This window comes from Canis lupus, chromosome X, assembly GCF_003254725.2.
Source record: "Canis lupus dingo isolate Sandy chromosome X, ASM325472v2, whole genome shotgun sequence".
Taxonomy (NCBI): Eukaryota; Metazoa; Chordata; class Mammalia; order Carnivora; family Canidae; genus Canis; species Canis lupus.
Genome location: NC_064281.1, coordinates 9,777,795 through 10,354,510, shown reverse-complemented (window position 1 = coordinate 10,354,510; position 576,716 = coordinate 9,777,795). Strand labels below are relative to the sequence as shown.

At 46.8% G+C, this 576,716-nt stretch overlaps 8 protein-coding genes, 1 long non-coding RNA gene, 1 other non-coding gene and 1 pseudogene across 40 annotated transcripts; 5 read left to right on the top strand and 6 right to left on the bottom strand.

The window, feature by feature from the left end:
- Positions 1-15,416: 15,416 nt before the first annotated feature.
- On the top strand, positions 15,417-175,469 carry GPM6B (glycoprotein M6B). Of its 7 annotated transcripts, XR_003131901.3 has the most exons (9): positions 129,624-129,823; positions 137,992-138,111; positions 158,734-158,920; positions 160,378-160,534; positions 167,228-167,399; positions 169,242-169,315; positions 170,227-170,292; positions 171,776-172,097; positions 173,331-173,470. XR_003131901.3 is itself a non-coding variant. In XM_025436836.3 (8 exons), exons 1-8 carry the CDS (start codon positions 129,763-129,765, stop codon positions 171,854-171,856), a joined length of 918 nt encoding a protein of 305 aa, XP_025292621.1. In that variant the 5' UTR covers positions 129,624-129,762; the 3' UTR covers positions 171,857-175,469. The 7 variants fall into 7 exon arrangements, 6 of the variants coding, with proteins under 6 accessions (XP_025292645.1, XP_035567218.1, XP_048963335.1 ...); XM_025436836.3 differs by having other exon boundaries at positions 171,776-175,469; XM_025436825.3 differs by lacking the exon at positions 171,776-172,097 and having other exon boundaries at positions 129,625-129,823; positions 173,331-175,469.
- LOC112653064 (uncharacterized) lies at positions 130,968-149,230 on the bottom strand. Its single transcript, XR_003131906.3, has 4 exons — positions 148,559-149,230; positions 135,074-135,247; positions 134,638-134,946; positions 130,968-131,520 (listed from the first exon to the last, which is right to left on the bottom strand). It is a non-coding gene; the product is annotated as an uncharacterized LOC112653064 (long non-coding RNA).
- Positions 175,470-195,898: 20,429 nt separating the features above from the next.
- OFD1 (OFD1 centriole and centriolar satellite protein) lies at positions 195,899-249,790 on the bottom strand. Of its 6 annotated transcripts, XM_049107869.1 has the most exons (24): positions 249,398-249,416; positions 249,056-249,154; positions 248,129-248,280; positions 244,307-244,507; positions 241,241-241,309; positions 241,126-241,153; positions 224,488-224,595; positions 222,391-222,527; positions 221,905-222,078; positions 219,723-219,829; positions 217,792-217,911; positions 215,671-215,744; positions 214,480-214,571; positions 213,244-213,433; positions 211,974-212,104; positions 211,317-211,428; positions 209,252-209,857; positions 208,633-208,756; positions 205,048-205,148; positions 203,730-203,834; positions 200,626-200,783; positions 197,567-197,719; positions 196,333-196,400; positions 195,899-196,049 (listed from the first exon to the last, which is right to left on the bottom strand). In XM_049107869.1, the coding sequence occupies exons 4-24, from the start codon at positions 244,472-244,474 to the stop codon at positions 196,007-196,009; spliced, it is 2,868 nt and encodes a 955-aa protein (XP_048963826.1). In that variant the 5' UTR covers positions 244,475-244,507; positions 248,129-248,280; positions 249,056-249,154; positions 249,398-249,416; the 3' UTR covers positions 195,899-196,006. The 6 variants fall into 6 exon arrangements, with proteins under 6 accessions (XP_048963826.1, XP_025292565.1, XP_025292572.1 ...); XM_025436780.3 differs by lacking the exon at positions 248,129-248,280 and having other exon boundaries at positions 249,398-249,693; XM_025436787.3 differs by lacking the exons at positions 248,129-248,280; positions 249,398-249,416 and adding an exon at positions 249,520-249,661.
- LOC112653039 (RNA transcription, translation and transport factor protein-like) lies at positions 231,191-232,079 on the bottom strand (annotated as a pseudogene).
- Positions 249,791-249,802: 12 nt separating the features above from the next.
- Positions 249,803-261,990, top strand: TRAPPC2 (trafficking protein particle complex subunit 2). Its single transcript, XM_049107875.1, has 5 exons — positions 249,803-249,935; positions 255,757-255,868; positions 259,063-259,211; positions 259,643-259,724; positions 260,897-261,990. The coding sequence occupies exons 1-5, from the start codon at positions 249,814-249,816 to the stop codon at positions 260,993-260,995; spliced, it is 564 nt and encodes a 187-aa protein (XP_048963832.1). The 5' UTR covers positions 249,803-249,813; the 3' UTR covers positions 260,996-261,990.
- A 3,559-nt stretch (positions 261,991-265,549) lies between these two features.
- Positions 265,550-317,849, bottom strand: RAB9A (RAB9A, member RAS oncogene family). Of its 6 annotated transcripts, none has more exons than XM_035711321.2 (5): positions 287,688-287,865; positions 287,296-287,482; positions 271,348-271,456; positions 270,411-270,441; positions 265,550-266,654 (listed from the first exon to the last, which is right to left on the bottom strand). In XM_035711321.2, exon 5 carries the CDS (start codon positions 266,621-266,623, stop codon positions 266,018-266,020), a length of 606 nt encoding a protein of 201 aa, XP_035567214.1. In that variant the 5' UTR covers positions 266,624-266,654; positions 270,411-270,441; positions 271,348-271,456; positions 287,296-287,482; positions 287,688-287,865; the 3' UTR covers positions 265,550-266,017. The 6 variants fall into 6 exon arrangements, with proteins under 6 accessions (XP_035567214.1, XP_025292545.1, XP_048963830.1 ...); XM_025436760.3 differs by lacking the exon at positions 287,296-287,482 and adding an exon at positions 283,971-284,062; XM_049107873.1 differs by lacking the exons at positions 287,296-287,482; positions 287,688-287,865 and adding exons at positions 283,971-284,062; positions 285,076-285,093.
- TCEANC (transcription elongation factor A N-terminal and central domain containing) lies at positions 311,089-317,853 on the bottom strand. Of its 3 annotated transcripts, none has more exons than XM_049107872.1 (3): positions 317,722-317,853; positions 314,589-314,841; positions 311,089-312,172 (listed from the first exon to the last, which is right to left on the bottom strand). In XM_049107872.1, the coding sequence occupies exon 3, from the start codon at positions 312,162-312,164 to the stop codon at positions 311,118-311,120; it is 1,047 nt and encodes a 348-aa protein (XP_048963829.1). In that variant the 5' UTR covers positions 312,165-312,172; positions 314,589-314,841; positions 317,722-317,853; the 3' UTR covers positions 311,089-311,117. The 3 variants fall into 3 exon arrangements, with proteins under 3 accessions (XP_048963829.1, XP_025292500.1, XP_025292519.1); XM_025436715.2 differs by having other exon boundaries at positions 314,589-314,644; positions 317,722-317,849; XM_025436734.2 differs by lacking the exon at positions 314,589-314,841 and having other exon boundaries at positions 317,722-317,849.
- Positions 317,854-318,761: 908 nt separating this feature from the next.
- Positions 318,762-320,483, top strand: LOC125754666 (translation initiation factor IF-2-like). Its single transcript, XM_049107590.1, has 2 exons — positions 318,762-318,768; positions 319,903-320,483. The coding sequence occupies exons 1-2, from the start codon at positions 318,762-318,764 to the stop codon at positions 320,481-320,483; spliced, it is 588 nt and encodes a 195-aa protein (XP_048963547.1).
- Positions 320,484-327,403: 6,920 nt separating this feature from the next.
- EGFL6 (EGF like domain multiple 6) lies at positions 327,404-569,945 on the bottom strand. 13 transcript variants are annotated; one of them, XM_035711858.2, is made up of 25 exons: positions 569,528-569,945; positions 565,747-565,900; positions 541,061-541,160; positions 477,445-477,570; positions 475,262-475,397; positions 470,238-470,306; positions 454,913-455,168; positions 413,141-413,285; positions 410,885-410,971; positions 396,637-396,795; positions 395,159-395,249; positions 394,900-394,985; positions 393,822-394,027; positions 392,374-392,755; positions 369,084-369,196; positions 364,021-364,113; positions 359,472-359,591; positions 356,683-356,802; positions 354,258-354,392; positions 352,217-352,339; positions 343,227-343,553; positions 341,694-341,774; positions 339,607-339,708; positions 336,676-336,941; positions 327,404-328,657 (listed from the first exon to the last, which is right to left on the bottom strand). In XM_035711858.2, the coding sequence occupies exons 14-25, from the start codon at positions 392,631-392,633 to the stop codon at positions 328,547-328,549; spliced, it is 1,851 nt and encodes a 616-aa protein (XP_035567751.1). In that variant the 5' UTR covers positions 392,634-392,755; positions 393,822-394,027; positions 394,900-394,985; positions 395,159-395,249; positions 396,637-396,795; positions 410,885-410,971; positions 413,141-413,285; positions 454,913-455,168; positions 470,238-470,306; positions 475,262-475,397; positions 477,445-477,570; positions 541,061-541,160; positions 565,747-565,900; positions 569,528-569,945; the 3' UTR covers positions 327,404-328,546. The 13 variants fall into 13 exon arrangements, with proteins under 13 accessions (XP_035567751.1, XP_048963392.1, XP_035567760.1 ...); XM_049107435.1 differs by having other exon boundaries at positions 393,909-394,027; XM_035711867.2 differs by having other exon boundaries at positions 477,449-477,570.
- On the top strand, positions 387,563-387,976 carry LOC112652980 (non-histone chromosomal protein HMG-17-like). Its single transcript, XM_035711871.2, has one exon. It carries the CDS (start codon positions 387,620-387,622, stop codon positions 387,890-387,892), a length of 273 nt encoding a protein of 90 aa, XP_035567764.1. The 5' UTR covers positions 387,563-387,619; the 3' UTR covers positions 387,893-387,976.
- On the top strand, positions 469,751-469,823 carry TRNAR-CCU (transfer RNA arginine (anticodon CCU)). Its single transcript has one exon. It is a non-coding gene; the product is annotated as a tRNA-Arg (tRNA).
- Positions 569,946-576,716: the final 6,771 nt, after the last annotated feature.

The following is a 576,716-nucleotide window of genomic DNA, read 5'->3' as shown; positions in this document are numbered from 1 at the left end:
TTTAGGATAGAATGATTTTTTTTTTAATTTTTAGGATAGAATGATTTAAAACATCGTAATCATCCTAAGAATTAAGATGGTGCTTTTTCGGGCCGCCTGGGTGGCTCAACAGTTGAGCGTCTGCCTTCAGCTCAGGGCGTGATCCTGGGATCGAGTCCCGCATCGGGATCCCTGCTCTCCCTCTGCCTGTGTCTCTGCCTCTCTCTCTGTGTCTCTCATGAGTAAATAAATAAAATCTTAAAAAAAAAAAAAAGATGGTGATTTTTCCTTATAGAAATGGATTAAGACCATGAAGCGCTGCTTGTATTTGCCTGTTGTCTGGAACAGTAGTTCTTGTTAAAAATGTGAGTTCTGAGTCAGCAGATCTGGGGATGATCTAACCACCTTTTCTGCTCACCGGGGTGTCCTGCGAAATCAAGACAATCTCTGTGAAGTGCTTGGAACACCCAAGCCCTCATTCCAAGGGGCTCTTGGGGATTCTTCTCAGTTTCCTTTGGAACTGCGTACGTGAACAGGGTGGGCACAGTCAAGACCCTGGAGAGACACTGGTCCGTTGCTTTTGGGTAACACAGTTATGTATTGACGAGGACCTTTTTGGACACTGCCTGTGGAAGGCTGGAGAATGTGCCCCCTCCAGACACGTCCCTGTCCTATCCCAGGGACCATGTGAATGGTGCGTTATAAATGGCAAAAAGGACTCTGCAGATGTGATTGGGTCAAGGAGCTTGAGACGGGGCCTTATCCTGAGTTATCCTGGTGGGCTCAGTGTCCTCCCAGGGGCCCTTCTAAGACGGAAGCCGGAGAGTCAGAGTCAAGAAGGAGATACAATCTCAGAGGCGGACACTCGCTTCGACGAAGGAGGAACGAGCCCCAAGCCAAGAAATACACAAGCAGCCACGAAAAGTTGAGACGGGCCGAGAAAGGGGTCCCCTCCCCGAGCCTCTCGAAGGAACACGGCCCTGCCGACCCCTTGACTTGATCCCAGGGAAGCCGACTTCAGACTTCCGGACTCCAGAACCGTAGGAGGACCCATCTGTGTTGTCTGAGGCCACTGACCTTGTGGTAATTTGTCACAGCAGCCAGAAGGAACCGACACACCGCTTTAGCCCAGTCCACCCTGAGCGGATCAGAACCATCCCGAGCCTGGGGAGGGGGGGGGGGCGCTCCAGAGGGCTGCTTCTGGAAATCGGAGGTCGGACGAGGCTGGGTATTTGCATTTCTAGCAAGCTCTCAAGTGAGGCCGATCCTGCGGGCACAGGCCCACGCTCTGAGTAGCAGCGGCCCAAAAACCTCGTTGCGACCCATGATCCCTGATAGGTAACTTCTGACTCAAGAGGTCAAGAGCCTGTCGTTTCACAAACGTCCCCGGCTGACTGTACCAGGTGGCCTCCAGTGACACTCAGAGACACCGGACAACCCGAGGGACTCGCAGAGCTGGACCTCCCCGCCCGGCAGGCCAGCAGCAGAGCCTCTGAGGCCCTCTCCCACCAGGTACTCGGCGGCTCCCTTAACCCCAGTGGCCGGGAAATAGGTGGCCGGGCCCCCGGGCCTTTGCCCAGCTGGCCGCGCAGAGGAGACGTCCACGGATAGAGGGGACCGCTGCTCCCAGGGACCGACAGACGCGCGACATCGCTCGGCCTCAGCCAGCAGAAAGGCTGGGCGGCGTCTACCCAGGGCAGGGCACCTGCCCGGCCCTGGGCCTGGAGAGAGCATGGGCAGCAGGCCCCAGCTGTCTGGGCAGCCCGTGGGCTTGGAAGAGCACGTCGGAGGGGACAGTGGCCCGTGATGCGTGTCGCCAGCCTGGGGCTGGTGGGGATCGGAGGGGGAAATGGAACCTCCCCCCCAAAAAAATAACGAGGAGGCAGAGGAATAAGACAAAGGAAATCAGGAAAAGGCAGATTGAGAGCAGTCAGTGATGGTGAGTGAGATGTGGGCGCAGCAGGGGAGAGACCAGCTCTGACGGGGTGCCAAGGATGGGCGGGCGGGGGTGGGAGACCGGGTCTGTGCCCCCAGTGGCTTCTGTCGCAGCTGCCGCCCCATGCGGGGAGGGCTTGGAAGTCCCCCCGCAGCTGGAGGATGTTTCTGGGCCGAACACAAACTACAAGGAATCTATACACAACGCCTTCTGGAGCTGCCACGCATGAGGAGCGGAGATGGGGTGCAGGCCAGCCCCCCCCCCGTCCTCCCGGGCCGCTCTGCCTGCAGGCCGCCCGCGTTCCTGTTCTTCGAGCTCCTTCAGAAAGCGAGGCCTTGCGCCGCCGCCGTGCCCTGTAAGTGCAGTAGCTCCCTGACTCTTCAGAACAACTCTTTATTTATTTTATTTTTTTTTAAGATTTTATTTATTTATTCATGATAGACATAGAGAGAGAGGCAGGCTCCATGCAGGGAGCCTGACGTGGGACTGGATCTCGGGTCTCCAGGATCACACCCTGGGCCAAAGGCAGGTGCCAAACCGCTGAGCCACCCAGGGATCCCACCAGAACAACTCTTTTAAGGGAGGCATGCTTCTGGGGCACCCGGCTGGCCTGGTCGGTAGAGTGAGCCACTCCTGGTCTCGGGGTCTGAATTCAAGCCCCACGTTGGGTGTGGAGTCTACTTAAGAAAAAAAAAAAAAAAATATATATATATATATATATAAGATAGGCATGATTCCTCTCCTGTTCTGCAGGAGAGGAAGGCTGCTCAACCAGGTTCAGGTCCCCGAGCTTCTATGAAGCCAGGGCAGGATTCAAACCCAGGGCAGGATTCAAACCCAGTGCAGGACTTGAACCCAGTCCACCTGACTTCAAAGCCCATTCTTAGCCCAATCACCGGGTCACGCGTCTCAGCTGCGTGTATGTTACGGATGGAGGGGGGCAAAGGCCACCCGCCGGCACCCATCCCCACATGCCCTTCTTCCTAGGATGCGACAGTTCTCCAAGGAGGGAGCCAGGCTCAGGCGGGGCCGTGGGGGTGTCGAGGCACAGTGCAGGAGGCCCCGGGAAGAGGTAGGGGCACATCTGCAGAGGACCTGGCCCTGAAGACAGACCCAAGATGCCCAGTCATGCCCCGGGCCTGCGAAGAAACCCCCGCACACAGCTGCTGCGAAGGGGCCTCTCTTCCACAGAGAAAAGGAGCCTGGCTCCTCATGAGGGCCAATCTGCTCCCGACGCCCACACAAAACTCCTTAGGAAAGTGGAACCCAAACCCAGAGAGGATTAACCGTACCTCCACAGCGGCCCGCCTACATGGTTTTTTCCTGGCCCTTCGTTCGCTGTGCTACAAAGACATACACGCTCAAAGGTCAATTGGCAAATCAGCTTCCTAAATGGCATTTTGCTTGATTAAGCTTAAATCACAAAACCACTGTTTTCAAATGCCTGCGTGGCAGGGAAACAGGGAACTGTGAAGGGTAATGGGCATGCTATTCAGTGGTGAAAAATAATGCTGTGCTTTATAATTGCTTCAGAATCAGTCATTCGACAGTACAAAGAAAAAAATTAACTGAGATAAAATTCCCTTTGGGGGACATAATTATGACTATTCTAAAGCAATCATTATTCATTTTACATATTGGGAAATTGCCCCCCAAATATGACCTGTTTAGAGATAGAAAGCGACTTCAATGTAATTCTCTTAAAGGATTTTGATTCTTTATCTCAAATTCAATTGCATTTTAAGAAATCAAAAGAAAAGTGTCTTTTTTTTTTTAGAATTAGAATTATGGCTTTTGATTGCCTAGTGAAAAAAAGGACATTATGTAGGTGGGCTGATTTGCCAATATTTTATCCTTGGGTGTGCTGTGCTTTTATTTGTGACCCACAAGGTACAAAGGATATTTTTAAATTCATGACCAGACAAAAGAAGGACAAAGACTGGATAGAAGTGAAGTGTGGGGCAGATGGGATGACAGAGAGGCAGGACTCTCCCCTTCCTACTTTGCTTCTGCTTTTAACAAGGAGCAAAAATGGAAAAGAATAAAAGGTAAAGCAGATAACCATTATGAAAGGGGCACTGAGGGTAAATTGAATGTGGGGAAGAGAAAAAGACTGAGTAGTTATTATTTAAATCCTCTTACCAACCCTGCAAGGAACCTATTGTCTGCAGTTTGCAGAGTGGAAAACTGAGGCTCAGCTAGTAAGGGGCTCCAGCTGAGGTTTGATCCCGGGTGAATCTGCTCTTTATATTCATTCATTCCTTCCTTCATTCGTTCCTTCATTCAAGAAACATCAGTGAGGGACTGAGGACACCACAGGAGCACAGGGAGACGAATCCCGCTGGTCCTTCGTGTGTCTCCAGCTCAGCTGGGAATGAACACCTCCTGCTCCTCCTTTAACTAGACTCCAGCTAGGGCTTCGCAGGTATGATCACAGACCCTTCGTCTCCTGTCAACGTACACCAGGAAACTGGACTGCTGCAGGAGTCTCCATCTTAAATAAAGGGAATGAGCCAGAAAGAGACATCGATTTGACAGCTCATGGCAATAACAACAAAAATAGTAAGCCTGGAGGCAGGGCTTTACACTGGGCCACAGGTTTTCAAATACTCTCAGGAGCCTCCTCAAAACCTCACCAGGTAGTGGGGGCAGCAGTTTTCCCATCTGCCTCTCAAGCACAGAGAAACAGGTTCAAAGGACTAGGGTCTCTTGCCCCAAAGGACACAGCAGGTGGCCTAGTCACAGCAGCACACTTCTAACCGGATGCCCATCTCGGCAGGGGGACAGGAAATGACAAGGAGTCCTAATGGCGCCAGTCAACAAGCTCTAGTTCTAATCTTCCAGGATTCTCACACCCACGGCTGGCACCACACCACTCCTAGCGGCTTGGTGATCTCTTCTGCTAAATTTTGATAATGCTACCCCTCCCTGCCTCCCTCTATGTCAGGAATCCACTGGGAAAAATATCCAGTGATGTGTAGCACGCATCTACAGACGTATGGTGAAGTGCCAGTGAGGATCGCTGAGCCATTTTAAAAGAAAGAGATGATCATAGGGAACAGCATTTGTGAAGGTACAGCAGTCCACACACACACACACACACACGCGCGCGCACACACACACACTGCTCCAACTTCTTTGCTTTCCTGGATAAAGTTTCTAGATGGGAAAACAGGGAGGTGCTTAATATCCTCTCTGGACTTCTGCAAGAGTTGAAGCAGAGGTGGGCAGCCCCGGTGGCTCAGCGGTTTGGCTCCGCCTTCAGCCCAGGGTGTGATCCTGGAGACCCGGGATCGAGTCCCATGTCCAGCTCCCTGCATGGAGCCTGCTTCTCCCTCTGCCGATGTCTCTGCCTCTCTCTCTCTGTGCCTCTCACAAATAAATAAATAAATAAATAGGTAGATAGATAGATAAATAAATAAATATTTTTAAAAAAGAGTTGAAGCAGAGGGATAGCCATTCACAGGAGAAGAGGGAAGGAGGGTCCTGAAACCCTATCACATGGCCTCGTTAGAGCAGCAGAAACTGGGGCACTGCAATTGCTCCTTGACCTTGGTTTCAATCTGGTACAAGAACTGTTTCGTCCTCCATGAGGCAATTTCTGGGCATTGAGATATGCAGGGGTTGCATAATTGTTACATCTGTTCCCCTTTCTGAGCCTTAAATGGACCTTGCTCGTGGTGCATTTTGGAAATCACCCTGTTAACAGGTGCCTGCCCCAGCTGAACAGCTGAATCCACCTGGAGCTCTTGTGTGCTAAACAGACCATGGCCTTTTTTTTCCACAAAACAAGTTGTTATTCCCTTGTGGACAACATACGGAGGTGTGTGCCGGGTGTCAACACAATCAAGGATTACCTAGCTGGCTGCAAACAATCATGCTCAGAGAATGCTGACCAATAAGTCGAGGTCAACCAGAAGGAAGAAAGATTGTCAGAATCAGTATTTTTATCCACAACGTGGATGAAAATTCCGAAGGCGCGTTCACCCAAAGTAGGAGGCGTAGCTAGTATTTTAGGTAGAAGAATCAAAACCCAGAAAGATACTTATAAGCTGTCATGATACTTTTTATACAAAACAAGAATTTTAAAGGGTCTTAGGTTCAAAATGATGTAAGTTCAAATGGAGATATTCATTTATTTAACAAAAACACGAGCATCTGATATATTCGCTGCATGGAGGTTAGGGCAATGGAGATAAATAAGGTCTTGCCCACCTGGAACCTCCAGGCTAGGGGCAAAACTGACCATGGGAAATAAATATTTTCATGACAAGATCATTGTAAGTAGTGGGCAAGAAGGCTGAGAAGTTGCGCCCAGTGAAGTAAGAGGAAAACCAGAAGTGTGTGGCTTCATAGAAGCTGGAGTAAGAACATGTTTCTAGAACATGTTTCTTCCACTGCCAGAGTCCCATCTTGCCACGTGGCGATCATTTGTGTCCTTGATAAGAGCAGTTTGGGCAGAATGATGGGGATAGAGGCTTATTGGAGAAGGCTTCAGAGAGTGAGAGGTAAGGAAGCGTGCAGGCCAGTATCATGCCCTTCCGAGCAGTTTTGCTAAGAAGAGGAGCGAGAAGATAAGGCAGTAACTCGAACATGTATGTGAACCAGTGGGAAAGATCTGGTTGAAAGGGGACTAGTGATGAAGCAGGAGAGACAAGATTATTATCGTAGGAACGGAGTCCTGGCAAGGGGGAAATGGGACATGAACTTAGAAACTTTATGTTCAGCATACATCCAGACTTTAGTTAGGCACAAGTTCAAAATCTCACAAGGTTCCCCAAAAAGTTTTTCACTCCTTAATCAGCAGATCTTAATTTATTCCCACTATAGTTGTGGCTCAACTGAGGAGAAAAACAGACATCATGTATTTGCGTAATCCGAAGGAAAATTACAACTGTGGCAGGTCTTACGAAGGGGAGGTGATTGGTGCCATGAGACTGTCAATTGGGGCATTCGACTTAGGGGGGAGGCCAGAGAGGGCTTCCCTGGGGAAATGACGCTCGGGTTTGGGGGCCAAATGATGTATGGGCTCTCGCCAGACAAAGAGGCAACAGGAAGGGCGTGTGCAAAGGCCCTGCACTGAGAGGGACGGCCCGTGATGGCAGCAAGGCAGAAGCATGGAGAATGGGGGCAGGCAGGGAGGTTAGGGAGGGCCCAGGCAGGGCCTCGGACACCATGTCAAGGAGGTCTTAAAAATAGATTACTGGGGCACCTGGGGTGCTCGGTTGGTTGAATGTTCGAATCCTGATCTCAGCTCAGATCTTAATCTCAGGGTCTTGGGTTTGAGCTCCCCACGGGGAACCTGCTTCTCCCTCTGCCTGTGTCTCTGCCTCTTTCTGTGTCGCTCGTGATTAAATAAATAAAATCCTAAAAAAAAAAAAAAAGAAGAAAGAAAGTTAAACAGAATTGCCACACGACCCGGCAATTCCACTAGCTATATATGCCCAAGAGAATTCAAAGGACGAGAACAGATATTTTTCCACCAGTGTTCATAGAAGTATAATTCACAGTAGTCAAAAGGTGGAAACGACTCAGATGTCCCATGGGTACGTGGATAAGCAAATCGAAGTCTATCCACACCGTGGAATATTATTCAGCTGTAGAAAAAGGAACAAAGTACGGGTACGCACTACGACACGATGCTCGGCAAAAGAGGCCAAGACACAAAGGTCACCTATTGTATGACTCCATTTATAACGAAACGTCCAGAAGAGGCAAATCCATAGAGACAGGAAGTAGCTTAGCGGTTGCCTGGGGCTGGGAGAGGAGGAGGGGGGCAGGGGGAGCCGCTCCCGGCTCCTTAATGGGATAGTTTTCCTTTGGGCTGGTGACAGTGTTTTGGAACTAAACGGTGTTGATGTTTGCACCACACTGTGAATGTACTAAATGTCACTGCATTCCACAGTTTAAAACCGGTGATTTTATGTTGTATGTATTTTACCTCAATAAAAAACAAAAAGAATACTTATTACTTCGCGTGTTTCCAGCTCAAGGGAAGAAAGAGTTCCAACCTAACCAGCTGGAGATTTACATCTTAATCAGAGCCCCTCTACTTGAAGAAGAACTTTGCAAAATGAGAGGATGTCAGCCACCAGGAGCAACCAGGAGGCTGAGAGAATTTGAAAACTCTCTTAATGAAGAACAGTCGAAGGAGCTTGACCTAGCTTGGAATCAAAGGAGCCTCCCTCAGGGATAGGCAGTGGAGGCTGGGAGGCCCACAGGAGTCTGGGATCGAAAAGGTTTCAACAATCCCATGTGTTGAGAAATGACAGTAGTGAGCTTCCTGTCCTGAAAGATACTCAAATATACCGGAATGGCTGACAGCCACAGACAGGACACAGGGGATTCCCGAATGTGGACGATGTTACACGGAGTTGCAACGTCCGCCTTAACTCACAGATTCTGCGAAACATTTTCAAGTATCACTTGGGAGGGGAGATAGGAAAATTCTAGCCCAAAGTAAAGGAACACTATTTTTTTCTTTTTCTTTTTACATTTTTTTTTTAATTGGAGTTCAATTTGCCAACATATAGCATAACACCCAGTGCTCATCCCATCAAGTGCCCCCCTCAGTGCCCATGGAACACTACAATTTTAAAGATTTTATTTATTTCTTTCAGAGAGAGAGAGAGAGCGAGAGCACAAGCAGGGGGTAGAAGGAGAAGCAGACCCCCCCACCAAGCAGGGAGGACCCTGGGATCACGCCCTGGGCCAAAGGCCGGCGCTCAACCCACTGAGCCACCCAGGCATCCCCAACACTATTTTTCCTAAGCGGCTACCAAATTCGCCATCACCAGGCAAGTGGGAAGTGTGGGGAGAGGAAGAGAAATTATTGTCAGCAAATGAAAATAAGGGCTAATTAAATCATTTTGAGCTCTGCACATAATTCCATTTTAAATTTCATCTGCGGGGGCGCCCAGATGGCTCAGTCGGTTAAGCACCAGCCTTCGGCTCAGGCCGTGATCCCGGGATCCTGGGATCGAGCCCTGAGTCCGGGCTCCCTGCTTCTGAGTCTGCTTCTGCTTCTACCCCCTGCTCATGCTCTCACACGCGCATGCTCTCTCTCTGAAATAAATAAATAAATTCTTTAAAAATAAATAAATAAATTTCATCTGCAACACCAAGGACGGACTGTCAGATAAGCTACATTCTTTGGTATTCTAGTGAGTTCCTGAAGCCCTGCTGCACACTCTGATTCTATTCTATCTCGCCACAGTCCAAAAGCAGAGTGTCCCAGGAAAGACCCAAGCATTAGACGTGGACCTACCCCAGACTTAGGGGTTGAAATGCTGAGTACAAACCAAAGGGAAATCGCTTGCTGACTGCTCTGCTGTGCCAAAAGACCGCAAGAAATGAGCTGTGTTTTCAAGGCAGGTTGGGCTTTCGGCCAGCTTTCAAATCCCGGGCCCCCTGGGAAGCTGCCGCCTTCTCTCTTACCTGCCACTGGAGCTCGGGTACACACTCAGGGCAGGATGTGGCCATTCCTCCTTTTCAGAGCCGCAGCTGAACTGGAGACTGACTCTGGAGGAGGCCCCAGCACTGGCACGGGGGTTTGCACCTGTTCCTAGTGCCCAGACCAGCAATCTTAGGATCCGGAAACACTGTCTATGGCTGGTACCCTGGTGGAGTGGCCAGAGCTTGGATCTGGATAGCGCCAGGCCTCAAAGCTAAATCTGGATTTGCCATGTGCTCAGGGTGCAACCGGGGTCACATGATGTCATATCTCCAGACCCGGTTTCCTACAACAAGGATATGAGGTGGGGACTATGATTATCCCCATTTTATGGATGGGATATGTCTGGAAATAAGGTCTCAGGAGCCCGGAAGGCATAGAGCTAACCACCGGATGGGCACGGGTGCTTTATTTAAATACACATAGCTGTCACAGCACCTACCCGTGAAAACAATTATGTTTTTTAAAGATTTTATTTATTTATCCATGAGAGACACACAGAGAGAGGCAGAGACACAGGCAGAGGGAGAAGCAGGCTCCCTGTGGGGAGCCCAATGTGGGACTCAATCCCAGGACCTCAGGATCACAGCCTGGGCAGAAGGCAGGCACTCAACCGCTGAGCCACCCAGGTGCCCGGAAAACAATTAAATAGGATAGTAGGGCTTGATGAAAAAGCCTCCCAGCCCTCCTCTTCCAACTGGTGGTCTCACTTCCAGAGTCAATCTCCTCTAACTGCTTCTCTGGCAGCACTTCCACAATCCAGACTCCTGGAGGTGAGGCATTCTGGAAACTGGCATGGGCGGTTTGGGTTTTCACTGGGAAGGGGAGGGGGCACCATTGGCATTGACCGGGCCCAGGATGGGGTGACAGGCCCCCCTGCAGGGCACAGGAGAGTCTTGCACAATGAAGACATGTCCCCATTTCTTGACCAGTTTTTTAGTGTCTTCTGGACATTAATGGAGATGAAAAATCTCCTTCTAGTGACTGGTACCTAAAAAAAATAAGTCCATCTTACATAGAAACACAGGATATTTTGGGGTGGTTTTAAGCAGTATTTTTTTTTTTTTTTAAGGAATGCAATTACTATATACATTGAGGAAAGATCGTACGTTGTTTTGCTTGGAACTTTACCACGTTGTTCACCGTTTTGGAACACCACGACACTGATGGCAAGGCCACTCTGGGTCTTCAGCTGCCCAATACAACACATCTCAATCGGTTGGGATCTTAGCAGTTACAGTGAGCTGTTCTGTTTTTTTATGATAGGCACACAGTGAGAGAGAGAGGCAGAGACACAGGCAGAGGGAGAAGCAGGCTCCCTGCACCGGGAGCCCGACATGGGACTCGATCCCGGGTCCCCAGGATCGCACCCTGGGCCAAAGGCAGGCGCCAAACCGCTGCGCCACCCAGGGATCCCCACAGTGAGCTGTTCTTTAATTTGAATTTCATTTATGGAGAGCCAAAGGGGCATCATAAATGTTTGTTTATAAATGACGTTGGATCTGATAGGGTCGTAACAGTGGCTCTAATCTTGGTAATATGCTTAATTTTCTCTTCACTAACTTTAGATAATGTCTACTGGCTCCTTGACATGAAGGATGAGGATTTATGTCCCTTACATCATCCCTCTTCTCAAAGCTTTATTCCTCTTCCCATCAAACTTGGGCAGTATCTTCTGACCCCAGCCAGAGCAGCTGGGGGCATTAGTGGTGTTGCCTTTTCATTCATACGCTTTCATGTTCCACTTTGTGAGGGCTGTGCCTTTGTTGGTGTGTTCAAACATGTCAAGGTCTGCTAACATTTTCATTTAGTCCTGCAAACAGAGCTCAGTGTTTTGTTTTGTCCATTAGGTGACTTCGACTGCAAAGTTGAAGACCAATTCACGTACTTCCCACTGGTTTGAGAAAGCAGCCATCTCACTGAGGGAACAGGAGGAGAAGGCTTTACAGTATAAAAATTGTGCCTGATGTGCCAGGAAAGTAACTCCAGCAAGGGAGAAGCAGAGAGATTTTAAGAATCAAACATCAAGCCAAGATTCTGTCCAAAAGGAGATGTTTGCCACAGACACAAGACTCATGAGTAATTATGAAACAGAAAGGAGTGTGGAGCACAAGTGACTAAACACCCCCCAAAAAAGATCAGAGCAGACAAATTGTGTCTGTACGTTTTATAATGAATTTGTACTCCTCGATGAGGCATTTGAGGGTAAGATCGCAAATTGTATAAAATCAATTGGAATATGATTTCATTTATAGTTTAAATAATTAGGAGACCATCTCCACTGTTGAGTAAGGTACAACTATATATTTCTTCCTGATTATAAAAGTAATTCTTGGGGCACCTGGGTGTACTCAGTGGTTGAGCATCTGCCTTTGGCTCAGGTCATGATCCCAGGGTCCCGGGATCGAGTTCCGCATCAGGCTCAATGCAGGGAGCTTGCTTCTCCCTCTGCCTGTGTCTCTGCCTCTCTCTCTCAGTGTCTTATGAATAAATAAATAAATAAATAAATAAATAAATAAAATCTTAAAAAAAGTCATTTTTGCTCATTGTCGAAGTTTGGGAAAACACAAAAGGGTATAAAAATAAAACTAAAAATTCCACTGATCCCAGAGATAAACCCTGTTAATATTTTGATATATGTTAATATATTGATATATTAATAAGGGTCAGACCTCCACTGTAACAAATAAGCCCCCAAATACCTAATGGCTCAAATATAACAGCAGTTTATTTCTGGTGCATGTGAGGGCCCCAGTCAGCTCCAGGCTGTCAGTGTGGCAGGGGGAGTGAGTCTCTGCTGTGCAAAACCATTCAGTTACCCAGGCTGGCTGAGGCACCCTGCTGTCAACATCAGATTCCAGCTGAGAGAAGGGGAAAGCAAGTAGAAGCATCCAAGTTGGAGGATTTATGGGTAAGGCCTAGGAGTGGTGGACATTACTCCTGACCTCATTGCCTAGAACTCAATCACTTAGCCCCACCTAACTGCTGAGTAGCCTGGGAAATGTAGTCCAGCTGTGTGGGTCAATAGTTGATGTATTTGGTAATAGTGTCTAATAGCGCATTTTCTTTTATATTTTATTTTTAAAAAGATTTATTTATTTATTTTTGAGAGAGAGAGAAAGAGAGAGAGACAGACAGAAGAGGCAGAAGGAGAGACTCTTCAAACAGACTCCCCACTGAGCTTGGAGCAGAAAGCAGGGCTGAGCCCCACAGACCAATCCACACGCTTATGACCTGAGCCGAAACCAAGAGTCGGTCACTCAGCCACCCAGGCGCCCCATCTGAGAGTGCATTTTGTCTCAGTCCTTTAAAATACATATATGTACAGATGGACACGACTAGGATTATATCGTACATTTAGGTTTGTATTCTGAAAACCCAAAATGTCCGAGGATTTTCCCACGTAATTCTTCGCAAACAAGACTGGCTGCATGATATATGATCATGTAGATCAGGGTTTCTCTCAACCTCCTTACTATTGACATTTGGGGCTGGGTGGTTGGTTGGTATGGGGGAGGTTGTCTTGTGCATTGCAGGACGTTCAGCAGCATCCCTGACAGCCACCAACCAGAAAGCAGAAACCAGTAGCACCCCCTCTCCAGATGTGACAAGTAAAACTGTCTCCAGGAATTGTCAAAAGTCTCCTGAGGGGTAAAATCATCTTCGGCTGAGAGCCATCAAACTAGATCAACAATTATTTATGTAACTACTCCCCTTTTATTGAATAGGTGTTGCTTCCTTTCTTGGTTTATGTTTGCTCTCCCATCTTGCTCTGAGATAAACATCTTTTTACACTAATTTAGACTAAAACTGTCATTATTTACTTAGGAGACAGTCCCAGAAGTGGGATTATTAGGTCAGAGGCTATGAATATTTTTAAGTCTCTTGATAGATACTGCCAAGTAGCTTTCCAGAAAGGCTCTACCAATTTACTCGCCCACCTGCAAAGTAGTCTTGCTCTTGACATTTTCTTTAAAGATCTTATTTTTAAGTAATCTCTGCACTCAACAGGGGGCTTGAATTTACAACTCCCGAGATTAAGAGTTGCATGCTCTACCCACTGAGCCAGCCAGGCACCCCAAATCTTGCTTTATTTATTGAAAGATTTTAGTTACTTCATATGAGAAAATTGGTTTATTATTTTAAAATAGCATTTCTTCGAGTAATAGTCAAATACACTTATTAGCCATCTTCTGTACCCTGTCTGTAGTAGCCTTGCTAATTTCCCAACTGCTGGGGTTTTTTTCTTCTTAAGGGTGTTAGGGACAATCACTTGTTGAAATAAGTCCATGACATTTCCAAAGTGAGTAAAAAATTCTATTAAAACGTGGCTTTCCTTTGACACTGTGTACACAATTGCTATAACTTGGTTTTTTATCACAGCATCCCATTGTGGCTCGCTCTAATATTTGGACAGCTGTTATTTCTTTTCTTTGGCTAAAAAAAAAAAAAAAAAGAAAAAGAAAAATCCAAGACTTCTAGGGAATGGCAGAAAGTGGACCAGAGGGTTTACTTTCATCTCAGGGCACAAAACCTTAGAATTTTGGGGCCTGGAGAGGCAGATTAAGGTCATAGCTTGCCAAAATGATTTCAGAATGTCATGCCCGAGTCTCATTCTGTCGTTTCCATGTCTCCTAGGAGTCTCCCAAGATGCAGGCACCAACGACACCCAAGGATCTTCTCTCCACCAGGAATGAATTCCTCTCTGCCCTCCCCTACTACTTCCACCTCTGTCTCTGGCCTTTCCAGGCCATCTTGGTTCTTGTCCTCCGCGGCTGGATGCCTGCACCTGCGCAATGACTTTCCTGTAACGAGGATGAGAAGTTAAACCTATGAGCCCCCTGTTTTAGTGCATAAGGATTGGTGAGGACTAACTATTCCCCCTGGGATTGTGGAAATGAGCCAGTGATCTCCTCGGCACAAATCTGTCCTTTTATGCAAAATATTATTAGGTTTTCTAGAGCTCTGCCTCGATAAAAACCTTCCCTAATCCAGTACATTTCAATAGATGAAATGTCTGCTACTGCCAGCCTTTTCTCAATGCGAAAGTTTCTCTCTTTGGGGTTGACCATCCCGTCCGTGTCCTATGGACAGTTATAGTTTAAGTGATTCCACGTATTATCAAAACAACGAATCACAACATAAGCGATGGCAGAGGGGGGAGTGTCAGGCTCAGAAATCTCAGAAATGTCTCAGAAAGTATCTGCCCTAGAAAGATGGCTAAGGGGTGTGTGTGTGTGTGTGTGTCTCAGGGCTTTCCTAGTACCTTTGGAGGCAGGAGAATGATTCTCTAAGGAAGACAGAAGGAATTGCGGCCAGGCCGCTGTTAAGCCTTTAGCTCACTTACAGGCTCACGTGCAAGGCCTGAGCCTGGGAGAAGCGGTGACTGGGGCGAGTCTGCAAAGTCTCCCAGAGCCTGGCCGTTGGGGGGGCGGGAGACTTCTGGGGATCAGATGGCCGATCGCGAGCACCCCAGACTGGAGAGAGCGGTGGGGGCCCCTTCTACATCATCGTCACCCACACGTTAACTCAAGTCGGGGGCGGCGTCCTGGGTGCACATCGGAATCAGCTGGGGAGCTTTTGCGGGCGTGGACGCCTCGGGCCCTGGCGCAACCAGGTTTTCGAAGCTCCCCAGCTGGTTCTAATGTGCAACCAGGGTTGAGCCCCACCGGATTCGGGGGTCACCCCCACCCGGTTCATATGTGAACAAAGGGATCCAGGGCTGTGGATGGGGGCAAAGCCGCTCATCGCCGGCTGTCCCGGGTTCCGTGTCCCGGGCCTCAGTTTCTTCATCCGCACAATGGGTGACGACTAGGACCGCAAAGCCCCCTCCGGCCGCTTAACAGCTCGTTTCTGGAACGCGGATCGGCGCCCCCCAGGCCCCCTCTGTCTCCCACCCCCCACCCCCGGCTGCTCGGGCTCCCGCGCCCCTCGGGGCCCGCTGGGGTGGAGGGGGGTCCCGGCGGAAGGCGCCAGCGGCCCCTGCCGCCCCCGCACGCCCGCTGCCGGGTTCGGGCCCTGGCTGCGGGCGCACAAAGCCCCCGGCGCTGACGTCAGGGCCCCTCTCGGCGGCCGGCCCCCAGTGCAGGCGGAGCCGCGCCGCGCTCCCACCCCGGCCCCGGAGCCCGGAGCCAGCCGCCAGCCGCCAGCCGCCGGCCCAGCAGCGCAGCAGCCGGCCCGGAGCCCGGCCCGCGCACGTGCCCGCCGGCCCCGCAAACTTGTGCCACCGGCCCTGCCCGTCCCTGGGGAGCCCGAGCGCCCGTCTCCAGCCATGGGTAAGCCCGCGCGCCGGCCCCGCCCCGCTCAGGTGGGGCTCCTGGGCCACCCCGGCGGCCGGGGCGCGGCGCAGGTGTCCCGGACGCCCAGGTGCGCGGCCCTGCGCGGCGGTGGGGGCGCCTCCGCCCGGGGCGTGCGGCTCGCGGCAGGGCGGCCGCCGGTCTCCCCGGAGGGGCTGCGGAGAGCGCGGACGGGGCGTCCCGGGCGGCGGGCGCCGGCTCGCTTGGAAGGGTTGGCCGAGGGGAGCCCCTGGCTCGTTTGCCGGGACGCTGTCCCCGTCGCCCGGGCTCTCGGCTCCCGGGCCCGTCCTGTCCCGCCCTGCCGTCGTCCTCCTCTTGCCCTGAAGCCCAAGCCTGGGGTCCGCCGAGAGCTCGTCTGGGAATCGTGACCCTCGGGACCGGGGAGGGGGGAGGGGAGGAGGGACAGGATGGGACGGAGGGTCAGTCCCTCTTCATTGTCCCCTGTTCCCACCATCAAAATGCGGACCCGGGCGCAGGTGGGGGACGGTGTGCCGAGTGGACCCGAGTGCGGGCGGGGGCGGGGGCGGGGGGTCGACTAGTATCGGTGGAAGCCCAGTTCTGGACACCGGAGATCTCCAACCTGGCCCGGGGCGCACGCTGGGCGGCCGTAGGTTTCTTCCCGTCACCTCCTAACACCCCGAAATGCTGCCGTCAGCAACATGTCGTTAAGTGGGGACTCCATCGGGAGGGGAGCTCGGGACCTGCAAAGGTCGGAGAGCTGTGTTGGGGAAGGGGTTTCTCTCCCTGCTCCGTCGTCCTTCTCTAGTGGCAGCCAGACTGCAGCCGCAAGCGCCACAAAAGCCACAGACCGAAGAGCCCCGCCGAAGCATTCGGAATGAGGACCGCCGCGGGTTTAACCCTTGCGGGTTAATGGTCAGGGCTTGGGGATCCCTGCCCGTCCCCCATCCCCATCCGTGGCCTCTTCCCCGTCTGCATCCCTCTGCTACTGAGTGTGCGTGTGCGTGTGCGAGTGAGGGGGCGTAATTTTGTGCCGACTGTAATCTTGGTGAGGGACGGCAGGGAGAGCTGACTTTGAATTTAAAGGGAAGAGCAAAGAATTGTAGAAGGTAAATCTTCTTAAATTCACTCGGTGATCATCATATGAACGGAAACAAGGCCCTTAAATCCAGCAAGAACATTTCTTACCGAAAACCTAGGGGAGAGCTGGGATAAAATCTAGAAAGGGCGGAATGGCGTGACCCGTGACTCTGGTTCCTACTTCTCTTAGTGCCCCCACCTGAGTAGCCACATCACTCAATGCTCCCTTTTACTTATTAAGATTGTGTTTTTAAGTAATCTCTGTACTCAAGGTGGGGCTCGAACTCACAGTCCTGATATCAAGAATCCCCTGCTCCACCAACTGAGCCAGCCAGGCACCCCATACTGCTCTGCCCCCACCCCCCCCCCGCCTTTTATAATGCTCCCTTTTGTTTATTTATTTATTTTTTTAATGCTCCCTTTTAAATGAGGTTCATACACAAGAATCCGTTGGCTGCCGCTCAGCCTGGAACTATTTTGGCAATGTTGGGCGCAAAGATGTTGAAGTTACAGAGAAGTGCGGTATTGATGAAAGCATTACCTGATTTTCCTGAAATAAAGTTATTTCTGGTTTATTAACACTAGGTGTTAGCATCTGTACCGTTAGACCTCGAGGGGCCAATTCCCCCACCCCCGGGGCACCTTTTTGAGGATGGCTTTCACAGGTCCCGGGCTGCACCGGGGCCAGGCTTTAGTGTTTCAATAGGTGTGGAGGTTAGACACGGTTCTCATGAAGCCAGTGCCCAAACCAGAGGCCTGTTCTCAAGGAAGTACTTTGTGTCTCGACAATTGTTGGGTCTACACTTCAATTGCCAATTTATGTTAATTTGTGCATACCTCACTGGTTCTGGCAGTATCCTTGGTTTTAGTTTTTAGTTTTTACATACGACAACAAAAAAAAGTGCCCTTCATGCCAAAAGGAAACATACTGATTTCCTTTGGTGGAATCTTAGTAAATACGCCACAAGGCCATGAACTGGCCTTATTTTTCCAGATGTGTTTAATTACCCAACATACCCTTATGAATGTTTTAATTGAAATGATTTAATGCTGGGAAAATTCTCACCATTGGTGCGCTGAGTTGAGACTGTGGTTCTTACGCAAGTCACTTCCTTAACCTGGTATTAGTTCACTTACTGGTAAAAGGGGGTGAGGTTCCTGGAAATAAAAGCCCCCTTTGGACTCCAGTTTTAAGGCCTTCCATATCTTTCAGTTGAAAGGTAAAATACTGAGCAGTAGTGGTGCGTGCAGTTTTATCTTTCAGCGTGCCTTAAAACATGTTCTTGTTGAAGGAGTTGTGGTTTTCAGATGGCTTTGCTGAGATATAATTTACATTCCGCACAGTTTGCACATTTGAGTGTACAAAGCCCGTGATTTTTGGTGTGTTCAGAGTTGTGCCACCACCACCACCACCGCTAACAGTGTCCTGACCCTAAAAAGAAATCCTGTGCCCATTGGATGTCCCTCCCCATCGCACCCCCCTCTCCCCTGGCAACCACTAATCTACTTTCTGTATCTAGGGATTTGCCCATTCTGGACAGTTCCTGCAAATGCGGTGAGCCAATTGATGTTTGAAGTGCGTTTGACTATTCAGTAACTTTGGTTGTTTTGCACAATGGGAAGATGTTGATGTTTTGTTTGTATGCAGTACACCACCTAAGGGAGTGTGTTGAAACTAATTATTTCACTGGCTGAAGAGTTCCACATTGGGCTGTTGTGCGCGTGCACACCCACCCACACCCACCCACACACATTCCCAGCTTTTCTCAGGTTTTATATGTTGGGAATTCATGTTGCCTAACAATTTTTTAAAAAGTAATCTCTGTGTGCAACGGGGCTCAGACTCAGGACCCTGAGATCCAGAGTTCCATGCTCTAGGGGCTGTGCCAGCCAGGCACCCCCAGAATTATTATTCTGTTCCCTCACTCACAGGCCTGAAGACCTTAGCAACTGTGGAATCAATGTAATAACCTCTGATGGAGGCATTTGTGGAATATCCACCCTGCTTGAATGCGGATCATGTATCCAGAGAGAAATGCTTATTTTGTTTCATTTGTTGCCTATAATTTTAAATGAAAATTCCGTGTGAAATGATCGGAGACAGCAAAATAATTATTTTCAACCACTTTGTAGTAAGGAAGTTTTTTATGAGGATTATGAATTTAAACAGTCGTTGCACAAAATAGCATTACAAAAAACCTGGTTCAGAGCAGTTTAACTGGAATGTGCATACAAACCCTCTTTGATTTTGTCTAAAAAAAAAGGGGGGGGGGCAGTTTTTAATTCCATGGGCCTGGATGGGACCTGCGTTTCTGCATGTCTGGCAAGCTCCCGGGTGTGGGAGCTGGTGCTGCGGGTCCCCGGGTGAGGAAATTGAGGAAGAGCAGGGCAAGCCAGAGGCCATGTGTCTGCCCCAGAAACTCCACTAACTTGCTCTGTGATCTTAGGTAAATCATTTTGTCTTCTTGATCTCTATTTACTACAGAGTCAAAGGAGCTGATGAAGTTATTTCTTTGGGGGCTTACAGGTCTAAAGGGGTGTAATTTCAAAAAAAGAAAGGAGAAGGTAATGTTATGCTGAAAAAAATATAAGAAAACAGCTCCCTGATTGTTTCAACACTATTTGTTTCCATGAAGCCAGCATCACAGGAGTCATTTGTAGTAGGGCTGAATGCTGGCATCTTGGCATGTCCGCCAACAGGAATATTGGCCTTTCTCCAGGGAGCCTGGTGGAGGAAGCTGTGGTGCTTCCAGCTCTGGCTTTCCCCTCTTCTCCTCAGAGCCGGCGGCTCCAGGGAACCTTTCCTCACCCGGCACAGAGGGCCCAGATCACCTTCGGAGGCAAGACTCAGAAGGAAGCACCCTGAGGAACCATACAGGCATACATTCCCGTTTGGTTCTGGAAGTTCGCTCAGGAATTCAGACGCAATTGCAGACTAAGGAATGGTCTCCTGAGGAATAGCTGGGCAGGAAGTATTTCCAGAATGTGCCAGCCTCCCTCCCTGTGAGCGTCAAGATCTTACATTGAGCCCACCCTCAGGTCTTGGAGAGAGTTCCCTTTTAAGTCTCTGGATGTGCACTGAAATTTCAAATGACCCTCCTAGTCCAATAGCACAGGGTTATGTTTGTGACAGACAGGAAATAATTAGTGTATTTTTTGCTCCAGCAAAAGCATTGCCCAAACCACTTGACCCCTGCAAGGGTTTCCTAGAGATGATCCTGAGCCCCTGAGCCCTGGCACAAGCAGTTAGATGGTTGATTGCGAATGCCAAAGTGGTAAATCATCAGACGTGCCACATAGGTGTCTTAAAACATTCTATTTAACTTTAGACATTAATTTGCCAATATTTCTTTGTAGAGTCCAGGCCTTTGCTTTCATTGTGAGCCGTGGTTGGGATTCCTTGACGTCTCGCTTGCCCATCGATCACAGCCCAGGTTCATTGGCTTCTGATTTCCAGTTTCAGATTCTTCTAAAGTAGACTGAGAGCTTAAGGGCATCGAGAACCAGTCTGTGTGCAGAATGCTCTTATGTCCTCTACCCCGCACCCCTTAAGCCTTTACAATTGTCCTGTCCCTAGTTTTAGGCAACTATTTTTCCAAGTGACTCATTTTTAAGACTTGCCAAGGCCATGAGCTTGGGTTCCAAAGAAATAAAAGCTCTTTCTTTTGCACACGTTTTATTAGTCTGTGTGGTATGGAATTACATTTCATAATTATAGTAAGAAATACATAAATAGGTTTGGGAGCAAACACAACCGACTCTTAGGTACACGGTTCAGCTGGCGGCAGAAGGAGTCTATAGATGTCCTGCAGAATTGCCTCGAAGCCGAGTTCTGTGGACAGTGGTCAATACGGTTTACAAAAGGAGTAACTGGGCGGGTCCATGGGGTCAAGGCTAAGAGGACAGTTGCTACTGTATTTTCAAGCCAGTGTCATCCGTGTAATAACTTGAACGTTTTTCTGGTTACTGTTAGTTGACTGGTAAGTGTTTTTAATATGCCTTCTTTTCTGTTCAAATTCCTCAAGAGCAAAGATCATTTTATCCATGATTATATCCCAGTGTTCATTCAGATGATAGGCATATCGTCGGTGCTCCACAAATATCTGTTGAAAGGATGAGGGTTTTCTTGTATAAAATGTACTTTATTAAGGTCTATCCACATCATGAATGTATATAGGTCACAAAGTATGTACAATTATATGCATGTGTTGCAGAACTGAATAAACCACACCAAGTTAAACAGGGCAAATGACATTAATTATTGTTCTTTAATAATACCAACACTCCCAGCCCAGATTTTCACGGAATAACCGAATTCAGAGCTTGAAGATGCTGCAGAAGTAATTTGATTGCCCTAGGCAGACCGACACAAAGCCAATTTAAAGAGCAGTTTGAATGTTGTGTCATTACCTCCTTTGCCTTTAGCTTTTTCCTTTGGATGTCTTAAAATATTTTCCTGTCCTTGGTGAAAAGTGCTTCCCTCGTGGCAGATTTTTGAAGATCGGGGCAGCAGGGAGAGAAGCACTGTTGCGGCCGGATGCATCAGCGCCCCAGGACTAGAAGGTCACGCCGTCGAGTGTTTCCATTGCTTCCCGCAGTTGGCTGGACCGGGCGCCCACTGCCACTGGGCCACCAGCACTGGCCGAGCCCCGGGCGGGCAGGGGGACACACGGCCAGGCAGCCACCGACCGCGGGCTTTGGAGGCTGGTCAGGCAAGCCCGGGCCGGGCAGAGTCTAGACACAAAAAAATCAGCAAAACTGCCTTCTGTCCCGGGCACCTGGCCAGTCGGTAGAGCGTGTGGCCCTCGATCCCGGGGTTGTGAGTTCTAGTCCTACCCCACCTTAGGTGCAGAGATGACTTGGAAACACTAAAAAATGGGGCAGCCTGGGTGGCTCAGCGGTTTGGTGCCGCCTTCGGCCCAGGGCAGGATCCTGGAGACCCGGGATCGAGTCCCACATTGGGCTCCCTGCATGGAGCCTGCTTCTCTCTCTCTCTCTCTCTCTCATGAATAAATAAATTAAAAAAAAAAATAAACCCCCAAACTGAATTCCGTCCTCAAATCAGCACAGCCCTCTGGGAGAGACAGATGAACAATCATAATAGAAGTAAGTACAGCTCCTGTAGAGTAATTTCCTCTGTCCAAGGAAAATGAGGTTGGGGGGGTGTTGGGTGTTGGTATTTCAGAGTGGGGTTCCCTTGATTGGGGACTTGAAGGATGAGCAGGAAGAAGGGGCTGGTGTACAGATGTGCCCCTGGGTACAGGTGTGGGAGTGGGAGGAGGCGGGGCCAAGGAGGTGGGCGTGGCCTGAGCGTGGGTCGGGGAGGCCCACAGGAGGCCCAGGGCCCAGGTAAGAGCCAGGAAGAACTTCATGTCACCCTCTCGGTTGGAGAGGATTACCAGGGGGGTTTCAAGCAGGGAAGTGACAGTTGGAAGTGACAATCAGAGGAGATGAAAAAAAACATTGAGCGAGAGAATCATTAGTGTCTAATTGTAAAATCCCAAAAGGAAGTCTACCAGGAGTTCTGAGAAGGGTGAGATCCTGTAGCTTATGGGAAGCTTCTGGTGGAGAGTTGGATTTGAGGTGTTTTTGAGAAGAGTGGAAAGGCTTAGGGTTCCGTGGAAGAGAGGTAGGAGTGAGCATAGTTACTGGTGGAATCCAGAAGAAACCGGCTTGGCCTGGGCAGAGAGTGGGGGTGGGGAACAGTAGGATTTTAATGTCTAGAAGTAAAAACCGCTTACTTGGTTAGAAAACAAAATCTGCCAAAGGAAAAAGCACTTAAAGCTGATCTTTTAAATTTTTATTCTTAATGGCTCTGTGTAACCCTGTGTGTTTGAGCTCGGTCTGACAAGACGGAAAGGATGTGGAGTTAGAGTTACTGTTTGGCATTCGGTTGCCTGTTTGTTTTCTGTAAGACTGTTACATTCTACTTTCTTGATTTTTTTTTTTTTAACACTAACACAGCAAGAGGGAGCACAAGCAGGGGTAGCGAGAGGGAGAGGGAGAGGGAGAAGCAGAACCCCTGCTCAGCAGGGAGCTGGCCGTGGGGCTCAATCCCAAGACTCTGGGATCAGGACCTGAGCTGAAAGGCAGACACTTAACCGACTGAGCCACCCAGGTGCCCCTCTACTGTCTTCTTTGAACAGCTGGAGACAGATACTGAAATAAAAGAAGTCTCCTTTCCTTCCCTTTCTTTTTTTCTTTTATTAGAGATTTCATTTTTTTATTTTTTAGATTTTATTCATTTATTCATGAGAGACAGAGTCAGAGACACAGGCAGAGGGAGAAGCGGGCTCCATGTGGAGCCCGATGTGGGACTCGATCCTGGGTCTTCAGGATCACACCCTGGGCCGAAGGCAGGAGCCAAACCACGGAGCCACTGGGGCTGCCCATTATTAGAGATTTTAAAGTGATCTCTATAACCAACGTGGGGCCTGGAACTCACAACTCTGACGTCAAGCGTCCTATGCTCTACCAACTGAGCCAGCGAGGCACCCCTCCTTCCCTCTCAGGTGTACTCTTCGAGCGAGTTTTCTCAGCCTCAGCCCTGTTGACATTTGGGGGCTGGATCATTCCTTGTCGTGAAGGGCTGTTCGGTGCATCATAGGATATTTAGGAGCATCCCTGGTGTCCCCCCGCGACGTGCTAGTAACGCTCTCCTTGTGACAACCAGAAATGTCTCCAGATGTGGCCAAATAACCATCAGTGAGGGGCAGAACCACCCATGTTGAGAACCCCTGCTCGAGAATACGAGGGATCGAAACCTCTTGTGCTTCACAGTATTCTGAAATCTCAGTAGGGCGTCATTGAGGACTTAGCTCACAGTACCTTTGCTGAACAGGAAGATCTCTGGTTGAAAGGATGCTTGATCTTTCTAGCTGAAGGAAGGTTTTGTCTTGGTTTTTGTTTTTGTTTTTAGCCTTTTTTCCATATCATCAGAGACTCTGGAGATAAAATGGGGACCCTTGCAGACCGCCTGGTTCACTCTTTCCTGGGAGTAAAATGGTAACTAAACCATCTCATAAATGAGACCAAACGCCCCTGAGAATAGAGAGTGCCCGGTTCCTTGGTAATTTGCTCCACTGTTCAGCGCACTGTAGCTCTGAAAGGCCTGAAATCTATAGGAAATTGGTCTTGCTTATTAAAATCGCTTTCATCATCTTTTGAGCTCTTCATTAAGTAGAGAGACATCAAGGATCCAGTCCCATTTTTTTAATATCCTTAATTACCCTGATGGCCTTTCCATATTTAGAATTCATCTCCTTAGCTATAATCAAATCTACCCAGATTAAGCCTTGAAGGCAACCTTCCTGCACGTTCTGTCCTGTGCCGTCCTGTCCTTAGGGTCTGTAGCCATGACTTTCATGACCTTTTTCCGTGTGTCTGAGACATGCAGGTATTGGTTGCACAGGGAGGGACCCATTTGCCCTTGTGGCCCACGCAGCTCCTTCCCCACAGCCGCAGATTGCCCTGCACCCCCCTCCCTCCGTGTCCCCCCTGCTCCCCAACCCCGCCGGAGACCCTCACTTGGTCTGTTCGGAGAGGTTTGTTGATTGATTGATTGATCGATTGATTGATTGTTCAGAGAGCTTTGAGCACACTCGGAAACTAGTTCCAGGGTAAAAAGCGCAAGAACGTCGGAAGGGACGGTTAGAAGGGGCGGTTAGAAGGGGCCTAGGAAACTGGCTGTTCTGGATGTGCATCGGGTGCCTCTGTTAGGTTTAGGAACGTGAGGTTTCACAACCCCCTGAAAAGAATGTTCAACCGGGGGGCTCTGTAACGGCAGCTTGGATTCAGGCATCTGCTCTTCACACAAGGAGCAAAGGATGGAGAGATGTAATTAGCCAAGACATTCAAACCCTTAAGAGAACTTTATTTGATGCAGCACTTTATTTTATATTTTCCTTTTAGTTTTCTCATGTGGCATATTCTGACAGTTTCCATGGTAAACGAAACAGAATTCAGAACGTTAAGGAGATGGATTTCCATTTCATGAATTATTACCGTTTTTGCAAAGCCAGTGTCCTGGATTACCAAAAACCGGTTTGAGCTCTGTTATATAATGGTATCGTCACGAATACTTTTAGATGTTTTGTAAGAGGCACGGGTATCATAAAAATCGTTTAAGAATTTGCTATTGAGGGATCCCTGGGTGGTGCAGTGGTTTGGCGCCTGCCTTTGGCCCAGGGCGCGATCCTGGAGACCCGGGATTGAATCCCACATCGGGCTCCCGATGCATGGAGCCTGCTTCTCCCTCTGCCTGTGTCTCTGCCTCTCTCTCTCTCTCTCTGACTATCATGAATAAATAAAAATTAAAAAAAAATTTGCTATTGAAGTATAACAAGTGCACAAAAAGCAAGCAAACCGCAAGCATACAGCTTGGTAAATTTTAACCAACCTAACCGGCATGTAGATGAAGCAGCGGAACATAACCAGCGCTGCAGAAACCACCCCCCCACCCCACAAGCTCCCTTTGAGGCACCCCGACCAAGGGTAATCACTCCTAATTTCTGCCAACATAGTTTTGCCTGTTTTTCCACTTTATATAAATGGAACCATACAGGATAAACCCTTAGGTCTGGCAGCTTTTGATCACCATTAATAACATGATTTTAAAACTCGAGGATGTTTTCTGTCTGAGAAATAGGCCTCCGTCTAAATCACTAGGGGTAAAAGCACTTATTAAATGCCTTTGTATGTAGAGGTGTGCTAGGGAGTCCATAAACCGCTGGTTCCTCCCCTCTGTTTTATTTATTTTTATTTTTTTAAGTTTTATTTATTTATTCATGAAACACACAGAGAAAGAGAGAGAGAGAGAGAGGCAGAGACACAGGCAGAGGGAGAAGCAGGCCCCATGCAGGGAGCCTGATGCGGGACTCGATCCCGGGACCCCAGGATCACGCCCTGAGCCGAAGGCAGATGCTCAATCAGTGAGCCACCCAGGCGTCCCCTCCCCTCCATTTTAAGTGGAAAACATTGACACAGCAGGTGTGAGAAGGCCTTTGAAAATAATTGATGAGCCAGGAGACAAGTACATGAAAAACATGCATATGGCTGAAGAGATTACAGGGATAAGGTAGCCCCATTATCTCCCTGGGAAATGGAAAGTGCACGATGGCAGGGTTGTAAATAAGGGGTGGTTGTAGATGTTGCATATTTATTCAGGGTCCGATCAATGTAACTATTTTATGGCCTCGAGCTATAAGGATCTAACAGTTGTTGAGACCCCCCTCCCAATTCGTTTCCTGAAGAAGATGGAGTTTTAAGAATTGTCTAAATTAGGGACGCCTGGATGGCGGAGTCGGTTGGGCATCTGACTTGGTTTCGGCTCAAGTCACGGTCTCGGGATCGGGGGATCGAGCCCCGTATCAGGCTCTGTGTTCAGTACGGATTCTGCTTGAGGTTCTCCCTCTCCCTCTGCCCCTCCTGCTCATGCTCTCACCCTTGCTCCCTCTAAAATAAGTAAATCTTAAAAAAAAAAAAAGAAAAGAAAAGAAAAGAAAATAATTGTCCAAATTAACAGTAGCTAGTGAACGGTTGGCTGTTCCCAGCACAATGCAAGGCTGGTTGGCAAAGGGTTGGAAGCCGGAGATGATTTCTGGTTTTCATCCCGAAAAGTTTTAGAAGCAGATACAAAAGTGTTTTTGCTAAATGAGCTTCTTGTGCTGTTTGGACGTAGGTAATAATCTGCCTTCATTCCTTCATTGAGGAGCTTTGTCCTCCTTGTGACTGAAGTAATGATGTCGTCAGCAGAACGAATGCTTTGTCGTCACATGGAGCTGGCTATAAATCAAAGTGTCAGTGCTGCTTCCTGAGTAGTGGCATCGCTTTACGCTGCCACCAGCAGGGCACGGACATGCGTTTCTCTGTATCTTCACCAGCGTTTGCAGTTGTCAGCCGTGTTTAATTTCTCAAAAATCTGAGAGCTACGACGTGGTGTTTCATTGTTTTTTTTTTTTTTTTTTTTTTTTTTTTTTTTTATTGGAATTCCCTAAACAGGTTGAAACTTTTCGGTAGGTTATTGGCCATTTGGGTTTTCTCTTTCCATTCATATCCTTGGCTTTTTTTTGGTTGTTGTTGTTTTTTTAAAAATTTTAAGTGACTACTTAAAATGTGGGGCTTGAACTCATGACCCCGAGATCAAGAGTCGCAGGCTCTACTAACCCAACCAGCCAGGCGCCCCGTATCCTTGTTTTTTTCTTACTGGTGTATAATGATTCTTTATACATTCTGGAGACCAATCCTTGGTTAAATGCGTCCTCAATGTCCTCTTCCTCTCTGGTTAATCTTTTAGCTTTGTGGAATGTATCTTTTGTTGTACTGAATTTTTTTTTATTATAATAAACCCTAATGAATCTTTCCCTTTATTCTTTTATGATTTGTGCTCTTTATTTTTGCCTTGTTTTAAAATTGCTCCTATCTCCAAGGTCATGAAGATGTTCTTCTATTCTTCTATATTTTCTTGTAAAGTTTTTTTTAAGTATTTAAAAAAATACTTAAATACTTTTCATTTCTCAGTCTTTATTCTATTGGGATTTTAGTTTTTTGGTATAAGTATGAGATAAAAATCAATGTTTATATTCTCTATGCAGAAGCTACCATGTACTTAATGGCTCATCCTTTCCTCACTGATTTTTATATAATACCTTCTCTCATGTTTTAAATTTCCCTACTGTAAGTGTGTGTACATCTCTGGACTCTGTCCTGTTTCTTGGCCCTGTTTTGCCGTCTGTGTGCGAAGAGTACACCATCCTGTTTGTTGTAGGTGTATAATAAGCCTGAGTATCTCCTAGGAGAATTATTCTCCTCTTGCTCTTCTTTAAAAGTGCCCGAGATAGTCTTAGTTTTTTGTTTTTCCTTTTTGGTGTACTTTTGGAATAAGCTTTTCATGTTCCACAAACATCCCCGGTAGGATTTTGAGTGGGATTACAGTGAATTTATAGCATAATTTTCATGATAGTGTATTTACCATGTTGAACCTTCCACTTGTATACATAATACAGCTCTTCATACAATTAGATCTTTTATATTCCCCAGTACTGTTTTCACACACCTTTATTTTTTGTTATTTTTCACTTTTTAAAAGATTTTATTTATTTATTCATGAGAGACACACAGAGAAAGGCAGAGGGAGAAGCAGGCTCCCTGCGGGGAGCCCGATGCTGTACTTGATCCCAGGGCCCCAGGATCATGACCTGAACCGAAGGCAGATGCTCAACCACTGAGCCACCCAGGCATCCCTTCGCACACCTTTAAAAAAAATCTATTAAAGGTGTCTCCTAGTTTTTGTGGGCCCCCCCCCCACCCAGGGAAACAGTAAATCAATTGGTGTCAAATCTAGTTGCATGGGATGTAATGGTTTCCTTCCATAGACCTGTGGATTCTGAAGGTATAACGTAATGGATGCATTTGTTCAGATTATAGAATCTGTAGGGGGAGGCGGATTCTCAGCCATCACTCACCTGCCAGGTCGTAAGATCCAAAGTGAAGTGGGGTATTTCTACATGAACTGACCCTCGCCATGCTGTAATAAGATCAGATAATAAAACCTTCGATATGTTAGGATGTGGATTTCTTCTAAAAGAAAAATATGACCCAGTTGGCTCCATTACAAAGACCAAGTTTATATCCAGGATACAAACTCTTTAGTTGAAAGAGAAGGAAGAAAGGCCAATTTTCCACTCATCGGTGAGGGCGATGCAGCTAAGGTAACCCTGGAGTGGTTTAAGCATCACTCTTGTGTTGGAGTGTTACTTCCACATTTGGTGGTGTTACTTGAGAAAAGGAACTTTTTCATGGTCGACTCAAGCTTACCTAGTTCTCCTAAGTAGTTTAATGGAAAACTTTTCCTGGAATATTTTTGCACCCTGTGAAGAGGAGGCCAGCACTGGGTTGGAGAGCGAGCTTGATTTATTCCAGAAAGTGGTTTATTCAGCCGTCAAATGAGATTATGTGTGCGGCTGTTACCCATCACTTCACAGAAATATTCCTCTACGAGGCCTCAAACTTTTGTTTATTTATTTGGAGGCAACAGCGATCACAAACTTGAAATCCCCTAGGACATATTTGGAAATGCGATTTTTAATAGAGGGTTGTTACTCCCTTACTGCTGCTAATGGCCAGAACAAAACTGGACTGTCGGACGGTTTCTACATACTGCCTGCCCTCCCTGGGCACCATCCCCCACCAACCAACCAACACACACGCGCACACACCTCCATACATTTACTTTTATTCTTTAAAGTTTTTACTTATTAATTTTCAAGTAATCTCTACACCGAATATGGGGCTTGAACTCATGACCCCCAGATCAAGAGTGGCATGCTCTACCAACTGAGCTGGCCAGGCGCCACCTTGGGTAGGGGAGCCTACTTAGAAAAAACAAACAAAACACCAGCTCCATACATTGAGATTTGAGTGAAAAGGTCTGCTCAGGAGAATCCGTTCTTTTTTTTTTTAATTTTTTTTTTTAATTTTTTTATTTTAGGAGAATCCATTCTTAAAATTCTCCTCTTTTTGGCACGCATGCTTGTCTTGGTCCCTCCATGTAGAAACTCTAGAATCTAAAATTGAAATCTAAATTCGATGTGAAATTAATTTTTTGTCATCTCATGTTTGCATTTAAGGGATTTGAACGAAAATGGTGGTCTTTCTAGTCTGTGAGCGAATTGCGATTTCCTCAGCCTAGCAAGACAAGTTGAGATGGCACTAAAAGGAGAACTAAAACCTCTGATCAAAGTAACCATGACATGGAGTGGGTCTGTTGAAACCACTGCTTGGCTGGAGGCTTGAAGACCTCTGACTAGCCGCCTGGGCAGGCTCTTTCCTCGGGGCTCGGAGGTCACGTTTGGCAAGTCAGAGCCTCACTCGTTTAGGGACTGGTGAGCTGTGGAGGCCTCAGATTCTTTAGGAAGCAACAGGTTATTTTGTGATCCAAGAGTCTGTCAGTCCGAGGGTTACGCTCTAGGGTCCATTTTACCCCTCAGGGGACAGTTGGCAATGTCTGCAGACCTTTTTTGGTGACTACACCGGGGGTGTGGAGGTCCTCCTGGCGTCTGGTGGGTGGAGGCCAGAGATGCTGCTAAGCATTCTGCAGTGCCAGGACCTGCCCCTCCCCAAAGGGTCACCTGGACCCCATTGTGAAGAGTGCCAAGGTGGGGGGACACAGACTTCGCCTGAACTTTGGAAGTCATGAAAGACCATCTTTGCAGACCTTTAAGACCTAATAGGCTGTGGGAAGGTTTGGGTTTGGGGCTGACAATAGAGCAAGGGACAGTAGATAGCAAATAAAGGGACTCAGGTGTAGGAGTTGCCAGGTTCAGGAGGAGCCTTTCTGAAGGGGAACCTTGAGGACAGGCCTCTCTGATGGGACAAACCTGGTCCTGACCCGAACCCAGGTTAACTCAGCTGATGTCCGATGAATTCATACGATAATCAAGACTCACTTCATGATGAGAATAGTGAGATGCGATCACATGTATGATGTGAAATGGATCACAAGTGATTAGATTGGGAAAATTCTTTTTGCCCAAGAGGTTTTATGATTTTGTTAGACCAGCCTCCTCTCTAGCAAACTCTCTGATACTCATGTAACAAAGAAGAGCATAGAACACTGAAGTGAACCAATTATTTTTTCATTCACCATTTCATTTCAAGCAATAAGTTTAACCTTTTAATTTGGTTCTGAGAGCTGCTAATGAAGAGTACAGTGGTTGACTTAGTATCTTATTTCCCTGACTTCCCCAATCTTTGGTCAAGGTCTTGGGTTGAGACACATGAGATAGGCAATATTTGACCATTCTGCATCCAGTCTGGCATATTCATATGGTTCAGTCTCATGCAGCCTGGCTGTCCAACAAGCTAGAAGGAAGGTAAAGGCCTGAATGTTCCCTCCCCAGAGCCACCCACTTCCTGGACTGCTGTGAGACCAAAGAAGTCCCCGTTCATTTCTTTCTTTTTTTTTTTCCCTGAAACTTTGCAGATGGTGGCTATGGCCTCCTTCTGATTTGTCTCCCAAGGGCTCTGGCTTTTTCATGATCCCATGGTCCTGGGATTGAGCCCCGGGTTGGGCTCCCTGCTCAGCAGGGAGTCTGCTTCTCTTTCTCTCTCTCTCTCTCTCCCTCACTCTGCCTCTTCCTATTATTCGTTCTCTGTCTCTCAAATAAATAAAATCTTAAAAAAAAAAAAAAGTTCGGGCAGCCCCCGTGGCTCAGTGGTTTAGTGCCACCTTTAGCTCAGGGCATGATCCTGGGGACCCCAGGATCGAGTCCCATGTTGGGCTCCCTGCATGGAGCCTGCTTCTCCCTCTGCCTGTGTCTCTGCCTCTCTCTCTCTCTCTCTCTCTCTGCATGTGTCTCTTATGAATAAATAAAATCTATAAAAAATATTAAAAAAAAAGAGTTCATCCTCTTGACAAGTAATCAGAACACTGTTTATTATAGTATTTATATTTGGAAGCAGGTGTTTATTCCTAGCAGTATTATCTTTTTTTTTTTTTAAGATTTTATTTATTTATTCATGATGGAGAGAGAGAAAAGCAGAGACACAGGCAGGGGAAGAAGCAGGCTCCATGCAGGGAGCTTGACGTGGGACTCGATCCCGGGACTCCAGGATCACGCCCTGGGCTGAAGGCGGCGCTAAACCGCTGAGCCACTGGGCTGCCCTTATCTCTTTTTTTTTTAATTGAAGTTTGATTCGCCAGCATAGAGTATAACACCCAGTGCCCAGCAGGATTATCAAACAGAACTCCTAGAGGCCTATACTGAGGGCCCAGAAGCCCGTCCCGCCGCCCCACCTGCAGCCCCCTGGCCTGCTCCCTCCGGCCGCCGTCCCCCGCAGCCCTGTACCCCTGTCTGAAATGTCTGCGATCCATCAAAGGTTTGGCCTCTTGACCCTCCTGCGAAACCAGAGCGTCTGGGTGGCCTCTCCGAGTAGGTAAGTGGAGGGAGAGGAGAAGTTCCAGCAGGAAGGACTGGGGGAGAGAACTCTTGTCCCACTGCAGATCGTGTTCCCCGGGATGTGGCGGGTGACTGTGCCTCCTTCCCCTCCCCGAGGAGGTGTCCCCCGAGTGCCGCAAGGAGGCCTGAGGTCTCGTCCGGTGTCAGGGCTGCAGCGCCGCCTGGGCAGAAAGAGCCGCGGGTGGGTGCCCGCAGGTGGGTGCCCGCAGGTGGGTGCCCGCGGGTGGGTGCGCAGGCCCGCTGGCTCAACCTCACCGGAGGCGCTGTCTGAGCCCTAGCCTGGCTTACCCGCCTGCTTCTGAGTTCTCATCGCGCACACTCACCGGCCAAGTGCGGTTGTGAGAACAAGAGCCACGGTGGCGAGTGACAGTGACATGCCCCCCGGCCCGGCCAAGGAGTCTGCAGGATGCTGCCCCGCCCCCCCACCTGTGAGCACTGAAATCACAGTAGCCGTTGAAAGCAGAGCAACAGAAACGTGTTCAAGAGGGCATTTTCTTCTATTTTTTAAAAAATTTTATTTATTGGGGATCCCTGGGTGGCCCAGTGGTTTAGCGCCTGCCTTTGGCCCGGGGCCTGATCCTGGAGACCTGGGGTCGAGTCCCACGTCGGGCTCCCCGCGTGGAGCCTGCTTCTCCCTCTGCCTGTGTCTCTGCCTCTCTCTCTCTCTATCATAAACAAATAAATAAATAAAATAAATCTTTTAAAAACATTTATTTATTCATGAGCGACACAGAGAGAGAGAGAGGGGCAGAGACACCGGCCCGGGGAGAAGCAGGCTTCACGCGGGGAGCCCGACGCAGGACTCCATCCTGAGACCCCGGGATCACACCCTGAGCCAAAGGCAGGTGCTCAACCACTGAGCCCCGCCAGGCGGTCCAGGGGCACTTTCTGAACGTAGCAAATTATCATTCATCATTGAATGCAATTAAGAAAGTCGAGATGGTTGGTAATGCAACGGATCGGAACCACGAGTTAGGTCACAGGATCAACCGCAGGCGGTGCCAGTAACTATCATGACCTAATGCAGCGGCAGCATGGGTGCTTCATCCCTTGGAAGCCTGGTGACCCCTTCACGCGAACCCCGGACATTAAGATGTTGCTCAAATACCTTACGTAGTTGAGGGTTTTTTTGTTTTTTGTTTTTGTTTTTGTTTTTTTTTCCTCCCCCCTCTGTTTTTGTTTTTTTAAAGATTTTATTTATTCATGAGAGACACAGCGAGAAAGAGAGAGAGGCAGAGACACAGGCAGGGGGAGAAGCAGGCTCCGTGCAGGGAGCCCGACGTGGGACTCGATCCCGGGACTCCAGGATCGCACCCTGGGCTGAAGGCAGCGCTAAACCGCTGCGCCACCCGGGCTGCCCTGTAGTTGAGTTTTAAAGATTTTATTTATTTGAGAGAGAGAGAGAGAGCATGAGCTTGGGGCAGAGGGAGAAGCAGACTCCTCTCTGAGCAGGGAGCCCCATGTGGGGGGCTCGATCCCCGAACCCCAGGATCAGGACCTGAGCCGAAGGCGGATGCTTCACCGGCCGAGCCACCCAGGCGCCCCCGTAGTTGAGCCTTAAATGGAAAGCCTTAATTATTTCTGTGATTGTATTACCTATGAATACTCCACTTTAGGGTGCAGGAGATAAGGTGTATGTTATTGTTGCCATGGTAACTGCACTTAAAATGGCAGGCCGCTGCTTACTTGATTGAAAAATTGCTTTATTGCCATAAAAATCCCTCCATGTCATTTTCTCAGGTCCAGTAAGTCACTCCTCATGTAACATCACATAGTATTTTTGAGAAATACCAGAGGTTGTTACTATGAAGCACTGAAGTTCTTTTAAAGTCTATCATTGAAAAAAAATGGGAGTATTTCCACATTGCTTGTTTGTGTCCTTGCCATGTTTAACTGAGTGAAACAACCTGAACGGATTGTTTCTAGATCCTTGAGGGACCCAGGGATACACTGTAGTTGAGCTCAGGACGGGGTAGCTTCAGTGCACAGCTCCTGAGGCGGAGGCGCCCACTTTCCCTGGAGCCTCCCCAACACCTGCTTCCATCCGGACGCAGTGTCCTGCGGGTCCCCTTAGAGCCCGTCTGCCACCTAATTGACATTTTTTGGAGCTGGAACCTCCTTAAAGCACGCACATACCTGCCCACACCCACAAGTTAATAAACGAATACGAACTCAAGGGGCGCCCTACTAGGCCTTGGTTTCCGTGCAAGGGCCTGGGGTGGGTGCCCGGTGCCCGAGGGCCTCGGCTCCTCCTGTGTGGACTGGGCTTTGGAGCATCTGTTGGCCACTCCGTCTTTTTATACTTAGACTGTTTTTGCAAATGACTGAGGCTTCCAGAACATTTCAGATTCTGCCTAAGTGGAGAGTCACAATTTATGTAGACATATTCGTGCACAGATTGCATTCCCTATCCACCCTGGGGATATAACCATGTCCCTTTTTGGAGACAGAGGCAGTGACCATGCGGTCCCTCTCTTTTATACCCACCCATTCCAGAAACTTGGGGTGTCCTGTGAGCTGCTCTTTTTTTTTTTTTTCCATTTCTGCCTCTCTGGAAATCTTTCATTAGCAGAGTGTTTGTATTTTTATGTGAGCATCTTTTTTTGGTGGCTCAAATAAGCTCCCTTGGTCAGTGAGAAGATAAAATTACAATTGGGAGCCGCAGGAGGCAGGTCTAGAGACTGCTGCCTTAGGTGCCCTTCCGGCTCTGTCCCCACGTGTCACATCGCCCCCCCTTGGGGTTGGGCCAGAGCAGCTGAAAATCCTGCTGGGCCTTTCAGAGCCCCTTAGGGGATGTTTAGGCGGCAGATGCACTTAATCGTTAGGTTCATTACAAATGCAAGAGAATAAGCTTTGACAAGGTTTTGAACTTGGGACAGAGGCACTTTATTTTTATGAATCAACTTGGTTTTCATGGAAATCCGAATATATGTGTGTATCAATGACAAAGAAATAGAGACCCCCCCAACACAATCCCCCCCCAGCACAATACATATACACATACCCATTTTATATAAAATGGATATGTTTTACATAACACGTGTGTGTAGACAGACATGCGTGCATATCCACATCACGTGTATAAGCTACATATCTGTTGTATACATACGTGGTATATACACATGTGTGCACACTTATATGATACATATACACACTTTGGGGGGAGGAACGATTTTCTACCCTTCGAGGCTCTTCAGGCTGCTTTAAGAATTAAGTTGACATGAAGCCAGTGAACAGGAGAAAAATCAAACCAAAGTTTAATATCATGTGTATTTTCCTTTTTTTTTTAATTTATTTATTTATGAGAGAGAGAGACACACACACACACACACACACACACACACACACAGAGAGAGAGAGAGAGAGAGGCGGAGACACAGGCAGAGGGAGAAGCAGGCTCCATGCAGGGAGCCTGAGGTGGGATTCGATCCCAGATCTCCAGGATCAGGCCCTGGGCCAAAGGCAGGCACTAAACCGCTGAGCCACCCGGGCTGCCCTCATGTGTATTTTCCGTATACAGGAGACCCAGGAACACTGAGCAACTCCCCCAAATGGCTGAGGCCACCACCTTAAATAAGCATCTTCAGCCAAAGATGAGAGATTGGGCAGCCCGGGGGCTCAGCGGTTTAGCGCCTGCCTTGGGCCCAAGCCAGGGCCTGATCCTGGAGACCCGGGATCGAGTCCCACGTCGGGCTCCCTGTGTGGAGCCTGCTTCTCCCTCTGCCTGTGTCTCTGCCTCTCTCTCTCTGTGTCTCTCATGAATAAATAAATACAAAAAATCTTAAAAAAAAAAAAAAAAAGAAAAAACAAAACAAAAGAGGAGAGATGTCGCAGGTGGGGGACCCGTTCTGGGAGGTCACCAGGCAAAGCACAGTAAACAAGGGTAGTGTTGTTATGCAGATTGATAAGAGTTTCTAGAGATTCAGTCATCCCCCCTTCTCCCCAGTGCCCCCTTACAGATGGAGATTTCCCTAACACATGTAAATATCCCTTACAAAAGGGTAAATTCTTGCTTTTCAGAGCTTCTCCTGTGTTTACAGTTTCTTAAAAAAAAAAAAAAAAAAAAAAAAAAGGCAGCCTAAAATAATGTGTCAAAGAAGCCTATCTGGGATTGGCACAATTTGCTTCCCTACAACATACGCACGTATAAAAGCTTCACTGCGCCCTTGCTGTGCGTAGGCTTTATTCTCAGTGCGTCACCTGTGTCACCCAGTGGAATCGCCACCATTTCACAGATACCACCACTGAGGTCACCGAGCCAGGAGGTGGCTATGCCCCTGTTTGGACCTGAGCACTCTGGCTTCCCCTCCGTCTTCCTCACCTCTTCTTGATGCAGGTGGTGCAGTCAATATCCGCTAATGGTAAGGTTGGTTTTGTCTGTTGGGTGTTGGTGCTTATAACCCCAAGGGACCTTCAGCTGGGTTGGGGGTGGACATGGAGAGTGCCCTTTCTCTGATTCATTTTCTTCTGCCGGTGCAGGAAGGGGGACAGGGAAACCTGTTGTTCATTTGTCCTAATGATCTCAATGGCGACACGCTTTTGATGATGGGTTAGGTTTTTAAAAGTGGTCACAGGGGCGCCTGGGTGGCCCAGTGGTTGAGAGTCTGTCTCCAGCTCAAGGCCTGGGATGGAGTCCCACATTGGGCTCCCCACAGGGAGCCTGCTTCTCCCTCTGCCTGTGTCTCTGCCTCTCTCTCTCTCTGTGACTATCATGAATAAATAAATAAAAACTTAAACATTTAAAAAAAGTGGTCACAGTCAACTGGGCCATTTCCAGTGAGAAAGATGAGTGACCCAACTGGAAGACTGCCATTTTGGAGACCCCATGAAAATAAGGTAAATCGCTTATCCTCTCTGAAGATACTTTGGAAGCACCATTGGATGCCACGTGACTTGGAAGAGCAGTTCTTTGTATACTTCTGTAATTATTTTTTTTTTGATAGAGCAAAACATAATTTTGTTACTTCGTTATACTAATTAGCTGGGATATAGATTTATCTACTATAATGGAACACCCCCCCCCAAATACGAATGATAATGTGTGGGTACTAGAAGTTTTCAACCTTCTGATGTAAAAATCCCAGCTGGTATGGTGGATCTCCTCCAAAAAGGGTTCAGAGGTGTAGGCTCTGTTCTATCATATTTAAGACTTGGCTTCCTTTTCGTGGTCCAAGATGGTCACTGCAGCTCCGGCCATCACCTTTGCGTTCCTGCTAAGAGGACGAGGAATAGGTTGGGCAGGCTTTCTAACGCCATTCTGTGGAAGTTGCATGTGTCACTTCCTTTCATATCCGCATGGCCAGAACTTAGTCATACGTCCACACCTAACTGCAAGTGATGCTGGGAAGCCAGCTAAAAATACTCTTACTGTAGAAGAGGGCAATAGATAGTGGGGAAAACAGGCAGTAGTGTCTGCCATACTTATATATTAAAAGAAGTAAAATTGGTGAAAATGTATAATATAAACTTTCAGAGTTTTAAAAATCTCAAAGGTTGTCATAATTCAATTTTCCTTTCAGAATAGTGACACACTTGGCCATCCAGGCTTCATATTCCTATTATAAATATTTTTAAAAATCCGTGTAGCTGAAGTTAGAACTATTACTACATCCACGATGGAGAAAAGGAGGAGCTTTTGGAGCGGTTGATAGGGTTAACACATTTTTGAATAGAAATGCTCTTGTTTTGTGAAATGTTCCAAAGTTAAGACTGTAAACAAGATAGAACAAGAAGATACTGCAATGTTTGTTAACATTGGAACACTATGTTAGAGGGTTGGCTCACCCCCTACTTTTGGTTCGCATTTTGGCCGGTGTAAATTGAGGAAGCACACATTTTATGAACATAAAATTATGCCATTTTGAAGTTGCCTCCAACATCGCGACGACCCTACCTCAGGGTCCGGTGTGGTGGTCTGGAGAGAACAGAAGGACTGGCCTCTCCTGGGAATACTTAGCGTCCCCCTAATGTTACAAGCATACAGCTTTCAGTGCTTCAACTTTGGATTATAAGTATTTAATACTTCTATCTAAATAAAAGTAAGCTAGATCCTCTGTTTTCCTCTCACTAATGTCAAAGATGGATCCAGTTGGGATCATGTTGCTGATCCCGTATGGGGTTTTGTTTGGGCCAAGATGTAGAAACAAAATGAATGGATGAGAAAGTGGGAAGTTTTCATCGTCCTCTTACAGTGACCATCTGGGGAGCCACTTTTAAATAATCCAAGCAGGACCAAGCATTGGAAGTCATGGCTCTGTGACGGTCTTAAAGTGCTCCCTCCTTCCACTGGTGACAGCCGAATTCTTTCTTTGTGTCTTCAGTCTCTTTTGCCTTCACGTTACTGGCTTCCCCATGTAGGTGATTTTTTTTTTTTTTTAAAGATTTTTATTTGTTGGGATCCCTGGCTGGCGCAGCGGTTTGGCGCCTGCCTTTGGCCCAGGGCGCGATCCTGGCGACTCGGGATCGAGTCCCACGTCGAGCTCCCTGCATGGAGCCTGCTTCTCCCTCTGCCTGTGTCGCTGCCTCTCTCTCTCTCTCTCTCTGTGACTCTCATGAATAAATAAATAAAATCTTAAAAAAAAAGATTTTTATTTGTTTATTCATGAGAGACAGAGAGAGAGAGAGAGGGGTAGAGACAGAGGCAGAGGGAGAAGCAGGCTCCATGTGGGGAGCCCGACGTGGGACTCGATCCCAGGTCCCCAGTATCACACCTTGGGCCAAAGGCAGACCCCAAACCGCTGAGCCACCCAGGTAGATGATCCTTCTAATTAAATGTTTTTTTCGAATATAAAAGAATACTGACCTCCTTCCAGTTGTGTCTGTCAAAAGGATTGCTTCAAAGGCATCTCTTCTGCTGCTTAATTGTATAAACTTTTTTTTTTTTTAAGACTTTTTTATTTATTCATGAGAGACAGAGGCAGAGACCCAGCCAGAGGGAGAAGCAGGCTCCCCTCCGGGAACCCGATGTTGGGACTCAATCCCAGGACCCCGGGGTCACGCCCTGGGCTGAAGGCAGATGCTCCACCACTGAGCCACCCAGGTGCCCTGTATAAACTTCTTATAAACATGCATCCTAAAGAGCACAAGTAATGGGAGGGGGTCAGGTGATGGGGGGGGGGGGGGTTGCTGCAGCCTGTTTCCACAGCTCGATTTTAGATGCTAATAAAGCATTCTGTGTACACACTGTTTTCCACGGCTACAGGGTGACAGGGTGACAGCGGTGAAGTCTCTGGTTGGTTCAGCATTGCTTTGCTCCCTGAGCCATAGAGAAACTGCAGGATTGTCTTTCAAGGAGAGCAGTGCATCGCAGCATTCGAGTGTATAAGTAGGAGGCCAACATTTCGGATTTTATTCTTAGACTTCATATGGATGAGGCCTAGGGCTCTTTGGTAAGGTTGTTGGTCTCCGCCTTGGCCTCGGCCTTCAGAGGCTGGGAAGGAAAATGAGGGCGGACAAGGAAGTCAGAGAGCCTCGGGGCAGGCTCCTGGTGGGCAAGTGTCCCAGTGGTTTCCCCCCCCCCCCCAATCAGGACACCCTTCCCAGCTCTTGGGAGCCAGCTGCGTCCTCAGCGAGCGGGGAAACAGGCAATGGCCTTTCCTCGGCAAATATTGCCCTTGACTTGACTCCATTTCGTGAGTCACCCGTTCCAGTCTCCAGCCGAGCCTGCCGTGCTGATTTTGCCGGGCAAAGACCCTGGGAGATCACGGAACTCCCGCTTGTGCAAACCCCAAGCCCCTCGCTGGCCTTTTATTTCAATAGGGCTGGAGCCGGGCTGCTGAGCTGTTAAATGAGCCCGGAGGCTGAGCCTGGAAACGCATTTGGTTTGCAAAATAATTGCAAGAGGCGAAAATGAGGGAGAAAATGAGGGACCTTCGTGGCCGTGGCCAGGCCGCAGTGCTTCCAATAGGATGGTCGCTAGCTATTTCCATTTGAATTCATTTAAATGCAATTAAATTCAGTTCTTTAGACACATTGGCCGCATTTAAAATGCTCAACAGTGACACGTGGCGAGGGGCTACCCCTCCTGGACGACAGCAATCTAGCGGTCACGTCCTTGCAGAAAGTTCTCTTGGCCAGTGCGGGCCTGCACGTAGGCCCCTGAGAAAGCCTGGTCCGGGTCGGCAAGGAGGCGGCTTGGGGCCGAAGCCAGCAGAGGATTCTGCTCTGAATCGAGCCTTAAAAGCGGTGCGGTGTTGGCTTCAGCGGACGTGCGGACGCCACAAGCACTCCTTCTGTGTGTTTGCGGGCGTCACGAGGCCCCCACGACCATCTGATGTCACAGCGCCGTTTTGCGGTGTAGAGCGGGGACTCGGGGCCCAGCCTGCCGGAGTTAGATTCCAGTTACCTAGCGGAGCGCCGCTCTGGGCCTGCACGGTCCACTCTGAAACACAGGGACAATGAAGTTTCTGTGAGATCGAGTGGTCAGTGGTTGTATTTGTATAAAGAGCACAGAGCAATACTTGGCTCACAGAAAATTCTCAGCTATTATTCTCATCATCATCCCCAATAACCTAAGCAGTCGATTAACACATATTTTGTATAGGTATTATATACTTCTTGAAGTATGCTAGAGAAGAGGACATGTTACTGAGAAAAATCATAAGGAAAAGACTACATTTCTAGCACTGTATTTAAAAAAAAAATCCCCGTATGAGTGCACCCCTGCAGTTCAGACTCCTGTTGTTCAAGGATCAACTGTGTTATTATTTCATATACAGAGAGTCTAAGGTGCCATCACGTGTTTTTTTGTTACAAATGATGTTTTCAGCTTGCTGGCGTGTTCTTTGTTCTTGTTTTTGTTTTTAACCTCTTTGCAACGTGTTGCTCTACCTGAATATAAATAGGCCACATTGTCCCTTCTTAATGCCGGTGTCGTCCTGCATTAATGAAGCCCGTTTGGAGAATACTTAGAACCGGCATTCTCAAGGTTCGTTCATTGATCTTTTAGCTGTATCATTGGTTCTTCTGAAAAGAAATTAAGGAGCTCGATGTCAATGCGGAGAAATTCTGGGAGCAGCTTCCCTCTCAGTGATATTTATGTTCTTATCTCTCCAGTTCCTTAGCTCGTGAAGTAAATCTCAAGGGCCAGTGTTCGGCTCCGAGAGGGTCTGTTGTACCCGCAGGTGGCTAGCATCTGTTGTCACTGGGCAGTTTGATGGAGGGAGGAGGGTCATGTCAAGATCCAGAACTCAGAGTCCACACTGTCTGGCCAGCGTTGAATCCCTGGTCTCCTTGTGGATAAAGAGAAGCAAATGCTTGCTCTGCGGTTCTCAAACCCAGCTGCGTGCCGGAACCACCAAGGGAGCTTGAAAAATGCGGGTGCCTACATCCTACATCCTGCATCCCCAGAGACTCTGCTGTAATGGACTTTTAAGCTCCATCGGTGATTCTAAAGTGCAGCCAAGGGTTGAGAACCACCAGGCCAGCCTCTACCTGGTGAGATGCAGTGGACGCTTTTCGAAGCGTGGCCCAAATGTTGCTGGTTAATGAACCACTCCGGCCTGGATGCAGGTAGCTGCTGGATTTTCACAGGGTCCCATCTAGTTCCTCATTTTTTTTAAAGATTCTATTTATTTATTCATGAGAGACACACAGAGAGGCAGAAACACAGGGAGAGGGAGAAGCAGGCTCCCCGCAGGGAGCCCAATGGGGGATTCCGGGATCACGACCTGAGCCCAAGGCAGATGCTCAACCGCTGAGCCACCCAGGCGTCCCTAGTGACTCATTTTTATCAGTGATACAGGTCAGATTCCCAGACGTCAGGGATAGGCTGGAAGGAGAGGGTCAATGTTAGGTGACAGGTGCCAAAGACATTACTGACCAGTTAGAGGGAAGGATGGGTGAATCGAAGGGGATGTCAAAGAGGAAGGAATTTGAAACCCTATAGTTGCTGTAGATCAAGCCAAGTGAACGTGTGTAGGACGCAGGAGGCTTGGACTAACAGCCGGGGATGGGGTTCGGTTGGCTGACAGCTACAGCGTTTAGAAGTACACACTTAGGAATCGGTCCTGTGTTTGAATCCTGCTCCACTGTTTCCTCCTGGGTGATCTGGAACATGTCCTATAGCCCCACTGGGCGGGCCTCAGTCTTCACCATGTTGAAGGACAAATCAAAGGCACCTACTTCGCTCGTCACTGTGAGAATGAAGTGTCATATGATGTATGCGGACTGTGAGCGCAGCGCCTGGCCCATAGTAAGTGCTCAGTAAATACACGATTAGCACCAGAATGACCTTCCCTGTCATCCGTGTGATGAGTCTGTCCAGAGAGCCAGCGGTGTCGGCCCCTGCAGGGACATAGGTATCTGGGCGTGGGGCTTGTTAGTAATTGTGACCAATATACCGTCCTAATAGAAGACATACTAGGGGAACCAAAAAAAAAAAAAACTAGGGGAACCTGGGGTGGGTATATGGGAGCTCTTTGTACTGTCTTCACGCTCACTCTCTATCTAAAACTGTTCTAAAATAAAAAGTTTGTTTAAGAAAGGTATTGCCAATGTGGTACTTGTTAAACGGGAAGGCGATTTATTTATTTTTCAACACCCGTTTGTGTGCCAACTCTGCTCTCAGTAAATGGGAAGTTTATCCCTTTCATAAAGAACCAGGATGTTTTTGTTTTAAATATTTCTGGAGCAGAGATTTCTGAGATCTATTTTCCATATGCATGGGGAGCCACATTTGGCCCGTTTAAGATTTTTGTTTATTTTGAAATAGTTTTAGAGAAACGGTGTAAAAATAGTACAGAGTTCCCGTACACCAGTCAGCAAGCTTCCCCCGGCACGAATCGTCCAGGTCGCCCGAGTGCGATGGTCCCAGAAAGTCCAGGTGGGCACCCTCCTTACCCGCAACCAAACCCCGGCGCCCTCTTTCTGTTGCGGATCCAGTTGGGGAGCCCACGTGGCAGTTTGTTAGGACATCTCCTTAGTGTCCTCCGATTTGTGATGGCTTTTCAGCTTCCCTGGACTCTTGGGCAGCGGACCAGTCACACGCCTTGTAGCGTGTCCCTCAATTCCGGCTCGTCTGATGCTTTCCCGTGATCAGCTCGAGGTCGTGCACTGGGGGGAAAATAGCACAGGGTGCGACATGTGGTCGCCCTTTGCTGTGTGTTCAGGTCGAGGGCGTGTGCCATCAGCGTGTTGCTGCTGATAATGCCTCTCCTTGGCTTGGTGAGGGGGGCATCTGGGGATTCCGATCTTTTTTTTTTTTTTTTAAGTGATTTTATTTATTTATTCATGAGAGACAGAGAGAAAGAGAGGCAGAGACACAGGCAGAGGGAGAAGCCGGCCCCATGCAGGGAGCCTGACGTGGGACTCGATCCTGGGTCTCCAGGATCATGCCCTGGGCTGAAGGCGGTGCTAAACCACTAAGCCACCGGGGTTGCCCCCATCATTTTTTTTTTTTTAAGATTTATTTATTTATTTATTCGTGAGAGAGAGAGAGAGAGAGAGAGAGGCAGAGACACAGGAGGAGGGAGAAGCAGGCTCCATGCCGGGACCCTGACGTGGGACTCGATCCCGGGACTCCAGGATTGTGCCTTGGGCCAAAGGCAGGCGCTAAACCGCTGAGCCACCCAGGGATCCCCCCCTCCCCCCATCGGTTTTTATAAGCATCTTTGATCACGGGCACCGCTCCCGGGCCGTGCTACAACGTGGGGACGAGGCCGCAGGAATTAGGCCCCGAGCATTAAAGTGGTTTCAAATAGCTGTGCTTTCTGTGTGTAATTTTCGTAATTTTCTCCCTTTAATCTCATTTGTACTCTCAGTGATGCCTTCTCACCATTTTCTATCTGTTGATAAAGCAGATAATCAAGCCGGCAAAATTGTACGTAAAGTAAAAATGAATAAGGGCCTATAAATCAAGACTTGAGAGGGTCCCTGGAAAATGAAGTACCCGAGCTCAGGGGTATTCAATGAAGCTGGTCCTCCCCCGCCACCCCAGCTGACTTGAAGAAGGAAGTGCAGTGGTTCAGAGTCCATCTGAAAGTCAGGCAAATGTGGATTTGAATCCTGGTATCGCCCCTCACTAACAAACTGTATTCGGCTTCTCTAGGCCACAGTCCCCCCCCACCCAGAAAACCTCCCCTGGCCTGTTGTGAAGAACCAGATAAGAGGTAAGGCATGTGCCAGGCACCGTGTCTGGACCCGGGAGAGGCCCTTATAAAACTCAGCGGCCGCTTGGACCTCATCAGGGCTCTTGGGACCCCTCAGGGGTTGACGGAGCACGGAAAGGTAAACAGTTAGCTTGTGTCCTAATTAACCTGCAAGTGGGTTGTGGAACCAAGAGGAGACAAGGAAGCAAAGTCAGCAGACTCTTCAGTACATTTATTCTCACCCATCGAAGCGCAGTTACATCATTTTCAAGTTAGTGGCCTTACTTTTATGACCGTTGTTCCAGCATCTTCCTGGGGATGACGGTGAAACACAGAAGGGTATCTCTTCCAGAACTACCACATAACTTACTAGTGAAACAGTGACATACTGGGCTTAGCTTTATTAAAGTTGTTCTGTGGCCTCAAGAGATGTGGCGAGGAACGTGATCATAGGAAAGAGTTGATGAACTTGGGTGGTGATTTTCTATCCCAACAGCTGTTCTGTTCTTGGAAGTACTAGATATTTCTAATGGATTTGATCCTAAGACGTGAACGACATTAGGTTGGACATTTCTTCAGAGAAAAAAACAAAAACAAAAACATAAAAATGCTAGATTTGCCCTCTTTCTGGGAAGGTGGGGTCCGGCTAGGTGTGGTTTGGAAAAGATAAGAATTCTGTGATGGCCTGCTACAGCCAGTTGAGTTTAAAATCTCCCGCGATCGTAAAGTGTTATTTCATACGAAAACCTTTTATAGTTTAGCTCTATGAAAAATGGTTCATTTTTAATAGGAATCAAATCTTCAAGACATGGTGGCAAACAGAATCAAACTGAGCTCTTGCCCCGCTCCCCCCCGCCCCGGCAGTAGGGACATGGTGTCCTAGAAACAGCCAGACCTATACTAGGTTCCATTTTAGGCCTGAGCCTCCAAAATGGGTCTTTAGAATTAAATTTGGCTATTAGCCCAGATTTACTCAAATTTTTAACAAGCGCTGCTTTGTATTTCAGCATCACCCCCCCACACCAGTCCCCAACTTTGTAACAAGTTAGGGGAGGGGAAGTGGGAGGAGGCCCTCAAACAAAAAACAAAAGCAGCTGCTGGAGAGAAAAACCCAGTGAAAGGGGATGAAGAAAAATGGTTCTGCTGCAGCAGCTGCACGAATGATCAAAAGAGGAAGCCCTCGCTTTGCATTTGATCGCTCTATAAAGTTTTTTTTTTTTTTTTTGAAGGCTATAGATGGCCTTTATTTGGGGAGAAATAAAATGAAGAACGTGTGCGAAGCTGGTGGACGCACGCGTCCGCGAACCCGAGCGGGGGCCCCGGGGACTCCGGAGTCAGCCCGGCCCTTGCGTCCCTTCAGAATTTCCACCTGTCGCACGGTCGTCTGTGTCAAGATGAGTTCCGAGGTCTGCTTTGTGCCAGCTTGTGCTGTCCCCTTGTCTCACGACGGAGCACAGAGCCGGCTCAGGCCACACCTTCTGACATCCAAGACTTAGGACAGGTTGCGAAGTTTCACGTAACGAGTCCACACGGTACAGAGCTGGGCAAGCTGGGCAGGCTGGGCAGGCGGGCGGGGGCCTTGAGCTGCTCCCCGGGACACTCTTGTTTTTAATGATTTTATTTATTTATTCATGAGCGACACAGAGAGAGACACAGAGGCAGAGGGAGAAGCAGACACCCTACGGGGGGCCCGATGCGTGACTCGATCCCAGGACCCTGCGATCACGCCCTGAGCCGCAGGCAGATGCTCAACTACTGAGCCACCCAGGTGCCCTCCTGGGACACTCTTGTGACTGCAAGTTGCATATATGGCTGGTCCGAAAAACCAGAATTACCTGGGGCCACAAGGAAGAGGCAGAGTCTAGCTGGCGGAGACCGCTCTTTCCTGGAGGTGCTCCATCCCGGGTGCTTGGGTACTTGTGCATTGTACGAGGGAGCCCCGCCTGAAAGGTCATCTTATCACAGTATTTAGGGAGTATTTCATGGCAGCCGTGGAGTCCAAACAGCTCCAAAGAACCAACACAAATTCTTAATAGAGCCACGTTTGAGGACAGGGTGATGTGGTTTTCTAAAGGCCAGAGCGCCTCCTTGCAGTAAAACACATTTTGATTTTTCTGGAAGGTAGAAGCAGGCCCGGGCTGCAGGAAGCCTGTTCTGGCCTCACTCTGTCTCAGACCCAGAGATAAGCTTCTTGTGCAGAGAGACCCGGAGACCTTGAGGATGGGTGAGGCATAGTCAAGCCTTAAAGATCTGCTTAGAATCTTCTGTCCCCTCTGCCAACTCCAGAGTGTCTGGCCTGAACTGCGGCCTGGCCCCAGACATACATACATACATACATACATACATTCATTCATTCATTCATTCATTTATTTATTTATTTTTATTTATTTTTTTATGATAGTTACACAGACTGTGAGAGAGAGAGAGAGAGGCAGAGACACAGGCAGAGGGAGAAGCAGGCTCCATGCACTGGGAGCCCGACGTGGGATTCGATCCCGGGTCTCAAGGATTGCGCCCTGGGCCAAAGGCAGGCGCTAAACCGCTGCGCCACCCAGGGATCCCTATTTTTTAGTTTTTTAAGATTTTATTTGAGACACACACACAGACACAGAGAGAGAGAGAGAGAGGCAGAGACACAGGCAGAGGGAGAAGCAGGCTCCATGCAGGGAGCCTGACATGGGTCTCGATCCTGGGTCTCCAGGATCAGGCCCTGGGCTGAAGGTGGCCCTAAACCGCGGAGCCACCCGGGCTGCCCACCCCCCCCCTCACCCTCACCCCCCCCCCCCCCCCCCCCCCCCCCCCGCTCCAGACATTTAGAGAATTCCCAGCTCACGGAGTCTGTGTACCACAGGGATCGGCAAACTGTTTCTGGAAAGAACCAGATAGTCTGTCACAGCTCCTGAGCTATGCTGTCAAAGCGCGAAAACAGCACGATTTGGAAATGAATGGGTGTGACCCGGTGCCAATAAGACTTTATTTACAAGAACAGGCAGCGGGCCGGATTTGGCCTCCGGTGGAGCTTGCTGAGCCCTGGTCTAAAGCAAGGGCTTCTAAAGGGCTCCACCCCCCTCCAGGGGTGCTCTGGGGACAGGACTCAGAAGGAATTGGAATAGGGGGAAAATACACTTGTGTTTTCACTAACCTGCAATGAAAACTTAGCATCTGTTTTCTTATGGATGTGGGCAAGAAATCACGGGGACTTCAGCAGTTCCTGCGACTTTGTCAGCAACAGAGAGCACAGATCTATTCGTATTTCATTATAGTTGCGGCAGAGATCTCAGAATACTGTTCCAGTCATCACTACTTTGAAACTGTATATTATGCCCTCGGCAGCGTTAATAAAGGACATATGTATTATACAGGTCTATACGGTTACCTGTTATGTGGTTACATATATTTCAGATTTTTAAAAAAGATTTTCCTTATTTATTCATGAGAGACAGAGAGAGGCAGAGACACAGGCAGAGGGAGAAGCAGGCTCCCTGCGGGGGGCCCGATGCGGGACTCGGTCCCAGGACCCCGGGATCACGCCCTGGGCCAAAGGCAGACGCTCAACCGCTGAGCCACCCAGGCGCCCTAAAGTTTTCAATTTTGAAAGATGTACTTCAGTTTAATGCACTTTCTTCCAAATCCTCTGTTTTCTTTCATGCAGTAAGCACATTATTCTGAGAAGGGTGTCCAGAGGGTGGAGGCGATGGCCAAGGGGGCAGAGGCTCCATCCGGGTGCCGCGTCTCCGAGGACCCACTTGTGACGTGATCCCGCCCCTCTGCTCCCAGCCACTGGGGGGCGCTCGTCTCCTGCTCGGCCTCAGCCCTGGCCCGCCCAGCCTCAGGCCCAGACACTCACATGTGGCTCCACCTTGTGATCGGGTTGTATCCCTCGGTCTCTGTTTCCGGCCTGGGCCTAGTGACCGTCCCTTTGTCCCCTCGGAGACCCAGTGGGTCTGTGACGGCTTTGGGGAGGGAGCCGCTTCTCCCAGCCCTTGGGCGGCCTGCACAGGTACGGCGGGTCGGTGATGGTGACCTTGCTCCTCGCTGCCAGCTTCGCCCTGCCCTGGCAACGTGTCACCGCGCACGAGCCCGGGGGCACATGCCCACCTTTCTAGTCCGCTAACTGCCCGCTCTGGGCAAATGCCCGTATTTATTCTGTCTGCGCTTCAGTTTCCGTAGCGGGCATTGCACTTAGTGACGCCGGGACAAGCGCCTGGCGCGGGCCTGGAGCCCGGCAGGTGTTCAGTACCTGGCAGGTGCCGCGCGCCCCGGCTGGCCGGAAGCTGCCGACTTGGACTTCGCCCACCGCCCCCCGAACCGCGGAGATGCCCGGGAACCCCAGGTGGAAGACCAAGGCACCAGGCGTCTGGGCCGCCGAGTCGAGGGGCTTTCACCCTGCAGAGGCCCGTGGGCAGCGACGGGCGCGAAGGGGACCCCTTGGACGGAGTGGCCAGGACAGAGGCGGGACAGCAAGGCCGTCCCATTCGGGGATCCCTTCACGAGGTCCCCGTCGGTGAGCTTTGGCCCTGACGCCCACCACGGGTCGTCTGCGGTCATTTCTGGGAACAGCTGTCCGGCCCCAGGGAGCCCTGGGGTGCTTCTAGGATCACCTGGTAGAGTCACACTGTGGGGCGACCCTGTAGTCCCAACTGGGTGCCCTCACTTGAGGCTCCTTCCATCTCCATGGAGCCTGATCCTTCGTAGTTTTTCTGCGTGCCTGGGTCGTGTGAGCCTCCTGGGGTCCACCGTGTGGCGCCGCCGCCCACTGGCTGGAGGGGAAGGGGGGACCCCACGGCCTTTGACCTTTGGGATTGTCGAGGCTGTCTGGACCAAGAGACCGGCTTCTCTGGGATTGGCTTGGCGCTTGGGTGTGAGTGCGGGTCGCGAGCCCTGACGAGGGCCGGAGGCGCGTCTGGTGGCCGACCTGATGTCCTGTCAGCTTCGGGGCAGCTCTTGCGGGTGGGAGCCTGGGGGCCGAGCGGGAGGGGTGGGGGACGAAGGGGGGCAGGCCTCGGTGGTAGCCCCGCGACTTCTCCTGAGCACTCCCGGCCCTGGGCCAGCTGCTCCCCTCTGCGTGCGGGAGTGACCTCGCCCCAAGGGGGCCGCCCCGGCCTTTCTGTCACCCGGGGGGGGAGGCCTTCTGTCTCCAGCTACAGTGGCAGAAACGGTCAAGGGAGATAATGAACCAAATGCCCAAATCATTTAAATCCACATTTACGGACTCGCCTGTAATGCTCAGTTGAGGAGAAACATTTATTTTTCAGGCCTGGAGGATTTCCTGCTCGCTTTTTGAAGGTACTTAATGTCAATTATGACATGGGATCCTATTTGTGTTCTACTAGGAAGCTCCTGCTGCCGGGGTGGTGGACCGAGCCCACCAGGGAAAACACCCCCTTGGGTTCCTGTCACACAGTCAGCTAATTTTCTGCCGCCACTAATAGCCTAGTGATCGTAGACGAACTCTGAACTCAGGCCAACAGATGATGAGTCTTGATAAAACAAGTGTATACCTCGTCGCCTTTTGCTTCTATGTGACACTTAGCAATTCTTTTTCGAAAATAAAACTTAAAGGGCGTCTGGGTGGCACAGCTGGTCGGGCGTCTGCCTTCGGCTCACATCATGATCCCGGGGTCCTGAGATCGAGTCCCGGGTCAGGGTCCCTGCTCAGCGAAGAGTCGGCTTTTCCCTCTGCCCCTCACTCTGATTCTGCTCGCTTGCTCTCTCTTTCTCTCTCTCAAATAAATAAATAAAATCCTTTTAAAAAAAAAAACACCCTTAAAATCAGAGGTCATTTAATGAGTTTCCAATGGGAAATAAAATCAGTAGGCAGGCTTCGGCCTTCAAAGCGTCTCTTTCGTAGTTGGGAAAGCTTTCTAGGGTGTGGGTCGCAGTAATGGGTTGAATGGAGGGAAGTGGTAAGGAGAATTCGCTGAGTTCACAGCCGAGTTCTTGTGGTCTGTGTCCATCTTCAGGTACAAGTGCGTGTTCTCTGCTCCAGAAGCAGATTTGAATGTGGAGTCCCCAAAACACGCAAGCCAAATTCTTTTGGAGTTTGCAGTGCTGACCCTGTGTGTCTGGCTGGACTTTGGGAACAAGAGGTCCTTATTCCTGGCAGGGTTAGGGAAGAACGAAACCATGTCAGATGCTCCGAAACTCCCTCAAACACCATAAAGGCCGTGACAGGAGGAATGGATTGAGCAAGAGAGTTTTTATAGTCTCAGGAGATTGCATCTTCTTTTTAGACCAGGAAGTGGGACCTTCTGCACTAACCCAAGAAGCCAGGGAGACGCAACCTAGTAGTCCTTTTTTTTTAAAAAAAAAAAAAAAAAAAAAAGGTTTTTATCTATTTATTTGGGAGACTGAGTGAGTGAGAGAGAGAGAGCACGAGCAGAGGGAGAGGGAGAAACAGGACCCCCCCACCCCCACCCACTGGCTGAGCAGGGAGCCTGATGCGAGGGCTCGATCCCAGGACCCTGGGACCATGACCTGAGCCGAAGGCAGACGCTTAATGGACTGAGTCACCCAGGTGCCCCAGAAGCTAGTAAAATCTTGAGGGAGGAAATGAAATTTTCTTTGGATCAGTAGAAGCTGCTGCTTTGCACCACGTCTTACTGTGTCTATAAACTACCTTAGTGTTTGGAGTGTTTATTTTCTGTTTCCCCAATATTTTGCTTAAAGATTTTATTTCATTATTTATTTGAGAGGGAAGAGAGCAGGGGGAGGGGCGGAGGGAGAGGGACAAGCCAACTCCCTGCTGAGCACAGAGGCCCCTGGGGGGCTCGATCCCACGACCCTGAGATCAGAACCCCAGCCAAAACCAAGGGTCAGATGCTTAACCCACTGAGCCACCCTCTGCGTTTTCATAGCTGTCTCAATGACCATTTATTTTATGCCAAGTCAGTAGAATAAAGGATGTTTTCGACATCGTGTTCCTTAGCTCTTGGAAGGGTAAGGATTATGCTTCCTTCGTGGTTGTGTGTGGGTCTGTAACCAGATTCAGATTTACATTCCACTGATAGTTTTCAAACACTGGCCTAGGTAATTTCAAGATCTGTTATCCCCTCTGCTCCTCAGAGCAGCCTTAGCTTAGGGGTAGGATGATGGGGCCCAGGGAGATGAAGGGGTGTGTCACAAGTCACCGAAGGGTTTGCATACAGACTCCTCTCTGTGAATCTAGAACCCTCTCCATGGCTGCCTCCCTCGTTCGGCACATTGTGTTACTTTTGTGAGTTCTCGAACCCTGGAATCTCTGGAATGATGCGAAACGCTATTACTTGGAAGCATTGTCAGAAAGTGGGCTGGACATGTCTGGAGGCTTCACACTGGTTGATGGATCTGACTTAAAATATCTTTCAGAAGAAAACTCCCTTAGTTTCATACAACATCCAGGATTGAGAAGTTAAACAGTCTCAAATACAGTCCGTTCTGCTGTCTCTTGTTTGAAGCTACAAATGTGTTCCAATGAGATTGATCTATTAGGGGGACAATAATAATCGCCTTAAGAGGTGAAGTAAAATACTTGTATTTCTTTCTTTTTTTTCTTTTTTTAGTAGAGGCTGGGAAGGGGGAGAGGTGGGGGGGGGGCAAGAGAGAGAATCCCAAGCAGGCTCCATGTGGAGCCCGATGTGGGGCTCGATCTCATGACTCCGAGATCATGACCTGAGCCAAAATCAGGAGACTCAGGGCTCAACTGACTGAGCCCACCAGGCGCCTCATGCTTATAGTTGTAGCTCTTAATCCTTCAATGTGTGTCCCATGATGCTACCATTTTTATTAGGTTTCTATCTTTTTTTTAATGTGTCATTGATGACATTTCTGAGTATTGCATCGCGAACCCCATTTCCCCCCATGAGCCCTGTGTTTTTTATTGTGTTTTTGCAAAAAGCGATGATTTGTTTGGACTGCCTCTGTGGCAGTGGAGCACAAGGGACTGTGCAAACCTTCTGTACTTAACCTTCCATGGGACTTCGCCCTATCAAATCAGTTATTTTGGAGCTGAAAATACTTTATAAAATTATTTACTCAAGTTCTATTTTGATTTGGAATCCGGATAAGAAGGGATAAATTTATTTGCCAAAGCCCCCCAAATTAATGACATTAAAAAAAATCTTACAACCGGAGAGGGCCTGGGAATCTGCATATCCAACAAGCTCCCAGATGCTGCTGGTCCTGGGCCCACACTTGGAGCAGTAATAGCCTAAGAGAACACAAAGGTGGTTATAAAGGGTCTTTAGACTATTCCCAGAATTCCAGAAAGTCTAAATCGGTGGTTCTCAATTGGGGGTGATTGGTTCCGCAGGGGCCACGTGGGATTGTCCCATTAGGGTTGGCACTTGCATGTACTGGGTAGAGCCCAGGGATGCTGCTACACATCTTACGATGCACGGGATGGCCCCCAACCCCAGAGAATTTTCTGGCCTTTAAATAGGATACCCTTGCCTAAGGAAACGACACACTCTGCTCCAGGAAGGCAGCACAGGCTCCTACGAATGGCCCCTCTCCTTGACAAGAGTGATATTAACGTGGCATGGCAACACCAAATAGTTTGTGGTGGTCGAGCACTGCCGTTGGCATTAATAGATACCTCTAATCACTTTAACACGGGGCAGGAAATTAAGGGTGATCTAAAGAAATGCAGTTAAGTAGATTAAAGGAAAACACTTGGAATCTTGCGGTCTACAGGGAGATCTCCATGTTCGTGTGGCAGGAGACCCCGCTGGTGGAAGGGTGCGATGGCCTGCATCTGGTGGAGTGTGAATGTGGTGGGCTGCTGGCTCGGCGGTGCACGCTTGGCCGCCCCTGTTTATTGGAGAGTTACATGAGTGAGCCCATCTGGACGTTTCTGGGACAGACTTGGGACATTCCTTTGGATTCTTGACTATGACTTGCAGCTGGGTAGGAAAGTGGTGCAGTGTTATCCACAGATTGAAGACTCTTTAACAATAGAAATAATTCACTGTGGAAGATTTTCCCCACGAGAGGGTAACACACACTGATTGATGCAGGGGTCTAGGTATGCTTATTAACAAACTAGCCTTGTTTCATGGGATGTATATGTGGCAGCATCTGGATTTTTATATATTTTTTAAAGATTTATTCATTTATTTGAGACAGCACATGAGCAGGAGAGGGAGAGAATCTCAAGCAGACTCCATGCTGAGCGCGGAGCCCAACGCAGGGCTCGATATCACAACACTGAGATCACGACCTGAGCTGAAACCAAGAGTCTGACACTCAACCCACTGAGCCACCCAGGCACCCCTGGATTTTTAAATGTAGTAATATAATCAGTTTGTCTTTCAATCATTTTAAACAACAAGAGCAAGAGATAAAGGTAGCTCATGTGAGAATGGGTTATTTCGAAGTTCTTCTCTGTCAAGTGTAATTTTCCATTTGGGCTAAAAGAATTTTAATATTATGCAATTTGCTCCTGTGAGGGATTTGTAAGTTTACTCTAACATAGAGTCTTTTTTGGAAGAGGACTTGATAGTTAGCTCATGTGAACTGAATAACACCCGTCCACTTCTAGAAGGGAGAAAAGGTTTGTTGGGTCTTTTAAGGTGATTTTAAAACTTGGTGACCCAGAAGAAGAGAAGCATCTGAAACATACAGTTCTCACAAATTCCAAGGTGGCTGGAATTTTGTAGACCGAGCTCAGCTGTTGGGGAAGAATTGTTGAGCCTGCATGTTGTATGTACTTAAGACCAGGATATCCAGACTTTTTCCTACAAGTAAAAACATGTCTGCTGAACAGTTGACTTCATCATCTGGAATAAATGTTCCTTAGTTTTTGTTCCCACTCGTAGAATCAAATTAATCAGCCAAACCATCACAATTTCTCTTGTTTAATTTTTAAAATCTGAGACTACCCTACTCTCTGCCTGTCTCTATGTAATTCCTCTGTTAGAGTGAACGGGATGAAATTGCCAACATGTGACCACTTTTTTCGCGTCCGGAATCGGCAATCGTGTATGGTTCAGTCTAATATTTAGTAATGTACTTTAAGTCTTGTGTTAAAAATAGCTTATAGGGCACCTGGATGGCTCAGTTGGTTAAGCTGCTGCCTTCAGCTCAGGTCATGATCCCAGAGTCCTGGGATGGAGCCCCACATCGGGCTCCCTGCTTGGTGGGGAGTCTGCTTCTCCCTCCCCCTCTCCCTCTCCCTCCTCCTGCTGCCCCCCCATGTGTCCTCTCTCCTTCACTCTCTATCAAATAAATAAAGAAAATCTTTAAAAAACATGGCTTATAGAAGCACAAGGAGTAAGTAACATGTAGGTATAATGTGTGTTTTTCTGAATAGCTGGCTCTGCCTGTTGTGTTTTTCATCTCTATATGGGGTATGGTTTCACACCAGTAACACCTTTCAGTTAGGGGTGGCACTTGAAACTTCACAATGCGTGAGTCACAGTACTTCCTTCTGTTATTTTCCAGGCATACAGAGAGGTCTCATTTCTCTTAACTTTTAAAATGATGAACTACTTATCTTCTAGCTATATATATATATACACTTTTAAATTCTTGTTCATAAGCACTATATTTAAGATTAAAAAAATAACCCTAATTGTATCTCACCATTTCTGTTCCATCAACTGGACACTAATATCTTAAGATATTGACAGCTATTCCCGGAGGAAAAATGGGGATTTTGAGGTCACAGAACTTTCTGGAACACTGAGATTTAAAAAAAAAAAAATAGTTGCTTCGCTGCTAATCTTCTAAAGTCCGTTACTAATTTCCATGGTAGAGATATAAATTGTGTCATGTTTCAAAGATACTTAACTGTGGAATACATATTAACATCTCTCGGAATTTGCAGTCCTCCTTATACAGCCTGGAAAATCCTGCTCCATGCTAGTCACTTTCCAGAAAGGTTTGTTACTAATTGGCTACGATTTTGTCCCCCCAGATGATATGTTTTTTTTCCCCCAGCTTTTGCTCTGTTCCAAAATACACATGGGCTTGACCTAAGAATTTTGCTAAAGGAATATTATTCCCCTCCAGGGAAATGAAAGCAGCATGTTTCAGCACAAGTTTAGACATCTTAAAACAACTAAAAGTGGAAAAAAAAAAAAGGACCAGATTATTATGATGTTGTGCAGAAATTAGATTTGCAGGTTTAACAGTGGCCATTTTCAATGCCCGACTGTAGGCCGGGTCATAGCAGGGAGAGGGTAAGGAGCTTATTGGGCCCTCTGGGCTGTTGTGATTATGTGGGTATATTTAGAAGCTGTAAAGAAAGCAGAGAACATCAGCCAAGATGCCCCAGTGGACACTCTCAAATTAAGATCTCCCTTTACGAGAAAAATCCCCAAAAGAAAATATTTGCGTGGCAAGTTACGACGAGCTCTTTTCTCACCAAAATGTTGTAACATTTCAGGGAAAGCATGACTGCAACTCGCTTGCTGTTGTCCTATATGTCCCTGAGGGTTGAGAGGTTGTCCCAGAGGATGGGGTCAGGGGGAGCATACGGGGAGGCCTGCTTTGGCTCTCTGCTTATACAAACCTCCACGCTTTAGCCACTTTATACATTATTTCCTTCAAATAGGTTAAAAGCCTCAGATTTGTTTTGTTGCAGATGCAAACTATAAAATATAAGGTGGTTCCAGAGCAAATCACCTTCCAGAAAAGAACCCAACCCTGTATTCCTCACCAGCTGTTTGATCTGCTGTTTACTCCCATGAGGTTTTACGGATTTTTGTTCGATGTCAATAATCGGTGGCAAATGGGTATGAAGCTGTGATTTAGTTTAAGGTAAAAACTTACAGTAAGATACCTCTATGATCCAGCTATTTCAGACGAGTGTGCTAAACTAGGAATATTAATTTCTAACCGTAGGACAAATGAGATAGACACTTGAGGTCCATGGATGAAAGGAGCTGCCTTCTACAAATTCACGTAGATCAAGTTTGGGGAGGCAGTTGTGTGATAAACTTTTACCATCTAGCTTCCGATTAGCGAGATTTCACAGTATTTTGTCCAAATTTACCGTAGTAGCATAGCACAGTCCACCCCCCCTTTGGTGCCAGAGTAGGGGTTTGCTTTGGAGAGGAAGGTGGCTGTGAGGCACACTCGTTTAATCTGTGGGTTTGCTTAAAGGCTTAGTGGGCAGAGATGTTTTTTGGGTCACCTGGGGGCGGGGGGGAATCAGAGTGGCCAGGCACTGCTGTCTCCACTACGTGCTGTGGCAAAACGGTGTCCCCTGAGATGTCCTGGAGCGAGAACCCCTCCCCAAGTGACAGTGAGTTTCCGTCTTGGAACCAGCTTTATTTCTCCCTGGGGAGGATCCAGGCCCCACGCCAGCAAGTTCTCCTGACGAGGTCCCTGAGCCCTACAGGGTTGCAGCCTGTCACTTGAGATCTGCAGGCGTGTTTAGGGCCCCAGGGAGAGGAGGAGAGAGACCTCGGGCGGGGGCAGATGCTCCTCTTGTGCAGCCTCCTGATGACAGAGGCATATGTGCACCGTGCTCCGTCACCCTCAGCAAGTGCAATACACCGGCTCTGTGCAGAGTGGCCCTGCGTGGAGCTCGTGGGGGAAAGTAACTACACCAGCCAGTAGGGGACCCCTGGGGTACGAGCCTTTGCTTGCAGAGTGTTCAAAACCCTTGGCTCTCCAGGGACCAGTAACCAAAGCGCACGGCCCAGAGTGATCCCGGGTTCCCTCCTCTCTGCCTGCCTCTTTTTGGCCATCAGGTCGAGTGTGACCATTGCTTTTGCATTAGGATCGGCCCTCAGATACAGAGTGGGGCTCAGAAAAGAAGGGAAATTTAGGCTGGTACGTTTCAGAATTCATCATCAACTCCGTTATGCGTCGGTCAGAGAGAAGGTGGAAGCCAGCATTCGACAGAAGGGATGTGGTGTTGCTGTCGATTCAGTAAGTGTGGCCTGCATGGGGTCCCACTCTAGCTGGGAACTCAGTTTAAGCTAGGAGGGAAATGTGGTTGAGAAACCCAGATAATGCTAAGCCTTTCACATGGAGTTCTCAGATACAAGATCCTGAGGATCCTTGAGACCATGTGTTAGAAATGCGACACTTAGAGTGAAAAATCTTTAACTCGGGAGAAGTTAGGAGAAACACAGGCTGCCCACTCAGGTATGGCGTTTGGGGGGCACATCTGGTTATAAAATGGCCATCTGGATCAGCAGTTGGCAAACTATGGCCCACGGACCAAATCTGGCCTGCCACCTGGTCTCGACCGGCTTACAGGTTGAGGGTGGTTTTTATATTTTTAAGTGGTTGAGAGAAAAAAAAAAAGAAGAATATTTCAGTCTGTGCAAACTATACGAAATTCACGTCTCAGTAAATAAAACCTCACTGTGACACGGCCAGGCCCATTCATTTTCCTGTGGTCTGTGGCCGTTTTTGTGCTGTGGTTGTTGCGACAGACCGCCTGTGGCCTGCAAAGCCTGAACTATTTACCGTCTGGCTCTTCACCAGAGGAGTTCACTGACCCCTGATTTCAATGATCCAGATTATGCTTATGTGAAGTTTTGTTCGATAACCTTCCAAATGAAATCATAGGAGTTACAGTTGCTCCGGAGGGTGGCTGAGAATAAGTCTACTAAAATACCTGCTCAGGATGGAAGACTAAACAGGTTTCCTGTTTTGTTTTTTGTTTTTAATTTTTTTTATGTTTCCTGTTTGTAGAAGATGATTCGTGGAACTTTCTTCTCCGTAATTAGGAAAAGTTGTTAGTGCATTCCTTTGAGCTTGTAAGGTTTTTTTTTTTTTTTTTTAAGATTTTATTTATTTATTCATGAGAGATACACAGAGAGAGAGAGGCAGAGACACAGGCAGAGGGAGAGCAGGCTCCACGCAGGGAGCCCGACATGGGACTCGATCCTGGGTCTCCAGGATCACACCCTGGGCTGAAGGCGGCGCTAAACCCCTGAGCCACCCGGGCTGCCCTGAGCTCATAAGTTGTATCCTTCAACCTGTCCTTGGCTTTCCGCTTTCGTGGTAGGACCAGACTTTGGAGTGATGAGTGTCGAGAGGGTGACCATCCTGCCCTCTGGTTGCTAATGAGTTACCACACTGCACAGCAAAGTGCCGTAAGGGAAACAGAATTGGAATTCCACACCAGAACATTCTGTAAAGGAAAGGAAACTCCTTTTTTTTTTTTTTTTTTAACTTAAATGCATTTAAACTTAAAACTAGATTTTCATGACACAAATCAGAGAACAGGTTCGTATTTTCTCTTTCTCTTTCACTGCCTCAAATTATCTTTACCCAGGGGGACACACTTGAGTAGAATGTGGGAGAATTGAGCCCTGGTCACCAAAGTGGGATGCACACGGTGGTTCATTGGGCACCAGAAGAAAATACTGAAACCTCTGTATTTATTTAAAAAATAAGCTTTACGGGCAGCCCGGGTGGCTCAGCGGTTTAACGCTGCCTTCAGTCCAGGGCGTGATCCTGGAGACCCAGGATCGAGTCCCGCGTCGGGCTCCCTGCATGGAGCCTGCTTCTCCCTCCGCCTGTGTCTCTGCCTCTTTCTCTGTCTGTGTCTCTCGTGAATAAATAAATAAAATCTTTAATAAAAAAAAGATACATACTTCTAGTACTTTATATAATATGTACCTCACTTTCCAGGTTTGGGGAATATATGAGCTTTTATTTCCAAGTAATAGAGGCATGTAAATAAGAAAATAAAATTGGGGGTGGCTCAGTCAGTAGAGCATATGACTCTTGACCTTGGGACCATGGGTTTGGGGCATAGAGATTACCTTAAAAATTTAAAAAATTGAGACTATTGGAAAAAAGGGTGAAAACATATACTTTTGGACCCTTGTGCACTGCATATAAGACCATTTATTTAGGACAGAAGCCTCAGGAGAGAGGCCCCAAGTTCTTTGTGGAACCAACTGGTACCCCATGGAACTTGCTGGAGTACTCAAAGGGAGGGAAGGAGGGAGGAGGGGGACAGGACAGGTTACCATAGGGGACTTTAAGAAAACTGAATGGATCAAAGCTCCTCTTCACTTGACCCGGGAAAGTAAAGGGTACCGGAGGGTATATAAATGTTGCCTTCGTGTTTTCCCGAGGACGTCCCTCATCACAGGTGGGCGTCACAGGTATCTATTGAGCCCGTCATCTCCCCAGAAATTGCACAGTGTCTGTCGCTGTCCAGCAACCCGGGGTTCCCACGAGGAAGCTGAACTCAGGATAGGCCAAGTAGCATGGCCAGGCTTTGACTCAGGCGTGTGTGAGTGTGTAAGCGAAGAAGGAAAGGTTTGCTGTTTGGGGGGAGCTTTACAGAGGAGGCACGGAAACGAAGATTCGTCCTGTGTTCACCAGGTCAGTATTAATAAAGCCCCCAGCTTTTGCATGGAGTGCACTGAGCATGGGCCGACTTCTTGAGATGCCATTTGGGGGGCAGTTGGGGTCGGCCGCTGCTACCCCCCCCCCCCCACAGACCCGGGTGGTGCGGGTTGTCTCATCACCGTCTAGTTGAGTGCTTGCCAGAGCTTATTTCTGGAGGATTCCCATGGCTTGTCAAAGCAGTTGACAACTCCTGGCTGAAGAGTCGAAGGCAGTAGCACGAGTATGCGCAGGTCGACAAGTAAGATTCCGTTTATTTGATTTTTACATTTTTTTAAAATTAAAATTCAAGGGCAGCCCGGGTGGCTCAGCGGTTTAGCGCCACCTTCAGCCCAGGGCGTGATCCTGGAGACCCGGGATCGAGTACCACGTCGGGCTCCCTGCATGGAGCCTGCTTCTCCCTCTGCCCGTGTCTCTGCCTCTCCCTCTGTGTCTCTCTCTCTCTCCTCTCTGTGTATTCTCATGAATAAATAAAATCTTTCTTAAAAAATTAATTAAAATTCAGCTTGCCAACCTATAGTATAACGCCCAGTGCTCCTGCCATCAAGTGCCCTCCTCGGTGCCCAGCCCCCAGGGACCCCGTTGCCCCCACCCACCTCCCCGGCCGGGAGATTCCTGAAGGTTCCTGAAGTGCCATCCGCATGTCAGGTTGAGCGCCCCCTCGACGGTCTGCCGCCGCTTGGAACCCTTGCTCTAGTGTCGCCTGCCCAGGGCCTCCGCTGGACAGGAGGCTCAAATGTCCCGTTCGGAACAGATGGTTTCTGGGGGACACGACTTGCGGCGGGGCCTAGAGCACACGGCCCAGCCACGAGTGCCCAGGGCGCGGTAGGCATAATTTTCTGCCCGTGGACGTGCACAAGGCTGCATTGTGGAAACAGGCCGCTCGGATTGTTCATTGTTCTGCGGCTCCCACTTTGGCAGCCAGAGGCGAATTCATTGTGTGGTGATGGGGGGGTGGAGGGGGGTGCTTCTCTTCTGGGGCGGCCACGGGGCCAGCAACGCGCTCCCCGCAGCCCCGGGCGCTCGCCCCTCGCTCCTCTGGCCTCGGGGCGAACCCCAGGAGATGGCCAGGTGGACAAGCGCCCCCCACCCCCCGCCCCAGAGACGAACACCCCTATCTTCTCACGTCTGGGCTGGTCAGTCGGCCAGCAGAGACTTCTGCAGCGCCCACGGGGCGCATAGCAGTGCGTCCGACCCCCCCCTTTTGGGGGGCCCCGCGAGCTCCAGCGTCCGCAAGGGACAAACATGCCCCGTTTCTCCCTCGGGGCTTCCACCCCCCAACAAAGTACAGCCTCTTGGGCTTCCAGGAGGGGACTTGGGGAGCAGCGGTTCCAAAATGACCGTTTGCAAGGGTTTTCGGATGATTAGTTTTTTTTTTTTTTTAATGTATTTGAATTGCTTTGTGCAGCTGGAAAAAAGATTAGCCTCACAAGCGGAGGTACTATTTTTTTTTTTTTTAATGCATTCCAGAGCGGCCTTTCTTAGACTTTCACGTGCCTACGAATCACCTGGGGATCTAGTTAAACTGCAGATTCCGCTTCTGTAGGTCTGCAGTGGGGCCCCAGGGGATCTTCCCGGTGCTTCTGTGCCGTGGCCCCGCCCGGTGGGAGCAGGAAGTGCTGGGTCTGTGGTCCTGATCACCTGGGGACCTTCTTTTTTTTTTTTTTTTAAGATTTTATTTATTTATTCATGAGAGACACAGAGAGAGGCAGAGACACAGGCAGAGGGAGAAGCAGGCTCCATGCAGGGAGCCCGACGTGGGATTCGATCCCGGGTCTCCAGGATCACGCCCTGGGCTGAAGGCGGCGCTAAACTACTGCGCCACCGGGGCTGCCCCTGGGGACCTTTGGAAACTGATGCTCAAGCACCCCGCTGGAGGGTCCCATTCCACTGGTCTGGGGTTTGGCCTGGGCACGGAGATTTTTTTTTTAAATCCCCCTTCCCCGCCAGGTGGTTTTAATACGCACCATGGTGGAGCCATCAGAGCTTTGCACATGTTAGAAGTGAATGTGTCCTTTGCGGGGGGGGGGGCGCGGAATTTGGCTCCCTTTTGGGGTCCTGAGTCAGACTGAGCCATGTTCTTCAGCCCTGGAATTGAAGACAGCGTCCTTCTAACCCGCCGGCTCTCGACCCTGGGGTGGTGGTGCCCATCAGGAGACTTGGGGTGGTGTCTGGAGACACGTTTGCTAGTCACAACTGGAGAGGGGTGCTCCTGGCACCCAGGGCTGCGGCTGCATGGGCTGTGATGCCCGGGCCAGGCCTCGCTGCAGCGCAGATCCAGTAGCCTGGTCCAACTCCCCTGACTCCTGCCCTCACGGACTGGGGGCCTGAACACTCTCTCTTCAGGGACTACTGAGCGGGATGAAGGGACAGCACGTAGCTAACGTCTGGCTCTTTCACAGTGTTGTGCTCCTGGGGCGCGTCAAGTCGGCTTGCCTCCTGTAGCATCAGGCTATGGAAGTACAAATTCCCGACGACTGCTGTTTCATGGGGATGCAGTTTCTGCTTCTGGAGATGGAAAAGTTCTGGAAATGGATGGTGGTGACGGTTGTATGGCATTGTGGTTGTATTTAATACCACTGAATCAAAAAGTTGGTGTCACGCACAATTTACTACAATAAAAACAAAATCTGGGATTCTGTGATTCCTGGCTGGACAATAAACCGTACGTTTGCCCAGTCCTACCTTGAAACCGCCTCCCTGCCCCCCAGTGTTTCTTCCTAGCACCCGTGTTTTCTTCCTAGCACCTGTCTGTGGCTCAAAATCCTGTGCGATCTGGTGATGCCATTCCCCCCACTAAGCCGTCAGCTTTATGTGGGTAAAGGAACCAACCTGTTTTGTGTTGCCCACGGTACCCCAATGTCCAGCACAGCTTGGATTTAGTAGGCATTCCACAAATAGGCGTTGGCTGGCTGGATCTGCCCCCAGCATCCATGTTCACCTCCCTGATAGGGAGTTGGTTGTTAACCACACACGCAGATTTAGTGTGTTCTGTCTTCTACCGGAGGAGTTGGGGCTAGGCACTGGTTTTCCGATGTTACTCTGGGAATTGGCTTAAATCAGAATCACCCAGGGTAGGTGAACTATTAATGCCTGGGCCACACCCCACGGATTCGGGCTCCGTCGCTCTGTGGTGGGGTTGGGCATCGGTATTTAAAGCTCTCTAGGGGGATCCCTGGGTGGCTCAGTGGTTTAGCGCCTGCCTTTGGCCCAGGGCGTGATCCTGGAGTCCCGGGATCGAGTCCCACGTCGGGCTCCCTGCATGGAGCCTGCTTCTCTCTCTGCCTATGTCTCTGTGTCTCTCTCTCTGTGTCTCTCATGAATAAATAAATGAAATATTCTTTAAAAAAATAAATAAAGCTCTCTAGGTGACCCCGCGGTGCCACCAAGGCTGGGAACCACCATCCGGGTCCTCGCTTCTCAAGATGTCCTGAGACTAGCAGCATCACCAAAACTTGGGATTTTGTTGGAAAGCCACCGTCTTAGGCCCGTGGGATCAGAACCTTCCTTTTAACAAAGCCCTCAGGTAATGTGTTTGCATATCCATGTCTGAGAGGTCTGTAAGTTCCTTTCTGGTTCCCATTCTAGTTGGCCTGGAGCGCTGGCGACCGCAGTGAAGGAAAAGTGTTGTATACATATCTGGAGGCCGGAGGGCGGTCTGCCATGCAAAAATATTTTACAGAGAAAGAGGTATTGTTACCATCAGAATCAGTGTTGATTCTGTTTTAGATAATTGGCTTGGGAGACAGAAGGCAGAAACACTCTTTTTTTCCTCCTTCTTTCTATTCTTGGTTTCTTAAAACCATCACCCAGCAAAATGGGGGGGGGGGATAGGGGGGAGTTGTAGGAACCAAATGGATGGAATGAAATAATCTTGCCCTGTGCAGAAGAAAAATAGAAGGCAGAAAGTTACATCTTTCTCTTGCAGAGAAAAGAATGTGTTTCCTGTTTGCCCTCGCTGAGAGCCGGAGCATAATGCTTCAGTGTGTGCAGGGCCCGGAACAAAGAGTATAGACGTGGCTGACAGGGCAGGGTTTGAACTGCCAAATATTGGCTCGGTTAGAAGCCATGTGACAGTCGCAGCTCCTGATTGCATTTCCCCGGGTGAGAAAGAAATGTGTGTTGCTCTATATCCTTGGCTGCTTCACGTGAAAGACAGTTGAAGGTAATTAATTTTACCTTCCAGAGGTGTGTTGGGAGCATTGGAGGGTCCCTCATGATTGAAAAGTTTTTTTTTTGTTTTGTTTTGTTTTTTTCCAGTACCGGGCTTATAAACAAATGGTTTTCCTGCAAGAAAGAGGACTTTACAGGAATCCATGGCTGCATGGAGAAATGTTCCAAAGTTGTGCCATTTTTTTTTTCCGTTCGTGTTTATCGGGTTCCATGTGTCCTGTGAGATGCCACTGGAATCACAGAAAAATGGACCCTGAGTGCTGAACGGGGCCCTAGGGATTAGATATTGTTCAGATCACTGGTTCTCAGTCTGTTTTTCTGTAGTCACCCTACCCATAGGCTAGAAAATTCTGCAGCTAGGAGCATTGGCTCCATAATGCACGTGTTTCAAGGGCACAGGGGTGGTCACATTGAAACCCAAAAACATCCTTACTTGTGATACGCCCCGTATTCCACGGGTTCTCAAACTTTGCTGTCCAATGGAATCTGGCTGAGGAGCTTGACAAGCTTCTGCTGGCCGGCTTCCGCCCCCCAGCCCTCCAGGGGTTAGGACTTAATTGTTCTGGGTTGCAGCCTGGCTGGGGACTGTGGACACCCCCCACCCCCAGCCCCCGCCAGGTGGTTCTCAAGCACAGCCAAGAGGCTGAGGGGTCATGGTGACAGCAGGTGTGATGGGAACTGACCGGTACACGCGCTGGACTTCTGTGCGGAGAGAGGCGCTGTCCTCTTGCTCGCCTTGTTTCTGGTATAGTCGAGGCAGCCTGAGGAGGTTCGAGCCTCCCTGTATCTTCCCCCAAGGCGGCTCCAGAGCCCTCCCGAACCAGGAAGCCCAAGGTAATTAACTGAATTAACTCTTTGCACTTTGCTCATCATCATTTGAGCTCGACTCACCTGTTAGTTACCAGCAGCGGAAACCCACCGCTTGGTCAGTGGAGCCAGTAGGCCCGAACCACACCGCAGGCACCCTAGTTGGAAGTTGAAGGGCGCTATCAGAGGGGCCCCTGCAGCTTCGTGCCCCGCTTGGTGAGCCGCCCATTGACAATAAGGGCTTCTATGTTTCGCTACCATTATCTTAGAGCAGCGACTTAAGGTGGAGAGGAATGGGACTCCAAAGAAGTCATTCTCTTTAGTTCAATGTGAGTAAGTCCTATTGGAGAGCTGAGGAAGTGACGATGTCAGCAGAAGAAGGAGTGCTTAGGGTTTGATGGCCTCCCTACAACGGAGGCCCAGAGGGGAAAGGTCTTGAAATTTGACTACAGAGGACTGGCTCATAGGGGCTCTATCCCTTCCAGGCCCTATAATGTCAACAGTGCTGGGAACTTATAAATATTGTGGATGTATAGAAGCATTTTTCACATGCTCAAGTAAAGCAGCTATATCCTGATACATACAGTACTATAAACACTGGGATGCAGGAGTGTGGTATTTATGGGGAATGGTCTAAGATTTCATCAGCGAAAAATGTGGTCGCCTACAAAGAGATCAGTACCTAAAGTCGTTGGGTTAAATTAATCATTGATTAAATATGAAAATTCAGGATGAGAGTTTGCTTTCTGATTCATTAGCTTAAAATTTGAATAAATTTGCATCAATGCATATGTAGCATACTAATTCGGTAAAAATCTTTGCCTCCCTTAATGGGAAAAACAATAAGCATTTTATGCTTGGGAATTGTACAATAAGGAGAAGGGGGTAGATGGCAAGGTCAGCATTGCATTTCTGTTGCTCATTTAACCAGTTACAAGTATGTCACAGAAGTGTACGGTGTCAGTTTTTGTGCTTTTCCGATGTTCTTTTTCTGTGTGTTTTAGCTTTAAAAAAAAAAATAATAAAGACATGCCCGTTTTTTGCTAGGGCCCATTATGATAACAGTTGAAAGCAATGGGGGTGAAAAGTGAAAACTTCTCGAAATGCAGCCGGGGGATACTGTACAGCTTGTGCGCCCGCTTTCCTTCGCTGCCCATTCACTGCCGGCCACCATCGGCCACCATCGGGCCGCGCTTCGCTCGCTGTCACCCTCCATCCCGTCTGCGGCAGGGACACAAGGCGGAGGTCGTGCTGGCAGGCGGTCTGTTTTCACACGCCCAGGGTGATGCGCACCTTTGTGTCCTTAGACGGGGCCAGTGCCCCGCTCCATTCGTGCCACCTGCCTCCTGGCCCCCGAGGTTTTGCAGAGGAGGGGGCCGGAGGAGCCGAGGGCAGAGGGGGAGCAGGGCCGCTTCCGAGGTCCCTGCCTTCTCCTTGGCACCTCAACCTCCAGCAGACACGTTGGGGGGCTGCCGCCGTTCCCCCCGGGGGGGCTCCCTGGAGGGCCAAGAAAGGCAGGCATTGGGCTGCGCTTCTGGACATCGGTTTGAACGGCAGGAGCCCACTTTCAGGTGGGAAGCAAGATGCTGAATGGAGGAGTATCTAGTCGCTCGTATTAGCTAATACGCTTGGGGCGAAATAATAAAATAATAAAAAATAAATAAATAAAAAATAAATAAAAAAATAAAAAATAATAAAAAAAAAATAATAAAAACAAAAGTCACAGAAACTTTTGTTTTTTATCTAGTGTCTGTATGCTTTCCAATAACGCACTTCTCCGCGAGTAAGTATAGCTTTACGTACGCACGGTTCATGTAGCCTTTGGTAGAAAGATGGTACAGGATGGTTAAAAAACCCAGATGCCCTCTCCAGGGAACGCAGAGTGGGCCACCAGACTCCTGCAGTCACAAGTTACTTGATTTCTCCTTAAGGAAAGTTGTAAGCTCGCCGGGTTCTAAGCACCTCTGTGCCTTTTAGGAGGGTGACAAGGCCCCATCAGGTGGCCTGGGGCGACATCTGCAAACGATAGGTAGATGCTCTGCAGAGGTTAGTTTCCCGTCCCTTCCTCTGGGTCTCCGGCTCCCCCCTGAATCTCAGGGTGGGCCAGATGCTCTGTGGGGTCGCGTCCTCTGGGCCCATCCACGACATGGATCCTCTCAGTATTTGGAATACTTTTGCAGGCTGGAGATTGTATATTTCCTTCTGTCTTTTATTTATGTCTTTGTCTCTTTGGTCTGGAGTCCTTGGTCAGGAACTCGGGCTCAATTATCCTAATGTCTGTGGGAAAGCTCAGCCCACTTAATGACATGCTGCATTATTGTGTAGCTCTCGAGGGGAAAAAATGTGGCAAGAAAATGTAGGTTGCTTGTTATTGCTTCTTACACCAGGGTCCCAGCATCTCTTAATACGAGTAAATAAAGATGAGGCAGGGCCTGCAGAATCTGTCGATTAGGGAGTTTGCGTTATCGGTTGATAGGTCCATAAAACATTTTTTCTTTGCTTCAGAACAATGTGGAATTGCTTTATGGCCACTAAGTACACTACTCTTGAAATGGATAGTGGAGAACATTAGTCAGCCTTGTGCATTTGGCTAAGTTGAAGGAGGCCTGATGGATTTATCTGACATTCAGACTCTAGACGAATCAGATACTTGTTTCTAGATTACAAAACCTGATTAAGAGGGGTGCCTGGCTGGCTCAGTCAGCAGAGCTGGTGACTCGTCATCTCAGGGTTGTGAGTTCAAGCCCCACACTGGTGTGGAGCCTCCCTAAAATAACAAAACTAAGAAAATATGCATTACCAACATGGAAGACTATTTCAGATATTTTATCCAATATGAACTATTCTAGAATACTCTGGATCCACGTGGTCCACTAGAAATCTGATGTGAGCCACATGTGTAATTTTTAAAAGGCTATTAAACATTATTTAAGAGATTAAAAAGCAGGTAAAATTAATGATGTAACTTAGTGAACTCAACATATCCAAAATGATATTTCAACATGTAACCTAAAAACTGAGACGTTTCACACTATTTTTCATATGAGATCTTTTTTTTTTTTTAAGATTTATTTTTAGAGCATGAGCAAGCGAGTACATGGGTACAAGCAGGGGAGGGGCAGAGGGGGAGGAAGAGAATCTCGAGGAGACTCCCCACTGAGCGCAGAGCCCAACGACGACGACGTGGGGGGGCTCCATCTCACAACCCATTAGATCATGACTTGAGCTGAAACTGAGTCGGGTGCTTAACTGAGCCACCCAGACGCCCCCATGTGAGATTTTCTTGAAGTGCAGTGTGAATTTTACCCTTAAAATAAACCTCTCAGTGGGCAGAGCCCCCAGTCAAGTGCTCAATGGTGATATGGGGCCAGTGGCTGCCATACTGGACAACAAAGCTCTAGATCTTCATTCTTTTAAACCCAGATAGTGAGGGATCAATCAAGACTCTTGCCCCGGTTTAGAAAGAGGACTTGAAAAAAAATAAATAAAAAAAAGAAAGAGGACTTGAACATTGAGCAAAAGAGCTCTTGGAGAAGAAACGTGCTAGAAACCTCAAATAGTTGGTATTAGGAACGAAACTACTTTGCATATAAAATCTTTGTTTTCATCCAGGGACCACAATGGGAAACTACTGTCTAAAATGTTTGTGTGTGAACTGGAAGGGCATCCTCTTTAGTGTACACTTGTGAAAAACCAGATCCCCATGACACTGGGGGGCAGATGTTACTGTACTCTAGTGGTTAAGTGCATGATTTCTGTAACGATGTGCATGAGTTCAAATCCTGGCTCGACTACTAGCTAGCCTTGTGGTCTTGGGCAAAGTACTCTTCATGCCTAAGTTTCTTCACCCACAGGCTTGGGCTAGGAATAGTAACTGTATCCTAGGCTTAAGAACATTAAATGAGCTAATAGACACAAAGGACTCAGATTAGCACTGAGGGACTAGATGACAGCATTAGCTCTTAAATGATCATTTGCATCGAAAATGTGGTTGGAAAAAAAAATGTGGTCGGTTGCCCTCTGTCTCTTTTTTTTTTTTTTTTTTTTAGAAAGATCCATTTATTTTAGAGAAAGAAAGTACAAATGGGAGGGGCAGAGGGAGAATCTCAAGCAAAATCTATACTCAGCAAGCGTGGCTCAATCCCACGACACTGACATCATGACCTGAGCCAAAACCAAGAGTCGGGCGCCCACCTGACTGTGCCACCCAGGTCCCCCTGTCTCACTTCTGACTGGCTTATTTACTGAGTGCTTTCTACATTCCAGTTGGTGTTTTGGTTGCTGGGGCCAGAGTGGAGAATGAGGCAAACAAGATTTCTGCTCTCACGTCTTAAATTTTAGTGAAGGGCAATGGGCAGTAAGCAAGCAAGTGGGTAGATGAGCAAAATCGTTTCAGAATGAGCAGGTGCTTTGGTGTCTCTAGAACAGGTTAGCATGGCTGTGAGGAGCTGCGGTGCGGGTTAGATAAACGATCAAGGCAAACTTTGAAGTGGAGGTGACAGGTGATGTTGGAGTTAAGACCTGCATGAATAGAAGCCAGCTGGTGTGATCAGGGCCGGAGCCTCTGGACCAGGGAATGGCAGGTTGCAAAGGCCCTGGGTAGAAACTGATGTATTTAGAGAAGAGAAAGCTGACTCATGTTTTTTGGGTTTAGACCGAGTGTAGGTTGGAGATGAAGTCAAGTAGCAGGTGGGGGCTGGATCTCAAAGACCTCACCGGGTTTGGTAGAGAGTTTGGAATCTTGTTCTAAGAGTGGCAAAAAAGGGCAGCCCGGGTAGCTCAGTGGTTTAGCGCCGCCTTCAACTCAGGGCGTGATCCTGGAGACCCAGGATCAAGTCCCACATCAGGCTCCCTGCGTGGAGCCTGCTTCTCCCTCTGCCTGTGTCTCTGCCTCTCTCTCTGTGTCTCTTTCTCTCTGTCTCTCATGAATAAATAAATAAAATTTAAAAAAAAATAAGAGCGCCAAAAAAAAGGTGTGGGGCAGGTAAGTGGCGGGATCTGGCTTGCCTTTGAAAATGGTGCTCTGGCTTCCTTATATTCTATGGGAGTGAGCGGGGGGGGGGGGGGGGGCACGAGTGTCGGCGTTGCACAAAAACGAGAGGTGGGGCATGACTCCCCATTCCCTGCAACCCCCTCACCTGCCTGCCCTGGGTTCCACAAGCCATCATCTTCTGCTTGTACAGGTGTGTAGTGAGGCCTCTACCCTCATGTGATCTGCTACTTCTTTTTTTTTTTTTTTTTTTGATCTGCTACTTCAGATGATGACATAACCATGTATGTGCTTGCACGTTTCTGGGACAGTCGGTGGGTGTGTAAGCAAAGGGTCTTTTGTGTTCTTTGCAAAGCAAGGGAAAAGAAAGCCCCCCTCCCAGAAGCCCCAAAAGTGTCCATAACAATTCAGAGGGCTGGGCTCCGTTCTTCGGAAAGGAGAAGCTGGCTCCAACACCCATGCCTGCCCGTCCCCGTGAGATTGATTTTCAGGTGAGGATGAGAGATTCGCCCGGGTGGTTCTCAAAAAGTGAGAAGTAGCACCAGCACCCCGTGGGAACTTGCTAGAAATGCAAATTCTCGGGCCCCCTCTCAGCAGCCCTACTGAATCAGACTCTGGAGGTGGGCTCAGCGCCCCTCTCGCAGGCCCTCCAGGTGATGCGCCGCAGAGCTGGGGGGATCCGTCGGTTTGTGCCGATACAGATGCTTGCTCGGAGTAAAAAGTGCTAAGTGGCCGAGGAGCAGAGCCAGCAGAGCCGCGTCCCTTTCACTGTAACCCAGTAAAGTCCGTGTGGAGCATTTGGGTGGCTTGTGGAATTAAGCCTTTGACTCCGGCTCTTTGTGATTGAGGCTAGTCGGGTTTTATTTCGGTTTTTCCTATCAGATGCTACTGCACGGTGTAATATTTACATGGTTCCTGGGCCGCTTGCTTATCAGAATTGTCAGAGCTGTAGAACTGAACGAATCATGTCCTTCCTGAGTGGAATTTTACAGTCTAAATTGGAAGAAGTCTCTGGCTGTCCCGATAAAAAGTTCTTCCTGAGAACAACCGGCCACTTTGTCTTTGAATTTAGAAACCATTATTTTCCGTTGCCCATGGCTCACGGTCTGCACGGAGGTTTTTTTTTTTTAAACTTTTATTTTTATTTTGTTTTATTTTATTTTTTTAATTTTTATTTATTTATGATAGTCACACACACAGAGAGAGAGAGAGAGAGAGAGAGAGAGGCAGAGACACAGGCAGAGGGAGAAGCAGGCTCTATGCAGGGAGCCCGACGTGGGATTCGATCCCGGGTCTCCAGGATCACGCCCTGGGCCAAAGGCAGGCGCCAAACCACTGCGCCACCCAGGGATCCCTGCACGGAGTTTTTAAGCCCTGGGTGGTTCATGCCACCGGCCAACCTGTTTGTGGGTCTTTTCCTTGGTTATAAATGTTCTGCTGGTCTTAGGCCTTTCGGATGGCTATTACAAAACACCACAGACTGGGTGGCTCCTAGAGAACAGAAATGCATTTCCTACAGTTCTGGAGGCCGGGAGGGCCCAGATCGGGGTACCAGCAGATTCTGTGTCTAGGGAGAGGCCTCTCCCTGGTACGTGGTACATAACCAGCACCTGCCGGCCCTGTCCTCACACGGTGGAGGGGGCCAGGGAGCTCTCTGGAACCTTTTATAAGGGCACTAATTGCACTCATGAGCATCCACCCTCATGACCTAAGTGCCCCCCGAAGGTCCCACCTCCAAATTTAACCTAACACATCACATTGGGGCTTGGGATTTCAGCCTCTAAAATTTAGGAGGACACAAACATTCAGATCAGAGCACCGCTTTAGGAAAGCAGACTTTTTTTTTTTTTTCTTTTAAGCTTAAGGTATGTTCTAAAAAGTACCAGTAGAGGAGAGTGGCAGATAAACATTCCAAATAATACTGTAAAAGCCAAGGATGCTCTCTTTTCACTCAATGAGTTCCCTGTGGCTGCTGTAACAAGTTACCGCAGTGGCTTAAAGCACAAATTTTTTTTTTTTAAAGATTTATTTTTATTTATTTATGATAGAGAGAGAGAGAGAGAGAGGCAGAGACACAGGCAGGGGGAGAAGCAGGCTCCATACCGGGAGCCCGACGCGGGACTGGATCCCAGGACTCCAGGATCACGCCCTGGGCCAAAGGCAGGCGTGAAACCACTGAGCCACCCAGGGATCCTCTTATTTATTTATTTTTTTCCCCAGGGATCCTCTTAAAGCACAAATTTGTTAGCTTAGGTTCTGGGGGTCAGAGTCTGGCCGGGGTCTCCCGGGGCTAGAAGCAAGGTGTTAGCAAGGCCATGGCCCTTTCTACAGGCTCTAGAGAAGAAACCCTTTCCTTGCTTTTCCGGCTTCTAGAAGCCACCCCCATTCCTTGGCTTGTGGCCATCTGCCTGCGGTTGCAGAGCCGGCAGGGGCGGGTCCAGTTTTTCTCACGTGCCATCCCTGACTCTTCTGTCTTCCTCTTTCACACTTAAGGACCTCGTGACTGCAGTGGGCCCACCAGGATGATCCAGGCTGACCTCCCTGTGTTAAGGTCAGCTGGTGAGCCACCTCAATTCCATCTGCAACCCTAACCGCCCCCCCCATTGCTGTATAATTGAAAGTATTTACAGGTTTCAGGGATTAGGATGGGGACATCTTTGGAGGGGGTGGGGACCGTGGTTCCACAAGGCAGCAGGCCCCTGACCTTCCTACCAGCCTGTTTAATGGGGGAGTAAGTGGTCCTGAAGGCGCTCTTTGAGGATGAAATGAGACGAGTGTGAAAATTGCTGGCACAGGGGGCCGTTCTTTAGTAATGCTGGTGGCCTTTGTGAGGGTCTGAAATTTGCCAACATTTTTGTGTTCCCAAATCTCTACATTGGTTCCTTCTCATTCCTCCCCTCCTCTGCTGTGTTCCTTGGCACCCCCACTGGTGGGTGGTCCCCGACCCCAGGTGGATAGGGGGTCGAGGATAGCAGAGCATTGGCACGTGCTGGGGGAGGGAAGCACCCTTCCTGCCCAAGATCGGCTGTTCCTATTTTTCCCTCTAAACCCTAAATCGGAAAAAAAAAAAAAAAAAATCCACAAAAGTTTGGGTGCTTCGTTTTTTGTTGTTGTTTTAAATCACCTTTATTAAGTTATAATTTTTTATTTTTCTCTGCCTTCTAGATTTGCCTCTGTCTCCTCTCCAGGCCCTTGTGAAATCCTGGTTCAAGCAAATCAAAGGTCACTGATATTTTGGGGGCATAATTAGTAAAATTGGAATACAGATGGGCATTGGATGATATTAAGTTGTTAACTCCTGTAGGGGTGATGATAATAGTATCGCGGTTACATAGGAAAACGTGCCTTGTGTTTTTTATTTTTATTTTTTAAAGATTTTATTTATTTATTCATGAGAGACACAGAGAGAGAGAGGCAGAGACACAGGCAGAGGGAGAAGCAGGCTCCATGCAGGGAGCCCGACGTGGGACTCGATCCCAGGTCTCCAGGATCACACCCTGGGCTGCAGGCGGCGCCAAACCGCTGCGCCACCAGGGCTGCCTGTGTTTTCTTTTTCTTTGGTTAAATACCCAGTAGTGGAATTTCTGGATCCTTTGGTAATTCTATTTTTAAATTTTTTAAGAGGAGGGGAGGGGCAGAGGGAGAGGGAGAGAGAGAGAATCTTAGGTAGGCTCCACACCCAGCATAGAGCCCCATGCACAGAGCCCCATGTGGGGCTTGATCTCAGAACCCTGAGATCATGACTTGACTCAAAGTCAAGAGTTGGATGCTTAACCGACTAGGTCACCCAAGTGCCCCTGCATTTTTAACTTTTCGAGGAACCTCCATACTGTGTTCCACGGTGGCAGCACCAGTTCACATTCCCAACAGTGCATGAGTGTTCTTTTTTTTCCCCACATCCTCATCAACTCTTGTTTCTTTTGTTGTTGATTATAGCCATTGACAGGTGTTGAGGTGATACCTCATTGTGGTTTTGACTTCCATCTCTCCGGTGGTGAGTGATGTGGAACATCGTTTTATGTGTTGAGATTTGTTTTTTTTTTTTTTTTTTTTTTTTTACTATTGCTGGAGAAAGAACCCTAACACTTTGTTGGGTGCCCTAAGGAAACCCCTCTACCTCAGTGTCTCTGTCAAGTTGACACATTCCCAGTGCTCTTTGGTGGGCCATAATTTTTACATTTTAGAGACTGTTGAGACCACGTTGTTTTGTCCCATATCCCAATCCCCTCCTCAACTTCTAAAGGACCCATCTCCATTCTAGATGGAGAGCACTTCTTACTTGGAAGGAAGGCGATATGTAATCATCTGTAGCTCTAGCCGGTGTGCATTTGCCAGTTGGTCTTCAGCGGTGTGGGTGCAGCAAGGAGCTGCTTTGTAGGAGGGTTTGGTCACGGAAGTGTCCTCTGCTGCCCCATGACCCAGGCCTCGCACAGACACTGAAACACAGCTGGAAGTTATGTCACCCAGAAAATAGTCTTGCCTGTGTGCTCCTATGAACCCTAGGCTCGCCATCCCCCCCAGCTTGGGAGTTGAGATGGTGCTCCCAAATTACCCCAGTGGCTTGTCTATTATTCCTGGGACTAGACAGTGGGGTGACACAGCATCATGGTATGTGCATGATGTCATCTCAGACGTTGTCAGACAACGGGCCCACTCAAGTTGTGCATATGGCACTCTATAATGGAGGCTGGGTCCCATTGGGAAACAGCTGTTCTCTTGTCCACTGTCCCCAGTGATTATAGGTAGATGTGCTGTGCCTGAGCTTGCACAGTCCCGCAGAAGGTTTCTTATGCCCTCAGTCAGCAGCAGGCCATCCTCACTACAGTAGATTATTCCAGACCACCTTTGACCATGGGGCTGGGTCTGTCCCACCATCTGCCCTGCACCCTGGCATTTTCCTGATATTCCTCATCAACAGCTTAACGTTCCATGTGAGGGGGATCCCTGGGTGCTCAGCGATTTGGCGCCGGCCTTTGGCCCAGAGCATGATCCTGGAGTCCCGGGATCGAGTCCCACATCGGGCTCCCTGCATGGGGCCTGCTTCTCCCTCTGCCTGTGTCTCTCTCTCTCTCTCTCTCTCTCTCTCTCTCTCTCCCCGTCTCTCATGAATAATTAAGTAAAATCTTAAGGTCACATGGAACTTTTTTTTTTATCTACTCAGAAAGAGCCTCTGCTGTGCCACTCCTGGGCGACCAGTGTACGCTGGGAACACAAGACCAGGGGGCCTTCGGCAGAGAACATTTGCATGTAGAAATTTTTAACAAGCAAGACTTAAAATTTTGAAGGCAAAGATGTAGTAGATGCCTTACATATTCACCCGGGTGTCTCCCTTGATGAATTACCAATCAACAATTTATCAGTGACCTTCTGAAGACGTGGTAATACTCGAAGGAGTGATCCAAAAGTAGCATAGGACCCAATCTGTAGTCAGAGGCTGCGTAGGCCGTGAGGACGGCCATCATTTGTTGTGCATAGCTCTTCCCTTGATTTTTTATTAAAAAAGATTGCCTTAGGTGCTATATCAAGTTAATCTCATCTCTGTGACAAATGAATTGCCGTTAGTTCCTTTCTTTCCACATAACCCATCACTCTGTCTCACATGCTGGGCCTTTTGTTCTTGTAGAATTTTTCCTTGCCTTTGTCCCCTTCATTTAGTTTATTTTAGAGTAAGATATGTATAAAGTTTACCAACTAACCATTTTAAAAGTGTGCAATTCGGTGGCATCTATTATATCCATGATGATCTTGTACAAACCTCACCACTCTTGAGTTCTAGAATATTTTGATCACCCCAAAACGAAACCCCATAACCATTCGCCATCTTCCCCTCCCCGCAGCCGCCACTAATCTGATTTGTCTCTATAAATTTGCTTATTATGGAAGTTTTATATAAATGGAACCATGTAACATGTATAGCCTTTTGTGTCTGGCTCTTTTCACTTAGCATCCCGTTCTCAGTGTTCGCCCTCATCGTAGCAGGGTGTCAGTACCTCATCCCTTCCTATGGCTCAGTGCCATTCCACCAAAAGACTAGGCCATATTCTGTTTATCCACACATTGGTGATGGGTGAACCGGATACCCTTGTGGACGGTGTGCACGTCATGAACATGTGTGTCTGAGTTTGTGTTTATACACCTGTTTCAGATTCTTCTGGGTATATGGCTGGGAGTGAAATTCCTGGGTCTCATGGCAATTCGATGTCTAACTTACCGAGGAACCACCCACAGTGGTTCTTCTGCTCGTGCCATCCTCCTCTACCACGTTATGTCCATTCTATTTCAAACCCGTGTTAGGACTCGCCTCTATGGTGATGCCTTTCCTGATCGCTCCCCGTGGCTTCCCATGACTCATGCATCCTTGACCATCCTATGAATGCCTCTGGTTCGGCTCTGCCTAGAGGAACTTCACTTTTGCCCTTTCCCATCTTCATTTGCATCTGCCCCGTTCTTCCCGGGTTTGAGGATGTTTTTTCCCTCTACCTGCACCCAGCTGCAGCCTCTCTGGGATGGAGATGGATGTGCGGTCTTTGTGCTCAAAGGTACTGGGTACTATTCTTGCCTTTCTATTGTTGGGCTATTCTCGTAACAGTTGGAGGTTGCAAAAATAGATTTTGATTCCGTTGCTCACGAAACTCAGGTTTTCATGGAAATTTAGGCATCATAGATGGCTTCTACCATTTTTGAAATGCTAAAATGTCAGAGTTATAAAAAGTAGGCCAAAGAGGGAGAGGGAGTTTGAAGGGAGGGATTGTTATGCATAGAGAGCAGAAATAAAAATTTGCAGAATAACGGTAATCGCATCGTTCTTGACTTTGGTCTCCTTGAATCTTCATGACCATCCTGTGAGGTGGATTCTCTTGCTCCCGCTTACCAACAAGGCAACCGAGGCACAGGGAGATTGAGCACCTGGCTCAAGGCCACATAGCTCTCACATGGCAAGGTCAAAACTGACTTCACAGCCTGTGCTTTTGACGCCTTTTCTGTTCAACCACTCGTGGTTCATGAAGAGGGTATGCCCCGGGTGGCGGGTGCATCCATTTCCCAGGGCTGCCGTAACAAGGTACCTCCAACACGGTGGTTTAGACAGTGGAAATTATTCTCCCACTCTTCCAGGGGCCAGAAGTCCAAAACCAGGTACTGGCAGGGTTGGCTCCTTCTGGAGGCGCTGAGGGAGAATCCTTTCCATGCCCTTTCCCTGGTCTCATCTTGTCTGCAGCTCTTGGCATTTCTTGGCCCGTAGAAGTGTTTTGGCCCCAATTTCTGCCTCTGCCTTCGCATTTCCCCTGTGTCTCTGCTCTATGCCTAAATCACCGTTTTCTTGCAAAGGCCTCAGTCGTGGGGTTAGGGTCCCCCCTAACCAAGTATGACCTCATCTTGACTGAGTTTCATCTGCAAAGACCCTCTTTACAAAGAAGGCCCCATTCATAGGTGCTGGAGGTTAGGACCTGCACGTACATTTTTGTTGGGGCACAATTCGGCCTACAACAGTCTGTAAGTGCCCCAGCATCGCAGGCATCAGTGATGAGCTCCCCGGTTCTTGTACCCCCCCCCCCCCCCCCCCCGGCACCTTGTGGAGTCTGTTGAGTATATTCATTGCCTAATGCATATTTGTTGAATCTCATTAATTACGGAGGAATTCGCCTTTGATTGTATTAATTTTCCCCCCACATCTTTTTGTTCATTTTTCTCCATAAGCCTCAGAAAAGTGTAGGCTTTTCTTTATGAAATTGTTCCGATTTATTCATAGATAAGAGCTTCAATCTTCACTTGCATGTGTTTACAAACTGTTGAAACAAAGCCTTTGACTGCCTCATAATGTCTTCCTTAATCCCATTCTTTTTGGATAAAAATAGTATTAATATATCCATTGTAAATCGCTGGCAGCTCGATTTGAAATGTGTCTCTTTGCACAATATGTACTATTAAGTATTCTCCTGTGTTGTTGCTCAGGGTAAGAAAAGATGACACAGTGTTTTTTTTGTCGTTTAAAGAAGCCCAGTTTTTTTTTTTTAAATGCTCTATTTAATTTTTAAAAGACAAAGTACAGCTTAATGAAATGGGAACTTGCCATCCCAATGATGGAAAATGTGGAGGACAGGATACTTGAGATACATTTTAAGAGGAAATGCATATTTAAATATAAATGCTTGTTTTAAAATCATCCATTAGGCAAAAATGGAGACACTTGAATGGTCTAGATCCCTTGAGCACATTTTCATGGCCCTTACATGAGTGAGGCAGCTGGACTGCGTTATAATCCTAAACGGTCTCATCGGAGGGCTGACTGCGCATCAGACTTCGTTCTAATTGCTTAATGTCGATTCACCCATTTAATCTCAAGGCCACCCTATGAAGCACACAGTCCTCCCTCTTTTTGAGATGAAATTCACATAACCTAAAATCAACCATTTTAAATCGAGCGACTCTGTGACATTTAGTACATTCACAGTGAGTGCTTTACGACTCAACGTTTTCATCACCCCAGAAGGAAGCCTTGTCATCTGTCTCTGTCTCCGTCTCTTTCTTGTTTTAAAACGTAGGCTCCACGCCCAGTGTGGCGCCCAACCCAGGGCGCCGTCTCACGACCCTGAGATCAGGACCTGAGCTCAGATCAAGAGTCGGACGGGTAACCGACTGAGCCACCCAGGCGCCCCTATAATCTCTTTAAGAATCTGGAAACCGATCCGGAGTCGGTAAGCCCCTTTCCTAAGGTTGCCCAGCTGCCAGGTGACAGAGCCCGTGTTTGAACCCGAGCACTGGGACATCGGAAGAGCCACTGTGAGTCTGAGCCCCCTGTGGCCCCAGGCAGTGGGGTGGGGTGGAGGGGGCAATGCCTCCACCCCTGTACCTCGACAGTCTTCACCTGGAAAGCCAGCCGGTGAGCTACCCCTGGTCGCCGAGGCCTGGGGGCTCCTCAAAGCCCGCCCCCCACAGTGGCTCTCTGCAATCAGGCCAGACCCCTGCTTCCTCTGTCACCCACCCCCGGCTCCTCCACGCACGCTGCGCACCAGCCGAGGTTCCCCTCCGTTGCATACTCCTCCGCCGCGTTTCTCTGTGGCCGCACCCGGGCCCTCCTCTCAGAAGCTTCCAGCTCCCTCACCTGCTCGGGTGAAGCCGCAGAGCAGGCCGTGTGTCCGCGCTCCGCCTGGGCGGCTCCTGGCCTTGCCCTGTTCCTCCTCCAAGGGCACGTTCGGTCCTCGCCCCCGTCACCGCTCTCCTGGCCTCCCCGTCGTAGCCGCTTCCCGCCCCTTGCCCTGGTCTCCGAGCGTTGGTGATCGTTGGTGTCCGGCCTCTGCGGGCCCCGGGCCGGGCCTGGCCTTCGCCCCACCGTCTCCCGTCTGTGTGCGGGGCCGACGCTCCTAGCCCAGCTCTGTGCCACCGCCTGCCCGGGTGACCAGAGGCCCGGGCCGCCTGCAGAGCCCCCGACACCTGCCGTCCCGGGGTCCCGTCCAGTGCTGCAACCCCCCCGCCCCCCAAAGCTTCTGAAATTCAGCAGATGGAAATCAGATTCCTGACTCTCTTGCCTAAAGGTGGCGCCCCCTTGGCTTTCTCCGCCTTGATTGATCGCAAGGAAACCAGTTTTCCGGGGAGGAGGGCGGATCGCCACACCTGGAGTAACAGCTGGACCCAGGGGCCTCCACCGCTGATCCTGACACTCCTCCTCCCTTGGCCGTCAGGGGCCACTGCTCATTTAATACCAGCCCGGTGCTAACAGAACTTCTGCCGCGACGGAAACGTGCAGTGTCTGTGTTGCCCAACATGATAACCGCTACCCCCACGTGAGGCTCACGAGCACTTGTGACGGGGCTCTTGCAGCTGAGATACTGACTTTTACGTTTAATTGAATGGTAATTTTTTTTAAGATTTATTCATTTATGGGACATCTGGGTGGCTCAGCAGTTGAGTGTCTGCCTTCGGCCCAGGGTGTGACTCTGGGGTCCCGGGATCGAGTCGCGCATCGGGCTCCCTGCATGGGGCCTGCTTCTCCCTCGGCCTGTGTCTCTGTGTCTCTTATGAATAAATAAATAAAATCTTGATTTTATTTATGCATGAGAGACACACAGAGAGAGGCAGACACAGGCCGAAGCTCCTCAGGTGATTTCTAACTTAACACGAGCCCAGACAGAGCTGCTCAAACTAGACCTTGCCATGGGTTTCGGGTTGACGACACGGAATGAGCCGGTGAGCACGGGTTGGGGGGCCGCTGGGGTTTCTGCGTGACGCCTACCATCTTCAGCCTGATGTCCCTGGTGGGGGGACCCCACTGCCTCTGCCCCCCAAATCTCCTGACGCTGCCAGAGGGTGGGACAGCTCTAACTTCTTTAAACAGCTCTCTCAAAGCTGCCAAGCCGACTTGGCCTCGCAGTTGTAAAGGACTTCCCTTTTTGTCAGGACTGTTCTAGGCAGTGTGGCTTTTCTGACAAAATGCACGCAAACCCTGTGACTTACTCATTTCTTTGCACACATAGATTCATTGTACAGTTTTATTTTATTTTTTTTAAGATTTTATTTATTTATTCATGAGAGATACACACAGAGAGGCAGAGAAGCAGGCCCCACGCAGGAAGCCTGATGCGGGACTCAATCCCTGGACTCCAGGATCACACCCTGAGCTGAAGGCAGGTGCTCAACTGCTGAGCCAGTCAGGCATCCTTCATTGCACAGTTTTAAAGACATAAGTATGGAAACCAGGGCTATTTAAGAGTTGAATACCTCCGGAGACCAGGTCCAGGGCATCAGACCCGCCCCCTGTAGCAGTGTTGGGGCTCTGCTGCTCATCCAGCCCCGAGTCCATACCTCACTACAAAGGTTATCACTTGGGACTTGCCTCCGTGCCTTCTAGACTGAGCGCTCCTCTGGAGTAGAGCCACTGGCCTCTCTCTCTGCCTCTCCATCCAGGCCACTGTCAGAATCTCCTGGGAAGCCTCCCTCAGGCCTCCTGGTTCAGAGTCCCGAGAGGCTGAGCCAGGAATATGTGTGTTTAAAAGGCTTCACAGACCACCTCGACTTGTAGACAGGCATGGGCATCATTGCCCTACAGCCTGACCTTCTCTCTGGCACGTGGCCAACAGTGAATACATATTTTTTAGTGGATGGAAATAACTTTTAGATTTTAAATCTTGGCCAAGGGATTAGGGTAACATCTCAACACCATTCCACACACACACACACCCATACCCATATGATGCATTGCACCAGACATGGCATCACTTCTCTACTTTCCTTCCCAGTAATGCACAACCTGAAGCAAATCCAGAGGAATCCTCAGACAAGCTCACACCGAGGGACATTTCATGAAATACATGAACGGTGCTCTTCAAAAGATGAGACGTCATGAAAACCAAAGACTGAGCAGCTGTCATAGATGGAAGGAAGCTAAGGAGATGTGGCCACTGAATGCAGTGCGAGGTCTTGGATTGGATCCAGGAATAGAAAGCGAGCATTAGTGGGGAAAAACGAGCCAAATGCAAAGAAGGTCTGCACTTTATTTAATAACATTGTATTGAGATTAATTTTGTAGCTTAGATCAATGTTCTGTAGTCAATGTTCTGTAGGTACCTAAGATAGCAACATGAGAAGCTGCGGAAAGGATACATGGAAACTCTAATATTTTTGTGACACTGCTGGTAGCTTGAAGTTCTCTCAACCTCTCTCTCCCCAAGGAATGGTTAAAAAGAAAAAAGGGGTGGGAAATAATTGAAATGTCACTGAACAGGGGGACCTGGAAGGAGATGAAAGAGGCTCAAGAAGAAACCATTGGTTCAACAGAGAAACTATTTCAGACAACCTGATAACAATGGATGGCCACACATTTTCATCACAAAACCCTCATGATTTTTAAAAATCTCTAATGTTTGTTAACAAGCTTGATTGATCTATAATTCACATACCATACCATTCACTCATTTTAAGTGTACAACTCCCTGTTTCAAAATATTTGCAGGGTTTTGCAGCCCCTCACCATAATCTAATTTTAGAACACTTCTGTCTCCCTAGAAAAAACCACCTATACCCATATCCATCCCTTGACATTTCCCCCAACTCCCTCCCCCGACTGTAAGCAACTGCTCATCTACATCTTGTCTCTCTGGGGTCCGTCTCTAAGTGTCCCATGCGGTGCTATTTACTCATGTACATAGTCAGCCACTTTGGAACATCTTTAGAATTGAGGCAAGGAATGACCCCAGGGTCCCAGAGAGGGACAACAAATGTGGGTTATGTGATGTCCAAATCAATACTCCCCACTTCAGGGAGCTGCCCAGTGAATTACTTTATTGAATAAGTGTGAGAAAGGAAAGATGTTAGTTGTCCAAGAATGCCATTGCCAAACTTTGTGGAAATAGAATCTGTTCTGTGGAAACAGCATACATTTTATTCTGTGCCACAGAATTTCCCCTCATTTGACCCAAGGGGTAAAGGAAAACTCTTATGCAACCATCTCATTTCAAAAGTTATTCTTTCTTATGTAGGCTGGTTAATAACCGACAGTAGACAATTTTATCTAAGAAAAGATGACTAAGATCCTGTATTCCATTTTTAGTGAGAGCTGATTTACATATCTAATTCATGTTCTATTAGCAAAAGTTAAGGGAAATAAGGAAATGTGAGAAAAATCCAATGCTAGTTTTAGGTCTGAATTGAAAATCCTGTAGTTAACACTCAGTTGTGAAGATTTCCTTCAAAACTCAGAAACCAAGTAAACAATCAGCTTTTGCTGAGATGTTGACCTTTTTTGAAGCCTAGTAGTTGTCCGCTAATGATCTGTAAAAGTTTTTAATGCAAAGCATTTTTTCCATCATTTAGATAACTTTTTTTCCAGGAATATCTTTAGAGACAACGTGTGCATGTGCACGCACACATTCTATTTATTTTTTTAAAAAAGATTTTACTTGATTTTTTTATTATTATTTTAAAAAGATTTTATTTATTCATGAGAGACACAGAGAGAGAGGCAGAGACATAGGCAGAGGGAGCAGCAGGCTCCCTGCAGGGAGCCCGACGTGGGACTCAATCCCAGGACCCCGGGATCACACCCTGAGCCGAAGGCAGACGCTCAACCACTGAAGCCACCCAGGCGTCCCTAAGAGATTTTATTTTTAAGTACTCTCTATACCCAACATGGGGCTCAAACTCCCAACCCCGAGTTCGAGTCACATGTTCTTCTGGCTGAGCCAGCTAGGTGCCCCCACACACTCTATTTTAAGGTCTATGAAGAGCATTTCACTTTCTGGAAGATCCTTTGCCCAACTTGAGTCTTTCTCAGTATTCGGATGTCCTACAGATGTGAAATGGAGACACCCCACTGAATCTAAGAGTACCTGGCTGTGTGAGGTAGCTGTGTGCCTAATTTCTAATCTTGCCACAGCCCTTCTGCCGAGTAACTGGGCTCCTTCTAGTTACGCTAGGCGTGTGGCATCCAGAACTGAACACCGAACAAAAGCTATCTTGGCTACATTTTTTTGTTTATTCAGCATAAAACTTGAATTGACCTTTCTGGATGAACACATTTTTGGGCTCGAGTTGGTGTTTATGTCAACCGGGCCCTTCAGACTTCCTCTGTGTGTTGCTGATGAGCCTGTCCTGCTACCGCCTTCTGCACCCCCCTGGAAATCCTGCATTTGGTCTCTAACAGCCAAATTAGGATGTGACCTTTGTTCCCGTGATGTTTAACCTCTCCAGATAGATTTTCCTCATTTTATCAAGCTCCTTGTGGCATCTGATGATTGTGTCCTCAAGGGGGTTGGCCTTACCTCCTAGTTATCATGTCACCTGCAGACGTAAAGCGTCTGTACGTTTGTGTGAGCCACTGACCAGCATGCGTCAGTAGGGAAAGGGCCGGCCCCAGACCACTGTGGTCCCTGGAGACTGCCTGGCAGCCTCAGACTTGATCACCACTGCTGGCACAGCCTGGACATCTGTTGGGAATCGACATCACTAAAGATCGGCTCTTTCATATTCTCTCGTAAACGAAGGCAATTGGAAAACCCTTTATAGGCGCTGTGCCATATCCAGATAGTTTGTGTGTGGAAAAATGCCCTCAACCTTACAATTGAATTCCCTTCTCTGGGGAGAGAAAAAAAGCAAGAGAGGCGAATCTTCTTATATCTTATAATCACTGCATCCTCTCCTAAGTGTGCACAAGATATTCCTTAATAATCTATTACAGACTCTTGACTAGGATGTATATCAAGCTCAGTGCTTCATCCTTTTTGAGGCATAGATCTTCTTTTTCACATTTGAAAATTGCAAATTCATTCCCCCCAGGTCCTTTGGTATTACAGGGGAGCATTTAACTCTTTTCGCTTCTGATTCTGCAAGTACCTGGAGTGTCATCTGTCTTGACTCTGATGTGCAAGTCCCTTTAGAATATCTTCTAATCGATTTGAGGCCTTAGTGCTCTATTCCAAGGGTTTTTTTTCCCTTGCTTCTTTCTTGGCCGAAGGTCTTTGTTCTTGTCTAAGAGTCAGAAGCAAAATGAAGTCGAAGAGATAATCGGGTTTCCTTTTACCTGTTGCAATTAAAACATTACCCCAGAAATTTAGCTTGTGACCTCTTGCCAATTTTTTTTTAAGGTTTCACCTGTTTATTTGATAAAGAGAGACAGAGATAGTGACTGAGAGGCTGAGCAGGGAGGAGAGGGAGAAGTAGACTCCCTGCTGAGTGGGGAGCCCGATGTGGGACTTGATCCCAGGACCCCAGGATCCCGACCTAAGCCATAGGTAGACACCCAACCGACTGAGCCACCCAGGCATCCCTCTTGTCTGTTTTTGATCGTGATGTCCTGAACTGCTGTAGAGGTCGCAAAGTGCTCACACGTACATGGGATCTTTACAACCACCCTGTAAGCCGGTGACTTTACTACCTGATTTTAGAAATGAGGAAACAGAATTGGACTTAGGGTAAGTGACGTGTAGGGGTGAGTTATTTTTTCCCCCAAGTCTTCATGACCCCAGTCCATAGCAGAGCTGGGTACCCCCTGGCTTTCTTACCACATAGCCTTTGCTGCACTCAGCACACATGCTGCCGTGCTCTGGAAGCTCATCGTTTCTGCCTTTATCCTTTGAAATTCTTCTTTGTCCTTGAGCACCTATCCTTCCCTGCCTTCCACATACGCTGCCTGAGAAGGGCACTTCCCATCAACCATTCCATCTTTCCTCTGCTTCACCACTCCTGGGGCTCATGGATGAGTATATTGCCAGAGGGTCCCTTCTGAGATTATCCCAGGCCTCTAAAGCTGTCTTCTCTTAAAAATTCTGGCCGTGGGGGGCACCTGGGGGGCTCAGTCGGTTAAGCAGCCACCTCTTGATTTCGGCTCAGGTCATGATCTCAAGGTCTTGGGATCGAGCCCTGCTTCGGGCTCCCTGCTCAGTGGGGAGTCTGCTTCACCTTCTACCCCTCTGCCCCTGCTCTCTCACATGCTCTGTCTCTCTCCTCTCTCTCAAATAAGTAAATCTTTAAAAAATAAATAAATAAAAACCCTGACCCTGGCTTCAAGATTGCCATTTCTGGAAGCTCTGGAAGGCCCCAAAGCCAGAAGCCCTCCCTGCCCTGTCCGTGCGCCGGTGGCGGAAGGCCCAGCCACTGCCTCCCGGGGCTCCCTTCACTTCCCCACCTTCATCCCCAAGGGTCAGCGTTTGGTCCAGGAGAGCGGCCCCCGTGGCTGCTTTCTATGGGAGGAAACTGGCTGCAGGGCCAGGCCAGGAGATGCAGAATTGACCACCTATTCTCTTTTGCTGAATTAAGGTGCTCCACAGATTTGCTTCGGGATTTCTTTATGTGACCGTGTGTGTCCTCGGAGAGCTGGGTGGAAGGGTAGGGGCCAGCATCGATTTCTTTTAGATTGGTCTGGTCTGGCTGATTTCCAGCGTCCCTTTGTATTACAAGGTGGACAAGCAGGCAACAGATGACCTTTTTAGTATAACTTTGTTGATACAGCGTATGGCGACCTTTTCTCTTGCCTTCGCTGACCTCTCGCTGCTTCCCAGAAGCAAATGGGCCACATCCTGCTGTCATTTGTTGTCCGTTCTGGGTCGAATAAAGCGAGATCCCATCAAGAATTGCTTTATGAAAAATAGCAGTTTGGTTACCACGTGCCATACAAATATGAGCATTTCTTCCTGGTGCCTTTCACGACTTCACCACAAACTGAAGCAAAGGGACGAGGATGGAACCAAAGGGAAATTCTTTCTCTGTTGTTTTGCCAAAGACTACATCTCTTTCCTTTCAAACCGCCACAGATCCTGGAGTTTTGAAACTGGCTGGAATGATCACAAGGCCACTCTTTCTCTCGAAAGAAATTGAGTGAATTTCCCATTAGGAGATGATGGTTAAAATAACCCATCGGTGCTGGGACCAAATGGAACTAGAAAAGTGTTCAAAAGCTGCATTCATTCGGGAGAGAGAACAACCTTTCTCATAATGAGCCCTGGGAAGTGGCCAGCCTGGAAAGAGGTCACACAATTGACAGTTTGGCGGCTGAATAACTACTACTAGCTTATTTTTGCTTGTGGTGTTTTAGCTTTTGTGGTTTTCTCTGAGGCTGAGTCCCTGGTGTCTTCAAACAAAGTTTCCACTGAGTCAGTCTTCTTTTAAACCACTCTGCATCGTGGAATTGTAATCCACCATTTCCGTAGGGAACGGTCTCTATGGCGTAAGTGAACAAAACGGGGTTCAGTAAATTTTTTTTATCTCCGATGGATGTAGCACGTGGATAAGGGTGTTTGCTCCTATCTAGAGGTGAGATGTCTCGAGACTGTGCAGAGTTCTAGCTTTCGCTGTCATTTTTCAGATTGCCCGTGGAGGACAGTTTAGTTGAAATTATTTATATAATATGTAAAAATGTGCAAAATCTCTTATCTGAGCAGAACTGAGGAGGATACTGTTCCTGAAGATTCTTCTTGCTGCCTATCCAAGATGCAAAACGTTGGTGGGTGGGGTGGGGTGGGGGTGCAGTGGCACTTTAAGGCTATATGGCTTTCTATGGTTATACCATTTTTTGAACTCCATTTCCACAAATGAAGTCAGAAGTGAAAGAGCTCTTTGGGGGAGAATATGAACAATACTTTTCTCATGGGTATTTTCCAAAAGCTCTAAAATGTGCTTTTATTTATTACTGTTGCTTAACATCCTCTATATTGTACCTACCTGCCATGTTACACAGTTAACTCACAAACTCAGGCATGTGACCTTAGCAGTACAGCGAGAAGGGCCAGGGGTCCCCCCCCAACCCCTGTCTCTGCCCTCTTTCCACCTGGATCTTGATGACTCTGCCCCCCTGGAAGGAAAGGCCACAGCTGAAGGTGAACAAGTGTTTCTTGCTGGTTTTGAGCTTTCAAGGACCAAGATCCACTTGATAGACTCTGTGTTTTTACCTTGGTACCATTTTGGCCTTATCTCCTGACTTGAGAACTTAATCCATGACTCTGCCACTCTACCTGTCAACACACACACACACACACACACACACACACCCATCCCATCCCATCCCATCCCATCCCATCCCATCCCTTTACCCTAAAACCTAACCCACTGAGCCGTACGAAGAACGGATGAAGAACCAACCAGACTATTGGTTCTCACCATTTTGGGGTCACAGACCACTTGAAGAATGTGTTGGAAACTTCTATAATCCCTCCTCTGAAAAGTGTCAATATAAATGTGTGTGGATGTTGCCCAGAGTTCTGTCGGGATATCTAGGTTCCATGAAGCTCCTGCTGAGGGACTTAGTTTTTACTATATGTTCTTTATTTCCATTTTGAGTTTTGTTTCCATCTACATATATTATTACTTTTGTTAATTGAATCTGCCTAGGTTACTTTTTCAATTAACAAATTAATTAGAAGACCAAGAGCCTAAAATAGATTTTTTTCTTATTTGATTAAGTACAATATCGAGTGCTGGGAGTCCATTTGAAAGCAGAGGGTTCATTATTAACCTTTGCAATACCAAAATCTGTCCTTGGAGTTGCCAAAAAAGCCAGTGGTGAGAGCCAAAATAGTAGTAGAGGAACATGATCAACAGTTGAATTCTTATCTGAATTATTTTTAATGAAGAATATGAAAGAAATCCCTTATTTAAAGGCTGTTAGAAGTATGTTCAGGGTTTTTGACTGTGTTAATGGTCTCATTCACGTGGGAAAAAATCTTAACAGTTGCCAGAATGTCTACTTGATAGCATCAAGAGGGTAACAGTAGATAATTACCATGTCAGGAGCAAAGCTACTCTGACACCTCTCTACAGGGTTTTCACCAGAGCTTATCTTCTTCGACTATCTTTTTTTTATGTAAAAAGCATCTTCTGGAATTGTAGTGAGGGCTTCTCCTTGGTCAGGCTCCACATGGGAGCCATCTTTTATACTAAATCTCTCATGACACCAGAGTGCCGCAACATTTCCTGTATGTTTTAAATGGCAGTCATATTTTACTCTTTGCAACGAGGTTTATGTGACATTTTGGTGCACTATTCTTAAAGTCCTTCAAACGGAAATAGCTAAGAGGGGGGAAAGCTGCTGATGGAGAAACAGCCTAATGAGGATTCTCTTGCCTTCTAAAATTCCTTCCTGCATGAAAGCCACGTGGGCAACTAATAGGGTTTTTCTTGCAGCACTATGAAGTATTTGTCTTAGCACTGAGTGATGTTCCAGTTGTTGCAATGATGCGATATCAGTTGCCAAGGCGATGAGACACGGATTTCTTTTTCAATCTGACATTGGAATAGAGGCTGGGCAAGAAAAGCGAAGTGAGCCAATGAGCCAGGAAGAGGGACGAAGGCAACCGACAGGCCTACTTGGTGAAGCTACTGAAGAAGTAGCTGTATGGCCTTTCTTTCAAATGGGATGAAATATTCTGTGGGTGGTAGGAAAGAACAGAGTTCCTAGAGCTCACCTGTATGGAACCTCTTGTTCCAAGCACGTCATACGTATTAACTAATCTCTATGACAACCACATGGGACAACAGGGTTCCAACCGGACTCCTCCACTTCCTAGCTGTGTAAACATGTACAACTTTACTTTTTTTTTTTTTAAGATGAACTAAAAGTACCCATCCCTGGGGGCTGATGTTAACATTATAGATTATAGGTATAATACATTTATAACTGTGCCTGCTACATAAAGAACTTGATATTTTTAAAAATTAGCAATAAAAATAAAATCTGTTTACACAAAGACTTACAAGCAAATGTTCATAGCAGCATTATTCCCAGTGAGCTCCCAACATTGGGAAACAACTCCAATGGCTTTCAACTGGTGAATGGATTAAAAAAAAACTGGTCTCTCCATACTGTGGAATGCTGCTCAGCAGTGGAAAGGAAGACCTAGGGTTACACATGACAACATGGGAGAATGGGAAACATTACACTAAGTGAAAAAAGGTAAATGCGAATATGCCGTATGATTTCGTTTATATGATAGTCTGGAAGAGTCAAACCATAGCAGTAAAAAATAGATAAGTGGTTGCCGTGGTCCGATCAGGGGACCAGTGGCAGAAAGTTACTAAGACACTTTGCCAAGTAGGGGTCTGTTCTGGGTCTTGGTGGTGGTGGTTACACAGCTGCATATAATTGCTCAATTTCCTCAAATTGTACACTTAAAAATGGGTGAAGTTTAGGGCACGTGGATGGCTCAGTAGGTTAAGTGTCTGCCTTCGGCTCAGGTCATGACCTTGGAGTCCCGGGATTGAGCCCCACTTTGGGTTCCCTGCTTAGCAGGGAGTCAGCTTCTCCCTCTCCCTCTGCCCTTGCCCTGCTTGCACTCGCTCACTCTCAAATAAATAAATAAAATCTTAAAAATAAAAAAAGAATGGCTGTGATGGGAGCCTTTACAATAAATGCTGGAGGTCTGGGTCCGCCCACCCCACGGAGAGTCAGCTCTTCCACTGATAGTAACCGATAATGGGTATGAGCTTGGAGCTTGACAGAGGGGAGCAAACAGAATCATCTAGCTGAGCCTGGGGAGGTGTCAGAAGAGCCGAAAGAAAAAGCCCCATTATGGGTGGCCAAGAGGCACAGATATTTAGTGCTAAAAGAGAAGTAGGATCGCTTTGGGTGGTTTTCCACGAGAACTGGAGCAGTAGCGTGCTTTCCCACAAGTGTGGGTGGGGTTAGCATGTCTTGTGCAAAATGAGGTGTCTTCAGACCTTCAGTAAATGGGGCTCCGGCTTGCCTGTGGGACTTGAGATCACTGCAGCACCTGAATTATCAGCACACACGGTGCCGAGCTGGGCCCCTCTCCTCTGTGCTTGCCAGGGCTCTGGGAAGGCAGCCACAGTGGTGGTGTGAATGGGACCGGGAACCAGCCCCCGTCACTGTAGTGCTCATACCGCGTGTTTGCAGTGCCAGCCTTGTTTACTTGTCTCCTTAATAGTGTGAACTCCAGAAGAGCCAGGAATTTTGTATCCTCGTGTATCCTAGCACCTGCTACTATGCTCATGGAAATAAGGAGCGAGCATAGTCAATTCCAAGTTTTTGATAACATGCGGTTATCCAAAGATCAATGAGCTGCTGTTCAACAAAACCAACCCAGGCTGCCTTAAACGTTAAAAAGCAGGGGCATTGGATTGTGTGACGCATGGGCTCACATCCTTGTTTCTGCTGTGAGGGGGGCACTAGGTCCACCAGCACCCCAGTTTCTTTGTGTGATATGGCGATTAAAGCAATTCATGGTCAAGATTTCTTCCAAGATGCTGTGATTCTAAGAAGGGAGGAAAGCTCTGACTCCCTGGACTTCAAACCACAGGTCCCTTCTTGCTGCATGTTACCGTGCAAAGTGATATGCTCTACAGGAACTTTCTACATTTTTGTTTGGATTTCTTTGTATCTGGTTCTTTGGCCTACGTAAGTGATGAGTGATGCTGGCTAATCATTAATGCCTCATCGTATCCTATTTCTGGTCCTCCTCATCTGTAGCATGCTGCATAATGCTGTCCCGTCCCCTCTCCCCTCCCCAGCCCCCCAGTGTCCAGGCCATCATCCCTGGAACCTGGGAATGTGTTACCTTACATGGCAAAAGAGACTTTGCAGACCGAATTAAGGATCTCGAGAAGGGGAGCTTCTCCAGGTGAACCCAGTGTAATCCCAGTGGTCCTGGTCCTGGTCCTGGTCCCAGCGTAATCCCAGTAAGAGGAGGCAACAGAGTCCAAAGGAGGTGCAAGGATGGAAGCCAAGAGGGGCGAGACAGAGATTTGAAGCTGTTATGTGCCCGGCCCCGGAGGTGGAGGAAGGGGCCACAAGCCAAAGAATACAGGTGGCCACTAGAAGCCGGGAAAGGCCAGGGAGTTGTCTCCTAGAGCCTCCGGAAGGAAGCTGCCCTTCCGACACACCTAGACTTTAGCCCATAAAAATGATTCCAGATTTTGGGGCCTCCAGAACCATCAGAGAGGCAACCTGTAAGGTTTTAAACCATGATGACGTCTGTGCTCAGTTGTGACAGCAGCGCCTGAGCCCATCTCCTCTCAGGGCTCACTTTGAACCCCACGGCCTGTGCTTTCCCAGCCGCTGTGTACGTAGGCCCGCCTGGCCATCTTGCGCCACCGCCTCTGCTCAGCGACTCTGGGGCCGGACATGAGCCCTCGCAGGTGCCCGCGAGCCAGGTGACCCCCGGGACTGCTGCTCGCAGCCCCCACCTTGAGTAGGAAGCTCCGGAGGCGGCCTGCATTGCCTCGACTTCCCTCTCCTCAACTGTCTTTGGGTCAGCTTTGCAAAAATACTCCATCCTGTCGGGGCTTCTTCTTTTCTAGAGGCAGGCAGAGAGCCAGAGAATGTTCTGGGGTGAGCCGCAAAGACTTGGAGCAGAGCCAACACGGGAGGAACAAAAGACCTACAATTATTCAACCTGCGGAAGAGGAGGCCGGGGGCTGATTTAACCCTGACACAGAAGGAACCGGAGAGTTGATTAGTGGGAAACGCCGGTTAACTGCTGCCCGTCTCGACCGAGCCAACCCGAGGATAAAATAGCAGAGGGCACTCGGGTTTGGGGAGGAGGGCCTGGCAGGGAGGGCCTGGCAGGGAGGGCCGTGTGCCCTTGGGCAGCAGCAGCACAGGGGCCGGGACGTCCAGGCCCGCCTGGTCCTCCTGGCCTGGGCGAGGCCCTGAGCAAGTGGCAGGGCCTGGAGCAGAACTCGTGGCTTGGAGCGCCTGGGCGGCTCAGCGGGTGATCGTGGGGTCCCGGGATCGAGTCCCATATCGGCCCCCCGCGGGAAGCCTGCTTCTGTCTCTGCCTGTGTCTCTGCCTGTGTCTCTGGATCTCATGAATAAAAAAACAAAAAAAACCCTCGTGGCTTGCCCAGCCTCCCTGCGCTCCCTCGCTGGGGGGTGTGCTGTGGGATTACAGCTGGGGCGGGGGGGGGGGGGGGTGCTTTTCCCTTCCAAGTGATAGAAAACCCAGGCAGCCCCCCGGAGCCTTCTGGGGTGACGGAAGTAGCCTGTGTCTTGCTCTTTTGGGGTTGTCTCCCCGGCCGTGTGCCCAGGTGGGGACAGTTCCTCCACCCGGAGACTTAGGGTCTGTGTACTCCACCGTATGTCTGTGACTCGTCCATCAAAACCACTTCTGCTCACGTTTTGAACAGGAACATGCAGACTCTTCCTAATAGCCCCAAACTGGCACCAACCCAAGTTTGCTTCAACGGGAGCCTGAATAAAGAAACTTGGGGTGAATTCGTACGGTGGATTTCTGTGCGGGGCAAGAGTAAATAAGCCACAGTAACTCACGCAGCAGCGTACACGGGTCTCACAAGCAAGTTGGTGAGCAAAAGAGAACATTCTGTGTGATCTGTTAATATTAAAAGTCAAAGCTGGGGGCGCCTGGGGGGCCCAACTGGTTGGGCGTCTGCCTTTGGGTCAGGTCATGATCACGGGATCCTGGGATTGGGCCTGGCCGTGGCTCCCCCTGCTTGTATTCTCTCTTGTTCTCTCCCTGTCAAATAAATCAATAAAATCCTTAAAAAAAAAAAAAAAGTGAATAAAAGTCAAAACTGAATAAGCATATCAGTAGTGGTAAAAGCCACAGTAGTGGCTAGCTTTGAGGGCGGGAAGGTGCACAAGGGGAAGGGGTCGTGGGTACTGTATTTTTTAAAATCTAGGATGTGGTTACACGGGGGTATCCATTTTGTGAAAATGAAGTGAGATGTGCACTTGTTTGCACACTTATGTACATTTCGGTTAAAAATTAACTTGACAACGAGACCCTCTCACAAGCCTTCCTCCTATTAAGCTCTGAAGAATTCAGTGTTTCAGTTTATTGTAAAGGCACACAGGCAGATTGCAGGAGAAAATGTATACTTTCACAGAAACCTTAGAAAATGCATGCTACAGAGAGATGTCCCCTGTTCAGGAATTTGGATATTTTTGTTTATTAAGGCTTTTAAAAATTTACTGAAATAATCTCTACGCCCAACACAGGGACTCGAACTCATGACCCCGAGATCAAGAGTCACGCACTCCCCCGACTGAGCCAGCCGGGTGCCCTGGGATGTGGATGTTTAGATCTCCGCCGTAACCCAAGAGACGTGTTCGGCAGTGGGCTTTCTCCCTGAGCTCGGGCAGCCGTTCTTGCAGGGGAGTCTACGAAGCCAGCACCGGCCCTCAGTTCCTTGTTGGCTCTTTGAAGTTCTAGAAATGAAAGAATGGGGTCATTTTTTCAAAGCAGCAACTTGAAATAACTAGTAATTTTGTTGGGAAGGAACTTTGTCATGCCAGGCACATTTCCCGGCCGCAGCACCTGGTTCAAGTGGTGCGAGGAGGTTCAAGGCAAGCTGCCGACCAGTCAGGACTCCTCCCTCTGAGCCAGAGTTGGTCCAAAGCCACGTCCACTTCCTGCCACTGGCTGTGTAGTTTCAAGCCAGCTGGTTAGCTTACCTGAGATCATTCCGTCCTGTGTGATCGTGCGGACAGGAGTTGACTGTCCCCCAAGCAGGGCCTGGGGCCACCCTCCCTAAGGAGGCCTGCTTGCGAGTGTGGCCCTTGGCCGGCGTCGGAGAGCTCGGCTGGTTAGCCAGGTCCCCACACGGATGCGACACTTCCCCTTGCCCATAAGGCTGCTTCTAGGGGCCTCGACTGTCCAAACAGTATGGTTTATGTTGAACACCTGCTTTCCTTCCTGGGGTCTGGAATTTGGATCTGGTTAGGCAGAGGGTGCCTACGTGACCAGTCAGAGTCTCTTTGATGGCCTCCCTGGGCAGAAGGCTCTCGTACGTGTTGTGTTTCTGTTGCCGAGAGCACCATGTGCTCGGAGTGACCCTTCTGGGGAGGGCGAGAGCACAGGGAAGCTGCACGTGGACTTCTGCAGACTCCACGTGTGTCTCTCCCTTATGATCTGTCTGTGTTGCTGTAATAAATCGGAGCCATGAGTGCAGCTGTATGTGGAGTCCCAGCGGCCCTTCTAGCATATCTCTGAAAGTAGATGTGGTCTTGGGGACACAGATGCATGAGTGAACATTCAAAGTAGGGTTTTTTTCCTGCTTTTTTCCAACAAAAATAAGGTTAGAAGATACTCTCGTGTGCTGCTGGGAGGAAGGCGGACATGAACAACCCTTGCTGTGGACATGGCAGTCTCCGGAGAACAGAAAGCAGTGTCTGCCCGTGGGGCCAGCTCAGTCACCACGGGTACCATCAGAGGGTACATTCACACTAGGAATTTCTGTGCAGCTGGGAAAAAAGGAAAGGCTGAGGAAGTTGTACATTGCTTTATAGAAAGATTTCTTTCTTGTGTCTATTAAATTAAAAAGGTGCTGGATGGTAAATGCGGTATGCTTTTTTTTTTTTTTTTTTTGCATAGGAAAAGTGGGAAGGGTACTTATGCTTAATTAAAAATGGTGACCTTTTGGGGGGCGAGCCAGACAGAGTAGAAGCCAGAGAAGTAGGAATTTTCAAAGTATAGGTCCTTATATTGTTTTGATTTTCTAATCATATCCTTGTATTACCTATTAAATGTTTTAAAAGTAATTAAAAGTGAGAAGGGCTTGAGAAGAGGCAATGTCAAAGTCATGCTATTATAAGTGAAAATAAGAAATTTTATTTGTATTTTTTTTTTAGAAGGGGTGAGGCACAGGAGCAGAGGGAGAGGGAGAGAGAATCTTAGGCAGACTCCATGCCCAGCACAGAGCCCGATGTAGGGCTCGATCTCACAACCCTAAGATCATGACCTGAGCCTCCCAGGTGCCCTGAAAAAATTTATAATCTTTGAGCTTACTTTTCTGTTTCTTTACAAAAACAAGTGGCTAGCTCCTAGGCCATAGTTTTTGTGGCCTAGGAGCTAGCTACTTGTTTTTGTAAATAAAAGCATTTTGGCACATGGCCACGCCCGTTCTCATCCATGTTGTCTGTGGCTGCTCTTGTGCTACAACAGTAGAGCTGTGTAGGTGGAACAGAGACCATATGGCTGCAAAGCCTAGAATATTTACTCTCTGGCCCTCTACAAAACAAGTTGTGACGACCCTGTACCCATAACATTGTTTAGTTCATGACTTACCTCATAATATACTTGATAAAAAGCAAATAAGGAAATACCATATTTATATGAAACACATGAGATGACCAGATAAAAAATCTGATCACTACTCTGGATTCACATCAGATTCGTTTTCCATAGTATAGCTCACTTCTGAGCAGGGATTGGCATTCTGGCCCTTCTCTTGGCAAATGGTTTTGTTTTGTTTTGTTTTAGCGTATGTTTTTGTGAAAGTTCCTTTCCCTAGCCTAAGTAACCTATCTGTAGCAGATGCTGGCCCCTCCCCTCACCACTTCAGTGAGCTCTGCTCTAAGTTCCAGGTGCCAGCACCCGGGTTTCTTTGCCTGAGGGTTTTGGCCGCCAGATTCTGCCTTGTTCATGAGTTGGCAGGTCACAAGTGTCAAGAGAATCAAGGCCCTCCAGGAGCAGCCCCCAACCAGTGATTGGTGGGAGTTGGTGTGTAAATACCCCAGCTCTCCTGCCCCGTATAACTCGGAAGCACATCTTTTCTACTGTCTCAGAGTTCTGTAGTGGGACTAAGACCCAGTCACCCATAGTGATAACTTGCTTGTTAACTTCTCTTTATTGCTTACCTTCTCTTCCCTTCTCTCCTCGCACTTCCTCTGCCCACACTTCCTGGGATCAACTCCCAAATGAATGACTTGCAGCCAAGCTGTGTTTCAGGCTCAGTTCCTGGAGGAGTTCAAACTAAGACAGGTTTCCTATGAACCATCATTCTGTCATCTTTAGGGCCACACATGAAATATTTAGAGTACTCCTTTCTGTATTTTATTAATGAATACAGTACACAGAGGAATTTTCCATATACTTGGACATCTTTCCAAAAAACTAGATATTCTCTCTCTCTTTTTTTTTTTTTTTAGATATTCTCTTTATAGAGCAAAATACATAGGCTCTATAAAGAGAATTCTCTTATTCTCATTGAACATATCATAGGTTGGGGTCGTGATGGTTTCCATCTCTTGGTGGATGTTGTTGCCCTAAAGACATCAGGATGCATTTTTCTTTGATTTGGTTGTTCATTTGTAGGAGGTAAGGCCAATGGCGATCATTTCAAAGAGGCCGTTTTTGGTAAATTTGGAACAAATCTCCGTGGAATTTGGTATGTGCTGTGTTGGGTATGTGATTGGTTAGGGAGGAAGGCGGAGAGGAGTTCTTCTCTACAAAGATGCATCGGTCCGTTGGTGACACCTGCCAAGAGAAATTTGAAGAAGCAAAGTAACAACCAATCTCTTTGCCAAAAATATGTATCCCTCTAAGACAAAGAAGAGTCTACCTCCCTGGCGATGGTACCCTGACTAGATGTTGTCCACGAAGTTTCATGTCATCAGAAACTGTGGAAACTGTATTTCCCCAGGGGAACTGAAGTCTGGGATGGGATAATTTTCCCTCCATGTCAATTGCATGTCTGAGAAGACTCTATTCATCCTTCTAGAACAAAAGGCATTATTCTTTGAGACATCTGGTGATTAGCAAAAATGTGGTGTAGAGCCAGAGAAGCAAGGCATGTCTTTTAATAATGGTAATTTTTTATAGGACTAATAATGATGGTAGCTACTGTTCATCAAGGACATGCTGTGTCGCAGGCAGCACATGGGGTGCTCTGCGCGTGCTAGCTCTGTTGACCCTCCCATCGACCTTACGACCTTATGCTCTTATCATCCTCGATTTACAGGTGAAGAAATTGAGGCTGGGGGGGTTTCAGTTACTGCCCAAGGTCATGCAGCCATAAGTGGCAGAGCAGAAATTAGAACTCAGCTCGGACTCAAAATCTCTGCTCTGCTCCATATACTTTAGTGACTTGGGACAGAAATTAGTTACCAGGTGGAACTCTCCTCCAATAAACCTTTCCATTTTGTCCCAGAAGTATGACATGGTTTCCATTCATTCATAAAATGGATCGCTGCTGATGTTTTAAAGAATAATTGCAATAAAAACAGTAATACTTTTGGGGGGCATATATTATCTTATTTTTAAAAAAAGATTTTATTGATTTATTCATGAGAGACCCAGAGAGAGGCAGAGACACAGGCAGAGGGGGAGAACCAGGCTCCTTGCGGGGAGCCCGATGCGGGACTCGATCCCAGGACCCCGGGATCATGACCTGAGCCAAAGGCAGACGCGCAACCACTGAGCCAGCCAGGTGCTCTATCTTATTTTTTTCAGACACCAGTCTAAACACGCACGGTCCCAGAACACTCCAGTAAGAAGCCACAGAGACTGGTCTTCAGCCATCAGAGCCAGCGATGCCTCGCCTCCCTACGGTCTCGCTGACCTCAAACCGCATCCACAGCTCGGGAGCCCCCAGACCTTGCGGCAGAGCTTCCTTCGCCCTGAGCTGTCCGAAGCTTGAACCCTCTTGACTATTTTTTTCACGCTCTGAGTAGCTGTAGGGATCGCGGCGAGAATCCGAGGAGCCAGCTCAGCCGGGGCAGAGTGCCAAAATCTGGCCAGTCCAGGAGGCCTCGAGCCCGTCCCATCCACGGTCACCAGTGCCGGGGCCTTCCCCGGACAGCCTGGGCCATGCTTCTAGAAAGGAGGGTCCGTCGCCCAGGTGGCCCCTGAATGTCACCCGTGCGATTTGTCACCCCCGCAGGAAAAGCAGTAATACTTTTTTATGCATTGCGTGCCGAAGGCTGCACATAATTTCACTGAGGTCTCCTGTGGACTTTGTGAAAGATGTTTCTAGTGTTCTCATTTGTCTCAGGGAAGCTGGCTGTTCTAGAGCTTAAGCGTATTAATCATCCACGCTCACATGAGTGGTTCAACCATGGTCCAGACTCTCCTCCCCTGGACCCTCTTCTCTCTCCTGCTCTCCATGGGCTGAAGGCTTGAATTAGTAAATGGACAGCCTCTCAGGAAGACAAACATGTCCTTCGGAGTCTCCCTGTCCTAGAATGTTCCCTTGGGCTGCCTGGGTGGCTCAGCAGTTGAGCACCTGCCTTCGGCTCAGGCCATGATCCCAGGGTCCTGGGATCGAGTCCCGCATCGGGCCCCACAGGGAGCCTGCTTCTCCCTCTGTATCTCTCATGAATAAATAAAATCTTAAAAAAAAAAAATTAGAAAAAAAATTTTTCCCTCAAAGTACCTGTATTGCGAACGTTGCTTTTGGCCAACTCCCTGATTCTGTTTTCTTTTCCCTTCTTGCTCCCAATTATGGTGGTTATTCTCTGACAAATTGATTTTTACTCTGTTATTGTGTTGACAACTTCGGCAAACTCCTGTGAAGGTAATTGCTAGTTTTATTGTCTTCACATTACGATGACTGTTAATATAATCCAGAATAATCAATGATACTCCGCCTGGGGCTGATTATGTTCCATTGTTTCACCATTCGTGTGTTGGTGAGTGTTTCTGGTGCACCCACGGATGCATCCGGCCTCCAGGCAAAGACAGTGCGCACGAAACATCGACCCACGTTGGAAGGCAGCGTGTGGTTATGGCCAAATGGATGGGACTGGGTGTTGGCCGTGAGGGTTCACGCCAAGCTCAAGTGGGTAAGGAAAGACATCGTGGAAATCCCGATGGTTCTTCTCAGCTTCTCTTGAGTGAGTCCTCCTTTCTCGAACTTCCTTCCTCCCCCACCCAGGCCTGCATCATCTCTGGCCCAAATTATCGTACCTGCGTCCTGATGATTTCTCGGACATCCTTTTTTCTTTCTTTCTTTTTTTTTTAAACAACTGTACTGGGGTATAACCTACGTACCAGAATGTTCACCAGTTTTAAAGTCAACAGAATGACTTGAAGTAACTGTGCCAAGTTGTACAGCCACTGCCACCACGATGCCATCTTAGAGCATCGCCCTCACGCAGTAGGATGCCTTGCGATTATTTACAACTGGCCCCCGTGTTACCATCCCCAGTCCCAGGTGCCCTGGGGCACCACGGATCCACTTTCTCTCCACTGTTTGCCTTTTCTGAACATTTTATATAAATGGACTTCCATGGATTCTTTTATGTCTGGCTGTTCTCACCGAACATAACGTTTTAGAAGTTCATGCGTGTTGCAGCACGTGTCAGCACTTTGCTCTTACTGCCAGGTAGTAGTCCACTGTGTAGACGGACCACGTTTTGTTGTTCCATGTACCAGTTGACGGACACTTGGGTTGTTTGTATTTTTTTGGCTATTATGATTAATGCTGCTCTGAACTTTCACCTGTAAGTTTTTGTGTGGACGTGTGTCTTCATTTCCTTTGGGTATATACCTCGGAGTGGAGTTCCCCGTGGTAACTCCGTTTAGCTCTTTGAGATGCTTCCATATGGTTTCCCAAAGTGGCTGCCCTGTGTTACGTTCTTGCCAGCAGGGAGTGGCTGAGGGGTCTAGTTTCTCCATATCCTCACCAGCACTTGTTACTATCATTTTGATTATGGCCTATTCTAGTTTGTGTGAAGTAGTATCTCACCCTCACATTTAGTTTTGCCAGGCGAGGGACATTTGTGATGTGGGGCAGTTGCCAGTGTAAACAAGAAAGTGTTTGAGACTCTTAATTTTTTGGTAGCTCCTCTCATATCTCTTTGTAATGGCCATTGAAAATGCATCTAGTTACTGGCTTAGACTATAGAAAGAAAATGGAGGTATTTATTCTGTACTTTTTATGTCTGGAGACAAAAATTAAAGAAATAAGAGAATTTTTAAAAATCAATTAATATTTAAATCACAATATTCATAAAGTTACTTGGACAAGAAGCCTGCTACTAAGCAAGTGTTAAAGCAGTAATTTGGAGGGCCTTTTGGGCTTGATTATAAAGTCCAAAATTGGAATTACTCATTTGACGTGATCTATAGGAGCCATTTTCTAGTGCGTCAGCATTAATCCACTTAGAGCTGAGTGACTAATGGATTAGCAAGCTGTTCCATTTTCTATAAAGAAATGGATATCGTGAGGGCCAGAGTGGCAAAAAGGCCGAATAGAATAATAATTCATGTATCCAAACTACCCAGAAATCTACATGGGATTAATGTTGCATTAGAGTTTAGATGGGATGTCTATGCATTGCATTTAGAATCATCTGAAATCCATAAAGAGCAGGAATTCTTATGTGCTTAAAGTAGACTCTGAGAGAGAAACCTATTGGTTAAGTGTTAAATTTTGGTCTTCAATTACTTAATCATATTAAAAACTGTTTGGACTTTTGCAAAAATTGCCTTATTGCTCTCTCCACTGATTTTTCTGCCAAATTTTTCTGCTCAACATGTAGAACTTTGGCAGCAACTCGTGTGTAATGATGTTTGCAGACACACAAGATGATATTTTTGCTTATCTTAAATAGTTTCATCGGGTCTCATCTTTATGTTATTACTGATTTGGGATTTTTAGGACCTCGTTCATATATATTTAACAGATCAAAACGTGACAGGTGCTGGGGGATAGATCTCCATACAAATAGACATGTTGGCAGACCAAGCCATTTGCTTGTCTTGTCCACTAGTAGTTGTCTTGTTGGTATACTTCAGAAAAGGCGCTCACCCTTACTGTTCATGCATCTGATGAGACCAGAAAGTGAGCAGTGGTGTGTGTGTTGGCGGCCCACTGCAGTACTGATGTTTGCCGTAGAAGTATGAGTCAGTTCTTGGAATGATGATTAGTCAAAGAAGAAAAAAAGTGAGTGTACCAAAAAAAAAAAAAAAAGTGTTGGGGAGACAGAAGTCCGTATTTGCTCCAGTTGATCAGAGTAAGTTTCTTTACACTTCACTGTATGGAACAAGAAAACAGAAATAATGAGCCTACAGTGAGTGCAAGGCGGCCTTTTTGTAAGTAGTGGGCGTTGAAAGAGTCTTTTTTTGGTTCAAGGAGGACCTGGGAACATGGATAATAGTGCCCAGGAACACAGAGCGGAACTAGACAAACAAGTCTAGAAATTCCGGGGGGTGATTGGGAGCTGCCATAGATAGATGTGTGGAAATTCAGAATTCCCCAGGGGAAAATGCCAGTATGGAAAAGGAAGAGCACTCGGGTGGAAAAACCAGAGCTTTAGATGTCGCAGGGAGGCAGCCAAGTGGCAGAGGAAGGGAGAGACTGACCATGAGAAAGGGAGAAGAGAATGGAGGGTGGAGAGCAGGGCTTTTGGCATTCTTTCCTGTGGAATAGGACTCCCCACTCAAACAAAGAACCCACCAGTTTGGACACAGTGCCCTTCGTGGCTTGGGGAGCATGCTCAGAAGGATGCAGCTTCCTGCCCGGAGAGCGGGGAGTTTCCAGAGAAGAGGCACCACGAGGGTCCTGGATTTGGAGGTTGCACTGAGTTGTGTGTGGCCGTGTGCCCCTTGCAGAGCCTGGCGCTGACAATGTAACACCTGCCTTCCAAAGTTGCTGGGCTGTCCTTGTGGACAGCTAAAGCCTTCCCTCAGGGAATTCCTGGGTGGCTCAGCGGTTTAGTGCCTGCCTTCGGCCCAAGGTGTGATCCTGGAGACCCGGGATCAAGTCCCACATCAGGCTCCCTCCATGGAGCCTGCTTCTTCCTCTGCCTGTGTCTCTGCCTCTCTCTCTCTTTCTCTCTGTGTCTCTCATGAATAAAAAAATAAAATCTTTAAAAAAAAATAAGCCTTCCCTCAAAGTGGTAGAAATGCTGAAGATTTAAACAAGACCCTAAAAACTGAGTTATAAATATACAACTAGCGGTAAGCTGAAAGCTAAAGAAGCTGTAGTTGAACAGAAACACAGAAATAGATATCAGAGGACAGAGCATCGTCGCTCTTAACTTACTCCCACCTGGAAGAACCCAATCTGTCTTCTATGGAATAAGAAACCTTCTGCTTTGGGAGTTAGTTGCTGGGATAGGTTGACTAGAAGGCCATTTCGTACAAATGAACACAAATTCTGTGAGATGGAAAACAGCGTTCCATCCTAAATAAATACTCCGCTTGGAAGCCTTTCAGGTGCTTACACTTCTGCTGTAGAAAAGAAGAACATTCTGGCAAATGTTAGAAGATCCCCCAAGTAAGTGAGGCAAGATCACTCCCAGCTTTCTTGGTCTAACTCCCGTTAAAGTAAAATGAGTTGTGTCTTTGGGTTTCTTACTGTTGGTCCGAGTGTAGTCAGGGGTAAAGACCAGCTCGAGAGCTGCGACACTAGGAAATGTGTGGGTAGGTTTGGAGGGGGAAGCACCTGTAGCCGCAGACACTGGAAAACGCTGTGGACCACACCATGGAATATTTTGTCCTGCTTCAGTTCCTTTTAGAGCCCAACACTGACCATAGAATGACATTTTCCAGTTCCTTGGGCCCTGAGTCTTTCTGTCCGAGGCTTGGCAAGAATCTTATTGTATCCAGCTGAAATAATAATTTTGATGTTATTTGTTCAAATAACTCTGAATATACTAAGATGGTGGAATTGTTTAAATTAGGGATGCTTGACTTTCATAGGATACGTACTTGATTAAAACACCTTTTAATAGTCAGAAGATGGAGGCACCAAGTTTCTGCCATCTAATGAGCAGTCAGATGTGAAATTAGGTTTTTCCAGTCACTTCTTTTTTTTTTTAAGATTTTCTTTATTCACTCATGAGAGTGAGTGAGACAGACACAGGCAGAGGGAGAAGCAGGCTCCATGCAGAGAGCCTGACGTGGGACTCGATCCCAGGACCCCGGGATCAGGCTCTGAGCCGAAGGCGGACGTCCAACCACTGAGCCACCCAGGTGGCCCAAAACTAAAAAGGTTTGTACTGTAAAGGACACCATCAAGAAAGTGAAAAAATACACAGAAGACTGGAAAAAAAAATTGAAAATCATATATCTAAGAGACTTCTATCCAGAATACATAATATATATATATATTTAACTCAATAATAAAAAGACAGCCCCAAAAGTAAAATAGACAAAGGATTTAATAGTCATTTCTTTTTAAAAGATATGCAAATAGCACATGAAAAGATGACCAACATTGTTGGTCTTTGGGGAAATGCAAATAAAAGCCACAATGAGATTACTACTTCACAGGCACTAGGATGGCTAGAATCAGAAAGACAATAGCAAGTATTGGTCAGTATATGGAAAACGTGAAACCCTCCCACACTGCAGGTGGAAATTTTAAATTGTGCCTCTGCTTTCGGAAATAGTCGGGCAGTTCCTCAGATGGTAAAATATAGTTACCACGTGATCCAGCCATTCCGCTCTTGTGTATAGACCCAAGAGAAATGAAAACTTAAGTCCACGGGAAAATTTGTACATGAATGTTCATAGCAACATTATTCATGGTAGCCAAAAAATAGGAACAACCCAAATGCCCACGAGCTGAAGAATGGATAAACAAAATGTGGTATATTGTCCCATGGGATATTATTTATCAATTAAAAAAAGGAAATTTGGAAAAAATAAAGGAAATTCGGATACTTACTACAACGTGGCTGACCCCTGCAAACATTGTGCTAAGGGGGGAAAAAAACACTTACAAAGGACCACATATCCCAAGCCCGGAACAGGCAGGTTTATAGAGAAAGTAGATTAGTGATTGCTCAGGACCTGCGTTGGGGGTGGGGGAGGGTAGAGAGGAATAGGGATTGACTGCTAATAGGATCAGGGTTTCTTTTAGGGGCAACCAAAATGTTCACAATTAGATTATGGTGATGGTTGCAGTCATAGATGCTGAACAAGTGGAGAGTAACAAAAAAGCCTAAAAACTATTGAATTGTACACTTTGAATGGCTGAATTATATGGTGTGTCAATAATCTCTCAAAGCTTTTTAAAAATGGTTTTTGGCCTAATCATACATCATAACCAGTGAGTGAAATATGCTGAGTAAATGTTAATACATTATTTTACGTTCTGCCCATTGACTCATATTTTAATTAGGGAAATATGCATTTCTAATTACTGCCATTGTGTGCCTAAGGCTGATGTGTTTGGATAGATCTTTTTGACCATGGAAATAGTCGTTCTTTAATCAGGTCAATAAAATAATTACTGCTGGCAGATGGATGTACCTCCTGTTCCACATTGAGGTCATCCGGGGCCCCTGGGCTTCACAAACTGTAGGTGGAAAATTAAAACCACTTAGTGTTTCTACACATTGAGCCCTACCGGCGTAATATATTCAATATGTAAGTTTGCATTCTATAATGTGCTTTGCCAAATGTTCCCTCCCTGGTGATGAAGTGCTGTTTACTTACCAGTTTCTTAAAAGAGACGGTACTGTGCGGTCCATTTTCATGTTTTTAAGATGGAAAAATTATACTTCCTTTTTTAGAAGCCACAGGAAAGAAGCATTACGAATATTCTAGTAAGTATTATTTGAAAAATCAATGAGTTCTCATTGTACATGACCACATTTTTCTAAACCTAAGCTAGGTGTTTGGGTATGGCACCAGAGAAGTACCGCGTACGGTCCCTGTCCCATCAGAGGTCGGCATCTTTTTGGAATATAAGACCACTTTGGGGGAAAAACTAGAACATCATGATGTGGTAAATTGGCAGGGTACAGAGCTAAGATGGGGTGAGAATCGAATCATTGGGAGGGTTTCCCACAAGCTGGAGCCCTTGAGTTATGCCATGAAAGTGAATAGAATTAGGACAAGTGAAAGGAGAGAGGGAAGAGCAAGAAGAAAACTGGTCCAAGAAGGAGAGGCAAGAGGCTCCACGTGGGTAACGGAGAGGAGCCCCGTAGGTGAGCATGGACGACTTGGCTTGGAGGTAGGTGGTCCACGTGGGTCTGTAAGAGCCAACTTGATCTAGGAGGCAGAGGTTCCATTGTAGATTGTGCGAACACTTCCATGAGAGTGTTAAGGTTGGACAGATGAGCTTTGGTTTGGGATTTGAGACATGGGAGATTGCAAGGATTAGTTAACCAGCTACACGGCCCTTGCCACCATCCAAGCCTGAGGCCAGGAGAGGTTGGCTAGATAAAGGGCAAGGATGGATGGAACTACTGAAACACACACACACCCCAGTAACTAATCCAATGTGCAGAAGTCGTGGCCAACTATTACATATTTTAGAGAATGTGTATGGTATAGAGAGAGATTTTGTAGAATTTGAATGACCGTTCCCAACAACACGTTGACGCGGGGGTTTATTATGTCCCTTGTACAGATGTGGACATGGATGGCCAGAGAAGGTAGAAGTCAAATGACTTCCTGAAGGGACTTAGCCGGGAAGTGGAGGAGCTAGAATTCTGAATGCCTAAGCAGTCTAAGTTGTTCAGACGATGGTGAAGCTTTTGACAGCAAGGGAGAGCTTTGGGAAGGATGAGGGAGGCATCAGGTGGGGGTGGAGGAGATGAATTCAACTTAGCACATTCTGAGTTTAGAAGGATGCAAAATGTTTAACAGTAAGTACGTGTATATATGAATATGATTATGTGCGCATGTGTGCATGCATGTGCGTGAATGTACATCTGTGCACATGTTTATATGTATATACACATGCACTCATCCATGTGTGCATGTCTGAGGGGTTTGTGCCTGCATGTACATGTATGCATGTTCAAATGTGTGTATGTAGGTATTACGAGACACACTCTGACACGCATGTACACCCAGGCTTATATACATCCACATACTTAAATAGTTTACATCCTTCAAGATTCAGAGTATTCTTTTTTAAGATTTTATTTCTTTATTCATGAGAGACCCAGAGAGGCAGAGACACAGAGGGAGAAGGGGGACTCGATCCCGGGACCCCGGGGTCACGGCCTGAGCCAGGTGCTCGACTGCTCAGCCACCCCGGCATCTATGCAAAATTCAAAGTATTCTAAGCTGCATCCGTTTTGCTCGTCCCCATCAAAACGTCCTTCCTCCTCCCCATCATGTACGTACGTATGTGCTCACGAGTGAATGTGTGTTGACACGTACACGCGTGTGCGTTGTCAGCGAGCCCTGGAGCTTCCAGGAGGAATCGGGGCCTGTGCTGTCGTCCCAAGGGGGCCTGCGGGGCCACCGCTGCGCCTCTCCCACTGTCCCAGGGTTGCTTCTGATGTGGGCAAGGGTCCGAGGCAGCGTTCGAGGGTGACCAGGAGCCTGCCCAACGTCTGCGTGCCCGTCCGTGTTTTTGCTCTGAAGTCCTTGGACACCTGTGCGTCAGGTGCTGCATGAGGACACAGGTGACACTAGGAAGTCCAGGGGCCTCGGGCAGCCGGGCAGGTCACGCCTCCACCCCAAGCAGAAGGATGGTGAGCCAGAAGGCACGCCAGGCCACGGGGCGGGGTGGGCACACCCGCGTGTTTGTCCTGGGGGGGGGTCTCCCTGCCGTGCAGCCTCCAGAGGGAGGCATTCCACGTACATTCCTGGGTCAGGTGAGGCAGGTGGCGTTAAAAACTTTTAAACCAATTACTACACACCTCCCTAAGCTATCACTTTGATCATGTTTACCTTGGCAATTTTTCGGCTGGTAGATTATTTTTTTAGAGTTTTATTATTTATTATTTTTTTAAAGACCCGATTTATTTATTGGAGAGACAGAGCGTGAGCAAGGGGAAGGATCGGAGGGAGAGGGAGAAGCACAGTCCCCACTGAGCAGAGAACCCGATTCGGGGCTCGATCCCCAGACCCTGAGATCATGACCTGAGCCAAAGGCGGACCTTTAGCCAACTGAGCCACCCAGGCCCCCCATGGTTTGTAGATCTTGCTTCCAGTGTTGTATGTTAAACACCTGTCACCAAGCCCAGGATCGCGCAGATTTCCCCCTGTATTTTCCTCGGAGAGTTTTATAGGTTAACATTGTGGTCTTCGATCCATTTTGAGATAATTTTTATGTGAGGCATATGTGCCTAACTTCATATTTTGCATATGGACGTCCAAATGTTCCTGCACCATTTGCTGAAAAGAATATTCTTTGCCTATACAATTACCTTCTTCAAAAGTGAGTTTATTTGTGTGGGTCTATTTCTGGGCTCTGTGTTCTGTTCCACTGATCTATGTGTCTGTCCTTTTGTCAAAACCACGCTGCCTTGATTGATGTAGCTTTATAGTAGGCCTTGAAATTGGGTAATGTGAATCCTCTGACTTTGTTCTTTTTCAGAATGATTTTGGCTGTTATAGTTTTTTTTTTTTTTTTTTTCTTTCCAGAAGAACCTGAGAATTAGCTTGTTGACAGCTCCAAAAAGACTTGTCAGGATTTTGACTTGAGTGCATTGGATCCATAGATCTGACCAGAGAGAATCAAGCTATTGTTTTGAACATCACTTTTTGTTGGTTTTCCTTTTAAAAACTAATGTGTTTTTCCTTTTTTTCCCCCCAGCTTTTATTGTAATTCCAGTCAACATACAGTGTTTCCATTAGTTTCGGGTGTACAGTCTAGTGATTCATGAACATCAGTTTTTAGATTGGGCTCAAATCTTTTGAAGAGCTGGGTTTAGGGGGAGGCCCACACTCACAGGTGATGTGGACCAGCGAGACAGCAGTAAATAGAGAAAGGGTGTGTGTGTGTGTGTGTGTGTGTGTGTGTGCGCACCCCCGTGTGCGCGCGTGTGTGCACGTGTGTGCACGCACTGTAGAGAGGGAGATGGAGGTGGGAGCCTGGGAGCCAGGGGTTTGAGGTGCATTGGAGAACAAGGAGAGGCTGAGCCAGGATCAGCGACTGGAGACTGGACCACACACACAGGTGCACTTTGGGTCCCTGGGCCCCATGTGGGGACGGGCCCGGGGGAGGGGACAGTGTCAGGCATCTATTAAAGGCAGGAGGCTATGCCAGCCCTGCGGGGGCACGGTTGGGAGGCAGAGCAGATGGCCCCAGCATCGTTTTCAGCCGCCTCCTTCTCCCTTCCAGAAGGGAGAAGGCAGGAGCGCATGGGCCGCCTTCCAGAGCCAAGCTTAGCCTGAGCCGGCGCCTGGCTCCATCTTGGCCTTCGGGAAGGTTCGAACTGGGCCAGCCTCCAGGCCCGGGGCCGTCAAGATCAGCCTGAGCCCTACCGAAGGCATCGCCTTAATGATCTCTGATGGTCTGGAGTTCTTGTTAGGGGGGCAGAGCCCTTTCAAAGAACTCCTTCCCAGCTGGACAGATCTTCATTTCTCCCCCTGGGGTTGCGATTCCATCTTTGGGGGACTTTATATCTGGTGGCGTGAAACACAGATCGCTTCTCTGGCTGGCCTCGTAGAGGTTTACTGGATTGATACGGTGGTTTTTGTGACCTTTCAGATGCTCCTGTCTGCTCTGGCAGCCCGAGCCCGTTACAAGTTTCGGGCCCAGGGTGACCCAAAGTCTTCAGCAAACAGGGAGCACAGCCCAGAGTCGGGTCTCAGGGTAATCGGGGCGTCCCTCTTGCCTCGCAGCCACCCCCCCCCCACTTTATTACGAAGATCAAAAACCTATAGACCAACCGGGCAAGGGCATCCCCTCTGAGCCCCCCGCCCCCCCCCCCCCGTAAGTGTTGCAATAACTGCATTTCTTCACTTTGTCCATCTCTCCAGGGGGAAGGGAGATGCCATGCTCCGTGGAGGGATTGGAGGAAGGGTTGAGGGTTCAGAGTGAATTTTTTAAATCCCAGTTTAATTGCAATTGAACGACGCCAGGGAGGACGCTGATTACCTAGGGGCCCGATCCACACTGTCTACGAAGTTTTGAGGCCACTGGAGGGGCCTGTTTGAAGAAGATTGAAAAAACTCGCTTTGAGGGAGGCCAATCATTACGTTCAGACACTGTTGCTAAGAGCGGCCGGGCTCGATCCCCCCTCCCCGCTCGCCCCGGGTCTTAAAAAACTGGAGCTTAAAAGCCTCCATTGTGTGGACGGGAGAAATATGCTAATTTGAGGCCCGCTTCCCCTCCCGAGCCCGCCCGGGGCCTGTCATCGCTGCAATATGAATGATGATCAGGGGAGGCTCCGCGCTCCGTATTGTGCGGGGACAAAGGGGCTGAGCCGGGCGGCAGCTCCGCTCACCCGTGACGCCCCCGGGGCCGGGGCCGCGGGCCGCCCGGGGCTCAGCCGGTTCTCAGGGGCTTGCTCGGCCCGCGGCCCGGCCCGCCTCTCCCGGCCCCTTGCTGGAAGGCTGGGTGCCCCACGCTGGGCGGCGGGGTGGGCACCCGAGGCCTTGCACCTCCCGCACCAGGCAGAGCCAAGAGAAAAAAGAAAAACAGTTGGCGATGGCAAAAACTCGATGAAGCCCAGGCCGCGAGCGGAGGGGCCTGTGGATCCTCGGGCTGGAGACCGTGGGGCTCGCTGTTCGTGTGTTAAACTTGGATTTTTCTGTGGCAGATTGAGCCAGGATTTCGGTACAATGAGATGACAGTACTGGATGTGGAATCCCCCGTTCAGCAATCGGAAAAATATGTTTTCCTTCCTGCTCTGACTGGCTGGTTTTTATGCAGAGAAGTGCATTGATTTAATTCCTGTGGGCACGTTTTAGCTCAGTTAGTTCTTTAAATGTGCGAATTTTATAACTGAAGAATAATGCTCGCATTGCCAAATAGCCATTAAGACCAACAAAAGTGCTTCCAAATTGAAATTTCACATGACTCATTGGAGGCAATTTGTGTATTTGTCATGTATACTTGTAGTGTAGTCTATATAGTGCCCGAAAGTGAATTTTACACCACCGTTTGAAGCTAGAAAATGAATGTTAATTGAATTCTAGGTCTGTGTTGAGTGCTTAGTAGCTGCTGCAGGGGGTGTGCTTTCAGTGCGAACCCTAACTATACAATGTCTTTATTGCGGTGGTCTCTAATGTGCTTTTTTAACAACAAAAAAACAGAAAACAAAAAAACTTAACCATTGCATCTTTGTTTCTCATGATCATAAATTGTGAAAAGCTGCTAAATCTTTACACTGTAAAAAGGAGAGGTTATTTATACCCCTGGAACTTCATTGGATAGAAACTAGGGTGAGAGCTCATTCGTTCCTCTACAAAGAAGTAGCTCACGTACTGGACTCACGCAGGTTTTAAATGACAGACTTTGTGGATTTGTTTCTTCTTTAAGTTGAGATCTGGGCTGTGTTCATTGGTATGGTAGGCACGGTTTGGCATTAAACTCACAGCCGCTCAGCAGCTACCAATAATCTGTTTTTCTGATTAAAATCAGCAGGTCAAGGAAGTCATAGTGAAGAAGCAGATCCGCCACCTAATTTTAGTGACTTAAAGTGCCAACTGGTAATGATGGCAAGTCCAAGACTTGTCTCATTCAAACTCCAATCACAGCCAATGTTTGAACACGTGTTTTGTTCATTTGTTTGACCTCGACAGGTGGCATAAGATCAGCATTCAAGAGCCATCTTATTCTGAGTAGCATCTTGCCTGTGTGTGAGTTAATGCAGAATCTTGCTGCATTTTTTTTTTTAAAGATCTTGTTTATTTTAGAGAGGGAGGAGAGGGGCAGCGAGAGTCTTAAGCAGACTCTGTGCTGAGTGCAGAGCCCAACGTGGGGGTCTCTCTCACAACCCTGAGATCACAGCCTGAGCAGAAACCAAGAGTCGGATGCTCAACGGAATGAGCCCCCACCCCAGGCACCCATTGTTGAGGTTTTTTTGTTTGTTTGTTTTTACATCTAGCAGTGATTGTCCACTTATGCATTTCACTATTAAAATGTAAAAGTTGGGACGCCTGGGTGGCTCCACTGTTGAGCGTCTGCCTTCGGCTCAGGGTGTGATCCCGGGGTCCCTGGATCGAGTCCCTCATTGGGCTCCTTGCAGGGAGCCTGCTTCTCCCTCTGCCTGTGTCTCTGCCTCTCTCTGTGTGTCTCTCATGAATAAGTAAATAAAATCTTTAAAAAAAAATGTGAAAGTTGAGGGGCGCCTGGGTGGCTCAGTCGGTTAAGCATCTGACTCTCAGTTTTGACTCAGGTCATTATCCAATGGGTTGTGAGATCGAGCTCCACGTTAGGCTCTGCACTCCCCAAAGGCATCTGCTTGGGATTCTTTCTTTCTTACTCTCTCCCCCGCTCTGCTCCAACCCCCACTCATGATTTCTCTCTCTCTTTTTTCTAAGGTAAATAAATCTTTTTAAAAAATGTATAAGTTGAATGAAAGTGGGAGTTAAGTAAACCCCTGCAAGCCGGACTCCTTGCCCCTGTTTTGAAACTCAGTGATGCGCAAAACCCTCATAGAGTTCTTAATGGCTCAGGCAGCCGCTGATAATGATGGCAACTTGGAAAAAAGGCTTGTATAATGATGGCTTTGAGAAGGGCACGTGTAAATGACCAGCTTTTATCTACACTAACGTATAGTTAACACTCGGTGTAGAAGCCAGGCTCTGTTCTCCGCACTTGGCTGCATCCTCATTTAATCTTTTTGATCATTTTCAAGTGTGTGGGCTCAATATGACCAGGCCCTGCAGGTGAGGATCTGGGACCTAATTAGAGATACTGAGGCGCTTGCTCCCCAGGTGGAGTGGGGGGGAAATAGTGACCTCTCAGTTTTTACAGTGGGGTCTGGGACTCGTGAAGACTGTATGAAATTCCTAAAAGCATCATTGGGTGAGAACTGCTGCCCCGTATCCCTCAGGTACCCCTCCAGGTAGTCTTGCCTCCAGGAGGCTTCCTTGACACTTGCACCCCCCAGCTTTTACCTGCCTTCTCCGGTGAGTGGGGTGAGTGGAGCTTCGCTCCATCCCTGCCCCATGCCCACTGTCCCCCCTACCCCCCCCCAATACCTGCCATCCTCCCGTGGTGGATGGTGTGTGTCCTGGGGAGGCTGAGAACCAGGTCCCTCTTGTTGACTCATCAGTGACCCCCATAGCAGTTGCCCCAGGCCGGATGCTGGGCCTGTGCCAGGCAACGAATTGGACACGGAGCCTGTGCTGGGGACCGTCCAGTGTGCTGGCAGCCGCCCTGATGAGGCCTGCCCCTCGGTGGCTCGGTCGGTATTTGCTGATCCTAAGTGGTTGTGTCCCTCTGCGCCCAAGATCCCCTCCGCTGCCCAAATGGGAAACCACCTCCACTCTCCTTTTAGCTTCCCGGAGCCTGGCACCATCCCTGGCATGTGGCTGGAGCCTGATAAATGTGTGTCAGGTTCGACCAATGAGTTAGGAAGCGTTAAAAGGTTTAGAACCGGTTTTCGGTGCTGCTGGCACTAAATTACAAGTATTTAAGACGAAAGAATTGGCTTTCGTCACCTTCTGTGCACCTCCAGCTGTAAGCCTTAGTACAACTGTAATTGAGAAATAATGAGGTATCTGGATTTTTTGTGAGTGGGAAAGACAAGGGCAAAAGAGAAGGAAATGCAAATGTTCTGGCTGAAAAGTTCAGAAGTTAAAATTTTAGGCAGAGGTTTCAGACTGCGAGCCGTTAGGGCAGCCGAAGTGAGATGGAGCAAAAGCAAGTAGACGTTTTTTGTTCGTGATAATTGTTTACACCGTGGAAGAATTTCTGTCTTTGCCCCGCTGAATGTATTAAAAACAAGTATGGGGTTGACAGGTTTGAAATTTAGATCTCACTTCCTTTTGAAAATTACCAAAAGAGATTAGCGGTCATTAGTGAAAAATAAATAATTTTTAAAAAAGGAGTAAGTAAACCAGGTAATTAACATATTGACTGATCAACTATTGGGTGTGAATATGACAAATGACCTGTCACTTTGACCCATGAGACTGTTCTCTGAGCAGCAGGAAAGGTCATACAGCAAATCCCTCGAATAGGAGTTTTGACATTTTAAACAAGCTAATTATCAGGGTGGCCAATTCGAAATAAAAATGTTTGTGGGGCACCCGGGTGGCTCCGTCGGGCGAGACTCTTGATTTAGGGTCAGGTTGTGATCTCATGGGTGGTGGGATAGAATCCTGTGTGGGCTCCATGCTCAGCAGGGAGTCTGCTAGAGATTCTCTGCCTCTGCACCACCTCCTCCACGAATGCATGCGCTCTCTTTCTCAAATAAATAAATCTTAAAAAAAATGCTTAGATTTTCTAAATACATGTGAGTTTCACAGTGCTGTGTTCAATTTATCCTCTCTCTGCCAACCCTCAGAAACAGGCACTTAAAAAAGAAGAAAGCTACAAACTCATATTTAATTTGGGGATTTGAAGAATTGGCCTAAATCAAGAATTTGCTTATTTTTCTCTCTTACTGCAAACATTAGGGAGCATTTCTTCTTTGATGATATAACAACAGCAGCAGCAGCAGCAGCTTGAATTCTTTTAATGCTTTATCATTTTAAGTGCTTGGAGGCATTTCATGTTCCCCCAAAGCAACCATTCTCAGCTGTGGAACGTATCACACTCGTGCTATACAATTGTTGGTGAGAAGTTCCAGTTTGTTGCTAATAATAAAGCATGGAAGTGTGTGTGGATTTCCTTTTTCTTTCTTTCTTTCTTTTCGTTTTTTTTTTTTTTTTTTTTTTTTTTTGATAAGTGTATGCTTCGACTCTTAAACACTGCTGTCACTTCCTTGCACTTTGGTCTACTTTCCTGAGTGGGCAAGAATGAGTGAGACCTCAGCTTGGGAGCTGGGAATTTCCCATAATCCTAGGCTCTCCCCCGAGAGCGGGTGGAGCAGGTGACCATTATCCATCCATTATCCTGTGGCCGGGGCTGGTTGACAAGCTCCATCCTGGAGCTTTATTGCCTTCGTGAAAAACGAATTTTCACCCCCACTCTTGTCTTGCCTATTAATCATAACCGCTACTTTTTATTGAGTGTTCCCAGCTCTTGTGCAAAGCCCATGGCATACATTAGCTCACTTAATCCAATGGCATGGTTTATCAGTGGCTTTTCATTAAAAAGATAAATTGATGTTAACAAGCATTGATTTCCAAAGATTTATGTTGTCTTTACTGTTACACTGTCTTGGCCCAATACGATTTTGCTTTTAAAAGGTATTTTGTGAAATACATGCATGTGTTTCTGCAAAGATGTAATGTGTATTTTAGGAAGAATTATCTCTGTCGAGTGCGTGCATTGCGGATTTGGCATTTGAGCTTTATCCTAACAGAATATTTACTTTGATAACTGTGCATCAGGCAAAAACAAGAGCATGTTTGGCTGAGAGTCAAGAAACCTGAATGTTTAGTCCTGTCTTTCCCAATTACAGACTAGAAAAGGAGAGGAGAGCTAGACGGTTTTAAAATTTTCCTCCTGCTTTAGAATTCATTGTGTGCGTGACATTTATTTTAAGCTGGACCAGAAAATCAGGGAAGAACCGAACAAAACTCTTCTCGTTGTGGCTTCTGTGAAGAAATTCTAGATTGACTCCAGTAACTTCATCTTAAATGCCTAGGTGGTAAAATGAAGGTAAATGGCTTGCACTCTCAGGGCCGTAGGTGACATTGCCACCTCCACGGCACACAGGGTTAAAGCCCAGCGGCATCGTACTTGGTACCCTCTTCTCTGAATTGACACCCATCATTTAGCGGCCACTTTGAAATCACAGTAGCCTATTCTGATTCCACTTGAGTATATGATTAAGTGACCTCAAATTGTTTGTTGATTGACAACATAGAATGAACACGGTTGTTTTTTAAGATTTATTTGAGACAGAGAGTGCATGTGTGTGCGCACAAGTGAGAGGCGCAGAGGAGAGGGGGTGAGAATCTCAAGCAGACTCCGTGCTCAGCGTGGAGCCTGATGCAGGGCTCCATCTCATGACCCTGCCATCATGACCTGGGCTGAAAGCAAGAGTCAGTTGCTTAACCGACTGTGCCACCCAGGCAACCCTAGAACGAACATGTTTTAAAGTATACTGGTGTGTCACCAACATTAACACCTGTCTGACCCCCGTAAACAGGGGAAGGGTTTTGTCCAATGGCTTGTGAGGTCAGTGTGGAAGATGGCATTCACCTGAGCTGGTAATCTTTTTTTTTTTTTTTTAAAGATTTTTATTTATTTATTCCTGAGAGACACAGAGAGAGAGAGAGAGAGAGGCAGACCCAGGCGGAGGGAGAAGCAGGCCCCACACAGGGAGCCTAATGCGGGACCCGATCCCAGGACCCCAGGATCACGCCCTGGGCCAAAGGCAGGCACCAAACCGCTGAGCCACCCAGGGATCCCCCCTGATAATCTTATCTTTAAAAGAAAAATATATTTGTTATAGCGAGACGTCATGCCACTGATGTAGAAAGGACCATTGTAGAATTTAGGAGGAACCATGACTACCTGACCTGGGTACAGTCCCCCGTAACGTGAGTGGGCACTTGGCTGCTGTGCACTTGGCTGTGGCACCTGCAGTGTTTGGAAGCGCTGGGTGTCCGCTCCCAAGTCAGCAAACATAAGGGGCTCTGGGAAACCAGGAGGTGACTCCAGCTAGTGCTTTGGCAACGACAGAGATTCTGGATGGCTAAACAAACAGTGTTGGAGATGCAAGAGAAGAGTTTGGATAAAACTGATTCAGAAGGTGGCCATGGGGGGGGGATCACTTTTTTCTAATGTACTGTTTTTGAAATATGTTCAGTTCACAGATTAAATATTTAACTAGAAAAAAGAAAGCAGGTTATTTTGGTGTTACTTGTTCCTCAAGAACCAATGCTGGTTTCTGGAGATCCGTTTCCTGTTCAGAGTGTTCTTAAATCACCTGTTGAAAATCTCTTCTAGTTTTTTCAGCGGAGAGCGAGGGTTCTGTTCTGTCTTAGAAACTTAGGGCACCGTCGGAGTCCGTCCTCAGCATCTGTCTGGCTTCAAAGCGATGACCTATAGCAGCTGTGCAGCCAGGCCCCAGAGTTCTTTCGGGGCTCTGTCGTACACTCTTGGGACCTAGAGTCACAATTTTCCGTTTTTGGCAAAATCGTGAACTTGCACATGTAGCCACGCTGCGTGCAACCCGAGTCCGAGCTACGGCCGTGGAGACCCAGCAGTTGATGGGCCTCGTGTCCCGTGTCCATTCCCTGAGGTCGGGACCTATATGGACATCGGTCCTCAGATGCCCTTTCCTTAGAGATCCTGCGAGTCTGTTTGTTCCCCAGGAAGAAGACGTAGTGTGCGATTTAATGATGTAAAATAGTATATTAGATTTCTAGGAGATTGCTCAGATTTACTCTCCATTGGTGGCCTTCCTACACCCTAGGATATCTTACGTCTGACCTTGCAGGGGTGGTTATTTCAAGTCGTCTCGGTGTTTTCCAACTTGGAGAACCCACTGTTTTAGTGGGGTGCAGGACCTACGTGAGTTCCTCCTGCTTCGAATTTCCATCCCAGAAAATAAACAGAAGGGGCAATTTAATGAAATACTGCATTTGAAAAAAAAAAATGTGACCGTATTTAAAAGTATGTGGCTGGGAGGTCTTTTTTATTTTTTCGCTTCTTAATCGGGTATGTGGGGGGGTCTTTTTTAGTGTGGACTCTCATCAGCAGCAGACAAAATGAAATTGCTCACATTTTTGTGCAATTCGTATTTTATACTAATTCCGGACCACCCAGTGGCTGACCCAGGGAGACACTGGTTTTCTGTAGCCTTCCATCTGAGGGCTTTTGAATTACATGTCCACAGGTCCTGGGTGTTTCCCTGAACTAGCAAGAGCAGGCATTCTAATACCAGAAAGTAGATTTCAAATACTCCGTCAAGCTACGTATTGGCAAATCTCAAGTAGGCCGTCAAGCTGTACGTTGGATAATCGTACTCTTCTGTAAACGAGCGGTTTTCAGACTTTGGTGTGTTGATCGGAATTTGGGGTGTGACTGCTTGTCTGGGTTGTGCATCATCCATCTGAGTAGGTAGTTTGGGGAGGTCACATCTAGAGTAGACGAGGGGAAGATGACGCCACGTGCTTAACCCAGAACACCTCAATCCCCCCAGCAGTTCAAGGGCTGACAAATACCATAGTCTTCCTAGCCGAGCCTACTGGTAGCCTATTTTTTAAGTGTTAAAAGGTACATAATTAGTTGTGGTTATACAAAAAAATATAATCTCTGATCTATGAAAAGATCTTAACCAATTTTAGGCTAATACAGTCTACTGGATTTGTGTTTGGGGGGAAAAAACCCAAAACATTGTAATATCAAGTTCAGTTGCTTTTTTTTTTTTTTTTAAGATTTTATTTATTTATTCATGAGAGACAGAGAGAGAGAGACAGAGGTGGAGGGAGAAGCAGGCTCCATGCAGGGAGCCCGATGCGGGACTCGATCCTGGGACCCCAGGATCATGCCCTGGGCTGAAGGCGCTAAACTGCTGAGCCACCAGGGCTGCCCTCAAGTTCAGTTTCTGTATTAGTCTACTGCATAGTACCAAGTTTTATCCATTTTCTTTTATATATATATATAAAGACTTTATTATTTATTTGAGAGAGCACAAGCAGGAGGAGGGACAGAGGCAGAGGGAGAAGCAGACTCCCCACTGAGCAGGAAGCCCGATGCTGGGCTCCATCCCAGGACCCCAGGATCATGACCTGAGCCAAAGGCAGGCACTTAACCGACTGAGCCACCCAGGTGCCCCTATCCATTTTATTTCTAGAATATATTTTTAAGTGAGTGATCACTTAATTTGGTGATCACTTAACTGGTTGCCACTTTCTTTGTGGTCTTAGCATATGAAGAAAATAAGTATAATGTGGCCACTCTGAGAGGTTAGAGGGCACGGGTCAGTGACATCAAGGCGGAGAACAGCTTGGTTGGGCCACATACTTCCAAAGAACCAATTGTTAGCACCTCACTCCAAAGAATGCCGGGAGCCCAGTGGAATCAATCCATCGCAGGGTGTTCAGACGTCCGTTCGAGCGGGCGAAAGATGGTTTGCCCTGCACAGTTAAATGACTTAGGTGGACAGGAACAGTGATGGGGGAATAGGGGCTGCAGGATTCCTTCTGTGATATTCTTTTATTTCTTATGACCATCCTGCTGCACTGGTCACTTAAGGCCCAGTGGCCCACAGAGGCCGGGCAGGCTTCACAAAGCATCTGTCCTGCCTGTGACAGATGAGAAAGCAGAGGCTCAGGTGTGAGCAGCCCAAGTCCTCATGGCGGCAAGTGGCAGAGCCAGGGCTTACCCAGTGTAAACACAGCACGCTGGTTCCCTGGTACTGATTTGGAAGCTCACTGAACTTTCCATGCCTTGTGGGCCTACTGGGACTCTGTGCTCACGGGCCATCATGAATGTCGTGTGCGGGTCGGATGACAAGGAGCTCGGGGTTCCTCTGCTCACGCACCTGCCTCAGCGTCCGATCAGGCTTCATTTGCGAAATACAGACTTAAAGATGAAATTATTAGGAATGCCAAGACCGTGACATCAGAGCATTAAACCAAGCTTGAGGCTCTTCATGAGGGCAGGGCTCTCTGTGCCGTTTTTTTCTTTTTAAATAAAAATCAGAGGCAAATCTAATTTGGTTCTGAGTACCCAGGTGTTAGCAACATCCTCCAGATTCCAGAAACCAATTTTGACAATTTGTTAAAGAGCGCCCTTGGAGACACGTCTTTTTTAATCTCATTGCCTTAGTCTTCTTAGCTCCATTTATTTATTTGCAGCTTAATCACAGACCTTGCCTCCCAGCTGCACCTCCTCAGGGAGGTCTGGGGGAGATGCGGGAGTCAGGAGTGCCCTGAAAGATCCCGTCCAGCCGGACAAGGGCTCAGAAGTGAACCCCTCGGGGACAGGGAAAGGTGGGGAAGGATGTAGAATCGCCGGCTCTTCCTTGCTCTCTCTGCCGCCTCCTTGGACCTGCACGAGGGTGGTGGGAGCATAAGAACTTGCAAGATAGAAATAGTCGCGCTTCCCAAGTACCACGTAGGAGGCGTCGTGCCGAGGCTTTCTGTGCAGTCATGTGCTCACTGCCCTACTGCAGCCTGGGGAGCGGAGCGCTCCGTGGGCCCCGTGAATAGACGGCAGAGCTGAGGCTCAGGAAGGCCCCGGGGCATCAGGGGCCGCCCGCGTCCAGCTGGGCCGCAAGGGGTGGTGGGCTAGGATGCGCACGTGGGCCCCGCTCACTGGGGAGGAGTGTCGCTCTGTATTTTACCAGAGGTTTGGGCAGGGGGGTGGCACCAGATGACCGGGTTTGGGAGAATGGAGCTGGTTGTGCAAGAGCCGTCCTGAGCAAGTCCTGGGCAGCCCCCCGGGCTCTCTGGGTCCAGCAGCTGATGCAGCCGGTCACCTGGTCACTCGGGCCCTTGTGATCTTCAGCCACCCCCTGACTTCCCAGCCTTGGCATCCAGTGGCCCGAGTTGGGGTTCAGCTCAGCCCCCGAGCAGCCGTGTGACCCTGGCCACGTCCCTTTGGCTCTCTTTGGTCTTGGCTTCTCCATCCCGGCGAGCGAGGAGGTGGGTTGGGGCTCCTGCGGCAGCGGCGGTCCGTGGGCCCCGTCGGGTCCTGGGCGCGGGCCTCTCGGTGCCTCCCGAGCTGCGTCCCGCGTTGCGGGGGGCTGTGGACCCTCCGGATGCTGCGCTGAGCCTGGCTGCTGGGCTCCGCGTCCCGCCCGCCCTTGTACCTGTAGCAGGTGCAGCCGGCTCCGGAAGCGAGCTGACCGAGGGTCCCTCGTGATGACTTGGTGACCGTGCAGGAGAGCGGCCCCCAGGGCTCTCTGCGCTCGCCTGTTGCCCAGGTCAGCAGGAAGAGCGCTGCGGAGCATGGGCTCAGAGGGGTCCCGTCCCCCCGAGGTACCTGGGGGGGTGCCCACCTGATAAGGTGCCTTTACCCAGCAGCCCGATGCAGAGACACCCACTAATGCACACACGGAGGCCGCTTTAGGGAAAGGTGATAGCCCCGCAGCACCCATCGGGGCGAGGAGGGGGCACCGCCGCTCACCCGGACTTCTGACGTGTAAAGAGGCCGCATCATCTTTATCCTCACCCTGCCAGGCTCAGCCCATAACTTTCCAACTTCCCTTGTGAGAATTTTCACAGCCCACCTGCCTTGTGGGTTAACCTTGAACTGGAAAATGTGTGGCTTCCTGCAGCAAGACAGGCCAAAGATTTTGAGACCCACCTTCCGGGGTGGCGGGGGGGCGGAGGGGGGGTGACAGTGAGGGATAGGGTTGGATCCAGGTGGGTGTCTTTGTCTCCCACCTGGGGGGAGGGGAGAGCAGGTAAAGGCAGCGGCTTTCCAGTGTAGTTAGGTGTTTGTAACTGAGACAGGAGTGGGCGGGATGCAGAGAAGAGAAAAAACGAGTGGGGTGAACCAAGGAGGCCCTTGCGAGGGAGCAGGGCTTTGGAGCTGTGCCTTTCAGGAAGGGAAGAGGAGCTGGGGAGGCGGTGTGGGTTGGGGTTTTGGCAGATGATGTAAGGCAAATGCCCCGCAGAGCACCCCAGGTTCACCCCGCTTTGAGGCTGAGCCACCAGCTCCCTGGGTAAGAGTGTCCTCTGGCCACGTGCTTTCTGGCAAGCTGAGCAGGCACCGTCCTGAAGACATGCCTGGGATCCCAATAGCTGCAGCGGAACAGCTAACAGGGTCTTGGACGGCCTGTCCTCGTCACGTCGGCGGGTACATGTGTGGTGGATGCGACCACTGGGAGCCGTGGCGGGAGAGCCCCTGGACAGGGCGCCACCCTCCCCAGGACCCTGAGCTCCCCAGGGACAGGATAACTCGGAAGCAGGCGTCAGTGCAGCCTGCCTCCTGGGGTGCGCCTCCTGCACACGGCAAGAAGTGGGGATTTGGCTGTTTTAATCAAAACCACCTCCTCATCTGATCCTCGTTGCCGTTTGGGCCCTAGGTGTGGTTCCATTGCACACCTGGGGGGGCCACTTCCATCCTGTGTGATGAGCCGCACAGCGGGGTATCGGCATCCTTCATCTCCCTCCTGCTCCCTCTGCTCTCTGACCCCCCGGGGTTCCCTGGGGTCTCTGATCCCCTGGAGACTCAGCCCCCCTCCAGGCCCCGAGCAATCTGGACACAGGGCGAGCTGCCCAGGACCAACAAGACTGCCTTCCCTTCCCTTATGTCACCCCAAAAGTGGGCCAGTTGGTCCCTCTGTCTTGGGGCTCTGAAGGGGCCCCAATCCAGGAAGCAGGGCACCCTTCACATCACCCCCCACTGCCTTTTAACCTCCCGATCCGATCGCCCTCGCCGCCGCCTCTTCTGAGACGGAATTCCTTAAATCTTGGGTCCGTTTCTTTCCTCTCGTTCCCCACTTCCCGACTCCCACTTTCCAGGGGGGTGCTCCGTGCTCCCCGCGGCTGGCCCCCCACCTCTCCCCAGATCTCGAGTCCTCGCCCATCCGCCTCCACCAGCACCTTAAATCTCTCCACCCGCTGCTACACTTGGGGCCTCTCTTCCTTCCTGTGTTCCTCCTGCCTTCTTGTCACTCCCCGATTTCCCTAGAAAGCCCTAGAAAGCCAGCTGCGCTTGCCTCTCCTGGCTTCCCAAGACTTCACTAGCTGCCCCCCCCCCCCCAAGGGCTGGTTTCCGTTGTTGTCTTTCTGTTGACACTGGTAAGGGAGCTGGAAGTCTGCCCCTCTGGCTGCCTTGACTGTGGACCACCTCTTCCTTCTCGAACCTTCCTCCTCTGGGACACAGCCCTGCCCAGGAGCTCTTCCAACCTCTGCAGCCTTTGAGAGTAGTGCTTCCGCTGGACAGCCCCTGCCCCCGAATTGGTTGGCCCCGGTAGGCTCTCCCCTCCGGACCCTCTCCTAGTTGCAAAGGACGTTCAGGGGAGTTTTTGCCAGGAGAGAGAGAGGTTCATCAGCCCTCCCGGTTTGCTTTTGCTAAACGCAGCTGTCACCGTTAGGGCGGCTTCTGCGGCTTCATGAGGACACTTGCTGTCGTTAAACAGCCGAGGAGATCGGGAAGGGATTGGGCTGACACGGGGGCTCGGGTGCTTGTTCCTCGTGGCCGGTATTAGCCAGTTTGGGGGGGTAAGGGCCGGCCTGGGGGCCACCTCCACCATTAAAGAGGAACACCTGTCCTGCTGGCCTGTACTTACGGAGCTTTGTAAGAGTTTTTATACACATCATCCGAGCTGATCTGTCATTTCCTATAAAGGAAAGTATAACACGTATAGAGGAGGGACTGAGGAAATCAGGAAAGAGCAATAAGGAATCAAAAGGCATCAAAAACCCACACTGGATGTGAAATTAGAAATTTCATTCTGGTAAAGGGAAGCCAAAGCTTTGCCAAATTGATAAAGCTTTGGGAAGGTCCAGTCATGGAAAGGACCCAATTCTAAACAATCCTATTTCACATTTCTGACTCTCTATTTCTACTTCTTGTGGTTTTTATTTGATACAACATTTTGAACACAGCACAGCATTAATATTTTGAATATTGTCTCTACTCTATATGAAAAGCACCTTTTCTGCTTCAAAGGTAAGGTTTAAGTGTCTGTAATTCTTTTGTAATTCTTGTGTCTGTAATTCTTTTCCCTCTAAGGCTCAGATACTTGCTACTACAACACATCTTTAATTTTATCATGGGGAATATGGTGAAATACGAGTCACTTAACAAGAATTTCTTTTATTTATTTATTTATTTATTTTAAGATTTTATTTATTTATGAGAGATACAGAGAGAGAGAGAGAGAGAGAGGCAGAGACATAGGCAGAGGGAGAAGCAGGCTCCCTGGGGGAGCCCAACGCAGGACTCAATTCCAGGACCCTGGGATCATGGCCTGAGGCAAAGGCAGATGCTCAACCACTGAGCCACCCAGGTGTCGTCCCTAGGCCCCAGAAATTGTGTGGAAAGAATAGGTCTTGGAAAAACTCACTGGCTGTGAGTTGCTTGTCTTGATTAGAGGTGGTCAGCATGATGTCTTCCACAAATGCAGTCTTAGCTCCTTATTCAGGGGTGAGAAGAAAGGGCTTGGGGAATCTGGAGGGCATGCTGGCTCATGAGAAAGGAGGGAGCATCCATCACCAGGAGAGGATAGATGATCTATAAAGGCTGTCAACTGAGGCTCCTAGGTGGCCCAGTCGGTTAAGCACCTGACTCTTGGTTTTGGCTCAGGTCATGATCTCAGGGTCATGGGGTCAAGCCCCCAAACGGAGCCATGCTTAGTGGGGAGTTGGCTTGAGATTCTCTTTCCCTCTCCCTCTGCCAGCGCCCCCCCCCCCCCACCAATCCCGGCGTACACACATGCACATGCTCTCTCTCAAGTAAATAAATCTTAGAAAAAGCAAGCAAGCAGTGACAGAATGGAAAGAGAGGTAAGTGGGAAGGAGAGGAAGGAGGCTCTGACCTCTGGAGCTGTGGGGCCACAAGGAGGCTGAGTCTCAGGTACTAAGAGGCTGGACCTTGGGGGCAAAACTCTTGGTTGAAATGCGCAAATTTCAGAGGAATTAGTAGTTTGAATAAATATGGAAACATCCCTCTATGGTGATTGAATGACTCCTCATCACGAGGAATCATTCTGAGGCCAGAAGAAACCTATAATATAATTTCAGGAAAGTGGAAGTGATATAGAAATGTTGGGGTCGGGCTCCCTGGGTGGCTCAGCGGTTTAGTGCCTGCCTTTGGCCTAGGGTGTGATCCTGAAGTCCCCGGATCGAGTCCCGCATCAGGCTCCAAAACATGGAACCTGTTTCTCCCTCTGCCTGTGTCTCTGCCTCTCTCTCTCAGTCTCTCTCATGAATAAATAAAACCTTTTTAAAAAAAAAAAAGAAGAAGAAGAAGAAGAAACTTGGGGTCCAGGAGTGAACAGTCAAAAAAGAATTCTTGAAAAAAAAAAAAAATTCTTGACACAACTTCAGTGCAACAAGGGGATTTCATTAAAGCGCAGGGCAGGACTCTCGGGCAGAAAGAGCTGTCCTGGCGTTGCAACGGGTGACTGATTAGATGCTCTCAAGTTGGGAGGGGGTTTAGGACAGTGTAAGTCTCCAAGGTATTTTGGAAACAAGGTTTCCAGAACCTTGACGGGCTAGCTATTGTTGGGAAAAGGTCATTTATTACTGTTTCGTATAAAAACTCTGTCATGAGACCCTTCAGATATGTATCAGTGGGTCATATGCTGGGGGGATGATTGCCAACACATATTGGGGGGCGGGGTGGTAGAGATAAAAGAAGTTTCCAAAGGAATTTCTATATGTTAAAGTAGACTTGGGATCCCTGGGTGGCTCAGCAGTTTGGTGCCTGCCTTCGGTCCAGGGCATGATTCTGGGGTCCAAGCATCGAGTCCCGTATCAGGCTCCCTGCATGGGGCCTGCTTCTCCCTCGGCATGTGTCTCTGCCTCTCTCTCTCTCTCTGTGTGTCTCTCATGAATAAATAAATAAAATCTTTAAAAAAAAAAAGTAGACTCACAGAATATGGGGGTCGCGCTAAGATTGCCTTTTGCCCTTAGCCAAGTATTCACATCGAGGCAGCTGAGTCCCTAGAGGAAGGTCACTCTGCCTGTTTCAGGGACTTGTCAGTGGCCTGTAGGCAGTAAGGACATTTAATTTTTTCTTTTGCCTGTTCCCCACCTCAGAAGGAGTAGGCATTCGACAAGCTTTATTGATAGCCCTGTGACCTTGATAAGGATATGTAGGTAGATTATTGTGCCTTCTCATGTGTTCATCCCACTCTTGATGAATTCTCAGTTGCCTGAACAATCACGGCCATATAACATAGAATGGTGACTCAATTTCTGGCATGCACTTGGTGCTTAATGAACCTTGGCTGAATGAATGAATGAATGAATGAATGAATGAACGAACAAACGAACCAGTCCACTAAGTAGGGGGACGTCTATAGTGGCCTACACAAGAATCTCTCCCTGTGGTCTTGTTATGTTCAACACTTCCGTCAATTATTTGGGTCACAGGCATATGAGATATGTAAGGCAAATTTACTAGGAGCCTGTGAAATTGTGATTTATTGTAAGAAATAAATATTTGGTCTGAATCCACTTCTGATGCTGAGTTCCTGAAAGCCTTGGACTTTCCTGTAATGGCGAGCCACACAGGTGCCTTTTTTTATGTTAATAAGGTGACTTCTGGAAGCTCAGGTTGGGGGCTGGCTACCAGTGGAGCCAACTGTGTGATTAGAGGGTTGGAAGCTTCACTCCCCACCTCTGGCAATGATTGAATCAACTGTGCCTCTGTAATGAAGCCTCCATAAAACCCCCAAATGACTGGGTTCATTGAACACATGGAGATTTGGGGACAGTCCTGCGCTGGGAGAGGGCTTGGAAGCTTCCCACATTTCCCCATACCTTGTCCTGGGCAGCTCTTTGTTTAGCTTTGGATTCATATCATTTAACATCGTTTATAATAAACCCATAATCTAGTAGGTAAAATGTTCCTCTAAGTTCTAGAAGCTGGTCTAGCAAATTAATAGAATCCAAGAAGGAAGGGAGTCGTTGGAACCTCTGATCTATAGCTGGCCAGTCAACCCAGACTTGGAATTGGCATCCGAATTGTTGGGGGATGGTTGTGTGTGTGTGTGTGTGTGTGTGTGTGAGTGTGTGTTGGGGGGGTGTCTCATGGGACTGAGCCCTTAACCCGTGCCATGTGACACTGTCCCCCGGGAGATGGTGTCAGACTTGAGCTGAATCGTAGGACATCCTGCTGGAGTGGGGAACCCTCCACACTTACGCACACGGTGCACCTGCTGGCCGAGCTGTTCGTCACAAACCCGGGCAGATATTAAAATGGAATCGATCACAGAAGGAAAAAATCAAAATTATCTGGACATGTTGGGAGCTGGATCACGAGGGCAGGCACAGGCAGGAGCCCTAGTGCGTCACCTGGCCCCTGGGAGCATCCTCTTCCTCTTGGCTCCTTCCTTTTTTTTGGGGGGGGGGGGGCGGGGGGCAGAGGGAGAGGGAGAAGCAGGCTCCGCGCTGAGCAGGAGCCGGCCGCGGGGCTCGATCCCAGGACCCGGAGATCATGACCTGAGCCGAAGGCAGCCGCTTCACCGACTGAGCCCCCCAGGCGCCCCCTTGGCTCCTTCCACCGTATTTGACAACATCGGACCCTCCGTGTAGCGCTTCGTGGACCCTCCTCGACTTCCTCCTCCCGCTTCGGCCTTTTCTCCCCTTCCCTCCTTGGCCCCTCACCCCCCTTTCAAGTTTTCGCTTTCCTTTTCTATGTAGGATCCCGCGGTCCCTCAAGGCGCATCTCAGTGTGCACCGGTCATTTAAACGCACCCGCCGCGGAGCGGGGAGTGGGGAGCAGGGACGTCCCGGAGCTGGGGCGCCCGACACGGGCTCTGTCCGCGGGGCCCCTACCCTAGGGGGACGGGGGACGTCGGGGACCCGCCAGAGGGGCAGCGTCGGTCTGCTGAAAGCCACGATGAAAACCCAAGCAGGGCCACCGTCCTCGACCTGAGAGTCGGGGGGCGGGGAGTGGGGGGGCAGAGGGTGGCGCCCGAGCTGAGCTGGCCTCGGCCTCCCCCCTCCCCCGGCTGCTCCCTGTGCGCGCTGGGCCTTCTCCTCCAGCCCTCTTCTGGCTGCCGTCCCTGGACCCCCCCCCCCCCCCCCCGCATCTTCCCCCTCCCTCCTTGGGGCCGGGTCCTCGCTCACCCAAGCTTCCAGACTCCCTTTCTCACCCTTTGTTTCCTCCCCAGGCGCTCGGATGCAGTGAGGTGGCCCTGGGGTCGCGCCTTCCTCTGCGCTCTGCCCCTCCTGGTCCCAGCGCGACCTTGAGCAGAGCAGATCTGTTCTCACCCCCCACCCCAGCCATTGAGGAGGCCTCACCTACCTGATTCCCACCCTAGGGCTCAGCCTCCTCCCTCCATGTGTTCGCCCCCCCCACCCCACCCCCGCACCACCCCCAGCACACACTCCCCCTGTGCTCTGCACCCTCTGTCCGAAAAATCGCCTCCCTGACCCACCCAGGGTACCCTTTTCCTGTGCTTTCCGGATTTTCCTGGGGCGCACTCCCCCTTCCCTTCTCTCCTCCTTCCTGCTATTTTATCTGCCCTTCCCTCTCCTCCCCTTCTCCACCCTTCCCTGCCCTCTCCTACGTGGCAGTTCCCCACCATCCAGCAGCAGCCAGCTCAGCCCTGCCAAGCTTTCCCCAAATTCTCTTTCCCTCCTCTCAACTTCTCTGTTGGGATGCAAGAGTCCTTGCAGCCCCAGCATCGCCCTGCTTCAGGAGGGTCCTCTGTGGCCCCTTAGTCTGTGGGTCACCTGGAGACAGGCACCATCTCTTGTGAAGTCTTGTGCTTCTTGTAGATGTTAGCACTTGTTAGGCATGTTTATGGAACTGGCTGGAATTCTACAGACGACTTGCAAATGTTGAACCACGTGAAACTACTGTTCATAGTCAATATTATTTTTTAAAGATTTTATGTAGGGGATCCCTGGGTGGCGCAGCGGGTTAGCGCCTGCCTTTGGCCCAGGGCGCGATCCGGGAGACCCGGGATCGAATCCCACATCGGGCTCTCGGTGCATGGAGCCTGCTTCTCCCTCTGCCTGTGTCTCTGCCCCTCTCTCTCTCTCTCTCTCTCTCTGTGACTATCATAAATAAATAAAAAAATTAAAAAAAAAAAATAAATAAAGATTTTATGTATTCGTGAGAGACACATAGAGGGAGAAGCAGGCTCCCCATAGGGAGCCCGGTGTGGGACTTGATCCCAGGATCCCGGGGTCACGACCTGAACCGAAGGCAGCCACTCAACGGCTGAGCCACCCAGGTGCCCTCAATATTCACAGTTTTGTATGGTTTGATCTAACGTAGCCATTTGGTGTCAATGCTGCTTATTCCTGTCGTGGCTTTCAGAAGTGTTCCCTTCAGGCGGACTGACTTAACTCATGGGGCCCAAAGGATGCTTTTTAGCTTTCTGAGACATTTCCCATCTTACTCATTCTATGTGTCTGATTGTTCTGGCCAAAAATGGATGCAGACCTCAGAAATGTCATAAATGTGTACTCTCCTTTCTTGCTATTAACGATTTTTCTATCATGCCTTTTCCAACTCAGAGGGTTTTTTGTAGACATCAATGAGATTTTGAGGCTGTTTGTACAGTGACAAAGGTAACTTTTAGTGTCATCTGACATTATCAGCCCAGTGAAGAGAAAATGGTGAAGCTGTGAGCCCAGTGAAGAGATGGTGAAGCTGTGAACAGGGTGGAAATGGGGAAATGCTCATTTGCATATCGTTCTTTAAGGTGAAAGTGGATCAAGGTATCAACCTGAGAGCCTGTGAATATTTTGTCCCAGTGGTTTTGATTTCTAAGACTGATACAGAAACCAGAGTTGGCCTTAAGTTGAAAATGTCTTCCATATTGAATCTAGAGCCTTCAACATGCAAATGTTGAACCATGTGAAACTACTGTTCGTAGTCAATATTATCATAATTTTTTAAAGATTTTATTCATTCATTCATGAGAGGCACTCTAGAGAGAGGCAGAGACACAGGCAGAGGGAGAAGCAGGCTCCATGCAGGGAGCCGGATGCGGGACTCGATCCCGGGTCTCCAGGATCAGGCCCTGGGCCCAAGGCAGACGCTCCACCGCAGCCACTCAGGGGGCCCTAACAATAATATTCTTAAGTAAGAGCCAAGAAAGTCTTCTGTCCTGCCAGTTCCACGATTGCATGGTCTTGGTAGACACTTTGAAAACAAAACCAATAGCCTAGCCGGTCACGATTGTCCCCTTTGGTGCTGACTTGAATTTTGTTTTGGTTTTCATTGTACCTTAAACTGCCAAGAAGATAGCAAGCAACGGTTGCCACCTTTTGGCATGAATGCTCTTAAGTAGCCTTTGCAAAAATGTGCAAGACCCTCCTGTTCGGGCGCATCATCGAATTTTCTGGTGGAGGTGGGGAGATCACAAGCGACTTCTTTCCGAGCGTGTGAAGTGTCAGGCTGCCGTGCTATTCCCACTCCTCTTGCCATGAGACAACAAAAGGCTGGGGCCATAATTTAAAGGAATAGTTGATTGTGGGTGTGGGTTTCTAGGAGGATGGTTAAAGTGAGAAGCAAGAAGTAAAATTAGAAGAAAATGTTGGAACAGGCTAAACTGGTTTTCACAATCCTTTCTGGCTTAACCAGGGGCCAGAGGTATTGAATGTAGAAGGTTTGGGGGATTATCTCAAACTAAGGCATTAAAAGACCAGGTGGTTACAGGATTTGGATTTGGGATCTCCCACATTTTTTTTTTTTTTTTTTGGAAGTGTTGAGCAACAAAGCGCCGAACCTTGGATGAGCTAGGAGAGGGTGGTCTCTACCTTGTCTTTGTGTCCGCTTCTAAGGTGGGTGCTCAACCCAACCAAGTGGCAGGGTGTCCTCGGGTGGAGAGCCCTTCACCGCGTGGTTTTCAGGGTTCATCCTGGTAGTTGACTGGAGTTCCTATAAATATCTTGGATAGAGGCAGTGAAGGTAAAGGGGTCAAGCAAGTGCTTCAATCGTGGTACAGAAACCAGCAATGCTCGGACACATATGGCTCATGACCACGATAAAGGCTTTTCTGTCCTTGGCTGGGCCGAGGACTGTGGTCCCCTAGGATGTGGCTGTGCAAGAGGAGCCGTGAAAGCAGCGGTCAGTCATTATTGGTACAATAATAGCCTTTATGCTGGACATTTAGACCGCTCTTGAAAACAGCCTTTTGACTTGGGGGGAGAGCTTCTGATGAATAAAGCTCTATATAGAATCATGCCCAGCAAGAAAAAGCATCCTCTTTCCATTTTCTTTCCCAGAAGTCCCCAAGATGTGAGCCAGATACCCTTGTAGCGTGTTGCGCTTACTTTTAACATATGGAGCGATACCTTTGTGTGAATCGGGCTTGAGCTCCGTTTCCCTTGCTGTCACAGGTGTTGGTTCCCGACAGGGAGCGGATCGTAATTGTAATGCCAAATTGCATAGGCCATTGGTTTTTGTTTTTTTTTTTGGGGGGGGGGTTAAAAAGATTTTATTTATTTATTCATGAGAGAGAGAGAGGCAGAGACACAGGCAGAGGGAGAAGCAGGCTCCCCTCGGGGAGTCCGATGCAGGACTGGATCCTGGGACCCTGGGGTCACGCCCTGGGCGCAAGGCAGACCCTCAGGCGCTGAGCCCCCAGGCGCCCCACATGCAGCCATTGTTAAGTCCACGTGTGGGGTTTCCCTCCCTGTTGGGTATGTTTCCTCCTCCCTTTCATACACACCGTGCAGAACGCGGTGTGCGCATCATTATGCGTACGTATATGTTTAGGAGCCGCGGCTCGCTGCAGATCGCCTAGCGGGCAAGAGGGATGCTAAAGCGAGCGGGTGCGGGGGCGCCCGGGCTCCTCCTGGGCAGGGGGGGGTGGACTTCGGCCAGAGGGGGATGCCCCCCGAGGGGTCCCGCAGCTTGCACCCCGGGGCAGGACGGAAGGAAGGGGCTCGCGCGGGAGGGCGCCCCGCGGCGCAGTGACGCGGGGGGTGGGGGGGTCTCCCCTCCCCTCCCCTCCCGTCCCCTCCCCCCGCCGCCGCCTCCAGGCCGTGACGTCACCGAGCCGCTCTTCCCCGAGAGGGCCGATTAGCATTGGGCGGGCGCGGCCGTCGGAGGAGGCGCGGGGCTCGCCGTCTCGGGGTGCTCGCTGACGGCCGCCGGCGCCGTGGAGCAGCCGGCCCGGGGACACCGGCCCGGGGACACCGCGGCCGCCCGCCTCCGCCGCGGGGCAGAGCCCACCGTGAGCCGCGCGCGCGTCCAGGAGCCAGCCGAGCCGGGGCGCGGGGGCAGAAGCGTTTTTGGGGGGACGGCATGAAGCCCGCCATGGAAAGTGCCGCCGAGGAAAGCGCCGAACAAAGCCGGGACAGAAAAGGTACCCAGCGCCCTGACAATAGCCCGGGTCAGGCTGTCCCCCGGGGGGGCTCTCCCGGGGCTTGCCCGCTTTTGTGTCGCTTCGCAAGCAGCTCCGCAACGAGCCCTCCGGCGTGGTCTTGCTTCCTGGGTGGTTTGGGGTTTTGGAGGGGGGACCCCCCCAGGCTGATGTTAAATGAATAGAGCAGCCCCTGCTCGGCCGTTCCCGGTCCAGATCTTCCTGCCGCACGGGGGACGCCCCGGGACGCCCGCAGTTGGTCACCTTGGGTACCCGAACCGGGAAAACGGTCTCCTGCTTTTTCTTTCTTTCTTTCTTTCTTTCTTTCTTTTTTTTCTTTTTTTTTTCCCCCATTTAATATAACGAGTCAGAACTTAGGTCCCACGTTCTGCATGTTTTGTTCCCGGGGATTAGCGTTGTTTCCTGCTAATGCTGAGGACCCCCCGGAGGGGGACCCAACCCAGAAACAGGCTTTGGTGCGGCTAAGGCCGTAGTGATTTTGGGGACATTTGCTCCTCTTCTTGTTGAATATCGTTGTCCTTCCCACGGATCGGGCCCTGACTGTGACCGGGACCAACCACTGACAGTGGGAGCTTCGGCGCGGGGACGTCACCTCTGTCACCTAGTGCTGATGCAAAGGGGCGGTGAGGGTCCCCTGCTCTCGGGAACTGGGAGATTCAGAGCAGGGAATTCAGTAAAGGTCCTGTCCCTGCAGGGGACTCTTGCCACACTGTTGACACAGGCAGTGGCCTTTTTACAGACTTACGTGTTTTGCAGCAAGAAAGTGACAAAATAGAAGCTAAAATTAACCCGTCTTTTCCTAGATAAAAACTGATCCCAAGGGTGACACCCCGTAGAATCAGCTCAGCCACCGTTAAATGACAATGCGGTGAGATGCCTCCCACCTCTCTCTTGCTCCCAAAGTTACAGAGTATCCTGAAGGCGCGAGGACGTTTTCTGCACCTGCAGTGGCTCTAATATCGCCAGCCTGCACGCCAAGGTTATTTCCCACAGCCTGGGATCAAGTGACAGCCCCTAAACAATAGTGACTTTCCGGGGTGGGAGCACAACTCCGTTTCACTTGTGAACGTGTTGTTGAACTGTCTAAAATTGCCGAAATAGTCAACCATTTTACACCTACAAACATGCAATTTCAGGCATTTGAGCCTCACAGCAGGCTTGGATAGAGGCTGCCTGTTTTTATTGGGAATTTCTTCTGTACCCCATACCCTAATGACATCATATCCTAAGCAGAGCAATTATATCCTAAGCAAAGCAATTTCATTTTTTAGAATCAATTAAACTTCGAAGTATGATTAAAATCTGCATGACAAAAACATCTGCATAACATGAAACTTGCCATCTTAACCATTTTTTTAGGTATGTGTTTCGGTGGGGTTTTACGTACATAGCATTTTAATGTTACAATTGGCAGCTTGATTCAATGCCTGCATGCAAGCTACCGCCCCTCACCAACAGAACCAAACAAAAACCTTGCTTTTTCTTGTAGATCTATATTTTTGATTTATATGAATGACCGAATAGCAATAAGAGGAGCGCTGGGGAGTGTTTATGAAGCTGAGGAATGGAGATAGAAGTAAGGATTGATCTCCGTGACGATTAGAGATGAAGTTTGCGGGGCATGATCACGTAATAGTGCTGTTGGGAGGAAGCCTCTCGCAGTTTACAGCAACGTTTTCCTAAAACACATGATTTCATTTAGTGCGCACGGTTTTTATTAATATGGTATTTGCCATATTAATAAACGAAATTAACCATTGATAGACCATTAATAAAACCATTTTGATCTCTGCAAAAAAAAAAAAACATGCCTTTCTTTTTTTTTTCTCTCCAAATGCAAGCAAGGAGCATAAAGCCAGTAAAAAATCCGTATTACACAACTGTGCATCTCGTCCTCATTCAGGCTTACGTACGGACTGCTATTATTTTACGTCAATTAAATACTACTTACTAGCAAATCTGCAGGCTGCACTACATCTATTGACTGTCAGTAGGTGAAACCTCGTTAGCTAGCTAGCTAGCTGTGATTTTAGAGACAAAATTAGAAGCAAGAAGGAATTTCTGGAGGGACTTTAAAAACTGCCAAAATTGATAGACACTAGCTGTTAGGGTAATTAAAAAATGCCAGGTGAACACAAGCTGTTGTCACATGTAGAGTTCAGGTGTGAGTAAGCATATGGGCCAGGGCGTGTGTGTCACCACTACAGCCACAGGGGTTGTGGTCACTGTGTGGCCTGCCACCAATGCTGATTTGGAGGATGGCTTACCTGCTAATCTTCATTTAGACAAACAAGTCCGTGTGCCAGCTGCACCCAAGTCAGAACCCACACAAGTATCATCTTTGTCATTTCCCAGTTGGCTCGCCCATTGTCATTCTAGGCGAGCACACACACACACGCACACACATAAGAGGCACGAAGTGACAGTCACAGATGTTTCCGCCTGCTTGTCACTCCAGTGTCCCTTCAGATTTAACTTCAAATTTAGAAGATAAATGTTGACTTCATTGAAATGTACATTTAAAATCTTGACATAATTGGAGACTGCATTATATAATCCTTGAGCTGGTGGGTCTGTTTTTTTGTGGAGGTTTTTTTTTTTTTTTTTAGGCCTTTCAGCAAGGGATTTAATTTCCGAAATTTAATCCTATACATTTTGTCACTTCCCACAGAGTTTTTCACGCACATCTATTTTTTCCTCTGTGTTCCTCCTTTCCTATTTGTTTTTAGTAGTTCATGCTAGGGGCTGTACCTGCCTCTTAATTGGGGGGTATTATTGCACAATGGGAATTCTAGCTTTGGATAATTATTCCATTAGAGAATTAATTGGATTATTATTAAGACTAGAATTAAATTTAGCTTTATAAATTGTCCTCAACTTTTTTAGTTGGCCTCACTTTTCAGCAGGACAGAGAGCCATATCTTTAAATCAGAAGGACTTTTGATCCTATTTTAAACACGAATAATCAAATCCTAAAACACACACACACACACACACATGCATATTGGGGTGTGTGTGTGTGTGTGTGTGAAACAGCTTCATCGCTTTTGCCACAGAACACCACTGGATGGTCAAAATTCCCAAGAAGTATTCAGGAGATACCCAGAAATATTTAAGGCAAGCAAGCAGCTCTTCTCAGATGGATGTAAGAAATGCCAGGTTGTTACAAATAACAGTTTTTACTTTGGAAGCATTAAATGAAACCAAAGTGTGAGGATTGACTAAACAGATTCACTGAAATGGAATAACTGGAAGAAATGAAGAAGACAGAATCAAAGGAAGTAGATCATGGGCCTCAGTAGCAAAGCGATGGAGAGCTAGGCTTCTATTTATTTCTGTGGAGTATTACTTGATGTCAATTCATTTGTGAAAACCAGTGCATCTGGAAGTGCTGGGAATGCTCAGTCAAGGGGTAGAAAAACAATTGAATCAATTGCTGTATTGTGTGGGAAAAAAAATCTGCGATGCAAATTGTTTTTATTACATGTAGGAAATTGAAATCTACTGAAACAATTATAGCCGAGCTAGTTAAGTGCCTGGAATTACTGCTGAAATAATTTTGAGAGTTCCAGGCATCAAACCACACGGGAAGAAAAATGTAGTAAATTGGAAATAATGTATAATTGAAAATAAATTCTGGGACGTAAGCAACGTAAGAAATGAATTCAAACTGTTGACTTGTGTAAAAAATTAACACATTCATTTAAATTTGGGGGGCAAATAGATCTTAATGTCTTAGGTGTTCGGGGTTGTGTTTGTTCGTTTTAATTTAATTGTGTGCACTTTGGCCCCTCTCTTTTTTTTTTTTTTTTTTTTTTTTTTAGTAAGAAAAGCACTCTTCTAGAATATATGGCCTGTGTGCTGAAAACCCTGAGGGACACATTTAACGTTACGCTCCTCCTGGTGATCTAGAAATGACTTGATATTGAGGTTTTTATTGACATTTCCTAACTTGATTAGGAATACAGTACAGAGAAAGTTTTAGATGCAGGTTTTCCCTCTGAGAGTCTGCCAAGGAGGACATTTGAAGAGAAGGTGTCTGGGGAATAGGTTGTAGAGAAAAGCATGACCGGCCAGATGGTGCTGGACGGATGTGGTAGGTATGATACAGCTTGCTTTTACCTTATTTTATTTTTTTAGAAAATGTAAGGGTGGAGAAGATCTCAGTGAAGCCATTTGGCGCATCTCCTACTTTTATATTATTGTTTCTATTAGCATATTTGTCGAGACTTGGCCCTGCTGTTTCATTAGACAAAGAATTCTGACCCATTTCTGGAAGTTTAGATTTGCCTTCCTGGAAATTGGGCTGAAGTCTTGTGTTCAGATTGTAATGTCACAGATCATGTTTTCCCATTACCTGTGAAACTACAAGTCGATTTAAGGTGAAAAACCTTAATAACATGACTTGGGAGCCTTGATGGGTCTGAGAACCTGTGAAGTAGGCAGTGAGTGTCCCCACGGAGCAAATTGCCCCTCACTGGGACTTGGTGATGAATTGGATTGTTCCAGAGACGCGCCCTTGCGTTTTTCTCCTTGGGACCAAACTCACAGCCCTGTGAGGTGGCAGGCCAGGAATCAGGATGGCTGTGGGATGGAGGAACAAGGTGACACACGCTGGCTTGGAAGAAAGGGAGGCTCCAGTCCCAGCTGCATGCATGTACCTGGTCATTCATTCATTCATTTAATAATACTCTCTTTTGAGACATCCTCCTCCTCAGTTCCCCCAGCACATGTAGAGTACAGGGGTGCCTAACTCATCTTAGGGACCACTGTGTGTAACAGGATCTTGGTTTTACCTGTGATTTTGCCACCCAGTGGCAGATTACGTAGCAGGACGACAGTACCCGGGTGGAGGATTTTCCTCCCCAGGCAGCCCAGGGACCTCTCTCTTCCAGACACGTGTAAAAAGAGAAAAGAAACGGACTTCCTCTTCTGTAGGCTGATTTGATTGAGTGCATTGACTTCATTCTGCATCCAGGTCTTAAGTAGCCACGTTCCATATCCAGGGTGTGCACACTTCATCCAGGAAGGGCCAGAGAGTAACCATTTTAGGCTCTGTAGGCCTCCCCGTCTCCGTTGTAACTCCTCAGACCTGCGGTTGTAGCCTGAAACCAATAAAGGTGGCCAAGTGCCAATAAAGCTTTATTGACAACAACAGGTGGCCATCGTTGGCTGGCCCCTGCTTGTATTTCGTGAGGTGTCCGAGCTTTCCCTTAATATTTTAAATCCTACCTGGAAAGGAAAGACGGCAGATCCAGCTCTCAGAGACCTTGCCTCAGGAGGATGGCCTTTCTAAGGGAGCTCAGCCTTTGTCACCTAGTCGCCGCCGGTGGTCATTTTGTAGGTGCCGGAAAGTAGACCAGGCTGCAGGTCAGTTGTTCAGCCCTGTCACAGAAGACTATCACCCTAAGTAAATGGGGGAAAAAGACAAGAAAAAAAGAGGTACAAGGCATTGTTTTGTTTTCCTTTCCTCGATTCCCCATTGTTTGCTCCATGCCCACCTTTGCTGACGACCACCCACGGTTGTGACCGTCCCCGTCAGCCACCACCGCTCCCTAAGGGGAACATCTGCGGCCTTCCCTCGGTAGGGCATGAGCCAGGATCTCCCGGCCGGGTGTGGACATTTTACCCATTTCTTCTTGCCCGTTGCCCGTTGCCCAGCATCGACTGTGTCTTAATGGACCCCTCAGGCTGAGGCCTGTCCTTGCAGTCACGTGGCTTCCTCCTAGACGCTGGGACCCTGTCCTTTTAAACAAAACTGTATATACTGTGCTCTTTGGAATTTTAGGATCAGTTTTATACGTTACGTCTCCAAGCTTGGCTCAAAAATAGAGAATGGACAGGATTTTCTTTTCTTTCACGTCTAAAGATTTACTGTGGTAGGATGGCCTTCCCAGAAGTATTGGAAAACAGCCATCCGCTTGCTGACCCCGTCTCCACATCTGCTGGAGGAGTAGCATTTTTCTGCCGAGTTAAGCATGTCTGGCATGCTGCCATGTTCTTGGCAGAGAACACGGAGCCTTGGGGCAGTCCATGGCTTTGATTGTCCTCGCCTAGCAGCCTGTGCCTGGTGGCCCGAAGGTCTGGAGACTGCCCCTTGCATGTGAGGAGAGAACAGAGAGTGGTTGCATCCTGTGCAGAGACGCAGGGGATTGCATGGCCTGGCTTGTGAGGTCAGCGTGGGGGGGACCTGGAGGTCCGGATCTTGGTCCCCGGGGTCCCAGGGTGCTTCCTCACCTTCAACCAAATGAGCTTTCAGCTGACATTTATTGGGCACCTGTGCATTGGGCGTGGAGAGGGAACTTTTTTTTTTTTTAGAGGACGATTTGAAATTTCCAGATCAGGAGTGCTCGAGCTCCTCGCAGGGCTTTGCTTGGGGTCCACGTGGAGGGCTCCCAGCCACTTAAGCCACCGCTTCTGGTTCTTTCCACCAGCCCCACTGGGTGTCTTTGCTCTCAGACAATGCAGCACAACCCACGCCCGAGAGAGACTCTCCTGAGCGCTGGAGCAAAAAACCTAAATCCAGGGAAGGCTGAGAGTTAAGTCCTTTCCGGGACCCCGAAATAACACCAGGAGCGAGGGACCCGAGACATTCCTTCGGGAGGCACAGAAGCCCAGCTCCCCCCCACACTGACCTCGGGAAACCTCCCTTAGGGGCAGAGGCCGGGCCCGCGGGGGCGGAGTCGTGGTTCCCGAGGCCCGTGGGGAGGCTCATGGGGAGGCCGGTGGGGAGGCCCGTGAGGAGGCAGGTGGGGAGGCCCATGGGGAGGCTCATGGGGAGGCCGGTGGGCCCGCCTCCCACCCAGGCCGCTTCCCCTCCCCTGGCCCTGGCCCTCTCCGCGTCCCTAACGGTAGGACGCTGACGGGAGCGACTTCCTAGGACGGCTCGGCCGACGCCCGACCTTGGCTCACGGAGGCCGCAGGTGCCGCTTGGCGTGGCGACGGGCTCCGCCAAGGCGAGCTGCCCTCGCGCCGTTGACACAACCAAAACAGCCACAAAGTGTGTCGCTGTGCAGCTCCGGGCTGGCCCTGGCATCCTTTATTTTTTCCTTCCCCTTTAAACATCTTTAAAAGCCTCCAAATGTCTCTTAAAAGATGTTTTTGCTTTCCCTTGAAGCCACGAAGGCTTTCTCTGAAACAGCACCTCGGAAAGCCCCCGCCTGCCGCTGGGGGTGACCTGGGGCCTTGCAGGCACGGCCGGTGGGCATTTGCTGTCGCCCCGCGGCGCGGCTGTGGCCTTGGGCCCCCGCACCTGCCGCCGGGACCGCTGCCCCCTTCAGCATCCGTGGCGCCCCCGGGCCTCGCCCCCGGGGTGGCTTGTGCCCCTGGCCCCCGGAGCCCTGATGAGGGCCTTCGGGATGGTGAGCCCACGAGGGGTTGGCGGCCGCCGCCTGTGGCTCGGGGACACGGGCAGACCCGCATCCCGCTGGCCAGGCCCTTAAGAAGTGGGAAACCGAGTCCTTTTATCAGATAGGGACCCGCGTCCCCGGGAGGCCGCTGGGCAGCATCCGTGTGAGCCCAAGACCAGCAGCCCCTCCCTCCCAAACCCTGGAAGTAATTGGAAGGGGATTTAATCCAGAACATTCTAGACTCCGAAGTCCTGAGCTTAAGGTGAGCCGACGGAGACGCGGAGAGGTCCGCGGGGGACAGGACTGCTGCCCGAGACTCGGCGGGCCTCGGGGCTCACTGGCCAGACTTTGAGGGCCGGAGCCGGGGACCGTCGCCGACGGTGACCCTGCAGCCCCTTAGGCTCGTGCAGCCGCAGTGATAAGGACGCTCTGTTGGTCCGAGAGGGGAAGCAACCAGAAAGAGCAGCCTTCTGGGGAGAAGCCAGGCTCCCACTATAAATAGCGTCTGCCCAACGCCAGCGTTTCTCAGGGGCGGGGTGGCGAGGGAGGGGGACGTGGTGACAACAAGGAAGGAGAAGGCGATTTGGGTGAGTTTGGTCCACCTCCGGATGGGGGGAGAGGCTCCAGCGTTCGCGATTGCTCCTGCCTCGGTGCTGAGCCGGTAGGGAAAGGTTGCATCCCGGCCGCGTGGTTTGGTTTAAGCTCCTCGTTGCCTTTAACTATTTGGTAAAAGAATAAATGCTGATGTAGAATCTTTGCTGGAGATAGAGACACTGACTCTTTGCCACCTGAAATTGGCAGTGAACAGCAGAGCTGAAATGGAAATTGGCAGGTACCACTGGATGTACCCAGGCTCAAAGAACCACCAGTACCATCCCGTGCCAACCCTGGGGGACAGGGCAGGCCCCTTGAGCAGTCCAGGTAAATACAGCCTCGGGCTGAATTCTCATAGCAAGTCAACTGTTCTCTTTACTATTATTTGTAATGGCTCTTTCAGTGTGGTGATATTTTATGTTTTGTTTGACGCATTAATTTGTTCGCAGGGGCGCGGGTGGAATTGGCCCTTGACGATTTTTTTAATCATCTTTTGTTTTTCTCTCCTCCTCTCCATTCCACCCCATCTTCGGCCTCTTTCTTCTCCCTCCTCCCCCCCTTCCTTGCCCTCACCTCCTCTTCTCAAGAGGGAGCAGTGTGCAATGACCCAAAGCTTTGGGTTGACTCCGAAATTGCCGGTGTCTGAACCAGTAGCGGGGTGGGCGGTGGGTGGTGGGTGGGTGTCCCGCGTGTCCTCCCCCACGGCACCAAGAACGGGGCTGGGACGCGCGAGGAGCCTTGTCTCCAAGAGCACGGGTGTCCCCACACTCTGTGCGAACGTCAGTGTCTTTGAGAAGGAAAAACCCAAGGCCGTGACATGAGGAGCCGGTAACTGGGTGCTCGGTCCCATCAGGTAGGTCCGTGGGGTCTGGCTTCCAGTTGCCTTGCCCACGAGGGACGCTGGTGTCTCAGAACCGCCAGGGGCTAGGTTGGAGCCAGATGTGGGTCACTCCGGGGGCCCCGGAAGCGGGCAGGAGGCCCAACCTCCACGTTCCCAGCGGCTGCACCTGCCATTTCCCGGCCCAGTTAGCCACAAACTCCAGTGACCCCGAGCTCTTTGGAAGGGGGTGGGGGCGGGGCAGGTAAACCCAACAGGCTCCCGGCGTTGCTGTGCTTTTCCGGGGTTCCCCAGCGTTACTCGGCCCAAGTAGTTGCATTGCACGCTTTTTGGAGAGCGAGTCAGAGGTGATGGTGTAGGATGCACACCCCGAGAACGAGCAACCCTGAGGTACGATGTAGGGCACGCGCAGAGTCACGGAGCCTCGTACCTCTCATTGAGCTAATAAAACTCTTTCCAAACCCAAATTGTGGCTTCAGGTTAATTAACGTGCAATCCGATTTCAGATTTAGTTCTACACCTTGAATTATGCATCTCTTCTCTTGACGTGTGGCTGTCAGGCGCCAGCTGTGCGTGTGTGTGTGTGTGTGTGTCCCCATGCGCACAGTGCCCGTTAGAAAAAGTGAGCAAGAAGTGACCAGAGACATTTGTTCTCATAGATCCTTTGAGGAATGGGGAGGGTTCTGGAATGCCGATGTGCAAGTTGCTGGTGGACGTGACCTACCCAGACTGTGAGCACGACCAGCAACCAGGCGCACGGCGGGTCCGTGTCCAGCACAGCTCGGGGGAACCGCGGGCCACCACGCTGAGTCCGAGAAGCCGGACACGAGGGACCAACTGCCGTCGGATTCCCTTCGCATTGAATTTCCAGAGTTAGCAGATGTCCTGGGACAGAGCGTGGATCCGTGTCCGTCGGAGGCTGGCGGGAGGGCGGGTGGGCAGTGGCCGCTGACGGGACCAGGCGGTCCTTTGTGGAGTGACGGGAGGCTTTAGACGTTCCGTTGTGCTGATGGTGACACTGCTCTGTGAATTCACTCCGAGCCATCGAACCGTACGCTGACACAGGCGGGTTGCGTAGGTGAACTGTGTCGTGCTGTTTCTAGAAAGCCCCTCGCCCCCCCCGCCCGCCCCGCCAGCAGCATTGGGTGCGCACAGCTCGCGGGGCCAGGGAGGCCTTTGGTACCCGGACAGGAAGGCCTCCGAGTTACCAGAAACTGCTTGGAAGAGGATGGCGGGGCTTTAAGAATGTGCTGCGAGACGCGGGGCCAGTTGGGGATCGAGAAGGGGCCCGGCCGCGGGGTGCTGTGCTGAGCAGGTTCGGGCACCCGGTGGGTGCGGTGATGCCCACGCGCCCACCCGCAGCCGCGCCCGCCACGCGGGCCACCCGAGCAGCCCCGGCAGCCCACGGCAGCATACGGGCTTCGGGGCTTTTCTCCCCGCCCCACCCGCAAACTTTTGGGGCCGAACTCGTTTCAGAGTCCAGAGGAGTTTGGGCTTTCGAGAAGTCACGTGGGGCGCACAGCAGGTGCTGCCTGATGCCACCCCAGGCCTGGGCGCCCCCCGCCCTCGAGGCCTTCCTCCCGAGGGCCCAGGTCTGGGCCGTGACCCTGGCACCGGCCTCTTGGCCACTCAGGTCGGGTTGGGCACCAAGTGGGTTCGGATCGGAACCAGTTTTGCTGTCTACACACACGCGCACACACGCTCGCGCTGCGCGTAACGGAGGATCTCAGAGGTTGGGGAATTCTGGAACGGTGCGGCGAGACACGCAGGACTCTGATAGGGTCCCGTTGCCAGTGACTCGTCATGTGAGGGTTCTGTGAACGAGCAGGTTCTTCTCTGAGTGCGAGGGGGGGAGGCACTAAAGCGGATTTCTAGAATCATCTTCCCAGATCCGCAGTGAGCGGCCCTAATGCACACGTAGTTGGACCCTTGTGCACCGAGCACGGTGGCAGCGTCGGGGACCGCCGGTGGCCGTGGCCCGGGCCGACGCCGCAGCGCAGCCCCGCCAGCGCCTTCCCAGTTGCCTGGAGATTTTGTTGGCTCGTCCGTCGACGCAGTTGCCATCCTGTACTTAGATCCCAAACCAGATGGTGTGAGGGAAAAAATAGAGGCTTCCATATGGTCTGGTGTGGTTTCCCGCCGCCCCCTGGAGTTCTCTGTTTCTTGGGGGGGGGGGGGGGTTCAAGAGAGGCTGAGCCGATCTGTGCAGAGGAAGGGCCTCCCGCACCTCCAGCCGCCACAGACCCCCCCCCCCCGCCCCGGGGGGCAAAGTCCAGGGGTGTGGCTCTGCCGACATCAGTCTGTCCTTTTGTGTCCCTCGTCTTCGGTGTGACTTTGCAGACAGTTTTAGGACCTGGACGGTTAAACCTTTGCCAGCAGTTTCTTGTTTTTCTTCCTTTATGGTCTTGTAAGCGCCGGGCCCGGTCGCTGCCACCCTCCCCGGAGGCCGGTGGCCCCGCGGGCAGCAGGACAAGGACGGTGTGGGCGGGGGGGGGGGGGGGGGGGGGGGCGGGTGAGCAGCGGGAGCGCAGCCCCCGGAGCCTGTGGCGGGGGTCACGGGCCCCAGCCCACACCTGCTGCCTCACGGTTTGCGTTTCTGCAAGATTTCCAGACGGTTCCAAGGCGCACACGGAAGGTGGGAAGCGCTAACCTAGATGAAGGCCCCAGAGGAGGAGGGAGAACTGGGGACGGACTGAAGAAATGATTTTTTATTTTTAGGATTTTATGTATTTACTCATGAGACCCAGAGAGAGAGGCAGGGACTCAGGCAGAGGGAGAAGCAGGCCCCATCTAGGGAGCCTGACGTGGAACTCGATCCTGGGCCCCCGGGCCCACGCCCTGGGCCAGAGGCAGATGCTCCCCCCTGAGCCCCCCCCCGCTGCGGCCCGGAAGGAGTGACCGTTAGCCCCCGGGATGGAGCGCTCGCTTTCCGCCTGGAACGGGCTGCGGATCAGGGGCCCGCTCGTCCCCTGGGCACCGAGGCCTGTTAGCCGGAGGGGCAGCGAGCGACCTTCGAGCTGAGGCCGGGCCCTTCTCGTGCCTTCGTTGAAGATCTTGGTCAAGGGGAGGCGGGGGCCACCTGGGGGGCTCAGCGGCTGAGCAGCTGCCTTCAGCCCAGGGCGTGACCCCGGGGTCTCGGGATCGAGTCCCGCATCGGGCTCCCCGCATGGAGCCTGCTTCTCCCTCTGCCTGGGTCTCCGCCTCTCCCTGTGTGTCTCTCATGAATAAATAAATAAAATCTAAAATAAGGAAAAAGCTCTTGGTCAAGGGTGGGGGGCAGCGCAAGCAGGATCAGTCCCTCTCCTGTGGCAAAGACGGGGGAGAGGAACGGCCTGGGAGGACCTGCGGGCCCCCGTGCCTTAACCTAGGCCATCCCCGGAGGGACCCGGAGGACCCTTGCACGGTCCCCCTGGGGTTCAGTGTGCAGTCTGAGTGCTGAGAGGCAGCCAGCCCCCCACTCTGCCAATCCTTCCCCCCCCCCCCCCCGCCCATTTCCCAAATCCAAACTCTTCTGAAACTTGGTTTGAGATGGCCATGGATCATTCCAGAAGTTCGGAGAGCCGTCGTCGCATACAGACTGCACGGGGTGGCGTGGGGCGCACAGGTGGGGGTCGGGCAGAGGGCGGTGCGGGAAGCTGAGGCGTGGGATTCCGATGGGCCAGACTGGGTCTCTGAGCAGCCCCGGAGTGGGCCCGGGGTGGGGGTGGGGGAACAAGCCGGCCCGTCTCCCTCATCTGCTGCCCCGAGCGGGTGACACGGCCGGCGGGGTGCCGGGCAGCTGTGCAGGGGTGACCCCCTCACCTCTCCAGCCTGTGCCCCCCTGGCCCCCGCGAGGCTGAGCTGGGACTCTGCCGCGACAGGTGCGCGTGGAGTCCCGGGGGGGCTCCTGCGTTTCTGTTACTCGCTCACCTCGGGGCGGGGGGCGCTAAGGCTGAGGCCTCTCTGAACGCGCTGCGACTGCGTTTCCAGGTGCAGGGGCCCTTCATCTTTTCGCCTGCGGCCCTGCGGCCGGTCTGCAGCTCCGTGTCACCTGTACCCGGTGGCGTGGGCCTGCCGCGTGGACTCTGGCGCGCGGGCCCTCCTGATGGCGAGGGTCCGGCCGGAGCAGCCCTAGTCCTTACACAGCTGCAGCCGGCGGAGCCGTCGGGGGGCTTGTGGCTCCACAAGTTGCAGCTTACACCAGGCTCAACGGTGGGCGCGGCACAAGCGTATCACAGCCCGCTTCACGCCGGAAGGTCGCTGAGCGTTTCTGGTTCCGTTTCTAGAGTTCTTCGCAGTTGGTTTTCTGCCACGGACCCATCGTTTCATTTCCAAGTCACCTGCAGTCTTCCCAAAACACGTGCCCTAGACCGCGGTTCGCGATTTTATGGCACATTTACCGAAGGCTGTTATTACAGCAGCCAAATAGATGTAATTTCTTGTTTATGAATGCTCGTTTTTTATCAGCTATATTGTTAGCGTGTGATTAGCGCTTGATCATGCAGCAGTGGCCGCCAGCGGTGCCAAATTCAGAGCCCCCTTTGCCTTTTGGTCTCGTGTCTGATCCTCAGCTCGGAGTCGGCAAACAAGGAAAGCAGGGATGGAAAGCACATCGATCAGTATGGAAGATCTGGAGCTTTCTATCAGACATAGTATCTGGTTTTAAGGGACACCGACTTGGATTGTTCAAAGCGGCGATTTGCCGTCTTTCAGAAATAGCGACATCTGGTCCCCACTTCCTTTACGATACGCCCTGTGCGCCGTGCTGTTAAGAGTTAATGGAAATGAATTGTGTTTTGAGACCTTTTGCCACCCTTGAGAGCTAACTGGAGATACTGGGAAGTAGGGAGCTCGAGCCTGCCCACCTCCCCAGGCTGTGTCCTTTCGGGCATCCCTCCCGTTCACTCACAAATAAGCCCCACACACACCCCCACGTGTTTCCATGTCTGTCAAAAGCTTATATAAAATGGCTTTTGTGCTAAATAGAAAGCTCTGCGTGTCAGAGAGCCATTTAGGTGGGATGAGGCTTTTGCTGAAGATCATCATGCTTGCATTGTATCTGGAAAGTTCTGTAGACAGTGCTTTCCCCCCCAAGGAATAACTCCAGTGGTCAAATGTCAGGCTGGGAGAAGTAATGGGATCAAAATGAGCCTTTCTGTGCTCTTAAAACAACGCTGTTTACGTTCGTGTGCTCTTTCCCAGTGGTCATAAATGGAGGTTATGGACGTTCCCGGGAGGACTTGACTTAGACACAAGCTGGTGATGCCACCCACCGCATTGTTCGTAAATAAAATTTCATCAGAACCAGCCCTGCCCATTCATGTACAGATCGTCCGTGGCTGTTTTCCTGCCACAACAACAGAATCGAGTGGTTGCAACCATAAGCCCTGCAAAGCCAGATATATTTGCTATCTGGCCCTTTACAGGGGAAAAAAAATCCTGCCAACCCTTGACTTGAAGTACTTGCATTCTCAGCCCACATCGCAAGTTTAAGCTACTTTTGGAAGGCAGCACCCAAGACTGCTAGTCGCTCACTGCCCTGAGGTCATCACCCAGGATCTGTCCCCTTCTTCTCTCCAGGCCCCAGAATCCTTGCTCCCCGAGGGGACCCACCATTCACAGGCTTTACGCTGAAGCCCAGCCCTTCTTCACAGAGTACCTTGGCTCTTTCTGGAAGCTCTGCCCCCTCTGGTCTCTTTCAGGTCCCTCTCTGAGTGTCCCCATAATAAATCAAGTCCTGCGAAATGATGTCAGGGAGCTGTTGTCATCTGCTGTGCCATCTGGTATACTCTAGCAAGTTTTCTGTTCTGTGACCTCGAAAGACTGTTTCTATTTTATTAAGTGTAATATTGGGGGTCATTTTTTAAAAAGATTCCTTTATTTGAGAGAGAGAGAGAGAGAGAGCACGAGAGCACACGTGAGGGAGAGGGGGAGAGATCAAGAGTCTTAAGCAGACTCGGTGCCGAGCACAGAACCTGAATGGGGCTCGATCTCATGACCCTGAGATCATCGCCTGAGCTGAAACCAAGAGTCGTCTGCACAACTCACTGGGGCCCTCAGGCGTGCTGGGTCTTTTTTTTTTTTTTTTAAGTTTTTATTTTAATCACCCAGTGCTCATCGTGACAAGTGCACTCCTTAAGCTTGGGGGTCATTTCTTTTTTTTTTTTTTTAAGATTTTATTTATTTATTCACGATAGACATAGAGAGAGAGAGGCAGAGACACAGGCAGAGGGAGAAGCAGGCTCCATGCAGGGAGCCCGATGTGGGACTCGATCCTGGGACTTCAGGATCACGCCCTGGGCCAAAGGCAGGCGCTAAACCACTGAGCCACCCAGGGATCCCCTGGGGGTCATTTCTTTAAGTGAGGTTGCACAGTATGGTGTGGGCCTCTGATGCCCTGAATCAGAATCCCCAAGGATGCTGGTTAAACATTCATATTCCCGGGCCCCATCCACCTGAAGTTTGAGCGCCACTACCGTATACACCGAGGATCATAACCCCGGTTCGGAGAATAGCTCCTCATTATACCGTCTTTGGCAAAGTATATTTCAGTTCCAAATACTTTTCTGGAGAACATCAGCTTGAGATTCAGAGGTGACTCGTAAACATACTCTCAAGATGCCCCAAACCAAATGGCCACATCCTTAGCAGACAGCGCTACTGAATTTGACACCAGCTCTTCTCGATGTTTTTATTCTGTCATTGTATCTCTCTGTATTAGAAAAATGCGAAAGGATCCTGTCGAAGAGCTGCCGGCAGACACCAGAGCTGTGGCTGCGTGCTCATTATCTACTGTTGCATGATGAATTAATTTTGGACTTAGCAATGAGAAATGACATATATTATCTCACTTTCTGTAGCTCGGGAGTCTGGGCTTGGCTCAGCGGTCTCCGATGCGGCCGCCATGAAAGTGGCGGCTGAGGCTGCAGTCTCATCTGGAGGCCCAACCGTGGAATCCGCTTCCCAGCTCACTGCTGTGTTTGTTGGCAGGACTCGGTCCCTCAGACTGTTGGCCCAAGACTTCCCTTGGTCCTTTGCCATGTACGCCTTCCTGTAGCGCCCTCACGGCTTGGCAGCTGGCTTCATCAGAGCAAGTGAGCGGACGGGAGAGAAAGTGCTAGCAGGACAGAAGCCATGGTCTTTGGAGATCTCATTGGGGGAGCACGTCACTAGGTCCAGGCCACACGCAGGGAGAGGGAGTCACACGGTGCGAACAGCGGGAGGCAGGGACCCTTGGGAATATCTTAGAAGGCTGCCTGCCGCAAGCTGTCACCGAGCGGAAGGAGCCTGTGAGTTCTGCAGCCACAGGATGTGTCCCCCCAGCCCACCCCACCCAGGGGGGTATGGCTCTGGCCTTTGGCTGCCAATCCTTAGTTCCCCAGACGGATTCACAATCTTTTAAGAAACGGGTCTTTTTTTTTTTTTTTTTTTTTTTTGACTTTCTTGAGGGTATAATTGATGTGCATTAAGTGCATATATTTAAAGTGACCTACTTGGTAAATTTGATGTGTGACTCTGCCCATGAAACCGGCCGCACGAGCCAGATGGGGACCTGTCCATTGATCTGCAGGGCTCCCGGGGTCCCTTTCATCAGCCCTCCCTCTCACCTGACCTCTCTACGCAACCACTGGTGTGTTTTCCGTCACTTTCTGGATTAGTTTACATTTTCTGGAATGGCCCTTCTGACAAGTTGTTCCCATAAATTCCTTCACCGTTTCTCACCAAGCCAGTCCTATAAAATGTGGTGACATTGACTGTGTTAAATAATCAAAATTCCAGAGTAAATCTTAAAAGATCCAGTTGGTTTTGTTAAATGATTGATGACTCCATCGGCATCCCATCTAGCAGGTGGAGGGGGGCCTGCTTAATTGTTCAAAATGGAAGGTTTTCATAGAAGGAAAGGATTGTTCCGGGCCAGGCCCCTCTTTCCTGGGGGGGTGGGGGGAGCAAGGGGTCTTATCGCGCACATGACCTCATCTTTCTCCCGCGGATGGAGAAGCCCCTGGTGGCAGACTCTTTGGCGCTGGCTGACTGAAGAAATTCCTGGGCAGCCCTGGTGGCTCAGCGGTTTAGTGCCTCCTTCAGCCCAGGGCATGATCCTGGAGACCTAGGATCGAGTCCCATGTCAGGCTCCCTGCATGGAGCCTGCTTCTCCCTCTGCCTCTCTTTCTCTCTCTCCCTCTCTCTCTGTCTCTCATGAATAAATAAATAAAATCTTTAAAAAAAAAAAAAAAAGAAAAGAAATTCCTGACTGACGGGTTGTGATGACATTTCTGGGAGAGGTTGAAATAGCAGTTAGCTTAGGTGTTAAGCCCGTGGCTTGGGAACTTGGCCTAAGCGACGCCATTTTGGGCCTGTGGTGTTCTTGGGAACAGCTGCTTCATGGCTCCAGCCCTTTCTGATTTTCTTCCTTCCTGCCTCCGTGAACACGCCCCGTGCCCTTTGACTAAGACTCTGAAGGCCCGCTCTGCTCGCACCCACTCCCGCCACCTACACACCCTGCGCTCCCCAGGCCAGGACGAGTTTCTTACACGTACCCTTCGGGCCCGCCACTCGCCTGCTCACAAACCCACCTTCTGTCTCCACTGCCCGCAAGGTGAAGCCCACAGCGTTTCGGGCTGGGTTGGCGGCCACACCCCAAACTGTCATGCACCCCTCAGCCCATGGGCCTGCTCTCCCCCACACACGTGTCCATCTGTCCTGACTGCTAGGACAGGGGACCTGCCCTGCCTCACTCCCCATGCCCGAGTCAAGTCCCTTGTCTGTTGTGCTTATATGATGTCTTCTGTATCTAGGCCCCACAGCCCACTCCCAAGTGGGGTCCCTGCGCCCCCCAGCCCAGTGCCATACACACAGCAGCGGTTCCCCAGGGACGCGGAGATGCGGTCACCCGGGTGGTGCAGGAGGCTGAGTGCTGCTGAAGCTGAATATTGCACAGAGTTCTCAAGTTTCTGGAACACCCTGCAGATCTCCATGCTTTTACAGCCTGTCGTGTGAACTTAGAGCTAGCTTCCCCTGCGGCCTGTCAGCTTCCCCGATGCGGCACCCCGTCACCTCACTAGGCGGAGAGCGCACACATGATCTTTAGGAAGACCAGAGCCAGTTCCCACAAAAGGCAAAGGAAGGCACCAACAAGTATTTCTTGAATTTGTTTTTAACTTGTGAATATATCATTTTTATAATAAGGATCCTGTACTGCTCATGCCATATTGCAAATGTTAGAGGCGAATCTATTTCAAGATTTTCATAATGTGCTACAAAAACGAAGGATTTTTTTTTTTAAGATTTGCATAGAGAGAGAGAGAGAGAGAGAGGCAGACACAGGCAGAGGGAGAAGCAGGCTCCATGCAGGGAGCCCGACGTGGGACTCGATCCCCAGACCCCAGGACCACACCCTGGGCCAAAGGCAGGTGCTCAACCACTGAGCCACCCAGACACCCTGAAAAGTTCTTATTTAATGAGTTTTAGGACAAGATTTTAAAAGGATCTGTTGAAAAGCCATCCCCTTTGCGTCATTAAAAATAGTTTCGGCGTTCTTAGCGTCATACCGTTGAGCTAAAAGCTCAGTGACCCGTAGAAGGTCGAGAGACAATGGAGAAGCAAATTTCTCATTGAGCGCTTGGTCAGGAAGCCCCCATCCATTGACTTCATGCGACCTTAATGCCTTGTACCAGCAGCTCACAGGCTTCTGGGTGTTAGGTCTCCTTACACTCTTAAAAATAACAGAAGACTCCAAAAAGCTTTTGCTGATGTGGGTTGTATCTAGAAGTATTGCCTGTATTCAGAGTTATAACAAATATATTGTTAAATAATGAACTTATTTAAAGTAATAACACATCCATTACACGTTAGCGTAGCATTTAGGAAAGATAACTACTTTTCAAAACGAAATAAAACTTCGGTGAGAAGAAGAAGACTGTCTTAGGATTTTGTAAACGTCCTTGATATCGGACTTACTGTGAGACAGCCGGGCTCTCCTGTCTGCCTCTACCTTCATCCACAGGCATCTTGGATAACTAGTTTGGGTTGAAGTACATGATGAAAACTTGGTCTTCCGCAGATACGTAGTTGGACAATAGAGGAATGGTTTAATGGCCTTTCCGTGTGTTCGTGGAACTCCTCCTTGGTAATACAGCAAAATGCAACACGTGGTGGTTTCCCAAAGATTATTTGTAACGTGGAGTCTGAAGCCATATCCGTGACCTCTTGTACTCTGTTCACGTCTGTTGCTCTCCACTGCGCTTTGATCGGCTCTGTATGCAAGAATGATTTTATGTCCTTGCACATCGGTCACGGGGAGAATAGTGGTTCTCTGAGTCCCACAGATCTTCCAAATACGGACACAGTTCATTCTACTACCTCACCAAGACTCTCATTTGTTAATATTGTCCCAGTTTCATCCAGAAGTCTATTAAGCATTGGGAAGCTGGCACTTCCACTGTGGCACGTACATGTTTTCCACAATCGATGGGCGGCCAGTGGCGTCCCTTGTTTTCTAGCTCACTTGGATCATTTTGAGAAAACTTCTGCCGGACACCCAAGTCTTACTAGCTATAGCTTGTCACTAATTCGAGAAAAAATGATGTTCCAAAACAGAACAAAAAGATGCTGGTTTGGCTCGCAGCTCAACCACACGACAACCTTCCCTTAAGACAGCCATCATCGGGGCAGCCCAGGTGGCTCAGCAGTTTAGCGCCGCCTTCAGCCCAGGGCCTGATCTTGGAGTCCCGGGATCGACTCCTGCATCGGGCTCCCTGCATGGAGCCTGCTTCTCCCTCTGCCTGTGTCTCTGCCTCTCCCTCTCTGTCTCATGAATAAATAAATTTTTAAAAATCTTAAAACAAAAAAAAAAAAGACCGCCATCATCACACTTGGGTAGGCAGCAGATGTGCTTTATGCCTCCCTCCAGGTTCACCACACAGACTATTACAAAGGTTTATACTCCAGGGTTGAGATTTAATAGCATCAGTCATTTTTTACTGTGTCAAGGACCTTTTTAAGTGAAACGAATTATCTTTTTTTTAAGATTTATTTAGAGAGTGTGTGTGTGTGTGGGGGGGTGAGTAAAGGGAGAGAGACTCTCCAGCAGACTCCCCGCTGAGCGTGGCGCCCGACGTGGGGCTCCACCTCCCAATTCTGAGATCATGGCCCAAGGTGAAACCAAGCCGGAAGCCCAACTGACTGAGCCACCTTGGTGTCCCTCCTCCCTTTGTTTGTTTTCCCCCGTGCGTGTGTGGCAGGGAGAGCGCTGCTGCGGGGTGCCATTGGGTGCCACTGCCTCATTTGTGCTCCTCTGTCACCAGGTTTGCTGTGCAAACATCAGCACGGTAGAAAAAGTAACATCTTAGGGGCTCCTGGGTGGCTCAGTCCGTTAAGCACCTGACTTCTTCTGATTTCAGCTCAGGTGATGACCTGAGGGTCGTCAGATGGAGCACCGCGTGGGGCTCTGTGCTGACCGTGGAGCCTGCTTGGAATTGTCCCTCTCCCCCTCCACTGCCCACTTGCTCGCTCACTTGCTCTCTCTAAAAAATAAAATAAATCTTTATAAAAAGAAAAAAAAAAGCCCAAACCCAGTAACATCTTAGTGCTATCTTTTTTTTTTTTCCTTAGTGCTATTTTAAAAAGAATTTTAACCTCGCAGAGCTGCTAAGAGCATCTCGGGGGCTCCCAGGACTGCACAGACCGTGGCCCCACAGGGCTGGCCGAACAGACCGTCCCGGGGGTGCGTGAGGGATGCAGACGCTCGGTTCTCTCCCCACACCTGCCTCAACAGGATCGGCATTTTAACGAGATCCCCAGGGAACCTCTAGGCACGTTAAAGTTTGTGAAGCACTGCTGTTTAACAGGGCTCTGCAAACTTTTTCTGTAAGGGGCCAGATGGTAAATATCGGTGGCAACCACTCAACTCTGCCTTTGCAGCTTGAAAATAGCCACACGCAGGCCATAAACTAACGAGCGTGGCTGTGTTCCAACCAAACTTTATTTATGGACACACGGATTTGAACTTCTTTTACTTCTCTCCTGAAATAAATAATACGACTCTTTGCCATTAAAAAATCCTTTCGAAACATAAAAAAGCATTATTAACTCCCAGGCCACGTGAAGAGTGGCGTGTGGCTCGTGGACCCCAGTCGGCGGCCCCCTTCTCAGGAGCACTTGTTCTCCGACTTGGATGCTCATTGAAATTAGCTGGGGAGGTTTTTTTTTTTTTGGTCCTTAAGAAGGCAAAACCTCGGATTCCCAAGTCTCAGCCCCAGAAATTCTGATTTAATGGGTCTGTGGTGAAGTCTGGGCACCGGGCTTTAAAATGCTCTAATGTGCAGCAGAATTTGAAGACTTCTGTGCTATCGTGTTTTTTTTTTATAAGATTTTTTTTTAAGATTTTATTTATTCATATGAGAGAGAGGCAGAGACACAGGCAGAGGGAGAAGCAGGCTCCATGCTGGGAGCCCGATGCGGGACTCGATCCCGGGACTCCAGGGTCATGCCCTGGGCCGAAGGCAGGCGCTAAACCGCTGAGCCACCCGGGGATCCCCACTACCGTGTTTTTAAAACAGAGTTTAAGGTTTTGGTTTTCTTTTTAATTTAACTTTGGATCTTACAAGGACTGCCCGTGTGCCCCGAGGGTGGAGGGTGTCACCGCTGGCGCTACTGATGCTCTGTGTCCTGCATCCCTGCGTGTGCGCGTGCGCGGCGGCAGCGTGGCTTCAGCGCCACCCCTGGCTTCTACCTGCAGCACGGCGACACTGCTCCCGCGTGTGGGACCCCGAGCGTCTCCACGCGCTGCCGTCATCCGCGGGGGGCAAAGGCATCCCGGTTTGAGCGCCGCTGATCTAAACCACGTCCCGTTTGCTGTCGCTGGCACCTTGGTTGCCAGGCCCGCCCTGGTGAGAGAGACCCTGCTTAGGGCCCTTCAGAGCCTGGGAGGCCTGCGCTGCTGCTGGTGCCTTTTGTTTCTCTTAAGTAGGATCCTGTCTGCCTGTATTTTCCTGTTGCCTCTTGCTTCAAAGTTGCAAACCTTGGTTGCGTCCCTTCTTTTTAATTTTTCGCCTCATTGGAAACCAGTAAAGTAGCAAGGGAGGCCGAGTTTAGAGGACACGGAGGCTGTGTGTGAGGCAGAGGGCGCGCGTGTGCCTGTTCCTCCCTCCCTCCCTCCCTCCCTCTCTCTCTCTCTCTCTCTCCCTCTCTCCCTCTCTCTCTCTCTTTCCCTGGGGAAGAATCCGAGCCCTTGTTCCTGCCGTCCGTCCTTCTGAGCCAGCACTAAATCTGCAGCCAGGCTCACAGACAGCTCGGGGCAGATCACTGGGCTGTTATGAACTCAGCCATGGCAACGGCCATCCGCGAGCCCGAGGACAAAACGTGTTTTATTCTGTTGTTCTGCACAAAAGGTTCTAGAGATGCTGGAGACAACATGGCCATTGAGAGTTACAGGCACTGATGCGTATTTTTTCTCCCTACTATGTGGTTTATATTTAAACCGTCTTAGGCCAAGGCACACTGGACTTTTTGTGTGAATCCAAATTTGAGAACCTCTCTAGCCAGAGGCGGGCTGAATGAAGGCTTAAGACATTATTGACCTAACCGAGGTCCGGGGGTTTTGGTGAGAGGGCCTGACAAGGCCTGGTAAAATGTGCTTAGAAACCCCAGCGTGATTTCTTTTTGCTGTTTACACGAGTAGATCACAGTCGTCAAAGGATGCTTTCTTGCCTTTTCGGGTTCATGTTAACCAGCGTCACTGCTCGTTTGACGCTTGGGAGAATGGAGCCCGTGGATTTATGGTGCTCTCCTTGGAGCGGCCTCCCTGGCTCCACCGACTTACGACGACACCGACGACACCGACACTGCTGACACCTGGCACCGCCTCCGGATTTGAAGACCTTAGCCCTGCCCGGGACTCTTCATGGGAGGGGGTGGGTGACAGCCAGAGTCCCAGACCCAGGTCCTTCACGGAGGCACTCTGAGCCGCCCGCGGGAGGGGAGGGGACTGCGGGCCTGGCTTTCTCAGGCCTACCCCGGTGGGGCACCGCAGTGTCTCTGCCAGCACTTCTGAGGTGAGCGGTACTTGCTTGGCTCGCAGAAAGCACTCCACTCGTGCTCTTTTCAAGACAGCTGAACAACTTGGAACATTTTGTTTTTCTTCATTGCAGACCCTGGCACCTGCCATGCATTTGATTGGCAAGAGGCTAGAGTGTCATGGCCAAGCCCAGTGGGCTGCCTCTTAGGGAGAAAACCCCAGACACGGGTTGAGCACAAAAGCAGGGCCTTGAAAGAGCATCAGGTTGCACCCCCCAGGACTGGGAAGATGGGCGATGGGGACCGTTGGCTCGCAGTGGGCTTCTCAAACTCTCCTGGGCACAAATCACTTAGGGGCTTGTGAACATGCAGACCTTGATGCAGCTGACACGGGCTGGGGCCCAGGAGCGTGCATTGCTCCCAGCTCCCTGGTTGCTGTTGGTCATCCAAGGGCCATGCTTGGCGAAGGAAAGGGTCTGAATCCCTTTCAGCTGATAAATGGTCCCCTCATCCGCTCATCCCCTCATGTCTTGTCTTGGCCTCTGCAAGTTCTCGTTGCCGTCCAACAGAAGCCGACAGCGTCCAACCGTAGCTCTTCAGAGCTACAGACCCAGGAATCCACTTGCCCACCAGAAAGCTTCCCTTGAGATGACATCCAATCTCTTCAAACTCAACATGTCTACAACTGAACTCATCTTTGTTCTCAAGGCCCAGCCCTCTTCTGGTCAACCCTAGCTCAAGGAAGAGCACAACACCCATCCAGTTATACGTGCCAGACGTTCAGCAGCCCTCCTTGGCACTCACCAGTCCATCCCAGCCTCACCAGCAGATCCATACCGAGTTGTGCCCGTCTGACATCTTAAACGTCCCTCGGACCCATCCATTCCTTCTGCTCCTACTGCCTGTGTCCTGGTCCAGGCTCCTGTCCTCTTTCTCCTGAATTAGGACGCTGGGTCCCTCCTCCCGTCCACGTCCACTCTGTTCCTGTCACAGCAGCTGGGCTGATCCTATGCAACCCGGTCTGCTCCCTGTAGATATCCATGCTCCGCGGCCTCACCTGGTTCTGAGGATAAAGTCCAGAATCTTCAACGAGGCCTAGAAAGCCCTCAGCAGTCAAGCTCCGATAGACCCCTCCTGCCTGCCTTCCCCTGCCCTCCCTCCACTCTGTGCTCTGGCTTCTTCCATGCCTGGCAACGCACCTTGTTCTTTTCCACCACAGAACTTGCATTCGTGCTCTCCTGCTTCCTGGAACCCTCCCTCACCCATCCTTCTCTCCCTTTACCAGGTGAATTCAAATCCATCCTTCGTGTTTCAGCTCTGGACGCCGTCCCGTACCCCACCCCAAGCCTCAGTGAATCCCCACTGTTGCCCTTCTGGCACTTCTGAAGTAAAACCATTTGGCTCATGTGCCTTTCCCCCATAGACCGTAAACTCTCTGAGAGCGTGCATCGTGCCCACCTTCGCCCAGCACCAAGTCCCCAGCACCCAGCCTGGTGCGTGGGACCTCGGAGACACTTGGGGAGCCCTGACTATGGGTTAATGGAGTGAAATGGAATCAGTAAATGGACAGCTGCCCCCTCCCGCCCAGTGCTGTCACCTGCACCCTTATTTGTTACTCCGTTTAACCGACGCCTTCAATTAAACAAGGCCTTTAGGGACCCCAGGGACGGAGATGATAGGAGCAGGGTTATGGGGAGGAGTTCCTCTCGTCGGAGCGAGGCTGAGCCGGGCCTTCACATGAACCTGTGCTCACTGCTGCTGCAAAATGCGTCTTGGGTCATCTGATCTTGATTCTTTGGTTCTGCTGAGCGTTCATTTTAATAATTGACTTGGAAGCCGCGGGCCGTTCTTCATGGCCTGACGTCTCCTATCTTGCAGACCATCGTTTCATAGGTTCGGTCCAGTTTTTCAGCTGTTGTAGGCCGGAGAATAAATCAGGTCCCCGTTACTCCATCTTGGCCTCAGGCCAGGAATCCTTTCGCGGAGCTAGATTTTTATTGTGCTGGAGTTTGGCTGGTAATAAAAGAAAACAGGTGCAACAGACGCCGTAAAGAGCTTGTGTGATTCTTTAGGGGAGTGGTGCTTCAATTTGAGCATATGTGAGAAGCCCCCCGAAGGCTTGTTAAACGCAGATTACTGGGTCCACCCCCAGAGTTTCTGATGCAGTCGCTCTGGGGTGGGATGTGAGAATTTGCATTTTTAGTATGTTGAGAGGTGCTGCTGGTCCTGGGAGCACACGCTGAGCGCCAGGGCTTCCCAGCCTGAGTCTGCAGATCTTTCTTGTAAAAACGGTGAATGTTTCAAGCTTTGCAAGCCCTGCACTCCCCGTCCTGGCTACTCAACCATGCCACGGTAGGGCACATGTAGCCACAATTTGTAAACGAAGGGGTACAACCGTGTTCCAATAAAACTTTATTTACAAAAACACGGGCCGTAATTTGCAGACCCCTGGTTTAGGAGAACTTTGAGCCTTGGCCCACGGTTGAGAGAGTGGGAGGTTATTCCTCCCTTCCAGAGTGAAGGGAGAAGTCATTCTTTCTGGCACGTGGCTAGTGTCTTTACAGAGTTGGGACACCGTGCCCAGGATGATAGGGCAGGCAATGTCTGCCTTTCTCGGCCGTATTTCTGTCTAACCCTACGAAATGAAACAGAATGCTACTGCGGGCATATCAAGTCAAAAGATCCTGTCCTCCCACATGCATATACTCAAAACTGGCTCCCAGAGTTGCAGGCCCCTTGTGAAATGAAAATTGGAAAACCCCTGGTCAAAAATGCTGAAGAATGTCAAGGTGGCAAGAACAGAGCACTAAACCAAGCACAGGGCTCCGTGAGACCACAGGTCGCATGCCTGTGAGGCTGGCCTGAGCACATGTCACCATCACGGCCTCCTCTGCCACATACATGCCTGCCTGTCTCTCCAGTGAGAAATGCTGTGAACGTGAGGACGCTAACAGTATTGATATCCGTGGTTAGAAAGCCTACTTATAGTCCGTTTGGGTTTCTCTGGGACAAATGCGTGGCATAAGACCAAAGTGCCCAGTGTTTAGCGATACCTTACACACTTGGAGAGAGAGAGCTTCTAGACAGACATGGAAGGTCCAGTGGGGGGTGATTGGATAGTCACCACACATGCAGTTTTCACCCTGCAGATAACTGGCCAGCCAGAGCAGAATATGCTGTGCATCCAGCGGTATTGTTTTCTGTACATTCTTCCTGGGTTGTGTTCCAGAAGCTTCTACTCACACTGGCCAGCAGGGTCTGTGAGAGTTTTGTCTGAGCGTGTGGAGCAGCGATAACCTATGTGGTGGCTTCTGTTCTGTGGGAACCAGTTCCTACAGGCCCAAATAAAATCATTGGCTGAAGACCTAGGAGCTCTGGCATGTGCTGAGAGTGTGCTTCTGGCAGGGCTCCCCCAAATCCTGCAGTCCCTGCTTTCCCCTGCTGTTATAAAACTAGACCCACGGCAGGGGGTATCTGGAGTCCTTGAGAGAGAGAAATCGGAGGGGAACTGGGGCCTTCCTCTGGTGGTAAATCTAGGACTGAATGGCATCGTTCTTCTAACCCCACTTGTCTTTCTGAGCCAGGGAGCAGCTGTGATCGTTCCTTTGAAAGCAGCAGAATGCTCTAACCCTTTGGATGAAAGACTGTTTTGAAGTGGCAGCTGGGGATTTGGAAGGCTGAGTTCTGTCGTTAAAGGGCAGGCGCACCGCGCCACCCCACCTCACCCTCGCCCGCCTCGACGAGGAAGGATGTGGGTTTGCTAGAATGCGTGTGCAACAGAAACATGCAGGAAGCAGTGAGCATCTGATCAGATGGTGCATCCGGGCCAGCGTGTCAGCTGTGTACATATCCTGCATCCTAGGTCTTTCTGTAGAAAGCCCTTCCCGACCCCTCCGGAATACGAATTTCTTCCCTCCCGTCCTCCCCCCACATCCCCCCGGCCCCCCAGCGGTCTCTAACTTGGCCCTCGTCACCCTGTACTTTAATAATTCTGTTACTCGCCTGCCTGCAGCTTCAGCTGATGTCCCAGAAGGCGAAGACGACGTCTGCTTTCGTATTGGTCCCCCCTGTGCCAGGCACGGTACTTAGCGCCCTGTAGGTCTTCAAAAAGCACTGGATTCATGAAATCCAAAGTAAGGCTCCAAAGAACCCAGCTCGCTGTATAGAAAATAGAGTAAGCGGCGAGTCAGAAATGGGTCTTCGAAAGCAGTGTTCTGTGATGATAGAAGGTTCTCTGTTGACCGTCCGGTCGCCACTAGCTCCCGCGGCTGTGGAGCGTGGGAAATCTGGCGGGCACACCCGAGGAGCGCAGATTGCTTTTTTGTTGGCTGCTCTGCTCTGCAGGGGTGCCACACACCTCTGTCTGGCGAGGACCAGCTGTCACTGCATCAGCCAGGGAAGCAGGGGCTCGTCTTGCCCCTCACACACCGTGCAGGCTGAGAAGGGGCGGAGGGCGGCCCCCCACTCCCTGTGTAGCGGGACACGAGGCCCACGGCTGTGGTTTCTCTGGCTCTGGGAGCCTGGAGAGAAGTCGGACTCTGAGTTGCCTTCTTCTCCCCTCGGTTCCCAGGACGCCGTATGACAGAGCGAGGTGGAGCCAAGCCCGTCGTCCTTGCTCCCAAAGCTCAAGAACCCAAAGCCCCGAAGGATCAGACGTGAACTTGAACCGTATGGTGCACTGGGCCCCACGGTCCCGTAGTTTCAGAAATCCATTCCACGGAGGTTGCTCTTCCTGACAACTGAAATAAAAGCAAAGCACACTTTCTTAGGAAGCCTCGACCTTTTTTATTTTCCAGTGAACTGAAGAGAAACCTGGTGGTGCGAGTTTACAGCCATCGGGGGGGGGGAGGGCAGCCAAATGCTACTTTTGAGTGGGTTGCTCCTCAAAATGGGGAAGCCCACCTCCAGCGCTTTAGGCCGGGTCCTCATTCCGTCTCCTGTAAAGAGCATTTAGGGGGAGGAATCCGCTGGTGGAATGTGTTTGCTTTGAGGTAATGAGCTGCTCTCCATCGCCGTTACGCAGCAGAGTGGACTCCGGGTTCGATTTCCCTGGCAGGCCTGGATGATACAAACAGGCGCTGGAGGTCAGGACAGGTGCCCACAGTACCCCGAGGCCACCCCTGCTTTCACTTTTCACTAACACACCGAGGGGAGAACTTTCTGGTCATTTCCAGTAAAGGTTTATTTTAAAAATGAAGAAAAATCATCTTCCTAAGATGAATAGTGAACTGTGGCTCTTTCTTCATTTCACTTCATGGACGCTCATTTTGTCTTTTCTGTTTGTTTTTTTGTTTTTTTCTTTTCCTTTTCCTTCAAGTACTTAAATGTCACCCACCAGTTCTGGATTCTTACTGTGAACACGTATTGGGGAAGGAGGCAGGTGGAAGCAGTGGGAGGCGGTGGAGGAGGAATAATGATATACTGCTGGTGTTGCCTGCGCTGGGGAGATCCTGCTGTTAGAAAGTTGGGCATTTGATTCTGACCTCAATGAAACTTGAGTGGACCCACCTGAGTGCATGTTAGTAACTTTGTACTTGTAGGGACCAAAGTAGCCATCACCTGTCCAAAATGACCATGTTGATATTTTTCTGAATGCAGCAACAGTGTAATTACTGTATCTGCTTCTTCTGGTTGCCCAGGAGGTCAGAGGCTGGGAGAAAGCCACTGGCTGCTACAGAAATAGAGGTACTTGAAACCCCCGAAGGTTGAGGTTGGGGGGGTCATGATTTTCCACGCTACTGCAGCTTCACTGCTGTCCTGTCCTTTGTCAGTGGCACGATGGGTCCTCGCTGTCACTCGATCAGCCCTCCACCCTGCCGGCCCCAGGTCAGCGAGGAAGCCCTCGAGTTGTGACTCATTCCCTATTTGTCAGTTGGTTGCTCTGCTACTCCCCCGGAGGAAATGCAGCTGCGATCCCTCTTGGGAGTCCCAGGGTCCTCCCCACAGAATGTGAGCCGAGCCAGCTACCCACCCCCCCTCCCCGGCCCTCGGCATGTCCAGCTAACACAGAGCATGAGAGGGGTGATGGCAAGGGAGAGTCCTCCCTGCGAAGGTGTGGTGTGGATGAAGACGGAGACCTCTTGCCCGTAACCACTGCGTTTTCTCTCCTTTGGGTCCAGGCTGCTTTGAATGCTGCATCAAGTGTCTGGGAGGAGTCCCCTATGCCTCTCTGGTGGCCACCATCCTCTGCTTCTCCGGGGTCGCCTTGTTCTGTGGCTGTGGGCACGTGGCCCTCGCGGGCACCGTGGCGATTCTTGAGCAGCACTTCTCCACCAACGCCAGTGACCATGCTTTGCTGAGTGAGGTGTAAGTACCTGCTTCCCTATAAAAAGATATTTAAGATGCGACCACCCTGTAATGTTTTCAGAACGAGGACTGAGCTCTCCTTGCAGGCAAGGGGGGCCTTCTGTTAAAGCTTACTTGGATGCAGATAGAAAACAGCTCACAAGAGGAGGAAGGAAAGGGCTGAGGAGGCTGTGTTTGGCCCCAGGGGCATCCAGGGCAGGTCTCACCTGGGCACTAGAGGTGCCCACGTAGGATGCCCCACCTCTAGGTCTGCCCGAGCAGGGTTCTTTTTTAAGCTTTTGTTTACTTATTCATGAGACACACAGAGGCGGAGGAGCAGGATCCCTGTGGGGACCCCAATGCAGGACTCAATCCCAGGATCACGGCCTGAACCAAAGGCAGGTGCTCAACCACTGAGCCACCCAGGCGTCCCTCAAGCAGGTTCTTACTTCTGGAGATGAACAAAACCTACCTAGTGCGGCCTCCAGCGTAGAAAAGGGGACATTTCAGGGCTTTAGCCCCAGCTGTTCCTTCCAGAATTCCTGGAATTTTCAGGGGAGGCACAGCAGCTCTACGCAGAGATTCTTGTCACTGTGCAAGCTCAGCAGCAACGCCTTCCTTTCCTCCACATACTCCCCTTTCCCTGACTACCGGACTGAAAAAGGCACAGATGAATTTTTATTGAACAGTACTGGAATGATGTTTCAAGAGTCCTTAGGGAATTTTATTCATTTGTTCACAAATGACGTCCAAAGGATGCGCCGGGGTGGGGAGGTTAGGAAGAGGATCAGCCAGGATGAGGGACTCGCTGAGGGCCAACGATGAGTAAGGAAATAGCTATGAAGACGGAACCTGGGCAAGGTGTACTGATGTAACTAGGCAGGGATTTTGATCAGTGGCTCTTAAACTTCCAGGAAGCTTACCAGAATCCCCATGCCCAGGCTTGCCTCGAATAAGGAGAGCATCCGGGCAGAGCTGACTCGTGGCAGAAGCCAAGTGCTCACGTAGGGGTTCCGTCAGAGGAACATTCGTCACTGGGCATGGGTGGGAGGCATGTTGCTATGGCAGATAGGACGTGTCGTCCTTCGGTTTCTCCCGCTGGCTCTGCCACTAACTGTGCACCGTGGAGAAGGAGCCTACCTTCTCGTGCCTGTGTTTACTCACATGCAAAATTAGGGACACGGGGGACTATTGAAAGATGACAACCAGGCTGCTGCCCCCTGACCAAGCAGACTTCTCCCTTGCCTGGGAACGTTGTCCATCTCAGCCCTGGGCCCACGTCAGAAGAAAGGCCCAAGTTGCTGTAGGGTGGGCAGGGATGCCTGCCCGGAGTGCCCCGTGAGCCCAGCACAGCCATTAGTGGGGTGGAGATGTCACAGGACATCACTCACCCTCACGTCTTCCCTCCAGAAGCTGAAAACGTCTTCTCTTTGTCGTGTGGTAAATGTCATTTCTCTGGACCTTCTTCCTTTCCCCAGAATACAGCTGATGCAGTATGTCATCTACGGGATCGCGTCCTTCTTCTTCCTGTATGGGATCATTCTGTTGGCGGAAGGCTTCTACACCACGAGTGCAGTGAAGGAGCTGCATGGCGAGTTTAAAACAACTGCCTGTGGCCGATGCATCAGCGGGATGGTGAGTCCGAACCTGATGTCTGACGCTCAACCAGAGCCACACCTCTGGCTCTTTCTTTGTATTTGGTGAAAGCTAGGAGATCATCAGGCGTGGATGGAGAGTCCACGACACAAATGTCATTCTAACTTGGAGTTGGGAGTGTGAAAAAGCCAACTTATTATTATTAATAAATGAGAACCTCTGGCTGGAGTCCTAAGCATTTCCCTTATGAATATACAGGCAGTAAGAGCGCCGAGAGTTTTCAGATAGAAAGTTCTCACTGAAAAAAAAAAAAAAGAAAGTTCTCACTGTGAAAGGAGGTAACTTCCATATTGTCTCTGTGCCCCCGTGCATTTGTCTTTGAATATGGATTGTGGCCCTAGAGACTATATACCATGGTAAATTGTCACAGTCCTTCTGGAAGTACCAAGCATTTTTTTCTACTAAGCATGGGCGGGGGGTGGATTTTGCTAGTCACTGTGGGTGTGCAAAGATGAAAACACAGGCTCTTGTCCTCAAGAAGCTCATAGCCAAATCCAGCCCTTGGGCCAAATCTGGCCTGCCATCTGTTTCTGTACAGCCCATGAGCTAAGAATGGCTTTTTATCCTTAAATTTTTGGGGACAATTATACACGGAAATGAAATGAAATTCACGTCTGGGTGACCATAGTTGTATTGGCCCCCGGCCACATCCATTAGTTGGTGCGCACCATGTGTGGCTGCTTCGGCCTCTACCAGCAGAGCTGAATGGTTGGGACAGAGTCGGTGTGCGGCCTGCAGGGCCTCCGCTGTTCCCCGTCTGGCCCTCTGCAGACATTTGCCGACCTCTGGTCTAGAGGAGGACACGGCTTAAGAGCTCATTAAAAGACCTGGCTTCTCAAGTCCTGCATCACAAAAGGAAACTGGCGGTTGAGAGGCCGGGGGAGAAGAGGCATGTGTGGAGTCTGATTTGGGGCACGTTGAATTTGAGTGTACAATGGTATGTTCACATCAAAAAAAGTCTCCCGAGCGGCTGGCTGCGTTGGTCTGGCACCGGACAGGGCAGTCAGATGTACAGAGAACAGTGTGCGAGCCGAGGGAGCAGCACTGGCACGGAGGGGGGGACCCCCGGCTGGCTGATGGAGGCTCCTGGCCCTCGGCACAGGGCGGAGCTTTCTGCTGTCCCCCAGGAGAGCACCAACAGTCTGGCCTAAGGGCCCGGGCGAGCCCAGCAGCATCACAGCCGTCCTTACGGGAGGCCCGCAGCTTGCCGTGCGCTTCTGGGACAGCGGCGCAGCAGGTTGCCCAAGGTAGGCGCCGCCTTAGCCCGGGGCACGTGTCCGTGGCAGCTGCTCACCCGGGAAGGATGCTCGGTCCTAAGGAAGCTGCTTCCCCGTGTGGCCCTTGGTTCCTGTGACGTTGTAGAGTCCTTTCGCTAATGGCCTGGGAACAGAACCACAGGCGGCTGCCAGTGGCAGCGGGGCCCGGGCCGAGAGGCTTCGAAGCCGCGCACAGTAAGGAGGGCGGTGGGGCGGGCTGGGGGGAAGAGGAAGCAGCATGAGCAGGGCAGAGGCCCAGCTGGAACAGAAGGGTCTAGTGACGAAGGACGGAAGCGGCGCTGCTCGGGAGGGATGGGGACCAGACCGGGAAAGGCCTCGAGTGCCAGGCTAGGAATAAAAGCGCCAGCGATGAACAGGGAGTGCTAGCATCCCACACACGAAGGAGGCATGGAGGGGGGCGGGGGGGGGGGCCCGCGGGGGGGGGCAGTGGAGAGCTCAGCGAGGCTCCGGTAGCAGAGAACGGGGACACGGTCAGGGTGGGCCGAGCTGGCTGCTAGGACCAGGACAGGGGACTGAGCACGAGAGGACAGAACGTGTGCTGCCCATGTTCGACCGTCACGGGGGGCCGTGTGGGGAGATACCCACTGGGCCGGAAATGACAGAGACTCGCGGTGGGCATGAACGAGATGACACCGAGGTGTGTGGAGGACAGAGCCCTGGGGCACGGTGTGGTCTACCGGCAAGACCAAAGAGAAGGCGGCTTTGTGGAGACCTAAGGAGAGACAGCCAGAGATGCGAGGACTGTCGTGGGGCTCAAGGGAAGCGGGTGCAAATCATCTGATAGAGCCTCGGGTCCTATCCCCATGTGACTCTTGCTATGGATGCCCACCTCCCAGTCATCTGAGCCCGTGGGGTATGGCAAGTGGCACCTGGGCCTGGCAGCTCTTACCTGGTGAGCTCTGGAAATTTCTCAGGCGGCCCCTCTGGCTCTGCCCGCCCCCCGGCAGGCTGTCGCACTGCCTGTCCTGTGTTCCATCAGGGGCTGCGGCCCCACCCCCACCCCCACCCCCACCCGGCTCCTCCACCTACCCTGGGGCTTTGCTGCGCCCTGGTACTCTTCCCCATCAGCAAGGCCCTATTCTGAATCACAGTCCCAGTCCGCCCTAGCCATTGGCGCAGAAGCTGTGTGGGCCCAGGTGGCATCATTTCAGCTCACCGGAATGACTGTGTGTGTGCACGCAGTGGGAGGGGGGTCAGAATCGTGCAGTGGGGCTTTTGGCCTGCGCTGGGCCCCTTTTGGATCTATTTGCCTAATCTGTGCCCACGTGCTGGAAGGAAAACGTGCGTGCACACCCATCCATATGTGTACGTGTGCACACAGTGCTCCACGCACACATCCTCTCCAGAGTCGAGGTTAAGAAAACTAAAAGAAACTACCTCCAGAAGTGAAGGCTGCCACTCCCTTGTTCTTCAGTGATCAGAACCCCTCCAATTCCATATCCCTTATTGGATTGTCATTTCAATTCGGCCTTAATTTTTAAGGTGAAGTTCACAGAACAAGGGAGTAAATGAGTTTAAAACTCACCGTGCAAACTATAAGAAAAAAATGTGATGACCATACAACTCAGGGGAGTGCTTACTTTTGGGAGAAGGAAGTGACTGTAGGAGGAAAAAAGGAGCTTAGGGGAAAGAGTAACAAAGTGTGTATGGAAGGGGAGCTTCGGGCAGCTTCCCCCCTCACTTATACCAAGTTTCAGAAATCAAGGGGTCCAGTTTCTCCCGGCACGCAGGGCCTGGTGTTTAACATTTTGGGGATGGAGTATTCGTGAAGTCATTACATAAGGCGGCCAGGGGGCTGAGGTGGCCCTAATGCCTTGGCAGCCCATGTATGCAAACCACAACCTAAGCCAAAGTCGATGCACTAGAATCCCAGAAAATGAAACTTAAGAGCCACCAATCATAAACAGCCAAGTGGGCTTTCCCAAATAAGGCAGTTAAGCTTAAGTTACAGCTGGTTACATAGCGTCCTAGCTCTGCCACGTCTGCTCTATCAAAACCTCTTCCCAGGCTCAAGTCACTGGGGTGCCTCCAACTGCTTAAACAGGTGCTGCTGTCCCATTGAAATGGATGTATGCCCAAATCTTCAAATTTCATAAAGAATTTTAACATGCCTCAGTTTACCTTTTAGCAGGTGTTAAATAGGGGGATGGTAGAGTGTGCCAGGAGCTTGTGCGTCGTGGCTGGGTGGGAGAGCACGTGGGCCTGTGCACAGAGCAGTTCTCGTAGACAAGGCACGAGTGTGCACAGGCGCTTCTGGACCATTGTGTCACGCTCACAGGCCGCCCTGCCAACCAGCACAGCTCACTTTTACCTGTCTTACATGTTCAGTTTTATTTAAGCTCTGCTCCAAAAAGCTAAAAGGCCACTATTGGTACCTTGAACATGGGTTTTCTTGATACAGGTAGACCTCACTTCACAGCTATTGTGTTTTTTACAGATCGAAGGCTTGTGGCAATCCTGTGTTGAGCAGGTCTAGTGGCGCCATTTTTCCAAAAGTATTTGTCCGTTTTATGTCTGTCACATCTTGGTAATTCTTAGAGTATTTCAGACTTTTTCATTATTCTACTTGTGGTGAGCTTTGAGTTGTTATTGTCAGTGCTTTGGGGTGCCACAAACTGCATGCATATAGGATGCATGCTCCACCGACTGGCCAGCCTCCCCATCCTCCTCTTCCAGCCTTCCTATTCCCTGAGACACAAAGGTATTGAAGTGAGGCCCATTAATAACCCTACAATGGCGTCTAAGTGTTCAGGGGAAAGGAAGAGTCGCAGATCTCTCGCTTTCAGCCAAAGGCCAGAGATGACCAAGCTTAGTGAGGAACCTATGTCGAGAGCCCAGACAGGCCGAAAGCTAGGCCTCTTGTGCCAAACAGCCAGGTAGTGAATGCACAACTGGTAAGAAAGTGTAACAGCCTTATGGCTGACATGGAGACTGTTGTGCTCTGGGCAGAAGATCAAAGCAGCTAGAACATTCCTTTAAGTCCAAGCCTACTCCAGAGCAAGGCCCTACCTCTCTTTAATGGTATGAAGGCCGAGAGAGGTGAGGAAGCTGCCAAGCAAGAGATGGAAGCTCACAAGATTGGTTTGTGAGGTTTGAGGAATGAACCAGATTCTGTAACCTCAAAGTGCAAGGGGAAGCAGCAAGTGACCCAGAAGAAGATCTAGCTCAGGTGACTACTGAGGGTGGCTACGCTGGACAGATTTTCCATGTAGATGAAACACTTGTATGTTGGAAGGAGAGGGCATCTAGGACTTTCATAGCTGGAGAGGAGAAGTCGATGCCTGGCTTCAAAGTTCCAGAGGACAGGCTGACTCTCTTATGAGTAGCTGGTGACTAAAAGGCTATTGATTGCTAAAGCAGCAGCTGCACCGGAGAGGATGGAGTCCAAATTCTGAAAGAAGTTCTGTGGGTAAAATGCTGTCGAACCAGCAGTGTGCATGCTACAGAGAAATCCTGAGCGAAAGGAAGAGTCATTTGATACAGCAAACTTCACTGTTGTCTTAAGAAATTGCCACAGCCCCCAGCGCCCTGATCAGACCGCAGCCAGCATCAAGCAAAGACCCTCAAGACCATCAAGACGACTGACTCACTGAAAGCTCAGAAGAGGGTTAGCATTTGTTAGCAACAAAGTATATTTTCTGGAAGGTCTGTCTGCACCATGTCCTTTTCAGGCCTGCTGCTGTTGCACACTTAATAGACTATGGTATAAATATAACTTTTCCGTGCACTGGGAAACCAGAAAATTAACGTGACTCACCTTACTGTGATGGTCTGGAACCAAACTGCAGTATCTTAGAGGAATCACTGTACATGCAAGGGGATCATTGAACAGACCTGCCTTGGAACATGGTAGGAATTAGGGGGGGGTGACAGGGAGGTCTGATGACAGCTGGGGGAAACATGCTGAGGACAAAAAGGTATGGGAGGTGCAGAAGCTCCATGAGCTCTGCCCCCAAGGACAGCAAAACTGCCCTGGGTTCACGAGCAGGCCTGGTGCTCAGGGCCCCTTTATGGGACGCTGCTGCGGGGTTTGGGGGGGGTCACTAAGGAAGCTACTCTGAATGCCTAAGGCCCCCCCAGACAGGCACAGGGGGTGCTCTCCACTGCCCAGCCCCCCACCCCGCGCCTGCCCTTTGGAGCCCTGACAACCGTTGGAAGGCAATTTCTTTGTGGCATTATTAAAGAGAAAGTATTCTTTTGAAGGGTGGGTGAGAAAAAAAAGCTTACTCTGGAGTTGCCTGTCCATAAGCACGGGGGCAACAGGAGCCAGCCTGAAACTGCTGAAATCTGCTGCTTTGAATATCTTTAGAAATGCAAATGCTTCTGAAAGTATAAATGCCCTTGAACTAAAAGAAGTGAGTGACTTCTGCTGTTTGGGGGGGGGGGGGACCAGCAGGCGGTGGTAGCCTGTGTGAGCCTGTCCCCACCCTCCCACCCTCCCACCCCCTGCCCCATGGCAGACCTGCTAATCCTCCAGCTAGTTCCTGCAGTATGGAAAGTTAGACCGAGTTTTCAGGTCCTCAGCACTGCCTGGGAAAAAAAAAAAAGCCAAATTAGAATTCCAAGGCATCGCCCACAAGCTCTGTGGGTGCACGTTCTGAAAATACGAATACCATGACATGACGTTTTTGGAACAGCCTTGCAAAGTTCTCTGAAAACTGGTAGTCAAGGCAGGTTAGGAAGTAAAGCTGAGCACTAGGCGTATGTTCTCGCTGAAAGTGGCCGTGGCCACATGTCGAGGAGCACGAGGAAGAGCCGCTATGCGTGCAGAGCTGCTCTAGAGGAAAAAATTAGAGGGAGATGGGAATTTTATCTTACGCTGTGTGTGATGCTTGCATTCAGGGCTATTTTAAATTGTTGATAAAGGTTCAAACATCTGATGCTTTTAGTGATTTCACTGGATCATGAAGTCCTTTTGAGAATGGGCTTCTCGTAGCTCTTGTTGCCATGCTCCCCGTACGTTGTGTAAAATAAAGGCAAGTTTTGAGAAACTGAGATGAGGTTAAAATTCAGTGGCCTGGGAAAGCGTCCTGGCACTCTAGCACGGTAAGCAGCCATCGCTTGTTGGCTCTGCAGCCTTGGACAAGGGAGATCACCTCTCAGGGTCTTGTGTCCTTGTTAGCTTAAAAGAGGGACCTGAAAAGTCTCGGAAGCGGCTTCGGGTGGGAACATTCTCCATCGTCTAGCTGTGGACAGCATGAGCCCCCTGCCCCAGCCCACACTTCCCTCTCCTTTGTCCCTTTGCCTGTCACTCCAGTGGCCCAGGCGGTGCCGAATGCATCCCACGGGCCCAGTATCCGGCTAGGGCTGCCACGAGCACTCCTCCCCAGGGGATGCACCTGCCCCCCCTCAGTGATGTTCCTTTCTTCCTTTCTCCTTCTCATTTTCCACTCAGTTCGTGTTCCTCACCTATGTGCTGGGAGTGGCCTGGTTGGGCGTGTTCGGTTTCTCTGCGGTACCCGTGTTCATGTTCTACAACATATGGTCAACTTGTGAAGTCATCAAGTCCCCCCAGACCAACGGCACAGCTGGTGTGGAGCAGATCTGCGTGGATATCCGGCAGTACGGTATGGTCTCCCTGTACTCGCCCGACGGACTCCTGTCCTCTAGCGTCGTGGATAGGTTTCACACACTCTTTTGGAATAGTACATACGTACAATGTTGGCTGTTTTCTGGAGGGAAACATCACTTAGGCTCTTAGTTGTCATAGAAATTTTTGTTGTAGGTTCAAGTTAAGTATGCAGTAAATGAGACTTTTTGAACTCCGTTATAAAGAAGTTGTGCCTTCTAATCAGACTTCTGGACATCAAAGGATTACAGACTTTTTTTCAATTTCTTTTCAGTTTGATACCACTCAACTTTTTATCCAAAATATGGTATATGCATAGTAGTCCAATTAATTTCCATGTCCCACTCTTCAAATTCGGTCTTTAAAAATGACCAACTGCTTAAACTTCATCTATACTGGAAAACACAACAAAATCCAGACATCTTTTAAAGTCATCAGACTGAATTCTATAAAAGCCAAGTGTTGGAAACCCCTTTAAACCTATTTTCTAATGAATGAGATACTCGCAGCAGGCAGCTAAGGTTGCTTCATTTGGACAAGTCACAGAGGGGGCCATTGCTCCTGCTGTCAATTAAATCGAAGGCAGCCTCCTAAGTAAGAAGTTTAATTAGTGCTTCTAGCCAAGATGCTAGGGAGTCCTGTTCCTGGCAAAAACAGCGAGGCGGGGAAAAAGAACTTTTCATTAAAATGGAAGACAAGATTTCTGGAGAGAGAGGACTATTTCATTTGTGCTTCTTGTTTTTCCCATGGGGCTTGGCTTCAGCATCTTCTCTTACAACATAATGAGAAACTTGCCCAGAACTGCCCTGTGGAGTACTGTTTTCTCATAAAGACCAAGGTTCAGCCACATTGGTCTTTCTGATGGTTTGAAAACAGTGTAAAGATGACTTTTAAAGTATTTGTAAATAAATCTCTAGATGTATACCATTTCCTTAAAGTATTTTCACTAAAAACTTCTGGCCATCAGTGGTCCTATTTTTAAGTCTTCTATATTGGAAATCACTGGTTTCACTGACAGTGTGGGGACTTGTCATTTCCCATTCTCCTAAAGCATGAAGACTTCCTCTTCGCCCCTGGCAAGGATGGAAAGGATAAGGAACTTCTTAAAGAAACCCTCCTAGGAGAAGAGTAGCTTGAGCTGTGTTTAATATTTAAAAGCACACACCTCCCAAGTGGCAGCACAAAGAACAGCAACCTAGTGGGCCATGGCATGACAGAGAGGAATCCGGGTTCTGGTGGGAGACACAGGGTAGAAGAATGGAATCCACAGGGTTTCCCTTTTTTTGAATTTCCAATTGGATTTTCAATCCCAAAGTGTTTCCAATACAACTGTAAAATACAATGAAAATGAATAGAAGTCATATAAAATCCAAATTATATAATTAAGGACCTTGAAACTTTGGGTATAGACTCTCAATTTCAGGACTTTCATAGGAAGTTCATGGACCGGGAAGTGCTTTATGGGGTCGGTTGTCCTACAACTGTTTAACTATAGTTCATAAATTCATAGTAGGGAAAACCACTTTGAAAATCAACGTTTGCAAATATAAGGTCAACTAAACAAAACAACCTGATTTGTTTTCCCTACAAATTCTAAGTCTACTAGTCCAACTATGGACTAGTTGACTTTGTTCTTGTCCTGCTGTCCAAGGAGGACTTCTTATTGATTCTAAAAACCCTGGTCCACAGAGGGCAGACCTGTCAAGTGCTGATGAAGAACAACAACAGCATGTGTGATTACAGTGTAACTGAAACCCTAAGTGTGAGGCCTACTGGGAACATGGGGCCCTGCAGTGTATATGAACTAATAACTAACATTCTATTGGGATTTACTCTACAGGTATCATTCCTTGGAATGCTTTCCCAGGGAAAATATGTGGCTCTGCCCTCGAGAACATCTGCAACACCAATGAGGTAAACCCTTCTGTCAGGGCCTGGACATGGTCACTTGGCAAAGCAGGCTGAGGAAAGGGCTCTCCCGGGTAGAAAGAGCAGGAGATGGTGCAAATGCTAGTAAGGAAAGCTCTTTAAGATCAAACGGTCTGTAGTCACCAGTATTCACCCATTTTTGACTTAGAAAATGTCCTTTTCACATGGTCTACCTCGTTCAGGAAGGATCCTGAGCACTCAGAGAGTTTTCTCTTTGGGCAGTAATTTGGAGTGATCCTAATCCTGTACATCTGAAAATATGTGTAGATTCTTCTCTATCACCTTCACATAGTGGGACATTTATCACAGAACAAATGCAAACTAATTTACATCGAAAAGATCCCCCTTGAATTTGTATATAAGCCCAATTTCTATAAATCTAGTCACAGTTGATCATTGTTTCACTATTTCTCATTCACTCTAACCCACTTTGGTTTAAAATCAGACCTTAGAATATCCTTTAGGCATCGGTTTATAACTGTTTATAAAAGAACATTCTTAGTGGGAGCTTACATATTTAAGAGAATCCTAGCATGCTTTTGGGAAGCAGTGAGTTACTGAAATGATGATCCCCTGCCTCTCGTTAGCCAGCTTGTATATCCATACTAGGGCCTGGCTCCAAGCAGGGGCTCCCAAAGGTGGCTGCCCAGTGCAGTCAGCCAGGAGAATTATACTCACAGCTGAGACCCAGCCCCCAGATACTCGGATTTAAGTGATCTAGGGTACAGCCTGGGCATCAGAAAGTTTTAGAAGCTCTTCCACCCAGTGGTGGCATTGTATAGCTGGGGAGTGCACCCAGGCATCCTGCCTGGTGGCAGCTCTTTAAAAAAAAGAAAACAGGTGGAGGCACTTTCCTTGCATATACAATGCTCACATCATGCCCTGTTCTTTCCTAGTTCTACATGTCCTATCACCTGTTCATTGTGGCCTGTGCCGGAGCTGGTGCCACCGTCATTGCCCTGGTGAGTAACGGCCCCAGGACTGGCCTCGTCAAGCTCCCCTCCCTCGAGGCTCTAATGCCAGATTTCCCTTCCAGCAGTACAACTCGGGGACGCAGCCTTGTTTACATCTCACCTGGGTAGACTTACCCCACATCTAGAGTGCAGGCAGTACTAGTTGCCTGTCCTGGCACAGATTAGAGGTAGTGGAATTTGGATCGTGTTGAAAGAAGAGAGGGTCACAGTAGCTGAGCTACCGGTTAATCAGGCTGGGCCCAGTGCATGGGTGCATATTTACCCCTGCCTTTTAGGACTTCAGTCCCGGAGAGATGTTCACGTGAGGCATTACCCATCTCTTTGCCAAGAAATCTTATTTTCCAACTGGAAATATGTATATATACACATACATACATAGACGGTTGATCTTGTTCTGTAAAGTCTCCTCAAATACTGAGCTACTGTTCCCAGGGGAAAACACGGGGTTCATTTTCTGCCAGGCCCTGGGTACAACATTTTTGTCAAACTGGTCAACACATAACTTTGTTTTATGTGTTTCCGTTGAAAGACATCCTATTTAGTATATACCGCTGCTTTATTATTAACAAACTCCTGGCCAGCGGCCCCAGGGGCCCTACCTGAATGAAGCTTGCGCAGCACCCCTAAGCCTTCTTGCTCTCTACAGACTTTCGAGAGCACTTCATTCAGCACTACGGTTGGGGAGCATGTAAAGAGCAAAATCACAAAAATGCAAAAACCCCAGAGCACCAACTAGACTGCAGCAAGGATGCCCGTTTACAGGCTGAAACGGGAAAGCAGAGTGTGTTGCCTTGGCCGACCACAGCCGGGAGCCTAAACCTTTTCAGTCCTCTGAGTGCCCACCAGTGACCGTGACCGTGCCACAAGCAGGCATGGCAGCACGTAGGGAAGTGGGCACATAGGGAGGCTGCAGATACTGAGGCTCAGCTGTACGCAGCCCCAGGTTTGGTATGTGTGTCTATGCATGTACAGCTGGAAGCAGGCGGGCTCGGTTTATGATTTCAAGACATCCACAATCCGTAGACCATGAGGGAAAGGGCAGATGCCCTTGGAAAGAGAGTCGTTCCTTTCTAGCCCCTGCAAGGAATGGCATGTCTCACCGCAGTGGCCACCTATTCTCTTGCTGAGGGATGGGCAGGAAGGGGACTCACTGCTGCCGAGGCGGCGGTTTGGGGGAAGACCAGGGGACACAGGGCCTCGAGGTTCGTGGCACAGGCTACTGACCCAGCTCTCTCCTTCTTTCAACACCTCCAAGTCTTCTTAAGAAGCAGACTGAGGGCAGAGGCTAGGAGTGGCAGTGTGTGTGTGTGTGTGTGTGTGTGTGTGTGTGTGTGAAGTGCGGAGCTTGTGTGCCATGGACGAAGCCCTTCTGTGTGATTATAAATGGGAGAGAAGCACTGCCCTGGGCCCTGAGCAGGCTCCAGCCCTCACTGCCTGTATCTTACTGTCCTGTTTTGTTCTCTTCCACCAGCTGATCTACATGATGGCTACTACCTATAACTATGCCGTTTTGAAGTTTAAGAGTCGGGAAGATTGCTGCACTAAATTCTAAATTGCTTAAGGCCAACCAGGAGCTTTAGAGAGCTCTACTCGGTAGCCCGAAATCTCACTGACACCCCAGACTAAAGCTGAGTCTAGGTTGCTGCAGTTTTGTGACAGTAATTTGTAAATAGCTTTAGTCCACTCATTTTGCTTTGTAGATTAATAAGATGACTTACCCTGAGTGAATTACAAAATGATGAGTTCTGGCTATTTCCACGTTGTGAAAACGATTCAGTTATGTACTGACATTGGTGAGCATCCGTTAAAAAATAACTTTCTTGAACTTTGAGCGGTATCTCTAAATGAAGTGTTAAAACTTTGTAACACCTGCCTTGTCCGTTACTTTTGCTTGCTTGATAACCAATACCAGTGCTGGAGAGCAGATGGCAGAGAGATGTTTTCATCTGGATTTTGTTTTCTTAGACTCTGGAAAAAAAAAGGCAAACATATTTTAAATTTGACTAAAAATCGTTTTCGGATTACATGGCTCACTACCAAATAAATGCCCCTCCAAGTAGGCTGCTAGCTAGAGGACAATGTGAAGAAAAATAAAGGGCACCCAGTTGTTTTCTATGAGACCAGGACCTGAATGTGGGGCATGTGTTCTCTCAGCACAACACAGTCCCTCCTTTCAGAGCCACACCATCAGTAACCTTGCGTTGTCGCTTTTTGGTGCAGAGTCCCTGATTCCTCAGAGCCAGGTCTCCAACCGCACACGTCAGGTTTTAAGGGAAACGGAAATTGTGCCTGGATCTGAAAGTCTCAAATATGTTGAAAAGGAAATATGAGGAACTGGAGATGTAGATTTTGCAGGAAAGATGAGGAAAATAAGCAGGAAAGAAGTGTTGGTACATCAACTGTAAAGAAGAAGGATTTGTACATTTTCTGAAATGCACTAATGGCAGTTAGAGAACAAAAACTGGAGTTTCACTACTAAAAATGTGTTAACACAGACTGTGTGCTTTGCTTAGAGGTCTTGAAATTGTGGTCTTGACATTCACGTAATTTTGCCATGTTAAATACATGGTTTATATTCGTTACTCAAAATAAGTATTATTCACTTCTAGACCTTTGGGGAATTGATTTTTATCCACAGAGAGGAAAGATCTTTGCACCACACTGATTTTAAAAGAAGCACACAATGTGTTTCTGAACGTCTGCGTTAGTTAAAATTACTCCCAAAATGGTAAAAAACAAAAACAAAAAAACATCCTCTCCTATTTCATTTTTGCTTTTTCTTAACAATAACTTTGGCCATTTTTTTCAGTTCATTATGTTTGTATACTAACTTTTCTTCAGCCTTTTTACTCTTAAGCATACTAGTAGAGCATGCTTCCAGTATCTGATGGCTCTGACAGCAGAACGAGTATTAATACAGAATAACCCTCTCTCCCTTTTGACAGTAAAGACCGTCTAATCTGCCTAGCAGCTTGCTTTGCCTTCTGACATGCTCACTAGCCATCATGCTCACCCTTCTTTTCCAGATCCACTTCCTCATGATACTGTCTTCTAACTGGGCTTACTTAAAGGATGCAAGCAAAATGCAGGCTTACCAGGATATCAAAGCAAAGGAAGAACAGGAACTGCAAGATATCCAGTCTCGGTCAAAAGAACAACTCAATTCTTACACATAAATGTTTGCCAGAGTGTTACGGCCGACGAATTTACAGCTCTGACAACTCATCAGACAGCTGCTCTGCAGTACAGATGTGTACCCCACCAAACAAACAAATGTAGAAGTACAAACACTTCACTGTCTGTCTCAAGCTGCTGGGATGTATTTCTAGGAAAACATTCCAGTAGGTCAATCTTTTTCTTTAGAGCAGATATTGGAGGTTTCATGTTAGCCATTTTAAAAGGCAACACTTTGACAAAATGATTGTTGATCTTTCTGAAATTTGTGGCATGTTCACGTTTATTGGTAGAGCGATCCTACCAAGAGGGGCGATGGGAATATGGCATACTCCTTGAGAGGGACTGAGGATGTGCCAGCATCAAGGAATGTGACCGTCAATTCACATATGCCATCCGTCCTCAAGTAAATTTACCTATATAGGGAATAAAATGGAATGGGGGGTGGGGGTTCCATTTCTGACAGCTGACATTTATTAAACTTTGGCTCAAAGATCATGTGATTCTTAACAATTGGCTTTTTAAAAAAATTAACTGACTTCTCTGTTCTTCAAGTCCAGGACACATTAGTCTCCTGATCCAATCAGAAATCTGTTTTTAAATAATGCTAAAAGGAGCTACTATAAATCTACTACACCTACCATTGAAGAAGCTGGATTCTGATTCATTGACAAGCTTTCCAAAATCAATTTTATAATAGATTTCCTTGAATAAAATGGCCCAGTTGTCATTCTTCTTCCTGGGAAATAAATGTCAGCTCTGCCTTAATAAGTATTTGTTTTAAATTTCTAAGAACTTATTTTACAACAGGAGACCCAAAATCCTTCATAGACTTTTGTTCCACAAATGTTTTTCTTAATTAAGAAGTGTTACCTTATTAAAATGACCACCATTCTAAACCATTTTTATGTGGTCTGAATAGCAAGTTTACAGTTTCGTACCAACTATCTAAAAACCTAATTTACAAATAGACCACAGACCTCCTCCTACTTTTATAGACTTGAATACTTAAGTAATTTAAATTAGAGTTGGTTGGTATTTATTTCATTTTTTAAATCTAAATCTTTCCTGGAATAATACAAGATCAATGTTCAGCAAAAAACACCTGCTTGAGTTTAAGCCATTTTCAAAAGAAACTTGCCTTCTAAATCATTGTGTTCCAGAACATTAAGTGATTATAGGTATTGGGTATTAGTGATGGTAAACTTTGTGTTGTTCTTTATGAAATGATACATATAACTGTTGGGTGCATCAGTGCTTTTTAAAAGGGGCTGCATAATATAGGGTTAACTATGTATATTCATGTTAAGAATTAACTTGTGGTTTGGCTGTTTCCTGGATTTTAAAACATATACATGTGCAGAAATGTATTAAAATGAAAGGAAGCATACCTTTATCAAGATGCTATTAAAATTGAACATCAAGTATAATATTTCATTTGGATTCTTTTTGTTGTTAATGCCTAAAAATGCCTATTTGGATCTTCACCTTTTTTTTTTTTTTTTAATTGGGAGAAGCTCTCTTCTGTGTAGAACAGTTGTTCCAGAATAGCTTGTTTTGTTTTCCTGTTGCATGACAGACTTAAATATTTTTTTCCAGCAGTGGAGGTGCTGTTAGAGTCCAGTGTTCTAGAAGAGGCAGTGTCTCAAGCCTAATTTTACTTTTCTAATTCTGGTAGCTATTACCAGGAATTTCTGAAAGTTTTGTTTAAGTAGTCTAATATTTTTTATGTAAAGAGCATTAAATTTTGCTATGTATAAATTTTTGTAACCTAACAGTGAATCAATATTTTCTATCAGTGCCAAGGGCTTCCTGTAGTTCTATTCAAGTGTTACAATAAATATTTGTAGATAATAGTCATTACTTGTGTATGCTTATTTTAAAGATCTATTTAGGTGGAAATAGTTGTGGATGTACTAAGAGTAATGCAATAAAAGTATAGCTTCACTCACTTGCCTTTTTACCATACATAAATACTATCTTTCTCTGTCTGCAGTATGGTGTCATTTTTAAATAGTATGCATTATCAAGACCTCACGTGTGGATGGAAATTGTGTTTATGAGAGAATGCTACTGACCTCTCTATAGTTCTGTGAAGCATAGAAATTTTCTGACTAGTGTCAACAAATGTGAAAACAAGTATACATATGGGATGAACACAACCCTTAAGTTTGGGGAAAGTAAAAACAAGGTTGCTTCTTCCTAGGGATCTGTGTACCACTGGCTCTTTTACAAACCCAAGGTATAAAAGATCTAGTTCTTTTAAAAAAAGGCTCTAGATCTAACCATTACTCTCTAAAGCAGCAGAGCTAAGTTTGTTACTTAGGATTTCATTTTAGCATCTGTTTAAACTACTTAAATTGGGGTGCCTGGGTGGCTCAGTGGGTTAACCATCTGCCTTCAGCTCGGATCATGATCCCAGGGTCCTGGGATTGAGCCCCACATTGGGCTTCCTGCTCAATGTGGAGTCTGCTTCTCCTTCTCCCTCTGCCTGCTACTCCCCCTGCTTGTGCACTCTCTCTGTCAAATGAATAAATAAAAATCTTAAAAAAAAATAAACTACTTAGCTGTTAGCACGATTATGCATTTGGATTTTCTTCATCTGACCTTTCTGAGTAAGGACCAGCTCTTGTTACTTACTGAGAACTTGCTGTTTCTAAAGGAGTTGCCACCTGGAGATTGTCACCCTTCTTCATGCTCGGCAGGAGAACAATCAGGAGCCCAATTAGTATGCTTTTTGTCACACTATTTAATACCTTCTGTTTTTGTATCATTTTATACAGTTTCTTAAGTTACATGAGTCACCTGAATAATACACTATGTAAATCATGGCCAGAAGCGATCACATGCAGTCTCTTAATTATTGACAGTAATCCTGCCACAAACTATGGAAACCTCTAGAAGGCAGAGTAGTGATTTTTCACTTGTCTTAGCTATGCCTTGTGAAGCGACTTTCAAATTGGTAAAGAGACAACTAAAAGTCCACAATAAAAAACTTGAAAAAAATCCTTTGGGGCGGGGGGAGGGGGGGGAGCCTGCTTCTCCCTCTGCCTGTGTCTCTGCCTCTCTCATGAATAAATAAATTTAAAAAAAATCCTTTCAGGGCTTTTTAATGCTATGATAGTCATACTACTGTAAGATTTAAAAGAGACAATCCCTTTGTTAGTATCTTCTACTAAGCCACGACCTCTTTCTCTAGCCAGCAGGGCTCATTTATTTTTAGATGTTTGTGCAAAATTTCAAAATGAGTGTTAGGATGAATGAGACTACGGAAAGTTTTGAAAAAAAAAAAAAACAGAAAAACAAGTAGAATTGTCAGTTTGGCAAAGATCTTTTTTTTTTTTTTTTAAGATTTTATTTATCCATTCATGAGAGAGAGAGAGAGGCAGAGACACAGGCAGAGGGAGAAGCAGGTTCCATGCAAGGACCCGATGCAGGACTCGATCCCGGGTGTCCTGGATCACACCCCGGGCTGCAGGCGGCACCAAATCGCTGCGCCACCGGGGCTGCCCGATCATCATTTTTCTAATCTGTTCCCCAGCCTTCCTCACGGTTTGGATATTTGACCTTTACCCACCTGGGGAAGATGTGAACACAGATGTGTTCAGGTGGTCTTGTCCAGGTGGGAGTAGGCAGGGGCGTTCTCACCTCATACATGCAGACCCCTTCTAGAGGATGCAGCCATCTGAAAAGGTATAGAAGAATGTCTTGTCTTTAAATGAGATATGTCCTGATGTAGAATGTTAAGACTACTGCTTAGAATTTAAGTTGACTGGAAACTGAAGCTATCAAACCCAAAGCTACAAAATAAGTATGCAATGAGTTATTTAGACAAGGTCTTTGAAAATACAAGGTGGGAGAAACTGAGTCACATCAGAAAGTGTTAAGAAGTTACCTGAGGGTTCTGGTCCAGGATGGTGACATAGGAGGCCCCTGAACTCCCGAGAACACAGCAGGTGTGCCACTACACCTAGATTAGTATTTTCTGAAACAAATGCAAAAACTAGCTGAGCTACTCTTATACATTTGGCAATCAAAAAAATATACACACTGAAATGGGCAGGAAAAGCTGAGCCAAGCCCTCACCGTAAGCCCCACATCCTCAACACAATGCCACACAATCAGGTAGAAGCTGCTAACGCCAAGGTTCTCCCTGAAGAATAGAGCTTGGACCCCACATCTAGCACCTCAACTTTTAAGACTCTGAGAGATAGACCCCTAAAACACCCAACTCTTAAAGCCAATTAGAGCTTCTATCCATGAGACCAGACCCATAAGACGAACAAAGAAATGGTATTTACCAGCCTTAGATGACTAGCTCCTGATCTTTCCCTGGACAGGATCTGTTATATATTAAAAGTTGTTGCCTCCACATTTAGCACCCCTCTAGGGGCTGCCTGCTATTGCCACCAAAGACCAGGGAAGGCAGTGGGTGCCTCTTTCATCTATTTCCTTCTAGCCCACTCCAAAGCACCCGTATCTCCCTGGAGGGAGCTCATACACATTGTGTCTCAGTTTGAGTAGCTGCTATGCAAGGGACGTATCCCTGCAGTAGTACCTGGCTCTGACCGCCAATGGTGCTTGCATTCAGGAGTTCTACGGGACTGCAGGAAAAAAAAAAAAAGGCAGTTTTTAATGGGTGCAAGAGCAACACCACCCCCTCACCCACCCCCACGGCTAAATACCTAGGCCAAGTGCAGAGGAACTGAGAAAAACATCCATCTCACAGTTTATCCGAAAAAGAGACCTAACTTACATACTTTCCCAGCCTCTCTCTGACAGTCTGCCTTCTAATCAAACTGCATCTATGTGCTGTGATCTTACCCAGTGGAACACTAAGCAGTCTTGACAAACATTCAACTAGTGGGAAGCGCCAAGAACAAAAAAGTCATCTTAGACAATCACAAAAATTTAAGAAGCAACCAAGAGCTTGGGCCAGAAGGAGGTTCACCTATACAAACCACTCTAGAGACTATTATGAGCAATTATACTCCAACACACTGGACAGCCTAGCAAAAATGGATTTATTGCCACAAACCTACAACCTACCAAAGAGATCAGGGCACCTGGGTGGCTCAGTTAAGCATCTGCCTTCAGCTCAGGTCATGATCCTGGGGATCAAGCCCCCATGTCAGGCTCCCTGCTGAGCAGGGAGCCTGCTTCTCCTGCTCCCTCTGCCTGCCACTCCCCCTGCTTGTACTTGCTCTGTCAAATAAAATCTTAGAATAAAAAAAAAAAAGGTGAAACCCAAGCATACCACTACTGAAAATCATCAAAACACAAAGGAAGAGAACAAGATAAAGAAACAAAGGAATTGTAAGACAATCAGAAACAACCACATGGTGATAGTAATTTTGTACCTATCAATAATTACTTTAAATGGACTCAATTCCCCAAATCAAAAGACACAGTGGCTAAATGGTTAAAAAAAAAAAAACCAAGATCCATAAATATGCTGCCTACAAAACACTCACTTTAGCTTTAAGGACACACCAGGCTGAAAGTGGAGGGATAGAAAAAGATATTAAATGCATATAGCCAAAAACAAAGTAAGGGTAGCTATATATACATCAGACAAAATAGTCTTTAAGCCAAAAACTGTAACAAGAGACAAGTTCATCATATGACAATAAAAATAAATTCATCAAAAAATGGAGCATTGTAAATATTGAGGCACCCAACATCAGAGCACATAAACATATAAAGCGAATATTAACAGACCTCAAGAGAGAATTCAACAGCAATACAATCACAACGGGGGATTTTATACCCCATTTTCAACAATGGAGATCATCCAGACAGAAAATCAATAAAGACACACTGGACTTCAACAACACATTGGACCAGATGGACTGAACCAACATTTACAGAACATTCCATCTGTTAACCTTAAAAATAAAACAGCCAGTGATTTTACCAGCAAAATGAGTTTATTCAGGAATAGCAGAGGAATCACAATTTGAGCCCTGCAATTTCTAGCAAACCACAGGCAGAGTCTGGAGAACAAAAGAGAGGAACACTACAGAGGAAAAAGGAGGAAGAAAGAAGGGACTGCTTTGAGCAAAAGTCTCCTGGAGGCAAGCCAGTGTTCAGGGTGGTGATGGGTTTCTCACTGGCTAGGCAATTGCTGGGCAAGGAGAAAACCTTCCTCCTGTTAAGGCAGTAAAGTGAACTTCTTCCTGCCTGGGAAGATGAAACAAGCTGTGATAGAAAGTTCATATGTGTGAGAGCTTCCCCTCCAGGGCTTTCTGACTCCATTCTAAATCCAGTTTCCCTTTACTTTCACATTTCTCTCTTTTGATCAAGATCTTTCTCCAAAGCATAACTGATCAAGAGTTGAGTTCTCTGTATTTACTGTCTTTGTCCCTTGGTGCCGTGAAAGACCTTTCCCAGTTATCACATCCCATGTCAAAGGGAAAGTACATAGCAGTTCCAAACCATTTATGACCCCATTTGGGTAACAAGAAAGGAGGGAGAACTCTCAGGCATTTCCCATCCAAAGTCTGTATCTTGTTAAGGTTGTACACATGAGATCAGTTTGAAGGACTGAGCCAGCATCATCTTATTGGGGTACATCATTTCTACAAAGGTTGGACAGGCCATAGGTACAAAACTTAAAATTATAGAGTAAAAAGTAGCCATGACAGGTGCCTGGGTGGCTTAGTCGGTTAAGTGTCCGACTCTTGATTTTGGCTCAGGTCAAGATCTTGGGGTCGTGAGATCAAGCTCCGCATTGGGCTCCATGCCCAGCACAGAGTCTGCTTGAGATTCTCTCCCTCTCCCCCTTTGTCCCTCCCCGTCCTCACTTGCTCTCTAAATAAATAAAAATCTTAAAAAAAAAAAAAAAGCACACAACAATTCCAATTTGTATTATGGTTCGGAGCTATGACCCTAGGCTTGAAGGTAGCCAACTGAACAGATCAAAGGACCGTGGAGAATCATGTAAAATTTGTTGCAACCAGTGTGCCTGCTCCCTGACTTTCTATAATTGGGTTTCTACCTATCCAGAGGTATTTACCCATGAGCAACAGGGAGTATTTGCTATTGCACAAACACCTCCTATCTTGATACCTATCAAGTAGGTAATAAAGGGCTAGGTGACTGTCCCAAACTACTTCAGCCAATGAGTCAAGTGATGACTATTGGGACGGCTGCTGCTTTGGCTGGCAGAGCAGACTAGCTCTCCCAATGGAAGCCTACCTGTAGTCACGTCTACTATAGACAAAAATGAAACCAAGTGGAGTACAGAAGTCTCCAGCTAAGGTCTGCTTATTGATAGATCCATTAACAGGAATTCCCTGATTGACCTTTTCTAGCCAGGAATCAGAGGAATTGGCATGACATTCTGTGAGGTACCATCCCATCCTGAAAGGGTCTTTTCCAAAAGCCTTGCAAAAAGGAATTAGGCCCATTTGTATCTCCCTTGCAGGGGAATGAATATTTAGATAGGGAAAAGAGTGCGCAAATGTCATATAATTGGCAAAGGTGCAAATGTTGGGATGAACTAGTACAGTTATAGTTGGAGACTTTGAAGCGAGGTATGAGAACACCTAGCTATAAATAGCCGAATCTGATAGTAACACCCATAGACCTGCAGGTATAATCAACAGTGGCATTTGGGACTAAGACAACTGGTGACACATAAGACCAAGGGATCTCCAACATCACGAACCTAACAGTTTCTGGACAGATTTGAAAGTAAGCTTTCCCCTTTTGGCAACAGACCGGGAAATATGGATCAGAACGCTGTCCTCCCAGACAAGAGTGAAAAAAAAAGTTAAGATGCAATAGCAAGAAAAAGGCACAGGCCTGGTCTGGTCCCTGTGGGAAAGCCTTCCCCTTTAATTTCATCTGTTCGATTTCTAAGAATCTTTACTTTCAGGTCACCAGATGGTGTTTGTCCAGTGATGGTTTGGCATGTTCTTAGATGTGATACATGGATCCAAGAGTATATTCCTTGAAGTTTGGCAGCACAAAAACTGGTTAACAGTCCCTGATAGGGCCTCTCCATGGGGTTGAAGAGTCTTTCTGGAGATACCGTTACCAATGACAAAAATCTCTGGTCTGTGGATGCACACCAAAGTGTGATTATTCCCTATGGATTTGATTGGGCTGAAGTAGATCCCTTTTTACCAGCTATGGATGAAAGGAAGCGGGGGCTAGGTGTATTGGACATCCTGATACAAAAAGAACAGATTCTCACTGAACTTATCCAAATATATTGTCATGAAAAAGAAGACTATTTAGTAAGAGTTTCAGAATTCTGGAGGGATCAAGTAAAGAAAAATAGATAAATGCTTCAATCATTGGTACCAAATTGTCTTAAATTATAGATAGCTTAAAAGGAGAAGGGGGAGAAAGGGGAAAAGGTGGGAGGGTCCTCTAAATCCGGAAAACAAAGCATTACAGCAATCAGTTTTCCATTAGTTTTAGAAATCCTTACCCAGTTCAGTGTTATGATCTTAAAGTAATCGAAAACCTGTATTCTAGAGCACCTGTCAAATTCCTTTTTCAAGAATCTCTCTGAAGATGAAACATTTCTTTAGAAACATTTGTTGTAAAAGCATCAGAGTAAAACAATAACTGTAAATGACAAAAGACTTAAAGATGGCACAGTTAAAGATCTGGCAAGAGTTCCACATACACATATCAAAAAAACAAACAGTGAAGCAATTGACAAGTAAATTTGGTTCATTTTATGACATACATTTATTTTTATTTTGCATACTAATTATTAATGCATTTGACAAATTAGTTACTATTTTTAAATTCAATTAATTAACATATAGTGTATTATTAGTTTTGGAGGTAGAGGTCAGTGCTTCATCAGTTGCATATAATACCTAGTGCTCATTACATCATGTGCCCTCCTTAATGCCCATCACCCAGTTACCCCATCCCCACTTCTCCTCCCCTCCAGCAACCCTCAGTTTGTTTCCTGTGGTTAAGAGCCTCATGGTTTGTCTCCCTCTCTGATTAAATCTTGTTTTATTTTTCCCTCCCTTCCCCTATGATCCTGTTTTCTTATATTCTACAGATGAGTGAGATTGTATGATAATTTTCTTTCTCTGATTGACTCATTTCACTTAGCATAATACCCTCTAGTTCCATCCACGTTGTTGCAAATGGCAAGATTTCATTTTTGATGGCTGAGTAATGGTGTGTGTGTGTGTGTGTGTGTGTGTGTATAACCACATTTTCTTTATCTGTGACATACATTTTAAAATTATGACTGATAAGACTACCAGGACATATCAAAATTTTAAACATTTTAGAACATGCATATTAGCACACACCTATACAAACACAAAATAAAGAAGACTTAGTATTCCTTATTGGACAATGCATCCCATGTAATTTAATATACCAAATAAGCCTAATTAGTGTAACATCTCTGCTTTTATAAAGAGACAAAGTTTTGAGATGTTCCAGGGACACACTAAAATTCTTACCATGAGTTTGGGGTCAAAAAATCTCATTAAAATTTTTAATTTTGAGAAGTCTGTCAAGAATATCAAAAGATTTGGACAGTTGGGAAACAGGGTCACAGAAAATTACAAAATAATACTTAATTATCTACTTACCCAAATTGACAAAAAGATTCCAAGTACAAATATAGATTGCACAGCTGCAAAAGCTGTAACTCTTTTTGAATGGAGAACACTCAGCTTTTCTAAGTAATCAAAGATCCGAAACACAGAGGGTGATGAGTACTAAGGAGAGCACTTATTATGGTGAGTACTGCGTACGAATATATTAAGTGATGAATCACTGAATTCTACTCCTGAAACCAATATCACACTATATATGTTAACTAACTAGAATTTTTAAAAAATTTTGGAAGAAAAAGAATGTCAAAAAATAATAAAAGTCACGACACACACACACACACACACACACACACACACACACACAGATAGAACATAGAATCTTGGGCACCTGGGTGGCTCAATGGTTGAGCTTCTGCCTTTGGCTCAGGTCATGATCCCAGGGTCGTGGAATCAAGTCCTGCATCGGGCTTCCCCCGGCAGCCTGCTTCTCCCTCTATGTCTCTGCTTCTCTGTGTGTCTTTCATGAATAAATAAACTCTTTTTTTTTTTTCAATTTTTATTTATTTATGATAGTCACAGAGAGAGAGAGAGAGAGAGGCAGAGACACAGGCAGAGGGAGAAGCAGGCTCCATGCACCGGGAGCCCGACGTGGGATTCGATCCCGGGTCTCCAGGATCGCGCCCTGGGCCAAAGGCAGGCGCCAAACCGCTGCGCCACCCAGGGATCCCGAATAAATAAACTCTTTTTAAAAAATAACACAGCATCTTTGTTTCCTAGGCAAATTACATTAAAAGTAAAGAAACTTTGTTTACAATTTCTTATTAAGAACAGACCAATAATGTACCACTGTTACAACATAGTACAGGGAAGTCTTGCCTCAGCAATCAGACAACAAAAATAAATAGAAGGCATCCATATTGGCAAGGAAGAAATCAAACTTTTGCTCTTTGCAGATGACATGATAATCTGTGTAGAAAATCCCAAAGACTCCACCAAAAAATTGCTAGAACTCATACATGAATTCAGCAAGGCACAGGACAGAAAATCAACGAACAAAAATCTGTTGCATTTCTATATGCCAATAATGAAGCAGCAGAAAGAGAAATCAAGGAATTGAGTCTATTTACATTTGCACCAAAAACCCTAAGATTTTTAGGAATAAACCTAGGAATAAACCAAACCAAAGAGGTAAAAGATCTGTACTCTGAAAGCTATAGAACACTTATGAAAGTAACTGAAGAAGATACAAAGAGATGAAAAGCATTCCACGCTCATGGATTGGAAGAACAAATTTTGTTAAAATGTCTATACTAGGGATCCCTGGGTGGCGCAGCGGTTTGGCGCCTGCCTTTGGCCCGGGGCGCGATCCTGGAGACCCGGGATCGAATCCCACGTCGGGCTCCCGGTGCATGGAGCCTGCTTCTCCCTCTGCCTGTGTCTCTGCCTCTCTCTCTCTCTCTGTGTGTGATTATCATGAATAAATAAATAAAATCTTTTAAAAAAAATGTCTATACTACCCACAGCAATCTACACATTCAATGCAATCTTGATCAAAATAACAGCAGCATTTTTCACACACCTGAAACACACAATCCCAAAATTCGTATGGAACCAGAAAAGACCTGGAATAGCCAACTAATGTTGAAAAACAAAAGCAAAGTGGGAAGCATCACAATCTCAGACTTCAAGCTGTATTACAAAGCTGTAATCATCAAGACAGTACGGTATTGGCACAAAAGCAGACACACAGATCAATGGGACAGGATAGAGAACCCAGAAATGGGCCCTCAACTCTATGGTCAACTAATCTTCGACAAAGCAGGAAAGAATATCCAGTGGGAAAAGACAGTGTCTTCAACAAATGGTATTGGGAAAACTGGACAGCCACGTGCAGAATGAAACTAGACCACTTTCTTACACCCTACCCAAAAATAAATTCAGAAAGACCTAAATGTAAGACAGGAAACTATCAAAATCCTAGAGGAGAAAAGAGGCAACAACTTCTTTGACCTTGGCCACGCAAATTCTTATTAGACACATCCCCAGAGGCAAGGGAAACAAAAGCAAAAAGGAACTATTGGGACCTAATCAAAATAAAAAGCTTCTGCACAGAGAAGGAAACAACAAAACTAAAAGGCAAACAACAGAATGGGAGAAGATATTTGCAAATGGAGTATTGGATAAAGGGCTAGTATCTAGAATCTATAAAGAACTCCTCAGTTTCAACACCCAAAAGATAAACAAACCAGTTAACAAATGGGTAGAAGATATGAATAGATATTTCTCCAAAGACAATGTACAATGGCTAAGACACATGAAAAGATGCTTCAACATCATTCATCATCAGGGAAATACAAATCAAAACCGCAATGAGATACCACCTTACACCTGTCAGAATGGCTAAAATTAAAATTAACAACTCAGGGAAACAACAAATGTTGGCGAGGATGCAGACACTTTTGCACTGTTGGTTGGAATGCAAACTGCTATAGGCACTCTAGAAAACAGTATGGAGTTTCCTCAAAAAGTTAAATATAGAACTACCCTACAACCCAGCAATTGCACCACAAGGTATATATCCAAAGGATACAAAAATGCTGATTCAAAAGGCACATGCACCCCAAAGTTTATAGCAGCATTATCAACAATAGCCAAATTATGGCAAGGGCCATAATGATGAATAGACAAAAAAGAAGTGGTATATAGTGGTACCAGAGAGTCACTCAGTTGGTTAAGAATCTGACTCGTGATTTCAGCTCAGGTCATGATCTCCAGGTTGTGAGATGGAGCCCCATTTCAGGCTTCATGTTGGGTGTGGAGCCTGCATAAGAGTCTCTCTCGCTTTCTTGCCCTTTGCCTCAAACCACTCCCCATCTTTAAAAAAAAAATGTGGTAGGGCAGCCCGGGTGGCTCAGCGGTTTAGGGCCGCATTCAGCCCAGGGCGTGATCCTGGATACCCGGGATTGAGTCCCACGTCGGGCTCCCTGCATGGGGCCTGCTTCTCCCTCTGCCTCTCTCTCCCTCTCTCTCTTTGTGTCTCTCATGAATAAATAAAATCTTTAAAAAAAATTAAAAAATTTAAAAAATGTGGTAAACATGCAAAGGAATACTACTCAGTCATCAAAAAGAATGAAATCTTGCCATTTGTAACAACACGGATGGAACTAGAGGGTATTATGCTAAGCGAAAAAGTCGGTCAGAGAAAGACAAATATCATATGCTTTCAGTCATACATGGAATTTAATAAACAAAATAGATGAACAAAGGAGAAGAAACAAAAATAAGATAAAAAGAGAAGAGGCAAACCATAAGAGACTCTTAACTGTAGAGAACAAATGAGGGTTGCTGGAGGGGAGATGGGTGGACAATGGGCTAAATGGGTGATGGGCATTAAAGAGGGCACTTGTTGGGATGATCTGGGTGTTATATGTAAGTGATGAATCACTGAATTCTACTCCTGAAACCAATGTTACACTATGTTAATTAACTTGAATTTAAAAAAAAAAGAAGAGGCCAATAATAATAGAAAACTTTTCCTTTTAACAAAGACCAAAAAAAAACATAAATTTTAATTTTGTACCAGGATAAATTTTTATTTTTTTAAAGATTTATTTATTTGAAAGAGAGAGCAAGTGAGGGAAGGGGCAGAGGGAGAGATTATCTAAGCAAACTCTCACTGAGTGTGGGGCCCAACGTGGGGCTCAACCTCACAAGCCATGAGATCAGAGCTTGAGCTGAAACCAAGAAACAGACACGTATATAACTGAGCTGCCCTGGAACCCTAGGATATTTTTGATTTATTAAAGCTTATTTTTAAATGAATTCATTTTAATCTTAGCCAGCTTAATTACATATAAAATACCTTTCCCAAGATTCCTTTTCCACTAACCTTCTACAATTTTCTTTGTCCACTTGTCTGTTCTTTGCTCTTTCCCTTTCCAAAACAGCCTGCTTTCTCTTAGGATAAAATCACTTTGATTCTCCTCAACAAAATACACATCCATTCCTCATACCTCCTTTTACTAAAAGCACACATCCTACTTTCTTTGCACACTTTTCATATATAGTTTTCTTTCATCCTTATTATTTGCAGCAGGTGTATTTTTACATGTGTTTAGAACTCTTAACCCTTAGGATCCCTAATTCCCAGCAAAAACTGAAGTGTAAGCAACTATGGATTGCAAATTTATAAATATATTTTATGACTAGAAACATGTGCTTTTCTCATAGGACATTTTCTCAGCATGGCATGAAGTGTGTTCACTAACAGACCCAAATATCATCAGTTTCTCCGTAATAAGTCAAAAGTGGATAAGTCTATTTTCAGTAATGTTTTAATATTTTATCTCCTTTAAAAAAGTATCCAGATATTCAATGAAATTCCATCATTTAAGTCAGCAAAACTCTCAAGTTTGGAGATTTTTGGACCAAAAAATATCCGAGGAAGCTATTTTTAGCCATACATGCCATAAAAACATAATCATTGCACCTAAAAACTTTTTTTTTTAAGATTTTATTTATTCATTCATGATAGACACACACACAGAGAGAGAGAGAGGCAGAGACAGAAGCAGGCTCCATGCAGGGAGCCTGATGTGGGACTCGATCCCGGGACTCCAGGATCATGCCTGGACCGAAGGCAGGTGCCAAACCGCTGAGCCACCCAGGGATCCCCCTGCACCTAAAAACTCTTATCCTACTTTTGTTTATATAGTCCTGTTGTTCCCACTAATTATGTTTAGATCACTCACAAAAACTTCATGAGACATTAGACAATGCCAGGCATCATCTCAAGCAAATTTTCTTGCTGACAGATTTTGTGATAGAGATAACATAAACTTTATTGACTAATAAACCCAGGTAGAATAAAAGTTACGTATCTGCATTATAGTCAATGTTGATAATTCTAAGACATGTCTGTCTTAATTAAACCAACAAACTAGTTTTTATTTACTGATTATCCTGGATCATGTGAACCCAAGAAACATCTGGGTTAGTTTAGTTAATTTATATATGTACTTATTTTTCTTTAAGCCAATTAAATAGAGCTCTTTACAAATTAATTTTGGCAATATTATAAGTAGAAAAATACAGACATAGACATATGTAAACAACCACAGAGATAAGCTTTATTTTTTATTTTTTTAAAGATTTATTTATTTATTCATTCAGAGAGAACGAGGCAGAGACACAGGCAGAGGGAGAAGCAGGCTCCATGCAGGAAGCCCGATGCGGGACTCAATCCCGGGTCTCCAGGATCACACCCCAGGCTGTAGGCGGCGCTAAACCGCTGCAACACCAGGGCTGCCCTAGTTTAAAACAAAACAAAAAAACCTTAGCCATGTCTCAAGCACAAAACTCCTAAGAATGAATAGCTGGATCCAAATTGTGTTTCTAGAAGATGGATTAAGTTTACCTGCTCAAAAAAAAAAAAAAAAAAAAAAGTTTACCTGCTCAGATGGCCAAAGTTTGTGTTTTTTCATGAAAGATTTTTATCTGCATGCTGTTAAAGATCCTTTTTAATTTTTTAAGATTTTATTTATTTATTTGAGAGAGAACGCAGGAGAGAGCGCCCAAGTGGTTGGGAGGGGTAGAGGGAGAGGGAGAAGCAGGCTCCCCGCTAAGCAGGGACACCAGTGCAGGGCTCCATCCCAGGACCCCAGGACCATGATCTGGGCTGAAGGCAGCCGCTTAACTGCTTAATTGCTCAACAGACTGAGCCACCCACGCACTCCAAGGATCCTTTTTAGAGCTGTTTTTGAAATCATTTTGTCTTTTAGAAGCTCCTGCATACCACAGAATGCACTCCATGGTCTCTGAGAGGGTTGGGATCCTCTCTTTACGGTGGCCCTTCAGGTGGATTTATCTAAGTCAAAGTTTCCCCAGAATGGACCATCACAATTCCAAATTATCCAGAAGTTTGCCTATTTTTCCACAAAGGCCACGAGCCTGGTCCAAGGACTAGGGTGAACCTATCCTGCCTTTAGATTCCCTAAAGTGTCTTACCTACAAGGGACCCTGTTTTGAACAGCTGTTCTGAAACAAGGGAATAATGTGTTTTACCCCCGCTCTCGGACAGGATGGGTCACTTACCAAGAAGCTGCAGCAAACAGAAAGAGGACAAATAAAAACCAAACCTCATTTTCTAAAGAGTTAATTCCAATTCTTCTCTAATTCTTAAAATCCTCACCAGGCAAGGCAGTGCCTCCACAGAAACAAAAAATGAATATTGAATAAAGTCAGAGGGCTTAACCAAGGGAGGGAACTCCATTGGAGAGGAGATTTACCCAACCAAAAGAAAAAAGCCATCTCAGGGAAGTGGAGAACACAAAGGGCTTAGGTGGGTACTGCCATTTGTTCTGAGGGTTGTTAGTTCCTCAGGTATTCATCTCCTTCAGATCCCACTTCTGATCACTAAGTAATTTTGACTTTATTTTTTTTTAAGATTTTATTTATTTATTCATAAGAGACACACAGAGAGAGAGAGAGAGAGAGAGAGAGAGAGAGACGCAGGCAGAGGGAGAAGCAGGCTCCATGCAGGGAGCCCGACGTGGGACTCGATCCCAGGACATCGGGATTTTCCTTCCTCCTGCTAGAGCAATAAAGTAAACTTTTTCTGGCATAGAAATGAAGTAAGCTGTGATGAAAAGTTCACATGTGGGAGAGCTCCCTGCTACAGGGCTTCCCAACTCCATTCTAAGTAAGATTTCCCTTTATTAATTTTCACTAATCCAACAGGAACATAAGACATTCTTAAGCTCACACAGAACATTCTTCATGATAGATCATATGTTAGGCTACAAAACAAGTAAAAAAGTTTAAGATTGAAATCATAACAACCACAATGGTATAAAACTAGAAATCAATTTTAAGAATAACTGGAAAATAACCAAATACATGGAAATTAAACAACATGCTCTTAACCAACAAATGGGTCAAATAAGAAAGAAAGAAAAAACATCTTGAGACAAATGAAAAGGGAAACATAACATACCAACACTTATGGCATGTGGCAAGTGCTGTTCTAAGAGAGAAATTTAGAGCAGTAAATGTCTATGTTAAGAAACAAAAAGCTCAAACACAAAACCTAACTTTACATCTCAAGGAACTACAAAAAGAAAAACTAGGCCCAAAACTAGCAGAAGGAAGGAAATACAAAGATCAGAGCAGAAATAAATAAACTAGAGACTAAAAAGACAACAGAAAAGACCAGTGGAACTAATAGCTGGGTTTTTTGAAAAGATAAAACCTTAGCTAGATTTAGCAAACCTTAAACCCTTAGCAAAAGAAAAAAAAAAGGACTCCAATAAAAGTATAAATGAAAGAAGAGACTTTACAACTGATACCACACAAATATGCAGAGTCCTAAGAGACTATTAGGAGGAATTATACCCCAACAAACTGACAACTTAGCAGAAACGGATAAATTCCTCCAAATCTACAACCTACCAAAACTGAACCATGAATAGAAAAATCTGAAGAGATTAGGGTGCCTGGGTGGCTCAGTCAGTTAAGCATCTGCCTCCGGCTCAGGTCATGATTCTGGGGTCCTGGAATCATGTATGGCTCACTGCTCAGCAGGAAGTCGGCTTCTCCTTCTGCCCTTCCCCCTGCTCAAGTCTCTTTCAGATGAATAAATAAAATCTTTTTAAAAAATCCAAAGAGACCAATTACTAGTAAGGAGATCAAAGCAGTCATCAAAGCTCTTCCCACAAGAAAAGTCCAGGACCAGATGGCTTCACTGGTGAATTCTAATAAACATTTTCTAAAGAGTTAATTCCAATTCTTCTCTAATTCTTAAAAAAAACAAAAACAAAAACAAAAAACAAAAAACAACAAAAAAACCAAAAAACCGAACACTTCCGAACTCATTTTACAAGGCCAGCATTAGCCTGATATCGAAATTAGATAAGAACTTTATAAAAAAATAAAATTACAGGTCAACATCCCTGACAAACATAGATGAAAAAAATCCTCAACCAAATATTAGCAAATTGAATTCAAGAGTACATTAGAAGGATTACACAACACCATGATTGAGTAGAATTTATTCTAACGGTTCAAGGATGATTCAACATCTGCACATCAATCAATGTTCCGAAACAGGAACAACAACACATGAACTACAACAAAATAAAGGATAAAAATCATATAAGCATTCCCTTAGATGCACAAAAAGCATTTCACAAATTCAACATCCTTTCATGATAATAACTCTCAAAAAATTGAATATACAAGAAACATGCTTCAACACCATAAAGGTCATATACAACAAGCCCACAGCTGGTATACTCAACTGTGGAAAGCTTAAGTTTTTCACTTAAGACCAGGAACAAGACAAAGATGCCCACTCTTGCCACTTTTATTCAACACAGTCCTTGAATACCAAGCCAGAGCAATTAAGTAAGGAAGAAAAAAGCCATCCAAATCAAAAAGTAGTAGTAAAATGGTCTCTATCTGCAGATGACATGATGTTATATATAGAAAATCCTAAAGATTCTACTAAAAGAAATTCTAAAACCATGAATTTGGTAAAGCTGCAAGATGGAAAATTAATACACAGAAATCAGTTACATTTCTATATACTAACAATGAAGCATCAGAAGAGAAATTAAGAAAACAAGACTTCGTACAATAGCATCAAAAAATATTTAGGACTTGGGCAGCCCCAGTGGCTCAGCGGTTTAGTGTTGCCTTCGGCCCAGGGCCTGATCCTGGAGACCTGGGATCAAGTCCCACATCGGGCTCCCTGCATTGAGCCTGCGTCTCCCTCTGCCTGTATCTCTGCCTCTCTCTCTCTCTCTCTCTGTGTCTCTCATGAATAAATAAATAAAATCTTTAAAAATATATATTTAGGACTAAATTTAACCAAAGAAATGAAAGATCTGAAAACCATAAGACATTAGAGAAACTGAAGATACAAATAAATAGAAAGATATTCCATGTTCATGGACAGGAAGGATATTGTTAAAATGTTATACTCCCCACAGTGATAAATATATTCAATGCAATCCTTATCAAAATTCCCAAGGCATTCTTTCACAGAAATAGAACAATCATAAAATTTGTATGAAATCACAAAATAAAATAAAACCTCAAATAGCTAACGCAAACTTAAGAACAGCTGGAAGCATCACACATTCATATTTCAAACTATAGTACAAAGCTGTAATAATCAAAATAGTATGGTAGTGGTATTAAAAACAGACATCTAGATCAATGGAACACAATGGAGAGCCCAGAAATAAACTCATGCATATATGATCAATTAATTTACAACAAATGAGCAAGAATATACAAGGATATGTAGAAGGAAAGGGGAAGAAACTATAATAAGTGGTATTGGGAAAATTGGATAGGCACATGCAAAACAATGAAACTGGACGCCTATCTTACACCATACACAAAAAGCAACTCGAAATGGATCAGACTTGAATGTAAGACCTCAAACTGTAAAATCCCTGGAAGAAAATATAAGAGGTAAGCTTTTTTTTTTTTTTTTTTTTTTTGAGGTAAGCTCTTTGACATCAGTCTTGGCAATGATTTTTTGGATTTGACACAAAAACAAAAGCAAAGATAAACAAGTGACACTACATCAAATTAAAAACCTTCTGCACAGCAAAGGGCACTATCAACAAAGTGAAAAACAACCTGTCCAAGTGGAAGAAAGTATTTGCAAACCATGTATTGGATAATGGGTTAATATTCAAAATACATAAAGAATTCCTATGACAGAATAGCAAAAAAACCAATCAAATTTAAAAATGGGCAGGGATGCCTCGGTGCCTCAGCGGTTGAGCGTCTGCCTTCAGCTCAGGGCCTGATACCCCCATCGGGCTCCCCACATGGAGCCTGCTTCTCCCTCTGCCTGTGTCTCTGCCTCTCTAGGTCTTTCATGAATAAATAAAATCTCTAAAAAAAAATTAAAAATGGGCAGAATTGAACACTTTTAAAAGATTTATTTAAATAATCTCTACACCCAGTCTGGGGCTTGAATTTACAACCCTGAGATCAAAGTCATGTGCCAGGCACCCCTGAACAGACATTTTTCCAAAGACAACATAGCATGTACACGAAAAAGTGCTCATTACTCATCAGTGGAATGCAAATCAAAACCACAGTGAGACATCATGTCACACCAGTTAGGGTGGTAACCATCAAAAAGACAAGAGATAGGGATCCCTAGGTGGCGCAGCGGTTTGGCGCCTGCCTTTGGCCCAGGGCAGGATCCTGGAGACCTGGGATCGAATCCCACGTCGGGCTCCCGGTGCATGGAGCCTGCTTCTCCCTCTGCCTGTCTCTGCCTCTCTCTCTCCCTGTGTGGCTATCATAAATAAATAAAAATTGAAAAAAAAAAAAAACAAAACAAGAGATAGGGATGCCTGGGTGGCTCAGCAGTTGAGCGTCTGCCTTCGGCTCAGGGCATGATCCCGGAGTCGCGGGATCAAGTCCCACATCGGGCTCCCTGCATGGAGCCTGCTTCTCCCTCTGTGTCTCTGCTTCTCTTTCTCTGCCATGAATAAATAAATAAAATTAAGAAAAAAAAAAACAGAAAGACAAGAGATAAGTGTTGGTGAGGATGTGGAGAAAAGGGAACCCTTATGCACTGTTGGTGGGGATATAAATTGGTGTAGCCACTGTGGTTAATGGTATAGAGGTTTCTCAAAAGTAGAAACTAGAAGTACCCTATGATCCATCAACCTCACTTCTGGGTACTTATCCAAAGGAAATGAGAACAGGTTCTTTAAGAGATATGTGGACTGCCATGTTCACTGCACTAGTGTGAACAATAGTCAAGATATGGAAACTTAAGTGACCATCAAGGGATGGATGAGCAATGATGATATGGATATATATATAATGTATATGGATATACATATGTGTGTATATATACACAATGAAATGTTATTCAGCCATGAGAAAGGATATCCTGCTCCTTGCAACAACACAAATGGACTTTGAGGGCATTCTGCTAAGTGATATAAGGCACAGAAATACAAATACTGTATGTTCTCACATAGGGAATTTCAAAAAGGTGAACTCATAGAAACAGACTAAACTGGTGGTTACAAGGAGCTAGGGAGTGGGGAAGAGATGTTGGTCAAAGATCACACACTTCTAGTTACAAGATGAGTAAATTCAGAAAATCTGATGTACAGCAGTGATTACAGTTAATAATATTGTATCATATACTTGAAAGTTGCTATGTTTTAACTGTAAGTGGTGATTATGTGACATGATGCAGGTGTCTGCTATGGTGGTCATCATTTTGCAACATGTAAGTGCACCACATCAATGCTTTTTTTTTTTTTTTAAGATTTTATTTATTTTTCATGAGAGACACAGAGAGGGGCAGAGACACAGGCAGAGGGAGGAGCAGGCTCCCTGTAGGGAGCCCGATGCTGGACTCTATTCCGGGATCATGACCTGAGCCAAAGGCAGATGCTCAACCGGTGAGCCATGCAGGTGCCCCTTCATCAACACGTTCTATACCTTAAGTTCATGCAGTGTTACAGGTCAATTTTATCTGAAAGCTGGAAGAAAAAAAAAAGACGTTATGAGGTGGTGCTGGAACAGATGATGCCAAGTTCCTAGTGGCAATAGGACTCAATGTCTGATATGCTAAGTGTGATAATGATGAGGCTTAGACAACTTATTTCTTCAATTACTTCCAAAGATATACTGCTATGAAAAATTCCTTAGAAGCCCAAGTAGTAATAGACACCAAAAAATCACCTTCCCACTTTGTGAGAACTCAGTGACCTTTACTAAGCATCACTGGCAAAACCAATACAACCCTATCTATATTTGTACAGGGCAATGATCTCTGGGACCTCACTGAAAAGATGAACTAGACAACCCCATCCCATGGTAGGAGCTGGGGGACCATCGGTTAGCACTTGTCTCATTCCCAAGGAACCCCTCCAGTCCAGGCAAACTGGGTGGGTGGTCACCCTCAGGGTCGTTCTGTGTGGCACTTTTTGGTGACTATACTGGCAGTGTCATAAAAGCTTTTCCAAGATGCTCCCACACACAAGATGCTGCCTTGTGAGGTACAGGTGTGCAAAGATGAAGACAGTTCTGCGGGTGCTGTGTGAGAGTGCAGTTATCTTATTTTTTTCAATATGTAGTTTCTAAAGGTCATTCTGGAAATGGACATCCAATGGGCAACTCACTGAAAGTTGTGGGATGTCCTCCACAGGAGCAGCTCCAGAACAGCTCAGTTTAGAGGCAGCACTGGTCTCCCATCCTGGCTCTGCAACTTGATGGCTAGGAGACCCTGATCAAGTCACTCACCTCTCTGTGCCTCGCATTTCCTCATCTATAAAATGTGGAGAGTCACGGTACACGTGCTTCGTATCGATAAGAATTAAATGAATTAAAACATGAAGATTTAAAATCGTATCTGGTACACATAAAGTGCTCAGTAAATGTTATCTTTTCTTTTTACCACCATCATCTAAGAAGGGGTCGTGTTCACTCTCAAGAAAAAAAGATGTGAAAAGTGAAGACCAGAGGGGATACTGTATTATTTCTAACACCTGCAATGGAAAAACCTGTGTCCTTATTTTCAGGGATAGATCAGATGGAGAGTGTTGGGGAAGATGGTCTCCTATGTGACCGGCAGTGGGGGGCCGGTAGCCAACTGCAGAGGAAAGGAACACAGCTGAAACTTTCAAAATGTAAGCCTGGAACTTGATCAATAAGTTTTTGAGCAAATATAACCTATAACAAAAATGGGGGGGGGGGAGCACCTCATTCTAATGTCATGCAGAACCTAAAAAGGAGAAATTCTAAAGAGTTGTTACTTGACTAGATGATTTTTGGTTTATATACTATGGTACCAAACAAAATTAGGAGAAACAAAATTGCATGGGATTACACACATGATGTTTATTGAGAACTTCGTCTTGTTACAGAGAATTCATAGCACTTTAGTTACATGATTTGGGTAAGATGCTGGACAGCAAACACGGTTACCAAAAGTCATCTGGTTCTTCAGGAAAAAATCCCCTGAAACTAAATTAGGGAAAGAAAAAAAAACTGTGATTTATTAAATTCTTGTCAAGTTTATTCAGGGATCTTCATAATGTTCTCATTCTTTCTCTGTGGGGTTTCTGTCCTTGCTTACAATTGGTCTCAGAAGCAATTTCACAAGTTAAAAAATGCAATACATTTTTAAGTAACTAATTTTGATTGTTTCACTAATTTCTTACAGGCTGACTTCAATATCTGAACGAACTTGGCTGACACACCAGCAACATAAAGGTTTGCATAGAACATCACATTGAGGAAACCATACCTTTCATCTTTGTCACTAGATGGCAGTGTGTCCACTTCTGAGCCTTCTCTGACAATTTTCTTTGAACTCTGATACAAAAAGGGGAAAAAAAAAACTTTGAAATTACATATATATCTATTTTATTTAACACTCTGATTTCTGTAAGAACTAATTTGAGATATATATACCCAATTCAAGAGTCTAAAAAAGAGGTCACTTTTAAACATGAAATTCAGCAAGCTGGGCAGCCCAGGTGGCTCAGTGGTTTAGTGCCAACTTCAGCCAGGGGTGTGATCCCGGTGACCTGGGATCAAGTCCTGAGTCGGGCTCCCTGCATGGAGCCTGCTTCTCCCTCTGCCTGTCTCTACCTCTCTCTCTTTCTCTGTCTCTCATGAATAAATAAAATCTTTAAAAAATTCAGCAAGCACATCAAAATAAACTATCTGGTATACATTCTCAACATCCACAGTTGTGACTTAAGTAAAATATTGAGGTCTCAGACAGTACTAATGCATTCATTATTCGTGGACAGACTTTTCATTATATTTCTTTTTCTTTCTTTCTTTCTTTTTTTTTTTTTTTACTATTTTATTTATTTATTTGACAGAGAGAAAGAGTACAAGCAGAGTGGTAGGCAGAGGGAGAGGGAGAGGCAAGCTCCCCACCGAGCAAGGAGCCTGATGATGGGCTCAATCCCAGGACTCCAGGATCATGACCTGAACTGAAGGCAGATGCCTAACCAACTGAGCCACCCAGGCACCCCTTCTTTCTTGTTTTTAGAATAATGAGACATTCCAATTTTTATAAAATTTGACAAATCAAAACCTCCTCAATCTTTACTTAAGCAAAAAGTGATGAAATTTTGTTGTCACGACTGTAATGTTATCAAAAAGACCCAAGGCTCTATTTGGACTGTGGATTTTTTTTTTAAATTTTTAAAAAGATTTTATTTATTTATTCATGAGAATACACAGAGAGGGGAGAGAGAGAGGCAGAGACACAGGCAGAGGGAGAAGCAGGCTTCATACAGGGAGCCTGACCTGAGACTCGATCCAGGGTCTCCAGGATCACACCCTGGGCTGCAGGCGGCACTAAACTGCTGAGCCACCAGGGCTGCCCTGGACTGTGGATTTTCTATGCTTTCTACCATTTTGTCTCCAATGGCGAAGGCAGATTTGGGTTCTATAGTTTTCAAACAAACCAAAACATCCCTTGGCACCCCCCTCCACAGAAGGCTGGTCCACAGTGTCAGCACCTTATCTGCCATCTCCTGGTCTTGATTCTGCTGAATAATTTTCATGTATTTCTCTAAAAGATTTTCATCACCAACAGCTTTCTCCTTCATTTCTTCAACACTCAATTCTAACTCTTTTTCCATTTCAATCTTCAATGATTCTTCAATCATCCTCTGTGGAATAGACACCAACAAAGGAAATATACAAATACATTAAAACTTTTAAGTGTTTAAAAAGGCATGGTAATAGAGTCCTGATCCTTTAAGTACATCCCGCATACCAAAGAACTATTGAAGTCACTGCTACCAAAGGGGGGCAAACAGGTCCTCTCTATTTTTTTTTAAAGATTTTATTTATTTATTCACGAGAGACACAGAGACAGAGAGAGAGAGAGAGAGACATAGGCAGAGGGAGAAGCAGGCTCCATGCAGGGAGCTGGATGCAGGACTCGATCCTGGGACTCTGGGATCATGACCTGAGCCAAAGGCAGATGTTCAACCACTGAGCCACCCAGGCACCCAAAACAGGTCATCTCAATGAAGGAAGGGATCAATTTGCCTAAAGTGTCCTGTGCTTTACACCAAATTAACCAGGAGTCCAAGGAACATCCGTATGGAAGATGAATTTCAGTAAGACTTGGGTGTGAGAAGAGGCCAGAGTAATACACATACCTGGCACCAGAATCAGAACACGGAAGGCCAGAAGAGAACCAGAGGAAGGAGGAGGGCAGGGGAGCCCCTGGAGGCCACTGTTGACCAGCAGTCACTTCCCTGGGTTATTCTAGTCCCAGGCTAGCTGACCTTAGAAGTCTTTCTTTTCTTTTTTCTTTCTTTTCTTTCTTTTCTTTTCTCTTCCTTTCTTTCTTTTCTCTTCCTTTCTCCTTCCTTCCTTCCTTCCTTCCTTCCTTCCTTCCTTCCTTCCTTCCCTCCCTCCCTCCCTGCCTTCCTTCCTTTCTTTCTTCTTAGAAGTCTTTAAACCCCATTTAAAAAGAGAATACCTAAAGCAAAGCCAAGCCTACCTCCTTTATGGCTTATTTCCAGGACCAGATGAAAATGCTGCAAATGAGCTTGCAAAAGCTCCCCTTTGTTGCTGAACTTCTAAGGTCTATGTTATTTATACACAACCTTTCTCAGTGCTCTTAATAAGCAAAGGAGAAGATGGGGATGCTTACATTAGGCTTTTAATAATACTAAATTTAATACTACTAAATACTTTATACTACTAAAATTTGTATGGAACCGCAAAAGACCGCAAAAGACCCCCACATAGCCAAAGCAAACTTAAAAAAGAAGAACAAAGCCAGAGGTATCCCAAGCCACTTCAAGATATACTACAAAGCTGTAGTTATCAAAACAGTATGGCACGGGCACAAAAAATAGACACATAGACCAATGGAACAGAATGGAGTCCAAAAATAAACCCATGCTTATATGGTCAACTGATCTACAACAAAGGAGGCAAGAATATACAGCAGGGAAAAGAAAGTTTCTTCAATAAATGGTGCTGGGACAACTGGACACAGTAACATGCAAAATGATGAAACTGACCACTTTCTTAAAAATAAGCTCAAAATGGATTAAAGACCTAAATGTGCAACCTGAAACATAGAAATCTTAGAAGAGAGCACAGGCAGTAACTTCTCTGACATTGGCCGTAGCAACATTTTTCTAGATATGTCTCCTGAGGAAAGGAAACAAAAGCAAAAACAAAACAAAACAAAACAAAAAACCCAAAACTACTGGGACTACATCAAGATAAAAAGCTTCAGCACAGTGAAGGAAACCATCAGCAAAAAAAAAAAGGGATGCCTGGGTGGCTCAGTGGTTTGGTGCCTGCCTTCAGCCCAGGGCATGATCCTGGAGTCCGAGAATCGAGTCCCGAGTTGGGCTCCCTGATGGAGCCGACTTCTCCCTCTGCCTGTGTGTCTCTGCCTCTCTCTCTCTCTCTGTGTGTGTGTCTCTCATGAATAAATAAATAAAATCTTAAAAAAAAAACCCCAATGTATTGAATGGAAGAAAATATTTGCAAATGATATATCCAATGAGGGTTAATATCCAAAAATATAAAAAACTTACACAACATGAAAAAAAAACCCAACAATCCAATTAAAAATGGGCAGAGGACCTGAACAGACATTTCTCCACAGACAACATATAGATAGCCAACTACCAAAGGAAGAGATGCTCATCACTCATCATCAGGGAAATGCAAATCAAAACTACAATGAGGTATCACCTGACACTTGTCAGAATGGCTAAAATCAGAAAGACAATAAACAAGTGTTGGCGAGGATGTGGAGAAAAAGGAACCATTGTGCACTGTTGGTGGGAATGCAAACTACTAGGGTGCAGCTACTGTGGAAATCAAGATGGAGGTTCCTCAAAAAATTAAAAATAGAATTACCATCTGATCCAGTGATTTCACTACTGAGTATTTACTTAAAGGGAAAAAAAACCCCACTAAATTGAAAAGATATGTGCACCCCTAGGTTTACTGCAGCATTATTTACAATAGCCAAGATATGGAACCAACTCCAGTATCCATAGACAGATGAATGGATAAAGAAGGCATGATATATATATATACATAATGTAATATTACTCAGCCATAAAAAGGATGAGATCTTGCCAATTGTGACAACATGGATGGACCTAGAGGATATTATTCTAAGTTAAATAAGTCAGAAAAAGACAAATACCATATGATTTCACTTACATGTGGAATCTAGAAAACAAATGAACAAAGAAACAACAACCCCAAAACACCCAGACTCAAATACAGAGAACTGGTGGTTGCTAGGGAGAAGATGGGTAGGGGGATGGGTGAAAGAGACAAAGGGGATTAAGAGGTATACACTTCCAGTCATAAAATAAGGAAGTTACAGAGATCTGAAGTACCGCATAGGGAATATAGTCAATGTTGAATGGTAAGAAAACCAAAACCAAACCATCAACAAAGTTACCTTCCACTCCTATGACTTCAGGCCACACTAAGGACTCATGTCCCTGAGAGGAAGGTACTTACTGAAAGTAAACCATGGGAGAAGCAGCGTGGAGAGTTTGCATGTATTTAGCATTACCCGCTCTTGATCCAGTTTTTCTAGTTCTTTTCGTTCCCTTTCCAAAGCCTCTTGCCACTCATTCTGCCTTCTTTCTTCTCTCTCCTTGCGTTCTCTCATGTGCCCTTCCCATATTTTTTCTTCTTCCTTCGGTTCTCCCATTTGTTTCTGATCTTTGCCTAATGGGAAAGAGAGAGAACACGTAGTTTTTCCAGCATCGGATTTTTCAAACGAATGCATGACTACTTTCCAGGGGCCTTTGCCAAGACTCAGGAAGATTGTTTGGTTCTTAGAGGACTCCTGAGTTGCTCCATCTTGGAGCCCCCAAACCCACTCCTAGCACTGCACCCTGCCTTTTGCTTTGGTGAGATGAGGACAAGTCACTCATAATACGATGACATTAACTCTTTTTTTTAAGATTTTTTATTTATTTATTCATGAGAGACATAAAGAGAGAGAGAGGCAGAGACATAGGCAGAGGGGGAAGCAGGCTCCATGCAGGGAGCCCGATGTGGGACTTGATCCCGAAACCCAGGGATCAGACCCTGAGCTGAAGGCAAACACTCAACTGCTGAGCCACTCAGGCCTCCCAGACAACTCCCCCACACACCCCAGTCTCAGCTTCTCACCCTCTGGGTCTGCCTCTGCCCCTCCCCCTTAGCTTTAGGACTCAGACTTAACCCTTATTCCCTCTTCACTTGCACAGCACTTTCCCGACTCTTCCCCTTGCTCCCGTACAGGGGTCCCAGTCTCTCCTGACCCAGACAGGACGCAGTACCCCCCCCTCCCCACTCTAGCCAGCGTGCTGCTTGCACCCACTTCCTCCAGGCTGATCCTCAACACTTCCCACACCTCCTTCTCTAGTCCTGACCTCTCCGTTTCCTTACACCTGCTTTCTAACAGGTTTCCTGCCATCTTCCTGCCATCAACACACAGAGACACCCTCCCCCCTCACAGCCCTGGCTTTATACTGAACTCCTCATTCCTGTCCCTTTAATCATGCTTTTTCCATACTATGTCCACTCGGCCACCAGGGCTTACAGGTTCTTCGTCCTCCACCTGCTGCAGTGAGGGTTCCTATCACCATTTACCTGGGCAGCTGAAATCACCTAGTCAAAGCTTTCCATGACACTGGCTTCTCTGCCTTCAAGCAACCCACCTTCACCTTTGTGAGCACCAGTCACTTCCTGGATCTGCTCTGCATATTCTGCTCTGGGGGAGTCCAAATCCACAGTGGTTTAGGCTGACAATTTGTCTTTTTCTCTCCAGACTGCCTTCTTCTATCATCATAGCTTCCCATTTGAAATATTCCACCTGTAGAGCAGCGCGCTCAGTTACCTGAGTACAGCTGCATCAGCCTTGCGCCATGCCTTTTTCACCATCTCCTTAACCCGATGTGCCCCCTTCTTCTCCCAAAACCTTACCTACGGTGCAAGCCCTCACCTAAATGCCACCTTCTCTGCAAGGTCCTCCTTGTTCTTAAAGTGACAACTGGCCACTCCAGCACCATATTCACACAGTACTTTGTACCTGCCTTCTCAAAACCCATATGCATCTGTCTCCCTGCTTCTATCCCTTCTGCTCAAGGACCAGGTTTTAATTGTTTGTTCTCTGAGCTTGCACCACAGGTCTCCAGGCCTCTCACACTGAATCCAATCTCAGTCCCAGAGAGGACTGTGCTGACTTTTTCTTTCCCAGCCCTGGCCTATAACCTCAACTTTCCCCAGCAATGCTAATGAACAACAAGTTCACAGGTTCACCAAGGGACTTCAAAACTCATTGCAGTGCCCTGTTCTAAGTCACTAGCAAAAAGTTCGTTTTACTAATAAAAGAGGAACAACATAGTCTTAATTCTGGTCATGAAATTCAAATCCCAAAGGAGGCTGACCATTTCTATAGGCAGCGACACAGCCTCTTCCCGGCCAGGGGAAGGAGGGTTACTCCTGGATGTATCACACACTCACACAGAACAGCAATCTCGGCGTAGGAATGTTGTTTGGAAGCTACTTTACACAGATGAAGAGAAAAAGGCTGCTTCTTCCCTGAGAAGTGTACTTTGTAGCTGCCTAGTGGCGTACTGAAACTGAAACCACCCTGGACATAAGAGCAAAGAAAAGAAGTATTTCCACTGGCACAAAGACAGCAAGTCCGAAGCTTTCTCATTTCCTTTGCATCCAGATGAAGAGGTTAAACAGCAGATGTAAGAGACTTCCCCCGATAATCAAAATGTAATCATACTATTTAACAGTAATTTAAAAGGCCATTTATTATAATCTATGTTACATGTCAGAAACAGAACAGCTGTCTGCTCAGTTGGTTTCCCTTATTCTGTTATTTTTCTTCCCTACTCACTCTTGTCTGCCAAATGGCTGTCCATCAGATCCTCTCTTGGTTGTCACTGTCCCTATCAGTATCTCTCCACTGGAGGTCCTCGATGATGGCTTGCCTACTGCCCGACTCTCCTACTAGAAGCTCCATGAAGCAGGGACCTGGGTTGGTACACTGCTGTATGCCCAGCCCCAAGCAAAGTGCCCAGTAAAGAAAAGGCTCTTGATCAAGTCTCAATGAATGAGTGCTTTGCTTTCCAGAATGATTTATTCTGGAATCTGCAAAAATCAATCTTCTCAAAGTCTCTTGCTTCTTTCAGCGACTACTCACATTCCCAACCGTGCCTTAAGCCAAGAAACTGTTTATAAGAAGTTTTGCATAGGTTTTAGGGATGATGTTCTCCCAATGTTTGGAAAGGACTAATAGCTGACTTTACTTGATGCATTTCCTTTCAACTTTAAAGCTTAAACACTTAGGTTCCAAGGAGAAAAGGACCTGGCTGTTGGCTGAGCCCTGGAGCAAAGCTCAAATCTCCCCGCTACACCTTTCTTCCACACTGGGGAGGGAAGTGGGTCATCCGGAGAAGGTTAAGAGGAAAGACGAGGTAGGCCCAAGCAAGGCAAGTCTGATGACCAGTTTTCCTCCAATGTCATCAGCTTTTCTGAAAATTGAAATACAGAAAGGTTTTCCTTGTCCTACTTTTTTAAGGCATGGAGGAAGCAAACAGAAAATGAAATAAGATTGAATATTACTAATTTGTTAATATATTTTGTTAATTAAAACAAAGGAAAACTTACTTGGATAGTGAAAGGATACAGCGGCTGCGGCAGCATCCATGTGAGGCATGTCGCCAGCAGGATGGAGGACATTCACTTCAAACTGCTTTGGCGTGCTCCCTGCACCTACATGAGGTACAAACAAGTATCCCCTGAGTCCTCGGGAATAAGGGCAAGAGAAGGGAGTGCAGTGCAGTGTAGGGCTAACTCATGGTGAAGCACTTCAGTTCTGGCCAAACCAACTGGGCCAGCTCTTTGTCTATAGGACTCTTAAGAAGTCTGCATTGGAGCCGCCTGACAATGGTATTCACACTTCTTTCAAGAATTAGGTTCACTACAAAATCTAATTAGTTACCCAACAGGAAATCAATCGAGTGAAATAATTCACCTGGTTTGCTGATAATCATTTGGATTCTATTTGAAATCAATGATTTAACAAGCTTAAAGTTAGTCATAAGGATTTTGAAAAGTTTACTAAGCCTTATCATTTATTTATTTTTTTTTTAATTTTTTTTAAGGTATTTATTTATTTATTTATTTGTGATAGTCACAGAGAGAGAGAGAGGCAGAGACACAGGCAGAGGGAGAAGCAGGCCCCATGCACCGGGAGCCCGACGTGGGATTCGATCCCGGGTCTCCAGGATCGCGCCCTGGGCCAAAGGCAGGCGCCAAACCGCTGCGCCATCCAGGGATCCCAAGCCTTATCATTTAAATGTTCAAACCATTATACTCTCACACTCAGCAATGAAACTCATGAAATGAAATGACAGGTTATATACAAATATAAAGACTTGCAAGCTGGAAAGGACTGCAGAGATGATCCCCTCTAAAACTCTATTTGATACTGAAGCAGTAGGCTCTGAGGCAGTGCCACAGCCAGGACACCCATTTCTAGGCTCTCAAGCCTGGATTATTTTATCTCTATTCTTTAATTTAAAAATGAGTTTTGTAAATCTTAGGTAGTCAATGGAATTAGTATACAAATAAAAATAACAGTATGCTCATGTTCCATAAAAGGGGAAATTTTTTTTTAAATCACTTATTTTAAGTCTGAGGCAATCTCAAACTTGGTAAACTGAGTTAAGGATTCAGTTATAGACTTAGTTCCAACTTTGAAATTGTGAGCTATCCTGAAATGCTTAATAAATGGAACTCAGAACACACCCTTGGAAATCTTTGTGATATAAAAATGAGGCAATCTATCTGTATTTGTGGTTTTATCACAAAATAAAAATGTCCTAATCTGTAACTACTTTGCTTATGACAATGAACGTTTTCACCAAAACTAAGCTTTCTACATTTTGAACTTATAAAAACCAGTACTCATATTTGAACTTACATTCAAAAGATGATTCAAGTTCCTCATTGTCCTTAAAAGGTGGCTTGTCTGGATTTGAAAATTCAGTTTTGTCCTGAAGCTTCAATTGTTTCTGATAAAGACTGGATCGGAAGAATAAAATTCAAGAATGTCAAGTTGCGGGAACGTAAAACCCAAGAGCACAGGGTGATAAAAACCTTTTGGGATGCAAGAAAATGCTTTTGAAAAATAGTTTTTCTTGAGCTCGCAGAATACAGGAGCTACACTGCAGTGGGTACCCCTCTAAGCCATGCACTTAGTTATTCCTCATAACCACGACATGCTGTGAGATAAGTACTACCATCATTACCACATTGTTCCCAGGAGCAGTTTCTTTTCTCCAGAACCAGAAAACATTTTTGAAAAGAACAGATTCTGCACACCCTCAGCACATGCCAGCTGAAGATGTCATACTATAAGCCCCATGTGCACTAAGGGGCCCTAACCTAGCACACGAGTCTTTCTTCTTGGCTCTATTACAACAAAGAGTGATATAAAAAACCATTACATACTTTAGGATCATAATAGGCACATGTGGCAGTTTACAACTCTGTACAGTATAACAGAATCAACATGGGGAAGCTGAGGCTAGAGCCTGGAACTAAGGGGTCAGAGTCTCCTGCCATGAGGATCAGGCATAAATAGGAATCCCACATGTGACTCGAATCCTAGAGTGGGAAACCCACTGGTTAGCTCCTAAACATACCCACTCCCTCTCTGCTTTAGCAATCATATCCTAGGATCCACTACCAATTTTGAATTTATTTCAATGATAAACAAATTGGGACCTTTGAGGATCAGCAATAAGTCAAGGATGTCCACTCTTGCCACTTTCATTCACTGGAAGTCCTAGCCACAGCAATCAGGTAAGAAAAACAAGGCATCCATATTGGAATGGAAGTAAACTGTCACTATCTGCGGATGACATGATCCTATACAAAAAAGTCCTCAAGACTCCACCAAAAAACAATTAGAACAAATGGATTTAGTGAAGTTGCAGGATAGAAAATTCAGACCCAGAAATTGGCTACATTTCTACATAGCGAAGCAGCAGAAAAAGAAATTAAGAAAACAATTCCATTTACAAATGCATCAAAAACAATACCTAGAAATACATTTAACTAAGGAGCTAAAAGACCTGTACTCTGAAAACTATAAAACACTGATGAAAAAAATTGAAGATGACACAGATGGAAAGATATTCCATGTTCATGGATTGGAAGAAGTAATACTATTAAAATGTCCCTGCTACCCAAAGCAATTGACAGATTCAATGCAATCCTGATCAAAATACCAACAGCATTTTTCAGAGAACTAGAACAAATGTATATGGAACCACAAAAGACCCCTGAGCAGCCAAAGCAATCTTGAGGAAGAACAAAGCTGGAGGGATCACAATTCCAGATTTCAAGATATACTACAAAGCTGTAGCTATCAACACAGTATGGTACTGGCACAGAAATAGACACATAGGTCAATGGAATAGAACAGAGAGCCCAGAAGTAAACCCATGATTATATGGTCAATTGATCTATGACAGAGGAGGCAAGAATATAAAATGGGGAAAAGACAGTCTCTTTAACAAATGGTCTTGGGAAAACTGGACAGCTACAAGCAAACTAGACCACTTTCAACCATACACAAAAATAAACTCAAAAGGGGTTAAAAAACCTACATGTGAGACCTGAACCCAAGAAATCCTAAAGGAGAGCACAGGTGGTAATGTCTCTGACATTGGCCCTAGCAACATTTTCCTAGATATGTCTCCTGAGGCAAGAGAAATAAAATAAAATTAAACTATCAGGACTACAGGAAAAAAAAGAAGAAAATAAGCTTTTGCACAGCAAAAAGAAACCATCATAAAATGAAAAGGCAACCTACTGAATGGGAGAAGATATTTCTAAATGATATATCCCATAAAAGGTTAGTATCTAAAATATGTAAAGAACTTCTACAACTCAATACTAATAATACAAATAATCTGATTAAAATGGCCAGAGAACCTGAATAGACATTCTTCCAAAGAAGACCTACAGATGGCCAATAGACACATGAAAAGAAGATCAACATCACTCATCAGAGCAATGTAAATTAAAGCCACAATGAGATACCACCTGACACTTGTTACTTCTTGTCTTTTGGTTATAGCCATTCTGACAAGTATTGGTGAGGATGTGGAGAAGGAACCTTTGTGCAGTGTTGGTGGGAATGCAAACTGGTGCAGCCACTGTGGAGGACAGTATGGAGGTTCCTCAAAAAATTAAAAATAGAACTACTCTATGATCCAGTAATTTCACTACTGGGTATTTATGCCAAGAAAACGCAAACATCAATTTGAAATGATACATGCACCCTTATGTTTACAGCAGCATTATTTAAAATAGCCAAGATATAGAAGCAACGCAAGTGTCTATTAATAGACGAATAAAGAAAATGTGATATATACACACATAAAGGGATACTACTCAGCCATAAAAAAGGATGAGATTGTTGCCATATGCAACAACATGGATGGACCTAGAGTGTGTCAAGCTAAGTGGAATAAATCAAACCAAGAAAGACAAATACCATGTAATTTCACTTACATGTGGAATCTAAAAAACAAATGAATAAACAGAGGCGCCTGGATGGCTCAGTCAGTTAAGTGTCTCTGACTCTTATTTCAGCTCAAGTCATGATCTCACAGTTGTGAGACTGAGCCCTGCTGTTGGGCTCCACACTTACCGCAGAATCTGAGATTTTCTCTCTCTCCCTCTGCCCCCCACCCCCAACTCATGCATGTGCAGTCTCTAAAATAAATAGAATCTTAAGAAAAAAAGCAACAAATGAATAAACAAAAAGCAGAATTAGACCTATAGATAGAAAGAACAAAGTGATGGTTGCCAGAGAGAAGGGGGGGATGAGCAAAATGGGTGAAGGGGCGGGGGAGTACAGATTTCCACTTTTGAAATGAATAAACCATGAGAATAAAAGGTATAGCATAGGGAATACGGTCAATGGCAGTATAACAGCATTGTATAGTGACAGATGGGAGCTACAACTGTGGTGAGCACAGTATAATGTATAGAGTCAAATCACCACGTTGTACACCTGAAACTAATCTAATGTTGTGTATCAATTATATTCAAGTACAAAAAAAATTATATTCAAGTACAAAAAAGACTGAAACCTTATCTGTTTATATTTAAGTACCAAAACATTTTTAAATGAGTTTTTAACAATATGTGAAATTGTTTCAAGTTTCAACTGAGTTTGTTTTTGCAGATTTTTTACCATTGTTTTATCTTCATAAACCAAGTCTATTCTCAGAAATATGAAGATGTTTACTGATACTATAGTGTATATTCTACACACCAAGTTTAGCAAACAAGTAGAAAATTACTTATTTGCTAAAAAGTATGTTTCCTCCCAGCCACCCCAGGTAATTTAGAGGATTTTCAAAGATCATACATCTTACAATCTGATTACAAATTCTATGCTGCCACATGGCTTTTAGTATCACCAGAAAACCCAAATCCAGGCTGAGACCCCGTGCAGTTCAGCAGAGGCCGAGCTGAAGGTGATTACCTGGCCTGCTCTGGAGAGCTGGGCAGCGGATGGAGGGAAAGGCTGTGCCTGGACTCCGTGGGTGAAGGCTGGGGTGTTCCGTCGGGACCAGGACTGGGGCCAGCAGCATGGGATTGGGCTAGACCTAAGGGGCAGAAGGCTTGACTATTAAAAATGGCAAGGAGAAGACAGCAACATGGTTTCTGAACAGTTCTATTACTTTGACAATGAATTCTATTATCCTTGTCAACAGTTGAATACAATGCATAAATGATCTACAAAACTAACCATTCCCATACCTAAAAGAAACTACAATAGTAACAATAAAACATATGTCACTAACCAGCAGTAAAAGGAAAGCCACTATCACTCTGGACATGTCTGCGTGCCAAGGAAATGGTTAGAATGGGACACTACCCCCCCACCTTCCACAGCACCCTGCAAGGTGGGGGCAATGCCACTGTAAAGCAGGAAAGGCAGGTTCAGAGGGAGGACACAGCGCTGAAACTCAGGCCTTCCTAGGCTCAGCCCCTGCTCCTTCCTGCCGTCCCGGGCTGCACACTTACTCGGTTAAGGGGCCCCCAAGGACCAGACACCTCCAAATCCAGAGCATCCCACAACCTTCTTCGCAACAGCTCACCTTCCAGATACATTTCATCATCGAGGCTCCTTTTTGCTTTGGGAAGGGGAGTAGAGGAGAGGCGTCTGGAGGAAATGCTCCGGCGTGGCCGGGAGGCCATGTTGCCTGTCTGAGCTTCTGAGGCACTGCTCTTGTCCTCATCAGGTGTGCCCACCGCACACTGCTCGGAGACAACCTTGTCCTCTGCAGAAGGAGGTCTTTGGGGGGCACCTGAAGTGATGTTTTTGAGCGTTCCTACCAAGTGCAGGGATGGCGGGCTCTTGGATGTTAAAGGGCTTTTAGCAGGGTGTTGACTAACTCTTCGATGGTAATTTTGGAAAGCTTTCTCCAAACGTTCGGCCTCTTGTTCTAGCTCTTTCACCCTCATCTTGGTATTGACTACAAACTCAAGGTCAGAATCAGGGGAACTACTCTCCGTGCTTGCATTTGGAAGACTTGTGATCCTTGGTATAATTGCCATCAGCCTTTCCTGTTTGAGGGGATTTTTCAAGAAATCCCCGTTTAGATCACCATTCCAAGGCACCACCGTCTTGCCACTTAGTAGTCTGCTGACAGAACGATCGATGAGAGACTGCTTTGGGTTGCGGTACACTTCATTCTCTAGGGCTGTGGGTTACAATAGGATCATGTGAGAAATGAAAAGAAAAGGTGGAGAACAGAGTTAAAGTCGATGGAGAACATTATTTCTCAAAAATGAAAGGAAGTATTCAGGACAAACTTGCACATTAGTTTCTGAAGTGGCAGTAATGATAGTGATTATTAACATTTATCAAGAAGTTATATATACCAGCTATGGCTTCATATGTCTTCTTTTATAACACAATTTTATTTCACAATCCATTATGCATAATAGTGAAATCTAGAAAGCTCTGAGAACTGAAAATATATTCCTAATTTATTTGGTGCAAAGCCCAAACAATGATTTGGTTGAAGAGCTTGACCTGAACCAATATAAACCCATTTACAATCTTTATTTATTCCACCTAGCATGAATACTAATGCATTTGATTACAAAATAATGAATGTGTTTCACCGCAGGATGGTGCCCCAGAATCTCCAGGGCTGTGGCAAAACTCACAGGCCATGGCGGCATCTGCCCTGAGTTCTAGATAAGGGAATGAGGATGCGCCATCACAATAACGCTGTGGACTAAGAATACTCACTGTACCCATTGTACAGAGCGGGTACTGAGGCTCGACCGAGGCAAGCTCGCACAGTGAGCAAGGTGTAGAGCTGCTGGCATTTCCTGATGCAAAGCCAGTACCTGTGCCCACTGCCTCTCCTACAATGCCTCCCTGATGCAGCTGGAGAGCAGAGGCTTGCGATGTGCAGTGCACATGTTCCAAAGGTTCTACCTTATTCAACTATTCTTCATGGTATGAGGTGCAGAACAGCGGAACACATAAAACCACTGAAGAGTCAAGTCAACTGGTCTTAGCGTCAGGGTAACAAAACAGGAAGGCCTAGCTTCAGGATGAATTTGGGGACTCTTGCGTTACTACCAAACCTCTCTTATTTGGGACATGAAGCTCTCCCAAGCCATGGGGCATCTGTGAAAGCAAATCACTTAAAAAAAAACAAAACACAGATGATCATAGGGGAAGAGAGGAAAAAATAAAACAAAATGAAATCAGGAGGGAGACAAATCATAAGAGACTTTTAGTCACAGGAAACAAACTGAAGGTTGCTGGAGGTGAGGGAGGTGGGGGGATGGGGCAATTGGGTGATGGGCATTAAGGAAGGCACGTGATGGCATGAACACTGGGTGTTATAAGCAACAGATGAATCACTGACCTCTACTTCTGAAACCAATAACACATTATATGTTCGTTAACTGAATTTTTAAAAAAAATTTTTAAAAAGAAAAAGATAGCGAGTCACTTTAGCTGCTGACCTGGTTGGTGGTCCTGAAATAGAAATTTTCCTTCTAAGGTGACACATATTTCTATAGCTCTTCTCCTACTATGAGAATTACTAAAAATTCATGGAGTCATGATCATTACATCTTCACAAACATCAGAAGCTTTACACACTTACATACACACAGGTTTAAAATGTCTCTGACCTGTCTGGGTTTGTTTCAGTTGCAATCTTAAATCGGCAACCTGTATGGTTAACCTGTTTACGGACTCATCATAATCACGTATCTGGGCCTTCAGCTGTGCAGAATGTTCAATCTGAAAAGATTTAGAGAAGGAAAAGAAATCAGTATAAAATAAATCACAGCTTACTTCAAAATGAACAATTCTCTCATTGGGCTTTTCTCTTTCTGTTTCACCAATTCTGAACAGCTGTACACCTGCCACTTTGGAGGGGGTCCCTATAAAACAACAACAAAACACACAAGTTTAAAAGCTCCTTCTTTGCTCATCTGAAACAGCAGCTACTCCAGGACATGAGGCAGATATCAGAAAGAGAATGTCACCCTGTGACTTAACAATCCTGAGAATCAAAAGATACTTTTAACAATGGGGACCATCAAGACTTGGAAAGCTGTGTGTTAGAAGAGTTTACCTTCCTCTTAATTTTATTATGAATATGTCACATGATCACTTGAGAATTTTCTCAGATGAGAAAGAATATTGGGGGGAGTGATTAGCATAAGGGGGGAAATTTATGATGTTAAAATAGATCTCATTTATACTGGTGTGACATACACCAAATTTACACCCCCCCAAAGTACACTGCCCTAACACTTGGACGAGCCAAGAGCAATACTCACTTCACTTTGCAGTTGTTTTTGCAAAGCCAGCTTGTGGTTTTCAAACTCTTTATGCTCAAGTGCAATAGCATTTTCTGCTTTCTTTAGTTCTTTCTGAAAAACCACCAGCTCAGGAGATGGCTGAGCAATGTCTGTGAAGGTAAAAAGGCCTGGTCATTATCAACCTGAAGTTTTCTCTAACAAAAGCAGCTAAAGAAGCTTTAAATTGTTCTTCCCTTCCTTTGAATGCACATAATTAAAATTAGTTTTATTAAATGGACTAAGAGCAATTCTCTCGAATTTCAGAACATAGAATTTAATGCACATAATTGCAAACTTGACTACTCTTCAGAGTTCTACTCCCAATAAAAGAATTCTTTCAAACCTTCAAATTAATGTGAACACCCGAATCTCTCTTCTAGTATGCACAGAAGGCACAGAAGGAACACTCTCAAAGCGTGCCAATGACTGCCCCTAGGTCCAATCAAACCTGTGCATCTGTCAGTGGCACTCAAGAGTCCAGGAGCAAAGCAGATGGTGTCCCCAATTCGGGTCATTGGAAGACCCTTTAATAAAGAGAGACTTACACAGAGTAGCCACAAAGGATGGTGTAGTTCCCTGGGCTAGTACTGGGGCCAGGCTGTTATCAGTCCTTGGGCCTGGAGGGTCAGAAAGGGAGGCATTCCCAGAAGCAGAGAGAGTGAGCAGGTCTGGGGCACTGGGACGTCACTTTGCTGAGGCACAGGGCCAGAGCAGGGCTACTTCGCAAGGGGGAGATGGATGATTACTTCGCAATCACCTCCACCTCACTCTTCCCTTTCTCCAAGCGCCTGAGCGTGTCCTCACTGGCCAAACCTGACCTGCCCAGAGGGGTCAGAGGACAAGGGCAGCAAGGTACCATCCAGAGGTGCAGATTTATACAGTTGCAAAATTTGTCTTCTTACTGGCACAATTAATTACGCAGTAACAGGCAAAAGCAAAGAACATTCAATCCAAGAAGCTTAATTTTATAAAATCTTCCCAACTGAAGCCTCCCTTAGAGGACAAAGCAATTGCAGAAAACTAAGCTATTGGGATCCCTGGGTGGCGCAGCGGTTTGGCGCCTGCCTTTGGCCCAGAGCACGATCCCGGAGACCCAGGATCGAATCCTGCGTCGGGCTCCTGGTGCATGGAGCCTGCCTCTCTCTCTCTCTGTGTGTGACTATCATAAAAATAAAAAATAAATTAAAAAAAAAAAGAAAACTAAGTTATTATCAGTTACAAAGCCATGAGTCTGAAAACGATGACCTACGGTTTAGGAGACGCAGGTTTTCATTTCTGGAGTCTTCCACCTGTTGTTTGAGTAATCTATTTTGTGCCTGAAGCTCCAGTTTTCCTTCTTTCAGAAGCGAGTAATCACTCATCTCCTTCACCTTTTCATTCAGCAGGTGGTTTTGGTTTGTTATTGCCAAACACTGGGCTCTGACAGACTCCAACTCAAGCTGGAATCAAAACAGAGAAACTTGTATTTGACAGTAACTTGACGGCACTGCTTAAGTGAAAGCCAGCTAGCTGCCCTGAGCTGGGCATCATGCTTGAATTAAGGCCCCCTGACAGAAATCTGGTTCTCTCCAGCAAGACTCGAACTCCAGCAGTACAAGTCATCTTTTGCCCTAGAGTGGGGACAGGGTGAAGTTCCTCCACCTGCTACCGTGTACAACCCTGTCCTGCAAAGCCAGTGCTTCTAATCATCACCCCGTTTCTGGACGCAACTAAGTGTTCAACGAAGTAACCACAGGTTGCAGATATATATATAATATATAATATATATATATAAAATATATATTTTTTAAAATAAAAAGGTGAGAGATCGCTAACGTGCTGCAGGGTGCTTTCCTTTTCTTACTACAATAGGGCTCAAGTTTGGTTATAGAAGCCTACAAAGTTCTCAAGTGAGTCCTTACAGCTACAAAAACATGTTCTGTATATAAAATTTATTATAATTACCTAATGTTCCAGCTCTGTCCTTCAGATAGCAAACATACGAATTAACAGAAATAAAGTACCAGTGGCATACGAAAAATACATGTCATTTTGGTGTAAGCTGTAAGATCTTGACACCATGACAGAAATTTTGATGGGAAGGAGAGGAGGCTGAGGTAGAAGCAGCATGTGTAAGCCACGTGCCACGCACATAATCAGCTTACTGAATTCCCTGCACAACCATGCAATGCAGGCAACATCCTGAGTCTACAGGTAAGGAATCTGAGGTCAGAGAACTTGCCCAAAGGCACACAAGCAGAAAGGGAGAGAGACAGGATTCAGGCAGGACTGTAGGCCCCAAAAGACATCCTCTTCCTATGCTTCCCTAGGAAACGAGAATTGAAATGAAGAACTAGTGAATGAACAAAGAGCAGCCCTTACCTTCTCAGGGAATCAACAGTCCAAACACATCAAGAAAGTAACTGAAGATAAACGACGCACGACTAAAACTAAACTTTCATACATTGTTTAATATCTGTTCCAAAACAATAGGCTTAACAATTACCTCGAGCTCTTTGACACGATTGACAGAATGATTAAGTTCTTCCTTTTTTGAGTTAATAGCACTGAGCTCCTCTTGCAAATGTATAGCTTTTTCTGAAAGAAAGAGCCAACCAATTAACATCATGTTTTCCTAGTGAATACAAATCATTTCATAATTTATGGCAGTAGGTCAGGCCTAATGACTATTATTCCATTATTTAAAGAGCAGATGTCAGAGTCAAAAAAAATATCAGCAGGCAGGCAAGAAATAAGCCCTTTTACTCAACAGGTGATGGGAAGTTAGTTGTAATGGTCAAATATGTGGCAAACTTCCTCCTGCTACACACCCTCATCACTTACAGGAGCGCATGGCCCTCCTGCCAACAGGTCTGAATTTCCTTGAAGACAGAGATTTGTCTGTTGTAATTTTATAGTTACCATTTTATCATTTTTGCTTCATTTAACACAAGTCTATGTAGATATATCAGAAAAACACTTTGCTGACTATATGATGGTACAGATACCCAAATAGGCATTAGCCTCCACGAGACAGCTGCGAAGGAGCAGCCCCATGCTGAGTGACCTTGCTGGTCAGTATCAAGTACCTAGCCCTGGTGTCCTCCCAAGAGTCCATTTAAAATTGCCACTGAAAGTTTAACTTCTTGTCATCAGTCTGTTTCTAGAAATATATTAAAATGTAAAATATCTCAAAGATTGAAAAATTATTCAACTTTCCTAGTCTCAGGCTAATGTATACAAGAGTATAACAGGTTACAGGTCAAGTGAAAAAATCATGAAGAATAAAAATATATTAGAAGTACAGGAAATAAGAAACTAGATCACAGGGACAGAGAAGTTAAAATTTTCCTTAGTTTCTCATGGTTAAGAGTAATATTTACTGGATGACAGTAAGCTGCTGCCACCTTCTTGAGAATCACATTTATCAAAATACACCGAAATAAAGTTGGATAAAATCCTACTGATAAATTACTGGCCTTTGGGAATATACAAAAGGTTAAGCACTAAGGTTCACAAAAATGTAGTTAAGACAGTATTTTTTTATTTTGTAAAATTAAAATAACAAACAACATATCATTTTTGTAGTAACAAGATAGTGTAAGCTGTGTCTTTTTTAGAATATAGAACAGGCCCAACTAGGAAACCAACAGCCTACACATTGGCGCTGAAAAATACAGCTTGCCCCCAGAGTCACCTTTATTCTTCCTTTCATCGTCAATCAGCCTGTTAGTTCTGGCGATGTAGTCGTCCTTTAGTTCGAGTTGATACCTACGAATCAGAAGAACTAAACATGAGCTCCCTGTCACAATCCTGGATGGTCTACCATCAACACGTGAGCTTATCTATGACACCTGGGGCACATAAGGGCATCAACCACGGTGACACGTAAACCCCAGGCTCTCTCAAGACTAAAGCCAGGGATCTGAATTCTCAACATCAAAGGTCCGTCCGTAAACCTCTGCTATGATCCTATAAATTCGGTCCCAAAACTCAATCACACAAAGTGAAGGGCTCTGTTGTCATGAGGTTACTGAGAGCAGGGATTCCTCTTGGTCTCGACAGATGCCAAGAAGTAAATTAAGGTAACGTGACAGACACTAAATCCCAGATGATAACCAAGTCAGTCACTTGCAATTCACCTATCCCACATCCCCTCTTCTTAGGTAAGAACTTTTGCCCTTCAAGACTGAGCACAGTATTGAGAGCACCAACTGCCAACAGCATCAGACCTGAATTAGTGGTACCCAAAGGCACATCTCAAGGGGCTTCCACCATCTCCACCAGCTGTTAGCAGTCAACTTTCTGGTTCAGAGGTCAGAGAAAGGAAATGAAAGAGAAGTGCTCCTATGATATCCCCCCAACTTCAACACTTGCTAACGGCTGAGGACACCCAAAGCCAGACAAATGATACCAAACAGTTCACTGCATCCACAGCTATGCAAAGTTAAAGCACACATTTTTCTCATTTGTCACAGTTTAACAACTAGAGTTACTTCAGTGTTTGCTAGTATGTTAGAGGAGCAGATATAAAATATGTAGATAAAATCCATTTCAAAACTGATACAAAGAAAAGGTGCTGCTTTTCCTTTTTAACAGAATTCTTTTATTTTATTTTATTTTTTATGATAGTCACACACACACAGAGAGAGAGGCAGAGACACAGGCAGAGGGAGAAGGAGGCTCCATGCACTGGGAGCCCGACATGGGATTCGATCCTGGGTCTCCAGGATCGCGCCCTGGGCCAAAGGCAGGCGCCAAACCGCTGCGCCACCCAGGGATCCCCAACAGAATTCTTTTAAACAATAACCTCCAGAAACCTTTGCGGGTACTATGTAATGGAATTCCAATGACAAATTATGAGCAAGGCAATAAAAAGGAGACCAATGACCTTAATCAGAGGAGCTGAGTGGAGTCATCTCTTCACTACACATGCATTTACTCAATTGGTATCAACTGAGCACTTATTATGTGCCAGATGCTATACCACGCACTGGAGGGAAAGTTTCCATATGGGCTTAATGTATTTGCACAAAGGTATTATTCACCAGAACACAAAACTCAGGCTATAGGAAAGCCCCAGGGACCACACTTGTCCACATTCTCCTCTCCTATGCTGTTTTTTTGCTTCATATGATTATTTGGCTTTTTTCTGGATTTTGGCTTTCCAGAACCTTGAAGGAATACGAGGCACATGATAGATAAACACTCTAACCAGGTAAGAAGACCAAAGTAGGGATCCCTGCGTGGCTCAGCGGTTTAGTGCCTGCCTTTGGCTCAGGGCGTGGTCCTGGAGACCCCGGATCGAGTCCCACATTGGGGTCCCTGCATGGAGCCTGCTTCTCCCTCTGCCTGTGTCTCTGCCCCTCTCTCTCTCTCTCTCTCTCTCTCTCTCTGTGTCTCTCATGAATAAATAAAATATTAAAAAAAAAGACGAATGTATACATTATTGCCTATCCCCATCTTAGTGCCAGTATGAGGAGAAAACAGAACAGAAAGTGATTTTAATTCCAACTTTACAGCTGCTTAGCCGTGCAAAATGAGCAAGTGCTAAGGTTCCCTAAAAATTGAAGCAAACCTTAGGCCCTCAGTAAGTGTCAGAGAAGCTACAAATAAGAATGAGCAGAGGATGCCATTCTCTGTATCTTTTTAAACTCATCTTAAATAATCAAGGGAAAGGCTTGATTACTAATGAAAATATGTTTTTTAAACATTGAATTTTGCCATCATTTATCTGTCTTATCTACTTCATCAGTGTTGCCATGTTTCTAGCAACTTATTTTAACACAGGATTCCTTTAAAAATGCCAAGCAATTACTTGAGAAGTTCATTCTTGAGCTTCTGGTCATAGCTCTCCTCAATGCTCTTTATATTCAGCTCCCGCTTCCTAAGTGCATCAGTTATGCTTTTATTTTGTTCTTCTTGTAGCCTTTGAGCCCTGAAATTAGCAAAAATAGAGAAAGCAAATAAGGAAACCACGACATCTGAAGTAAGAAACTTTATGGGGAAAAAATAACTTGTGTTTTAGTTCCACAGGCTAAAACTGTAATATGGCTACCACTGCCAGGAAATAAACTGTAAGAACCTGAAGTCCTCCATCTATTTTATGAACTGACTCAGTTCATAAACAAGCAGATGGAATTACCTGGTGGCACCTGGCTAAAGGCAGTGTGAATGTATCAAGACCAAAGTGGTTGCTTATAGAAGATGATCCACACTCAAAAAGGGTTACAGGGGATAAATGGTCATAATCAATTTAGGGGTAAAAGGGTGAGGTTTTTAGTTACAAAGCTACAAACCAAACTCTAGTGTACTTAAATGCTTGTTTCTTCTAGAATATTATTTCTAACTGTGAGACTTAATTGACTAGCCCATAAGAATTATAGATAGAAGATTTGTTTCCGGCATTTAAAAAATCCATCAATTGAAGGTTGAAAAGAGTGCCAAAATAGCAAACGATGGATGAGTCCATTAGAACCTCCAAATCCGAAGAATGGGAGTGCTTTTCATGGGGAGACCTTCAATCACCCACAAAACCAATTCCAGAGCCTAGGATCAGGTTCACAAGTACTTAGTCTAAACGGTAGTGAGGAGGGCTACAAACACTCTGTTCCAAGCAAAGGATAAAGGCTTTGTGTTAGAGGATCCCTGGGTGATTCAGGGGTTTAGCGCCTGCCTTTGGCCCAGGGTGTGATCCTGGAGTCCCGGGATCGAGTCCCACATCGGGCTCCCTGCATGGAGCCTGCTTCTCCCTCTGCCTGTGTCTCTGCCTCTCTCTATAGATCATGAATAAATAAAATCTTTTTTTTTTTTAATGAATAAATAAAATCTTAAAAAAAAAAAGGCTTTGCGTTAGAGCTCCCTCTCCTGACTAATCTTAAACCAAAGGAGCATTAAATCCATTTATTTCATTTAATAGACTTAGACAAGAGAAGTAGGGGACGACGAGGTAGGGAAGTGATTATATAATTATGATTATATCAAGAATCTGCCCAAATTTTGTTCCTTTTCTTTTTTCTCTCGTTATCAATGTGTCATTTTAGTATCGCCAAAAGGAGAGTAAGGTAGGCAGAGAGAAATCAAACGAACAGAGCCTATGTAAATGAAAAAACAACATTAATAAAGATGGAGACAAACTCTTAAAATCAGATTCCTGGAGTATCTATGAATGTCAAGATCCCAGATGGCAAAGAAAGCTTATTCCACCAAATATAGACTGGTGAGGGGGGTATTAATCCCAGGTAAGATTTGAAGGATGATACATCTGTGAGCACTTAGAAAAAGTAACACACACACCAGGAGAAATAGTTTCACCCGATACAAGTCAAGTCAGAGCCACCATATTTCCTTTTTCCTTTTTCTTTCTTTTTCTATTTTTGACAGCAGAACAAGTAAAGGAGGAAGGTCTAGGTATCTAGAATTCAGTTGCTATGTGCACATCAAAACTATTAGATCTGAATGACCAAACGTAAAGGAGAAACACAGGATTTGTTAAAGCATTATTAGCTCCTTCAAATTATGTGTCTGGTCTTACTGTAGCCCAATGATGGCACCTCATTCTGTGTCTCATCCTCACGTGTAATATTTCATAAGCAAAACCTCTTTCTCTTAAATTGTGCCTTTTAAAACTAGGTGTTGTCACTTCTACAACCAAAAACTCTACTTAGCAATTAGCAGACTATTAAGATACATATTTAGTTCTTTTAAATCTCATTCATTTCGAATATCTGAAACGAATACGTTACTCACAATTCAAAAGCTTCGATTCGTTGTTTCAGCTCTGCTTCTCTGCCTCTTAGCAAATCTATATCTTTTAGTAGAAGCTGCCTCTGAGCATAAATTTCTTTGGTTTCAATCTGTGTATGAAAGCATTAATTTTTAGCAAGCAAGCTAAAGAAAATAAAAACAGATCTGAACCCATATACTGCTTCCTAAATTCCAGAGAACAAACTACAGACATTTAAGGTTACAATTTCCCTTTCAAGAGGTTCCAATTTGAGGTATGCTTTTTGCCTATTCCTTACCCAACCATGTGTTCCCTTCCTCAATGATTGTTAAACTCCATTATCCTGTATTCCTGACATCCCTGGTCTATTTATTCTACTTAACATCTCTCAGACACTTAAAATTTGGGTAAGTGCTTTGGCAAGAAAAAAATGACACAAAATATAAGTTTAGCAATAAAACTTCAAAAGAATAGAATTTGCCTGATTCTGTTGCTGTAAGAAAGTTTCAGTTCCTGAGTCATTCTAACTCAGTGATAGCAAGCTGAATGAATGAGTCACACTTCCATTTGTGTGTTTGCTGAGCAAGGATTCACTAAATACCTAGCATGTGTCAAACAGCACACTCGGAGCTAGACAGAGAAAGATGAACAGATACAGAATCTTTACAAAATTCACAGCTTAGGGAGAGAGAAATAATCACACTATGATATGATGATTTTATAATCAAAATACATAAAGACTCTGTGGCAGGAGTGACACCTGGATGAGTCTGTCAGCAGGAGTTCAGGGGAGGCACCACAAGGAGGTGACATTCAAGATGGATTTGGATGGCCAAAAGTCTCATTAGGGACAGAAGAAGGGCATACCAGGTGGTGGACTAAAGATAGATGATTTGCATGAGGATGGCCATCTTCTCCAAAGTCGTCAGTTAACTAAATGAATATTCTGGTCTGGTAACTGGTTTGGACTAGGAAGTCACCAGTCTTGAGGATGTAGTTGTTAATCTAAACGTAATCCCATCATCTCAAAGACAGTGCTTCCAACATTTATTTTTATAGGAGCCCAATCACCAGAAATGTATGGGAGGATGCAATCAGCATGAAATAACAAGGTCTGAATTGCCCAGAGCAAAGGGGGGGCGGTGTGTGCTGGGAGGGAGCCCTTCTACTTTCAACAGCTTCTGACGGGAGCAGTTCTGGCTGAACTTGGGAGACAGCATTCCAAATTCAGGCTGGTTTAAGATAGCCCCTTGGGAAAGGAATCGGGTTTTCCTAAAAGAGTGGACCCCATGCCTCCTGCTGCTCCTCAGCCTTTCCACCTCCTGTCCAGTCATTTTCTGGGAGAGAAAAACAAATGGCCACCCGCCTGACTTCTGCAGTCCTGGATTCCACTACTCCTGGGACTTTGCCCTTTGATCCCATGGCAGCACACTGTTTTGTTTCCAGTCTGACACCTACAACCCTCTCCTCTTGGCCCATGCTGCTTCTTCCACCTGTCGGGATCCCCAGACCTAGTCCTTGATGTCTCTGACACTGTCACACAGCCTTCCCTGCTCCCCTGGGTTAGTAGGCACCCACCTTCCCCCGCTCTAGTTTCCTTCACCATCCCACCAAACCCCAAGGTCTTTAAATAGGCTGCTTTTCTCAAGCCAAGTAAATGCAATTCTATAAAGTGCCACTCCCCCAAGCGCCTCTATCTTTCTACCCTCGCTAACCTTACAAACCTTCCCAAGAACTGTAACAGAACAGTAGCCTACAAGTACTTGGTTTGGTCTGTATCAGTGGCAGGCTGCCCATCTCAGTTGGGTCCCTCAACAGTTTCATCAATCCTGTCTGCTTTAGATGGTTGCTCTGCCTCTACCTCTACAGAGCCATTCCACAACTGGTGATCCTCTTCTTGAAGCTGCCCTCCTAACCCTCAAATCTGCCCAAGATGATGGAGCTTATTCCACATGAGTTCCTCATAATCCCCACCTGGATGTTTGCACCTGCAGTTCATACTTCCAGCAGTTTTGGAGGAAGATAGTCTACATATCCTTTTTTAAGGCCGATCCTTCCACTTGTGCTCTTGACCCCAGTCCCTAGTACTCCCTGGAGGGCTCCATCTCGTCTAACCGCCTGCGTCCCAACCCACTCTCAGACCTTGAGCCAAACTACTAACAGCTGCATGAAACAGACACCAAATAGATAAATGTAAAATGTTACCTCCTGGTGCTTTTGAATTCTCTCAAGAGCCAACCTTTCACGAGAAATGAAGGCTTCAGATTTGGCTCGTAAAGCTTGCTCAAATTGGTTCCGAAACTTGGCTAATTCCTTCTCAGCCTTTCTTTTCTCTTCCATTTTAATTTTTGCTACTTCAGTATCTTTAAAATACTTCAACTGCCAAGTGATCACAAATAATTGTAAATACCAGTAATTTTTCTAAAGAAATAACTTCTCTCTTCATGGTTAGGTTTAACACTAATGCTCCACTTATATTTAGTTTGACTCATCATTAGTTTCATCTCATTCACTGTACCTCTAGGATTCATTCAAAAGGCATAAACAGTAACATCAACTAGAAAGAAAAATCAAATGTGCAAGAGTTTATCACAATAAGGATTCTAGATTTTTTTCTCCTTATACGTAAGATGAAGACATTTAAAATACAAGCACAACTATCACTCTTGCTAATAACAAGACAGAGCTTACCTTGTGACACATTTCTGCCTGAAGTTGTTGTTCTATTTCTTTCTTATATTCATTTAACTTTATTTCTAAAGATTCTAACTTGGGACGCTGAGGGCTAGCATCTGCAAACTGATCATCAATAAGCTGAAGCTTTTCCGCTTTAAAAAAAAAACACACACACACAGGAAGTTAAGATAGAGAAATGTGGTCAGGTGAACAAGAGGCTGGAGCTCTGTTCAAAAGCAAAGAGTATGCTTCGGAGAAAGTGTAGGGATCTCTGCAATTTACTTGGAAACATCAAAAAATTAAGATGGATTAATGGATGGGACCGAGAAGTGACCGAGCAAATATAACACAAATTTACTGGGAGAATCTAGGTATAGAAGTGTTCAGTGTGCAACTGTTTCAACCCTTCCATATGTCTGAAAATTTTCATCATCAGATGTCCGGGGAAGAGAAAGCAGAGAGTACAAGTCAGAAAACACTGGCATCTCTTTCCAGTCCCTGAGTGCCAAGGCAGAGCACACTTTCAGTGGACTTTGGTTAAAGGGGACTTATGCATTCAAAACCCTGACCTCAAAATAACTCAAAGATCACCATATTTCCACTCTGCTTTACAGAGAAGGAAATAGTGGTCCCTACACTCTGAGTCCTACAGGGCTAAGCAACTATGTGATGGTGGAACCAGGACTGAAACCAGTTTACTGACTGTCTCTCACTGCAGTGCTCTCTCCAGTAGACCCACAGCCCTCCCACCAACTGTGGATCAGAATCAACAATGTGCAGAATGCCTGGACCCCGAAGGCATCTTGGTCATGTGGAACATCAACATCCACCAGAAAGGATGCCTAGGAAAAAAGGTTGGCAGAAGTAGATTAAGATTGGCAGTGTTCATCTCTTTAGAGAATTTGAGACATATTTTCATTTACTTCTCTGTATTTTCCAAATGCTCTGTAATCGTGCTGTTCAATATAGGACTCTCTAGTCACATGCAGCCACTGAGTAGATGAAATGTGACCATCTGAACTGACATGTGGTCTAAGTATAAAAGACACACCAGATTTCAAGGACTGCGCACAGAAATTCTATCTAAAATAACCTCAATTGTTTTATACTGATTGGTCATATTGATTATTTTGGTTATACCGGGTTTAAATAAAATATATTAAAACAAATTTGCCTGTGGGTTTGTTTTGTTTTTACTATGGCTAGAAGGAAATTAAAAATTGCACATGTGTTGGGCAGCCCGGGTGGCTCAGCGGTTTAGTGCCACCTTCAGCCCAGGGCCTGATCCTGGAGACCTGGGATCAAGTCCCACATCAGGCTCCCTGCATGGAGCCTGCTTCTCCCTCTGCCTGTGTCTCTGCCTCTCTCTCTCTCTGTGTCTCTCATGAATAAATAAATAAAATCTTAAAAAAAAAAACTTGCACGTGGCTCATATTATTGGACAGCAGTGCTCTAGAACAAGCACGTACCATGTTCCCAGTAGAATAAAATCCATGCCAAAATAAATTAAAGGCCAAATTATACAGTGTAGTTTTTATAAATTATAGACTTATCTTCTTACAGGTTAGAAGCCCCGTTACTCCTTAAGACTCAGGCAGCATCACAAAACTGAGTAATCACATAATTTTAAAAACCTTGGACTCTGATAGCAGTTCTGCACCAGAGCGAGTGTTTCCAGGTTGCTGTAATTCTGGGGACTACCATTTCCTCAACTGTAAATTGAAGTGATACACCGCTGACTTCTCTAACCTCTGTGCCATGAGAGTCATCTAGGACTTTCTCACTTAGTGGCAATAAAACAAAGTTAGAAGCGACACAAGGAAGAATGTGTCAGTTATGAGCGGTTGAACACAGCACACAAGGAAGAATGTGGGCCTTTGGATTCCCCCAAGATTTGGAAAGTGTGGCCTTAGCGGTCACGAGGAGAGGCAGCAGTACTGGAGAGCAGGTCAGGTCCCTTCTCCCAACGAGACTCCAGAGGAAAGGAGTGCCTCTGCCACCCGGGAGTCACATCCCTCCCAGTCAAGGAACAAGCAGAATACAGTAGATCAGATCATTTCATCATTTGAAGACAAAACAGAACAATTAAAATTCCAAAAGAAGGTTAGTTACCAAGAGAGTCTTTGCCAGGAAATGCCAAGCTGGTCTGAGTCTCCGCATCACAGCTTGCCTTGGACTGATGATAATCTGCCAATTCTCTTAAAAAGTGCAGGAGAAAACCTAAGAGACACAAAGTGTATAACACAGTTTTGCTGCACAAATTTCTTTCATTTAACCATTGCTCAGTCATGGTTTATGTAATCTTTCTTTTAAAGATTTTATTTATTCATGAGAGAGACAGAGAGAGAGAGGGAGGGAGGGAGGGGCAGAGGGAGAAGCAGGCTCCATGCAGGGAGCCCGACGTGGGACTCGATTCCAGGTCTCAAGGATCACGCCCTGGGCCAAAGGCGGCGCTAAACCGCTGGGCCACCCGGGCTGCCCCATAATCTTGGTTTTAAGACATTATCTTTTTTTTTTTTGCATTATTTTATGAATCTTTAAAGAATCATTTCTAAGGAAAGGCCTTTGCAAACATGACAAGACTAGAAGCAATAAGGAGAAATATTTATCAATCTAACAACGTAAAAATTAGAGACCTGTATGGCATGAAATGAAATCAAAAGACACGTGATACACTGGAAAAAAATATTTGGAGGACTATGAAAACAGGACTAGGTTTCACAATATCAAAGAGCTCTTACAATTCAGTAAGAAAAAAATGGAAAAAATGGAACAAGACACGGACAAAGTTTACACAAAAAATGTTTAACTGTCAAATGTGAACAAAATTATAAATAAATGCAAAATAATACAACAGAGAGACTGTGTTTTCCCAGTAAGATTGCTAAGATTAAAAACACAGGCATATGGGACTTCTGGAAAGATAGTGCAGTAGGAAGATTCTAAACTCACCTCCTCCCACGGACATACCTAGATAACACAGCAATGGAACTAGTCCAGAAAACAAACCCAAACACTGGCAGAACAGACATTCCGCGGTTAATCACCGAGAGGAACCACACTGAAAATGGTAGGATGGGCAGAGACACAGTTGGGAACCAAACTAAACACCAACTGGAGGGACACTACAAGCACAGAGAAGAGAGGGGAGCAGATCCCAGCCACACCAGACACAGGAGACCTGCACTGGAAAGAGGAGTCCTCATATCCTTTGGCTTTACAAAGCAATGGAGCTTGACTTTGCAGGTTTTTACAATCAGCAGGGCTTAACTCCAGGTACCTTGAAAATCAGTGGCCTTAGCTCTGGGAGAGCGGAGGACAATAGGAAATGGAGTCCCCACCCTTAAAGAGCCAGCCTAACAAACAACCCCACAGATACAGCATAGAAGCAGCAGTTTGAAAAGCTCCTGGGGTACACCTACCTGGAAGCAGATTTATTTACTAATCTCAGAACCTGTGTTGGAGGAGCAGAGATCTTAAGGATACATCTCCAAGAACAGAAGAGCTACCAGGGGCCATTTCTTCCCAGACCCCCAAGTCCAGATAGCCAGACACTTCAGAACGGCATGGAGCACCCCCTCCCCAAACCTACCTTACCACCACCAACCAGCTCCCGTGTTCTCCTGTGGATCTGCCTCATCCAATGCCCAAATGGCAGGAGTCCCTCCAAAGCAACTCCTGCCATGATATATCCCACAAGCAGCCATTACAAGGTGACTCCTGCCCTGGAAATAGGAGAAGATAACCACACACACCAGTTCAACTACAGCCCCAGCAAATGGATTTAGGGCAGACATCTGCTCTGTCAGCCCCACCCACCAGCAACCTTTCAGGGGAAAACACAAAGAGAAAGCCCTGCATGTCAGGTTGGGCTCACTGCACCCCCAGTCAGCAGATGGGGAGGCAGGCATCTGATTGGACTGCTGGCCCTGCCCACCAACAAAAGCCTCTCAAGGGACAAGGCAGGGAGAACATCTTGCAGGCTGGTTACTACCACAGCCCCAGGAAAACAGGCAAAGAGCAGGGATCTGGTCTGACCGCTGACACCACCCAACTACGATCCCATTTCAACTCCAGACTGGCCCTTTAACACCACAGGGACCAAACCCTGCCCACAACAGGTAAAGTGGGCCACTATAGCTGACTGAAGGCAAACATGGCTCAGCTACAATCAGGGCATACATAACCCATGTAGGAGATACCTCTGAAGTGTCTGGTTCTGGTAAACAGAGGACATTGTGCTACAGGGCACCACAGAACCTCTTCTTCATAAGGCCACTATATTCAAGAAAAGGAGGCACAACTGACTTTCTTAACACAGAGAAACAGAAAGACAAAATGAGGAGATAGATGAACATATCCTAAATGAAAGAACAGGACAAAACCAGAGCAAAAGAGCAAAATGAAATGGAGATAAGCAACATACCTGATAAAAAATTCAAAGTCATGGTAATAAAGATACTCGATGGACTTGAGAAAAGAGGAGAGGATCTCAATGGGATCATCATCAAAGAGATAGAAAATAGAACCAATCAGAGATGAAGAGATCAACTGAAATTAAAAATACAATGGAGGGAATCACAATAGCAGATTATTATTATTTTTTTTTTAAGAAAAAAGAACAATAAATACTAAGAATAGGTTAAGGGAACTCCGCAACACCATCAAGCCTAATAACATTCACATCATAGGGATCCCAGAAGGAGAAGAGGGCAAAAGGGGACTGAAAATTTATTTGAAGACATAATAGCTGAGAACATCCTTAATCTGGGGAGGGAAATAGAAATCCAGATTCAAGAGGCATAGAGAATGCCCAACAAAATCAACCCAGGAAGATCCACCCCAAGACACATAATTAAAATGGAAAAAAGTAATGATAGAGAATTTTAAAAGCAGCAAAAGAAAAGTTACATACAAGAGCAAACCAAAAAGGCTTCAGCTGACTTTTTAGCATAAATTTTGCAGGCCAGATGAAAGTGGCAGGATATGTTCAAAGTGCTAAAAGGAAAGAAACCTGCAACCACACATACTCTACCCAGCAAGGCTATCATTCAGAATAGGATAAGTAAAGAGTTTCCCCAGACAAAAAGTTAAGGAGTTCATTACCACTAAGCCAGCCCTATAAGAAATGTTAAAGGGAGTTCTTTTAATTTTAAGAGATGGCCATAATCAGGAATAAGAAAATTACAAAAGGAAAAATTTTCACAATACAAACATAATAAAAGTACATTAATCAGTTATAAAAAGAGCATGGAGGGATGCCTGGGTGGCTCAGCGGTTGAGCAGCTGCCTTTGGCTCAGGGCATGATCCCAGATTGCCGGGATCGAGTCCCACATCAGGCTCCCTGCATGGAGCCTGCTTCTCCCTCTGCCTATGTCTCTGCCTCTCTGTGTCTCTCATGAATAAATAAATAAAATCTTAAAAAAAAAACAAACAAACCAGCATGGAGATTAAAGTACAAAAGCAGTAAAAATCAGTTATATCTGTAAAAATCAGTCGAGATTCACCAAATAAAGAGGTAAAGCATGACATCATAATACATAAAATGTGGGGAGGTAAGAGGGGAAAAAATTAGTGCTTTTAGAATGGGCTCAAATTTAAGCAACCATCAACTTAATACAATAATGCTATATGCAAAAAATGTTAATATGAGCCTAAATATAGGGGCACCTGGCTGGCTCAGTGGTTGAGTGTCTGCCTTCGGCTCAGGGTGTGATCCTGGGATCAAATCCCACATCAGGCTCTCCGCGGGGAGCCTGCTTCTATCTCTGCCTATGTCTCCGCCTCTCTGTGTCTCTCTTGAATAAATAAAATCTTAAAAAAATATATATTAGCCTAAATATAACCACAAATCAAAAACCAGTGATATGCAAAAAATAAAGAGAAAAGAATCTAAGTATATCACTAAAGAAAGCCAACAAACTGAGCATAGCAAGAAAAGGAACGGAGAACAACCATACAACATGTAATAAAATGGCACTAAGTACATACCTATTAATACTTACTTTCAATGTAAATGGACTAAATGCTCCAATCAAAAGACACAGGGTGACTGAATGGACCAAAAGAAAAACTCATCTATGTGGCATGTGGGTGGCTCAGCTGGCTAATAATCAATTTTATTTATTTACTCATGAGAGACACAGAAAGAGAGACAGAGACATAGGCAGAGGGAGAAGCAGGCTCCCCACAAGGAGCCCAATGTGGGACTCGATCCTGGACCCCGGGATCATGCCCTGAGCCAAAGGCAGATGCTCAACCCCTCAGCCACCCAGGTTCTCTCCTCTTACCACTTTTATTCAACCAGTACTGGAAGTCCTCGTCACAGTCACTGAAGGAGAAATGAAGAGTATCCAAATTGATAGGCAAGAAGCAAAACTGCAGATGACATGATACTACGTACAGAAAACTAGCACTGATAAATGAATTCAGTAAGGTCAAAACACTAACACTGATAAATGAATTCAGTAAGGTCACGGGATATAAAGTTAATATACAGAAATCTGTTGCATTTCTATACTTTAATAATGAAGTAGCAGAGAGAGAAATTAATAATGGCATTTACAATTGCACCAAAAATAAAATACCTAGAAATAAACTTAACAATTGAACTGAAAGACCTATACTATGAAACTATAAAACACTGATAAAAAAAAAAGAAAGATGATATGAATGAAAAGATATTTCGTGCTCATGGATTGAGAGGACCAGTATTGTTAAAAGGTCCATACTACACAAAGCAACCTACAGATTCAATGCAAACCCTGTCAAAATACCAACAGCATTTTTCACAGAACTAGAATAATACTAAAATCTGTATGGAACCACAAAAGATCCCAAATAGCCAAAACAACCTTGAGAAAGAAGAACAAAGCTGGAGGTATCCCAATTCTAGATTGCAAGATAAACTACAAAGCTGTAGTAATCAAAACAGTAAGGTACTAGCGTAACATCAGACACATAGATCAAGGGGACACAATAGAGAGCCCAGAAATAAACCTATACTTATATGTGTCAGAATATACAATGGGGAAAAAAAAGTCTCTTCAACAAATGGTATTGGGCAAACTGGACAACCACATGCAAAACAATGAAACTGGATCACTTTCTTACACCATTATACAAAAATAACTCAAAATGGCTGAAACCATAAAATTACTAGAAGAAAACACAGGCAATAATATGTCTGATATCAACTGCAGAAACATTTTTCTACACAGGTTCCTCAGGCAAAGGAAACAAAAGCAAAATTAAACCATTGGGACTACACCAAAATAATGAGCTTCTGCACAGCAAAGGAAACCAACAAAACAAAAAGGCAACCTACTGAATAGCAGAAAATACTTGCAAATGATATATCCAATAAGGGATTAATACCCAAAATATATAAAGGACTTATAAACTCAACACACACACACACAAAACAATCCAATAAATAAACGGGCAGAGGACCTGAATACACATTTTTTGGAAGACATCCAGATGGCCAACAGACACATGAAAAGAGGCTCAATATCACTCATCATCAGGGAAACACAAATCAAAACCACAAGGAGATATCACCTCACACCTGTCAGAATGGCTAAAATCAACAACACAAGAAACAAGTGTCAGCGAGGATGTGAAGAAAAAGGAACCCTCATGCACTGTTGGTGGGAATGTTAACTGGTACAGCCACTGTGGAAAATAGTATGGAGGTTCCACAAACAATTAAAAATAGAATTACCATACAATCCAGTAATTCTGGTACTAGGTATTTACCCAAAGCATATGAAAAGCTAATTTGAAAAGATACACACACCCCTATGTTTACTGCAGCATTATCTACAAGAGGTGAGATAAGGAAACAACTCAAGTGTCTTGTCAGATGAATGGATGAGGAAACTGTGGTGTAAATACACACACACATACACAATGGAACTATCACTCAGCCATTAAAAAAAAAAAAATGAGGGAAGCCTGGGTGGCTCAGTCATTGAGCCATCTGCCTTCAGTTCAGGGCGTGATCCCGGAGTCCTGGGACCAAATCTTACATTGAGCTCCCCGCAGGGAGCCTGCTTCTCCCTCTGCCTGTGTCTCTGCCTCCCTGTCTCTCTCACGAATAAAATTAAAAAAAAAAAAAAAAAAAAAAAAAGAAGAAATCCTGCCATTTACAATAACATGGATGGAACTAGAGGGTATGATGCTAAGCGAAATGTCAGAAATATCATAAACTTCACTTGCACGTGGAATTTAAGGAATAAATGGAGAAACAAAGAAAAGAGTCAAATAGACTCTTAAATACAGAGAACTGATGATTGCCAAGGGGGAGGTGGGGGGGGGGGATGAGTGAAATAGATAAAGGGGATTAAGAGTACACTTACTGCAATTAGCACTGAGAAATATATATTGACAATGAATTCTTATACTATATACCTGAAACTAATATAACACTATATTAATTATACTTCAATAAACTGTAACATCATACTCATGCAATGGAATACACAGCAATTAATATGAACTATTGCTAAAAATAGTATGAATCAGCATAAGGTTGAGAGAAAGAAGCCACACTCAAGATATATTATAGGATTCCGTGTATATAAAATGTAAAAATAGGCATTAATAATCTATGGTGCTAGATATCAGAATAGCACTTAAGACTGGATAATAGGGAAAGCTTAGTGATTGGGAGGGATACAAAGGGGGCTTCTGGGATGCTGGTATTGTTCTATTTCTTGTGGTAGGAGGTATTTCCTGGGGTTTATTTTTTGGTGGCTTATCAAGTAATATATATATAATTTCTTTTTTTTCACTTTCCTGAACTTTATTAAAGAAAAAAAACAATGATGGTAAATCTTGAGAACATAGTCAATTTTCTAGGATTCTTCCCTTGAAAATGTGACATTTGATTTCCAAACACATGCCAGAGCGTACATGGTTCCCATTTGTACTAATCAGGTGAGAAGCTGAAATCCTAAAATGTTCATCTTCAAACTTTACCCAGTCTGTGGTCTGTCTTTGGATCAGCAATAATTGCCTGAACAGCTACTATGGCTTCATTAATTTTTGTCTGTAGCTCTCTGAGCTCTTCTATATGCAGCAATTGCAGAATTTGAGCAGCTTCATTAAGAACTGCATCTCCTGTGTCAAAACTAAGAATGTGTTTATCTAGTGCAACAGGCAAGTCCTCTTTTGTTTGGTTTGCTTTGGCATCTGCATCTTGTGTCAGGCGCTCCTGTACCAAAATGCGAATTCCCTTAAGCATTACCAGGTAATCATCATGACGCTGAATCTGAAGAAGGTTAGCCAAAGCCATTACACCAGCCTTAAAATCAGGATTATTTACATCCAAATTGATCAACGGCTGGGCATTTTTAGCTGCATTGTCAGCATTCTTTGTATTATTGGGTATCAAGTCCTTGTATTTTTCAGCATTATCTCCATATTCAAGTCTAACAGCTAAACCAAGAAGCCAGTCAATTGCTTCTTGTCAATCTTGAATATTGAAAAGACAGTTAACATCTCTGAGATACTTTTCAAAGAACTTGGGCCAGTCACTGCTGTGGATGTTTCTTAAATTACCTCTGTCTTCAATCTTGTAGTGTCTGATTTTCTGGTCTTCAAGCCAAACAATAAAGTTTCTAAATTCTGTTTCATCTTTGCAGTTGAAGTCAGCCGGGTTGTGGTAGTCGAGGGCTGTCAGCTTGCGTCGGAACATGGTCCCCGCGTCTCGCTCCGGTCCCCCGGGCCTCGGCTGGGAGAGGAGAGGCGAGGAGGTGCGGGCGGCGCAGGCACCAGCGACACGGCAAAAGGGCCTATATATATAATTTTTGCATTGTATTGTTATACAATTACATTTCTACTGAAAGATATGTATATACAACAATGTTCATGATTGCACTGTCCATATGTTATTGGATTAATCAGTTATGGTATTAATTGGGGCACACCCATTAAAAAAAAATACATGCATACCATAGAGAATCTGCAATTTCAGTTCCAGACCACTGCAATACAGTGAGTATCAAAAACCAAGTCTAATGAATGTTTCCCAGTACGTTTAAAATACTTTCACTATACTTGAGTCTAAGCATGCAATAGCATTGTGTAAAAACAAAAAAAAAAACAAAACAGTGTACATATCTAAATTTTAAAATATTGCTAAAAAAGCTAGCCATCATTTGAGCTTTCTTTTTTTTTTTTTTTTTCATTTGAGCTTTCAAGGCAGTCACAATCTTCCCGGTGGAGGGTCTTGCCTTGATGTTGATGGCTGATAACAGGGCAGGGGTTGCTGGAGGTGGAGTGGCTGTGGCCAAGAATAGGACAATGAAGTCTGCCACATTTATTGACCCTTCATGATTTCTACTACATCATTTACTCAAAATAGAATCTCTCTCAAAACTGGAATCAATCCTCTCAAACCCTGCCACTACATTTATGTCATTTCAATAACCTTCACAGCATCTCCAACAGTAGATTCCATCTCAAGAAGCCACTTTCTTTGCTCATCCATAAGCAGCAAATCCTCATCCATTCAAGTTTGATTTTGAGATTGCAGCAATTCAGTCCCATCTTCAGGGTCCACTTCTAATTCTACATATCTTGTTATTTCCACCACATTTGCACGGACTTCCTCCACTGAACACTTTGACTTGAATCTCTCAAAGTCATCCATGAGGGTTCAAGGCAACTTCTTCAAAACTCCTGTTAACATGGGTATTTTGACCTCTTCCCATCAGTCACAAATGTTCTTAATGGCATCTAAGAATGGTGAATTCTTCCCAGGTTTTCAACAGACTGCTCAGATCCATCAGAGGAACTGTGGCAACTATTTCCTAAATAAGACTTGAAAGTCAAAATTACTCCTGCAGAATGGACGCTGTGTTAGCAGACATGAAAGCACTATTAATCTCATTGTACATCTCCATCAAAGACCTTGGGTGACCAGATGCATTGTCAAGGATATATTTTTAAAGAAATTTTCTTTCTTAAGAAGGTCTCAACAGTAGACCTAAAATCTTCATTAAACCATGTTGTAAATAAATAAATAAATGAATGAATAAATAAATAAATAAACCATGTTGTAAGCACATCTGCCAACCAGGCTTTGTTGCTCCATTTATAGAGTACAGGTAGAGTAGACAGTGTAATTTTTAAAGTTTTTAAGTAATCTCCACACCCCACGTGGGGCTCAAACTCATGACCCCAAGATCAAGAGTTGCATGCCCTTCTGGATGAGCCTACCAAGTGCCCTAGATTTAGCATAATTCTTGTGGGCCCCAGAAATTTTGGAAAGGTAGAGGAGTAGTGGCTTCAACCTAAAGTCAACAGCTGCATTAGCCCCTAATAAGAGAGCCTGTTATTTGAAGCCAGGCATCGACTTCTCCTCTCCAGCTATGAAAGTCCTAGATGCCCTCTCCTTCCAATATACAAGTGTTTCATCTACATGGAAAATCTGTCCAGTGTAGCCACCTTCAGTAGTCACCTGAGCTGATCTTCTTCTGGGTCACCTGCTGCTTCCCCTTGCACTTTGAGGTTACAGAATCTGGTTCATTCCTCAAACCTCACAAACCAATCTTGTGAGCTTCCACCTCTTGCTTGGCAGCTTCCTCACCTCTCTCGGCCTTCATACCATTAAAGAGAGGTAGGGCCTTGCTCTGGAGTAGGCTTGGACTTAAAGGAATGTTCTAGCTTCTTTGATCTTCTGCCCAGAGCACAACAGTCTCCATGTCAGCAATAAGGCCGTTGCACTTTCTTACCAGTTGTGTGTTCACTGGGGTAACCCCTTATGTTACCTTTAAGAACTCTCTTTTGCATTCACTACCTGGCTGTTTGGCACAAGAGGCCTAGCTTTCGGCCTGTCTGGGCTCTCAACATACGTTCCTCACTAAGCTTGGTCATCTCTGGCCTTTGGCTGAAAGCGAGAGATCTGCGACTCTTCCTTTCCCCTAAACACTTAGAGGCTATTGTAGGGTTATTAATAAGCCTCACTTCAATATCTTTGTGTCTCAGGGAACAGAAAGGCTGGAAGAGGAAGATGCGGACGATGGCCGGTCGGCAGGGCAGTGAGAACAGACACAATTATCAATTAAGTTCACCATCTTACATGGGTGGGGTTCGTGATGCCCCCAATTACCCTAATAACATCAATGATTACTGATCACAGATTCTATCAAAAGTTTAAAACATTGCAAGAAATAATAAAATGTAACAGACACAAAGTGAGCAAATACTGTTGCAAAAGCAGCACTGATAGACTTGCTGGACACAGTGTTGCCACAAACTCTCAATTTGTAAGAAATACAGTATCTGTGAAGTATAATAAAAAGTGAAAATAAAATGAGGTATGTCTGTACTCTTAAGTGTTGGCAGGGGAATGGGGAAATAGGCATGCTCATTCACTTGGGAGAGATTTTGTCAGGGTTTACATACGCTCAAATGCACATCCCCCTTTGACATTGTCATTTCCACTTCCCAAAGTTTACACAGCTAGACTTCCAAGGGGCATAAAGGGTGTACTACTGCACACTGATTGCTTCCAACAGCAAAACACAGTAAGATGATGAAATCTTCACCAAAGGGGGTTAAATACACGCTTTAAAAATAATTAGTCCGAATATACAAAGATTCATTGGTAAATAAAATAAGTTGCAAAACAATACAATCCCATTTAGGGTTATAGGTTTTTTTTTTTTTAATTTTTATTTATTTATGATAGTCACAGAGAGAGAGAGGCGCAGAGACACAGGCAGAGGGAGAAGCAGGCTCCATGCACCGGGAGCCAGATGTGGGATTCGATCCCGGGTCTCCAGGATCACGCCCTGAGCCAAAGGCAGGCGCCAAACCTCTGCGCCACCCAGGGATCCCAGGTTATAGGTTTTAATCACACGGATTTTCACCGTTATAAACTAAATTCTGGTAGGAGTAACAAGAAACTATTCATCCTAGGTATCAGTGGAAAGGCAGATGAGAAGATATGAGCAGCAATTTCCAGTTTTCTTTCACTTATACTTTTCTGAATAGTTTGAAACTTTTTTTTTAAAGCCAGGAGTATAAATTAGAAGTTTCTAGTTTCTTAAAACAGTTGGAAGTACTCGGCTTCTGCATCAGCCAACCTAAAGGCCTTTTTTGTTTTTTCCTCTTTTCTGAAGAACTGAAAATCTGTTTCTCCCTTCCTCTAATGTGACCTACAGTCTGTTCTTTCATATTCGTTGCTTGCAATGCCTCTTTGGCTCATCCACTGATCTTCTCCTGACCTTTTTTCCAATCTGCTTGTTCTCTCCTCACACCTTCTTGCTCAGGCATGTCTGCTCTGCCTCTATAGAAAAGCTAGACATATTACAGAAATTTTCTTCAAGATCCTGTAGTAGATAATCTTTTGAGATGTGTTCTTTCCCCATCACTCGTTCTAGGTGAGGAATGGTCCTTTTCCAGTTCTGGAGTACTGTTCACAGGCCCGTAATTAGTTCCACTTCTCCCCTCTCCATATATATATATATATCCCCTTTAAGAAGGAATTCTCTAGTTTCATTTATTCTATTTGTTTACATTGGTATGGGATCATGAGTATTTCGTACATTGCAATTCAATTCCTATATGATTATGTAACATTTTATATAATCCAGTATTTTACTTTGTTGCTCCATTTGTTCCAGCTTTGGCCTTTGGAAGGTCTTTCAGTTCTATTTTTGTTAATGAAGCATTTCCTTTCATCTGGCATTATAAAAGACTCCAGGCTCATCTTGTACATTCTCTGCCCCAGTCCTGGAATCAGCCACTGCTCCAGGTAGCCCTGGTTCCTATTATTATGGAATGGTATTGGAAACCAAATCTTAATGTTCTGAACTGGGCACTAGGTGTGCTCATTTGTTACTGGGGTGTCATTGCTTCTAGGCCCTCTCAGCCTGCAGAACAAGGAAATTTGAGTGTTCTAATCTGTGTAGATACACATGTCTATAAATATCTGTGTATCCTTTGCACCTATATTAAGCTAAACCTAAGCTTATACTGAGGGTTCCAACAAATCCATTACCACATGGATCATTCTAGCTGCTTCTCCTTATTGATCTGTGAAATGGTGCCTTAACAGGGAAAAACCCGGCTCTCACCCTCTACTATCCATTTAATTGTTCAGTTCCAGCATACATGTATGATGGTTTCCAAATTGTTAACCACTACCCCATAAGAAGTAACTAGCACCCTAAATATAGTGCCTATATATGGTTTCATTTGCTTTTAGTCTTAGTCTTCATTTCCAAAGGTAGTCAGCTTGCATCTTTTCTTCCCCATTCCCCAGTGAGACTGTCAGATGGTTTTGTTAGTTTGTAGGCCATCCTGGGATCACCTGACCTCCTCCATTTGCATATATGAAGGTTCACCCTTTGTACTATAGAGTTCAACAGGCTTTGACCAATATTTAGTGCTATATATCCCACCATCATAGTATCATATGAAATACCTTCATGACCCTAAAAAAAGATTCCCTGTGCTTCACCTAATCAACCTCCTACCCCCTCCCTCTGAGTCCCAGGCAACCATCGATTCACTTACCAGCTCTATAGTTCCACCTTTTTCAGAAAAGTATATATATATATATGGAGTCACATACTAGAACCCTTTTCAGACAAGCCTCTTTCACTAACTATGCATTTAAGGTTAATTTACATATACATACAAGTTTTTTTTTTTTTTTTTTTTTAAGATTTACTCTCGAGAGATAATGAGTGTGCTAGCAGTGGGGTGTGGGGGGTGGAGACAGGAGAAAGAATCCCAAGCAGACTCCATGTCAAGAGTGGAACCAATGCGGGGCTCAATCCCACAACTCTTTGGCCACCATCTGAGCCGAAGCCAGGAGACGGACACTTGACCAACCATACCACCGAGGCACCCCAGATTTATATTTTTGCATGGATTGACAATTCATCCCTTTAGCCAAATAGTATTCCATTGTCTAGATGTACCACAGCTTGTTTATCCACTCACCTACTCAAGGACATTTTGGTTGCTCCCAATTTCGGGCAATTATAACAAAAAAAAATATTTGCTACAAATATTTCTATCTGGGTATCTACATGGACTGAACTTTTTCAAATCAGTTGGGTAAATAACTAGGAGCATCACTGTCAGATGGTAAAACTATGTTTAACTTTTGAGAAACTACCAATCTCCCAAAGTGGCTATACCATTTTGCATTCACACTATCAACGAATGAGAGGTCCTGTTGCTCCACATCCTCACCATTTGTTGTAAGTAGCCTGGATTTCAGCCATTCTAACAGGAATATGGTGAAAGCTCTTTGTTGTTTTAATTTGCATTGCCCTAGTAACAAACGACCTTGAACATCTTTTTGTATGCTTATTTGCCATCTCTGTATCTTTGGTGACATGTCTGTTCAGATCCTTTACCCATTTTTTTCCCCCAAGATTTTATTTGACAGAGAGCACAAATGGGGGGGGGGGTGGCAGGCAGAGGAAGAGGGAGAAGTAGGCTCCCTGTGGAGCAGGGAACCCCATGTGGGTCTTGATCCCAGGACCCTGGGATCATGACCCAAGCTGAAGGCACTTAACCAACTGAGCCATCCAGGTGCCCTTTATCAATTTTTTAACTGGGTTGTCTCTTTACTGCATATATATATATATATATATATATGTATTTTTTTTTTTTGCCGTTTTTTTCTGTTGAGTTTTAAGTGTTCTTTGTGTATTTTTGATACAAGTCTTTTTATCAGATATGTCCTTTGCAAATATTTTCTCCCAGTCAGGGGCTTGTCTTTTCATTCTCAGTATCTTTCAGAGCAGATGTTTTTGATTTTAATAAAGTCTAATTGGTTAATTTTCTTTCATATACATGCTTTTGGTGTTCTATCTCATCGCCAACCCCAAAGTCACATTTTTTTTTAATGTTTTCTTACCTAAGTTTCATAGTTCGACATTTAAACTTATAACTTGTATGAGAACTAAAATAGACGGTAGATCTAAGGTCTGTGTCTAGGTTCATTTTTGTGTATGAGTGCCCCAATTGTTCCAGCACCGCAGGTGGAAAAGACCATCCTTCTTCCCGTGAACCACCCTCACCCTTTGTCGAAAATCACTTGACTATACAGTTGACCCTTGAACAACACGGGTTTTATATGGGGATTCTTTTTAAATCAATACAAGACAGTATTGTTAACCTAGTTTCTCTCTCTCTCTTTTTTTTTTTAAGATTTTATTTGTTTATTCATGAGAGAGAGAGAGAGAGAGATGCAGAGACACTGGCAGAGGGAGAAGCAGGCTCCACGCAGGCAGTCCGACACAGGACTCAACCCCGGGTCTCCAGGATCAGGCCCAGGGCTGAAGTCGGCGCTAAACCGCTGAGCCACCCGGGCTGCCCTTCATTTTAATTAATGACATTCTCTTCTCCAGCTTACTCTGAGAGTACGGTATATAATTCATTTAGCACACAAAATATCTGTTGACAGTTTATGTTATCAGTAAGGCTTCCAGTCAACAGGCTATTAGTTTTTGGGGAGTCAACAATTCTACATGGATTTCTGACTGCGTAATGGACATGGTTGGGAGGGTCAGAGCCCCCAACCCCCATGTTATTCAAGAGTCAACTGTATTTGTCTAGATTGACTTCTGGGCTTGCCCGTTCTGTCCCACCGATATATGTAGCTATTCTTTTACCCATCACAGATAAGGGTTTTAAGTTCCAGAAAACAAGGAGCCAATGTCCAAATTCTCTGCACAGCTTTTTTTCCAGCATTATCTCTGAAAAGTTAGGGGTGGAAAGGATGGGTAAGTGGAATCTAGGGGAAAAGTAGTATGGCCATTCAACAACCCAGCACCCTTGAATACAGATACAATAAAATAAAACTACGGGTCTCTGTTAGGGCATAAACAACAGTTAGGTACAATATATCTCCCTACATATTTTCCGATGTTCTCAATTTTTGAATCAGAAGCCACAAAATTTTAAAGTTATTTCATTTTAAAAATAGCTGTTTTAGTGTTAGCAAAGACTTCTACCCAAATCTTGCCATGAGGATGCCTACCATGTCTGCTATCCATAGTTTTTCTGAATTTCAGAACTTAAACTAGGATGCTGGGTAAAGCTGGTAAGAGCTGTTCACCACATGTCTTTCTGAACCAGAAGCATTTGAACAGAGTGTATAAAGGCAAAAAACTATTTTTAAAGATAACATAAAAAAATAAATAAATAAAGGTAACATAAAATACCAGTAAGTGGATTATTTCTTAATATCCCTTTAGGCCTCAAGTTTTCTTCTGAAAAAATAGTTAAGCTACATATATCTACACCTTATATCTGTGTCCTGCCCAGTAGGATATGTGGCTATTTAAAATCTAAGATGCAGTTCTTCAGTTACACTAGCCACATTTCAAATGTTTAATAGTCACATGTGGCTAGTGGCTACTACATCAGATAGCAGATATAGACGTTCCCATCATTACAGGGAATTTATATTAGATGCTACTGCCTCTATATTCTATACAGAATATAGAACCACTTACCATACTGAAGTTCAATTTGGATGTCCTATGCTGCAGGTACTCTGGAAGGTCTTGTGATCATATTTACTCATCCTCTGGTAACATTACTCCCAAGAGACTAGGTAATTAAGTCATAGACTAATGGTTGCAGAAAATAAGTACTCAAATGTTTGCTGAATGCTAAGTTCTAAATGAATGCCCTACTGGGGATGGTAGCAATACTGGCAACAAAACCCAAAAGCACACCAACACAGAAGGGCTGCTATATATTGTTACAGATTATTTAAAATAGACCTAAAGAATATGTATTACAGGCAAGTTACCAGTTTAAGTTCATGCTACAAAGTCCATCATCAAGCCCAGCCCATGGTATGGCACCCATGGCAGTTATGGACTCTATGAAGGTTATCAAGGCCAAGATTAAAGCAATTTATCAGGCTCACATAAATACTTAATAAAAATATATATATATTTAACACTTAGTACTGACCAGATACCTCATTCTTTAAGCAAATATTAATAATCTGTAAACTACTTGAGGGAGAGGTGTGGGATACAAAGATACCTAGCCTTAACATTGTTAATTTGTGTGTGTGGAAATGTTCCCAACAATGGCTGTCTTTACAAAAAGTAGCTTTCAAATCATTTGTAGGGCTTTAACAACTTCTGTCTCTTCTTTGAGTAAGAGCAATTAAGAAGAATGAAACTTGGGGAAGTGATTTACATTGTCAAATTGGATGAATTGTTCTATTTATTTAAAAGGTAAGGTACTGGGATGCCTGGGTGGCTCAGTTGGTTGGATGTCTGCCTTCAGCTCAGGTTGTGATCCCAGGGCCCTGGGATCGAGCCCCGTATCATCAGAGGGGTGGTGACCCTGCTCAGTGTGGAGTCTGCTCCTGTCTCCCCCTCTGTGTTCTCTAATAAATCGATCTTTAAAAAAAAAAAAAGATAAGGTATTGGGGTGCCTGGCTGGCTTAGTCAGTGGACCATGTGACTCTTGATCTTAGGGTCGTGATTTCAAGCTCCATGTTGGGTGTAGAGATTACTTAAGATCTTTTTCAAAAGTTAGATTAAAAAAAAAAAAAGATAAAAAGGTAAGGTACTGTCACAGCATGGAAAAATAAAAAAAAAATAAAAGAAAAAAAAGAAAAATCAAATTCATATTAAATTCCGTACTCATATCCCTCAAGATTATTACTTTCATAGTTCTGCAGGAAAAAGTACATGACAAAAATCTTGCTATTTCTTTTTTATAAAGATGAAGGCTCCTACCTTTGTTTTCTTTATCAAATCCTGAGATCTGTTAAAAGAAAATATTTCATCTTTATTCAACTGTTCAGTTATAATTAACAGACCAAAGCAGATTATAAAAACTAAACAATCTTACCAGTGATTTGTAGAGACTGGATTCAGGGTTGATTTTAATGAGTTGTAATAGATCTTGCATAGTAAGTACCTTAAAGAAAAAAAATTAGACTTTTTTACATCGGTGTTTAAATGATAAACTAGGAGGCTTCTGAAGACAATTATGCTTTGGATTACATTTAAAAATTTATAACCATGCTAATAATGTAAAATTGAAGCACTTTCTTATATTATTAACATATTAAAGTCACAAGGATAAAAATTTTTTTTTAAGATTTTATTTATTTATTTATGAGAGAGAGAGAGAGAGGCAGAGACACAAGTAGAGGGAGAAGCAGGCTCCATGGAGGAAGCCCAACATGGGATTTGATCCCGGGTCTCCAAGATCACGCCCTGGACTGAAGGTGGTGCTAAACTGCTGAGCTACCCAGGTTGCCCAATATTTTTCTTGATCACCTAATTAATCTCCAAATATTTCATAGTGAATACTTCTAATATGTCTAAATGGCTAATACCTTACAGAGTATAAACACACAAATATCTGATGAACCAATGAATACATATATAATTTCCAGGGTCTCCTAACTGCAAGAAAGTTTTTAAAGTATATTGCTTCAAAATATAAATGAAGTTTTATTGTCTTTACAACAATGAATAACTAAAGCATACACAAAATAGTTTTAAACATTTTTGGGTCACTATTCTTAATATATATTTATACTATAATACTTATTTTTACTAAGTCTACCCAGAGAACATTGATAGGTTTTCAAATGGTTTTCCTTTATTATTATTTTTTAATGGTTTTCCTTTAAAGAAAATATTCTGCACAGCATTTTAGAGTAGAAACCTTTAAGTATGTGGACTGGATTAACTACTACTGTAACAACTAAGTAATTCACTATTACTCATGCAATAAGCAAAATTCTAAAACATACTTGGAAAGTTAGGGGCACCTGGCTCAGTTGGTAGAACATGTGACCTTTTTTTTTTTTTTTTTAAGATTTGAGAGAGATTACAGAAGCACAATGGTGGGGGGGCATGGGGAGAGGGAAAAGGAGGCTCCCTGCTGAGCAGAGTTCAATGTGGGGCTCAATCCCAGGACCGTGGGATCATGACTTGGGGGGAAGCCAGATGCCTAACCAAAATGAGCCACCCAGGTGCCCTGAACATTTGACTCTTGATTTTGAGGTTGAGTTCAACCCCCACATTGGGTATAGAGTTTACTTTAAAAAAACAAAACAGGGGATCCCTGGGTGGCGCAGTGGTTTGGTGCCTGCCTTTGGCCCAGGGCGCCATCCTGGAGACCCGGGATCGAATCCCACATTGGGCTCCCGGTGCATGGAGCCTGCTTCTCTCTCTGCCTATGTCTCTGCCTCTCTCTCTCTCTCTGTCTGTGAAATAAATAAATAAATAATAAATAAATAAATAAATAAATAAATAAATAAATAAATAAATAAGAAACCTTAAAGACTGATGGACCAAATAAGAATTCCTAATGTTGATAAAGAAAATTTGGTTGTTAAGAAATAAATACAGCACATTTGAATTTTCAAATACTAACGTTGTTCTTATTTTCTTAAAACTCCTGAATATGAAACTTTTGGTCAATTATAGACAAGGAATAAAAATACAGTAACAACACCAAGAGTTAAACTATGGACTTTAAGGGCACCTTGGTGGCTCAGTTGGTTAAGGCTCTGCCTTTGGCTCAGGTCATGGTCCTGGGGTCGAGCCCCACATTGGGTTCTCTGCTTAGCAGGGAGTCTGCTTCTCCTGCCTCCCCCTATTCCTGCTCTCTTGCATGCACATTTGTGTGCTCTGTCTCTCTCAAATAAATATTTTGAAAAATAAATGAAAATAAACATGAACTACAGGTGGTAAGGTGTGACAATGTAGGGTCTATTGGAAAATTGTATATAATGGGGGCGTGTAGGTGGCTTAGTTGGTTAACCATCAAACCCTTGATTTCAGCTCAGATCATGATCTCAGGGTCATGAGATCGAGCCTTGCTCAAGGCTCCACAATGGGTGTGAAGCCTGCTTAAGATTCTCTCTCTTCCTCTTTCTGCCCCTCCTTGCCTCCCTCTCTTAAAACAAAAAAAAAAATCAAGTATTTAATTAAAAAATGTTGCTAGTAGGGGAGGCTGTGCATGAGTGGGAGCAGGGAATATATGGGATGGCCTCTTTTCTGCTCAATTTTGCTCTGAACCTCAACTGCTTTAAAAAATTATGTCTATTTAAAAAAAATAGGCAAAGTTTGCTATATCAGCCTTTAAAATAATCAAGTATGACTATTTCTCCACTATTACTATTGAACATAAATTAGAAAATAGGTAAAAACAGGTGTTTTGGGGATCCCTGGGTGGCTCAGCGGTTTAGCACCTGCCTTTGGCACAGGGCGCGATCCTGGAGTCCCGGGATCGAGTCCTGCATCAGGCTCCCGGCATGGAGCCTGCCTCTTCCTCCTCCTGTGTCTCTGCCTCTCTCTCTCTCTATGTCTATCATAAATAAATAAATCTTTAAAAAAAAAACCACAGGTGTTTTAGTTATTTGAGTAGTCCACAGATTTTTAAAAGCTATTGTATCCCTCACTTCTCTTGGGTAATCCCAAGGAATAGAAATATGTGAAAAGATTTTAATGTAGTAAGAACACAGTTTAGAGATCTAGATTTACAGCCCTGCATTGCTATTTACAAATCATGTGACCTTGAGCAAACTATTTCACTTTTCCAGAGGTTGGTTCCTCAGTTGTAAAACAGCTAACACCTGAAGTGTGACTAGTACAGTGACAAGCTTACAACAGACATTCAACGTAAATGGCAACTGGGAGTCTTAGTAGACTACTTGGAATGGGAGGTCAGTTCTAGCTTCAAAACAGTGATTCTACACATCACAATTGTACCAAAGACTAATCAAGATGTCAAGGAATTGATAATAATCAACTTTAGTACTCCCCTCTGTTACATTATATGATGTGAATTCGGAGATGCCCGAGAAACGGACGTTGCTAGCGAAGGAATACTCAGCTATTATGCAGAAAGAAGCTGTTAACAGAAAATTCAAAAATAGAAAAGGAAGGATTTTACCTTTTCTTTGGCCAAACCACTTTCCGGAAAGAAAACAGAAAGCGAATACTCATAGCCGCATCTCTGTAAGTAATCTGCCACTAGAGAGTTAGAAGCGCTGGTTAAGAGGGCACTCCCTTCCACTGAAACGGACGGGGGCTGCAGTTCTCCATTCAACACAGGGTGCATCAATTCGTGAATTAGCTTGTTTCGGAGTTGTGTCTAGCTCAAAAAACAAAAATGAAATGAGTGAAAAATTTTTCAGCAGGATTTCACTAGAGGTATGCAGATTTGTCGCATGAATTAGCATCATTATTTCCAGAATGGTTTCAGATCCATGACCAAAAGTTAGGAACCATCCTCTACACGTTGTGTTACCATGTGACACAAGTAGCTCAATGAGTTTTGAAAGAAGAAACTCGTTTTCACCAACTTCCAAGTTATCTTGTGGTGAGCCAGAACACATGTATATTCTAACTTCACTTCCCCAGGAGCCCATTTCAGGATGTTTTAGTCAGGATACCAAGTACAGGAGACAGTTCTGTCCCTTACTCACTTTTCTGTGGACTACTGGAGAATATGAAAATATTGGGCATATTGACCAAAACAAAATTGGGTTCCCAAAAAAAGAAATCTCACATACGCGAGAGAAATCAGTAAATCCAAAAAACTTACTACGATGTACTTTTGCATACAGTATTTACATCTCAAGACATGGAAGTAATTTTCTCACATTTTATAAATGAGAAAATTACAGTTCAAAGCGGGTCATTTTCTCAAGGTTTAATATGAGCATTATTCATCTGAGTTTTAACAAAATTCCCTAAGTTACTCAGACTACTGGGTAGTTGTTCTAGTCTATTTTGGAAACACACAACTGGGCTGAGCTTAAGAGTACACTGCCTAGATTCAGGAGGTTCGGCAGTAAATTATATCTAATAAGTTCATATTAATAGAATCCAAGCAAGAAACTAATGGAGTTGTTATACCTCTTTCTTTTAGCCATTAGCTCAAGAGTAGAAGAGCATATAATTACCAGTATAGAACAGGCCTCGGAATACATCTAAAGTCCCACAGTAAAAAGGAAAAAAAAAAACCTGTACTCTGTTTAGAATACATATGCTCTGCCTCATCTAGTATAGTTCAGTAACTGAAAAAAAGAGAAATTATAGCATCTTCCACCAGTAAAATTTAGAGGTGATTTAATTAGATTTGTAACAACTAAGGAACACATATATATATTTTTAACAATGTATTTTGGGGGACGCCTGGGTGGCTCAGCGGTTGAGCATCTGCCTTCCGGCTCAGGGCACAATCCCGGGGTCCCGGGATCGAGTCCCACATCAGGCTCCCTGCATGGAGCCTGCTTCTCCCTCTGCCTGTGTCTCTGTCTCTCTCTGTCTCTCATGAATAAGTAAAATCTTTTTTAAAAAAAGATTTAGATCCAGCTTAATAAAATGACTTAAGGGGTCTTGCAAACAAGACTCTACTGAAATAGGTTAAAATTTAGAGGAGTGACAGAAGCATAAAGATGAAAATGAGGGTAGGAAAAAAGCAAAGAATATTACAGATGAATCCCCAGCTCAACAAACACAAAAAGCAAGCCATCTAGCACTTGTTGGAAGGAATCCCAAAACTGGCTGGGGGGCTCTCCAACAGCCAATGCAAAGAGGGAAATCCACTCAGAATTACTGCTCCTAAAATAGAAGTACAATTATTGTGGGTGGGGAGGCAAACTGGGAGAGAAGAGACTTGTGGATCCTCAGCACATCTCTCTTGGAAATTAGGGTAGACTCAAAATAAGGAAAAAGACTTGATAAATTGCATTTAATGGGTACTGGACTTTGTAGTTAGCCACAAATTCTTTTCAAAAACACCCAAATAAAATGTTCATTAGGCCATTAAAAATTCAATGAATTTTAAAAATTAAAACTCAGGGATCCTGGGTGGCTCAATGGTTTGGCGCCTGCCTTCATCCAAAGGCGTGATCCTGGGGTCCCACGATCAAGTCCCACATCGGGCTCCCTGTGTGGAGCCTGCTTCTCCCTCTGCCTGTGTCTCTGCCTCTATCTATCTCCGTCTCCCGGTCTCTCCCCCTCTCTCTCCCTCATGAGTAAATAAAAGATCTTTAAAAAAATAAAATTAAAATTAAAACTCACTCAGGCCATAGTCACTGAATTGAGAAAACAAAAATTAGCCCAGACTTAGTAAGTAAAGATCTGTCTTGCCATTGGTAAAGCTGGAATAACAGAACTGAACAGCCAGCTGAAAAAAGAAACAATGTTTCTCCAGAAGATAGACTGCATTTGTAAAGTGAACAAGCTTAGCAGAATCTGGATACCAAATCCAAACAAGGAGTACTTAAAAAGGATAAGGATAGGTCAGTATCATTTGCGACTATAAATAAAACACCAATCTAATTCAGAAGCACAGTAAAAGAAAATATGCCATGGCCAGGAATCCAAGGACCATTCTACATAAAAAACCACATTAATGCATTATACACTACAACTAATTCCAAATGGGTTAAAGTTAACTTAAAAAAAAAAGGCCTTCTTAAAAAATAAAAAGGGAGTATTAGTTCTCTTAGAAGAACTGAGAATAACCAGCAAAAGAAAAAAAATAGATTTGGCCATATTAAAAACATAACATCAATATTTTTGGAATCAAATCAAAATTGAACACTGAGATAAAGTATGGCTGCAAAAAATGGAAAAGAGATTTAGTTTCTATTAAAAGACATCTTAGGGGCAGCCCCGGGTGTCTCAGAGATTTAGTGCTGCTTCAGCCCAGGGCGTGATCCTGGAGTCCCCAGATCAAGTCCCACGTCGGGCTCCCTGCATGGGGCCTGCTTCTCCCTCCGCCTGTGTCTCTGCCTCTCTCTTGGTCTCTCATGAATAAATAAATAAAATCTTAAAAAAAAATAAAACACATCTTATACGTTAATAAAACACCCCTGGGGAGAAAAATGGGCAAGAAACATGAACTGCCAATCCACAGAAAACATATGAATCACCAGAAAATATGGGCATCCTCAATAATTAAAGGAATATTAAAATAAAGTTAAAATAAAGTTTTTCCAGTGTTTAAACAAAGTCATGACAATACCATTGGAGAGATAAGCATTGTCAAATTGCTGGTAGTATACTATTACAATCTTTTTAGGACAAGAACCATATACTGAGAGCCTTAAAAAAGCTCAGGCCTTGAGTGGTTCAGTAGGTTGAGTGTCTGACTTTAGCTAGGTTCATCTCAGGGTCCTGGGATTGAGCCCTGCATTGGGTTTCACGCAGTGGGGAGCTTGCTTCTCCCACTCCTCTGCACCTCCTCCTGCTCTCTTGCTCTGTCTCTCATAAATAAATGAAATCTTAACAACAACAACAACTCAGGCTTCTAGGTCAGTAATGTCACGTAACCTATTCTAGGCAAAAAATGAGAGATGCATTAAAGGAATGTGTAGACCTGAGTGTAACGTAAATCTTCAACAGGGGACTGCTACATAAATTACCCATACGTTCAAAGACAAGCCTGGTGCCATTGAAAATGAGGATTTCAAGGAACTTTAAAGGATACAGGAAAATCAGATTATATAGGAGGGGTACCTGGCTGGCTCAGCTGATGAAGTGTGGGACTCTGGGTCTCCATCCAGGCTGTGGGCCTGAGCCTTTTATTGGGTATGGAGATTACTTAAAATCCTGGGGGGGGGGGTTTACAGTTATGCCATTTACTGTTTATATTAGGGATGATGTTTCTCCACGTCTTTCCATATTTTTCAGATGAATCTGAAGGTTTTTTAAGTTACGAAAACAATGGGAGAGGGAGGAAGGTTTTTAAAAAGCTCACTTTTCGGGATCCCTGGGTGGCACAGCGGTTTGGCGCCTGCCTTTGGCCCAGGGCGCGATCCTGGAGACCCGGGATCGAATCCCACGTCGGGCTCCCGGTGCATGGAGCCTGCTTCTCCCTCTGCCTGTGTCTCTGCCTCTCTCTCTCTGTGACTATAATAAACAAATAAAAATTAAAAAAAAAAAAAAAGCTCAGTTTTCGTTGACTTTTTTAAGGAGGGGAGGGGCAGAGGGAGAAGCAGAATCTTAAGCAGGCACCGCCCCCAGTGCTTAGCTGACACTGGGCGGAGCCCACAATCCTGATGAGGACCTCAGAGGAAACCAAGAACCAGAGGCTCAGCTGACTGAGCCACCCAGGCGCCCCCTTAACATCTTAAAATATACTTTTGAAACGTATCCAGTAACAAAAACATTTGAGCTACTCTTACTCCTTGGTGTTGATACAATGTATACTAATGCTTGCTGCTCAAATGTTTATACATCTGAATACATTTTAAAGAAGTTTCTCATTGCCTAAATTATTCTACTGTAAGTAGTAACTAATGTTTTCTATATGCTGTCAAAATCCTTCATTCAAAAGTGAGTACTATTACAAACCTATTCATTCAAGACTTGCAAGCCAGATTTATAAACCAAGTCCACCTCTACTAGAATATGTTCACCTTACGTGGCTATCCACTACTACCTTAATATCAGTCCAATAAGCCTCTTACTTCAATATATTAAGACCACTCAAACGCTAGGCCATTTTCAAGACTTTTGTGGTCCAGAGCAGAGAGTTACACAGGAACATAAAAATGTAATTCACCAAAAACAATCTATGTCATACTCTTTTTAAAATGCAAGAGCTAGGTGTATTTAAACGTTGGGTGCCTGTTACAGGTTAGACTTGCCTAAGTTCTGTAAAAGAGATGCATAAAGCTCATACCTTGAGTGTGTCCAGTATTCCCCGATCCTTAAACGTCTGGTACAACTTTTTTCGCAGTTCATCTTGACTCAACATGTCGGGTTTGGAGGGCATTGTGGTCTGGAAGAAAAAACCGTTACGGGTTACCTGGTGGGCAGACGCAGCGCGAACTTCTGAAAACAGAGGAGTGGCCTCCAGGGAGGGAAACTCTAGGAGGCCGATCAGGGGGAAAGGAGCTATAACGAAAACAAACAGGCTACGTTTCCGCCGCTCCCGGAGCAGGGGCCAGTGTATCTACCCCGGCCCTCGGGTGTCGGCCTCCCACTGCCTCCCGACTCCCCCCAACCCTGCATTATATCCTACTTTGGCCCGAGTTAACACCCCGCCAGGGCTGCAGGCGCAGGAAGAGGGGGAATCCCGGCCTCCGGAGCCCAGTCTCCGCCTGGGGGCAGTCGAGAAGAAGGAAGCCGAACTCCGCCTCTCACTGTGAACTAGGAACTGTAGACCATTCGCACTTCCTTTCTCGGCGGTCCATGGGTAGGCGGAGTCGTGGCCCACAGGAGACTTTCCCACGCGCCTCGGGGGCGGGGACCGGTAGTGAGGCAACAGAAGACAAACGCGTAGGAGCAGGAATTCGGCGCGTTCCGCGTTGACCCCGCCCCTCCGCGAGGCCCGCCCAACGGAACGGCCCAAGCCGGGAGTGCTACTGCGCACGCGCCGTACTCTGGCCGGAAGCTCCTCCCTCCTCTCGCGAGACGCCAACACCGGACTCTCGCGAGATGCCACCGCCGGACTCTCGCGAGGATCGCTCGGGGAGTTCCGACCCAGGGGGCGCGGCGCGGCGCGGCGCGGGTCGGCCTTGGGAAGTGTGGCTGTTGCGATTGTCGGATTCTCGCGGCAGGTAGGAGATGGAGTGAGTAGGGGGCGGGAGCTTTCGAGGACATCCCCGGCCCCGCGCGCCGCGAGTTGTGGCTGTGTCTCTAGCCCGCCTGAAGGCGGCCGGGTCGGACCTGTCCAGTCCCCTTTCGGCTGATCTCATCACAGGCCACCCCGCCAATGCACATCGCGTTTCAGCCCGCAAGCGTCGGCCAGCTCAGGGCCTTTGCTTCATTTAGCCTTTCATTAGGTCGTTCATCTAACTGGGGGCTTCTTAAACTTGGCTGCAGTATTCTTTGGAGCTGGAAAGTTCTTCATTGACGATGTCCTGTGATGGGAGGGGATTAATCGTCTCACTGGGGCCTAGCCTGGTAGTTCGTGTGTGTGTGAGAAAGTGCCTAACATTGACCCGAATAGATTCCCAGGTAACCTCAAAGGAGCAGCCCTGAGCTTGATCTCTGGGCAGCTTGGAATAAGTCTGTCAAGTCCAGCGCTCATTACTGGGCGCTCGCGTAGGTACTGCGGTTCGATCACAGCCCGCTTTCCTGCTACAGATCGTTGTCTCAGGCTTATCAGCACCAGGTCCTGGCCGTCACTACCAGTTAAATAGAAACTGGCTCACCAGCGGTAACCTGTTTGCCATCCCTGGTTCAGTTCCTTTTCCATTAGCCTACATTATATCTGAAGTCAGCGCCTGCTGTAGCTCACTCCCCACCCCCAGAAAGACCTTTTCCTCTTCCCCCCTCAGTTCCTTCAGTAGCTCTCCCCAGAGCATTCCTTACTGCACCCAGTTCACAGTTATTAATCCTTTTAAAATAAGCTTCCCAGGGCAGTCTGGGTGGCTCAGCGGTTTGGCGCCTGCCTTCAGCCCAGGGCGTGATCCTGGGGTCCCGGGATCAAGTCCCACCTTAGGCTCCCTGCGTGGAGCCTGCTGCTCCCTCTGCCTGTGTCTCTGCCTCTCTCTCTGTATCTCTCATGAATAAATAAATAAAATATTTTAAAAATATAAAATAAGCTTCCCAGAAGGAAGTATGTTCCCTGGCAATATGATTATTTAAAAGCACATTATCTTAATGCAGGCCAGAGTTGCCATTAGCTTTCTGCCCCCTTTTAGAGCTTGTGAATAATGTAAACTTTGAAATCTAGTAAATAAGCTGCTCTGAACCTAGGTTTCTCATCTATTGTACAGGGTTTTTTTTTTTTTTTCTTTTTCTTCTTTTTAAAACACGGGACTTGTTTTTGCATTCTCTTAAACTCTATCTTGTTATTGTTACTTTCACCTACGTTCTCTTAGCCTGGAGAAGTTTTTGAATCCTTAGCGTTGCCTTCCAGTGTCTTGACTATCCCAACATATTATCCTTGAACAGGAGAAACTGTCTCCCACTTACAGATTCAAAATATTGAACAGGACTAGGTTAAGGTCAAGCTCAAAGGTTCCCTAGAGACCCCATGCTGTCAGCTGACTTGGAGAACCTTAAGTTCCCTGAGCATGCAAGTCAGGTGAGAGTGGTCCCTCACTCAACAAATAGCAAGTGCTGCCTGCCCTGCCCCGCCCCGCCCCAGCTCTGAGGGTACCAGGATCTTAAATTCAAGCTATCCGTCTCCACTTCTCAGGGAGATACCAGGTTCCGTCGTAAAATTATTTGCCATCTCCTGGATTTTTCTTCCAAAACAGACAATGTAAGTTTGGCAAGACTTATTCTCACATAACCGGTACTTTATGAGTGAATAACCACTTACTCTATTTTTGTCTGGGGATTCAGGTTAACGAAGTTAATGTAAAAAAAGCTCCTAGCATGTTATCTGACTGGAGACTGGCATTAATGCGTGTTTCTCTTGGGGTTTTAATCTAGTCCAAAAGTAGCCAATTACAGAAGAGAAGCCTTTGCTTCTGAAAATAGTAACACCTCAGATGGTGTAACTTTTGTTCCTGAGATTTCTCATGTTGCTGATTAGTATAAAATCACATTTGTCAATCCAAAATAGAAAATATGTGGAGACTTGAAGGCCCATATTTATTGGGAGGGTTTTGTTTTGTTTTTTTAATATACCTGTCTTCAGGTTCACAGTGTACCTAACTTTGTTTTCGTCACAGTTGCTATTTAAAAATCAGGCTCTTTGAGATAGTTCAAGTTCAGATCTGCATCCTTGTATGTACCAGCTGACCTTTCTCCCCTTTTTCCTGATTGTACTCTAAGGCTCTTTTCTTATTTCACACATTTCCATTCATTTTGTGCTTTTGCCCTTCTCATGCCAGCCTCACAGATACATGGTCTCGTTTTTTATGTTCATCACTAGTTAGTGTCCTCTTTTAGTTCAAGGTAGTCCGGAGCTCCTATATCACCACTTTGATTTTTTCAGTTGTCATGCACTCTCTCAAGCGGTTTCCATCACCTAGCCATCAGAGGCAGCTGCTGTTTTCATCCCAGGTGAGTGTCTTGGCGCCACTCCATTCAGTCAACAACTCCAGTCTCTTGTCATGGAGAATTTTTTCACGACTGCCTAAACCTCAACTTTTCACAAAGGTGTTGTTAATCACTTCATCAGACTTCATCAGTCAGGCCTCTGAGGCTGAGGGCCTCAGCACTAGAAAGTTCTCTTCTGTGTTGAGGCTACTTAATCCCAGCATGCCTCCCACTCCTGTATTCCAGCTTTCCCTGGCACTGTCCCCACTATTGCTCCCCTCCTCGCAGTTCCATTCCATAGGCATGGAGTGCTTATTAGGTACTGAGCTCTGTGGTAAGCCTTAGAGAGTCATGCTAGGAAAGAAAAACACCTACCTTAGTATCCCTAGTTATCTTCCCATTGGTGCACCACTCTCCCCCCCTCCTTTCCTCCCTCCAACCTTCCACAGCACTTTGAAACCCTTGTTCCGTGATAAACGGGACACTCCCTTTGTCCTTAGTCTCCTACACACTGCACTTACCTTTTTTTTTTAAACATTTTATTTATTCATGAAAGACACACACACACACACACACACACACACACACACACAGAGGCAGAGACACAGGCAGAGGGAGAAGCAGGCTCCACGCAGGGAGCCCGATGTGGCACTCGATCCCGGGACCCCAGCATCACATCCAGAGCTGAAGGCAGGCGCTCAACCACTGAGCTATGGAGGCGTCCCATGCACTCACCTTCTGTGAGCACTTTGAGTATTTCGTTTTTTCTCATTCCTACAGCTTTTTCAGCTCTGACGTGTGTTATCTGCTGCCATAACAAGATTGAGTGGCTTAAATAACACAAATTTATTACCTTACATTGAGGTCCACCACGGGTCTCTGTGGGCTGGAATCCAGGTATCAGCAGGAACGTGTACCTTTGTGGAGGTTGTCAGGAAGAATCGGCTTTGTGCTTTCCAACCTCTAGAGGCCACTCACCTTCCTTGGCTCCTGGCCCTTTCTTCCATCTTCAACACCAGCTGCATTGCAGCTCTGTGACCCTCCTGTCCTTGCACTTTCTTGGGCTTATCTTCCCTGCCTGCCCCCTTTAAAGACCTTTGAGATCAGGATGTGGACAGAGCAGGGCGTGCTATTCTGGCTACTACCGCCTGTTAAAATTGACGTGTTCATTTCATCCCCTTTTTTCCCTTATTTCCTTTCTTGGTGAACAGACTCATCTTGATATTCTTCAGCTTGATCACCTCGGTCAGGCATTTGGATACATCCTTGATTCTTCCCTCTTCCTCAGTTCCCCAGGCTAATCCATTGCCAGGTTCTGTGTCGCTCTGTCCTCCACACTTGGAGACCTAGTCTTCTTTGGAGATACTTGAAGGGCCGCTATTTTAGGTGATAGGGAAATTGAGCAGACACACACACACACACACACACACACACACGGCAGTTGCTTAATTTGTATTACAGCCTGGAGTTCTAAGTAGTACTTGCTCTGTGGAGGGAGGGAAGGTAGAAGAGGTTGCAGAACTTAAAAAAAAAAAAAGCTTCAAATCATTGTTACAGAGCCCTACTGTCTGATACAGTAGCCACTAACCACAGGTGGCTACTTAAGTTTAAATTTAAATTAATTAAAATTAGAGTCAAAAATTCAGATCTGCAGGCACAAGAGCCACCAGTGGCTATCACTTCAGACAGTGCAGATACAGGTGCATCCCCTTCCTGAGACACTTCACCTTCCAGTTTTGCCTATAGAATTAAATACTTATATGAGTCCTTCGGCTGCTGTGAAACCAAATTATTGAAAGTTCAGTTTCTGCCCAGCAGGAGCATTTATGACATAACCTTTATGTGGTATTTCCTTCGGTTCCCTTTCGGTTTACCCTCACCCTATTATGACACGATGCAGGCATGGGAATGAGGGCTAGCTTCCTTACATGTGTATTGTTTTCTGCTACTTCTTAAATGTTTGTACTGAAGAAATTGATCCCTTCCCTTGGCAAACTCCAGCTATGAAACCTATTCCAGTTAATGACATCTTGTCAACTTTGTTCAAATTTAAAGCTCCCGTCCCTCTCCCTCTTGAGAATTTCTTTCAATCTTGAGAATTGTAGCTATTTCTCCTAGTTTTGCGGAGCTTTCATATCATTCCTGCCTGTCTTGTTATTCAGTTTTACTGTTTGGGCCTTTTCCTCATCTATCCCTAAGACTCTCCCTGTAAAGGATCAGATGGTCTCTGTCCCAACTGCTCAACTCTGTCATCGTGTTGTTGGGCAAAGGCAGCCTTCAGCAACAATAAAAGGATGGGAGGCCAGATATTTGGCCTGCAGGCTGTAATGTGCCAATACCTGCCCAAAATAGCATTTTAAATCCTATTTACCTCGTCATGCCCAAAGAACGTCCTATTTGCCCTTTCTTCCAGTCACGGGCCTTCCATTTCCAGAGTTAAAAGTGCCAGCTCTGCCTTGATTTCCTTAACAAAAGGTTGTATTCATTAGGAAATACATTTCAGATTTTCTGATGGTCTCTGTGAATCAGTTCTAGTGAGGCTTGAAGAGCCCTGGGCTCTGACACACCTCACCATACATTCTCTGAGATGGTATACTCAGTTAACCAGATTGCTGCCCCACATGGAGGCCTTAAGAGTCAGTCAGCACATCTCCATGTGCATGTGCTCCTCCATGTTGTTCTAGGTAACATGCTGAGCACCTCCTATGAGCCAGATACCGTGCCTGGTGCTTCACATGCATTGTTGTATAATCCTCAAAGTCACTGTAAGGGATCTATGATTGTTACCTCTATTTCACCGAAGAGGAAACTGACACTGGGAATTTAAGGACTGTGCCTATGGTCACGTTACTAGAAAGTGGCAAAGCTAGATCTGAACCTAACTTTGTCTGATTACAAAGACCCTGTGCTAAAATACATGCATTCATATATGAATCCTTCTACCCATCCAGATTATTGTGCTAAAAGCCATACAATCCCTGATCCCCCTCCAAAATGCCTCCCCCACACTTTCTCTTCATTTCCTTAGCAAACTTATTAACAACAGTTTTAACACTTAATGCCTTAGATGTCTTTCTCTTTGGCTTATGGTTTCTTCCATCTTTTCTAGAATACAAAATTGTGTCTTCCTTTCTTATTTTTTAAAGATTTTTTTTTTTAAGTAATCTCTACATCCACCATGGGGCTTGAACTCATGATCCCAACATCAAGAGTCACATGCTCCACCGATTGAGCCAGCCAGGCGCCTCATGTCTTTCTCATGAATGTTTGAGGAAGCATATCATAGGCTCCTGCATTTGCAGAGACTTAAATTTGTAGCAGATGGTCTTCAAGTAGGAAGAAGACAAAATCAACACCCTTTATTAATTTTTCCTGGTGTTAGTGCTAATAATGCTAACTGGTATAGAGTACTAAAAATATGTGTTATTTTCACTTAACTAGGAGCTACATATTGAAGACAATGTCTGGAAGCTTCTACTTTGTAATTGTTGGCCACCATGATAATCCAGTTTTCGAAATGGAATTTTTGCCAGCTGGAAAAGCAGAATCCAAAGTGCGTATGGAACCTTAAAAAATTCTGTAAGAACTGTTATACTGTTGTAATAATAATAGTGTGGCATTATTTTACAACTGAAAGAGATCTGGACAGATGAGGTAACTGGAATCCACCACAACTAAATGAGGCTTGCTCTGCAGTCCCACAGGTTGATAGAAGCTCGCCAGGGAACATCTTCTGAGTTGCTGATTCATCCTTTAATTCAGCACACATTTGGCACATACTAGCAGGATGCTCAGGGTCTGTTCTCTGATATGTAGTTCACTGTCAATCATTCCGAAAAGCTGCTCCCTCAGCACATAGAAACATAGTTCACCTGGAGCGGGCCTGGAAAAACAGTTGTTAGGACTGGAAATGCCACGAGAGCCCATTCTGTCCAAGTGAATTACCTTTTTCATCAGAACATACATAATAGGTCCACTTACACCTGGGAGGGTTAAAAGAGACCCTTGCTTCCATGTCCTGCTGCCCTTGAGAATATGGCAGTTTTCAGTGACCTTCTGCACCACCTACTGGCTGCGTGGTGCCCGCATGCTGTCCTCCCCAGTGACATCACCCAACTTTCTTTTTTTTTTAAGGTTTGTTTTATTTATTCATTCATTCATTCATTCATTCATTCATGAGAGACCCAGAGAAAGAGAGGTGGAGACACAGGCAGAGGGAGAAGCAGGCTCCATGCAGGGAACCTGATGCAGGACTTGATCCTGGGTCCCCAGGACCACACCTTGGGCTGAAGGCAGCGCTAAACCATCAAGCCACCCAGGCTGCCCAACCACCCAACTTTCTTGTTGCCAGTAATGTTTCCAGAAAAACAAGCTTGGCTCAAGAACATGCCATTCAGAGTAAACGTAGAATCCTGAGATGAGAATACCTGGGGCCTTTCCACCTTTCTATACTAGTCCATGTTGCTAATAAATTGACAGGTTAAAGTGTGTTTTTCTCAATTCCAAAAATAAGCTTTAATGTCCTTTAAGACAATTGATTTTTGAAATTAATTGTAATGCATAATGTCCAGTGTGTGATGCTTTTCAACTATTTAAATCGTGCCACTAAAATAAGATAGAAATTGGGTTAGGGTATTATCAGGTGGCTTTGCTACATTTTTTCCACACATTCCTGTGAGCACACTGCTCCTTTAAAACTTTGTATTGAAGCGTCTGTGTAGCAGCTGTTGCTTTGTGGTACAGGGCTACTTACATAGTTTCTGTGGACCTGTGGTAGGCAAAGCTGTGCGTATGAAAACGCTTTGTTGCACACTTTGACCATGGTTCTTTCTCCTGCTACCACTCACCTTCTAAAGCATTTCTACATTTTTCTTCTAATCTCATAATTGATCATCCATGTAAAGTGATGGAAAACACTGCTGTAAGCCAGACACAAAATACATCCATTTCTCTAAGGATTAAATTAGCTTTGTCATAGTGATGTGATGAAGTAAACATGCCTGAACTGTACAGGGGATTCCAAGGCAACTGGCAGCCTTCCTCCACCCAGTCACAAGACAGCCTCCTCAGCAAGGAGGTCATATTAAGTTTCCTTTCCCAGGGCTGTCATCATAGAACACACAAACCGGGTGGCTTCAAGTAAAAGCAGCTCATTGTCTCACCGGTCTGGAGGCCAGAAGTCCAAGAACAACGGTTCAGCAAGCCAGGCCCCCTGTGAAGGTGCTGGGGGAAGATCTGTTCCAGGCCCCTCTCCTAGCTTCTGGGGAAGTCTAGTCTTCACATGGCCTTCTCCCTATGTGTCTGTTTCTAAATTCCCCTTTTATAAGTACACCAGTGATACTGGATTAGGGGCCATCCTACTCTAGTGTGCTAAGTACATTTGCAATGACCTGTTTCTAAATAAGGCCACATTTTGAGGTACTGGGTGGGGTGGGAGTGGTTAGGACGTCAACATAAGAATTTGGTTTGACCCATAACAGAAGTGTTCTTTGACAAATTTATTTTGTTTTTTGTTTTGTTTTGTTTTTTTAAAGATTTTATTTATTCATGAGAGACACGGGGCGGTGGGGATGCAGAGACATAGGCAGAAGGAGAAGCAGGCTCCATGCAGGGAGCCTGATGTGGGACTCGATCCGGGTACTCCAGGATCCTGCCCCAGGCCAAAGGCAGGTGCTCAACTGCTGAGCCACCCAGGCTTCCCGAAAATTTTAGTTTGAAATAAAGAATTCCGGGGATCCCTGCGTGGCGCAGCGGTTTGGCGCCTGCCTTTTGGCCCAGGGCGCGATCCTGGAGACCCGGGATCGAATCCCACGTCGGGCTCCCGGTGCATGGAGCCTGCTTCTCCCTCTGCCTGTGTCTCTGCCTCTCTCTCTCTCTCTCTCTGTGTGACTATCATAAATAAATAAAAATAAATAAGAAAAAGAAATGAAATAAAGAATTCCTCAGGACTAAGACTGTTCCAGGTTGTGAATTCCCTTTCCATATTATGGTGGGACAGTCCCACCTCCAGGTAAGCCCACGAGGACATTCAGCTCTGACAGGACTGTCTCCCCTTGAGACAGGTGACTGCTCACAGCTGGGGCTGAGCATGGCCTCCTGCCACTCCCAGATCCCCCGTCACATAAGCTTCGTTCACCTGAAAGAGGCCTATGCCAAGCCTCAGAGTACCGCCTCCTCAGCTGTCTCCACTGCTCATCAAGTGTCCCTGGGCCCAGTGAAAAGGCCTGCCCTTTTCCCCTGCCGACCCTGAGATCCATGCCAACATCATTTCTGTGTAGCTCTCCTTCACCACCTCCTTGGCTCTCCAGCCTACCTAAATTGCTGTCCTTTAGCCATAACCACTTACAGATTTTTTCACGTCTTTCTCTAAAAAGATGTGAATGTCTTTAAAGCAGAATCTCTTTTTTTATAACCTACTATTCTTTCCTCATGTGCTTAAATGATTACCAAATTTGGGAACTTCCTTCTTACAAAATTAAAAAAATAATCTATATAGTTTCTTGAACACATTTCATTTATTAAGTCACTGGCTGTTTCTATTTGCTGAGTTTTAGATACCAAATTAAAAAGACTATGATGTGAAAACAGTTAAGATCTTTTGTAACCCATGATAGTAATAAATGAAGTGAAAGCAGAAGATGCCATCCCACCCCCAAGAAAACTATGTATACAATTTCCAGAATAAAATGCTGGCATTCTTGATGCTGTCTGGAAAGTTGATCTGGTGCTACTCACATTGTCATCCAGGATGATCATCGTCATCTGAACCAGTTCATAGCTCATGCTGCTCTCGACCTTGTAGATGAGAATATGTGGCTGTCAAACAACATGTACCTGAAAACTGTGGACAAGTTCAACGAGTGGTTTGTTTCGGCATTTGTTACTGCAGGTCATATCCTTATCTTTTAAATAAAGATCTCTAACTAAAGGTTGGGGTAACAAACTAGAACAACAAAGGACATAGATGCCAGACTCCAAGTCCGGACTTCAAAGTGTCAGGTAAAAATTGCCACTTAGAGGGCTACTTTTTTTTTTTTTTTTTAGGGGAAAAAAATACCCACATTTTGTTTAACAGATAACTTTAAAGCCAAGTCTCATATAAAACTAAAGTTAACCTGAACCATAAGGTTGGTTTTACTTTGTTCTGTAGTTATTTTTTTTAAAAAGATTATGTCCTCTTAAAATGAAACTAACCTAACTTCAAACCCAGTTTATATATTCAGCTTTTCCATCACCAAATACAATGCATGTGACTCGTTTGAAGGATATTGTATCACCTGACTACTTTTCATTTCTATTAAGATTATACCTTAATTCTTTCACATATGAGATTTATTATGCTTCATGACATAAGACAAGAAGATGGAATAAAGAACTTTTTTACTGATGTCTATGATTTATACATAAAGGTATGGTATGTTCTATAACTTTTTCAATGTGATTGTAAAAAGGGGATTCTGACTTTGACAGGAAACTGGCCTGTTGCCATAACTCCCTCGTACTGCTGTTTTCATCTCCTCCAATCAGAACAATCCCTGGAAACTCCCTCCTCAGGCAAGTCTTCACTGCCAGGCTACCATGTATTTAGGACAGAACTCACTGTAGTTACTTTTAAATTGGTTTCAGTTTCCCCCTTTGAGCACAGATGGTTGATTCTATCTATTAGGGAACCCTAAAAAGAGAAGGAAGCAGGTTACAGAAGGAAATTGCTTCATAATTCAATCTAAAATGTTCTCCATCTACTTTACAAGTAAGTTACAATGCAATAAATATAGATTACAAACTGTCAGTTTACCAAATAGTCACTCAAGGAGAATGGTGCCACTCACATAGATTACAAACTGTCAGTTTACCAAATAGTCACTCAAGGAAAATGGTGCCATTCACATTTCTTGATAATTAGAAAGAATAAAATAGTACTAGGATGTCTATGGTTAAAATGCAGTGCTAACAGTATGTTCTATTAAATGTTTTGTACTTAGACAAGAGTTTTTGCATATCTGCACAGTAATATTCCTAGTCAGAATTAGCAAATAATATTTAGCCCTCTAAGTTTTCTCACACATATTATGATATTACACTATTTAAGAAACTGATCACTTAGCCTTGTGTTAAAAGGACAGTATTAACCTAATTGCTAAAAAAAATTGCTACATAAGTGCAACTTAATAGCAATGTAGTATACCTTTTTTTTTTTTTTTAACTATGGGCATATGCTGGATTTTCAGTTTTATGTACCACAGGGGATTGAGCCATATATTTATAATTAATAGGAGTACATTACTATTTCACACAAAGGGTGAGTCCTGAAAGTTCATTTAGCTTACATTGGCAACACTTATCATACCACCATTGGTTTTGCCACAGGTACTTCTCAAACACCAAGACCCAAACCTCCTCGAGGGGGCGTTACTCTTTACCCACGGAACGTTTTTGTTGAAACTTAATGTGGTCTTCAGACTTTTGTTTTGGATGTCTTTGATGATTTGATTTAGAACTTTACAATAATTTCCTTCTAGACATCTATGATTTGTTAGCCTTTGTACTTTGACAACCTCACTAATACCTTCTTCTTTCCTAGTTTGCAATGAATCCATTTTATGAACCCAATTCTCCTATTCGATCAAGCGCTTTTGACAGAAAAGTTCAGTTTCTTGGGAAGAAGCACCTTTTAAGTTGAATCTGGAAAAGTTTGGAAATACACAATGTCACTACAATGGGGTATTCTCAGGAATGTGTACATTGTAAGTAACTTAATTAAATAGCCTGGAAAAGTTTACTTCTAGTCTAAATTTATCTAAACTTAATGAAGTTTCTTGTATATTTCAAAACAGTACATTCAGTTTCTTATGATTATCAACAGATCAATATTTGCTTGTGAACAGTGTTATTTATAAACTCTTTATAACCTTGAAAATATCCTTATTCTAAAAATTAAGAATGAGCTTTTGACTTTACTCAGATAGTTTGATCTTGATGTCACAATCCAGAACCAAATGTCATTGTCAAGATTTTGCTAGACAGATTTAAACCTAAAAGTCTCTGCAGTAGGGAATGAAATTGATAGCATGTACATGGGCTTCTATACGTCTAGAAATAGTTATAAAATCACATAGGCAGTATATATAACACTACCCAAGAAGCCGAAGCAAGCAGCTTTTGCAGTGCCAAATGCCACGAAGCCCCCCTCTGTCAAAGACTGGGAATAGTGATTCTGCTAAAAATCTAGAATCCTAGATCCATATTTATAAAATGGGAAGCTGGGACCAAAGTGACAGGTTATGTTCTTATATTGCCTTTCCTTCAGACAGTAAACTGAAAGTTAAGTGAACCTGTTGATAGTTCTACTAGTAAAAAGGTGGAAATCTGGAACTGTAAACAAAAGTTTATATTAACCTTTGCATTCTTGGCTTTTTTAGGCTGTACACCAAGGGGTGGGGAGTGGCCTCCTGTAACAAGTGGGATCTTACTATAAACCACTAAATGTCCACTTAAAAAACAAGTACTATAACCAGATATTTTCTGTGCTAATTGTGAGCACTCAATTTTGTTCTATCCTGAACAACTTGAGCAAATCATTCCAAGTTCGGTATCAGACCCTTGTGTGAAGTTGGTGTCATAATTGTTTACCCCATTTATTTATTTGATTTCTTAAATAAAGATGCTTGTCCAAGAGTGTGGAAGTTCAATCAAATTTTTTAAGTGTTGCTCACCCTGCTACCGCTGTTTTAGTCCTATTTCCCCTATTGAGAGTCTACAAACTATTATCTTAACCCATTTTCCAGAATTCAGATCACCTCAAACTAGGTGCCAGAGCTTTGGGAGCAGAAAGATACTCTGCTAGAAATCTAGTAGGGGTTTCAGCCAGGCTCACCAGAGAAACCGCAGTGTGTACTTAGCGGATACAGTTTGCTCTGCCCTCAGTAAACACATGATGCAGAGAGCTGCCAGCAGCAGCAGCATCATGTTTTCAGCAGGAGGTTGTAGGGTACCTTGCAAACCATGATCCTCTCCTCCAGGCTTGTGAGGGTGCGATGGGAGCAAGTCACACAAGCCCTACGTGAGTATGTTACCGTAGCCAAGTACCAAATGGTATGAGCGACTGCGTCTTTGAAGGAGCTTGAAGCAAGGCCAGTGCCAAGTGTGGGTGCGGATGGGACGTCAGATGTGAGCTGCATTGGGAAAACACATGGGCCAAGAAAGGGTGGACAAAAAGCAGCACTGGGCACGTGGATAGGATGGAACCAGGACTGGTAGGAAAGCTAAAAAGCCAGCAAAAGCTTGGATCTGGTAGTAGGTGATGTCACACAAGGTTCAGGACCACAAGAGAAATGGGATGATGTCACCAGCGCCCTGGGCATGAGGCCCCACTCAGCATGTGTGTGTCAGCACTATGTCACTGCTAATCTATGTCAGCATTCCTCAAGGGACCCAAAGAATGCACAATTCTGATATTTACTAGGACGCTTCACTGGTGCCCATGTTTCCTGTGTACGTAGAGAGACCGTGGATTTTGGCTCTGCCCATGCTACACTCATATTCTTTCACTTTTCAGGCACAGCAGCCCATCCTGGTTGCCAGTTCAGTGGTGACTTCTCAAAATCCACAGACAGGACGCAGGTCCACTTTCTACTTCACACGTCACTGCCCCACAAGCCACTGGTATTGTGAGAGCACTGGTGTCCATGTGTCATGATACTAAAGGGAAAGCAGGCACACATTTTTACAGAAATGTAAAAATTTTAAGGAACATCTAGTATGTTTTAACTAATGTTTCACAAGGCGACAAAAACATGACCCCACTGACAGAACTGTACTTTGCCGTCTTCCACATTGCACTTTGTATTTGCTACAAGGGCTTCAGACGTACAGCTGTCTATTTTCCAAGTTCAGTAGTTTGCTTTTTTCTTAACGCTGAACTGTCTCAAAGGCTTTACGTGAGTAAACTACAGAAGCACACGTTGTCACAGAGCCAGCCTGGCGCCGTGTGGTGAGCACGGGCACTGCAGGCGACGCTGGGGCCTCTCCTCCCTTGGCGCGGGGTGGCGGGGGAGGGGTGGCCTGCAGACATTCCCCGCTTCTGCTGGCTTCTTGGGGACCTTGCAGCTGCTTCCACGGCTCCTGCTACCTCGGGCGCCAACTGCTTTGTTCCCAACTCTTGTTTTTTCAATATTTCTCATCTTTGTTTAGGTAATACGAGCCGATCAAAAGATCTTTCTAAAAACCCAAGAGTCCTATCTGCAGCTACCTTTCCCTTCTTGTTGAAGAGCTTTTCCCATCAATTAATTGTAGTCTCTGAAGGCCGAAGTGATGGTCAGGTTTCGTTCCTCCTTAGTTGTCACATTTCAGGACTGTGCTTGGTCAGCTAGCCCGTTCATGGATCACCTGGAGTCTCGGTGTTAAACTGGATTATTCTCCCTTCCCACCAGCCTGTCTTTTTACACACATGAAGATCGGTTCCCTTGACCATTTTTTGCCTCCTAGCTCTAGACCTCTTGAATAGCAAGGAATCCCTGAGTATTTAGCTGAAAAAAGGTTACTGAAAAGCTGTTTTTTTTTAAAAACCAGCAAAGTATGTTTAATCTATACAAGAACCAAATATACATTATGTAAATACCCACATATGTATTATGGGCTGATATGTGTCCCCAACTCATGTTGCAGCCCTAGCCCCCAGTCCCTCAGAATATGACTGTATTTGGAGACAGGGCCCTTAAAGAGGTGATTAAGAAGAGCCCATTAGGGTGGCCCTAATCCCATCTGACTAGTGTCCTCGCGAGAGGAGGAAATTTGGGACAGAGACATGGTCATATGATAAGGGGGTGGGGTGCTGCACACAGAGGAAAGGTCATCTGCAAGCCATGGAGAGAGATCTTAGGAGAAACTAAACCTACCAACACCTTGATCTTGGACTTACAGCCTCCAGAGCGATGAGAAATTCCCACTGCTTAAGCCACTCAAGTCTGCATTCTGTTACGGCGGCCCTAGCAAACTACTACAATATGCTTTCCTTACATACTAAGTATCTAGCTTGATACCTAAGAAATGGACACATGCTGCCTCCAGGGACAGGAACTGAGTGACAAGGGTAGAGATATGTCCCTTATGATTTTGAAACGTGACTTGTCTATTCAAAAAATGAAAAATTTACTAATACCCGCTATTGAACCTGTGGGAAACTGGCACTTTCGTATACTGCTGCTGGATGGATGTGTGTCACTAGAGAATGGTTTGAATAAATTGGTAAGCATCCGTACAAGCATCCGTACAGCTGAAAATTGAGGTAGATATACTATAATCAAAGTATGTCTACATATATTAAGAGGAAAGAGCAAGTCACAAAACAATGGGCACACTTTTGATTGAAAAAAACAAAGCAAATCCCCTAGAGAAAAAAAAGAATATAGAATATACATCAACCTGTTAGTGGATTCCTATTTTTTTTTTTAAGACTTTATTTATTCATGAAGGACGCAGAGACACAGGCAAAGGGAGAAGCAGGCTTCCCCGCAGGGAGCCCGATGCGGGACTCCTTCCCAGGACTCCGGGATCATGCCCTGAGTCAAAGGCAGGTCCCTAACCCCTGAGCCACCCCGGTGTCCCCGTTTTGTTTTGTTTTGTTTTTGATGGTGGATTACACTTTTGGGAGGGGGGAGAAATTGATTATAAATGATAAAAACAACTATCTGTAATATGAGAATATGAAGATTTAATTTCCCCAAATTCAAAATGTGAAAATGTTTGCGTATAGCCAAATTGTGTTATGTTAGATTAGACTTTCAAAAACTTGGTTACTGAATGATACTGCTACTCTTTTTCAGTGGCTCCCAATGAGTAGGGCTTGATAACCCTGCCCCAGCATGTCCTGGTAACCCACAATGAGCTGGTTTGCCTCTGTGGGATGGGACGGGCACAAATGGCACACCATGTGCACTGTAATTGGCTTTATCAAAATCTCCTTGAGAGCAAATCACTAAACAGTGTTCAATGATAGAGAAAGCAGTAATGAATAAAAATGTGCTGAACGAAGATGTTTACCTTCACACAAAGTACAAGCCTTAGTTTTTCCTCTAAGAGTGATAAAGCTGGCTTCTGTGTTGGGGGTGGGGGTCCTGCATGTGGCACACAAATGACGAGTGATTACTGAGATCAATTCTGATAAGGAGAATGAAAATGTGAACACTTAAATAATTTTAAAGAGAATGAAGAAGTAATCAAATAACCACAATGCAAATGCATTAGATTTTAATCTTTATTATTTAACATTATTGCTTTAGGGAATCTTTTCCCCCCTCAACCAGGAATTAAATGCTAATTACACAAAAATATACACATATAAAAAGTAGTTCTCCATTTTCCCAGGGGAAAAAAAAAACATTAACTTCCAGAATATTCAAGTGTTTTAATTGTAATTAAAGTCTTGATCATCTCGTTTATTAGCTCTGTAACTTACATATTTAAATTAAACGTTATTAGACAACCATTACAATTTATAAATGTAAGGTGCCACTACTGAGTAAATTGATTCTTCCATGAGTGGATGTGTCCCTTCTCCCACCCACTAACAAAGCAGCAATATGGTTAGTTTAATTTTATGAGTAGGTGATCCATTGCTGCAAATGCTAATTCTCTTCTCCACCCTGTGATTTTTCGTGTATGTGTGTGTAAGTTGGTTAGATCGCACAGGGAACCTCTCTAATGATCAACAGCAAGATGAGCTAGGCTTGGGCTTTCGGTGCAGGCTGACTGTGTCTGTCTGAATCAGGTGATCTGACCTATCCTCAGTAGCAAGCACTCTTCGAACAGCTTCCTCAAAGGCTGCTGCGACATTTGTGGCATCTTTTGCACTTGTTTCAAAGTAAGGATAGTCGCCGTTGTCCCTGCACCAAGCTTGGGCTTCTTCTGTAGACACTTGTCGTTCACTTATGTCGATCTTGTTGCCCAAAATCACAAAAGGAAAGCTTTCGGGCTCTTTCACATCTGCATAATATATGAATTCTTTCTTCCAGTTACTCAAGTTCTGGAAGCTCTGAGAATCATCAACACTAAAAGTGAGCAGGCAACAGTCAGAACCTCTGTAAAACGGCGTCCTCAGGCTTCTGAATCGCTCTTGACCGGCTGTGTCCCAAATCTGCATGGTAACAAAATGTCCATCCACCTCCAAATCTTTATTTAAAAATTCTACACCTATTGTATGGAAGAGCTGGGTATCAAACTTATTGGTCACATATCTGTTCATTAGAGAGCTCTTCCCAACTCCACCATCTCCAAGGAGAATTACTTTAAAAAGTGAAGATTTTCCTGCCATTATTGATCTCAAGATCTTTGACTTTAGAACTCTGTAAAATAAAAAGGTACCATTACATTCCTTTAGACCTGTACATTTCTCTACACGATCCTATGAATATCAGCGCATAAAGGAAATAAAATGCAGAGTACCCATTCCTTTCTGTACAGAAAAGACCTAATAGCCACAGCTGTCCTATCCTGAGCACTCAAGCACGTACCAGGCACAGCTCTACTGCTGTTCCCTAAGACAGCCGGTGAGGGCTCAGTCTTCCCCCTCCGTGGGCCACAACTGACTGAGGCGGGCACTCAAAGCCAAGTCTCACCCCAAAGACCTTGCCCTCAACCATTTCTCTCTACTCACAATAAGCCCTGCCACTATTTGTTAGAGATGCAGCAGGAGACCAAAGTACGCAGGTGTTTGTAACAACTTCAAACAACCCTTCGGTGGCACAGTGACAGTTTTATTGATGGCTTTCGTCTTATGCCAAGGGTTTTCTCAATGACCTCCCCTTTCTCTCTTCCAATGCTATCACCATAGGAGCTGGTAACCAGGAAACCAAACACAGAAGCTGACTGATCTGGCTGTGAACAAAAATAAGCCAACAATTGAGTAAATGAACTCCATTCTCTTCATTAGGAACACTATCTGGACTTTGCTAAAATTAATGACAGCAGCAATGGAATTTTTTAATAGAATATTATAATCTAGCACATTCTACCCACAAGACTCATTTGGGCAGTTCCAACTGCTAATAAATGCAAACCAGGGCTGTCACTTCTGTGTTTTCAGAGGAATGAGATAAACCTTAAAAATGTGGTACACTCTAGGTGTGCCTGGGTGGCTCAGTTGCTTTTTGGCTCAGGCCACAATCCCAGGGTCCTGGGATGGAGCCCTGCGTCGGACTCCCTGCTTCTCTCTCTCCCTCTGCCACTAACCCCTGCTTGTGCTCTCTCTCTCCGTCAAAATAAATAAATAAAAACCTTTGAAAAAAATGTGGTACTCTACATGCCCTTTTGGAGAAGCCCTGGGGCAGGATTAAATATTTCCCTACACCACAGGAACCAACCTGTATGGGGTAGAATTTCAGATGCCCATTTTACAGATGGCTACTTCTAAGCACTGGAGTGAGCACTGTTCCTATTTAAGGCTTCTGTTTTTATTCTTTATTACGGAAAATTTCAAACATACACAAAATTTCTGAATGAGAATAATATAATGAAACCCCCATGGATCCCAAACCTAGCTTTGTCAATTATCAACCTATGGCAAAACTGTTTCTTCCATAACCTTCCATTTTTCCCAGTTATTTTGAATCAAATTATATTATTTAATCTATAAATACTTCACTATTGCCTGGCTTTTTAAAGTATATATACATTTGTAAAAGAAGACAACCTTTGGAGTAGCACTAACAAAATTTTCTGTAATGATGGGAAATATCCTCCATCTGCACTGTCCAATATGGCAGCCACTAGCCACAGGGGACTACTGAGCACTTGACTTGTGGCTGGAGGGAATGAGGAACTGAATTTTAAATCTTATTTAATTGCAACTAATTTGAACAGTCACATTTAAAGAGGCAATAGCTGTTGTAATGGCCAGCACAGTTCTAGAGCAAAAATGGTAATTAACTTTAACATGAAAGTGGATATTGTGGGGATCCCTGGGTGGCTCAGCGGTTTAGCGCCTGCCTTCGGCCCAGGGCGTGATCCTGGAGTCCCAGGATCAAGTCCCACGTGGGGCTCCCTGCGTGGAGCCTGCTTTTCCCTCTGTGTCTCTGCCTCTCTCTCTCTCTCTCTCTTTCTCATGAATAAATAAATAAAATATTGTTTTAAAAAAAGAAAGTAAGTGGATATTGTGAATCCCTCAATGGGAAGGTAACAAAGACATGAATAAGAATTGTTCTATTGACCAGGATGGATTTGCAAATTCACTGCAGTAAACATTATCTGGCAATCTCCTGATTATATGGCAAATGTGACCCTGTAAAATAAAATTAAATATTTCCTGTAATGTGTAAGAATTCTGCATTTCCAACTACACGATATACTATTCTGGTAAAATCTGTAGCAACTTATCCCTAAGTCTTACTGGCTCTTTTAAATTATTACTACTGCAAAAAAAATTACCACTACAGTAATTACTGCTATAACTGATACAATTTAAATTGGTCAAACAAAACTGTGAGGCAAAGTACTTAGCTCTTAGAGACTTTTTTGACTTAAGTGGATTGCTCTGCCCAATGTCCAAACTAAATTCATGTTAGAGAAGAAACAAACGATCTCAAGCCCCTTTAATTTCCTGACATACGTAACAACTTGATAAGTCAGTTCCTTTAACTCTTTGCAATCTTGCTTAAACAATTTCAATTTACAGAAAAAAAAGACTAACAAAACCAAAAATGTACACCAGCTATTCTGATATGAGGACACCACTGGTCTAATGCCCTATCCTTAACACTCTTCAGTGGTTCTCCAGAGATTCAGGTCTAAATCCAACTTCTAAGACAAGACACCTAGCTCTGTTCTTCATTTTCGACTTGCCCTCACCGTGGCACATGTTGTTTCCTCTGCTGGGGATCCTACTCCACTTAACTGCTGAGCCCTCAGAACCAATCAACATGGTCTCACCAACACTGGGAACCTTTCCCAGCAGCCCCCATTCCAAGGTTGTTCTTTTCACAAGATTTTCAAGATATATAAACACAAAAGTTCCATGCTATGCTATGAGGATGTAAGAGATGTGCGTGATTCTAGTATACCATCTATCCTAGTATTTGAATAAGTCTCTAATTACCTTGCCAGACATAAAGTTTTACTGCAGAGCATTGAACTGTTAGGATTTTCACATCAAATTATAAAGCAGATTATGCAATCTAATAACCTCCATCCAGATGACTGGTTGCACATATCTACCAAGTTAAGTGCTAGACATGCCTTGAGATTTGTCATTTATAATTTTATCAGGACACTTTGACACAGTTTTCTTTTTTCATAATAGTGTGGGATTTCCTAATTGGTGCCATTATTCTGATTAAACAAATTTGAGGTATGCTAGACCCGGGCATCAGGAAGTGAGGTACAATTTTTTTTTTTTTTTGCATTTCCCTTCTATAATCTAGGGCTTCACAGATATCCTATTTGCGAGTATGCTGGCATTTGATAAAACAACTAATTTATATATATAAACATTTCTCTGATTCTTACTATAGAGTTGTATATAAACATACATGGTGATACAGATAATTATATAAGCCATCTTATTTCCCATGGACTCCAACAAAAGCTAGCTTCAGGCAATCTATACATTAACATAACCACTAACTGGCTCAGAGACATTAAAAATACTTTTTCTTTTCTAAAAATAGTAAAACCCTTTGAAACTTTAGTAGAAGTTGAATGAACAAAGGTATCCCTGTTATGTTACTTTCAGAACTTACATTAAAATATAATGTAAAGTCTTTTTTTTTTTTAATTTTTTTTTTTTTTTTTTTTATTTATGATAGTCACAGAGAGAGAGAGAGGGAGAGACATAGGCAGAGGGAGAAGCAGGCTCCATGCACCGGGAGCCTGACGTGAGATTCGATCCCGGGTCTCCAGGATCGCGCCCTGGGCCAAAGGCCCGCGCCAAACCGCTGTGCCACCCAGGGATCCCTGTAAAGTCTTTTATACTCTGCAGTTTGGAGTGATTGCCCACAGGCAATAATAATCTTCACCAAGGTTAAAAACATGACTTTAACAATTCAGCTAAATTTGATAAAGAAACCTGAATAAGAAAAGCATATTACATAGGTCATAAATGTTACCTTAATTGTTCAGTTCAAGCAGCATCATTACCTGCAAAGAAAAAGTTACAAAGCTCACCTTAGCAATGTACTTTCAATTTGTTCTCAAGAGTTTTAAGGGTAAAAATAAAAATTAAAATGTGAATGAATATCTGACTTCTATTAGCACCTAGATCCTTAATTTAAAAGGAAAACCAATAAATAAATGAATAAAAGGAAAACCACACCTAAAAGCTCTCCATGACCTTTCTCAGCCTTAAAAAAAAAATCCTAGAATCAAATATCAAATACTACATTTTAAATCACTGTTTTTTCAAGAAGTTTTTCACCTGCCCACCCTTTTTTCAAATTTAAGTTCAATTAGCCAACATAAAGTACACACTTAGTTTCAGATGTAGTGTGCAGATTTATCAGTTGTGTGTAACACCAAGTGCTCATCACATCATGTGCCCTCCTTAATGTCCATCACCCAGTTAGCCCATTTCCCCCTATCCATCTCCCCCCCAGCAACCCTCAGTTTGTTTCCCAGAGTTCAAAGTTTGTCCCTCTCTCTGATTTCTTCCCATTCGAAGTTTCACACTCAGACAACTGTAAAATTCTTTTTAGAAAAAAAAGTATAAAATATGTCAGTCATTCTTCAAAATTTGCCCAAACGTTGAGTGGCTTAGAATAATCCTATTCCAAAGAATTAAATAGAGCTAACACAAACAAGAAAAAAGAAGGGTCACGAGAGGGATGGACACCAATGCAACACAGGAAAAGCTAGACTAAGGCTAAAGCAGCGCTGTGTCATGAAGCTTCTGGGCAGCCAAGGTAGAGGTGAAAACTTTCTTGCCACAAAAGAGTAGCCTACTGTCAGAAAGGAGAATGGTTCTTGCCAAAGGCCAAGAGCACACACCCCTGGGCAAGCTACTTGACATTCCAAAGCTCACAAGACAATGGCAACAACAGTACCTACCTCCCAGGGCCGTTGGGAAGATTCACTTGGTCAGATTCACTTGGTCACGGACAAGAGGGAACAGCTTTTCACCACAGTGCCAGGCTCATAATAGGAGTGCAGGAAGTTTCTGCGGAATGAACAACATGAAGAAGTCTTTACTGGCAGTTGTTTTAAATTTTTATTTATTTATTTATTCATGAGAGACACACACACAGAGAGAAGCAGAGACACAGGCAGAGGTAGAAACAGGCTCCATGCAAGGAGCCTGACTTGGGACTCGATCCCAGGTCTCCAGGATCACACTCTGGGCTGAAGGTGGAGCTAAACTGCTGAGTCACTGCGGCTGTCCTTTACTGGCAGTTTTAAGGAAAGGTTTCTTTCATGACCATTTCTTAAGTCAAATTTCAGTAAGAGTCTTCAGCAAAACAAATAAGAAGATAATGCAGGCAGACATGAGGAAGCCAAAGGATCCTGGCCCTAGAGACCAAATTCAAGTGAGTGACGGATTATGTGGGAAGCTGGGCTAAAGCGCTAGCCCCTCTTAGTCTAAGCCAAAGGTTTTACTCCCAACACACATCTTCTTTAAGCAAAGGGCATTTTTGTGGAATGATCATTTTAGCTGCATGCTGTCCATAGAGAGCAGCCTCACCAAGATCTGCTTCCACGGTAGCGGGATTTGACCCAGGGTAGGTCAGTTTGATCACAGGCTAAGCTCAGCAACAGGAGGAGACAACCCTGAGAAAAGCAGAGGAGGGCGGAGCCAGGAAGCAATGAAGGCAGCCCAACATCAGGGAGAACCCCAGGCAGGCCTGAGAACCGGGAGCCCAGAGAGGGAGGAGTGCTATACACAGGCCCGGAGGGAGTGGCCCTGGAGCAGGCAGGGCCTGAGACGCATGGGCAGGGTTTCTGCCTACACCCCTGGAAAGATGAGAGCACTGAAATAGCTTCAGCAGCAGGGAACCTGATCAGATATGAAGTCTAGAAAGGTAAATGGCTGAGGCGAGGAAAGAGGAAGGCCTCAGGTAGAGCTTCAGTGGATGCCCTTATGATCCCTTCCAGCTGGCTTTGGGATTGAAAATGGTGCCTTTTCTGCCTTGCAGGTGACCTTGGAGTAAGATAGTCACTCTGTGGTTATATACTTCACCTCCTTTTGATCCTTTCCTCTTGCTACCTGGCTAACTCCTGCTCACCCCTATAGATGCAGCTAGACCTCATCTCCCACTGACGTCCCTTCCCCCACATTCCTAAAGCACCCTGTACATACCTCTAAGTGCAGAGGTAATAATGATGAAATTTGCATGCCTATTATGTCTAATAAAAATGAAACATACTTGGGGGCACCTGGCTGGCTCAGTCGATGCAGAATGAGATTCTTGATCTTGGGGTTGTGAGGTGGAGTTCCATGCTGGGTGTAGAGATTACTTAGAAAAAGAAAATAAAATCTAAAAAAAAAATTAAAACAAAAGAAACATGCTGTCTTAAAAGATTCAGTTTCAGGACACCTGGGTGGCTCAGTGGTTGAGCCTCTGCCTTGGGCTCAGGTCATGATCCTGGGATCAAGTCCCTCATTGGGCTCCCCACAGGGAGCCTGCTTCTCCCTCTGCCTGTGTCTCTGCCTCTCTCTCTCTCTGTGTGACTATCATAAATAAATAAAAATTACAAAAAAAAAAAAAAAAAAAAGATTCAGTTGGGATGCCTGGGTGGCTCAGCGGTTGAGCGTCTGCTTTCAGTCCAGGGTGTGATCCTGGATCCCCAGGATCGAGTCCCACATCGGGCTCCCTGCGAGGAGCCTGCTTCTTCCTCTCCCTGTGTCTCTGCCTCTCTCTGTCTCTCATGAATAAATAAAATCTTTAAAAATAAATAGATTCAGTTTCGTGGAAGCACATTATACCATCACAAAAATGCTCATACTTTTCCCCAAATTATTGATTATCTAAACTATAGGGACGCCTGGGTGGCTCAGCAGTTGAGCGTCTGCCTTTGGCTCAGGGCGTGATCCTGGAGTTCCTGGATCCAGTCCCACATCAGGCTCCTGCATGGAGCGTGCTTCTCCCTCTGCCTGTCTCTCTCTGTGTGTCTCTCATGAATAAATAAAACCTTAAAAAAATTATCTAAACTATAGCAAAAATACATCCCCATACTATTCTAAAATTGTCCCAAAAAGAAAAATCAATCAATCAAACTGCAAAAATGTAAACAGTAGAGCAAATGCCCTAAATGCCTAATTGGGGATGTTTTGCACTCCCTGAGGAAACATGGAAAGGTGGGACTGTAGAAATATGCTATTGTTGAGTGATAAAACAGCATGCATACCACAATCACATCATATAAAAGCCTACAAGAGTTTACATTAAAGTCTGCAAGGGGGCACCTGAATGGCTCAGTCAACTGAACATCAGACTCTTAGTTTCAGCTCATGTCATGATCTCATGGGTCGTGAATGAGCCCCACATGGGAGTCCATGCTCAGTGGGGAGTCTGCTTGAAGATTCTCCCTCTCTGCCCCTCTCCCCCGCTTGCGTGGGCCCACAATCTCTCTCTCCCAAATAAATAAATCTTTTTTAAAAGATGCAATAGTGCAATGATAACGGAAAATAGCCTGGCAGTTCCTCAAAAAGTTAAACATAAAGTTATCATATGACCCAGCAATTCCTCTCTTAGGTAGATACCTAAGAGAAATGAAAACATACATCCACACAAAAACTTGTACATATATGTTCATAACAGCATTATTCATAATAGCCAAAAAGTAGAAACCACTCAAATGTCCATCAACTGAATGGTCAACAAAACGTGGCATATACAGGGTGACTGGGTGGCTCAGCTGGATGAATGTCTGCCTTCAGCTCAGGTCATGATCTCAGGGTCCTGGGGCTGAGTCCTTCATTGGGCTCCTGCTCAGTGGGGGGCCTGCTTCTCCCTCTCCCTCTGCTCCTTCCCTGGCTCATGCTCCCAGACACACACACTCTCTCTCAAATAAATAAAAATATTTTTTAAAATGTGGTGTATCCGGGGATTCCTGGGTGGCTCAGTGGTTTAGTGCCTGCCTTTGGCCCAGCGCGTGATCCTGGAGTCCCCGGATCGAGTCCCACGTCAGGCTCTCCACATGGAGCCTGCTTCTGCCTCTCTCTCTCTATCATGAATAAATAAATAAAATCTTTAAAAAAAAGTGGTGTATCCATACAGGGGAAGATTAATCAGCCATAAAAATGAGGCACTGATACATGCAACAACATAGATGAATCTCAAAAATATTATACTAAGTAAAAGAAGTCAGACACTAACGTTCAGAATAGGCAAATCCATTGACAGAAAGTAGATTCATGGTTCCAGAAAATGGGAGGGGAGAGGTAAATGGGGAGTGACTGCTAATGGATACAGGGATTCTTTTGGGGGTAGAAGGGGTTGACAAAAATATTCTGGAATTAGACAGTGGGTGATGGTTGCACAACTTTGTGAATATACTAAAAATCACTCAATTGTATACATTAACAGGGTGAATGTTATGGTATGTGAGTCAGATAAAGAATATAGGCGTATATTTAGAGGCACATGCACAAATATGTATATGGCCTAAGAATTGGCAATAAGACCCTAAAATGAGATTTATGCAAAGCCACTAATGATCTCTTTGTCCCTTTAACAGTGTCCTTTTAAATCAATAAACCAGTTACACACACACTAGATACCTTAGGATTACAATACAGGTGCTGGCACCAACACATGTTGTATACAGCACACACTAATCTGAATTGGAAAATGGATAAGTAGGTCACTGGCAGGAAAGAAAATGAACTATGTTTTCAACAGATAACTCAAAACTGAAGATAAACACTGTATGTCAACTCTTTCCTTTTCACAACACTTATTTTCCCAACATTTCTATCGTATACTTTTAACTACCAGTTGTTTATGAATAGTTTATATCAGTAGTATCCTTTTCTCTGGCTTTTCCCAATCCCTTGCTGGTTTCCAAAGCCATATATTAGAGTAAACCAAGAGGGAGTCAGATCCAAGCATAGAAAATAAAAATCTCTAATAGGAATGTTTGTAGAAATCAAAAGCAGACATCTTTTATTGTTTATAGATTCAATTGCATCCATTCTTAACAGATAGATAACTAACCTCATTTATTTCTTATTTTCATTATGAAAAGGTTTTTCAGTGTGGCATTCAAAGGGCCATCCAACATTGTTTACAAGCCTGTCCCAATTATATAACTATAACTCACTGTCCCCACACCTATCACAGGCATTTACAGTCAAGTCTTTGTTCAGGCCCTTATCTTGGACTGGGAGTTCCCTCCCCACACCTAGACACCTATGAAAATACGAGTCATGGGATCCCTGGGTGGCGCAGCGGTTTGGCGCCTGCCTTTGGCCCAGGGCGCGATCCTGGAGACCCGGGATCGAATCCCATGTCGGGCTCCCGTGCATGGAGCCTGCTTCTCCCTCTGCCTGTGTCTCTGCCTCTATCTCTCTCTCTCTCTCATAAAAAAAAAGAAAAAAAAGAAAAGAAAAAGAAAATACGAGTCAAAGGCTTTAATTCAGATCACCTCATCCAAGAAGGCTGCCGCCCCCCACCCAGAAACCTAATCTTCCTCTTTTCTTTGCTCTCATAATCATTTTCACCTGATTATAGCTCTCACTCGCACTCTAACCACTGTCAGTACACATGTATGCATCTCTTTCCTAATTACAATGTCAACTCCCTAATTACACAACACCTAATTCTATCTATTCATTTGTCCTTTTTTTGGTTCTGCAACATCCTGTACAAAACTTTACATATGGTGATGTATCAAATAAATGCAAAGTTGAGAACAAAGAGTAGTAACTTCCTCCTTTATTCTCGTTATTCTATTCTTATTTTTCTATTGGTACTTTTTGTGCTTATAATTCTTTCGCTATTCAGTTCTTCCACCATTCTATTTTTGAAGTCTATTAAAATGTGTGAGAAGGGACAAAAAAATTGATTCTTTCTTGCAAGTGTCAATGAAAAACATCACTTTAAAAATAAGTACTACTGGCTCTAACAGGGAGCTGGTGAACTTTAAAAATGACTATATTCCTCCAATAAGTTGCCAAAGGGAGAGTAGGTTGGGTTTGTAAACTGCTCTCCTCAAAAGCTCAGGTGTGAAATACATACTCCTTGACTAGTTCTCACATCCAAACACTTAAATTGAACTTACCACTCTTGGTTTAAATTTAGGAACAGATCTTTCCCCCTCAAAATCGCACATTCCTTTTGCATTTACCCTGAATGTCCTAGTTAGAGACATACCACTTATTCTGAGTCTGAAAGGAACTAACCAAGGAAACAAAAGCATGGATAATCTCTGAATTACTTTTTAAAATATTTTATTTATTTATTCATGAGAGAGTGAGAGAGGCAGAGACACAAGCAGACTCCATGCAGGGAGCCTGATGTGGGGCTCGATCCCAGGTCTCCGGGATGATGCCCTGGACTGAAGGCGGCGCTAAACCGCTGAGCCACCGGGGCTGCCCATCTGAATTATTTCTATTTTTGTCTAGAGCGGTATTCATTTCCTTGAATCTTAATATCAGTATGTCTCACTTAACAGTCTAATTAGTTCCATGCTGTTTCCAGTTCTGTTGGTTATCTTGCTGAAATGCATGAGCAAGAACAAAGTCAAGGAAATCACTAAGTGTAATGGGTGCTAGATCTGTACAGCAAGAGGTCAACGTGTGCGCACACACAGGCACAGGTAAGACTTAGGCAAAATACCATAGGAAGAGACCAACTTGAAGGTACAACTTGCCAGATGAAACTAACCATCTAGTTGACCACTGAACGTCACCCCACAGACAGAGATAGTGAGAGAAGGGGAAAACTGTAACTCAAACTACAGTATTGCAATGCCACAGCAGCACACCCTATTTAAATAACTTATTTCGATAAATACTTTCTTAAAAATTATTTTATTTTAGAGACAGAAAGAACACAAGTGGGGAGGGCAGAGGGAAGGGGGGAAAGAATCTCAAGTAGAGTCTGTTGAGCGTGGAGCCTGATGCAAGGCTCAATTTCAAGACCCTGAGATCATGGCTTGAGCCACCCAGGTGTCCCCATAAGTACTTTTTTGAAGATAAGTCACTTGATTAAAGTTTCAAAAAAGACATACTCACAATTTTGCTTAAAACAAGGCACCTCTGCAGTTAAGTATACGAACTGATCATTCACAGTGGTGGAGAGTGGAGGAAAAAGAGACGTTAAGGAACTAAGTCTTCTTAAACCATCCTGAAAATACAGAGCACCGTGACCACACAGAACCTGCTGTGACGACGGAGATACTCTCTTCCATTTTTCTCAAAAACATTTATTTACTCATGAGACAGAAAGAGAGAGAAAGAGGCAGAGACACAGGCAGAGGGAGAAGCAGGCCCCACGCAGGGACTCCAGGATCACACCCTGGGCCGAAGGCAGGTATTAAACCACTGAGCCGCCCAGGCGGCCCGGAAATATTCTATTCCTGCACTATCTACTATGGTAGCTCATTAAGCACACATGGCTATTGAACACCTGAAATGTGGCTGGTCTGATGAACTGAATTTTTAATTTTTATTTAATTTTAATTAGTTTAAATTTAAACAGCCACACAGATATTGGATGGTGCAGGTATAGTGTGCATAATTGGGGAGTCGATGAAGGAGCTGCAGGGGGAAAACACTTCCCAGAATGACATGTGAAATTAGGCTGGGTGTATAGATGGAAGTGTGCACTTCAGCTTTTCTCTGGAAAGAGTACAAAGGGTTTCATCTGATTCTTTAAAAAGATTTTATTTGAGAGAGAAAGAGAGAGCACGCGTGTGTGCCTGCACCCACGCACAAGCCAGGGAAGAGGCAGAGGGAGAAGCAGACTCCCCACTGAGTGGGGAGCCTGAAGTGGGGCTCGATCCCAGGACCCTGAAATCATGACCTGACCGAAAGCAGACACTTAACTGACTGAGCCACCACTTAGGTACTCAGTTTCATCGGATTCTTAAACGGATCTGAAATGATCAATACATGTTCACATCATTTGTATGTGCATGTGTATATGAATTTTTTTTAAGGTAAACTCTATCACCAACATGGAGCTCGAACTCACAACCCCCAAGACCAAGAGTCCCATGCTCTACCGACTGAGCCAGCCAGGTGCCCCCTACATCATTTGTATATGACACACGATCCGTTTGTAAGTTATAACACCCTCCAGACTTTCATCTTTACTTGGCATCACTATTTCCCCATTCTCTCCCTCACCTGTGGGACTTTATTAATGTTACATTTTGACCATGAACTGTGACAGTTCAGTGAACAGACTTACTCGTGGGAAACTGCTAATCCTGGAAGTGAGGATAACATTCTGTTCTCTGTTCTGTTTAATGAGGTCCTTAAAAGAACACACATAAATCTACCTATAATAAGACATTTACCTGTGAAAGATAATTAAACTGTTCAATAATAAAGAGATTTTTTTTTTAGTTTAAGGTTGTTTAAAGTACTTCAGATAGTTTAAGGTTGCACTGTAAGGGACGATTCAAAGACAAAGAAATGGATAAAGGTCACAAGATTGGAATATTGGAAATTCCAGCTAGGTATTTCAGGAAGACTGCATTGTGAAAGAAATGAATTTAAATATGCATGTTAGAAATACGCACTGAAGCAGCAAAACACAAATTAAATATGATCCACAATGATCTGCTGTACTAAAGGGAACACTGATTCCTACACCTCAAGTCAGGTAAGAACAGGTGTCTTTGTAATTTGGAGAAAAGGTAAGGGCCAGACTTTCATAAAAACCCAGGGAAGAGTTAGTACACAAAGATGACCACACAAGACATGGAGCCACAAAAAAGTAGAACTTTTTGGCTGTTAAGAAATTAAGTAAGAGGGCCGCCTGGGTGGTTCAGCGGTTGGGCGTCTGCCTTCAGCTCAGGGCGTGATCCTGGGATCTGAGATCGAATCCCACATTGGGCTCCTTGCAGGAGGCCTGCTTCTCCCTCTGCCTGTGTCTCTGCCTTTCTCTCTGTCTCATGAATAAATAAATAAAATCTAAAAAAAAAAAAAAGAAAGAAAGAAAAATTAAGAGGAGTGGGGATTTCCCAAGATATATTTCAAGAGGACAGCTATACATCTAGCATACAGCACTCAATGAGATTAGAGGAGCCCATTCTGTGGGGAAGTGGTCACCAGGTCAAAATGAGAAAACACAGAAGAGCACTTGCAGGCAGCTTATAGGAAAGTTCACTTCATCCCACTTCTCCATCAATGATGCCCCAGTTTGCCCCAACCAAGAGAATGGAGCTGACTGCTTACAAAAAGCTTCACTACCTACTGAATTCACCTCTAGGCCTGATCAACTCTCCACTCCACTCACTATACACAGGCTCCCAACTTCTCTATCCCAGTGTGTCAGCAGCAGTCACCAGAGACCTCCTAAAGGCCAATCCTCAGTCCTCATCGAATTGCCCTAGGGTACACACAGCCCCAAAGCAAATAAAGAGAAAAGTGCTTCTCTTAGGACTTCACCGTGTATGCTTCCAGAAAAACACCTCCACAGTGAATTCTCTCAGATGTAGCCATTTGTCTGGATGTACATGACATAAAAACTCAAAGGGTACTCAAGACATTTTTCTTAAATAAATAAGGAAATGGAGACCCAACTGGGAAAGATTCTAATGAAGTATCACACCTCCAGCTAGAGGCATAAGTGGAACCTTCAAATGTTAGCCAGAACTCAGCCACCATTACTGCCTCTATTAGGTCTAAACAGCCTGGTGGTGACCTTGAAAATTTTCTGTTTAATGGTCTATAAAACTTCCCTTATGGGCAGCCCCGGTGGCGCAGCGGTTTAGCGCCGCCTGCAGCCCACAGTGTGATCTGGAGACTCTGGAGTCCCAGGTGGGGTTCCCTGCATGGAGCCTGCTTCTCCCTCTGCCTATGTCTCTGCCCCCACCCCTCTCTGTGTCTCAATAAATAAATAAATAATAAATAAAATCTTAAAAACAAGCGAAAAAACAAAAACTTCCCTTAGCTTTCTGCAACTCCTTCTTCTAACAAGCTCTTAGAGTAGGTATATCATAAGGTTGAAGCCCTTACCTCTTCGCAGACCACATTTTCCTGAGATATAAAACTCAGTGATTTCTAAAGTCCACCCCCACCCTCCCCCCTCCTTGGGACAAGAATTCCAACCCCTTTTAAAATATGTGCATGTGGTACCCTGATGGCAGTTCAAATTCAACATATATAAAACCAAGCTAATTATTTCCCCCATTTCCAAAATCTCTTCTGTCTTATCCACTTCACCCACACAAGAATGTGTCCGCTTCTCTCCCTACCTGTTGCCATTGTCTTGCTTGCTCAAATAATAAATGCTATGACCATAGTAATATTAGCCACCACTGTTTACTGAATATCTACTAGGTACCTGGCATATAGCACCTTCAAATCACCTGCATGTTGGACACTATCACCCTATGTTTTACACATCAATGAACACAAGTTCACAAAGATTAACTTCCTGCAGTCTAATTAAACAGGGCAGGTCGACCATGTGTTACCTTCACTTCCACCAAATGACAGAAAAAGTCTAGAAAATAGGGGTGCCTGGATGGCTCAGTCAGTTGAGCTTCTGCCTTCAGCTCAGGTCATGATCCCAGGGTCCTGGGATCGAGCCCCCCATCAGGCTCCCTGCTCAACCAGGAGTCTGTTTCTCCTTTTCCCTCTGCTCCTACCCCTGCTTGCTCGCTCTCTCTGATAAATAAAATATTTTTTAAAAAAGTCTAAAAAATACAAAAACCCGAAGGGACAAGAAATGGGGAATAACCGTAGATGAGAGACAGCAATGAAATTGAGATGGAAAGCAAATATTCTAGTAAGGACAAACTGAAGAGATGAGGAACGCTAACTCAGGGAGAAGCAGCTAACAATGAGAAGGCTGATTCCCATGGAAGACCTGAAGAGGCACAATGGCACTTCTGGACAGTTACTGAGGCAGGCTGGCCATGCTGAAAGCACAAGGGTTTCTCCTGAAAGGCCAAAGACCCCATGACCATCCGCTCTGCACCTAGTGGCCCCTTTCTCCACAGACAAATCTACTTCCTAAAGAAGTGTGTACAGAAGAAAATGGGGATGAAACCCTATGAACAACAAGGGAGAGAATATCAAGTGATAGTCCTCATAGGCAACAGGGGCAGGGCAGGCTTTTTTACATTTTTGAGGGAACTATACAGAGGAAGCTGATCTAAGACATCACGTAAGCTAAGCTGGTGCTCAAGGGAGTTCATGGTTTCAACATTAGATTATACCACATTCCTTTTGATAACACTGTTATCTTTGCAAAGCTGGGTTTTCCAGGGCTAGGGTGATAAAAATCAAGTAGTACGCAAATATTAAAGTGGATTAGGACATGAAAGTGGCAGCTGTTTGTTCCACAACAACTATTTATGAAAGTGTATTTAATATTACTGGAACTCGGGGTGCCTGGGTGGCTCAGTTGGTGAAGCATCTGCCTTAGGCTCAGGTCATGATCTCAGGATCCTGGGACCGAGCCCCACATCCCAGCTCAATGAGGGGGTCTCATTCTCCCTTTTCCTCTGTGAGTTCTCTCTCTCTCTCATTCTCTCTCTCAAATAAAATATTTTATTATTTTTTTAAAGATTTACTTATTTATTTATGAGAGAGAGAGAGAGAGAGAGAGAGAGAGAGAGAGGCAGAGACACAGGCAGAGGGAGAAGCAGGCTCCATACTGGGAGCTGGACGCGGGACTTGATCCTGGAACTCCAGGATTGCGCCCTGGGCCAAAGGCAGGCACTAAACCGCTGAGCCACCCAGGGATCCCCAAAATCTTTTAAAAAATACTGGAACACATTCCAGAGAATGTTCTGCATTCACCAATGTGTGGTCCTCAAACCGTTCTTCTGCTGTTCTGACTTCCAACTAAACCACGTATGCATTTTCAGGTATGTTTATCTAATCAATACTCTGATTAAATACACAAGCGTGAAACTGCACAGAATAGAGCAGGTGCCAGCTACACACCACACCCCAGTGAGTTCTAACTTTTTTGAACCTTTTTAATCATTTCAACACTCCTCTAAGTGTTCTACATAGCAAGTTCTAGAAAGAGAATCTGTAAGGCTTTTTTCGGGCTTCTCTAACACTGACAGTGCATGTAAAAACTACCTTCAGAAAACTACTTTGGCCTCTGTACTCAAAATCCTAGTCCAATTCAGAAGAACTTGGAATTAAAACAGTTCAGTTTACATTGGCCTAAGAGTTCAGTCTGTCGGTTTACACTGCTCTGCTATCCCTCACATGTGGATAACGAATGTGGCCACGGAACGAGTGTATCAAGTTGTCCCATACCGTTTCTCTGTCCCCTGTCAAGCGAGTACAAAGATTTGTAAGGCATCAGGCCTTGGACAGAGGTGGAGTCTGTGTTCAGACTCCCCATCATGAAGTGAGCTGGGTTTGGTGAGGGCAGAATGTGAAGCCTCAATTGCCTGCTTCATTTCTGTATTTTTTTCAAAACTCACACCCGTCTTTCTCCACTCCGTGGCGATCTGTCAGCTTACTTGCATTTACTTCTAGCTGTCCTCTCTGTGTTCGTGATAAGCAACAGCATCTAAACCCTGTATCCACCATGGTCAAAAATTAACAAAAAGCAATGAAAGAATACAGAATGTGGAAATGCCCAGAGCTCAACTTTCACAACATGTACAACATCAAGATTCATTCTGGGAAACAGAGATTTCTCCTCTAAGTTATCTAATGAGCCTGGGCACCCCTAGCACAGGCCTGGGACTACCTCCAGCCTTTTACCTCCCCAACACAAGGAGAGGTCAGGCCCCCTCCACCAGCTTACACACCCGGGTCCCCCAGGCATCCTCTCTCAAGTATTCAGAACATGCTTCTGCATCACAGCTTTCCAAACTCCCTGAGGCATTTTATGAGCTCATCGCCTGGCCCCCGAAAATCCTTAATAAATGTTCTCTGTTGATGACCTACTTAGTCACAAGCCCTATTTTCTGGTCCTTGGTTTTGACTAACAAATTTATTACCTAGCTAGCTTTCATGTGAGACGCGTTTCTCAAACACACAAGCACACTTCTATTTGGCTTATTTCCTCCTGCTGCTTAACCAGCAAATTGCCTGGAGCTGAACTACTTGGAAGCCAATAATTTGATGTCTCTACTTGGTGTCATATAATCTCATAGAGATTATAAAATACACCCATCTCATTTTACAAAGAAAGAAATGTGGTGACCTACCTTAGCCAGAGTAGCAAGCCAACTACTCATCGAGCAAGGTTCCTCTGAGGCCAATGGATGTTGTTCCTGCACCAATTTCTTTTGATCCTTCCCAGAATAAAACCCCTCCAAAGAATACACATTCCTTTGCTAGATCCCATATGATAGCAATCATTTTTAGGTGTACAATTTAGCATCTCCTCTACCTCATAGGAGAGAACTACTGATAAGAGGCAGAGAAATCTATAATTGACAAAGAATATGCTGTCCATCAACATGAGTCAAAAGCAACGCTACCCACAAAAGATGCCATGTTGGCTGCATGAATAACACTTTCACCACAGTGATTCCTAAAAAGATAGCCAAACCTTTCTGACTCAATCACTTACCCCCAAAGTTCACCTAACAGTTACTTTCACCACCACAATGAAGTAGTACATATCCTGAAGGGCCTAGTCTTAGACAGGTATGGTGAAAACGGCTGGAAAACAACAGAAAGAAAAAAAAAATGATGCAAAAGTCATTTTTAAAAATTTCTCATTTATTTCTTGATTCCCATGTACAATACATGCATAGCTACTGTCTACTATGGCTAAATGTAAGGAAGAATTTGATGCTCGACAAGAATGGCTTCTCAATTTGATTCTTGTAAATATTCACCCCTGATCAACCTAAAAAGCTATCAAAAACACATGAATTGTTCCCCCATTTCACCTAAGTACATCCACAGTAAATGCCCTACAGGTATGTGTGTGGGTACACAGCTATTTTTTTTTTTAATGACACCTAGCCCCTGACCTTGAGTAGCCCAGGCAATAAATTTTGTTCTAGGGCAAAGTCAGAATCTGCTCTTACAATTATGATGAGACTGTAAGCTTTGCAGAATTGGTGACTCCTTATTGCCCTTCATATCACCAGCACCTTCGTTTTAGTGCCCAACAGCCTGCCCAGTGTTTATTGACAACTGGAATATTATAGAAACCAAACCCCTAAGTCTATTTCAACAGCTCTGAATGGCTCTCAAGTTCTTTTTGACACTTTTGCCTTTAAAAAAAAAAAAAAAAAGAAAGATTCTGGAGGCACCTGTGTGGCTCAGTCCATAGAGCATCCAACTCTTGATTTCGCTTCAGGTCATGATCTCAGGGTCATGGGATCAAGACCTGCTGTGGACTCTGTGCTCAGTGCAGAGTCTGCTTGGGATTCTCTCTCTCTCCCCCTCTGCCCCTCCCTTGCTCGCATGTTCGTGCTCTCTCTGACTTTCTCTCTCGCTCATAAAATCTTTAAAAAGAAAAAAAAAAAAAAAAGGGGCAGCCCCCGGTGGCTTAGCACCGCCTTCAGCCCAGGATGTGATCCTGGAGACCTGGGATCGAGTCCCACATCGGGTTCCCTGCATGGAGCCTGCTTCTCCCTCTGCCTTTGTCTCTCTCTCTCCGTCTCTCACAAATAAATAAAATCTTAAAAAGAAAAGAGAAAAAGAAAAGATACTGGGGGCACCTGGGTGGCTCAGTCAGTTGAGTGTCCAACTCTTGATTTAGGCTCAGGTCATAATCTCAGGGGCCTGGGACTGAGTCCTGTGTGGGGCTCCCCACTCAGCAAGGAGTCTGCTTGAGGATTGTCTCTTCCTCTCCTTCTGCCCCTTCCCCTGCTTGTGCATGCTCTCAAAAAAAAAAAAAAAAAAAACTTAAAAAAAAAAGATTCTATTAAGAGAAATTATCTGCTCATTCCTAAGTCTTTCAAAGAAATGAATATGAATATGCCTCTTGGTCAAGTTCTCAAATTTTCCCCACTGCTATTTCTTAAAATGATGTGGAGGTATCCTAAATAGAAAAATTACATTGCATTTGAAGAACTACAAAAGCACTGAAACATGAGCCCCCGAGTTACACAGATTGCTGTAAAGCAGAGTTTCTCAACCTTAGCACTAGTGACATTTTGGGCCAGACAATTCTTTGCTTGTGCAGGGTTGTGCTGCACACTGTAGGATGGTGGGCAGCATCCACGGCCTCCACCCACTCAGGCGCCAGCAGCACTCCCTGTCAGGTGAGAACCAAAATCACCTGCAGGCACTGCCAAAAGTTCACAGGGTGAGAACTACTGCTCTAAACTCACAAAGGCTTGCTTTAAATCCTGCCTCTGTCCTCTTCTCTATTTGTGACCTGGGAAACAGACCCAAACCTCCTATGCCCCCAACAAACTCCTCACCAGTTAAATGGAGCTAATACCAGAGAACTGTTGTGAGATTTAAATGAAATGGTGTATGAACAGAATTTATTAAGCACATAACATCTAGTGCCAGAGTGACTGCCCAAGAAATGGTAAGAAATGAGAGGAGGCTAAAAATTAATCTCTAGAATGAGAGGAACCTTCAGGCCTCCAGAGTACTGTAGTCTACATGGAAGGAGTAGTGGGGATAGAAAGAGACAAAAAGTCAAGAGAGGATGGAAAAGAGGAAGAGCACTAACATATTTTTCCCCAATCTCCAAGAGAGAGTCAAGGCCAATTAGTTTTCGTTGGGTCTACTCTAATGTCACGAATGATAAATCAAAAATATCCCCAAATCAGAAAACTCTCCAAAATAAGTCACCAAGCCAGAAACTTTTTAGTATAAGCAAGAGGATTTTACTACAATGCCTATACAAAATTACTAAAAGCACCGGATTACATCATTGTCTTAGATTTGGAGATGTAAATAGGATACTGAGAGTCACAGACAAGTGGTAATGATAATTTCGACATAAGCTCCTAAAAGAAACTAGGCACAGCCTTCTTAAAAGCCCCTGTCTGGGGATCCCTGGGTGGCGCGGTGGTTTAGCGCCTGCCTTTGGCCCAGGGCGCGATCCTGGAGACCCAGGATCGAATCCCAGGATCGAATCCCACGTCCGGCTCCCTGCATGGAGCCTGCTTCTCCCTCTGCCTATGTCTCTGCCTCTCTATCTCTCTCTGTGTGTGACTATCATAAATAAATAAAAATTAGAAAAATAAATAAATAAAAATAAAAGCCCCTGTCTGAAGAATTCTGCGATTCCTTCATCTCTACAGTTTTGCTTCATGCAAAAGTTTTTGGGATTACGGGCAATTTAGGACTCTTCCTTCACAATGTATGAGAGAAAGACAAACGTGCAAAAAAAATTCTCTTCAATTTTAAAAAAGCAATCAAATTCTATTGATTTTATCAGGTTGCTGAAATCCTATAAAAAGACTGCGGTCACATGACATTTTGGAAACTAGTAGAAAAGTCATTTCTCAAAAGAATCGTGGTCACGGGATGTATCATCACTTAGAAAAACAACGACAAAAAGACCACTAATACCTCCACATCTATTTGGTCAGCCCTTTAAATTCTCATCTTGCCTCTCGGCAGGGTAAGTTAGAAGAAACGAGCAGGATTCTGAAACCCTAGCTAGTCTCAGATAACGCCCCAAGAGTGCCGCCAGCCCCTACAATTGGCTTTAAGTTCCAAATTCCTCAACTGAATGGTCATTTACACATTAGCAAACGTTCACGCGGGCGGCAGTCGGAGGTCGCCCAACTCAAACCGTGTGAGCGCTTTTGCTCCCTCTACGTTAATCATTCGGGGGTACGGTGTGGTTTGGGTGCGGTGGCGCGGGTGGATGCGTGTGTGCCCCCGAGGGCCAGGGGAGAGACTGGGTGTATGTGTGTGTTTCCCCGGGGTCGTATGTGTACATCTCCCCCCTCCCCCCCGAACGTGCGTACGTGTCGCTCTCCCTGGGTGTTTGGGTCTGCGCGCGTCCAGGGCGTTCACGGAGCTCTCTCTCCCCGGGTGTGTGCGTGTGTCCCCGTGTGTCTTCCAGATCTTTGGGCGTCTCTCCGCGTGGCCTCGCGTGTTTGGGTGTGTGTCCCTCTTCTCGGGTTGTGTGGGTGTAGGAACTCGCCTTTTCTCCTGCGTCAGTCAGTAGGACACGGGAGGCACCAATCCGTCCCCTGTCCCAACACCGACGACGGCCCCGCGCCCCCCGCGCCCCGGCTGCCCGAGGGCCAGGCTGCAGTCGGGGCCCAGGCCCCCCCGCCCCGCACCCCGACGCTGGCTCTAGCGCGCCTGGCTCCGGCCCCCGCCCGGCCCGGAGGGGCGTCCGCGCTCCACTCACCTCGCGGCCGCACACAGGACGCCCGGGAGCTCCCGGCCGGCCCGGCTGGGTGCAAAGAGGAGACGAGGCCGGGCACCCGCGGGCACGAGGCCGTAGCGCCGCTCCAGCCCAACTCCGGCTCCTCACGTCCAGCACCAAGGGAACAACATGGCGGCGGGCCGGGGCGGGGCGGGCCCCGGGGGGCGGGGCCTGGGCGGTGGGGCCCGGGGAGGCGGGGCCTCGGGGCCGCGGCCGGGGCCGCGGGTCCTCCTCTCCCTAAACCCCGCTGTTTCTTGGGGCGGGCTGCCCCTCCAGGCCGCAGCCGCGTTCCGCCGACGGACGGCACGAAATAATAGTTATCTTTAAAAGTTTACCTTGAGTGGAGACAAACAGATCGCATCGGCACACTCACAGGCTGTCAGGATCACCATAAGAAAACGAATATGCAAACGGAAGATGAAAAATGGAAACAGCTGTGATAATGTGGCATACGGGAATTTTTTAAATTGAATTTAAAACTTTTCCGTGACCTCGTTAAAATACTGCCTCTGTTTTCTCTAAATATAAAGCAGTGGTGGAGAAAGGCTGTATCGGAAAAGCTCTTCTTAATTCCTCACTTTATATATGGAGTTGAGTACGTCGTTCTTATGATACAGGTCCCTGGAGGCCAGAGGGACTTTTAGTGACCTCTCAGCATATTTTGTGGGGTGGATTTGGTTTGTTTGTATTGCAAGAAAGGGATCTCACTTTTATAATTTGCTGAGCAAATCATTAAATAACCTCGGGCTCTTTACGGAGTCATTTTCAGGTAAAGAATCTAATTAATGTAGTTTCTTCATTCAGCACTACAAAAAGCATACTTAGGAGACTTTTTCACAAGTACAAAAGACGATTTTAGAATACTTGTGACAATCAGGCATATAATAAAGATTGAGGGGGATCCCTGGGTGGCTCAGCGGTTTACCGCCGCCTTCGCCCCACGGCGTGATCCTGGAGTCCTGGGATCGAGTCCCAGGGATCTAGTCCCGTCTCAGGCTCCCTGCGTGGAGCCTGCTTCTCCCTCTGCCTGTGTCTCTGCCTCTCTCTCTCTCTCTCTCTCCCTCTCTCTCTGTCTCTCATGAATAAGTAAATAAAATCTTTAAAAATAAATAAATAAAGATTAAGTTCTAGTTTGAGCTTAAATAAATTTTTCTCTTATAAAGAAGTCTATTTTTTATCCATGCAGGATATTTCCCCAAAGAAATATAAATAAAGGTTGATAAAATATAAACCTGCTGAAAATAGGAATGGGAAAGAAATATTATCTTGTTTTAAATACAAAATAATTAAAACTATACAATAAAACATATAAGAACATTAAAATTAATCTCCCCAAAGACAAAATAAACTGTCACATACATTGTACTAAATTGTAATAAGCAATCCACAAGATCACTAAGGAAAGACTACCTGAAAATTATATATCATGATCCTAGTCAGAGAGTGATGCACTTTATCTCCATAACTACTAAAACCAGCAAGCTATTAACAAGAGCTCCTACAGAATTACTGTATCTTGATTTAAAGGAAGCCTTGGAAAATAAAATAAAAATTATAAAATTTGTAAAGGTGACAGCTGGGTGGCTCAGTTGGTTAAGTGTCTGCCTTTGGCTCAGGTCATGATCCTGGGGATCATGGGATACAGCCCCCCATTGGGCTCCCTGCTCAGTGGGGAGCCTGCTTCTCTCTGCCCCTCTCCCACACTCGTATTCTTTCTTGCCCACTCTGTCAAATTAAAAAAAAAAATCTTAAAGTAAATCTTGGGAAATCCAAGAGTTTTCCCAAAAAGGGTTCTAAGAAGGTCCTAGAAGTGATTTTTAGCCTATTCCAAAATGTAAGCAAAGCATACAAACATCTGAGAATAGAGCTTACCATCAGCATCCCCCTAAAAAATAAGGGGTTACTTTTTCTGAAAAAAACTATTAGACACTAGACAACTGGACACTTAAGAATACTCCTATATTCTGGTCTCTCCCACCATTCATTTCTTTATCTAATTGATTTGACAGTGCAAGAGTAGGGTGGGTCAAAAAAATTTTCCCTGAAGGGCAAGTTTGGGGGATTTTTGTTGCTGGATGTGTGTGGTTGACAAGCTGACACAAGTTAGATGGTTTCTATCTTTCTTGCTCCATGAACTGGTTTATTGACAAAAAACATCTAAAAATTGACCTTATTTGACTCACTTCATCTAATTAAGATTTTTGTCTTTATATTCTGTAAACATCTATTGCATCACTCGCGGAGGAAAAAGAGGTCAAGGTTGCTCAGCATTAATGTTTTCTTTTGTTAAATGACACCCACTTATTACTGTGAGCACCGGGAGTTAATACCCCATTTCCAGCTGGAGTCTGAAAGAAATCTCTGGTATCTCTGATGAAAAACTACAAATAAGTGGACCCCAGACTCATGAATCATAAATACTGATATAGGGATCCCTGGGTGGCGCAGCGGTTTGGCGCCTGCCTTTGGCCCGGGGCGCGATCCTGGAGACCCGGGATCGAATCCCACGTCGGGCTCCCTGCGTGGAGCCTGTTTCTCCCTCTGCCTGTGTCTCTGCCTCTCTGTCTCTCTCTGTGTGACTATCATGAATAAATAAATAAAATCTAAAAAATAAAAAAAAAAAATAAAATAAATACTGATATAGTTAAATTGATTGTACTCTTCACATACAAGGAGAAACACAGAACTCAATGGTAGGCAATTTGACCATTCAATGACATATCTAAATAATCAGAAATTTACTATTTTCCCTAAATCATTGATCAAAATAAGAGATTTGGAGGCAGGCTGAGTGGCTCAGCTCAGCGGTTTAGCACTGCCTTCAGCCCAGGGTGTGATCCTGGAGACCCTGGATGAGTCCCACGTGAGGCTCCCTGCAGGGAGCCTGCTTCTCCCTCTGCCTGTGTCTCTGCCTCTCTCTCTCTCTCTCTCTCTCTCTGTCTCATAAATAAATAAAATTTAAAAAAAGGAAAAAAAAAACAAAATAAGAGATTTGTTCTCAATATTACATAGATATACTTGTATAGCTGTACTAAGAAGAAAGAAAAGCATAAAAAGTAATTCAAAATCCATTATATTTGGCTTTAAAGTCAGAGTGAAAATAGGTAACAACATACAATAAGTGGAAAAAAATGTTATCAAATAGTATATGAAGGCAAAAAAATCCCAATTCGGTGGAGGAAACATTTCTTATATAACTTTTCAATAAATATTGAAATATTTGTCTAATATCTATTTATATTTACATAGATTTATAATATTCATTTATAATTATATATTCATTTTTATGATTTGTTTATTAATATATTTATATATACATTTTGAATATTTCAAACAATGTCACATGTCACACCTTTCCAGTTTGGCTAGACACTAAACTCAGCATGTTTCCTACACTAACTTTTCATCATGATCTTTAAGTCTGATAAAATTTCAATATGAGAAAATATCAGAAATCTGATTTCTTTACTGCTTTGCTTAAAAAGGAGTAGTAAATCAAAAAATGAATAGTGCCATCATCCTTAATGTATATCTCACTAGTAAGAAAACTTCAGAATTTGCGATCTTTAGGTTGATATAATCAAATGGAAAGTCTGACTTGCAAACCATGATAGAACATAGTTTTTTCATGGGTCCCATGAGCTCTGTACAGTGGCTGATGTTGAATGGGTACCAGAGAATCAAAAACCACCAACATGTTTCCTTCTATCAGCCTGCCCACTGTCAGAAGAGAGGGGGCATGGGAGTCATGAGCCAATGTAACTGGCACCTCCCAAGTTTGTGGGTAACCACCATACCAGCCCAAACCCCTCCAATGCTTGCAGTACAGACACCTACTCTCTTTCCCTGGGTGGTTTTAAGACTTTTCAGGAAATGAAAAGTCATTTCATGTTAATGTTTATTGATTCAACAAATATATATAGTGAGTGCCTTCAGTGTGCCAGGTACTGAGAATAGTGGTAGACAAGATGCAGGAGGAATTCAAGGGGTGTCCCCAAGCACCCTTCCTGCATTTTTGCTCCCATCTATCAGCTGTATTTACATAACATGACCTTATCTTGGTGAATCAAATAGATTCAATCCCTTTGTTAGGAAAGCTCAGAAGAGTGAGGGAGGCATTCAGTGAGCAACTAGACATATGTGTAGTTAAAAACTGGATGAAGAAACAGGAAGGAAAGAAACAAGTTGCAGGCAGTGGGAACACAGGGGATGGGACCAGAAAGGGCATGAATCAGGGGACTCTGCTGAGCCCTGAGATGAGCTGTGGAAAGGTGGTATCAGTTGAGAGAAGAGCTGTTCACTAAGAACCTTGCACATGGTAGCACTCAATAAAATTCTAAACAGGAAAAGACGCAAACTATTAGAAAATATTCATAACTGATGGAAAAACCGAAATTATAATTGTTTCTTCAGCCATAACTAGCTCTTATGTATTCTCTTAAAAATATTAAGTGTGGGACACCTGGGGGGCTCAGCTGTTGAGTGCCTTCGGCTCAGAGAGTGATCCCAGGGTTCCGGGATCGAGTCCCACATTGGGTTCCCTGCGTGGAGCCTGCTTCTCCTTCTGCCTGTGTCTCTGCCTCTCTCTGTGTGTCTCTCATGAATAAATAAATAAAATCTTTTTAAAAAATTAAGTGCATTTCGAATAGTGATGCTCTTTTGTTACCATACTCTAAACATAGCTTAACTCCGGTAATTACAGATGGCCGAATGGAACAGGCATTACAATTCAGGAATGAAGTGGGGAACCTGATCCCTTTGCTGATTTCCTGATGAATGTGAGTCATAAGATGAACTTCACCTTTAGTGGCAGTAGAAGGAAAATTCCAGGCACACCATGGTTACATTATATAAAAAGTACGTGTGTGTGTGTGTGTGTGTTGGGGGGGGCGGTGTTTCTGCATAGGAGTATTCATTTATAAAGGAATGGAAAGCAGCAAGGAAAATCAAAACAGTTGAATTGTTAGGGCAGCAGGATTCTGGGTAATTTTTATTTAAATTTTGAATTCCATGCTATAGTATTTTTTCAGCAATAAGTAGAAATTTTTTAATGAAGCAATTTTTAAAATTTTTTATTTATTTATGATAGTCACACACAGAGAGAGAGAGAGGCAGAGACATAGGCAGAGGGAGAAGCAGGCTCCATGCAGGGAGCCCGTTGTGGGATTCGATCCCGGGTCACAGGGATCGCGCCCTGGGCCAAAGGCAGGCGCTAAACCGCTGCGCCACCCAGGGATCCCTAATGAAGCAATTTTTAAGGAATCTTGAGAAAAACTTTATATGACAGCCAAATCAATCTTTTCCTTAGGCTATAATAGTCAGGGAAGACAAAAATCCAGTTATCTTAGCAATTTTTTCCTTCAAACAGAAGCCCCCCCTGAAATCCACAGACACATCCAAAACTTTGTGTTGCTCTTAGAGCTCAGAACAGTAATGTTAAAGTGTTGCTCTTCCCACCTCCCCATTGCCATATGTCTGAGAACCCAATGCTCATCAACAGTTTTCTTGACCTTTTTGGTTTAAAACCTGAGACCACTGCTGCACTCACATAACCTTTTCATTCTCTCATCTCCCCTCATGGCCATCCCAGTAGACATAATAATCCAAGCTAGTGCAGACTCCTGGCCATAGCTGTAGCCAGACTCAACCTATACCCGACCAATCCATGATTGGATTAAAGTGATAAATCTCTCACCCTATCTGCCTAATAGAAGAGAGAGGGAATCCTCTCAGTGGTGGAAGATATCATCTAGAGCATTTATGTTGTATTTATACACAACGTCCAGCATTCACCAAAAAAATATTAGACATGCAAAGAGGCAGCAAAAAGTGACTAATAATCAAGAGAAAATAAAACAATATAATTTAACGCATGACAATTTGGGTGTATCTCAGGGATTCAAGGGCACTTTAACATTAACAGTTTAGGGGCACTCGGGTGGCCCAGTTGGTTAAGCATCTGACTTTTTTTTTTTTTTTTAATTTTTTTTTTTTTTATTTATGATAGTCACACACACAGAGAGAGAGAGAGAGAGAGAGAGAGAGAGAGAGAGAGAGAGAGAGGCAGAGACACAGGCAGAGGGAGAAGCAGGCTCCATGCACCGGGAGCCCGACGTGGGATTCGATCCCGGGTCTCCAGGATCGTGCCCTGGGCCAAAGGCAGGCACCAAACCGCTGTGCCACCCAGGGATCCCAAGCATCTGACTTTTGATTTCAGCTCTGGTCATGATCTCAGGGTTGTGAGACGGAGCACTGCTTCAGTTCTGCATTGGGTGTGGAGCCTGCTTAAGATCTCTCTCTCCCTCTCCCTCTGCTCCCACCCCATCCCTGTTCGCACATGCATGTGCACTCTCTCAAAATGAAAATGTGAATAGTTTAAGGGGAAAAGAAAACACACAATCAACTCCATAGATGAAGAAAAGAATGAATCCAATAAAATTCAACACCCATTTGTTACGAATAATCTCAGCAAACCAGGAATAGAAGGGAAATTATTTAACATCATAAAGAATAGAATATCTACTAAAAACCCATACCAAACATCATTCTTAGTAGTTAAAATCTGTAAGTATGCCCTCTCCTTTTTTTTTTTTTTTTTTTTTGAGATGTTGAAGGGCAGAGGGCAGAGAGAGAATCCCAAGTGGGCACATGCTCAGCATGGAACCTGTTGTGGGGCTAAATCTCACAACCTTAAGATCATGACCTGAGCCAAAATCAAGACTCAGATGCTTAATTGACTGAATCACCCAGGTGCCCTACAAGTATGCCCTTTAAAAAAATAAGTGTGCTGCAAGCACTCTATTTAACATTGCACTGGAGGTCACAGCACACAGAAATAGAACAAGTATGCAATAGAGGATTGCAAAGGTAGCAACAAAACTGAATAAAACACAGACAATGTGCTTGGAAATTCAAAAGGACTATATAGAAAACTTATCATTCAAAGAGTTTAACAAGGTAGACTGCAGACTAGATGTTTGTGTCCCCTCAAAATCCAGACGTTGAAATCCTAACCCCCAATGTTATGGTTTCAGGAGGTGGGGCCTTTGGGAGGTGATTAGATCATGAGGGTGGAGCCTTCACAATGAGATCAGAGCCCTTATTAAACAAAACAAAACAAAACAAAACAAAACAACCGCCTCACAGAGCTCCCTCATCCCTTCTGCCATCTGAGGACACTGTGAAAATAGGGCTATCAATGAACCTGAAAGTGGGCTCTCAATAGACACCGAATCTGCTGACAGATCTTGGACTTCCAGCCTCCAGAACTGTGAGAAATAAATTTCTGTGGTTTGTAACCCACCCAGTTTGTGGTATTTTGTAATAGCTGCCCAAATGGACCAAGATAGTGGCTAGATAAAAAATGTTTAAGAAAAATAAATTCCATTTATACAACCAACCAACACAGGAAATGTATATTTAAAAAGATACCAATTTCAATAGCAAGATTATAAAACATTTAGAAATAAATATGACAGAAAATGTAAAGACCTTAGTGGAGAAAAGTAGGTGAAGTAAGTGCCTAAAAGGACTAGAAATATGCTGTCTAATACAGTAGCCACTAGCTATATGGGGTTACTTACATTGAAATATAAATAAATTAAAATTAAATAGCATTCAATATTCAGTTTCTTAATTGCATTACCTCATTTCCAGGGCTCAATGGCCACATGTGGCCAGTGACCACCTCATTGGACAATGAAGATATAGAATATTTCCACCAGCACAGAAAATTCTGTTAAATAGTACTAGAATATGTCCACTCGCTTCAGAAACTTTCAGTTACAGTACAGTCATTTATACTACAATGCTCATGTTAGACCTCCATAAAGGGAAGCATGACTTAGCAAGAAATGCAGATTAGGAGTTGTAAAGTTCTCTTATCTTCTGAGAGTTTTGGGGGGGGGTTGGGAGAAGGGGTTTTGCTTAGCACCTGAATGCTTTTCTGTTAGGGAGCCAACAGTTTTATGAGTCTTTTCATTATAACCACTCTATAGGCCAGATACTTAGATATTTGCTCTTCCAGAACCCTGGCAACAAGGATACGGGCATGAGACCCAAGACTGGCCAGTCACACACTCTTTGAAGATCTGGATCTTAGGCAAGGGACACAGAGATGCTGGAATACTTCAAATTTCATTCTGGCAAGTGTAGTGGTGGCCTCTGGTATCCAGGAACCACAGATGGTGCCAGTGGTGATGATGCCAGTGGCAGTACCTAGCGCCTAGCAGTGACAGCACCTTTATCAGGCCAATTCATGTTGTGGATTCTCATTGTTTCTGTCCACTGTCCAAACTCAATACTCCAGCCTTGCCTCTAAGAACTATTCAATATCTCCCCAAGAAATTCCTCTTCTAAGTCAGAAGGAGTTGATATCTTTATTTGAAATTACAGTTGATACCTGGACAACATGGGGGTTACAGGCTTTGACTCCCATGCATTGGAAATTCCTATATAACTTTTGACTCTCCCAAAACTTAACTACTAATAGTCTACTGTTAACCAGAAGCCTTATCAATAATATAAACAGTTGATTAACACATATTTTGTATATTTATTATATACTGTATTCTTATAATAAAGCAAGAGAAAAGAAAATGTTAAGAAAATCATAAGAGAGTATATGTACAGTACTGTACTGTATTTATATTTTTAAAAATCCAGCTATAAATGGACCTGAGCAGTTCAAACCTGTGTTTTTCAAGGGTCAACTGTACAAACTCTGAATGGTACAAAGTTAGAATGTAATCTTATAGATCATCTAGTGCAAACCTACTGTGATTCATAATATAAATTCAGGCAATTGGAATTATACCTCTCAACACTTTTGTATCGATCAGTTCAGGCTTAGCCATGCCATCGTCAAAAAAAAAAAGAAAGAAATAGGGGATCCCTGGGTGGCTCAGCGGTTTAGCGCCTGCCTTCCACCCAGGGTGTGATCCTGGAGATCCGGGATTGGGTCCCGCATTGGGCTCCCTGCATGGAGCCTGCTTCTCCCTCTGCCTCTGTCTCTGCCTCTCTGTGTCTTTCATGAATAAATAAGATCTTTTAAATAAATAAATAAAATCTTTAAAATAAATAAATAAAGAGGACCCCTCCCCAACCCCTGCCAATCTCAGTGGCTTATAAAAACAAAGATTTGTTTCCCACTTTAATGTCTGTTACAGGTCAGCTATGGTTCCATTCCATGTCATGCTCCCTGTGGACCTAAGCTGATGAACCTGAGCTAATGCAGAAGCCTGTCTGATATTCTACAGGTCTCATTGGTTGGCTGGCTCTTAAAGCTTCTACCTGGAAGCGACATGTATCACTTCCACCCATATGTCCATGGCCAAAGTACACATCAGGGCGCACAATCTTTCTAAAGGGAGGGGTAGTGCAAGTCACATGGCAAATCTGATGTAAGCGATATGGCATTCTAGAATTGTCTCACTGGGAAGGTCATCAAATACTTGAGCAAGAATACAATCGAACACAGCTCTTATGACTCAGAACTTTCTTTCATTACTTTGGCCATAACATGAACGAAATAAATTGGAGTAAATTATTTTTTTGGAGATAGGGTTTGAAACATTAGCAATCCTAACATTTGATCCAGTTTATTAAAGATGCAGTGCTTCAAGTGTGGGGTAGCAGATATAGAACAGAAACATATATGACTCATTGAAATTCCACTCTAAGTAAAAGCCTATTTTACAAAATTGCTTTAAGCATCTACCATGCCCAGAATTGATCTTGGGGCTTTGAGGGATACGAACATAGCTAAGATGTGCACAGGGAGCTTAATGGACAATTAAAGGGAAAAAAATATGTCCACAAATAACATGAAGCAGTGATAAAACAGAGGAGAGATAGAATGGAGAAAATTCATAGCATGAGCTAAGTGTGAAATCTCTCAGCCTAGAGATATAATGGAATTGTGTAAGGAAACCCACTACTTTTTTTTTTTAAGATTTTATTTATTTGTTTGAGAGAGCGAGGGTGAGAGAGAGAGTGAGGGAGCACGAGCAGAGGGGAGGGGTAGAAGAAGAGGCAGATTCCCTGTTGAGCAGGGAGCCTGATGTAGGACTCGACCCCGGAACCCTGGGATCATGACCTCAGCCAAAGGCAGACAGTGAGCCGACCGAGCCACCCAGGTGCCCCAGAAACTACTTTAAAACCATATAATTTTTTTAAGCCATATAATTCAAAGGCACAATAATTTTATACCACGCGGTAGGTGTGTTTCGAAGAAGCTATGCAGGGGAGAAAAGACTGATCCAGCACATTGCTAAGAATTCCTAACTTTGGTCCTTGCTAAACAATGGCTACAAGTCTTTAGTAAAGACAGTGGTTATAGTGATGAAATCTGATTGAACTCTACTTTGCCAACTAAAATAAGTAACTAAGGGAAAATATCCATATTTCCCCTTTCTTAAAGAAAAAAAAAATCTTGTGACCTTTATCTTGTAGATTAAGAGTGAGGTTTCTTTGTCCTTCAAAATGTCAAGTTTTAACATGTGATTATCAGAAATTATTGACATAAAAATTTGAAGAAGTACAACTATGACAGATGTAAATGTTAAATTATTGATGTAAATTCAATTAAAGCTGCACTTTAAATAAAGGCCAGTACAGTTCCTTTGGTTAGTAAAATATGGTCTATTTCTCAAGGTAAAAAAAAAAACAACATACTTTCAGCATGTGAAAGAAGCCAGACACAAAAGACCACATATTACATGATTCCACTGATACAAAATGTCCAGGGTAGGCAAATCCCTAGAGATAGAAAGTAGGTTAGTGGTTCCCAGAGGCTCAAGGGAGGGAAGAATGGGAAGTGACTGCTAATGGGTTTAAGGTGTTTTGGGGGGGCATTGATGGAAATGTTCTGGAATTAGATGATGATGGTTGTACAACTTTGTGAATATACTAAAAACCATTGAAAAAACTCATTAAGTCACAAATAATGTTTATATATGTGATTTGGGGATGATTATTTTTCAAAGAGGCACTTTTAGAATTACTGACATACAGCCAAGCACAATACATAGAAAAACTCAACAACAGCAAAATCACCAAACGACTTTTTTTTAAAAGATTTTATTTCTTTATTTGAGAAAGAGCACGAGTGTGGGGCAGAAGGAGAGGGAGGGGGAGAAGCAGACTCCCCAACCAGCAGGGAGCCTGACACGAGGCTCGTTCCCAGGACCACGAGATCATGACCTGAGTCAAAGGCAGATGACCAACTGACTGAGCCACCTAGGTGCCCTATCAAACAACTTTTTCAACTATGTTCCTTACCTAAGATTTGTAGGGCCTTCTGCAGAGTAAAACAATGAACAGATAGAATTTTATTTATTTATTTATTTACTTACTTACTTATTATTTATTTATTTGAGAGGGAGAGAGGTGGGGGGAGAGGCAGAGGGAGAGAGAGAGACAGAATCTTTATTTTAAAAAATTTAATTTATTTAGAGAGAGCATGAGTGGAGGAGGGAGAGAGAGAATCTTAAGCAGACTCTCTGTGGAGCACGGAACCAAATACAGGCTCGATTTCCCCACTGTGAGATCATGATGATCAAAATCAAGAATCTGATGCTTAACTGACTGAGCCACCCTGGTGCCCTTAGAACTTAATTTTTATCTCCTTTTCCTTTTTTATTTCTGGTGACAAAGCTATTGAACACTAAAATGGAAAGTAACATACAAAAAGGGAAAGGTTGGGACACCTGGGTAGCTCAGTTGGTTAAGTGTCCAACTCTTGGTTTTGGCTCAAGTTATGTTCTTGGAGTTGTGCGATGGAGCCCTATGTTGGGCTCTGTGCTGGGTGTCAAGCTTGCTTGAGAGTCTCTCTTTCTCCCGCTTCCCCTCCCCAACCCACTAGCTCTCTTGCTCGCTCTCCTTAGAAAAAGAAAAAAAAAAGGAAAAGGTTATAAGACAACCTGACAGTTATCTATACACTAGATATGGTGGTAGAAAACATACTGTGGTCAGACTCTGGATATTTTTAACAGCTTTACTGAGGCATAATTTACATACAGTAAAATTCACTCATTTTAAGTACACAAATGATTTTTAGAGAGTTTGTGCAGTTTTTTTTTAGTTTGTGCAGTTTTATAGAGTTGTGCAGCCATCACCACAATCTAATTTTAGAACATTTCTAAATCCAAATGTAAACATTTCCCCAATAGGATCCCTTATGCCCATTAGCAGCAACTTCCCAGTCCTACCCTCAACCTCAGGCAACTGCTCATCTACCTCTGTCCTTATGGATTTGCCTATTCTGAACATTTCATATAAATGGAATCATAGAAAGTGTGTGGTGTTTTGTGGCTGGCTTCTTTCATCTATATTATAGCACGTATTATATCAGTATTATATAGTACTTATATAGTATTATATCAGTACTTCATTCCTTTATAATACTGAGTAGTATTTTTTTTTTGAATGGAGAGACCATAATTTGTTTATCCACTCAGAATCTGATAAACACCTGATAGTTTCACTTTTTGGCTATTATTAGTGATGCTGCTGTGAACATTCCTACACAAGTCTTTGTGTGGGCTTTTCTTTCTCTTGGGTATGTACCAAGGTGTGAAATTGCTGGATTATACAGTAAAATTGTGTTTAACTTTTTAAGAAATTGCCAAACTATTCCAAAGTGGTTGCACCATTTTACATCCCCACCATCAAAGTACAAAGTTCCAGTTTCTCGACATCCTTGCCACACGTATTTTCTGCTTTTTAAAATTATTATTATAGCCATCCTTGAAGGTATGAATTGCTGTCTCATGGTGGTCTTGATTTGCATTTCCCCAATGACTAATGATGTTGAGCATCTTTTTTTTTTTAAGGATTTATTTATTCATTTGAAAGGGAGGAAAGAGAGATCAGGCGGGGTGCGGGGCAGAGAGAGAGGGAGAGAGAATCTTGAGCACACTCCAAACTAAGTGTGCAGCCCAATGCAGAGCTCAGTCTCATGACCCTGAGATCATGACCTGAGACAAAACCAAGGGTCAGATGCTCAACCGACTGCACCACCCTGGTGCCCCAATATTGTTGAGCGTCTTTTCATGTGCTTATTTGACATTGCTCTATCTTCGATCTTCTTTGGTGAAATGTCTATTTAAATATTTTTGCCCATTTTTAAAATAATTTTTTGGGGGGGACGCCTGGGTGGCTCAGTGGTTGAGCATCCACCTTCAGCCCAGGGTGTGATCCTGGAGACCTGGGATCGAGCCCCACATTGGGCTCCCTGCACGGAGCCTGCTTCTCCCTCTGCCTGTGTCTCTGCCTCTCTCTGTCTCTCATGAATACATAAATAAAATCTTAAAAAATAATAATATATTTTTTTTTTAGAGAGAGTGAGGGATAGAGAGAGAGAGAATCTTAAGCAGGCTCCATGCCCAGTATAAAGCCCAATGCCAGGCTCAATCTCATGACTGTGAGATCATGACCTGGGCTGAAATCAAGAGTCAGACGCTTAACCAACTGGTTCACCCAGGCGCCCCAATCTTTTGCCCATTTTTACGTTGGGATTCTTAATCTTTGCAATAGAACCAATAGGATTTGTTGATTGATTGGAAGTTCGAAGGAAGGGAAAGAAAGGAGTTGACCATACCTCCAAGGTTTTTAGCTTAAATTATGTAAGTATGGAGTTGCTATTTTTTTTAATTTTATTTTATTTTATTTATGATAAGCACACAGTGAGAGAGAGAGAGAGGCAGAGACACAGGCAGAGGGAGAAGCAGGCTCCATGCACTGGGAGCCCGACGTGGGATTCGATCCCGGGTCTCCAGGATCGCGCCCTGGGCCAAAGGCAGGCGCCAAACCGCTGCGCCACCCAGGGATCCCTGGAGTTGCTATTAAGTGGAGAAGTGGTGATGGAGAGAAAATCAGAAGCTTGATTTTAAACATATGAAGTCTGACATGCTTGTTAGACATCCAAGTAGAGTTCTCAAGTAGGCTGTTAGATGTCGGGGCCTGGAATTCAGAGGAGAGATGCAAGCCTGATGATAAAGAGGAGTTATCTGCATGTAGATAGTATAGAAAGCCACAGAACTAGGGATGCCTGGGTGACTCAGTGGGTGAGCATCTGCCTTCAGCTCAGGGCCCGATTTTAGGGTCTGGGTTCAAGTCCTGCATTGGGCTCCTTACAGGGAGCCTACTTCTCCCTCTGTCTATGTCTCTGCCTCTCTCTCTCTGTGTCTCTCATGAATAAATAAATAAAATCTTAAAAAAAAAAAAGAAAACCCTAAACTAGATACGTCAACAAAGGAATGAGTGTAGATATAGAAGTGCCCAAGGACTAAATTCTGGACACTCCAAAGTTAAGAGGTCAAGAAAATAATGAGGAAGCAGCAATAATATTGAGACAGAGTGACCAGTAAGAGGGAAAACCAGAGAGAGCGCAACCTACTGTAAGCCACGCCAAGTGTTCACAAGGAGGCCAGCGTGTCAAATGCTGCTGGCAGGTTTCAGGGCTGAGGAGAACCGTCCCCTGGATTTAGTAGTGTAAAGAGTGGAGGTGGTTGGTGACCAAGTGAAGTCGAGAGACCCATGTTAGCTAGGGACTCAGGCATTTCATCAGAAAGTATAAGCGGGAAGGCCGAGGTCACAGGCCCGGTTGCTGTGGACAAGAGAGCACTCACAAACTGTAACATGCATTGTAAGGAGTCACTGAGGGCTCTGTGAAAACACACATTCAGATTCAACACATCTGAGACGGGGCCCTCGTGTTTGTATTCGCTCCCAGGTCTGGCTGATGCCGCCGAGGCCAGGGCCTCACTGCGAGGCAGCGAGAGTGGAGGGCTGAATTCATCTGCAGTTTTGTTTGGAAGCACAGATCCAACCAGGGATGTAAATGACAACTGCTCTGGGTTGACTCTAGAAGATTTTCTATGTTCTAGGGGCTCGACCGTCATTCACAGTGCAGCTCAAATCTGTGGCTTGAGAAACGGGGAAGAAATATAAGGAGCAATGATGTTTTGTGACTGAAACAGGGACAGGCCTTCTATCGAGAAATACAAAGGCTGCAAACTGCCTGGACAGAGGCCGAGGCGTGTGGACACAGCCTCTGTGTGGGTCAGTGTGAACTGGCAGGGGCGCCTCCTGCAAGGCCCGTTTGAGAAAGACTGCCATTATTTCTCCATTACACGTATGCACACACTAAAGCTTCAGAGTGACTCGGTGAGATAAATATTCAATCAAGGTCCTATTTCTAATTCTCTCTCTCAGTTCTTTTGATTTTTTTATAACCGCTTTATATACTGAGGTCTGATTTACAGACCACACAATTCACTCATTTCAAGTGTATGATTCGATGGTGTTTTGCATAGTAGTGCCACCATCACCACAATCAATTTTTGAACATTTTTGTTGTCCCCAAAAGGAACCCTCGGGCCCTTTAGCCACCACCTGATTTTTAAATGGTATTGAAATTCACTAAAATGTCTGCAAATTTTCTGCTCAGCAATTTGTGAGATTTCACAAAGCTGGGGAATACACATACATTTACTGCATGAAAACACAACTGTAGCGGTGCCTGGGTGGCTCGGTCCATTAACCATCTGCCTTCAGCTGGGGTCACGATTCCGGGGTCCTGGGATGGAGCCCCGAGTCAAGTCGGGCTCCCTGCTCAGCCAGAAGCCTGCTTCTCCCTCTCCCTCCACCCCTCTCTCTGCTCATGCTCTCTTACTCACTCTTGATCCCAAATAAATTAATTAAAAATCTTACAAAAAAAAACCAATTGTAGAGCTTCAAGGCCTCAGTCAGAGAGACACTAAAGACAAGATGCCCGGTGGACTCAGAGATGACAACACACACTTCACTTAAACCTGGGAGTTCTTTGCAGTCAGACGTGGGTGACCGTCTACTTCAGCTTGCCCTGGTAGAGGTTCACTCAGTTCCCCTGCCCCAGGCAAGAGCCAAGTGGAGCAGTGACTGGACAAGCTCTGGCTAGGCCATGGTTGGGGAAATAGGAAGTGGGTTCAGTCATTTACACTTCAGCACATTAGGTGGCACCCAGCCAGATGACTCACACCTCACTGGGCATCCACGGAAATGTCTTAATTTTTTGTTTCTACCCACAAAGGTGAATTTAGCAAATTATGATGCCATTTTGATGATTTAAAAGCAGCTGCAGGGGAGCTCTCTCGATATTTATTATACATATTGAAAGTGAACATATTCTAAAAGTAGTAAGTTTTTGATTGGGGAATATTTTTGTTTATTAATTAGATCTGTCACTTTCCTATGGCTGTTTTAGATTTTTTAAAAAAATATGTGCCATCGGGGTGCCTGGGTAGCTCAGTCAGTTAAGTGTCTGCCTTCAGCTCAAGTTGTGATCCCCCAGTCCTGGGATGGAGCCCTGCACTGGGCTCCCTGCTCACTGGGGAGCCTGTTTCTCCCTCTCCCTCCGCCCCTCCCCCTGCTTGTGTGCACACGCTCTCTCTCAAATAAATAAAATCTTTAAAAAGATTTATTCATGAGAGACACACAGAGAGAGGCAGAGACCCAGGCAGAGGGAGAAGCAGGCTCCATGCAGGGAGCCCGAAGTGGGACTTGATCCTGGGTCTCCAGGATCACACCCTGGGCTGAAGGTAACGCTAAGCCGCTGAGCCACCCGGGCTGCCCCCTAAATAAAATCTTTAAAAAATATATTTTAAAATATGTGCCACCATTTGAAGAAGTAACTACTTGGAACCTACTCCTATTTGCACCTTGTTTGTATTTTAAAAGAAAGAACATGCCCAATAAATTTTTTTTTTCAATTGTCCTGTAGGATGCTTGCAATAATTTAACAAAAGATACAAAACAGCTTGGTTCATTTGGCATGGCTGATTGTCACCTTTGTTATATAATCTCCCTAGCTTATACAGAGACTGAAGGTATAACGGCCACTATGTTTTAGAGGAAATGGTATTTAGAACTGCATTTATACATCAGAGGGAAGGATGCAGCCCTGGGGCAGACAGAGCCTATAAAGCACACATTCTTGTCATTGAAAAAACAAACCACAACTAGAAAACAGTGGAATTAATAGGAAGTCTGGACATTTGGGGAGGCAAAAGGATATATAAGAACAAAGCCCCCAAACAACACCTCACCTGGCCCTGGTACCTAACTTAATCCCTCTAGGCCTCAGATTTCTCACCTTTAACATGCTGGCAGGGTAGCTGTGAAGGTTAAATGAGATGCTGTAGATGAAGTGCCAGGAATCTAGCAAATAAGGTGATGCAATACCCTTCCCCATTCCTCTGCCTGGCTAACTTCATCTCCACATTTACCCTGAGGGTCACAGCCCTCCCTGATCCTCCTGGGTCCCTGTACCCCTGCCTCATCAGTCAGGCGGTGTCCTTCTCATACCTTTTAAAATGTAAAATGATAGCTGGCCACCAGGCCACGGCATTGGCACTTCCCCGTCATTTTGTGGGTCCCAAGGCCTGGGGTGGCTCTTGATCATCTCATTGCCCCTGGCACCGGGCAATAAAGCAATGTGCAATCGCTACTGCACAGCATTTCCGATAATGCACAGCAACGTCTCTGCAAACCTCACTTTAAATAATCATGCAAATAGAATTATATGAAGCTATCATCCTTTCTCCTTCTGGGCTGTAGCCTCTTCGGAAAGCAAGATGACGCCTTCTACAGTCTAGGCATTTACAGTAAATATTAAAAATATTTTTGTAAAATATTTAGCATTTACTGGGAAGTTATAAATAAAGCCATCTGACCTGAAAGACGAAGACCCCGCCCTCGCAAAGGCAGTGGAGCGCTGCCAGCTGCAGGCTTCCTGACTGGTGTTTAGAAATGGTAATAGGGAATGAAAGGAGCCTCTCATTCCAGGAAGTGCTGGGAGAGAGACAGAGCAGCAATTGTACCCAACTTTTTATCTAAAAAAAGTAACACAGACAAAAGGAGAGTGATGTGGGAAAAGGCGCGAAGAGCCCTTCTAGATTCAGGTATAACAACTGATGCTTCTGCCCCATGCAGTTACTCCTCATAACCAGGGCAACCAAGATCCAGGCTATACTTGTATTGTGCTGCCTCTCTGTGCTGTTAGTTTGTTTTTATTATGGGTCATGGGTAGGGAATTTGTGGTTGTTGGATTTGATGAAACATCCATTTGCAAAATTGCCAATAGAAGGAAGGAAAAAAAAATCTTTTTGCTTCTACCCCACTTAAATTCTTGGCTGGGACTCTGTAGCAAAAGACAGATGAACAAGAGGAAAGCATTCCCATTTACTTAATATAGATTTTACCTGACACAGGGGCTTTCATAACAGAGTGAAGCCCCAAAGACAGTTAAGTCGGTGTGGGATTTTTTACCTTTTTTTTTTTTAAGATGTATTTATTTGAGAAAGAGAGAGAAAACGAGTGGTGGGGGGAGGCGAGGGAGAGGGAGAAGCAGACTCCCCACTGAGCAGGGAATCTAACCTGGGGCTCAATCCCAGGACCCCAGGAGCCTGACCTGAGCTGAAGGCAGACACTTAACCAACTGAAGCCGCCCAGGTACCCCTAAACTGGTGCATTTTTGTACCAGGTTTGATGAAGAGTGGAACATCAGGGAGAACTATGATAGAACAAAAGGGCATGAGCTGGGGGAAGGCGAGAAAGTCTTTGTTCAGACTCCCCTGGGTGTCCCTGCCTCTGCAGGGATCAGGGGTGCCCCTTGCCTTGGGTATGAGGAGAGCACCTCTCACTGGAGGGTCTGAGGACCTGCCTCAGGGGAGAAGGGAGGGGCAGAGTCCTGCTTGCACTTGCCCTTATTCAAATTCCTTCCACTTCTTCAATATGCCAAGGTACCAGATTCTGGAGCAGGGTTTCCTGAACCCTGTCACCAAGGGCTTTGTCAACTCTAAAGATGCAGGGAGAGGAGTCTCCGTGTACTCTTGCTTGAAACCAGTCCCGTGACAACTGGACCACTGCTATGGCCATCTGCCTGGGGATCTCTGCATCCAGCCTTGCTTCCCTCCCCCTCTAACTTAACACAGCGGCCAGAGGGAACTTTCATAAAGGCCATTCAAATAGGATCACTACCAACTCCCTGGTTTCAATGGCTTCCCATCCGGCTTGGACAAAACCCAAAGTCCTTATCATGACTGACAAAGGCCCTACTGAACCCAATGGCCCTTGTGACTTCACCTCTGTCCTTCTTCCCCTTGCCACTGGACCTCAGCTCCGGTGGACTCTTGCCCTACCTGGTCTGTGTCAGCCACCCGCTGGCCCGCCCACCATAGGGCCATTGAACTTGCTGTTCCCATAAAAGTGATTTTAAATTAAATGAAAGCTTTCCCACCCCCACCTCCGCAAGCAATTTTAAAGAAAAACACTTTCTTTTTAGTGGCTAAGACATAAAATGTGAAAGAATGATTATCTCTACTTAAAAATGTAATGCTGTCTCATTGGCTAAAAGAAAAAAACCCACGTTACTATTTGCCTATTCTTGTTCCAAAAGTTCCTGACAAAGTTGATTTAAAAAAAAAAAGTTGGGATCCCTGGGTGGCGCAGCGGTTTGGCGCCTGCCTTTGGCCCAGGGCGCGATCCTGGAGACCCGGGATCGAATCCCACATCGGGCTCCCGGTGCATGGAGCCTGCTTCTCCCTCTGCCTGTGTCTCTGCCTCTCTCTCTCTGTGACTATCATAAATAAATAAAAAAATTAAAAAAAAAAAAAAAAAAAAAAAAAAAAAAAAAAAGTTGATAAAAAATGAGAAAGACTACCCAGATTTTTACATTTTGGAGAGTAAAGGAATTTCCATTTTAAATGCTTCCGTTCGTCTCCAAATTGTTTGCCCAATTCCAGCATAACAAAATTTTTAAAACCCCACCACACACACAAAAAAAACCAAACCACGACATGAACACTGGGTTTTCATGTGATGTGCTCTTTTATAACCGCTGAATAGTTTTTAAGATCGTTCTAAGTCACATGAAACCAGTTTGTGAAACTTGGAAGTTTTAGGTGACTTTGCAAATTTCTCTTTTAAAAAAAAAAAAGACTAGCGTGTTACATCACAATAAGCAGCCCTGGGAAGCCACAGGGAAAAAAGATATCAGAATAGAGGGCACCTGGGTGGCTCAGAGGTTGAGCCTCTGCCTTTGGCTCAGGTCGTGATCCCCAGGTCCTGGGATGGAGTCCCAACATCGGGTTCCCAGAGGCGAGCCTGCTTCTCCCTCTGCCTGTCTCTGCCTCTCTCTCTCTGTGTCTCTCATGAATAAAAAAAATAAAATCTTAAAAGAAAAAAGATACTGGAACAGAATTTGCACTCAATGGCCTCATGGCCTTGGTTACTTCAAACCTATTTGAACACACATACATATTGTAGTTTTAGGCACTGTTTGGGGAACTGTGTCAGGAGGCAGGCAAGCTGTATATCTGGTTACCTTCAGAGCTCTGACACAGGAAGTTAGGATGGGTAGGAGAAAACTGGCGAAAATGTGTAGGTGCAGCAAGAACTCAGAAGTAAACTTTTTAAAACTGTAACCATTCACATTTGACAAGTTCTCCAAAGAGAACTTGTTCAGCTATAAACACGCAGAAGGCGTGCTGGGCGTAAACAGTTGCACACTGCAAAAGCCTTAAAGAAGGAACTTCCTCTTCAATTCATGTATTAATGTTGGTAGAGTCAAAGGCTGAGGCAACGGACGACCTCTGACAGATCAGGGCCTGTTTTTACATAAAGAGAATTGGAACTTCACACCTAAAAGGGTTCAGAGTATGTGACCCCCAAATACGCCATCCGGCATGATGATCATTCCAGGCTGAAAGCCCATGAGAACAGACCGAGTCCACACAAGCTCTGGGCCTTCCGTCCACCTGCCTAAGGGCAGAACGTAATCTCCTGCTGTGAATTCTGTATCAGGAAGGAGGAAACCACCTCCTCGGGGTGGCAGCAAGAAAAGTCCACAGAAACAGGCCTTACTACACAGACATTATGTTCCATGACCCCCATCCCCGTATATTTACCCTCCCACAGTCTGCTGCCCCTAAAAGCCTAAAGCCCTTTGCCTTTGTCTTATTTCATTCTTTGTTAAGATGCTACTATACAAGCCCATGTTCTTTTTTTTTAAGATTTTATTTATTTATTTATGAGAGATACAGGCAGTGAGAGAAGCAGGCTCCCCACAGGGAGCCCGATGTGGGACTCGATCCCAGAACTCCGGGATCACGCCCTGAGCCAAAGGCAGATGCTCAACCACTGAGCCACCCTGGTGCCCCACAACCCCACGATCTAATCTCCACTGGAATTCTTCATCACCAGGTTTCTCCTCTATGCATCACGCACCATGTGTTAATAAACAGATTTTCTCCTGTTGGTCTGTCTATTGTCTAATTTGCAGGGTCCTGGCTTCAGAGCCTAGCAGAGCTTTTTTCCTCCCCTAAAGATCTAAATTCACATGCCCTGGAGAACATGAAGACTCCCTACCATCAGAAACCAAACTTCATCAACAGTTTAGATACTCCGGAGAACTTGTGCAAAACAAAACAAAACAAAACAAAACAAAACACCCAACCCAAACAAACAAACACATGACTCCTCTGACTAGGCAAGGGGACTAGAAGCAAAATTCTAACTGCGAGGTTAGAGGATAACTTTCATGGTTCAAGGGAGACACCTGTAAAGTGAGAAAAGACAGGGGACAGTAACCAAGCCCTGGTTATCCAACATCAGAGCCTAAAGACACTATTCATCTCGTCCCACATGGCCAGAAATCCATTCCTAAAGGTCCTGCATGGAGAATTTGGAGGAGGACAGTGTGGGAGCCATTGGAGTGGGGCTTGGCTCGGCCAAGTCACGGCACCTTTAAGGACCCGTTTCCTCATGATGAGGGAGCAGAAGGCAAGCTGAGGACAAAGCACAAGTTGACACCTCCATGACCCCGGCCCCCCCCAGAGTGGCATGTGTGTGACATTCCCTAGGCACTCCTGGCTGCCCTAAAGCTATAGGAAAGGAGAGACAAATGGTTAATTTATATAGTCCAGTAGACCTGAGTTTCCCTCATTTTACAGAATGTCTCAGTGATTTATAAGAGAAAAGCATTCTTGGGGCACCTGGGTGGTTTAGTCGGTAAAGCATCTGCGTTCACCTCAGGTCATGATCCTGGAGTCCTGGGATCCAGCCCCACATCAGGCTCCCTGCTCAGCAGGGAGTCTGCTTCTCCCTCTCCCTCTGCTGCTCCTCTTGCTTGTGCTCTCTCTCTCTCTCAAATAAATAGATATAATCTTTAATCTTTTTTCTTTAAAAAAAAAAAAAAGCATTCCTATCGATAACCTAACTTCCAGAAGGAAACTCCCAATTGTCTTAATATTAATGCTTTACTACAGGGAAAAACAACCTTGACAATGGCAAGGCCTCCAGTATCTTATAGGTCCTCTTGTGCATACAGAAATTCTTTAGAAAACCTCTTTTTCCTTACCCCCTACTCCCAAGTATATAATCAGTCATGTGTCACAAGCCTGGGGCAGCAGCTCCTTCTGCCCAGAGGTCCTGTCCCCTGTGCTTTAATAAAACCACTATTTTGCACCAAAGACTTTGCCATGGGGCTCAGGACCTCACCTATGTATATTCAAAAACTCTATCATACAGAGCGACATTCTTTTCTTAGAGCTGTGAGACAATCAAGTGAGAGCCTGTGTGTGAGCAGTTCTCAACTCTGACTGCATCTCAAAACACCTTGAGGAATTAAAAAAAAGCAATGGTGATGCCTGGGGTTGCAGCCCACGCATTTGGATTCAATTGCTCTGGGGAGGGCCCTGAGCATCTGTGGGTTGTCAAGGCTCCCCAGAGGACTCTCATAGGCAGCCGCCCAGGACTACAGGCCTACTGAGAAAGCAGCACTTCTCAAACCGTCTTGAACAGGATCACCTGGGGCTCTGCCAAAATGCAGAGTTGGGACTCAGGAGCACGAGGCCTGGGACTCTGCATTTATAACAGGCTCTAGGGCAGGAGGAGCTGCTCTCAGCCACACTCAGAGAACAGCAGAGTAATATGTGGCCACAAAACAAAAAGTCATCAACTCTCTCCCCAAACGGTCACATTTTAGTGATTGTGGTGTGAGCTTGAACGAATGACTTTCCTTCCTTCTTTGTAGGGTTGTTTTAAGAACAGTGTGTATTAGATTTTATTTTATTTATTATTTTTTAAATTTTTTAAAAAAGATTTTATTTATTTATTCATGAGAGACACAGAGAGAGAGAGAGAGAGAGAGGCAGAGACACAGGCAGAGGGAGAAGCAGGCTCCACGCAGGGAGTCCGATGTGGGACTCGACCCCGGGACTCCAGGATCATGCCCTGGGCTGAAGGCAGGGGCTAAACCGCTGAGCCACCCGGGCTTCCCCCCTGTATTAGATTTTAAAAGCAAGCATAACAGGGTGGTATCAAAAAAAAGGTATCACTCTGGTTCTTGGTTAAGAGAACATTTATTTACAATTATAAGCATACCCACTTGCTATGGTACCACTGCTCCCCACATTCGTTACAGATCACATAGGTCATCATCTCCTCATCTGGATTTGAATTCCGTACCCAACTTGGAAGGAAAAGTGTGCCTCTGGCGATTACGGTGACCTTGCAATTGAACTTCTCACAGCGTCTGCATTTTATTTTTCTTGTGTGTGTGCCCTCGATCGCTTGGGGAAGGTGATGCTCCTGTATGCAAGATTCCGTGTAGGAGGCTCTCAACTGCTTCAGTTCCTTGTTTGCCATTTCCATCACAGTCATCTTGGCGAATTCTCTCGGAGACATGGTCCCAGAGAGCAGGTTTTGTTGTAAGTGAGAATTTTTGGGGTTCCTCAGATTGGCAACTTTGCTTCTCACACAAGTTTTGTATTTTTTGAGGTTCTTGGAATGAAGGGTAAAAATGTGCTCTTCAATTTTTCTTGCAAAGTTTCGCCACAAATCAGCTTTGGGCTGCTCTGTGAAAGGACTAGTTAAAGCTTCATAAAGAAGCTCTGTGCATTTAGCTCTCACAGGTACCATGGGATCCAGCAACTCACTGGATCTCTGGGCAGTGGATTTAGGGTCACCACTCCTGAAATGCTCCTCCTTAGGTTCCGTCTGACTTGTGCTATTTTCAGGCACAATCATTTCAAAGGCTTCTGCAACACTGTGGGATGAAGAATTAGAGCTGGAGCCGCCTGATAGCTCATCCTGACTTGGGTCATGAGAAAGTCTTGAGTTTTCTTCATTTCTACCCGTAGGGAAAGATTTGTCCCTCGGTTTGAAGTGGAGATCCTTTTTATAAAGAGCTTTCCATTCTGACAGCAAGTGCTTGGCTTTCTTTTTCAAAGCCACCGAGGGGCAGTGTTTGAGGACTCTGTACACAGCCCTGACCACAATGGTCTCCTGGAGATCTTCTTTCGTCACACACAGAGTCTCCAGGTCAGTAAGGTGGTTGCCAAGATCCTCAAAATTCCTTTTAGACAGCAGTTGCTCAATAAGGGAGGCGCTGGCAGCTATCTGGTTCTTGTCAGACATCTTTACAGCTGCAAGGAAAAGAGAAAAGAGGTTTCTGGTTTTTTCAAGCTTGTGTTTGCCAGTCAAACTTCCTGATAATAGCAGGGCACTTTCTGCCAACTACCTATGTGGTGTTTTCTGAAAGAGTTGTGTAACACAAGTGGGTGTGACCTGTTAGAAAATGGAATCTGCAATGTGGTATGGTTTAGTTTCAAAAGGCTGAGTCTCAGTAGTTGGAAAAAGAAAAAAAAAGCGGCACTGTAACCAGCTTCCGCATTAACGGTTGCTTAAAAGAAGCTTGTTGGAAGAGCTCTATAACTTTTTCCATCCCAAATTTTACAGATTAATAGTCTTTCTGGATCTAGATGGGTCAGTTGCTTTGGATGGAATTTGGTGGTCACATTGTGCATGAGATCATGCCAGTGTCAGCATCAACAGGGTAAGTGAGCAAGGCTGGCCCATTTCTTCCCATATTCAGTTATAAAGCTGAACTACTTGTGGATTTTATCATCTTTAATTGGTACTTTTCTGAATATACAAGAATGAGAAACAGGGCAATAAGGGGATGCTATTTAGATGTTCCAAGGAATGTGACAAAATCATGAGATAATAGAGGCTACAAAGCAGCTGGAGCCAGATCTGATAAGCCCGAAGAGCCAATAGGCACTGTGCTGACATCCGAGTCTTCTGAAAAACAGGGTAAGCATTCAGACTAAGCAATCTGGACATTTTATGACTTTGGACCAACTAGTCATAGGCCAGTTTGGTTCCATTAACTTTTTTGTTTAGCTTCTAGGTGTAAAAAGTTGTTTGATGATTATATCTGTGTGAATCTCATCCCAGGCAGGTGTTTATCTAACCATTCTATTTTTCTCTCCTCATAATGTACATAACCTTGCTACCTAATACCCTTGTACCTACATCTGCTCATCTGGTCTAAAAATGGACATATGCATCTTGATGCCATGGACCGTGTCTTTTCAAAAACTCATGGGCTTCCATTTTATAGCACTTGATATTAAATGCCCATCACTGGGTCCCCTGGGTGGCTCAGTCGGTTGGGCATCTGACTCTTGGTTTTGGCTCAGGTCATGCATGGTCTCAGGGTCATGGGATAGAGCCCATCTTAGGCTCTGCCCTTAGTGAGGGAGTCTGCTGGACTCCCTCTCCCTCCCCCTTTGCCGCTTGCACATGCACTCTCTCTAAATACATAAATAAATAAAATCTTAAAAAAAAAAAAGCCCATCACTAAGCACATAGGCTAATAACACCGAAGGGAGCACAGAGAAGATCAATGCAGCCTTCTTATTTTTTATTTTTTAATGCAGCCTTCTTAGAAACCATATGACAAGTTCTGTAAAATGCAATGTTCTTTTAGTCAGCAATTCTACTTCTGTAAGTTTACATTAGGGAAACAAAAGATGTGGAAGCTGTACATGTAAGAATTTTCTCCAAACTTTGAAGCAACTGCAAGGTCCCAAATGGCTAAACTTGCACACAAATGTGCACAGCAGCATTATTCTTAATAGCCAAAAAGTAGAAACAACCTGAATGTCTGTCAACTGATAGATAAACATGTAGCCTATCCATACAATAGAATGATATTTGGCCAAAAAAAAAAAAAAGAAATTCTGATATATACTACAACATGGATGAACCTCGAAAACACTATGTCAAAAACACAGAAGACCACATATTGTATGATTCCATTTATATGAAATGTCCAGAATTGGCAAATCTATAGAGATGGAAAATAGACTGGTAGTTGACTAGGACTGGGGCAGAGGGATGAGGGGGGCAGTGGGGTGGAATGAAAGGGGGGTGGCTGTCAACAAGTGCAGAGTTTTTGAAGAAAGTAAGCAACCTTCTCTAAAGTTGACTGTGGTGGTGAACTGCACAACTGTAAATATACTAAAAATCACTGAAGTGTACACTTTAAGGACGTGAACTGTACGGTGTATAAATTATATCTGAATAAAGCTGTCATTTAAAAACAGCATATATAGGGCACCTGTGTGGCTCTGTGGGTTAAGCATCTGCCCTTGGTTCAGGTTAGGATTCTGGGGTCCTGGGATTGAGCCCTGCACCGGGGTCTCTGCTCCTCGGGTAGCCTGTTTCTACCTCTCCCTACTGCTCCCCCTGCTTGCATGCTCTCTGTTAAATAAATAAAATCTAATAAATAAATAAATAAATAAATAAATAAATAAATAAATAAATAAAGCATATAGAGTCTGATCCAAATTTTATTTAAGAATCACATATGAAGAGAAAAGGTTAAAAACAGATACACAAAATTTTAGGTAGTGACATTTTCTGAATGGTAAAATTTTTAGATGAGTTTTGTTTTTATTCCTTCCTGGATTTTCTATGATGAGTATATATTATTTTCATAACCAGAAAAGTGATTCATTCAATATAATTTCATGACCAATTCCACATACTTACAAATGTTTGCCTATTGGAAAATGGCACAGTAGATGGATCAGTCTTCCACCTTCCCTCTGGAATCAGAATATCATATAGGTGTTACGTGACCTGCGGCTTTGCCTTCAGATTAGCATTCACAATTTCCTATCGTAACTCCAATTGCTGAGTCTAAGCCAGTTGAATCTCCTCTTGAACATGAAATACTCATCTTGCCTGCATTCCATATTCATTCCATAGGCATCACTACTGAAGAAATCAGGATTGACGTTTGCTGGATGTTGACAAGGTGGTTAATCAGAGAGAGGTCTAGAGTGCCCACAAAGAGGTTAGGCAATATTTAACTCAGGTCAGAATTTCTCAACAAACGGTCAGAGTCTCAAGGAGATTCTGAAGGGGAATAGCTTCAGGGCTTCAGTGCGATGAGAACAGCAGTTTGTTTTACCAGCAAAACTTTTTTTTTCCTTTCTATACATCTATAGACGTTAATGGATTCATGCATGAGCACTCTGCTCTTTATTTCACACGTCCTTTTATTTACCTCTCTTCCGTATTTCTTTCTTTTCCATTTCTAATTGTGGTAAAATACACATGCCATAGACTTGTCATCTTAGGGATCCCCGGGTGGCTCAGCAGTTTAGCGCCTGCCTTCGGCCCAGGGTATGATCCTGGAGACCCAGGATCAAGTCCCACATAGGGCTCCCCATAGGGAGCCTACTTCTCCCTCTGTGTTTCTGCCTCTCTCTCTGTGTCTGAATAAATAAATAAAATCTTAAAAAAAAAAAAAGGCCTTGTCATCTTAGCCATTTTTAAGCATATGGTTCAATTGTTAAGTACATTCATGTTGTTGTGCAACCAGCCTCCAGAACACTTATTCTCTTGCAAAACAAACTTTGTACCCATTAAACAACAACTCCCTGTTCCTTTCTCCCCCATAGCTCCTGGCAACCATCAAGCTACTTTCCGTCTCCATGATTTTGACTACCTACTGCATGTAAGTGGAATCAAACAGTATTTGGCTTTTTGTGACTGGCTTATTTCACTTAGTATAATGTTCTCAAAGTTCACCTGTGTTGTAGCAGGTGTCCTGGAACAAGTGGTCTATACATGCAATGGAATATTAACATTAATAATAAATCAATGAATTAAAGAAATATAAATAATAATAAATTAACATTAGTAAGAATGTTATTAATATTCCATTGGATATATAGACCACATGTTACTTAGCCATTCATCCACTAATAAACACTTGAGTTGCTTCCACCCTTTGGCCATTGTGAATAATGCTATGAACATGGGTATACATGTATCTCTTTGGGACCCTGCTCTCAATGTTTTTGGGTAAATACCCAGAAGTGGGATTGCTGGGTCATATGGTAATTCTACTTGCAATTTTTTGAGGAACTGCCATACTGTTTTCCATTCTTCTCCATTATTTTTAACAGCATTTAAATCCTGTCAAACTTTTTTTTTTTAAGATTTTATTTATTTATCCACGAGAGATACAAAGAGAGAGAGACAGAGACAGAGACACATGCAGAGGGAGAAGCAGGCTCCCTGCAGGGAGCCCGATGTGGGTGGGACTCGATCCTGGGTCTCCAGGATCACACCCTGGGCCGAAGCCGGCACTAAACCGCTGAGCCACTCGGGCTGCCCAAAATCCTGTCAAACTTTCTATTCCCCCTATGGGACAATGATGTGGATATGAAGCATTTATTGCCGTTAGGAGGGAATACTGTGAAAGCAGCTGAGACGCAAAATTTTGAGAATTGCCCTAAGAAGATAAGTAAGCTGTGTATCCAGTTGACAGCTCTACAGAGTTCATTCAATAAATATTTATTACGTATCTAGTACATACTAGATGCTGAGCCTAGAGATATTCTCGGGCAGCCCCGGTGGTGCAGCGGTTTAGCGCGGCCTGCAGCCCAGGGCCTGATCCTGGATCGAGTCCCACGTCAGGCTCTCTGCATGGAGCCGGCTTCTCTCTCTCTCTCTCTCTCTCTCTGTGTGTGTCTCTATGAATAAATAAATAAAATCTTTTAAAAAAATTAAAAAAAAGACATTCTCTGCTTTGAGGAAGCGGACAGCCCAGTGGAAGGAATACAGACAAGAAACTGGCCACTTATAACACAGGGTATCTCCAAAGGATAGACGGGGCCGCTAGAGGACATTCATAGCAGGAATACTGGACTCGAATCTGGGTTTCCGACCATCTGGGGGCCGGCTCTAAAGGCTTCTTCACTGCATTCATTCTGATTCATGGCACTTTGTTAGAGGGATCATCCTCTAGTACAGATCTCATCAAGCCATTCCCTCATTTTCCTACTTAAAGCCCCTCAAAGGTTCCTCTCTGGTCTCAGGATGGTGCTCCAAGGTCCTTGGCTGGGTAATAAAAACTCCTTCCAGGGGTACCTGGGTGGCTCAGTGGTTGAGCGTCTGCCTTCAGCTCAGGGCATGATCCCGGGATCCTGGGATCAAGTTTCACACTGGACTCCCCACGGGGAGCCTGCTTCTCCCTCTGCCTGTCTCTGCCTTTTTCTGTGTGTCTCTCATGAATAAATAAATAAAATCTTTTACAAAAAAAAAAAAAAAAAGCCCCTTTCAGCCTTCCTCATGACCTCACTGAACCACAGAAAGGCACTGACCATTTCACAGTTCTGTGTCTTTTGTCAGAAACTCCCTGAGCTAAGCCTAATTCTCACCACGAGTGGCATCAGGCCTGACCATAAACCTCAATCATCTGGAGAAATTAAACAGCAAAAACAAAAACAATGCCAGGGCCTTGTCCCAGAAAGAATGGATGGGAATCCCTGAGGGTAGGCCTGGCTATTTTCTCAGCTGCCCAAGTGACTCTGATTTAAAGCAGAGCTGCTGCCACTGCTCTATACACATACTAGCACAAGGCCCTCCTGCTACAGGACCGACTCAGTTACACTGCCATCAGCCCAAAGACAGCTCCTGACCTGCTCCTCCAGTGAATGTATAGAACTTCCCTGCTTTTGGATTTTGCTGACTGAGCCCCATTAGGAAATATTAAAAACACTTCCTGTGCACAGCTCACCTGAGACTCTTCTCTACAATTATAACTGGTGGTTGCAATGTCTTAAGCGTCACGATGCACCCAGTTCCCCGGACTTATTCCCTCCCTTACCTCTTAACAGCAGAAGGCAATGTACATTTATTGAACTGTACGTGCCACACACATTTATGTCATCTCCATCCTTGCGATGACCCCAAGTCAGGTATGTGGCTTATCTCCATCTTCCAGATGAGGAAGCCTGTTAAAAAAAAAAATCATAAAAATTTTTTTTAATTTAAAAACGTCTTTAAAAAAATCAAATATTTGTGATGGCTTTTCACTGTGCGGACTACATTAAAATTATTTTTTAAAGATTCTCCTTAATCACAAGAGACACACAGAGAGCGACCCAGAGACACAGGCAGAGGGAGAAGCAGGCTCCCTGCGTGGAGACCAATGCAGGACTCGATCCCAGGACCCCAGGATCATGCCCTGAGCCGAAGGCAGACACTCAACCACTGAGCCACCCAGGCGTCCCTAAAATGTTTTTTATTGTCTGCTTTCCCCACAAGACCATAAGAGAATGATGTCTGTTTCATTCACGGAGACACGCCCAGCAGACACCTGGCCAGTTCTTACTATTACTCAACAAATTCTTATTAAATGAGAAAAGAGGATCCAGAATGCTTCCTCTCCTCTCTGCTTGTACGCCCCATTCTTTTTTTTTTTTCAAGATTTTTTATTTATTTGGGGTGGAGCACAACCAGAGGGGAGGGGCAGAGGCAGAGGGAGAAGCAGACACACCCCTGAGCAGGGAGCCTGACGCGTGGCTGGATCCCAGGACCTCAAGAGCATGACCTGAGCCAAAGGCAGATGCCTAACTGACTGAGCCACCCAGGCGCCCCTGTACACTTCATTCTTTCCACTACAGACCAGCTTGCTCGTACCCACTGCACCTAAGCTCACTGCCCCTCAGCTTCTTCCACATGAGCCAACCTCATCTCAATTCTAGTTCGAAAAGTTATGTAAAAGACAAAACAAAAAGGAGTAGCAGCAGTAGCAGCAGCAGCACCATGGTGCCCACTGTGGGTTGAGTGGACTGCAGAGATCAAGCTTGTGGGGATAAGAAGGGTCAAGAAGCTAGAGTTCACAGAAGCCGAGGGGCGTTGAGCATGTTCCGTAAGTTTCTTGATGATTCTGTGCCTCAGTTTCTTCATCTACAAAACTGGGGAAATTCCGCATCTTAGGCTTAATATGGGAAATAAATGAGATAGTCCTTATAAAGTCCTTAGAGCCATGCCTGTCACACAGTAAGCCTACATGACAATTACACAGGACTATAATTAAAAGATTCACGTGACATGGATCTCCATGGCAGGCACTGTTGTACAGAACTTTGTTGTTTGTTGGCGAACTTCTTCTGGAAAAGGCCAGATAGTAAATACTGTAAGCTGTGCAGGCCATCCAGTCTCTGTATGGACTACTCAAGTCTGCTGCTCTGGTAGCAGGAACAGCAGCCATAGACGACACATAAAAGAATGAGTATGGCTTTGCTCCAATGTTTTTCAAAGACAGGTAGGCTGGATTTGGCTGTAGGCCACAGTTTGCTGAGCCCTTTTAAAGCAGTGCTATCCAACAGAAATACAATGCAAGCCACAGATAAAATTTAAAATTTAAAATTTTCTAGTACCCACGTTAAAAAAATAAACAAGTGAAGGTTACAGCATGTTACCTAACCAGTGTATCCAAAATACTGCCACTTCAACATGTAATTAATAAAAACAAATTGTTGATATTTTACATTCTCTTTTTCATACTTATTTCCCCCAAATTCGCTGTTTGACACTCTGACGCATCTCAATTAGGACCAGGAACATTTCAAGTGCTCCATGTAGCTCGTGGTTACCTATGGGACAACACAGTTCTAGAGCATATGCTAATACAGATAACGCTTACGTGCACACCTATTGCCCCAGCTTCTGAATATACATGAAAATGAGTCTATGCCGGGCGGGCAGGTGCAGGCCCTACATATCTGTGTACTGAATGCATAGAAAAGCTTGTTAATATTAACTAATATGGGCACGCTGCACACATCTGCACACATCTGGCTTAATCCCCGGGGGACACGAGCGATCAAAGAGAAATTTTGTTTCTAGTCATAACCCACGCACAGCTCTGCAGCTACACAGGGGAGCCCCTTCCCCCAGGGAGAGAACCGATGCCAAACGCTGGGTCGGGGCGCCGCGGTTTCCGAACAGCCACGCAACACTGCGCTAGTGCCCCTTCGTGTGAGGACGCCCCCCGGCACAGGTGCAGAGGGCGGAAGGGAGCAGCGCAAGGGCCCGCGGGGACTCGGGTTCGGGAGAGGGGCGCGGGCCGCCAGCTCGGAGGCGGCGGCGGCCCCCGGGGATCCGCCCACCCCAGCGACGTCAGCCCGAGAAGAGGCGCGAGGGCGCTACAGGGCCCGCCCGCCCCGGGACGCACCGCGGCCCCCCGCGCCCTCCCGGAGCAGCGGTGAGCGTCCCCGAACAGGGGTGCGCGTCCCCGAGCGCCGCCGGGCACACACACGCGACAACCTAGAGCGTCGCTCACCGAGAAGCGCACACGCCCGGGAATCTCCGGAGACGTCGGCGCCGGGACAGAGCTTCCGGCACGCGGGGCGGGGCCACCGAGGCTCCACCAATCCGAGGCCGGCGGCTGGAGACCGCAGGCCGGGCGCATGCGTGCTGGGTACGTGGCGTCTGCGCAGAGGGACCGGCGGCCGTCAAGCCCGCGCCGCCGCTCGCTGTGGGGCGGCCCCGGGCGTGGCGGGCGACGTGGCCCCGGGGCCTCCTGAGTTGAAGGCAGCCGCCCCCAGGAGCGTTTTTCAGCTGCGAAGTGTGTTGAACTAACTCCACGGCGTACGCTTTGTGCTTTCAGTCAAGGCAGTGCTCAGCTGAACGGTTGACAAAACGGTGGCCGGATGCGATTGATTTCATGCAGTAATTAATTAACAAGTATGTATTGCAGCCCTAGCCCGCGTCCCTTGGTAAGGAAGTACTGAACATTCACCAGGTGGCCGTGGCACCGCTCATCCGGACACATCCTCTCCCTGCAACGGTCCGATAAAATCAAAGCGACGGTAAAACTCGGGGCTTTAGTTTCCAACGGCTATTACTGCCGTACGATGGTTTCTATCACAAGAACTAAGTGAGACACCAATGAATCTAATTGGTCGAGCAGGGACGCTCCATAGGGTATAACAAGAAACTCATTTTTTCTCACCGCTGCTCTGTTGGCTCTCCTGCCCCTTGGCTGCTCCAGGGCTGGAGCTTGAGCAAACCGCGCAGCTTTCCCGGTCACTTTCAGGTTCAATGAAACAATTTGATGAGTGTTGTGGGTTGAATGGTGCCCCGGCCCCCAAGATAGATACAGCCACTTCCTAAATCTGCCTCCCCCAAACCTATCCAGACAACTTTACTTGGGAAAAAATGGGGGGGGGGGCTTTGTAAATATAATTAAGGATCTGAAGATGAGACCATCCTGGATCACTGGGTTGGGCCCCAAATCCAACGAGAGACAATCCTTGTAAGAGAAGACAAGACACTGGGGTTGAGTGAAGGTCATGTGAAGACAAAGGTGGACATTTGACTCTAAACAGACCTGTATTACCATCCCTTCCTCCTGCTGCCCTTACCCTGGAGAAACCAGAAAATAGTGCAGAAAGTGTGCAATAGGAGAGTGAAGAACTTAATCCACATAACGTTCCCTTTGCTCTTCCACAGAGTTACAGGTCACACCTGAACTGAGAGGGAGCCAGAGCTTTGAATTGGATGACTGATTGAAGTTTCCATATTAGATTAGGCTGGCTTTTTTAACCATCTAGTAATAAGATAAGCTTCTACAATTCTAACAGCCCTCTCCCACTCTTGCCTTCTCCTATACACGAGCTGAAGGGGGGTGAGGAACCACAGGACGCAGAAGTAGTTTCGGGCTCTCCACCTAGCCTGTACGGATGGTACACTGTGTCTCTTTAGAACCAGAGGACACTCAGCCCTATGCTCAACTTTGGGGCCCTGGGCAAAACCCTGAGTCAAGAGAAGTCTCATTTAACACCCCCTTCTACCTGCCGTAATCTGGGGTCATTTCCATACGGCTTATTCTTTTCCACGCCGTTGGTCCCTCTTGCTCATTTCTTTAGAATGAGTCATTCTACGACAGACTTATGACCACAGATTAGCAGAGAAGTGCAAGGCCAGCAAGCACGGCTCCTGTCACTTGGTGCGTATCAAAGGACGGACGTCCAGAAGCAACAAAACAACATTTATACTACTTTGTTACTAGGGATGCTTCAAAGGTGCCATTTATTCAGAAAAATATAGAAAAGGTACAAAAAGCAGTGGGATGAGAGGATCCTGACGCTGCTCAAAGACCTCTGCCTGCCCGCTCAGTTGCCTTTTGCATTTCTGCTAAGAAATCTGAGCCGAAGCCTGCTACGTGCGTGGGATCTCATCCTGTCCGTGCGTCCCGTTGCCAGAAGGACAGTTGGCTGGTGATCCTGTTTGCGCTGCTCCAGGAAATGCCTCACCTCACTTTGGTTCTCAGGTTTTTCGTTTACAGGGAGGTCTTTTGCAACAACAGTTCATCGGAGGAGCGAGGCATCAGCATCAGACTAGAAATCATCGGTCTTTGCTACTTCCTCTTTCATTCTTGCGCCGTGTGGCTTCAGGGCCTGTCCTCATGGCCTGGCCCCAGACACATCGGCCACAGCCCTCATGCCATGGCGTGAGCCGGGCGTGTGAAGGGCCATTCATCAAAAACGACTATATAAAGGGTAACCATGTTTCTTGCAGGTCTTCTGAGTCTTCGGGGGGAGACACCTGTGGCTGGAAGTCTGCCGTTCTGATTGACAGTGCCTGAGACACACATCGGCCTCATTGTCCCCCTGCAACAACCTAACAGATTGTAGGTGTTGCATCGTTTGGCTCAGATAATAGTGTTCATAGTTATGTATTTCAAACCCGACCCCAAAACTGCCTAGTTTTCTAGTTGCTGAAGAGAACAAAGGCGTCAACTTCTTTGCTCTGACAGGAGGGAATCTCTTGAACTGGTAGGCGGTGGGGCAACTGCATGCACTCGATACCAGCTTTTACCAGTTGGGGCGGACTTTGGTGGGTTTGGACCACGTGGCTTTTGGCCCACCTTCTGAACACCCATTGGGGGGGGGCTGTCTGTTAGCCGGGGTGGCTGCACGAGCAAGCGGGCCCATTATATACCCCCCCACACCCCAAATGTCAGTTTTGAGCAGAGTAATGCGGAGACCAGTGTGTCACAAGACCGTCCCAGTGATGTTGGCCCTCTGGGCGGCAGTGGCTTCTCCCCACAGTCCGCTTCCAGCCCAGCAGCCCGTTTCCAAGGCTGGGGTGCCGGTCTCCCCGTGCACCTGCCCATTCCTGTCTCCTTACCATCACTTCCCTTTGCCGTTAGCTGAGGTCTGGTTCTGGGGCCTGCTACCAGCAAACACTAGCTGACACGGCCCCCATCCTAATGTAGCTGTGTGATCGGAGGGCCAATCAGAAGAGCACCCCTGATCCTAGATGGTGCTGAAACTGCCTTCGCACCCGCTCCTTCAGATTAAAGCATTGACAGCTGCGATTATAAAGGAACAGGTATCAGAAAGGTTACACTTGCAGCCCTTGATGCCCTACACCTGAGTTATCTGATGCCCGTGGCCTCCCTTCACCTGTCGGAGACCAGCGCAATGGGACAGAGGACAAGTGAGTGTTGACAGGGGTGAAAGGGGCAAGAATGAAACGTGTGAAAGATTGGATTCTTCTGAGATCTCAGGGGTGACTGAAATGGAAGGTTCTAGGTATCCAGAAAGAGACATGAGTTCACAAGACACCGAGGAGGGGAGAAAGAGAGCAAAGAGAGAGCAGGGGATGCTGAAGGCAGCTCTTTGCTGTTTGCCTGGTGGCAGCCACACGCGTGCACATAGGCTGTCGCAAGAGGGCACTGCTAGAAATCTGAGAAGGAGCCAAAAAATGAGGGAGAGCACAAAGTGCCTCCCATTCAGCCGGTGTGACTGCAGCTTGGACACCCGAAGAAAAAGATTTTTAAAGGGACATGGATAGGAAAGGGGGACCTAGAAACTTCCATGGGCGTCCAGAGACACCAACAGATGTGGGGAAGATGAGGGTTCCAGGCTTTCTGGGCAGCAAACGTAGCTCCTCAGGCTTCAGCCCCCTCAAAAGTCCAATGCTGTTGACCTCCAGCAACCAGCTTGATGTCCAGGGCCCACTGGTGTCCTGGGGGGCAAGCCGGGGGCCGTCCCCTGCGTGAGAGTGTTGGTGGCTGGATTAGACATGAGGCTGTGGAACTTCAGTGACAGCCTGCCTGGTGTGGAGGCGTGAATCCACTTGAGGTGTCCCAAGTCACCTGGCACAGTCAGGTAGACGAGGCTTGGCTTGGTGCGGCCGGGTGGGTAATACTTTTACTTTTTCTTTTAAGATTTTATGTATTTATTCATGAGACAGAGAGAGAGACGCAGAGACACAGGCAGAGAAAGAAGCAGGCTCATGCAGGGAGCCGGACGTGGGACTCGATCCCGGGACCCCAGGATCACACCCTGGGCCAAAGGCAGGGGCCAAACCGCTGAGCCACCCGGGGATCCCATCTCTTCTTTTTTTCCTGGAGAAAAAAAAGAGGGATGACCACGGAATAGTCTGATTTCAGACGTCGAGAAGCCACGTTGTCTTCAGATGCCAAGAACTGCCCTCCTCCAGGCCAACACGTCGGCCTCTTCTGGTCTCATACACGCGGGTACGAAACAGGAGACTCGTGGGCCGGGGAGCTGGGCTTTGTCACTCACGGGACAAGAGGCGGCAGGAGGAGGCGGTCCAGGCGCCCCTGTGTTCCCCCCCTCTCCCCCCCCACCCCGGCCGCCTCCTGCAGCAGGGACACCACTGGGCCACGGGACATTAGGCAGCAACTGAATTCCTCTTTCCCTCTCAGTCATTTTGTTTTCAGAGCCCGTATATTTATTTTGCTGACGCTGTTGCTCAGGACACTTTGGGGATTGCTTTTTTCGGGTAGAAAAATCGTGTGAGATGGGGCAGCCCAGGGGTGGGGGCAGGGGTTTAGCGCCACCTTCGGCCCAGGGCCTGATCCTGGAGACCCGAGATCGAGTCCCACGTCCGGCTCCCTGCATGGAGCCTGCTTCTCCCTCCTCCTGTGTCTCTGCCTCTCTCTCTCTCTATGTCTATCACAAATAAATAAATCTTTTTTAAAAAAAAGAAAGAAAAAAGAAGAGGACCAAACACAGCGGCTACCTCGGGTCCGCCCGCAGGTGGGTATGGTCTCAGCGAGGCATCAAGAGCCCAAGCGGAAGGGGTCGGGGTGTTGGCCAAGGCCCAGCTGTCATCTTACAGATGAGGCGAAGGATGCACCTCCCACGCGGGAGCTGAAGTCTCCTGAGGTCTGTAAGTGGGGGGGGGGGGGGACAGGACAGACTTTCCTGGCCACAAGGAGGCTTTTCCCAACCCCTGGAGCAGGGACCCCCCAGTGTCTTCCAGTACCCCTCCCTGCTTATGACAGAGGCCCGGATGGGTTCTCAAAATCAACTTGGTGCTTTAGTCAGCCCCTGACGTTCAGCCCCAGAGAGGAGGCTAGAATGGGGACTCGTGCCATTGTCATTTCCATGTGTCAGTCTATGAGGCCAGAGGATGTGGGACATCTTGGTAAATGATACCTCGCCTATGCCAGCGAATAGGCGAGCACCATTCAGTGGTGATTTGGGCAGCGCTCGGGGTCTGGGAAGGGCTGGAGATCATGGTTTTGTTGAAGAAGCGATGTGCACAACGTGTCATTTTTGGGGAGCACTGCTCAGCAGCCCGGTGATGGGATAGAGAGAAGCAGCCAGTGGGGTAGTCAAGGTCGGGGCTCCCTTTGGTGGCCATGGTGGAGGAAGACAAGAGCGTGGGCCATGGGGGTATTGGCAGGAGTGTCTCTGAAGGGATGATGCGCCTTAGAATCGAGGTTATGTTTTATTAGAGTCCAGATAGGAAGGCAGGAGATGGGAAGAAAATGAAGATGTCAAGGGAACGGGGCTTTCAAAAGGTCCAAAGGAGCAGCATGAGGAGATTACGAGAAAGCCAAACTAGAGTGTTCGATGTTGGAGTTCAAGCTCAGAGGTGACGATCAAGTCCAAGGTGGTGGCCATGGTGCGGTGACTGGGGAGACTGTGGTAACTGGAATAGAGGTCAAAGAACTGTGAGGCTAGGACATCGGATGGGTCATTCGCATAGATGTCCCCACATCGGTTGATGACAATGGCGAGGAAGGGCAGAGAGGACCGTAGAGCTATTTAAGCGCATCCTCAAGGAACAGTGGCTTTTCCGTGAAGTAGAGAAGTAGGAGATTGTGACCAAGAGTGGAGCAACCAGGTGCCACCTTCAGCTGGCCCGTGCGTGTGCGCAGCGTGGAAGGATGAGCAGCCTTCGTTTGCTAAGGCTGCACGGGGGGAGGGAGGCCTGGAGAGAGCTCAGCTCAGCCGAGGGTGAGGGAGGGGAGTTTGTTTAGCGGACGATGCAGTAGGTGTGATGGGGAGAGGGCAGGAAGAGTGGAAGCTAGTGTCCAGGAAGAAGCCCCTAACGGTGTGGGGCTGAGCGGGAGGCGGTGGATGACAAGGGCCTTTCGGGTTGAGCGGCGCCAGGGACAACGGACGTGCATCATGGCTAAATTACTTGAGCCGAGCTTCCCCCAAAGGAACCCAAGTATGATAAAATGCTAGCGCGGGCTAGAGCTCCAGGACACTGTAGCCTGTTGACTGGAATCCCAGACAATATGTTGGTATGTAGGGGTCCAGAGAGCTAGTCCACCAAGACTACGGTCCTGGGGTGGGAATGGCAGGGGGAGCCCCCAGGGGTCAGGGAAGAGTATCACCAGAGTCTGGATTGTGCTTTTTGTTTGAAATCCTAGATAGGCCGAGAGAGGGTTCATTTTTCTCTCATTTATAAAATGTTGAACAGTGACGGGTTTGGGACAGGAATAGGGATGCCACAAGGTTATCGGGGACCCAGGCTTCTTCCAGCTATGTGCTCCTCCATGAGCTACGACCTTTGACCTCATGATTGCAAGGTAGCTCACAGAGCTCCTGCCTTCACAACCAAACACACTGCAGGAAGGAAGGAACGGGAAGAGAAAGGCCAAGAGGGGCGGCGAACTGACAACTCTCTTTAATGACCCTTCCTGGAAGCCCCACCAATGACTTCAGGAGGTTCTCCATCTCTGAGAGGTCGGGAAATGCAGCCTTCTAATTCAGCACATTCCACTCCCCCAACCAAAAACAAAACAAAACCAAAAAACCCCACACAAACACACACACATAAAAGTATTTTTTAACATGGTCATAGTAGTAAGGAAAAAATTCAAGAATGGATATTGGATAGGCAGCTAGAAATTTCCACTAGAGATCTTAAAGAAACATGAAATGCTATGATTTAACTCTGCTTAACTCAGCCTTGTGCAATGAATTTAATGACTTTCTACCCATAAGTAACCTGATTCCCAGGCCTCCCTATTTCATTTCTGATTCAACATCTCTTTTAACCTGGATCACTGGGACACGCTGGTCCTTCGTTCCAAGTTCTCCCTTCTGTCTTCCTTGATTCTAAGCCGTTAACTGTGCTCTTGAATTTCCTCGGTCACTGAAGAAACAGGGGGTTCTTCTTCGAGTTGTGTCACAGTCTTAGAAATCACCTGTACCAGTTAGCTCTTGCTGCAGAACAAACCACTCCGAATCTTAGTGTCTTAAAACAGCCATTTTATTATCTCTCACAATTCTGCAGGCTGATTTGACTTAGCTTGGCACATCTTCATCCGGTCTCATTTGAAAGACTATTTTGGGGGTTGCTATAACTAGAGGTTATCCTAACAGATGCAATGACAACCTTTGAAGACAAGACTTTGTATGCCAAAATTACTTCACACTAAAAAAACTCCAGTGTTTTCCCCCTAACATCTTAAAAGGTTGTATGTATGTGTTGGTTGTATTAAAGAGAACATTGTTGAAAAGAGATTATGATTTTTTTAAACAAAGGATTACTAAAAGTTTCAGTTTAAAAAAATTTAAGACTGAGACTACACATTTTTTTTAAGATTTTATTTATTTATGTGAGACACACAGAGAGAGGCAGAGAGAGAAGCAGGCTCCCTGTGGGGAGCCTGGTGTGGAACTCGATCCCGGGATCCTGGGATCATGACCTGAGCTAAAGGCAGATGCTCAACCACGGAGCAACCCAGGCGTCCCAAAAGGAAGTAATTTTAAGAATTAAAAAAAAAAAAAAAAAGAATTTTAAGAATATAAGGTATTTCCAAAGAAAAAGAAGGAAACCTATATTTCCCAGTAAAGCAAATAATTATATACATTTTGAAACAGAACACCAATAACACATTTTCTTACTTAGAAAAAACTTAAACCAAGACACAGGTGATTATTTGAATATTATTACAAAGAATTTAAATATATAAGCTGGGCTGTAAACGATCAGGCTAAGTCACTTAGATAAAAATCTGTGATGTCAGCTTCTAAGAAGTGCCAGAAAAGTCAAACAGAGAAACAATTCTCTGTGGGGTTTTTGTTGTTTGTTTGTTGTATTTTTATAATTCTAAAAATGTTACATAGAGGTCCATCAACTTGTGTAGACAAATCAGATATACTGGGGTGGGGCGAAGCTGAGCTTTTTCCACATTTCTACATTTTATAAATTCAGAAATGAATGAGGTGACAAGTGGTTCTTAAAGCAAATATTGGCATATCTTATGTAAGAAAGGCAGCTTACAATAACGTTTCTGTTGATACATTACAATTTTTCAGTTTGCATTTCTAAAGTGGGGCAATCTATGATGTAATATTAGAAAACACAGAACTGACATAAAAAGCTAAATATAAAGATACAAAAGAGCACAGTAACATTTAGCCATTCACAGATAAAAGGCCGTCTGGACATAAGCCTGAAACCAGCAAGACGCCGTCCACTGCAATTTCTCCAGTTTTGCCCTTGCCACGTTCTGCTTCAAAAATGATCTAATAATGGAGAAGATAAAAAATATTACTGCAAATTATTCAAGTCAATGATAAGACCAAATTATTTATCTATTTATTTGTTTATTTATTTCTTATTTTAAAGATTTTATTTATTTATTCATGAGACACACACAAAGACACAGAGAGGAGGGGTGGGTTCCATGCAAGGAGCCTGACATGGGATTCGATCCTAGGTCTCCAAGATCAGGACCTGGGCTGAAGACGGTGCTAAACCGCTGAGCCACCCAGGCTACCCATGACCAAACTATTTAATAGGTATTTTAAAAAAGATTTTATTTATTTATTCATGAGAGACATGGAGAGAGGCTGAGACACAGGCAGAGGCAGAAGAAGGCTTCCTGTGGGGAGCCCGATGTGGGACTCGATCCCAGGACCCCTGGATCATGCCCTGAGCCAAAGGCAGACGCCCAACTGCTGAGCCATCCAGGCGGCCCTATTTAATAGCTATTAAAAAGGATTGAACTCAGGGCACCTGGCTGACTCAGTGGATGGAGCCTGAGACTCTTGATCTTGGGTCATGAGTTTGAGTCCCACTCTGTGCATAAAGATTACTTAAAAAACAAAACAAAACAAAACAAAAAAACCCTGGGCAGCCCGGGTGGCTCAGCGGTTTAGTGCTGCCTTCAGCCCAGGGTGTGATCCTGGAGACCGGGGATCAAGTCCCACGTTGGGCTCCCTGCATGGAGCCTGCTTCTCCCTCTGCCTGTGTCTCTGCCCCTCTCTCTCTCTGTGTGTGTCTCTCATGAATAAATAAATAAAATCTTAAAAAAAAAAACTGAATTCATCAGTCCCTACTGCACAGGAGCAGGCATGGAGACTGCATATATAGTAATGTATTTTCCAGATGCCAGTATCTGCACTGAGTGGATTACATTCAGAGAAAACAGGGTTATTGCAACACCGAAAAGAATCTGGATAGTCCTGAAAAGCTGAGAAAGGTATGGCTGAAAAGGAAATTTTGGAATTCCCTTTTAAAGGAAAAATAAAACAACAATGTGGTTTTCTTTTCAAAAACCAAGCTAGTATAAAAAAAACAAAAAACAAAAAAACAAAAAACCAAGCTAGAAGAAATTTAACACTCCCTGTGAACATCTAATGTAAAACTCTATAGTTGAGAGTGAATGATTTTTATATATTCAGATTTTGGTAATTTGTAGTAATATAGCCATTTTTCTTAAAATATTGGCGTTAATATTAGAAATTATTGAGAATGTCATTGTTTTCATGTTTTGAAAAATGTTACATAGTAGGCTATAATAATTTTTATCTGTGATAAAAATCAAATAAAATATTTCTACTAATCAAAATAGATCAAATAAAATACCTACTATTAATAATCAAAAGAGAACTAAACTTCCTTATATTTTAGAAATGTCTAATGTAAAGAGAACAGAGAGAGGATGAATACTAGAATATTTATCTTGAATTTGCACACAAAATGACAGGAGTGACCCATTTAACAAAATTAAAGATATACTATTATCTTTAATACTATTACTATTTTATATTCATTCATCCAAAACTATTTACAAAGAAATATTATTAAATAATAGCTGAATGACGTTTTTCTCTTTTCCCATTACTACTTTTTTATTTTTTAAAGATTTTATTTATTTGTTCATGAGACACACAGAGAGGCAGAGACACAGGCAGAGGGAGAAGCAGGCTCCATGCAGGGAGCCCCACGCAGGACTAAATCCCAGGACCCCGGGATCATGACTTGAGCCAAAGGCAGACACTCGACCTCTGAGCCACCCAGCTACCCCCAAGTCACTCATTTTTTCAACTTCCATGCCTGGGTAGTACACAGAAATCTTTATTGAGGCTGGAGTCTTGTTGCTAAGAATCTAGCCTCAATGGAAACCTCAGACAACCATTTCCTGCCCAGAGCTCTGCCAGAGAGATGCAATGGTACAGCTTCTGAGTCCTGGAGAATCTCACTACCCCATCAGTGCTTCTGCTTCCGTCCTTCACAGGCACTTCTCTCTGCCCTTTACCAGAATAGTCTGCTCAGGGAGTCTAAGCTTTCAGGGAACAAACGTCAGGAATGAGTTGGTTTTCTAGAAACGCTTGCTTTTGATTGTTATATCCCACATCTCCTTGATAAAACATAAGAAGCTTGTCTATTTTTTTTTTTTTTGTATCGAGGCAGGCCTAAATACTATGAAAAATAAACCCAAATTAGGATGTCAATTAATTATCCAGACATTTATTTTTAGTTATCTGGGGTATCTGTCAGGGATTTTGGGGATGGAAAAGCTGCCAGATCTCAAGATCTAAACATGCCCACCCTCGTTACCCCACCCATTGTAGGTGCTGTGATGGGTCTATTTTGGGGCTCACTGCTTTTAAAACTTATCCTAAAGGAACATCTTCCCGAAAGTAGTTCCTTCCTGAGAAGAGACTGGAGGAGGAAGCAACTTCTATACCCAGTTGTGCTATCACTCGCTGCTCAGCAACAGCTTGTCTCTAGCAGTTCTTAAGAAAATGCACCCAGGGAGCATAAGAGCCATAGAGAGCAGCCTAGGCAGTGGGCAGTTGCAGTGTCTCTTCACTCCCATTTGTCCCTCTGAGGCTCCTCCTCTTCTCTTTGAAGAACCACAGAAAACCACTTGCTGACACAGTAGTGACAGCAAGCCTAAAGTGCTTCATCTCTATCACCTTCAAAACTATTTGGGGATTACTGATGAAGCAGAAAAGAGACGCTGGTGGGGATGGTGAATAGCTATATGATGGCATTGATATGAGTATGAGTCTTAAAGCATCTTTCTTTAAAATGCTAATTTTTTATAAGTGTGAATCTATGTTTTTAAAAAGCTTAGAAAAGACAACAATCACTTTGTTAAAAAAGAAAGTAAAGATTTTTAATTGGGGATGTCTGGGTGGCTCAATTGGTTAAGCATCTGCCTTCAGCTCAGGTCATGATCTCAGGGTCCTGGGATAGGGCCCCACATCAAGCTCCCGGCTCAGTGGGGAGTCTGCTTTTCCCACTCCCTCTGCCCCTCCCTGTCACTCATGCTCTCTCTCAAATGAATAAATAAAATCTTTTTTAAAAAAGATTTATCATCTATAATTAACAAGTACTTCCATATTTTGCATTTTACCTTCCACATGAATACATATTTTAATCTATTTATAACCATAGTATGTACATGCTATTGAATTCATTTTTTAAAAGATTTTATTTATTTATTCATGAGAGACACAGAGAGAGAGAGGTAGAGACACAGGCAGAGGGAGAAGCAGGCTCCATGCAGGGAGCCCGACGTGGGACTTGATCCCAGGTCTCCAGGATCAGCCCCTGGGCTGAAGGTGGCGCTAAACTGCTGAGCCACCCGGGCTGCCCTATTGAATTCATTTTGATAGAATATGTGTGTGTGTGTGTGTCACTTTAAAGAAGGATGACATTTTCCAAATTATTTTTTTCTCTCTAAAACTTAGTCCTCTTTGAAAAAGAATCATTTTGCTGTCCTCTAAATCTGTATATTTCTGATATTGATAATTGAAAAATTAAGGAGTCCCCTAGGTATATTACTCTATTATTTCTCCTTACAACGCATGGTATTTAATAATGCTCCATAAGTTATAGCTATTATTATTTTCATAATCATTGAATTAGGTATTACAATGTCTTTCTGAATACAAAACTAATATCTGTTTTTTAAAGATATATATTTTTAAAGATTGTATTTATTTATTTGAGAGCAAGAGACAGAGATAGAGGATGAGCGGGGAGGAGAGAGAGAAGTGGGCTGCACAGGGAGCCCGATGCGGGACTCAATCTCAGGAGCCCGATGCAGGACTCAATCTCAGGACTCTGAGATCATGAGCTGAGCCGAAGGTAGACATTTAACCAACTGAGCCACCCAGGTGCCCCAATATGACCTATTTAAAAGAAAAATACTACAATGGCCAAAAAAACTTATAAACATCATTTAGCAAGTATGGAGGTTTAGTAACATGCTACTAAACAATGAATGGGTCAACTAAGAGATCAAAGAAGAAATTTTAAAAATTACATGGAGACAGATGAAAATGAAAACACAATGGTCCAAAATCTGTGGGATGCAGCAAAGCTGTTCTATGAGGGGAGTTTATAGCAACAGAGGCCTACCTCAAGAAGCAAGACAAATCTGAAATAAACAATCTAACAGTACACCTACAGGAGCTAGGAAAAGAAGAACAAATAAAACCTAAAACCAGTAGAAGGAAGGAAATACGATTAAAGCAGAAATAAAGTAGAAAAAAAAAAGGTCAATGAAACCAGAAGCCAGTTCTTTGAAAAGATAAGCAACAAACTAGACCACATAGAAGAAATCGCTAAATTCCTAGAAACACGTAACCTTCCAATACTTAGAAAGAAATAGAAAATTTGAACAAACTGATTACCAGTGATGATAATTAGTTAGTAATCAAAATACTCTCAAGAAACAGTTAAGTCCAGGATCAGACAGCTCCAGAGGTGAATTCTTCCAAACATTTAAGGAAGAGTTAATTCCTAGTCTTCTCAAAATATTTCAAAAAACGGAAGAGGAAAGAAAGCTTCCAAACTCATTCTATGAGGCCAGCATTGCCCTGTGACCAAAGCCAGATAAAGACACCACAAGAAAAGAGAACAGGCCAGTATCTCTAATGAACATAGATGCAAAAATTCTCAACAAAATATTAGCAAACAGAATCCAACAATATATTAAGAAAATCATTCACCGTGATCAAGTGGGATTTAATCAATGGGATCCACATCAACAAGAGAAAAGAGAAAAACCATAGGACCATTTCAATAGATGCAGAAAAAGCATTTGACAAAGTACAACATCCATTCATGATAAAAACCCTTAACAGAAGCAGGTTTAGAGGGAACATATCGCAGCATAATAAAGGACATACATGAAAACCCCACAGTTAACATCATAATGGTGAACAACCGAGAGCTTTCCCCCTAAGATCAGGAACAAGACAAGGATGTCCACTCTCACCACTGTCATTCAACACAGTCCTGGAAGGAGGTGACGAGGATGCAGAGCACACTTACCATGATGGGCACTGAGCATAGAATTGTTGAGTCACTATACTGTGCACTTGAAACTGAAATAACACCGTATGTTAACTATACTGGAATTAAAATTTTTAAAAAGTAGTAACGGGGGATCCCTGGGTGGTGCAGCGGTTTGGCGCCTGCCTTTGGCCCAGGGCGCGATCCTGGAGACCCGGGATCGAATCCCACATCGGGCTCCCGGTGCATGGAGCCTGCTTCTCCCTCTGCCTATGTCTCTGCCTCTCTCTCTCTCTCTGTGTGACTATCATAAAAAAAAAAAATTAAAAAAAAAAAGTAGTAACGGGAGGGGCACCGGGGTGGCATGAGCAAATAGCCGAGCTCGAATCCCACCTCACCCTCCTGCCACATTAAGGATGCAGCTTTGGATTCAGATAGAATTTGATTTAGAGAAAGTAATGTGCTTTACCTTGTATGCCTTGTTTACGGAATAAGAGTTGCGTCGGCTACAAATATCCACGGCCAATAGGACACTGACCAACTGGTATGCATGCTTTACTCTAGGTTATTCAGCATCCCCTTCCTGCCCCCAGTATGGCCCAGTAAGGGTTCCTTTCACACTGAAAAAGTACAGGGCACAGGTGCCTGCATCAGGGCCTGGCGGGGTCTGAGCATCCCTCTTGATGGAGCTGTGCTGTGTTAGAGTGTCCTTGCTGGCCAGGCTCTTTGGGGGCATATTTGCAAAATTGTGTATTTTAAAAAAAAGTCACTGTTTTTATGGCACGTACTACTACTCACCCCCAAGCTACCACATTATAGGAAATATTTCTCAGTATATAAATTCAGTCATGGAGGTCATTGCGAATGCTGTGCAGAGGCATATTTCAATTTTCCAATAGGATGTCAACTCTACACAGCACAGCTCAGTGTCATGGTCCCCAGACCACACTACACACACAACACTGTAAATATGTGGATTAGATTTGTATTGATGCAAATATGTTGAAATGAACATAAACTAGAATTGCTGTGTTCATTAGCACTAAACATTGTAAAGCAGTGGAAGAGAGAAAAAATGGTGAAAAAAATCAACTATAACCCAACACGTATTTTATCTATAGTCCTATCTTAGGCCATATTTTAAATAAGATGTTCTGCTTAAGTGTGACGAGTAAATAAAGAGAGACTGAATATCACATCTGACACTAGATTCCAGGCTTTCCATTTCTGCCTATTACCAAAAAACAGGCTTTTCCTTTTGTTAATGAATCATTATCTTTCACAAGCAAAGTGTAAATGGAATCCTACTTCATGAATCTACTAATCGCTCTTCCTCTTGAAACCATTAGTTGGTACTCAGCTTTTCGTGTATCCCCTTCTAGGTTCCACCTCACCTCTTCTCACCTCAACCAAACTTTTTTTAAAAAGATTTGGGGGATCCCTGGGTGGCTCAGCGGTTTATTGCCTGCCTTCGGCCCAGGGCGTCATCCTGGAGTCCCAGGATCGAGTCCCGCATCGGGCTCCCTGCATGGAGCCTGCTTCTTCCTCTGCCTGTGTCTCTGCCTCTCTCTCTCTCACTATGTCTCTCATGAGTAAGTAAATAAAATCTTTAAAAAATAAATAAATAAACCCACTGTACAGAAAAGGATGAATCCAGGAGGTCCAGGTTGGCCAGACCCTGAACATTCTAAAGAAGGTATGGCTCTTGACTGGTTCCTGGGAGATAACCTCTAAGTCCTTGGAATATCTTGCCTCTCAAGAGTGTCTTTGCTCATGCTAGATAATTTAGGCCAACAACGTGCATTACCGTGAGAGCCCCGGATCACACAGATACAGCCTGACCTCTGGAGAGGCTGGAGACTGAGTAACTCTAAGATCAGCTATGTGCGCAGACCGACCCCCAACAAAAACCCAGAATGCCAGGGCTTGGGTGAGCTTCGCCGGTGGGCCACACTCTGTGAGTGCTGTCACGCATCACTGCTGAGAGAACGGAGAGCCATCCATCTGATTCTACTGCAGAGGAATACCGCAGGCTTGTACCCCCTCTCCTGGACTCTGCCCCACACGCCCTTTCCCTCTGCTGACTTCATTCACTATCGTTTCACTGTAATAAACTGCAATCCCGAATAGGACAGCTTCTCTGAATTCTGTGAGTCCTCCGAGGGAACCATAGATCCTGACTGTCTTGGGATCCCAGGCAATAGCCACAATTTCAGTTTAATTTAAAAAACTTTTTAGGGGGCAGCCCTGGTGGCGCAGCGGTTTAGCACCTGCCTTCAGCCCCAGGGTGTGATCCTGGAGACCCAGGATCGAGTCCCGCATCGGGCTCCCTGCATGGAGCCTGCTTCTCCTCCCTCTGCTTGTATCTCTGTCTCTCTCTCTGTCTCTCATGAATAAATAAATAACATCTTAAAAAAAATAAAAAAAGATTTTAAAAATGACCTTCTAGGGCACCTGGGTGTCTCAGTTGGTGAAGCGTCTGCCTTCAGTTCAGGTCATGATCCCAGGGTCCTGGGATGGAGCCCTGCAGGATCGACTCCCTGCTCAGTGGGGAGTCTGCTTTTCCCTCTCCCTCTGCCCCTCCCCCCTGCTCGTGCTCTCTCTCTCTCTCTCTCTCTTTCTCTCTCTCAGATAAATAAATAACATCTTTAAAAAAAATGACCTTCTAGCTTCCATTCATTGTGATAAGTGCTGGGCACAGAACAAAAAAATAAGACATTCTTTGATATATTAAGGATCGTATGGTCTGGTTGAGAGGCTGTTGGTGAGGAGTCTGACACACACACAGATCCTTCCTAGAGTGTGTGATATGCGGGCACCTGACAGTGCCCTTGTGCTGACTAATTGCCTTGCTTATTTTGCTCCAGAACAGAAACTCTTCAGGCGGAGGGGGAAAGTCTTACTCATCCTTGTGGCCCCAGGGCCTGGGTACCTGAGTGTTTTGTTGTGTTTGTTGAATCACTGAAAAAGCACGTATCTCATTTAACACTGGTTTTCCACTTACACTTTTGGTAGTGCCAGTCTCTTGATACAACTGAATTTTCCCAGTCTTCCACCTTTCATCCTCACTTCCAGTCTCCTCCCAGGCCAGGGCATTGTTGCTGTTTTTCACAAACACTCGCAGTTTCCCTACTTTGACTCCAGCCAGCCGGTAATTAAAGAGCAAACACAAGTTGCTTTGGGCCTGCAGGTCTGGGAGGAGGAGTTTCAACCGGCCCACGTCCTTCTTATGGCCCGCCAGGGCTGGAACTGCCATATAGTAGCCAACAGCTTCAGGAGAAGAAAAACGCACAGTTAGTGAAGCCATTGTGAAGGGTCTGGCTAATTCCAGAGAACTGGAATTTAAAAAAAAAAACAAAAACCATAAACAAAAAGAAAATGAATGATAGTCTCCTATAGGGAAAGCTGAAGTCCTTTTCATTTCAAACACAGGAACAAAATTTACATGCTAAAATGGATTTTCGGGATCACAGAGATGAAAGCCTTTGTGATACAGAAAAGGAAATTAAGGGTCAGAGAAACTGAGGAATTTGTCCACGTTCCCGAAGTGTGGTGGTAGCAGACCTGGCGTAAGAATCTAATGGAAGAGTCTTTTAACACTGCGGGTAATTTCCAGCTGATGGAGAATGTGTGTTCCAAAACCTTCCACCTTGGTTGTCTGAGGCTTGGTATGCAATTTCCCACAGAGTCAATGATACGTGTGATGGCCAGCTACTTAGGCGGTGTGGCATCTAGTCCACAACATACGTGAATTTGTACTCATGGCTTCATGGAGCTCAACCACCACTCGTAACGTATCACTCTGAGTTCCAGTTCAGGATGCCAGGAACACGTCTCCTGTTTCCAAGATCCACCTCCTAAGTATCTTTTAACCAGCGGTAGTGCACATTGCTCACCTCCCAGCCTCTGGCTGTGGCTTTGATGAACTTGGGCAAACATTCTCATAGAATGGGGTCTCACAGAGTGGGGTCTCATAGAGTGAGGTCTCATAGAGTGGGGTCTCGCAGAGTGGGGTCTGAATGCAAAGAAGGAATTCCTGTGGAAGTCAGGAGGAATACACTGGGGGCTGGAGGTAGGGGCTCAAGTCTTCTGCTAGCACCTTCCCGGAGACACTTGCAGGAGCCAGGTTGACACTGCCTTAGTTTTCACTGGACTCAGAGACTGTCTGGTCTTCTTCTCCAGCTAGTAAAATTGCCAGATTTAGCAAATAAAGATACAGGAGGCTCAGGAGAGTTTGCATTTCAGATCAGCACATGTCTGAGATATACTGAAAAATATTCACTGCTCATCTGAAATGCAGGCATGCTACACTTTGTCTAGCCACCCTACCACAGACACCCTCTCTTCTGGGACCCGCTGTGGCAGATATCTCCTCTCTCCACTAAAGCCCATCTTGATCTGTCCTGGAGATTTTATCATTTTAAAAACGCTGATTCATCCCACGTTTTTCTTTCTTATGTTTAACTCTGCAGGGAAAGACAAGCCCACCTAGCACCCTAGGGGGTGCAGCAGGAGGGAGGAAAGTATCATGTGAGTGACACGAAGGCTGACAACCCTGGGGCCTTTTGTGAATCGTGTTTGTCAACACGGGACTTCCCATTGCTGGGAAACCCAACCTAAGACGTACTGACTGTGCAAACTGTCGAGATCCTGGAATGACCTACGGGATCCCCGTGTCATACAGCCCTGGCAGACGTAAACTTGGAGATGTCACGATGGAAGAAGGAGGAACTCAAGTTAACTACAGACAAGACAGGCTCTCCGAAGACGTACTGTGTCCAGACTGGTTAAGCTCGCCCTGTGCTTGCCCTGAATCTTTGGGGACAGTCTCACTCACACAACTTGCTTCATGGGATGTGTATCCCCTCTACCCTAATCTCAAGTTTTACAAGGAATTTTTGTTAGGGGATATCCAGGTTTCCTGGTTGCATGTGAAAGGAGAGATCTAAAGGAAGAATTAATCTAGAGGAAGGATATAGGAGGATCTTATAAATGAGGGCTGAATTGGTAGATCCTCAAATAAATAAATGGATTTGTAAAGAACCTGAGAACCAGAGCTGTCTCTAACTACATGGTCAGTGCCAGGAGACAGGGATTCCATTTATGCTCCGAATGGGATCTGCCAGCCAAATGCTCTACCCAAGGGGAAAGACGGGGCCCATCAATAGTGTTGAACCAAGAAGTGGAAAGGGCTGGAATGCCACAGCTCGGAGCCGAAGTTGAAAAAGTCCCAGTTTAAGTGGCCAGAAGGAAATCTGCAAACAATAGAGGGGAAAGTTCAGGTTGCTGACCTGATGGCTCATTCCGGTGTGGAGACTTTGAGGGGTGACTTCACTAAAACTTCAGATATAGGCAGAGGTCATATTTCCTTTCCAGATTTATTTTCCCACAAAAAAACTAAACAAAAGCTACAGAGCACCATTAGCTGGCAAACCGGGAAAAGGAACAATGTCTTTCTACCTTTCCCCCCGTGCTCTTAAAAGGTACATGAATTCTGGGGCACCCGGCTGGCTCCGTTGGCAGAGCTTGCAACTCTGGATCTCGGGGTTGTGAGTTTGAGCCCCATGTGGGGCACAGAAATTACTTTAAAAAATAGTTTCCTTTAAAACTCTTTTTTAAAAATGTACATTAATTCCAACATCTCTCTCTCAGCAGCAGGAATGACTATGGAAGAGTTTTGCTGGGACATCCTGTGTGTGGGTGGGCAGGGTAAGAGGGATAATAAGGTGGAGCATATATGCTGAACCAACTCAGCCATTTATCAGGAGAGATTTCAGGAAGGTCTAAAAATTTCCAAACATGACAAACAACCCTGACCTAACAAGACCTAGGAATAATAAGGATAAATAATAAGAGTGATACCTCTCCTGTATCACTGGAGAGGCTTCTTTACCCGTGCTGTATCACAGAACACAAAAGAATAAAATCTCAATACCATTATTTCGATCAGCAGGATTCCAGTCAAAGTCATCTTCTATATCCTGTTTCCAGTCACAGACCCCATGGTCAAAGCTGCAGTCTACGGAGATATTTAAATCTGTGAAGAACGAGGGTACATTTCATAATCATTCAGGGCATTAGAAACATGTCTAACATTTGGAGCTCTGGAAGGCAATGTGATGTTTCCAGTTGCCGTCGAGTATTGAGCTGAGGGAGTAGCTTATGGTGTTGCTGCCTTGGCAACCATTTTGTTTGGCCAAATACCCTACAACTGACCTTCACCCCTCATGCTAGTGGAAGCCACAGAGAGCAGCCTGCCAAGTCACAAGGAAATATAAGTTCTTGATATGACTTCCCAACATCGTTTGTGATCAACAGGCCTCCCCTGCTCCTAGGGCCATCCTCTTAGAGGACCCTAAAGGTGCACTCCTTAGATAAGACTCCCTCGGAGCGGGGCACCTGGGTGGCTCAGTCGGTTAAGCATCTGCCTTCGGCTCAGGTCATGATCCGGGGTCCTGGGATCAAGCCCCTCATCGGGCTCCCTGCTCAGCAGTGAGTGCTTCTCCCTCTCCTGTTCTTCTCCCCTGCTCATGCTCTCTCTATATATATCTCATAAATAAATAAACTAATCATTAAAAAAACAGGACTCCCCTAGAGCTCAATAAGACCCTGATCTTTCTGGTTTGAATTGACCAATCCAGCTTCAGCCCGGAACCCCAAAGTACTCCGCATATGAACACTAATAAGGGTGTGTGCCCTAGATCCTGTCTCTCTCTTTAAGCACCCTGCCTCAACTTCCCTGTGTAGTGCTCAAAGTGTGCTGTGATCCTCCAGGCCCCGTGAGTAACAAATATCTCTCTTTCAATCTCTCTTGTGGCCTTTTTAAACCATTATTAATCTAACAAAGAACAACTGCATGGAGTACAGATCGTGGCAAATGAAATGGCCTTCAGGATAATGTCATAGCAGATACTGTGTTTCGGTTTAAATCTGTGAAGTCATTCTGGACAAATTCTGTTGTGATCTTAAAAAAAATCACTCCCAGTATCCATGCTCTTTGCAATATGACTTTGTAGTACCTTCCCTAACTCTTGAGTCCAGCCCGGCCTTGTGACTTGCCTTGGCCAACAGAATATGGAAGTGATGCTGTGCCATTTCTGAGCCTAGACCTCAAAAGGCCTGTGTGCTCCTGCTCTTTCTTGGAACCCTGCCACTGCTTCAAGAGAACCATCTTGGCTGGCCTGCTGGAGAATGAGACACTACACAGAGCACAGCTGAGTCACCCTGTTGTCCCAACTAAGGCCCTAGGCACATGCAAGAGCACAGCTCAGATCAGCAAAGTCACTGAGTAAGTCCACGGCTGACTGCAGACACATGGGGTAAGTCCTACCCAGACCCACCCAGACCCACCCACCCAGAACTACCCAGCTGATCCACAGACTCATAAGTAAAAATAAATATTTAGTACTGTAGGTCTGAGGGTCTGTGGTTGTTTATTATGCAGCGCTACCGTGACAACAGGTAACAGACACAGGCACTTGGGCTTGGAATTTAGTCCATGGTAATTTTCAGTGGGCCCTCAGGTGTGGAGGTTGAAGCAAATGAGTCCTTTTCTCTCATCTTCTTCTTTTTTTTTTTTTAAGATTTTATTTATTCATGAGAGACACACACAGAGAGGGGCAGAGACAGTGGCAGAGGGAGAAGCAGGCTCCACACAGGAGCCTGATGTGGGATTTGATCCCGGGACTCCAGGATCACGCCCTGGGTCAAAGGCAGGCACCAAACTGCTGAGTCACCCAGGGATCCCTCCCATCTTCAAATATATACCATCTGCCTCAACCCATCGCTCTAGGTGTCAGGCAAGAGCGGCGGAGAGAAGACAGCCTTCCCATATTGACCTTACGAATCACGTAAGGACCCACTATTTTCATACGGGCATGGTGTGTCAAGGTGTAGTGACTTTTCCCTTGGGTCTTTAGGAATGAAGCAATGATTCCTAAAAAATGATCTCATCGTACAAAGAAATTAAAACGATGTGGGATGCTGCAGAAGGGCACACTCTTGAGACAAAGGATTATTTACCTTTGTGTTCCAGTCTAGATGTTACAGGTTTTCCGTGGGCCAGAACGAGACCCAATTCACCCGCTTCATTCACCTTAGGGGCTAATAAACAACATTTGATCAGTTAAGAAAAACCCTGAACCCTCACATGCTAAGAATGAATGAATGAATGAATGAATGAATGAAGAGAGTTTTATCATGTATTCTAATTATAGAATATGGAAGGGCAGTTCCCTTAACATTCCCAAAGCATTCATATTGGTTCCAGTTTCCTCGTCTAGAACATCGTTTTCCAAAGATGTCCTAAACACCTACACTAGTAACGTGTCCCTTCTCACCAGGTTTGGAAGTGTGCTTTCTCGAGATTTTCACTCTCTGTTAGAGGAGATGATGCCATTGGTATGCTAGTTCTTGCAGAGGTGGGCCTGGGTCTACCGTTTATTTGGTTCAATCGAACAGCTATGGAGCCAAGGACAGACAAGGCAAAAACACCCCAGAGGCAGCAACAAATGCCCGGTGAGAAAGAAATGCAAAGTCTCAGCGTGGGGACATTGAGGGGTTAATATGGAAAGTACCCTGGAGGGGCTGAGACTTATGGATGGTTCCACAGAGCAGCCAGTGAGAAGGGCAGTCATCCAATTCATAGAGAAAACTTAAGCTCTTCTATAGAATGTTCCTCCCTACAACAGTCATTTGGGCTATTTATTTTTAAAGATTTTATTTATTTATGAGAGACACAGAGAGAGCGAGAGAGAGGCAGAGACACAGGCAGGGGGAGAAGCAGGCTCCATGCAGGGAGCCCAATATGGGACTCGATCCGGGTCTCCAGGATCAGGCCCTGGGCCGAAGGCGGCGCTAAACCGCTGAGCCACCGGGGCTGCCCTCATTTGGGCTATTTAAAGTGTAGTCACACAACTGTGAAATTCCCCTTGCACCAGCGGACCTGTCAAAAGTGCCTTCAAGAAGTAAAAAAGCCGGGACGCCTGGGTGGCTCAGAGGTTGAGTGTCTGTCTTCTGCTTAGGGTGTGATCCTGGAGTCACAGGATCAAGTCCCACATCGGGCTCCCTGCATGGAGCCTGTTTCTCCCTCTGCCTATGTCTCTGCCTCTCCCTCTGGGTCTCTCATGGATAAATAAATAAAATCTTTAAAAAAAAAAAAAAGTAAAAAGGCGGAGCTTGGCAGATCCACCTGGATCCGGGGTGTCTCTGGTTTGAGGGTGTGCTGCGTGGAGAGGTGGGGAGTCAGACAACTGTGCTCACGGGGCAAGCAAGTGTGCTTGGCTGAGAGCAGAAAGAGGGTCTGCATCAAATAGGAAACCCCCCGGGGGAAGGGGGAAGGACTTCTATCCTCCTTGTTTCCCACAGCAGCAAATTTGATTTGGGATCTGCAGAAGACGTTAATTTCCAGACCTTACAGAGAACCCTGCTTCTTAAGCATCAGCACTGAACCCAATTTTACTTCAGGCATGGAGCTGTCTCATCTTCTTTCACTTGTCAGGAGAAATCACAATTCATTTTTCATAAAATGTGTAAAATAACAAAACTGTTACTCACAGAACACATCTCCTCGAAGGCTTTGCTCCCGCTCCACGTGGTTCTTCAGGGCTTTCTCATATTTTTCCTCTTCCTCAAGCCCCCCTTTATTTCTCTCTTCTTTCTGTTTCTTTCCTCCATTAGAGGTCCTAGCTCTGGAAACAGTCTCTTCAGGGTTGAGGGGCCACAAGTTAACCTTTGGCGCAGGGGTTCCAGAAGGTTCTGTGATGACATTTTTAATTTTTACCTTTTTTTTCATGCTGTTTTTGTGAGCCAGCAACTTCTTGATTCTGTCTTTGATGGTACCAGGTGCTCTGAGGACTTCCTTCACAGAATTTTCAGGGATTACTAAAATAAATAAGAAAGGTGAGAAGTTTCCATTTGGCTGTTAATTAGGTCACTCATGAAAAAAGGAGCATTTAAAGTGCGGTCGATGAATGCTTCCACAATCAACCCACAGTAGGCTCCCATCCAACATAGGGTGTGAACTCACAACCCTGAGACCGAGAGTCATGCGCTTTACCAACTGAGCCAGCCAGGCACTCCGCCACCACTTGATATTTTAGGAAGAACTATATTTGAAGCAGTTCCAATGTTATGGTAGTATCTTCCATACCTTTCATTACAGGACACACTTTTGTTTTGCCTCAGAGATCACGAAAATCAAATAAATAACTGCTCGCCCCAGGGTGGGCTACAGATTCCATAGTGATGGATTTTCCAGGGTCCTCTACTATTTCTGTGTTCACACTGGTATTCTTCAACGCTGGTGTTGTCCAGCAACCCTACTGATTTGTCCAAATTTGACGTACCAAGATTACAGCTCTAGCAATAGGTCGAACCATATAAGTTGCCAATAATGGACCACTTGTAATACAAAAATGGGGACTTCTGGTTCAATGTATACATATCCAATTGTTCTTCCCTATTCTCGCTCCCCTTTGAATCTCTTCATCTCAATCAACTACTATCTAAAACTAAATGATTTTATTTATTGAATATTTAGAGAGACTGCTGTATTTACTATCTTATACTCATTTTTTATTTATCACCACTAAATTAAGTTGCTTTTAAAAATACACTTCTGGGACACCTCGGTGGTTCTGTGGTTGAGCATCTGCCTTTGGCTTAGGGCGTGATCCCAGAGTCCCAGGATCGAGTCCCACATTAGGCTCCCTGCAGGGAGCCTGCCTCTCCCTCTGCCTGTGTCTTTGCCTCTGTGTCTCTCATGAATAAATAAGTAAAATATTTTTTTTAAGGTACTGCTAAAAAAATAAAATAAAATAATGCACTTCTAGGTTGATTCCTCTTACCCTCTAGTGGACCAATGTCGGGGGTGGGGGGGGTGGGGAGAGGGATGCAGAATGTAGAGAATACAAGAGGTAGAAGAATGGTCATTTAGCCCAACACCTTTGTTTTGTAGATGAGACAACTGGGTGATGTTGAGTCACTTGCCTAAAGTCACTCAGCTACCTGGGGCAGAGTTAGAATTTGAGGTGTCAAGAAGATGAATGACTCCTTTTCTAGCCCAATGGTTTATTCCTGCTTTAAGGTTAAGGGTTACTTTTCTCTAGACTGGTTCAAATTCCTTGAGATCTAGAGTCCAAAGATGCATGCCTCCTTTCCAGGGATCTACTCATGATAATTAAGAACTGATGTAAAAAAAAAAAAAAAGTAATTTTTAAAGAATTGGGCAGCCCGGGTGGCTCAGCAGTTTAGCACCGCTTTCAGCCCAGGTTGTGATCCTGGAGACCCAGAATCGTGTCCCACATCGGGCTCCCTACATGGAGCCTGCTTCTCCCTCTGCCTGTGTCTCTGCCTCTCTCTGTCTCTCTCATGAATAAATAAATAAAATCTTTAAAAAAAGAATTAAAAACACTGATCTTTAACATCAGATATATTGTCCTTTTATAAAATATCTAGGCATATGCCAGTCTAAGACTAGGCAAGAAAGGGTCTAACGACACCTGAACCAATTCACTCAATTCTACTACTTGGACATAGTTAAAGAGGAAAACGATATAAGGGAGGAGACATTAAGTTCAGTGCCTACAAAGAATGCTAGAAAAATAAATTGGATTGGGATTTTATTGGAATATTTTTCTTGGCAATCTTCTAGTCTCTTCTCCCACTCAGTTCCTTCTCCATCGTTTGGCTGATTCAATCTCTACCAAAGGGGTAGAAAAATAAATGAGGCAAAGTCTATACTATTTTGGAAAATCAAAAGAAGGAACGATGCTTTGAAAATATACATATAGCTCTTAATACATTGCTTTTACTTTGAAATCAACCTAAAGCTGTTATGGCAAGAAGTACATTTCCCTTTTCAATGAAACGTTCTAGCTATTTATCAGTGTGGCAGTCTGCAGATACGGGTTGGAAACCAACGCCTAGTACTACAAGTAACGCATCATTACTCATTTTCCTGACCTTCAGATGGCCTGTTTCAGCTTCTCTGCAAGAGGCTGCATGTTAAGTTTTGACTGGTGCTGATCATATGGACCTTCCTCTGGAGGTCCCATTGTGTAATTTTGTCGACAGTTCCCTGAATCTTTTCCGGAGCCCTCACATGAAAAATTAACAGGAAACATTCATTCCCTGGAAATTTCCTTCATGCAATCAGTAACATAAAACTAAGGGCCTTTACTAAATAAATAGGAAGAGGGTTTCAACCCACATCAGGCAAACCTAAACATCTGCTTGCAGTTTCTGCTTTGAAGTTTTGATTTTTCCTATTGAAAAAAAATCAAACCATTGCAACCCTTGTGTGTCAACAATTTCACTCCTATAATATGTAAAAAGAGCTGAGGCAAGGGATAAAAGCTAGGCATGTGCATGACTATCAATGGATAGATGTGGCTTTATCTAGGTATTGGTGGTTCCAACTTGACTTAATTGGTGATTGTTTTTCTTAAAAGTTTCTCGATTAGGAGCACCTGGGTGGCTCAGTGGTTGAGTGTCTGCCTTCCACTCAGGTCGTGATTCCAGGGTCCTGGGATCGAGTCCCACATTGGGCTCCCCGCAGGGAGCTGGCTTCTCCCTCTTGCCTATGTCTCTGCCTCTCTCTCTCAGTGTGTCTCTCATGAATAAATAAAATATTTTAAAAATAAAATAAATGAGCAAATACACGTCAATTACTACAATGAGTGCCCAACATAGTTTTGGCCTGTTTGCTATTATTTTTATTAATTTATTTTTAAAAGATTTTATTTGAGAGAGGCTGTGTGTGTGAGCTGGAGGGAGAAGAAGAGAGAATCTGAGGCAGACTTTGAGCTGAGTGCAGAACCCAATGTGGGACTCGATCCTATGACGCTGAGATCGTGACCTGAACTGAAACCAAGAGTCAGATGCTTAACCGACTGAGCCACCAAAATGCCCCTGTTTGCTATTACTTTTTAAAATTCACCACCAGAATATTTAAAATCTTTTAGTGAGTTAAAAAGATATTTTTTTCTAGGACATACACTCAAACTTCTAATGTTTATATCATAATTGAAAGAAGAAAATTGGAATGGCCCTTTGTAGCAATGCCTATGATCTTGAATATGCAGTCTATAAATTGAATTAAATCAGAAGCACATTTCTAATGACTAAGGAAATTGTTTTTTTTTAAAGATTTTATTTACTTCTTCATGAGAAACGGAGAGAGAGAGAGAGAGAGAGAGAGAGAGGCAGAGACACAGGCAGAGGGAGAAGCAGGCCCCATGCAGGGAGCCCGACGTGGGACTCAATCCCGGGTCTCCAGGATTAGGCCCTGGGCCAAAGGCAGGCACTAAACCACTGGGCCACTGGGGCTGCCCCCCCCCCCCCCTTTTTTTTCAGTGGGAACAACTGTTGAATTCTGGTAAAGAAGCCATTACCACTATTACTCTTAGTACTAGCGCACAATTATTGAGCATTTAATATATTCTGGGCTGGAACTAAGCCCTTTATATGGACATTTATTTATTTTGTATGGACTATTTCATGTAATCATCAAAAGAATATTAAGGGCCAGATACTATTATATTTATTTTGCAGATGTGGGAACCAAAGCACTAAAGGTTAAATTGTTTACAGCCCACAGATAGTATGCCAGGGAGCCAAGAGTTAAGCCAAGGTAATGGGATTCTAGAAGCCATGCTAGTAAAAAAATGACAGTTTCCTTTCCTAAATTGACCTACTACTCAAGTCAGGTAATCATCAAAGTTTTGATTTGCTTAGAATAAGTAGAGCTACTGTCAAATTAAGACCAAATTATCTAACAGTGTATTGTTAACCCTCACATATATTAGACCAGGAAAAATCCATACATGTCTACATTTAGGGAACTCCTTCCCCTGGGTAATATGTGCATAAGGACAATCTTACTAACTCCTCTTTTTTTTTCTTGTTTGAGAGAGGATGAGAGGGAGAGAAAAAATCTTAAGCAAGCTCGATGCCTAGTGCAGAGCCCAATGTGGGGCTCCATCTAACCACCCTGAGATCAATGACCTGAGCCGAAATCAAGAGTTGGTTGCTTACCTGACTGAGCCACCCAGGCCCTAACTCCTCCTCTGTATTGTAACACAGAGTCTGGACTTTTGCAAAAACAATGAACTTGGGGGATCCCTGGGTGGCTCAGCGGTTTAGTGCCTGCCTTTGGCCCAGGGCATGATTTTGGAGTTCCAGGATCGAGTCCCGTGTCGGGCTCCCTGCATGGAGCCTGCTTCTCCCTCTGCCTGTGTCTCTGCCTCTCTCACTCTCTCTCTCTGGGTCTCTCATGAATAAATAAATAAAATCTTTGAAAAAAAAAACGAACTCAAAAGTTGGTATATCAATGCCATATATTATACCGTATATAATGCCATATATTATAAATTATAACAATTTATGTGCATACAAATGTATTTTACAACATAACATTTTATGATGCTGTATAGTAATTAGATGCGAGTCTCTCAGTTTTTTTTGTATGACTTTCCTATGCACAGAAGAGTGAATTTTGGGCCATCCTTTAAGCAGTGTGGTTAGGAGTTTGTTAGGATCAATTTTCAACAGAGACATGGCTATTTATTTTACAGAGAATCAAAGCAGACCGGAAAGGGCTGGGCAAGTACTACAGTGAATGACCCAAAGATCATTTTCTCTTTTAAATAAACACTGGTGAAAGATGAAAGAAAAAATTCAGTTGCAGAATGGACAAAAAAAACAAAATGGTTTCAGGGTATCAAACAGAACATTGTGATGAGTTTGAGGTCTCAGAGAATAAAGGAAAATTTGTTTTACCCAAGAATATGCCTAAAGCTGGATGGTCAGACTAAAACAGAAGTCCTCTTGACACAAGAAGTGTTTGTGTTGATGTGGGATTTAGAATTTAAAAATGCTGGAGGACAATACAGAAAATGTGAGCTGCAAACAGCTATTCTGCTGCATGCTTAGGGGTGCTGCCTTCATTCGGACATTAATAACACACTATGAGGGTCCCTGGGTGGCTCAGTTGGTTAAGCGTCTGACTCTTGATCTTGGCTCAGGTCATGATCTTGGGGTCGTGAGACTGAGCCCCACATTGGGCTCCACGCTCAGCAAGGAGTCTGCTTGTGATTCTTTCTCCCTCTGCCCCTCCACCCATTCACACGTTCTCTTCCTAAAATAAATAAGTAAAATCTTTTAAAAAAATGACACATTGGGGTTTCGAAGGTGTTAGATGATCAGGAAGGAAAGTGACTCCAGGTTTATTCTGGGCAGTTATTACTTTGATTCTTAGGCCTGAGGCCAGGGATGGGTATGTGGAGGTGAGCTGTCCACTTGTTGAAACAAGTGTTTTCCTGAGGCATCTCTTTTACATGCAATAGCATTTGTGCATCTCCCTTTACAGAATTGCAGATTAAAGAGTAGCTGGCCTTTAAGAAACAGTTTTTGAAATGGCACGATTAATAACCATAAGTAACTTTATTGAGCATCTACTATGTGCTCAGTTGAACTAAGCTCTCTACCTATATTACCTCCATTCAAACCTTACAATGTACTTGAGAGGTACCTGTTTTAATGAGGGTTCCCCCAAGCAGAAATCTGAAACAAGGATTTGGGTACAGAGGGTTTATCTGGGAGGTGATCCCAGGAGGCGGGGGTAGTGGAAGGAGGAGAGCAAGGCAGGAAGGGAGAAAAGCTAAAGATGGTGCCTCCATGGGCAGGTAATCACTGTGGGTAACGGGCTCCATCCTGTTGGGGACATCTGGGAACCAATGCAGAACAGACCTTGAAACTATCCCATCCTGCGACCATTTGCGGTCCTTAACCAGACTCCTGGCACCCACCATCCAGCGGTTGAGGGCTGTCTTTTCAAAGGGGCTGAGCAGCATTCTAGAGAAAGTGCACGGCCACCTGCAGGGAGCCCGCCTCACTGGAGATAAGGATCTGCAGGGAACTGTTTACCCTGCCTTGCTGAGATTAGGGGGTGCCCAGGGACTGGGGCCTGGCTCATCACAAGCTGCACAGGAGACAACGGAGTTTATTTATTTACTTATTTATTTATTTATTTTTAAAGATTTTATTTAATTATTCATAAGCGACTCAGAGAGAGGAACAGAGACACAGGCAGAGGGAGAAGCAGGCTCCCTGTGGGGAGCCCGGTGTGGGACTCCATCCCAGGACCCCAGGGTCACAACCTGAGCTGAAGGCAGATGCTCAACCACTGAGCCACCCAGGCGCCCCGAAAATGGAGCTTAGAAGTTTAAAAAAACCTTATTATAGGTCACAGGCAGTAAGGGGCAGAGCTCAGACTGAATCTGATGGTCAAGGGGCTCCTTTCTGCTACCAAATCTGAACGCGTATATCCCAGCCTCACTTGTCTCGGGCCATTTGGGGTAATGACCAACAGCTGAACTGAATCCGGTGGCGAGAAGGAGCCCTTGACCATCATCCAATACAGAAAGCTGATTCACTCAGTTTTCTCTGCAGGGGCCTCTCCAGGTTATGGCATCCCCCCTTCCGATCCATGCATGCACAGCCCTGCACAGGCAGCCAATCTCTCTTTCTCTGTCTTTGAATAAAGTTCTAGAAGGAGCACAGGGCTCAGGGGGATAGAAACCACAGCACAGAGTTGCCGGAGACTGAGTGGCTCTGTAATCCCACGTTCAGCCCAACGCAGGGGGCCGCACGTGGTGGAATGTGCCCCTGGCAGGGCTCCTGACCCCACTCTCAGCTACCTGGCCGGCATTTGTGAGGGGCTGGAGCCTCCACCCACTGCTCCGAGTCTGCTTTGGGAAGTCACTTTTCTTTCTCATTCCTTAAAGGATCTACAGGCGTCATTTATACTCTTCCACAGTTTCTTCCAGATGAAACGCTGCCCAGTACTTTTGGCACCTCTTCAGAGAGTCTGACTTCCAGCCTCCTCTTCCTTTTGTACACACTCTCGTCCAGCGGCACTCAAGCACAGCCCACTGGGATACTGTGACCTTTTACGGCTGTGCTGCTCAGTGTCATTCACGGGGTGGACACTTTTCTTTTTGCCGTCAGGGGGGCCGCTGTGCTGTGTCATCAGGAGTACTGGCCACACGAGGGCTTGGGACAGGTCAAGGCACTACCTGCAGCCACAGGCGTGGGAGGATGTGGGAGCTCTGCTAAGGGGTATACAGGAGAGTGGAGTTGGGGCAGCAAACAAATCGAGGCACACGATGAGCCAGGGCTAAAAGGCTCAAGAGCAGAAGGATAAACCTGACTTTGAACATTGGAGAGTGAATGTACTGAAATCACTGTTGACTCGCCTCGGTAGACATTCCAATACTCATCAGGATTTCTAGCTCTTTTCGTACACGCAGCAGGAGGACGTATTTTTTGCCCCTACTTTCAAGCTAAATGAACTGAGAGCTGCTGTGTGGTTGTCCATGCTTCTTTCCCTGCTGTGACAAACCCTAAGGCCTCAGACTGGTATTGGGGTATCATAAGATGATGGAGCTTCTGCCACGTGGCTCCCTCAGTGACTGCAATGAGAAGAAATGCCTGATGACTCTCTTTAGACATAGTATGAATGAGAAATAAGCTACTGTTGTTGTCATAGCTCCATAGCAGGGGCATTTTCTGGTTAAATATTTGGTTTATCAATTTAAACTTTTTAAACCACCTAAACATTAAAGAATTCACCAACAAGAACAATGAGAATCTTTGCTAAAAATGTGAATCCAGGGCACCTGGGTAGCTCAGTTGGTAAAGCGTCTGCCTTCAGTTCAGGTTATGACCCCAGGGTGCTGGGATCAAGCCCCATGGCAGGTTCCCTGCTCAGTGAGGAGTCTGCTTCTTCCTCTTCCTCTGTCCCTCCCCCTGCTCATGTTCTCTCTCTCTCAAATAAATAAATAAAATCTTTAAAAAACTGTCGATCTAGGGATCCCTGGGTGGCTCAGTGGTTTAGCGCCTGCCTTCGGCCCAGGGTGTGATCCTGGGGTCCCGGGATTGAGCCCCACGTCAGGCTCCCTGCATGGAGCCTGCTTCACCCTCTGCCTGTGTCTCTGCCTCTCTCTCTGTGTCTCTCATGAATAAATAAATAAAATCTTTTAAAAATATTGTCAATCTAGGTTTGGTGATGACAGATAAAGCGACATCAGCTTCACCGTATTCTTTTGGTTGTGTATTCTGGAAGGAGTTCTGATTTGTGTGGTTGAAGAGTTTGTGGTCCTAAGCCACTGCCACTTTAGGATTGTTTGTTACTGCACAGTAACCTACCCTATCCTGACAGATAGCATTCACACAGTGCCATTTGTCCTTAAATCTTATTTTCAGTATTTGAAAGTAAGTTGTGACCAGATAAATATCCAGAACCTTTGCCAGTGTTGAAGCTTTAGTGCCTAAGACTTCAGTGAGTTATTGAAGATGTGGACCGATTAGCAGAGAAGACAGGACTGAGGCAGAGTTAAAATTTTCAAAGATTGCACACACACGCTATCATACGTGCACACACGAATGGACTCAGAGAGAGACAGTGAGAGAGAAGTGAAAGGAAGAAGGAAAGAGATATGCGAGAATGTTCTACTATGACCCCGTGAGCAAATGCTACTTACCAGAACACTGAAGTCCACTGCCTTTGTATCCCTGCTTGCATTTACACTTGAAGGATCCTGGGGTATTGAGGCAATTGGCGTGGAGGCTGCATGTGTGGGTATTCACGGCACATTCATTTATATCTGAAAACGTGAAGGTTTCCCGTGAACAAAAAGACTATCCCTTACGCTTGAGCAACTCCCAGACCAACCACTCAACACTGCCAACAATCCGAGTGGGGCCTGAGAACTGAGAGGTGTTCCAAGCCCGAAGCCTTGGCTCCGAGCCCGGCCTTTGTCTGACACCAGGACACAGGGAGCCGGGGAGCTCCCTGCAGCTCACCACCCCACGGCAATCTTGACTGCTTATCAATACTACTGACATCTGTAAGACGTTTCGGTTTTTTTCTTTACTTTTTCATCCGTCTAATCCAAAATTAAATAACGCTATCAGAAAATAAATTCTACACGTGGAAGGGCTTAACACTCCTAACCAGCAGAGGATAAGGTGGGCTATGACCCGTTGACATCATCTGAATTCATAGGCATTTTGTTCAAAGGCTGCCAGGAGCGGGGTCAGGCTGGTCTGAGCTGGTCTGCTGGATGGAGACCAGGAAAGTTTGCCGAATCCTACCCAAGTGAGAAGTTCATTAGCCCTCCTTTCCATCTCACCTGCTCTCTATGCTTTGGGAGACACATGCAGACAAAAGAGCCCATTGTTTTTAATTTAGCCACCAAAGGAGCTCAGATGCTAATCTGATTCACTTAGAATCACAAGATGTGTTTCTCTTAGAAGCTCACCCCGTGCATTCCCACCTTGCCCAGTGGAACTTCCTAGGGATCAGGAAACAGGCTTCTTCTCTGTGACACAGCGTCAGTGGATTACGAGCTGGATGGGTCCAAGCCCACAAGAAACATGGATTTTTACCAGCCTGCTTAGGTTGGCCTTTGTGTTTAAAAAGATCTGAGTGAAGAGCTACAGAGGGTTCACAAGATGGTCCAAGACGCTGGAACCAACTGTTGCCACAATGCAGTTACACAGGACACGTCCTGGGATGCTCTGGATGGAACGTGAGAGAAATCCTACTTGGCCCCCAACCCATTAGCTTTCCTCGTTGTATAAACATTTGCTCTAAGTGTAACATGAATAACAGGGAGCCTGGATCTCCTTTCACCGTAGTGCAAGCCCCATCCCATGTTCCATCAAGAGCAGAGTGAATGCATCCAAGGGCTCCCAAACACACCACTTAATTTGCTCGTTCAGGCTTGGAATCCCTTCACTAAGGGCCAAAATATTTTATTTCACACAGGTCAGGCCAATAGCTGACAGACCAGACTCAGAAAGTGGCTTCAGGGACCCAGAAAGGGAACATTTTAGGGGATTTGGAGCTGGAACCATGAGAGGGCCAAAAGAGGAAGGGGCATGTGCCTTCATCTCCCTCACACATTTTTCTAAAGCCTCTCCTAAAAGAAATGGCTATGAACAGATCACTGAGATCAAGATCAAATAGGCCTTTTTCCCCCTCCTTTTGAGTATTTTTCCCATTTTTAGCTACATATCTGGAGAATCAAAAAATAAAACCAACCAATTTTTTAAAAAAAACCCACAAAAATCATCTCAAGATATCTGCCCAAATAACAAAACTATATCCACTGCAGTTCCTTACTTTAGACCTTTACTGGTCTGGTGTCATCTAATTCATCTCACCAGAGTTCCCTAAAAGCCAGAAACATGGGATGCCTGGGTGGCTTAGTGGTTGAGCATCTGCCTTCGGCTCCAGACGTGATCCTGTGATCCACATTGGGCTCCCTGCAGGGAGCCTGCTTCTCCCTTTGCCTGTGTCTCTGCCTCTCTGTGTGTCTCTCATGAATAAATAAATAAAATATTTAAAAAAAATTTTTTTAAAGCCAGAAACAAAACAAGTGACATTTCTCGTATTGTTAAACTAGTGAGTACAGTAGACTGTTCAACTACTAGACTGAATCGACCTCAAGATAGTTGTAGACAAAGCCTACAGGTTTGGTGGGGAGAGGGAAAAAGGAGAGGGTGTCACCGACTCACCTACACAGTCGTATCGGCCCCTGACATATTTCAGTTCAAAACCAACATGACATTTGCAGTAGTAGCTTCCGAACGTGTTCACACATCTCCGATTATAAGGGCAGACGGCTTTACTGGAGGCACATTCATCAACGTCTAGGATGTAGAACCAGAAGGTGTCAGTGATAGCAAGAAAAGTGTTCTCCCCCCAAAACACATGTGCGCGCGCACACACACACACACACACACGCAGTTTCTTTGGTAGAAAATTCTGATTATTCTGCTTGCCAAAGTGCACCCTCTGGAAAGCATTCTAGATGCCCTCAGCACACTCACAGCTCCTCCTTTTATGTGTTTCCATGGCGTTGTACATCTCGTTTTAGAGACATTGTCTCACTGTCCTGTCACTACTCACATTCACATCTGGTAGGCCCTGGCTCTTTTGGGGCTGAGAGCACATGTCTGGCGCTTGGTACGGAGACATTACTGCTTGTTGATGGAAGTAATATTTTTCCAGCTATGAATATTGTAGAGTGTGTACAATTTTTGAACTACATGTTAAGCAAACAGATACATACCTTAAATACTGTCTTCTACGGAAGAATTATTAGCAAGCTCCCCAAGGCTCCTACAATACTGACCCAAGTACCAGAGAGGTAGTTTCCTACATCGGCACTTAAACATAAAGGGTGGGTCAAGTGTAATGATGCCATGATGTAACTTAGCAGACAACAGGCTTCCTTGCTTTCCTTGAGAGTCAGGTTACCAGGGGGCTGGCAGCTATGCTGGCCAAAATATCCAGACTCAGGCTTTGCTTTCACTTTAAGATGACAAATCGAATAGATGTTGTATGTTGTTAATTTGGACCTGTGGTTAAACAGGCAAGTTGATGCTGGCTCACTGTTCTCTTTGCATTCTTAAAATCCTAAATACGTGCTGGATTGACCAAAATAATTCTGCAGTGACCACTTTCGTGCAGATAAAAACTGGATTCAGTTTGGTCAAGCATGAGCCTTGTCATAGAAATCTTATTTCACCGAAGAACACTAAACCCTGTGAATCTAATGAAATCTGATTACTCTCAGAGAGCAGGGCCAAAATTTTAATTTTACAGGGATTTTTTTTAAGTATTTAACTGATTTAGGACCTATCTGGCTGAACTTTCTAAATGCAGCTTATCAAGGTATGAAACAGATACACAATTCATTTGGGATAAATAAAAGTCCAGCACCCTGACTGAGAAATATTTCCTTTTTTTTGAGAAATATTTCTATTGCAGTAAATAAATAAGAATATGAAATTGCAGTGATATTTGCTTATTTAAGCAAAAAAGAGTAAGAACTCTTTCAACATTCTGATTTGATTTGTTATCGGCTCACTTGCATATAAGCACAGAGCTACGAGTATATACAGTTTGGTTCCTGAACAGAGTGCAAATCCACAAGGGAACTAAGGCAGAAAGTGTTGCCTTAGTCACTAAGGATTGAGGCCCCTGCCCCCCCCAACACTCCCACATACCCCTCTTCCCCACAATAAACAGGAGTTGGTGCATAAACCCCCAGTGCCCTTGACCCAGGAGGAAACCTGGTGGTAGCTACCCCCCCATCCCCCTCCCACACCATCCCCCTCCCACCCTCTCCCTGTCTCCTAGAGGGGCATAGATGCTCAACCTGTTCCTTGAATTCACTCCCTGGTGGAGCCTTCCCTCACCTCCTCCTCAACCAGCATTCCCTGGGATCACCTCCCAAATCAACTACTTGCTCAGGATCACTTATGTGGGACCCAAAACTAAGACCCAAAATAAGACAGGGGAGAGCAAGAGACCAAATTCTAATCCACTGATTTAACTAAATTCAAAGTTATAAAGGATGGCTCTATCTCCTCCTTTAATATCATGGATTTAATCTGCTCATCCCTCCAAGCAGAAATGATTTTAGAATACTTAGTTCTTATCTCTTAGAGCAACCTTTAAAGACAATGGGAAATTAGTTACTTGCTAACATAAACAATGTAGAAAGGATATAGATATTCTCTATAGTCTTAGATCTAAAAAAAAATAATAAGTGAATGCATTTTTTGTAGGAAGATATTAGCTAGAACCCACAATGAGCCCAATGGCCCTTGGGACTTTATTCACTGAATGACAGATGACAGTAAGTAGCAGGTTTCTGTGGTAACTGAAGTAAAACATGCAGGGTAAATATACTAAAATAAAAGAAAACCCTTTTTCCACTATGGCACTAGTCAATCCCAAAGGGACAGGGAAGTATTCTTTCCGGCATCCCAAAGTGTGTCTAGAGTCGATGTTGCTACTCGTCTCAGAAATGGGCATAAATCGGAACTTTCAGGAACTTTCAGTATAGCTAACAAGCAGATTGTGCTGAATGGCAAAGAAGGAATTCAGTGGAGGGGGAAGGAGGAGGAGAGGTGAGTCCTGCTGCCCTACCTATGCAAACTCTTCCATTTGGAGCCAGGCGGAGGCCCGAGGATGGACAGAGACAGCGCGGCCCTTCCTCCGTGTCTTCGCAGCTGTACTGGCAGTTTGTCATGGCACACGTCCTGGAGTCTGAAAATGTAGGCAAGCATTAGCCTTTTCCTCCCGAGCTGGTACAAAAGCACTCACTGACAAATGATCTCTGCATTCTAGGACTTTCGGGGGCAATATGTGGGATGTGTTGGATAAGCGTCATTGCCTAAGACCCACATGGAACCCGGGCAAGGGTGGTGTCTCGGGAGCCCCACGGTCTGTTTTGTTGGCTCGTGTATTAAATTTGCCTGTCTTTAAGCGGGGCCTGCACCCCTTGGCTATCAAAGACTCATCTTTCTCTCATATATTCTCTCATCATGCCTTGATGTTACCTGGGTGGCCTCTCTTGGGGGAAATGCAACCTCGGATGGAGATGATCAATCTGAGTAATTAGGGTCAAAAAAATCCGTCCTACAGATCTCTCCATACATACCTAGCCTCAATGAGAGTCACTCAAGCCATGAGACCTGGTCGTTTACATGCCTGTATTAAAACATGCGGCAAGTATGACCGACTGCCTGCCCAAAAGCCATCCTGGACCCCTTGTCCTTTCATCACAACCATCATTGAAGCTAGAATGCCAATTACTAGTCTTCATCCCAGCTTCCCTTGCAGCAACAAAGGGTGGCCACAGGACCCAGCTGTGGCCGAAGAGATATAAAAATAAGTCTGCTGGAGGGAGTGGGGCTTCTGGAAAAGATGCTACTGCGTGATGAAAGGGAGAAGCATGAAAGAGTCATTCATTCATTCCTTGGCATTGTTCCTTTCCCCTTTGTCAGGCCTCCCTTAAATGTATGTGTGATAATCTGGAGCTGGGGCAGCCATCTTGTGACAAGAGGCAACAAACATGAGAATAAAATCAGTACCCTGAGGATGGCAGGCAGTGAGTCCTTGCTGAGCCGTGCAGGCGGGAACAGCCTGCCTCCAGCTTTTTTCATAAATGAGATAATTTAGGTGGATTTTTCTGTCACTTGTTGCCAAACACAACTTTTCCCACAAAAATGCACTTCCTTAGCAGAAGTCTACTATATATGGATCACAGGTATCTCCAACAGGCAAGTGCAGTGAGTACACTTCCTTTGTCCAGCACCATCCGTAACATGTCCATCACCCAGCGGGCAGAAGAGACTGCCAGGGACCAGGTGTATTAAAATCAGGAGAGAAAAAATAAATAAATAAAATAAAATCAGGAGAGATATCCAGGGCTCCCGGGACACTTGGAGCTATAAACAGGGAGGCCTGGGCAACCCTTCCACATACAGCTATAGGCAAAGAGGGAATAAGGATAGATACACAGGTCAACGTAAGGTACCAAACACCTACCAATGGTAACATTTCTCATTTATTCTCTTTTCTTTTTGTCTTCTTTTAAAATTTACCTAATTCTATCCTTCCATTTGGGATCACATCCTTTTTTGGGGGCACTGATTAGCCTTTCATGGAATGTTTCAAAACGTCCACTAGCATAGATCTTTTTAAAAATGTTAAGTGATGACTGTAAAAACCTAGATAGTGGTTCCTGTGATGGGGTAGTAAGGGAGGTTCTGGCAAAGTTCTCTTGGTATTGGTTACATGGGTGCTCACCTTATAAGAGTTTGTTCAACTATGTATTATGTTATATATAATATCTATTATATGTGTATTTGTCTCTTGTAGGTTTCTGTTTAATTCATAAGAATAAGAATTTTTTAAAAAGACTTTGAATGTCTGCTTTATCTCTTAAGCCTCCTGCCAACAGAGGATCTAGGTGACTGGTGGTGTTGGGGCCTTTTTCGAAGGATGGAAAGCATAAGGACAAACCCGGGGAGCAGCAAGCTGGGCACCAGCCAAGAGTGTCTAACTGCAGCAAAGCCCCAGATGGCCTAGGGACTCCATAACTCTAACCAGAGGAAGCTAGCAGAGGCCGTAAGGTCCAGGTTTGTTGGGGGGTGTATTACAGAGGAAAGACAGATGGAAGGGGGGAGGAAAGAAGAAGGGAAGAAGGGAGGAGGGGAGGAAGGGAGCCAGGCAGGGAGGATGGGTTTGTCTTTCAGCTGCAACAGTAAACCTGAAAAGCCTTCCCTCTGGATAAATGAATGGATATACTCTTACCTCCCACAGGACATGGGTTTCTCTTTATCACAGAAGGGCTTTTCTTTTCAGGAATGTGAATCGGAATGTATTTCCAACAGGAGTCACTGATCTTTGAGCATGGGGCAAGGGGCGTGAGAAAGGCAGTCGGTGGGAAGAACTGATGTCCTGAGATGGAATTTAAATGTATCACCTTCCTAAAACAATACGCTTATTTTCATGAGGAAACCCCATACAACCCTGTATACAGAGAGATGTACAGCATTTACTTTTCTCCCCAATTAGCCTTTCTTTAAAAAGCAGGTGTCCAGGACAGGCAAATCCAGAGACAGATAGTAGGTTAGTGGTTTTGGGGTGGGGGTGGCGGTGGTGGTGCTGGGGAGGAAGCATGAGGAGTGATTGCTAACGGGCACAGGGTTTTCTTTTGGGGTGATGAGGATGTTCTAGAATTAGATAGTGGTGATATTCGTACAACACTGTAAGTGTACTAAACACCACTGAATTGTACAGTTTAAAATGGTGAATTTCATGTTATATGTATTTTACCATGATGTTCCTTTTTAAAAAAAAGATTGTTCGTATGACAAACAATCAAGTCTCCAAGGATGACCATGAGCCGCCTGGCTGTTGAAACTCACTTGCACATGTGGCATCTGGCATGAGCATGTGGCCGCTGAGGCAAAAGCACTTATAGCTCCCATGCGTATTCACACATCTGTGCTGGCACGGCCGGGGCTTTATGCCACACTCGTTCACATCTGCAGGGGAGAGGCAGAAAAGAAGAAAGGCTAACCGGATCAGATAATATCAAGATGTAGAGTTATGTTGGCCTCCCTGCACCCCTGCTGGTGGGGGGTGGTTACGTGGGGGCAATGACTCGCCTCCTCTCCAATCGCCAGTAAAAGCACCACTCTGAAGGTCTAGTGAAGCTGTGGAGCAAACCAAAGGACGGTGCACTGTCAGGGGAGGCAAATGGCCACAGCCAATTTGGAAAACTGTTTGTAGAACCTGCTCTAGCTAGAGACACGTACACCCATGACCTAGCAATTCCGCTCCCGGGTCGATCCCCAACAGCGGCATGGATATGCCCCCACCAAAAAAACATGGACTAAAATGATCACTGTAGCACTGTTCTTAATAGCCCCACGCTGGAGAGAAGCCAAACACCTCCAGACAGGAGGCGAGATAGAGGACTTGTATACTCGCGCAAAGGAATACGATATAGCAACGAGGCTGGACAAACTCTAGCTCCAAGCAACAACGGATGAAGCTCAAGACTGGGAGAGTGAGTAGAATAAGCTGGAGATCAAAGAGTACATTAAAAATCAGGCAAGGGGGCAGCCCGGGTGGCCCAGCGTTTTACCGCCGCCTTTGGCCCAGGGCATGATCCTGGAGACCCGGGATCGAGTCCCACATCGGGCTCCCTGCATGGAGCCTGCTTCTCCCTCTGCCTGTGTCTCTGCCTCTCTCTCTCTCTCTCTGTGTCTCTCATGAATAAATAAATAAAATCTTAAAAAAAAAGTCAGACAAGGGATGTCTGGCTGGCTCAGTCAGTGGAGCATGCAGCTCTTGGTCTCAGGGTTGTGAGTCTGAGCCCCACCTTGGGTATACAGAGGACTTAAAAATAAAATCTTTAGAAAAAGGTCAGACACAGGGGTGCCTGGGGGGCTTGGTCGGTTAACTGTCTGCTGTCGGCTCAGGTTATGATCTCAGGGTCCTGGGATCAAGTCCTGTGTTGGGTGCCCTGCTCAGCAGGGAACCTGCTCCTTCCTCTCCTTCTGCTCCTTCCCCTCTACTTGTGCTCACTCTAATAAATAATAAATAAATAAATAAATAAATAAATAAATAAATAAAATCTTTAAAAAAAAAAGTCAGGCCCAACTAATCTATGATGTAAAAGGTCAAGATAGAGTTCCTTATTGGGGGTGGGAGGCAAACCGCTGCAGGGGAGAGGGAGGGGCCTTCGGGAAGGCTATTACGTTTCTTCCACGTTGCTTACATGGATGTATTTGAAAATTCACTGGGCAGTACGCTGTTGATATATGCACAATTCTCTGTGTGTAAGACTTGAATAAAAGCTAGCAATACAACGTAGACACGTTAGCCTTTAGTACTGTCCCGGGCAGCCCAGGACAGGCGCCCACGGCAACACCTCCATTCAGTGGTTACTGTTCTGGGCGAACTTGTGTTGGCTCACACCCTTACAGAGGGGGCCCTGGCAGGCAGCTATGGATGGTGAGGCTGCAGGACAACATGGAAGCCTGGGAGGCTCTGCTCTAAATGCCAATAATGGTTATTTCCAGGTGGTAAGATTGAGGGTGACTTTCTTCTCTGAGCTTTACAGTATTTCCTAAAACGAATTTATTTTTTTATTTTTTATTTTTTTTCTAAAACGAGTTTAAATACTAAGAATGAATGCCTTTTTGGGGTGCCTGGGTGGTCACAGGTTAAGCATCTGACTCCTATTTTTGGCTCAGGTGGTGGTCCCAAGGTCCTGAGATCAAGCCCTGCAATGAGCTCTGCGTTTAGTGGGGAGTCTGCTTGAGAATATCTCCCTCTCCTTCTGCCCCTCCTCTCTCTCTCTCTCTCAAAAAAAAGAGTTACTTTTTTATTAAAAGAAAAAATTATATAGAAGGAAAATAAAACTTCAAAAGCGATCATGGGTAGAGGAGCTTATCTTTGGAAATGTGGTCATGTGGATGCCTCTTGGCTTAACTCCTTCAAGGAAAATACAGAAAGGAGCAAAGAACCAAATTCTACGCAAGCCCAAAATTCAGCAGGGTGACAGGCAAAGCATGTCTTTCTTAAAAATAAAGAAGTGGCTGCTTTCGCCTCTGACAAGAACCTTATACAGGAATTTTTTGACATCTTAGTGGGATATTTGGAAGTCCTTCTCCATTGCTTATCCCCTCTACTCTACCTTGTCCTGCGTGGATTCTAACTCGTTCAAAAAGAGGAACTGGAAAAAGCTGATTGGACATTAATGGGAAGCCCATAAATACCCCATCACTTGGCCCTAAATCAGAGGTGATCCACTTGTCGCTTGGAAGAAGCATTTGGGGGAAAGACAGCACAGTGGAGGGCTGAGGCCTGTCACCATTAATAGATCTATATGGACTTTGATCAGGCCACCAGAGGGCCAGGAAAGCTGTGGGAGGAGACAGACAGTCCAGAACCCGAGCCAACTAGACTGCTCCCTCAACACTAATATTTTACTGGGAATTGAAAGCCAACACGAGGATCCCTGGGTGGCGCAGCGGTTTAGCGCCTGCCTTTGGCCCGGGGCGCGATCCTGGAGACCCGGAATCGAATCCCACGTCGGGCTCCCGGTGCATGGAGCCTGCTTCTCCCTCTGCCTGTGTCTCTGCCTCTCTCTCTCTCTGTGTGACTATCATAAATAAATAAAAAAATTAAAAAAAAAAAAGTTGAAAGCCAACACGAAAAATATCTTCTCTATTCCAAACCTCTGCAGAAGGCATCTTGGTACAGAATCCAAGACAATATGGAGAAGCAGTTTTTCTGGTGTGAACCCTGCTGGGTAAGGGATACAGCTGGATTATTACTTAGGAGAGCACGATTCTTGGTGCACTTCTCTCAAGCAGGTGGATGTGCTTCTAAGGAGCACCTTAGGGCGCTGGCCTCTGTGCTGGTGTTGGGACATCAGAGATTCACAAGCTCCCCTCTGAGGCTGCAGGGCTGGCAGCTATTTCAGTTTAGGTAGCTAACCTCTGGGCTTGGCAGCAAGGCCCCGGGGGGTGGTGGGCAGAGTGGAGGGACTGCCTGCCCGTCTCTGGGACTCCATCTGTCCCTCCAGAACCCTGGCAGCCCTAAGGACAGCTGAACTTGATGTGCTGCCCTTTGCTCAACTGCATTATAGGACTGGGGACACTTTCTTAATTATGGCAGGTTTCTTCAAGCCAGGGTCTCTTGGCCTTAGCACTGCTAACATTTGGGTCAGATCATTCTGTTATGGGGCTGCCCTGTGCACCGTAAGAGGCTCAGCAGCATCTCTGGGCTCTACCCACTAGATGCCAGTAGCAGCCCCCAAACGTCTTCAGACACTGCCAGACGTCCCCTGGGGTAAGGTTCCCAGATTGAGCAAATAAAAATGCCCAGTTAAATTTGAATTTTAGATAATTGACTAATACTTTTTTAGGAGACATATATCTTATGCAATATTTAAAACCTATGTAACCTATAAAATCATCTGTTGTTTATCAGCAATTTAAATCTAACTTGAGATCTGTATTTTCTCTGGCAAGTAAATGGGGAGTAAAACTGCCCAAGCTGAGAACCACTGTTGTCAATAGTATAAATACCCTCTTTAAGATCTTCAGATAAACAGCTCATGACAAGTCATAAAGTATCTTTTAAAATATGTCAATTATCATAAAATATGCATGTCATTCAACCCCAAAATTCAATTTTTAGACATTTAGCCTATAAAAATACTCAAGGGTGCAGGGATATGTGTAGAATGATGTCTGACTTAGCACTGTCTATAATGGTGAGACATTGGAGACAGGCGGATGAGATGGTTCAACAAAGTATTTTTTACACAAATGATATTGCATCATTTGCATCAGGGCCAAGAATACAGCCTTAAAAAGCATAAACTAGCTCTGTATGTGCTGACATGCAAAACTGCCCAGGAGAAGCATTTCTGTCTGTAGCGTCACAGAAAAAAGACCACGAGGTGCTCGCCTGGGCAGTGCACGCTGGAAAACTGGAACAACGCAGAGGAGCACTGTCCTGACTTCAGGGGTCAGGGACAAACTGTTCATGCTGGTTTGAGCATGGACTGGGGGTCGGGGGGACACTCCCATTTCTAATTTAAATCCTTTTATGTCATTGGGGTTTTTTTTCCAGTAAAAAATATGCATTACTTTGGTAGCATAAAAACACAATGACAATATTTTAGGGAAAAAAGTTATTTTAGAGGAGGAAAAAAAGGCCTTTTGTCTGGCACCTTAACGAAAACATCTGAATGACTTTTATATTTTTCTTGAAGAGATTGATGGAAAAATCTAATTCTGAAACCACTTTCATTTGAAGACTCAACTTAAAATCGACAATATCTCGGGCACTGTAGTGTATCAAAAACCCTGCCCCAATGATCGCCTGGCTTCGGAAAGCTCGGGGGTCCATCTGTCCATCCGTATTAGGATGCTGGCCTGTAGTACTGACCTTGACCGCAGGTTTTCCCAGTGTATCCTGGAAAGCATCTACATTTGTTTGGTCCCACACACTCCCCGAACTTGCATCCAGGTTCGCAGGTAGCTGTGGAAAGGAAAGGTGTTTTGTTGATAAAAGAACAGGAGTAGTCAGCACAGAAAATGCATGCATGTCCAACTCAGCAGCCTTCCTTATGGGGGAGAAATTCATGGGGGCGGAGAAGGGATGATCTGCTTCCTCTCTAGTCTGTTTTCCTCTTTGGGATACTGGACAGTGTTTTCCTTGTGAACTAGATCACTCCCCCCAGCCTTCCGCCCCAAAGAGTGCGAGTTTATAACTTTGCTTAGTACTGTCGTGCCCCCAAGTGGCATTCAAAGAAAAACAAAGCATCCCAGACCATCATCAGCTAGTTTGCATATAAAACAAAAATATTTAATAAAAGAAGTAGATGTGGGAGCTGGAAGAGACTCCAGAATAATCCTGGATCAAGTGCTCCTTCCTTCTGTCACTGGCCTCTTTTTTTGTCTTCCATATTTTCTTTTCCTTTTTCTTCAAATGATCAAATTCTATTTTTAAAGCTGTGTATCATCAGTCAAAATGATCAACCCACAGACTGAAGGCAGGGAGGTGCAACTTCCAGCCCTAAGGATGGGAACTAGAAGTATCATGAGGAGAAGGAGGAGGAGGATGGTGGCATGATAAAGGCAGAATTTGTTTTTTGTTGTTGTTTTTTTTCACTTCTGTATCCAGACAACTGACACAAATTCAGCACCCCATCAATATTTGCTTGATGAAAGAAATGGTTGGAGAAACACCAAAGACAGAATATTTGACTGGGTTGGGAGGGCAAGAAAAAAATAGTAAAAAATGATGGGAAGTCTGAGTCCGGCTCACAGGGAGGAGGTAGGGAGAAAAGGCAGTAGATGGGACAAAAGGAATATGGGGAAAATCCAAAGAGAAGAGGGGCAGAGGACAAAAGAACAATGAATGAGGGAGAAAGGAGGTCTGTAGGGAGTCAGGAGCCCTCAGCAGCTTCTGGATCTAGTAGGAGCTCAGGAACTAGCCAGCACCGGAAAGGATGACTCCGCAATGGCCCAGGAATGCTGCCTACTTCCCTTCCCCTGGAGTCCCTGGCTCACCGTAGGTCTACCTCCATGCAAGCCTATTCCCAAAGACTCCAGCAGCTACTCCCTCGACCCCACACCCTATTCTTTGTTATGTCAGCATTTATCTTCCAGTCACCTGGACTCAAAACCCCCATCATCTCTATCTTCTCTTGTCCCCAAACCAATCAGTGACAATATCCTATCCCTGCTTCTACCACCCAAGTCATTCACTGAACAGCTACTCTTCTAGCTAATGGGAATCATGCTGCCCATAGATATCTGGGAGATTACAGTGCACCTCTTTCTCTCCCCCTTCTCCCCGCCACAGCCTGTGACCCAGTGCTTAACTGATACGGGGTCTAAGAGCCCAGCCCCTGCTTTCCAGGCGGGACAAACTCAACTCTGTGATGCAATTAACACCCCAGAGCTCCCTGTGGGATTAGGCCAAAGCTAGACTTCTCTTGAAACCACATTTTTGCCTGGTTCTTTCCTCTGCTTCCTTACTCCCTTACAGATTTCTCTGGAGAGCACCCCTCAACAGATTATTGACCCAAGACTCCCACTTATAGGCTCTGCTCCTAAGAAATCTGATGTCAAATATGACATTAAACTGATATTCCAAAAGCACGCTCTGATCATGCCATGCCTTGCACCAAACAGTCTTTATTGCCTTTTGAATATAGTACAGGTATCAGCACCAAGACCTGGCTTCCATCTCAGTTTGTGCCCTTGGCCTACTCTTTTCCCTACCCATAGGCAACACTATGATCAAACTAGATTGCTTGCTGTTCTCTCAATTGGCCCTCTCTGCCTCTTCCTTTCTTGTTATCCTCACCCTGGCCACCCCTTCCCCACTCTCCCATGGTTAACATCCTACTGATCCTTCAAGAACTATTTTGCATGAGCCCTCCTTCCAGAAGCCTTCAATGATTTCTCCCACCATGTCAGGACGTCCACTCAACTTTGAGAGTTCCACAGAACTTGGGTAGGCCTCTCCCATGAAGTTGATCAGGCTCCATCTTATTAAATAATTAGACATATATTTGGTTTCAATCCTTCACTTCTGTCTACTATCTGATTCCCAGCACCTTCAGAACAGGGATTTAAACATTCATCTTGGGCAGCCCGGGAGCTCAGTGGTTTAGGAGCCACCTTCAGCCCAGGGTGTGATCCTGGAGACCCGGGATTGAGTCCCACGTCGGGCTCCCTGCATGGAGCCTGCTTCTCCCCCTGCCTGTGTCTCTGCCTCTCTCTCTCTCTGTGTCTCTCATGAATAAATAAATTAAATCTTAAAAATAAATAAATAAATAAACATTCATCTTTGTTTCTCCTGCTGCATTTGGTAGTGTTGTAGACACATAGACACTCAAATAGTTTTAAATAATAAATAAAGTAATAGGTGTAGAACTTCTGACAGAAAAACATTTTATGGCTCTGGATAAATCATAAGTGATGAGGTAAGGAAAAAATGTTTTTCGGCGACATTCTTTCCCTTCTGGAGACAAAAGAGGATTTTGCTTTCCAGTGTCTATTTTGTTATGGATATGCTCTTTGAGATGCAGCTTTAAGTTTAGATGTTAGAAAAATAAATTTTTTACTTTTTTAAGCCTTGAATACCTTTGATTGCTCCCTGGAAAGTTATTTTTAATGTGGGCCAGATAGGAAAGCCAGGATCAATGCCAAATAGAACATAAGAGAAATGGTGAATAATACCCTTGCTGCTATCAGGTCAAAGCTCCAGCAAGATGTTTTCAATTTACAGAGCCTTTGGATCTGTGACTTGAACGGCCAGTCTACAACACAGGGAAATTTAGTTTATGTCTAAAATGGCCTGAGATTTAAGTGTATTTTAGCTAAAGTTCTTGTTCAATTCTCCCTCCAAATCCTCCATCTGCAGCCCTTCAGTGGGATTTGTTCACAGATAACTCTTTACCTCCTCTTGCTAAGTGACATACACTCGAAGGTTAATGATTCAGAGCCGAGCCATCCTGCACTGGGAGCAGATTTAGGTGGGGCAGGGGCCAAGATCTAGAAAGCTCCAGCATGGAGTCAGGGCCTCTGGAGGAATGAAGGGTGAACAGACAGATGGAAGGGAAGTCCAGGCGGACTGGGACCTCACAGACCGGGGTGTAACTCTGCTTGTTTGGGCAGGTGGACACAAGTTCTCAACTCATTACCACGTAGCCCACACTCTGGCTTGGGAGTCAGAGATCCAGTAGCCAGGGGCTAATCACCCTGTTACTCGGTGCTTCTAAGGGAGCAGATGACTTTACGGTCAAGAAGGACCATACAAATTGGATAGAATACAATATAGATTTTAGATATAAAAATCATTACAATTTAATACCTGAACATCTCACTGGGGCGGCAGGGGTGCTGATGAGCAATTCAGCCTGCCAACCGTGCATACTGAGCATTGTGCTCGAAGCCTCTGCATGTGCTCTTTTATTTTATCTACTTATTTTTTTTAGGTTTTATCTATTTATTCATGAGAGATACAGAGAGAAGCAGAGACACAGGCAGAGGGAGAAGCAGGCTCCCTGTGGGGAGTCTGATCCCAGGACCCTAGGATCACACCCTGGGCCCAAGGCAGATGCTCAACTACTGAGCCACCAGGTGTCCCTGCACCTGGTCTTTTAGCATCTTGCTTTAAATTATTTCCTGCCTATGGTATTATATTGTCCACAAAAACATCAAGAATGTGACTGGCTGTCTGCATCAAGGCCAAATTGCTCTGATTTAGTTACAGCGTAGACCTTACAGAAAGCCAAAGCTTGCCCTCATTTATTCACCAGAGACATGTAAGTTTTACGGCAGTAGGTGCTGAGGTTCATGCAAATGTAGGATTCCAAATCATGCGTTCCGTGTGGTTTTGCCCCTTTCCACCTGAGTGACTTCAAATAACAACGTGCTAGGTCTAGAAAAAGAATACAGCAACATTTAATTTCTGCATCACGTGCACTTTAAGGGATGGGATTTATGGGTCTTTTCAAATCAAGGGTGATTTAGGAGATATTTTCTATGCATGCCAGGTAACAAGCATACCCTTTTTTTTTTTTTAAAGATTTTATTTACTTATTCATGAGAAACACAGGAGAGAGAGAGAGAGAGAGAGAGAGAGAGAGAGAAGCAGAGACACAGGCAGAGGGAAAAGCAGGCTCCATGCAGGGAGCCCGACGTGGGACTTGATCCCAGGACCCCGGGACCATGCCCTGAGCCAAAGGCAGATGCTCAACTGCAGAGCCAGGGGGCTGCCTGATGAGCTTACCCTTTAATGCTTACACACCTCCCCCTCTGAAGTAGGGATGAATCTCTCCACAGTGCAGAGGAAGCGGAGCCTCAGCTGGCTTACCTGCGTTGCCCAGGGCTACGCACATCATTCTGACTTGATCGTGACACTACAAATCCAATCAGTGTGAGGACCCACCCTCTTTTTTAATTGACAAAGCCCCAGGGGAATGTTCTAACTTTATCTAGTAGGCAATAATGATCTGCAAATATTTTTTTTCTAGTATCTCGACACTCTTGTCATCTTGTCACAAGGAAACTAATGGTGGGAGGTTTTGTGTGATATTGAGCATGTAAGAGCGTTAGTGGTGCCTTTTGATGTTTTACAGATTCGAGATATTATCAAGTTCTGTCTTCACCTGTGGTATATCGATATTTTTGGACCAGGTAGAGAGGAGGAGTTGGAGGCAGAGACAGAAAGAAGGTAGTACTGTTAATTCTTTAAAAAAAAAAAAAAAAAGGTAATATTTTTGTGCTTTACCGTTTATAATCCAGCATGATCCACACCAACACCTAACGTGTATGGGACATGCAGTTGCGTGTTTACCCTATTTAACAGATTAAGGGATCTGGTGACTGTCGGTGAATAATTCGGTGACAGTTTATGGTGTCACAGATTAAAAACTAAGGACACTGGCCTACTACTCGAGCACAGGGTGGTCTGAGTTTTTACACAATTACCTTCACAGGCTCCCTTGCTGTTCCTTCTCCAGCCATAGCAGCAGGCCAGCTTAGCCCCATAGCGACAGAGCCCAGGCTGCGGTGCAGACGTCAAGAGTCTGCGATCCCTGGGACTGTGGATAGAGAGCTGCATGTTAGTACTGAGAACACAGAAAGGGCAACAGAGACTCGCTCCTGCCAATAAATGAGCAGGATAAATTAATAAGTAAATTTATTTATTTATTTTATTATTTATTAAATAGTATTATAAATTAAATATTATTTATTATTTATTTTATTATTTATTAAATTATACAATTTATTTTAATAAATAAAAAATAAATTTATTGGCTCCTGCCAATAAATGAGAGATGACAATTACCTGGTGAATTTCCATACACCTGCCCCAAGGGGTAAATTAGATTCTGAAAGCCTGAACTTTGGGTCCTAGCCTACCCCTGTCATTAACCTTGTGGGTTCTTTTTCCCCCAGGGGGTTAAAAGAATCGGGTTACATAATCATATAAAACGAGGGCGCATGAGAGTGGCCAGAAGTTGGTCTCCGAGCCCCGCAGAGTGCCAACCTTCCAACCTGCTCTGTACAGACAGTGGCGATCTGCGTCTGCGTCTGTGTCGGTGCTGAGTGTGGTGCTGTGATGCCTGGGCCCTGTGGCTTTGTCCCAGGCAAGAATGCTACCCTTTTACCTCCTTGGCCACCTGGGACCCACTAAACAAACTGGAATCTCCACACGCTGTAGACAGTTAAGAGCTGGAAGGGCTCAAGAGACCCTCCAGCGAAGCCCTCTTGTGCCACAGATGAGGCTCCAGCCCAACGGGGTACAGCCACGTCCCCAGCAGAGCCAGGTGTCAGGGATTCCAGCCCAGGGTGGGTTCTCCTTCCTCACTGCCTCCTAGGAAGACCATCTGCTAAACTCTTTAACCGCAGGGCAGGAGTTGGCAAATGCTTTGCATCAAGGGTCAGATGGTAAATATTTTAGGCTTTGCCATAAATATGGTCGGACGGTCTCTAAGCACAAGAGCAGCCAGATGGGCAATAGCAGTCAACAGCAAACAGATGGGCATAACTGGGTTCAGGAAGACTCTTCTTTATGGACACCGAAATTTGAATTTAATATACTTTTCACATGTCACATAATAGCATTCTTCCTTTGGTTTAGCTTTAATCAGTTAAAAAGCAAAAACCACGCTCAGCTCACTGGTCACGTAAAAACAGAGGGCCACCAGCCTTGACCTGCGGCCTGCAGCTTGCCACCCCAAGGAGTGAGCCCGGCCACAGCTGAAACTCGCTTCACAGTTAGGTATTTAGTGACCTAGGGTTTGGCCAAGGTTGCTACCCAGTTTCTGGAAGAAAAGACTTGTGTATTTTGTGGGGGGCTGGGGTTGTTTCCTCCATGTTAAATACGATGTAAAACATTCCCTGGGCTCTTTACCAGACACGTGCTTTCTGCTGCAAGGACTGAATTCTCTGCAAGTTAATAATACCTTAGTCAAGGTCAGGAAGTGACATAGCCTTGCAGTTTTCCCCTGTGGTCTGCCTCTCCCACCAACGTGGTTCTTCAGTTAAGAGCCACAAAGATAAGGTCTGGGACATTTCATGGAGAACACCAAGCACCTGTGCATCATAGGACATGCACCAGCATCCCTGGCCTCTACCCATAGGAGCCAGAAGCACCCACTTCTCCAGTCAGGGCAGGCAAAAAGGCCTATAGGCATTGCCAAATGTCCCCTGGGGGCTAGACTGTCCCCTGTTAAGTACGACTGCAAGTGAAACATTTATTCAGCACTTGAGCTATTCAAGTACTTAGACAGTAGAGTGATGAAAAAGACCCAATCTTCTTCTCTTCTTTAATTCCCAATTATAAACAGATATACTACAGAGAGGATAGCATGGTAAGTATCATTACAATGCTCTCAGAGCTTTGACTGAGAAATAATACAGTCCCCTGTCACAATCTAATCTGGGCATTACCAACAATTGTGTAGGGGATACCACAATCTTGACCCAGTCTGCACCTAACTAACAATTCCCAAACAAGAAACCACAGACAACTGAACATAAAGTGTGTTGAGTAAACAAGTGCTCGTCAGTCCACACAGAATGATGTACGTAGGAATCTTTGTTTAGCATTTTAAAAATTATATAATTCACACAGTAAAATGCAGTGGTTTTAGTATGCAACCATCACCATTATCTAATTGCAGAACATTTCCATTCCTCCACAAAGAAACCCCATACCATTACCAGTTAGTCCCAATCTCCCCCTGCCTCCGATCCCTGGCCACCACAAATCTACTTTTTGGCTCTGGAGTTGCCTATTCTGGACATTTCACTGAAATGTAATCATACACTATGGGATCTTTTGTGTCCGGCTTCTTTCGCTTGATATGCTTTCAAGGTTCTGCCCATGCTGTGGCATGTAATAGTATAGGACCCCATTCCTTTTTATGGCTGAATAACCTTGCATTGTATAGATGGACCACGTTCATTTATCCAGTCATCAGCTGATGGACATTTGCGTGGTTTCCATGTTTTGGCTGTTTCGAATAATGCTGCTCTGAACATTAGTGTACAAGTTTTTGTATGGACATATGTTTTCATTTCCCTTTGGTATATATCTAGGAGTGGAATTGTTAGTCCTATGGTAACCATGCTTAACTTTTTGAGGAACTGCCAGAGTGTTTTCCAAGATGACTGTTCCATTTTCATTCCCACCAGCAGTGTACGAGGGTTCTGATTTCTCCATTCTCACCAGTACTTGTTTAGTGTCCATTTTTTAAATCACAGCCATCCTAGTGGGTAGGAAGTGGTGTCTTACTGCAATTTTGATTTGCATTTCCCTGATGGCTAATGGTGTTGAGCATCTTTCATGTGTTTATTGGCCATTTGTGTATCTTCTTTGGAGAAAGATCTATTCTGGTCCTTTGTGCGTTTTTAAATTGGATCATTTGTCTTGAGGTCCTTAAGATGTGAAGACCAGGTCTGAAACTAGTCAGTAAAAACAGCTATCCCCAAACTTTGGTGAATGAGGTGATGTAGCTTTGTCTCACCCTGCAAAAACTCTTCCACCTAGATCTTCAGAGTTCGTTTCCTGGCTACACATGCCTACAATAAACATTGACAAAGCACCCACATTTACTTTCTCCTTCTTTAACAACATAGAGCTGATGCCTGGGGAGCAGAGTGGAGCTTGGAACTAACTCTGCCTGGGAAAGAAGAGGAAGGCTTAACAATGGATGTTGACATTGGAGTTGGATTTAAAAAGAAAACATGATAAATAGGAAAGCTATATGCGGGACAATTCTGCCTCTGGGGTTTTAATTCCATATTTCTTTTTAAAGGTTTTATTTATTTATTTGAGAGAACAAACGAGCATGAGCGGAGGTGGGGGGCGGGCAGAGGGAGAGGATCAATGCAGGGCTCAATCCCAGGACCCCGAGATCATGACCTGAGCTGATGACAGACACTTAACTGACTGAACCACCCATGCTGCCCTTAATTCCATATTTTTATAAGGAATGTGGGGTTGATTTAATTAAATTTCAATCTACCAAAACCTTGAGGATGACCTGCCAACTTCTTGACTATAGGTCTGCAAGGGAAGGCCTTACCTATTTCCTAATCCCCCAAACCCCCGTTTAGTCAATAGAACGTGATTACGTATGGAGCACTGTGCTAGGTACTGGGAATACCCAGATGATTCACGGTGATGAAAATGAGCTTTTAGATAAGAGGGTGAGGGTAACAGAAGGACTAAACATATTTAGTCAGTGAGAGAGGCTTAAAACAAAGAAACATGCTCTGGCTGAAGGGATCCAAGATGTTCTCTCAGAGGGTGCAAACTTCAAGCATAACGGAAGATGAACAGAAGTCAACCACATGAAATGAGGTAAAGCCAAGCAGACATCACAGAATGAGTTCAGGTTAAGAGACATCACGTTTGTATTTGAGGAACCAATAGAAGATCAGAGGAGTGAACTAAAGAGAGGGAGAGGAATGTGTTACAGGACAGTGTGCCGTGCTGGTCAAGCTAGGGTCATGAGGCCTGATAGCTGAATGGTAATAGGGCAGCACAGACGGATTTTGAATAGGGAAGGTTATTTGATAACATTTTCCTTAGAAAAATATTATCATGGCAGCAGTCTGGAAAATGGATGAGATGGAGGCAGAATGGAAGCAGGGATACAGTTGGCTTGGAAGATTCTGGTCTTTTGGACTGGAGCAGTAGCAGGGGCAGTGGGGAAAAATGGATAGATTCAAGGTGGAACCAAAAGACTTGGTAAAGGATTACAGCATTCATTCATTCATTCATTCATTCCTTACTTGCTGAAAACCTCCAATGTATCAGGCATTGGGTTAATCTCTAGAGGCTCAGCAGCAATCATGTGGAGCCTAAGATCTCTGCCCTCATGGAGGTCATAATCTGGTCATTTGATCTGGAGTGTGAGAGGGATGCAAAATCGGGTAGACAGCAGTGCTGTTATTTCTGGAATGGGGAATACAGATGGAGGACCATGTTCAGGAAGACGATAAATGAGGAGTCCTCTTGGGGACGTGTTAATTTTGAGAGTTCATTAGAGAGACAACCAAGAGAAGATACTGAGTAGGAAGCTGGATATTTGGGCCGGAAGTCCAGGAAGCAGGACTGGATTTGGGAGTTATCCGCAGGCAGTTGGTTACTGAATCTATGGGAATGTATATAGTGTAAGAAAAAATAAGGCTTAGGGTACAGGCCTAAGGAAACTGGTATGTAAGAGGTGGGCCAAGGAAGAGAAAGGTCCAGAAAGAGACACAGGCAATGCTCAGAAAGGTAAAAGGAACACCAGGTTAGTAGTGTCAGGAAAGTCAAACGCAGAGGAGTGTTTCTAGAAAAAGAAGGATCAGCTCTGATGTTGAATGGCTGTAAAATATGATGGTTAGGACTATGGTCTCCTTCCTGAATCTGAATCTTGGCTTTATTATATATGAACCTGTGATTTTCAGCAAGTTACTTCACCTTCCTATGCCTCAGCTAGCTCATCTGTAAAATGGGGACAAAAAGGGTCTTTCCTTTAAGGGTTTTTGTGACAATGAAAGGGCATAATATACATAAAGGGCTTGGAACAGTGAGTAACACAGTAAATGTTCCCTAACTCATCATTTTTTTAATCCTAGTAGTAGGATTAAGATTGTTATTAGATGTGTTGGGTAAGGTATAAAGTTTAAAACTGCCATTGACCTTTAAATAAAAAAGGAGGGGGGCACCTGGGTGGCTCAAGGATTGAGTGTCTGCCTTGGGCTCAGGGTGTGATCCTAGGAACCTGGGATCCAGTCCCACATCGGGCTCCCCATGGGGAGCCTGCTTCTCCCTCTGCCTGTGTCTCTGCCTCTCTCTCTCTCTCTCTCTCTCTCTCTCTCTCTCTGTGTTTCCCATGAATGGATAAATAAAATCTTAGGAAAAAAAACACTGTCATTGACTCATAATCAATGAATCTCAGTTTGAACTAGGTTTCTGCTTTAGTCTGCATCCCCTGAGAAGCAGAAGTCACGAGGGGATTAAATGTGCAAGGATGTTATTACAGAAAACACCTGTGAGAGAAAATGGCAAGAGAGCTGGGGAAGGCCGGGGAGAGCCATCCTACTACCACGGAAGTCTGAACCCGAGTGAAGGGAAGATGGAAGGCAGGTTGGGTGGAAGCGTCCAAGGCTGCTGCGAAGTCTGAGGAAGGTCTGGCAACACTGAGGGGAGTCCTGGAGCCACAAGTAACCTTCAGAGCAGAGCGGGAGCTTCTGCAAAAGGTGGTGCCTTAGTATCCCTGCCATGCTCATTCTGGAAGGTGGCCTGGCAGGAGCAGCTGTGGGAGCATGGCCTTGCTCAAATGCAGTGATGGATTTCCAAGAGCACTGTAGCTGGGGCCCGGGCTTAATTACACTCCCGGCAGTTGGAAGTCTGCAAGGCACATTCTGGTGGCTGCCACAGTTTCCACGTGACCTTACTTGCTAATGTATGTAGGAATCAGTTTTCGCTGTAAGGGGAGCTTGTTGTAGAATTTCACCTCAAACAAAGTGACCTTAGACATTAGCCAGTTCTAACCTATCACTTTACACATGAAGAAACCAGGGCCAGGAAAAAGACCAGGTGGCTTTACATTTGGTACAAGAAGTCAGATGGGAACACGCTTTACGAAAGTATGGAAGAGGAACAGGACTTGCCACCTCAAAACATGCTTCTTTGGCATACAGATTTGGGACTGATAATTTTTAAGAAATAGCAGACACACAAGCAGCTCTGAAACCTGAGTAGAAGTTACCCTTGGGTAAGAGACATTTTCATTTATAAGGGAAATCTCCATCTGTAAGGGTGCCTCCCTCTCTGTGCCAGGGAGAGATGACTTTAAATCTCAAAAAACTTATCGATAGAGAAGGCCAGGACTTAAATCTGTGTAACAATCTTACCCTTATTTACCGTGTTTTGCCTGGTCACCTCCCATAACCTGCTCCCCTAACCCCTAACAACCTCTTTTATCTTTAGCTGGAGATGGTATTAAGGGGGTGGCTTGTGCCATTCTGAGTTACTCGGTTTTCCTGGGTATCTCCCAGGTGTACAGCAGGTATGGAAGTTATTTACTTCTGTTTGGTTTTCTCTTATTAATCTGTCTTTTATTACAGGGGGATCTCAGCCAAAGACCTAGGTAGAGGGAAAATTATTTTTCCTCCCCTGCATTATTCATTCATCCATCTATCCATTTCATTTGTTCACCCAAAATGTATTAGGTAAGTACACACAGTAGGCACTGTAGTAGGCATGGAGACTGCAGACATATATGAGAACAGCCCCTGCCCACAAAGAACCTACAGTCTAGGGATGAAGCTGGGCAAGTGAACAGATAATTATAGTGCAACATGACAAATCTCATGAAGGAGGAGGTCTTAGGAACGAGGGGAAGATGTAGGAGTTGTTAGGATGGAGGAGTGGGTGAGGGGTTTTCTGGAGGAAATGGGGCCTGATAATGAATTCTGGAGACTGGTAGAACTTACCTTGGCAAAATGAGAGGAGGCTGTTTGGTGGGGAACGTGTCCCAGGCAGAGAAAACAGCCTGTGCCAAGGAGGGAGCCACTAAGAACATGGCCTGTAAACTAGAGCATAGAAAGTGGTGTATGTTTAGGGCAGGGGATGGGAAGGGAAGTGGAGAGAATAGGGAATAGAGGGGAGGAGAACGTAGCAGGGAGATATGCAGAGGCCACAAGGTAAAGGCCTATGACCATGCAAAACATTTTGTCCATCTTGAAGGTTCTGGAGAGTTATAGAAGGATTTTAAGCAGCTGGAAACATCAGGGATATTGCAAAACAAAAGCAGCCTCTGTAGGAGTGGGGTGCATTCCATAAGCAGCGACATTACTGAAACTTGACACCAAAAGCAACAGCAAAACTTAACAAGTGGGATATCAACCTTAAAAACTTCTGTGCAGCAAAGGAAGCCATCAATAAAATGAAAAGGCAATCTTACTGAAGGGGAGAAAGTATTTGCTCATCATATATCTGGCAAGAGGTAAGGCCCAAAATATAGAAAGAACTCATACAACTCAATAACAAAAAGACCAATCTGATTAAAAAATAGGAAAAGGGGACACCTGGGTGGCTCGGCGGTTGAGCATCTGCCTTCAGCCCAAGGTGTGACCCCGGAGGCCCAGGATCGAGTCCCGCGCCGGGCTCCCTGCGAGGAGCCTGCTTCTCCCTCCGCCTGTGTCTCTGCCTCTCTCTTTCTCTCTGTGTCTCTCATGAATAAATTTTAAAAAATCTTTTTTTAAAAGAGGAAAAGGATCTGAATAAACATTTTTCCAAAGAAGACATCCAGATAGCCAACAGACCACAGGAAAAGACGCTCAACATCACTCATCATCAGGGAAATGCAAATCAAAACCACAAGGAGCTATCAGCTGACACGAGGTAGAATGGTTATTACCAAAAAGACAAGAAATATCAAGCGTCGGTGAAGACGTGGAGAAAAGGGAACCTCTGTGCACTGCTGATGAGAATGTAAACTGGTGCAGCCACTATGGAAAACAGTATGGCGGTTTTTCAAAAATTTACTACCACTTGCCTGTAATCCCAGTTATGGATATTTATCCAAAGAAAACGAACCCATTAGCTTGAAAAGATACACGCACGCCCCATGTTCACTGCAGCATCATATGCAGTAGCCAAGAACTGGAAACAACCTAAGTGTCCACTGCTGGATGGATAAAGAAAATGTGGTATATATACACAATGGAACACTATTCAGTCATAAAAAAAAAAGAAATCTTGCCATTTATGAAAACATGGATGGACCTTGAGGGCGTTATGCTAAGTGAAATAAATCAGAGAAAGACAAATATCATATGAGCTCACTTATATGTGGAATCTAAAAAACAAAGAACAATTAAAAGCAAGCTCATACATACAGAGAACAGACTGGTAAGTTGCCAGAAACAGGGAGGTGGGGGGGGGGTGTTGAGGGTGAAATGGGTCAAAAGGTATAAACTTCCAGTTATAAAATAAGTCACAGGGATGTAATGTACAAATGCTGACCGTAGTTAACAATACTATTTTGCGTATTTGAAAGTTGCTAAGAGAAGAAATCTTTTTCTTTTTTAGCATGCTAAGAGAATAAAACTTAAAAGTTCTCATAAGAAAAAAATTTGAGGATCCCTGGGTGGCTCAGCGGTTTGGCGCCGCCTTCAGCCCAGGGCCTGATCCTGGAGTCGCGGGATCGAGTCCCGCGTCGGGCTCCCTGCGTGGAGCCTGCTTCTCCCTCCTCCTGTGTCTCTGCCCCCGCCCCTGTCTCTCATTAATAAATAAATAAAATCTTAAGAAAAAAGAAAAAGAAAAAAATTTGTAACAATGTACGGTGACAGATAGTAACTTGACCTACTGTGATCATGTGGCCATATATATGAATATTGAATATTCATTGAATCATTGAATCATTATGAATCATTATGTTGTACGCCTGTAACTAATACAATGTTACATGTCAGTTACACCTCAAAAAAAAAAAAAAGATCGTCAAAAATGTTGGATGTGAAATCACAACAAAAAAATTGAAATTGGTTGGAATACAATATTTTTTAAAAGGCCTAATTAAAAACTGGTGAAAGAGCCCAGGGTGCTCTGTACAGGTGGGCAAGCCCATTTCACATGTATTGGTCAAAGCCAATTACTTTTGATTGTGAAGAACACTGGCTGGGGTTAACGAGCAGGAGAGAGTTACCAGAAGATGAAATTCATGTACTGTTTGTGCACTACCACAGCCCTCCAGAGAAATCCTCTTTCTCCAGTTTTATTGCTTTCACATGCTTGTCTTTAGGTGAAAAGGTGAAACTGAGAAATCTGAGGTGTATCAATTTCTTCCAAGTCATCATTTTTGACAGTGTACAAAGTATCACTTGTAAAGCTCTTCAGAATGTTAATGACTAACACTTGGGCCATCAAAAACTTGTTAATCAAGTAAGATTTCTTATCTGCTATAAAGAATTCCCTTCCTCATCACAAAGGCATCTTAGTATTCCAGTTTTGTTAGAAGGTAACTGAAATTTGTTATTGAATCTAGGCTTATTTTCATTTGTTTTAAAAAAAAAAAAGGAAACAACGGTAAAGAATCAGCTCATGACTTAGAACCATAAAGTGGATTCTGATGTTTGGGCAACTGCACAAAAACCAGAAAACACCAGTTCAGCCCACAGCTGCCCTGTAGATGCAGGGACATGTTCTGTGCATATTTCCTAGAGAAGACCAAGCTGCTTGAAACAACATCGTAGGAAAAACCATCAGAGAACCATGCAAGTCCATAAATGAGCAACATGCCTTGTAATTAATGGGTGTGCCAACCCTGTATTCACCCAGTTTTGAGAGATGCTTCAAAGGGACAGCCACAAATGGGATTTTAGTGGTTTAAACATCATATTCTACATCTGGTCACGAAAATGGAAAAAAGCTTAAGGGGGGGGAATCTCTGGTGGATAAAATGGCTAATAATCACTTGCTGATTTGTAGACGCCAGAGGAAATTGATTTATTACACCAAGAATCCTGCTTTGCAGTCTATGCTTGCCAGTTTTTTAATGCACATATGCAGCCATTTAAAATTATGGATAAAAAAGAAAAGTAAATATTAAAATAGTTAGTTCTGTTTAAGTTGAAACAGTATTATTGAGGGAAGGAAAGGAATCCAGCACAGGCAAGCATGATATTGATAATAATAGCAGGGCACACTATCTTATAAAATCTTTTAAAAACTGCTTTAAAAGCTTTATTCTATAGTTCCATACATACTCCTCACACCGCATTGTAAGTTAGTGTTAACAAATTATTCAGATTACTTCCCCGGCACCCTCTCCTCCTTCCTGTCCTTTGCTCTAATTCCTGCCCAATCATTAACTTTCCCAGTCATTAATTCAATTATTCTTTTACTTTAATATCTGGTTGTTGAGCATTCTGGATAAGGGACATAAACGATTAAACTACATGAAACTTTTAGAAGTTAAAAATGGCCAAATGTCGGTAATTTCATGTTACCATTTAGTGATCACGGAAGAGGAGGTTTAGTGCTCAGCAAATCCATTTCTGTGTCTCCTGGGCACAAAAGCTGCACTATGCTCCCCAGCCAGCCTGCCAGTTAGGGGGGGCCACATGACCAGTTGGCCAATGGAAAGTGGGCAGACCACCTCCAAGCCTGTTCACAAAACCTCCCGTGGGATCTCTGACAGGCTCCTTTTCTATCAGCCCACTGAATAAAAAAGGACTCTGCTGACCTGGAGGAAATGGCACTTTAAGATGGAGCCTGGCCCTGTGTGAAGGCATGCAGCGGACTCTCCCAAACATGCCTTGGACGTCAAGGCAGGCAAGGAAACTTTACTGTGTTCAGCCACTGCAATTTTGAGATGGTTTGATGTAGAAATGAGCCTAGCCTGATCAAAAGAGTAGAATTTCAAGAAATCATTTCTTTTCCTAAAGTCTACTGCACACGATTTTTTCCTCATACATGAATTTATTCATGCAAAAAAAAAGTTTATAAGGGGCGCCTGGGTGGCTTAGCCGGTTGGGTGTCCAACTCTTGATTTTGGCTCAGGCCATGATCTCAGGATTGTGAGATCGAGCCTCGCATTGAGCTCCGCACTGGGCGTGGAGGCTGCTTGGGATTCTCTCTCCTTCTCCTCCGCGCTCCCCCTGCTCTAAAAAATAAAAATAAAAATAAAAATAAAAATCTTATAAAACTATCAGTATGAATTGCACTTAGTTCCATATTTAGCAAAGCACGTATTTTTTAAAATTGGAGCAGTGCATTCCAAGATATCAAGGAGGCAGGGTTCTGGCATAGTATCAGTCACTGGAATAGAGTAGATGTCTGAGTAGAACGAGCTAGTGTGCATTTAGCTGGACTGACCTAACCTCATGGGACCCGATAAACATGAAGTAATCATTCAAAAGGAATTTATGAACCTAGAAAGAGAACTCCTAATCTTGGAACGAAATGACCTCAGCCACATCACCTGCCATCTCAGGAGGTCTGGCTGGGCCGGCCAGCAGCTCGCTTTCTCCCATCTCTCTTGCCAAGCACCATTCGGCACACGGAAGGCCCAGGGAGCCTGCTCCTGAGGCACGGAGGTGTCCGTGTAGATGAGCAAGTCTCTGTGCAGAGGATGCCCAGAGCTGCGGGAGTCTGCCCTGAATGCGGAATTGTCCCAGTTCCTCTATTGCATTACTCAGCTTGCTGTCTACACTGACCAAATTAATCACAAATTGCCGTCTGCACAGCTGAAGTTAATTTAAAAGCATTCCAGGGATTGTGTAAGTAGTGTAGTGTTTCTTCATGGGGTTCCTTATTTTCTGCAAAACTATACGGTGCCAGAATTCTCAGTGTGGTTGTTTACGGTCAGGTTCCAGGAAACTTTAGGATATTCTTTCTCCAAGACAAGTTGAGAAGTTAAAACTTCTTTGGCTGATGTTTAAATATGGACAAACGAATGAAGTAATTTTTTTTTTTCAGAATAGGGACCATAAGGTCCAGCCATGAGGGTTCTTTGTCCTATTTCCTTTTGTTTTCATCGGAGCGCCCAGTGCGGCAAGTCCACTGTACCGAACCAGTTAAGACTGAATTCTGGTTTCTCTGCCCATCTTCAACATACAGAGTCCAAACCCAATGGGCCCAGCGATGCCCAAAGCATGTCACCTTCCCCGATGGGTAAGCATTTAAGAGCCTCGTCAACAAATGCCTGGCTATCAGCTGTGTACCATGTCATGAACGCTTGAGCCAAACTCAATGCCTTTGCTGCTTCCTCTATTTCTCTCCCTTACCTTCTGGGCTCAGGAGCTAGGTGCAATTGGGCATGGGGAGGGTCTGGGTTTGGGTTCCCTCAGCCGCAACCTGAGACAAGGATGTGTGTGCAAGTGGTTTGTGTATAAGGTAAAGGCAGGCAGGGGAGTGCGGAAGCAAGACGAGGAAGAGAAGGTAGCCGACGAAGCAGGTGTCCTCCAGACAGTTCCTTCAGCTTCCACCCACAGCCAGCCTGGTGGAGAATGACACAGGATGGGGCGTCGGAGAAACAGGCAACGCCAGATCAACGGGACCCTGCATGCCATCTTAAATAGGACAGATTTTATTCTGAATCCAATGGAAAGTCTCTGAAAGGCTTTAAGGAGAGGGCTAATGCGATGATTTTAAGAGGAGCACTTTGGGCCGTGAGCGAGAGGAGGCAAAAGCAGCAGCAAAGGGCAGCTCTTACGGGCTTCAGGTGAGAGAGATGGTGTGTGGCGGGGTGGGGACAGGCAGGGGAGGGAGCAGATGGGTTCAAGACACGGTCTGTGACAGGATTTAGCACCAGACTGAATACAAGTGGGGACAAGAGTGAGTGGTCAGGAACGACACCCAGGTTTTCGGCTTGCCCCAGTCTGGATACTGTTTGTTCCAGAATTGGGAGAATGGGTGAGATGGGGGCAGTGAGTTCTGAGAGCTGATCTGGAGCTCTGTTTGGGATGTCTTAAGCATAACAGGACATCCCAATGGTTAGGTGAAGAATGCAACACAGAGAGGGACGTCTGGGTGGCTCAGTGCGTGAGCATCTGCCTTTGGCTCAGATCGTGATCCTGAGGTTGAGTCCTGTTTCTCCTTCTGCCTAGGTCTCTGCCTCTGTGTCTCTCATGAACAAAATCTTAAAAAAAAAAAAAATGCAGCAGAGAGAGCCTGGCACTTGAGATTCACATTTCCAAGTCATCTACATACACATGGTGGTGAAAAAGCCAGGACTGGAAAGATCACCCGGAGAAAGTAGAGACAAGGAAGGAAATCAGGTTAGAGACGGAGCTCTGTAGAAAGAGAGGCTGGTAAAAGACACTTAGAAGGAAAACCAGAAAGCCTGATGTGGTGGTTTTGAAATACGCCCACAAATTCTTTGCTATCCCACCTTTCAAGAGGTGAAGCCTAATTCCCCTCCCCTTCTGTGGGCCTAGACTGATTTGCTGCCTGGCTTCATGCGAAGGGGTCACAGCGGGAGTGATGGGGGGCAACTCCCAGATGAGGGCACAGAAGGGAGAGCAACTCTGGCCTTCTCTCTCAGATTTCTTGCAACGTGGAAGCCCGCTGCCGGGCCCGAGGACACTCAAGGGGCGAGGAGCTGTGGCTTCCTGCCACCAGCCAGGGAGGAGCTCAGGTCTCCTGCGTTAGGGAGCCAGGTGAGCAGCCACCTTGCAAGCAGAGCCCCCTCTGGACTCAAGCCCTTCGAGGACTCCAGCACTGGCCCACCCTCCTGAAAAGCCCCAAGCCTCGCCCAGCTACAGTGCTCCAGAGCTCCCTGAATGTGGTTTTAAACCTCTTGAGTTTTGGAATATTTTGCTGAATAGCAATAGATGACTAATCCACGTGGTGCAGAAACCAAGCAAAGGGAATACTGGAAGAGTAAAGGGGGTGAGCTTTGAAAAGAGATTTGCTGCTCTGGTATGTTGCTTTTTAATTTTGCATTTGTATTCATCAAATCCGAGATGCTGTGGATTGTAAGCACCACTGCTATTCTGTGCATTTGGAAAGGAAAAATGCTGCCAATTCCACTAAACAATGGTTCATTACCTTAAAGATAATTCTGTGCAACCGGGTGATCATTCTGAGCGTGCAGTGGTCACGATGGGGTCATCTTTACAGAACAGAGCCCGCAGTGCTTTTGGCTCTCACAGCAAAGTCTGAGCTCCTTGGCTCAGCACACAGGGCTCCTTGCACCCTATTTCCAGCCCGCCTTCTCTGCCAACACTTGGCTCATGCCCCTAGAGCTGGCCAGTCCACTTCCCAGCTGGAGCCAAAGTCTTTTTACGTTCGGTTTGCAGGTACGTATCAGTCCAGCCAGCCATTTACTCATTCCTATGCAATACCTATTATGAAGTAAGTACTGCAATTATCATCTTCTCCCCTCCGTTTTTTATCAGGTGGGCTCACGTTCATTCCACAAGAACAAACTAAATGTCATCCCCTGTCCTCCACTTTCCCTGACTCATGCGAACTACAGTCCTCTTATCTGATTTCTATGGAATGTTTCATATGTTCTATATGCTCTCTCTCTCTCTACACACACACACATAGTTTTACATGTGTTTATATACACAGTTGATCTGTGAACGTGGGAGCTAGGGGTGCCAACCCCTGGCGCAGTCAAAGATCTTTGTATAACTTTTGACTCCCCCAAAATTTAACTACTAAAAGCTTACTGTTGGGGGCGCCTGGGTGGTTCAGTCGGTTAAGTGTCTGCCTTCTGCTCAGGTCATGATCCCAAGGTCCTGGGGTCGAGCCCCTTTTGGGCTCCTTGCTCAGCGGGGTGTCTGCTTCTCCCTCTCCATCTGCCTGCCACTTTCTCTGCTAGTGCGCTTTGTTAAATAAATAAAACATCAAAAAAAAAAAGCTTACTGTTGACTGAACCTTACCAATAACATAAAACAGCTGATCAACACATATTTTGTTTATGTATTCTATATGGTATTCTTCCAATAAAGGAAGCTAGAGAAAAGAAAATGTTATTAAGGAAATCATAAGGAAGAAAAAAATACATTTACAGTGCTATACTGTAAAAAGAATCGATGTGTAGGTGGACCTCTGTAGTTCAAACCTCTGTTATAGGTCAACTGTAATATGTAAAAACATAAATACACATACTCATTCTTTTGAATGCTCATATACATAGAAGTATAAACATATGTTATTTGTATGTAAATAACATTATTTGCCTCTCCACCATAGTCCTGTGGTCATTCACTATGCATCAATTTTTTTATTCAACACCTACTATGTGCCAGGAACTGGGCTAGAACCTAGAGTTACAACCTTGACCCTGCACCCCACTCACCAAAAACAACAGATAGTTTGCCTGCCCTACAACATTGTCTAGTGGGGGCAGCAGGAAGGTGTGTATCTCTGGCATTCATGAGAATGTTTGGGCATGTCATTTGTTCTATTAATGTTGAACTAAAGCAGATTAACTTTAACTACTTTTGGAGTATTGCTTTTTTGCTTTTTGTTTGTTTTCTTTTTTTAAAAAAATATTTTATTTATTTATTCATGAGAAACACAGAGAGGAGAGAGAGAGAGGCAGAGACACAGGCAGAGGGAGAAGCAGGCTCCATGCAGGGAGCCCGACGTGGGACTCCATCTTGGGGCTCCAGGATCACGTGTGGGCTGAAGGTGGCACTAAACCTCTGAGCCACCCCGGCTGCCTCACTTTTTGTTTCCAAAAGCAAGACCTTCGGATTTAAAATATTTTTTTTTCAATTTTTATTTATTTATGATAGTCACAGAGAGAGAGAGAGAGAGAGAGAGAGAGAGGCAGAGACACAGGCAGAGGGAGAAGCAGGCTCCATGCACCGGGAGCCCGACGTGGGATTCGATCCCGGGTCTCCAGGATCGCGCCCTGGGCCAAAGGCAGGCGCCAAACCACTGCGCCACCCAGGGATCCCTAAAACAGGTTATTAAAACCAGTATGTTGAGACCCAGCAAGTTAACTGATGAAACTGGGAGTATGGCTGATTACTCTAAACAAAACACCCCATGGAAAGTGATCTAATTATCCTTAAGAGATAATCATGGCTTCTCAATCTGCCACCTGTTCACCGTGATATTTTAGGCAAATCATTTAATTTTTTATTCTTTTGAAACTTAGTTTATTCATCCATAAATTGGATATGATGTGTAATTTACACATGGCTGACATTGCAAGTGGTACCTCAATACCTGTTCTCCCCTTCTAAGTGATAAGATCCCTATTACATGGCCCCTCCTCAAAAGCTTTCAACCAATGACTGATGAGAGTATAAATACCCCAGTTCCCTTGCCTTCGGGAGCGATAGCTCTAAGGCTTGTGTCCTACTGTCTTCTGGAATTCCCCAGAAGGATTGAATCACAGTGATAACTTATTTCCATAACATTTCTTTTCCTACTAGAACTTTCTGGGGTCATTTCACAAACAAACCAGGTACACTCAAATCCTGATCTCAGGGTCTGTTCTGAAAGAATGTAAATTTAGAGGAAGGAGGTGGTACTGGGGAGGGTGGAGCCTCGGACATTCATCACTTATTCTACACACATCCCTGGATCATACTGTGCAAGAGTCAAGCTAAACAAGATCACTGGTGATAACGTATGAGAAGGCATTTTGAAAAAAATGTCAGCTTTTTAAGTATCTGATACTTTCGAGAAATAAATTTGAAACACTGGAATATCACTGCTCTTAAAGCAGAAAATCAAATAAAATTCTTGGAAATTCATTGAATTTCTTCCAGTTTCTTCATCCCAAGGTCTGTCAAATAGGCACAATATCTATTTCTTAGGGTTGAGAAAAGTGATTGAAATCACACCGAAAAGTGTTGACACATAGTAGAGGCTCACCAATATTTGCTGAACGTCAATCTGATTTATGAAGACTAGATAATATTTTCATTTTAATGTTCATGCAACCTTGGGTTATGCACATAAATCACATATAAATAGGACCATAATATCTTCTAAACCAATGAAAACTATTGAAATAAAGTTGCTCAGAAGTTATTTCTATGTTGCAACTGAACATTTGGGTATATTCTCATAAATTTTAGTTTTAAGAATAAGAGATGAGATACCTCAACCACTCACAAATCACTAGAATCATGTTTCAAAGTAAGATTCAACCCATAAAACCAAGAGCAACCGACTCGCAGTTCACGCTTTTTTGTGCAAGGCTGAATAATGGCCTCCCCAAGGATGTCCAGGTCCTAATCCTCAGAACCTGTAAACGCTACCTTATATGGCAAAAGGGACTCTGCAGATGTGATCAAATTAAGGATCTTATGATAGGGAGACCATCCTGGATTATCTCAGTGGGCCTGGTATAATCACAGGTTTCTTCATAGATAAGGGAGGAAAGGGACTAAGAGGATAAAAAGGCCAGGTGACAAAGAAGAGACTGAAGTGATGTTGCTGCTAGCCTAGGATTGTTGGAAGTCTCTAGAAGCTATAAGAGACAAGGAACAGATTCTCCCCGGGAGCCTCCAGAAGAAACAGCCCTGCCAATACCTTAATTTTAGCCCCTTAAGACTCACTTGCCACCTCCGTTTTTTAAAAGCCACAAAGCTCATGGAAAATTATTACAGTGGCACTTCCTTAACAGGGCTATGAGAAGAATCTGTTCTCAACAAAGGTGTGATTTATGGAAAGCAGGAATCTCTCCCTGAGTGCAGACCCTCAGCATAAACCCAGTCATTCCTTCATCTCACATTATTTGATTTCAATAGAGAGAAAAGAATGTATAGCAGAAATGTTATAAATAGGGAATCACCTGCAATTTGAAAAGAATAGCAAAATTAATATTTATCCTATATGCTCAAGGCCAAAAGATGTCAGTGTTAGATCCTGGAACCCTGTGGAGATGGAATTCAGATCAATAAATGCTCTAGACCGTCAAATAGCCCCAGTGCCCAAAAGGCATTTAAAAAGCCTAGGGTTCCTCTTGCACTGCTGGTGGGCATGCAAACTGGTGCAGCCACTCTGGAAAACCGTGTGGAGGTTCCTCAAAGAGTTAAAAATAGATCTGCCCTATGACCCAACAATCGCACTACTGGGGATTTACCCCAAAGATACAGATGTAGTGAAGCGATGGGACACCTGCACCGCAATGTCCACAGCAGCAATGTCCACAATAGCCAAACTGCAGAAGGAGCCATGATGTGCTTCGACAGATGAATGGGTGAAGATGTGGTCTATATCTACACAACGGAATACTACTCAGCCATCAGAAAGGATGAATGCCTACCACTTACATCAGCGTGGATGGAACTGGAGGGTATCATGGTGAGTGAAGTAAGTCATTCAGAGAAAGACAACCATCACATGCTTCCACTCGTATGTGGAATATAAGAAATAGTGAAAGGGACCATAAGGGAAGGGGGGGGGAAACTGAGTGGCAAAAAATTAGAGAGGAGGAGGAGAAGAGGTGAGAACGACCCCTGGACCGGCCAAAGCCTGCGTGCCGCTGCATCCCTGCGTCCAGCGCTTACGTCCCGCCACCGTTGCCACCATGCCCAAGAGAAAGGCTGAAGGGGATGCTAAAGGAGATGAAGCCAAGGTGAAGGATGAGCCCCAGAGAGGATCTGCAAGGTTATCTGCTAAATCTGCTCCTCCAAAGCCAGAGCCCAAGCCTAAAAAGGCCCCTGCAAAGAAGGGAGAGAAGGTACCCAAAGGGAAAAAGGGGAAAGCTGATGTTGGCAAGGATGGAAATAACCCTGCAGAAAATGGAGATGCCCAAACAGACCAGGCACAGAAAGCTGAAGGTGCTGGAGATGCCAAGTGAAGTGTGTGCATTTTTGATAACTGTGTACTTCTGGTGACTGTACAGTTTGAAATACTATTTTTTATCAAGTTTTATAAAAATGCAGACTTTTTTTTTTTAACTTTTACTTTTTTTTAAAGCTATGTTGTTAGCACACGGAACACTTCATTGTTGTTTTGGGGGAAGGGCATATGTCACTAATAGAATATCTTGGAAGCTAGATTGGTAACAAGGGGGAAAAACACCTTTCCCTTCTAGTTTTGAGAAACTTCTTCTTGGCTCCCAGGAGGAGGGATTCCTTGATGTTGACACACATGGGTCACCTTGGTGGTGTGGAAAAACTAAAATTCAGTTATGTCTTCTTCTCCCTCTCTGCCTTCAACATAGACTTGACTCCCTTAAACCCAGAGACCTGTTGGAGCCTGACCCCATGAAATGGTTCCCAGTATGTCAGGCAATCTGGACTTTACAGTGTCACCACTGAGATGGCGTCCCTCAAAAGAGTTCCTTTTTTTAGCTTGTGGATCTTCAGATTGATAATTCTGCCATTTTCATTTCATTTCCTGAAAGTCAGGGTCGGCTTGTGAAAAGTTGTTAAACAACATGCTAAATGTGAACTGTCAACCCTCACTCTAAACTTTCCCTGTTCAGAGCATCACATGAAGACTTCATTGGGTTTTATGGTGGCTTTCTGATTTTGGTAGTCCATTGAAAAGGGAGTTTGAAAGTTTTGTATACTGCTAACGATCGTCTGCCCATGTCCTGCCTGAAATACTATGATTGTTTATGAAAAGTATCTTTAATAAAGCTGGATACAGTTTGAAAAAAAAAATTAGAGAGGAGGACAAACCATGAGAGACTCCTAACTCTGGGAAACAAACAAATGGTTATGAAAGAGGAGGACAGAGGGGGAATGGGGTGACCACCCTATGCCACTAAGGAGGGCATGTAGTGTGATGAGCACTGGGTATTATACTATACGTTCGCAAATTGAATTTAAATAAAAATTTAAAAATAAAAATAAATAAATAATTGAATTCAAGTGCAAAAGTTTTAAAAATTAAAAAAAAAGTCTAGGTTCGACTTAATCTCAGCTGATCCACCCGACACCCCCGAGTGCCAACCCTAGTCCCCCGCGCAGCCCCATTTCTGTTCCAGCAAGATGAAAGAAACTATCACAAACCAGGAGAAACTCGTCAAAATGCAAGCACTGGTGCGCATTGGTGGGGAAGGAACCGCCACTGAAAGAAGGTGGTTCATCCGAAGCGCTACAGTACGGGATAAAAAGCTTCAGTTCTCCTGAAAGAAGGGGTAGACAATACCTTCTGGTATTGGAGAAGTGAACATGTTCACAAAGCCAGGAACTAGGATCCACTTTCCCAACCTTGAAGTGCAGGTGTTCCCGGCGACGGACGCTTTGTCCATTCCAGGCGGCACTGAGACAGAGCAGCCCACAGAAATGCTCCCCAGGATCCTACACCAGCTGGGTGCACACGCTCTGGCTAGTTTAAGAAGACTGGCTGAAGCTCTGCCCACACACCCTGTGGATGGGAAAGCACCACTCGCTGCCTACCAAGGAGGAGGACGGTGAAGTCTCAGATCCTCGGAAGAATTTTGACGAAGCTTCTAAGAATGAAGCAAGTTGAATTGCATCATCCTCTGCAGAAGAGAGAACTTGAAGAAGTGACTGGGAGCTGTTATTTTTATGAGTGTTTTTCTAAAATTTTGTTCATGGCTCTGATAAGATCTAGATCCCTAATGTTTTTTAAACTTTAAAAAAAATACTTTATTTATGTATTAGAGAGAGAGAGAGCACAAGCAGGGAAAGGGGCAAAGGGAGAGAAAGAAGCAAGACTCCCCGCTGAACAGAGAGCCTGATGTGGGGCTCGATCCCATGACCCTGCGATCATGACCCAAGCCGAAGGTAGACACTTAACTGACTGAGCCACCCAGGTGCCCCTAGATCTCTAAATATTTTTAAACCCAAGCCCTTTGGACACTACAGCTCTTTTTCAGCTTTTTGCTTAGACACAATTCATTCTTTGCAGCTAATTAATCTGACGAAGCCTGGGAATAAAGTTTGAAACAAGGTTAATCAGGTTCTTTGTCTAGTAAATAAATAAACAAATAAATAGAAAACAAAAAGTATAGGGTTCAAGCCAAATTCTGATGCTTATGATCAGGAAAATATATGCTGCTAATGGTTTATTCATTTGATGAGTGTTAACGATCTACAATGCACTAAGCACCATTGAGGTGGCATGCAATTCTCTGGATCACTAAAATTATGTAGTATTTCAATTAAAAAAAAAAAAAAAACCCTGGAGAGCCTGGGTGGCTCAGTCAGCTAAGTGTCTGCCTTTGGCTCAGGTCATGATTCCAGGGTCCTGGGATGGAGCCCCAAGTCCTGGCTCCTTGCTCAGCAGGGAGCTTGCTTCTCCCTCTCCCTGCCATTCTACTGTGCGCTCTCTCTCTCTCTCTCTCTCTCTGTGCCAAATAAATAAATAAAATCTTTAAAAAAAAAAAAAAAAGCAACCCAGTGCTTATATTAGAAATTCCTGTATCAGTCACAGTTTTTAAGTTGGGAAGCCCCAGGAAACAAGCAGTGTCCACACTCTTCTGTAGCGAGTGTCTCTGCCTTTTCTGTAGAGGTATCATCCCTCATGTGGAGGCTGGAGTTGATGAAACACGGCGTCTGGGCAGCTCCCGAAGAGCTGCCACTTGACATTGCCAAGCCTGTTGAGCAGATAATAAACACACCAGCGTGTGAACCTGACGTTGTGCAAAGAAAGCACATTTCACATCTTGAAAACCACAGAACTGCAGAATCCTGACACGGATTCTTCATTTTAATATTCCTTGGTTTATTGGGGGGCTTTTCGGCTTTTAATTTAATTTGGTGGCACTTTGAAAGTGAGGCTCTTGGAGGTCCGTTTGCCGGCTGCTAAGGAACTGCTAATCTCATCTCCCAAAAGCATTTTTTTTTTTTTTTTTTTTTTTTTTTTTTTGCATTTGGTCTTTCTTAAGTGGGCTTTCTAGCAATACAAGAACCTCCAATGCTCAAGGAGAATGTGATTATGAGCAAATTGCATCTGCTTACATTTTTATTGTGGAAAGGAAATTGAAACTTACGATCATACATTCTCAGAACCTGGTTTGAGGTTTGTTCTGTTTGAACTTCAAAATCCCTTAATACTGTGGCTGACTGATGAAAGATTTTTTTTTTTCTGTAAGTCAAACAAAGATAGACAGGCTCACCTTTCAGAAGCCTGTTCCAAACCAAGGCTCTGAGGCGGCTCTCCCCAGGAATTGTCGACTAGAAAAATCTCCACAAGGCAGGGATTCTGCAAACCACTGCCCCTCCGCCCCTACCTTGGGCAACGTCTGGTGACATTCTGGGTGGAGAGGTTGCTCCTGGCATCTAGTGGGTAGATGCCACAGATAATGCTCAAAATCCTATAACGCACAGGACAGCTTTCCAACCAGCCCCAACCAATAATTATCCAGCCCAGCCCAAAAGGTCAACAGTGTCATGGATGAGAAACCCTGCTCTGGTGGACACCTCAGAAAACAAGATACCGCAGCCAAAGAACCAGGAAAGCTTTTCCAGTGACTGATTCCTACAAGGCTGCCCTAGCGCCCTGGAGAAAGGCAGGGATCTGAGCCAGACTGCCTGGGTCCGAATGCCAGCTCCATCACTCACTGGCTGTGCCTCCTTGGGCAAGTCCAACTTCTCGGTGCCTCGTTTTTCTTCTCTGCCACACGAGGATTACAATAATAGTACTTCTCATACAGAACACTTATGGGTTTTTCACTGGGTTAATAGTCCTAAAGTGTTTAGAATAGTGCCAGGACAGGATGCAGGTACTTCCTAAGTGGTTTTGCTGATCTCAGGAAAAATAAGTTTCAGGACTTCGAGAAGTTTATCAACAGTAGAGACACGGCTTCAGATTCTAAATTGCCACGGCAGGAAAAATCAGTCGATTTCATGTGATAACCACATCCTTTCTTTCCAGTTCATTAACCTCCATCAGGAAGGCACTGAGTAGAGGAGCCCCCTTCCCAGCCGGCTCAGCCCAAGCACAGCAAACGCTTCCTCTGTGCTCCCGTTTCTCCCCCTCCTCCCCCAGCAAAGCGAGCGACTGACCGTCAGTGGGTGCCCTTCAGATAGAAGGGAAAGCACAACCCCCCCCCCCCCGGGCACGGATGCCACCCACCCACTGGCACTCGCACCCCCGCCGGCACCGCGGATCGCGCGGGGCCACCGCCCGCCCTCCTCCCGCAGCCCGCCCGCCGCCGCCAGGTGGGGCGCAGCTGGGGCAGTGGGACTGGGGGCAAGCCTCGGCCAAAGGGGCGCGGGGAGCAGAGCCCGCGCGCCTTGGGCCGGCACCCGGGAAACGGCGTCGCAGCGCGCGGCAGCCCCCCACTCGGGCAGGGGTGCCTGGAGGGGCCGAGGAGGGCCGCCGCCGGGAGGAGCTGGGGCCGGGCGACAGCACACTCACCTGGCCGCGTTCCCTAAGCCACCTGCCACCCAGGGGAGCAGCAGCGGGAGCGCCAGGGCCCAGGGCGGCGGCATCTTCGGCTGGGGCCTCCCGCTGCGTGTCCTCTGTCCCCTCGGGGCCTCCGCTCCTCCGCTCCTCCGGCGCGGTCCCAGCAGGCGGTGGGGGCGCCGGCGCGGCTCGGGCTCGGGGTGCTGCTGGCGGGCGGGCGGGGCGGGCCGTGCACATCTGGCTGGGACCCGCCTCCAGCCCGACCCGCGCATCCTCCGCGCTAGCGCTGGCGCTCGCCGGGGAACCGTCCCCCGACTCGGTTCACTTCACTCCGGTCAGAGTCCCCCGTCGTGCCAGGTTTCAGACAGCTGCTTGCGGCAGGTTTCGGCGATACCTGCGCTCGGATTTCAGAATTTGGTTAAGTCAAAGCGGGAACCAAGGATGCTGGTTCAGAACACTCCTTTACGACTTTTGTTTAGGTTTTCATACTCTGCTAGGTTTTCTTCCACAAACTGCAAATCGTGGGCTGCTAGAGCTGGAAGGTCACCAGGTCCTGGGCAACCCCTTCATTTGACAGGTGACCTCCCATGCTCATTTGCAACAGCCTGCTCACATGGGGCCACAAGACGATACTGTGATATAGTAACCCGTGCAGAAACACAACTGGTCCCTCCTCTACCCCTTCCCTGCATCTATACCGTTTGGTTTCACAGTGGGCAGAACCTATGACCCCACATTGTCCCTCGGGACTCGGCTGTGACTTGCTTTGACCCATGGCATACGCGCAGAGGTTAACCAGTTGCCAGTTCCAAGCCTAGGCCATGAAATACCCGAGCCTCTCTCATGGGCACAAGGAGACCAAGCCCCAGCCAGCACGGCAACCTAAGGAGAATGAGGAACAGGTGGAACAGAGCTATCTACTCAAGCCTAGAGTCGCCCAACCCACAGATCCACGAATGAGCTCAGCCACGGTCAGCAGTGTCAGCCAAGCGGAGGCCTTACTGTGACAATCTGTTACTCAGCAATAGCTCTCAACACCCCCTGTGACCTAGTTTTAGATGGAGAATAGTTTAAACTAGAATATGAAGAAAGTTTGTCTTGACAAGCTCAATTCCGGTTACGTAGTCCCTATATGCCTTAATTCTAGCCAATAAAGTGTGAGGAGTGGAGATGGGGGAAGATTCTTGCCACAGATTCTTCATTTATACCATAGTAGATCTCCTTACCTGTCTAAGTCATGCTGGATCTTTGGTTTTATGGTTGAAGGTGTCCTAATGGATTCGGTGTCCTTGGTTAGTAACCAGCTAGACCACTGAGCTGTTTCTAGATGATAGCGACAGGCCCTGTCCTAAACACTGTGCGTGTATCATCTTGCTCAACACCCACAACTCTATAGATAGTGATTATTAGTTCCCCCATTTCTGAAGTGTCAAAAAACGGAGTCAGGGTAAGCGACTCACCGGAGCTCATGCAACTAACAAGTGTAGAACTGGAAAGGAGGGCCCCTGTCCCTGGGGCTCTGCTGATAGAGAAATCCTTTTGCTTACTTCTTACTCCCCGGGTGGCTTCAGATGTCAAATGAGTCTCATGAATAAGGTAATCGATTAGATGACCTCTTCAAGGCCATTAGTCTTCATCCCAAAACCGATTTGGTTTACTGAAAATACTAAAATTGAAAGGAAAGAACAGAAGGTATGAACCATGTGCTTGCAAATACCTTAAAGCAAATGGAATCTAAAATCTTAGTGTGGCTTTCCCCACAAGCTGACCATGGGAGCAAGGAGCGGAGTGGAAGCAATTTTCTCTGGAGGTGCAGACGACCTTGGCAGGGGAGTGAGGAGTAAGTCAGGAAGGGAACTAGCAAGTATGGATCATGGGGTCATCGCTGGGGGCAACAGGAGCTCCGAGCTGCTGAGCATCTCCCAGAGCCAGCTGTCTCTGCATGAGCTCATCCAAAAGGCACTTGCATTCAGTCACTGCCGGAGGCCCTAGCAGGGAACCGATCCTAGGACTTTGGCGGGGTGTGGTGAGGGCAGACTGGGGGCTGACAGCCAAAGGCAGCCCCCAGCCTTGCAGATGCTAACTACCAATGTCCTACGGTCAGGCCCAGGGGGGCAGGGGCCGGGCACCACACTGGCTGCTACCTCATTTCTAGAGGCTGAATTTGATCTGCAATTATGAGTTTTTGGCCACGCCACTTCTCCCTAAACACGCAAATCCAGATCACTCCTCTAAATAAACCATTACTCCAAAAAGTCCCAATAAAACATGAGTAGCCTAACATGTGGGGGCCATCCTGCCTTCTTAGCCCTAAGTTCTAAAGTGGTGCAGTTTCTGTTTTTTGCTTTTATCAGAGCAGACTTCTCTTCTGTAGGCTTAAGAGAGGTGATGAACATCCCGGGTGTTCAAACTCCCCTCGGCCGACCCACTTATTATTTCCTGAGGGGAGCTGTGAACCAAGGCGCCGTCAGGGAGCATGATGAAGAGAAGGAACCTGGAAGTGATGTGTTGCCAGGTGAGAAGACACTGGATACGAACCGCCATGTAGAGGCAGGTGTTTTTAATAACACTGTGGCGTTGCTGACTTTGAAGAGCACCGCTCTTTAGGGGGCCCACACTGCATTCTACAAAGGAAAAGCAATCTTTGATCAGAATCTCATAAAATCATCCACACCTTTTACAGTGCTACTTTTGTTTTCAATCTATTTTCACTGAGCCCCCTGCGTGGTACAGGTGTGACAGGATATTTTTGTGCCTTCTAAATATATACCTGTAACACATAGAGAACTTTTCTTACATTGTGCCTGGCGCTGAGATCCAAAATTACGTCCAAACAGCAGCACCAGAAGCAAAGCATTAGCAGATGAAACGGCTGGACGGAAGAGAGTCTAAGGGAAGAGTTTTCAGACTTTATGGTCATTACAAATTAGCTGAGGGTCTTGTTAAAATGCAGATTCTGATTGCATAGCTCTGGAGTAAGACCTGCGTCTTGATTACTAAAAAGATCTCAAGATGCCTATGGTGCTTGTCTGGGAACCTCTTAGGGTAGTGAGAGTCTAGAGATCCCCTGGAGGAGCAGTTCTCAAGTTCAGCTGCACACTGAGATCATCTGGGAAGCTTTGAAACTCCTGGTGCCCCAGCCCCACCTCCAGAGTTTCTAATGTACGAACAGTGGGTTGAGTGTGGGGACCTGTAGAAAGTTCCCTGGTGGTTCTTTTTTTTTTTTCCCCTGGTGGTTCTAATGGCAAGCCAAGCTTGAGAACCATTGTTTGGACCAACTCTAACATTTTACAAGTGGAGAAAAAGCTCCAATGTGTGAAGCACCTTGCCCAAAGCCACAACACAGGATGAGTTCACACCTTTGTTTCCATCACATGGCCTTCTCCTAAAACTTCATTTTTTTTTTTTAAGATTATTTAAGAGAAGAGCACAAGCATGTGCGAGTTGGGGGAGGGACAGAGAATTTTCAAGCAGACTCCCCACTGAGCACGGAGGCCGTTATGGAGCTGGATTCCAGGACCCTGAGCTCATGACCTAAGCAGAAATCAAGAGTCGGCCACTTAACCAACTGAGCCACCCAGGCACCCCAAACTTCATGTTTTCTTGATCATTCCTTCTGAAGAAGAAAATGGTACCTCTTAATTCTTCTTTTATGTTAATTGCAGTGACATGTTCTAGAAATTGGATGGGTTTTCCCAGTCTGTTTTTCTCTCATTATTCCACGAAAGGAGTCAACGAGGATGTGTAAGCTTCTTGAAGGGGACACGGCTAAATTCTATGTGGGAAGGTGTGTCTTCGGGTACATATTGCTTTTCTTCATTTTGTGCCTGTCAAAGTCCCTGTTCTTGGGAGCTCCATGGTAGAAGAAAAAAATCCTTCCTTTTCCCCACCTCTCCTCCTTCCTTCCTTCTTTGTCCTCTCCCCTCATTCTTGCTCAAACGTTTATCTGTAACCTACAAAGTGCCAGGCCCGGTGGGGACCGCTCGGTAGAAATGTGTCCGCTGGACGGTCTCTAGCTTTTTTCTCCCTGGTGACCTGGGCTGGCCAGCTAACATGTGGTTCTTAGAACATCTGGACCACACTTCTTGGGGAACAGAAAAAAATGAAGGTGAGATTAAAAGAGGAAAAAAAATAACACCATGATTCATTTCCCCTCAAGTGTTGCCAGCTCTAAAAACCTCCTGCTTGATAATTGAAGAGAAACTTATTTATGGATTGTTATATGCTAGATATTTCAGAATGATTATCTACTCCTGACAACAAGGAAGATATTACCATGCCGTTTTACAGATGAGGCTCGTGAAGTTTAGAGCAGTTACATCTCGTATATGGTCATCTGTCAATGGAACAGAAAAAACGTGGATTTGGGAGCCAGAGCTCACTGGTGGTTCATTTTGCTGTCAGACCTTATTCTTCACAGCAGGGATTCATGGCCTGGTGGGGGGAGGGGGGATAAGGTCAGTTTGCCACCAGAAACAGTGAATATTTTATATGTCGGTGAGGATCAGCATGGCTTTCATCTAATTTTTAAGTGACCAATCTATGATCTATGACCCTTTAAATGTCACTACTATATAGAAAAATCTCCTTGTCTACAAGTGAATGAAATTTCATTGTTTGAATGTTAGTGCCCTTGACTTTGACTAAACTTATGTTCCCAACTGAAGGCACTCAATCATCGAGGGCTTTTCTTTTTGTCTTTCTTGGGAGGTGGTAGAGCTGGAGTCCACCCTGTATACTTCCTTCCTGTTCCACGTGTAAATATCCTTTGCTATTTTCCTGTTCACAATTGAATGTATTAACTTGGCATACCCCTGCAGGGCTTGTCTATTTATTTTGTCCTACAGAAATCCTATACAATGATTTCTGAGAATGAAAGCCAGGCAACTCCATTTAGATGGGCCTTAAAAGTACAGACGCTTACTCAAAGCCGCTCCGACTTGACTTGAAAAAGCTTGGTTGGGAAATGTTCTGTGGACTGTAAAATTGGAACTATATTTGTGATTCCTCTTTTAAGATAAAGGTAGCAAAATTTGCCAGAACAAAATATTGCTTTTCTTTTTTTTACATATACCCCTCCCTATTTGCAAAAAGTTCCATATCCTTTATAGACTTACTCCTTTAACAAACACTTATTGTCCTCTTGCCAATCATGGGGTGGACACTGTGCCCAGATGGGATGTAAAGATGATTAAGAGATAATCCTTTGCCCTGGGTGACAGACATGTAAATACATTAGAATTAATGGTCTAAGTGTTAACAGAAGTACTTTGGGGTGCCGTGGAAACAAGGAAGGAAGAATATAAATTCTTTGGGTTCTACACGTATAAATGCTGCTCCTGGATTATCCCCTACGTTCATGAATTGTTTACTTAAACTATTTTCAAATAGCAAGATTTTTATAAATTAGGAAATCTTGAAAAATTGTCTGCTCGGATAATAACTGGCCCCAGACCCACAGGAGTGCTGCTCCTCTAGAGTGAGGAAGAGTGAGTTTGGTAAAAAGAACTCAGGGTTGGAAATCAGAAGAATCAGGATTTAGTTCAGGGTTCTACTAATTTCCTCAACCTGGGCAAGCCAGTTCATATCTTTGGGCTTCACTTTCTGTATCATGTTTGCAAAAAATTCTGGATCTTTAAGTGTCTCTCTCCAAAGTACCATGACTCTAACATTTTCTTTTGTGGAAAGGGGGGAAGAAAAATCAACTATGACCCAAAAGACTGTATTTGAAATTGAAAAGCTGGGCTAATTTCAGCAAGGAAGAGATCTTAATTCAACGAATAAATGGATGGATAAAGGAGTGAATGAAATTTCTCTTCCATCGTGGCTAATATTCGTTCTGCTTTGCTTCTGGCCTTTATTCCACACATTCTGTGAGATCTTTAGCACATATGCATTAATCTAATTAGTACTCACTTGGTGCCAGGCACAACGCTAGGGGTTGGTAACATAGTTCAGGATGTCTAGCATTGGCTGGCATTAGTTCCCCCAGTCATGTCTACTTAAACACTCATACACTTCCAGTACACCATCATGAGATGAGGGTGGTCCTGTCCTATTGAGAACTGCTGGCCTAGCATGACAGGGACCACAGGGAGAACTCACCAAATACACCCTCTGCTTATGGCTTCCTTCTTGTCTTACCTACTTACCATTGTTCCCTTGAATCACCTGCAAGTAAGGTATTTTCACTCATAGTCTCATATTTATGTCTCAGGGTCTGCTTCTGGAAGACATACACTTTCTTAGGGTAAGGGGTGGGATATGGCATCCCAAGCTCTCTCTCTTAAATTCTCTGGGCCTTGTAGCCCCTTGTCTAGCATAGGTTGCCTCTTTTTCCTTTGCTTTTATTATGGGTAGATACACCTTTCAGTATTACTTTCCTGCTGCTTTAAAATACTTTCCTTGAAATGCAAACCAAAAGCACAATGAGGGATGCCAGGGTGGCTCAGCAGTTGAGTGTCTGCCTAATGCTCAAGGCGTGATCCCCGTGATCCTATGATCCCAGGGTCAGGGAGGAGTCCCACATCAGGCTCCCTGGGAGGAGCCTACTTCTCCCTCTGCGTAGGTCTCTGACTCTCATGAATAAATAAAATCTTTTTTTTTTGAATAAATAAAATCTTAAAAAAAAAACCACAATGAGATATCCTCTCACACCTGTCATCAGGATGGCTAAAATAAAAAATACAAGATACAAGTGTTGCTGAGGATGTGGAGAAAAAAGAAGTCATGTACTATTGGTGGGAATGCAAACTGGTGCAGCCACTGTGGAAAATAGTATGGAGGTTCCCCAAAAAGTTAAAAATAGAGGGGTGCCTGGCTGGCTCAGTCATTAGAGCATGGAACTCTTGATCTCAGGGTGTTTGAGCCCCATGTTGGGTGTAGAATTTAGAGTTCCTGTTTAAAAAAAATTAAAAATAGAATTTACCATAAGATCCAGTAATTCCATTACTGGGTATTTACCCAAAGAATACAAAAACACTAATTTGAAAAGATATATATATATATATATATATATATATATATATATATATATATATCCTTATGTTTACTGCAGCATTATTTATAATAGCCAAACTATGGAAGCAGCCTATCCATCGAGAGATGAATGGATAAAGAAGATGTGGTATATATACACAATAGAATATTACTCAGCCATAAAAAGAATGAAATTTTGCCATTGTAGCAACATGGATAGATCTAGAGGGTAATGCTATGTGAAATAAGTCAGAGAAAGACAAATAGCATAGGATTTCACTCATGTGGAATTTAAGGAAAACAAATGAACAAAGAACGAGAGACAAACATAAAATCAGACTCTTATCTATAGAAAACAAACTTGGTTGCCAGAAGGGAGGGAGGGAGGGAGGGGGATGGGGTGAAATAGGTGAAGCAGATTAAGCATACACCGATCATGGTACTGATCATGGTACGTATCGAGTAATGTATAGGATTGGTGAATCGCTATGTTTTACACCTGAAACTACTATCACACTGTATGTTACCTTACTGGAATTAAAGTTAAAAATACTTTCCTTGAATCATTGGCAGCCCAAGCGTCTTCATCCTCTTTAAGTACCTCTTTAAGTGCCTCTAGCACTCCTCAGGAGTAATAAGACATATTTTGGGTGCTTGAACATCTTAGCATTCCCTCCCCAAATTTTAGTTTTCTTGAAGGTTTTATTCATTCATTTTATTTTAGAGAGAGAGAGTGAGCCAACAGGGAGAGGGGCAGAGGGAGAAAATCTCAGACTCCCTGCTGAGCATGGAGCCCAATGTGGGGCTCGATCTCACAACCCTGAGATCATGACCTGAGCCAAAATTAAGAATCAAAAAATAAATAAACAAACAAACAAAAAATTAAGAATCAGGCACTCAACTGACTGAGCTGCCCAGATACCCCACGTTCCCCAAATTTTAAAACTAGCTCCTACAGGGATCCCTGGGTGGTGCAGCGGTTTAGTGCCTGCCCTTGGCCCAGGCCGTGATCCTGGAGACCCAGGATCGAATCCCACGTCGGGCTCCCGGTGCATGGAGCCTGCTTCTCCCTCTGCCTGTGTCTCTGCCTCTCTCTCTCTCTGTGTGACTATCATTAAAAAAAAAAAAAAATTAAACAGAAAAAAAAACTAGCTCCTACAATCTTACTAACATGGTAGGCTCAGTGGTCGTGCCCTGTGACTCACCAGTCCTCAGCCATAGCTGATTGGACCAGGGTGGATATAAACACCATGCTTTTCCTCTGTGGATCTGGGACACGAAGGTCATTAATCAATCAACAATAGGGGCTGGAGAACTGCAGTGGGACAAGTCAAGGCGTGTCCAAGCTGAAGTTAGGGCAGGGGACTGATGGAGGAGCAGGAGCAACAAGGCTACTGAGTAGAAGGGGAGCAAATGCTTAGGTACTAGGTGGTCCTGTATCAGTCTTTACCTGCATCTACATGTATATCTGTATCCATATCTGTATCTATCTATACACAATCTATGTATCTAGCTACACATATATAAACCTGTATCACAGTATCTCTTGCTCTACAACTGTAATTATATCCATGCCTGCCTATACCTATACATCCCTAAATATATGTCTATCACTCTCAATCCGTGTACGCTTATTTCTCTATATATCCATAACTAATATTGTATCTGTAACTACATGTCTATAACTATCACTATACCTCTATCACTATATATCTCTATAGTTATCACAGTACCTGTATATATTTAATCTCTCTTTTTAACTTAATTTGACGGGGGGGGGGGGGAAGGGGGAGAGCACAAGCAGGGGGAGGGGCAGAGGGAAGGGTAGGCTCCCCGCCGAGCAGGGAGCTTGATGTGAGGCTCCAGGATCCCAGGATCATGACCTGAACTGAAGGCAGGCACTTAACCCACTGAGCCACCAAGGCGCCCCTACATCTCTGTTTCTACAATTATACTTATAACCATCTGTTTCTCTATCACAGTCTATATCAGATCACTATCTCAAACTAGTTTGAGGATTCTTCTCTTCCTTTAAGGACTAGACCTACCTGCTGCCCTCCATCTCTAGGAGTTCCTGGATCCTTCTCATATACTTTCTTTGAACTTGAGATAGTCCGTTTTTATCTCCTGCATCCAGAGGAGTCCTGACTAAAGCACTATTACATCCCACCTTCTACCTTTTGCCCAGTCTGGCCAGCCTGCACTGACCCTTTCAAGTAAAGAAAAAAAGAGGTTCATTTGCATCAAACACAGAATCTTAAGATGGAAGAGATGCTCAAGATCATGGCATACAGGACTTCTGTTTTACAGATGAGTAAATGGGTACAGAGAGCTCCAGCCTGGAGTTGGCCTTAAGAAGTTAGAGGCAGTAAAATATAAAAATGGGGATTGAATGAGGGCACCTGATTGGCGTTCTTCTTGCCACTCCAGTTTATTTTTACTGGGAAAAGGAAATGCGCTGAAGAACTGAAAGACAGTTTCATCAGTTGAATTTTCAGAATCTATTGCAGCAGATGTTACAAGGGCATCACCCTTAGCTTTCTGGCTTCTCCACTGATTGACAAAGGCTGCTCATCTTGAACACTTGCCACTCTTCATCGGAGGACTTTTAGTCATGTGATGGACAGGGATTTGGTGACTCTACACCCCACCACCTCACCTCTTGGTTGGGAAAACTCTACATGGTCTCCCAGTGTTCCCCAGGGGATTGGAGCTCCAGATGCCTAGTGTGGAAAGTGACTTGATAATTCACTCTTTATTGGCTTCCTTCTCCTCCCCATCGAACTTCCCCATTCCCTTGCTAACATTTCCTGGGATCACCTTCCAAATAACCTCCTTGCCTCTGGGGAGACCCCCAAGACACCTATGTATATTCTAATAGAAACAGTTTCCATCTGAACTTTGAGGATCTCCTTTTAAGTCCATTTAACATAAACTCTATTGTACATATGAGCTCTGAGGCTCCCCATGGCCAATTTCAGAACTGTGAGGTACTTTGGTCTTTTTTTAGATTGTAAGTGGCCATTTTGATACAACTCTATTTATCCTAGTCTGACTATAACCAACAAAGCTATAAAACCCATAAAAGTCCATAAATCTAATCCTGAGTTCATTGCATGGCCCCACACCTTCCACTTCACTGAGTTTACAAACATGTTTTTGGTACTGTATAATATTTGTATAGTGTCAAAGTGAAGAAAATGTATCTTTTAAAATTTGTCCTCAGGGGCGCCTGAGTGGCTCAGAGGTTGAGTGTCTGCCCTCGGTTCAGGTCATGATCCCAGGGTCCTGGGATGGAGCCCTGCATCGGACTCCCTGCTTCTCCCTCTCCCTCTGCTTACTGTTCCCCTTGCTTGTGCGCACTGTCAAATAAGTAAAATCTAAACAAAATTTTTTGTTCTTGGGACGCCTGGGTGGCTCAGTGGTTGAGTGCCTGCCTTTGGCCAGGGCGTGATCCTGGAGTCCAAGGATCAAGTCTTGCATTGGGTTCCTTGCAGAGAGCCTGCTTCTCTCTCTGAGTGTCTCTGTCTCTCATGAATGAATAAATAAAATCTTAAAAGACTTTTTTCTCACTATAATAAAGTACACTATAAGTTTCCTAAATGACATATTTATGGTATCTGTAAATTCTAGTATTTCCTTCTTTTTTTTTTTTTAATTTATTTTTTTATTGGTGTTCAATTTACTAACATACAGAATAACACCCAGTGCCCGTCACCCATTCACTCCCACCCCCCGCCCTCCTCCCCTTCTACCACCCCTAGTTCGTTTCCCAGAGTTAGCAGTCTTTACGTTCTGTCTCCCTTTCTGATATTTCCCACACATTTCTTCTCCCTTCCCTTATTTTCCCTTTCACTATTATTTATATTCCCCAAATGAATGAGAACATATAATGTTTGTCCTTCTCCGACTGACTTACTTCACTCAGCATAATACCCTCCAGTTCCATCCACGTTGAAGCAAATGGTGGGTATTTGTCATTTCTAATAGCTGAGTAATATTCCATTGTATACATAAACCACATCTTCTTTATCCATTCATCTTTCGTTGGACACCGAGGCTCCTTCCACAGTTTGGCTATCGTGGCCATTGCTGCTAGAAACATCGGGGTGCAGGTGTCCCAGCGTTTCATTGCATTTGTATCTTTGGGGTAAATCCCCAACAGTGCAATTGCTGGGTCGTAGGGCAGGTCTATTTTTAACTGTTTGAGGAACCTCCACACAGTTTTCCAGAGTGGCTGCACCAGTTCACATTCCCACCAACAGTGTAAGAGGGTTCCCTTTTCTCCGCATCTTCTCCAACATTTGTTGTTTCCTGCCTTGTTAATTTTCCCCATTCTCACTGGTGTGAGGTGGTATCTCATTGTAGTTTTGATTTGTATTTCCCTGATGGCAAGTGATGCAGAGCATTTTCTCATATGCATGTTGGCCATGTCTATGTCTTCCTCTGTGAGATTTCTGTTCATGTCTTTTGCCCATTTCATGATTGGATTGTTTGTTTCTTTGGTGTTGAGTTTAATAAGTTCTTTATAGATCTTGGAAACTAGCCCTTTATCTGATACGTCATTTGCAAATATCTTCTCCCATTCTGTAGGTTGTCTTTTAGTTTTGTTGACTGTATCCTTTGCTGTGCAAAAGCTTCTTATCTTGATGAAGTCCCAATAGTTCATTTTTGCTTTTGTTTCTTTTGCCTTCGTGGATGTATCTTGCAAGAAGTTACTATGGCCGAGTTCAAAAAGGGTGTTGCCTGTGTTCTTCTCTAGGATTTTGATGGAATCTTGTCTCACATTTAGATCTTTCATCCATTTTGAGTTTATCTTTGTGTATGGTGAAAGAGAGTGGTCTAGTTTCATTCTTCTGCATGTGGATGTCCAATTTTCCCAGCACCATTTATTGAAGAGACTGTCTTTCTTCCAATGGATAGTCTTTCCTCCTTTATCGAATATTAGTTGCCCATAAAGTTCAGGGTCCACTTCTGGATTCTCTATTCTGTTCCACTGATCTATGTGTCTGTTTTTGTGCCAGTACCACACTGTCTTGATGACCACAGCTTTGTAGTACAACCTGAAATCTGGCATTGTGATGCCCCCATATATGGTTTTCTTTTTTAAAATTCCCCTGGCTATTCGGGGTCTTTTCTGATTCCACACAAATCTTAAAATAATTAGTATTTCCTTCTTTTGTCAAACTCCTGAATCTGCTTGGATGCCAGAGAATTTATGCAACTGAAAGCTTATGGTAGAAACACAATATGATAATTATCGTATATTCATAGATATCTTTGCTAAATAGAAAAATATGTATTAAAATTTTATTGATGTTAATCTCCATATTATGGAAATAAGATATCCCATGTTTGCTACCAGGCTCCATTAAGATAATTACTAAAACATTATAGATGTTTGCATATATTCAGGAATTAATAATGCAACACGGGTTTGATGGAAATGTTTGTACATGAAGCTTACTTTTAAAAAGTTCATTTTAGGGACACCTGGGTGGCTTAGCAGTTGAGTGTCTGCCTTTGGCTCAGGGTGTGATCCTCGGAGTCCCGGGATCGAGTCCCACACATCGGGCTCCCTTCGAGGAGCCTGCTTCACCCTCTGCCTGTGTCCCTGCTTCCTCTCTCTCTCTGTGTCTCTCATGAATAAATAAAATCTTTAAAAAATAATAATAATAATAATTAAAAATTCATTTTATTTGCTCTTTGGTTCAAAGGTTTCCCCCAGGGAAAGCCCGAGTAGCTCAGTGGTTGAGCATCTGCCTGCGGCTCAAGACATGATCTGGGATTAAGTCCCACATCAGGCTCCCCACAGGGAGCCTGCCTCTCCCTCTGCCTATGTCTCTGCCTCTCTCTCTCTTTCTCTCTCATGAATAAATAAATAAAATCTTAAAAAAAAAATCCCACAAAAAAACGAAGGCGCCACCTTTTACTAGCTGTATCTCATGGTGGGGTGGGGTGCGATCGAGAGAGTTAAATTTGTTTCTTCATTTCCTCAGCTGTGAAATAGGAAGAAGATACCTCCCAGGGTCATTGTACAGCTAAGCGTGTTAATACAAACTCAGACCTTAGAGTGGTACCTGGTATAAGGTAAGAACCCATCAAGTGTTAGAGGTCATCAGAGTTAGAATGGTATTTTATGAGATGTGTCCAAAGCCCACAACTGGAGAGGGCCAACCAGCTCTTTCCATACCACCGCACTACAGTCCATCTTCAAAATCAACAGTGGCTTTGGAGTTTGGGGTCAAATAGGAATTAATCTCCCAGCTAAATTATTGGTTAGCATACCAAAGAAATATGCATCTTGGGAGAGCTCATTTTCTGCAGCCTGACAAATAGGAAGCCAGGATTTATTGCAAAAATTCTGGTAATGCTTTCTAACATAAAGAGTTCATTAAATGACTCCCGTTTCCCAAAATAAACCCACTATGGTTTTATTCTTTAGCTACATAAGGTCCCCAACACTCATGGCCACACCAGCGGGAAAACTCAGTCAAAAAACGTTTTCTCATATGGTGGCATAAAGAACCATTTGTGCTTCAATGGCAAGCAACGTGCTGTTTACACTGCACCCTTCCTGGTTTTCTGACTCTGGCTTGTCAGTCTTTGAGCTATTTTACTGCTGTAGATGACTGTTAACAATGCAAAATCATTTATATCTATAGACATGTACATCCTGTGCCCTGAAGGTCAAGTGGCTTCCCTCCCCCATGCTGGAAGACGCCAGTTTTGCCTCCAAGTTCATTTCAACATTCCTGATCTATGTGTCTGTTCTTTGGTTTCTCCTTTGAATTAGCTGTAATATCTTCTAGTTCCCACAGTGATGAGTTAAGTAAGATCTTTAACATGTGTTCGTCTTACATTTTTAAAAAAGATTTTATTTGACAGAAAGAGACCACAGGCACGGGGAGTGGCAAAGGGAGAGGGAGAAGCAGACTCCCGCTGAACAGGGAGCCTCAATGCAGGGCTCGATCCCAGAACCCCAGGATCATGACCTGAGCCAAAGGCAGAAGCCCAACCAAAGGAGCCATCCAGGTGACCCTCATCTTACATTTTTTTCAGTCATAATTTTACTTTTTGAAAAATTTCCTTTAATTAATCTTATTTTTTTTTTAATATTCCCAGTTGCTGGTACTTAGTTTTGATTACTTTCATCAACTGGGATTTCCAAACCAGTTTATTTAAAATCACAATTTATTTCCACTTATCTCTGATAGAATTCTTAAATTTGAATAAAACAAAGTATCTCCCCCACCCAAATTCACTCAAATAGAAATAAATTTTAGGGGTACCTGGCTGGCTCAGTCCATAGAACAGTGGACTCTTGATCTCTAGGTTGTGAGTTTGAGCCCCACGTTGGGTACAGAGATTACTTAAAAATAAAATGACAAGATAGGAGAAGATTGATTTCTCAGCAGAGAAGTGAAAAAATGACTAACATAATATGGCTAGCTGTTATTAAACCTCTCGTGTGTGTGTTTTCCCCCCCAATACCACCAAACAATTCACTCAGTTCTCCAAGGACACTGACCAAGTGTCCCACAAATTCAACTCGATTCTGACACAATCTACCCAGAGATATCATCCAGTTCCACAGGTTAAGGGCTCAGTCCTACAAGACGGCCCCTACCAATGTCACACACCAGTCCCAAGTCCAGGTTGTTGCCTGGGCTTCTGATCAATAAGCTGTAGATCGGAGGTTTCAACGATCCCTTCGTTGGGTTTGATTAACTTGCTAGAGCAAGCTCCCAGAGCTCGAGGCATTTTCCTTACTAGATCACCAGTGTATCATAAAAAAATATAACTGTGGAACAGCCGGGTGAAAGAGACGCATAGGACAAGGCGTGGGGAAAGGGCTCAGAGCTTCTATGCTGAGTAGGTCACTCCCTGCAACCACATGTGTTCACCAACCCAGAAGCTCTCCAAACCCTGCCCTCTTGGGTTTTTATGGAGGCTCTGCTACATAGGCTTGGTTGATTAAATAAATAACCATTGGTGATTGAACTCAATCTCTAGCCTCTCTCCCCTCCTGAGATCAGGAGGTGGGAATGAGAGTTCCAGTCCTCTCCTCACTTGATTGGATCCCCCAGCAACGAGCCCACATCCCTGAAAACTTTCTCAAAGTCACCTCATTAACTTAGCAAACGACACTTTTTATTGCTCTCATCATGTAGGAACTGGGATGGAAGACCAAATATGTATTTCTTACTATGAGTCACAATATCATACTACCATTTTATCTTTGTGGACAAAGTCAAGGCATTTTGTAGGTAATTTAGATCAAGATCAACTTCTTTGGAAGTGTGTGGGAGAGGGCTTAGGTTTGACTATAAGGGGGACCAATTTGTCTGTTTGCCTGGAGCTTTTTGGTTTAGCACTGAGAATCCTTCATCCTAGGAAAACCCTGAGTTCAGGGCAAACTGGGAAGATTGGTCACCTTGGGTAGGAGCTACCAAAAAAAGCTAACTATATTGAATATAATTATATTAAATTTTCAATCATCTTTATATTATAGTAGAAAAAGTACAGGCTTTGGAATCTAACTTGGGCTCAAATTTTGGCCATGCATCTTACCAGCTGTGTGGCCTTAGGCAAATTACTCAACCTCTCTGGTGCCCAGGTTGATGAGGATAATATTACTTGACTCCCAAGATGGTTGTGAGACTTAACACACAACCTCCCAAGACGTTCGTGCCACAGCAAGCTTGCTGCGTATGTGGCTCACAGATAGGGCTGGTGGTGCTGGGGCGGGAGGTGCAGGGCACTGGGACATGGTTATCCACATCACGTTACCAATGTAACAAATACCAACAGCCTGTTCCCATTTGTGGAGTCCTGTGGGCCAGGTACCGGTCTAAACTTACCCCTGAATTAACGAATTCAATCATCATGCCTCACGCAACCCTAAGAAGTAAACATTGCCGTTAGCTCCATTTTACAGGTAAGGAATCTGAGGCACAGAGAGGTTATGTGATCTGCTCAGGGTCTCGCTGCTAATAAATGGCAGGGCCAAGGTTCTTATCAGGAGATAGGCGGGGTTAAATTAGATGGACCACTAGGGTGTCTAACGGGTGGCTAGAGGTGCAAGTTGCAGGCTTGAGCAAGAGGTCAGAACTAGGGCTACTATGCTGACAAATTCAAGGAGATCAGGATGATGGGGAAAAGGCCATTGGGCTGGGCAGGCAGGCAGGCCCCTGAAGGCTTTCCCATGCAGTTCCAGGGGTCTGGGGGGAGGAACCCTGCTTACAGTTACAGCAGCTCCTCTATCCTGCCGGTCCGTTAGAACCATCTGGCAAACTCTACCAAAAATGGGAGTTAAACCCTAGGATTTATCTCTAGAGATTCTGATTAAATTGGTTGGAGGTGGATCACTGGTTTCCTGGTATCAGTATTTCTAGAAAAGCCCCTGGGGTGATTCAACGTATTAAGGTACCACTGAGTTTAGTAAGTGCAATGGCTTGGGAAGGAGTGAGTGTAAAATTACAAGTCTGTAAATAGGTTTAAAGGAAGGGGAAAGACATCTGAAGGATAACAATGGCTACCCTGTGAGCTCCTTCTAAGGGCCAGACTCTAAGCCCTTGGCACACACGTTTGCACTTGACCAGCAGAACAGCCTATGACATAAGAACTCTGATCATCCTCATTTCCCCCAGTAGGACACTGAGGTCTGAAGAGATCCAGACCTTGCACAAATCACCTTGTGGTTAAGCAGAGAAATCAGGATCAACCCTCGCCTCCCCACCCTGGCAGCTTGGTAAATACAAATTAAGTTATTTTCAGGCTATCAGAGAGAGAGAGAGAGAGAGTCATATTGATGGTCAGGAGGGGAGACTTGTCTACCACCAATTTACTTTCCAGAGTAATTTGTGTTAATTTCCTCTTTACAGATTGACTTTTTTTTTTAATCCTATAGATTATATCCAAGTCTTACCTCCGTATTTTCCTCTATACCTTCTTGCTCCCCCCCCCCCCCCCCGCCCCCAAACGCTATCTGTGAGCAAGTGTGATGGTCTTCAGAGAGGAAGCCACTCTTCTGGAAACTCAGTGCTAGTGCTGGAAACAGAGCTGGCGGGACTGGAGCCCCTTGCTGCTCTGCCTACAAAGAATTGCAGGTGCTACTGAGAGGGGACACACACCGCAAACATTAAATGTAAAGGGTGTGCCCCCCAAATGTAAAGGGTGCCAAGGGCGCCAAGGGCACATGCATGGAGCACAGTCGGTGTCTCCCACCAGGTGGGACAGAGTCATCTGGGACCAGGGCAGAGAGGTGTGAGGTCAGTAACGGCCTGCAGGATCTGCAAGTCACACGGTGAGAGGTGCAGGGAGCCTGAAGCTATGTTCCAGTGAAAGAGATAAGCAACGGCCCAGACAAAAGGGGGGCAGGGGTGGGGTGGGGTGCACAGGCCTCTTCCACAACGCCCAAGCTCCCACACACTGGGAAGGGATCTGGGAAGACAGGACTGCACCATTTGAGGAGGCCGAGGGCTTCCATAATTTGGAAAATGAAGAGTTCTCTCTGAAAGCTGGAGAACCTAGACACATCGGGGCTAGAGAAACAGATGCACACACCGTCCAACAGGCTGACTGTAGCATCCCCCCGTCTCATCACCCGCTCCGTATCCCACAGTATCCCCACGACAATGCTGAAGGAGCCTGCTGCACAGCCTCCTGCCCACATGGTCTTTCCACGACACGGTGGCTAAACCCACCCTGATCGAACAGATTCTTTCAGGGAGGTTCTGTTTATCACCCGTGGGCTCAGCTCGGCCACTGATTGTGCTCAACAAAGATGAGAAGCCTGCAAATCTTCAAATCTTCATGTTCCTGCCATGACTGCCCTACCCCAGCCCAACCCCTCACCCTGGCATGTGTCTGGAGAGGAATGGAGTACGCTAAGCATCTCCTACAAATATCCATGCTCTGTCTCGTCATCACTGGCGCTACACCTACCCTGGTCTAGGATATACACAGTCCTCAAGAACTCTTTTGCTTAAGATCTAGGCTACTGCAGATCTACACAACTTAACCACGAAGGGGAGCATGCTATTCGTACCTTCTGAGGGGGAGACAACCCAGGGCTCTGGCCACAGCAGCTCAAAGAGAAGAGGACAATAGAAAGATGACCCTATGTAATAGGGTTGGCAAGCTTGTTGGCAACGGACCGAAGAATAAATAATTCAGGCTTTGCAGGTCCCATGGTCTTTGTCCTAACTACTCAACTTTGCAGATGTAGAACAAAAGCAGTCACAGGTTATATATAAATGAATGAATGAGGTCCTGTGCCAATAAAACTAGATTTATGGACCTAGAAATTTCTGTTTCATGTAATTGTTATGTATTGAGAAATATTTGGTTTTTCAACTGTTTAAAAATGTAAAAACCATTTAGTTCCCAGAATGCACAAAAACAGATTGTGGGCAGGATATGGCCCATGGACCATAGTTTGCTGATCCTGCTTCAGAAGATCACCTACTGACCCACTCAGTTAGATTTACATATGCTTTTATTTCTGCCATTACACATTTCCACGTCTTAGCAAACCAACCTTGACATGCAATCCGAAAATGATTTCGTCCACCGCTATGACAGGTCTCTCTCTCTCGGAGTAAGAGTTGGAAGAGACTTAAGTCTCCTGCAAAGTTAAATTAAATTAAAGTTAAATTTAGGGATCCCTGGGTGGCGCAGTGGTTTGGCGCCTGCCTTTGGCCCAGGGCGCGATCCTGGAGACCCGGGATCGAATCCCACGTCGGGCTCCCGGTGTATGGAGCCTGCTTCTCTCTCTGCCTGTGTCTCTGCCTCTCTCTCTCTCTCTGTGTGACTATCATAAATAAATTTAAAAAATTTTTTTAAGTTAAATTTAAAAATTTTAAATATTACACTGCAAAGAGCTTTCCAAAGGTTTAAGGAAGCCATTCTTAATACACAGACACATTTTTCTCAACTTGAAACAGAACACAATATAATGGGAACTGAAGCTTAAGTGAATAAGGATCCCATTTGGTCTGAGTTTTTGGGGGAAAGAAGTTGGGGAAACACCAAAACTGCTTCACATTTATCTGTGGAAAGTCCTCAAACACAGAACACAGTAGTTACTCCAAAGTGTGAGTTCCAAACTTTTAACTGGCTGATAAGCATTTTGGGTGTGAGGGCCTCATCAGGGATCACAAGGTTTTATTTCCTGTTAAAATGCCTTTCCCACTGTATAGTCAGGATAAAGGATTGTCATTTTAGTAAACACTCCGTCCTTAATGTTTAAGAAAAAGGAGTCATATTAAAATGTCTCAAGGGTCCTGGTCAGTTGTATAGGACACAAATACAAAGGTTTTGCAAATGTTGGCTTCTAAGGATCATAAATGTTGACACTCAAAAATCAATCATTTAGGGGCACCTGGGTGGCTCAGTCGGTTGGGTGTCTGCCTTCAGCTCGGGTTGTGATCCCAGTGTCCTGGGATTGAGCCCTATGTTAGGCTCTCTGCTCTATGCTCTATGGAGAGCCTGCTTCTCCCTCTCCCTCTGTCTACTGCTCCCTCTCCTTGTGCTCTCTGTCAAATAAATAAAATCTTAAATGATTTTTTTTTTATGCTGCTGAAAGTAGCTAATATGAGCCTTTGGTATTTAAGTTGCCAGAAAGCAGCTTTATTTGGAGAGAAACCTAGTGGCAGGAATGTTAGACTTTAGAGAGCTTAAAGGTTTTTTGTTTTGTTTTGTTTTGTTTTTTTGGGTGGGAAGATTAGAGCTGATGGAGGTTGGACTGGTATTTGAAATAAAAAAACACATTTTGACAGCATCCCATGATTTCTATGTTGTGGAGATGCTATCCTGAGTTTAGAGCTGTTTTCTGTTTTTCATTAAAGTGTGTCTTTATAATCTCTACACTCCATGTGGGATTTGAACTCAAAACCCCAAGATCATGAGTTGCATATTCTACCAATTGAGCCAGCCAGGTGCCCTGGCTGCATTTTACTTCTGGAGAAATACGAGACAGACCATTTCACCCTGAAGTCTAAGAGGCAACAATCATTTTAAGACCGCATCAAGGTGTCCTGTTCATTCCTAGAAATGGGAGTCCCAGGGACTATAATCTATGGGTGTGGAGAGCCTAGACCTTGTTGGAAAAATGGAGGATTCGGGGTTTTGGTGGTAGGAATTGAGGGAAAGGGTCAAAGGAGGAAAAAAAACCAACAACAAAGAAAAACCAAAACCAACCCAGTAAGAGTTGATAACATAATGGGTATAAATGATAAAAGAGTAGGAAAAGTCAAAGGTGATTTTAAACTTTTCTTTTGGAAACGTCCCACAAAAAATAAGCCTGAAAATAAACAAAGGCATTGTATTTGTAAGAGAAATAGAGTCTAGACCTAAATGGGTTCAGCTCTAAGTTAGAGAATCATTCAACAGGTGATGTCCTGTGTACATCCAGAAGCATGAAGCTGGAGTTCAGATACTAAGTTGGGGCTGATCTAAATTAAAAGATAGTTATCCACAATCTTAGAGCATTCTTTGAATGGTAAAGCAAGTGAAAATTAATTTTTCTAGGAATTTGAGAAAAGACTATCATTAGAAAGCACAAAAAATGGGATTAGCAATAGCATATGCTCTGTAGTTGCTATACTATTGAAAATACTAAATAATCATAACCTCTGGGAGGGTGTGATTTGTAGCATTTATATCAATGAGTGAGGCAGCCCAGTCCTCGATAGAGATGTGATGTAGACACACAGGGCCTCTGAATGTAGAGGGTGGGCCCCGGTGAGTAAGGATCCCTGGACTACAAGGGGGGGGAAGGGGGGGCGAGCGGTACCTGGCTCTGTCTTAGGAACGTGCTTCACTCAGGCCACACTCTGCGAGGGCTCCACTGGTCTTCTTCACTCTGATGGTGGAAAGATCTCCTTTGCTGTTCCCATTGTTCGGACAACTCTTTGTCCCGATATTTACATGGCTGGGTCCTGCTCAACATTCAAATGTCACCTCCTTGGAGTCTTTCCTGACAACCACATTGAGGCTGTATCCAAAGCCCTCAATCTGTACTGTGCACACAGATCCGTTACAACGCAGACTTGGACTCTGGTTCAGGGGGTTGGGGGGCTGGGTGTGAGGCTGAGATTCTGCATTTCTAACAAGCTCCCAGGAGATGCAAACCACACAGCCACACGTAGAGCAGCAGTACTATCCTCCATCTCTGTCAAACTACTTGTTTCGCTTTCTTTGAGCTATTTCTTGGGTAAATGAGGTTTTTCAGGTCATTGATTCCTGTATCCCTTTAGTACCTGCTACTGACTCAGCAACTGCTTCATTATATAACAGGATCTAGACCGTGAGTTAAGGGCAGAGCGACTCAAGTGCAAGTCGAAACTGGGATAAGAACCTTGTAATAGAACATAAATCTGATGTTACCAGGCAGGACTTAGTTCGTAAGACTTTTTCATAGCAACTTTCTTGATGAAGTAAATTGCTTTCTCTTGTGGCACAGGGTTCTTTCCTCATCACAGAGAGAACAGTGTGAACTAGCAACTGTGGGTAATCTGCATTGTTACCAGCACTGATACAGAGAACATTAGATTAAGATATCCCCAAGCAATGAGCACTGGGTGTTATTCTGTATGTTGGGAAAATGAACACCAATAAAAAATAAATTTATTATTAAAAAAAAAAAGATATCCCCAAGCTTCAGGGGTAACTGGGAGGCTCAGTCAGTTAAGCGTCTGCCTATTGATTACAGCTCAGCACATGATCTTAGGGTTGGGGGAGGGAGTCCAGCCTTCCACTCAGGAGTAAGCAGAGTCTAGTGGAGAAAGAAGGGGGGACTGTGGGAGACGCCGGAACAAGGTAGTGGTGCGTAGAAGAGAAATGCGACAATAGGACATTATCAGAAACAACAACAAAAAATTTGGAGACAATGGAGAATATTGAGGAAAAGGGCAGTTAGGCAGTGGCACCAGAAGGTCCTGGCAGTAGGGAGGACCAGCAGCAGCAACAAAGGCCCATGGCAGCAGTGGAGACCAAGGTATCAGCAGAGGTGACAGGCAGCAACAGAGGCCAGTGGGAGCAGCAGGGGACTAAGGGAGAGGCACAGGCCAGAGAGAGGCGCACAGGCCAGGCCAGAGGGAGCAGGGGTGGTCTGAGGGAGCAGAGTCTAGTCTGAAGGAGGGTTGCAGGCCTGAGAGAGTACTGGAGGCCAGAGAGAGAAGGGCAGGCCAATAGGAGAAGCAGACACCAGTGGGAACAGTGTAGGCCAGAGGGAGCAAAGGAGGCCTCTGGAAAGAAGGCAGGCAAGAAGCAGCAGTGCAAACTTGAGGCAGCATCACGGGCCTGAGGCAGCAGCAGTAGCCTGAGGAAGCAGCGCAGGCCGGCTGCAGCAGTGCAGGCTGGTAAGAGCAGCACTGGCCTGAGGAAGTAGTGGAGGCCATAGGGAGTAGCAGAGACTGGAGAGAGCTCCACAGGCCAATGGGAATAGCCAAGGCCAGTGGGAGGAGGGCAGGGGAGACGGAGCAGGGCAGGACAGAAGGAACACCAGAGCCAGAGGAAACAGCAGTGGGGAGTAGGAGCAACAGAGACAAGAAGCAGCAGTGGAGGCCAGAGCAAGCAGCATGGCCAAAGGGAGCAGCGGTGATGAGAAGGAGCAGTGCAGTCGGGAGAGCAGCGCAGGCCGGAGGGAGTAGCAGCACCGGAAAGAGCAGTCAGGCTGGGGAAAGCAACACTGGTCAGACAGAGCAGTGCAGGACAGAGAGAGCCTCACAGGACTGAGGGACAAACACAAGCCAGGGGAGCAGCACAGGGGGAGGGAGCAGGGTAGGCTGGAGGGAGAAGCACAGGCCAGTGAGAGATCCGCAGGCAAGTGGGAGCAGTGGAGGGAACAGTGCAGGCTGAAGGAAGGAGCACAGGGCAGAGGGAGCAGCATGGGAAGGAGGCACCAGCACAGGACAAAGGGAAAAAGGCCTGGCAGAGGGAGCGGCGCAGGCCTGAGTGAGTGAGGCAGGGCAGGGGGAGCAGCACAGGGCAGGGGGAACAGCGAAGGCACAAAGAGCAGGGCAGGACGGAGGGAGAAGTGCAGGCCATGGGGAGCAGCGCAGGCCTGGGGGTGCAGGGCAGGACATAGGGAGCAGCTCAGGCAGGAGGGAGAAGCTCAGAACAAAGGGAATAAGACCAGGCAAAAGGAGCAGCCTAGGCAGGGCACGGGGAGCAGCGCAGGACAGAGGGAGGAGAACAAACCAGAGACAGCAGCGCACACAGGAGGCAGGAACCCAGGCAAGAGGGACAAGCAGAGACATGAAGCAGCACAGGAAGGAGCCTGCACAGCAGGCAGGAGGGAGCACCACAGGCCAGACGTGGAAGCTCATGCCTGCGAAAAGAGAACAAGACAAAGGGAGCAAGAGAGGTCCATGGGAGCAGGGCAGATCAGGGGGAGCAGCACAGGAGAGAGAGAAGAGAGAGAGAGAGAGGAGCAGAGTCAAGAAGCAGCACAGGCTGGGCAAGTGGACAGGCTGAAGGAGAAGGGCAGGAAGTGGCGCGGCACAGGCAGAGGGCGCGGCGCGGGCAGTGGGAGCACAGCGGGCTGTGGGACCTCAGCCGGCAGTGGGCGCACAACAGGCAGTGACGACGACGGGCAGTGGGGGCACAGCAGGCAGCGGCAGCACTGCGGGCTGCTCAGAGCAGCACAGGTAACAGGCAGCAGCGCAGGCCAGTGGGGGCAGCACAGGTCACTGCGGGGAGACCAGGCTGGGGAGCAGCACAGAGCACAGGCAGCAGCAGTGGCCTCAGGGAGTATTGCAGGCAGGGGGAGGACGGCAGGCAGGGGGAGGACAGCAGGCAGTGTGGGAGGACAGCAGGCAGGGGGAGCACGGCAGGCAGTGGGGGGACAACAGGCAGTGGGGACACAACAGGCAGTGGGGGGGACAACAGGCAGTGGGAGCAGCACAGGCCGGTCAGAGCAGCACAGAAGACAGGCAGCAGGGGTGCCAGGAGGAAGCAGCGCAGGGCAGCTGGCGAGCGCAGGCAGCGGGCGTGCAGCAGGCAGCGGGAGCGCAGCAGGCAGTGGGAGCGGCCCAGGCCGGTCGGAGCAGCGCACACCACCGGCAGCGGCGGTGGCCAGCGAGGGCAGGGCAGGCCGATGGAGCACGACGGCCCGAGGAAGCAGCCCAGGCCAGTGGGAACAGAGCAGGGCAGGCGTGCGCAACGCAGGTTGCTCAGAGCAGCGGAGACTACGGGAAGCAGCGGTGGCCAGAGGGAGAAGTGGCGGCTGAGGGTGCAGCGGTGGCCACGGGGAGCAGCGCAGGCCAACGGAGCCCCCGTGGCTTAAGGAAGCAGCAGCCCAGGCCAATCGGAGCAGCGCAGGTGAGCGTGAGCAACGCAGGTCGGATGGAGCAGCGCAGGCCATAGAGTGCGGCGGTGGCCAGACGGTCAGCGAAGGCGGTGGGCGCAGAAGAGATGGCGGGCGCGGCGCAGGCAGCGGGCCCACAGCGGGCAGTGGACGCTCAACAGGCCGCGGGAGCTCAGAAGCCAGCGGGCGCACCAAAGGCAGTGGGCACGCAACAGGCAGGGGGATCTTCAAAAGGCAGTGGGAGCCCGACACGCGGTGGGAGCACGACAGGCCGTGGGAGCAGCACAGGCCGGTCAGGGCAGCACGCACCATCGGCAGCAGCGGTGGCCAACGGGAGCACGGCAGGCGAATGGAGCATGGCGGCCTGAGGAAGCGGCACGGGCCAGTGGGAGCAGCGCAGGTCGATCAGAGCAGCAAAGATCATAGGGAGCGGCGGTGGCCAGAGGGAGCAGCGCAGGCGAGAGGGAGCAGCGCAGGCCAATGGAGCGGCGGGGGCTGAAGGAAGCAGCCCAGGCCAGGCAGAGCAGCGCACGTCACTGTGCGGAGCGAGCGGAGGTCGGTCAGAGCAGCGCAGACCGTAGGCAGCAGCGGTGGCCAGAGGGAGCAGCGGTGCCCGGAGGGAACGGCGCAGGCCAGAGGATGCAGTGCAGGCCAAAGGGCAACGGTGGCCGAAGAACCAGCACAGGCCAGTGGGAGCAGCACAGGTCGCCGTGGGGTGAGCACGTTGGGGAGCAGCACAGGGCACAGGCGGCGGCAGTGGCCTCAGGGAGTATTGCAGGCAGTGGGCACGGCGCAGGCTGCGGGAATACGGCAGGCAGGATGAGTACAATAGGCGGGGGGGGGGGTACAACTGGGGGGGGCACAACAGGCAGTGGGGGCACGGCAGGCTGTGGGGGGACAACAGGCTTTGGGGGGCACAACAGGCTGGGGGGGCACAACAGGCAGGGGGGCAACACAGGCTGTGGGGGGACAACAGGCAGGGGGGCACCACAGGCTGTGGGGGGACAACAGGCAGTGGGGGCACCACAGGCTGTGAGGGGGACAACAGGCAGTGGGGGCACCACAGGCTGTGGGGGACCACAGGCAGTGGGGGCACAACAACAGGCTGTGGGGAGACAACAGGCTGTGGGGGGCACAACAGGCTGTGGGGAGACAACAAGTAGTGGGGGCACCACAGCCTGTGGGGGGACAAGAGGCTGTGGGGGGCACAACAGGTTGTGGGGAGACAACAAGTAGTGGGGGCACCACAGCCTGTGGGGGGACAACAGGCAGTGGGGGGCACAACAGGCTGTGGGGGGGCACAACAGGCAGTGGGGGCACCACAGCCTGTGGGGGGACAGCAGGCTGTGGGGGGCACAACAGGCTGTGGGGGGGGCACAACAGGCTGTAGGGGGGCACAACAGGCAGTGGGAGCAGCACAGGCCGGTCAGAGCAGCACAGGTCCTAGGCAGCAGGGGTGCCAGGAGGAAGCCGTCCAGGCCAGTTGGCGAGCGCAGGCAGTGGCGCAGCGCACGCAGCGGGCGTGCAGCAGGCTTCGGGAGCACGGCAGGCAGTGGGCGCGCGACAGGCGGCGGGAACACAGCAGGCAGTGAGGGGACAGCAGGCGTTGGGATCACAACCGGCAGTGGGGAGGCAACGAGCCGCGGGAGCACAACAGGCAGTGGCGGCACAACAGGCAGGGGGAGCAGCAGAGGCCGGTCAGAGAAACGCAGATCCTCGGCAGCAGCGTCGGCCAACGGGAGCACGGCGGGCCAGTGGAGCATGGCGGCCTGAGGAAGCAGCACGGGCCCGTGGGAGCGGCGCACGTCGGTCAGAGCAGCGCAGACCCTAGGTAGCGGCGGTGGCCAGAGGGAGCAGCGCAGGCCGATGGAGCTCTGGTGGCTTAAGGAAGCAGCCCGGGCCAGTCAGAGCGGCGCAGGGGAGCGGGTGCCACGCAGGTCGGACGGAGCAGCCCAGGCCACAGGGTGCAGCGGTGGCCAGACGGGCAGCGAAGGCAGCGGGCGCAACACAGTCTGTGGTGGCAGTGCAGGCCTTGGCGCAGAGCATGTCGTCGGCGCCGCGCAGGCAGTGGGCGCACAGCGGGCTGTGGGCCCGCAGCGGGCAGTGGGAGGACAACGGGCAGTGGGAGCAGCACATGCGGTCGGAGCAGCACCGACCTGACGCAGCAGAGGCGGCCAGAGGGTGAAGCGGAGACCAGAGGCAGCGCAGGCGGCAGAGAGCAGGGCAGGAAGGACGGAGCAGCACGGGCCGGAGGGAGCGGCGCACACCACAGAGAGGAGAGCGGGGCGGGGGGGAGAGGGAGCAGCGCGGGGCAGAGCGAGCAGCGCGGGGCAGAGCGAGCAGCGCAGGCGAGCAGGGCAGGGGGGGCAGCGCAGGCCGCAGGGAGCAGTGGAAGGAGCAGCGCACATGAGAGGGAGCAGCACGGGCCGGAGGGACAGGGTGGAGGGCAGAGGGAGGAGCAAAGGCCAGAAGGAGCAGCGCAGGACATAGGGAGCAGCGCAGGGCTGGGGCAGCAGCGCAGGCCGGAGGGAGCAGCGCGGGCCGCGGAGGGAGCGCAGGGCGATGGGTGCAGCGCAGGGCAGGGGGAGCAGCGCAGGCGTGAGGCAGCAGCGCAGGACGAAGGGAGCGGCGCTGGGCATAGGGAGCAGCGCAGGCAGGCCTGGGGGTGCAGCGCGGGCCGCGGAGGGAGCAGCACAGGCCGGAGGGAGGGGTGGAGGGGAGAGGGAGGTGCAAAGGCCACAAGGAGCAGCGCAGGGCATAGGGAGCAGAGCAGGGCTGGGGGAGCAGCGCGGTGGGTGCAGCGCAGGGCAGGGGGAGCAGCGCAGGCGTGAGGCAGCAACGCAGGGCTTAGGGAGCAGCGCTGGGCATAGGGAGCAGCGCAGGCCTGCGGGTGCAGCGCGGGCCGCGGAGGGAGCGCAGCGCGGTGGGTGCAGCGCAAGGCAGGGGGAGCAGCGCGGGCCTGGGGGTGCAGCGCAGGCCGGAGGGAGCAGCGCGGGCCAGAGGAAGCAGCTCAGCCGGGAGGCGGAAGCGCACGCCTGCGGAAGGAGCGAAGGAGCGCAAGACACAGGGAGCAACAGAGGTCCGCGGGAGCAGCGCAGATCAGTGGGAGCAGCACAGGCGAGAGACAGAGAGAAGCGGAGTCAAGAAGCAGCGCAGGGGGGCCGGCGGACAGGCTGCAGGGAGCAGCGCAGCCTTGGGGGAGCGGCGCAGACCGGGGGGAGCAGCGGAGGTGAGAGGGAGGAGGAAGGCCACACGGAGCAGCAGCAGCAGCAGCGCAGAGCAGAGGGAGCAGCGCAAAGCAAAGGGAGCGGCGCAAGCCAGAGGGAGGAGTGCATCCCACGGGAGCAGGGCAGGGTGGTGGGAGCAGCGCAGGGCGTTAGGAGCAGCGCAGGCTGATGGCAGTAGCGGAGGGAGCAGCGGGGCCCGGAAGGAGGAGCGCAGGCAGTGGCGCGGCACAGGCAGAGGGCGCGGCGCGGGCAGCGGGAGCACAGCGGGCTGTGGGACCTCAGCCGGCAGTGGGCGCACAACAGGCAGTGACGACGACGGGCAGTGGGGGCACAGCAGGCAGCGGCAGCACTGCGGGCTGCTCAGAGCAGCACAGGTAACAGGCAGCAGCGCAGGCCAGTGGGGGCAGCACAGGTCACTGCGGGGAGACCAGGCTGGGGAGCAGCACAGAGCACAGGCAGCAGCAGTGGCCTCAGGGAGTATTGCAGGCAGGGGGAGGACGGCAGGCAGGGGGAGGACAGCAGGCAGTGTGGGAGGACAGCAGGCAGGGGGAGCACGGCAGGCAGTGGGGGGACAACAGGCAGTGGGGACACAACAGGCAGTGGGGGGGACAACAGGCAGTGGGAGCAGCACAGGCCGGTCAGAGCAGCACAGAAGACAGGCAGCAGGGGTGCCAGGAGGAAGCAGCGCAGGGCAGCTGGCGAGCGCAGGCAGCGGGCGTGCAGCAGGCAGCGGGAGCGCAGCAGGCAGTGGGAGCGGCCCAGGCCGGTCGGAGCAGCGCACACCACCGGCAGCGGCGGTGGCCAGCGAGGGCAGGGCAGGCCGATGGAGCACGACGGCCCGAGGAAGCAGCCCAGGCCAGTGGGAACAGAGCAGGGCAGGCGTGCGCAACGCAGGTTGCTCAGAGCAGCGGAGACTACGGGAAGCAGCGGTGGCCAGAGGGAGAAGTGGCGGCTGAGGGTGCAGCGGTGGCCACGGGGAGCAGCGCAGGCCAACGGAGCCCCCGTGGCTTAAGGAAGCAGCAGCCCAGGCCAATCGGAGCAGCGCAGGTGAGCGTGAGCAACGCAGGTCGGATGGAGCAGCGCAGGCCATAGAGTGCGGCGGTGGCCAGACGGTCAGCGAAGGCGGTGGGCGCAGAAGAGATGGCGGGCGCGGCGCAGGCAGCGGGCCCACAGCGGGCAGTGGACGCTCAACAGGCCGCGGGAGCTCAGAAGCCAGCGGGCGCACCAAAGGCAGTGGGCACGCAACAGGCAGGGGGATCTTCAAAAGGCAGTGGGAGCCCGACACGCGGTGGGAGCACGACAGGCCGTGGGAGCAGCACAGGCCGGTCAGGGCAGCACGCACCATCGGCAGCAGCGGTGGCCAACGGGAGCACGGCAGGCGAATGGAGCATGGCGGCCTGAGGAAGCGGCACGGGCCAGTGGGAGCAGCGCAGGTCGATCAGAGCAGCAAAGATCATAGGGAGCGGCGGTGGCCAGAGGGAGCAGCGCAGGCGAGAGGGAGCAGCGCAGGCCAATGGAGCGGCGGGGGCTGAAGGAAGCAGCCCAGGCCAGGCAGAGCAGCGCACGTCACTGTGCGGAGCGAGCGGAGGTCGGTCAGAGCAGCGCAGACCGTAGGCAGCAGCGGTGGCCAGAGGGAGCAGCGGTGCCCGGAGGGAACGGCGCAGGCCAGAGGATGCAGTGCAGGCCAAAGGGCAACGGTGGCCGAAGAACCAGCACAGGCCAGTGGGAGCAGCACAGGTCGCCGTGGGGTGAGCACGTTGGGGAGCAGCACAGGGCACAGGCGGCGGCAGTGGCCTCAGGGAGTATTGCAGGCAGTGGGCACGGCGCAGGCTGCGGGAATACGGCAGGCAGGATGAGTACAATAGGCGGGGGGGGGGGTACAACTGGGGGGGGCACAACAGGCAGTGGGGGCACCGCAGGCTGTGGGGGGACAACAGGCTTTGGGGGGCACAACAGGCTGGGGGGGCACAACAGGCAGGGGGGCAACACAGGCTGTGGGGGGACAACAGGCAGGGGGGCACCACAGGCTGTGGGGGGACAACAGGCAGTGGGGGCACCACAGGCTGTGAGGGGGACAACAGGCAGTGGGGGCACCACAGGCTGTGGGGGACCACAGGCAGTGGGGGCACAACAACAGGCTGTGGGGAGACAACAGGCTGTGGGGGGCACAACAGGCTGTGGGGAGACAACAAGTAGTGGGGGCACCACAGCCTGTGGGGGGACAAGAGGCTGTGGGGGGCACAACAGGCTGTGGGGAGACAACAAGTAGTGGGGGCACCACAGCCTGTGGGGGGACAACAGGCAGTGGGGGGCACAACAGGCTGTGGGGGGGCACAACAGGCAGTGGGGGCACCACAGCCTGTGGGGGGACAGCAGGCTGTGGGGGGCACAACAGGCTGTGGGGGGGGCACAACAGGCTGTAGGGGGGCACAACAGGCAGTGGGAGCAGCACAGGCCGGTCAGAGCAGCACAGGTCCTAGGCAGCAGGGGTGCCAGGAGGAAGCCGTCCAGGCCAGTTGGCGAGCGCAGGCAGTGGCGCAGCGCACGCAGCGGGCGTGCAGCAGGCTTCGGGAGCACGGCAGGCAGTGGGCGCGCGACAGGCGGCGGGAACACAGCAGGCAGTGAGGGGACAGCAGGCGTTGGGATCACAACCGGCAGTGGGGAGGCAACGAGCCGCGGGAGCACAACAGGCAGTGGCGGCACAACAGGCAGGGGGAGCAGCAGAGGCCGGTCAGAGAAACGCAGATCCTCGGCAGCAGCGTCGGCCAACGGGAGCACGGCGGGCCAGTGGAGCATGGCGGCCTGAGGAAGCAGCACGGGCCCGTGGGAGCGGCGCACGTCGGTCAGAGCAGCGCAGACCCTAGGTAGCGGCGGTGGCCAGAGGGAGCAGCGCAGGCCGATGGAGCTCTGGTGGCTTAAGGAAGCAGCCCGGGCCAGTCAGAGCGGCGCAGGGGAGCGGGTGCCACGCAGGTCGGACGGAGCAGCCCAGGCCACAGGGTGCAGCGGTGGCCAGACGGGCAGCGAAGGCAGCGGGCGCAACACAGTCTGTGGTGGCAGTGCAGGCCTTGGCGCAGAGCATGTCGTCGGCGCCGCGCAGGCAGTGGGCGCACAGCGGGCTGTGGGCCCGCAGCGGGCAGTGGGAGGACAACGGGCAGTGGGAGCAGCACATGCGGTCGGAGCAGCACCGACCTGACGCAGCAGAGGCGGCCAGAGGGTGAAGCGGAGACCAGAGGCAGCGCAGGCGGCAGAGAGCAGGGCAGGAAGGACGGAGCAGCACGGGCCGGAGGGAGCGGCGCACACCACAGAGAGGAGAGCGGGGCGGGGGGAGAGGGAGCAGCGCGGGGCAGAGCGAGCAGCGCGGGGCAGAGCGAGCAGCGCAGGCGAGCAGGGCAGGGGGGGCAGCGCAGGCCGCAGGGAGCAGTGGAAGGAGCAGCGCACATGAGAGGGAGCAGCACGGGCCGGAGGGACAGGGTGGAGGGCAGAGGGAGGAGCAAAGGCCAGAAGGAGCAGCGCAGGACATAGGGAGCAGCGCAGGGCTGGGGCAGCAGCGCAGGCCGGAGGGAGCAGCGCGGGCCGCGGAGGGAGCGCAGGGCGATGGGTGCAGCGCAGGGCAGGGGGAGCAGCGCAGGCGTGAGGCAGCAGCGCAGGACGAAGGGAGCGGCGCTGGGCATAGGGAGCAGCGCAGGCAGGCCTGGGGGTGCAGCGCGGGCCGCGGAGGGAGCAGCACAGGCCGGAGGGAGGGGTGGAGGGGAGAGGGAGGTGCAAAGGCCACAAGGAGCAGCGCAGGGCATAGGGAGCAGAGCAGGGCTGGGGGAGCAGCGCGGTGGGTGCAGCGCAGGGCAGGGGGAGCAGCGCAGGCGTGAGGCAGCAACGCAGGGCTTAGGGAGCAGCGCTGGGCATAGGGAGCAGCGCAGGCCTGCGGGTGCAGCGCGGGCCGCGGAGGGAGCGCAGCGCGGTGGGTGCAGCGCAAGGCAGGGGGAGCAGCGCGGGCCTGGGGGTGCAGCGCAGGCCGGAGGGAGCAGCGCGGGCCAGAGGAAGCAGCTCAGCCGGGAGGCGGAAGCGCACGCCTGCGGAAGGAGCGAAGGAGCGCAAGACACAGGGAGCAACAGAGGTCCGCGGGAGCAGCGCAGATCAGTGGGAGCAGCACAGGCGAGAGACAGAGAGAAGCGGAGTCAAGAAGCAGCGCAGGGGGGGCCGGCGGACAGGCTGCAGGGAGCAGCGCAGCCTTGGGGGAGCGGCGCAGACCGGGGGGAGCAGCGGAGGTGAGAGGGAGGAGGAAGGCCACACGGAGCAGCAGCAGCAGCAGCGCAGAGCAGAGGGAGCAGCGCAAAGCAAAGGGAGCGGCGCAAGCCAGAGGGAGGAGTGCATCCCACGGGAGCAGGGCAGGGTGGTGGGAGCAGCGCAGGGCGTTAGGAGCAGCGCAGGCTGATGGCAGTAGCGGAGGGAGCAGCGGGGCCCGGAAGGAGGAGCGCAGGCAGTGGCGCGGCACAGGCAGAGGGCGCGGCGCGGGCAGCGGGAGCACAGCGGGCTGTGGGACCTCAGCCGGCAGTGGGCGCACAACAGGCAGTGACGACGACGGGCAGTGGGGGCACAGCAGGCAGCGGCAGCACTGCGGGCTGCTCAGAGCAGCACAGGTAACAGGCAGCAGCGCAGGCCAGTGGGGGCAGCACAGGTCACTGCGGGGAGACCAGGCTGGGGAGCAGCACAGAGCACAGGCAGCAGCAGTGGCCTCAGGGAGTATTGCAGGCAGGGGGAGGACGGCAGGCAGGGGGAGGACAGCAGGCAGTGTGGGAGGACAGCAGGCAGGGGGAGCACGGCAGGCAGTGGGGGGACAACAGGCAGTGGGGACACAACAGGCAGTGGGGGGGACAACAGGCAGTGGGAGCAGCACAGGCCGGTCAGAGCAGCACAGAAGACAGGCAGCAGGGGTGCCAGGAGGAAGCAGCGCAGGGCAGCTGGCGAGCGCAGGCAGCGGGCGTGCAGCAGGCAGCGGGAGCGCAGCAGGCAGTGGGAGCGGCCCAGGCCGGTCGGAGCAGCGCACACCACCGGCAGCGGCGGTGGCCAGCGAGGGCAGGGCAGGCCGATGGAGCACGACGGCCCGAGGAAGCAGCCCAGGCCAGTGGGAACAGAGCAGGGCAGGCGTGCGCAACGCAGGTTGCTCAGAGCAGCGGAGACTACGGGAAGCAGCGGTGGCCAGAGGGAGAAGTGGCGGCTGAGGGTGCAGCGGTGGCCACGGGGAGCAGCGCAGGCCAACGGAGCCCCCGTGGCTTAAGGAAGCAGCAGCCCAGGCCAATCGGAGCAGCGCAGGTGAGCGTGAGCAACGCAGGTCGGATGGAGCAGCGCAGGCCATAGAGTGCGGCGGTGGCCAGACGGTCAGCGAAGGCGGTGGGCGCAGAAGAGATGGCGGGCGCGGCGCAGGCAGCGGGCCCACAGCGGGCAGTGGACGCTCAACAGGCCGCGGGAGCTCAGAAGCCAGCGGGCGCACCAAAGGCAGTGGGCACGCAACAGGCAGGGGGATCTTCAAAAGGCAGTGGGAGCCCGACACGCGGTGGGAGCACGACAGGCCGTGGGAGCAGCACAGGCCGGTCAGGGCAGCACGCACCATCGGCAGCAGCGGTGGCCAACGGGAGCACGGCAGGCGAATGGAGCATGGCGGCCTGAGGAAGCGGCACGGGCCAGTGGGAGCAGCGCAGGTCGATCAGAGCAGCAAAGATCATAGGGAGCGGCGGTGGCCAGAGGGAGCAGCGCAGGCGAGAGGGAGCAGCGCAGGCCAATGGAGCGGCGGGGGCTGAAGGAAGCAGCCCAGGCCAGGCAGAGCAGCGCACGTCACTGTGCGGAGCGAGCGGAGGTCGGTCAGAGCAGCGCAGACCGTAGGCAGCAGCGGTGGCCAGAGGGAGCAGCGGTGCCCGGAGGGAACGGCGCAGGCCAGAGGATGCAGTGCAGGCCAAAGGGCAACGGTGGCCGAAGAACCAGCACAGGCCAGTGGGAGCAGCACAGGTCGCCGTGGGGTGAGCACGTTGGGGAGCAGCACAGGGCACAGGCGGCGGCAGTGGCCTCAGGGAGTATTGCAGGCAGTGGGCACGGCGCAGGCTGCGGGAATACGGCAGGCAGGATGAGTACAATAGGCGGGGGGGGGGGGTACAACTGGGGGGGGCACAACAGGCAGTGGGGGCACCGCAGGCTGTGGGGGGACAACAGGCTTTGGGGGGCACAACAGGCTGGGGGGGCACAACAGGCAGGGGGGCAACACAGGCTGTGGGGGGACAACAGGCAGGGGGGCACCACAGGCTGTGGGGGGACAACAGGCAGTGGGGGCACCACAGGCTGTGAGGGGGACAACAGGCAGTGGGGGCACCACAGGCTGTGGGGGACCACAGGCAGTGGGGGCACAACAACAGGCTGTGGGGAGACAACAGGCTGTGGGGGGCACAACAGGCTGTGGGGAGACAACAAGTAGTGGGGGCACCACAGCCTGTGGGGGGACAAGAGGCTGTGGGGGGCACAACAGGCTGTGGGGAGACAACAAGTAGTGGGGGCACCACAGCCTGTGGGGGGACAACAGGCAGTGGGGGGCACAACAGGCTGTGGGGGGGCACAACAGGCAGTGGGGGCACCACAGCCTGTGGGGGGACAGCAGGCTGTGGGGGGCACAACAGGCTGTGGGGGGGGGCACAACAGGCTGTAGGGGGGCACAACAGGCAGTGGGAGCAGCACAGGCCGGTCAGAGCAGCACAGGTCCTAGGCAGCAGGGGTGCCAGGAGGAAGCCGTCCAGGCCAGTTGGCGAGCGCAGGCAGTGGCGCAGCGCACGCAGCGGGCGTGCAGCAGGCTTCGGGAGCACGGCAGGCAGTGGGCGCGCGACAGGCGGCGGGAACACAGCAGGCAGTGAGGGGACAGCAGGCGTTGGGATCACAACCGGCAGTGGGGAGGCAACGAGCCGCGGGAGCACAACAGGCAGTGGCGGCACAACAGGCAGGGGGAGCAGCAGAGGCCGGTCAGAGAAACGCAGATCCTCGGCAGCAGCGTCGGCCAACGGGAGCACGGCGGGCCAGTGGAGCATGGCGGCCTGAGGAAGCAGCACGGGCCCGTGGGAGCGGCGCACGTCGGTCAGAGCAGCGCAGACCCTAGGTAGCGGCGGTGGCCAGAGGGAGCAGCGCAGGCCGATGGAGCTCTGGTGGCTTAAGGAAGCAGCCCGGGCCAGTCAGAGCGGCGCAGGGGAGCGGGTGCCACGCAGGTCGGACGGAGCAGCCCAGGCCACAGGGTGCAGCGGTGGCCAGACGGGCAGCGAAGGCAGCGGGCGCAACACAGTCTGTGGTGGCAGTGCAGGCCTTGGCGCAGAGCATGTCGTCGGCGCCGCGCAGGCAGTGGGCGCACAGCGGGCTGTGGGCCCGCAGCGGGCAGTGGGAGGACAACGGGCAGTGGGAGCAGCACATGCGGTCGGAGCAGCACCGACCTGACGCAGCAGAGGCGGCCAGAGGGTGAAGCGGAGACCAGAGGCAGCGCAGGCGGCAGAGAGCAGGGCAGGAAGGACGGAGCAGCACGGGCCGGAGGGAGCGGCGCACACCACAGAGAGGAGAGCGGGGCGGGGGGAGAGGGAGCAGCGCGGGGCAGAGCGAGCAGCGCAGGCGAGCAGGGCAGGGGGGGCAGCGCAGGCCGCAGGGAGCAGTGGAAGGAGCAGCGCACATGAGAGGGAGCAGCACGGGCCGGAGGGACAGGGTGGAGGGCAGAGGGAGGAGCAAAGGCCAGAAGGAGCAGCGCAGGACATAGGGAGCAGCGCAGGGCTGGGGCAGCAGCGCAGGCCGGAGGGAGCAGCGCGGGCCGCGGAGGGAGCGCAGGGCGATGGGTGCAGCGCAGGGCAGGGGGAGCAGCGCAGGCGTGAGGCAGCAGCGCAGGACGAAGGGAGCGGCGCTGGGCATAGGGAGCAGCGCAGGCAGGCCTGGGGGTGCAGCGCGGGCCGCGGAGGGAGCAGCACAGGCCGGAGGGAGGGGTGGAGGGGAGAGGGAGGTGCAAAGGCCACAAGGAGCAGCGCAGGGCATAGGGAGCAGAGCAGGGCTGGGGGAGCAGCGCGGTGGGTGCAGCGCAGGGCAGGGGGAGCAGCGCAGGCGTGAGGCAGCAACGCAGGGCTTAGGGAGCAGCGCTGGGCATAGGGAGCAGCGCAGGCCTGCGGGTGCAGCGCGGGCCGCGGAGGGAGCGCAGCGCGGTGGGTGCAGCGCAAGGCAGGGGGAGCAGCGCGGGCCTGGGGGTGCAGCGCAGGCCGGAGGGAGCAGCGCGGGCCAGAGGAAGCAGCTCAGCCGGGAGGCGGAAGCGCACGCCTGCGGAAGGAGCGAAGGAGCGCAAGACACAGGGAGCAACAGAGGTCCGCGGGAGCAGCGCAGATCAGTGGGAGCAGCACAGGCGAGAGACAGAGAGAAGCGGAGTCAAGAAGCAGCGCAGGGGGGCCGGCGGACAGGCTGCAGGGAGCAGCGCAGCCTTGGGGGAGCGGCGCAGACCGGGGGGAGCAGCGGAGGTGAGAGGGAGGAGGAAGGCCACACGGAGCAGCAGCAGCAGCAGCGCAGAGCAGAGGGAGCAGCGCAAAGCAAAGGGAGCGGCGCAAGCCAGAGGGAGGAGTGCATCCCACGGGAGCAGGGCAGGGTGGTGGGAGCAGCGCAGGGCGTTAGGAGCAGCGCAGGCTGATGGCAGTAGCGGAGGGAGCAGCGGGGCCCGGAAGGAGGAGCGCAGGCAGTGGCGCGGCACAGGCAGAGGGCGCGGCGCGGGCAGCGGGAGCACAGCGGGCTGTGGGACCTCAGCCGGCAGTGGGCGCACAACAGGCAGTGACGACGACGGGCAGTGGGGGCACAGCAGGCAGCGGCAGCACTGCGGGCTGCTCAGAGCAGCACAGGTAACAGGCAGCAGCGCAGGCCAGTGGGGGCAGCACAGGTCACTGCGGGGAGACCAGGCTGGGGAGCAGCACAGAGCACAGGCAGCAGCAGTGGCCTCAGGGAGTATTGCAGGCAGGGGGAGGACGGCAGGCAGGGGGAGGACAGCAGGCAGTGTGGGAGGACAGCAGGCAGGGGGAGCACGGCAGGCAGTGGGGGGACAACAGGCAGTGGGGACACAACAGGCAGTGGGGGGGACAACAGGCAGTGGGAGCAGCACAGGCCGGTCAGAGCAGCACAGAAGACAGGCAGCAGGGGTGCCAGGAGGAAGCAGCGCAGGGCAGCTGGCGAGCGCAGGCAGCGGGCGTGCAGCAGGCAGCGGGAGCGCAGCAGGCAGTGGGAGCGGCCCAGGCCGGTCGGAGCAGCGCACACCACCGGCAGCGGCGGTGGCCAGCGAGGGCAGGGCAGGCCGATGGAGCACGACGGCCCGAGGAAGCAGCCCAGGCCAGTGGGAACAGAGCAGGGCAGGCGTGCGCAACGCAGGTTGCTCAGAGCAGCGGAGACTACGGGAAGCAGCGGTGGCCAGAGGGAGAAGTGGCGGCTGAGGGTGCAGCGGTGGCCACGGGGAGCAGCGCAGGCCAACGGAGCCCCCGTGGCTTAAGGAAGCAGCAGCCCAGGCCAATCGGAGCAGCGCAGGTGAGCGTGAGCAACGCAGGTCGGATGGAGCAGCGCAGGCCATAGAGTGCGGCGGTGGCCAGACGGTCAGCGAAGGCGGTGGGCGCAGAAGAGATGGCGGGCGCGGCGCAGGCAGCGGGCCCACAGCGGGCAGTGGACGCTCAACAGGCCGCGGGAGCTCAGAAGCCAGCGGGCGCACCAAAGGCAGTGGGCACGCAACAGGCAGGGGGATCTTCAAAAGGCAGTGGGAGCCCGACACGCGGTGGGAGCACGACAGGCCGTGGGAGCAGCACAGGCCGGTCAGGGCAGCACGCACCATCGGCAGCAGCGGTGGCCAACGGGAGCACGGCAGGCGAATGGAGCATGGCGGCCTGAGGAAGCGGCACGGGCCAGTGGGAGCAGCGCAGGTCGATCAGAGCAGCAAAGATCATAGGGAGCGGCGGTGGCCAGAGGGAGCAGCGCAGGCGAGAGGGAGCAGCGCAGGCCAATGGAGCGGCGGGGGCTGAAGGAAGCAGCCCAGGCCAGGCAGAGCAGCGCACGTCACTGTGCGGAGCGAGCGGAGGTCGGTCAGAGCAGCGCAGACCGTAGGCAGCAGCGGTGGCCAGAGGGAGCAGCGGTGCCCGGAGGGAACGGCGCAGGCCAGAGGATGCAGTGCAGGCCAAAGGGCAACGGTGGCCGAAGAACCAGCACAGGCCAGTGGGAGCAGCACAGGTCGCCGTGGGGTGAGCACGTTGGGGAGCAGCACAGGGCACAGGCGGCGGCAGTGGCCTCAGGGAGTATTGCAGGCAGTGGGCACGGCGCAGGCTGCGGGAATACGGCAGGCAGGATGAGTACAATAGGCGGGGGGGGGGGGTACAACTGGGGGGGGCACAACAGGCAGTGGGGGCACCGCAGGCTGTGGGGGGACAACAGGCTTTGGGGGGCACAACAGGCTGGGGGGGCACAACAGGCAGGGGGGCAACACAGGCTGTGGGGGGACAACAGGCAGGGGGGCACCACAGGCTGTGGGGGGACAACAGGCAGTGGGGGCACCACAGGCTGTGAGGGGGACAACAGGCAGTGGGGGCACCACAGGCTGTGGGGGACCACAGGCAGTGGGGGCACAACAACAGGCTGTGGGGAGACAACAGGCTGTGGGGGGCACAACAGGCTGTGGGGAGACAACAAGTAGTGGGGGCACCACAGCCTGTGGGGGGACAAGAGGCTGTGGGGGGCACAACAGGCTGTGGGGAGACAACAAGTAGTGGGGGCACCACAGCCTGTGGGGGGACAACAGGCAGTGGGGGCACAACAGGCTGTGGGGGGGCACAACAGGCAGTGGGGGCACCACAGCCTGTGGGGGGACAGCAGGCTGTGGGGGGCACAACAGGCTGTGGGGGGGGCACAACAGGCTGTAGGGGGGCACAACAGGCAGTGGGAGCAGCACAGGCCGGTCAGAGCAGCACAGGTCCTAGGCAGCAGGGGTGCCAGGAGGAAGCCGTCCAGGCCAGTTGGCGAGCGCAGGCAGTGGCGCAGCGCACGCAGCGGGCGTGCAGCAGGCTTCGGGAGCACGGCAGGCAGTGGGCGCGCGACAGGCGGCGGGAACACAGCAGGCAGTGAGGGGACAGCAGGCGTTGGGATCACAACCGGCAGTGGGGAGGCAACGAGCCGCGGGAGCACAACAGGCAGTGGCGGCACAACAGGCAGGGGGAGCAGCAGAGGCCGGTCAGAGAAACGCAGATCCTCGGCAGCAGCGTCGGCCAACGGGAGCACGGCGGGCCAGTGGAGCATGGCGGCCTGAGGAAGCAGCACGGGCCCGTGGGAGCGGCGCACGTCGGTCAGAGCAGCGCAGACCCTAGGTAGCGGCGGTGGCCAGAGGGAGCAGCGCAGGCCGATGGAGCTCTGGTGGCTTAAGGAAGCAGCCCGGGCCAGTCAGAGCGGCGCAGGGGAGCGGGTGCCACGCAGGTCGGACGGAGCAGCCCAGGCCACAGGGTGCAGCGGTGGCCAGACGGGCAGCGAAGGCAGCGGGCGCAACACAGTCTGTGGTGGCAGTGCAGGCCTTGGCGCAGAGCATGTCGTCGGCGCCGCGCAGGCAGTGGGCGCACAGCGGGCTGTGGGCCCGCAGCGGGCAGTGGGAGGACAACGGGCAGTGGGAGCAGCACATGCGGTCGGAGCAGCACCGACCTGACGCAGCAGAGGCGGCCAGAGGGTGAAGCGGAGACCAGAGGCAGCGCAGGCGGCAGAGAGCAGGGCAGGAAGGACGGAGCAGCACGGGCCGGAGGGAGCGGCGCACACCACAGAGAGGAGAGCGGGGCGGGGGGGAGAGGGAGCAGCGCGGGGCAGAGCGAGCAGCGCAGGCGAGCAGGGCAGGGGGGGCAGCGCAGGCCGCAGGGAGCAGTGGAAGGAGCAGCGCACATGAGAGGGAGCAGCACGGGCCGGAGGGACAGGGTGGAGGGCAGAGGGAGGAGCAAAGACCAGAAGGAGCAGCGCAGGACATAGGCAGCAGCGCAGGGCTGGGGCAGCAGCGCAGGCCGGAGGGAGCAGCGCGGGCCGCGGAGGGAGCGCAGGGCGATGGGTGCAGCGCAGGGCAGGGGGAGCAGCGCAGGCGTGAGGCAGCAGCGCAGGACGAAGGGAGCGGCGCTGGGCATAGGGAGCAGCGCAGGCAGGCCTGGGGGTGCAGCGCGGGCCGCGGAGGGAGCAGCACAGGCCGGAGGGAGGGGTGGAGGGGAGAGGGAGGTGCAAAGGCCACAAGGAGCAGCGCAGGGCATAGGGAGCAGAGCAGGGCTGGGGGAGCAGCGCGGTGGGTGCAGCGCAGGGCAGGGGGAGCAGCGCAGGCGTGAGGCAGCAACGCAGGGCTTAGGGAGCAGCGCTGGGCATAGGGAGCAGCGCAGGCCTGCGGGTGCAGCGCGGGCCGCGGAGGGAGCGCAGCGCGGTGGGTGCAGCGCAAGGCAGGGGGAGCAGCGCGGGCCTGGGGGTGCAGCGCAGGCCGGAGGGAGCAGCGCGGGCCAGAGGAAGCAGCTCAGCCGGGAGGCGGAAGCGCACGCCTGCGGAAGGAGCGAAGGAGCGCAAGACACAGGGAGCAACAGAGGTCCGCGGGAGCAGCGCAGATCAGTGGGAGCAGCACAGGCGAGAGACAGAGAGAAGCGGAGTCAAGAAGCAGCGCAGGGGGGCCGGCGGACAGGCTGCAGGGAGCAGCGCAGCCTTGGGGGAGCGGCGCAGACCGGGGGGAGCAGCGGAGGTGAGAGGGAGGAGGAAGGCCACACGGAGCAGCAGCAGCAGCAGCGCAGAGCAGAGGGAGCAGCGCAAAGCAAAGGGAGCGGCGCAAGCCAGAGGGAGGAGTGCATCCCACGGGAGCAGGGCAGGGTGGTGGGAGCAGCGCAGGGCGTTAGGAGCAGCGCAGGCTGATGGCAGTAGCGGAGGGAGCAGCGGGGCCCGGAAGGAGGAGCGCAGGCAGTGGCGCGGCACAGGCAGAGGGCGCGGCGCGGGCAGCGGGAGCACAGCGGGCTGTGGGACCTCAGCCGGCAGTGGGCGCACAACAGGCAGTGACGACGACGGGCAGTGGGGGCACAGCAGGCAGCGGCAGCACTGCGGGCTGCTCAGAGCAGCACAGGTAACAGGCAGCAGCGCAGGCCAGTGGGGGCAGCACAGGTCACTGCGGGGAGACCAGGCTGGGGAGCAGCACAGAGCACAGGCAGCAGCAGTGGCCTCAGGGAGTATTGCAGGCAGGGGGAGGACGGCAGGCAGGGGGAGGACAGCAGGCAGTGTGGGAGGACAGCAGGCAGGGGGAGCACGGCAGGCAGTGGGGGGGACAACAGGCAGTGGGGACACAACAGGCAGTGGGGGGGACAACAGGCAGTGGGAGCAGCACAGGCCGGTCAGAGCAGCACAGAAGACAGGCAGCAGGGGTGCCAGGAGGAAGCAGCGCAGGGCAGCTGGCGAGCGCAGGCAGCGGGCGTGCAGCAGGCAGCGGGAGCGCAGCAGGCAGTGGGAGCGGCCCAGGCCGGTCGGAGCAGCGCACACCACCGGCAGCGGCGGTGGCCAGCGAGGGCAGGGCAGGCCGATGGAGCACGACGGCCCGAGGAAGCAGCCCAGGCCAGTGGGAACAGAGCAGGGCAGGCGTGCGCAACGCAGGTTGCTCAGAGCAGCGGAGACTACGGGAAGCAGCGGTGGCCAGAGGGAGAAGTGGCGGCTGAGGGTGCAGCGGTGGCCACGGGGAGCAGCGCAGGCCAACGGAGCCCCCGTGGCTTAAGGAAGCAGCAGCCCAGGCCAATCGGAGCAGCGCAGGTGAGCGTGAGCAACGCAGGTCGGATGGAGCAGCGCAGGCCATAGAGTGCGGCGGTGGCCAGACGGTCAGCGAAGGCGGTGGGCGCAGAAGAGATGGCGGGCGCGGCGCAGGCAGCGGGCCCACAGCGGGCAGTGGACGCTCAACAGGCCGCGGGAGCTCAGAAGCCAGCGGGCGCACCAAAGGCAGTGGGCACGCAACAGGCAGGGGGATCTTCAAAAGGCAGTGGGAGCCCGACACGCGGTGGGAGCACGACAGGCCGTGGGAGCAGCACAGGCCGGTCAGGGCAGCACGCACCATCGGCAGCAGCGGTGGCCAACGGGAGCACGGCAGGCGAATGGAGCATGGCGGCCTGAGGAAGCGGCACGGGCCAGTGGGAGCAGCGCAGGTCGATCAGAGCAGCAAAGATCATAGGGAGCGGCGGTGGCCAGAGGGAGCAGCGCAGGCGAGAGGGAGCAGCGCAGGCCAATGGAGCGGCGGGGGCTGAAGGAAGCAGCCCAGGCCAGGCAGAGCAGCGCACGTCACTGTGCGGAGCGAGCGGAGGTCGGTCAGAGCAGCGCAGACCGTAGGCAGCAGCGGTGGCCAGAGGGAGCAGCGGTGCCCGGAGGGAACGGCGCAGGCCAGAGGATGCAGTGCAGGCCAAAGGGCAACGGTGGCCGAAGAACCAGCACAGGCCAGTGGGAGCAGCACAGGTCGCCGTGGGGTGAGCACGTTGGGGAGCAGCACAGGGCACAGGCGGCGGCAGTGGCCTCAGGGAGTATTGCAGGCAGTGGGCACGGCGCAGGCTGCGGGAATACGGCAGGCAGGATGAGTACAATAGGCGGGGGGGGGGGGGTACAACTGGGGGGGGCACAACAGGCAGTGGGGGCACCGCAGGCTGTGGGGGGACAACAGGCTTTGGGGGGCACAACAGGCTGGGGGGGCACAACAGGCAGGGGGGCAACACAGGCTGTGGGGGGACAACAGGCAGGGGGGCACCACAGGCTGTGGGGGGACAACAGGCAGTGGGGGCACCACAGGCTGTGAGGGGGACAACAGGCAGTGGGGGCACCACAGGCTGTGGGGGACCACAGGCAGTGGGGGCACAACAACAGGCTGTGGGGAGACAACAGGCTGTGGGGGGCACAACAGGCTGTGGGGAGACAACAAGTAGTGGGGGCACCACAGCCTGTGGGGGGACAAGAGGCTGTGGGGGGCACAACAGGCTGTGGGGAGACAACAAGTAGTGGGGGCACCACAGCCTGTGGGGGGACAACAGGCAGTGGGGGGCACAACAGGCTGTGGGGGGGCACAACAGGCAGTGGGGGCACCACAGCCTGTGGGGGGACAGCAGGCTGTGGGGGGCACAACAGGCTGTGGGGGGGGCACAACAGGCTGTAGGGGGGCACAACAGGCAGTGGGAGCAGCACAGGCCGGTCAGAGCAGCACAGGTCCTAGGCAGCAGGGGTGCCAGGAGGAAGCCGTCCAGGCCAGTTGGCGAGCGCAGGCAGTGGCGCAGCGCACGCAGCGGGCGTGCAGCAGGCTTCGGGAGCACGGCAGGCAGTGGGCGCGCGACAGGCGGCGGGAACACAGCAGGCAGTGAGGGGACAGCAGGCGTTGGGATCACAACCGGCAGTGGGGAGGCAACGAGCCGCGGGAGCACAACAGGCAGTGGCGGCACAACAGGCAGGGGGAGCAGCAGAGGCCGGTCAGAGAAACGCAGATCCTCGGCAGCAGCGTCGGCCAACGGGAGCACGGCGGGCCAGTGGAGCATGGCGGCCTGAGGAAGCAGCACGGGCCCGTGGGAGCGGCGCACGTCGGTCAGAGCAGCGCAGACCCTAGGTAGCGGCGGTGGCCAGAGGGAGCAGCGCAGGCCGATGGAGCTCTGGTGGCTTAAGGAAGCAGCCCGGGCCAGTCAGAGCGGCGCAGGGGAGCGGGTGCCACGCAGGTCGGACGGAGCAGCCCAGGCCACAGGGTGCAGCGGTGGCCAGACGGGCAGCGAAGGCAGCGGGCGCAACACAGTCTGTGGTGGCAGTGCAGGCCTTGGCGCAGAGCATGTCGTCGGCGCCGCGCAGGCAGTGGGCGCACAGCGGGCTGTGGGCCCGCAGCGGGCAGTGGGAGGACAACGGGCAGTGGGAGCAGCACATGCGGTCGGAGCAGCACCGACCTGACGCAGCAGAGGCGGCCAGAGGGTGAAGCGGAGACCAGAGGCAGCGCAGGCGGCAGAGAGCAGGGCAGGAAGGACGGAGCAGCACGGGCCGGAGGGAGCGGCGCACACCACAGAGAGGAGAGCGGGGCGGGGGGAGAGGGAGCAGCGCGGGGCAGAGCGAGCAGCGCGGGGCAGAGCGAGCAGCGCAGGCGAGCAGGGCAGGGGGGGCAGCGCAGGCCGCAGGGAGCAGTGGAAGGAGCAGCGCACATGAGAGGGAGCAGCACGGGCCGGAGGGACAGGGTGGAGGGCAGAGGGAGGAGCAAAGGCCAGAAGGAGCAGCGCAGGACATAGGGAGCAGCGCAGGGCTGGGGCAGCAGCGCAGGCCGGAGGGAGCAGCGCGGGCCGCGGAGGGAGCGCAGGGCGATGGGTGCAGCGCAGGGCAGGGGGAGCAGCGCAGGCGTGAGGCAGCAGCGCAGGACGAAGGGAGCGGCGCTGGGCATAGGGAGCAGCGCAGGCAGGCCTGGGGGTGCAGCGCGGGCCGCGGAGGGAGCAGCACAGGCCGGAGGGAGGGGTGGAGGGGAGAGGGAGGTGCAAAGGCCACAAGGAGCAGCGCAGGGCATAGGGAGCAGAGCAGGGCTGGGGGAGCAGCGCGGTGGGTGCAGCGCAGGGCAGGGGGAGCAGCGCAGGCGTGAGGCAGCAACGCAGGGCTTAGGGAGCAGCGCTGGGCATAGGGAGCAGCGCAGGCCTGCGGGTGCAGCGCGGGCCGCGGAGGGAGCGCAGCGCGGTGGGTGCAGCGCAAGGCAGGGGGAGCAGCGCGGGCCTGGGGGTGCAGCGCAGGCCGGAGGGAGCAGCGCGGGCCAGAGGAAGCAGCTCAGCCGGGAGGCGGAAGCGCACGCCTGCGGAAGGAGCGAAGGAGCGCAAGACACAGGGAGCAACAGAGGTCCGCGGGAGCAGCGCAGATCAGTGGGAGCAGCACAGGCGAGAGACAGAGAGAAGCGGAGTCAAGAAGCAGCGCAGGGGGGCCGGCGGACAGGCTGCAGGGAGCAGCGCAGCCTTGGGGGAGCGGCGCAGACCGGGGGGAGCAGCGGAGGTGAGAGGGAGGAGGAAGGCCACACGGAGCAGCAGCAGCAGCAGCGCAGAGCAGAGGGAGCAGCGCAAAGCAAAGGGAGCGGCGCAAGCCAGAGGGAGGAGTGCATCCCACGGGAGCAGGGCAGGGTGGTGGGAGCAGCGCAGGGCGTTAGGAGCAGCGCAGGCTGATGGCAGTAGCGGAGGGAGCAGCGGGGCCCGGAAGGAGGAGCGCAGGCAGTGGCGCGGCACAGGCAGAGGGCGCGGCGCGGGCAGCGGGAGCACAGCGGGCTGTGGGACCTCAGCCGGCAGTGGGCGCACAACAGGCAGTGACGACGACGGGCAGTGGGGGCACAGCAGGCAGCGGCAGCACTGCGGGCTGCTCAGAGCAGCACAGGTAACAGGCAGCAGCGCAGGCCAGTGGGGGCAGCACAGGTCACTGCGGGGAGACCAGGCTGGGGAGCAGCACAGAGCACAGGCAGCAGCAGTGGCCTCAGGGAGTATTGCAGGCAGGGGGAGGACGGCAGGCAGGGGGAGGACAGCAGGCAGTGTGGGAGGACAGCAGGCAGGGGGAGCACGGCAGGCAGTGGGGGGACAACAGGCAGTGGGGACACAACAGGCAGTGGGGGGGACAACAGGCAGTGGGAGCAGCACAGGCCGGTCAGAGCAGCACAGAAGACAGGCAGCAGGGGTGCCAGGAGGAAGCAGCGCAGGGCAGCTGGCGAGCGCAGGCAGCGGGCGTGCAGCAGGCAGCGGGAGCGCAGCAGGCAGTGGGAGCGGCCCAGGCCGGTCGGAGCAGCGCACACCACCGGCAGCGGCGGTGGCCAGCGAGGGCAGGGCAGGCCGATGGAGCACGACGGCCCGAGGAAGCAGCCCAGGCCAGTGGGAACAGAGCAGGGCAGGCGTGCGCAACGCAGGTTGCTCAGAGCAGCGGAGACTACGGGAAGCAGCGGTGGCCAGAGGGAGAAGTGGCGGCTGAGGGTGCAGCGGTGGCCACGGGGAGCAGCGCAGGCCAACGGAGCCCCCGTGGCTTAAGGAAGCAGCAGCCCAGGCCAATCGGAGCAGCGCAGGTGAGCGTGAGCAACGCAGGTCGGATGGAGCAGCGCAGGCCATAGAGTGCGGCGGTGGCCAGACGGTCAGCGAAGGCGGTGGGCGCAGAAGAGATGGCGGGCGCGGCGCAGGCAGCGGGCCCACAGCGGGCAGTGGACGCTCAACAGGCCGCGGGAGCTCAGAAGCCAGCGGGCGCACCAAAGGCAGTGGGCACGCAACAGGCAGGGGGATCTTCAAAAGGCAGTGGGAGCCCGACACGCGGTGGGAGCACGACAGGCCGTGGGAGCAGCACAGGCCGGTCAGGGCAGCACGCACCATCGGCAGCAGCGGTGGCCAACGGGAGCACGGCAGGCGAATGGAGCATGGCGGCCTGAGGAAGCGGCACGGGCCAGTGGGAGCAGCGCAGGTCGATCAGAGCAGCAAAGATCATAGGGAGCGGCGGTGGCCAGAGGGAGCAGCGCAGGCGAGAGGGAGCAGCGCAGGCCAATGGAGCGGCGGGGGCTGAAGGAAGCAGCCCAGGCCAGGCAGAGCAGCGCACGTCACTGTGCGGAGCGAGCGGAGGTCGGTCAGAGCAGCGCAGACCGTAGGCAGCAGCGGTGGCCAGAGGGAGCAGCGGTGCCCGGAGGGAACGGCGCAGGCCAGAGGATGCAGTGCAGGCCAAAGGGCAACGGTGGCCGAAGAACCAGCACAGGCCAGTGGGAGCAGCACAGGTCGCCGTGGGGTGAGCACGTTGGGGAGCAGCACAGGGCACAGGCGGCGGCAGTGGCCTCAGGGAGTATTGCAGGCAGTGGGCACGGCGCAGGCTGCGGGAATACGGCAGGCAGGATGAGTACAATAGGCGGGGGGGGGGGTACAACTGGGGGGGGCACAACAGGCAGTGGGGGCACCGCAGGCTGTGGGGGGACAACAGGCTTTGGGGGGCACAACAGGCTGGGGGGGCACAACAGGCAGGGGGGCAACACAGGCTGTGGGGGGACAACAGGCAGGGGGGCACCACAGGCTGTGGGGGGACAACAGGCAGTGGGGGCACCACAGGCTGTGAGGGGGACAACAGGCAGTGGGGGCACCACAGGCTGTGGGGGACCACAGGCAGTGGGGGCACAACAACAGGCTGTGGGGAGACAACAGGCTGTGGGGGGCACAACAGGCTGTGGGGAGACAACAAGTAGTGGGGGCACCACAGCCTGTGGGGGGACAAGAGGCTGTGGGGGGCACAACAGGCTGTGGGGAGACAACAAGTAGTGGGGGCACCACAGCCTGTGGGGGGACAACAGGCAGTAGGGGGGCACAACAGGCTGTGGGGGGGCACAACAGGCAGTGGGGGCACCACAGCCTGTGGGGGGACAGCAGGCTGTGGGGGGCACAACAGGCTGTGGGGGGGGCACAACAGGCTGTAGGGGGGCACAACAGGCAGTGGGAGCAGCACAGGCCGGTCAGAGCAGCACAGGTCCTAGGCAGCAGGGGTGCCAGGAGGAAGCCGTCCAGGCCAGTTGGCGAGCGCAGGCAGTGGCGCAGCGCACGCAGCGGGCGTGCAGCAGGCTTCGGGAGCACGGCAGGCAGTGGGCGCGCGACAGGCGGCGGGAACACAGCAGGCAGTGAGGGGACAGCAGGCGTTGGGATCACAACCGGCAGTGGGGAGGCAACGAGCCGCGGGAGCACAACAGGCAGTGGCGGCACAACAGGCAGGGGGAGCAGCAGAGGCCGGTCAGAGAAACGCAGATCCTCGGCAGCAGCGTCGGCCAACGGGAGCACGGCGGGCCAGTGGAGCATGGCGGCCTGAGGAAGCAGCACGGGCCCGTGGGAGCGGCGCACGTCGGTCAGAGCAGCGCAGACCCTAGGTAGCGGCGGTGGCCAGAGGGAGCAGCGCAGGCCGATGGAGCTCTGGTGGCTTAAGGAAGCAGCCCGGGCCAGTCAGAGCGGCGCAGGGGAGCGGGTGCCACGCAGGTCGGACGGAGCAGCCCAGGCCACAGGGTGCAGCGGTGGCCAGACGGGCAGCGAAGGCAGCGGGCGCAACACAGTCTGTGGTGGCAGTGCAGGCCTTGGCGCAGAGCATGTCGTCGGCGCCGCGCAGGCAGTGGGCGCACAGCGGGCTGTGGGCCCGCAGCGGGCAGTGGGAGGACAACGGGCAGTGGGAGCAGCACATGCGGTCGGAGCAGCACCGACCTGACGCAGCAGAGGCGGCCAGAGGGTGAAGCGGAGACCAGAGGCAGCGCAGGCGGCAGAGAGCAGGGCAGGAAGGACGGAGCAGCACGGGCCGGAGGGAGCGGCGCACACCACAGAGAGGAGAGCGGGGCGGGGGGAGAGGGAGCAGCGCGGGGCAGAGCGAGCAGCGCAGGCGAGCAGGGCAGGGGGGGCAGCGCAGGCCGCAGGGAGCAGTGGAAGGAGCAGCGCACATGAGAGGGAGCAGCACGGGCCGGAGGGACAGGGTGGAGGGCAGAGGGAGGAGCAAAGACCAGAAGGAGCAGCGCAGGACATAGGCAGCAGCGCAGGGCTGGGGCAGCAGCGCAGGCCGGAGGGAGCAGCGCGGGCCGCGGAGGGAGCGCAGGGCGATGGGTGCAGCGCAGGGCAGGGGGAGCAGCGCAGGCAGTGAGGCAGCAGCGCAGGACGAAGGGAGCGGCGCTGGGCATAGGGAGCAGCGCAGGCAGGCCTGGGGGTGCAGCGCGGGCCGCGGAGGGAGCAGCACAGGCCGGAGGGAGGGGTGGAGGGGAGAGGGAGGTGCAAAGGCCACAAGGAGCAGCGCAGGGCATAGGGAGCAGAGCAGGGCTGGGGGAGCAGCGCGGTGGGTGCAGCGCAGGGCAGGGGGAGCAGCGCAGGCGTGAGGCAGCAACGCAGGGCTTAGGGAGCAGCGCTGGGCATAGGGAGCAGCGCAGGCCTGCGGGTGCAGCGCGGGCCGCGGAGGGAGCGCAGCGCGGTGGGTGCAGCGCAAGGCAGGGGGAGCAGCGCGGGCCTGGGGGTGCAGCGCAGGCCGGAGGGAGCAGCGCGGGCCAGAGGAAGCAGCTCAGCCGGGAGGCGGAAGCGCACGCCTGCGGAAGGAGCGAAGGAGCGCAAGACACAGGGAGCAACAGAGGTCCGCGGGAGCAGCGCAGATCAGTGGGAGCAGCACAGGCGAGAGACAGAGAGAAGCGGAGTCAAGAAGCAGCGCAGGGGGGCCGGCGGACAGGCTGCAGGGAGCAGCGCAGCCTTGGGGGAGCGGCGCAGACCGGGGGGAGCAGCGGAGGTGAGAGGGAGGAGGAAGGCCACACGGAGCAGCAGCAGCAGCAGCGCAGAGCAGAGGGAGCAGCGCAAAGCAAAGGGAGCGGCGCAAGCCAGAGGGAGGAGTGCATCCCACGGGAGCAGGGCAGGGTGGTGGGAGCAGCGCAGGGCGTTAGGAGCAGCGCAGGCTGATGGCAGTAGCGGAGGGAGCAGCGGGGCCCGGAAGGAGGAGCGCAGGCAGTGGCGCGGCACAGGCAGAGGGCGCGGCGCGGGCAGCGGGAGCACAGCGGGCTGTGGGACCTCAGCCGGCAGTGGGCGCACAACAGGCAGTGACGACGACGGGCAGTGGGGGCACAGCAGGCAGCGGCAGCACTGCGGGCTGCTCAGAGCAGCACAGGTAACAGGCAGCAGCGCAGGCCAGTGGGGGCAGCACAGGTCACTGCGGGGAGACCAGGCTGGGGAGCAGCACAGAGCACAGGCAGCAGCAGTGGCCTCAGGGAGTATTGCAGGCAGGGGGAGGACGGCAGGCAGGGGGAGGACAGCAGGCAGTGTGGGAGGACAGCAGGCAGGGGGAGCACGGCAGGCAGTGGGGGGACAACAGGCAGTGGGGACACAACAGGCAGTGGGGGGGACAACAGGCAGTGGGAGCAGCACAGGCCGGTCAGAGCAGCACAGAAGACAGGCAGCAGGGGTGCCAGGAGGAAGCAGCGCAGGGCAGCTGGCGAGCGCAGGCAGCGGGCGTGCAGCAGGCAGCGGGAGCGCAGCAGGCAGTGGGAGCGGCCCAGGCCGGTCGGAGCAGCGCACACCACCGGCAGCGGCGGTGGCCAGCGAGGGCAGGGCAGGCCGATGGAGCACGACGGCCCGAGGAAGCAGCCCAGGCCAGTGGGAACAGAGCAGGGCAGGCGTGCGCAACGCAGGTTGCTCAGAGCAGCGGAGACTACGGGAAGCAGCGGTGGCCAGAGGGAGAAGTGGCGGCTGAGGGTGCAGCGGTGGCCACGGGGAGCAGCGCAGGCCAACGGAGCCCCCGTGGCTTAAGGAAGCAGCAGCCCAGGCCAATCGGAGCAGCGCAGGTGAGCGTGAGCAACGCAGGTCGGATGGAGCAGCGCAGGCCATAGAGTGCGGCGGTGGCCAGACGGTCAGCGAAGGCGGTGGGCGCAGAAGAGATGGCGGGCGCGGCGCAGGCAGCGGGCCCACAGCGGGCAGTGGACGCTCAACAGGCCGCGGGAGCTCAGAAGCCAGCGGGCGCACCAAAGGCAGTGGGCACGCAACAGGCAGGGGGATCTTCAAAAGGCAGTGGGAGCCCGACACGCGGTGGGAGCACGACAGGCCGTGGGAGCAGCACAGGCCGGTCAGGGCAGCACGCACCATCGGCAGCAGCGGTGGCCAACGGGAGCACGGCAGGCGAATGGAGCATGGCGGCCTGAGGAAGCGGCACGGGCCAGTGGGAGCAGCGCAGGTCGATCAGAGCAGCAAAGATCATAGGGAGCGGCGGTGGCCAGAGGGAGCAGCGCAGGCGAGAGGGAGCAGCGCAGGCCAATGGAGCGGCGGGGGCTGAAGGAAGCAGCCCAGGCCAGGCAGAGCAGCGCACGTCACTGTGCGGAGCGAGCGGAGGTCGGTCAGAGCAGCGCAGACCGTAGGCAGCAGCGGTGGCCAGAGGGAGCAGCGGTGCCCGGAGGGAACGGCGCAGGCCAGAGGATGCAGTGCAGGCCAAAGGGCAACGGTGGCCGAAGAACCAGCACAGGCCAGTGGGAGCAGCACAGGTCGCCGTGGGGTGAGCACGTTGGGGAGCAGCACAGGGCACAGGCGGCGGCAGTGGCCTCAGGGAGTATTGCAGGCAGTGGGCACGGCGCAGGCTGCGGGAATACGGCAGGCAGGATGAGTACAATAGGCGGGGGGGGGGGTACAACTGGGGGGGGCACAACAGGCAGTGGGGGCACCGCAGGCTGTGGGGGGACAACAGGCTTTGGGGGGCACAACAGGCTGGGGGGGCACAACAGGCAGGGGGGCAACACAGGCTGTGGGGGGACAACAGGCAGGGGGGCACCACAGGCTGTGGGGGGACAACAGGCAGTGGGGGCACCACAGGCTGTGAGGGGAACAACAGGCAGTGGGGGGACCACAGGCTGTGGGGGACCACAGGCAGTGGGGGCACAACAACAGGCTGTGGGGAGACAACAGGCTGTGGGGGGCACAACAGGCTGTGGGGAGACAACAAGTAGTGGGGGCACCACAGCCTGTGGGGGGACAAGAGGCTGTGGGGGGCACAACAGGCTGTGGGGAGACAACAAGTAGTGGGGGCACCACAGCCTGTGGGGGGCAACAGGCAGTAGGGGGCACAACAGGCTGTGGGGGGGCACAACAGGCAGTGGGGGCACCACAGCCTGTGGGGGGACAGCAGGCTGTGGGGGGCACAACAGGCTGTGGGGGGGGCACAACAGGCTGTAGGGGGGCACAACAGGCAGTGGGAGCAGCACAGGCCGGTCAGAGCAGCACAGGTCCTAGGCAGCAGGGGTGCCAGGAGGAAGCCGTCCAGGCCAGTTGGCGAGCGCAGGCAGTGGCGCAGCGCACGCAGCGGGCGTGCAGCAGGCTTCGGGAGCACGGCAGGCAGTGGGCGCGCGACAGGCGGCGGGAACACAGCAGGCAGTGAGGGGACAGCAGGCGTTGGGATCACAACCGGCAGTGGGGAGGCAACGAGCCGCGGGAGCACAACAGGCAGTGGCGGCACAACAGGCAGGGGGAGCAGCAGAGGCCGGTCAGAGAAACGCAGATCCTCGGCAGCAGCGTCGGCCAACGGGAGCACGGCGGGCCAGTGGAGCATGGCGGCCTGAGGAAGCAGCACGGGCCCGTGGGAGCGGCGCACGTCGGTCAGAGCAGCGCAGACCCTAGGTAGCGGCGGTGGCCAGAGGGAGCAGCGCAGGCCGATGGAGCTCTGGTGGCTTAAGGAAGCAGCCCGGGCCAGTCAGAGCGGCGCAGGGGAGCGGGTGCCACGCAGGTCGGACGGAGCAGCCCAGGCCACAGGGTGCAGCGGTGGCCAGACGGGCAGCGAAGGCAGCGGGCGCAACACAGTCTGTGGTGGCAGTGCAGGCCTTGGCGCAGAGCATGTCGTCGGCGCCGCGCAGGCAGTGGGCGCACAGCGGGCTGTGGGCCCGCAGCGGGCAGTGGGAGGACAACGGGCAGTGGGAGCAGCACATGCGGTCGGAGCAGCACCGACCTGACGCAGCAGAGGCGGCCAGAGGGTGAAGCGGAGACCAGAGGCAGCGCAGGCGGCAGAGAGCAGGGCAGGAAGGACGGAGCAGCACGGGCCGGAGGGAGCGGCGCACACCACAGAGAGGAGAGCGGGGCGGGGGGAGAGGGAGCAGCGCGGGGCAGAGCGAGCAGCGCAGGCGAGCAGGGCAGGGGGGGCAGCGCAGGCCGCAGGGAGCAGTGGAAGGAGCAGCGCACATGAGAGGGAGCAGCACGGGCCGGAGGGACAGGATGGAGGGCAGAGGGAGGAGCAAAGACCAGAAGGAGCAGCGCAGGACATAGGCAGCAGCGCAGGGCTGGGGCAGCAGCGCAGGCCGGAGGGAGCAGCGCGGGCCGCGGAGGGAGCGCAGGGCGATGGGTGCAGCGCAGGGCAGGGGGAGCAGCGCAGGCGTGAGGCAGCAGCGCAGGACGAAGGGAGCGGCGCTGGGCATAGGGAGCAGCGCAGGCAGGCCTGGGGGTGCAGCGCGGGCCGCGGAGGGAGCAGCACAGGCCGGAGGGAGGGGTGGAGGGGAGAGGGAGGTGCAAAGGCCACAAGGAGCAGCGCAGGGCATAGGGAGCAGAGCAGGGCTGGGGGAGCAGCGCGGTGGGTGCAGCGCAGGGCAGGGGGAGCAGCGCAGGCGTGAGGCAGCAACGCAGGGCTTAGGGAGCAGCGCTGGGCATAGGGAGCAGCGCAGGCCTGCGGGTGCAGCGCGGGCCGCGGAGGGAGCGCAGCGCGGTGGGTGCAGCGCAAGGCAGGGGGAGCAGCGCGGGCCTGGGGGTGCAGCGCAGGCCGGAGGGAGCAGCGCGGGCCAGAGGAAGCAGCTCAGCCGGGAGGCGGAAGCGCACGCCTGCGGAAGGAGCGAAGGAGCGCAAGACACAGGGAGCAACAGAGGTCCGCGGGAGCAGCGCAGATCAGTGGGAGCAGCACAGGCGAGAGACAGAGAGAAGCGGAGTCAAGAAGCAGCGCAGGGGGGCCGGCGGACAGGCTGCAGGGAGCAGCGCAGCCTTGGGGGAGCGGCGCAGACCGGGGGGAGCAGCGGAGGTGAGAGGGAGGAGGAAGGCCACACGGAGCAGCAGCAGCAGCAGCGCAGAGCAGAGGGAGCAGCGCAAAGCAAAGGGAGCGGCGCAAGCCAGAGGGAGGAGTGCATCCCACGGGAGCAGGGCAGGGTGGTGGGAGCAGCGCAGGGCGTTAGGAGCAGCGCAGGCTGATGGCAGTAGCGGAGGGAGCAGCGGGGCCCGGAAGGAGGAGCGCAGGCAGTGGCGCGGCACAGGCAGAGGGCGCGGCGCGGGCAGCGGGAGCACAGCGGGCTGTGGGACCTCAGCCGGCAGTGGGCGCACAACAGGCAGTGACGACGACGGGCAGTGGGGGCACAGCAGGCAGCGGCAGCACTGCGGGCTGCTCAGAGCAGCACAGGTAACAGGCAGCAGCGCAGGCCAGTGGGGGCAGCACAGGTCACTGCGGGGAGACCAGGCTGGGGAGCAGCACAGAGCACAGGCAGCAGCAGTGGCCTCAGGGAGTATTGCAGGCAGGGGGAGGACGGCAGGCAGGGGGAGGACAGCAGGCAGTGGGGGAGGACAGCAGGCAGGGGGAGCACGGCAGGCAGTGGGGGGACAACAGGCAGTGGGGACACAACAGGCAGTGGGGGGGACAACAGGCAGTGGGAGCAGCACAGGCCGGTCAGAGCAGCACAGAAGACAGGCAGCAGGGGTGCCAGGAGGAAGCAGCGCAGGGCAGCTGGCGAGCGCAGGCAGCGGGCGTGCAGCAGGCAGCGGGAGCGCAGCAGGCAGTGGGAGCGGCCCAGGCCGGTCGGAGCAGCGCACACCACCGGCAGCGGCGGTGGCCAGCGAGGGCAGGGCAGGCCGATGGAGCACGACGGCCCGAGGAAGCAGCCCAGGCCAGTGGGAACAGAGCAGGGCAGGCGTGCGCAACGCAGGTTGCTCAGAGCAGCGGAGACTACGGGAAGCAGCGGTGGCCAGAGGGAGAAGTGGCGGCTGAGGGTGCAGCGGTGGCCACGGGGAGCAGCGCAGGCCAACGGAGCCCCCGTGGCTTAAGGAAGCAGCAGCCCAGGCCAATCGGAGCAGCGCAGGTGAGCGTGAGCAACGCAGGTCGGATGGAGCAGCGCAGGCCATAGAGTGCGGCGGTGGCCAGACGGTCAGCGAAGGCGGTGGGCGCAGAAGAGATGGCGGGCGCGGCGCAGGCAGCGGGCCCACAGCGGGCAGTGGACGCTCAACAGGCCGCGGGAGCTCAGAAGCCAGCGGGCGCACCAAAGGCAGTGGGCACGCAACAGGCAGGGGGATCTTCAAAAGGCAGTGGGAGCCCGACACGCGGTGGGAGCACGACAGGCCGTGGGAGCAGCACAGGCCGGTCAGGGCAGCACGCACCATCGGCAGCAGCGGTGGCCAACGGGAGCACGGCAGGCGAATGGAGCATGGCGGCCTGAGGAAGCGGCACGGGCCAGTGGGAGCAGCGCAGGTCGATCAGAGCAGCAAAGATCATAGGGAGCGGCGGTGGCCAGAGGGAGCAGCGCAGGCGAGAGGGAGCAGCGCAGGCCAATGGAGCGGCGGGGGCTGAAGGAAGCAGCCCAGGCCAGGCAGAGCAGCGCACGTCACTGTGCGGAGCGAGCGGAGGTCGGTCAGAGCAGCGCAGACCGTAGGCAGCAGCGGTGGCCAGAGGGAGCAGCGGTGCCCGGAGGGAACGGCGCAGGCCAGAGGATGCAGTGCAGGCCAAAGGGCAACGGTGGCCGAAGAACCAGCACAGGCCAGTGGGAGCAGCACAGGTCGCCGTGGGGTGAGCACGTTGGGGAGCAGCACAGGGCACAGGCGGCGGCAGTGGCCTCAGGGAGTATTGCAGGCAGTGGGCACGGCGCAGGCTGCGGGAATACGGCAGGCAGGATGAGTACAATAGGCGGGGGGGGGGGGGTACAACTGGGGGGGGCACAACAGGCAGTGGGGGCACCGCAGGCTGTGGGGGGACAACAGGCTTTGGGGGGCACAACAGGCTGGGGGGGCACAACAGGCAGGGGGGCAACACAGGCTGTGGGGGGACAACAGGCAGGGGGGCACCACAGGCTGTGGGGGGACAACAGGCAGTGGGGGCACCACAGGCTGTGAGGGGGACAACAGGCAGTGGGGGCACCACAGGCTGTGGGGGACCACAGGCAGTGGGGGCACAACAACAGGCTGTGGGGAGACAACAGGCTGTGGGGGGCACAACAGGCTGTGGGGAGACAACAAGTAGTGGGGGCACCACAGCCTGTGGGGGGACAAGAGGCTGTGGGGGGCACAACAGGCTGTGGGGAGACAACAAGTAGTGGGGGCACCACAGCCTGTGGGGGGACAACAGGCAGTGGGGGGCACAACAGGCTGTGGGGGGGCACAACAGGCAGTGGGGGCACCACAGCCTGTGGGGGGACAGCAGGCTGTGGGGGGCACAACAGGCTGTGGGGGGGGCACAACAGGCTGTAGGGGGGCACAACAGGCAGTGGGAGCAGCACAGGCCGGTCAGAGCAGCACAGGTCCTAGGCAGCAGGGGTGCCAGGAGGAAGCCGTCCAGGCCAGTTGGCGAGCGCAGGCAGTGGCGCAGCGCACGCAGCGGGCGTGCAGCAGGCTTCGGGAGCACGGCAGGCAGTGGGCGCGCGACAGGCGGCGGGAACACAGCAGGCAGTGAGGGGACAGCAGGCGTTGGGATCACAACCGGCAGTGGGGAGGCAACGAGCCGCGGGAGCACAACAGGCAGTGGCGGCACAACAGGCAGGGGGAGCAGCAGAGGCCGGTCAGAGAAACGCAGATCCTCGGCAGCAGCGTCGGCCAACGGGAGCACGGCGGGCCAGTGGAGCATGGCGGCCTGAGGAAGCAGCACGGGCCCGTGGGAGCGGCGCACGTCGGTCAGAGCAGCGCAGACCCTAGGTAGCGGCGGTGGCCAGAGGGAGCAGCGCAGGCCGATGGAGCTCTGGTGGCTTAAGGAAGCAGCCCGGGCCAGTCAGAGCGGCGCAGGGGAGCGGGTGCCACGCAGGTCGGACGGAGCAGCCCAGGCCACAGGGTGCAGCGGTGGCCAGACGGGCAGCGAAGGCAGCGGGCGCAACACAGTCTGTGGTGGCAGTGCAGGCCTTGGCGCAGAGCATGTCGTCGGCGCCGCGCAGGCAGTGGGCGCACAGCGGGCTGTGGGCCCGCAGCGGGCAGTGGGAGGACAACGGGCAGTGGGAGCAGCACATGCGGTCGGAGCAGCACCGACCTGACGCAGCAGAGGCGGCCAGAGGGTGAAGCGGAGACCAGAGGCAGCGCAGGCGGCAGAGAGCAGGGCAGGAAGGACGGAGCAGCACGGGCCGGAGGGAGCGGCGCACACCACAGAGAGGAGAGCGGGGCGGGGGGAGAGGGAGCAGCGCGGGGCAGAGCGAGCAGCGCGGGGCAGAGCGAGCAGCGCAGGCGAGCAGGGCAGGGGGGGCAGCGCAGGCCGCAGGGAGCAGTGGAAGGAGCAGCGCACATGAGAGGGAGCAGCACGGGCCGGAGGGACAGGGTGGAGGGCAGAGGGAGGAGCAAAGGCCAGAAGGAGCAGCGCAGGACATAGGGAGCAGCGCAGGGCTGGGGCAGCAGCGCAGGCCGGAGGGAGCAGCGCGGGCCGCGGAGGGAGCGCAGGGCGATGGGTGCAGCGCAGGGCAGGGGGAGCAGCGCAGGCGTGAGGCAGCAGCGCAGGACGAAGGGAGCGGCGCTGGGCATAGGGAGCAGCGCAGGCAGGCCTGGGGGTGCAGCGCGGGCCGCGGAGGGAGCAGCACAGGCCGGAGGGAGGGGTGGAGGGGAGAGGGAGGTGCAAAGGCCACAAGGAGCAGCGCAGGGCATAGGGAGCAGAGCAGGGCTGGGGGAGCAGCGCGGTGGGTGCAGCGCAGGGCAGGGGGAGCAGCGCAGGCGTGAGGCAGCAACGCAGGGCTTAGGGAGCAGCGCTGGGCATAGGGAGCAGCGCAGGCCTGCGGGTGCAGCGCGGGCCGCGGAGGGAGCGCAGCGCGGTGGGTGCAGCGCAAGGCAGGGGGAGCAGCGCGGGCCTGGGGGTGCAGCGCAGGCCGGAGGGAGCAGCGCGGGCCAGAGGAAGCAGCTCAGCCGGGAGGCGGAAGCGCACGCCTGCGGAAGGAGCGAAGGAGCGCAAGACACAGGGAGCAACAGAGGTCCGCGGGAGCAGCGCAGATCAGTGGGAGCAGCACAGGCGAGAGACAGAGAGAAGCGGAGTCAAGAAGCAGCGCAGGGGGGCCGGCGGACAGGCTGCAGGGAGCAGCGCAGCCTTGGGGGAGCGGCGCAGACCGGGGGGAGCAGCGGAGGTGAGAGGGAGGAGGAAGGCCACACGGAGCAGCAGCAGCAGCAGCGCAGAGCAGAGGGAGCAGCGCAAAGCAAAGGGAGCGGCGCAAGCCAGAGGGAGGAGTGCATCCCACGGGAGCAGGGCAGGGTGGTGGGAGCAGCGCAGGGCGTTAGGAGCAGCGCAGGCTGATGGCAGTAGCGGAGGGAGCAGCGGGGCCCGGAAGGAGGAGCGCAGGCAGTGGCGCGGCACAGGCAGAGGGCGCGGCGCGGGCAGCGGGAGCACAGCGGGCTGTGGGACCTCAGCCGGCAGTGGGCGCACAACAGGCAGTGACGACGACGGGCAGTGGGGGCACAGCAGGCAGCGGCAGCACTGCGGGCTGCTCAGAGCAGCACAGGTAACAGGCAGCAGCGCAGGCCAGTGGGGGCAGCACAGGTCACTGCGGGGAGACCAGGCTGGGGAGCAGCACAGAGCACAGGCAGCAGCAGTGGCCTCAGGGAGTATTGCAGGCAGGGGGAGGACGGCAGGCAGGGGGAGGACAGCAGGCAGTGGGGGAGGACAGCAGGCAGGGGGAGCACGGCAGGCAGTGGGGGGACAACAGGCAGTGGGGACACAACAGGCAGTGGGGGGGACAACAGGCAGTGGGAGCAGCACAGGCCGGTCAGAGCAGCACAGAAGACAGGCAGCAGGGGTGCCAGGAGGAAGCAGCGCAGGGCAGCTGGCGAGCGCAGGCAGCGGGCGTGCAGCAGGCAGTGGGAGCGCAGCAGGTAGTGGGAGGCCATACAGCATTACCTAGCTGATTAAATGCTAAGCATCTACACAATCTTAGGAGAATCCTATTTTCATGGTTTCTTGGCTTTGGAGGAGTTAATTCATTATTTGTTGTTTGAAAACTTATTGCAAGTGTAATACTTCCTCAGTACAGACTAATTGAAAAGATTTGTGAGCTTTAAGTGAGAAGTCAGCCTCCCCTTAGGCCTGCCCTCCTCCAGCTTCCCAGTATCCCTCCCTGGAGATAATACTGTTACCATTTCCTATCTAGAGGGGATTCGTTTTCAAAATAAACACCAGTGTGGAGCTCAAACTGTTTCCCACTAAATTTTTCAATATTTCATGTGGCAAGATTCCATTCCCACAAAATAATTTGCACCGAACTGAAAGGCTAGAACCAGCATTTGCATAGCTCCAGGAGCGTGAAGAGATTGTCGGAGTCAGTGGGCATGTATGCATGCCGGACATCTGAATTATCATGGAGTCCGTGACATCTGTGCCTGGGGAAACTTTTTTGGGACATTTCAAATCTAGCAGTTGCTCTCCTGCACCAACAACCCTGCGGCTTTAACCCTCAAATTCAGTGCAACTTAGGAAAACACCCAGAATGTTCCTCAATCTGCAGTACAGAGACAAAAGACCTGCCCAAGTCCACAGGGAATTCCAGACTATCAAAGGAGAAATACAATTTGCTGGAATTTCTTCAATCTGTGCTATAACAATTAGGGACGTCATCAGAATCTAAATCTTAAGAAACAGTCAAAGGCTGTGTCCTCTACAAATCCTGAAGACCGACTTAACTAGATAATCGGGAAAGATCAAGCAGGTAACTAGCACAAAGTAACCTTCCTGATAAGGCTGGCTGGCAATGGCCAGCAGCACGGGGCCAGGAGACAAGGTGGCCCGAGGTCCCCAAGCTAGCAAACAGAAGCAGGAATGGGTTAGCGTAGGTCCTCTGTATACCACTGATCAAGAGGGGGTCCGACGTGCAAGGATTTAACTAGGGAAAATGCTGCATGAGAAATGGGGTAGCTGCTGGGGTAGGACTGTAGCAGCAGACCTCACTGCATGTCTGACCCCAGTAAGGGGGAGTGGGAAGCCATGCTGGTGGACGCATCCTAGTTACTGTACAAACTAAGGAAGGTTTGGCAAAGGTCTGGGCAGTGTTGGAGCCTGAATCCACCACTAGAAGAAAGCTGTCTCCCATTCAAAAGGCTGCCTCACTTTCCCCTCACACTTGGTAACTGACAATACCACAATTCCCTGTTAGCACACATGGATGGCTTCATTGTGTTTTGAGCCAGAGTTTTCTATGGCATTTTGTGGACACCCTATCACACAGTCCCCCATTGATGGGCATTTAGACTATTGCACAAACTAATGCGAGGAATTTTGCATGTTTGTCATCTTGCTCCAAGGTGCATGTGTTCCATCAGAGAACACCTAGTTGGGGAATTCTGGGTCAGAACACACACATATTTTTAGTTTTGGTTGATAGCACTGGATTGTTCTAAGATGCTGTACCAATTTACACTCCCACTGGCCAGTATTTTTTTTTTTAATGCAGAATCTTGGGGGCACCTGGTTGACTCAGTTAAGATCTGCCTTTGGCTCAGGTCCCTGCCTGAGCAGGGAGCCTGCTTCTCCTTCCCCCGCCCCCCCACTCATGCACATGCTCTCTCAAAGATCTTAAAAAAAAAAAAAAAAAAAAAACAGATTTTTGGACCCCAACCCAGATTTACTAAGTCAATAGGCATTTCACCAAAGCCCCAGGTGATTCGCAAGCACATTTAAGTTTGAGAAGCTGCCAGAGCAGTGGTGCTCACCTCTGGCCACTTATTAGAATCCCCTGGGGAGAGTTCAAAAATTCTGATGCCCAGGCCACACCAGCCCAATGAAATCAGGAGGGGATGCTTTTAAAGCTCCTCAGGTGATCAGAATGTGCAAAACAATTACCTTACAAATTGGAGGTTACAAAGGACCTGCTTGATCATTATCTGCCTCTTTGAAAGTGAAGTGGAATGTAGCAAAACTGATTATTTAAAGATTCTGATGTAATTCCGGACTTCAATGCTTTCAGATTGAGGCAAACAGAGCAGACTTATTTAGGGCTTATTAATGTTGGAGAACAACAGGGAGTTCCTTTACCCTACTGAAACTTTTGTTTTAACCCCATCTGTGTCCATTTAAGGCATCCCATTTCTTAACAGCCACCCCTAGACTGCCACCCCGCTGAGGGGCGGGCAGGCCTGAGACACCTCATCTTTGTTTCCTCATCTTTCTCTTATTCACTAGCTCTTAGTAAGTTTCAAACTTTCTCCCTTATAGCGAAGAGCCTCTAGACTCCCCTCAGCCTATTCCTGTTCTCATTAACCTAATGTTTTTATTACCATGTTTAAGACACAGGAGGGAAAACAGCAAATTTAATAAGGCTCCCCCCAAGCTCTTTCAGTTTTGCAGCAATAAGGTGCCCCCTTAACTGCAGCAGTTAGCATGACCTGGGTAACAAGCATACTCTGAGTGACTATCTTGGTCATTATAAAGCTGCTCTCACATGACTCGCAGAGAAACTTCTGAGCTGCTTTATCTGGGGCATTCCACTTGGTATTCATAGAGAGAGGTGGCCAGGCCCCATTCTCAGGATTAACAGATGTTATAGTGGCTTGTATCCAGTCCACCAGGCTGGCTTTCTTTCAGGAATAGCCTCCTAGGTGTCTGGATCACCTAAAGCCATCTCGGATTGTTCTGTAACAAGCTCTGCGGCCGATTCAACACCAAAGACACTCCTAACTAGTTGCTTTCATAATCCGTTTCAGTAAAGGTGGCTTAGGAAACTGATCCACAAAACAAGGGTACCAATGCACAAGATAGAAACTTCACCCTATACTCCGTAGTTCTCAGTTTCTCAGCTTTGCCCTTCTTCCACGTTGACTACCTTCTTGGTGACCTGACTGATTCAGCCTCCAGCCCCTCCCCTCCCTGAGCTCAGTTCCAACCCTGTAATCACTTGGTTGCATCTATGGAAACCAGCTCCCATCCTTAGGTGCTGAGAGGGTCGATTAACATAACAAAATACACCTTTTATTGCTCTCTTCAGGCAATTTGAAGGGTTTTAGGAGCCCTCTGTCGGGAAACGAGACCAAAAACAAAATATGTCTTTCTTGTAATAAATCACAATATTACACTCAGGTAGAATTTTTCTTAAAACACAGCCTAAATCCTGTTACTACTATCCTGGAAACTTGAAATGGTTTTCCACCCTCTTCTGCAAAGCTGAGTTGTTTGTAAACAGATTCCTGGACCCACTGCCCTGAGCTATGGAAGCAGGATCTCTGGGATAAAGTCGGGAGTGGCCAGGAGAGTTTTAACATACTGTAAGATCTACATATATATTTGTTGAAAGAATGAACGGATCACACATTTACATGCTTAAACTGGACTGCATATTGGAATCACCGGGTGGCGATCGTTAACAATGGGGGGGCACCTCGGAGGCTCCCACTGGGCCAATTAAATCAAAATACCTGGGGGTGGGGCAGGCCACCTCAGGTGATCAATTGTTTCAGAATTGAGCACTACTTTATTCAAGCCTTCTAATCCTCCAGCTCTAACTCACCTGGGAGTTTTGGGGATGAACTGATTTGTCTTTAGTTTTTATTTTGCCGCCCTTGTAGATTTGTTCATCTCACTTTCTCTCTCTACATCTGCGCTGTCCCATATGGTAGCTACTAGCCACACATGGCAATTAAAATTTAAATTAAAAAAAATTCAGTTCAATTCCACTAGCTATTTTCAAGTGCTCAAAGGCAAATGGTTATTTAAAATTAAAATTAAAAAAAATTAAATTAAATTAAATTAAAATTCCTTAGTCTGACATTTCTAGTGTTTAATTGGCACATGTAGTTAGTGATTACCATATTAAACAAAGCCGACCAAACGAGGGCTAACAAGATGGAGAACAGTGTAGTACGTAGTTGAGTATATGCTCTAACAACTATTTTTTAAATTGAAGGAGAATGGGGGAAGCATTTTTATTTTTCAAATGTTTCAATAATCATTGGCGGTAGTGAGCCCAGACACTAGTTCCTGGACCTGTTTTTGAATTACAGTTGTATTAGCTGTGTTATTAACTTCAGGTTGTTTTGTTCCCTACTTAATTATGTTTCAGGCACCTCTTTTTTTGTTTTTGTTTTAGGCACTGCTAACCTCATGCTTGATCAATTATTAACTTTGCCGCTTTTTACTCCTACTTCCTGTTTACCCACTGAATGTAGAAAGCTAACGGGACCTATGAAAACCTTTTCCTTGACATATCTGATCACGTGCAAATAGCGCCTCCTTGTCGGGAAGAACATGTACCTCTGGATTGTTTCAAGGCTTCCCTCCCTCAAGGTTTTATAACCGAACCAACTTGAGTTGGCTCCTTGGTGGGTCAGAAACTGCACCAGGTTGAGTTGGGTAGAGAAGCCTTGGGGTCGGGTCGGATGGGGCAGAAAGTCGCAGGAGCAGGCGAAGGAAACCGGCTTTCACATACCTTGAATGTTGTGTAAATGAGGCGGAGGCTCCTCTCTGGATGGAGATGTTAGTATTATAATGAGGCAAAAGTGATAGTAGGTCCTTTCAGGGGATCACTCCTGGTCCATCTGCGCAGGCACCAGTGGGGCGATGGTTTACCTCAAAAAGCCTGGGTGGTCTGGGCCTGTGGCTGGTCTTGTCAGGGCAGCCGCTGTCATCTGCGGGATGGTTTCAGGTTTCATCCTCAGAGTCAGGAGGTAAGCTGGAAAGAAGAGCTTAAGGAAAAATGTAAGACAAAGGTTAGTCCTTGTTCTTCAAAGCCCCCTGAGGTTTTTGCTAAATTGTGTCCTGCAGTCATCCTAAGAGCCACTAGGGCTTGTCCATCCATAACACTGGTTCTGGTTATGGAAGTACCTGTGGTGGCTCACAGGTAGGATGGGCCCAAGTGAGTGCCCTGGGCATCCCTGACCAAAGCATCACTGTCAGTAGCCTTAGAAGACACAATAGAGCCTGAAACCTTTTATAATACCAGATAGTAAGGACACTCTCAAAGGCAATTAGGATCAAGTCAAAAGGCACAGGAACCAACTTAATGAGGCTCCCACTAGCCCAAGATGGTACAACTTGAACTCTAATAATGATAATGGTAATAACTGCAATGGATTGAAATCATCAAATAATGTTTAAATACACGAATTTATAATAATATTTAGAACGATGATGATGACTGTCACCTCTTCAAGAGGACAGGAAATCAATGTGTGGTCTTGAAAACTAATAAATAAAGGAAGTGAATCAAAGATTTATCCCACCTTCCTCTACGGACTATAATAGTGGGTAACAAATAGTGAATGAGTGGAAGTCCCTCTCTATAAAAGTATTCCAACTAATAAATGTAAAAGAAAAGGTAAAATTAGAAGAACCATTTTGCAAACCCTGATAAGTATATATGTGTATACATACATATGTAAGTATTAAACCTCGGTGGCTGGTACCATCATCAAAACAGAGACAACCAGACATTATGGGCTTCCTAAAAGGAAACCATCATCATTCTGTGGTCTTGCCAGAGAGATGTGACCTGAGTCTGACAAGTCTCAGGATCCCACTGCTGAACTACAGGAAATATGGAGGACAAAGAAACATAGTGAACTATGTCAAGAGTGCTGTTAGTTACCCACAACAGCATAACAAATTACCCCAAAACTTAGTGGCTTAAGGCAACAATTCACACTTATTATACTCATAGTTTCTGGAATTCAAGAATGGTTTGACAGGATGGTTCTGGCTCCAGCTCACACTTGAAATCACAGACAAGATGTTCACTGGGGCTGAAGTTATCTGAAGGCTTGACTGGGGCTAGAGTAGCTATTTCCAAGGTGGCCTAGCCACCAGGCTGTCAGGTTAATGCTGGCTGTCGGTGGGAGGCCTCAGGTTCCCCCTGCATGGGCCTCTCCCAGGCTGCTTCAATGTCCTCCTGAGGTAGTGGCTGGCTTTTCCTGCTGACTAATCCAAGACACAAAACCAGAAGCTGCACATCCTTTATGATCAAGTCTCATAGACCACATGCTATCACTTTGCTTGTATTCTGTTGGTGACACAGACCAACCCTGACACCAGGTAGGGGAGGCTACACAAGTATGTGAAGTGAGGATCAATAGCACCCATCCTGAAAGCTGGAAAGTACAAGTATGCAATCCGCAAACTCCACCCTGTAAAGACATGACTGTTCAAATAGTCTAGGTTCTTTCTTTCCCAAAGATTGTTTGTTTGTTTATTTATTTGAGAGAGAGAACGAGTGCACACACGAGCAAGCACGAGCTGGGGGAGAGGGAGAGGGAGAAGCAGACTCCCTGCTGAGGAGGGAGCCTGACTTGGGGCTCGATCCCAGGACTCTGAGATCATGACCTGAGCTGGAGACAGACTGACTGAGCCACCCAGGCACCCCATTCTAGGCTCTTCATCAGATAAATTGTATGCGGAAAAAAAGGAATGAGCCAGTAGCCTACAGTTTGAGACAGACTTAAAAGACATATCAAATTTTAAAATATGGACAAAACTATATGTCCTATCCAGGTACACACATCTGGGTAATAAAACAATCAAAACCTGCACAGAAGTGGTTACAAGAAAACCCAAAGTGATGGTTACTTATGGAGAGGGGGAAGGAAGGGACCGGGAATGGGTACATAGAAGGGGCTTTGGGGTGGCTAGCAAAATTCTTTCTTGACCTGGTGACGGTTACAGTGTGCTTAACTTAGAATACTTCACTAAGGCATGTGTTCACTTTATGTGATTTCCTGTATCTATTTCCTTTTATGATGAGAATACTTAAGAAAAAATTAGAGATCTTAGCCTGAGGTACAATGTTGAATCATCCTGAGGATATTTGTTGGACTTTGTGCAGAAGTCAGAGTTCCTTTAAACAATATAAATTAGGAGGCCAAAATATAGGTCTTTCTAAAGACCTTTTTCAAAAGTACGAAATGAAATGCAATGCAAGCATCCCAACATATTTACAACATTTCTACTCATCTTTTCTCCCACCTCTCTTCAAGGTAGTAAAAGTAAGTCATTTCAAATGACCTCATGAACTGTAGAAGCACAAATACTCTCTTTTTCCTCAAATTCAAGTTACTGTCTTTGGAATGCGAATAGGAAACTGAATGTGATGAAATGTCCTTCCACCTACCTTTTATGAAAAGAATTGTTATTGCAAGTAGCACCAGTATCCCAGGCCTGCCTTCTGAATCAAAGAATGAAGTCCACATCTTCCTACCTCCTCTGTCAATAAGCTTTTAGTTTCCCAAATATTAACAGAGATAACCTCCTAGCAAGATGTAGTTCTCATGTTTCCTTACAAACCCTAGAGGAAGAAAAAAGAAAACACACTACCCTAATCCCAAGTAATTTCTCAGCTTTGCAGCTAAAACAGAAAATCAAATCAAGAAAATCATCTTTTTTCTTAAGTGAAAACTATTTTGCACTAAAAATCAGGGCTATTTTTACCAGTAGATGGCTAAGTAAATAGATCCCATGGGGTATCTTTGAATTTTCTAAAAGCTGTTACAAGTTGGGGGCCACTCATTTTTGGTGGAGAGAAACCAGTTCCTGATCTTCCCTTCAACCAATCCCCTAAAGTCACCTGAATTCCCCTGTGTGCTTATTTTTCTGTTATGCCTCACCTTCATTTCCAGGAATAATCTTTTACTTTTAAATTTTATTACTTTTCAGGGGAGGGGAGAAGAGAGCAAGCACACATACATGCATGCTCATGTGGGGGAGGCAGAGGGAGAGGGATAGAATCTCAAGCAGACTCCATGCACTGAGCCCAATGCAGGGCTGGATCTCACTACCCTGAGATCATGACCTGAGCCAAAATGAAGAGTCTCACACTCAACCGACTGAGCCACCCAGGTGTCCCAGGAATAATCTTTTAAAACCTGGGTAGGCAACAAGGAAAGAAAAAGCCCAATGAAAGTGTCATTGGAATATTTGGGGCTAGCCAAAGTTTAAAGCAGAAGAAATTTCTGGAGCTTTTTCATGCATCTGTCAGTAGTCCAAGCCTATATTGCCTTCACGATCTGGGGTTCTGTTTTTTTTTTTTTTTCTTTTCCCCTTTTCTTATTTTCCTTTTTTTTTTTTTTTTTTTTCATTTTAGAAATTAAATTTTATGATTTGGGATTGGTTCAGGAATCTTGAGGTATGCCAAATTACCTGAACCAGGTGGGTAGTTTCTCTGTCTATATTGTTTGATGAAAGCAAGTGTTATTCATATCATTATTATATATGAATTTAATTCAAATCAATTCAATAAACACTGAGAATATTCAGTGTCAGAATTTTTTAACCATCAAATATACTACACCAATATGGTATTTTTCTGTCAGTGGCATTTTGAGCAGAGCTTAGATGTATAGAAGCAGATTCTCCAACCACAGGGTACCTCAAAAGGCCAAGGATTTAAGGAAACAAAGTCTGGATTCTGACCAACAGAATATTTTATGTGTCTACAACACGTAGGTAGGCAGAGGAGGGAGAATGCTTCCCTGCTGGTTTCCCGCGCTTTTAATCGGCGGTTACCTGTGCCTTGGTGGGGTGAGATTAACTGATAAATTCATCATAGGACTGATCACCTGGAAGGACAGAGGAGTGGTGCTCTGGGTGTGTTCACTGGGGAATAGACCTTGGAATTCACTCCTTTTGAAAATTTTTCTTTAAAAACATTTAGGAAAGCTCACCCAAACAAATACATGTTCCATCCATCAATCTAGTTAGCACTTCTCAAAGGGGTTTTGCACCAGAACCATGTGGTAAGGGAGTTAAGAATACACATAAGTGGCTCCAGCCAAGACGCCTTGATTATTAGGTCTAGGGAGGTCTAAGCAGATGATGGTGAAAGCTCCCTAGGTGGTCACCCTCTCACCATGGCTTCCATTCTCCACATGCTGCCCATGTGAAGGAGTCCTTGCAGGCTCACTCTTCACAAATTTGGGGATGAACATCCTAAAGTCCTATCAAATCCCGAGGGAGGATGGCAATAGAGAGATGTTTGATATTAGATGTTTGAAAAATCTCCCCAGTTGATTCAAACAGGCCTCCTCATTTCCCTACTTACACCAAGAATCACAGCTCTACAATTTATCCTTGGATTAAATGATACATCGGAAAGCAGTTTCACTGGACAAAAACATTTTGATCCCCAGCCCTGTTTAAGAATTGCTCTTTGAAACCCTTGAAGTTGAACACTTCCGTTGGCCTTACAAGAACATATATATCAAACTTGTCTATTTGTCACAGGGTCAGTGATGAAGTCCTTGCTCACTTTTTCACTGCTCCCTTTGCTAGGACTGAGGAAGAACAGAACCTCTCCCTAAGAATTAGTTGATGCTGTATGGCCCCTGGATCATGTAATTGTCTGTTTCTCTTTGTCTTGGCTATTTGAAAGCTCAGAACCAAATCTGTGGCCCCAACATGGATGCTGAACAGTTTACTGTTTTCTTTTGCCTAATTTCTTCTCTTATTTTTAAATTTAACCTCATCTCTGTTTAAACATATTCCAATTGATACATTTGAAATATGCTTATCAGTACATTTGACACAATGTATAAGTGTACATGTAGCGATTGAAATACCTATAAATGACTGATAAATTTGCAGCAACTGACGGCTTAAAAAGTATACAACATTTATATTTGTGTTATGTCCATTCTTGGAAGATAGCCAGCCTGGTATAAACAGACAAAAAAACAGCTGATAGAGACTACTGCTTTGTAGATTTACTGGTGAAATGCCTGGTGATTTAAAAAGAATGTAACTGACTATTGGTGGGGGAAGTGGGGTCCAATGAGTGTTCATTTTAGACAGTGGCTTTTCTAGATGATTCTCATCCAGGACCTTCCAAAAGAGGATTACTTGGGGAAGCTGAGGCATCTTAAAGCCTTTTAGTTCTGGAGTAGCTCAGGTCTGTCTGATGACCTACACCCAAACTTGATGATCCTTTCTACATTCTTGTTCTCACTGATGTTTGATCCATCAGAGTCCCTAGTGTCTTCTTTGGATTAACGGGGAACCCAGAAACAAAAACTTTACATTTTTGCATACATGTGCACACATACACATTGTTTAAACTGTATTTCCAGAAAAATGACCTTTAAAAAGGAGCCATTCCTCTTTATCAATCCTTCTATTCCTTCTTACTCCTATTTCCCAACTGTGGTGGTATGTACTTTATATGGTGCATATATATTCTTTAAAAATAAGAGAATGGCATCCTATGAATATCTGCTTTAAATCTGGACTTATTTTCTTCTCCATGCTTGTGAGATCCTTTATAATATACTATAAAATGAGGCCCCAGTCTCCTCAGCCTATAAAATATCCAGAGGTATTCAAAGCTTCCTTCAAAATGCTGGAAACCACACCATCTGAGACCAGTCCCAGGGCAATGGCCTAGGCCTCACATATGGGGAGGAAGCCGCTAAAATCCCATCCCAAAAGTGTTCAGTGTTCCTTCTCTCTGGAAATCTGCTCTCATCTGAGTGTAATGTGTCCTGGTGGAAAGAGCACGTGTAAGGCTGGCTGGGGGCTGCTGAGACACTGTGAGTGGGTGCCAAGGGCAGAGGGGGGCTGGCTGAAAATCATGGAACTTGAAAGTGATGAACTTGGACTTGACAGGGTTTGCTTGCTTAGTTGTTCCTGGTTCCCCTGCAGCCCATTCAGAGATTTGGCCTTAATAGGCAAGGTGCCCTCAGAAGTTCTGGAAAACGACCAAAGAAGGCTCTAGGGCGTTATGTCATGAAGAGAAAAATCATCCCCTTAGACACATGCTGGACAATAGACCTCTGCAATGAGGCACAAGTTCTTTAATGTGCTGTCCCACGTGGTTGCCACTAGGCACATTATGGCTACTGAGCACTTGAAGTGTGACTAGTACACACTAGTACTAGGGAAACTGAATATTTTCATTTTAATTAATTTAAACTTAAATCACTGCATATGGGTAGTAGCTACTGTACTGGACACGCAGCCTTTGACAACACCATGAGGATAGTGAAGTACGATTTGGCTTGCGGACATGCTACATGCTAGGCCTGCTCCTAAGTATTTCTTAGCTACTTTCTATGTTTCAAAGGCTGTGATCCCTGAAGATTTGTATTGACCCAACTTGCCCATCTCTGTCATTCCTTCAATAGGTTCCTCCTTTGCAAATAAATGTGTTTTCTTTCTTCCTAACCCACTTCTTGCACAGAGGGACAGAGGATGGGACTGCCCGCCAGCGCTCTATCCCATGGCTCAACTCAAGAGGATGAGAGCTGCAGTGAAACACTGGGACACCTGCACCCCAATGTTTATAGCAGCAATGTCCACAATAGCCAAACTGTGGAAGGAGCCTCGGTGCCCATCGAAAGATGAATGGATAAATAAGATGTGGTCTATGTATACAATGGAATATTCCTCAGCCATTAGAAACGACAAATACCCACCATTTGCTTCGACGTGGATGGAACTGGAGGGTATTATGCTGAGTGAAGTAAGTCAATTGGAGAAGGACAATCATCATATGGTTTCACTCATATAGGGAATATAAAAAATAGAGAAAGGGATCATAGGGGAAAGGAGAGAAAATGAGTAGGAAATATCAGGGAGGGTGACAGAACAGGAGAGACTCCTAACTCTGGGAAACGAACAAGGGGTAGTGGAAGGGGAGGTGGGCCGGGGTGGGGGGGAAACGGGGTGACTGGGTGATGGGCACTGAGGGGGGGCACTGGATGGGATGAGCACTGGCTGTTACGCTATATGTTGGCAAATCGAACTCCAATAAAAAATACACTATTAAAAAAAAAAAAAAGGATGAGAGCTGGTCCCTCAGGGAGGGAGGATCTGCTGAGTCAGATCTCTCCAACAGAGGGCTGAGGCCTTCTGCCTTGACAGACTCCACTCCCTTCTTTAAACAAAATGCCAGGTGAATTTAAATTACTTACAGATGAGGAATGTAGGTCAATGACAAGGCAAGAGCCTGAACAAACCGTTAGCTAGACAAGAGTTACTTTTAGTTGAACTGAAGCCGGGGCTGTGTGGTGGCTAAAAATCAACACACGGGGGGATCCCTGGGTGGCTCAGCAGTTCAGCGCCTGCCTTTGGCCCAGGATGTGATCCTGGAGTCCCGGGATCGACTCCCGCATTGGGCTCCCGGTATGGAGCCTGCTTCTCCCTCTGCCCCCGCCCCTCTGTGTCTATCATGAATAAATAAAATCTTAAAAAAAAAAAAAAAGCAACACACGACCCTAAGTTTGGGTTTGCTCACCAAGCCACACGTTAATTCCCCACAAGTGGTAACTCTGGCAGTATTAAGCCCAATAAGGAACTTGGCCCAGATAGTCAAGCGTCGCAACCACGTTTTTACAGTCTTCATCTGGATCGTTGCCTGGCCCCCAAATCTGACGGTAGCAACCAAACCCGAGGCACATGAAAAACAGAAGTGTGTCTATCAATGCAACAATTAATTTTAAAAATATAGGTTAGCAATGACTAAATGCCAGTCCCTAAACTGGGAGCTGGAAATATGAAAAGAAGGAAACCAACTCTCTGCCTTCAAGTTGCTTACTGGCTAGTGGCAGGAATAGCAGGAAAGACCCAAATATTGTAATAGGCTATAGTAAGGACTCTCATGAAAGAGTGGATGGGAGACCAAGATGGCACACCGAAGAGCCCAGACAGCCTGAGGCTTCACCAAGGGGGCTTCCTGGAGGAGGTGGTATGGGAACTGGACCTGAAAGCATGGTAGGCATTTGCCAAGTGAGTGAGAACGCTGCGGACAGAGGCATCTGTCTAAAGGCACAGAAGGAGGAGAAGCTTGGTGTATTTGGAGGAGATGAGATGGTATATTCTGACCCTCAGTGTGTAAGCCATGCATATTATAATGATTTGGACCACAGAGAACTGCTGAAAGTAGAAAGAAAGTCAAATGAACCCTTTTGCTCCAAATTCCATGACCCAGAGACAGCCACCATTAACTTTTTGATGTATCTGTATAGACTGTATACAAAGCTTTGAAAAATAGTGCTTTGCACATAGTAACTGCTCAATAAAGTTAGCTCAATAAATGCCAACCCTGTGTACATGTGTGAACACATATGTATGGAACAGCCACAAATTCCAGAGGCAGGCCCCCTGATTCTCTCCCAAACATGAATCTGTCCACATTCTTCTAGATGTCTCCTTCCACTTCCATGCCTGGAAATCATCAGAGCAAGTTTGAGATCTTTGTTGTTGGTACACAATCTCGGGCATAGAGCTTTGAGGCCCCCAAGTGTCATGCTTTTGCTGGAAGGTTGTTTTAGAACCTCTCACCCACAAATTTCAGCTCGTTGAGGGCCATTCCCCATTTGAACCCTGGAGGGATCTCCCCAGGAGCACTGCCTTGGAAGCCTTATGCTGCCATTTTAAATCTATGTCTAGTCTCTTGCTATTCAAAGTGTGGTGCATGGATCACCTGTACTGGCACCACCTGGGAGTGCTGGGTGTTGGCAAATTGAATTTAAATAATTTTTTTTTTTTAAAGGCAAAACCTCAGGTCCCATCAGATCAGAATCTGCACTAAAGATCTCCTGCTGATTCAGGTACACAGCTCAGTTTGAGAAGCTCTGGCCTAGTCAACACAATGCCTTTGCCTGAGGGAACCCCAAGTGCTGGCACTTGTCCTCAGCCCTGCCTTTTCCCTCACATGTCCAGGATTCCTGAAAGAGAGATCAGTCAATCTCTCCATTGTGCCTCGTGGCATTTTCTTCTTGCTTTAACTAGGGGCCCTTTATTTTCTTCCTGACCGTCTCTACATCCCCAGTAATCCTCAGTATTGCCACTCTGTGCCTTGATCCTCTACTGGTCCTTCCTGGGGGCTTCCATCCCTCTGGCCTCAGCTTCACTCCTACAGCTAGGCAGAAAACACACAGTACAGTCTTGGGGCATATGACCCACATCACTGCCTGCTGTGGCTTCGAATCCCAGACAGTTGTATGATCTTGGGCAAGTTATGTCCTTTCTCTGTACCACTTGGCGGCTCCCCAATTCGTTTGCTGTGGTCACACATCCACACCACTGTGTAAATCGTACCTCAGGTCATTGTTGCCAGCCGGCCATCTCTACCATCTCTAAGCTAACCTGTGCCAACGTGAAACTCAGAGAACCATTCCAGAGACAGTAAAAGGACTATTTTCCTGAGTGCGATTTACGTAGATGTAGACGTACACTGGCGGGCTGGTAGCCTCACCCGCAGGATAACACAAGGGTAACTATTTTTCTTGGTACTACTTAGAAAGAAGTAGGTTCAAAGCAGGTTCTTTGGAAGCTTCCCGCTCAAAGGCTTTAATAAAGCCAGGTTGATGCACACTTTCTCAACATTCTTTTTATCTAGGTAGCGAGAAGCTGCCAAAGAGCTGATCTGGATATGCTAAAAATTACCCAGATCCGCCACTTTGCTGGTGTATAAAATGTATAACTATATGAGATAAATTTTAATTTTAAAAGGAAAGCCCTTTAAAAAATAAACTGTAAATACTTAAAATAAGTGAGCCTACCCTAAGCAAGACACTGGGAAACCTAGTTCCTAGCTTAACGGAGGAGTTGACGAGAAAATAATGCGGAGTGAGGGTGGGTGCAGGGGAGGAGTGGGATGGCCACAACCACAGAACAGTGGAACAGTCAGAGCCAAGGCGTGAGAGCATGCACGCGTACATGAGGGAAAAGCGTTATTTTGTCCATGTAAATGATTTCGAAACCCAGTACGATTTGCGCTACTATTTATCCTAAAGAAAGCATTCAATCCTGACTAAAAAGAAATCAGAGAATCATGCTACCTAGTTGATGATGCCCTTGACACTCATTCTTCCTGTGGTCTCCTCTGCGACCAAGGCGCTTCGGTATCAGGAACAGAGAAGTCGTTAGCCCTGACACATCACTCACTGGCCCTCTTAGGTGATGGCACCAAGTCTGTAATAAAATCCTCGACCTTTAGGTCACAATGATGTCGCCCTGGTTTTTGAGCTGTTGTGCAATGTGATTCTAGTCAGTATAAATCAAAAGGTTAGGGAAAGAACCCAAACTGTACTTCTAAAGTATTTGGCCCGTGGCTTAATTTTGTTAAGAACCCTATCAATTGGGGGGCACCTGGGTGGCTCAGGGCATGATCCCAGGGTCCTGGGATCAAGTCCCACATCAGGCTCCCCGTGAGCCTGCTTCTCCTTCTCCCTCTTCTTGTGTCTCTGCCTCTCTCTGTCTCTCATGAATAAATAAAATCTTTAAAAAAAGAACCCTATTCATTAGATATCAAATTCTTACAGCAAAACGTTACATTGGCATGGGTGAACCTTAAAATCACTATGCTCAAAAAGCCAAATACGAAGACCACATATTGCACAATTCCATTTATGTGAACTGTCCAGAAAAGGCAAGTCTAGAGAAACAAAGTTAGATCAGTGGTTGCCAGGGGCTGGGGGTGGGTGGGGGGTGACTGCACATAGATAGTAGGTATCTTTTGGGGATGATGGAAATGTTCTCAAACTGGATTGTGGGGATGGTGGCACAACTCAGTAAACTTACTAAAAATCATTGCACTGTACATTTCAAGTGGGATAAGTTTGTGATATGAAATTGTATGTCAAAACAGCTGTTTAAAGTTCTCATTGCCACACTTCACTATCAGTAGCATCAGGGTGACCTTCTTTTGGGGCTCAGGGACTTTGAAGCAGCTCACTCCAGCTCTTTTAGCCATACATCTTTTGTTCTTTGATCACCACCTTTAGTTTGTGAAATGGATACAGTAAACGCAGAGATCTGCAGTATTTTTGGGAATAAGTAGAGCCTGGAGACACATCTCTGATGCCATGTAATGTTTGTGAATTTTTAGTACCCTGGTACTATTATAATTGTTGTTATCAGCTTACTGGAGCAATAAGATGAAGACTGGAAAATCAAAATCATTCTGGCTGTTGCAAGCTGATTTGTGTTCTTTTTGAGTCTTAAATTCAGTTGGACAGAAAATTGCCTACTTTACTCTAGCCCCTCTCTGTGTGGGGCTGGAGAGTTTTTTAAAGACTTCATTTTTGGGGAGAGATTTTAGGTTCATGGCAAAACTGAGAGGAAGGTACAGAGGTTTCCCATATGCCCCCTGCCCTCCCCTACTCTCAACATCCCCAGCAGAGGGACATTTGTTATAGTCAAGGAACCTGTGTTGACACATCATCATTATCCAGAGTCCACAGCTTACAGTAGGGTTCCCTCTTAGTGCTGTGCATTTTATGGGTTTGGACAAATGTACCATGATATGTATCCATCATTATTGGGGCTGGACTTTTGAGTTTAAAACTACAGGAAATGCTGGGCATTCCTGGAAAAATAATACAGTATCTACAGAGTCATGACGTATCTGATATACACAGTTGTCTTAATCCTCTTATTCCCTTTTGGAGGTTTGCCAGGTAGATACAGCTGAACCCGTTATGAATTTAACTATCCATGTATCATCTAAGGATTTATTTATTTATTTGAGAGAGAGTGCACATGCAAGCAAGGGGAGGGGTGGGGAGAAGAGAGAGATCCTCAAGTAGGCTGAGTGCAGATCCCACAACCCTGAAATCATAACCTAAGCTGAAGCCAAGAGTTAGACGCTCAACTGACTGAGCCACCCAGGCACCCCGTTACAAATTTAGAAAGACTTGGGGGAGATTAATGGCCAAATCCTACTGCATTGTTCCACTCTTCTTAAAAACTGTTGCTTGGAGACTAAATGTGATCTATAGAAACAATTCTGTTCTTCTTTACCTTGATATGATTTGTCAAGGGGCTTGGCTGCCAAACCGATTTCCTATTATTGTGTCTAACTGTAGGGCACATGAAAATAGATTTCTTAAAAAGTTAGCATGGCTTGCTGCTAGTACAGAATGTGTGTCAGAACCCATTTCATGGCAAATGAAAGTGTTAGATAAGATAAGCAGTTTTAAGCCTTCTGTGGGACTTCTCTGGCATGTCCTTCATTTAATCCAGCAGATGTTTAAAGCTTATCTTTTCTTAGTGATCTGAAATGTTTAGCAATAGCTGGAAGAATTTTTCTTTTACTTAGCTGTTCCGGTTTCAAAACATTCTTGATTTTAATCTTATCAAGATGACAATCTTGAGCACTTACTGAAATAATGGTTTTGTAGGTGCTCCTGATAACCAAAGGCCTCCTCCTTCCAGGTCTTTGAGACCAAGCCAACTGTCAAAACTGGCTGAGAAAAGTGGTCTGAGATGTAGGCTATTTACCAGCCACCAAGTTGGCCTGCTACAATTCCCTACAGTAGGCAGAATAGACATTCCTAGGACAGAGAACGAGCACAGCAGGCAGCCTGAGCCCCCAAGTCCTACAGGGTGATGTGGAGGTGAACCCAGGATCGTGTCCTGAGCCGAAGGCAGACACTCAACCGACTGAGCCACCCAGGTGCCCCTAGGATTTGTCTCTTTGGAGCAAGTTCAAAGTCCTGCTAACACATGGCCAGTGCTCCTAAGCTATTAGGAATCTGAGGCTGGGCACAAAAGACCTCGGAACAGATCCATGATGGTATGGAAAACAGACCACAGGCTCAAGAATTTCAAACAAGACACTGGAACTTATAAGAACTTTTATCTAAAGGAAGAGGAGGCCATTCAAGCCAGGGACTAGGAAATCCGACACCCCTTAATGCATTAAAAGTAGGAGCTGTGTTTTTAGAGCTGGGCATATCTGAAACATTCATCAGGCCTCCAACCCCTTGTGTAAAAATGACTTTGGATTCCTAAACAAGCTTCAAAAGACTAAGTTGATACTTTTCACTGAGACCAAGGGGACTCAGAGACACTTAGCTTAGAACAAAGGGAAGCATGCCAGGGATGGAGCTGCTGTCTCTCAGCCCCGACTCACACTTCCACATTTCTGCTTTGCCAGGTGCCCCCGGCTGGGCTCTTCCATGAGGGGACACTAGAGGACAGAGAAGGCTGTGCTCCCTCTACTCTGGTTTCTGTTAGTGTCTCCCAGGAATGGTCCCTCTCCTTGGCCCTCGCAGCTCTTTCCAGTTCCTGCTGTTTCCCTAGGTCAGAAAATCAGCCTTATCACAACTGCTCAGCTATATCGGAACCATGAGATCAGATCAGAACCCCACTCAAACATCTGACTTGTAGCCCCACGGGGACCCTCCTACAATCTTCTGCATTCAGATAACCCCAATCTCTTCCCACCAAGCCTAGCAGCTGCTTCCAACACATGTTATCTCAGAGATACCTTCATTGTCCCTTTGCCCGTCTCCAGTCTTCCAACACCAGTTTAGCCAATTTCTTGTATTAAACGCACCATTAAAATAAATGTTGTGAATTCTGTCTTGCTGTCAGGACTGGGACTAAATCAGGGCGTAGGATGATGAAGACTGAAAGGCGGCCACGGTATTTGTTCACATGACGGAAACGTTAATTAGTCGACCTCTTTGATTCTCAGAGTAAGTGACATCAAGCTCTGCTAATGATGGAGGGACTGATGCCATCAATGGTGGCAGTGTCCCTTCGTTACTCTGAGCTGTGTTCTCCCTACATGTGTCATTGGCTCTGCGAAACAGTCAAGCACATTATGCATCATGGGACGCAAGCACAGGATCCTATGTTCTAGTGACAATCGTTCTGGTGCCTACGTCTCACCTTACAATAGCTCTACATTTGTCATCATATCATAAGGAAGTGTGATCCATGCCAGATGTCACCATGCTCTATTTAAAGTTTTTCTGAATGATAGGCATTTCCACGTTATATGGACAACTGGTGATAAAGGGAAATCACTCTGAGAAATGTAAGGGAAGGAGATATTTAGTAGAATCTCAGGACTTGCTTCTGGCCCTCTGTGCTCCACAAAGCCATCTTTGGCAATGTTCTCCTAGTCTCCTCTGGGCAGGATTACCACAACACAGCTGGCCTCTTTGGGGGGTGGGGGACAGCTGTTTAAGTCCGTATCTCACACCTGAAGACAGATAGCCTACATTTTTCTTATAAAAATAACTCAAGGGGCCATGAGATGAAACATGCCTCCTGAGGAAAGAATACAACACTGCCTATGAACCTGCCAAAGACACTGAACTTGAGTCCATTCAGACCTCTGGATCCAGATGAGAGTGGAAGGAAATAAAGAAGACAAAGGTCAGGGTCAAACTGTCCCAAAATAGAAAATAGCAGAATCCAGACAGTGGGAAATGTTATAGGTCAAATGGCCTTAATTTTTCAACAGATAAACTGTAAGAAAAGAAAGGCACAGAGAGAAAACCTATGGATTCAAAGAAATTCAAAAGATATACCAAGTTTTGGGGGTGCCTGGCTGGCTCAGTCGGTAGAGCATACGACTCCTGATCTTGGGGTCATGAGTTCAAGCCCCATGTTGGGTACGGGGCCTACTTAAAAAAAATTAAAAGAAAAAAGATTCAAAAGATATATCAAGTTTTTCAAAATGAATAAGACCAACCTACAATGTCTAAGGAGAAACACTGTGCAAGAGAACGATAAAGATATGCCAGGAAGTGATTGTTGTGAAAGTCAAGTGGCTCCTTTTGGGGCTGTGACCAAGACCAGGTACCTGCAGGGCTTCTAGGATAGCTGCCAGAGCTCCATTTCTTGACCGGCACTGTGGTTATGAAGGTGTTTCTCTCATAAAAATTCATTAAGCCATGCTTTTGTGGTGTGTAGGGATTTGTATTTGTACTCTCTGTCACAATAAAGACTGGGAAAGAGACAAGTAGGCCCTGAAAGCCTGACACTGTTAGCGAGGCTTCGATGTTGCTGGCAGTTAGCCTGGTACTCACAGCTGGGGCTTCGCGTTGTCCTGGTCAACGTAAATGTTTGACGGAGCACCAACATCACACAAGGCCAGTCTGTGAACAGGATGGATCCAGACAAAACCATAATCATGTGTGAATACAGAAGACAAGACAAAAATGACTAAACATGTCCCTCTCCTGGCAAATACGAGCGACTGCTGCTTCTACCAATATAGTTTTGGCCTTAAGTTAGTCCTTCTGCTTTATAAATAAGATTGGATCTAAGACACCTAATCATAGAATTACTGCTACTTCTTCACAACACCTACTCTAAAGCAAAACCCACTTTTTCAAACTTGCCACCAAGTCACCTCACACAAGCCCAAATCCTCAAATAAGTCCTTCTTGAAAACCCCTTAATGAGATGCCCAGTGGTTCCCCATGGTGTGTAGTCTCTCTTGCTGCAAAGAGCAATAACGTCAACATGTCCAACTAGGTTCATGTCAACTACAGGTGTCCCTTGTGGTCTTTGCTGGGAGGTGCTTGGGCAAGGTAAGAAAGGGGGGGGGGGGGGAATGCTCAGAGGTAACAGTCCCTGTCTGTCTAGAAAAGAATGTTCCAAACATCCAGAAATCTCTTCAAGTCAAGGTTCACATTTGCTGTGGCTGAGTATGGATTCATTTGGGAAATGGAGAAATATCATTGCAGTTAAGTGTAAATTGGAAAGCGTGATAAACACATCTGGATGTAAGTTCCAGAACTATCTGGCTTCTCTGCTGGCTTCATCCAGAGGGAGGAAGTCATACTGCTCCGGAGTAATCAGCAAGTCACTGAGATTACTTGGCGTTGACCAAATTCAGGAATCTGAATTAGTCTGAGACCCTCAGAAATCTTCTGAAATATTCACATTCACTTCAGGTCGGAAAAGATGTATGTACACTTCACAGCCACTCTCCCTTGTATTTGTGAAGCTGCATACATGTTGAAAAAGCTTTCATATACCTTGCATTATTTTGCCTTCAAAGTAACCCTGAGGAAAACTGGAAACACATTTTCATCCCTCTTTTATAGATGGGGAAAACAGAAAAGTGAGTGGACAGTCTCAAGCACATGTAGCATGCCTAATTAGCTAGGGCAAAAGCCAGGCCTCCAAGCCCCCTTAACTTCTCACTTTTGAAAGTGCTCAGTTGTGGCCATGTGGCCAGCCTTGATCCTTTTGGAGTTGATTGGATTCTTTGAAAGAGCAGTGTTTTGTTTTAACAAAGTCTGGCAAATGAGATAAAACTTTTTATGTGTAAAGTGTAAAAGGTCTTATCCTTAAGAATAAGGCTGATGTTTTTGGTATGATGTTTCCTGACTCCTTGGCCAATTCTCCTTCCAAAATATCCCAGGGTCTCCAGGGGGACAATTTAAACTTTGTGCTGTGGGGTTGTATTTATGCACTTCAAGGGAAAGGAAGGTTCACCAGAAACACGTCTAATGTCATCACTCCACTGGTCTTCAGAGATTGATGAACATGAACCAAAGTAGTAAAATTCTTTGGAAACAATATTATGGTACAATTTTTGTTTCCAAAACTTTCTGTTCACTCACTCCAGGAGTGCAGTATGAGCAGGCCACAGTAGAAGGCCCTTGCTGAGTCTCTGGTCCCTTGTCTGTGTCGTGGGAGGTGAAGCTAGAGTCGGGGTGGCTTCTAGCCCTGCTCTGCAACTCGGCAACCTCAGCAGGATTCTACAGCCCACATCCCCTCTCCTTTCTTCTGGGCGCATCTCTGCTGGTGGGGCAGCCTAGGCCATCACGCTTGCTGTATGCTGAGGCGCACTGCTCCACCGTGGTTTGCCACCTGATTGGACCCGTAGCCTTTCTTAGGACAAAGAGTTTACAGCCCCCACTTCCCTACCCTTAAGTAAAACTCACAACGTAAACCACCTTCACATCTTTTTTTTCCCTCCAAGAAGTGACATGCTTCTCTAGTAGTAACATAAAAAGGAATAAGATGAAAGTCATCCATAATGAAATGTATTTCAACATGTAAACAGTCAAGCATGACAACATCGGAAGCATCCCTGCCCTCTCACCAGAAATCTTTGTAAAAGCCTCCATGATCAAATCATTTTGGAGAGTTCTGGATTAAAGTGGAGCATCTCATTGGACTTCTTAAGAGATTTGAATGTACTACTTACTTTCCATTGCCAGGTTACAAGGGAGAAGCTGGTATGTAGCATTTTCCCAAATCACAAGACCACACAAGCCATTTTTTAAGGGTGTTTCACACAACTAGTAATCTTGTGGACACACTCTGAGACACATTTTCCTACACCAGTTATGGGTTATGTCCAATCCTTTGTGACATCACAATGCTGTGAATTGTGCATTCTCAAGGCAGAGTGTTAGAGTCTAGGGACACAAAATTAGAGCAGAGGTTTATTTAGCAGCATCCTCACCTCTACCCACTAGATTTCAGTAGCAACCCCCTCCCAAGTTCTGACAGCAAAAAATGTTTCCAGACATTGCCAAATGTCCTGTGTGGGGCAAAGGTACTTCAGTTGAGAACCGCTACATATATTTAAATAAATAAATAACATAAAACATGACTTTAGAAGGTTTTCCTGTTCACATTTTACAGAAGATATTTTATTCACATGCATCTTCCAAAAGCAAGTCCTCATCATTCTGGGAGGTGCTTTTTGAGTTGCCTAAAGGAATCTTTTAGATTTCTATTCACTTTCTTCCTGTCTTGCTTGTTTTGAGATATAGCCACTTATGTCTTGGGGCCACTGAACATTTTATTCTCAGCCATGGTTTTTTCATTCACTGTGTAGGTATTTGTGATCTTCAAACCTATATATTCCGTTGCTTTTCCTTTTTTAAGATTTTATTTATTTGAGAGAGAAGAGAGAGCGTATGCGCAAGCTGGGGAAATGGCAGAGAAGGAGAAGCAGAGTCCCTGCTGACTGGGGAGCCCAGGACCCCAGGATCACCCCGGGATCACGACCTGAGCTGAAGGCAGATGCTTCACCAACTGAGCCACCCAGGCGAAGCTTATTTAATAACGACCTGAGCTGAAGGCAGATGCTTCACCAACTGAGCCACCCAGGCACCCCTCCATGGTTTTTAAATAAGCTTCTGCAAAGGCTTGTTCACACTCAACATGCATTGACCATGGCTGTGAGAGGCAGCTGGGACAGGGGCCAGAATGCCACAACCAATCTGTGCCCCTTCCCTGGCTCTCCTGCTCTACTGTCTATGACCTAGGGCAAGGTACTCAGCCTTTCTGTGCCTCAGTTTTCTCCTCTCCAAAATGGGGGTATTAGTACCGACCTCAGAGGTGTTTGGGAGAATTAATGAGCAGATAGGAGGAGTAAAAGGCCTAGCCAATGCTTGGCCCCCATGAGTAGTCGAAACATGTTAGATATCATCATCGGGAATTACAGCCCATCTGTATTAAAAGGTGTTTCACTCCTTTTCACTAGGAACTTCAGTGACTTTTCTACGTCTCCAAAATTAATGCTAAGTCATTTCATGTTCATTTGCCTTTCACTAAAAATACTTTGTTGTTAAAATAATTCAGGGAAGACCCTGTGATATGAAAGACTTCATATAAACGCAAATATAAGAGGACTCCTTTCTTTTTCTCCAAGGGATGCTTTTGAGAAGTACTCTCCTTAAACTCAGGAAGCTATGGTAAATTAATTCTCAATTTAGACAAGAATGACCAGAGCAAAGTATTTTGGTTGGTTCAGGAGTTTACAATGTTTACTGAGAGCTGACTATGTGTAAGCAGAGTTCTGGGCCTGAACTAAGGGCAGGTGCCAACTCACACAATTGAACGTGAGCTCTCACACAGGCATTCCCTTGAAATGGCCAGTCCCTCCCTATCTCTTACAGGCCTGGAGAAGGTAACCACATGTCCTAGTATCTCCTCTACTCAGCACTCCCTCGCACATCGAAGTCTCAATAATCTAGCTCTTTGTAGCGGAAATTAAGGGTGAGTTCAAAATAATCAGGTCCTGGGTGCCTGGGTGGCTCAGTGGTTGAGTGTCTGCCTTTGGCTCAGAGTGTGATCCTGGGGTCCCACATCAGGCTCTCCGCAGGGAGCCTGCTTCTCCCTCTACCTATGTCTCTGCCTGTGTGTGTGTGTGTGTGTGTCTTGTGAATAAATGAATAAAATCTTAAAAAAAAAAAACATTTCTTGCTAAAAAATGATAACTATCATCTGAGCATTCAGCGAGTCATAATCACAAACAACACACATCACCCTAACAAATACAATAACAATGAAAAAGTTCGAGATATCATGAGAATCACCAAAATTTGAGAGACATATGAAGTGAGCAGATACTTTTCGAAAAAGGGTGCCAACAGAACTGCTCAATGCAGGGTTGCCACAGACCTTCGCTTTGTAATAACAAAACCTCAATATCCGTGAAGCGCAATATAACAAAGCACAATAGCTATGCCTATATTTCTGGATGTCTGCTGTGAACCTTAGCACCTGAATAAAATGTCAAGTAACAGAGCCTAACCTCCCTTGGGTCCTTTCTCCTAGAGAACAGAAAGTCAGTCTGCTATCTTGGGCTCTCTCTGCAGAGGGATAGGCCCCCTTGTGTCTCTTTTTCCTGGTACCCACCCAGAGGCCTCATTCTTATTCTCTTCCACGCTTCGGTACCTGGGCATTTCAGGGGTTACCATTCTGTCTCCCCACGTTTCCAACTCTAAGACTTCTTGAGGTTCACTGGCTTATGGTACCATAACCATCCCCCTCCCTGGCATGGGGGGAACATTCTCTGATTCTTGGTCATCTCAGGGCTCTGAGCAATTCTCAGAGGCTGCCTTACCGTCCCTACAGACACCACAAATGGATGTCTCTTCTGCTCCCAGAAACATGGAACCTTGAGGTCTTCCTGCCCACTTCAGTTTTAACCAGGGACAGGGCACAGGTACCCTTGGCATCAGATCTCCAAACCAGGCTGGTCTTATGTGATTTCCTCCTGTCTGCTCTGACTTGGCCTGCTCAATGGCACAGGCCTCCTCAGGGACTCACTGGCATCTTAACAATTCTTGATTACCTTGTGGCTCTCTTCCTGCCCCGCCTCCCACGTCATCTTCTCCAACTTGAACATGGAACAATGGTGCCCTTCTCTGCCACGCACTCTTCCAGGTCTGTGTGTCATGCCCAGGCCTCGCCTTTGGTTAGAAGTGCTCCTGATTGTAGTTTGAGACCAAGAACAAAGGATGTGAGTATTACAGCTTGCTGGCTGCCCTTACAGAACAGAAACTAATAAGAGATTGGGAGGAAATTGGACTGGTTTACCAGCTGTGATTCACTATCACATGCTCAAATATTATTTTAGCAATATTTAACAAGCATTTCAAATTCTGTTACAGTACCAATAAGGGTCACCATTTCTGCCCCCAAAATGAAGCTGAAGATGATGCCATAATAGATAAATGTCACTGAAAACAGGTTAATAATTTTCTGATGTGGAATGTTGAGTTTTTGCTCATTCACTATGTACCTGGCCATGCAAAGTGTAAAGAACAGGGGCTGCATTTTTGGGCCAGAATGTAATGGCATTTTTTTTTTTTTTTTTTTTTTTGTAAAGAGAGAGAAAGTTTTCCTGAGGTCTGCCTTTATTTTAATTGCCTAATTTCCCAAGATAGATGCACAATGATTCTAATTTGTATGGATCTGGATTTGACCTTTGTGTGGCCAACAGATGTGTCAGTGAGTCACAAAATCTATTTTTCTAAAATGGAACCCTGCAATGGTAAAAGAAATGAAGAACTATCCCTACTGCAGCACCCCAATTCCCACCCCAAGCAAAGCATTTCCCATACAATACTCTTCAGACCTCAATCCAATATTAGGTAGGCCCTGCATGAATCAAATAGAGACGCTGGCAAGAATTCTGAAATTCAAACATTCTTTTAGTGACTTAAGTAAATCGTTATCGTGGGACTGCTGCCAACCTCCCTGTGGCATTGCTCATTATTGACGACTGCTTCCTCGACTCATCTGTTTTCTGGGGTTCCCCACCTGCTTCTGGGTGATTGCCCCTTTAGCTTCCAGTTCTCATTTTCTCTGCTGCCTTCATTATGGCCACATCTCTCTTCTGCACGAAACACTGAGGATAGGGCCTTTCCCTACTCCTTTTGTTTTATTCTTTTCTTTTGCATTCCAATTCTCAACAAGGCAAATGCCACTTAGTAAGTGCCCAATAAATGTTTGTGAATTGAATTAGATTGGTGAATGATTCTTTGCTGTCAACACAGTCATAGTCCATATACACATAATTAATTCTAAAGGCAATATAAGCAAAGTCTAAATATGAGGGGTCTCCAGGTGCTGTGCAAGTTCACAAAAGAACAAAGTCTTTTCTTGCTGAAAGGAGATAAGGAAATCTGCATGGATGAGGCAAGTGTAGAATGGGTAGGTCAGATTTTCCTATGCCAAGATGGCCATGGAAGTATTTTGAGTGATAGACACTAGGGCAGAGATAGTGTGCAGGTGAATTTGACTGTAAGGGGGGCTACATATAGGAAGGAAACAAGAGGCAAAAGATAGGCTTAAAGAAAGAGAAGTCCTGTTGGCAATGATCTTGAGAATTATGTACCTTTGACTTTATTCTACAGGCCCTGGAAAGCACTGAAGATTTTTACCAGAGTGATTATCAAATATTTCTTAGGCACTTACTATGTGCCAGTTTTATAGGTGCTTGGGTTACATCAGTGGGTAGAACACATAAAGAGCCCTGTTTCTAAGTAAGCTATAAGAGAGGGAAAGACAAGAATAAATACAATACATATATAAATTAGATACTATTTTGGAAGGTGGTAGGTACTATGGGAAAAAGAAAATTAGAGCACAATAAAGAGGAATTGTGATTTGGGGAGCAGGGCAAGAGAGTGGGCACAGATTACAATACTGAATAGAATGCTGAGGGTAGATAGACATCATTTGATAAGTGAGATTTGAGAAAGGATTTGAAGGAGGTGAAGGCATTAACCAAGTCAGCATCTGGGAAGGGAGGGTTGTATTAACTACTGCTGGAAAACAAAGTACCACAGAACTTAGAAGCTTTAAACAATAATAAGCACCTATCATCTCAGAGTTCCTATGGGTCAGGAATTCAGAAGAAGCTTAATTGACTCCGAATGTCCCCCTAGGCTGTAGTCAAGATATTGGCTGGGGCTGTAGTCATGTGAAAACATGACTAGAAAAGGAAGATCTACTTCTAAGAGGGCTCACCCACATGGCTGGCCTGCTAAGGTCTCTGTTAGCAGGAGGTCTTCATTCCTCAGCACACAAGCCTCTCCACAGGCTGAGAGAGTATCCTCACAGCAGAGTGGCTGGCTTTCCCCCAGGGCCAATGATCTAAGAAAGAAAAAGACAGAAGTCATAATGTTCTTTATGACCTAGCCTCAGAAGTTAGAAGTCATCATTGCTGCAGTATCCTACTGGTTGGTTACACTGGTCAGCTATATTCAGCAATGAAAGGGGACTACACAAGGTCATGAATACCAATAGATGAGATTCACTGGGGGCCACCTTGGAGGATGGCTACCATAGGAGCATTCCAAGTAACAAGAGGAAACAGCTAGAACAAAGGTTCTATTGTGGGACTGTGTGTGTGGAACAGCAAAGCTGGTGTGCTGGAGAAGATAGAGCTAGGGGGCACTACAGATGAGGAGCTCAGAGAGGTAATGTAGGGCTTTGTAGGCTGCCACAAGGACTTTGACTAAAAGTGAAGGGATGGAAAATATTCCATGTAAGTGAAAACCAATAGAAAGCTGGGGTAGCTGTATTTCTAGCAGACAAAATAGACCTTAAGACCATAATAGAGACAAAGGAGGTCATTATATAATGATAAAGGGGTCAATCTAACAAGAGGATATAGCATTTGCAAATATTTATGCACCCAATATAGGAGCACCTAAATATATAAAGCAAAATACCCACTTACAATCAATGAAGAGATCATCTAGACAGAAGATCAATAAGGAAACACTGGTCTTATATGACACATTAGACCAGATGAACTTAACAGGTATATTTAGAACATTCCACGCAAAAGCAACAGAATACACATTCTTCTCAAGTGCACATGGTACATTCTCCAGTATAAATTAGGAAGACTGAAATCATACCAAGTACCTTTTCTGACCACAGTGGTCTAAAATCAATTACAAAAAGAAGCCCAGAAAATTCAAAAATATGTGGAGATTTAACAACACCCTGAACAATCAACGGATCAAAGAAGAAATCAAAAAAGAAATAAAAAAATAACTTAAGACAAGTGAAAATGGATGCCTGGGTGGCTCAGCGGTTATGCGCCTGCCTTCAGCTCAAGGCGTGATCCTAGAGTACGGGGATTGAGTACCACGACGGGCTCCCTGCGGGGAGCCTGCTTCTCCCTCTGCCTGTGTCTCTGCCCCCATCTCTCTCTCTGTGTCTCTCATGAATAAATAAATAAAATATTTTAATTTTTTAAAATCTTTTTTTTAATAAAATCTTTTTTAAAAAAAGAATACATCAATTGTTAAAGAAGAAGAAAGAAAGAAGAAAGAAAGAAAGAAAGAAAGAAAGAAAGAAAGAAAGAAAGAAAGAAAGAAAGAAGAAAGAAAGAAGAAAAAAATCTCAAACAACTTAGCTTTACATGTCAAGGAACTAGAAAAAGAACAAATGAAGCCCAAAGTTAGTAGAGGGAAGGAAATAACAAAGATCAGAGTGGAAATAAATGAAATACAGACTAAAAAAGGTAACAGAAAAGATCAAACTAAGAAGGTGGTTTTTTGAAACTAAGACCTGGTTTTCTGAAAAGATAAAACTGACAAACCTTTAGCTGGACTTACAAAGAGAAAAAAATAAAGAGGACTCAAATAAACAAAATTAAAAATGAAAGGGGCACCTGGGTGGCTCAGTGGTTGAGCATCTGCCTTTGGCTCGGGTGTGATCCTGGGATCAAGTCCTGCACCAGGCTCCCCGCCGGGAGCCTGCTTTCTCCCTCTGCCTAGGTCTCTGCCTCTGTGTGTCTCTCTCATGAATAAATAAATAAAATCTTTTAAAAAAGATAAGGGGATCCCTGGGTGGCTCAGCAGTTTGGCGCCTGCCTTTGGCCCAGGGCGCCATCCTGGAGTCCCGGGATCGAGTTCCGTGTCGGGCTCCCGGCATGGAGCCTGCTTCTCCCTCTGCCTGTGTCTCTGCCTCTCTCTCTCTCTTTCTCTCTATCATGAATAGATAAATAAAAAAAAATTTTAAAAGATAAGATGTTACAACCGATACCATGGAAATACAAAATGATATGAGATTACTATGAACGATTATACACCAACAAACTGGACAACTTAGAAGAAATGAACAAAATCTTAGAAACATACAGCCTACTAAGATTGAATCATGAAGAAATAGAAAATCTGAACAGACCAATTACTAGTAAGGAGATTAAATCAAGAATTAAAAACCTCCCGGGCAGCCTGGGTGGCTCAGCAGTTTAGCACTGCCTACGGCCGGGGATGTGATCCTGGGGACCCAGGATCAAGTCCCATGTCGGGCTCCCTGCAAGGGGCCTGCTTCTCCCTCTGCCTGTGTCTCTGCCTCTCTTGCTCTCTCTCTGTGTCTCTCATGAATAAATACAATCTTAAAAAAAAAAAAAACTCCCAATAAACAAAAGTCTAAGACAGATGGCTTAATTGGTGACTTCTACCAAACATTTCAAAGAAGAATTAATATCAATCCCACTCAAACTTTTCCAAAAAATAGAAGAGCGAACACTTCCAAACTCATTTTATGAGACTGGAATTACCTGATACCAAAATCAGACAAGGACACCACAAGAAAATTATAGGCCAATATCCCTGATAAACACAGATGCAAAAATCCTCAACAAAATATTAACAAACCAGGGGATCCCTGGGGGGCTCAGCGGGTTAGCGCCAGTCTCTGGCCCAGGGCATGATCCTGGAGTCCCAGGATCAAGTCCCACCTCAGGCTCCCAGCATGGAACCTGCTTCTCCCTCCTCCTGTGTCTCTGCCTCTCTCTCCATGTCTATCATTCATAAATAAATAAATAAATAAATCTTTAAAAAATATTATTAACAAACCAAATTCAACAATACATTAAAAGGATTTTACAGTGATCAAATGGAATTTATTCCAGGGATGCAAATATGCCTCAACATATGCAAATCAATCACTAACAAAATGAAAGATAAAATATTATCATCTCAATATATGCAGAAAAAACGCTTTGCAAAATTCAACATCCATTAATGATAACTCTCAACAAAGCGGGTATAGAAGGAATGTAACTCAACATAATAAAGGTCATTTCTGACAAGCCCACAGCTAACATCATAATCAGTCAATGGTAAAAAGCTGAAAGTTTTTCCTCTAAGGAACAAGACAAAGATGTCCACTCTCACCATTTTTATTCAATATTGTTTTGGAAGTTCCAGCCAGAACAATTAGGCAAGAAAAAGAATAAAAGACACCCAAGTTGGAAAGGAAGCAGTAAAACCATCACTATTTGCAGATGACATAATATTATATAGCAAGAACTCTAAAGACTCCACCAAGCAAACAATAAAACCTCCACAACCTGTTAGAACTAATAAACACATTTGGTAAAGCTGCAGGTCACAAAATCAATATAGAAAAATCTGTTACATTACTATACATTAATAACAAGCTATCAGAAAGAGAAATTAAGAAAACAGTCCCATTTATAATTGCTTTAAAAAGAATAACCTACCAAGGAATAAATTTAACCAAGGAGGTGAAAGATTTGTATACTGAAAACTAAGACAGTAAACAAAGAAACTGAATACACAAATAAATGGAAGGATACTCCATGCTTGTGGATCAATAGAATACTGTTAAAATGTTCATTCTACCCAATGCAATTTATAGAGTCAATGCAATTCCTATCAAAATCCCAATGGAATTTTTTTTAATTTTTTATTTATTTATGATAGTCACACAGAGAGAGAGAGAGGCAGAGACATAGGCAGAGGGAGAAGCAGGCTCCATGCCGGGAGCCTGACGTGGGATTCGATCCCAGGTCTCCAGGATCGCGCCCTAGTCCAAAGGCAGGCGCTAAACCGCTGCGCCACCCAGGGATCCCTCAATGGAATTTTTTACAGAAATATAATAATCTTAAAATTTGTATGGAACCACAAAAGAACCCAAATAGCCAAAACAATCTTGAGAAAGAACAGAGCTGAAAGTATTATACTTTCTGATTTTTTTAAAACATTTTTTATTATTTATTCATGAGAGACACACAGAGAGGCAGAGAGAGACATAGGCAGAGGGAGAAGCAGGCTCCCTTCGGGGAGCCCGATGAGAAACTCCATCCCGGGACCCTGGGATCAGGCCCTGAGCCAAAGGCAAACAATCACTAAGCTACCCAGGCATCCCTATACTTTCTGATTTTAAACTACATTACAGGGATCCCTGGGTGACTTGGCGGTTTAGCGCCTGCCTTTGGCCCAGGGCGCGATCCTGGAGTCCCGGGATCAAGTCCCGCGTTGGGCTCCTGGGCGTGGGGCCTGCTTCTCCCTCTGCCTGTGTCTCTGCCTCTCTCTATGTCTATCATGAATAAAAATCTTTAAAGACAAAAATAAAAATAAACTACATTATAAGGCTATAAGAATTAAAAAAGGTATAATATTGGCATAAAAACAGACACATAAATCAACAGAGCAGAATAAGAGAGCCCAGAAATAAACCCACACAAATGGGCCAATTAATTTATAACCACATAAATGTTTGGAGCCAAGAATATATAATGGGAATTTCTCCAATAAATGTTGTTGGAAAAACTGCACAGCCTCATGCGAAAGAATGAAACTGGACCACTATTTTAATCATACACAAAAATTAACTAAAGATGGATTAAAGACTTGAGCATAAGACCTGAAACCATAAAATTTCTAGGAAAAAAAAGGTGGTAAACTCCTTAATATCAGTCTTGGCAACAATTTTTTCTTTTTAATTTGACACCAGAAGGAAAGGCAACAAAACTAAAAATAAATAAATGGGACTGCATCAAACTAAAAACCCTTCAGGGAACCTGGGTGGCTCAGTAGATAAATAAGAATCTTAAAAAAAAAAAAAAAAAACTAAAAAGCTTTCACATAGCAAAGGAAACCCTCAACAAAATGTAAAGGCAACTTACTGAATGGGAGAAAATAATAGCAAATCATCTAGCTCATAAGGGGTTAATATCCAAAATACATTTTAAAAAACTCATACAACTCAATAGCAAATGAATAGACATTTTTTCAAAGGAGACACACAGATGGCTAACAGGTATACGGAAAGATGCTCAGCATCACTCATTGTCAGGGAAATACAAATCAAAACCACAATGAGCTATCACCTTACACCTGTCAGAACAGCTAGTATGAAAAAAATAAGGAACAGCAGGTGTTGGTGAGAATGTGGAGAAAAGAGAACCCTGTGCACTGCTGATGAAAATGTAAATTGGTGCCCCCACAAGAGAAAACTGGAGGGAGGCGCCCCAAAAAATTAAAAATAGAAATACTGTATGATCCGGCAATCCCACTTCTGAATGTTTATCCAAAGGAAATGAAAACACTGACTATGCACCCCCATGCTCACGGCTGAAGATGGTGCTAAACCACTGAGCCACCCAGGCTGCCCAACATTTTCTCTTATTATAAGAATAAAGTATATAATATATACAATATACAAAATACATGTTAATTGACTCTATATGTTATTGGTTAAGACTTCTGGTCAACAGTGGGCTATAAAGTTTTTGGGAAGTCAAAAGTTATACATGGCTTTCTGCCTGCACAGGGTGTCACAGCACCCTTAACCTTGGCACTATTCAAGGGCCAACTGTATATATACAATGCGGTATTATTCAGCCATAAAAAAGAAGGAAATCTTGGGGCACCTGGGTGGCTCAGTCAGTTAAGCATCAGGGTCCTGGGACTGAGCCCCATGTTGTGGGATTCCCTGCTCAGTGGAGAGTCTGCTTCTCCCTCTCCCTCTGTTGCTCCCTCCTACTCGTGCTCTCAAATAAATAAATGAAATCTTTATTTTTTTTCAAAGATTTTATTTATTCATTCATGAGACACAGAGACGGGCAAAGACGTAGGCAAAGGGAGAAAAAGGAGCCTGATGTGGAACTCGATCCCAGGACCCTGGGATCACGACCTGAGCCAAAGGCAGACATTCAACTGCAGAGCCACCCAGGCGTCCCAATAATCAAAATCTTTAAAAAACAAAAAGAAGGAAGTCTTGCTGTTTGTGACACAGATGGACCTTGAGGGCTTAATGAAAGACAAATATCTTGTCATTTCATCTGCACGTGGAATCTTAAAAAAAAAAAACAAAAAACCCAAAACCAAAAAACTGAACTTAGATGCAGAGAACAGATTGGTGGTTGCCAAATGCAGGGTTGGGGGTGGGGGCAGATGGGCAAAGAGGGTCCAGAGGTACAAACTTCCAGTTATAAAATACATAAGTCCTACGGATATAAAATACAAATGGTGACTATAGTAAATAATGTTCTGCATATTTGAAAGGTGCGAAGAGAGTAAATCTTAAAAGCTCCCACAAGAAAAAATAAGTGTAACTGTGTGCTGACGGATGTTAACAGGCTTATTATGCCGATCATTTCCCAATATATACAAATGTTGAATCATTATGTTGTGCACCTGAAAGTAATACGGTGTTATACGTCAACTACATCTCAATTCAAAAACTGCATATAAAAAAGATTTTTATACTATGAATGAAATGGGGAGTCACTGGACGGTTTTGAGCGGAGGAGTGACATGAGTGGACTTAGGTTTACTGCTGTGCTGTGTCGTTACCAGCATTTTTAAAGATTACTATGACCCGGCCCTTTAGGAAGTGCTCAAACTCCACTAAGGGAATCCATGAGGACGCTAGTGTCTGAACCCAAAGAATCCAATGATCCTGGGTCCTCATGGTAACGAGGACCTGCCCCAGGTGGAGGTGGCAAAAAGGGAAAGGGAAGTATGATTTAGAAAGGTGCTCTAGGGATCCCTGGGTGGCGCAGCGGTTTAGCGCCTGCCTTTGGCCCAGGGCGCGATCCTGGAGACCCGGGATCGAGTCCCACGTCGGGCTCCTGGTGCATGGAGCCTGCTTCTCCCTCTGCCTGTGTCTCTGCCTCTGCCTCTCTCTCTCTCTCTCTCTCTCTCTCTCTCTCTCTCTCTCTCTGTGTGACTATCATAAATTAAAAAAAAAGAAAGGTGCTCTAAAGGACAAATCCCTCCCCCCCAACCCCCTGCGCTAGTGAGTGATTTGACACGCATGAGGTGAGACAGTGACCAAAAAGATAAAGAACACCAAAAGTCTTGGAGCTTCTGAGACCAGAAGAGTCTACCTGGAAGCGAAATGACAGGTCAGTACAGGGTGCTGTCCTGAAAAACCTACAACCGCGTTGTTCTGAATAGAGATGAGCCGGAACTGCTGGGACAGGACTGACAGAAATTTCCAGGCTTCCAGTAGGGCGAAGTATTAATACAGAAGAGCACAGTCAGTGGGCTCAAAGGAAGGGCTGTTAAATCCACCGTCCGTCTCCACTCACTTTCACACCCGAATTGGACCCAAATTCAAAGCAAGGGTGTGAAATAAGCAGGATTCACGGCCACCATCTCCACCATCCGCCTGGAGGCGACCACGTACCTTGTTTATGCCCGTCTCCTCGGCTCCTTCCTTGCACACGTACACCCCGAAGCCAGGGACACCCTCCTGCGGGCCGCGGACGGAGAGCCGGGCGTTGGCCCTTTACTGGGCGGCTCCGCTCCAGCACGCGGCTCCCAGGCAGCTTCGCTCACGCGGTGCCGAGGAGCAGAAAGGGTCCCTTTCCAGATCCGGAGCGGGTGCCGAGGTTTCCGGCCAGGCCTGGAGCACGGGGCGACTGGCGTGGGGCAGCCCGAAGTGGAGGGAGCATGTGGGAGGAAGCGTGGGGCTCCCGCCGTGGACAGGGGGAGGGGGAGGGCCGGAGAGGGGGGAGAGTCGGAGAGGGGGGAGAGCCACGGAGGGGGGACAGCCGCCGAGAGCCAGAGAACTGGAAAGGGGGGAGAGTACCCGAGAGGGGGGAGAGCCCCCGAGAGGGGGGGGACAGCCGCCGAGAAGGGGGACAGCGCCGAGAGCCAGAGAACTGGAGAGGGGGGGAGAGCCCCCGAGAGTGGGGGGAGCCGCCGAGAGGGAGGACAGCGCCGAGAAGGGGTCAGCCGCCGAGAGCCGGAGAGGGGGGTAGAGCCGCCGAGAGCCGCCGAGAGCGGGAAAGCCGCGGAGAGCCAGAGAGCGGGAAAGCGGGAGAGCGGGACAGCCCCGAACCGCGCGCAGGAAAGCTCAACGGCTTTGCGGAAGCGGAAGCGGAACCCACGCGGGGACGTCACGGGCGCGCGCCCCGCTCGCCCGCCCCCCGCCCCCCCAGCCGCGGCGTGTGCGCGCACAGCGTCGCCCGGCCGGGCCGCACGCGGTCGCAGGACGCCTCAAGAGCCCTTGCTCTGCCCTTGTGCGTTGCGAGGGAAAGTGCGGGCCGGGGCTCACCCGCTCAACGTGACCCGCAGGAATCCGGGGGCACCCCGGGCTGCGCAGGCGAACTAGAAGCGGTGCCGGATTGCTTCCAATTCGATACAAAGCTGCGGGTCCGATTCCCCCGACTTACCCCCTCGTGGGGCTTTCCTGGCGTCCGAGCTGGGGTCTCCCGAGGCAAGGGCGGGAACCGCCGCGCTCGGCCTGCCGGGCCTGGAGGCTGGACCCCGAGAGCTAGCAGTAGGGGAGGCGGCTGGGGCCGCCGGGAAGGGCAGGGAGCCGGCGAAGGCAGCGGGGGCTCCACCCTGCGGGGTCCCCTGGGGGCCGGTGTAGGACACTCTGCAAGCCGGCCGCGCCGGGGTGGCCCGGGACCGCCGTTCCTGTCCACGCGCCCGTCACCTGGCCGCCTGCTGCTCGCACAACGTTGCCTTTCCAACACTTAGGCTGGTCTGCGCAGCAAACATCCTCATGCCTCCGGAAAAACGGCGGCCGGGCCAAGAAACACGGGTTCCAGGAAACAGCCTTCAGCGGGCGGCGAGGAGGGCTGAGCGGGTGCGCCCCGGCGGCCTGCGGGGCCCCTCGGGCACAAGCCAGCAGCGAGGCCCCCTCCACCGTAGGCTCGGCAGGAGCAGCGCCCTGGCAGGTGCCGCCCGGGCGTCACTCTGGGAAAGGATCGTCTAAGCCAGTGGCCTGCCTCTGCCTGCCTGCGTGCGTGCAAACGCACTGGAAACGCAAACATGTTCTCTACACCCAGGTAGATCCCGGCCCCAATCTCAGCTCTGCTGCTCATAAGCGGAATGACTCCAGGAAATTGTTTAACTTCTCGGAATCCCCTGTAAAAACAGAGATGATAATACCTAACTTGACGGGCAGCCCGGGTGGCTCAGCGGTTTAGCGCCGCCTTCGGCCCAGGGCCTGATGCTGGAGACCCGGGATCGACTCCTGCATCGGGCTCCCTGCATGGACCCTGCTTCTCCCTCTGCCTGTGTCTCTGCCTCTTTCTCTCTCTCTCTCTCCGTCTCTCATGAATAAATAAATAAAATCTTTTAAAAAATAATAATAATACCTAACTTGCGAGCTGAGACCAAGTTCAACGGAGACGATGCATAGAAACATTATATATCAAGCACTTTCAGTGTTCGTGAAGTTAAATGGCAGGACGTGGATATGGCATATTCTTACTTCTTGTTTCTTGGTTTGGGAAGGCAATATAGTATAGCCGGCAAAAAGTTCAGCACTACAAGAGTATGCAGGTGCCCCCCACACACACCCGGCCAGCCCCTGTCCCCCAACTCAAAGGAATTACTATAGCTGGTTTCTTGTGCTTCCTTCAAAATACTCTGTGTATACAAGAGCTGTGTCATATTCAGCACCTTCCCCTTTGAAATTTATTTTGAGGCCATTACGTGTCAACATATGTGGTCCTACGGCCCAATTATTACATTATTGTTAGCGGTCCCCTCCTCAATCTTGACTGTGATTTCACTAGAGTCCTCAAATTCTGGGTGGCCAGCGTTGGGGTGGATTTAGCCATTGCAGAATCCAGACCTCTCATTTTACCCCCAAGGAGCAAAAGCCCACAAAGTGGAAGGACTGATGGGTGGACATGAACCACGTTCTCACACCGTATCTTCTTTTCTGTTGAGAAGAATGCAGATCCACCAGAGAAAAATTAGAAAACACAGAAAAACATGTGAGGCAAATATAAAAGGAATTATTTTAGCAGATCCTTGACTTGACTTGGTTCGTATCAAAGTTTTCGTACACCTAAGACCACATTCGGGCTCTGTTGTAAGTTGATTATTTACAGACTCACTTGTCTGGAATGTGTCCAGGATCTGTCGGTGTGAAGATGATTCCAACAGGCAGGAGAACAGCTAATGAAGTTCGACCACCAAAGCAATCTCGTTGTTTGTGGGGCAGTTCATTGCAGTGTAGACAGATTAAAATACTTTCTCGAAGGAACTTACTTTTCTGGAAGGCCCCAGCAGATCTTCCTCCAGACCTCATTGCACAGAATTTGGTTTGCTCATGTTGGCCAAATGGCAGGGCTAGCACGTCATAAGATTAGAGAGAACCATCGCTCAGACTCCTTAACTTTTGCTTGGTTTTCTATAGATTCAGCAAACAGACGGGATGAGGCTTATTCTTAGGGCCAAAGAGGTGAGCAGAAGCAGCTTCTCAGTGCCTTCCTCACAGAGATGTGCCTGAAGTTGGGGGTCCCAGCAAGAGACCACCAGGGCAGAGGAGCTCAGAAATGTACATTTTCTTCTTCTCATATCATGTTAGGCTAGAAGTCAGGACAGAATGCCTATTTCTATGAAAAGAAGACATTTTTGCTGCCTGACAGTAATGTAACTTATTTATACATTCTCTTCATTTTGGCACAGGGCCCTGGTTCCGGTCTGCCATCATGTCCATCCCAGAACCAATTTCTTTGGCCATGGGACATCTGTGCTCAACTTGGCTTAGGTTAAATCCCAAGGAAGGTGATCCTGATGAAGTTAAAACTATTCAGGCTGGGAGGAATGAGGAACAACTGCTTTATGCATATGGGGTCTCCTTTGGGGGTGATGAAAATGTTTTGGAACTAAAAAGAGGTGATGATCGCACAACATTGCAAAGGTACTAAATGCTGAATTGTACACTTTAAAATAGTTAATTGCGGGGCACCTGGGTGGCTCAGTTGCTTAAGCATCTGCCTTTGGCTCAGGTCATGATCCCAGGGTCCTGGGATGGAGTCCTGGTTTGGCTTCTCTCTCTCCCTCTGCGCCTCCCCCCTGCTCATTCTCTCTCTCTCTCTCTCTCTCTGTCTCTCTCTCTTCTCTCTCTCTCTCAAATAAATAAAATCTCTAAAAAAAATAAAATAGTTAAGTACATATTATATGAATTTCACCTCAATACAAACAATTATAGCCGTGCTTGGAATTGTGAGAGGAGTCAACCCCCCAAACTGCATGGCTGATACAGAATGCAAAATGGAATGGTTGGGTGTTGGGTAGATAACCCAGTGTCTACCACAAAACTCCTATTAAGAGAACACCCAGGGCAGCCCTGGTGGCACAGCGGTTTGGCACCACCTGCAGCCCGGGATGTGATCCTGGGGACCTGGGATCGAGTCCCACATCGGGCTCCCTGTGTGGAGCCTGCTTCTCCCTCTGCCTGTGTCTCTGCCTCTCTCTCTCTCTCTCTCTCTCTCTCTCTCTGTCTCTATGAATAAATAAATAAAATCTTGAGAGAGAGAGAGAGAGAGAACACCCAGTGGTGGAGGGGAAGAGGACAGGGTTTGAGATCATAGCAGTCTTGGGATCTAATACTGGCTTAGCTTTTATCATATATTTGCCCTGTGACTTTGAGAAAATTACTCTATTACTTTGAACCTCACCTGTTAAATGGGGATAATGCCTATGGTGTATGGGTGTCCTGGGGATTAGCTGGGCCAACCCATGAAAACCACTAGTGCACATAATACATAGTAAGTGGTCAATATGAATACACTTTTTAATTTTTTTTTATTTTTATTTATTTATGATAGTCACAGAGAGAGAGAGAGAGACAGAGACACAGGCAGAGAGAGAAGCAGGCTCCATGCACCGGGAGCCCGACGTGGGATTCGATCCCGGGTCTCCAGGATCGCGCCCTGGGCCAAAGGCAGGCGCCAAACCGCTGCGCCACCCAGGGATCCCGAATACACTTTTTATAGTTAGGAAGAGAAGTCTATGGATTGTGTCACCTGACAATGAGAAGAAAGGGATGACTCTCAGATGTCCAACTTAGGGATTGGGAGATAATGTAATGATGGAGACCAGAAAGAGTGGTTCTAGTAGGAAGTTGAGGAGCCTGGCTTTGGACATATTAAGCTTGAGCTGGCCAAAGAAAATTCACATGGAACTTTCCAAGCGCACGGTGGGATATGTTCATCTGAAAGAGTAATTAAGGCTGGAGATGCATAGTTGAGAGTCGTCAGCTGTAGGCTACCATGAAAGTCATAAGAGTAGATAAAAATATGCCATAAATGTATGTAGTGAGCAGAGCAGTGGGCCATGGATGACACTGATGAACTCTGAGATTAAGAGTGGATTCAGGAGGCCATAAGGAAAACATACATAGAATTAGATAGAAGGAAAAGTAGGTGAGAATAATAGCATGGGGATGAAGTGAGTCTAGAATGTCAAGAAGGAGCAAATGGCCAATAGTTGTCAAATATAGCAGAGAGGTCCGGTAAGCTACAGACTAAAAAGTGTTCACTGGGTGGTGCAGTGGTTTGGCGCCTGCCTTTGGCCCAGGGTGCGATCCTGGAGACCCGGGATCGAATCCCACATCGGGCTCCCAGTGCATGGAGCCTGCTTCTCCCTCTGCCTATGTCTCTGCCTCTCTCTCTCTCTCTCTCTCTCTCTCTCTCTGTGATTATCATAAATAAATAAAAATTTAAAAAAACAAAAAGTGTTCACTGGCTCTCACAGCATGGTAGTGATTGGTGATAGTGATTGGTGATTTGTGGCCATTCCCAGACCAGATTTGGAGGAGTGATTAGGACAGACTCCAGACCGTTTGTGGGGTAAAGGGGAGATGAGAAGGTAGTGATAGCAGGTGTACAAGCCCCTTCTAAGTGACCGAAGAGCAGGTGGGTGTGCCCAGTGAAGGATCAGGAAAGGCTTGTTAGATTGGGATACTTGAAGAGATCTATAGGCCAGTGCAACAGAAAGGATGAAGACAGAGAAAAGTGAATGGGTTAGAGTCAGAATCAGAGATTTAGCGGTTGGCCATGAGAAGAGATGTCTCATGCTTGGGGATTGATGGGAAGAAATAAAAACAGGATCATAGGTTGGAAGGGAGCCGACAAGAAGAAATATCTGACATCCTTATTGTTCTGGAACAAGTCAGTAAAGTTTTCCAATAAAGGACCAGATAGTAAATATTTTAGGCTTTACAGGCCACAGAATCCCTGTCACAACTACTCAACCTTACCATTATAGTGCAAGACCAGTCGTAGACCATATGTAAACAAATGGGTGTGGCTGTGTCCCAATAAAACTTTATTTATAAAAAACGTGATAAATAAAGTTTGACCTGGTGAGTTTGGAATTTGCTAACCTGTTCCTGGAGATGTAGAGAAAGTGAGCCATCTGCTAAAAGTGCCAGGGTGTGGGAGTTGAGAAGCATATTAAATATCTTGTAGTCACAAGGTAGGTTTTCATCAGCCCTGAGGGATAAGCCATGGCGAGAGTCTAGAATTTTGTATTGCACCAACCTGTCCCACTGTGGATGGTGGGATCGCCTTCAGGAGGGATAAAATGCAAAGGCAGATTGAGTATGCTGATCTGGAGTTTTGCCCACTGCATATGGTAGTAGGACAGTGGTGCAAGGAGGTTGGGTGTGCTGATGAGAGGACGTTCAGTACCAGCTACGTGCCCTACATGTGTCAGAGAAATCAGGCTAGGAGTAGACTGCAAGACTAGGAGAAAACAGGACGGCCAGAAGCAAGAAGAGAAGGGATGTTGGAGATGAGGTAGGGATAGGAGGCTGGCCGGATATGTACTGAGATTTGAGGAGGAGCAATGATGGGTTAGACAAGATCTGGAGTGGGGCTGCGGAATGGGGCTGCTGATGCAGAGTAGAGGTGAGGGTCATCAACGGGCGTCCTTTGGAGATGCTCGGCTCCACCAGTCTACTCTGTGATTGTACACATCGATGCCTGCAGTCCACTTTACTAAGGCTCTTCCCACTCTCATTAGCTCTCTATCTTTGATTGATGCAACATAGCTGTGTATTGAGGATTCCCTTGTAAGCACAATTGATGTGGGAACAAAGGCAAAAGAAAAATTACATGTCCTTACTACCTACAGCCCACTGACAAGTCCTTGAAACAGGCAGAGTGACATTCCTCTAGGGACTCAGCTGCCTATATATTAACGTTAATACTTTGCTAAGGGCAGAGGACAATCCTAGCCCGACCCCCAGGGTCCTATAAGTCTACTTTAACATAGAAACATTCCTTTAGAAATTACCTTTATCTCTACCCACCGCCAACATGGTTGCATATTGGCAATCACCCCCCAAGTATATGACCCACCGATATACATCCAAAGGGTCTCACTGAGGAAGGGACGGGGGGGCTAGGGAGGGAGAGATAGGCAGGGGGCTCCGTGATCAGGCTCACAGAAGCCCCAGAAATGCCAAGGCACATGAAACCAGAGATAAGGGAACAAACCAGGCCGCCCTGTCCTGGGTGTCAGAGGTGGAGTCTTTTTATGGCTGTGGCACTGTGACCAACAAAGAACAACCAGCCCCCGAAGATGAAGTAAGCCATTAAAGATGTTACCAGCAGTCCTTACTCAAACCAAGATGTCACAAGAATGATAATACCACAAGCTCCCTGGTCTGTTCTAAATAACAGACTGTCAGTGGAGGCCTACGTTGGCACCCCTCTCACTCCTGGGAGCTTTCTCTGTATCCTTGCTTGATAAACTTCCATCGCTTTGCCCACTCTCCTTTGTCCCTGAGATTCATTCTTCGACTCTGTGAGACAAGAACCCTGCTCACCCGCTTCATAATTAGCTTGCTTCACTTTGCCAAAACAACATACGATAAATTACGTATTCATCGCATACACGTCTTGGATAACTGGTCCAGGCCCCTGGAGGGCCAGCTTTCCAGGTTGCTGGCATAGGATTGTTGGATCATGTTGGACTTGTCAGGACCATTCTCCTTATTGAAGCCTACTCATTATTTTCATTTTGTTTGTGTACTACTGTTTGCAGGTGGATTTGCTTTATGTACCACGATTTTGCAGATCTTGCAGTGTTGCACGCACTAATGAATTCCAGTGAAAGTTGAAAACATGCTTTCTAATCTTTCACCACATAAAATAACTCATTTGAGACACTGTGAGAGCCATTTGAATGTCTTTCTATGATGAATTGTTACCTTAGTGTGAGTGGCATTTTAATATCGGGCAGACTGATCCCATAACCTAAGAATGGAGCGTGGTCTTAGCGACCGACAGTTTTTCTCGCAACTGAATCATCTCACTACATCACTCTTTATTTACATGGGGATGACTTACTTCGAACAGGGAATATATGTTTTAGCTGGAACCTTCCAGCAAATTAGGAAACGCATCCAAGATTCATTCTGCCATTTTTGCTGCAAGCCCTGGAATAATGAAAGGCATCGATTCTTTGCTGGACTTCATTCAGCCTTTGACACTTTTCTGGGCAACAAACCCAACCCTTCAGGACAATGGGGAACACATTAGGAAAATGTCTTTACTATGCTCTTTTGTTATCCTGAGACCCAGTTTCACTGTGGGGAGAGGGGGTCCCCACACATCCAACAAGCAATTCTTCAGACACCACCTAGGTATCCTACAGTTCAACTCAATTCTCACACTTATCTACCTGGAGACAGTGTCATATTCCACAGATCCTACAAGACTGCCCCCTTCCCACCCCCACACACACTTCGGAGGGAAGCCAGCTGAAAGTCCAGGTTGTTACCTGAGCTTCTGACCAACCGGCTATAGATCAGAAATTCCAAAAAGCCCTAGGGGCACCTGGGTGGCTCAGTGATTGAGCGTCTGCCTTTGACTCAAGCCATGATCCTGGGGTCCTGGGATCAAGTCCTGCATCAGGTTCCTTGAAGGGAACCTGCTTCTCCCTCTGCCTGTATCTCTGCTTCTGTGTGTGTGTGTGTGTGTCTTTCATGAATAAGTTTTTATTTTATTTACTTATTCATGAGAGAGAGAGAGAGAGAGAGAGAGAGAGAGAGAGAGAGAGGCAGAGACACAGGCAGAGGGAGAAGGAGGCTCCGTGCAGGGAGCCTGACGTGGGACTCGATCCCAGGTCTCCAGGATCAGGCTCTGGGCTAAAGGCAGTGCTAAACTGCTGAGCCACCTGGGCTGCCCATAAATAAATAAAATCTTAAACAACAACAACAACAACAGAACAAAGACCCCCTCCTTGGGTTCATTAACTTTCTAGATTGGCTCATAAGACGCAGAGAAACATTTTACTTTTTAGATCACCGGTTGATTATGAAAGGCACTAACTCAGGGACAGCTGCTGGAAGGGAGGCAGGGGGCAGGGTGCAGGGGGAAGGGCAGGGCGCCCCACCCACCCACCCTCCAGGTGTGCTTGTCTCCCCCACCCCCCACCCTGTATCTCCACACACCTCCTCACGTTCACCAGCCTGGACCTTTCGGATTTTTTTTTATAATAAATTTATTTTTTATTGGTGTTCAATTTGCCAACATACAGAATAACACCCAGTGCTCATCCCGTCAAGTGCCCCCCTCAGTGCCCGTCACCCATTCACCCCCACCCCCCCTCCTCCCCTTCCACCACCCCTAGTTCGTTTCCCAGAGTTAGGAGTCTTTATGTTCTGTCTCCCTTTCTGATATTTCCTACCCATTTCTTCTCCCTTCCCTTCTATTCCCTTTCACTATTATTTATATTCCTCAAATGAATGAGACCATATAATGTTTGTCCTTCTCCGATTGACTTACTTCACTCAGCATAATACCCTCCAGTTCCATCCACGTCGAAGCAAATGGTGGGTATTTGTCATTTCTAATGGCTGAGGAATATTCCATTGTATCCATAGACCACAGCTTCTTTATCCATTCATCTTTCGATGGACACCAAGGCTCCTTCCACAGTTTGGCTATTGTGGACATTGCTGCTAGAAACATCGGGGTGCAGGTGTCCCGGCGTTTCATTGCATCTGTATCTTTGGGGTAAATCCCCAGCAGTGCAATTGCTGGGTCGTAGGGCAGGTCTATTTTTAACTCTTTAAGGAACCTCCACACAGTTTTCCAGAGTGGCTGCACCAGTTCCCATTCCCACCAACAGTGCAGGAGGGTTCCCCTTTCTCCACATCCTCTCCAACATGTGTGGTTTCCTGTCTTGTTAATTTTCCCCATTCTCACTGGTGTGAGGTGGTATCTCATTGTGGTTTTGATTCGTATTTCCCTGATGGCAAGTGATGCAGAGAATTTTCTCATGTGCATGTTGGCCATGTCTATGTCTTCCTCTGTGAGATTTCTCTTCATGTCTTTTGCCCATTTCATGATTGGATTGTTTGTTTCTTTGCTGTTGAGTTTAATAAGTTCTTTATAGATCTTGGAAACTAGCCCTTTATCTGATATGTCATTTGCAAATATCTTCTCCCATTCTGTAGGTTGTCTTTTAGTTTTGTTGACTGTATCCTTTGTTGTGCAAAAGCTTCTTCTCTTGATGAAGTCCCAATAGTTCATTTTTGCTTTTGTTTCTTTTGCCTTCGTGGATGTATCTTGCAAGAAGTTACTATGGCCGAGTTCAAAAGGGTGTTGCCTGTGTTCTCCTCTAGGATTTTGATGGAATCTTGTCTCACATTTAGATCTTTCATCCATTTTGAGTTTATCTTTGTGTCTGGTGAAAGAGAGTGGTCTAGTTTCATTCTTCTGCATGTGGATGTCCAATTTTCCCAGCACCATTTATTGAAGAGACTGTCTTTCTTCCAGTAGATAGTCTTTCCTCCTTTATCGAATATTAGTTGACCATAAAGTTCAGGGTCCACTTCTGGGTTCTCTATTCTGTTCCATTGATCTACGTGTCTGTTTTTGTGCCAGTACCACACAGTCTTGATGACCACAGCTTTGTAGTACAACCTGATTTCTGGCATTGTGATGCCCCCAGCTATGGTTTTCTTTTTTAAAATTCCCCTGGCTATTCGGGGTCTTTTCTGATTCCACACAAATCTTAAAATAATTTGTTCTAACTCTCTGAAGAAAGTCCATGGTATTTTGATAGGGATTGCATTAAATGTGTAAATTGCCCTGGGTAACATTGACATTTTCACAATATTAATTCTGCCAATCCATGAGCATGGAATATTTTTCCATCTCTTTGTGTCTTCCTCAATTTCTTTCAGAAGTGTTCTATAGTTGTTAGGGTATAGATCTTTCACCTCCTTGGTTAGGTTTATTCCTAGGTATCTTATGCTTTTGGGTGCAATTGTAAATGGGATTGACTCCTTAATTTCTCTTTCTTCAGTCTCATTGTTAGTGTATAGAAATGCGACTGACTTCTGAGACACAAAAGTCCAGGGCCAGATGGCTTCCCAGGGGAATTCTATCAAACGTTTAAAGAAGAAACCATACCTATTTTACTAAAGCTGTTTGGAAAGATAGAAAGAGATGGAGTACTTCCAAATTCGTTCTATGAGGCCAGCATCACCTTAATTCCAAAACCAGACAAAGACCCCACCAAAAAGGAGAATTACAGACCAATATCCCTGATGAACATGGATGCAAAAATTCTCAACAAGATACTAGCCAATAGGATCCAATAGTACATTAAGAAAATTATTCACCATGACCAAGCAGGATTTATCCCAGGGACACAAGGCTGGTTCAACACTCGTAAAACAATCAATGTGATTCATCATATCAGCAAGAGAAAAACCAAGAACCATATGATCCTCTCATTAGATGCAGAGAAAGCATTTAACAAAATACAGCATCCATTCCTGATCAAAACTCTTCAGCGTGTAGGGATAGAGGGAACATTCCTCGACATCTTAAAAGCCATCTATGAAAAGCCCACAGCAAATATAATTCTCAGTGGGGAAGCACTGGGAGCCTTTCCCCTAAGATCAGGAACAAGACAGGGATGTCCACTCTCACCACTGCTGTTCAACATAGTACTGGAAGTCCTAGCCTCAGCAATCAGACAACAAAAAGACATTAAAGGCATTCAAATTGGCAAAGAAGAAGTCAAACTCTCCCTCTTCGCCGATGACATGATACTCTACATAGAAAACCCAAAAGCCTCCACCCCAAGATTGCTAGAACTCATACAGCAATTTGGCAGCGTGGCAGGATACAAAAACAATACCTTTTGGATTTTTATGGAGGCTTCGTTACCTGGACACTATTGATTAAATCATCATTCTTTGGCGATAGATTCAACCTCCAGTCCCCCTCCAGAGTTGGGGGAAGGAGAGTTTAGGACCAAAAATTCCAATCCCCTAATCCCAAGGTGGGTGCTCTTGGCAACCAGCCTCCACTTCTCATTGCTTTCCAAAAGCCACTCGTTAACATAACAAAAGACACCTTTATCACTCTTGTCACCTAGGAAATGCCAAGGGTAGGGTCTTAGAAGCTCCGTGCTAGAAATGGGGGATGCAGACCAAATAGGTATTTCTTATTGTAAATCTCAAGATCATATATACCCCGGGTTAGCCACCAGTTTGAGGAGACTAGATAGTGTGAAAATGCTACATCAACCTCTCTGAAGAAGTTGCTTTTTGTCACATTATTTATTTTTTATTTAACTGAGTTAATACTTCATTAGCAATTTTATTTGCAATTCTTCCATTCAGATTTGGTGGATGGTGAATTTCCGGTCTTTGTGGTGGTACCCTCATCAGAAAAAAGCAAGATGTTACAATAAAAGTTCTTAGATCAAACTTCTTTGAGGCCTTGCCTTCCTAGAGGCTCAAAAAATCTTTGATTACGAACCGGCCGGTTAGAAAATCCTGTCTTTTGCCATGTACCAAGAGTGACATCTGCTGGCCGATTGTAGGCATCTTTATTTAGAAAATTGAGCTTTTTCCCTTAAAAATTAAGTCATCTCATTGTTGTTGCTGTTGTTATTTATTTGTTATTTATTTTAAAAATCAGTTTTCAAAAAAAATCAGTTTTAATGCTCATACAGAGTCTTTAATAGATAGTAAGTCTTGGACGGGGGCTTAGGTTAGAATCAGCTTTCTACAAAGGATGAAGGCCAGACTGGCTACATCATTTGTGGGGTTCAGTGTAAAACAAAATTGGGGGGCCCTCTGCTGGCGATGGCAATCACTGAGCATGAAGCCAAGTGTGAGGGCTCCCCTGACCATGGGTCATATGGGACTACTCTGGTCACATGCCCTTGAGGTGGGTCCTAGGTGAAGGGGGCCATGAGAATGAGCCCAGCTCTCAGCTTCAGCAGGTAGAGCTATTCAGGGACCCCAATGACTGTGGAACCTATGAATGACTCCCACATGGTGTTTCAGCTCCCCCTGAAGAGGTCAAGTGTTAAATTAAAGTCAGAGGGGGCTGGGTTAGATATTTGGACTTTATACAGACCATGCATTCCCATCCTCTTCTTCCTTGGCAGAGGTTTGGGAAGGTGGAGGAGTTGGGGGGGGGGGTGCAGGAAAGGGGTGGGCTACCTGGTTCCTTTAGATTTAGCTCCATGGATGGAGGGGCTGGATGGACAACACATTTCTGATGTCTCTTCAATTTTTGAAACCCCTTGGACCTTCAGATCGTCCCCAATTGTTGAGTGATGAAGGAAAAAGCAGAAGTCTGAGAAGAAGCCATCCTTCCTTTCGAAACGTCCTTGGAGTATCTTGATGGAAGTATCTTAAGCAGTCATGGTAGCTAACATTTCCTGCACAGCTATTTTGCCCTTATAGCTAGAAGCAGCATGGTTAACAAGACCAGGGACTATGTGCCAGGCACTAGTTTAGCACTTAGTACTAAGTGCTCAGTACATGCACCAATTCATTGAACTCAGCCAGCAATCCTATGAGGTAGGGTAGAGCCATCTGCAGAGAGCCATCATGGACGGTAGAAGAGGGAACCAAATGAGTAGCAAATGTTCTACTCATTTGCTGGTTTAATTGAAAACATTTTTTTTTCCCTGAATATTTAACACAGACCCTCAGGTCAGTAATTTACATGCACATTGAAAAGTGTTACTTCTGTTCCTGGCCCCACCTACCTCTTCTCTCCCACCCCACTGAGGTAATCATGTTTATAACCTTGCTGTACCGTCTCCTTTCTTACTTAACTGGCAGAGGCAATGTCATGTGGTCACCAAATTCTCCTTTTTTTCCTTCCCTGAGGAACTCAGGAAGACTATATCCCTCCCTCCTTTGCTGGTAGGTTAATGCCATGTGACTAGGTTCTGGCCAATAGAAGATGGGCAGACGTGATTATGTCACCTCTGGGCTGGCCTATACAACTTCCTGAGCCTTGTTTATGCATTCTCTTTTTGCTTATGGCATTATTATTATTATTATTATTATTATTATTATTATTTCATAATAGACAGAGAGAGAGAGGCAGAGACACAGGCAGAGGGAGAAGCAGGCTCCATGCCAGGAGCCTGACGCAAGACTTGATCCCGGGACTCCAGGATCAGGCCCCGGGTTGAAGGTGGCGCTAAACCACTGAGCCACCCAGGGATCCTCTTGCTTATGGCTTCAAAGGCCACGTGTTTAAGATGGTAGCATCTAGATCTCTGAGTCACCCTGTTCCCATTGAGTTGTGCCATGAGCACAAAATAAATATGTATTATGTTAAGCTGCTGAGATGTCATAGTTTATTTGTTACTGCATAAAGGAAATGACAAATTCTACTCTGAGTCTTCATTTTATTTTACTTAAAACTGTACCTTGGGTGCCTGGGTGGCTCAGTGGTTGAGTATCTGCCTTTGGCTCAGATTGTGATCCCAGGGCCCTGGGATTGAGTCCCCCATCGGGCTTCTTGCAGGGAGCCTGCTTCTCCCTCTGCCTGTGTCTCTGCCTCTCTCTCTCTGTGTCACTCATGAATAAATAAGTAAAACTTAAAAAAAAAACTGTATCTTGAAGATTTTCCCCATTTTATTAATAGGTACATAGTGTTCTGTTTTGTAGCTGTACCACAGTTTATTTAATTAGTCCCTTTACAACACGCATGGCTTATTTCCAATTTCTTATTGTTCTATACATATGTCGTTGTGCAAATATGCACATTAGAGAATGTCATAAGTGGCTGATGTGGAAAATGGAAGAAAGACCTGACAAGGGAAACACAATGGAGTTGCAGCGGCATTGAAGACCCAATTGATTTTGGCTGCCATAAATGTACTGTAATGCAAATCTCAGAAATTCTCTGCCTTTTTGCTAATGTTAGCAGCAGTATAGGTACTTTTCAGGGGAAAAGGCAGATGGTTGGACCCACTTAGGATGGGGTTTTGGCAGGCTGAATTGAGAGGTGATTAACAGGCAAGAGGAATGAAGACGGTGGCAGGGAAATGGTTGAAATGCTGGTCCAAGCTCTCAGAGCTGGATACGGATGGGAGTGACTAAAGGAAGGGGGTGATGGGCAGGGAGAAAGTTTAGGGGCTGATGGGCTGGAGTCTGGAGGAGGCAGAAGCAAAGTGTTTGGATTAAGTGGGTGACAGGGAGAGAGCTGGAAGGAAGGAGTCTGGAGTCAGAGTGTCAGATATTTGAGTTTGTGATTTCAGAAGTGACAGCAAGTGTTCTTCCAAGGACCAGCTCTAGGAAGTGATCACGTAGCCAATACGGACTGGAAGAGAAGATCATTGTTGGTGTGGGGAATAAGGAAATTAGGGGCAATATTTTCTATGCAACATTCACTTGAGTGTTAGAGACTTCCGGGAATATGACAAGACTCAGTGTGAAGAGTAAGATTATGACCCAGAAAACAAAATATTTAAAAGCCTTCTGGGTTTTCTTAACTTGGAGTCCATAAATCCCTAAATGGTCTATAAACAGGCTTCAAGGAGCCATAAAAAACCTGAAGTTATATACAAAAGCACAAATGTATGTGTGTTTACACATTTTATTAGGACAGGGTCCATAACTTTTGTTAGTTTCTCAAAGAATTTATGACCCTCTCCCCCAGCCCTCAAACTTAAGAACCACAACTCTCAAATACTGCTAACAGAACTTTCTATAGTGACAACAAGTGTTCTGTGTCTGCACTGTCAATAGGCTAATATGGTAGCCACTAGGCACGTGTGGCTATTGAACACTGCAATGTGGCTAGTGTGACTGAGGAAGCATGCTTCAAATTTAATTAATTTAAACAAATCCAAGGGCACCTGGGTGGCTCAGTTGGTTGAGCATCCGCCTTTGGCTCAGGTCATGATTCCCAGGGTCCTGGGACTGAGCCCTTGCATCGGGCTCCCTGCTGGGCAGGGGGTCGGCTTCTTCCTCTCCCTCTGTCCCTTCCTCTGCTGTGCTTTCTCTCTCAAATAAATAAAATAAAATCTTGAAAAAATAATAAAAAATAAGCCTAGACTCAAATGGCCGCAGCTACTGAACAGTGCAATTCTACAAACATGGTTTACAGACAAGTACATATTTTGTGTGAATCTGGCAATCCTGTAAAGGTCAACTTTGTCCATAGCACTTTTACAGATGATGTCTCTGTTTCGATACTCTTCTATTTTGATGAGTGTTCTTCAGTATGTAGGACTTAGCTTCTGTGTTTTGTGGACTTCCACATTGCTAGTTAACTTTCCCCACTCGTGTACTATTTGTCCATTTGATGATATCTACTTATATATGATATGCTTTTTTCCTGTCTCTTCCTTTTTCTACCAGTTCTTTAGAGGTAGACGGGGCTTCAAGTTACTGTGTGAACCTCCTCAAGCCTACCATGGTCATTGGTCCTCGGGTATTAGTAGTGGGCAAATCTGCTGTGGCCCAATTCTCTGAATTTTTGGGGTATTTTCTCTGTAGTGCCACGTGTCTACTCTGAGCAGCCCTTTCCACTGACATTATCAGAAGCCATCAAGAGGGACAGGGTAAAAGAGCCCTGTAGGAGATAGAAACCCACAGTCCATGCTCTTCAAAAGCACCTGGTGCCCTATCTTCCCAAGTTCCTTCAGATGCTTCAGCCTTACCCCCAAGGTCCTTTGCTGTTTCTGTTATTTCTCTCTTATAGCTTAGCAAAGAGCCATATCAGAGTATGCTTTTTCCTCCAACATGGTCTGCATTTTCTCACTGCTTCTTCAGAGTCTCCTTGCCTACCCTTAGACCTTTCTGGATCCTACCAATCTCATGGTAAAAACATGATTCAAGAAGACAACTTAAAGGCAACAACAACAAAAAATAAAAAATAAAGGCAACAAAAACAAAAATAAACAAGTAGGACTTATTTCTGCAAAGGAAACCGTCAACAAAATGAAAAGGCAGCCTATCGAATTGGGGAAAATGTTAGCAAATCACATATCCACTAAGGGGCTAAAATCCAAAAAATATAAGGGGAGAAGCAGGGAAGCAGGCTCCCTGCAGGGAACCTGATGTGGGACTCGATCCCAGGACCCCGGGATCATGGCCTGAGCCAAAGGGAGACGCTCAACACTGCGCCACCCAGGTGCCCCCTATCTTATCTTTTTTGTTTGGTTTTGGTATCATGCCTCATTTGAAAAAGAATTCGAGGTGACTTTCAAAGACATAGTAGTATATTCAATAGAAACATTAACCATGAAAAGACAAATCATAAGCTACTTTCTGTCTCTAGGACTTAAATTCATGTGATAAGAGCCACTCTCCTGACTGTCAATGCCGGCCAATCACAGTGTTCCTGTTAGGATGATAAGAAGCCTGATATAATTGAATGCATTCAGTTTAATCATTAAAATGGGGCCATCCAGGGGCGCCTGGCTGGCTCGATGGAGCGTGTGACTCTTGATCTTGGAATTGTGAGTTTGAGCCCCACGTTGGGTACAGAGATTACTTAAAAATAAAATCTTTTTTTAAAAAATGGGGCCATCCCATCCTCTGGATGGAAATGTATGGAAAACAAGCTGCTTTCAGATGCTTGTAGAGACAGACCTTGACTGTCAGTAGCTGGAAGAAGAGCCCCCCTCCGAAGTCAGCCATCCGATAGAGAAGACAGGAGTGAAGTGAGTGCTCTTGACAGATGTACACTTCTGTTTGCCATCCTCAGTTACACGCTTATATGCGTGTTTACTTGGCAGTCTCATCGGCAAATGTGGATAGGAAGCATATGCATGCTTTACACCTGCTGGCAATGTTTATTTTGAAGAAAGATATGCTGTTGCTAGTGCAGAAGGCTTTCACAACACAATACAAAGCTCAGTTACAAATACGCAGCCTAGTGTTTGGAAACAGATACCTCTCTTAATGAAGGAAAAAAATTTTAGGGAAAAAAGAAAAAGCAGGATGCCAAAAGAGAAGAATCAACAGACAAAAACATATACAATACTATGAGCAGAAGACTTCAAAGACAAGTCCTTAGGTACAACCCACAAAATAAAATCAGTCATTTGCGCAGTATTGCCGTGAACCTACACTATACATGTGGAATATCTTCAAATATTTTGTATTTCACAATAAAGTCTTTTTAATTTTGCTATTAAAAAAAAAAAGATATGCTGTTGCCTTCTTTCCTGACAAGGTCGAGTGTGTATGTGTGTGTTTTGCTTTGCTTCTGGTCAGGTAGTGAACAAAGAGATTAATCTTTTTCCTTTAATAGCCACCTTTTACTGTTGGTTCTAAATATGTTAGTTTGTTCTCATGACATCTGGTGGCATCAAGCATTTCAGAATCTAGAAATGATTAGTTGTACCAAAGAGGTAGTTATGTGGCATTGTATTCTGTTGGCATCAGATGCCACTACTTGGCTGCTCAGATGAGGCTTTTAAAATATTCGTTTGGGGGCACCTGGGTGGCTCAGTTAGTGAAGCATCTAAATTCAACTCAGGTCATGATCCCAGGGTCCTGGGATCAAGCCCTGTGTTGGGCTCCCTGCTTATGGGGAGTCTCTTCTTTCTCTCTCTCTGTCCCTCCCCCTGCTCATTCTCTCTCTCTCTCTCTCTCTCTCAAATACATAAAATCTTTTTTTAAAAAAATCTGTTTTCCATGTTCCCACCTGCAGTGCTTCCTTCTTCCCCACCCCCCTACCCATCTTGGCTTTAGCAGGGTTGATGATCTTCCCTGACTTTCGTTGCACAGGCTCTGTCTTTTCTGGAGGCTGAGAGAATCAAATGCAGGGAGAAGAGCTGAAGACTTAGAACCGACGGCTGGGGAGTTTGTGCCATCAGAAATTTTCACCCTTGAAAATTTCCACCCAGGACTGTCAGAATAATAAGCCTTAGGATGTTCACTGTCATGGTTCGTGAATACCAATAAGAAAGTGCTAAAGTTGCATGTACAAAGACAGGTTTGTATTATGCAAAACCATGATCACCAAAATCTCTCCGGAGATTCCAGCTCCAGATTCACATGTATTTTCAGTGGTTTTATCCATATCACCAAACTTAATATATTGCAGAACATTTCTATTAAGAAGAAGGAGAAAAAGTATTACCTACGAAAGTAGTGATGCTCAGGGAAAGGCTGGTTTCCCCACTCACCACTTCGTGGGTAGGTGGTTTATCACCTGGGGAAGTCTAATCTGGATAAATCCAGAGTCCAGGGCAGCCCGGGTGGTTCAGCGCCGCCTTCAGTCCAGGGCATGATCCCGGAGACCCAGGATCGAGTCCCACGTCGGGCTCCCTGCATGGAGCCTGCTTCTCCCTCTGCCTGTGTCTCTGCCTCTCTCTCTGCCTCTCTCTGTGTCTCTCATGAATAAATAAATAAAATCTTAAAAAAAAAATCCAGAGTCCATTTAAATAAAAAGAAAATCACATTTTTTCACAGAGTCAAATGACACAAGGACCTAGCCACTGAAAAATTCTGGAAGGCTGCTATTTGACTGGATTGTTATTACATGTCAAACAAGTTACAAGGTCAGTTAATGACCATTAGGATAAAAGGTGCCATCAAAGCAAAAGAGGATCAGGAAAAGCACAGCAACATTTTGAGAGTGATTATCATTGGGATATGGAATTATAGGACAAATGTTTTAGACGTTTCTGTATTTTACAAATTTTCTACAGCAAGCATGGATTGACTTTATAATCAGACAAAACCAAGAAAGGTCACAAAACTTACCAATATCCATAATTTTAAAATAAAGTTAATATTATCGACAAAACAAAAACAAGTAACTGATTATAGTCTTGGTCTCAACAGTATGCTTCTGCTCTGCTCACCGAGCAGCTTTTGCTTCAACATAACCCCCCAGTTCTCCAGACCAATCTGCACAGGCAGAAACTGGCTCAGTGATCCCTATGGTGATGTTAGCAGTAAGGGCCATGCTAGGTGCTTACGTGCCTATGCACATGTGCGGGTGTCCATGGGCCTGTGCGTGTGTACGTGCATGGAGGAGAGGTGTTGGGGGAAGAGGAGTTGCTTTTTGTTATGGAGTCAGCCTTCCTATTTCTCAGACCCAAGGTGCAGTGCTCGCCATGGCACCACCTTCCCCACCCATGGCATTTCCACTCTGTTAATGAAGATCCATCACTCATTTTCTAAATCGAGTCCAAGGCTCCCATCTGCCCGGCTTCATAGTCATAAGTTAGTCCTTTTCTCAAATCCTCCTTCAGCTGGCTTGCAAATTGTCCAGGTTCCCACCTCTCCCTGGGGTCCTGACTCACCCTTCCAAAATGCCCCTCCCCAGGATCTAGCCCCAAACCTCAGTTTGCTGGCTGAGATTGCCTTACCTATTGCCTGACTTCCCGGAAACAGCTTAATTTTACAGAAAGTCTCTGCTGCCCCAGATTCCCAGCCATTCTGTCCCTGTACCTGGCAGGACAAAGTGTCTCCTGCAGGGCCATTTGTACCAACTGTCAACTTGAATTGTGACTGTGGCTTGCCTCCCCCAACCTGGCTGAACCTTTGATGTTAACTGGCCTGCTCCCCAGTGTTGATCAGTCCTAGGGGCTGGGTTCTGTGCCAAGCCTCCCTCCTTCTTAGCCACCCAATTGCTATGCCAAAGATGAATTGGGTCTAGACATCCAAACTGGATTGGCAATAGAAGGGCAGATGCAAAGTGTGGGAGCAAAAACACAAAACCAAAAGGGGGTAAAAAAAATCCACTGGGCCTAACAGCTGTAACAGAGGTGATGCTAGGAGCAGGGTTTCTCCACTTTGGCACTATTGGCATTTGGAGCTGGATTATTCTCTGTTGTTGGGAGACGTCTGGTGCATTATATGATGTTTGGCAGCATCCCTGGCCTCCACCAGTCATTGCCAAATGTCCCTTGAGGGCAAAATCACCCCCTAGTTGAGAACCACTGATCTATATTATTAAAGGCCCCCTGAAATGGCCCTTTTCTTGGAACCTTGTGGATATGGTTGCTTTTAATCAAAGTTTCTCAGCCTCAGCACTATTGCTATTCTGGTTCCAATAATTATTCTGGAAGCTATTCTATGCACTGTAGGATGTTTGGCAGCATTCCTGGCCTCACCCACTAGACACCAGTTGCACCTCACTCTTCCCCAGTACTGACAAACAAAAATTTCTCCAAATGGTGCCAAATATCCCTTAGGGAGCGATACTGCCCTTGGTTGAGAATCACTCTCCCAGAGCAATGCTCATTTTTTACTGCTGGTGTGCGTGGATCTGATAGGGACATAAAAGACTAGAAGACAGTTGGAGAATTTTGGAAGGAAGCCCCTCTCAAATTATTACTCAAATGCAGTATTTCAAAACAACAGGACTGTTTGTTTTTTGTTTTTTTAGTTGGCAAACTAAGAGTGAGTTTATACTAGCAGTTCTCAACCAGGAGCGATTTTGACCCAATGAGTGTATTTGGCAATTCCTGGAGACATTTTTTTTAAAGATTTTGTTTATTTGAGAGAAAGAGAATGAGAGAGAGAGGGCGCACAAACAGTGGGGAGGAGTAGAGGGAGAAACAGACTCCCTACTGAGCAGGGAGCCCGATGCAGGGCTCCATCCCAGGACCCTGGGATCATGACCCAAGCCAAAATCAAGAGTTGGCTGCTTAACTGACTGAGCCACCCAGGTGCCCTCTGGAGACATTTCTGATTGTCATAACCAGGGGGTGGGGGTGCCACTGGCATCTAGTGGTGGAGGCTAGGGATGCTGCTAACCATCCTGCAGTGCACAGAATAGCTTCACCACAAAGAATGATCCAGCCCCAAATGTCAATAGTGCCAACGTGGAGAAACCTTGGTTTACATGAATGTTGTTCCACTGGACTTGATGGAAAGTTTGTGTAACCCACCATGTCTGGGCTCCAGCTACAAAACACTCTTCACAAACAGTGGTGGGATACTCATTCCAACTTGGGGTGACTGCCCATCCTTCTTATATTTGTAAAGAATCAACTAACTTTACACTGACAGGGCCAGAAGGGTCTCCAAATTACCTACTTGATCAGGTATTCAAGTCTTTAAATTGGTGATAAGCTTTATCCCAATTTTCTACAAAGTTGTTCAAGGGCATAACTGAGGAAAGAGTATAATTCAGAAATATCTTGGCTTTCAGTGCCAAGAAAAGAAATCAGATGAACTTTAGTGCAGGAACTCTGCGATCACTATTTTGGCTGCCCAGAGGTTGTTTGTGGCACAGATCACAATTTTAACTATGCCTGGGTAGGTGTATTTTTCTTCATACATTTTAAGATTTTCTTTATTTACTTGAGAGAGAGAGAGAGAGAGAGAGAGAGAGAGAGAGCATGCGCACACAAGCACGAGCTGGGGGAAGGGGCACAGGAAGAGAGAGAGAGAGAGAGAGAGAGAGAGAATCTCAAGCAGACTCAGTGCTGAGTGCAAAGGCCAACATGGGACTCTATCTCACGACCCTGAGATCATGACCTGAGGTGAAATCAAGAATCGGATGCTTAATGGACTGAACCACCTGGGTGCCCCTCTTCACACATTTGAAATGAACTGACTTTAAATAAATAGATAGATAGATAGATAGATAGATAGATAGATAAATAAATAAATAAATAAATGGACTGCCTTTCTATTTCATGAGTCAACTTCATCAGAACTATGGTCAAGTACCCAAAATTAGTCAATTAAGAGCAATGTAGAAAGGAAAATCAGTGGTTCTCAGCTCTCCTGTACTTGAGAATCATGCTGGGAGCTTTCGAACATTTCCAAAGCCTTAGACCCCAGCCACTGGACCAACTAAATCAGGATCTCTGATTTAAAACTTCCCAGCAGAGCCAAGAACCTACTGAGTGAGTGAGTGCAACTTGAAAAAGACCAGAGTGGAAGATCAAAGAGAGAAAATGGCCAATGGCAAAAAGCATATGACCCTCATGCTGTGTCCAATCATTCCCACCCCCAGCTCCAATCCATGTTACTTCTGAAGTCTTTTGATTCTTTTCTTTCCTTATTTTTTCTTTAAACATTTGTTTTCTAACCTCAGTGTCTCTTCTTATTATGTTCACTTTTGACCACTATATAAATTAAATATACAAATTAGATCATAGAGGGAAAGGGTAAAAGAATAAAAGCTGAAATCTGGGGCTTTATGGAAAAGTATGAAGAAATGGGAACTGGAGTGCAGTAGTTAGCAGCTAGCTCTTGAGAATTGCTTAAGCAATATTTAATTTAATTTCTTGCAGAGGCACCAGCCTTCATTCTTGAGTCTCTCAGTTGCCATCATCAGGGACCACTTCTGAGAAATGATTTGATACAACTTGAGCACAATGTTACATGAGGTTTAGCATTCATCATGTACGTAATGGGTCTTCTACGCAATCAAGAGTTTTGTGTAGGTCATCCATTTAATAAATTAAAAAGAAACTACATCATCATAATTTTAAAAGTGTAAATATTTAATAATAATAGATTCAGATTAGTGAATTAATATGTGAAAGAGAAGACATTATTTGTAATCTATCACCAAGGTGGCAGAGACCGGCTAGTTGTCCACCAAACCATTTCCCTTGCCCTCCTGGGCACACAGACCAATCTCCCAGCTTCCTCTGCAGTTAGGTTTGGCCATGTGACCAAGTGCTGGCCAGTGGAAGATAGAATGGTCTCTATCACTGTGCTACCTCCTTTTTGAGATTCTGTGCCTCATCTAATGAGCTTCTGGCTCTATAGCAATGACCCAGAAATGAATGAGAGATTTCCTTAATCTAATACTCAACTTATTAAAATATCACAATGGGGTATGGGGTGCCAGCTATACTATGTTGACAGTCACAACACTTGGGTTGGGATAGGTGTCATCTATCCTTCTTCAGATCTTTTCTTTTCCCCCAACCTGAGATCTGAGCAGAGGGCCTCTGAGCCAAATGCTGATGAAAAATGAGTAAATCCAACTCCATCTTTTTCTTATGGTTTATCAAGAAGAGGATATTGAATCTTGAGGAATAAAAGCTTTTGTCCTGAACAATTAGGAGCTTGGAGTTGCCTTTTACTGAAACGGGGGGAAGACCAAAAAAACAAAACAAAACAAAACAAACACATAGGTTGTGCTTTATACATGAATATGAACAAGATGCTGCTCCTCAAGCCCTCCCGGAACTGCTTTGGGATCCACAGTGAAGGGAAGGCCTTGTACTCTGAAGTATACAAATATGAAAATGTTATGCACTTTTGGCCAGAGTATTACAATAGCCGATGCTGTGTCCTTCTCAGAGTAGCATATGCTGTCCATCTGTTCTTTACTGGTGCTTTTAACTTATCTGCAGAGTATTCCATTGTGTGGCCAGTAACAATGCTTTCTGCCTCGTGGGAAAAGTCCGTCTCAAGTAAAAAGAGAATGAACTCAATATCGGTGAAAGATAGAGAAAACTTTGATGTAATTTAGATTCTTGGTTCCTGTCCCCTCTGAGATGTAGCCTGACCTCTGGCCTTAATGTTAATTACCATGAGCCAATAAATTCTCCTTTTGCCAAGTTGGATTCCATCTCTTGGGTCCAAAAGGGTTCAAGTGATACATATGTTTGAAATCAGAAGCATTCAGAAATCTCTAGGTATGTCGCCACTCCAACTGTGTCCCTTTGCTGGGGGATAAATGTAACTAACAAAGAGGCTATATAGCAAGGCACCTTATCAAGTGCGAGGTGTGACATTTGTGGAAGAAACTATGGAAGATGGTGGTGAAGGACTGATCTCCACCCTTCCCACCCCCCTCCTGCCCCTTTTTTCCCCTCACTTTTAAAAAGGTTTTATTTATTTATTTGAGAGAGAGAGAGAATGAGCGGTGGGGAGCAGCAGAGGAAGAGAGAGAAGCAGACTCCCCACTGAGCAGGGATTCCCCACTCCTAGGACCCTGAGATCATGACCTGAGCTGAAGTCAGACTGAGCCACCCAGGCACCCCCTCCCTCTCTCCCTCCTTTTAGAGGGAACCTCGTATCATTATATTTTCTCTAACAAGTAAAAGAAACTTGTACAGCGATAAACAATTTCTTGAAGCCTTCTAAAATATAGAAGCACCAGCCCCATCCCCGCCTTGAAAGTAAAAACCAGGAAGAGAGCAAATATTGAAGCATCACCATCACCATTAACGGTGTTTATGGCCTTCGATTTGCAGTCATTTCCAGATGCAAAATATTAATCATAACCATGATTAATTTTCTCTTAGAGATTGCGTGTGGATTAACCCTAAGGTGAATGTCTGAGACAATTATTTTATATCTCAGTTAATATCCCTAGGAAAGTGCATTGGGTTATGTGATGGATCTTTCATCAGAGTTGGGTATTGGTATGTATTTTAGATTCTTATCTTCATGCAGTATTCGGGGGGCAAAGCCATTGAGTTTCATCTCCTTATGCGAGAACTAGATGTATTTTTTTCTTTCATAGAGAAATAAATGGATGAGTCTAAAAACAAGCCCAAACTGCTTTGCTGGGAAAGGACAGAAAAATAAATGGAGATTGTGGTCAGAATTAAGAGTGTGCTGCCACCCAAGAAGGGCCCTGCTCCCAAGAAATGGTTTTCTTCTCAGGCAAACTGTCCTGGATCTGCAAAGCCCCTGGGCCCCCTCCCAAGCCAGGATGGGATTTTCACGGCTGCCTCTGCAGTTTTAGGGGTTCCAGTCTCTCTCCCCCAACACAGAACACAGCCTGGTTCGGACAGCGGACACCCTAAGCAGGTTTCCCAATTTCCTACATAGGATATTTCTTAAATATGTTTTACATAGAGCTGGAAATTTTTCCTTTGAAATTAAAAATGACAAGTCATAGGTAACAGCAGAGGGCACTCTTGCCTCTGCTATGCAAGGACACGCTCGCTGTGGGAGAAGGAATTCTGGATTTGTGTTTGTTTTTCTCGGGTTACTTGGGTTTGACAATGGGCACACATTCCAGGCTGAGTTGACACACCCATGACTGTTTCATTGTCTCCCCCCTCTTTCCCCACTGTCCTTTCTTCTCTCAGCTGGGTGATCTCATACTTGGGAGAAATACAGAATAAAGAAGGAGTGCTCTCTGGCAGCAGCTTTGCTCCAGGAATACCTGAAGAGAGGACTACAGGCTTTCTGTGTAGTTCCCAGTGCTCCAGATTGAGCTGGAAGTCCCGCATGGCTATGGAGGAGGCCTTTGTGTCTGCCTTGGGGCCACCTCCCAGTTACATCACCCTCCGGGAGGGCAGACAGGAAGCCCTAAAATCCAGAGCCTTTGTGGCCTTGGCCTCTTGCTTCCCATTCTCTAACCTCCTAGTGTTAGGCTGACACCCTTCTTCCTGTCCGCGTGCCATGGGAAAGGGTACACGTTGGGGTCAGAATGACTGGACACTTGAGAAGCATCTGTTTCGAGACTTGGGGGTGAATGTGACTCACATAGTGTCCCCCAATAGAGTAGCTGTCCCCACAACAGCTGGGAAAATGCAGAGAGTCAGCATCTGGCTAGAAGGAAATGGGAGAAATCAGTACAGAAAATGGAAGATTCTACGTATCTTCCTAGGAGACCTTTACAAAGAAATGGGTTTGGAAATATTTATTCTCTGGATCAAGCCGTTTTCTATATTTACTCTAGGGAAAACACTCACTTCCTTTATCTGGTTCTCTTTATTTTGGGGAGCTACTGCCATTTTGATCTAGACTTCGCAGGCTGTGCCACTCCCCCTCCCAAAAGGATGACAGGATTCCCAAATAAGGCAACAGGTTCCTGCCTGTCACCACATGTGATCATGGCTGGGCTATGTGTCAGGGAACCAAGGAAACAGGAAAACCACGACCTTTTTTGGAAAGCCTTTCTGCACAGAGAAACGTGAGAATTGCTTTCGTGACTCATACCCTCAAGGTTGAGGGGCGCGTGGATTTTGGTTTACATGCCTTTCAATTTACAGGTTTAATGGTGAGAGTTGCCAACCCGAGCAGGGTGTGTATTCACCACCATTCACTTAGAATGCTTTCTTGCACTTGGAGAGAGAACGCGTGAGAAATGTCTTCTGTCAGCATTCTTTCCTGTTGGACGACCTGCTAGTCTCTTTCTTATACTGACATCACCTGCTAACCAAAGATGAATGCCCCAGAACAGTGGTGATGTCCTAAGTGAGAGTCATCATCTATTCAATCTTCTACTTAAAAATGCTTTCCTAAAAAGGCTAGTCCTTCCTAAAAACACTAGGCCTTCCTAAACACTCCTGCCCTAAACTTGTTCAGATGCTGGACTGGCCAGTCGATCGGGGTCTCGGTAGGAACTGTAGGGCAGCTCAGACTATCTAGGAGGCACGTGTGTACTGTAGACCTTATGAGGTACAAGCAGACAGAAGTGATATGCAAAGGAAAATCTTGTGACATATCAGGTCGTCTTTGGAAACCACACATAGGAGGAATTCTGGGCTCTGACTGGATTGTTAACACACGCTAGGCTTGCACCCAATTTCTTCAACTCCTAAAACCCTATTTTTAACCTTACTACCAAGGACTCAACAGGGGATACAAAGTGGTAATCAAGGCACCACTCTTTTTTTCCCCCACTATTCCTCTCTGACATTTGTGCTTCCGACTAGATCATAATCTGTTTCAAGACCAGATTTATATTTCTCTGACTTTTTTTTTTAAGATTTTATTTATTTATTCATGATAGTCACACACACACACACAGAGAGAGAGAGAGAGAGAGAGGCAGAGACACAGGCAGAGAGAGAAGCAGGCTCCATGCACCGGAAGCCCTACGTGGGATTCGATCCCGGGTCTCCAGGATCGCGCCCTGGGCCAAAGGCAGGCGCCAAACCGCTGCGCCACCCAGGGATCCCTATTTCTCTGACTTTTATTCAGTGTCCAGCACCTAGAGATTATGGGTGCCCGATTAACAAGAGTTGAAAGAATACAATTAGAAGCACTACCTCTCACTCTTTGGACAAAGGGGGAAAAAAATCTATATTTTCTTCCTTTTCTTTACTGAAATTAGAAGGGGGTGGGAGCCCAGCCAAGAATTTGTTCTGGTCCAAGATAAAGAAAAGTATTCAATTATATGCCAACGCTACTTCAATTTAAAAATTTTTTAAGAAAAAGGAAAAGCATCCGAGTCAAGTCTTGAGTCAAATCTTTTTATAGCTAAAAGTGAAAATTAAGGGCAAATGGCTCTGCTGTTTGAAGTGGTACTATTAAGGATTCTGTTTCCTAGGTACTAAGATGTCCTTAATAATGGCCTAGAAGCAGGAAGATGAGTAAAGAGAGGTGGCCTTCCATACAAAAATAATATAAGTTGCTATTTTTATTGGCAATGGGAGAAGCAAGGCAGATTCAACTGTCCCTTAGTGGCTTAAGAATTACCGTTTATCCTTTGGAAGGGTGTGTGCCTGTGTGCGTACACACACACACACACACACATGCACATGCATGCATGTCTACCAAGGAGCAGCTACTCAGAAGAAGCTGGAAGTCTGCAGGAAAAATGAGGGAGTCTCTTTACTTCAGTGGCAGGGACCTCAAAGAGTTTTTGGGGTAGTCCGGACTGTGGCTTCTCCATTCTGAATTTTCCTGGGAATTATTATGTCCCGAGGGTTGCCATGGTGGAGAAAGGACCCAGGGTGAGCATAACTATTGTCAGTAGGAAAGAGACTTTTTGCTAAACAGAATGGAAATGTTAAGAATGGGTTCTGTCCTGAAGAGAGAGAAGTAAGGTTGAAATCTTAGCTTGTAGTAGCAACAACCCCTGACATTCTTTTTTTTTTTTTTTAAAGATTTTACTTATTTATTCATGAGAGACACACAGAGAGAGGCAGAGACACAGGCAGAGGGAGAAGCAGGCTCCCTGCAGGGATTCCGATGTGGGACCCGAACCCGGGACCCCAGGATCACACCCTGAGCCGCAGGCAGACACTCAACCGCTGAGCCACCCACGCAGCCCAACCCCTGACATTCACGCGATGCCAAGCTCTGCGTTAAGTATGCTACACTTATTTACATCTGCAACCACCTTATGAGGAAGGTACTATTATTACCCTTGATTTACAGATGGGGAAACTGAGGCACGGAGAGTGTAAGTAGTTTGCCCAAGGTCACACAGGAATGGCAGCACCTTGATTTGGGTTCGGGCATTCCAGTGGTACCGGAACACATGCATATAACGGCTATGCCGCCTGCCTCTCGCATCCTCAGGGGTATGTGGGGTAAAGGTGTGACTATTCCTTACAGCTTTGTTAAACTCTGGGAACAGTGTGACGTGGAACCCCAGTTTAAGCTGTCTATGTTATCATTTTTCTACTGTTCAGTGAAGGCTGACAGTACACACACAGCCTTGTGATAATGTTGGGAGACACTATGGATAGCGTGGGGCGGGAGAGCTTGGCTCTTTCCCTGATGCCCTCGTAATGACAGGAAACGCTGTCTCTGATCCTTGGTGGTAAAACTAAGCGAGGCAGAGCTCGGAATGGTGGGGAAATGGCTGTGATGTGGATGGACACGGGGGTCAGGGTGCTTTACACCAGAGGGAGGAGACATGGGAAGGGGAGATGCATACAAATATTCACCACAGGGGCGGTGGCTACCAAACCCCTGACACCTGAGTGAGAACCATGGGAGGAAACTGGCCTTCTGTTGTAACTAAAACACCACAGACTGGGTGGCTCCAACAACAAACATATTTCTCCCAGTTCTGGAGTCTGAGGAGCCCCAGATCACGGCACTGGCAGGTCTGGCGTCTGGGGAGGCCCGCTTCCTGGTTCAGAGGCAGCCATCTTACCACTGCGTCCTCAACGAGGGAGCTCTCCGGGGTGTCTCTACCTAATCCCATCAGGAAGTCTCTACCCTCATGACCGAAGCACCTCCCAAAGGCCCATCTGAACACCATCCCCTTGTGGGGTAGGATTTCCACACGTGAATCTGGAGGGGAGACACACATGCAGTGTGGAGCCAGGGCTCCGAAGGGCGGGAGGCCGGCAGCTGAGGTAGGCTGGCATGTGGGTTCACACAGCAGGCGACAGAGGAGTCGGCCATCTGCCCACAGCCCCGGGGACTTGTAATTCCACAGACCCCCCCCCCCCAACCTTGGTTTGGGTCTCCTCAGCAGCAGACCGTGAGTCGCAGATCTGAGCATGAGTCATTTATTTGGGGAGCGGCCCAGGAAGCACTAGGTTGGGAGTGCGGAAGTGAGATGGTGGAAGGAAGTCAGGAGAAGGAACCTTCCGCAGCAGGGTTCACAGCGGGTGAGCTCAGTCTCCCTGGGGAGCCCGGGGTGCCAACGCAGAACCCGCGCCCCAGACTTCTCCCGCCTAAAGGCTGAGAGAGGTTGGTCATCACCGTTGGGGGTACTTCCAGAGCGGGGCTGTCTGGCGCTTCTAGCCCTGCTGTGGGCCACCAAGGAAAGCCATCAGTACGGTTGAGATGCTGGCAGCTGGAAGGCAGGCCAGAGTGTACTAGGGGTGAGGGTGAGACCCCAGCTTCGCCTGCCTTGGCCCCCTCAGCCCCGTGCCCAGTCGCCCCGAGACCCCCGCCTTGCTCCCTGCCTTCTCGCCCAGGACTGGGGCCGTGGCTGGGGAGAGCCTGCTGGCCTCTGATCCCTCCTCATTCGAGCGACGCCACCCAGTCATTTGCTCCCCAGGCTGGCCAAGAAAGGCTGTTTCCCAAAGTTTCCGAAACAGTGGGAAAAGAAGTATTTTATTTTAGCTCAGGTAATTTCGCTTGGGACTAGAATTAACAGACTTTGGAGACAGGCTGAGTCTGCCGCCCCCTAAAGCACTGTTCCGACGTAAGCACGCTTTCGGGGATCCTCAAACACTAGCACAAGGTTTGGGAGCAGGATCTCTTTATGAGTTGGGTGTGGGCTCGGTTTGGCCTGTGCTCTGGGCTAAGAGCGTCCAGGACGTCCTCGTCCCTACTGCAGTGGCCCCTGGGTTGTCTGGATTCGGATACATGGGGAGAGCGCGGGATAAAGCGCTTCAGAATTTGAAGTATCTGTTCCAAGATTTTCTGGCAGAGGAGGGCACCTGCTCTTTGCCATCTATTCGGGGGAGCCATCTTGTCATCCCGACGTGTTTGACATTCTCAGAACGTTCTGGAATGGGCCGAGCTTCTCATTAATCTGGGTCATGCTACTGCTGAGCGACAGGGATTTACTGCGGATGTGTGCGTTCTCGCCTGGACAGAAGGACAGGTGCAACGGAGCTGTTGGCTTCACTTACTTGGCTCTTCCTTGGTATTACCCAGAGGGCAGACCCCTTAGAGAGCGTCCATATAACCTCAAGTAGCAGTGGAGAGGGTGCACAAAGCACCCAACAGGTATGCGACGGATGCTTGTAAAGTCAAATGATTGGGAGAAAGATAGGAAACGGGGCCAAAGCCAACTCATGAGATCTCAGCCCCCCTTCTCATTTCCCTTCCACGTCCCGGCAGTTCGAACACCTAAACAAAGGAAAGCAGGACCCAAGCCATGGTCGGATCTGACTGCAGAACCTCACACCGAATGAGAGTCTGCACCCGCCTAGGAAGTCTGTTTCCCTCCTCGCTCCTGTTCACTTAGATGTAATTCTTAGTCACTCTTGTGAGATAATTTTAAAAATAGGAGCTCTGCAATGCACTGGCAGGCTACTTGTTGACAAGCTAAAACTGTTAGACGCTTGATTGTTCCAACGAGGATGAGAAAACCAACAGAGGTTTCTAGCCTGCGTGGGGAAGGCAATCTTCCTCACATGTTCCCCTTTCTATAATCACTCTTGCTCACTGATTCCAAGATTTGATGGGTAAAATTCCTGTTTAGAGCATGACGGAGCCTTCTGCTGTGCTCCAGAATGTTCTATAACAGGGGTCGGCAAACTTTTTCCATAAACGGCCAGATAGTAAATATTTTGGGCTTTGCAGGCCAATCTCTGCAGTAACTATTCCATTCTGCTACCGTAGTGTGAGCGGAGACAAAAGACAATACGTAAACGAACCGGCCCATCTGGGATCCACTAAGACTAAGACTTTATTTGCAGAAAGAGGTGGTGGGCTGGGTTTAGTTTGCCTGAAGTCGGCCGCCCTCCTTTCTATCGTGAACTGAATGGCAGTTTCATTAGTATACACGAAGGGAAAATTTCATCAAGCTACGTTACGCTTAAGATTGTGCACATTTATAAGAACGTTGTTATGCATCTATTTTAAAAAATCAGACAAAACTTTCCTTTTTAATAAGCATACTGCCACAGACTGGTGAATTCTTTTTAACGGGGCATCTGTGGGGCACCTGGGTAGCTCAGTGGTTTAGCATCTGCCTTCGGCTCAGGGCATGATCCCGGGGTCCCGGGATCGAATCTCGCATCGGGCTCCCTGCAGGGAGCCTGCTTCTCCCTCTGCCTGTGTCTCTGCCTCTCTCTCTGTGTCTCTCATGAATAAAAAAATAAATAAAATCTTTAAAAAGAATAATAATAAAAATAAAGTGGATAGGATACTGATTCAGCAACTTGTACCAGGGATGTCCAGCAGTAGCTGGACGGGGTTTACTCCTCTCTTGGGACAGCAGCTCTGCACACGGGGGACCCGGTCTCCTTCTCTTGGGGAGCTCTGCTCCCTCAACTGGTTACCTGAGCCCACGTGGAAAAGGGAAAGCGTGGGGCATGGCCTTTCTCTTTGAAGGCACACCCTTTCTCCTGGCATTCCACTGGCCAGAATTAAGCCACTTGGCCATAACTAGCTCTAAAGAAATCCGGATTTTTAGTTTTTATTCCAAGTGGCTGTGAATCCAATAAAGACCGGGCATTCTGTCCTTATGGAAGAAAGGAAGAACAGATATTGGAAGTCAGCTAGCAGTCTGACCTTTTCCGTCTGCCAGGGAATAGGAAGCCTATTTTCCTCATGGCTTTTAGAGGGCAATTAGCTGGGTGTCCATTGTACACACCAATGACCAATCAGGGTTTATATAAAAATGGCTGCTTTCCAGATACTAAATCAGACACCAGGAAGGATAAATAGTGCTGATTGCCCATATTCATTCCTCCTCTGGTAATTATATTTATACGTGAAGTACAATATTATTAAAATGTGACATTCTTCAAAATGAAACAGCTTATTCTATTGGGGGTTTCTAACCAGGTTGGAGCATTTTTCGTGTGTGGGTGGCCACCTGCTATAAGGAATCTTGAAGCCACGTTAGTGATGAGAGCAATCCCCAGGCGAGCATCGGCCTCCTTATGATCATGAACTAGCCACTCTGCGGAAAGGTGTGGAGCGAGGCCTGGAAGTGCAGGTGGCAAGGTGTTTGAGCAGGAGCTTTCCTTCTCTACAGCATGGAGGCTGGGCTTGGTGGAAGCCCCCGTCCGTGGCAGGATCCCTGGGCTCCTGGCCTCAATTTGCTCATACGTACGGTGTGATTGCCGTCAAATCGCTTTACTTCTCTGAGTCTCAGTTTCCCTCTGTAATACACTCATTATTTCTACATTCTTCTCTCAAACCTTGGCTGGGTGCATGAAGAACGTAACATTCATAACTGAAGTTATTTTCGGACCTCTTCCCCTGGGTGTCTCGTAGGCTGCTCTAACCTCACTTTTTAAAGCAGAACTTATTGCGCACCTTGCGAATCGGCTCCGGTCTGGTGCCCGTCCCAACTCATTATTCTAAAATGCCTGAAGTTAGACTGTTTGAGATGTCTCCCTGCCTTGCTTTTGCTGCTGCTTCTGCCTGGATACCCTTTTCTTTCTTCTTTTTGAGATTGATTCTCTCTTCCAAAGAGGAATCACCTCCTCCACGAAGTCTTCCCTGATACCCTCTCTTCTGCTCATCAGGCTAAGAACGCCCTCCTCTCTGCTCCAGCAGCCCCCTGGACATGTTTCATTTGCCTTGCAGTGTTGACATTGTCTGTGCACCTCTCTGTGTCCATCGTTCAAGTTGTTCAGGGAGCAACTTGAATGATCACTTTCTTAATTTGCTTTGTACCTTTAGTGCTCCACGCCGGGCCTGGTACATGGTAGATGATTATGAACGTTGGGTGTTCTTGAGTAATCTGTTGATATGAGGAAACCGATGACTTGCCAGGGTCCCTTCCAATTGTGAAATATTAGGACTTGCAACGTCCACTGTCAAAAGTCTAAAATATTGCTAGAAGCTGAGTGGTGAGATAGGCTGGGATCTGCGCTATACAGGAGGTGTTCTGATCATTAGCTCTCACAACACCTAACACAGGGCCTGGTCCACAGCTGGAATTTAGTAAATGTGGGGTTTTTCTTCCCACCTGGTGCCCTACGGAGCTTACACAGTAGCCCTTCTCTTCTAGCACTTTCTCCTTCTCCCCGTCCTATCACAGCCTGCTAACTCTCCCGAGTAAAAATCCTACAGAGCAAACTTCTTTTGGGAAAACTAGGTGAGTCAGAAAAGATTCTTGATTGCTCATGAATCTAACCCCAGACATGTTACCTGCCAATGCCACTGCCCCTCTTCTCCCTGAAACCACCCTGTTTCAATGGCTCTCCTCAATCTGGGAAGGCTGTTCTCTGCCCAAAGATGGGCCCAGGGATCAGTCAACGTAGAGGCCAGTGTGGGGCTGCTGGGAACAGATCGATTGAGCCAGTTAGTTTTCACCTCTCAGGAGTTTGAAGCAATACTACAGAAAGCCTCTGCCAGTTTCAGGTACAGAAGGACAGCTGAGGTGATCTGCGGAGACTAGCTGGGTTGTGTTTTGGGTTGTTTTTTTCGTGTGTGTTTTTTTTTAAGTTTTTTTATTTTATGTATTCATGAGAGACACAGAGAGAGAGAGAGAGGCAGAGACACAGGCAGAGGAAAAGCAGGCTCCATGCAGGGAGCCCGACATGGGACTCGATCCTGGGACTCTAGGATCATGCCCTGGGCCGAAGGCAGTGCTAAACTGCTGAGCCATCCAGGGATCCCCAATGTTTTTTTTTTTTTTTTTTTTTTAAGATTTTATTTATTAGAGAGAGAGAGAGAAAGAGCACAAGCAGGGGCAGTGGTAAGCAGAGTGAAAGGGAGAAGCAGGCTCCCCCCGAGCAGGGAGCCTGATGTGGGGCTTGATCCCAAGACCCCAGGATCATGACCTGAGCCAAAGTCAGTTGGTTAACCAACTGAGCCACCCACAGGCCCCACTGAGTTGTGTTAATGGTCAAGAACTTGAATGAGGACCCCAGGGCTGGGAGAGCAGCCTGGATTCTAGAATCTTCCTTTACCTGCAGGCTCCAAGAGAGGCAGAGAAGTGTCTCAGCATCTGTGACCCTCTACCTCCCTTCCCTACTCTGGGTACATCCCATTATCCAACCTCTCTTATTTTAGCAGGCTAAGGGAGCATCGGTCTCTTGCATCCAACAGCCTTCAAGTGAAAGAATTTGAGGGACTTAAAGCAAACCTGCTAAGATAGGATCTGAGGGGGTTTAGCTCTGGGGGGAAGGGATGGGGGCTCTGTGTAGTACTCTCGTTTCTCCCAGGCAGTCTTTAAGACACCACGTCATTAAGTGAGGTTTTGCCAAAAGAGATAATCCGCAGCCTCCATGCCCATAACACAGGGTTGGTAACTGTGGGGAAGAATTTCTGTAGACAGTTCATGTTGTATCTGTGCACGATGCTGCTGATGAGTGACAGTCCTAATGAAGACGGTTTGGCCTGAGTGTCCTTCCTTTATTCGAGCTTGTGGGATCTATGATCCCTTTTCCTGGGTGGTAGAGTGCCTCCGATTTATGGTTCTTGTCCATGGAGAAGGGGTAAGTAGGCTCTCCCTCCATTAAAATGGCAGGGGGTGGGGAGCCTTGTGGTCTTGCAGGCTTTGAGGTCCAATCAGGTTTGAATCTCTGCTCTATTATTCCTCATTGGTTGGGCTTGTTCCATATCCTTTGTAAACCTTGGTGTATCCATCTGTTAACTGGTGATAAAGGGGTCTTCTACCCCAGTTTGTTGTGAAAAGTAAGTGAGAATTATTTTAAAAGTAAAGTGCTTGATAAATCATGGGTAATTTCATAAGGATGTTTAAGATCCAGGGGACCACATAAGGAAGAGTGCAGTTTCACAGTTTGAGTAATTTAAACAGTCTTGGGTTGCGCCAGTACGGATCCTGCAGTCTTCCTAAGTAGTGTTAAAATGAAATTTGTTTATGGGGTTAACCTGACATTGCTCCTTTGGGATAAATAGGTAGTCTGATTATACAGTTGGTAAAGGAAGAAAAGCACAGAACCATGATTGCTTTATTGGAAAGACCTTGCCAGCAGTAGGCCTGGCATTAAAGTTTTAAAAACTGGGCGTGTTTCCTGACTGTTTCCACTGTACCCTGGCTGACGTGGCAGTGGAGTTTCACTCATTTTTGTTTCTGAAGCGCTGATTTATCTCTGTATGTTCTGGATATCCAGGCATCAGAGCTGAGTCTCTCAAAGGTGGCTCATGACCTCTGGGAGGCTTGACCCTAATCACGAGGATCACCCTCTGGGAGACAGGATAGAGGTCACACACACAGCCATCCAGTCTTTGACCACCCTCGTGCCTCTAGCCAGGAAGCAACTGAGAAGGCTGCCTGAGGGACCCAGGCAGTTCTCCCTAACGAGTTGGATGGAGAGCATCTCCAATGAGGTTCCCCACAATTGGGAATAAATCCAGGCTACCAACTTAGATGGGAAGGCTGCTAGATGTGTCAATGGCCAGTCATCCTTCTTGTCTTGCTGTCCAGCTTCTAGAAGATCAATTGCTCCAAGTTGCCTGGCACTTCTGTGAACTCTTCACTCAGGTGATTCCCGGGTGCCCCAATCTGACCTCTGCTCTCTACCCCTAAACTCCCCCAAGCCGACTCTGCCACTAAGGCAAAGTGTCTGTTGCATGGTACAAATCCAACAAATGCAAGGCCCTTCTTTGGGACTGATTCCATTAGAAGGAAGAAGAAATGCGAAGAAAGTGGTACGGATTGTTACTGGAAAAAGGCTAGAACTGATCAAGAAACTAGATTTTAGTGGGAAGCCCTGTAAGTCCTGTTCTATCGTATAGCTGGCATGCATTTTCATTATATTACATCACGTGCATCTTGCAGCTGGGCTAGTTCTCTGTAGACTTCACAGTTTTCTGGGGAATGGGCTATTACTCTTTTCCAGTAAATGTAACTGTAAGTTACGTTCATTTGGGAGGAGTCCTGCGTGTTGTTGTTCTAGTAGAACTGCTTATAAGAGACCCAGAGTGGAGAACCCGAGAAGTGAGGGAAAGGCCTGCAGGCCTGAGTCCGAGCTCAGCCTGAGCTCCTGTAATCGCTCAACTCGAAATCATCCTGACCTTGGGAAATGTATAATTGGACTATTTTCTTCTGATGTTGAGGACCTATGTTTCTCGGGAGTGGATGGTCCACTGTATTTCATCACGGACGGAGTTTAATCTCAGAAGAGAAAATGAGGACTCGGGAAGGAGGCCTTGAAGTTGGGTGATGGAAGATGTCCTCCTCGGTCTCAGCCCCGAATTGAGTAACTAGTTCTCTATATTTCTGTCTGGCACCTCCTGGCCCAGGCAGAGGCCGTGTCTGCTTTGCTCATCACTTATCCCCATACCCGTCATGACGCTTGACACGATGCAGGCAGTAAATATGCATCTGTTGAATGAATGAATGATTGAATGAATCAATGCTAAAGATGTTAACCAGAGTATGGCTACAGATGGAGCATTTTTAAGGTAGTTATACCTTAAACAGACAAGACTTCGTCGTTACTCTCCCTATGATTAAGACACCTTGGCTCTACAGGAAAAGCCAAAGGAAGTGGATCAACCGGTTACCCAGCTCTTAACGCACCACCATTTGGGTCCTCATTTAGAGTGTGTTCTTTGTAGCTGGGTGCGAATGGGTTGGTTTTCATTTCGGGTGCCCGGGGGACCAGCTCTGAAAGGTGGATATCGTGATTCATTAAAACAAAAAGGAGAGTAAGTTCCATCATCGAGCCATCTTCTATTCTTGATCACATCAAAGAGTTTGCATTTAATGCTGGATCCGGAAACACAAGTTTGCACAAGGGTCCACTGTCCCTCCACCCAAGCCTGTTTCCTTCCCAAAGCGGGCAGATTGTCAGCACCCCCTTTGCACCCCCACCCCCCCGAATCCGCCCAGAGGGAGGCTGGATCCCTGCAGAAGCGGCTTTCAGGGTAGTTATTCTTCCGGAAAGTACACTATGTCTGTTTCTGGTTTGGCTTTTCAGTTTCCTGGAGTTGTTCTTTTGAACAGAGGGAGCAAAGCCCCGCTGAACACTGCAGCTCGGTCAGACTCCAGTGTTGAATCCCCATTTCCATTTTTTTTTAATTTTTATTATTATTATTATTTTTTAATGCATTGAACTCTCCTGGCTCTGGTGAACTTTCTCTGGGCTCACTGGAGAGGGCGGGCCTTGGAGTCCCAGGAGACTTCTCACATTCTGTTGTTAAACAGCTGTTTCCAGAGGCCTGTTACCCTCACACCCACACAAGATCCAAAATAGCAGCGTGTCCCTCCCCGAACAGTCTGTGCTCTCAAAGGCACAGTTTGCTCCATCCTGCCTTTCTGTCTCTCATTTTTCTCTTTGGTAAACAAGGAATCAGGGCTATTCTGTTTAGCTGGTTACACTTTATTTTCAAAACACTTCGACCTTAGTGAGCAATGGAATATACCAACCCCGCGGATGTAAATCAGGGGAACAACCTTGTTTTGAGGCTCGCATTTTGGGAAAGTGTTGGCTCTTCCGGCAGCAGGCCGGCTGCGGCCTTGACTCCGAGCCTGTATCAGAGATACCCAGGGCTTATTTATGAAAACTTAGGGACGATCTCTTCTTGCTGCAAAGGCAGGGTCTGCCAATGACACTTGCTTCTTTTTTCTTTTTTAAAAGATTTTTATTTATGTATTTATTCATGGGAGACACCGAGAGAGAGGCAGAGACACAGGCAGAGGGAGAAGCAGGCTCCCTGTGGGGAGCCCCATGGGAGACTCGATCCCCGGACCCCCAGGATCACGACCTGAACTGCAGGCAGCCGCTCGACCACTGAACCACCCAGGTGTCCCTATGTTTTTTGAGGAGCTGCCCGTCTGCCCTCCACAGTGGCTGCACTAGTTTCCATTCCCGCCAGTAATGTGCAACACTCCCCATTTCTGGGCATCCTTACCCGGCACTTGTTATTTTCGACTCTTTTGAGTAGAGCCATCGTCATTTGTTTGGAGTGGTAGCTCACTGAGGCTTTGACGTGCAATTCCCTCATGACTAACATGTTAAAAATTGGGATGTCTGTCTTCTTCTGTTGGATGGTAAGGGTCCTTTGTATAATCTGGACACTGCCCCCTTATCAGGTATGGGATCGCAAATATTTTCTTCTGTTCTGTGGGTTGTCTTTTCACTTTCTTTACAATGTCCTTTGATGTACAATAGTTCTCCATCTTGATGAAGCCCAACTTCACCGATCCTTTCTCCCCCAGGGCATGGAGCTATGGACAGAGAAGGGCTCATTACTCCTCGGTCTGGCTGTCCAGCTGCATAAGGTGACCCTCAAAATATTGGTGGAGTATGCTTGTCCTGGCTGCAAAACTGAACCTGCAGGTTTCATCTGAAGACACACATTGTTTAGAATCATTATGGTTTTATGTTTTACTTGTTTATAAAATGCCTTGTGTTGGAGAAACCTACTGTTACGCACCTAGAGCTTCTTGGCTGCAATATATCATTTACCACTGAGGCTTAGAATACATGGTTGTTTAGAAAGAATGCAGTTGACACCACCTAATATCGCGTCTCCAGCTCACACCTCCCTTCTGGGCTCTGGACTCCAACTGCCTACATGACCTCTCCCCGTGGGTGTCTACTAGGCATGTCAGACTTAGAACATTCTAGATCAAACCTTTGTTCTCTATCCCACCCTTCACATGCTTGGTCCCCTCGGTTTTCTACATGTCAGCGGTTTTATTCTTCCGGTGGCTCACACTGAAAGCACTGCATTCATCCTTGGCCCTTTTCTTTGTCTCACGTCCTATTCCCAGATCATTAGCAACTTCTGCTTGTTCGGCCTTTAAACTATGGATATCCGGGGAGTTGGACACCTCTCCTCCAGGGGTAACAACTACCAAGCCACATCTTAACTATCTCCTCACTGAGCTCCCTGTCTCCCTTCTTCTCCACATGGAGCCAGAGGGATCCTTTCAAAAGGAGCTCACGTCAGCTCACGTCCCTCCTGTGCTCGTGGCCCCTTCCCCTGGCTCACTGTGCTCTAGCATCCTCGAGCTTCCCGCTGTTTCTTCAGCACTCCGGCCTGGCCTTGTGCTGCTGCCCTCTCTGCCTGGAACACTCTCCCTCCGCAGAGCCATGGAGCTCACCCCTCACTCCCTTCAGGCTCTGCTCAAGGTTCCCTGCGTGTCAGAGCCTGCCGGATGCCCCTGTGTCAGGATGCACTTCCTCCCCACATCCCCCTCCTCCTCCCCGTCTCCCCCCTCCCGACTCCCTAAACCTGCCCCAGCACCACCTGCCCTCCTTACCCTACTTTTTCCTTTGTTGCACTTCTCACATAGCTGTTTTTACAGAGCACGTGATAGATATTTATTGTCATTATCTGTATCCAACTGAACGGCTGAACAAAGAGAAATTCTGCATTCCAGGCGCACGGTGTGACTTTCCTTCATCAAAGGGGCGGGAAGCATAGTGGTCTCTGTTTCATGAGGACCCTGAAGGTCAGCACCACGGTGCTCTTTCTGAATCACCAAGTTTATTAAATTTTAAACAGCAGTGTCTCCATTCATGTGACGTGGCCCACTGCGCTCCTAACCCACGCATTAGGGATTCCCAAGGATGCTTTCATACAATGGACCACACCGCTCTGAAGACACCGTTACGGATCGCCACGTGGAGTTCCCAGAGAATTAAAGTCAAGCCTCAGAGCTTCTAGAGGGTGCCCCAGCCTTGTGATCTTCCAGGCCCCCGAGTCAGCTTTGGCCTGGCCATTAACGCTCCCAATTCGCAAGATTCCACGAACTGTGATGTATCAAGCGACAGAGACAGTCCATCTCGAGAGCAGTGACCCTTTTTGCTTCCTCTTTTTGGAACAAAGGAAACTCAAGCAAGTGTTTTCAGGGGTTGCTGCTTTCCTCTGACCATTTTCAGCTGTGGACAAAGAGTCTGGCATGCATCTGGGGAGAATGCTCAAAGAAGGCTGGGCGGCAGCGCTCGGGAGAGAACTGAGTACACAGCACCCATCGCAGCATCCAGAAACCAAGACCTACGACCCAATGAGCTTGCCTGGGGTCCCAGAGGTAAATACTGGTGCAACCGGCAGAAGAGCTCTGGGCTGGCCATGACCTTTAAGGTCTCTACGTCATATCCGAGGGAACTGAAGCATAGCCGGTTGTGACTACTTGCCAGGGATCCCACGGTCACTTGTGGGGGAGCAGGTGTGGAGCTCAGGCTTCCTAACTCCTCATCCGGCCTCCATCCACCCCATCACTGAACTGCTGAGAGGTTTGTCTCTAGATGCAATGATACTGTCCTTCGATTCTTTGCTGAAATTCTCTCATGGGAGTTGGGATTGGTGATGGATGAGAGAAAGCAATTTTTAGCTGAGTCAGTGGCCTGATAAAAATCAGTCTGTCTACATTTTTGATGAGCCAACCCCTCACTTTATTTAACCTTTGTAAGTGCATTGATGTGTAAATGCCCAGAAAGTGAAGATATCCATGACCTAGCTTTCCAAAGGGGGTTGATTTTTTTTTTTTTTTTAATGTTCGGTATGGGGACGCGTGGGTGGTTCAGCAGTTGAGCATCTGCCTTAGGCTCAGGGCATAATCCCAGAGGCCCGGGATCGAGTCCCGCGTCAGGCTCCCAGCATGGAGCCTGCATCTCCCTCTGCCTGTGTCTCTGCCTCTCTCTCTCTCTATGTCTATCATGAATAAATAAAGTCTTTAAAAAAAATGAATTGGGGAATGAGATAATGGCTTCTCCTCATGATAGATTCCCCATTCTCTAGAAATGGTATTATTCCTCCCATGGCTTCCCATGTGAAAGAAAAAAATAATTTTATATATTTATATAATATATATTAAACAGAAAACAATACATATAGTCTATAATTTATATTTTATAGATATTTAATAAGTCATATTTTCTAAAACAAGTTTAAGAATATAGGCACATGGGGCAGCCCTGGTGGCACAGCGGTTTAGCACCGCCTGCAGCCCAGGGCGTGATCCTGGAGACCCGGGATCGAGTCCCAGGTCAGGCTCCCTGCATGGAGCCTGCTTCTCCCTCGGCCTGTGTCTCTGCCTCTCTCTCTCTCTCTCTCTCTGTGTCTCTCATGAATAAATAAATAAAATCTTTAAAAATAAATAAATTAATTAATTAATTAAAATGTTCACTATGCGCAGGGGTTCTGAAAGGATAGTCCCTGGACCACCAGCAGCAGCAGCACCTGGGAAATGTGAATTCGGGGGCCCCCTTCCAGCCTCCCTGAATCAGAAACTCTGGGGGTGAGGTATAGCAATCTGTGTTTAACAAGCGCTCCAGAGGATCACTCAAGTTTGAGAAGCCCTGCTCTAGTAGCCGCTGTTGGTATCTCGTCTCATGCCTTGGGATCGCTTTTGCTAAACTGCTATAAGGGCTGCAGCTAAGAGCTCACATCTGACATCTTCCCTTGAGGATGCTCTTGGGCATTTGGAGCTGCCTCAACTGGAGATGCTTGGGGTCCCCTCCCCCACTCCCCGCTGCCAACCCCTTGCAGGGTGGCTGGGAGCCAATGACTGATTGCTATAGGTTATCAAAGCCCCCTTGTCTCAAGATGGGATGGACTCTGCTTTGCTGTTCATGCTCCAGAGCTCCCTGTGGGACTAGGCTGAGGGAAGCTAGACTTCTCCCGAAGCCACACTCTTGCTTTCTTCCCAATCCTTCTTTCCTTACTCACTCACAGATTTCTCCTGCAAACAGCCCCCGATAAGTTAGATGCCCAAGGATCCTATCTCAGGCTTTATTTTGGGGGGCGCTTTACCCAAGACAATTAGTACGTTCACCTCAAAGATATTCCTTTTATGGATGAACGTGTAGGGCTGGGCATATAAGGAGAACATTTTCAGCGAGTTACTCTACCAAGAATTGGGCAACCTGCCGGCGCTGATTGCAGACACATATCCACAATTGTCACATCCTGCCTCCAATTTTGAAGGTTTCCTTGACTAGATGGTAGTTCAGTCTCCTACAGATTGTTTCTGGTTGAGAGAAACTGGGTGATGGATGATCTCCGTTTAACCAGCTGGAATCACTGGCGTAATATGCAATTTGGTTTTCCTGAGGTTGGAAATACTTGGCAAAATGAATGTGGTCATCAGAGAGATCTATTACATTTGTTTTGGGTAATTTTATCTCAGGAAGCACATAACGAGATGTCCAAGGATCTTGCTTCGGGGTCATCTCTTCTGTGGGAAAGGGCCACAGTATGTCCAAGTTTGAGCTCTAAAGGTGCCTATTAAGCTCCTCCCCAGCCCTAAAATCCTGAGGAAAGGAGGCCCTAGGGAGCCTTCCATCATGGAACGGAAAAAGATGCAGTGAGAGTCTATTCCCAGGATGTTCTCCCATCTCCCTGGGCCCTAGAATTCTTGGTTCCCACAAAGCCTCAAACAGACGGTTGCAAGTTTGATTCTGGCCTTGTGGATTTGAGCCATGCCCCCAAATGAAATTTATCTCTAGGTTGGCCGGGAGCCCCATTTTCTAAAGTTTCCTTCCTTACCCCTGCTTGGCCCAGCTCAGGAGTCAGGGATCAGCGTGAAACAGTCTTCTGTTTCTAGCATAATGGAAATGAATCATCACAGTCCCCATCTCATAGGGTTGGGAAAAGCCTTATGCAGATTTTTCCAGCCTTTAAGATGAACAAGACAAAACTATATTTAAAAGAATCTATTCTCACAGGAATCCACTGGAAACGCTAATTCCCGCTGTCAGGACATTCTTTTATAACAAACCTGAAAGCCTCACATTGCAAATTAAGCTCAATCTCTTTTATTTAGCCTTCGTGGGACCGTCTACTGATATTCCCTGCTCAAAAGCATGACGAGGAAAAGTCAAAGCTCTGTTGAGAGAAATGATGTTACTGGAAGTTTATTTTAAGGATGAACTGGCTATTCATCTCCAGACACTCATTCATTCTTGGTAGGCCACTGGAGAGCTGAACGCTTAGGTCACACTGTAACAGACTCCCTTGAAAAATTGCTTTTGCCAGAAAGTGCACTGATATTCACCCCTCTCAGCTTCATTACAGAGGGATTTTTGAGTAAACACCTCTAGTACACCAGCAACCATGTTTATTTTAGAGGCCACGTGCCCCATGTGAAGACCTGTCTGGGAATGTTCTTTTAGTTCTATGTGCTAGGAAAAGTTTTACTTCCTCAGAATTACTGGCAGGCTTTATTTCCTAGACCACAAGAATCACACACTTGACTATATTTTCCCTTTTTGAGTGGGCTATCAGAAAGCTTGGAGCCAAATTTTTGGCTCATCTCTGGAACAGAGCCTGCATTTTTTTTTTCTATTTTTCCCCTGGTTTTTGTCCGTGTGCATTTTCTCAGGCCCTGAGTTTTAAGTTTTATATTGATTTTGTCTTAGGAGAGCTAAGGATCCATAGAGAATCCTTTCCAAATCAAAGCAGGGAGTAAATACAGCATCAGCATTAGAGTCATCCTTCATCTTGAAAACCTTTATCAAACCACCACTCGGGACACCTGGGTGGCTCAGCGGTTGAGCGCTATCCTTCGGCCCAGGGCGTGATCCTGGAGTTCCAAGATCGAGTCCCACATCAGGCTCCCTGCATAGAGCCTGCTTCTCCCTCTGCCTGTGTCTCTGCCTCTCTCTCCATGTGTCTCTCATGAATAAATAAATAAGATCTTTTTAAAAAGTTTTAAAAACCCCACCACTCATCTTTAATAAAAGTACCAAGTATCTCACCCACTAGCAAAAAAACAGTCTGATTAAAAAATGGGCAAAAAAAAAAATGGGCAGAGGATCCAAATAGACACTCTTTTCAAAGAAGACTTAGACGGCCAATAGGCACATGCAAAGATACTCATCATCAGGGAAATGCGAAGCAAAACCACAATGAGATACCACCTCACACCTGTCAGAATGACTAAAATCAACAGCACAAGAAACAACAAGTATTGGCGAGGATGTGGAGAAAAAGAAGCCCTCGTGCCCTGTTGATGGGAATGTAAATTGATGCAGCCACTGTGGAAAACAGTATGGAGGTTCCTCAAAAAAGTAAAAATAAAATTACCATATGTCCAGCGATCCCACTTCTGGGTACTTATCCAAAGAAAAGGAAAACACGAACTCAAAAAGATATATGCAGCCCCATGTCCACTGAAGCATTATTTACAGTAGCCAAGATATGGTTATACCCTAAGTGTTCACTGACAGATGTACAAAGAAAATACGATACATAGATAGGATGGAATATTATTCAGCCATAAACAATGAAATCTTGTCATTTGTGATGATACAGATGGACCTAAAGGATATTATGCTAAGTGAAATAAGTCAGAAAGGAAGATGAATACCATATGATCTCACTCATATGTGGAGTCTAAAACCGGGTTCATAGATACAGACAACGGACTGCTGGTGGTGAGAGGTGGCGGTTAGGAGGTGGGCAAACTGGCTGAAGGTGGCCAAAAGTTACAAACCTCCGATTACGAAATAATGAAGCCATGGGGGTGTACTGTGCAGACATAATTTCACGGTGACTGTAGTTAATAATACTGTATTACGTATTTTAATGTCGTTAAGAGCGTAGATCTTAAAGGTTCTCATCACAACATGTGGTGATAGATGTTAACAGACTTACTGTGGTAATCATTCTGCAATGTTTACAAATATCAATCATTACGTTGTACATCTGAAACTAATATAATGTATATCAATTCTACCTCAACAAAAAAAAGTACTAAATACATGGTGCAGTAGTCTACATTCCAAAATAAGGTTAGGATTTACAAGGACAGGGGCACCTGGTTGGCTCAGTGGTTGAGCGTCTGCCTTTGCCTCAGGTCACGATCCTGGGTCCTGAGATCGAGTCCTGCATCAGGCTCCCTGCATGGAGCCTGCTTCTCCCTCTGCCTATGTCTCTTCCTCTCCCTGTGTGTCTCTCATGAATAAATAAATAAAATCTTTTTAAAAATGATTCTTTGAAGAACCAGATCTAAGGGAAAAACAAGTATGGGGGAAGAATGATGAGAGGAAGGGAGTTATGGAATTGTTTGTATTTTGCAGTGACCATGACCATTTATCCTTGTTTTTTGTTTCTTTTGTTGATTTTGGGGAAAGTACCCAGGAAATAATTTTTTTTTTTTTTTTTTTTTAATTTTTATTTATTTATTTATGATAGTCACAGAGAGAGAGAGAGAGGCAGAGACACAGGCAGAGGGAGAAGCAGGCTCCATGCACCGGGAGCCCGATGCGGGATTCGATCCCGGGTCTCCAGGATCGCGCCCTAGGCCAAAGGCAGGCGCCAAACCGCTGCGCCACCCAGGGATCCCCCCAGGAAATAATTTTGAAGAAAAACTCAGAAAAGCACAGACAATACTTACAAAAATGTTAAGTATATAATAGCTCCCACATGGAATCTAACCTTGACCAAAGATATGAAAACAACTTTTGGAAAAACTCAGACTGAAATACACATCGATAGTTTCAGGGTGTAAGTGAATTGTAGGCCACTGGGATAGAGTTAGGAAGACAGGAGCTATAAACGGTTGAGAGATTTCATCAAAGCAGGTCCTCGTTTATAAGTTTCAATTTATTTTTATTTTATTTTTTTTAAAGATTTTATTTATTTATTCATAGAAATACAGAGAGAGAGAGAGGCAGAGACACAGGCAGAGAGAGAAGCAGGCTTCATGCAGAGTCCGACGTGGGACTCGATCCAGGGTCTCCAGGATCACGCCCTGGGCTGCAGGCGGCGCTAAACCGCTGGGCCACTGGGGCTGCCCATAAGTTTCAATTTAGTATTTTTTTCTCGCTAGTCACTAAAGATGCTGCTGAAGCTAATCTAAAGACTCTTAGGATCTCTTCCATTGCTATTTCCCCTTACATTGTTTTAATCAATCCTCTTTTTGCCCTGGGTCATTCTTGCTCATGAACTCGAGACACCAGGGCCCAGCTTCACCCATCCCTTGCCTTGCACAGATGCCCAGTCCTTTCCAGGAAGGAAGCCTGAGAGTTTGCTCTGTCTTAAGGTTTTTGCCTCATCTGACCAGGGAGCCCTAAGCTGGAGGTAGGGAAAGCTGAAAACCAACCCAAGTCAAAACAAGAACTCCTGGGGCACCTGGGTGGCTCAGCAGTTGAGCGTCTGCCATTGGCTCAGGTCACAATCCTGGGGTCCTGGGATGGAGTCTCTCATTGGGCTCCCTGCTCAGCGCGGAGTCTGCTTCTCCCTCTCTCTGCCTTCTTCTCTGCCTGCTTGTGCTCGCTCGCTCTCTCTCTCTCTCTCTCTCCTCCTTTATGTCAAATAAGTAGATAAAAATCTTAAAAACAAAAACCGAAAAAACAAGGGATGCCTGGGTGGCTCTGGCTCAGTGGTTGAGCATCTGCCTTGGGCTCAGGTCATGATCCCGGGGCTCGCTCTCTCTCTCCTCCTTTATGTCAAATAAATAGATAAAATCTTAAAAACAAAAAAACAAGGGATGCCTGGGTGGCTCTGGCTCAGTGGTTGAGCGTCTGCCTTGGGCTCAGGTCGTGATCCCGGGGTCCCAGGATTGAGTCCCGCATCGGGCCCCCGCAGGGAGCCTGCTTCTCCCTCTGCCTGAGTCTCTGTCTTTCTCTGTGTGTCTCTTATGAATAAATAAATAAAATCTTTAAAAACAAACAAAACAAGAACTCCCCCTCTTCCACAAATGTTCAGTAACTGGTAGAACCAGGTACCTCTGGAAACGGAAGGCAGATGTAGCTGAAAGTTGGTGGCTTTGTTAAACATCTCTATAAGATGCAGTTAGACCCCTAGCTGAGGGTAGGAGGTCTTTACCCTAGAAATGTTGAATCACTGGGACTGGACTCTGGAAGACGGACACTCAACCCCTGTGCTGCAAACAGGACAGTGACTTGGAAGTGTGCACACTGCTGGGTAGTACCTATGGCCCTGTCTCTTACTGGGACCTCAGACCATCAGTCAGGCTCATAACCCGGAGACGGGACATGCAGAGCTCACTCCCTGGAAACCTCTCATCGCCTGCCTCTGGCCTGGGGTCTGAGCATCCACACAATACCAAAACACCCCTGGCCTTTGCATACCAGGTATCTATTACCACAAATAATACTGCATAACAAAATATCCCAAAACTCGGTGGCTTAAAAACCGACCATTTATTGCTCATGAGTCTACAGGATGACTGGGTGGTTCTTTATTTTTGCTGAGCTTATGCATGCATTTGTGGTCAGATGTGGGTCAAGATGCTAGCTCTGCTGCTCTTGGCTGGGCTTTCTCATATGTCTGGGAGTTGGCTGGCTGGCCGATCGCTGGCTAGTCCGGACACATTCACGTGATAGATGCAAGCTTCTAAGAAAGGAAAAGGGAAGCTCTAAGACCTCTTGAGGTCAAGGCTTAGAACTGCCAGTCACTTCTGTCACATTCTATTGGAACAAAGCAAGTGACAAGGCCAGCCTAGATTCAAGGGATGGGGGATAGGTACTGCCTGTTAAGGAAAACACTGCGAAGTCACAGGCCAGAGAGTGAGGATGCATGAAGGGGTGAAGAGGTGGGGCCTTCACTGCCATAAATCTACCACACTGGGCTTATGTGTCGCTCTAGAATTTCTGCACATGTCATGCCACATTGTAACCTTAAGAGAAAGAACCTAGTAAAATTAAGCAGGGGTAGATATTCCACCTACAATTCCGACTGACATTTCTCGGTTTTTCTACGAGTTACCGACGGTAGAAATTAATTCTTGTATTGAAATAAAATAGCCAGCCTCTGAATTTTCCCATATGATGCATTACGTGACTAATGTCTCCATCTGCACTTAAAACACACAAGCATATGGCCTATGGCGATATGAGAGGCAGACAGGGGCTTCAGACAGGAAGCACGTCCTGTATGTAAACTGCAGCTGGTGGGAGGATACTCGGCATCAGAGCAGGGAGTGCAATCACTCATCCAGTAACATGACCAGGGGGCCAGCTGCACTTCTATTGTCTGCCGCCGGCTCACAGGCCAGGCCAGAGCCAACACGGACCTAAAACCTGTGAGACGGTGGACAGTTTATTAAGAAGGTGCTCTTTGACACCAAGGACAGGAAAGGGGCTGGATACTTTCTCATTTTCCCTGACTTAACAACCGCATTCTAGAAAGCTTCATCCTTACAGGAAAAAACAAAAATTCTCTCCTGAAAAAAACAAACCCACAAAAGCAGGTTATTTTGGGAAATTCAGCAAGTGGGCAGGCTCCCTCCAGAACCAGGACATCTGTGCCAAACTTTCCTTTTCACAACTGAGTGATTGGCCAGATTTTCCAGGGGCTTCTAGTTTCTTTGTGAGAAAACAGAAGATTCTGGGAAATAGCACCCAAGATCATGAAAAATTAGAGTCATCCTGCCCATTCCACGTAAGCAGAATGAGCTAGGGTGGCCCTTGGAGTCACGGGACTAGGGGAGTCCTGGAGCTTCTACTCATGTCTCTAGGGCTCAACCTCTTCTTCTGTCAAATGGGGGAATGTGTTAGTTACGTATTGTTGCATAACAAAATACTGTCAGAATTTAGTGGCTTAAAACAAAAAACATTCATTAGCTCAGAGTTCCCACGGATCAGGAATTGGAAGCAGCTTAGATGAATGGTTCCAGTTCAGGGCCTCTCATCAAGCTGCAGCCAAGATGTCACCCAGGGCGGCAATCATCTGAAGACTTGACTGTGGCTGGAGGATGTGCTTCCAAGACGGCGCACTCACACCGCTGTTGGCAGGAGGTCTGGGTTCCTCGCCACACGAACCCTCCATAAGACAGCTTAAATGTTCTCATGACATGGCCACTGGGATAGAATTAGGAAGACAGGCTTTCCCCAGAGCTAGTGATGAGGAAGGGAGGGACAGGGAGAAGGAGGGAGGGAGATGAAAACTGCAATATCTTTTCTTTAAAGATTTTATTAATTTATTTGAGACAGAGAGAGAGAGCGCATGAGGAGGGGGCAGAGGGAGAGGGGGAAGCAGGCTTCCCACTGAGGGAGGAGCCCGACTTGGGGCTCAAGCCTAGGGCCCCAGGATCATGACCTGAGCTGAAGGCAGACATAACGGACTGAGCCGCCCAGGTGCCCCACTGCAAGACCTTTTACAACCTAATCTCTGAAGTGGCGTATCTTGACTTTTTTTATATCCTGTCAGTCAGAGGGACCTCTAATACGATGTTGATACCAGGAAGGAGGGACCATCAGGGGCATGCTGGGAGCTGCCATGACCTGGAATTAGACTAGATGAACTTGAAGGTTCCTTCTAGTCGAGTGGTTCTCTGCTTTTGTGTGGAGGGTATATGACCACTGGCACCAGAAGGTATAAGGATGGAATAGGTTTTATTGGGGGTAAACTTCAGAAAGATAACAAGTAGATCTCATACAGCCCATCCATCTTGAGCTCTCATGTTCTCACAGAGGGTGGCAGGTAGCTGAACTGCACACACTGGGAAAGCCCAGTGTGCTACATAGTTTTAGAAAAGAGAGAACTTTCTGGAAGCAGTGACTGGAATCCCTCAGAATTCGATTTCTAATGATAAAGAAGTATTTAATACATAGGTCTACAACTCTTTATGCACAATCCCATGACCTAAGTGCTTTGAAAAGTCCAAGTTCTTTTTCATTAGTGATTTATTAGCAGAATTTGGCTTCAATCATCTGGTAGCTATTTATAGTCTTTTTCCCATTTAGGGTGAATATTTATATATTTCACTGCATGAATATTAATGTGTTTAATTATGGGATGCTACCCGAGACCCTGCTGAGGGACTTAATAATGAACTCTATTCTTTCTAAAATTAAAAAAACAAAAAAAATTCAGGTCTATGTGGGTGAGGACCACCTTTATGTGGTTAACCCCAACTAGGCAACTGCTACAAAACACCACAGTTCCGTGACCCTGGGGCAGAAAATGGACCCAATTACCTCCTGGCTAGATTTTCCATGTCACTGAAATCTAATTCCTGAAATGCTAGAACTATAAACGGAAATCTTAATAAAATACAGGCCCACAGCCCCTTACTCCAAATTACTGGGGCCTGATAGGTTTTGAAATTCATGTTTATATGCTTACAACAGAAATGCATATATAATGAGGCACAAATGATAGAATGGTTTGGAGTCTGACCTGCCTTTTATTAGTGTGCAGACTTGGACAAATTACTTAACCTTTCTAAGATAGAGTTTTCTCACCCGTAAAATGGGAATGATGGTATTTACCTCAGGGGGTTATGGTAGGAGGAATTCAATGAGATGATGTGGCTTTGAGTTAAGTGTTAGATAAAATGTTATCTATTTGACTTTTGATATCAAAAGTCACTTCAAAGATTACTTTATAAAAATTGATTTTATAAAAATCAAGTTCTCTGCCACCTTCTCTAGTTCAGGTTCAACAAACCGGACCTTGACTCCAAGCAAATTACTGTGTTTTGGGCCCCTTTTTATTTGGCAAAGTTGATAAAGCCGTTCTTTCTTGCCTCCACTGTATTCTGTGACCACACAAGCCTGGATGAGATTTAACCGATTATACAGAAATGATTAGTTGAAACGACAGTTTCCCAGTTGGTCTAGATAATTGCCTTTACCCTCTCAACAGACCTAAATTGTTCTGGATTTTGCTGTATTTTCTTGACCCACAAAATAGCTCGTATCAAAGAAAGCATGATGAAAGGAAGAGTGAGTAGGTTTTAAAGCAGGTAGGCCTGTTGTGCGTTGAATTTAGAACACAAGGCAAACTGGCATCCAATCCCAGCTTTCTTAAATGGCCAGCTGTGTTTTTTGGTTGTTAGCCCCAAGTTAGAGATTAGGATTTCAAAGAGCTGCCTGGGAAGCAAAGTTTAAACTTGTGATCTGTAATTAGTTTTGTATATATCCCATCTGGTTAAACTAATTTCCTCTTTTCTTGGTGGTGGCTTATGTAGTAAACATTATATTTAGCTCCAACCTACCAATGAATAACTTTCTTTCTCTCTCTCTCTCTCTCTTTTGCATTCTAGTGGTGCAAAAAAAGGGGGGGTATCATCTGTAAGATGTGGTTGAAACAGCTTTACAATTTAAAAAAAATTATTTTTTTCAACCCATAGGTGGTCTACCTGTCTCCAGAATTTGCACTATTTTCATCACATATATGAAATTCAAACGGATCACCTCCTTTCCATGTTCTTAATTTCATTTTTCCCCGTTCAATTTCTAATCTCCACAGAGAATTGATTAAACGGAGGGTTGGATGTGTCCCACCAAGGAAAAAGGTGTCCTTGCACTAGAACTCCACGGATGTAGCAGTCTGTTGCTCAGAGAGCAGCCAATAGACGTGCAGCGTGCTGTTGCTTTAAGCTCAGCATTAAATAGCTCCTGAGCTTGTTGCTCCTTTAACCTTCCAAATTCATATAGCTTTGTGATCAGGAAAGGTATACCCACAGAAGGCAGGAATGTTAGCTCTGTGGTGAGGAACGTAGGGTGGGGTAAGCACGCAGGATCTGGACCCAGAGAGGAGGGGTTTGTCCCTGTACATATTTTTCACTAAATCTCACCAATGCCATGCTCAAGATATAAGATGCTAGGTGTAATCACGTTATAATTTCCTCCCAAGAGAGTAAAAATGAGCATATTGTTTCTAGGGTCAGAGTGCCTGGGCTTGAATTCTGACCCTGTGCTCCCATCAACAACCCGACTCACCATGTGACCTTGGGCAGATTTCTTAATCTCTCTGTGCCTCAGTTCCTTCATCTGGAAAGTGGGCCGATACAATATTTCGTGGAACCTAAGCTATTATACCATTTTATATACTACCAGGAAAAGAAAAATGATGCTTCTAATTGTCAGGTGTGTTTGATTGTAAGGCACATTTTCATTTCAGAGAATTGAAACATGAGAGGACATGCCTTTTAAAACTGGTGAAATGTTGGGACGCCTGGGTGGCTCACTGGTGGAGCACCTGCCTTGGGCCCAGGCTGTGACCCTGGGTCCCGGGATCGAGTCCCGCATCGGGGTCCCTGCAGGGAGCCTGCTTCTCCCTCTGCCTGTGTCCCTGCCTCTCTTTCTGTGTCTCTCATGAGTAAATAAATAAAATCTTTAAAGAAAAAAAAAGCTGATGAAATGTGGCACTAGTACTTGCATGGCAACCACCTGACAACTGTCACTTGTGCACTTTTTAAGATTTTATTTATTTGAGAGAGAAAGACACAGAGATAGCGACAGAGATAGTGAGAGAGAACACGAGCAGGGAGGAGAGGGAAGAGCAGGCTCAGCGGGGAGCCTGACACAGGGCTCGATTCCAGGACCTCCGGATCATGACCTGAGCCAAAGGCAGTTCCTTAACCCACTGAGCCACCCAGGTGCCCCTCACTTGTGCACTTTTATTTACTTTTTAAATTTTTAAAATATTATTTATTTTTCACTTGTGCACTTTTAAAATGACATGGAACCACACACCACATACTGTACCAGTGTCAGTTTCTTAGTTTCAATATTATACTAAAATTATGTGCAGTCTAACCACTGGAGAAAACCAGGTAAGGGTCCACAGGACCTTTTTGTACTAACTTAACAACATTTTGTAGACCTATAAAATGAAAGAGAAAGAAAGAAAGAAAGAAAGAAAGAAAGAAAGAAAGAAAGAAAGAAAGAAAGATGCATTTTAAAATTGGTGAATTGATAAATAAATAAATCTTTAAAAAATAATCTTTCTCTTCAAAAAAAAATAAAATTGATGAATTGAATAATATTGGATAACGTATGACGATTGCTCATGAGACGTCAGTTATTATCGGGGGACGGATTAAAGAAGGCTGTAAATTCCTTGCCACTCCTCCCATCAAGAGATGGAGTCTTTTCCCCTTCCCCTGAATCTAGTTTGGCCTTGTTGCTTTGACCAATAGAATGCAGCGAAGTCTTACTGAGTGACTTCCAGAGGTGGGCCGGAGGAGATCTACAGCTTCGTCCCTGGGAAAGCTCCCTTTTGGAATCAAGCTGCTATGCTCTAAGAAAGATAAGCCACAGGCAGCCCAGGTGACTCAGCGGTTTAGCGCCACCTTCAGCCCTGGGCATGATCCTGGGGACCCAGGATCGAGTCCCACGTCGGGCTCCCTGCATGGAGCCTGCTTCTCCCTCTGCCTGTGTCTCTGCCTCTCTCTCTCTCTGTGTGTGTGTCTCTCATGAGTAAATAAATTGAAAAAAAAAAAAAAAAAAGAAAAAGACAAGCCACATGGAGATTCCACATTGGACTGAGGCTCCCCAGGTGACATTCCCAGCTGAGCTCCCAGTCGGCAGCCAGCACCAACTCTCCGCCGTGAGAGGGAGCCACGTTGGGCGTTCCAGCCCAGTCTGACCCCAGGACGGCTGTATCCTCAGCTGACAGAACCTGGGACAGAATGTTCCCCAGGCCGCCGCCAGCCATGGGCATGAGCCATCATGGCCGCTCCAGCCCAGTCAAGCTTCCAGATGAGCCACAGCCCCAGGCGAGCCCATGAGGAGCAGAAGAATCACCCAATGGAGTCCAGTCAATCTTTATAATCATGAAAAATAGTAAATGCTTATCGCTATTTTAAGCCATTAAAATATCATTATTATGGAGAAATTCAGAGAGGACTCAGAATTGAAAGGTCAAGAGGGGCACTTTTCAAACTTGGCCGTGTGCACAACTCACCTGGAGACCTTGTTAAATTGAGATTGTGACCCAGCACGCCTAGGTCGGGGCCGGAGATTCTGCAGCAGGGGTTGGCGCTGCTGGTCCTGGGCCACAGGGGTCTAGAGGCCATGTCTCCTGGTCGCCACGTCTCACAGGCAGACCTCATTTCAGCTAGGAGATGTTTTAATCTCACAAATGGAATGCGCTCTCGGGAGGTGTGTCTTATTTCCATGGGATGTCCGCCTGATGGAAGACATTGCCCAGAAACTGATCTTTTTCATCCTACACGGTGACCTTCCTGAAAGCTGAACGTATACTCCTTCTGTCCCTCTATGCAGCCAAACGGGCAAAGACAGACTTGCAGAGCAGGTGACCGGGGAAGGGCCACCTTTGAAGAGCTCAACCACATTTCAGCAGTGCATTCTTTCGTTTGTTTTTAAAGATTTCATTGATTTATTCATGAGAGACACAGAGAGAGAGGCAGAGACACAGGCAGAGGGAGAAGCAGGCTCCGTGCAGGGAGCCCGATGCGGGACTCGATCCTGGGACCCCGGGATCACGCCCTGGGCTGAAGGCAGACGCTCAACCCCTGAGCCACCCAGGCGCCCCTCAGCAGTGCGTTCTAGGGAAAAACAATGCCAGGACTTGCAGCGAATGTATGGGCTCAGTCAGAATGTGCTGGTAAAATGTAGGTCTTATTAACTGTCCATTTAAAATGCTTGCAAGGGGGCGCCCGGGTGGCTCAGTTGGTTAAGTGACCGCCCTTGATCTCCGCTCAGCCCCTCATCTCAGGGTTCTGAGATCGAGCCCTGCATTGGCCTCCACGCTTAGCAGGGCTGCTTAAGATTCTCTCCCTCTGTCCATGCTCTCTAAATAAATAAACACAATCTTAAACAAAACAAAACAAAAACACTTGTAAGGCTCCCTTTCTCACTCGGGGCGTGGCAGGAAGCCAAAGTCCTACTAAGTTGTGAGGACGCTCTGTTCCCCTCCCCAACATCATTTCCTACTGCGCCGTCCTTTGCATCCCCGCTCCGGGTACAGCGGCCTTCTTGCACGTCCCCGGACACTCCAAAAGTAGCCTCCACCCTTGCTCTTTCCTGCACCTGGAGCCCCCTCTCCCTGGACGCCCCCATGCCTTTCTCCCCCACCTCCCTCAGGCACCACTGGCTCAGCGAAGCCTTCCAGAATGATCTTTGAAAGACTGCAACCCTACCCCACCCCAGGATCTCCCTGTCACCCCTCTCCATGGCGGCAGCCGTTATTCTCCTTTGTTATACACCTGCTACTGCGTACTGCGTTCAAGGCCGGAACGTCAATTCTGGACGGGAAGGCCAAGTTTGTCTACTTCTCCCACTGCTGTGTCCTAGGGCCTAGAACAGCTCCCGAGACATTGTAGACACTCAGAAATTGTTTCAGTTGACTGGATACGTCAGCAGTAATATTATTAACATGGGCCACCGAGACATTTTAAGGAGAAAGCCTAGATCTGCCCTGTCCCATTCGGTAGCTGTCTTAGTTGGGGCTGCCGCGACAAAATACTGAGAGGCTTAAGCAATAAACATGCATTTCTCACAGTTCTGGACGCTGGAAAGTCCAAGATCAAGGCGCCGGCAGATTCGGTGTCCGCCGAGGGCTGGTTTCCTGGTTCACAGCCTGGGCCGTCTTCTTGCATCCTTACATGGGAGACAGCAGACAGCAGTAAGCTTTTTTGTAACTCGTTTAAGGGCACTGATACCATTCATGAGGGTTCTGCTCTCATGACCTCAAGTAATCCTAGTCACCTCTCACAGGCACTGCCTCCTGATGCCATCACACTGGGGGTAGGATGTCAACATAGGAATTTGGCAGGGATGCAAACATTGTCCATAACAGTAGCCATCAGCCTTGTGCAGCTACTGAGCGCCTGAAATGTCCAAATTGAGATGTGCTCTAAGTGGCAAATACACACTAGATTTTGAAGCCTTAGTACTAAAAAAAAGATGTCAAACATCTCATTCATCTTTTAAATATTCCTTGTTGGGCAGCCCAGGTGGCTCAGCGGTTTAGCGCCGCCTTCAGCCCAGGGTGTAATCCTGGAGACCCGGGATCGAGTCCCACATCGGGCTCCCCACAGGGACCTGCTTCTCCCCCTGCCTATGTCTCTGCCTTTCTCTGTGTCTCTCATGAAGAATAAATAAGATCATTAAAAAATGATAAACAAATAGATAACATGTACTGGATGAGTTAGAGGTGATACAGAGAAACAATTTTAGAGAATGGAGTGTAGTAGGGAGCACCACGGAGGTGGGGAGGGGTTGCTCGGGGAAGCTGGTTGGTGAAGGCCTTTTCAGTGATGTGATAGTGGAGCTGAGAGAGTGAGCCTTGACCACCTAGGGAGGGAAAGCCTGTCAGGCAGAAGGAATGGCAGGTGCAAAGGCCAGAGGAAGGGACAGCCAAAGATGTAGCATTGACTCCAAGCGACATGGGTAGCGAGCCTTTTGAGAAGTATGACGTGGTCTTTCTTCCTTCCTAAGAAAATCACTCTGCCTACACAATGGAGAGGAGGCTGCAGGGGCACCAGGGCAGAAGTAAGGCAGACCAACGAGAAGACTATGTCTGGGACCAGGGTGGCCCAGCAGAAGTGGTGGAAAGTGACTGGATGTTAGATATATTTATTTTCCCTTTGATTTCCTTAGAAGCTGAGCGAAGGAAGCAGAGGGCTGGGCGGGAAGTATCATGAGTGATTATCATCTTGGGGTAAAGGACAAATGTCTTTGTCCCAAGATATTACAGCCACATCCTAGTGCAAGTTAATAGTGGGATTTGGAATTCAAGCTGATTTGCCTGACTCAAAGCTCTGGTTTTTGTCTCCAACCACACACCTGTTTTCTAGGACAGAGAATGAAATTAAATGCAGGATAAAGAATATGTGGAGACTTCACGTGGAGTGACGAATCATGGCATTTGATAAAGGTCACTGGAAGGATTTTCATGTTTACTTCTCTGGAATAAATACACATCGTGTCTGGCAAATGCCAGGTCCATACTAAGTGCTTAATAAATGTCTATTGGTGACAAAATGCTACTTGATGATTTAACATATTTTGAAACAGAAGTTTATTATGAAACATATTATTTATACAACAAGATTTTCAAAATACCCCTGAATGACTTGAAACTTGATTCTTCTCCATCTCGCTCCCTATGCTCTCTACCATATAAAATGGTGCAGGCTGAAATTTTCTCATCTTGCACGTTCTCGTCTATAATTAGTTTCCTAAGAAGTTTAAAGTTTTCTAAGGTATTATTCTCTGGAAGGGAGGGAGGGAGGGAGGAAGGAAGAAGCTGACTGTGTCTGAGATCCTGCTTAGTACTCGCCAGAAGCCCCCAGTCTCCAGTCGCACCCTGGCCCAGATTGTCTGGGGGCTACTCATCCAAGCAGCTGTGGCGTCTAAACCCAAAGTCTGTTGTCCTGAATCTCCCCAGCCTAGGGACAACCTGGATGACTCCCCAGGGTGAGCTCCTGTGCTGAAACGACTAAGTGGAATTGGGAATATATTTCATTGTCGGCTCTAAAAATGATTTAAAGACTTTTAAAAGAAGAAGAAAACAATTCGGAGTCATTAGTGGGTAGAGTCCCCATATGAGCTTGTAAGAAATAATGGTATTTTCTGAAACCATCATTCCTATTGAAAGTTTTCCTGTATGGCCAGCCAGCCTGTTGATAGTTTGCTAATGTGTTGTTTAACCTGCACGGATTTATGGTCTTTCCAAATTTTGTCTTGTGTTTGACTTCTAGGTTCACAGCACTGTGGCCAGAAAAAGTGCATGGTATGACCTCAATCTTTTTTGTGCTTGTTGAGGCCTGGTTGGTCACCCAGTCTATGCTTTATTCTGGAGAATGTTCCATGTGCACTTGAGAAGAATGTGTGTTCTGCCACGTTGGGATGAAATGTTCTGAATCTATCTATGAAGTCCATCTGGTCCAGTGTGTCATTCAAGCCGTGATTTCCTTATTGATTTTCTGCTTGGACGGTCTGTCCATTGCTGTGAGTGGGGTGTTAAAGTCCCCTACTATTATTGTGTTATCATCAATGAGTTCCATTGTTTTAAATATTTGGGTGCTCCCATGTTGGGTGTATAAATATTTACACTTGTTGTATCTTCTTGTTGGATTGTCTCCTTTACGAATATATAATGCCCCTCTTTGTCTCTTGTTAGTCTTTGTTTTAAACGATAGTTTGTCCAACATCAATATCGCTACTCTGGCTTTCTTTTGGCTTTCTTTTGACCTCCATTTGTGTGGTAAATGTTTCTCCACTTCCTCACTTTCAATCTGCAGGTCTAAAATGAGTCTCTTCGGGCACTGAGGTGGGGGCACTTGACGGGATGAGCACTGGGTGTTATTCTGTATGTTGGCAAATTGAACACCAATAAAAAATAAATTTATAAAAAAATAAAGTAAAATAATAAAATAAAGTTCAAAATTAAAGCCTGTATAAAAAAACAAGTAAAACTATATTTAACAATTATTATTCATGATATTCTTAACTCTTCCAAATTTTTTTTTTTACTTAACTTCCTCTGGGAAATACAGTCTATTTGAAATAAAAGAATTATTCATTTGCAAAAAAAATTAAAATAAAAAAATAAAATAAAATGAGTCTCTTGTAGGCAGCATAGAGATGGGTCTTGTAGGTCTTTAGGTCTAAAATGAGTTTCTTACAGGCAGCATATAGATGGGTCTTGGTTTTTTATTATTATTATACATTCTGATACCCTATGTCTTTTGATTGGAGCATTAAGTCTGTTTACATTCAGAGTAGTTATTGATAGATATTTATTGCCATTTTATTACTCGTTTTGTCATTATTTCTGGAATTTCCTCTGATCCTCTTTTGTCTTTGTCATTTTTGGTCTTTCTCCTCCATTCCAAGAATCTCCTTAATATTTCTTGCAGGGCTGGGACATCTGGGTGGCTCAGTCAGTTAAGTGTCTGCCTTCAGCTCAAGTCATGATCTCAGGGTCCTGGGATTGAGCCTCGAGTCAGGCTTCCTGCTCAGCAGGGAGTCTGCTTCTCCTTTTCCCTCTGCCCCTCCCCGCTCTCATGCACCACTCTCACTCTCAAACAAATAAATAAAATCTTTAAAGAATATATTTCTCACAAGGCTGGTTTAGTGGTCATGAACTCTTAGTTTTTCTTTGGGAAACTCTTTATCTCCCCTTCTATTCTGAATGATAGCCTTATTGGATAGAGTATGCTTGGCTGCAGATTTTTCCCATTCAGAACTTTGAAGAGATCATGCCACTCTCTCTGGTTTGCCAAGTTTCTGTTAAGAAATCTCCAGCTAGCCTTATGGGTTTTCCCTTGTAAGCTAAGGACTTTGTTTGTCCTGCTCCTTTTAAGAATTTTTCTTTATCGCTATCTTCTGCAAATTCAGTTACAATATGTCTTGGTGTTAGTCGCCTTTTGTTGATTTTTATGGGAGTTATGCTTGCCTCCTGGATCTAGATACCTGTTTCCTTCCCCCAGATTACGGAAATTTTCTGCTATTATTTCTTGAAATAAATTTTCGGCCCCCTTTTTCCTCTCTTCTTCTTCTGGTACTCCTATAATATGAATGTCATTACGTTTGATAGAGTCACTGAATTTCCTAAGTCTATTCTCGTGTTGCATTATTCCTCTCTTTTGTTCAGCTTCAGTATTTTCCATTATTTTTTGTTTTCTAGATCACTAATTCCTCTGCTTCTGCTGGCCTGCTGTTCAAAGCATCAAGTCTACTTCCAATCTCATTTATTGCATTCTTCATCTCTGATTAATTCTTTAACTATTTTATCTCTGTGGTAATGGTCTCACTAAGGTCCTCTATTCTTTTCTCAAGCCCAGTGAGTATCCTTATGATCATTACTTTGAATTCTCCATCAGGCATGTTACTTATATCTGTTTCACTTAGATCTCTGGCCATGGCCTTGTCTTGTTCTTTCATTCGGGATAAAATTCTCCATCTTGGCATTTTGTCTAAGCCTATGCCTTTTTCTCTGTGTTGGAAAAACCAGTTATGCCTCCTGCTCCTGCAAGTACTGGCTTTATGAAGAAGAGGTCATGTAGTGCCCAGGGCCTGGCACTTCAGGAAGTGTCTCCGGTGTGTACTGTGTGTGCTCTGCTGTTGTGTTTTGGCTGCTCTATCCTTTAGGCAGTCATCTGCAGAGGTTCTCCTTGCCTACTTGGGCAATGTTTGGTCCCTGGCTTGAATGTGGTGAGTTTTAAATAGGTGTGCTCTAATACGCTTGTGGAATGAGATCTGACACCAACTCCACCAGACCTGGGACCCTGTAGGACTCTCTAGTTGGGAAACATGGTGTGGGCAGGGGTTTGTGCTGGTCTTCTCAGGGAGGGGCCCACCATGCTGGGATTGAGGCAAATTTGACTGAGAGGGTAATTCTGCCAGAGTGCAGGGGGTGGGGCTTGGTGTAAGTAAATTAGGCAGCCAGTTTCTGCACTACAGTGCTTCCTGCAGGTGGCTCTGTGTTGATGCTGAGGGTCAGGAGAGGGAAATGGCGCCAGCCAGCTCCTTTGTCCCTGGAGAGCCATCTCCATGAATGCTGCCTCTAGGGATGTGCTCTGAGAACAGCAAATAATCTCTCCTCTTCCCTGTGTGCCCCAGGAGTTCTTCGGCTCACTGTTTCCATGCTGTCTGCCCCTGGGTTGCCTGTCTTCTCTCCAGGAGCAGCCCAGTGCCCTCTGGGCTCTAACCCAGCCAAGCCTGCTGACCTTTAAAACTCCAGGCTATAAGCCTCACTTGTTTTCCAAGCCAATGGCTTTGGAGAAAAGTTCTCCTTGTGGGTTCCCCTGTGTGCTCCTCTCTCTCTCCCCCTTCTCTGTAACCAAGTCTTCCTCCCTTCTGCAGCACCTGTGATCCATATCTCCCTAAACCACATCTCCATACTTCCTACCTTCTTCCATGTGGCCTCTTCTCTACCTGTAGTTGTGGATTCGGTCTGGCAGTCTTCAGGTCGATTTGTGAGGCATTAGGATGATTTGGTAGTTACCTAGTTGTGTTCATGGGGTGAGACGAACCTAGGGTCCTCCTAGTCTGCCACCATCTTCCTCTCAAGTTTTTTGTATGAAGAATACCTGTAGGGATGCCTGGGTGGCACAGCGGTTGAGCGTCTGCCTTTGGCTCAGGGTGTGATCCTGGAGACCCGGGATTGAGTCCCACATCGGGTTCCCTGCATGGAGCCTGCTTCTCCCTCTGCCTGTGTCTCTGCCTCTCTCTCTCTCTCTCTGTCTCATGAATAAATAAATAAATAGGGCAGCCCTGGTGGCTCAGCAGTTTAGTGTCGCTTTCACCCGGGGTGTGATCCTGGAGACCCGGGATGGAGTCCCACATTGGGCTCCCTGCATGGAGCCTGCTTCTCCCTCTGTCTGTGTCTCTGTCTCTCTCTCTCTCTATCTCTCTGTCTCTCATGAATAAATAAAATAAATCTTAAAACAAATATATAAATAAATAAATAATCTTAAAAAAAAAAAAGAAAACCTGTAGATTAGCGTTTCTCAAGGGTGACGCTCTTGACATTTTGGGCCATATGATTCACTGTAGCAGGGGCCGTCCTGTGCATTGTGAGCCATTCAGCAGCATCCCTGGCCTCCACACTCTAGACACCAGTAGTGCCTCCCCTCCTGTGACAACCAAAAACGTCTCCAGACATTGTCAAGTGTCTGGGGGGCAAAATCACATCCGGTTGAGAAGCACTGCCACAGCTGTAGATATAATTATAGATATAGATGTATTCACAGAAAATGGACTGAAAGCTCTTTTAACAAGCTACCCTAGAAAGTGAGATGAGGGATGAATTCCTCAAGCTGAAGGCTTGCATTTTATAATTTCTAAACGACTGTTTTGAATAATTTTTGTAAGCCTCTAGTGCCTCTATAATTTAAAAAACACTGAGAGAAACTCTAAATCAGCTCTAATTCTTTCCCCTAAGCTAAGATTTCCAAGGGAAAGTAACCTGTTTAAACACCTGAGAAAGTCGATAAGAACCTCATCTGAGACTTGGAATTTGGAATTGCTTGTTCTTTAGAAGTAATTAAATTTGCCTGCAGAATCATCTCTTTTGCCTTGGTAATTCTCCAGGCTGCTGAAATACCACATTTGCAAAAGTACACCCACGACATAACCTATCCAGTTTTCTCCTCCATTTAGGCTCACCCACGCAGGCATCTTGTGGAACCAGACAGCAAAAGCCAAAGGCATTAATGGGAAGACGACAGGACGACAGTTGTGCACTATCGGCACATCTAGGACTCTGTCCCTTGTAGCAGACATCTGAAAATCACAAAGTGAGGCCCACTCCTGAATGATGATAAAACCAACAAATTCAGTGGTGGTATCGATTGGCACCTGTCCCTGCCCTCCCAGGACGCCCTACACTGATTTCATTCCTCCACTAATGAAAAGCATAAGGTTTTCGTATTTATAGTCAAATTCTCTGTGTCCTCCTGTTACACTGTCGGCGTAATTATTCACAATTCATAAAGAACACTTTGAAAATTACTTTAACATCACCTGTTACAGCTCTGGTTCTAACCAGAGTATTCTTTAAACTTATATGTATAAAATAAGTTGTACAACTGTATTTTTTATAAAGTAAATTGTTGGGTTTTTTTTGGGGGGGGTGGAGGTTTTTTTGGGGGGTGTTTGTAGTTGTTTTTGTTTGTTTGTTTGTTTTTACTTTTCCCTTTACTATTGAAAGGCGCAGGAAACAGTGGGCAGCCAGAACTGGAACAAGTGGGCAGCCTTTGGGTTTACAGTTTGAAGACTCAGTTCCAAACATTTCACATCAAGTGAAAGACAAAACTAATATTAAAAAACAGGGCAGGGGATCCCTGGGTGGCTCAGTGGTTTGGTGCCTGCCTTTCGCCCAGGGTGCGATCCTGGAGTCCCGGGATCAAGTCCCACGTCAGGCTCCCGGCATGGAGCCTGCTTCTCCCTCCTCCTGTGTCTCTCTGCCTCTCTCTCTCTCTCTGTGTCTATCATAAATAAATAAATAAATATTAAAAAAAAAAAAAAAAAACAAACAAGGCAGCCCGGGGGGCTCAGTGGTTTAGCGCCACCTTTGGCTCAGGGCATGATCCTGGAGTCCCGAGATCAAGTCCCATGTCAGGCTCCCTGCATGGAGCCTGCTTCTCCCTCTGCCTGTGTCTCTGCCTCTCTGTCTCTCATGAATAAATAAATAAAATATTAAAAAAAAAACATACAGCCATACTCAAAATAAGGTAAACATCTCTGCAGGGCAGAAATGTAACAGAAGCACAAATCAGTGATCCACACTGAGCCCAGGCCAAGAAGCAGGAAGAGGGGATGGGAGTTTGGGGGTGTCAGGGAGCACCAGTGCCCATGGCAGGCCGAGGAGCAGAACCTGGTTCAGTGGTGGCTCTCTCAGCCACGCGAGGAAGATCTAAACACTCAGCCTATCAACTCCAGCCCAGGGCAGTGAATGCATGCAGTTGACATCTGTCCCTAACAGGTCTTCCAACTTCCTAGAGTTAAGACATTGCCTACCAGCTGCATTTCCTCCCATCAGCTTCCAAGCCCCTTTTCATGTCACCCTACTTCTGTCCTGTCTCAATAGTCCCTTAAATGGTTCCCCTGCTTCTCAAGTTTCCTTATAAAACAAATTCAATCAATTCCATCAAAATACATTACTCTGTTACACCATCATGTGGTTCCAAAACCTTGCCATTAGGTCTCCACTAGCAACAGAAATGCTCAAGCTCTTTCTCATTCTTTTGCCATTCAAGACCCTCTGCACAACCTGAGGATGCTAAAAATGAAGCCTAGTATATGACACTTCGCTCCTGATTCTCAAGAAAGTGGTCGTGCCCCACTCCCCAACGAAGAGAGGCTGAAGTGGACCCCTGTGGTGGTACCTCCTAGCTCCCCTTCCCCTGGTTGTCTTCTAGGGACCATACCCTTGCCACTCCCAGCCTGAGGGGGTTTGCGTAAGGGTGACACCATCCAGAGCAACCAGGGGCAATCCCGGAAGATCCCATTCACGGGAGTGAATGATCTGGGGAAAGGCATAGACCAGAGCCAATCCCACCGGAGCCAATCCCTGGACTCGGATTTCAATGAGTGGGAAAGAGAAGTTCTTCTGGGTTGAGGTCGCTGAGCTGCAAAGACGTCAACCTAGGAACTCTTGTGGCCACCAAGAGCACACCTGAGAATGAAGGGAACACAAAGGAAAGCCGAGCTGAGAGACACAGAGAAAACTTGTCAACCACACCGAAGGATACCAGAGCAGCAGGTTCGCAGGATAGGGAGCAGTGAAGACAATAGGAAACACGTGAGCTCCAGAAGGGCTCCCCTCGTGGGACCCATCTGCTGTCCCTCTCCATTCCTGTGAACTTTTGGCTTTCTACTTTCAAAGTGTCTTTGGATTCCCATTGCCAGGATGCTGTAGGCCTCTCAAGGCCTGTTCCTTTTAACTTCTCCTGCTCCACAGTTTTTATATCTGCAACAGCTACTCGAGCCAGCTTGAGCTTCTGAGCAATGTCAAGTCAGCACTAATTACAGCTTCCCAGAGAGGAAAATAATTTGCCCCCCGCGGCTAGCTCTGATTTTGAATCTGGTTACCTGTAAGAAGAAACAGAGGATTTTGCAACTGGAGTTTCAAATCCCATAGTAACACCTCAGCCTTTCTGTTCTGCTCCCACACTGGGACCAAGGTTTATGAAAAAGGCCTAGTCTTCATTAGACCCACCACATACCCCTGCGTACTCCTCTTCCCAGATGCTCAGAGCTTGAAAGAAAGTCCATTTTTTACGTAAGGCTAAAGGTAATAATACTTCAACTCCTCAGTTCTCAGAGTGTGGTCCCTGGACCAGGAGCAGCAGCAGCAGCACCTGGGACCGAGTTAAAAGTGCAAATCATCAGACCCCACCCCAGAGCTACTGAATCAGGAACTCTGGGTAGAGCCCAGCAATCTGTGTCCTCACGACCCCTCTGTTTGATGTCCTTACCCTAACATTTGAGACACCGCTCTAACTCGTGCCTGCCTTCAACCTCTGGTTGTTGGGATTAACCAAAGTATTCCTTTAGGAGGTCGTACCATTTGTTTACATTTTCATATAAATTGATATGTTCAGAAGCTTAGTGCTGAATTAACTCAGAGAACAAAGTGATGCTAAGGTTTTCATCTTGTGATTACGGGTTAAATGAAGTGCATGTGCTTTGTAATCTCGGGGTGCTATGCTAGCGGTTCTCAAACTTGAGCGTGTATCAAAATCCCCTTGCTCAGATTGCCGGGCTCCACCTCCAGCGTTTCTGGAACAGTTTATCTCAAGTGGGGCCTGAAAATTTGCATTTCCAACAAGTTCCACGTGATGGTGATGCTGTGGGGCAGGGACCACACTTTGAGAATCACTGGCCTAAACAAATAACAAATATCCCAGGCACCCCCAGGAGATGGAGAGAATCTGAAGCAGATACCTCGCTCAGTGCAGAGCCTGATGCGGTGCTCAACCCCACGGCCCTGAGCTCAGGACCTAAGCCGAAATCAAGAGTCCGCTGTGGGACCCAGGAAATTTAACAAAAATCCCCCACCCCTGGACAAGCAGAGCAGGACTGACTCCATTTTGTGCTGCCCCCGCCTTGTGTCAAGCCCAGGGCACACCCTAATCGGAAATCGGCTCAGTGATAGGCCAGTTCAAATGGATACTTTAGGGTAAAATGTAATTCAACCGGCCACCTGCGTGTGGACTGACATGACTGCAACTTTCTGCGCATCCCATGGGCCACTGGTCCCTATAAAGCTGCTACGCCTCTTAGTCTCGGGGTCCAAGGCCCTGCTCCGCTGTGTCGGGTGCACTTGGACCCAGGCTCGAGCTTGTAAATAAACCCTCGTGCGCTTGCATCGGTGTCGGCTCCTCGGTGGTTTCTCGGATTCGTAATCTCGGGCACAACATCCGCCACTTGGACCCTGGGTGGCTCAGTGGTTGAGCATCTGCCCTCGGCTCAGGTCGTGATCCCAGGGGTCCTGGGATCGGGTCCCGCATCCGGCTCCCAACGGGGAGCCCCCTCTGCCCGTGTCTGCTTCTCTCTCTGTGTCTCTCATGAATAGATAAAATCTTTAAAAAGAGAGAGAGAGAGAGAGGCTGCCAGGTAAACTGGATGCTCAGTTTGGAGACTCACTGGTCTAGAACAGTGACTGTCAGCCTTGGCTGCACAAGAGAACCACCTGGGCCCACCCTAGCCTGTTATATCAGACTCTGGGGGGTAGGACCCCAGCATCAGTGGTTTCAAAGTTCCCAGTGATTTGGACACGCACCTAAGCTTGTGGCACGGAAATCCAAAGAGATTGCTGGGTTCTCCTTTCTTCTCAAATCATATCGAGATCGGGCTATGTCGGTCATTATCTCTTTCCCATTTTCGGGAATTGGCTTCAAAATTGCTCAACCCATTGATTTCACAGGGCTTTTTTTTCAACCACTTTATATGGGCTCTGAAAGGCCACAGCTCAATCAAAGCCATCTCTGGGCCCATCTGTGGTCATTTGTTGCTCTTGGCACAAGGTGAAAAAACACATGCCCTCAGGAAACACAGCCTCAAGATCAGAGCTGGGGGGATAGGATGCATATTCTCTTCTGAGCATAAACAGAAGATCGACGATATAATTTCTCCCTCCCCTACTCCCCCCACCCAAACCCAATTGCTACAACCAGAAATATGAGGTGAAATCTCTTGGGCCCGACAGTAGCTTTTGTCTTTAAAAGGCTGATTATAGATGAAGCCAACACTCTCTCAGGGTCCATCACCCACAGGACACTTCCAGTTAGGCCAACTCACAGAGCAGCCAGGGTTGAATTTCAGCGTTGAGTACAGACTTCACAGTTGAGAATGGTTTGGAATCTCTCAAGAGGCTCATTTCAGTTTGGTTTTGTAGCCGGTTTTGGCATCTGTCCTTTAAATCCTTACTACTCAAAGTGTGGTCCTTTGACCTGCAGCAATGGGCGATACCCGGGAGCTTGTCAGAAATGCAGAATCTTGGGCCGCCTCAGACCTACTGAATCAGAATCTGGAGGAGCCGATCAGAATCCCCTGTAGCAAGATCCCCAGGGGACTCTGTGCACATTAAAGTTCGAGAAGCAAAACAAAACAAACAAAAAAAAATAAAGTTCAAGAAGCACTGCTTTAAACTCATCTTTGCAGAAATGCAGTAGGTGAGGGATTTTGTAAAGCAAAGACAGAAATATAGTGAAGAGCATAGTTGAGAGCTACCAGATTGAGCAGCAAGGTGCTGTGTCGGAGATGCATGCCCCCCAAACGGAGTGACAATCCTCAGATTGCAAGGCCTTCTTAGGCCCTAGGGGTTACTATAACTAAATGTTTTTAAAATACTGGAACCATTATGAGTCTAGTTTGACAATTTAAGGGAGGCAGATAATGAAGGATAAACACGTACTTGAATTTCACTGTCAGAAGGCAGAAAGGGTAGCTACCAGGGTGGATGAGAGAGATTTTCATTCTAGGCCAGGCATTCTAAAGATGCTGACTACCTCTTAATGACAGACAAAGGACTGGAGATCTGACTTTTTCTCCTTGAATGTAAGGAGGGGAGGAATAAATTGGTTGAACCACATCCATTAAGTGCTGTTGCAATGAATTACAGTAATTTTCGATCAATATAGAACTTTATGATCTACTGAGTCAGTTTTTTTTTTATTTTTTTATTTTTTTTTTAATAAGAGAAAATGTTTGAGACGGCCAAGTGTTACATTACCGAGGCCATCACAATGGCGTTGTCAAATATGGAGACACATGATGAAACCTGCAAGTGGTCCTAGGATAAATTGGTTGATGAAAGAGGTGGTCTAACTGTACCCATAACAGACACCCAATCGATACTGGTTCAAAGAACAACAGCAGTAGCTCTCCTTTATGAAGCACTTACTGTGTCTGGGCACAGTTCTAAGCACTTTCCATGTTGCAACTTGTCTTATTTCATCAGCTCTGTGAAGTAGGTGTTCTTATGACCCTATTTTATAGTCAGTAGCATTCACAGCGTGTGGATACTTACCCAACTGATAAGGGATGGAACGGGAGTTCAGAGTCAAGCAGTGGGCAGCAGAGGCCACGTGAGTAGCTACCATGCAACATCGCAACATGGATGAACAACACTGAATCAGAATATGGAAGTCTGACAAAATCTGGGCAAGGGGATGAATTGGATCTAAGAGTTAGAGATGGAACAGGATGCTTGTATCTTCAGAGAGGAGATGAGTCTGAGTATCTCTCTTCTCTTTGTTTTCTTAGTCATTTTCCAACCAATTCTAGACCCTTCCTATAGCTTCTGTGCTTCCCTCATTTTTGCATTGCCAAGGCCCTTCTTTTCCATCTGCTCTTTTTTTTTTTTTTTAGATTTTATTTATTTATTCATGAGAGACACAGTGAGAGAGGCAGAGACACAGGCAGAGGGAGAAGCAGGCTTCATGTGGAGAGCCCAATGCAGGACCCGATCCCAAAACCCCAGGATCACGACCTGAGCCAAAGGCTGACGCTCAACCACTGAGACACCCAGGCACCCTTTCCAGTTGCTCTTATGTTTTCAATAAAAGGATTCAGATACACAAAATTATTATTTTTTTAAGTTGGCATAGTGTTAACTGTTCCCCTATAAATAGATTGTGTCTTGACCCATGAAAGGAAAGTCTTTACTTCTGCCTTTTTGTACTCTGCACATAGAACCAGCACTGAATCTGTTTCTTGACTGATATACTGTTACAGCTAAGATACTAACAGCTTAAGGTTTTGCTTCTCAAACCTTGCCACCTGAGCCAGACAGATTCTAGGGTGGGCCTCAAGATCTCCAGCTCAGGGTAGTCACACTCTTATATAATCCTCTCCCCTTGAGTGTAGGTACATGTGGCTTGTTTCTATGCAATAGAATACAGCAAGGGTGACAGGATGTATGGGATTATACGTAAATGACTATGTTACAGAAGATTTTAATGTGCCTTGCTAGGAGACTCTCCCTTGCTGGCTTTGAAGAAGTAAGCTGCCAGCTTGCATGCTGTCATATGGAGAGGACCACACAGTGAGGAGCTGAGGGCAGCCCCCAGCTAAGAGCCCACAAGCAACTGAGGCCCTCAGCCCAGCAACCCCACAGGAACCACACACTGCCAATAACTATGTGAGTTTGGAAACAAATCCTTCTCCAGTTGAACCTTTAGATGAGAATTACCTTCTCCTTCCATCCTCAGAGCCTTAATTATTTACTGCATGAATCTCAGTCAGCTCTACTTCCCAGGTAATCCCCTCCCTGATCCGTATGCTTTGGTTTAATCCTATGATCTGTCACCATTTCGCACCTGGGTAACCATAGATAAAATATGCTAATCTACAGTAGTTTCCTCAAATTGGGCTTTCTCAGTTTAAATAACACTACAGGAGGGCAGAGGGCCTTAGTAGAACAATCTGGAATGGATGGACTTTGGCATTCATTGGACACCCTCCGCTGGAATGAGGCAAAAATAGTTCTTGAACAAAACATGTCTCCCAAGGAGGAACAAAGTTTACCGTAGACAATTTACTTCAGATACATTTTTAGGAAGAAAAACATTTTCCTAAAGGCAATATAATCCACGAGGATTTTTCCTGCCCTTTCACTTTATTAATCAGAACAGCTTTGTTCTCCACTTGCAAGATCTAGGGGCACACTTTGCCGAGCTAGATGTTGCCATAAATAAAACAGCCTCTAACACCAAATGTTAACCCCCAGCAGCACAGAGAATTAGCAGACTCCGAAATTCAAATATTCTTTAATGCGATCAATGTTTCAGCCAGAATTTCCTCCCCACACGTCTTTATAAGGGGAAGGATTGCATTTCAAAGCTTGATCATCACCAGTCCAGAGCCAAGTCACCAGGGAATGTGGGTTTGTTCATCTTCCAGCTACAATTTTCACTAAACCACACCACAGTCATGCTACATATATAAAATGCTCATGCCTCATCTTGTTATAATTACCTTCCAATCAGGAAAAGAAACTATTTTAGCAAAGATGCTAATAACTCACTTATTTTTATTCTCTTTCTCTTCTTTGATCAATAGGCAATTAGAATGGAGCCTCTGTTTTGCTAGGGCCTGTAATTTTACAGTCTGCTCAGCTCAATTTGACTTACAGGGGGTGGTGAGTGGGTTTTAAACCTTTTTCCACTGAGTGTTTCAAACACACCAGAGCTAACCAGAATACTCTCAGAGCAAGTTAGACAATAATTTTCTAGAATACCCCTTCGCACCAGGAGGGAAGCGAATCTGTCGTAATTACACAGAAAACATACATAAAATGCATTTCTGTTCTCGAGTAATTCTCCCTTTTGAAGTGAGTAGTGCTGCTCAGTAATAATATGTGTGTTACAGTTGTACTCTCTTCTGTGGTGCATTTGACATTTCTCATTTGTGTTAATTCTTACCAGGATGATAAGACCCAGTGGCGTCTGGCCCCTATTTCCTCATTGTCCCACTGTCTGGGTTGTTACCACACTGATTGGTCTGTTCTTTTTTTTTTTTTTTAAAGATTTTATTTATTCGTTCATGAGAGACACAGAGAGAGAGAAAGAGGCAGAGACCCAGGCAGAGGGAGAAGCAGGCTCCATGCAGGGAGCCCGAAGCGGGATCGATCCCGGGTCTCCAGGATTACACCCTGGGCTGAAGGCGGCGCTAAACTGCTGAGCTACCTGGGCTGCCCTGGTCTGTTCCTTTTTCATGCTTTTCTCCTGCCTGTTGCAAGGCCTTAAAAACAGTCTTCCCTTCACCTGGAACCCCCTGCCCTTTCTCCTCCCCTAGTGCCTAGTTACCCTTCATGGGTCAGCACACATGGCATTTCATCAAGCAAGCCTAGCCCCAGAGGGTCTAGGTCAGCTTCGTTGGTTATATATATGCCTTCTTAGGTTTGCAACCATATGCCTATTTACATATTTATTTGATTAAGGCTTGAATCCCTCATGAAATCATAAATTCCATGAAAGTAGGGACCAGGTCTGCCTTTTGCTCTTTTTTTAATTTAAAGATTTTATTTATTTATTTGAGAGAGAGATTGTGAGCGAGCAAGAGAGAGAACACGAGCATGAGAAGGGGCAGAGGGAGAGGGAGCAGCAGGCTCCCTGCTGAGCAGGGAGCCAGACACGTGGGGCTCAATCCCAGGACCCTGAGATCATGACCTGAGCCGATGGCAGACATTTAAGAGACTGAGCCACTCAGGTGCCCCTGCTTTTCTTCTTTTCATTAGCATATAGTGGGTGCTGAATACTTGGTACATAAACTACTGAATGAATGAATGAATGAATGAATGAATATTGATTTGGAGATGGACTGGACCAGGAACTATAAGCAAAGAGACTAAGTAAGAGTGGAGGAGATGTAACAGGGACAAAAGAAACAGAAGAAGGTTAAAGAAAGTTCTTAAGGGGAAGGAGGGATAAAGGTGGAGCTATAGCAAGAGAGAGACTCAAATGAAACAGAGGAAGAGCCAAGGAAACCATCTGAGTGGGTAGTCATCCGAGCTGAAGACTCTAAAAGAGAGGCCCATGGCTTCTGGAGCTATTTTGTAGGATAAGATGGGACTGACCCAACCATCTGGGGCCTCGGGGAGCTGCTCGGGCAGTTTCAGCTTGAATTATGTGGCCCAGCCCATGACCACCTGGAGAGGACCTTGGTCCTTCAGGGGCTAGAGTTTCCTTCTGCTCCTTGCGGAGGAGGCAGATTCAATGAAGATGAGCCAAGTCAAGCTGACTTTGTAAGGTGTTCAACAAACATTGAGTGTCTTCTGGGCATAGCATGAGATTCCGAAGTGACAAGTCAATGATGAAATTGTCTCTGCCTTGAGAAATTTTTTTTTCTTTTGCCATCATTGAGCATGGGGATTTTTTTTTTTTTTAAAGTAGGATTCCTTGTCCCCCTTCTCCCCTGAGCTAGGCTTTGTAGTTGGTGGATGCCACCTGCTACTGGAGGTCAATTTCTGCTCTCTTTGTTCTCTACCTTCTCCATTTGCAAGAGGAGGGCGAAGTAAGGTGATAGGACATTTTTACTTGGCTTGGTGGCTTCAGAGTCTCTGGGTTTATTTTTTTTTTTTAATTTTTATTTATTTATGGTAGTCAGGGAGAGAGAGAGAGAGGCAGAGACACAGGCAGAGGGAGAAGCAGGCTCCATGCACCGGGAGCCCGACGTGGGATTCGATCCCGGGTCTCCAGCATCACGCCCTGGGCCAAAGGCAGGCGCTAAACCGCTGCGCCACCCAGGGATCCCTGAGCATGGGGATTTTGAGTATAGTGGACACACAATGTTACATTAGTTTCAGGTATACAACTTAGTGATTTGACAAGTTTATACATCATGCCATGCTCACCGCATAGCTACTATTATGTTATAGCATTATTATAATATTATTGACTGTATTCCCTATGCTGTGCCCTTTATTCCCACAACTTACTCATTTCATAACTGGAGGCCTGTGGCCCCCTCTCCCCCTTCACCCATTTTGCCCAACTCCCCACATCTCTCCACTCTGGCAACCATTGGTTTGTTGTCTATATTTATAGGTCTGATTCTGCTTTTTGTTTTCCTTTTTTTTTCTTTTTATTTATTTATTTTTAAAGATTTCATTAATTTATTCATGACAGACACAGAGAGAGGCAGAGATATAGGCAGAGGGAGAAGCAGGCTTCCCACAGGGAGCCCGATATGGGCCTCGAACCTTGGACCCTGGGATCATGACCTGAGCCAAAGACAGACACTCAACCGCTGAGCCACTCAGGCGTTCCTCTTTTTTCTTTTTAAATTCACTTATGAGTGAAATGGTATTTGGTATGGTATTGTCTTATGGTATTTGTCTTCCTCAGTTTGACTTATTTCATGTAGCATAATGCCGTCTAGGTCCATCCGTTTTGTCTCAATGACGTGATCTCCTCCTTTTTAGTGGCTGCATAATATTTTATTGTGTGGCGTGTGTGTGTGCCTGCCACATTTTCCTTATCCATTCATCCATTGATGGACACTTACGCTGCTTCCATAGTGGCTATTGTAAATAATGCAGTAAACATAGGGGTGCATGTATCTTTTCAAATCAGTATTTTCGTTTTGGGGGGGGATAAATACCCAGTAGTGGAATTATTGGATCATATGGTATTTCTATTTTTAGCTTTTTGAGAAGCCACTATACTATTTTCCACACTGTCTGTACCAATTTACATTCCCGCCAACAGCGCACGAGGGTTCCATTTTCTCCACACCCCTGCCAATACTTGTTATTTCTTGTCATTTTTATTTTAGTCATTCTAACTGGTGTGATAATCTCATTGTGGTTTTGATTCGCATTTCCCTGATGATGAGTGATGTTGAGCATCTTTTCACATGCCTGTTGGCCATCTGGATGTCTTCTTTGGAAAAATGTCTATTCTGGTCCTCTGCCCATTTTTTTAATTGGATTGTTTGGGGGTTTTTTGTGTTTAATTTGTGTAAGTTCTTCATATATTTTAGGTATTAACCCCTTATTGGAAATATCATTTGCAAATTCCTTCTCCTACTCAGTAGGTTGACTTTTTGTTTTGTTGATGGTTTCTTTCTGTCTGTAAAAGCTTTTTTCTGTGTGTGTGTGTGTGTGTGTGTGTGTGTGTGTAGTCTCAATAGTTTATTTTGGCTTTTGCTTCCCTTGCCAGAGGAGATACATCTAGAAAAACGGTGCTATAGCTGAAGTCAGAGAAATTACTGCCTGAGCTCTCTTCTAGGAATTGTATGGTTTCAGGTCTCATATTTAGGTCTTTCATCCTTTTTTTGTTTTTTAAAGATTTTTATTTATTTATTCATGAGAATACACAGATAGGAGAGATAGAGAGAGAGAGGCAGAGACGCAGTCAGAGGGAGAAGCAGGCTCCAGGCAGGGAGCCCGACGTGGGACTCGATCCCAGGTTTCCAGGATCAGGCTCTGGGCTGAAGGCGGCGCTAAACTGCTGAGCCACCTGGGCTGCCCGTCTTTCATCCATTTTGAGTTTATATTGTGCATGATGTTAGAAAGTGGTCTAGTTTTCCCGACACCATTTGTTGAAGAGATTGTATTTTTCCCATTGGATAGTCTTTCCTCCTTTGTTGTAGATTAATTGATCACATAAGCGTGGGTTTATTTCTGGATTCCCTATCATGTTCTATTGATCTATGTGTCCATTTTGTGCCAATACCATACTGTTTTGATTACTATAGCTTTGTAGCCTATCTTGAAATCTGGGATTGGGATACTTCCAGCTTTGCTCTTCTTTCTCAGGATTCCTTTAGATATTTGGGGTCTTCTGTGGTTCCATACAAATTTTAGGATTATCTGTTCTAGTTTTGTGAAAAATGCTCTTGGCATTTTGAGAGAAATGCCTTGAGAAATTTTTCCTAGTCCAGAGAAGAAAAAAATATGGACCATATACACACATATTAAAATATATTTTTAAAAATAATAATAATATATAAAAATATAAAAATAAACAAAAAATAAAATATATAGACATACACATATACAAATACAAATATTTGTAACACAGGTTAGTATTATGTTTACAGTGCTTTCAAAGCCCTAAGGAAGGGGGGTTGGTCCTTCAGTGCAGTAAGGCAGGGATATTAAAATTTTTCTGCCCATTGGTGACATCAGTTGTGAAATGATGCTATTTGCATGAACAACCCAAGTGTCAGCACTGAGAAGTCCCCTACACTTCCACCTTGCTTTATGAGACTGAAGTGAAAGTTCACACATAATTTTAGCCCTCCCTTTTAGCCCTCCTGACTCTGTCTAATGCATGGCCTGGCTTGGCTATTCACCCCTGCTCATGGCCACTTCCTTCTGCACTGGGTGGTCCTACAGACCCTCTTTCCTTTTCCACCCAAGCAGTGCTCCCAACTCAAGGTCTCAAGGTTCTATTTATAATAGACTTTACTAAATGCTTTGAGCAATAGCAGTGTGTGCATGTGTGTGTGTGTGCATGTGTGTGTGCTGATTCCATCACAGATCAGTAGAGCAAGCAACTTGAAATGCAATATTAGACCACCTTATGCTTAAAACCCCTTCCCTCTTGCTGCCACCAAGGAGCCACCATTGGCCAGCGTATTCCAGGTCCAGCCACAATACTGCCATTTGTACATTTCTGACTCCGGTTCCCTACCTATCAATTCCTTAACAACCGAGAACATTGTCATTCTAATTGTTTAATAGCAATCGGTTATCCAGCACTTCCTAAATGATGACACTGCTCCAAGCGCTTTATCTGTTTAGATCTCAAGGCCCTGGTCAGAAACTTCCAGGGCTAGATAGGCTTGGACTGCAGGATTTTTTAAATGTCACATGCCTGGGCTGTATATTACCGACACCATCCATAGGGTCAGGGGCAACGCCATAGAGTCAAATGCATTCAGATTTCTGCAGCTACGCGCACAGACGTTCATGTTAACTGGGAAAAATAAAGACAATACGCAGCCTCCCATCAGTTCGCGTCAGGGGCTGCCACCAAAGGAGTTACAAGAAAGCTCTTGTCTTGCAGAACTTTTTGATTTCAGAGAAGGTAGTGGGGGCAGTGGACTCATAACCGTAATCGTTGCTGGGTTCGAGTGGCCTGCTGCAAACAAAAGCCACTGACTATAGAAGGTCTTTAAAAATCTATTAAGTGACATGCTGTGACTTATGCCTCTACTTCTTATCAGTTTAGGGCGATAAGATGGCTTTTTTTGGTTCTGCTGCAGGGTTGCAAACATGACTCTCTGAGGCAGACAAGTAACATAAATGAGTAAAGCTCTACTTACTCTTGCTTTGAGGGGGTGCCTGCCCATTGCGACAGCTTCTGAGTCCTAAAGGAAACCCCCACATCTGTATTTTTCTCAAAAGCTTCCTAATTTTTTAATATCCACTTTTCTTTAATAACACATACACAGAAGCACTGTGATAAAACAACATCTGGCCATACTTTTATGGACCAAAGGCACACGGTTTGGTGTGGTTCTTGGCTCTTTTTTATTTTTTGGCACCAACTGATTTCCAAGCTAATATGCAAACTTGAAAATTAACCAAAATTTAGAGTTAAAACCATTCTGAAAGCTTTTTGCTTAGTTCAATGATGCGTGGGGAAGGACGAGATGAATTAAAGCAAAATGACTGCCCAGAGGTGCGCATTTAGAGAGATTTGTCTTCCAGGCGCTTGTTTTCAAGTGAGTGCCAAGAGCAAACGTTAGCAAGCACAATCTGAAATTCGTATGTGATTAACTAATCTGCCTCTCTTGTTTGGAAATAATGAAGTAACTGGAAAAAAAAACTGGGCTTGATTTGAAACAACCACACATGATTGAAGTGATTTCATTTGAGGTATATACAGTTTTTTACATCCAGTGAGTGTATCCTTTCTTTTCCAGTTTCAAAGAGTTTGCTCCCATCAGGGAATTTACTACCTGATTTCTTTTCCACTGAAGAAAATGAGGCATTTTGGTCCTAGCTTTCTTTGGATGAAGGCATTGCACGGGTGTTATTTGGTTTCTGGGATTTCTAGCTTCTGTCCCATAGTAGTAACCTATGTAGTAAAAATGGTGTATTTGTGTATGGATGCCAGAGACTGAAGGGTAGTAGAATGGGTCACCCCAAAATATGACTGCAGGAGTTCTAGACACACTGCCCCCAAATACGCTGCTTTGGGATATTGATGATTTTGAGCTGTAGGCACCTGAACAACAGCAAATGCAGGGAGAGGTTTTCTCTGAATGCCTCCTGTCTGCCTATAAATGCATCTTCCACAGGGAGCTCAACTGTGTAAATTCCCATCCAGGGAGTTTCATCAGCCAGAAAAGACTGACTCTGGTCACAGGAGAGGCGACTAGAAGCCAACGCCCCACCCAAACTTGGTTCCAAGTGGTCATATCGCCCATCTTTTCTTCTAAGGGCCTGTTGGTCTTTCCTAAAAATCATTTCCTCTCCTTCCTAAGAGGCCTCCCTCCCTCTTCCCCTTTCTCTTAATAGAAAAGAGAATTTAATCCTGAATTCTGAGCCACCTCAGGGAGTCGCTCATATTTCCCTGGGGTTCTCTAGGGTATGTGAGGTATATGTGTTAAGAAACCTCTGTTTGTTTCTCTCGATCTGTTTTTCCATCACAAGGGGCTCAGCTAAGAGCTCAGAAATGTATTCTTCCTCCTTACAAGACACACACACACACACACACACACACACACACACACACAAAGGCAGATAAAGATAAATAGAAAGAGGAAGAGGAAGAGAAAGGAGGGTGGGGAGGGAGAGAGACAAACACCAGAAGACAGAAGCCAACAACTGGTGCCGGCGCTGGGAGGGTGATTTCCATCTTCTCATGGGGAGTGCAGGCTCAGCTTGACAGGAGTTTGCCTTTGCTTCTTTTAGGTGAAGCAGCAGCAGCAGCAGCATTTTCTTACAGAGCACAAACTGTAGGTGGCAGGACTCTTTTTACCTTAAAAAAATCTTATCTCCAGTGCCTGGGTGGCTCAGTGTTTGAGCATCTGCCTTTGGCTCAGGGCCTGATCCCAAGGTCCTAGGATCGAGTTCTGCGTCGGGCTCCTCATGAGGAGCCTATGTCTCTGCTTCTCTCTCTCTCTGAGCCTCTCATGAATAAAATCTTTTAAAAAAATAAAAATAAAAAATAAAAGAATCGTATCTATAGAATCCAGTGCTGGAACTCAGAGAATCTGTATCCTTATTCCTTTTTTTTTTTTTTTAAGATTTTGTTTATTTATTCATGAGAGACACACACACAGAGAGAGAGAAAGAGGCAGAGACACAGGCAGAGGGAGAAGCAGGCCCACGCAGGGAGCCCAATGCAGGACTCGATCCCAGAACCCGGGATCACGCCCTGGGCCAGAGGCAGATGCTCAACCCCTTAGCCCCCGAAGTGGCCCTGTACCCTTATTCCTGATTTCTCACACCTCTCTTATAATCCTGACATGCGCTCATTCTTGGAGGAGTACCTGGTGGTGAGCTAATAGATGTTTAATAACCGGCTGTCCAGAAGGAAACAAAGCAAACGACAAAATAAACGACTCTGATGTGTAGCACTTGCCCGTGGCTGTGCTAGAGATTCTCACACGGTGGCTGCATTTTCACTACCAACACGACGGGGACGCTGAGCTGTGCGCAGACGGGCCTGACCGCCTTCCACAAGTGGGTAGAGTCTGGCTCCATCACTACACCGGGTGTAGCCAACAGAACACCAAGCAGAGTTAAGAAGACTTGTGAGGGTTCCCAACCGTGAAATGTGCACAAACAACAGCTCAGATTGCCTCCTGGGGATATACAGTCACTTTCAAATGGAAATAAAAGGAAAACTGTAAAGGACTCGGAGAATATAAAAATTTATACCAATATAAGGCACCATCATCGTTACCATCTTTAGAGAGCCAAAAATTGCTCAATACTCAAGTTAAAAAAAAAAAAAAAAGACTTGGATTGCATTCATCACTGCTTTTAAAAATGTGTTTTGTATCCCTTGGTCATAAAAGATTCAGACTATATGGAAAGAGCCAGCAGTCCATTTGGCCGTAAGTTCAGAACAATGAACTCATTGGGGTTATTTTTATATGCACTGCAGCTTGGCCTGGAGTCACTGGTCACAAGAAAGCATGAGAGTGTTCTGGGCAGCATTTCTGCCTTAAACAGCTCCACGGCAACGTCTACAAGGCAATGCACTTCCCACTGCGAACCTCCTCGAAGGCCTTAGCATGATTTGCAAAATTTTAACTAATTAACGTTTAACTTGGTTTTGTAAACAGTAGCACACAAAAAGAACCCTTCTCAATAGACATTCTCCCTAGAATTATCTTCTTAGAAGAGCACTGTCTAACAGAAACAGAATGTAAGCGGTACACGTAATGAAAATTTTTCATGGCCACATTAAAAGAAATTTTTTTAAAACCTGGTAAAATTAACTTCAATAATCTATTTAACTAAAAAAAAAATAATCTATTTAACTTAATTCAATATATCCAGAATATTATTGTTTTAACAAGTAATCGATATAAAGCATATTAATGAGAGACTTTACATTTTCTTTTTTTGGTGGTAAATCTTCGAATCAAGCAGCTGTTTTATACCTGATTTTTTTTTTTTTTCCGAGCACATTTCAATTCACAATTGCACATTTCAGGGGCACCTGGGTGGCTTGGTCTGTCAAGCATCTGCCTTTGGCTTGGGTCATGACCTCGGGGTCCTGGGATTCAGCCCCACATTAGGCTCTCTGCTCAAGGGGAACCTGCTTCTCTCTCTGCTTCTTCTTGCTTGTACTTTTTTTTTTTCTCTTTCTCTCTCAAATAAATAACATTTTTTTTTTTAATGGCACATTTCAAGTACTCAGTAATCACATGTAGCTAGTGGCTACCATTTTGGACAGCTTGGGTGCTATAACATCAGGAGCAGAAAATCTCTTGATTCTGAGAAAATCCAATGTTTATAGAAACTCTTTTATTCTGGTTTCAGTGGGCTTTGCTATGGGACTTTATTATTGAGAGAGGAACAAAATTCCCCCTCTCCAACCTCTCTAACTTTTCCTTCTCTGATATCTATCCGTTGGGTTGTCAGAGTACCCTAGATTGGATGTGTCTATCATTTGTAGAGTGACCAACCATTCCAGTTTGCCTAGGACTGAGAGGTTTGCCAGGGTGTGGAACTTTCAGTGCTGACACAGGGAGAGACTCAGGCAAGCCAGGATGAACCGTTCACCCTAAGTTTGAAGGGAAAGGTTCAATGCTGCTAGGAAAGCTGACGTGGTGCTTCCATTCTGAACTCATCTGCAGCTGTAAATCTGAAGGCCGAGGCCACTCAGCACCTCTAAAGGCTACTTTGGATATTCATGTTCTGTCACCATGGAATTCTGGGAATTGTCCTTGGAGCCTGGGCAGCAGGATTTATTATACTCTTGAATGTTTTCAAGATCTCTGGCCTCCTAGCTACTGTCTTGGATCCCTGAATCAGGTGAAACTGTCCCCTTGGCAGACGATGACCCTGCAGGTTCCTTCTTACCAGGGAACTAAGCCCTGTGCTGGGAGATCCCATAATGGTCACGGAAATTGGGAAAATCTTATCTGTTGCACCACTCTGGTTGATGATTTCTCTGCTTGACCATCTCGAGCTGGGCCTCACCCTTTCTTCAAAAGTCAATTTGATAAATCAGTGATCAAAAAACTCCTGACAAACAAAAGTTCAGGACCAGAGAGCTTTTATAGCAAACATTTAAAGAGTTCATACCTGGGCAGCCCGGGTGGCTCAGTGGTTAAGCGCCGCCTTCAGCCCAGGGCGTGATCCTGGAGTCCGGGGATCGAGTCCCACGTCGGGCTCCCTGCATGGAGCCTGCTTCTCCCTCTGCCTGTGTCTCTGCCACTCTCTCTCTCTCTCTCTGTATCTTTCATGAATAAATAAATAAAATCTTTAAATAAATAAATGAATAGTTCATACCTATTCTTCTCAAACTATTCCAAAACACAGAAGAAGAAGGAAAGCTTCCAAATTCATTCTACAAGGCCAGCATTACCCTATTACCAAAACCAGATAAAGATACTACAAAAAAAGAAAACTGCAGACCAATATCTCTGATGAACACAGATGCAAAATTCTCAAGAAAATATTTGCAAACAGACTCCAACAATGACTTAAAAAGATCAGGTACAATTTATTTGGGGGGATGGAAGGATGGGTCAATGTTCATAAATCAATCAATGTCATACACCACGTCAACAAAATGAAGAAAAAATGGGATCAGAAGAAACATACCTCAATGTAATAAAGGCCATATATGAAAAACCCACAGCTAACGTCATACTCAATGGTGAAAAACTGAGAGCTTTTCCTCTGAAGTCAGGAGTAAGAAAAGGCTGTCCACTCTCACCACTTTTATTCAACATAGTACTAGAAGTCCTAGCCACAGCAGTCAGACAAGAAAAAGAAATCAAGGCATCCAAATTGATAAGGAAGAAGTAAAACTTTCATAATTTGCAGATGACACGATACTATATATAGAAAACCATAAAGACTCCACCAAAAAATTACTAGAACTGATGAATGAACTCTGTGAAGTTGTAGGATACAAAATTAACATACAGAAATCTGTTGCATTTCTATACACTAATAATGAAATAGAGAAAGAGAAATTAAGAAAACATTCCCATTTACAATTACACCAAGAAGAATAAAATACCTAGGAATAAACTTAACCAAGGAGGCAAAAGACTTGACTCCAGAAACTATAAAACAGTGATGAAAGAAATTAAAGATGACACAAATGGAAAGATAGTCCATGCTTATGGATTGGGAGAACCAATATTATTAAAATGTCCAAACTACCCAGAGCAATCTAGAGATTTAATGCAATCTCTATCAAAATACCAACAGGAGGGATCCCTGGGTGACGCAGCGGTTTGGCGCCTGCCTTTGGCCCAGGGCGCGATCCTGGAGACTCGGGATCGAATCCCATGTCGGGTTCCTGGTGCATGGAGCCTGCTTCTCCCTCTCCCTATGTCTCTGCCTCTCTCTCTCTCTCTCTCTCTCTCTATGACTATCATAAATAATAAATAAAAAAAAAATACCAACAGGAGAGGATCCCTGGGTGGCTCAACGGTTTAGCACCTGCTTTCGGCCCAGGGCATGATCCTGGAGTCCTGGGACCGAGTCCCACGTCGGGCTCCCTGCATGGAGCCTGCTTCTCCCTCTGCCTGTGTCTCTGCCTCTCTCTCTCTCTCTCTCTGTGTGTCTCTCATGAATAAATAAATAAAATCTTAAAACAAATACAAAATACCAACAGGATTTTTCACAGAACTAGAACAAATAATCCTGAAATTTGTATGAAACTACCAAAGATCCCAGGTAGCCAAAACAATCTTTAAAAAGAAGAACTAGAGGTATCACAATCCCAGATTTCAAGATATACTACAAAGCTGTAGTAATCATAATAGTATGGTACTGGTACAAAAAGAGACACATGGATCAATAGAACAGGATAAAGCCCAGAAATAAACCCATGCTTACATGGTCAATTAATCTACGACATAAGAGGCAAGAATATACAATGAAATATATAAAGAATAAACAAAAACAGTCTCGTCAACAAATGGTGTTGGGAAAACTGGACAACTACATGTAAAAGAATGAAACCGGACCACTTTCTTACGCTGCACACAAAAATAAACTCAAAATGGGTTAAAGACCTAAACATGACCTGAAACCATAAAATTCCTAGAACACAGGCAGCAATAATCTCTTTGACATCAGTCACATAAACATTTTTCTAGATATGTCTCCTCTGGCAAGAGAAACAAAAGCAAAATTAAACTACTGGGACCGCATTAAAATAAAAAAGATTTGCACAGTGAGGGAAACTATCAACAAAATAAAAAGTTAACCTAGTGAATGAGAGAAGATACTTGCAAATGATATATCCAATGAATTAATATCCAAAATATATAAAGAATGTATGCAACTCAACACCAAAAAAACAAATAATCCAACAACAAAAAATGGGCAGAAGACATGAATTTATATTTCTCCAAAGAAGATATCCAGATGGGCGACAGGCACATGAAAAAAGTGCTCAACATCACTAATAATCAGAGAAATGCAAATCAAAACCACAATGAGATATCACCTCCCATCGATCAGAATGGCTAAAATCAAAAACAAAAAATAACAAGTTTTGGTGGGGATGTGGAGAAAAAGGAACCCTCTGCACTGGTTGTGGGAATGAAAATTGGTGCAGGCACTGTGGAAAACATTATGGCGGCTCCTCAAAAAATTAAAAATAGAATAGCCTCCTTATGATCCAGTAATTCCAGTACTGGGTATTTACCCAAAGCATACAAAAACACTTGTTTGAAAAGATATATGCACCTCTACGTTTATTGCAGCATTATTTACGACAGCCAAATTATGGAAGCAGCCTAAGAGTCCATTGATAGATGAGTAAAGAAGATGTGGTATATACACACGATGGAATATTACTCAGCCATAAAACAGACTGAAATCTTGCCATTTGCAACAACATGGATGGATCTAGAGGGTACAAGGTTAAGTGAAATAAATCAGTCTGAAAGAAACAAATACCACATGACCTCACTCATATGTGGAATTTAAGAAACAAAAGAAAGAAAAAAGAGATAAACCAAAAAACAGACTCTTAACTATGGAATAAACTCATGAATACAAGTGAGGTTGGATGGGGGTGGGGTGGGTGAAATAGGTGAAGGGAATTAAGAATACACTTACAATGAGCATTGAATAAAGTACAGAGTCATTGAAACGTATTGGACATCTGAAACTAATATAACACTGTATGTTAATTTTATACTTGAATAAACAAACAAAGTCAATTCGAATGCATGTTCCAATTTATTGTGACCTACAGTAATTATATCCATTTTTTTTTTTTAGAGCATTTACAGCCACTGTCTTCAATTCTTTTCAAGATTTACTTATTTATTTTAGAAAAAGAGAGTGCAAGCAGGGGGAAGGGCAGAGGGAGAGCGAGAGAGAATCCTCAAGCTGACGCTCGGGTGAGCATGGAGCCAGACACAGGGCTCGACACAGGGCTCCATCTCTCCGCTCTGAGATCACAACCTGAGCCAAAATCAAGAGTCAGAGGCTTAACCGACTGAGCCACCCAGTGCCCTAACTATTGTCAATTCTTAATTGGGTTTTTACTTTACAAGATCAAAAAATATTGAGTAGCTTAATCTCAGAATTGTTTCAACTTTCCATTCATGCCTCCATTTCCTTCCTGGTCTCATTTTCCATATCGATAAATGGGGCTAATAAACATAGACTACTTGGTAGGGTTACTGTGAGGACTAAATGTACATTTTGGTGTCTACAACAACGTGAATTGCTTTAAACTGGCTTGGCAAGGAGTAAGTGTTCAGTTCATGTTGACCATTATTAGATTTTTATATCTTTCTTGACGTCAGGATGCACATCAGATATTTCCATACCGTTCTTCCCCCACAGGGCTTAATACGTGGCTCTAAGCAGAGTAAACACTCACCAGCATCCATTGATTGGCTAACTCCAGCCATCCCGCTTCTGGCTCTGGTCTGAATATGGTAGCCGGTCTGCGAGGCCTCCTAAATATAGTCAACGTGGTGCCTTCCTGTCTAGAACAGGACTGACTGCCTCCGGTCCTCATTTCTGATCTGAAGTCCTGCCCTGGAATAAGACATTATCAGATGGTGCGATCTCTTGTCCTGACCCTGAGCACCATCTAAATTCTTTTCTGTTAACTGTCTCTGCAAAGCAGTTGGGTTCTGGCTTTTCCAAATTTCAGCATAGTCAGAAAAAAAAAAGGCTTCAACACGGAATTCAAGTGATGCGGCATCATGATCAGTTGCCTTCTCCTGCCATACTCCGTCCACTCTGTTTGTTGGTTGGCTTGTTTCCTGGTAAATCCGCCTTCCACGTTAGAGACGGAGAACAATGGAAACGGACTTTCCCAGCCTCCCCTGCGTGTAGATCATGTGATCCAATTCTGGCCAATGGGACCACAGGGCATGTCTCCTGGGGGATTCTGGGACAAATTTCCTCTCTTCCTGTCTGATAATACTTCCTACTTGGAACTGAGGTAACCTTGAAAAGATCCTGATGGAGCACCAAAGAACCGCAAAGAAGATGAAGTTGAGTGGAAAATTAAAAATTAGTATATGAGTCACTGCTGCTTTGATGTTATTTAACTTCTGAATTGATCAAGATTAGAAACTCCTGCTTCTTATTTTGTGAGATTTATTAGTACACCGCAGTTGTTTAAGTCCTTTTTACTTGGGTATTTACCTTCTGTCCCTGAAAATATTCTAGCTGACACAAATGAGTTCTTTGATGGCCCCAGGAAGAATTAGTCTTTAATTAGGCTTAATCCTATGTTCTCTTTTCAAGACCCCTGCTGCCAAAAGCCAACAGTAATCTGTCACTTCTAGAATTTTTCTGGCACTTCCCCAGAGGCAGTGTAGTTTGATGGTGATGAGCACGAATCCAGGGGTCAGAGCTGGGCAAGTGTGGCTTCCAGCAAGTGACTTAAACTCTCCGTGTCTTATTTTCTTTGTCTGCAAACAGGGGATGATGATAGTCGTGCACCTGCTTTATAGGGTTTTGTATTAAATGAAGCAATACACAAAACAAGAAACAATGTCTAGAACATAGTAGGAACTGTAGATGAGAACTGTTTCATTTTATATCACCTTGTACTGTCTCTGAGATATAGAGAGATTTCTGTTTTGTTGTCTTTTTGTACTACTCTTCCATGTCTCAATGGTTGTTTTGATTTCTCATGAAGACAAACTCCATTTTAAACAGCTTGTTTCAAGGGGCACCCGGGTGGCTCAGTCGGTTAACCGTCTGCCTTCAGCTCAGGTCACGATCTCAGGGCCCCTGGATCAAGCCCCTCATTGGGCTCCCCATTCAGTAGAGAGTCTGCTTCTCCCTCTGCCCCTCCCCTTCCTCTCTCTATCCCCTTCCCCCTCTCCCTGCTCATGCTCCCCCCCAATTAATAAAATCTTTAAAAAATAAAATTAAAGAAACAGCCTGTTTCTAGAAACCAGAGGATATAGCTTCATCACTTATTAGCTGTGCCATGAGCACTTCACTTACCAGCATCTTGGTTTCTGCATTTGGAAAAGAAAGCTACTGTCTTTATTTTGTTTCCCCCATTAAAAGACCCTAAGAAAGCACAAGTTGTGTATTTGGGAGGTGGTTCAAGGGAACTCGAATGAGGGAGTGGAGAAGTGACCATGGAAAGGAAGGAAATGCAGCAAAACCAATAAAGTATGATCAAGCCACTTCCCACTGTGGGCAACAGGAGCTTCATCCCATGAGTATTTTTCAGTGTAGACCACCACGTGCCCCAGAGGTATGCCCCCGGAGGATGAGCTTGATGGCCTATGTAAACACCATTTCTCTTCGGGCACTGGTTGATGGCTGCTGGGCGGCCACTGGTGTGTACATTCTCAGGGAAATCTGGCCCACCACTGTGGGTGGCCAGGCAGGCCCAGCCACTAGAGAATATTGCCAAGAACATGAAAGTCAGGCAGGACATACCACAATGGAAACACCTGAGGGCGGGGGGAGGGTGTCTCTCTAGCCTGAAGTGGTGATAAATTCAACTTAGTCAATAAGGTTTTCTGTAGGGGGTGGGGAGGTGGAGGGAACTATGTTGTAAAATTTTGCTAGCTAAGCAACAAGACACAAAGTTGAGTAAGAAATGATTGTAGACGTTGAACGACTCACAACCCGGGGGAAGAGATAGACATGTTAACAAATATTGTGTTAATGTTTACAACGTGTGAAATCCAAGATTAGGCATTTGTTTACTTTTACCTGCCAGGCTGGTAAATGGTGAGGCTGTGGGAAAGCAGACCCTCTTGTGTGTTTTGCCAAGAGGAGCAATTTGGCAATGTTTTTCGAAAATATAGATGTGTTTACCCTTTGATCCAGCAATCCAACTTCTGGGAATTTATCCTATAGATCTTCTTGCACATGAACAAAATGATGAATGTAGAAAGCTGTGCATTGGAGCATTATTGTAATAGCAAAAGACTGGAAATAATCCAGTGCTCTTCAATAAAGACTGGTTAAAAACACTTGGGCACATCTGCACGATGGAGTACTATGTGGTTGTATAAAAGAATGAGGGTGGGATCCCTGGGTGGCTCAGCGGTGTAGCACCTGCCTTCGGCCCAGGGTGTGATCTTGGAGTCCCAAGATCGAGTCCCGCATCCGGTTCCCTGCATGGAGCCCGCTTCTCCCTCTGTCTGTGTCTCTGCTTCTCTCTGTCTCTGGGTCTCTCATGAATAAGTAAATAAAATATTTAAAAAAAAAAAAAAGAATGAGGGTGCTTTGCCCAGAATATACTAAGTAAAAAAGAAAAAAAAGTAAGATGAAAATGCAGAGTATGTGTAATGAGATTGAGGACTTCAGGGCTGATCGAAGAAAAGACATGACCACAAAACGATAGTAAATTGTACATCACAAGTTTTGTTTGAGCAGCACTTGGACAAGTTGTATGAGAGTGAAGTTCCTGAGAGCTTCCAGAAGTAGCAGCATGGAGTCACCAGCCAGAACGGAGCAAAGGCAAGGGGACTCCCAGGGAGAGGGGAATTGGAGAAAGGGCTCAGGTGTCCAGGTGATGTACAGCAGCAAGGTGGGGAGTCTCTGGGTCAGGAAGCTTCACTGGGCAGCAGCATCTTGGGGTCTTAAGTATCCCCGAGGTTTGTCTTACCTATGACTAGCAAACGCTAGATACAGCTTCACTGGGTATATAAAGCAGGTATGCTCTAAATGGCTAAAAATATGCTTTGGGGGGCTATTTTTAAAGCAACTGGTTGTATAAAAATTTGAGTTTGGCGCTGGCAGGCTTTGAGCTAACAACCCTAGCCTTCTGTGAAGATGTGACAATGTAGGGGCCAATATGCAGGAGCCACCTTTCACCCATTTATGTAACGATATAAAACATGTTAAGTCTTATGTATGAAGGAGAGAGAAATAAGAACAAATATTTGTATCTGTGCATATTTCCATTAAGAAACATCAGAAGGATACGCAAGAAACTGATAAAAGGAGTCTGACAGTGCAGTGGGATGGAGGAGGACAGACCAACCTGTGGTTGAAGACTCCTCAATAGATACTTTTTTAGACCATTTTGATTTTTGAACCAACTAAAGGCATTACTTAAAAAATGAAAAAAAAATTGAAGATTTATTTATTTTAGGGAAAGAAAGCAAGCACAAGTGGGAGAAGGGGCAGAGAGAGAGGGAGAGAGAATCTCAAACAGACTCCACACTGAGTGGGGCGCTGGACATGGGACTTGATCTCATGGCCCTGAGATCACCACCTGAGCCAAAACCAAAAGTCAGACACTCAACTGACTATGCCACCCAGGTGCCCCAAAATAAGTGAAATTAAAACAAAGGGGCAGCCTGGGTGGCTCAGCAGTTTAGTGCTGCCTTCGGCCCAGGACATGATCCTGGAGACCCGGATCGAGTCCCACATCAGGCTGCCGGGATGGAGCCTGCTTCTCCCTCTGCCTGTGTCTCTGCCTCTCTCTCTCTCTCTCTCTCTCTCTCTCATGAATAAATAAATAAATAAATCTTTTTTAAAAAGATAAATAAATAAATAAATAAATAAATAAATAATAAAACAAAGAAGTTTGCCCAAAGGTCACAGAAGGCAGATGGTTAATGCTATTAAAGGGATGAGAGACTATGGCTTTAGTGCAGTTGTGCTACTCACATATTTATTATTTATTGTCCATCTTGTTCTTAAGCTTTTGTTCTGGTACATAGTAGGCACATGATAGATATTTTTTGGAATTAATGAATAAGCAATGCAGAATTTGAGAAACCAATTTTCAAGTTCAAATACAATTTCTAAGGGCATATTATGAATTGTGAGTTGCTATTCAAAGAAAAACGTTGTTTTTATGATTCTCTATATTCCCTACAGAGTTTAACAAAAGTACCCTGAATTTAGCAGGCCTTTATTTATTGAACAAACAAATGAATGACTTAATTGAAAAATGATTTCAAGAATGTGTCTGCTCTGATGTACTTTCCCATCGAGGAAGCTTAAATTTTATTTTATTTTATTTTATTTTATTTTATTTTATTTTATTTCATTTTTTAAAAATTGTATTTATTTATAAATGACAGAGAGCAAGAGTGAGTGCAAGCAAGGGGAGGGACAGAGGGAAAGGAAGAAGCAGAGTCCCTGCTGAGCAGGGAGTCCAATGTGGGGCTTTATCCCAGGACCCCGAGATCATGAGCTGAGCCAAAGGCAGATGCCTAACCGGCTGAGAGATCCAGGCACCCTGTAAATTTCTTTTTAAAACCATCTTTCTTGCAATTATTATTTTATTCAACAAATGCAAGTTCAAAGCTATGTAAATGCACACGACTAAAACTCCATATCTTATTGCACATCAGACTTTCATGTTACTTATGACCTATACAGGTATGTTAGGGTGCTCAGGGAGCCAAAGAAAGAAAATCTACAGAATTTATTCTATCCTCACGAATAGTTCTTGCCGAAATGCAATCCTGAAGTTTCCTTACCAAGTACAAAAGACGATTCACGTCAGGGATAAGATATTGGCAATACACATACCCAACAACAATTTTGTAACCAGAATACATAAAGAATTTTTCAAATCAATAAATGGGGACAAAAACCTCAATTTAAAAATGGACAAAAGAAAAAAAACAAATAAAAATGGACAAAAGATCTGAGGCACCCGGCTGGTTCAGTCAGGAGAGCATGTGACTCTTAATCTTGAGGTCATGAGTTTGAGTCTCACATTGGGTATAGAGATAACTTAAACATATTTAAAAAAATAAAAATATAAAAATGGACAAAAGATTCGAACTGGTGCTCTACAAAAACAGGAGATCCATAAGGCTCACGAGCATGTGAAAAGTTGCTCAACATATAGTAACTATATAACTAATACACATTATATAATATCTATAAATTATATTCATTAAATATAAATACATACAATTATATATATCCCATAATAACATATAACCAAGAATTAGTTGTTAGGAAAATGTCATTTGAAACTGCAATGAGTTACTGCTACACACATAAGAATGGGTGTAAGTCACAAGTCTGACTCATACACATTCTTAATATCAAGTGTTGGTGAGACTGTGGGGCAAGCAGAAGTCATACGATGTTGGTGGGAATGTAACGTGGGACAGTCTCATGGAAAACAGTCTGGCAGTTTCTAATAAAATTACCCCCTGACCCAGCTATTCCACTTCTTTTTTTTTTCTTTTTCTTTCTTTTTTTTTTTTTTTAAGCTATTTCACTTCTAAGTATTGTCCAAAAAAGTGAAAACAAATGTCCACAAAAAGATTCGTGTATGAGGCACCTGAGTGACCCAGTTGGTGAAGCATCTGCCTTTGGCTCAGGTCATGATCTCAGGGTCCTGGGATGGAGCCCCGCGTCAGGCTCCCTGCTCAGCGGGGAATCTGCTTCACCCTCTCCCTCTGGCCATCCCCCTGCTTGTGCTCTCTCTCTCTCTCTCAAATTAAAAAAATCTTAAAAAAAAAAAAAAAAAAAAAAAAACTCGGGATGCCTGGATGGCCCAGCGGTTGAGTGTCTGCCTTTGGCTGGGGTCCTGATCCCGGAATTCAGGATCGAGTCCCGCATGGGGCTCTCTGCAGGGAGCCTGCTTCTCCCTCTGCCTGTGTCTCTCATGAATAAATAAATAAAATATTAAAAAAAAAAAAAGACTCATGCATGAATGCTACAGAGGCACCTCTTTCATACCACTATCACCGATATTTGAGTGTTTTTTTAGCAGCTGGCTTATGAATTTATATAAAGCATGGCCAGCCCTAAATCATCACATCTGTCATGTCTGTGAGATAGGGGAACTGAAAGGAACCTATGAAAACACTTTTGCTCCTTTACCTGTTCCTATGCTTGCTAAGGCCTACACCCCTGCTTTGTGCCCGCCCTACAGTTCAGATAAAGTATGTCCTTCTTGTAAAGGTCGAGGAGTTCAGGATTTCTTTGGAAACTTCCAGTCCAGCAGATAATTCCTAGATAGTACCTACAGAGTGACCAGCTGGGCCCCCGTGACTGGTTTCCAAGACCCTGGCTCCAGCACTTATGGGGCTTATGGAGGACCCCTGAGCACTTGTTTGGACCAGTTCCGGGATGCCTGAGGGGACGCATACACCAGACCACCAGCCTCAAGGAAAACCCCAGACCCCAAGCAAACACAAGACTTTCTCTCCTTTCTTTTTGGAGTCTCCCAGATGCTCTGTCTGCCATACTCTATTACTTAAGCTCTTCGCTAAGCTCTGCTCTCACTTCTTGGCGTGCATTTGATTTCTATCCTGTGTGAAGCAGGGGACCCTCTTGGCAGGTCCTCTGGGACCCCCTCTGGGTCCTCAGACCCCGCCAGCCTGCATCACCTGGATATCAAACCCAAGCAAATTAACTCGTGAACATGTAATATTTTTCTTCTCCAGGATCATCTTTTTTGCTGGTGTGAAGAGCGGGTGGGCCGGGTGGCAAAAGATGGCAAGAAGAAAAAGCCATGGATGCATCAAGGATGTCTTTCTCTGACGATCGCTGGGTGCCATCTCCAAATTATTTTATTCCTTCCTCTCCATTGAATACAGAATTTCTGAAACAATGCTGGAGTTCGATTGATATTCCAGTTCACTCCATCCTGA

Coding starts and splice junctions, on each gene's coding strand:
- GPM6B (XM_025436825.3), top strand. CDS start 129,763: ATGAAGCCCGCCATGGAAAGTGCCGCCGAGGAAAGCGCCGAACAAAGC. Junction 167,400..169,241: donor CGTGGATATCCGGCAGTACG/GTATGGTCTCCC, acceptor TTTACTCTACAG/GTATCATTCCTTGGAATGCT. Junction 170,293..173,330: donor GTGCCACCGTCATTGCCCTG/GTGAGTAACGGC, acceptor CTTCTTTTCCAG/ATCCACTTCCTCATGATACT.
- OFD1 (XM_025436780.3), bottom strand. CDS start 249,148: ATGCCCTCCAAACCCGACATGTTGAGTCAAGATGAACTGCGAAAAAAG. Junction 208,757..209,251: donor TGATGAAATGTATCTGGAAG/GTGAGCTGTTGC, acceptor TCTGCCCCTTAG/GTCTAGCCCAATCCCATGCT. Junction 196,050..196,332: donor TCTAGTGACAAAGATGAAAG/GTATGGTTTCCT, acceptor TCCCTAATTTAG/TTTCAGGGGATTTTTTCCTG.
- TRAPPC2 (XM_049107875.1), top strand. CDS start 249,814: ATGCCACCGCCGGACTCTCGCGAGGATCGCTCGGGGAGTTCCGACCCA. Junction 255,869..259,062: donor CTGGAAAAGCAGAATCCAAA/GTGCGTATGGAA, acceptor ATTGTCATCCAG/GATGATCATCGTCATCTGAA. Junction 259,212..259,642: donor TTTGTTACTGCAGGTCATAT/CCTTATCTTTTA, acceptor TCTTTCACATAT/GAGATTTATTATGCTTCATG.
- RAB9A (XM_025436750.3), bottom strand. CDS start 266,623: ATGGCAGGAAAATCTTCACTTTTTAAAGTAATTCTCCTTGGAGATGGT.
- TCEANC (XM_049107872.1), bottom strand. CDS start 312,164: ATGTCTGACAAGAACCAGATAGCTGCCAGCGCCTCCCTTATTGAGCAA.
- LOC112652980 (XM_035711871.2), top strand. CDS start 387,620: ATGCCCAAGAGAAAGGCTGAAGGGGATGCTAAAGGAGATGAAGCCAAG.
- EGFL6 (XM_035711858.2), bottom strand. CDS start 392,633: ATGCGCGGGTCGGGCTGGAGGCGGGTCCCAGCCAGATGTGCACGGCCC. Junction 343,554..352,216: donor CAGTGGACTTCAGTGTTCTG/GTAAGTAGCATT, acceptor TATTTATTTTAG/TAATCCCTGAAAATTCTGTG. Junction 339,709..341,693: donor ATCTAGACTGGAACACAAAG/GTAAATAATCCT, acceptor CGTTCTTCACAG/ATTTAAATATCTCCGTAGAC.